At 37.4% G+C, this 487,587-nt stretch overlaps 2 protein-coding genes, 2 non-coding genes and 1 pseudogene across 10 annotated transcripts; 2 read left to right on the forward strand and 3 right to left on the reverse strand.

Moving 5' to 3' along the window:
* Positions 1–37,953: 37,953 nt before the first annotated feature.
* Positions 37,954–470,040, reverse strand: BBS9 (Bardet-Biedl syndrome 9). Of its 5 annotated transcripts, none has more exons than XM_049714453.1 (27): positions 469,769–470,040; positions 469,376–469,450; positions 467,723–468,447; positions 467,289–467,379; positions 462,193–462,315; positions 455,216–455,366; positions 452,229–452,293; positions 446,433–446,546; positions 369,102–369,276; positions 361,976–362,060; positions 350,598–350,781; positions 349,798–349,927; positions 294,444–294,625; positions 289,810–289,886; positions 286,845–286,898; positions 280,629–280,731; positions 279,053–279,157; positions 276,892–276,906; positions 271,872–272,012; positions 263,232–263,327; positions 252,538–252,710; positions 250,181–250,300; positions 248,675–248,827; positions 121,548–121,730; positions 99,486–99,708; positions 38,582–38,692; positions 37,954–38,370 (listed from the first exon to the last, which is right to left on the reverse strand). In XM_049714453.1, exons 5-27 carry the CDS (start codon positions 462,302–462,304, stop codon positions 38,339–38,341), a joined length of 2,784 nt encoding a protein of 927 aa, XP_049570410.1. In that variant the 5' UTR covers positions 462,305–462,315; positions 467,289–467,379; positions 467,723–468,447; positions 469,376–469,450; positions 469,769–470,040; the 3' UTR covers positions 37,954–38,338. The 5 variants fall into 5 exon arrangements, with proteins under 5 accessions (XP_049570410.1, XP_049570409.1, XP_049570411.1 ...); XM_049714452.1 differs by having other exon boundaries at positions 469,371–469,450; XM_049714454.1 differs by lacking the exon at positions 276,892–276,906 and having other exon boundaries at positions 469,371–469,450.
* LOC117201382 (U6atac minor spliceosomal RNA) lies at positions 331,488–331,618 on the reverse strand. Its single transcript, XR_004483400.1, has one exon. It is a non-coding gene; the product is annotated as a U6atac minor spliceosomal RNA (small nuclear RNA).
* Positions 354,512–355,323, forward strand: LOC101272751 (40S ribosomal protein S6-like; annotated as a pseudogene).
* On the reverse strand, positions 389,177–389,262 carry LOC117201381 (small nucleolar RNA SNORD86). Its single transcript, XR_004483399.1, has one exon. It is a non-coding gene; the product is annotated as a small nucleolar RNA SNORD86 (small nucleolar RNA).
* A 137-nt stretch (positions 470,041–470,177) lies between the features above and the next one.
* Positions 470,178–486,780, forward strand: RP9 (RP9 pre-mRNA splicing factor). 3 transcript variants are annotated; one of them, XM_049714467.1, is made up of 6 exons: positions 470,178–470,329; positions 478,079–478,109; positions 479,481–479,610; positions 483,192–483,283; positions 485,195–485,256; positions 486,126–486,780. In XM_049714467.1, exons 1-6 carry the CDS (start codon positions 470,178–470,180, stop codon positions 486,322–486,324), a joined length of 666 nt encoding a protein of 221 aa, XP_049570424.1. In that variant the 3' UTR covers positions 486,325–486,780. The 3 variants fall into 3 exon arrangements, with proteins under 3 accessions (XP_049570424.1, XP_049570426.1, XP_049570425.1); XM_049714469.1 differs by having other exon boundaries at positions 470,190–470,329; positions 478,006–478,109; XM_049714468.1 differs by having other exon boundaries at positions 470,296–470,431.
* Positions 486,781–487,587: the final 807 nt, after the last annotated feature.

A 487,587-nucleotide genomic window follows, 5' to 3' on the forward strand; every position in this document is an offset into this window, starting at 1 on the left:
GTCATGGATAAAAAAACCTATAAAATTATTGGAATGATTTGGAAAATTTGGATATATTTATATATTAGATCAAATTACTCTATCAACATTTAATTTTATGAGTGTGCTAATGGTATTGGGATTATACAGAAGAATATCTTTATTTTTAGGTGATATCTGATAAAGTATTCAGGGGTGAACATGGTGCTTACAACTTTAGAATAGTCCAGAGAAATAAGAAAACAGTGGCAAAATGTTAACAGTGAGTGAATCTGGGTAAAGGAAATAAGAGTGTTCAATGTACTACTCTTTCACCTTTCCTGTAGATGTGAAATTTTTCAAAATTATAAAAAGGTATGGATAAAAGAAAAAACAGGCAAAACTATTCAATGGGATTAGAAGACAAACCAGGCTAGCAATATCCTGAGTGGGAGGGATGGAAGAGTGACACTGAGAGGGCCCTTCCAGTGAAGATTTCTGGGGGAATGACAATGTTTTCTTTCTCTTTCTTGATCTGGACACTGACCACACAAGGATGTTCACTTTTTGAAACTCTTAGAGCTGTAAATGTATGATTTAATTTTTCTGTGAGTCACACTTTAATAAAACTGTTTTTTCCTTTATAGCAATTGTCATTAGGATAAGGAGATTTAATTATTTATTTTCTTTTCTATAATTTTTCAAAATTTTAGTTAAATAATTAACTTGTATCATTCAAATAAATGGTTATCGTTGGTGGAAATAATCAATAAACAATTTATAACAGCAATAGAAAAGAGTTTTGTTTGAACCAAACTGAGGGCAATAGCCCAGGAGACACAGATTCAAGAAGCACTTGAGGCCTGGTCTGGCTCCAGCCCTGTCCCGACCCCTGGCCTGGTCCTCTCCAACCCTGCCCTGCCGAGTGGTCCGCCTGGCAGGCGGTGGCCTCCGGAGCAGCCCAAGCCCATGGGGTTGCGCTCCCGGCCGCCGGCACTGACGAGATGGAGCCCCCGGCCCCTGAGGAGGAGCAGAGGATCGATGCAGTTCCAGAATCAATTCCAGCGGCGCCAGGAGGCAGCCAGGTATCATTTATTTAAGCCATCTGGTGCCGGAACAGGTTCATAAACCACATATGCATATGGCACCTCATATGCATTGGTTTATCTAGCTCATGGCAGCTCGAGGAACCATTTATGTATTTCTCTACCATGAAAAGTATAAGGTGGTTAAGCTCTTTTTCTATCTCACAATGGGTTTTTCTCCAGCCTTGGTGGTGACATCAATGAGTAACCCCGAAGAACTTCACGAACTTGCCTGTAGGGGCTTAATTTATTTCCTGGGAGTTGTGTTCTTCAAGAACAATGGCATCATTCCATTTGCCCATGCCACCTGGCACCTGTTCATGGCCACGGCAGCTGCAGTGCATTACTATGCCATTTGGAAATATCTTTACCCAAGTCCTACAGACTTTATGCGACACTTATGACCAATCTTTACTAGGTCTCCAAACCAGTATTATTTCAATTATGGCACTTAGGAGTCGGGTAAGAGCTGAAAATTGCACAGAGGGGGGAAAAAAAGAGAAGACAACAACTACACTGACTTTATATCTTTTGAATATAATTACTGTGAAAGTATAAAAGCTGTGTTCTGGAATTTTCCCCCTCACAGCAAATACATAAGGTAGTGAATTAATTATTAATTCCATTCCACTATCATGAAGTACTCTGGATAGACTTGGCCAACTGGTTTACAAACCAGGATTTTGTATTTTGATTTTACAGATTTTACTACATGATTTTTCTAAATTACTAAGTCAGGCTGTAAAAGTCAGTGCAATAACAAAACTGCCTTTTTAAGAGAAAATGGTTTCTATCACTTTCCCATTAGCTATGTAAAGAATCATGGACAGAACTTACACTACTTTTTATCATGCTTCATCTTGGCATAACATGGTTATTTTTTAAATAGAAACTTCAGTTTTTTGTAAATTTAAAAAGAATACTTCATTGAAGCGCATCTCTGCAGTTCCTCATTCATGTGAATTTTTGCAGCAAGCTGTCAACATTCCAGAAATGAACATTATACCTCTTCTGATAGTTTTATTAAGCATGGAGAAATTGTCAATTTTTAAAAACTACAAGTTTTCCAAAACTCTTCTGCCAGGCTCTGACTCTGAATTCCATGCTGCTTTGGGCCATATACTTGACCTAGTTTGGTTTCCCAGCGATGGAAAAGTATTTTGGTATCATTAACTTTTTCAAAAGATTCAACTTTTTCTCTATGTCTTTGCCATGTCTTCTTCAGGGTCTTTTTCAACAGTGGATGAGTATCTAGTCTGTACTAAGAGAGTATTGTTGGGTTGGCCATCCACTGAAAACTCCTGAAGAGCATTATGAATTACAGTGAATAGTGGTCATGCCTGTTTGGTGCCCAATGGTTAAGTCATTGTCACTTAGCTTTATATTATCAGTTTGATAGTCATTTTAAATTATGGAACTAGATGCATAAATTCACATTTCTACCTTTCCTTTGCATCTCCTGATACACTTTCCTCTTTTTCACAGAAAAGTGTTTAAAGCACTGTTTGACAGATAAACTCATGTGTCTGTCATCCATGGGTTATATCCTGGCTCAGTGGAGTGGTATTTAATATATTGTTTTTGGTTTTCATTCAGTGTCTTATATTAAGATTAACATATTAGTTGCTTTGTTGGTTAATATCCTGTTGGTATTTTAATAAATGAGATAACCTTACCTTTAGATCAGGTGCTGATATTGCCTGTTTTTTAGTGATGTGTTTGATCATTAGAATTGTTGGTTTGACAATACACTGAATTCAATTCATTGAAATTTTGTACTGATGTAGCTTTAAATGAGGGTTTATTTTGTGTGTGTATGTTTAGAGCTCTCTGACTTTGGTAAATTATATGGGAATGAAGAACAGAAGAACGGCCTTTTGCTGATGAATTCTTAAATAGGCAAGGTATCCAATGATAACGCCAACCAGACCACCCCCTCTGCATGACTCTGAACATCTGGATGCCTCTTGTTTTATTGTGTATATTTTATTTTAAATGTATTAACTTTTGTGGATTCATTTAAAGTCTGCTCAAAAGTACCACTGTCAAAACCACTAAAATGTATGTAAAAAATTGTGCTGTAGACTAAAATAAAATTGTTACTTGGATTTGGTAAAAAAAAAAAAAGCACTTGAATTGTATTCCACTGGACTACAAAATGGGGGAGGCTTATATAGGCGGAAACCACAAAGTTACATTAGTTGTTTGTCAAGAATTAGGATTGGAGCTGGCAAGAAGTAAGGATATGTTGGGGTTTGAAATGGTTGCACAGTTACCAGGGGAGACCTTGAGACCATAAGGCTGCAGCTGACAGCAGCTAGCAGATACTGTTTGGAGAACAGCTGATGGTATCCTTGAGTTTGATACAGTTCAGAAAATTCAAGTGCGTAGTGATGCAAGAGCATGTCAGAAACCACATCCACAATGGTCACTGGCTCTATTTTGGATGCCTGAACCACAGTTACTCCATTTTTATTTTTAAATGCATCCTTTTCGTTAATTGTTAAAGCAGATGTACAATGCATGTTTGACAGGTTGTTCTAGTTAGCATAAAGTTCAGTCCAAATAATGTATAAGCCAGAACGACTTCCTCATACCTCAATATGTGAACATTTCTTCCATCATTATAAATAATTTTTTTTTTAAGTTTAAATCTTCCTTTTCCTCTTTAGGGATGCAGGAGTATGAATAATCTAAGGTATAATATCCAGGTACCCTCATTCAGAAATGGGTTGACCTGCATACTTTTTTAAAAAATTTTTATTGGAGTATAGTTGCTTTACAATGTTGTGTTAGTTTCTACTGTACAGCAAAGTGAATCAGCTATATGTACACATATATCCCCTCTTTTTTGGATTTCCTTCCCATTGAGGTCACCACAGAGCACTGAGTAGAGTTCCCTGTGCTATTACAGGACCTACATACTTTTTAAATGGAAAGTCACTACATTTATATGTATACCTTGTGTCTTAGTCCATTAGGGCTGCTATAACAGAATACCACAGATTGGGTAGCTTATAAACAATAAACATTTTTTTTTCTTCTGGAGGCTGGAAGCCCAAGATCAAAGTGCTAGCAGATTCAGTGTCTGGTGAGAACCCAATTTCTGATTTACAGATGACATCGTCTACCTATAAGCTCACATCGTGGAAGGAGCAAGGGAGCTTTCTCAGGCCTCTTTTATAAGGGCATTAATCCCATTCATGAGGGCTCCAACCTCATGAATGGGTGGGGACACACATATAAATTTAGGGGGACACACATATTCAATCTAGGGCACCTTGTGACAACAGGAGAAGTTTGCATTTTAAATATTCCCTTTGGAGATAAGTGACCATTATTTCACGGTGGCTAAACAATGGCTTCGTGAAAAATTATTTAGAACATCTGGCTGAAATGATTATTACATGTGAACATTTGCTTTTTCACAAGTTCTCTGTTATGTTTTCAGATTAGTAATAAGCCATACCCTGGAATCTACAAACAAAGAAGAATTGGGTTAACACTGGCATCCAGACCTGCTATGCTCTGTTCTAAACTTGTGCAAAATTAATTACAATATTTATTTGTAACTAAATAAGAGTAGTAAAGATGTTCTTATCCTTATGCCCATCCATTTCAGAACAGACCTTGTAATCCAAAATGTAGATTTTATTTGTGATCTATATTTTCATGTATCTGTAGGATAAAGGTGGAAAAGTGAATAAAAGTAGTGTTTCTTTCTAAGCAGGTACTTGTCCAGAGAAGAGTGTCAATTTTTTAAAGGGAAGAAATGTCAGGTTTTTTTTTAAGATTGTGATCTACACTCTGACTTAACTGATTTGACAGGGGAAAGAAAATAGTCCAAATGCTTCTAAAACAGACTGGAGAGCCAAAAGTGGGCAGTGTCCTTGTATCTCCGAAATGAGATGAACGAGACCTAAATAGGTCATTCTCAGTATCCTCTAGGATTCCCTGTATGTTCCTACTTCTCTGAACACATTTTTGTAAAATTATAAACTTACCTATTTTTCAAAACTTTATTAAATTAAAAGCATTTTAATCTTTGGAGAATGAAGCAAAAAACGATTAAGAGGATAGTTCATTTCTTAATGGTTGCAATTTAAAACCTTGGCAGTCTCTATTCATGTAAACATTCCTCTGCTCTGAGCTCAGAGGGTCTGGGGGTGAAGTAGAGGGACTCACACAGACTCCAAAGAGAAAGCAGGTCTTTTCTAATGGAGGCCACATCAACACAGCCCTTGCTAAACAAAGTCTAGAAGGATTCCATTTCAAGGCAGCGCTAAACCTGGGAGCAGTCTTAGTCTATATTCTTCCATGCACATGAGCCCCAAACCATTTCAAACAAGTCACTATTACCCGTTGGCTTCTGATTCTCATAATGGTGGAGAAATATGAGAGAATAGTGGTGAGGACATGGGTGGGGAAGCTTCCAAAATTCATCTGCTGAAGGATATCAGCTGGAACAATTACTGTCAGTCTTTGGCTCTGCCATCTGAAGGAGATGCAGCACATACATAAGCAAAGACTTCGTCTCTGGGGACACGCTTACCTCCAAGAGAAGGAGGCAAATTAGGCACCACTTCCCTGTTCCAGTAAAACATCATTTCCCTTAAACGAACACAGTGCTGACCTTCCCGTAGGAATTGGTAGAAATGCTCAGCCAAACATCAGGAGGGAAAGGAAATCCTCTTGAAAAATGACTGTCCATTGCTTGCCACTGGTTAAGATTGAACCAAAGTCATCTCGGACTTAGCACTTACAGCCTAAAATTTAAAATATCCATAGAAGGAAATCGATTCTTTTTTGTCCATGAAGTTCTAAGAATGAAAGAAAGGTATTTTTCTCTTTCTACATAAACTGAGTTTTTGTCCGTTCTTGATCGAAATGGAGAAAGCTTCTTATAATATTCCAGGCATTCATCCTTCATACATTGGAGCTATTAAGTCCCAACTCATATGAACCTTCTTCAGGTTGGATCATCTCATTCCTCTATCATTTCCTCACATGCATGGCATTTCATCATGAAAAGATGTATTCTTAAATGTAACAAGCACACGTGCATAATACATCCATAAATTGCAAGGTCCTTGTTCACACGCCATACAAAACTAATTCAAATAAACTTGTAACCTATTTAGGAGTCAGAATGGCAGTTACCCTTGAGGGTGGGTGACTTGTCAGAGTACAGAAGTGTTGATATTGTTTTGTTTCTTGATCTGGGAACAGGTTACATGAGTGTATTCTCTTTGATAGTTCATTGAGCCATGCTGTTATGATTTTCTGCACTCCTCCGTAAATGTTACTACATTAACGAACTGTTAACAAAATGTTTGCAAAAACCCAGCAAACCAAATCATGTCCCCTACTGTCTAGTAGCTTACCAGCCCAGATGCCTCCTGTATCAGACAGAACTCTTACCCTTGGCTATCTCTCAGGGTTGTGAAAAAGAACTAAGATAATGTTAGGAGAGAGCTTTGTAAAATGTGAGATAAGATATAAATGTGAAGTTGGTGCTGTTCTCATCGATGATGAGCTTCTCAAACAAAGGGCTATGTTCAGAGTTTCACAGGAGCAGCCTATACCCATGTAACATATTTACTGTATATGTCGGCAAAAACAGAAGGAATACATGATCTACACATTGTTACACCACAGTTGGAACTCCTATTACCCAACCCTTCTCTAGCCCACAGTCCCAAGATAGATTATTTTGCAACTAATTACTTGCAGATGTGAAATCATTTCGAGTGTTATGAAAATAGCAGAATAGATCCTGGAATGGGCAGCACTGAGGATGGAGTGGACAACAGAACAAAATCATTGTTATTCTCAGCTTGAGGCCTTATTTTGTGGCTCTCAGTTCTGCCTCCTTCTGGTATTCTCCTAGGAAGGAAGTTGAAACTGTATCTATCCCATTAAAAACAAATCCAGATTGTGTTTTCTTTAATTGTTCACATTCTCGATACCAAAAACTGAGAATACAACTTTAGCCTTTCCATTGTTTTCAAATAGTTTTTAGTGTCAGCCAATTGAAAAGACAAATTCTTCAAGAAAAGACAGGAGGGGCATTAACTTACTTCAAGCTGGAAGGAAGTGGAAGAAAGAATAATGAAGCCATAAGTGGGAAGAGGGAAACTACGATCTGTAGGAGCTAGAGGCATGGGGTTTTGTCTCTCTTCATCTCTCTTTCGGCAAAATATTTAGCCAATGTTAGTTACCACTAGAACGGAACGGCTTTATTCTTGCTTTATGTGATCATTAAGAAAGAAAAGAAATTTCAAGGGTGAAGGACAGAAATTAAAAAACACATTTGTCCCAAGTGGGAGAAGAACAAAGGTAGAAGGAAAATGTTTGCTTGAGACACAGTGGGACCAAGCGCTCCCTGCAGGATCAAATTGATCTGACAACAAAAATCCAGGTACAGGCCTAATTGGAGGAGGGGAGGGGTTAAAGCTCAGTGAGGGGAGAAATCCATAGGTCATGAAACGCCTTAATTCATGTCTAAGTTGGCAGATGCACATCTTCAAGAAAATATTTAAAATCGCACTTCTGGCTGCTATAAATGTCTGAGCTCTTGGTACCTGAGAACATCTCTCTGTTGCTTTAATATATTCCAAACAACTTTGCTTCTAAATAAATTATTGGGTGCTCCAAAACAAAAGAATAACCATTTACCTACAATGGAAGAAGTAACCCCAGATGCAGGAAGATAAAAAAGCAATAACTACAAAGTTCAGGAGGAAAAATTATTTTGACCTGCAATTCTATTGAAATACTATTCACTGAGAATTTATCAATCAAAAGCTCTTTCTGTTAGGATCGTTAGAAGATATCTTCTAGAAAAATAAAACACAAATCCAAGACACAAACCAAGAAAAGAGGAAAATATGGAATATGAGGAAAAGCAATAATTAGAATAACTCATAAGGAAACCTAAAAATGTATTAAAAAGACTTCAGGCAGTTGTCAGGAAATTATGCCTAAATAGAGGCCTAATGTTAAAAACACTTTTAATATTAGCATCAAAAATTTTTCCTTTCTCCTGGGTCATTCCCATCTGCAATAAAACTCTCTATTGTCAGTTCTTCCAAATCTAAAAAAAAAAAAAAACTTGCTTCAGAATAATCCAAATTGGTGAAAATTGATTGTTTTAGAAGCAGAGTGACATTTATTGTTCTCCTCTTTTGTGTTTGCTTGAAGTTTTCCATAATAGAAAAATTATAAATTTCCTCCTGTTGAAAGAGACACAGACTGGGCAAAACAAATTTTTTTATTCTATGTTGATGTTTAAAAGAGACTTAAAACATCAAAACAAAACAAAATTATTCAGAAGCATTAAAAATAAAGAGATGGATATAATATATCAGATAAATGTTTTCAAAAAAGAACTAGATGTGATAATATTAGTATTCCAAAAATATAACTCAAAATGAAAATATTAAACACGACAAAGGGAAAACGCATTGACAGAGAGTAGATACCTTTTAATGAATCTTTATGCACCTAAATAGTAATATATAAAGTAAAAATTGTTAGAAGAATAAGGAGATATTGACAAATCCAATGTCATATTGGAAAACTTTAGCCTAACCAACAGATCATGTAAGGCAATCATAAATAAGAATGTATAGAATATTTACAAAAAATGATGCAATGGTCCTCAAGTGAAACAACTCCATAAATTATAAAAAGTAACAATCATAGAGTGTTTACCCTCTGATCACAATGTAATAAAACTAGAAAGTAACTGTCAAAAGAGCAAAAAGCCCACTTCACTTAGTAAATTTTTTATTACTTTCTTTAAAATAATTTGAATACCTAAATTCTCAGACTATTTTCAGCGTGGCATATCAAAAGTTAGGAGAGGCAGCCAAATTGGTACTCAGAGAAAATTTTATCATCTTAACTACCTGTACTAGAAAATAAGGAATATTGAAAACAAAAGAACTAAACATTCAGCTAAAAGAAGGAAGAAAAAGAACCAAAAAACCTATAGAAAATAAATATGTAGGGACTTCCCTGGTGGCACAGTGGTTAAGAATCTGCCTGCCAATGCAGGGGACACGGGTTCGAGCCCTGGTCCAGGAAGATCCCACATGCTATGGAGCAACTAAGCCCGTGCACCACAACTACTGAGCCCACGTGCCACAACTACTGAAGCCCGTGTGCCTAGAGCCCGTGCTGCACAAGAGAAGCCACCGCAATGAGAAACCCGCACACTGCAACGAAGAGTAGCCCCTGCTCACCGCAACTAGAGAAAGCCCGCCTGTAGCAACGAAGACCCAATGCAGCCAAACATAAATAAAATTTAAAATAATAATAAATATGTAAATTTCATCTTATTCCAATTGTCTTTTCATCTCAGCCTGATCTCTCCTTTCAGTGTTGTTTTATTTCAAAGATTTTTTGATGTGGACCATTTTTAAAGTCTTTATTGAATCTGTTACAATACTGCTTCTGTTTTTTTGTTTTGGATTTTTGGCTGTGAGGCACGTGGGATCCCAGCTCCCCGACCATGGACTGAACCCGCACCCTCTGCATTGGAAGGCAAAGTCTTAACCACTGGACCGCCAGGGAAGTCCCCAGTGTTGTTTTACTTTGGAGTCCATGTTTTGTTTTTGTTTTGTTTGTTTTTAAATGCATTGCTGGAGCCTTGTCATCTTTCTAAAAATTTCTTCCAGAATCTGTAGTAGATTTTTTATTTTTTTTTTAGTCTTCAAGATATTGGCCCCTTTCCCTCATTCTACAGTTTTTTTTCTCACCAGCCTACACTGGAGGCTTTTTCAAAATGTTCTATCCTCTACAGGGAGAGTTACGTAAACTCAATATTTGCCAACAGCCAGCAATGCACCGACCTCCAGGAGCTCTGCTGCCTGCCCCCTTAAGTTCTGGTCAGATCTGCATGTAGGCTGATAGGAATATCTTGCTGCCCAATTCTGAATAACTAGTAGGTACTCATCAGGTATGGCTCTGCTGCGATGAGGTGGAATTTTTTACTCACTCCACTGCTGAGAATCTGAATTGGAGATGGGAAGTACCTGATCCATGTGGTGTCACTAGAATCCACTCCTGTGCCCAAGGCAGACATCACTAATGAATAATCATGGCTGACCCACTGAACCTCCATTCCATCTCAGACTCTTTCTGAATACAACTCTCCAAGTAGTCTTCATTATCTGTCAAGAATCTTCATATAAGATGAAACCTATTTTTCTACCCTGCTATATGCAAACTCCTGTCCCTGGTATACACTCTACGTGAACGCTGCCCCTGACCAGGGCTCTGGTATTGCTGTTGCCCTTGGCCTGGATTCTCTGTAGCTGACTTTCTTCCCCAGAGCCCCTCCCTATTAAACAGTTTTCCCCTCCCCCAACCCAATAAATACAGAGCTCAGAAGTAAAATAAAGATGACATTTTGGGTTTCTTTAAAATAATCTTGCAGCCCTTTGGGATACCCACAGTGACCATAACTTGGGTCATAACCTAAAGTTGGGACCCAGTAATCAGTATTTAATTCCTGGCAGATTTCCAGTTTTCTGCATGTTGACTCAAACTCAATCTGGAATGATTTAAAATTAAATTGCATTGTCTTTGCTCTTTCAAAAATAAAGTGACTTTATCATAGCTGTCCACTACTTTGAGCATTTTAGATGAAAAGAAGTATATACAGACCAATAATCTTACAATGAATTTAATTTCCTACTTAATTACTCAGTGTCATTCGTTAGACCGGATACTTCAAAGAAAAACACCTTATAGACTCTCCTGTGTTTGGATACTTAATAGTGATTTTAAGAAATTCACCTCAGGGAGGAACACCTTGGAGTTGGTTAAAGCACACAGAATATTTCCAGAGAGAAGTGACAGAAACACAATGCAATCTGATTAAAGCACAAGGGAGGTTATTGGAAAGGCACTGGGGGTAGCTCACAGACAGGAAGAGCTGAAGCTACATGGACCAGGCTAGTTCTGGGGTCTTGGGGGACCAGAACCAGGGCCTGGTCCCAGCAGGCCTTGCTCCAGCACTCATTTTGGTTTGGCTCGGTCCTGGGCTCCCCTTTGGCATACAGGCTTTCTCCACAGAGCAGGACAAGGCCCTAGCGTTTCTAACTTCACAAATGGAAGACCTTCCCCAGTGTCAAGCATCTTGGGGAAGAGCTCTGATTGGCTTAGCTTGACTTTGGGGCCCATACATCAACCATCACCTGGAGATACTGGCCGAGGGGTAAGGTGCTCTGAGAGTCCAGATGGGTCCTCTGCCCACCCCTGGCGTCCAGACACCGGGTCTGCGACCAGAGGGGGATGGAGTGGGAGTAAAGGCAAGCAGGGAATTGCAAAGCCACAGCCACCACAAGCCAGTACAACATCCCTCACATGTATTGCAGCATCTAATTCTGAGCACAGGATTTAATGGAGGGAGAGAGAAGGACGCTGGCTATCTGATGCCTTAGAAGAGTCACTAAAAGTGGGGAGGCAGCAACAATAAGGCCAAGGACACCAAAGGAGAAGGTCACTCACTATACACTTTTCCCCAGAGTCAGCTCTGCCCCCTAAACCCGTCAGTGGAGAAGAGCAGCGATTGCACACGCCTGTGCCTCTGTTTCTGATGTGACCAGGGAGGGAGGGAGGAGTCCACTGTGCCATGTCCAACCCAACAATCAGGACTGAGCCTACAGCTGTAGAACTTTTTCTTGGTCATCATTTAGACAAACCATGGAGCCAGATCATCCTCCTTTCACCTGACAGGTTTCCAATTCTGACCACGACCTGCCTCAGCTTTTATTTACAACCTATCCTGTGAGATACCATGAGCTTATGCATTATCATCAGTGTCTCTTAAATCGTGCCTTGTAGGGTTTCTTTCAGCTGTTTCCTACAAACATGCACTGAATTTGTTCTATGTGACACAACCTGGGGCTGGACAGAAACGCACTCCTGGGGTAACGGCACCAACATATGCTACTGCCGACAGTGGGGGCATCTGACAGGGGTCAGTGGGAAAGTCTGGAAATGCTATTTTGTGATTCCTAATATGTCAGGAAGCACGCGAAGTATTTTATATGTATGATTCAATTTAATCCTCACAACAGCCATGTGAGCAGGTATTATCATCTCTGCTTCATACGTAAAGAAAATGAAGCTCAGAGAGGTAAACAGCATGACCGCTCACTGTAACCCAGATGCCAGGCTGCCCCATGACAGAGTCCATGCAAGGCCTCCCACTCTAAGCTCACCCAGTGCCTCCCCTACCTCATACATTACATGACAAAAGTCTATAGGCTCTGCTGGGTCTTATCCTCCTTCTCAGCAGAGCACTTTAGCCAAAACTGAGCCCTGCATGCACCCACCTCCCGACTGAAGCTCAAGCACTTCTGGGCAAGGCAGGGACTGGGAAAGCAGGGAGCCTGAAGGCTTTAGTCCATAAGCCTCCATGGGGCAAGGGGCTTGGTGAAGGAGGCGTTTGTGCAACTTCTGAGGTGGGGTGGCCGACACCTGGGGCCAGGAGAAGGCTGTGCGGTGCCTGTCTGCTGTCGATTCCCAAAACAGTCCTTTGGACTCAACTCTGAACCATGAAGAGAAGGGCCGTGGCACCAGGGGAAGCAGCTGTTTTCCCAAGTTCAGGAAGGACTCTGAGAGATGAGGTTGGCAGAAGGTGGAGAGGGTGGGTAGGAAAACAGCTCTGATGCCCAAGTGACAAACTCCCGTTCACATGGAGAAAAGGTTAGTCTACCAGCAAGACATCTCCCTTTTATTGACCTCAAAACCACATTTCCCAAGATAATTATATGAATACAGTTTTTACTGGAGGAAAAGAAATCATTTTTCCTCAGAACAACACTGCAGTTAAACTTGTAAAGTACATACAAGTCTTCCTTTATTACTTCATGAGGAAGCTGTTCCAAAGATCTTGGGAAAACCCATAAAAGTAACACGATAACTCTATTTTGGTATTTACCTGGTAAAGAGCTCCTCTCTTATCCTTATCACAATATTTTTCAAACCTGATTATAAAAAAGTTAACTTCACCAACTTCACAAGGCAAAACAATTGTTCAGATTGTTCATGAGTTCCCAGCTTTCAAAATCTGTCAGCTGAGTAATATAATTTTTCCTGAGAAACATTTCCAAAATGCATCCCCCCAAAATATATGTCACTTTTCCCAGAAAAAAAAGGAAATTGAGTGATTTTTTTAAAGTTTTTTTTCCCAAGTCTTTTCTTTAAGTCTTTTTAAAAACAAGATAAAACTACATTAAACTGTTTTCTAGTAAAATCAGTGACTACATTTGCACTTTGCATTATGGGAAAAAAAAGCAGTTCAATCAAGTCAGAAGTAACAGGTGAAGAGAAAGGAATTTCGTGTAAAGACAAAGCTTCCGTAAGCAGCATGCAAGTGGTTTTTCAGGGATTAAGTATTAGGGCAAGTGGCTTCCCCTATGCAAAATATCTTAATTCACAGGCCTTGTTTGGTTTGCTTAATCCAACTCTGAGCCATCTAATTGGGTCACATAAGTGCTTTAGAAGAGGTTAGGCTGTCCACTGACATTCTCCAATTGAAAGGTTTCAATGATCCCTTATAGCAAACCAAAGAAATTCTTCCTTAATGCTGAAATGAAAACATTGCCTCAACAGCCTCCAGGCATCTCCCTCATTCAAATTCACCCCAAAAGAAACCATAAATCAGTTCAATGCTTTTATTGACATCTGTCTTTCCACTGTGGGGTGGGGTGTTTTTTTTTTTCCAATCAAGAACACTGGAGTGTTGAAGAGTATATATGTTAAAGCCAATGCACAGAGGACTCTAAATAATTATTATTTTTTTTATTGTCCTGGTCCAGGAGGGATGGGAGAGACAGTGCTATGGCCTGGCATCAGGGATGGGCAGTGGTAGTTCTGAAGCCCAACGCCTAAGCCCAAGCAGGTCATTCTGAGCCAGGAAAACACAGGCACAGGCAGATCCAGACGGAGGATAAGGCAGAGAGGCACATCAAGCCAGAACAAATGAACAAGCCACGGGGGCACCCAAGGGTGGGGAGCTAACTCTCTGGGGAGGAAGGGTTGGCACGCAGGATGGAGAGGATGCAGGGTGCAAGGGAGGGAAAGCTTGCTGGGAGGAAGCTCTGAGTCGGTGCGTGAAGCACCAGAGGCTTTGGGTTTGGTATCTGTTGAACTTCGTCACTCATTTACAAAGAGAAAATAATGTCCAAAAATGGAAAGTAGCTTTCATTCTCTTCTCCAGGACTCAGCAGAACTGTGAATAGTGAACATTTCTCAGGGTTGTTTCTGCTTCTTGGAGCAGCTGCTGAGCAAAGGGGTTAAAAATCATCCAGATGAGGACCATTTGGTGAGTGCCAAGGAACACCAGCAACAAGATGGACTCAATTCTTCGAAAGGACAGTAAAGGAAATACTAAAAAAAAAAAAACCCCATTTTTTTATTTGAGCACCTACCCCCTTCTCCTTCTGTCATATTTCATTACAGTCCGGACATACCAATCTGGCCAGCAAACAATTTCTTCTCCACAGTTTCCAGCCTAATTTGTAGGCAAATCTCTCCTTTCCCTCAACGTGAAATATAATACCTTTCAGTGATGAGAGGGAATTTGTTCCATCTATGCCACAATTAACGGCTGTGATTCCCCATCCAGGTTTCCCTGTTGCTCACTGGAACACTCCCAAGAGGGAACAACCTCTCCCTCCAGGATTCCTTTAATAAGCCCCGTCTTTGGAACACCAAGCTGGGAAAGCTGATGAGAATCGGGGTGGCACCCGGAGTACGGAGTAAGTCACGGTTGAGCTCTTCTGTACAAACCACATGCTTCCACATCATATCCAGTGTTTCCTTACCATCTGAAATTACATCAAGCTGGGATTTGGTTTGAATTAAAAGGGAGGGGTCTTTTTGAGGGAAGGGGCCCCTGAACTGATGTTGGAAGAGTTGGGGCCACCCGCTGGGAAAGCCTCTGAAAATTGGACTCATACGGCCAAGCTGCCTCTCTCCACGCTCAGCGAGCAAAGCCTCCCCATCACGCTCAGCCCTGCCTTTCCACCTACACCCACTCCTCCACAGCAGATGCCTACGTTGTGTGGGAGCCTGTGAAAGGAGCTAAGGATGCAAAAATCAGCAGGCTACAGTTCCAGAGGGAAGGCACTTCACGCTTTGGAGAGGGCAGGGCCGCCAAAGGCTTCCCAGAGAAGGGGACGCTTGAGCTGAGCCCAAGAGATGAAGGTGAAGTGAGAGGAGTGTCTGTCTCCCTCTGATGAGTGCAGCCTCACTGTGTTTCCTCCTTCTCTGTGCTCCAGCCACATCCAACTTCTCTTTCTTCTAACCCTCAGCTCCTACTATACCTTGCTCCTCCTCCAGTGCTCTGCCTTCACCCAGGTAACTTCCGCTCTTCTTTCTGTGTCAGGGCCACAGTTACTTCCTCAGAGAAACATTCCTGACTTTCTGACCAGATCAAGTCCCGGCATTTCACAGGGGTTGCATCACCCATGTCGTTCACCTCTGCATCATCCATCAGAGCAGTCGTTTAATAGTTGCCTGTAGGATTCTTCAGTTAGTCTATTTCCTCCACTTGACTGTAACCCCATGAAGACAAGGACAGGGTTTCCGTCTGGCTTCCTACTGGACCCCCACCGTTAAGCACGGTGCCCATTAATATTTGTGGGATGAATGACTGAATGACCGAAAGGATGAATAGATGAGTGAGTACAGAAGACATGGAACCCAACACCTGGGAAGCGAGTCCTGTGTGGACAGAGGAAAGGGTGAGTGTGGTGGGTAGGGGATGCCAGAAGGAAGCCAGGGAATGCTGTGAAGGAACTGGGATCTACCAAAAATGTGAACTTCAATTCAATACTGAGAGCTGTGGCGATCCACTGAAAAAGAGGAGGGGAGTGGCTGCCTGAAAAACCCAACACACAGAAGACCCTAAGTGTGCTTAAGCTTTGGGGGCCTTAGAGAACTAGCGAGGAGACAGAGTTTGCTCTCTAACTGACACAGGGGTGGGAAATACTGTGGTTTAGTAATCCAATTGAGTTTGCTCAATAGGCAGTAAATGCAATTTGCTGTGAACCATAATTATGTATGAATTTTGGTTTTTACTCCAAAAATTTCCCAGAAGAATCAATTATGCTCTGATTTTAAAAAACAAAATTTTTCAATGTTTATGCTTCAAAGTTCTCTTATCTACCTTCCTCACCTTATTTATCTTTTGTTCTATTTCAATTTGAATGAAATCCTCCACATATGCACAAATTAAATGGATTTGCTGTTGCTACGCTGCTTGAAGCAGTTTTCACATAGATCTGTCTTGCTTTGCTTATGTCTCAACCATACCATTTCTGTGTGTTTTAATCATTATTTGGCAAGGGGTTTTCAGATGTAATTAAAAGCAGCTAATCACATCAAAAATTTAAATGGAAAGGTTTATAAACCTGTGGCACATTACAAAAAAAATGTAAATAATATCAATGTGAGAACTGCGCTAGGTTTCACATAAGAGAACACGAACTGGATGAAAGCTCTTGAAATATAAACTGTTGAACCGAGGAGGCCCAAATCTGAAATTAGCCTTTTAAAGTCTCCTAAATATTTACACAGCAATAAAATACAGAGGAGTTTTAGAGGGACTCAGAGGTAACCACAGTAGCAAGTATAATTGTTGAAGTTTAATTTGCTGCTAATGTAAGAAATTGTATTTATGTAAGGGAGATTCAGCTGAATACATGGTTTCACAGAAATGTAATTTTAACACTGAATAAGGATATGTCACCGCGATCACTTGTCCTGTAAGGTTTAAGTACTCTGTTTCTGATAAAGTTTTATGACTATGTTTTAAAATATGTGAAAGGGAAAGAAGCAAAGTAGTATCATTTGAGCTCCTACTGTGTGGCAAGCATCATACCAAAAGCTTGCTATATTTTCTCCCAGCCTACTCAGCAAGCACCACAATGGGCTGAGGTGGTGTTTTTCATTCTTTTTACATACGCTAAGAACCGAGGTTCAGAGCCTGAGGTCACACAGCAAGCAAGCGGCAGAACCAGGAAAAATTAACAAAGGAAACAAAGATTAATTCTGGAATCACTTCCTAAATGAGAGCTGACACATGAGTACTTTAGCAAAAACCAACAACAACTCATACACAGGATTTAAGAGTAATTATGTAAATGAGATTCTTTGGCTTTGGAAACTATCCCTAATTCACACAAAATGCACATTCTCCTTGTCTGTGTTTTTGCCCCTGTACAGCCTTTACTGCACTAAGTCCTCGAGGTCAGCACTGATTTTGCTCCCTGTGCACAGACGCTATTCAACAGGTTGCACGAATGAAAACAATAACTCAGTTCAACCGGAGTTCACCCCCTCCCCTTCCATGGACCCCAGACACACCTCCACCGCGGGCCGAGTTGGGAGGCCTCTCCTGTTTGCTCCTGGCACTCTGGGCCCACCACTGCCAACACCTGTCACACTGCATTTTACTTAGTTATCTGTTTACCTCCTGTTCTGAGAGGAGGGAAGAGTATTTTTTTTTTTTTCGTTTTTCTTTTATTAATTGGGATATAGTTGCTTTATAATGTTGTATTAGTTTCTGCTGTACAAGGAAGTGAGTCAGCTATATGTATACTTACATCCCCTCCCTCCTTGGACCTCCCTCCCACCCCCACCGCCACCCCACCCATCTAGGTCACCATAGAACACCGAGCTCAGCTCCTTATGCTATCTATTTTAAACGCGGTAGTATATATATGTCAGGCCCAATCTCCCAATTCATCCTCCCCCCTTCCCCCTGCTCCCATGTCCACACGTCCATTCTCTATGTCTGTGTCTCTATTCCTGCCCTGCAATAGGTTCATCTATACTATTTTTCTAGCTTCCACATATGCATTAATATACAATGTTTGTTTTTCTCTTTCTGACTTACTTCACTCTGTATGTCAGACTCTAGGTCCAACCAAGTCTCTACAAATGACCCAATTTCATTCCTTTTTATGGCTGAGTAATACTCCATTGTATATATGTACCACGTCTTCTTTATCCATTCATCTGTCGATGGACATTTAGGTTGCTTCCATGTGCTGCAATGAACACTGGGATGCACGTGTCTTTTTGAATTATGGTTTTCTCAGGGTATGTGCCCAGTAGTGGGATTGCTGGGTCATATGGTAGTCCTATTTTTAGTTTTTTTTTTTTTTTTTTTAAACATCTTTATTGGGGTATAATTGCTTTACAATGGTGTGTTAGTTTCTGCTTTATAACAAAGTGAATCAGTTATATATATACATATGTTCCCATATCTCTTCCCTCTTGCATCTCCCTCCCTCCCACCCTCCCTATCCCACCCCTCCAGGCAGTCACAAAGCACCGAGCTGATATCCCTGTGCCATGCGGCTGCTTCCCACTAGCTATCTACCTTAGGTTTGTTAGTGTATATATGTCCATGACTCTCTCTCACCCTGTCACAGCTCACCCTTCCCCCTCCACATATCCTCAAGTCCGTTCTCCAGTAGGTCTGTGTCTTTATTCCTGTCTTACCCCTAGGTTCTTCATGAAATTTTTTTTTCTTAAATTCCATATATATGTGTTAGCATACGGTATTTGTCTTTTTCTTTCTGACTTACTTCACTCTGTGTGACAGACTCTAGGTCTATCCACCTCATTACAAATAGCTCAATTTCGTTTCTTTTTATGGCTGAGTAATATTCCATTGTATATATGTGCCACATCTTCTTTATCTATTCATCCGATGATGGGCACTTAGGTTGTTTCCATCTTCAGGCTATTGTAAATAGAGCTGCAATGAACATTTTGGTACATGACTCTTCTTGAATTTTGGTTTTCTCAGGTTATATGCCCACTAGTGGGATTGCTGGGTCATATGGTAGTTCTATTTGTAGTTATTTAACGAACCTCCGTACTGTTCTCCATAGTGGCTGAACCAATTCACATTCCCACCAGCAGTGCAAGAGGGTTCCCTTTTCTCCACACCCTCTCCAGCATTTATTGTTTCTAGATTTTTTGATGATGGCCATTCTGACTGGTGTGAGATGATATCTCATTGTAGTTTTGATTTGCATTTCTCTAATGATTAATGATGTTGAGCATTCTTTCATGTGTTTGTTGGCAATCTGTATATCTTTTTGGAGAAATGTCTATTTAGGTCTTCTGCCCATTTTTGGATTGGGTTGCTGTTTTTTGATATTCAGCTGCATGTATGTTTTGGAGATTATTCCTTTGTCAGTTCCTTCATTTGCAAATATTTTCTCCCATTCTGAGGGTTGTCTTTTCATTTTCTTTATGGTTTCCTTTGCTGTGCAAAAGCTTTTAAGTTTCATTAGGTCCCATTTGTTTATTTTTGCTTTTATTTCCATTTCTCTAGGACATGGGTCAAAAAGGATCTTGCTGTGATTTATGTCATAGAGTGTTCTGCCTATGTTTTCCTCTAAGAGTTTGATGGTGTCTGGCCTTACATTGAGGTCTTTAATCTGTTTTGTGTCTATTTTTGTGTATGGCATTAGGGAGTGTTCTAATTTCATTCTTTTACATGCAGCTGTCCAGTTTTCCCAGCAACACTTATTGAAGAGGCTGTCTTTTCTCCACTGTATATTCTTGCCTCCCTTATCAAAGATAAGGTGAGCATATGTGCATGGGTTTATCTCTGGGCTTTCTATCCTGTTCTATTGATCTATATTTCTGTTTCTGTGCCAGTACCACACTGTCTTGATTACTGTAGCTTTGTAGTATCGTCTGAAGTCAGGGAGCCTGATTCCTCCAGCTCCGTTTTTCGTTCTCAAGATTGCTTTGGCTATTTAGGGTCTTTTGTGTTTCCGTACAAATTGTGAAATTTTTTGTTCTAGTTCTGTAAAAAATGCCAGTGGTAGTTTGATAGGGATTGCATTGAATCTGTACAGTACTTTGGGTAGTAGCGTCATTTTCACAATGTTAATTCTTCCAATCCAACAACATGTTATATATCTCCATCTATTTGTATCATCTTTAATTTCTTTCATCAGTGTCTGATACTCTTCTGCATACAGGTCATTCATCTCTGTAGGTAGGTTTATTCCTAGATATTTTATTGTTTTTATTGCAATGGTAAATGGGAGTGTTTTCTTAATTTCACTTTCAGATTTTTCATCCTTAGTGTATAGGAATGCCAGAGATTTCTGTGCATTAATTTTGTATCCTGCTACTTTACCAAATTCATTGATTAGCTCTAGTAGTTTTCTGGTAACATCTTTGGGATTCTCTATGTATTTTTGTCATGTCATCTGCAAACAGTGACAGGTTTACTTCTTCTTTTCCAATTTCGATTCCTTTTACTTCTTTTTCTTCTCTGATTGCTGTGGCTAAAACTTCCAAAACTATGTTGAACAATAGTGGTGAGAGTGGGCAACCTTGTCTTGTTCCTGATCTTAGCGGAAATGGTTTCAGTTTTTCACCATTGAGGATGATGTCGGCTGTGGGTTTGTCATATATGGCCTTCATTATGTTGAGGAACGTTCCCTCTATGCCTACTTTCTGCAGGGTTTTTATCATAAATGGGTGTTGAACTTTGTCGAAAGCTTTCTCTGCGTCTATTGAAATGATCATATGGTTTTTCTCCTTCAGTTTGTTAATATGGTTTATCACATTGATTGGCTTGCGTATATTGAAGAATCCTTGCATTCCTGGAATAAACCCCACTTGATCATAGTGTATGATCCTTTTAATGTGCTGTTGGATTCTGCTTGCTAGTATTTTGTTCAGGATTTTTGCATCTATGTTCATCAGTGATATTGGCCTGTAGTTTTCTTTCTTTGTGACATCTTTTTCTGGTTTTGGTATCAGAGCGATGGTGGCCTCGTAGAATGAGTTTGGGAGTGTTCCTCCCTCTGCTGTATTTTGGAAGAGTTGGAGAAGGACAGGTGGTAGCTCTTCTCTAAATGTTTGACAGAATTCGCCTGTGAAGCCATCTGGTCCTGGGCTTTTGATTGTTGGAAGATTTTTAATCACAGTTTCAATTTCAGTGCTTGTGATTGGTCTGTTCATATTTTCTATTTCTTCCTGGTACCGTCTCGGAAGGTTGTGCGTTTCTAAGAATTTGTCCATTTCTTCCAGGTTGTCCATTTTATTGGCAATTTAGTTGCTTGTAGTAATCTCTCATGATCCTTTGTATTTCTGCAATGTCAGCAGTTCCTTCTCCTTTTTCATTTCTAATTCTATTGATTTGAGGGTTCCCCCTTTTTTTCTTGATAAGTCTGGCTAATGGTTTGTCAATTTTGTTTATCTTCTCAAAGAAACAGCTTTTACTTTTATTGATCTTTGCTATTGTTTCCTTCATTTCTTTTTCAATTATTTCTGATCAGATCTTTATGATTTCTTTCCTTCTGCTAACTTTGTTTTTTTTTTGTTCTTCTTTATCTAATTGCTTTAGGTGTTAGGTTAGGTTGTTTATTTGAGCTATTTCTTGTTTCTTAAGGTAGGGTTGTATTTCTATAAACTTCCGTCTTAGAAGTGCTTTTGCTGTATCCTATAGGTTTTGGGTGGTTAAGTTTTCATTGTCATTTGTGTCTAGGTATTCTTTGATTTCCTGTTTGATTTCTTCAGTGATCTCTTGGTTATTAAGTAGTGTGTCATTTAGCCTCCATGTGTTTGTATTTCTTACAGATTTTTTCCTGTAATTGATATCTAGTCTCATAGCGTTGTGAGCAGAAAAGATACTTGATATGATTTCAATATTCGTAAATTTACCAAGGCTTGATTTGTGACCCAAGGTATTATCTATCCTGGAGAATGTTCCATGGGCCCTTGAGAAAAATGTGTATTCTGTTGTTTTTGGTTGGAATGTCCTATAAATATCAGTTAAGTCCATCTTGTTTAATGTATCATTTAAAGGTTGTATTTCCTTATTTATTTTCATTTTGGATGATCAGTCCATTGGTGAAAGTGGGGTGTTAAAGTCCCCTACTATTACTCTGTTACTGTCGATTTCCCCTTTTATGGCTGTTACCTTTTGCCTTATGTATTGAGGTGGTCCTATGTTGGGTGCATATATATTTACAATTGTTATATCTTCTTCTTGGATTTATCCCTTGATCATTATGTAGTGTCCTTCTCTGCCTCTTGTAATAGTCTTTATTTTAAAGTCTATTTTGTCTGATGTGAGAATTGCTACTCCAGCTTTCTTTTGATTTCCATTTGCATGGAATATCTTCTTCCATCCCCTCACTTTCAGTCTGTATGTGTCCCTAGGTCTGAAGTGGGTCTCTTGTAGACAGCATATATACAGGTCTTGCTTTTGTATCCATTCAGCCAGTCTATGCCTTTTGGTTGGAGCATTTAATCCATTTACATTTAAGGTAATTATCTACATGTATGTTCCTATGACCATTTTCTTAATTGTTTTGGATTTATTATTGTAGGTCTTTTCCTTCTCTTGTGTTTCCTGCCTAGAGAAGTTCCTTTAGCACTTGTTGTAAAGCTGGTTTGGTGGTGCTGAATTTTCTTAGTCCTTGCTTGTCTGTAAAGCTTTTAATTTCTCTGTCAAATCTGAATGAGATCCTTGCTGGGTAGAGTAATCTTGGTTGTAGGTTTTTCCCCTTCTTCACTTTAAATATGTCCTGCCACTCCTTTCTGGGTTGCAGAGTTCTGCTGAAAGATCAGCTGTTAACCTTATGGGGATTCCCTTATGTGTTACTTGTTGTTTTTCCCTTGCTGCTTGTAATAGTTGTTCTTTATCATTAATTTTTGATAGTTTGTTTAATATATGTCTTGGCATGTTTCTCCTTGGATTTACCCTGTATGGGACTCTCTGTGTTTCCTGGACTTGAGTAACTATTTCCTTTCCCATATTAGGGAAGTTTTCAACTATAATCTCTTCAAACATTTTCTGAGTCCCTTTCTTTTTCTCTTCTTCTTCTGGGACTCCTATAATTTGAATGTTGGTGCATTTAGTGTTGTCCCAGAGGTCTCTGAGACTGTCCTCCATTCTTTTCATTCTTTTTCTTTTATTCTGCTCTGCAGTAGTTATTTCCACTATTTTATTTTCCAGGTCACTTATCTGTTCTTCTGCCTCAGTTATTCTGCTATTGATCTCTTCTAGAGAATTTTAAATTTCATTTATTGTGTTTTTCATCACTGTCTGTTTGCTCTTTAGTTCTTCTAGGTTCCTGTTAAACGTTTGTTGTATTTTCTCCATTCTATTTCCAAGATTTTGGATCATCTTTACTATCATTATTCTGAATTCTTCTTCAGGTAAACTGCCTATTTCCTCTTCATTTGTTAGATCTGGTGGGTTTTTGACTTGCTCCTTCAACTGCTGTGTGTTTCTCTGTCTTCTCATTTTGCTTAACTTACCGTGTTTGGGGTTTCTTTTTCGCAGGCTGCAGGTTCATAGTTTCCGTTGTTTTTGGTGGCTGTCCCCAGTGGCTAAGTTTGGTTCAGTTGGTTGTGTAGACTTCCTGGTAGAGGGGACTAGTGCCTGTGTTCTGGTGGATGAGGCTGGATCTTGTCTTTCTGGTGGGCAGGTCCACGTCTGGTGGTGTGTTTTGGGGTGTCTTTGGCCTTATTATGATTTTATGCAGCCTCTGCGCTAATGGATGGGGTTGTGTTCCTGTCTTGCTAGTTGTTTGGCATAGGGTGTCCTGAACTGTAGCTTGCTGGTCATTGAGTGGAGCTGGGTCTTGGCGTTGAGATGGAGATACCTGGGAGATTTTCACCGTTTGAAATTACGTGGAGCTGGGAGGTTCTTGTGGGCCAGTGCCCTGAACTTGGCTCTCCCACCTCAGTGGCACAGCCCTGATGCCTGGCTGGAGCACCAAGAGCCTGTCCTCCACATGGCTCAGAATAAAAGGGAGAAAAAAAAGAAAGAGAAGAAGATAAAATAAAGTAAAATAAAATTTATTAAAATAAAATAATTATTAAGAAAAAGTTTTTTAAGTAAAAGAAACAAAAACGGACAGACAGAACCCTAGGACAAGTTTTTTAAGTAAAAGAAACAAAAACGGACAGACAGAACCCTAGGACAAATGATTTTATACAGATAAAATCACACACAGAAGCATACACATATACACTCACAAAAAGGGAAAAAATATATATATATCGTTGCTCCCAAATTCCACCTCCTCAATTTGGGATGATTCGTTGTCTATTCAGGTATTCCACAGATGCAGTGTACATCAAGTTGATTGTGGAGATTTAATCTGCTGCTCCTGAGGCTGCTGGGAGAAATTTCCCTTTCTCTTCTTTGTTCGCACAGCTCCCGGGGTTCAGATTTGGATTTGGACCTGCCTCTGCATGTAGGTCGCCTGAGGGTGTTTGTTTTTCACTCAGGACGGGGTTAAAGGCGCAGCTGATTCGGGGGCTCTGGCTCTCTCAGGCCAGGGGTAGGGAGGGGTATGGATGCGGGGTGAGCCTGCAGTGGCAGAGGCTGGCATGACGTTGCACTGGCCTGAGGCACACCGTGTGTTCTCCCGGGGAAGTTATCCCTGGATCACGGGACCGTGAAGTGGCTGGTTACAGCAGCAGCCTTAGCGTCTCATGCCCGTCTCTGGGGTCTGTGCTGATAGCCGCGGCTCGTGCCCGTCTCTGGAGCTCCTTTAGGTGGTGCTGTTAATCCCCTCTCTTCGTGCACCAGGAAACAAAGAGGCAAGAAAAAGTCTCTTGCATCTTCGGCAGGTCCAGACTTTTTCCCGGACTCCCTCCTGGCTCCCGTGGAGCACTAACCCCCTTCAGGCTGTGCTCACGCAGCCAACCCCCGTCCTCTTCCTGGGATCCGACTGAAGCCCGAGCCTCAGCTCCCAGGCCCCACCCGTGCCGGCGGGTGAGCAGACAAGCCTCTCAGGCTGGTGAGTGCTGGTTGGCACCGTTCCTCTGTGTGGGAATCTCTCTGCTTTGCCCTCCACATCCCTGTTGCTGTGCTCTCCTCCGTGGCTCCAAAGCTTCCCCCCTTGGCCACCTGCAGTCTCCGCCTGCGAAGGGGCTTCCTCGTGTATGGAAACCTTTCCTCCTTTATAGCTCCCTCCCACTGGTGCAGGTCCCGTTCCTATTCTTTTGTCTCTGTTTTTTCTTTTTTTTTTTTTTTGCCAGGTCCCGTTCCTATTCTTTTGTCTCTGTTTTTTCTTTTTTTTTTTTTTTTTTTGCCCTACCCAGGTACGTGGGGAGTTTCTTGCCTTTTCGGAGGTCTGAGGTCTTCTGCCAGTGTTCAGTAGGTGTTCTGTAGGAGTTGTTCCACGTGTAGATGTATTTCTGATGTATTTATGGGGAGGAAGGTGATCTCCATGTCTTACTCTTCTGCCATCTTGAAGATCCTCCCAGTTTTATATATTTACGTGCATGTTTACTATTTCTGGCAGTTTTTATTCCTGTGTAGATTTGAGTTTCCATCTGGAATCATGTTTCTTCAGCCTGAAGAACTTTTAAAAATAATTATTGTAATGCAGGTCTGCTGACAACTCTCTAGGTTTTTTGGTCTGAAAATCTTTTTAATCTTAATTTTTTTTTTGCGGTATGCGGGCCTCTCACTGTTGTGGCCTCTCCTGTTGTGGAGCACAGGCTCCAGACGTGCAGGCTCAGTGGCCATGGCTCACGGGCCTAGCCACTCCATGGAATGTGGGATCTTCCTGGACTGGGACACAAACCTGTGTCCCCTGCATTGGCAGGCGGATGCTCAACCACTGCGCCACCAGGGAAGCCCTCTTTCAGCATATTAAAGGTGGTGTTCCATTGTTCCGGTTCGCATTGTCTCTAGTGAGAAGTCATCTGTGCTCTTATCTTTGTTTCTACGTATGGCATGTCTTTTTCACTGGCTGCTTTTAAGATTTCCTCTTTATCATTGGTTTTCAGCAAATTGATTATGACGTGCCTTGGTATGATCTTCTATATATTTTGCTTGGCATTTTTTGAGCTTCTTGGATTTGTAGGTTTATAATTTTCATTGAAATTGGTAAATTTTCCCTTATTATTTCTTCAAATATTTTTTTCTCATTCCCCACTCTCCAACCACCACTTCTTTAAGGGGCTCAAATTATACATATTTTTAAACGCCTTGATATTTTCACACAGGTCATGGAGGCTCTGTTTATTTAATTTTCAGACTTCTTTTTCTCTGAGCTTTGGTTTGGATAGTATTTATTGCTAGTTTTCAAGTTCATTAATCTTTTCTTTTGCAGTGTCAATTTGCTGTTAAGCGTACCCAGTGTATTTTCTATCTCATATATTGTAATTTTCTCTAGAGTTCCATTTGATTTTTTAAAAAAATATCTCCCCTTTCTCTCATTTGATTTATTAGGAGCCATTGGTGACAGATATAAACACAGTCTCAAATCATGGGAAGATGCTTTCCAAAATCAACTTAATAATTCCAATAGTAGTTGTGTAGTGGACACTGAGGAGCCACCTTATGAATGTCCAAAAGGAGCCTGACCTCTGTATCAGTAGTGGTACAGTGGCAATGTAAATAATAAAATGAAAAAATCCATAAAGTCCCTTGGCATAATAGACAGAAGATAGGCTTTAGAGTCAGACAGATCTGAATTTATACCCTTAATTCTGCCACTTATGTAATCTTGTGTGAATTCCTTAACAGTTTCCTCATCCAGATAATAGAAATAATCACTTCTTAATATGGTTGTTAAGAAGATTAAGTGCTATAATATGAATAGAACTCAGGGCCTGGCACATAGTCAGAACACAATAAAGGCTCATTCTCATTATTTTATTATTATTTATAAACCTGTACAAATAATCTCCACCTCATCTCAAGAAAGAATTTTTATTCTTCTTGTCTTATATTTGAACCATTTGTCTACATTTTGAGCCCATATAGAATAGGACCGCTGTTACTATATATTTTGTGCTGTTTCAGGTGATAATCAAACTTTAAAAAATGACAAAAAATACAAAATCATCTTTCCCTCATAGAATAGTTGGACACTTGTTACTCTGTATGGATTGCTTGGAAAACCCCCTCTCAATAAGCAGGCACCCCAATTGTTGGTGTCAATGAAGCCTAGTAAACACATGTGTCAAGAGTGCTAGTTAGGGCTTCGCTGGTGGTGCAGTGGTGAAGAATCTGCCTGCCAATGCAAGGGACACGGGTTTGAGCCCTGGTCTGGGAAGATCCCACATGCCGTGGAGCAACTAAGCCCGTGCACCACAACTACTGAGCCTGAGCTCTAGAGCCCACAAGCCACGACTATCAAGTCCACATGCCACAACTACTGAAGCCTACGTGCCTAGAGCCCATGCTCCGCAACAAGAGAAGCCATGACAATGAGAAGCCCATGCACTGCAACAAAGAGCAACCCCCGCTCACTGCAACTAGAGAAAGCTCACGCACAGCAACGAAGACCCAACACAGCCAAAAATAAATAATTAAATAAATTAAGAAAAAAAAGAGTGCTAGTTAAAGATGACAATTATGATAGGGCACATTTCTTAAACCAAGATAGTTTCTGTTTACAATATTTTAATTGTTGAAATAGGACCTGTACCAGACCAGATGTGTTTTCAGCTGGGTACTCACTGAGCTAGATTCCTCTATAATCAGGATGACCACACATCTCAGTTTGCCTAGAACTGTTCCTGTTTATGTGTCCCAGAATAATTATTAATAGTGCTCCCTTTCATTCCCAAAAGTGTTTGGATAATTAATTCCATGGTCACTCAATCTATAATTATCCTTTAACAACTACATTCTGCAACTCATTTGGTAGATACCATAAGTAGTACTGTGCTGTTGTTACTCTTAAAGCTGACCATGGTTTAAGACCTATATTAACATCTGGAATGTGAGAAATACCACCTGGTGAAGCAAATTACTTTTATTACAAGCTCATTATGAATTCAGAGAAAACACATTGCAAGTTAATTAGAAAATGAAAGAGGAGAAATAGATCTTAGCAGTACTGCCAAACAGAATGTTTATAGGAGAAAGAGATACAGATGGGTTTGTTAGAGCAGAAAGTTAATATCTGCAAAACTTTCTGCCCACTATTATTCCCTGGCTTCTAATGTGGCTATTGTATGGTACTTCTCAAGGGTTGAGGGTAGAGGTGGGCGAGTGGTAGTTGATGGGTGGAGAAGTAATCAAAAATCTAAACAGAGAGGGATAGGTATATATATTAGAAAAGGTATATTCAATATAGTATTACATATAATTTTACATTTTAAGAACAAAAATACCCATTATTTTCTTCAATCAAGGCAAGTAAAGTTTAACCAAAACTTCTACTGGCAAGGCAAAGAGATTTGCAAATTGGGGCTCATCTCTCAAGGCTAAAATTTATCAGAATCTTGAGGGAGGTGATATACATGAGGTTTTTTTTTCAACTTTTTTATGGAAATAAAATTGCTATGCAGAGACACAGAATTCACTTATGCAAATTGGTTTGGTGCCAAGCAAACTTGCTAATTCTTAACAATTAAAATAATTTATTTGTAATTTACACATAATTTGGGTGGGGAGCTTTCTATACAATCATAATAGCTGCAAATAATGACAGTTTTTTATCTTCCTTTCCACAATCCATATACCTTTTAAATCATTTTCTTTTTCTACTGCTAACTGGTACCTCCTGTAAGAAACTGAATACGAGTGGTTTCTCTTGAAGGTGATGTCAGACTAGGAGGTCCTGACCTTCATCCCCTCATAGAAACAACATATTAACAACTACTCATGAATGAAAATAGCTCTGAGAGTTCCAGAGTATGATTAAGAACAACAACCCAGTGGAGCACAATAACTAAGGATGGTTGCAGAGAAAACTGCAGGAAGCATTCTACCTGCATTATGCCATCCCACAGAGGGATTCCTCAGACCGCGACTTGCCTTCATGGGAGAAAAAGAAAGCAGGAGGACCCCAGGGTCTTTTGCCACTGAGGAGCCAGCAGCCCTTGCCACAGGTACAGATACCCACAGCCTTTGCCATCCAGGATCCCTGCAGTCTTTTCATGGCTTGATAGCTCATTTCTTTTTAGCACTGAATACCATTCTGTTATCTAGATGTACCACAGTATATTTATCCATTAGCCTACTGAAGGACATACTGCTTCCATGTTTTGGAAATTATGAATAAAGCTGCTAAAAACATTCATACGTAGGTTTTTATGGGGACATAGTTTTCAACTCATTTTGGTAAATATTAAGGAGCATGATTGCTGAATTGTATGGTTAAGAGTATCTTTAAATTTATTAAAAACTTCTAAATTGTTTTCCAAAGTGCCGGTACCAGTTTTATTCCCACCAGCAATGAATGATTGTTCTTGTTGCTCCGACATCCTCACCAGCATTTGGTGTTGTCAGTTTTGTGGATTTTGGCCATTCTAAGATAAGTGCTGCGGTATCTTATCGTTGTTTTGATTTGCAATTCCCTAATGACATATGTTGTTGAGCATATTTTCACATGCTTACTTGCCATTCATTTATTTTCTTTGGTCAAGTATCTGTTAAGGTCTTTTGCCCATTTTCAAATCCAGTTTTTTCTTCTTGGTACATTTAGGGTAACAGTTCTTCACCTGTGAAGACAAGTCTGTGGCTTGTCTTCTCATTCTCTTGATAGTGTCTTTCACACAGCAGAAGCTTTTAATTTTAATAAAATTCTGCTTATTAATTTTTCCTTTCATGGATCATATCTTTGGTTTTATACCTAAAAAGCCATTGCCATACATAAAGTTATCTAGATTTTCTCCTATGTTATCTTCCAGGAATTTTATAGTTCTGTATTTCACATTTACATCTATGGTCCACTCTGAGTTAATTTTTGTGAGGTATAAGGTCGGTTTCTAGATTCTTTTTTTTTTTTTTTTTTTGCATGTGTATGTCCAGTGGATCCAGCACAACAGACTACACGACCAAAGATAAGGCAGAGGTGACACGAGCCAATACCACTGGAGGAATCAATTATATACACAAATGATGAGAGGGACTCAAATCAAGGACAAAGGCAGCCAAATCAGGGGAGGTGATGAAATTGTTGGCCAGCCTGAGGAAAAATATACCACTGCTACTCGGGTGGAGAGGGAGGACTAGGTCCAGATGGCACTGGTTTTAGAAGTAGAGAATGTAAAGTATGTCTGGTATGGTGTGTGTGTGTGTGTGTGTGTGTGTGTTTTAGGAAAAGTTGAAATACATCCCACCTCTCGTCCTTATCTATTTCATGTGTGATTAAAATCTGGGAAATGTTTAAAGTTTTCTTTCAGAATTACTTGTTAGTTGCTTTTTTTCATTTTTGTGAGCTGCTAAGTGTGAAAGATGAGGATTACACACCATCTTTTTCTCCAAGGAATGAGTAACTACTTAATTTTATCCCAAAAGAGTTAGTAAAATAAAAGATTCAGTTTCCTTACTTATGACTAGAGACCTAAAGAGATTTCCTAATTTTCATCCTCAAATAAATAAGACAACAGTTCACCTAAATGCAGGAAGATAACATTGAAGGATTCAAGGAATATTACAGAACTAAACTTCACTAAATGGCAAGTGAATGGAGTCTGGGCTTAATTAGTATTCTGTCCTAAGTTAGAAGACAAAGTTTCTAGATTTTTTGTTTACATAAAGGGGTTTGGTACCAACTGTTCCCCATATTCAGATGATATTAATGTTCTTGGGATGTCTGGCACAAAGAAATGAGAGTTTACAGGTGATGCCATGAACTTTTCTCTCTGGAACTGGTACCAGATGGAACAAGTATTGATTACCATGGCCAGTTAAACAGAATTTAAGTTAATAGTACTTTAAACCTCTTCACTCTAACTAATCGGATGATCCTGGAGCCAATGAAGGGGATGTGGCCTTCTTAAATTTGATAGCGAATTGGGGACGTAATATTTATGTGGCTTGCAGTCAACTCTGAATATGGCTAAAATCTCACTAGCTGTTCTGCTGAGGAATAGATTCCAGGAATTTCGCTACCACCCACTGCTCCTCCTCACCCAGTGTCATGAGAGGAAGGCGCAGAGCAAAAAGATGTAGCGCTAGACGAGCATGTTCTGTGGTGCCCGGTACTGAAAGTGTAAGTGTGATGGAGATAATACACAGTTTGAAACATACGAAATCTGATGTTCTGAATATCAGACATCTAAAAGTGTAAGGGAAAGATTCCAGTTTCACAGACACCAAGTCAAAGTGGAAGTTCTTGCCATTCAGGAATATTTGATACTTCAAAGTACACACTTACAAACCTATCATATACAATAACATTCTTTGCCATATAACTCCCATATAAAATCAAAAAGCTTATTCTGCTATCAACAAGAAAATCATAACAAAAACACTTTAAAGTCAACCAAGATTAGTTCATTATGACGAGATGATAAATTTCAAATAGAGGTAATTAAATAGGCTCCTGGAGCGCTTAATAATCTAGCTAATGAAGAAGAGTGAATCATATGAAGACACTAGAAAAATATTTAAATATCTTCCTGCTTTCACAAAAAATACTGATGGTGATGAAGATAACTTCAATGAGGACACTGATGACTAACTGGCTAATGACAGTTGTCAATTCCACGGCTATTTAAAATTTATCACTGGACTTCCCTGGTGGAACAGTGGTTAAGAATCTGCCTGCCAAAGCAGGAGACACGGGTTCGATCCCTGGTCGAGGAAAATCCCACATGGCACAGAGCAACTAAGCCTGTGCGTCATAACTACTGAGCCTGCATGCTGCAACTACTGAAGCCCCCATGCCTAGAGCCTGTGCTCCACAACAAGAGCAGTCATCACAATGAGAAGCCCGTGCACCATAATGAAGAGTAGCCCCCCTCGCCACAACTAGAGAAAGCCCATGCACAGTAATGAAGACCCAATGCAGCCAAAAATAAATAAATAAATAATTTTTTAAAAAATTGCTGTCTCTGAAACCACTAAAAAAAAAAAGTCAAAAGAAATAATAAAATTTATCACTGAACAATAAAATTTGAAATGCTCTGAAATCTTACACTGCAGATATGAAAGAAGATTGATAAAGGTTTCCCTAAATAAGATAACAATCCTAAAAACTAACACATTACTAATAATAAGTTGTAAAGCAGAAAGAAACTCTTGCAAACTATTAGTAACTTTCTAAAAATATTTGCTCAATAATGCCAGAGGAAAATTGAATTATCTTTCAATTCATTCTACAGAAAATGAAATTATAAAATTGTTGTTAAGGAAAGAGGCGAATAAAGAATGTGCAGTCAAAAATATGCAGAAGTATTAAAGCACTATCAAGCAGTCAACAGTATAAATATGTTATTTTTATGGATTTTGTGACATTTGTGGCAATTATTGACTTTTTGCAAACATGTAATATGTTGCTATGCTTTCTTGACTCTAACTAAATATACACTTTTATACCTAATGTTGTACTAAAATTTTTTATTCTTTTTCTTTAAAAGTGCTCCAAAATTGTATAAGCTTCAAACATTCACAAAACCTGAACCCTGTGTTCAAACCAATGCCACCTAAGCACTCATAGAAAAAAATGTCCTGAGCTATTAAATTTTTCAGAATCATACCTCTCTTTAAAGCCAACTTTAAGTAAATACTGTTGGAGAGTCATATCAGCCTCTTCTTAGCACAATCTGTAAAAATAAATTTGGAAAGTAAGATCACAGCCAGTATTCTAAATCATTGATTGCTCCATTTGTCTATGGCTTGCTGACTGCTTTTAGGTTAGTTGATTTATTGATACAACAAATATTTACTAAACAGTAGAAAGAATCCAAGAACTGCTGTGTCCAAGGAATGTGCACATCTATTCTAGCAGGAAAGGAAAATCTAACTTGTGAAATACAGTAAGTGAGAGAGGTCGTTAGAGAGGCATGGAGTTCACAATGTTCTCGTGAGGGAAATGTGACTGCCAGCAATGGCGGTTAGGAAAGTCCTGAGAGGTGCCAATATTGATTTATTCACCACCCCCCGCCCCATTACAGAAGTGATTTAAGGGGCTTACAAGGTCCTGTCAATACAACAAAAGAGAATACATTTAAAAGTGGAGCGAAATAAAAAGACAAAGAAGGAGAAGAATATAATAAGGAGCCAGCAAATGGGACTAAAAGCTGTGATGCACAATGACCTGCCCACTTGTCCCTAGAGGGCCTCAAATGTGGCTCTCGGCATCCAGGTGAGGAGATAATTTATTCAGACCAAGCCCTGAAGGAAGGGTTGGGATCTAGGTTGAATATAATTAAAATGAAACGATGGCGAGCCTGAGAATTAGTGGTTTTGCAAGATTTTTTCCACATCAGCCTGAACAGAGAACCTCTCTCCAACCCAGAGATTAGGCACTGGGGGACATGATCACTCTAACAGGCATCTTACCCTAATTAGGCTTTGGCAATATTGCTGTACTGTAAGTTATACCTTTTGAAGTCCAAAGCAACAAAACTCTTAACACATGCGATGTCCACATAGCTTCCATAATTTACCTACAAAAATAGAAAAATAACACCAGCTAATTCAATGCTACATACACAGAAAGACTATAGAAAAGGCAACATCTGTTATAATCTAAACAGCCTTGTGTTGCTCCTTCAGAATCCTCTTAATATTATTTTCATATTTAATTGACACATTTGCTTTTTTGCATCAGATGATGTTAAGGACATGAAGAGAAACTGTAATTTTCAATACAATTACATGTTCATATTACTGCTATAAATTATAATAATCATGCTATTTTGATGAAAATACATTACACTCTGGACTTTTCTGAACTATTAGAGCTCACTGTCCAAGTAGATTATTCTCTGAAACTCATGCTGTTAATATAGAAAACGCTAATCAGCAAGAGTACGTTTCTAATTATTATTTATATCACTAAAACTGATACATTCTAAGATGGGATCTGTTCTCTTATTACAAGAGCAATAAATATTCATTAACAAAACACTGAAAATATAGATCAGCGAAAAGAAGAAAATGAGAGATCCTAATGTGCAACCATGGCTGAAAACCACCAGCTTGAGTCTCTCTTCCATCAACCCTCCCCCTCACAGGCTCCCTGACTATTATGGACACACCCTTAATATCTGAACAGAAGGCCACGGACGACACTGTTGGCACACAAAGAGGACACTGCTGCTGTGGCAGGTGACCACTGACAATCCTGTGCTTATACAATGCTTTTTAGGGGGTTAAACACTCCTCACATATATTTTGTTTTGATTCTTTCGCTCGTCTTTACCTGCATTTTTATGTGATAGGGAATTGTGTACATTGTGACACAGACTACCAACTACTCAGAGACAGATATTTTAAGAAAACACAGAGGTCTCTTGGTTTAGCAACTTTTAGGCCAGAGAATATTTTTTCTAATTAATGGAATTTTAGAAAAGCCATTCATAACACAATCTGATGTTCCTCAACTTGAGGGAACCCTTGCGCTCCAGGTGTACCTGACCTGTGGAAATACCAAGCCAGTCCCTTGAGACGCTGGGGAACCAAACAGCTTAGAGAACTGGGGGATTGAGGTACAGAACTTTATCACTGACTCACCTCTCTTACATCTGTACACGTAGATATAAATGGGCCCCACATGCCCAACCTGAGCCCACCCTGTGTTCACATGGGATGGGGACACATCTGGCCATGTCTGGAGGGCATGGTGTGGGTATGGTGTGGGCAAGGCTATTTATAAGAGTGCTAAGGAAACTTTCAGAATGCCAGTCATCCTAAAGGAGAGCCCATGGTGGAGGAGGGGCAAAGATCAGAGGGGAGTGGTATTTTGAAAGCTGTGGAGTGTCTATCACTTGGGTCATTCTCCACAGGCGGAAGGAAGAAACTGGGTAAAACCTAGGAGACATTTCGTGTAAAGCTCTTTGAGATATGAAAGCAGAAGAGAACATAGCTCTGTGGCTCACAGAACCCAGTGCACCAGAGTAGAGGATATGACTGAAGCTGCCATAGCACAGAACACAACAGCCTGAGCACAACCACAGACTGGCACAGAGAAGAAACAGGAAAGGGCATTAGACAGACCACCCAGGTTGGACACCAAAACCAGAAACTACAAAGAAAGGGGTTAATAGATTTGGCTACTTAAAATTTAGAAATTTTCTATTAAAAAAAAAAAAAAACACACTCAGAAACAAAATTAAAAGACAAGTGAAAAATTGAGAACAATGTTTATATCATACTCAGTCAACCAAAGATTAAAATAATTTCCACATAAAAGGCTATTATAAGTCAATAAGGAGATAATTATCACCACCACCAAAAAAAAGGAAAAGAAGAATAGGAACAGGTACTTCAGCAAAGGAGAAATACAAATGGCAAAGAAAAGTAAATTTTTTAAATGTGCAAACACACTAGAAATCAAAGAAATGTAGCTATCTTGGACTATAAGCCCTCGGTTTTACAATGTAAATCTTACCAATAATCTATACATTTGGGTGTGTATTTGGGCTTTTGGAATTAGCCTGGATTAAAATCCCAGTTCTGCTACATATTAACTATGGGATACTGGACAAATTATTTAGACTTTGTAAATCTCAGTACTCTCATTTGTAAAATAGAGATAACAACATTCTCTACATCACAGTAACGTCATGAGGAGTGAACGAAATCATGCATACAAAGTACCAGCACATAGTAAGAATTTAATAAATGTTTGCTATTTTATTAGTACCTATTCTGATATATTGGGTAATAATGAAACCATTGGGCTAATCAGAAACCTGGATCATCTTCCTTCTTCCAGATTTGTGAGTTACTCCAAGATTATGTACACACACACACACACAAGACATAATGGACAATCGTTATTAAAGACTGAAATATTGGTCTCAAAATAATAGGAATAGTTAAGAATTATTTGGGTCTTGATTTTTAAACAGCCACTCTAAAAGATAACATAATTCTTGGCTCCATTATTTTTTTGCTAGTAGAAACACTTTAAACAGTTTTTGTGTTTTTAAATCATGAAGCTAAAATCAGGAGTAGAAGATATGTACAACTTAAATTCAGGAAATTCTTTAACAAAGTTAAATTTATGTCATTAATCAAATCATTTTTATCATTTTAGAACTTATATTTTAAATTTGATAATGTTTAAAAGGTTAATTAAGGATGGACCTAGAGAATATAATCCTTAGTGAAATAAGTCAGAGAAAAACAAATACTATATGACATCACTTATATATGGAATCTAAAAAATAATACCGATGAATCTATATATAAAACAGAAACAGACTCACAGACATAGAAAACAAACTTACCAAACGGGAGCAGGTAACAAACTAGGAATATGGGATTAACATATACAAACTACTATACATAAAATAGATAAGCAAAAAGGATTTACTGTATAGCACAGGGAATTATACCCAATACCTTGTAATAACCTATAATGGAATTAATTTGCAAAAAAACCCTGAATCACTATGCTGTGCACCTGAAACTAACAAAGTATTGTAAATTAACTATATTGCAATTTTAAAAAGTTTAATTAGTAACTTCTTTCCTTTTGGCAGCTAGTAAAATGCAAATGGTAATAAATTAGAAACATTCTAAAATATTTATATGTATGATGTATGCATACAGAGTTCTGTATTCAAATGATCCAAATAAAAAAATAAAATTATTTGGTCAAGTAATTTTGCTAATAGGCTTAAGATACTGATAATGATTTCTAGGAAAACTTCTTGCAAATATACTTCTTAACATTAAAAACTCTCAGTATAAGATGTAATTGTAGCAGCAAAAGTCACCTTAAACTCCCAAATCAGAGATAGGAAGCCTTTTGAGTTTACATTGGTAAACACTCCCTCATGGAAGAGAGAAATTGTGGAGGCCATTAAAAAAAGGAAACAATGGAGGAGAGATTTGAGAGAGATAGAAATCACTGTACTCATGCACATTTAAAGTAACCTTTACAAATCAAATGATATGCTTCAGTTTTATATCACAGGAAGTAAAGGGAGAGAATCAAAAAGTGAAGGGAAAGAATTGGGGGAATAGAGGAAGGGAAAGACTGATCAAGGCTGATGAACATAGAAACAAGAGAGAAAAAGAAACTGAGTTAAAGAAAGGCAGACAGGACACGACAAACAGGACATGACTCAAAAAAAAAGAGAAAGAAAGGAGAACAGAGATGAGCACATGGACACATGCACTCCATGGACAAAATATCCCTGGGAACCAAATATCAAAAAGAAAAAAAAGAAAAAAAGACACAACTCAGAAACACTCTTTAAAGAAGGAATATACTTCTCTTCTAACCTTTCTTCAATGAAGCTGTTAAAGATGATCAGAAGTGTTGTGGTTTTGCATCTTTAGGCATACACAGAGCCAAGACATCTTTTACTGGTCCCCACAGGCTGGGTAACATTAACCTAATGGTTGATTCTGGCCCAAAGGCTAGAAGGTGTCCACTCCCATACTTGACAATGAAAACTATTTAATCTTCTGCTGCATCTCCTAAAAAAGAATGCTATAAATAATAAATAATACATCCTCTGCAATTTTTTTGACATTTCACTTATAGAAAAACTGCGAGCCACTTTCTCCTTTGTACTGAGGCATTCCAAAACTGGCACAGACATATTTTTATTTAAATAAATCAGTCTTGCAACTGTAATTTTAACCCGAAATTGGCAAAATCTCCTCTATTTCTTACATATGAAAACCTTACCTTTTAATTATAATAAAGTGTGAATCCTTCTATAACCTGGATTTTTAAAAGGTATCTCCCATTGGGGTAATGAAAAAGGATGTTAATGTACTAGCTTCCTTGAAAATATTTTAACATTTTCATACAATACTAGAAATACTCACCTTTTCCCACTTTTAGCCTAATAGTAGTTTCTTGTATTTATAAAATAACCACACTCAAGTCTTACCGTGGAGAAGCAACATTTTTAGTTCCGTTCAATTTCTTCACTTTAAATAAATAAAGAAATCAACTATATAACCCTCTGATTATAAAGCAAATCCAAGATATTGTTTGACAATAAGATGCTTTTATTAAACTCGATACATTTAATATATAAGAATTCTGTGAAAAAACTGGGGTATCAAGTAGGATCTGGGTCTTTGCATTACAAAGTCTGCCCCCAAAAGATGTCATCTCACTATATACTGTGGCTGAAAGCATACAGATGACCAAAAAGCAGCAACATCCTTTCCTGGTAAGACAAGTTCAACTGACTTGCCCATAGTATTACAAGTCCTCCTAGAAAAATTAAAAGTCCCCATCCCCATCTCTACCTATTATCTCCTTGCAGGTGAGCTGTATGAAGCACCTTCATCTGTGCTTGGCATGAGGTCCACACATGATCAGCCTTGGGAAGGCCATCTTCCCCTCAACCAGACAACTCTACTTCAACTATTCTGAAGCTCCTTGGAGGGGTGAAACTTCTGGAAAAATGAAAGAGAGCAAGACAGAGAAAAGGTCTGAATATTGAAAGGAATATACAAATGATCAAATTCAGCTGCACCCAATGCCAAGGGGAAGGCTGAATAAGTTAGAAAACAAGCAATTTTGCAAAATGCTTTCTGGTATGACAAAACCTGACCAGTGTCTCGCTGTTCCTGACATACCAGTTGTGAAGGCCACCCATTCTCTTACCAGGTATGGGCGTCTCCACGATGAGGTGTTTGTGGTTGGTAAACAGTTCAGTGGAGTCTTGCTCTACTGATCTTTCTTCTAGGTCTGATTCTGGGATCGTAGCACAGCCACCTAGTTGAAAAATACAAACAATATTTTAAGCAATGTGTAGAAAAATCTACCTCTCCATACGGCAACCTCAGCTTAAGAACGTACCAGTCATGAAGATGATAAATAAAGAGACAACAATCTTCAGGAGTAGGCCAAAAAAGAATAATCTTAAATGTTTCTCTTTCGGTGAAAATGCTGGGAATGAGTCATTGCCTTTAAAGACATACTGATGAGCACTTAGCAACAGCAGCGATGGTGTTGTCTTAAAATTTAACCCTTTTAAAGTCAGAAAGGACAAAATCTATAGCATATGTGATATCCATACTATAATGGTACCTCAGCAGAAATTCCCTTTAATACCAGAGCATCAGAAAGTATAAAAGAAACAAAGCACATCGACTGTGAGGGAAAGAAAACTTCCCTGAACAAAGAGGAAGGCCACTGGTGTTCTGAGTTGGTGACTATGGTGGTATTTCTCAGGAATTTGATTCTATTCCTGAATCCCAACACCTTACAGCAGAGACACAAACACTTCATAATTCACAGCAAAGCCATGAATGCATTGTGGAAGCTTTCAATTCCAAGTCAATTCCAAGGTGACTTGAGGATAAGCTGGGACCACTGCACTTTGAAAATATTAGGTATAAGCCATTTGATTTTATCCACCAAAATATTGTACGGAGAACTCATGTTGAGAATTTCCTGACTACATCTGCAACTTGATTTGACTAATTTGACTAATTTTCTGGAAATGTACTAACATGCTGTATACTGTACACATTCTTCCCCAAAGCCATTCTTCTTGTAAATAAAGTGTGATTTTTCCTTTTCTGAGGCTTCTCATACACTGAGTCCAAAGCCTCCATATTCAAGTTTGGCTTTATGTGTGAGGGGGTTTATAAAGAGAGAGTACCAGCAGCACTGATGTGTAAACCATGTCACTCAAATGAGAGTGAAGTCAAGATCCCAGGTCTGAAGGAAAGTACACCTTACCATCTCCCTCTGGATCAGCTCTGAAAAAGAAACCGATGTTGAGGGAAACTTGAGAGACAAGGATTTCCACACTCATAAAATAAGAATCAGAGGTAGCCTCAGAGGTTTCCCAAACAGGAAATGTTAGAATTATCCATCAATGCAATGGAACTTGCCCTGCTTTACCTTAAAATAGCTAGGGCCCCATCCAGAAGGAGAACCAAGCTTATTTTTAATCTGTTTAAGTAAAAACAAACAAAAATTTCAGAGTAAGCAGTAAAAGGAGAGAAATAAAATATAAAATTTCCAAACTAACAGAGACCTTCTGAAGCCCACTGTAGCAATGCTTCTCAAAAGGACCAGCCTTAAAATTTCCAATCTATCTAAACCAATACTTTTGTCACGTATAATAAAAATGAATAAAAGGAATTATTAGAAAAATAAAATGAACAATATATAGGCCCTTATCTTTTAGATTCAATCATTGTAAAAAGTACACTGTCAATTGCTACAAGTTTCTCAATGCTTATTCTCAGTTTCAAGTAACAGACAGTTTGCAGACAGATGCTAGTCTTCTATTCACACTTTGAACAGCACTGATTTCAAGATATGGTCTACATTAATTAATATGATACATGGAATTATAGTTAAAAATAATAATTCAGCCAACTCCTAATTATCAGACGTTCAAATAGCCAGTAAACTCATTCTGGCAACAGCAGGGGCTTCTCACAACTTATGTACCTCCCTTCTACTCCAGTTATCTGTCTGGCAGCTCCCTCCTTGCATAATGTACAGAACAGCCCCCCTCTCCCCACCAATATGGGATGTCTAGGCTCTCCTTTGCCCACTGCTGGTACAATTATGGAGATCCACTTCTATCCCTGTGCTCTCGTGTAAAAAGGAGTTTCATTAAGGAACCTGGGATCCCAAGTCAGAACTCTGGGGGCATTTTCATAAGGAACAATGTCATAAGTGGTGGCTTCATTATAGAGTCCTATTACAATTAAATGCTTAAAACACTTTTCTGGAGTAATCTGGAACCCTAACCCCTGCAGGTGAAATTTGAAAGCATGAAGCATGTATCACAAATTGCAAACAGTATCTATAGCATTTGGAACAAGACAGTTTATAAATTGGAGGTTACACCCGTGATGTTTAAGAGGATGTTTTTGAGACATTTCACTATGCTCCCTCTTCCTCTGAATTGTTACCAATCAAATTATGTGCATGACCATTTGTGTTAACTAAACCTGGCTGTAAAAATTTGTTGCTTTGCAAATTAGTAGCACATCAAGATATATAGCAATACTCCTATATATAAAATAGATAAACAACAACAAGTATAGCACAGGGAACTATATTCAATATCTTGTAATAACCTATAATGGAAAAGAATCTGAAAAAGAATAGATAAATATATATGTATATGTATAACGGAATCATTTTGCTATATATCTGAAACACTGTAGATCCACTATACTTAAATTTAAACATTTTTTAAGAAAATTTTTCTGGCTACAATCCTCATGTAGCCAGAAAATTATTTAAGTAGAAAATCTTACCAAAAATTCTGAACTATAGGAGATCACCCTATATTTATAAAGATAATTCAACTCTAGGGTTTTTTTTTTTTTTTTTTTATGGATTACAAGCTATCCTTAAACCTGTTTCTGCATTCAAAAGCAAATTATAAAATTGTTGAAACTTCTTCCTCACCAGGTGGAACATATTTTATCAACAAGGGAATTACACTAAGGAAATGCTACCCACTGTCAGAAAAACAAACAAACAAAAACAATAAAAAAGAGCTCAGGGACTTCCCTGGTGGTCCAGTGGTAAAGAATCTGGCCTCCAATGCAGGGGATGCGGGTTCGATCCCTGGTCAGGGAACTAAGATCCCACATGCCGTGGGGCAACTAAGCCTGCAGCCAGAACTACTGAGCTCTCGAGGCTCAACTAGAGAGCCTGTGTGCTGGAAACTACAGAGCCCACGCACCCTGGAGCCTACTCGCCAGAACTAGAGAAGAGGAATCCCGCAAGCCACAACTAGAGAGAAGCCTGCACGCCGCAATGAAGGGCCCGCACTCCACAACGAAAAATCCCGCATGCCTCAACAAAGATCCTGCTTGCCGCAACTAAGACCCAACGCAGCCAAAAATAAATAAATAAATAATAAATAAGTCTTAAAAAACAAAAAGCTCAGGTCCTCTCTGTAGGTTGCTATAGCATGAACTATAAAAGTTATAGAGTTCAAAGGTCAAGATAGGAGGCCAAGCAGAAACAAATGTAACTGTCTAGAATACCAGAGATCAAAATCAGAATGCAGGGTAAGCACTGGTATTCTGGAAAATATGTAACCAGCTGGCTTTCAAGGAAAAAAGGTAAAGCCCTAATCTGTAGTGTTTGCCCATTTCTTTGGTATAAATACTCCTATCATGGCCAGTTTCAAGCAACCAACGTGACATCACCAAACGTGGAGCTTGGCAGAGATGTGTAAGAGGACACCATGAGATAGCACTTTCACCATTCAGATTCCGTAGACAAAAATAATCTCAAGAGCATAGAGAATAGTAAAATGTAGTAATAACTAGTGAAGAGTTCTGAGGTGTATTATCTTTGTTCTTAATACAACTTATTTGGTTGTAAAGTTTACATAATTTAATTTTTAATAACGGCTGAATTTGTTAACTGGCTCACAGAATTCCTAAAAATTCAATGATTGGTTCTCACCAGCCAGTGTGAGCCAGCTCCAGCACTGAATGCGGGCTTATTTGTAGGGAATTTAACAAAGCCTCGATTCAAACCATGGCTCAGCATTTATGAGCCAAGTGACCTTCCTGAGCAAATTATTGCACTTTAATGAGCCTCAGTTTCCTTATCTATAAACAGAGACTATGGCAGCCCTACTTCATAAGGAAGAAATTGATGAGCATGTGTAAGTGCTTGGCACATTGAAAAACACATTAAGTTCTGACTATTTACTCTCATGTCAAAGTTAGGAACACTAAAAGAAGAGTAGAGTGAAAAGGCCAAGACGGAAGTCCCTAAAGTTGGAAGTCTGAAGGGGTAGGGTTCACACAGCTGATACACCCATGGGGCCAAAAGACACAGCTCTGCAGCAAAAAAAAGAGTGTTCAGACACCTTAAACATGTGGCCACCTCTGAAGCTGACTACTCTATTTACTCACGCTACTTGATCTGCAGAGTTCTATTTGATAGATACTTGATTATAACCCAGATGAATTCTGGTGGCCCAGCTTACCTGCCTCAGCATCTACCTTGTAACTCAGGTAACCTAAACCAGGGGTTGGCCAGATAGTACATATTTTTTAAGCTCTGTGGGCCATCTGGTCTCTGGTGCAACTGCTCAGTTTTGCCATTGTAGTGCAAAAGCAGTCAAGGACAAAATGTAAACATGAATGAGCATTAGTTGTGTTCCAATAAAACTTTATTTACTAAAACAGTCAGATCTGGCCCATTGGCTGTAGCTTGCCAAAGCCTGGCCTAATACAAGGCTCACAGAAAGCTACTCTTCAACTGCATCCTAATTCTAAAGGTTCCTAGAGGCATTTAACACTGCCAGATCATCTCATAGTATTACTGTAACAATAGCAATAAGGAAGAGGAAGAGGAGGAGGAATAATAGTAGCAGTTCTTTAAAAGAATATTATTTGCCCTACTGCTACAAATGCTCTTTTTGTTTGGGCAGTGATAAGCTTTTTTTTAAAAAAAAAATAGACTAATTTTTAGAACATTTTTATATGTACAGAAAAATTTAGTAAATGGTACAGAGAATTCCCATATATTCTCCACACAGTTTCTCCTATTGTTAACATATTGCATTAGCATGGTACATTTGATCAATGAACAAATGCTGATACATTATTAGTAGTTAAAATCTATAGCCTATTCAGATTTCCTTAGTTTTTACCTAACATCCTTTTCTGTCTCGGGATCCCATCTAGAATACCCCATGACATTAGTTGCTGCATCTCCTTTGGCTCTTCTTGGTGGTGACAGTTTCTCAGACCTTCCTTACTTTTGATGGCCTTGAAGTTTTGAGAAGTATTGGTCAAGCATATTGCAGAATGCCCTTCTCCTGGAATTTGCTTAATATTTTTCTCATGACTAGATTGGGGGAAAATTTTTAAGACAGTTTCTTTTCATAAATTCTTAGAATTTCCCAAATTTTAGGATTGTCTCCAGTTGTTCTTCTTTTCCTCTATCAAAAGTGAAACCCAGGTGGGCAGTGAATGGGGAGGCCTCTTAAGGCAAAGGAGGCCAACAGCAAGGCTTGACTTAGACTGTGAAGTTCTCAGGAGTGGGTCAGTCTGGATCTAGCTGTTGGACGCAGGCAGGTTGTCAGTTGCCCCAACTGTAAGAGAGAGTCTTAATGAGGCCTATTGTGAGGATTATGTGAGACCGTGTACACTGAACACAGTGCTCAGCACAAAGTACATTTTACCATCTCTGTTTTCTACGAATTTTCTTGGCATAGATACACTTTCCATACCGTATTGGTGGAATCAAAGAACTTTAGCTTTTAGTGCAACCACCTTCATTTAGGAGACATCAAAACAGAGGCTCAGAGAGGGTAGCGGATGCCCCTCATACCCTAGAGCCGATTCCTGATTCTCCTGCTTCCTAAACCATTAGAGCTTTCTCAAGAATACCTTTTTTCCCATCAAGATCTCAGTGGATTTGCTTGTGAGTTGGCTTTCCTAACCAGTACTTCCTTTCAGTGATACAGAAAACCCAGAAGGTTGGCAAGCTGTTCTTTGGGTATATTTTAGGACTTTGCGGATTTATATTCTTGCAACAGAGACCTTTGCAATCAACTGAGTGTATGGGTGCAAATGTTCCATTCCTTCAGGGAGGAAAATTTTTTTTTCTTCTTTTTTCTTCATATATTTAAAAGCAATCAAACAAGGAGACACTTTGAGAATCACAAATGACCACAGACCATGCTCTGACTTGCCAGCCAAAGAATCTTCTGTTCACATGCTTGAATTGCCACTAAGAATTTAAAACAGCAGAAACCTCAAAAATATACACCAGTGACATTTTTCTTTTAATCAAGATTTACTTGATGGATAAAGTGTTTTTGAAGTTAACATTCAGATTTCATTTCAAAGGTTTATAATTCACGTGAAGTGTGGCGAATGGGTGCTTTGAAAAGAATATTTCACTATCTTAAATATGAAAAGTTTCCCTAAGAGACTATGAGTAGTTAAAAAATTCTCCAAAAATATATTCATTTGAAATAGTTTTACTCTTTATCCTTTCTCAGTCTCCCTCACCCTCTCCCTCTCTCTCTCTGTAAATGTGTACACACAACCACACATAGGCATTAAAGATATGTATAAGAGGTTTCCTGATAATTCTCCTCTACTCTGTTCATTCTTCTGTTTTCTTAAAATATATTTTTTAGCCCAAGGAGAATGTAAGCTATAGAAAGCCAAGAATCCTACTGTATGTTTGTGTAGCAATTTTAACCAAGTATTTATAAATTTTTTGACAAAATGCAAGAATGGAAGGAAGAGGGGTGGGTAAAAGAGAGAAGGAGATAGAGGATGAAAAGGATAAGTGGCGAGGGGAGAATAAATTATCAACATATTCCATTTTTCTGTGTACACTTCTACAGATGATATTTGGGGTGACTTACTGAAGGTATAGATAAAATATTAAAGAATAAAAAATACAATAGCAGTTAGAAAAATTTAATGCAGAGTAGGAGGTATAGCTAGGAAAAATTGTGTCAGATAAACACTTACGCAAGGGCTGCCATGGAGAGAAACAGCAAAAGGCTTGGAGGAAAAGTGGCGCTGCACTTCCCCTGTTAATTCTCCACTGACTTCTCTTCTTCCACACTGGACTTCAAAGGGCCCAATCCATCTTGTACTTGGACTTAACATTTGCTTAAGAATACACCATAATTGGTAAAGCTATGCTTGTTGGAAATTTTTTGACTAATGATGTGTGTGTGTGTGTGTGTGTGTGTGTGTGTGTGTGTGTGTGTATGTGTGTGTATGACTCTGTTCTGTGCTTATGGGCCATTTTAGAAAGCCAACACTTCTGTGAAATTGGGTTTACCAAGGTGCTTACTAAGTAGATGCTCCAGAAAACTATACATATATAGGAGATTGTTAAAAATACAACAGTCAGACCTTGTCAAAGCACATCTTGGAAATAAAGCCCTCAAGAATGTAATGTATCATTGAATGAGTTCTTATCACAGCATGGCAAATCAGGTTGATATCATATGGTGACACTGCTTCTCTGAAGGAGGAACTGGAGATCATACGTCAATATTGTTCTCATCTCCCCTTCCATTCTGCCCTTTACTTTGTTGTAATGTAGAGGCATCTCACACTTAACCTGGTACAGTTTTACAGTTTCAAACTCAGGAAACCAGAAAAAAAAAATGCCTTTCTATATAGTCTTATGTTTCCAGTTCCAACATATGATATTTGTTTTTCTATGTTTCTTTTAAATCCATTCGATAACTTTTCTTTCTCCCTATATTTGCAGATGACATGCTGACTGCTAGACAGTAGCTCATCTACTAGCAACAGAGATAATAATGGTGAACCAGTGAGAGGCAGGTGAAGTTCACTGTAATGTGTGTCCAACATGATGCCTGTGGAATGTTTGGGATTTCATTTTCACTACCTAATAATAAACTTTGATTCCCCCCCCACACCCGGTAAGAACTTAAAATGTGTTCAGGACTATGCACATATACCTATGTTTGAAAATATTTCCATTTCACACCTCACAGCAGAGACCAAGTTTGTGAATAAAAGGAAGTCTGATATATTTTAAGAGGTCTAGCATGTGTCTCAACAAGTTTTAAAAATCCCATAAAGACTGAATACTAAGTCCCTTGGGGTATAAGGGCTCCAGTCAGAGAATCTGGATTTAAGAGGGTAGGGTCCTCCTGGCATTAAGATGTTTCCACAACTTGAATAATGATAGGTGTCCAACTATTCTTTTAGCTGGACCACCACTTAGAATTTAGGTCCACTTAGTACAAAGGATTAAGAAATACAGGAACATAGCCATTTTCATCCATTGATAATTATGTAAACAGAATATACCAAGCAGAAAAAAGTCCTATTTACAAAAAAGCAAGCACAGTCCATAAATCCTAAAGATTGGAACAGATCCAGGTTAAGAAGTTCACCAGATGTCAGTCCGTAAACAGGGCTTCATAAAGTGAATTCCCCAATTAATTGTTTGTAAGAGTGATCTCTATACTATGTTAGTGCATTATGATCCCCTACCATATGTAGGTGAATTGTCTGGTCCTATAGATCATTAGTCAGTTATGATACAACAGAACTCAGGGGAAAGAAGTGGGGTAAGCACAATTTTTTCTGATACAGAGAGAAGGTCCCATAAAGTTACTGCTCAGTAACTCGGAGCTTTCTTCACTGAAGGAGATGAGAACTCTCCCATTTATTTGCCTTACATCTGTTTTTCTAACACATTTAGTTCTTAACCTGGAGTACTTGGAAAGACACACACCAGTAAAAATATAAACATGGAAGTTAAAAAAAAATAAAACTACTCACTATTTTGTTAAAGTCTCCAATCACAATGTTTTCCCACATGTTAACAAGGCCATTAAATCCTCCAAACAGGAATACAAAAGTATTACCCAGCCATGGTGAGAAGGTGAGGAAGAAGAGAAAGTTAATATTTGCTTTTTCTTGCCAGTTGATCAATGTCTAGAGCACTCTCCAAGGAAATGCAAGATCTGTTGTCTTTCAACTAGATCTTTTCTATACTGATAAGTATAGCACTTTCTTGTTCAGAAAGAAGGTGATTGTGGTATTTAATTTCCATTTTGTTTCTAAATCCTAAGGCAATCCAATGTACAACTGGAAAGACACATAATTTTAAGACATTTCCATTTCAAATACTTTCCTAACTCCCTCTTCAGAGACCAACTCTCTCTCAAAAGTATACATGCACAAATAAAACATTATAGCTACAGTTGAGAAGGAAAGGAAGCCAATAGTTCTGCAATTATAATTACTAAAAAAATGAAAGAGTAAGAACATAACTCTACTTTGCCTGGACACCACATAATAAGAGAGCCAGTGTTCTTCACAGCTTCCCTCTTGCATCAAGTGGTTATTAATTCCTCAGTGATCCTGGCAACATTTCTTCAACCTGAGTTTCTTTCCACAACCCAATTAAAAGCCATAATCTTGACCAAACTGTGTTGTTTTTAATAATGACAGAGTTTAGGTGGTGATTTTGAAACTGAGAGTTCAGCTGGGTCACTTCAGTTATATACAGGTTGAGGGAAAAGAGTGAAGAACACAACGTCTCTGGAGAGCACCTGTTTCATCATATTCGTTCACAAATGAGGAAACTGAACAAGCACTCAGGACTCATTCCTAAACAACTCTGTTATCTAATGATATATTTCTACAATAGTCCATTAAACAATGTCATATTTTGCAAAAAGGGAAATGTACACAAGATGATAACCAGCCCATTGATAGTGGAAAGGGACATCCAAAATGGGACATGGCAAGTATCATTGTGTCTAGAGCAAAGTCACATAAGTCTGGGACTTACTTTCCTTTTTTCTAAATTCAGAAAGTATAGCATTTACTTTATGAGAGATGAAGATTAAATTGGTCAGTGCTTGTAATACAGTTATCACAGAGCCTGGCACAGAGTACGCCCCCAATAAATGTTGGGCTATTATTTTCAGTACTAACCTCCAACATACGTTAGTCATTACGTTACAGCCAATTACACATGAAACTACAAGCCACGAGCACGGCATGAATTTATATTTGATGCTGTAAAAAATGCTCAGGTAAATCCAGAAGATGGGGTAGGCAGACCAGTGGTGGAATGTTTCTAGCTGGACCCAGTGGTCAAAGCCAAAATTGTCAACCAGGCATCAAAATAATTCACTTGAAAAACAGTGCACACATCCTTTATAGGATGAAATCACTGATAATCTACTATCCTAGATAATCACTATTCTGAGATCAAAACAGGAATTTTAAAAGGGCTCAAATGATGATGATGATGATCAGGGGTGCATAATCACATTCATTGTTTTCTATTTACCAGCAGTGCCATTACTACTGAGAAACACAAACCCACAAGATAATATGACATAAATGGATGAAACATTAAGATAAAAGGGTAAAACAGTGGTAGGTTTGCTTTCTCATGGGAAATTGAAATGGCCAGCAGATGAACCTTAAAAGAGGAAGTCTGCTGACCTAGTGTTACTAAACATCGGAGGCAGCCAAGGAGCGGAGGAATAAAGCAATGTATTTAAATGTATGCCTTGAAGGAAGCAAACACCAATTATTTTTATATGATTTTAATTCTCCTAGTGAATACTTTATGGGTGCTGGCAAGTCCTTCTGGAAAAGGAAGGGATTATTAATGAAGGATTCAGTGGCAATTGCCTGCCAGTGCTCTAAGAACTAACACTTAACAAAGGGTCATTTAGTTCATACTTCATCTCTAAAGCTAAAGAAATTTTAAGAATCCTTTAAAAAACAGTATAGTGTTATATTCACATATACAGTCCTTTTTATTTTAATTTCCAGATTGTTCTATAGCCTGCATGATAAACAAATAAGCTTCGCAAAGGAAAATAAACAGATAGAGGAAAATAGTTAATTTTTTTTCTTTTTCATGCAAAGAGTGGATGCTTAATATATACTTGTTGATTTGGAAAGGAATTCATGAAATTTGAGCAAATACATAGGAAATACAGTCTTTACAAAAGTTATCTTTGAAGAATGCTCTACCACATCATTCCAATATTATGCACTGGTGACAGTCCACTAATGTACAGGCTAGTAAATCTGGGGAAATGCCCCATCAGCTCCTGTATTCTATCTTGTTTCTCAAAATCTTAGCCCATTAACTCTAGAAAATTCTCATATTATGTAAAATGAAATCTCTCTAGCTAACATCTTGCTCTTAAAATTCTCCAGGTGCTTCAAGAGCATGGACTCTGGAGCCAGACTGTCAGAATTTTAATCCCAGCCTCACCATTACTTTTTTTTCTTTTAACTGTTTACTTGATCTTTCTCTGCCTCAGTTTCCTTATTTGTAAAATGCAGATGATAACTGTACCTAGCTCATAGGATAATTGTAAAGATTAAATGAGTTAATTTATATGAACACTTCAAATAATGCCCGGTTCATAGTAAGTGATACATTAAGTGTTACAATAATAAGTATTACTATTATTCTCATCATCTTTGCCTTATATTGCCAAAATTCCCACACCTAAGCCTGAGGTTCTCATGTAAGCTGAAGGAAAGGAGGGTGGTGAATTTTCAGAAGGCAGAGAGCAGCAGCTACAGCTGCCTGACCTCCAGGAATACAAACTGTCGTGTTAGCTAGTCAAGGAAAACCTTAACTGGTTGTCTGGCCTAGTTAAAACAAAACAAAACAAAACAAAACAAAACAGTAGCCAGTAGGAAATAACAGCTTGATAAAGAACAAGGACTGGGGTCTAGATAAATAATAAAGGACAACAATAAACATCAAATCAGGAATAATCTACTGTCTCTTGACCCCCACTTTCCTGCATCTTCTTCCATTTCTTTACTCCTCTTGGCAGCAAAACTTCTCCAAAGAATTGTCTGTATTTGCTATTTTTAATTCTCTTCCTTTCTCTTGTACAACCATCCCAGTCTAGACCTGGCCTCTACCACTCCACAAATAGTTGCTTTATTCAAGATCACTAGTGACCTCCACGTTGCTAAATCTATAGTTTTCAGCCCTCAACTTACTTGACCCATTAGCATTTGACACAGCTGATCATTCCACCACCTTTTAAAACTCTTTCTTCACCTGACTTCCAGGATGCCACATTCTACTGATTTTCCTCTTACCTCACTGTATGCTCCTTCTCAGCATCCTCTGCTGGTTCCCCCTATTCTCCCAAACTCCTAAAATTCTGACTCTCCCAGCACTCGGTCTTTGATTCTCATCTCTTTTCTAAAATCACTCCCTTGGTGACCTTATCCAGTCTCATGGCTTTAAATAACACTTTCGTGCTGACAACTCCTAATTTTATAACTTCATCCCAGATTTCTCTCCTGAACTTCAGACTTGTATATCCAACTACTTAGTCAATATCTCCACTTGGACATCTTATAGCATCTCAAACTCAACATATCCCAAACTGTACTCCTGATCTCCCCCACAAACCTGTTCCACCCCACAGCCTTTCTCCTCTCAACTTCATCCTTCCTGTGGTTCAAGCCAAAACTCTTGGGGTTGTCCTGGATTCTCTTCTTCCTTTCACACAACACGGCCACTCTGTTAGGAATTCTGTTGTCTTTACATTTAAAATGTATCCAGAATCAGATCACTTGTCATCACCTTCAGCACTACTACCACTTTGGTGCAATCCACCATCATCTCTTACCTGAACTATTGCCAAATTACTTACCTGAGTAACCTTCAAACTGACTGCCCACCTCTACCTTTGACCACCCCCACCCCCATAGTCTATGCACAATAGCAGGCAGGGATCCTTTTAAAATGTAAGATGATATTCCTTTCTTCAAAATGGTCCTCCCCACTTCACCCAGAAAAAAGCAAAAGTCAGCCAAAAGGCTGTACATGATCTCACCCCTCTGACCTCATCTCCTACCACTCACTACTGGCCTCACTATTGGCCTCTTCGATGTCCTTGGAACATGCCAGGCTCATTCTCCTTACCTGGGACACACCTCTCTGATCTCTGCATGGATAAATCCCTCACTTCTTTAAGTCTTTGTTCAAAAGTTGCCTTCTCAACAAAGCCTACCCTCAACCCAATTTAAAATTATAATCTTGTAACTGCCTCTTTTCTGACATTTTTTGCCATAGTACTTACCACCTATTAACACTAATACTTGTTATTTTCTAACATACTACATAGTTTACTTCTTTATCATGCTATTTTTATCGTCTCCCCCGCTAGAATGAGGGTTCCAAAATTTCGGGGATCTTGGGCTATTTTGTTTGTTGCTGTATCCCAAGCCCTGGAATAGTTCCTGGCACACAGTAGGCACACAATAATTACTGGTTGCCTTGAGTGAATGAATTTAGGCTAAGGGATTAGTAAGAAGAAATGGAAATCAAAATTCATTCTATTTTTTACATAATATTATCTACATTTTCCACTGGGAGGTTGGAAAATAATTACAGCAGAATGTAGTATAGTACCTCCTATTCCTATGCCCCAGCACACGTGGTTGCTCTGTGGATCAAAAAAGCTTCTCAAAAAGTTCTTTGTGTTAATTAATACACATCTTTAAGAAATGAATCTTCCTGGATGATAACACATGGAGAATCTGTGAGACTGAGTAGGTACAACAACAAAATGTTCAGCCCAGAAAAGAAATAAGATCCCAGTAGTAATTTCTGTAGGAGCTAAAGTTAAAAAGAAGTAACAGAACACTTGTAATTCTATTTCTTGATAACAGTCATTTGTGGATGAAGGAACTGCAAAGGAAGGTACAAAGACATCTGTCTGCTTGGGAAATTTCTCAAAACAAATGAAAAAGGATCTATCTTATTTCCACTGGGGCATCAAGTTATGGTCTGGAACAGTTTATTATTCCCAGGCTACTTCAAATCTAAACGTGTTTTTAAAAGCAAGCCCAATGAAAGATTAGATAAACAACTGGACAATGTTTTTTACACTCTGGTAACATAAACATTTCAAATTCCTCCCTAACTCTTGACTAGCATAAATCTCTAATTCCAGAGAAGGTAAAATATCCTCAAAGTTTAAACATTACTTTGAATTATTCACATTTACCTCCATTTCCATCTTATACTTTCTTGGCAATAAAAAGCCAGGTTTTGTCCAAACTATGGTAGGATGACTCTCTTCCAATTGTAAAACAACTTGGACTAACCCCAGCTCTGCTTCCTTTGAAGATAGAATAAGCAGCCCCTCCCAACAGTTTCTTTTCTCTTCTTTCTTACCTCCTATACATCCTGTACTGCCCTTTTTCAAACCAAACCTTTAAAAAACACAGAGGGAAAATGTGAAGCTGTCTGCCTATAACTGAGCTATGAAAACAATTTTTAAATGGTGTCAAACACAAAAGAGATAGGTTGAAAGAGTCAGTAAGGCAAGAAAACATCAGGGTGAGGAGAGCTCTCTCTGGCTGAGAAAGGGAGACATAGAGTAAGACCTATCTAAGAGAAGAAGCTCTGTGGAAATGCCGCAGGGGATAAAAGGAAGGGAGGGAGAGAATGGAGGAAAACAAAGGTGTGAAAATGCAGAGGGAATGAGGATAACCAGCCCACAGTACAACCCACATGTCAGAATACTTAGGAATAAAAGGGGGTGGCTAGGAGAGAAAAGAAAACACTAGGCTGATAGAGCTGTTCTGTTTGTATCATGTTCCACAGTCTGTGAAACCTTCTTGCTTGACCTTGGTCCTCACAACAACTTTGAGTGGAGAGTAGGTAAAAATTTGCACCCCCAGACTCCAGGAAAACTGCCCACTCAGCTCCTGGGCAAGTCACTTAATAATTCTGAATCTCTATTTCCTCATTTGCAAAGTGGGAATAATATCTTCCTAACAAATGATTATGAGGAGTAAATGAGCTATTACATAAAGCATCAAAGTCCTGCTCAATAACTGGTAGCACATTGTGGTAGAGAGCAAGACAGAAAGCAGAAATTGAGGGGGCTCCTAAGAAGTACAGACAGAAATGTGCAGTACAAACAATGCAGACAACTGAAAATCCAGACTTTGGGTTCCGAGGGGTAAAAACCGGATGCAATTTTTGTATGAGAATATGGAAAGGAGGACCATGCTGCACGAAGGGACAGGATTAGAGGCTTATTTATCATAGTTGAATAATTACATTAGTACCATTTTTAATTACTTTTTATGTGCTAGTCATAGTGCTCCTTACTTTATATGTTTGCTCATTTTACAGCTGCCTAAAATGGTAGTTAGTAGTGTCTCATTTCACAGGTGGTGAACTAGACTCCAAAAAGTTTAAGTGACTTGCTCAAAGACTTGTGCATAGTGAATGAGAGAATCTTTTATGTGCTGACTCCAAAATCCAGTCTTAAACCATTCCAGAATCTTGTTTCTCCCTGATAGAAAGAAAAGACACACAGTAATGGGATTGTGAATTACTGATTAAAGAATAAGAGTTTTAGACTGGCAAAAACAGGATCATGGTGTGTACCTCATACCCTCGACATCTGATCCCTCCCAATCTCATGCTCAAAAGAAAAGTGAAAGGATTTGGAAAAGTGACTGAGGTTTCATCTCAGCAAAAAAGAAATCAGCATAGAAGTAACTAAAAGAGCCACCAGTAAAGACAGATCCTTAGACGTCTAAAAAGATCCTTAGACTGTTTAAAAAGAATTCAGAATTGATTGATGCTTCTATAGAATATAATTACAAAGGAGAGGAAGTGGCTCAGTAGAGTAGATAGGATTTACAACTAGAAAGAAGTGAAACAGTAAAGTGGAAGATAATGTATTTTCAACAACACCGAGGAAAAGACAAAGCAGTCTTCTAAAAGTTGGGAAATTAAAATGAGTTCATAGAGGAAATTTTTTAACTACAACAAAAGTAAAGAAAATGATTAAAAGAATGATCATAGGGAAAGAAATTAAGTCTTTCTCAGGGTGCTGCACAGTGGCAGAACATTTGACATGAACACGAAGATCTGTTTTCCAAAGTTAGCAGAACTGTGCTCAAAAACTTCACAAAGTCCTGAGTGCAAACTCACGCAGAAGAAAACCTCAAGGGCAATCTCATGCATTATATATATGCAAAAATTCAAATTAAGACATTAGCAAATCAGTATGATATATTTAAAAACAACAATAAAGAAAAACTTATTCCAGGAATGCAAAAGGATTCAATTAATGTTAATTCTTCAAAACATTATATCAAAAAGAAATCTCAACAGAGGGTAATAATATTCATCACGCACTTCTGATTTAAAAAAAAATCACCTAGTGAACTAGGAATAACTATCTGAAATTAACAGGCAACATTATGAATAAAGCAGATAAAAACATTCACATTAGTCAGGGTAAAGATGAGGATCCTGGCCACTTATCACTACTATTATTTAACATTATTCTAGAAATTCAAGGCAATATAATAAGATAAGAAAACAGGAAGAAATATATATGTTAGAAAAATGATTACATTTCCAGATAATATGATTGTACACCTAAAAAATTTCCAAGAATATGAAAGAAAAATATATTTGAATAGGTTGAAGATTTGATCATGTCCCTCTGCATTAACAGCATTTAGTTAGAAAACATAATGGAGGAATTATTGTACTCAAAAGGATACTAACTACATTTTTTAAAAAAACAGTAAAGATAAAATAACTAGGAAAAAAAAGCGCCAAAGCCTATAGGTATAGAACTAAATATTTATAGACAGCCATAAAAGATTTGAATAGATGGACAAAAATATAGCAAGATTCAGCATAAAAATAGTGTCAACTGTCTACAAATTGACTTTGAATCTTAATGCAATTTCGCTCTAAATCTCAAAGGAGTGTTTTAACTTGAAAATATGATGCTAAAGTGCATAACAAAGAATAAATGGTTGAGAAGAACCAGGAAATAATAAATAATGAATTGAGGAATTTGTTCCACCAATTTTAAAGTCTATTATACAGTTACAATAATTACAACAGCATTACTATCAATGTCAGAATAGATGGAGAGGAAAATGGAATAGCACAGAAATACCAGGGATAGTCCCATGTATATAAAAATATTTAGTATATTTTACAAGTGTATTTCAAATTAGTGGAAAATGATGTATTATCCAATAAAATATGCTGGAATATGGGGTAAAAAATTTTTAAAACCTGAAGTTAGATAGGTTTTTAAAAGTCCAATAAATTTCAGATGGCTAAAAGAGCTCAATGTAAAATGCAAGAAGAAAAAAGTAAGAAAAAACATATTTGGAATCAATAAAGAAAAAATTAAATAGATTTGACTACCTAAAGGAAGTCATGTGAAAAAAGTCCAAACAAACAAATTACCTTAAGCAAAATTCAAAACAACCAAAACCCCAGAAAAAAATATTTGTAACATATATTAAAGAAAAGGAGTTAATTTCCTTTAGATACGAAGTGCTCTTCAAATCAAAAATAAAAGGTGATATTTTGATTTACAGAAACATGGGAAAGCATGAAGAATAATTCACAGAAGGAAAAATATAAAAGACTAATAAACAATAGGAATAGTGCATATTATCACAAAATTACGACAATAGAAAATCAAACGGCTAAAAATATTTTTTAAATTTAATCTTAATAAAACCACAGATGCACAATTAAAATTCCAGTTTCCACTTCTGATATCAACAAAGATGAAAAAGAATGATAATCATTGATGTCAAGGAGGTAGCAAAAAGTCACAGATGAACTTTTAAATCAAGAAGCACTTACTTGGGAGCAAGCTGGAAGCAGAAGCAGGTTTTTCAATTCTAGGCCCTTACTCTAAGGCAATAATCAAAGATGCATATAATATCCTCATGCAGATGTATAACACAGAAGTATTTATAATAATTTAAAAATAAAACTATCTAAATGTCCAACAATCAGGGTTACAGCATCTGTACACTCCTGTTACATATCTCTCACTCTAGAGATTTTGCAGGTAGTTTCCTGAACAAGCTCTGGTTTTCCACACTCATTTGCTCTTATTTAAATTATGTCCTCTGCCAGGAATGTCCTCCCCTAATTTCCTTTAAATTCATGTTCCTCATGAGTCAGTTTAAAGAATAATAATGACAGCTATGGTAATAATTATAGCAATAGTAATAGTGACAACAATGGCTAACATTTATCAAGTGCTTTTAAGAGGCAATTGCTATTCTAAGTGAGTTACATATGATAACATTTAATCCTGGTAACAACCCAACAAGGTAATGCTTTTATTATTTCGACTTTACAGAGGAGAAAATTGAGGCATACAGGGGTTAAGTCATTTACCCAAGGTCACACATCTAGTTAGTGCTAGGCACCCAACCAAAAGTGTGCCTCTAAGTCTATGTTAGCATTTGGCCTCTCCAGGCCACCTCTTCTGTAAAATTTCCCTCCGCCCCAAGCCCAGAGTCAGGCCCTAGCTCTCAACCCCACTATACGTCCCCTATATATTCTCTAGAGAGCACTTCACACATGGTTTGACATCTTTATTTGTGCATCTCATGCACCAGACTCAGGATTTTATCTTACTCTGGTTTGTGTCTCCCACGATTAAGCACAATTACTAGAACAACGATTGCTTTCTGTACATGTTTACCCAATAAATAAATAAATACAAAATACATGCATAAAAAAGTAGAGAAACTGAATATCAAGGATCAAAGGAGGGGCTTCCCTGGTGACGCGGTGGTTAAGAATCTGCCTGCCAATGCAGGGGACACCAGTTCAACCCCTGGTCCAGGAAGATCCCACATGCCATGGAGCAACTAAGCCCGTGTGCCACAACTACTGAGCCTGAGCTCTAGAGCCCATGAGCCACAACTACTGAGCCCACATGCCACAACTACTGAAGCCCGTGCACCTAGAGCCCGTGCTCTGCAGCAAGAGAAGCCACCACAAAGAGAAGCTCGCACACCACAATGAAGACTAGCCCCCCGCTCACCGCAACTAGAGAAAGCCCGTGCAGCAATGAAGACCCAACACAGCCAAAAATAAACAGATTAATTAACTTTTAAAAAAGGGATCAAAGGAAAGAAATCTATATAGAGAGGGAATCAAGGACCAAGGATAGAGATTACCTATCTATCGAGATTACCTATCTATCCATCTATCTATTGAACTATCTATCAAATGTGTGCTGATGCCACACTATCAACCAAATGACTAAACCAAAAACAAAAAGAGGGAGAGAGGGAGGAGGAAAAGAAGTCAACACAGCATTTTACTACTTGTCGGACACTGTGCTAAATGCTTTTGTGTAATATATGTCACTTGAATAGCCAAAAAGGATATTTCCTTACTGGAGAGTCTGAACAAATAATCACAATGTTCCACAAAGGCAGGGAGAAAAACTGTCTAGAGAGTAACAAAAAAAGAGAGAAATATGAAAAGGAAAAATAAGAGTATATTAACCTAGTAAGAAATTGACAGTGAATATTTCTGGAAATTGTATGTGTGTGTGTGTGTGTGTGTGTGTATGTGTGTGTGTGCTTAAATTCATGTGGGCAAAAAACAACTGAAACAGTATGTGCTATGTATATTACGGCTTTTATTTTCTAAAAACCCTGTAAGGATAAAACGGGATCATATAAATGATTTTGGAAAGGTTAGAATATCACTTAAACATTAGTGACTGTCATCATTCTGGAGCCAGTACAGGCTTTTGCCCCCAAACTCCAAGATAAACCCTCCTGGCAGGTGATACTTCTCCTAACTTTCATGAAAACAAAACCAGTCATTTATCGGCTGGGCCCTGTTTGTTACTACTGAGGGCTGTTCAGGTAAGTAGATCTAGCAAAAGTCTCTGAGTAAGTTACAACAATTGGTTCTTTATTTGATGTCTATTTGTCAGGGAAAGATACAGCTAGACGGGCCGTAAAACAAACCTCTGTTTTTACAGGAACAAGGCAAGGCTGAGGTAAAGTGGCATTTTATGTACAAGAAAATGGGCTTAATGTGTCCAGGTCATAATGTTTATAAAAATCAATTAAAAACTCAAGACATACAGTGAACTTCCATTTTGCCAATGAGAAGAACTTACTCTTAGTATCATTTAATTCTACCAGCAAAACCACTTTTTTTTTTTTGAAACTAATATGCTTTACAGTCTTTCCCCCAAATATGAGTACAAAAGATCTTGGCCCAAAATGGTCATTTTAGAATTAAAGAAATGATCCTTCTTATAGATACAAGTTTCAATAAATGGTAGATAAACATTTTCTCTGAAGGTCATGATCAATGGCTAGTTTTAGGTATAAAACCACTTGGTATGGCTACTTGTCAATACTAAAAAAACAAACAAACAAAAAAAAAACTTTTATTTTTCCCAAAGGTTCTATCCTGAATGATACGGGTTACAATGCAGAGGGAGTGAAACCTCTAACCCTCCAAGTTTCTGAATCATGGGTCTCAGTGATACTCATGGAAACCCTCAGCCTATAAAGCTGAAAAAGTCCAAAATTACCTTAGCATCCTGGTTGAATTCACCTCCCTATATGTTTGAATTGGAATGATTTCTGTTGTACCTCTTTCAGCTATTTCTAGAAGAGACAAATGAATAACCCCCATCTGCCAGTTTTATGTAAAAACTTTCCCTTAAATGAAATTATCCTTTAACAACTTCCCAGGATACTCTCTGGTTCAGTCTCTTGTGGCATTCTTCTGTGTTTTCTCTGGTCTCTTATGAGCAGCATATGGGTATCTATCACTTTAAAAAGAAAAACAATGTTTCATCTGGGAACATAATGAATAGCAATCATTTTGGATACAAAAAAGCAGTTGTACTTCTTATTACTATACAACTGCAGTTCCACCTACTTCCATGAACTTAACTTCAAAAGTGCCTACAATTATATTATGTGGGTGCTAAACACACAAGTTAAAAAACTGTCAATTTCTCAATTAATGTATGACATCACTTATATGTGGAATCTAAAAAATAAAACAAACTAGTGAATATAACAAAAAGCAGCAGACTCACAGATATAGAGAACAAACTAGTGGTTACCAGTGGGGAGAGGGAAGGGGGAGGGGCCATATAAGGGTCAGGGATTAAGAGGTACAAACTATTATGTATAAAATAAACTACAAGGATATATTGTACAACACAGGGAATATAGCCAATATTTTATAATAACTATAAATGGAGTATAACCCTTAAAAATTGTGAATCACTATATCGTACACCTGTAAGTTATATAATATTGTACATCAACTATACTTCAATTTAAAAAGTTGTCAGTTTTCGGCAATGCCACATGATTAGCTTTCTGTTCCCAAGTGATCATCCAGTAGACCTGTCATCAACCGACCACATTACCTGGATGAACTGAGCTCCATAAAGAAAACCATCTAGTGTGCTGATAAGAGCTCAGTGCTGCAGCTGGACTCATGGGGCTTCAGTTCCAGCTCCACAGTTGTATGATCTTAGACAAGGAACCTAATCAATGGAAGCCTCTGTTTAGTAATCTAAAGAGTGGGGGAATAACAGTATCTACCTTGGAATTTTTGAAAAGATTAAATGAGACAATCTACATAAAAATATGTCATGCATACAAATATGGCCAATAAATGTTAGCAACTCTTATTTTTATCATAAATTAGTTACAAACAGGTGATAATTAAATAAAAACTTTTAACTTAATTGCTGTATTTTTGGTGTCCCAATTTTGAGTACCGACACACAAAAGAATGTTCTTTATTAAGAATACACCAGCTATGAAACAAACACTACAGACTAACTTTTTTGGTGGTTGTTCTGTCCCAAATGAAAGAAATTCATCCAGTTGAACATAAACTGCTTAGTTTTCAAATTTTCAATGAACATTTGCCTTAGACTTAGAATGAAGAGTTTGAGGGAATTGGGTAATTCTCTATCTGTCTTGAAGAGCTTGGCTGACATTTTATTATATTTTTTTTAACCACCATCAAGGATACTGGGCAGCTCACTAACAGTCTGTTGAAAAGAATTCTGAAGTCTGGTTGTTATCCAGGTCATCTCATAATTTAACTTCTCTTCACCCAATCATTAAAATGTCAGGTAATATCCCAACCACTGTTGAAACTCTTTTATGTTTGAGGCTCAAACTGATGGAAAACAAATCTTAATGCCTCAGGACAGGCTGGGTCCAAACCTTCCAAAGAGTGTAATAAATATATTCAAACTCTTTAGAAAATAAATTTCTCTTGCATGACACAAATAAATAAGACCAATTTGAGATGGTGAATAGCTTGGTGACTTGGCCATGTTAGGAATGACAAACATACTGTCCTGTTCCATCTCAGAGAGAACAGCGTCTTTGTCCTGGCTCCTTTTCAGCTCATAATGAAGTGTTTCAGAGGATGAAGTAGTTAGTCTTTGGAGCCCCCTGAAGGACAGGATAAGTTCCAAGCTAAATACCGAAAAGGATGGTGGCCCCAAAATTTCCCATTTTTATTAGAGATTTCAAGTAGGAATACCCAACAATAAGATTTTCAAGCTGTTAGCACTTAGGGCCAAAGAGCGAGCTTGAGCCTTCTGAACATGGAGAAATAGCACTGCAGACCAGTGGGAAAGCAGAGTCTGCAAGACGAGACAGTCTAAAGCTGGGCTGAATTCTCTCCTTTGAACATTGAGGATTTTCATGTTCTGGTACTTTTAATGCATACTTCCTTCAGGCTTTACTCCAGTGCTTCATACTAGATCTTGCATATGCTTTTTCTTTGCTGAGTATATTCTGAAGCCAGATGGAAAACTACACCATTTCCCTTTGTCCCAGATGTAGGAAATATGAAAGCTCATACACTGATATGGAATAGATTTTAACAGCTCATGAATCTCAGAACATGGCTGTGATGAGTCCTTCCTAAAAGGCAATGCAACATAAAACAGAAATTCCTACCCCAAACCCCTATAACATTTTGTTGCAGGCTGTAGCACAAGAGATTGTGCAAGGTAAGTAGTAACACACTCTACTTCCTATGTGATTTCTGGTTTGTCTTCTATTACTTGCCAAAACTAGGCTACAATTCTTTAGCAGAGTTCTCCACAAAAAAAGAGAAACATGCAGAGAAGTGCAAAAACAGTTTTAAAGGGCCAGCACAAGCAGATGAGTGACTACCTGTGAAAGAAAGAAGCAATCACTGACACTGTCTTGCTTCACACCAGGCTATAGCTAAACAATTATTGTTACTGCTGGGATCTGGAAGACAATTTGTTTGAGAGCCTTCTGAAATTTATTTGATGTATCTATCTAACTTTAGGTTTTTAAAAAAAAATTTACCCCAAATTCCAGCACAACTTTCCATGAATTTGAAATACACTTGTAAAAATATACTAAATATTTTTATATAAATGGGACTATCCTTAGTATTTCTGTGATATTCTAGTGTTGAGGCATGGTAGGGGAGAACAGGCATCAGAGCCAGGAGGCCAGCTTACTCATCTCCTACCAGCTCTGCCCCACCACTGGCTCTGCAACCTTGGGAAAATTGCTTGAAACCTCTAAGCCTTAGTTTTCTCTATATAGTGGTGGTAATAGCTTCCCTTCTTATTTCAGGGTTGATGTGAAAATCAAATGTCATAACTTATGTGAAATCACCATAATAATACAAAACTATTACAAATAATGACAATTAAAACATGATAGGGGAAAGATATGTCAGAATCAAGCTTTTACCCTCCTTAGAAAGGGGACATTTCTCTAAGGCTTTCAACCTACTGAGGAACTGTTTCATGCAAGGTGATGGAATCCAGGCATGATTCCTTCCTTCTAAAAAGTTGAAAGGAAGACTGAGCCAACAGAGAGCATGTAGCATCAATTCTTCTCTGTCCTCCTCTACTTGGGAGAGGTTGGAATATCTATTTTTTTTAATCATTTCATTTTTTTAAAAAGACAAATATTTACCAGCCTAAAGTCCTGGAGTTCACAGTGGTTAATCATCCTATCGCCAGCCCTGTTCAAGACAGATAAGGTTACATAAAAGGAGAAGCCAGATAAGCCCCCCACTTTTTAATAGAGATCATTTCTTTTTAATTAAGAATAAGAAACTAACCCAAGCTGTAATTTCAAGAAATGGTGTTTAAAGCCTGCACATTTTAAATCTGAAAATAACAATCAGTTAACTATGATAAGAAAAGAAAAAAAAATAAAGGTTTAAAAATGTCCTTTCAATTTTTCTTTTTAAATAGTCTTTCCAACTCCTCCAAAATATAACCTCTTCTAAAACTATATATTCTCTGTGACTCAAAGTATGGCAGATATGCTTATTTTTCCTATATCAGAAATTACTAGGATTACCTGTGTGGTCCCAGAGGATCCCTGGCTCTATCACCAAAGATGGCAGGAAAAGAATAACAGATATCAGGCAAACATCTTCCTGCCTGTGCTGCCAGGATCTTATCATACAATAGTAGACTGGACTTCTGAACAAGGATGTGACCTTCAATGAGTTCTTTCAGTTCTCTGGTTCTTGTTTTCTTCTCTGAAATTGTGCCTAACTCATTGGGTGGTTAAAAGAATAAAGGCTTTAATATATGTAATGTGTTTAGAAAAGCATCTGGCACATAGTAAGCACTACATAGGTATGTGCTGCGTACCATTGACACAGGTTTGGTAAGAAGCAAGGGGAAAGGTTGCAGCAAAAACTGGAACTTAAAGATTAGATTCAAACTAAGCTCTTTAGCTTCTTCTTATAATTATTATTTGAGTTTTAAAATAATGAAACTATGTAACTGTAGAAGAAAATATAAAATATAATAACTTCCTCTATAACCTGGGGTTGGAGGAAATTTTCCTAATTATGACTCAAATTCCAAAAGCAATATGCCGAAAAATAAGAAAAATTAAATGATCATTTCAAAGGTACATAAGATACATTTAATATTAAACATCTATTCATGATTTTTAAAAAAAAAACTTTTAACAAACTAGAAATAGAAGGAACTTTCCTTAATCTGATAGGAAGAATATTTTATGCTTTCCAGCTGCCCTTCCATTTTCCTCTTTCTTTTTCTCTTGCCTCTTTTTAGGCTATTTGTCTCTTTCTCTTTCTGCTTTTTTCCCTATTCTTTTAGTGGTTTTCCTAAAAATTATAAAATACAAACCTAACTTGTAAAAGTCAAAAGTTAATCAGTATTCCAATAGTTTTACCCTAAGTGTACTTGTTTCTTTTTAAGTACAGATCCTAGATCATGCTTATAGCTCTTATTTACAAAAAATTTTATTTTTAATAATTTTAGATTTACAAAACACTTGAAAAATAGTATGAGTTCCCATATATCCTTTACCCATATAACATCTTACAGAACCAGGGTACAATTATCAAAACCAGGAAATTAACATTGGTATAATAATACTAGCTAGTTAACCTACAGACTTTATTCAAATTTCACCAGTTTTTCTGCTAGTACCCCATTTCTTTTCCAAGATCCAATCCGGAATTCCAGATTGTATTCAGTTGTTAATGCTCCTTAGTCTCCTCTAATCTATACGAGTTCCTCAGTCTTTCATGACCTTGATGCTTTTGAGACAAACTGATGAGTTATCTTCAGAAACGGTGTTCAGTTTGGGTTTGTCTGATGCTTTCTCATGATTGTATAGAGGATGTGAGTTTTTGTCAAGAACACCAGAGAAGAGAGAGCCTCATCCACCAGAGGGCAGACAGCAGAAGCAAGAAGAACTACAATCCTGAAGGCTGTGGAACAAACACCACAATCACAGAAAGACAGACAAGATGAAAAGGCAGAAGACTATGTCCCAGATGAAGGAACAAGATAACATCTCAGAAAAACAACTAAATGAAGTGGCAATAGGCAACATTCCAGAAAAAGAATTCAGAATAATGATAGTGAAGATGATCCAGGGCCTTGGAAAAAGAATGGAGGCAAAGATCAAGAAGATGCAAAAAATGTTTAACAAAGACCTAGAGGAATTAAAGAACAAACAAACAGAGATGAACAATATAGTAACTGAAATGAAAAATACATTAGAAGGAATCACTAGCAGAATAACTGAGGCAGAAGAACGAATAAGTGACCTGGAAGACACAATGGTGGAAATCACTGCCATGGAGCAGAATAAAGAAAAAAGAATGAAAAGAAATGAAGACAGCCTAAGACACCTCTGGGGCAACATTAAACGCACCAACATTCGCATTATAGGGGTCCCAGAAGGAGAAGAGACAGAGAAAGGACCAAAGAAAATATTTGAAGAGATTATAGTCGAAAATTATCTGACATGGGAAAGAAAATAGCCACTCAAGTCCAGGAAATGCAGAGAGTCCCAGGCAGAATAAACCCAAGGAGAAACATGCTGAGACACATAGCAATCAAATTGACAAAAATTAAAGACAAAGAAAAATTATTAAAAGCAACAAGGGAAAAATGACAAATAACATACAAGGGAACTCCCATAAGGTTAACAGCTGATTTCTCAGCAGAAACTCTGCAAGCCAGAAGGGAATGGCATGATGTATTTAAAGTGATGGAAGGGAAGAAACTTCAACCAAGAATACTCTACCCAGAAAGGATCTCATTCAGATTCGATGGAGAAATGAAAAGCTTTACAGACAAGCAAAAGTTAAGAGAATTCAGCCACCAAACCAGCTCTACAACAAATGCTAAAGGAATTTCTCTAAGTGGGAAACACAAGAGAAGAAAAGGACCTACAAAAACAAAACAATTAAGAAAATGGTAATAGGAACATACATATTGATAATTACCTTAAATGTGAATGTATTAAATACTCCAACCAAAAGACACAGACTGTATCAATGGACACAGAAACAAGACCCGTATATATGCTGCCTACAAGAGACCCACTTCAGACCTAGGGACACATACAGACTGAAAGTGAGGGGATGGAAAATGATATTCCATGCAAATGGAATCAAAAGAAAGCTGGAGTAGCAAAACTCATATCAGATAAAATAGACTTTAAAATAAAGAATGTCACAAGAGACAAGGAAGGACACTACATAATGATTAAGGGATCAATCCAAGAAGAAGATATAACAATTATAAATATATATGCACCCAACATAGGAGCACCTCAATACATAACGCAAATGCTAACAGCTATAAAAGAGGAAATCGACAGTAACACAATGAAAGTGGGGACTTTAATGCCTCACTTACACAAAAGGACAGATCATCCACACAGAAAATTAATAAGGAAACACAAGCTTTAAATGACACAATAGACCAGATAGATTTAATTGATATTTATAGGACATTCCATCCAAAACAGCAGATTACACTACCTTCCCAAGTGCTCATGGAATATTCTCCAGGATAGATCACATCTTGGGACACAAATCAAGCCTCCATAAATTTAAGAAAACTGAAATTGTATCAACCATCTTTCCCAACCACAACATTATGAGATTAGAAATAAGTTACAGGAAAAAAAAAGTAAAAAACACAAACAAATGGAAGCTGAACAATACGCTACTAAATAACTGAGAGATCACTGAAGAAATCAAACAGGAAATCAAAAAGTATCTAGAGACAAATGACAATGAAAACATGACAATCCAAAACCTATGGGATGCAGCAAAAGCAGTTCTAAGAGCGAAGTTTACAGCAGTACAATCCTACCTCAAGAAACAAGAACCATCTCAAATAAACAACCTAACCTTACAGCTAAAGGAACTAGAGAAAGAAGAACAAACAAAACCCAAAGTTAGTAGAAGGAAAGAAATAATAAACATCCGAGCAGAATTAAATGAAATAGAAAGAAAGAAAACAAGAGCAAAGATCAATAAAACTAAAAGCTGGTTCTTTGAGAAGATAAACAAAACTGATAAACCCTTAGCCAGACTTATCAAGAAAAAGAGGGAGAGGACTCAAATCAATAAAATTAGAAATGAAAAAGGAGAAGTTACAATGGATACTGCAGAAATACAAAGCATCGTAAGAGACTACTACAAGCAACTATTGCCAATAAAATGGACAATCTGGAAGAAATGGACAAATTCTTGGAAAGGTCTAACCTTCCAAGGCTGAACCAGGAAGAAATAGAAAATATGAACAGACCAATCACAAGCACTGAAATTGAAACTGTGATTAAAAAATCTTACAACAAACAGAAGTCCAGGACCAGATGGCTTCACAGGTGAATTCTATCAAATATTTAGAGAAGAGTTAACACCTGTCCTTCTCAAACTCTTCCAAAAAATTGCAGAGGAAGGAACACTCCCAAACTAATTCAACGAGGCCACCATCACCCTGATACCAAAACCAGACAAAGATACTACAAAAAAAGAAAATTACAGACCAATATCACTGATGAATATAGATGCAAAAATCCTCAACAAAATACTAGCAAACAGAATCCAACAACACATTAAAAGGATCATAAACCTGATCAAGTGGGAGTTATCCCAGGGATGCAAGGATTCTTCAATATATGCAAATCAATCACTGTGGTACACCATATTAACAGACTGAAGAATAAACACGATATGATCATCTCCATAGATGCAGAAAAAGTTTTTGACAAAATTCAACACCCATTTATGATGAAAACTCTCCAAAAAGTGGGCATAGAGGGAACCTACCTCAACATAATAAAGCCCATATACAACAAACCCACAGAAAACATCATGCTAAATGGTGAAAAACTGAAAGTATCTCCTCTAAGATCAGAAAGAAGACAAGGATATCCACTCTTGCCACTATTATTCAACGTAGTTTTAGAAGACCTAGCCACGGCAATCACAGAAGATAAAGAAATAAAAGGAATACAATTTGGAAAATAAGAAGTAAAACTGTCACTGTTTGCACATGACATGATACTATACATAGAGAATCCTAAAGATGCCACCAGAAAACTCCTAGAGATAATCAATGAATTTGGAAAAGTTGCAAGTACAAAATTAATGCACAGAAATCTCCTGTATTCCTATACACTAACAATGAAAGATCAGAAAGAGAAATTAAGGCAAAAATCCCATTCACCATTGCAACAAAAAGAATAAAATACCTAGGAATAAACCTACCTGAGGAGGTAAAAATCCTGTACTCAGAAAACTATAAGACACTGATGAAAGAAATCAAAGATGACACAAACAGATGGAGAGATATACCCTGTTCTTGGAAGAATCAATATTGTGAAAATGACTATACTACCCAAAGCAATCTACAGATTCAATGCAATCCCTATCAAATTACCAATGGCATTTTTTACACAACTAGAACAAAAAGTCTTAAAATTTGTATGGGGACACAAAAGACCCCAAATAGCCAAAGCAATCTTGAGAAAAAAAGACACAGAGCTGGAGGAATTATACCCCCTGACTTCAGACTATACTACAAAGCTATAGTAATCAAGATAATATAGTACTGGCACAAAAAAAGAAATATAGATCAATAGAATAGGATAGAAAGCACAGTGATAAACCCACGCACCTATGGTCAACATATCTGTGACAAAGGAGGCAAGGATATACAATGGAGAAAAGACAGTCTCTTCCATAAGTGGTGCTGGGAAAACTGGACAGCTACGTGTAAAAGAATGAAATGAGAACACTCCCTAACACCATACACAAAAATAAACTCAAAATGGATTAAAGACCTAAATGTAAGACCAGACACTATAAAACTCTTAGAGGAAAATACAGGAAGAACACTCTTTGACATAAATCACAGCAAGAGGGCTTCCCTGGTGGTGCAGTGGTTGAGAGTCCGCCTGCTGATGCAGGGGACGCGGGTTTGTGCCCCAGTCCGGGAAGATCCCACATGCCGCGGAGCGGCTGGGCCCGTGAGCCATGGCCGCTGAGCCTTGCACGTCCGGAGCCTGTGCTCTGCAATGGGAGAGGCCACAACAGTGAGAGGCCCGCGTACCGCAAAAAAAAAAAAAAATCACAGCAAGATCTTTCTTGACCCACCTCCTAGAGTAATGGAAATAAAAACAAAAATAAACAAATGGGACCTAATGAAACTTAAGCTTTTGCACAGCAAAGGAAACTATAAACAAGACGAAAAGACAACCCTCAGAATGGGAGAAAATATTTGCAAATGAATCAACGGACAAAGGAATAATCTCCAAAATATATAAACAGCTCGTGCAGCTCAATATTAAAAAACAAACAGCCCAATCAAAAAATGGGCAGAAGACCTAAATAGACACTTCTCCAAAGAATTCATACAGATGGCCAAGAGGCACATGAAAAGCTGTTCAACATCACTAATTATTAGAGAAATGCAAATCAAAACTACAATGTGGTATTACCTCATACTGGTTAGAATGGGCATCATCAGAGAATCTACAAACAATAAATGCTGGAGAGGGTGTGGAGAAAAGGGAAACCTTTTGCACTGTTGGTGGGAATGTAAATTGATACAGCACTATGGATAACAGTATGGAGGTTCCTTAAAAATCTAAAAATAGAACTACCATATGACCCAGCCATCCCACTACTGGGCATATATCCAGAGAAAACCATAATTCAAAAAGACACATGCACCCCAGTGTTCACTGCAGCACTATTTACAATAGCCAGGACATGGAAGCAACCTAAATCCCCATTGACAGATGAATGGATAAAGAAGATGTGGTACATATACACAATGGAATATTACTCAGCCATAGAATGGAACAAAATTGGGTCATTTATAGAGACATGCATGGACCTAGAGACTGTCATACAGAGTGAAGTAAGTCAAAAAGAGAAAAACAAATATTGTATATTAATGCATATATGTGGAATCTAGAAAAATGGTACAGATGAACCAGTTTGCAAGGCAGAAATAGAGACAAAGATGTAGAGAACAAACATATGGACACCAAGAGGGGAAAGCGGTGGAGGGATGAATTGGGAGATCGGGATTTACATATATACACTAATATGTATAAAATAGATAACTAATAAGAACCTGCTGTATAGCACAGGGAACTCCACTTTGTTGTACAGTAGAAAATAACACAACATTGTAAAACAACTGTATCCCCCCCAAAAAAAATAATACCAGAGAAGTGATACTTGTGTTCTTCTCAGTGCCTCATACTGGGTGTACATGACGTTGATAGATCTTACTGCAAGTGATGTTAACTGTGATCATTTGGTTAAGGTGGTATCTACCAGCTTTCCCTGCTATAAAGTAATATTTTCCCCTTTCGAGTTCATAAATAAATTGGGGGGGATACCTGGAGACTATGCAAATATCCTATTTCTCCTCAAACTTTCTTCCATTGATGTTAGCAACCACTGGTGGATCTCACCTGAAATAATTATTATTGTGATGTCTCTCTAATGGTGATTTTGTATTTCCTCACTCCTTCTACATTTATTAAATGGAATTATACTATAAGGAAGAGCTGTCCCTCCTTCTCCATTTATTTATTCAATTATTTATTTCTGCAATATGAGTTCATGGACATTTATTTTATTCAGTGGGTTATAATCCAACACTATCATTATTTATTTTGTTGCTCAGAATTGTTCCAGCTTTGGCTGTTGGGAGCTCCTTGATGCTGGCTTCTCTGTCTTTTGAACATGTTTTCAGGCTTTCTGGCATAATAAGATGCTCCAGGCTCATCGTGTGTTTCCTTGCCTCTGGTCTGGAATCAACTCCTTTCCCAAGGAGCACTGGCTCCTTTTTAGGTTGTTATTCAAGTTTTAAAATTTCTAATTCTTTTTTCTACTAGATGAAAGGGCTATTGCTGTTTATTTTTAAGGTAAAGATCCCTTGCATTTGGATGTCCTTTGAATCTTGAGAAATGCTTTTCCACACACAGTACAATACTTATGATAGAGAAAGTAAGAAAAGCAGAATATACTACTACTTTTAAAAATAAGCATGCATTACCCATATAATTAGCCTTGTTCCTTTTATTAAAGATGGTAACCAAAACTTGGGCACTAGGAGTGCTTACTCCTGTTAGTATGTTGTTGCTTCTAGGCCTTCTCAGCAAACAGAGCGAGGGAATATTATGCATACTCACCACACGCACGCACACACACACACACACACACACACACACACACACACACACCTATTTTACTTTTGTATCCATGTTTCTGTGTGTGTATATAAACAGATATATGTGTGTGTGTGTGTGTGTGTATATATATATATATATATATATATAAACAGCTATATAGTAAAAAAACATGAGTTCATACTACTACCTATGCTTTCAGTCCGATACTACTTCCCCCTTCCATAATTCTAACCTCTTTGTTTAACATAAAGCAGTTTCAAAACTGACAACCCACACCTGTACAAGAAACACTAACTTGATTACTGTATTTTCCCTTAGCTTCACAATATCCAGTCAAAATACTGTTTTCCAGAATTACCCACGTTAGTGTTTTTCTTTCCCACTCTCTTCACTGTGGATATGTTATTAATTCACAATAAAGTTAGACTCACCTGTTACATTTTGTATTACATTTTGTATTCCCCCACATCCTGGTTTTATTTACCTATTTATTTTTGGAGAGGGAGTATGCAAAAGATTACTGTGGTTCCAGGAGTCAAGGTAATATTCAAAGGAGTTCTTGGAAAAGAATTGTTCCCTCCTCATCTCTGCTATCATGTTCCCAGGTCCCCACTTCTTTCCACCCCTCTCCCATTTACTCCCTATAGGTAACCAATCTCTTTAGTTCTTGGTTTATCCTTCCTGTATTTGTTTTGCACGAATAAGCAGACACATGTATATTATCTTATATACCTTCCTTCTTACCTTAAGGGACGATTACTGTAATACTATTCTGTATTTCATCTTTTTAATTAACCATATACACTGTTCAAAATGTTTTGAAGTTAAGTTCTCATATAAAATTAGAAGAGAGATTCTGAAACTGAGGGAATATGTGACACATGATGACATTGGCAAAACCACCATGGAAACAGTAAGGAAAAGTCATAATAATTCATTTACACGCTCAATTCAAGAAATACTTTTCAAGCATACACTATATTCCAGGAACCAGAAGTTTCAACATCTTTAACCATAAGGAATTTATAGCCTGGAGGGGAAAGTTGAGAGTAAAAAGACAATTCTAATACATTGGGGTAAGTGCTATGATAAGGGTACTTTATAGGGGTATATAGGAGAAACACAAAGCCTTGATTTGGTGAATGGGAGGAAGGAAGTGGAGATATCAGAGCTTCTGGAGGAGATACCATGCAAGCCGAAATGTGAAGGTCAATTAGGAACTGGCTGGGCAAAAGTAGTAAGGTAGGAAGAGGCAGGGCCTGCAAAAATAAGGCCTTGTCCAAATGTTTAAAGAGAAAATCCAGTTTGTTCATATCATGGAGTGGGAGAAAAGACTAGAAAAAAAGGCAATGATGAGATTATGAGGTGATGAAGGGCCTCTTACCATGGTGAGGAATTTGGATTTAATCCTAGAAACAGTGGGAGCCACAGAGGTTAAGATTTAAGCCAAGGGGTTTCTTTATACATGGTGTGAAATGCAGAAAATGTATTGAAGAAGAAAGAGTAGCGGAGAAGAGAACAGGCTGCTGCAACAAAACAAATGTAGCTATAGTGGTGGCCTGGAGTAAGCTGGTGGCAGTGGAAGTAGAAATGGTTTGAGATTTTATGCACTAAACGGATTCTAGCTTGGGCAACTAAATGTCAGTATTAATCCTGAGATACGAAAATACAAAGAGAAGTAGGCTTGGGGTAGAGCAGGATGTAGAAGACGATGACTTTAGTTTCTAAAAATGTTGAGCTTAAGGTGCATATGTCACCCTTAAGTGAAGAAGGCCAATAAGTGGTTGGATGTATGAATCTAGAGCTTGGGAGAATGTAGTGAGGATACAAATCTGGAAGTCATCAGAGTACAGAAAGTAATGACAGAAATTAAAGTCAACCAGTAAGTGAGAAGAGAGCCAAGCACAGAACCTGAAGGATATCAACTTTTTAGGTTCAGCAGAGAAAGAGGGACCCACAAAGAAGGCTGAGAAGGAGCAGCCAATGAGATGAGACAACCAGCAAAGAGTAGTATCATGGAACTTGGGGGAAAGAATTACTTCAAGGAGGAAGGAACAGCCAGCAGCACCAGATGCTGCTCGAGGCTGAGGAAGATAACAAGGGAGATGATTTCAGAAAAGTTTGACTTTGAAACAAGGAGAAAGAAACAGCAACAGCTATTGAGAGTCCTGGGATCCAGGGAAATATTCGTAATATTAAATGTAGCAAGCAAGTGTTTAAATTTGAAAGACACTAATTCTTTTCTCTCTACCTTCCAAATCAGATATTATTTCAAAACAAACAAAACAACAGAGCACCTCCTCTTTAATTTTTAGGTGAGGAGGTCCTTATTAGAAATGTTTGGCTCTATTTATTAAATGGGAACTTTAAGGCTGATGTTGCTCTCAAAATTTACTCTCTTCCAGGAAATAACTTACAATCAGAATATATATATATATATATACACACATACACCTGTATAAATTATAGATATATAATACATATATAGAGACATACATATACATATATATTGCAATATAAGATCTCTCAAAGTTAGCAAAAGTGCAGACATCTTTTTCAAGATACATTACTGACATTACTGCTTTTCTGTAGCATTTCTTCATCACTAATCTAACATTATGCCAACATCTCAACAATAATGAGAACTAATATTTCTCATCAGAATGTATCAATACTGTGTATATACAGATATCCATGAATGGGTGAGGCATAAAGTGAAGTCTGTGACCCATAGGCAGAAATCAACAGAATCTATGTCTAAAGGAAACAAACCTAAATAGAAATTTGGAGATAAAACTGGTCCAGATGTTATCTGCAGACCACACTCTCTGTACTTTTTTCCAATAATAAATAAATGATCCAAATAAGATCCTGGGACACAGTCCCTTCCACTTCCCACCTTGTGCCTGTATAAACAAATGCTTTGTAACTGCTGTCTAAGAAGTGTTCTGATTTATTTATAGCTATATTTTAGAGTTACACTTACAACAGATGCTTCATCTGAGGAGCTGATAGCCTTAATGCTTTGTATTATTGATCTGGGCTCTGCTTTTGACCCTACTTGGATGCTGGTTGCTACGCAAGTCTCCAAGTCAGCCCTGAGGATGGGCTGCTAAACTTCAGGAATGACATGCATGTCTTTCTCCTTCACTGTCAAGAGAATACCCACAATATGGCACTTCTGGACTAAATACAGAATTTAAAACAGTCTCTGCTATCTTCATGTATCATGAAAAAAACAAAAAAGACAGGGGATCAAGAGAAAGAACAGAAGAAAGTAAACTGTTGCATAGCATCATTTTGTTGACTGTGATGGTCTTAGTAAGGAGGAAGTCATTAAGTGGTACTGATGCATTTTCTGACAGCTCACCAAGGTCTTAGTTGGTAAATAGGTACTAGCTTATTTCTCTTTAAGTCATATTTTCCTGAAACTCTACTACGCAACTTATGTAACAAGACCAGGCTTCCTCTTACCAAGTAGGCAAACACAGTGGGTCAGAAATGACTCAAAGTTAGAGACCCTAGATAGTAGGGCAAGTGGTAAAAACAGAGTTAGTTCTATATGGAACTATCTCAAATACTGTAGGAAGGGCAGAGGGCAAGAGCATTTACTGAGTATCTACTATGAGCCAGATACTAGGTCAAGGTACTTTATGTACGTTATCTTTTTGGTATTTCAATATCTTTGCAAATTAGGCATTATAGTCATCATTTCAGAAATGACACTGGAGTAAATGATATAAAATTACTAGTTAGAATCTGGATTGAAGCAGGTTCTCCCCATACCAACCTTTAAGCTATTTTCACTTCCCCATGTAGCCTCACCCATCACAAGATGCAAATATTTCCTTCTGATGTTACATCTACACTGCAGATCTGCAGCCAGACATTCCTAAGTGTTAGTTCCAAAAAATCAATACAAATCATTCTTTACCTCAAAAAGAGAGATTATCTCCCAGCAATGAGTTCAGTTTTTGGAGAAACAGGCTGGATCTGCTTTCAATCTCAAATGCCTGGTAAGGCAACATAGAAATATTTGTGAGATTGTTATTCTCATCATAGTATGAACACACACTACATTTTCACCTCTTTTCCAGAAGAAATTGATCAGGGCTTTAAAGTAACAGCCAAGAATTTCTTTATGTAATCTTCCATGGCAGTTTTTAGCACATCTGACGCAAAAAGGAATAAATCATTTTCCATCATAATAATAATAAAAGAAAAAATCGTCATGAGTTGAGCATTTCCCACACGCCAATCCTGCACTGTCTTCCATGCATTATTGCCATCGGTCCTCGCAATGCTACCATTGTATCACTTAAGGAGACAGACAGAGACTCAGAAGGGTTAAGTTACTTGCTCAAAATCACATGGCAAGTTAAGTGGTAGACTAGAATACAAATCCATGTCGGCCTGCCTCTATCTATCATGCTCCAAAAACACATCACCTCCAACTAAGTATATGTTGCTTGCCTTATATTAAAATGCCTTCCAGTATTAAAATGTAAGAGGTATTATAGGTGAGAGTTACAAATATGATGATACAGGGGCATAGGGTAAATAGTGTAAGAATAGAACCGTAGCAGGTAAGTTACATTATAGTAATGTTAACAAAATGCAAATAAAAGAAATCTCTCTCTCTCTCTGTCTGTCTCATTCCCTCCCTCTCTCCCCCGTCCCCCTCCCTTCCTCATTTGCCAGTAAAACAGAGAGGAGACAACTTAAAAGAACACAATCTTTATCTTTAAAGTAAAACACAGTATATAATGAAGTATATTTTTTAATTAATGAATTGCAGGCAAGATTTTTTTACTCTTTCAAAGCTAAAATGAATAAAGCATAAGTTCCAGTCAGTACTTGGTCTTATTGGCAACAACATACTGAGATCTGAAGTTTTAGGCTAGCTCCTTTCTCAGACACTCCAAACATGTAACAAGGCCCACCATAAACAGTGTTCAAAGAAGCCCTTACTTCACATCTCATGACTCTACTTTAGCACCAAATGCAGATTGGCACAGATATCATATTGCACTCCTACTCAAGACATACCTTCCCTTCGCCATCATTTACAGTATGCACTGCAGCTAAACTGACCCATACATGCAATTCAGTAGGCATAGAGGATTGAGTTATTCACATGAGAATCAATTTTACACTAAACTAAAATTAAAAGTTTCTTTTAAAGAGTTGGATAAGAGGCCAAAAGTACACACCATTTCTTTGAAGCATAAGCACCACATTGTCTTTCTAAGACAGAGAGTTGTTGTAAAACAGGCTATAAAAATGTTATCAAAATTCAATTTTCTAATCAATGTCTTGATTTCAAATCAGAATAATGTCAGAATTGGCTCAAATAGAATGATTTTTTTCCACGTAGACTTCACTTCCTGTGTTTGTGGGGACTGTAAATTCTTTTAAAAGCAGTCGCTTAGGATGACAGTCATAGGGTGACAATGAATCAAAAGGAAACAACTATTACTAATCCCAAAAATAAATCCATTTTTAGATTTCAGGTTCCAGTGGTCTTTACCTTGGCTTAAAATTGAAGTAAAATGTATAGATGCCTTAAAAACTGGGAGCTTAAATCTAGGTGAGTATCTATATATATCCTTGCAAATTATTTTATTACAGATCTGAACTTGCCATTTTGACACTATAGATGACACAGCACATCTGGAGTATTGTTTTGACAGTATTTCTGATTTACACATCTAAGACCCATTGCAATTGTCTAGGCCTTACCAATGTAAATCAAAAAATACACTCCATAATAATCATCACTTTTACTCATGCTCTCCATTGCATCAACAATATGGCATCAAAATGGGCATATTTTTGGTTGTGTAAAAAATATTAAGAATATCTCCTTTCTCATTTCTATGGCTCCTATCACTAAGTTTCTAAGACATAAGGCTTTTTAAGTTTTGTAGGTTAGATGTTTCAAGTTTAGTTTAGGATTCAAGACTGTGTCTTATAATAGGGCACACACTTGATTTAGTGGAAGCCAATTAATTTCATTTGAGGGGAAGATGGCATTCCATCCTGTCTGCAGACGGAAACTTTGGTCAAATGGTACCTTTTCAGAGAAGCAAGAGAAAGGAATATTTCATTTCCTTTTGAGTATTTGTAGTTAATTTTAAGTAGTCCTAAGTAACAAACAGACATGCACATTTAAAGAGAAATCTCGCCTTAAGGAATCCTCCAAAAGTGATTACTAATAATGTTTGAAATCCTCTATTGAATACTACAGAGAGTTAATATTCAGTCCACCAGCCATGCACACCAATTTATTCCTTTGATTTTCAAGGGTAAATTTAAGGGCCAATTAGATATTCATTGAAATGCCCTGTATGGCACTGCTACACAGAAGACAGAGTATCATTAATATAATCTTCAATTAATAGTAGAAAACATAATACTGTTTATATGCCTACTTTGAATTTGAAGTTACTTTGAAGTTACAGTAATTTCAGTGACATCTCTATTTACAGTCAAGGATTACTCCTGAAGGCTCAGACTATGTAGAATTGTTGAGCGGTCAAATTAATAACACCCATCTTTCTACAAAGCATAGGCAGTTGCTGTCAACATGTCTATGAGGAGTCACTGAATTAATAGTATAGCCATCAACAGAAACTCTTATCATATTTATATTATAAACTTGAGTCACTGTTCTTAGTCTAGAATTTTATACTTTTTTTTTTTTTTACTAAGAGATCTTACCATGATATTTTTCGGTTAGAGGATCAAAAATTAAAGCTCTTTTTTCTGCTTCACTTGACCACATCTGTGTTTTCTTCCTGCTCTGCTTCCTCTTCTCTCGTCTTGCTGTTTAATTTAACTTCATCCTCATTCACACCTATCATTATCTCCTTTCTAATTTTTAGAGAGACGTTCCTATTTTTAGGAGGAAGATAGTTGTATTTTTATGTTCCAGCTAATCTTCCTTTTCATATTATTCCCGAGTTCTTATCTCAGATTCCCAAAAAGATCAGTGTTCCATGAGCTGGAAATTTGTAGCTTCTGCCAATGAGAATGGCTGCTTAGCCGTTTCCTCTTCCCTCTATCCCCTGAGCTATCCTGGTAGAGGAGTGAGTAGACCTGGGACCCAGAAACACTGTAGTTGTGGCCACATGAAATGTATGCATGAAGAGGGAAGAAATAAGACAAGAAAAACATTTCACCCCTAGGTATGGAAATCAAGGAGGGAGGGTAGTGGACAATGGTAGCAGATCTCTTGAAGAAATGAAGAATTTCATAACTGTAAAGCACTTTACAATGGTGTCCATTGATTCTTTTTCAATGTGTTAAGTGGCTTACTAAGGTTATACAGATTGGTAGACTGAAAAAATAAGTTGTAGGATTAAAATGACAGAACTGAAATGTATGGTCCCTGATACTTGGTGCAATAAGAACAACAAAACTTTTAAAAGGAAGAGTCTCCAAGAAAGGCAAAAGGAGAAAAAGGGCAAAACTCACACCGTTTAGCACTAGAAAGAGCTGCCTGGAGGAAGTCAGACATCTTCAATTACAAATAGGGGAGGGTGGGTACTGGTGAGTTATTTTTTATTTCCACTGAAGCCAGGACAAAAGGAAATGAGTTTAAATTGCAACAGGAGGGGTTAAAGTTAGACATTAAGGAAAAAAACCTTCCTGATGAGAAGACTGGTGAGATAATGGAATACATAATTGAGAGGGCTGTGTAAGCCTATCCCTGGAGATGCTTAAGAATAAACATCTAAAAAAAAAAAAAAAGAGAAAGAATAAGCATCTATCTTTCTGGGGTAGTTTTAGATACACAATGGCCTGGAGTATTAGAATGGAAACTTTTAGATTTATCTTCCAGCCCTAAAATACTATTGCTTTATTTAATGAGACAGACTGTTCAGTGGTACATGCACTGAAACTACAATGAATAGGGGAGGGGAAGCAGGCAGTAGCACTCTTATTTTGACTTTGCTTGAATAAAAGCAATTCTCAAAGCACCTGAATCAAAGCCTATACCCACGTGTGGCTAATCTCATAATAGTTACTGAATGAGTCTCATGAGGATTTCCAAAGTTACAGCAAGTTTGGACCATGCTCCTTCATTAAGTAATGGGATTGTAAAAATGTCTTCATTAGAAAGGAAAGCAGTCAAATTGTAATGTGATGAGGAGACTGAAGTACGTCTGGTTATCTTGCTACTACCAAGAATAATCCAGTATGATACCTAGCCCAGTTTGCAGAAAAGCCAGTTGTTCTATAGCATTTCAGGGCCAAGAAAGAGATATACTCCATACAGCAATTCATCTAGCACCAAGAGTCTACCACGTGCAAATTCTGTGCTAACAGCTGGGGGTACCAAGGGCACAAAACACATCCTTTATCCTCAAGGAGCCCACAGCAGGGTTGGGTTAGGGCACACCGATATCTATAATACAATGCAATCCCATAGAGGGTGCAATGGGCAAATGGTGGTAGAGCCATGACTCAGGGAGAGAAGGATATTAGGAGTAGGGGGAGAGGCAGGAATGGTCTCAGACAATTTCTGAGTTGCAAAAGATCACATGAGTCAGTCCGCTGGAACAGGCAAAATGGGAATCCGAGGAAGAGAAGCTGTATGCCTGGGGACAATGGAGACCTGAAGACAAGGAAAAACGCTTCCTTCCGGGAGCTAGTGGGTAGGTCAGAATGGCAGCTGCATAAGTGGCAAGTATGAGTGAAGGGGCTGGAGACACAGAAGCCAGATCATATGGGACTCACGAGTCATGGCAGATAACTGGGAGTTTATTGTGAAGGTAATCAGGACTTCAACTCTGAAGGGACATCATCAGATCATGTGTGTCTACATGGGTTGCATAAGACATGTAAATTCAGCTAGCAGCGTATCGGGCTGAAATTTTTCAGTACCTGGATAGTGGATAGTGGTTGGGTCAGGTAAGCATTCAATTACCAGACTGGTAAGTCTCCCATGCCCAAGCCACAATATTGTTTTTTATTGGGTTAAGCTGCTGTCTAAAGCATCAGTCAGGCAAGCCTGCTGGCTTATTCTGCCTCTATGCCCGACAGCTAGATGATGAAGTCGTAATACTGTGGGCAATTCTTGGCATTTATTTCTTAAAGAAAAAAAAAAAACACACACATGGTTCGCTAACTCCATTCTTAAAGAGCAGCATATATCACTTGTACCCTCCTGACACCAAGAATTAAAAAAAGAAAATGTCAACAGTTACAGAGTTCTACTTTATCATCATCAAATATCCTGTGGTTTTAAAGCAATTATTATTGTGCTTTATCCATCAGCTATGCAATGTTTATTCCTGGTCTCCTATGGACACAAAAATGTTTAGGAAATCAACTACGAAGATAAGTGTGGCCACTGGGGACAATTCTCTTGCTGACGATCATTTTCACCAAAAGCAGGGAGCAGTGTTATGAATCATCTGTGACCACTTATGCTCAAGCTGAATACATTAAAATTTAACGGTTTCAACACAAGAAGCCAGTCGTAAGTCTGCACATCAAGGCACTAATGTGTTGGGCCTAACTGTACTTAGATGAAGTAAGTCAGGAATGCATGGCAGCCAACTACATTTTGCTGTAAAATGAAAATTATGAATCTCTAATCACAAGCGAGGATTCTTTTTTTACAATTCATTATTCATGATTTAATTCACTTTAAATTATTCATTTCCTCAAATGTTATTGCTACAGCCTTTTAAACTTTTCTACTCCTCCACTTTCAAGTGATAAATGCCTGACAACTGAGTGGTCTCAGGCCTTTGAATATAATAAAGTACTTTTTCAACATGCTGCTGGGTTCTGCTCAAAACCATTCCAGATTATGAATGCATGTTGGCTAGTCAAGGTTAGGACTGCCATCTTTCATTTGGTCTAAGAGAAAACAGGTTCATAAAAATGTCCTATTTCAAGGATTGTCATTCCTAATAAAACCTAAACTTTGAAGCAAGGCCTCCTCTAAGATCTGGACCCTACCCACTTTACCAATCTCATCTCCTGTCATTCTCCCCAGTCACCTTGGTCTTCTTTCCTACTTGCTTTGAATCCTTTGCATTTCCTATTCTCTCTCTCTGGGATGTCTACCGCTTCCCCTACTCTCAGTCCCTACCCCACCAACGGCATCTTCATACAGATGGCTCCTTCCCATCTTCCCAGTCTCACTGCAGATGACCCCTCTTCAGGAAGCCTTCCTCAATACCTCCTCCTCCCTCTGCTGGTTACTCTTTACCACACTACCCTGCTTATTGCCTTCATATTATTTATTACAGTTTATAATTATCTTTTTTTGTTTGTGTATTGCCTCCCTTCCCCAGTGGCATGGATGTTTTATTAGGGCAGAGCATTCATCTGTTTTGTTCACTGCTATATACCTAGACTCTAGTAATGGTAATAGGCACATAATGAGTACTCGATAAAGATTTATAAAATAAATGAATTTTTAATTCCAAGAGATAATGATTAAAGTATATTTTAACCTGAAATCACCTCTTCAATTAAAGAAGTACAATTTATCCCCAATTCTCCTCACACCTTTCTATGAACAGACTTTATGGGCCATCAAAGCGCTCTGCCCAAGCAATCAGCAGAGTCACAAGCCATAACCTAGAACTTGGGACTGTTGATTGTAGAGGGTTGTATCACAGACTCACAGAGACAGGGATACCGAGATCTTAACAGTTAGAGGTAAGGAAAAAGAAACTGAGCTTCAGAGACGCTGAGTGAAACACCATCTGCCTGTCTTTCAGCATCCTGCACTCCATGGAGGATCCCAACCACCCTAGCCAACAGGAGGATCTTTGGAAAGAAGAGAGCCTGGAAGCAGCCTGGAGCACTATCAACTTGGACCAACTCTTTAGAAATGCCACAAATCTGTGTGTAGCTTGGCTTCAGACTGAATCCTCCTCTTGGATAAAGAAAGAAGACAGACAAACTTTGCCCAGGATCACCCCTCATCAGCTGTCATGGTCCACCATCGCTGCCTTCCTGGTTAGATTCTCCTCTGAAAAAAATCATTAAACAGACCATTTTGTGCAAAGGACTTATGCTAAACGCAAAAGGAAAGGAACTAAATAGGTCAAGTTAACAAACAGTAAGTCTGTGAGTTACTGCAATATATTTTCACAATAAAAATCAAAGTCTGACTGGTACCTTTGAGCATTTTATGCTTTCTCAAATTAAGTGATGTTTCTGGCTAGCACACAATGTGTTACTACAATAAGGAAACCTTACATCCGGATACTAAATATGAATTCATGCTGATGGCCTTTTAAGTAATTCAGAAAGCTATTCAAATGGAAACTGAGTGTATAATTTCTAGACATTCTTGGCAAAGGCAAATGAAAAAAGGTAAAAGATCTTCAGATAAGCAGTCCAATTAAGCACCTTGGGATTATTGAGAGATGATTTTACAAGTATTCAAGACAGGGTTATCATGGTATTTTTTTTTTTGAGTAATAAGTTTTTTCATGACACTTCTTTGAAATATTATTATTGGCATTTTTAGGAGACCTGAATCCAGGAAGAAGAAAGGTAACTGGTCTTGTTAGAAAATCCATGCCTGAAATGATAAAGGCTCAGAAAAGGGGGATTAAGTAAATATTTGCTAAATAACTGATGAGCCAGATAAAGACTAGAGAAATATAAAAGATTAAGTTTCAACTCCCAGTCCCACACACAACCCTTTAGATTAGGCTGGTTTTCTTTCAGATAGTCTTGTACTTCTCATGGCGTGTACATCTCATTACTTATTAAAACAAGATTTTTGAATGCCTACTGAAGTCATTCAGATTGCCCTTTTGTACCTTATGTGGCTAATGTAGCAATATAATTTACAGAGGATACATTATGTAAGACCTTACAACGGTTCTGTGATATTCTCAGATGCCCACCAAGGATTCCAGCAAATTGACACCTCTAATGTCATTTTCCTGGCATCCTGAGATGTGTTTAGTGCCAGGTCTTCAAATGTGAATAGCTCATATGTCATCCCACTATGCCACCTGGCCCCAGACCAGCACACCTTTAAAATAGATTTATTTAGGCTATAAACTTACAGGACAGTGCCTCTGTCTTCAAATATATTACATTTAAAGAGCTGGGAAAATAAAATCCCAATTTTCCAATGCTGAAGTCTCTGAGGCCAATTTGAAGTAGGAAGGGGTTATCAAATTCTGTAACAGACATACATTTAGATGATGTTTTGTAATGTATTAAAGAAATAACTCACAAAAAGCAAAATATAAGACTGGCAAAACTCAAGGGTTCACCATCCTTGTGTTTTACTCAAAGTTCAGTTAATAATACTCAACACAGTAAGTAGTAGGGGTTTCACATCTTTAATTTGAATGTAGTTCCAGATAGGGAACAAATTCCACTAGAATGTCAGAGTATATAATTCACTTTATGTCAATAAACTCACTCATTCCTGTTGCCCTGGAAGACATTTGTTATCTAATGAATCTTTGTAGATTATTAATTAACCCATAAGAAATTAGTCTTATTTTAAGAAAATCCCATAGTAACGTTGGGGATTCAAATACGTACTACTACATAACATCATACTTTGCCAAGTGTTGTCAACTGTATAAACAAAAATAGTAATCATGTACTCTCTGCCCACATGAAGTTTGTGTTCTAAATTAGAATGATATACAGTATAGTAGAGGACCAGACAGTATAATAAGAAGTGCCAGTGGGAAGTATTGACAGTAAGTACTGGGCTGAAGCATATGAAACTGCTAACATTATTTAATCTATAGGAGTTAGAATAATTAGCAAAGGATAGAATATTCAGGGAAGGCTTCCTGCAGGAAAAGCAGACATGAGATAAGCACTCAAATTAATTTGGATATAACTGAACTCATGACCTGTCTCCTTTAACCTTCGTCATCTTCCAAAGATGCCTCTTGATGAGTGGAGCACCAGCCAACTAGAACAAGCAATCCAGGAGCCCTCCCCAGTACTTCTCTTTTCCACTCAACCCTTATCTCCAATCAATTAATAAAGTCTGCTGATTTTCTCTCCTGAAAAAGTTCTCATAGCTATCTGCTCCTCTTGATTTCCACTGCTACTTCCCAAGTCTGAGCCTCTATCATCTCTTGCCTCATAGTATGTACCTCATTTTGTAACTGGATATCTGTATGATTATTTCATTAATTGACAAAATAGACTCTGTAATGGAGAGACCATGTCTGTTTTGTTCACCATCAATTTTCCACCACCTGCAATAGTACCTGGAACATAAAGAAGGAATAAGTAAAGAAACTGGCCTAACTGGAGCTAAGGGTTCAGGATAAAGAGGAGTGAAAGAAGTAACGATTAAGCCAGATTATGAAGGGCCTGAACCTAAAACAAGAAACTTGGTACTATTCTGCTAGGAATGGGGTTGATACTGTGTACTTCTAAAGAAATAACAAGATGGGGACAAAGTACTGATTTGTTTGATACAGTGCTTAAACTCTCTATTTCTATAAACTGAAAAAAACATGCTAGCAAGACACATAAAATTTATTTCCATTAATGATAAGGAATAAATATACAAAAGAAGAAATGTTACAAAATATATTAGAACCTTAGGTAAAAGTCTGTCAGCTCCCACCTCTGCCCTCATCTTGCTCCATCTCAGCAGCATGTGACAATGCTGACCTTGGAAATTCTCCCCTCTCTTGGCTTCCATGTGGCTCTTTTCTCACAGTTTTCATCTTACTCATTCCTTGGCTACTTCTCCTCAATTTCCGATGTTGGTTCTTGCCCTTCCTGACCTCGAGATGCTGGAAGGCCTCAAGATTTAGATGAGGCCTCCCTTCTGTTTTCTCTTTCCACACAAGTGAGCCCATCCAGTTTCAAATACCATACAGAGGCTGCCGCCTCCCGACAGTCTCTCTGCAGCCCCGGCTTCTCTCCTGAGATCCAGACCACTCAACATTTACGACTGGGTGCCCACTAGGCCTCACAGGGGGAATAGGTCCAAAACTGAGTCTTTTATTCTGTCCTCCCCATCATCCACATTCACACACACACTGTTCTTCCCCCATATTCCCCATTTCACCAACAACATTACTGTCTACCTTGTTACTAAATCCAACATTCCAGGAGTCATCTCTGCTTCCTCCCTCATCTAACCCCTTACATGCAATCCCCATCACCACGTTCTACGTATTCTTGCCTCTAAAATATGCCATTGCCACAACTCCAGTCATCGTCACCTCGTGCCTACACTTCTACAATAGTCTCTCTAGCTCTCCCCGTTTCCGTTCCAGCTGTTTTCCAAATCCTTCCAGATGCAGTAGCCATAGTAATTCTTAAAAACATAGATCTGATCATATAATTTCCCTGCTTAAAACCATTTGATGGCTTCCCACTACTCATAGGATAACATCTAAATTCCTTACCATAAATGTAAGGAATACTAGCATGATGTGGCTCTCCCTGCCACACTTCCTCATTAAGATCAAGCCATCAAGTATCTTTTGAATACACCAAGCCCTTTATCACCTACAGCCCTTTAAATTCTTTTTTCTCCAGCTTTATTAAGGTACAATTAAATAAAGTTGTAAGAGATTTAAACTGTACATGTGATGATTTGATATATAATATGTTGTGAAATTATTCTCCTCAATGAGTTAATTAACACATTCATCAGCTCACATATTTACGTGTGTGTGTGTGTGTGTGTGTGTGTGTGTGTGTGTGAACATTTAAGTTCCACTCTCTTAGCAAATCCAGGCCTTTGAATCCTATTTGTTCAGCCTGGAATGCCCTTCCCCTAGTTCTTTCACATCACGGAAGCCTTCCCCAATCACCCTGTCTAAAGAAGCCCCCACTGGCAACTCTCAACTTCCTATCTGTTTCCCCGCCCATAATACAACCTGCAACTCTTCTGTTTATTATCTGGCTCCTCCACCAGAATGTAAGCTCTCATGAGGGTGGAAATGGTGTCTCTCTTCTTAATCAGTATATTCCAATGCCCAGTATAGTGCCTGGAACATGATGGTATTTTTTTTTTTAATTTTTGTTAAATGAACAAAAAATAGTCCTATTTCATGAAGAAAACTCCTTTCCCCCTTTCAGAAATTTTACATGTGCAAATTTTACTTCTAATATTGTTCCCTATACCAAAGATGAATTGTTTACAGATATTGCTATTAGCTTCATCTCAAATTTATATTTAAGAGACCACAATATAATTGGTAAAATTTATAAGTCTGGAGGAGAAGAAAAAGAAGATAGTCAATGTAATGTAACAGAGTGAAAACTGAGCAAAGTTTAGAAATGAGAAAGCAACACCAGAAAATAAAAGGCAAATGGTTCAAGTGAGATGAATATGGGGCTACAAGGTCCCTGAGGAAACAAGAATACAGGAGAGGAGGCAATTCAATCATTAACTGTCTTTGGGATACTTATTACATGGCAGGCGCTGAGCTGAGCAGTATACGGTAGTGAATAACACAGACATTGTTTCTCTCCTCATGAAACTTATAGTATAGTGGGAAAAATATTAAATAAACCCATAATGAACATATAATTTTGAACTATGCTTTATGCTCTGAAGAAACAGTCCAAGAGGCCATGTGTGAGAATAACAAGGGCCATAGAAAAACTCTTACAGGAAAGTGACCTATAAGTTGAGACCTGAGGATGGATATAAATTAGCTGGTGAGCATGAGTATCTGTGGCAGGTAAAAGTTTGCAGGTAAATAGAGGACAGTATTCAAGACAAAGGGACCAGCATATGCAAAGATCAGAGACAAGGAAAAGTTTGATGAGTGGAACTGAAAGGAGACTTGTGTGGCTAAAGCAGAGAGAGCAAGAGGAATTGTGGGGAATTGCTGGTAGAGGACTGGATGGAGAGAAAGGAAGCAGAGTCCTGTAGGCCAAAGTAAGATGTCTGAGTTTAATCCTAAAATCAAGTGTGTCTTCTTCTGAGAAAGAACAGAAAGACAAACAATGAATAAAATTACAAAAGAAATTCTGAAATAAACTGATGGGAAGCAGAGTTTGCTTTGACAGTCTTGATCTTCATGGTATAGCAGGAGGATGTCTTCTGCTCAGTTTGGAGAAGAGGTGGGATCTTGAGTAAAATGACAAGGATTAATTTCTGTTGAAAATAAGGTGGGAAATCAATCAAAAACATGTAAATAGCATTCTAATTAGCAGGGGGAGGGTCCAGGTGAAGTCACACAGCATGAAAGAAGATAGAAGCAGTTGGGTCAGTTTTATGATTAATATTAGCAACTATTTCCGGTCCCAGAGCAGATCCAAGGAAAGCCAAAGATTTACTCAGGCTGGAAACTGATAAGGAAACTAGGTTAGAAATCCATGGGGTTCCACAAGGCAGAGCAAAAAGGGAATGGAGGAGCAGACGGAGGTGGAGTGGGGGTGATGGAAGGCGGGGGTACAGAGGAAAAGAGAACTGAGTGATGTGAAATCAGAAAAGGGAGGAGATAATGTTCAGGTAAATGGTTCAATTCAAATCAGTCTCACAAGGATATGCTGAGCACCTTCTGTGTAGATTCTAGAGTATGGAAATGAATGACAGTCTCTGCCCTCAGAGATGTCATAGTTTAGAAAGCTGATGTCAACAGAGAGTAGACAATAATGACTGATGATCTAACACAAAAATAAGAATAAACTCAAAGATATGACGAAAATAATATGAAAATTGTTTTTATGGTACAAAGTGTTTTAATGATCACTACAGATATTTTATCAAATTTATTAGGAAAATTTCTCAAGAATTACTTTGATCTAAAAAAGAATATATATATATATAAATGAATCACTGTGCTGTACACCTGAAACTAACAGAACATTGTAAATCAACCATATTTCAATAAAATTTTATTTTAAAAAGAATTTGGCTTCTTTTTCTGGAAATTGAAACACATTCTTTCATCAGAAAACTCTGAAAATTATAGTGCCCGAATAATAGTAATAGTAATAAACTAAACTAAATTATATAACCAAACAGAATTATTTTAACTAGTCACATAAAGAATCTGTCTCAAATAATAAAATATACCATCCTTCCATTTCACTAAATGAAGGAAAAGAGAAAGAAGCTTTAGTCATAAGAAAGACACAGGCACAAATGGTTTATAGCTGGCACTCTTTCCCCTTACTCTGACTTATTTTGCTGCTTGGCATTTTCATTGTCTAAAATTTGGTTTTCTATATATTGACTGCCTGATGCCAGAATGTTAGCTCCACGAGGGCAGGAATTGTTTGTCCAGTTTATCACTGTGCCTCTAGTACCTAGAACAGTGCCTGAAGCATAGTAAGTACTCAACAACAATTTCACTTTGGGGTCTCAATCTTGGCTTGTTATATGATGTGTTTTCTAACAGAAATGATGGATGAAGTACATAATTTATAAAGTGTATAAATTATCAATGATTTTCCATGAGTTAACATGTTAAGTTTTAAAAATTATAGCACTCATGTTTTATCTAATTTTGAAAGGAGAGATTATTTTTTTAATCTCTTAAAAAAATAAAAACAGGGCTTCCCTGGTGAGTAGTTAAGATTCCACCTGCCAGTGCAGGGGACATGGGTTCAAGCCCCGGTCTGGGAAGATCCCACATGCTGCAGAGCAACTAAGCCCGTGCACCACAACTACTGAGCCTGCGCTCTAGAGCCCATGAGCTACAACCATTGAGCCCGGGAGCCACAACTCCTGAGCCCACGTGCCACAACTACTGAAGCCTGCGCACCTAGAGCCCATGCTCTGCAACAAGAGAAGCCACCGCAATGAGAAGCCCACGTACCGCAACAAAGAGTAGCCCCCGCTTGCCACAACTAGAGAAAGCCTGTGCACAGCAGCGAAGACCCAATGCAGCCAAAAATAAATAAATAAAATAATTAATTTATGAAAATAATAAATAAATAATAAAAACAGATAACAACATCAGGTAACTTATCTGCATAAGTATACTGACTAAATGTCCCAGTGACAAAGTGTGCTGCATCCAACTTTATTTTTTCATTGAAACCCACCAGACTTCACACCAGAACCCTTGGTATCTGCCTTGGCACTTGCTTATAACTAGAATACTAGTAAGCTGGAGCCCTGTACCCCTCGCCACACTATTCACTAGTACAATGTATTTGCTTCTCGTTTTATGCTTACAGTCACTTCCAAGCCTACTTTTTAACAAAAAAAATAAAAGCCAAAAATATCTTAGAACAACCAATATGCAAATACCTGTACCAAATAAAAATCATCCTATCGGTATTAGCATAAATCACAGCTCCTGAAGCTAGAGAGTGACATCACTTTATTTTTCAGTAACATTTTCCGTATGGCATGGAGTATGGCTCAGAAAGTAGACGTGAAAGAAATACAAAAATTCTAACTAACCAAAATGTTTACTTTTAAATAAAAAATTAAACATTTTAAAAACAAAAAGCTACATTTTAAAAAACATACAGAGTTGAGACATATTGTACAGAGGAGTACAACTAAAGGTGCTTTACTTTTCAGAATCAGATTATATGCTCCGAGAATCACCAGCTATAAAAGTTTTTCATTTTAATTTTAAATTGTTTAAGAAATAACCACATTACACATAAATCAGAAGGGGCTAATTATTCCAACAATTTATTTGAATAAACACACTAAAAAAATTTTTTTTTAAGTTTAGTAGGAAAAGTTTTTTTTAAAGGCCAGCAGCTCAGACCTGACTTCATTCAGCAGTTCAAACTGCAAGAACATCACCTTTCCCCTGTGGGTGTCTGTGCAGTGTCAGAAGCAGAATGCCATTCTGAGGTTAGGCCAGGTATTTTGACCAAAATTAAAAATGACTAAGCCACAGGAGTAGGCCAAATCACTGGGTCTGCCCCATCTATCTGTGGATTTTCTCATTATGCATATATTTTAAGTGAAAATAAAGTGATATAAAATAAGTTTTAGTGACCTTCTCAGATGAGTAACTGGTTGGTGAGTTGCTTTTAAGCACTTGAAATACTTTATCCAGGCACCCTAAAGTCTAAAGGAAAATGAAAAACAATAAATACAACTTTAATAATATTCCTGAACTTACACTGAAAGCAGAGAATTTATTGTTGAAGATTGAATTCCTCAGAGAGACAGCAGGTATTGGGAGTAAAAGTTGAAGGGAAGAAAACAGGGTGTGTATTTACTACAATTTTGAGGTGAACCAGTAAAACCTTACTATTGAAGGCAGACCCACTGAGATAGCAGAAGTTCGGGCAGGGGTAGAAGTTGAGGGGAAGAAAACTAGAAAAAAAATTTACAAATTGAATTTGTAGAAATCCCTTCAAACCAACAGCGGCTGGAATAAATACAAACTTTTTCATCCTCCCATTTGAAGATAAAACAGTCCCAAATGTCTATCGAATATGTGAGAAAAGTTATTTTTGATATCATACAAAGCCTCAGACATAAATATTTTCCTCATGGATGCTCCAGTGTTACAAAGATACTCTTTCTTTTTGTCAACCTATGTAATTTTTAAGGATATTGAAAATTACACAGAGTTAGGGTTTCTATTGTAATATTTCATATGAGAATAGTCCAAAGAAAAGACAGCTCACATTTACAGCTGGATGAGGGTTAAAATGTTCATTTTATATATTTGTTCATATGACACAACTAAAGAAATAGAAATAGTGATGCACTTTAAAAGTTATTTAATTCATCCCCCCTACTTTCAGGCAGGGTTTTTCCCAAATTATCTTTAGACTGTTGACTATCTGTATTAGTTTAAACATCTGTAGAGAAGGAAATTCCTCAAACTCCCCTGGTATTCTATTCCTGTATTAACAGCCCTACTTCCAAGAAACTGGGCTTTGGTCATCACATTCTAATTAGTTACCAGCCAGCTTGTCTAGCAACAAGTATTTGCTAAGTACACAAAGGGAGAATGTTATTCTATTAGGTCTTTGATGATAGGCCTTCCCGGATAGTTACTCCTAATTGCTTCTCCTCTCAAATACAACTCTAATCCTGGATTCAAATATTCTTCCACTAACCTTTATTCATCCCAGTATGGACTCCCTATTACAATGGATAATTATGACCATCCTATTAAAAACTGAATGCTTTCTTTACTTATAACAATATAGTTTGATTTTCAAAACAATTTTGAAACAGTGTGTTATTTCAAAACAAGGTGGTGCTACCTCAATATTTCAAGTGAGGAAACTATGGCTCCAGAAGAATAAGTAGCTGCACAATTGCTAAATGGTTGAGCTTGCCCCTCCCACAGCAGCTACGGCAAATCAACCTTAATTTACCACCTCACCATTCACCCCTTCTTGCTCACAGATTATTATAAAACTCTATTTCTCCAAAGCTCATGTGGCTGGACTTCATTAAACTTTCTTTTCTTTAAATCTCCCTACACTTCCAATTTATATCTGGGTTCTCATTTTTTTCTCTTCTCAAATACTAACTCTTTTCAGTTTACCTGTATTCTAGATTATTCCTCTGCCTCCTCAAACGTTCCCATTTAACATGAATGTTGGATTTTAGCACTCTCATCTTGCCACCATCCCCTGACCTTCAAACATCTTGAAATATCTTTTCTAAAGAGAAGAAAAAGAAAAGAAATAAAAACCTTGATCATAGCCTATTTACTTCTTTTTCTATCTGCCTTCCTATACTGTTCCGTCCAGTTACAGAAGGATCTTCCTTGACCTTCTTCTGTCCTTTATAGTACTGACACAACCTCTTCTGGGAATTCCTTGAAATTCACTTCCTCCCTGTAGAATCCACCTCTTGTCTGGCTCTGCAGATAAGTCCCAAATCCAGTGTTCCCCAGCTTCTGCCTTCACTACCAAAGGGTTCATCCAATTGCAAAGTTGCAATGATGACCTCTAAGCTGAGGACACTAAAATCTACTTTCAAGCTTTAATCTTTCCCTTCAACTCAAATCCCTCAGATCCAGCTATTGACATATCTCTTTTCTTGGATGCATCTTAATCATCTCAAGCTCACTGTATTTGAAATGAAGCACATTATTCATAACAAAATTACAAACTTAATCATTTCCATCAATGGCAACTAAAGAACTTGATGAACTATCTATATTCATCCCTATTCGTCATACTTCTCTCTATCCTGCATACCACCATCAGATTAGTATTTCTAAAACACTGGGGGTTATTTTTGTTTTGTTTTGTTTTTTAAACCATTTTTTAAATTGAACAAAACACTGTTTTTCCATAAATCACTTATAGCTTAAGAATCTTTAATAGCTTCCATCACCATTTGCATCATGCTCAATCTCTTTTATCCAGCTTTTCAAGTTCCTATATCAAAAGATGCTTACTGGGCTTCCCTGGTGGCACAGTGGTTGAGAGTCCGCCTGCTGATTCAGGGGACAAGGGTTCGTGCCCCAGTCCAGGAAGATCCCACATGCCACGGGGTGGCTAGGCCCCGTAAGCCATGGACGCTGAGCCTGCGCGTCCGGAGCGTGTGCCCCGCGACGGGAGAGGCTACAACAGTGAGGGGCCCGCGTACCACAAAAAAAAAAAAAAAAAAGGATGCTTACTGATCTACCAAACTGAATTTCTAATCTGAAACTTAACCAGTTTACTTACAGACCCATATCTCCTTGCTTAGATCACCAACTCTATCTATAATATCTGCCACTATCCTTTCTAAAAGTCTAAAATTCACACCTACTTCAAGACTTAGCCTCTTTCGAAACAGCTCCACTGATTCATTCTGAAATATAAGGTAGACCAATGGCAGTTTCCTATTTTTGATACTATACTACAGTCTATGAAATATCACCATTACGGAAAGCTGGATGAAGGGTACATGGGATTCTATGTAGTATTTTTGCATCTTCCTGTGAGTCTGTAATTATTTTAAAATAAGAAGTTTAAAAAAGATATGATGGGCATCAACTATATATATACCAGGCATAAGTAGGATGCTGTGTTCACAAAAAAGAATACAATATATCAATATATTGAGTCTTTCATGCACTTACTTTCTATCTGGAGGTATTATGGACTGACTTATGTCCTCCCCAAAATTCACAGGTTGAAGCCCTAACCCCCAGTATGACTGTATTTGGAAATAGGGCTTTTAAAGAGGTAATCAAGGTTAAATGAGGTCATGAGGGTGAGGCCCCAACCCAAAAGTACTAGTGTCCTTATAAGAGGAGGAAGACATACCAGGAGTGTGCATGCACAGAGAAAAAGGCCATGTGAGGACACAGAGAGAAGGTGGCCATCTGCAAGCCAAGGAGAAAGACCTCAGGAGAAACCAAAACTATGAGCACCCTGATTTTGGACTTCCAGCCTCCAAAACTGTGATTGAAAATAAATTTCTGTTGTTTAGGCCACCCAGCCTGTGGTATTTTGTTATTAGTTTGCCCTAGCAAACTAATACAGTGGTAAGGGATGAAATAAAAATATTAAACAATGGTACCCTACAATAAGTACAGTAAAAGCCATATACCAGAGACCAGGGAAGCACAGAAGAACAAGTAGTGCCAGGAAGGCCAATGAATGCTTTGTGGAATATCATTTCTTCTGGGTCTTCAGAAATTAGTGGTAATTTTACCACCAGCTAAAGACTGACTCTCTAAGTCAAAGAAACTATTTAAAAGTATAGAAGCTTACAAAGCATGGTGTATTTGGAAAATACTGAGAAATTCAGTATTAGTAAAGGATTTTAAGGAAGAAAGTACAGAATATAAGGGTAGAAGGATAATGTGGGTCTATTTAGTAAGGAGCATTGTATTTCAGGCTTAGAACTTTTGATTTAATGTGGTAGGTAACACCTGTGGAATATTTTCAAGCAGAGAAGTAACATACCCATATCCCTGTTTTTCCAAAGAAACTCATATTCATGGAAAAGTATAAATTCATTATGGATGTATACAGATTTAGCTACAAGAAAGGAAAATCCATACCATTAGCCATCACTATGCACTTCCCCATGCCAACCTCACCCCCAGGCCTAGGCAACCACTAATATACTTTCTATCTCTATGAATTTGCCTATTCTGAACATTTTATATGAATGAAATCATAATATATGGTCTTTTGGACTGGCTTCTGTTACTCGGCATAATGTTTTCAAGGTTCATCCATGTTGTAGTTCTTTTTATTGCTAAAGAATATTCCACTGTATGGATATACTATATTTATTTATCCATTCATCATTTGAGGAATATTTGGATTGTTTCCACTTTTTGATTATATAATGTTTCTATGAACATTCATAAGTTGTTTGTTTTTGATGGTAGTACTAAAAATAAAAGAGGATTTTTAATACAAGAAGACTATTGGTACGTCATTTTAGTAGTCTGAATAGGAGATAAGAGCATTAGTAATGTAATGGCAATGTGGACAGTGAAAAGAGATATATTTGGGAGGTGCTACCATCAGGTTTTGGTAACTGACTGAACATGGAGAGGAAAGGAAACAGACTCAAGATTGTTTCTGAGGACGCTGGCCTGGGCATTGGGTAATATCATCGACTGAGATCAGGCACACCGTAGGAGATGAGTTTCATTCAGGCATGTAGAATTGGAGAGGACTGTGGGGTATTAATGGAGACATGTGAAACCTGGAAGACGCCAGACAGAAAGGTACAAATTTAGAGGCACATGGAATTCAGGTGGTAGTTGGATCAGATCGTCCAGGAGAGCATAAAGATGGAACACCAATAGTCAAGAGACAAAAAGGAACAAGAAGGCATAAAGCAGACTGGAAAAGATAAGCCTGCGGGGGCCAGGAACAGTTTCCAACAGTAAAAGAGAAGCCAAGGAATGAAAACGTTTTAAGAAGGAAATGGTCTTACTGAAAAAGGCTGCAGAGCAGTCAAGGGGGTTGTAGGCAAAGTGTTCACCCAATTTAGCAATTATGTAGCCACTTGGGAAAAGGTTAAAAAAGTGCTCAGAGATCAATATCTTGCATGATTTGGCCTACTTTTGGAGAGGAGAGGCAGAGGTAGGAAGGAGGCAGAATCCATAAACTACCTGCACAAAGTCCTGCAAAGTACTTGGGTCTCTTTATCAGAACTGAAATACAAACAAGCCCCATAAATACAGGTCATTGCCCTTGAATAACATAAAAGTCATTAATTTCCTGATTTATGACACCAGTCCTTGTTTTTTCCTTACCACCATTTCTGATACAACTATAGTCATTTTATTGTTGGCATTTTCTATCACAGTCTCTTTTTACAAAAGTTATATTCGTTATTTGTACGAAAATGTACACATTATATGGAAGAGAACTAGCAGGAGGACACTCAGACACCACCTATAACTGTGGTACCCAGTATAATTATCATTAACATACACCTCGGTTTATATGCGTCTGGACCAGATTTTGAGACGTGTATCACTGAAGCTCTGTCTTTTGCTTTCTGCCTTTATTGACTTACTTAGAAAGACTTATCCTGCACCTCCATGTCTATGTATCTACCTCTATTTCATTGTGTGTTTTTGTGTTTCCTTTTTTTTTTTACATTTACATCTCTTATCCATCTGAAATGTATCGTGGCACACAGAATGGGCTAGGGAATCTATTTTTTCTCCAAATGGTTGGCCTGTTCCCAGAAACATTTTTCAATTAATTCACCTTGTCCACTCTCCATTGCTTTGAAATGTCACATTAGCACATGAGATCAGAATTCAGGCTAGCACCTTCTAAATTCTTACATACATAATTTTGGGGAGGGGGGATTCTCCTACTTATAGATGTTCTAATTATCCCAATTGTAATCATAAAAAAGCAAAAGCATAATACAAAGATATTCACTCAAAAACGAATTGGCCACTTATAAAATTAGTCTCTACTCCAGTATCTTTCCACATTTAACACTAGAGGAATCCCCATCTGCTATCAACTTTTTGTATTGGTTCATCTCTCACCAACTGTTGGAAACTGTTGCAAATACAGCATAAATGGGCTGCAGAGGGAAATTACAAACCTTGCAAATGATGCAAGATGCAATGCAGTTAAAGTGTTATTAGAGAACCGCTTGTATCACATGCAAGGACAGTACCCGGAGAAAATCTGGCAATTGAGGACAGGAATAGAGATGCAGATGTAGAGAATGGACTTGAGGACACGGGGAGGGGGAAGGGTAAGCTGGGATGAAGTGAGAGAGTGGCATGGACATATATACACTACCAAATGTAAAACAGATAGCTAGTGGGAAGCAGCCACATAGCACAGGGAGATCATCTCCTTGCTTTGTGACCACCTAGAGAGGTGGGATAGGGAGGGTGGGAGGGAGACGCAAGAGGGAGGAGATATGGGGATATATGTGTATGTATGGCTGATTCACTTTGTTATAAAGCAGAAACTAACAAACCATTGTAGAGCAATTATACTCCAATAAAGATATTAAAAAAAAAAAAAAAGAAAATCTGGCAATTGGTCCAGTTAACAATGAAGAGAAGAAAATTGGCTAGAATGATGACATGATAGATGTTTCTGAAGAAAATGGTTTGCAGATCAAAGAAAGATCCCTAGGAAAATGGATAATGCCTTGGAATATTTTTTCCTAAAAATTACCTTCTTTGTGAAGGTGCTAGTTAGGCCAAATTTGAGTGTCCATCATCATACCAGAAACAAAGCAAAAACAAAAACCTCACGCAATTTCTTCATTGCTGTCTCTAAGAATTGGCACAAAATTGCAGGCATAACATAAATTCTGGCAAATATATGATAAACTTACTGTTGATTTTAACTTTACTCTTTTTCAAACAAATCTTTTGTTTTCCTAATGAAAACAATGAAATGTTGGTTCCAGTTTCAGGTAGTCTTCTTCTGATACCAATTAGTCTCGAACCTTCCATACTTTAATCACTAGCAATCTAAGGTAAACCTCAGCCTCAAGCACCTGCAGGGTTGCAGCAAGTAACAAACAGGTATGAGAAAGCCAGCTAGGCAACTAAAGGCATTCACATTCAGATTTTTTTTAAAACACTACCCTGGTGGCCCTCTGTAACTCTTGTTCTAAGGGTAGAATACATACCACTGAGATTAGAAAAAAGACATTTAATGAAAATGCAATATTCCCCAGCTGAAAGATGTGAATACAGAGGTACAGATAAGAAAAATACAAGTTTGATGGTTCTGTAATAAAAAGAATACCCAATAAAGATTAGGCTAAATCCTGATAGAGAAGCTGAAGGTTGATAAAGGCAAGCAGGAGAAATGTGAGGCAAAGAAGTCCATAAGGTAATTCCCAGTGGGAAAGATTTTCAAATTCTGGACGCCAGGGAGGATGTTGTCATCATGGCCTTTACTGGAGCAAAGAAAGGGCACATCCAAGGTGCTGGGTTCATAAAGTCATGAGGCTAGAGAAGACCAAGAGTTTTTTATTCTGAGATTCATCTGTAATTTAATAGGGAACATGGTAAAATTACACACATCCCTGCCTTTTAATACCAACCACTAAGTCACTTCATCTTCCTAGCGCCTTCGTTACCTCAGCTGTTAAGAGAGGGAAGTAAACCAGATGATTTCTGAGTTCCTGCCCAGCTATTAAAAAAAGATCATGTCTGTGAAAAATGCTTGTATGCTTATGTGTTCAGTAATCTACTCCTTTCTAATATGCCACTTTACCTTCACATATTCTGAAACAACTACTATAGCTAAACATCAGAAATTTCACAACTACTGGTTTGAAGCAGAAATAACTCAGAAATAATCTCTGTAATAATGGTACCATGTCACCTACTGAGATAATAAAAATTAAGCACAAAGCAAATACAGGGTAAATCCTTATTATATTCCTCATAGCAAAGAAAAGAGACTGTGTGAAATTTCTGCCCTTTTCCTCCCACAATTCTAGGCCAATTTAAGTGAAAACAAGGCCAGATCAAGAATAGCTCACACAGGAGGAGGCTCTGGCTAGAAATATATTTGTACCGTGTGGTCTGTGTGGTCTAGAGGGAAGCACAGTGCACTACAAGATTTGGATTCTAGACCTAACCCTTCTGGTAACCATGTAACTCTGGGAAAGATATTTAGCTTTCCTTAACTCAATTTCTATTTGTAAAACAGCAATAATTCTACATGTTTCTTCTACCTCAGAAACGTGTTAAGTACAGAAATAAGTATGTGAAAAATCTGAGCTCTATGGAGGAAAGGTATTATAGGCAATAATGGAGCATGGTAATGACGAAGAGCACTGATTTAACAAATTTTAAGAACTTGCTATCATGATTGGATATGGCAGGTGGGAGGGAGAGTCACTCAACTAAAGTCAAAAAGTGGGTCATCATTAAGTAAAAGCAAGCAATTATGACCGCGACAAATACGCACAGCCTCAATCTCTCCAACGGGATGAACTCGGCTAGACTAGTGTGACAGGCACACACCTGGCTTCCAGATTCCTGGTTTGTGAACAAACACATTTTCCATCTTCCTTCATTTCTCCCTCCCTTCCTTCTCTTCCTCCTTTCCTCTGCCTCTTCCTTCCAAACATTCAGAAATTTTACATCAAGGGTTTCAAAGGACACAGCCCTGAAGTTGCTTCCAAATCTAGTTATTTAAACAAATGTCTAAAGTTCTATAATCAATAAATGTGACTAAAGAAGCATCGTTTCTCTCCAGGTGTCCAGGTGTTTGCTCACAGCAATGCCACCGGACTCCCAGTGGCTGTTTCCAAAGAGGCTCCAACAAGGACGTGGGGAAGACAAGGCAGGGCTACCAAGGCCTGCACTGACAAACACACCAGCCAATCAGGGGGTCAGTCCATCTCTTTTTAAGCTTTCCCTTTTATGTATTTGGCCTTCTCCCTCAAGCCTCCTTTGTTTCTCCAATTGGCAAGAAAGGAGGGAGAGCCATATACTGATTGCTGATTATAGTGAATATTTTTCATTTAGTATCTCATTAAGCCTACATATTTATTTCTTAGGAAAATCATCCTAACAGTGGACAGAGATGGATGAATCGAGGCCCAAGGACCAGTTAGGAGGATGTTAACAAGGGCAAGATGAAGAAGACCTAAATTAAGACAAACTATTAGAACTGTTTCTAAGTAGGAAGGCAATTCTATTCTGAGATGCCACATTAGAAATATTACTTTGGAATGAAAGTTAGGTTCTGCCTGTGTATGATTAAGGCAAAAAAATTTTCAAACCATAGAGTACAGAATCCCATGGTCCCAAGCCAGCCGTTCTCTCCACCCCAAATTTATAAGGTGAATTATGCATACATCTGTACAATGGTAATAATTATAGTTTGAATTTTTTGAGTATATCTCTGTTCCAAGAATTGTGCTAGATGCTTTACAAACATATAATGCCCTAGCAACAAGGAAGGCATTATTATACCCACTTTGAAAGGAGAAACTAGACTCTGGAAAGTTAAGAAACATATCCAGGTTATATGAGCAGTAACATCAGCATGGGGGGGCGGGCAGTAAGTGTACAAAACGCATGTAAGGAGGAAGATGAAAAACTCCACACCACTTCCCATACTATGGTCCTTGCTTTAGGAGGAAATAGATGCTACCGCTGCTGCGTTTAATAAATTCACTTACTTATGCTCCTTGCTGCTGCCATAAAGAGACACACTAAGTAGAGCTAAGCGGAACTTGGGAGTTGCGGCCTCTAAAGGACCGAATGCAGCGCTATTGACGGCTCAGCCCCTGACTGTGGGAAGGGCTGACTTGGATGCCCATGGTCATCACTGACTGCCCAGGTCTGGGCAACCTGGATCTCTCTCCCCCTGACACATAGAGGCCTCAGCCTTGAAGCCTGCTCATGTCTCCTGATCTCCAGTCTTTTTCTTTGTCTCTTCCCCCTTATTCTGGTGACCACAACCAGGAAAAGAGCAGAAGGGATGGGACTCATCTGGACTATATTAGCTGCTTGTATTATCCTATTTACATTTATGAAATATGGTATCGTGAGATCACATTTAGTAAAATTTTCCTTAAAAATAGTTTTATTCTCTAATCCACTTTTTATTGGTTAGAAGCAAAACAAAATGGATCATATATTTAAAAGCAGAGGGAAGAAAAAAGACATACCATTCTAGAAATGTCTAGCAAGCAAATACCCCAAGAATATTTATCCAAGTGGTTACCCTGGGATATCTGAGGGGAAACGTGAAAGTAATTTTCTTGGCTATCATCACTTTAATATGAAATGTAAACCCCAAGTACAACCACAGGCACATTCCTTTAATTTGGCCAAAGTACAGTTGTGTTTTGGGAGCATGAATGGAGCTCTTACCTGGCATGACCATGGTCTGGGGAGCCGCTGCGTCAGTACTTAGGCAGAGACGTCCACCTTTGGCTAATCGATCGCACAGCAAGGTGATATGTTTCTTCAATCGGCTTGTGTCTTTGGGTATGCTCAACTGGCTGCTGAGGTTCAAAGCCTGCTCCTTGGAACTCTTCGATAGGCAGGTCTTCAAAAGGTGGGAAATAGCAGCATCCACTGTTTCTTCCCAGCCCTGGATGCAAAAGCCAATTTGGAATTTATGCATAGATGACAAATGAGCAAAGTAAGCACTTTACTGTTAATCAAGTTATAAGATTATGAGTGTTTTTATGTCCCACTGTTGGGGACTTGTTAAGAGCTTGGTGCCTGGAATATTCCAGACCAGTCTGGTTTTAAATTCTAGCTCTGTCAATTGTTTGAGTATATTACTTAATTCCTCTTAGCCTCATCCTCACCTACAAATGAGGATACCAATAATATGTATCTCCAAGGGTTGGGGTGATTAAATGAGATGGTATATGAGAAGCTTTTAGCCCTGTGCCAGGCATGATAATCAACATCATCTCAGGTGTATGTATGTTTGATGATCCAGAGAGTGAAGCCCTGGGATTATAGTTCATTTTGCTGCTGAAGGAGAACGAGCCAGGACAAGGAGAGACTGGGGGAAACTGGAAGGGAGAGAAAACCCTGATGTCTCTCTCAGCTATTGGTTCCACAGCCTTGGGTTTGTAGGCCAAAACCAGAGGAGCTTTGTCAAGAGGGATTTTGGGAGACACAAGCCTACCCAGTCCCACTCCCGTGCCCAGGTGACCAAAAGTGACACGAAGTGAGGAAGTGAGCCGTTTACCCCCATTTGCTGGGAACAGTGTGGCTGGGCTGCAGTGAAGACCATGAGGAGTGCAGTGTCACCTTAGCACCCTGCAAGCTGTAATTCTAGGGATATCTATGGTGGGCAGGGACCGCGGTGTCATCACAGAGGATTGGCATGAGGAAGCACCACCCTCAGGTGGGTTCAGATAACAACAGAATGAGAAGCGGGAGGGGTCTGCTTATGCTCTCCAATCGGACATCCCCAGGGGGCCCCAGAGATAACTGGATATGAGTTTCGGGGGGTCTGGAGGTCTTAAGCAGCAAAATAGAGAAGTGTGAATGAAATCTGGGTATTATCGCCAATGTGACTGCATTTGTACCCAGAGGCTGGTGAGACTTAGAACACCACAGGCTTGACAATCAAAGTGAAATTATAAAGGATGATACTGAATGACTATCCTCATAGAATACTACAGAATAGTCCAAGCCCCTCACATAAGGGGTGAGTAACCTGAGACTCAGAGAGGAGCCCCTGGGTGACTTCACTGTTGGTACCACTCTATCCTCAACCTTATCAGTTGAGCCACCTTTCAAACATGCAAATCGGATTACATTATTCCTAAACTTCAACTCCTAAAGCCAAATGCTCAGTTTAGCATATAAAGCACTTTCTGCTCCAGCTCCTGCTCCGTTTTATTCTCTCCCTGTCCATCTGCATCCACACTCTCACCCTGGCCTCTACACATGCTCGGCCGTCCTGCTGCGATGCCCTATCTCCACTTGTTACCTGGCCAACTACTACTTACGACTCAGCTCAGGCACTGCCATCTAAGCATCGCATTCGTGGGCCCTCTCCAGGACTCTGAGACCTCACACAACCAGGTCCATCACTGTACTCCTCACCCTGCACAGTGGCTACCATCTGCATGCCTGGTTTCTCCAGTGCCTGGAGGTCTCCGCACCCCTAGCACTGTGCTTGGTCAAGAAATGTGTTTGCTAGACGGAGAGATGGTGAACTAGGATCTTAGAATTGGGAGGACTTTGGAGATCTTTAGTCCAGTCTCATGGGACGTTCCCTGGAATACAGTAGCAACCATCTGCCTAGGTATGCTTGTCCCCAAGATCCAAAATTACTACGTTTGGGGGCAGTTCATTCCTTTCAGGGACATGTGTAACCAGCAGAAAGCTATTCCTAAACTGAGCCAAAATCTGCCCCATTGGCCCTTATTCTATCCTCCAGAGCCATGCAGAATAAATCTAACCTCTCTTCTACATGACAGCCCTTTATATCTGTGAAGACAGCAATTCTGTACCCTCTCCTCCAGAATAAACATCCTCAGTTCCTCCAGCTCTTCCTTATATAAACATGGTTTCAAGTTTTCTCTCCATCCTGACCACTTGTCTTTGAATGAGCTCCAATTTTAAACACTTAAACATTTATACAGCTAACTAGAGAACCCCAAACTGACCCCAAGACACCAGGCTGGGGATGGGAGTGCAGGGTGGAAAGAGCCGCCCCCTGTTTACTGGGAGTTCTCACTGCCAGCCTGGCCTCTGGTTGCCTCTGCTCTCTTGGCAGCTGTACCACACTCCTGAGTCACAACGAGCAAACAGATGATTAAGCCTCAGGCCTTTTCCACACTCACCACACATCTTCCTTGTAGGCTTAAGCAGCTGGTTCTTTAGACCAAAGTGCAGGCTCTGTATATATCCACTAGAGAACTTCCCGCTGATTGCCAACATCAGGATTTTTTACTCTATTGACCCATTATAGATGGCAAATTAGGAAACAAATTAATTATCTTTAAATGAGATGTCAAAGGCTATAAAAACAGCTTCCTATCCCAAACCACTAAAGAATAATAAACCGCTGGTTACTACAAAGACATCTCTATACAAATATCAAAACCTAAACTAGACAAATATTTAAAATTGAATTGTATTTCAATAATAATGGGAAGAGGTAAATTAAGACAAAATAGTAACCCAAATGTCATTGGAGAGGACATATTTTCAAGTTGTTTTTGAAGCCACTGATGACGACCTCTGGAGTATAAGAAGGAAAAATCCTTTGTATATAATTTGGCATTTGTGTGCTCTGTGGTCATTTCAGCATTAAAACAGTTCCTACTATTTTATAGACTATTCATCTAAGCAAACTACTGTTCTCATAAGTAGGTTACAGTAACATATTAGATAATTTAAGTAGATATGGCATTTACTTAATATAGAGGTACTACAGAATTTCCTTTTCTACTGCCAACTTGCAGATCAAGTCAAAAACCATGTCATGTTTAGGTATTTGGCATGGATATTTCTTTAATATAATGAGGCATAATGCCAATACTTCAAAAATATTGTTACTGAAATACAGGGTTATTATCTGGAAGGCCTGAATTGCTACATAAACTCAAATATGATAATAAAAAGGAATGTTTATGAGACAAAAGAAGAGCCTTAAAAATGCAATGTGAGGGCTTCCCTGGTGGCGCAGTGGTTGGGAGTCCGCCTGCCGATGCAGAGGACATGGGTTCGTGCCCCGGTCCGGGAGGATCCCATGTGCCGCGGAGCGGCTGGGCCCGTGAGCCATGGCCGCTGAGCCTGCGCGTCTGGAGCCTGTGCTCCGCAGCGGGAGAGGCTGCAGCAGTGAGAGGCCCGCGTGCCGCTAAAAAAAAAAAAAAAAAAAAAAAGCAATGTGATAATCCACTGATCAACCATGTAGCATACTTAGCTGATAAAATGTGAAACAAAACTATGTGGAAATCTAGAATCTCAAGTATGAGAAGTACATTAAAGATAAGCTATTTTAACCACCTTTTTGGTGTTTGAATCCATTACCTTTATTTACAGCCCTTAAATTGATAAGTCCAATATTCAGTTTTAACGTCTAAACACACACACACACACACCCCCCATATGCACATACCTGACCTTTATCCTTTAAAGTTGAACACCAATTGTACTAATAATTGAACATCAATTGATGTTTATCACTTGAACATCGATTGCCTCTCCTAATTGCAAGTGAAAGAAAATCTTAATTTTGGTAAAATGGTGCTAAAAAACATCTGAAAGGGAAGAAACTACTAAGCAAGTGCTCTTTGGTGATAGTTGATATGATTTTAGTTCTCAAATCCATAGCCTAACTCTTAAAGTCCCAGTTAACCCATGTATGGCTTTTAGAAAACGACAGTAGGTGTGAAGTTACAGCTATAAATGTGTGACTAAATCCATAAATAAATTTAAATGTACATGTTACTGTTTTATCTTCTTCATGGGCCTTGTCAGTACTAGAAATTAATTTATTTACTGGGCTTTTTTGTGCTTACTATATCTAGTCTAGTATTGACAATTGGAGTTTTGCTTTGTTCCCAAGGTCTAGGCTCTACCCCATGTGGTAACTTAACTTTTGTCTTAGTCCTTCTACCTGAGCCCCTACGTTGGGAGCCTGCTTAAAGGGTCACTCCTTAAAGGACTGGGCTGCCTTGCTCCTGCCAAATCCCTTCCAAGGAACTAGACCTAAGGCTGTAGCCCTGCTGCCTGACTTCAGTGCCAAGTTGCCTGCTGTGTGCGTTCCCCAACATGGCTTTTCATGTTTCACCTGCCTGTGCGGAGGCTCCTATATGCCATGCTGGTCCCAGATGCCTCTCTGTACCAGTGTGATGCCCTATTTCTATGAGGAAGCTTTTTAAATTCAAGGCCTTAGCCTCTGCTAGCCTGTTCCTCCTACTGCCTGAAGTCAACTGAGCTATGTTTTTTGCTATCCAGAGACCGTACAGCCATGGCTGAGTTTCTGACTTCCCTGCTCTACTTGCCCTGCTAGTCTCCACTGGTCATTGTGCCTAAAAACCAGTATAAGCAAGTGGCTTTTCAGAAACGGTAAGATGCAGAAAGTTTGACCAAGTTTGTCAAGTTAATTTCCTAGGGTATCAATCAAAATAACCAAAGAAAAAAATAAACTAAAACAGTATTCTCATGCCACCTGCAAATTAAAACAGCCGAGTTGAAGATAACTGCCCCAAGGCTTCTGGATTTTGACTTAACCTCATTCACCTCAACAGCCTCTTCCCTGTATGACCTTAGATAAATCACTTAATCTCTGTAGGGTATATCTAAGGTCTCCATAAAACAGGAATAACACTATTTGCCACGCCAATTTTACATGAATGGTAAGGCACTCAAATCTTAAGCAGAAGATACTACGGCATAAGCATGTATATTCAATCCTACTTTTTTTAAATCAGAAAATACAAATACACAATTGGAAGCCAATGTGAAGAGTAATATCTTTTTTTTTTTTTTTTTTTTTTTGTGGTACGCAGGCCTCTCACTTCTGTGGCCTCTCCCGTTGCAGAGCACAGGCTCCGGATGTGCAGGCTCAGTGGCCATGGCTCACGGGCCCAGCTGCTCCGCGGCATGTAGGATCTTCCCAGACGGGGGCACGAACCCGTGTCCCCTGCATCGGCAGGCGGACTCTCAACCACTGTGCCACCAGGGAAGCCCAAGAGTAATATCTTTAAACTTTTATTCAAACAAATCATAAACTTCTGCAAACCTATGTTTATAATAGAAACACTACCACATCCACAACTATAGTAGTATAGGGAAAAACCACACAATGCCATGGTAGCATTTGTTACCAAATGTGCACACAGTTAACTCTAAGGCAGAGAGGAAAGGTTAAAAAAAAAGAAATCTGTGTAAAGGAACAAATGGAGATTGTGTACCCACATCCCAGGTTTCAGTTGAGGAGAGAAGAATCTCAGAAATGGCCCGTCTTACATTATACATTTGAAGGTAAAATGACCTGTACATCGTATTCATTTACTTGAAAAAAAGTTGTATTAAAGAGAAATAAATTTCCTCTTGAATAGATGCAAAGGATTCACAATTAAAAGTCTTTGGTATTAATGACTGATCTTATGATTACTATTACTTTGTATTGTATCATATTATAATTATCCAAGATAAGGAAAAATAATCAAATGAAGGGTCATTGTAAACTTAGGTACAAATAAACTTAGTTCTTTAGTTGTAAATTATATATTTTGGAAGATATAAGAATTTTTCAGGATTTATCTAGGTTCAGATTATTTCTAAAGAATAGATTTTATTCAGTGAATCTTCCTTCATGCAAAGGAGGGCTTGAAATGTTGAGCTATTTACCTTTGAAGAGTAAAATAACTCTCTGAACCTGAAACAAAATAAAATAAAATTTAAAAATGAAACTAAGCTGTATGGCCTACGTGGCACCTTAATGAGTTTAAAATTATGTTCAGTGGTTTTTATAAAATAAAACATTGAAAAAAATCAGTGTAGGGGCTTCCCAGGTGGCGCAGTGGTTCAGAGTCCGCCTGCCGATGCAGGGGAAGCGGGTTCGTGCCCCGGTCCGGGAGGATCCCACGTGCCGTGGAGCGGCTGGGCCCATGGGCCATGGCCACTGAGCCTGCACATCTGGAGCCTGTGCTCTGCAACGGGAGAGGCCACAGAAGTGAGAGGCCTACATACCGCAAAAAAAAAAAAAAAAAAAAAGAATCAGCTTAAACTTTTTCAACCCATCACTAATAAAATGAAGCACTCCCCAATATCATCATCTTTTAATCTTAAACTGAAGTGATTTACTGGACTTCAGTATTGCCATGATTCAAAAGCTGTAAAAATCTCATTCAGATTTTAACCAGAAGTAGAACAGGGTGCCAGCCTTATCAACACAGCATTGTGAAAAATGAAGCACGTTGCTTCCTACTGGATGAAAATCTAAAACCTTTTTGAGAAACAGAAGCTAAGCAATCTTCATGGAGTTTAGCAGCAGTACAAGCAGAAAACACAAGGCTGCTTCCAATCAACCTACTCTGATACTTTTTTTTAAGTTACGTTTTGCTAAGAAATTTGCATTTGACCTGTACTCCCATTCTGACCCCAAAGATTTAGACAGAGGAAGGAACACAAGTAGATTACCTGAATTATCATGAAACCTGATCCTGGAGAGCCGTATTCAATTTTAAAACAAAACAAAACGTTAATGATGTCCCACATAGCCAATCATTTTTTTAAAAATAAATTTATTTATTTTTGGCTGCGTTGGGTCTTCGTTGCTGCACGCGGGCCTTCTCTAGTTTCGGTGAGCGGGGGCTACTCTTCATTGCAGTGCACGGGCTTCTCATTGCAGTGGCTTCTCTTTGTTGCGGAGCATGGGCTCTAGGCGCATGGGCTTCAGTAGTTGTGGCTCGTGGGCTCTAGAGTACAGGCTCAGTAGTTGTGGCGCACGGGCTTAGTTGCTCCATGGCATGTGGGATCTTCCCGGATCAGGGCTCAAACGTGTGTCCCCTGCACTGGCAGGTGGATTCTTAACCACTGCGCCACCAGGCAAGTCCCTAGCCAATCATTTTGACTAAGCATTAAAGTCTGCTTCAGGCAAAAGCTTCCAGTCACATGCACTATTCAGAAACAACTTACAAAAATATTAAGACTGGAAAATAAAATTGATAATGAATATTCCAAGGGAAACCTGCTTCTGGTGATGGTAGATTAGATCATTTGGACCAACTATCCCACTGAGAATAACTAGAGAAAACATATACAAAAATCACTTCTTTGAAGGTATAGGAAAGCTAACAAGATAGTACTTACCAGGTCAAGATCCAGGGGACAAAGGAAGCCCAGAAAAATGAGTCCTGAATTTGTGGCTGCTTTTTCCCCTGAGGTCATTAGTTACCTGGACTAACATGCAGCTTTGGTCCTTCACTTATTCACCACCTCAGGCTATGACTTATGCTTGCTTATGTATTTCCATGTAAGAGGCAGCATGGCTCATGAGAAGAGCACTGGGTTAGAAGTTGGAAGACCTAGCCTAAAATGTGGCACCTTTCCTTATAAGCTGTATGTCTCTGGGAAAATTATTTTAGGTCTCTGGGTCTCAGTTTCCTCATCAGTTAAAAATCAGAAAAATAATTTTCTTTGCCAGGTGCTTTTAGATTTAATGAGACATATTTAGCAATTGTAGTTACTGAATTCCATGCTATTATTCTTACTTCTGGGAGTTGTCTCTAAAAGTTGATCTTTCGGGGGCTGGTTCTTGTGAATAATAATGACACTAGAAATAACAACAAGAGAAAAAACTATTTAGGACCTCTTATGTACTAGAAAGTACGCTAAGAAATTTACAAATATTATTTGTAAATAATTATCTTGTTAAATTGGTATTGTAACTTCCAACTAAGGTGCTGGATGCAAAGCATTTCACCACAAATGACACAATTATTAAAAGTAAGAGCTGTAATGGGATCCAGGACTGTATGGCTCTAAATTCCATGCTCTTGGTCACTATACTACAGACCACTTTTTTCCCATTTCATCATGTGTGCCTTTCAATCTATTTTCATCAGATCACCTTAGGCAGAAAATATCATATGAGGTCTTCCCCCAGAAAATTTATGGTCACAATTAACATATTCATGGAACCAAAATTCAAATCAGCTTCTTTATCCAAGTGAATAATCTATACTGTATACAATTAAATAAGATTTTACTGCATAATCAAAAAGCAGTATGATTTGTGCCAGTTTGGATGGGTCAAAGCTTTTAGCACCTGCATAGACTACTGTAACTAACATCTAGGAATGGCCTTGGGACACCACATCCCCTGAAAACATAACAATGGTCAGACTTGACTCTGATGAGTCTGAGTTACAGATGCTCATTTCAAGGACTCATTACTGAGAATACTTGGAGAGCCCATTTTTATTATGGAATCAAAAGATTCAGGGGGGCTTCCCTGGTGGCGCAGTGGTTGAGAATCTACCTGCAATGCAGGGGACACAGATTCAAGCCCTGGTCTGGGAGGATCCCACATGCCGCGGAGCAACTAGGCCCGTGAGTCACAACTACTGAGCCTGCGCGTCTGGAGCTTGTGCTCTGCAACAAGAGAGGCCGCGACAGTGAGAGGCCTGCGCACCGCGATGAAGAGTGGCCCCCGCTCGCCGCAACTAGAGAAGGCCCTTATACAGAAATGAAGACCCAACACAGCCAAAAATAAATAAATAAATTAATTAATTAATTAATTATTTTTTAAAAGATTCATGGGGTCACAGACTCCCCAAATACCCATATATCTGACAGAGCCTGGGGAAAATCTTACTGAAGCTAGGACAAGAGAAGAGCCATGTAAATAAACTGAAGGCATCAACTCCTCCCTAACAACGCTGTGTTCTTAAAAATCTCAAAGAATAGGAAATAACCAAATTCAAGAAAAAATGTCCCAAAACACATGAAACCACTGATTTAAGTGTAAAGCACTTTTCTTTAGGATCCCTTTCTTTCTGTGTTTCTCTCTTCCTTTTAATTAGTTTGTACTTTTCAGGACCACCCAGAAGCTTCACTATTTTAAGATTTGCCTACCTACTTCTTTCTTGGTCAAAGCCACTGGTGGATCTGAAACAGCAAAGGAAGGTCCAAATACTAGATTTCTATTTCTATTTTCTTTCAAATAGAATTCAAGTCCGAAGAAAAAAATATAGAAAATGGGATCTGAAGTGACTGACTGTACACCATTCAATGTTCATGTCATTTTTCACAGCCATCAAGCTAAGATAACAGCAACACGGCAGCACAAATCTCAAAGTTAAATAGTAATTGTCTACATAATAAGGTACCTTCCCGTCAACTTTGTGAAAAAATAAATTATATAGTTTGAGTTCTTTTTAGTGTTATGTGAAGCAAATAAGTAGATTAAATTTGTTAGCATTTTCTAATATAGAATCCAGCACGGGTACATATAATACACAATATAAATTTTACTTATCCTTGTTAAAGTAGTCATATTGGAGAAGAATAAAACTTCAGTATGATCACCTTGTCAAAAGTTCCCCCACTGAGTCAGGTTTCTCATTTTTGTGAAGCTCCTTAGCTTGGGTTCAAATCTCGCCTCTGCTATTTTTTAGCTACATGACCTTGGGCATATTTCCTCATTTATAAATTGGAAGTAATAGTTGTGAAGCAAGGATGTGGATGCAAGTAGTTTATCTGACAGCTGATCCAAGAGGTGCTGGTGGGAAGTGAGTGAGTGAGAGGGGGAAGGGGGAGAAGACAATAAACTGCTGGGCTGTGAGCAGTTACTGCTGTAGGTAACTGGTGCAAGCCTGCTGGACTACTCTGGGAGGTGCTGTGTAATGCACCTTGGACTTTGCCAACTGGAGGGATGAGGGAGCTGGCGTATTAATCCACCAACCCCTGTCAGTCACTGATCAAACATGTGGCTGCACAGCCTCTGCCAAACAGGGAGAATCCTCAAGCAGCAAAACTGCAGGTGTCCAGCATGTAGAACCTTTCAGGAATGGCAGGAGGTGGAGAGACACGGGTGAAGCACAAACAGCAGCCAGCACAGAGTGAGGGTAAGGTATGCAGAGTCCTTGGCCAATGCGTAGTACTTAATAACGCTCAATAAGTTAGTTTTCTTACATTTCTTTGAATTGGGGGAGGCAGGCCTATATCTTCTGTGTGTGTATGTATGTGTATGTGTGTGTGTGTATTTAATTTCTTTCCTTATTTCTCTACAAAACAGGGATGTCTTCTAATTAGTGAAGTTTATTGGATGTGGTTCTGAGATTGCTAAAAATTATATAGAGATGGTTATGACTTTGAATTTACAGCCAATGGGTTAGAAAACAACTAACCACTGCAACTGATCACTGCCATTAAACCACAGAAATTAGATTTCATAGGAAACTGGAAAGTTTCACCACTTTAAATGCAGAAAGTGAAGTATATTCCTGCTCACAATATCAGTGATTTCATCCACATAGTCTCATTCACTGTGGTGGGAGAGAAGACCTGTGTTCCTGAAGTCCTCATAAATGACATATCAGTGAAATCAAAGCTTAGATTTCATAATCATGTTATGCAATCTGCCAAATTAAGAGTGATAGCAACCTTCACTACTTCTCACAGTTTATTTGCAGCTTTCTCTTCAAAGCGCAACAACTGGTAAGATCTTTCCTATTTATATGAAATCTGCTTCTGGTTAAGGATGCCTGCTCCAAGATGGAACACCAAGGCATTGCCCTTTCCTATAACTTCCTGTCCCCAATTCAAACCACTCACAAATTTCCTGTTAATAAAAAATGACTGTAATTAAAATCTTTTACTCTATGCCTACAATTATGTTCCATCAATTCCAGAGCAATTTTTTCACATTTTAACATCTCTGAAATAGACTGTGTCAATTTCGGCGGCGTCTGACAACCGCTGGCTTCCAGGCACCAGTCATGCTATTGCTGTCAGTGCCTGTGTATGCGCAGTCTTTGTCTTAGCTGTTCATATTTTGTCACTTCAATTGATGGATGTGCAATGGCCATACTTTCCTGTCAAACTGATTATCATTTAAAATATCAAAATTATACTATGACTCATCATTGAACAAAAAAGTTGTGTGCACGGAAAGGCATGAGAATAGAACAGTTGGAAGTATAAATTTGACATTAGTGAAGCAAATATTCATGACAGAAGAATGACAACAATTCCATATGTTCTTTCAAAGCAAAAGCTAAGTGCCTTCCAGGATGTAAAACAAGAAGATACAGATAGGAGAAATGTATTATGTTTTGTTATTGAGATACATGCACACAGATTACTATCCTCTGTCAAACAATGCAACTGAAGTAAGAGAAATTGCCAAATCTCTGGGATAGATGTGGTTTGATTAATTAATGTATCACACAGAACTATTGTTAAAGCAGTAAACATCAATTTGCCTAAAATTTCTTGCTAACTATGGATAGAAGTTTCTTAACTTGCACCAATATATGATTCAACTGAAGGAAAAAAACGAAGCTTTGAGCTTAGTCAAAATGGAAAACTTTTAGAATGGATATTAGGGACTCAGAAAAAAATCATGAAGGCAACAATGGTACACTCTTAAGGTTACATCAAAATGCTCTTCGTGGCACACAGGACAATGCTGTGTGTAAAAACAAGGATAGGGATCACCTGTAGTTGCAAGGTGACTTAAGAGAATCAAACTTTGAATGTGAAGAAGTTTCAGGAATACCTTAACCAATTTATGCTGCTTTCCTCTTATTGAGGCTCAAGAGTAAGATGTGATAAAATGTATGTCTAAAATCTAAAGTCTAAAATCTTTCAATAATTAGCTCAAATTTTAAGTGATAAAACACACTATGTCATAGTTTAATCGGCAGTGTTTGTTTTTTTTCCTAAGTGGTCCATAAAATAATGCTGTCACTTACAATGGATGGCATTCTATTGTTGAAATAGTAGTAACAAGAGCTAGTAATTCTTGGAGACTGTATATGCCCAGCACCACGTTTAGCACTTTATGTACATTTCCTCAATTAGTCCTCCTATGAACCTTAAGAGGTTTATAAAAGGTGTCCTTAACATCTGCACATCTTTGACAAGTAGTTTCCAAATGAGTTCACATGAGTAATATTTTTTTTAAATACGGTTTAGCACTTCTGTGGTATTATTAATAATAGCAGCAGTAGTAGTAGTAGTAGTAGTAGTAGTAGTAGTAGTGGTAGTGGTAGTGGTGGTATTCTGGTCTTCCAGTTGACATAGATAACTAAACATCAAAACCCTGAATCTAAAAATGATGGTGAAGACACCCGAAGGAGGCTCAGTACATGGTCCAGTTCACTGAGACCAAATGAGCAATGTAACTTTCTTACTTTGTGTAGGAAATAGAATTTGGATAAGTATTATTGAAGAAGAAAAACCTTATTTTATACATATTTTTATTCAATGTTTATTGTGTTTCAGTAAATCATGAATAGTAGACCATAGCCAAACCTAAGGAAAGCCAGATTACGTGGAAAAAAAAAAAAAAAAACCATATAGTAGAGGAAAGGATATACCTGAAATGTAAAGAGAAATTCCATGTGTAACAGCTCCTCAGATGCTGACATGGCCCTTCTCCCAACCTAACTGTGCGAAGGGCAGTGAGTTTCTGGTTCTGAGCACCTCTGAACTGGCAGATTCCTCACTCGGCACCAACTGTGTTTTCCATCAAACTCTGGGCATGTCTTCATGAGAAAGGCATTGGGGAGCCAAGTTCACTCACTTTCTTTATGTCATGTTCTTCCTCTGTACCATTTATTTACTGGTTCAGTAGGAATATAAAGAGAAAGTAAGGTGAAATCAAAGCTGGATGGCCACTCTCAACTCTCTTCGAAGCAGAACCAGTCCTTGGGGTCTGGTCTCGTTCACCAATGTACAGATAAGGAAACCAATGCTTAAAGAGTTCTGTAATTTGCCTAAGGATGCCCAGCTAGTTAAGTATTTGCTCTAAAAGGGATGTGAACCCCAGTCTGACATAATATTCTATTCAACTGATATACCACAGTTTGTATTTTCCAACTATTAGCATTTAGGTTGCTTACGGTATTTCATAATCATAAATATAAACATTATGGTACCAAATGGATTTTAGTTTACTACTTTCAGTGCATTAACTTAGATTACTGGTGCCCAAGTGTTGGATTAGTTTTATGACCCACATTTTCCTAGAGGACTCTCTGGAAAGACTATATCAGAAATAGCTGGGTGTGTCTATTTCACTACATGTCTGTTAGTAGTATTTATTACCAAATTTGACTAAATCAATAAAGGTGAAGTGTACCTAATAGCTGTTTACACTTGCATATATTCATCACTGGTAAGATTGAAAATTTTTATGTTAACTGATTTGAATTACAGGATATGTGAATGAAAATATGTATAAATATTTATGTGTGGTGGTCTGGCTATCAGTTTACCTATATCTTTTACCATCTGTACAGGAAAGATCAAGTTTTCTCTTATAGAATGCCCCAAAAATTTGAGGTTGCTTGCAAAAAAAAAGGATTAATTCAAAATGGAAATAGATTGCTTCCTTTTTTAAAAATGACTTTTAAAAAGCTACACAGTTGTTGGAGGACAATCTGTAATTGTGTGAAACATTATGAAAGTAAATGGGGTATCAAGCAATCCACAGATCTTATATCCGACTATATGCTTAATTTAAGCTTTAATTCTGTGGGGATATAAAAGAATCTGTCCTTAAATTAGAATACAAGACAAGCACATATTCAATTTTAGAGTATAAAATGAGAGCTAAATTATGTCATACCCCCAAGTGAAATTCACAAGAGAATGAAAGCCAGAATAAATAGGGAGGAAATGAAAATTGATCTGCCTCTTAAAGAGGGTAGATAGAAGGGTAAAGAGAGGACACTATTTTAGGTGAGGAAAAAAAGCTCTATTAGCCCTGCTTGATGGAAAGAAGCTGCGTACCCATGCAAAGTCAGCTTTCCCAGAACAAAGTGGGGAAGCTGGGAAGTCGCAGAAAAGGAGTTTCGGAAAGAAGATACAGTGGAGCCAAGTGACTGAAAGTCCTGAATGCCTGGCACTGGAATCCAAACTCGACCAGGGGCAAAGAGAGCCATGGAAAGTATGTAAGCAGATGTGTGACAGGAGAGCAGTGGGCTGAGTCTTGCAGAGATGTGCAGGGCAAAACGTGGGTAGAAAGGCAAAAACATGGGTAGAAAGGCTACTTCAAATGCCACCACAGAAAGCCAGGTAGAATAACAAGGACACAAGCCAAGGGGGGTTCCCAGAAACATTTCCAAATGAACAACCACAGGCTAGGGTGACTGACTAAACCTGGAGGTGCAGCTCTGCATGTGGTTACAGCAAAGAGGGAGCGCCGGTTTTAGAGGAAAGAGTCACCAATTTCCAGGTGTACATTTGTAAAAGAATGCAAGGTCCCAGAAATGGCAAAATTATCTCTTTGTAATTAGTAGATTCAAGTTAGGCACAGTAAAGGTATTTTAAGGAAATTGAACTAAGTAAATACACTTCCAGCCAGGAATCAAATTGGTAAGCATTATAAGCATGGCGATGATCATTATTTTCCTCACTGTGGTAGCGTGAGTTTTACTTACTTTACTTATTTATAATTAAATCACACTTTATTTCACAAAGGATCTCACATACAGTGAGAGTGTACCTTCAAATAATCAATTCTTTGTTCGTTTACTTAGTCTCTATATTCTTAAATGCATGAATAATATTAAATGTGTCCATTAAAGCGCTGTTTCATATTTGATATACATAAGGAAAGATTAAAAAATTACACGTCACCACCTGTAAATGTATTCTACTTGGCTCCTATTCTGATGTATTTCAACTATTTCAGTTTTTAAAACTGCAAGCAGGTCATCAGAAAAGCTCTGAGATACATTATATTCAACTCTAGTCAAGTATTACATAACACCAGTTGCACCTAACTAGCAACAACACAGAGTATGTGGCCATTATGAACATAAAACTAATTCTTTCATGTTTATCTTGCTGGCTAAGATCATGGGAATTACCAAAATATTTACTTTCTGCACTATGTTCCCATAGACAGTTATAATTGTGATGATACTTTAGCAGTCATAAAGGCAGGCTTGATACTGACACCAGACTTCCTCCTTTTGTTTGCCTTTTAAGAAGAAGTCATTAATAATAGTAATGATTAGCCATCTCAGTCATCACTCAATCCAGACAGGCGGCACAATGGCCCTTGCATCAAATCTGACCTGTGACGTAGAAGTCTTTAAGCCTTGTAAGTGAGTCTTGATAAGTCCCTCCACACAATAGGATTTCCTATTATAAACATGTTTTCTCACATGAACCATGTTGAAAATGTTAAAAATAAGTTTCTCTTTCCATATCAGTTTGTAAAAGGAATAATCAATCAAAAAGTAAGGCTGAAGGTCCAAATCTCCTTCCCCCACTGATGTAAATTTCCATCTTAACTTTCCCAGGGGATTTTAAAGTTCAGTACTAGGGAAGGTAACTATTAAACCTCTAAAGGACACAATAAAGCTTTTCTTTTTTCAAATAGCAGATAACAGCTACTAAAGATATTAAATGCACTTTGAAAGAAAAGAAAAAGGCAAGATGCTATGCAACGTGCCAATATTCCTTCCAACTCTAGGATTGTACGTAATCAGGTCCCCAAACCAGTGCACTGTTGCTCTTTAGAGATTCCTCTGGAATCAGGTGGAACACGTGAACATTTAGAGCAGAAGAAGTTTGAGACAGCCATTTGGTTCTCCTTGTTTTCCTGCCATCTGCGGGACTTCACCGTACAGAATCTTAGTCATCTAAGCTGTTTACTAGGAAAATAAGAAGCAGATCTGTATAGAGATTAGGAAGGGCAAAAAGGATTCAGCCACATACCAACTCCAAGGGACAGTAACTACCTAGAGTGCTGTATTCAAAAGGATTCTGAGGCCATGGTGTCAGCTCAACAGGAAAGAGTCTATCTATGATGATTATAACGTCTACCAAGGCCATATGAAGGGGGAGTAGCAGCCCTTGTGCCAGATTCTTGCCTCTCCTTTATGCAGATGCACACATCTCCCTAGAGAAGTTTCTTGTTCCTGGGAAAATATATGGTTATTGTGAAAATGACCAGGCTGATCCCAGAATACCAGAAATAAGGGCTGCAGTATCCTACCCTGCTTTCACTAATTTGTTAAAATGTGCTTAAGTTATTAACTCAACTGAAAAAACCCTTTCCCTCTTAATGACTGATAGTGCTATGCAACAGAAACTTCTGCAATGATGGAAATATTCTGTATCTATACTGTCCAGTGTGGTAGCCACTCACCACATGTGGCTATTGAGCAGCTGAAATACAGCTAGTGTGGCCGAGAAACTGAAATTTTAATTTTACCTCATTTTAATTCACTTAAATATCCATTTAAATAGCTACATGTGACAAGTGGCTACCATATTAGATAGCCAATATGTTTACAACAGAATATGACTAGAATATGTTTGCTTGTAATGTTGAAGTAAATCCCCAAAGGATGGGTACCAAGTCTATTTGGTTTATTGAGGTATGCTAAGTGCCTAGAACACTGCCTGAAACATAGCATGTGCTCAATAAATATTCATTGAATGAAAAAATGGATAACAAATGAACTGGATAAAAGATTTTTCCTCTTAGGCCAATCCTGAGGTATGTGTAGTTTTGCAGCTTTTGGCTTCTGTACAGCATAATGAGGGGGAGATGTGTGTAATATTACAATTAAATACTCTCTCAGGCTCAAACCAGTAACACATTGACCTAAGTAGACTTACTTAGGTAAGTCTAAGGAGACTGTATTTTCCATAGAGCTTCAAGTGGATAGAGGGTCAGTAGAGGCGTATTTAAATTCTGCACTGAGGATCCAAATACTCTGAAATATCCTCAGAAAAGTAAGAAAATTCATTTTAGAGTTTCCCTAACAGGTACTCTGATAGAACACTATTTTAGGTAAAACTTTTCCAGCATCACAGGAAGACAATAGGGATAATACTATATTATCAAATCCACCGACAGAACTATGTTTATGACCTCTTTTTGGAGACGCCAAATAAAACATTTAACGTTTTTCTTAAAGTGATAGGGAGTATCCCTACAAAAACACATTTGGTATATATAACTTTCAGCAACTTAAAAAATCACATATAATAGTCAGCAACACCAGCATTTATTTGCCCTCCAAAAGTACTGAGAAGTGGCAAAAATGGAAAAGTGTTACTAAAGAGACAGATCAAAGAAAACACTGATGAATTCTGTTCCAAATGGGATGGTATTTTTTTAATACTGATAATATAGTGTGAAGAACACTACCTTTCATTAGCAATAATGAATTCTAAACATTTTTGCTTTGTGAAACCGAGGTTATTAAGAAGAAAATATTCCAGAGTTGACTATGGTATTTAGCCTGTCTTGTGACACATGCCATCTAAATAACAATACAACAAACCATTATGCAGTGCTGTTTGAACCGCAAATAAAACATCTTCTGAGCACTTTCTCTTACCTCTCAATACTGTGGGGACATCTGACCTTGAACTGAGAGTCTCTTCTGAAAATGTTGCCCACATGTCTAAAGTTCTCCCTCTCACAATGTATTCTGCCATCCACCCTCAACCAAACCGTCTAAATTACATTCAGATTTTTGTGGTATCATAATAACTTCAATATGGGATATATTTCAACATTCTGGTCAGAGACTCCTTTCTTCCCCGCCTCACCCTCCTTCCAAGTTATTTCAGGTTTGCATATTTCATTTTCACGTCTCAGCGGGATACCCATCACATAACATTTATTTGTGAGGTCTAAAGGCATAATGTGGAGGATTGTGAACCAGCATGTCAAAACCACATACTGCATGCGTACGTCCTAAAGAATGAAAAAGGATTCCTTTTTTTCTCAAGATATATAAGCTGTCTCAATAGTATAAGTCCAAAGTGAATACCACAACCTAATTAAAGATGAAGAGCATAACAAGCAGTATTAAAATGTCTTTTTTGATTCATTCTTCTCCAAGTTATGTTTTTATCAAATGTCCTGTCTCATTAATGACTTCGATAGACATAACAAGTATACACACCTTCTAATCTCATCAAATTCAGAAGAGAGTTGAAGTAATTTTTTCTTACATGATTTGGGAGGTATGACAGTAGAGAATACAGAGGCAGGTAGAAAGGAGCTTTGAGAAGATGCTCAGTCCATTCACCTGCCTACAGGGATGAGCATACTTACATACTCCTGGCAAATGAAGCTGTTTTTAAAGATCTCTGGAGTCAGAAATACCACAGTCTCTCTTGGGACTCAATTCCTACATTTGAGAATGTTTATTTCTAGGAAATTCTTCCTTTGGGTCTAAGCAGGCTTCAGGGCCAGCTTCAGAAGCATGCAAGCTGTGTAATTGCACAGGGTCCTGTGCTCAGTTTAATGCTTTGTTGTCATCATCTTGAAATTCTTAATAATTTAATCTTTGAATTTGTGTTTTGTAAGTGAAGTCTGATAAGACAATGAAGCGCGTGTGAGAAGGGAAAATATGTGCAATATGCATGCCTCCTCCCTCTTTTCTCCCCATTCCCATACAGCCCCATAGCTCAGAATTCCCGTGGCCCCAGGATGAGTGGGAGTTCACAGAGACTCAAAGTAAGCAGGAGGAAGGCCTATTCTGTCTAGACTGATTAAGCGAAGGAACTGACAGCCCTGAGAGGCTTTTCATTTGAACCAGAACTTGTTTTGAATTAAGAAAGAAGGCAATAGATTCAAAGAAACAGGAATGACTAAGGAAACCCACTACACTCCTGTTACTTCCCTGTATTAACCAACCACTTACACTGAAAATGATAACATAGAAAGAAAGGGAAATGGAGTGACACAGAGCTCCTTTCCCTTCAGTCCTTCCTTACTTAGCAGGAAGCTGAAGGTAGAGAGTGTTGGTAGATGTGCACTGGTTAAGAAGTAAAATAAAGACAGTTAAGTTTTGTGCAGCAATTCTGCAGTTCCATAAGAACAAAATGCATACGAGCTACAAAATACAAGTTGCATATATTGTATATGTATTGTATATATTGTATAATTGTGGCAATTCTTTAAATTTTTCTTTATGTAGAACTACATAAATAAATAGCAAACGAAAATACCATGATGAGAGAGTGACTACAGAAACTAAAAAGCTATGTGTTTAGTACCTGTTTTAACAGCACTTTAGCATATTTTCCTACTTTTTTGAACAAGGGATCTGCATTTTCATTTTGCACTCAACCTCATAAATTATACAGCTGGCCCTGCCCTGCTTCCTCATGCTCCAGACTCGATCCACTGCATCTGTTCTGCCAAATCACCTCTTGTTAGCTTCCACCCTTATCTCCATTCATTCACCCCAACAAATGTCAACTGCGCTATGGTCAGGCATTGTGCCAGGCACTGAGAATATAAAAATGAGTAAGATATAATTCCTGCCCTCAAGTGTAGTCGAGGAGACAAATCACCATGAAAAGGTAGTAATATCTACCTTGCATGGCTTTAGTGAGGACTATAAATAATACATATAAAGTAGACAAACCACTACTAATGATGATTAGCACTCTACCCAATTATCTCATTTAATTCTTATTACAATTTATTGGACAGTTAACATAATTGTTTCCATTTTAGAGCTACAGAAGCAGAGATTTAGATCAGCTAAGAAACTTGACCAGAAGGACTTTGCTGGAACCAGCACCTCAAGCCACCCAAGTCTTTTTGACTACTAAATCTGAGTTCATAGTGATAGTGATAGTTAATATTCTTATTAATATAATCTTATACAGATGGCCAAGAAGCACATGAAAAGCTGCTCAACATCACTAATTATTAGAGAAATGCAAACCAAAACTACAGTGAGGTATCACCTCACACCAGTTAGAATGGGCATCATCAGAAAATCTACAAACAACAAATGCTGGAGAGGGTGTGGAGAAAAGGGAACCCTCTTGCACTGTTGGTGGGAATGTAAATTGATACAGCCACTATGGAGAACAGTATGGAGGTTCCTTAAAAAACTAAAAATAGAACTACCATATGACCCAGCAATCCCACTACTGGGCATATACCCTGAGAAAACCATAATTCAAAAAGACACATGCACCCCAATGTTCATTGCAGCACTATTTACAATAGCCAGGTCATGGAAGCAACCTAAGTGTCCATCGACAGACGAATGGATAAAGAAGATGTGGTACATATATACAATGGAACATTACTCAGCCATAGAATGGAACAAAATTGGGTCATTTGTAGAGACGTGGATGGATCTAGAGACTGTCATACAGAGTGAAGTAAGTCAGAAAGAGAAAAACAAATATCATATATTAATGCATATACGTGGAAGCTAGAAAAATGGTACAGATGAACCGGTTTGCAGGGCAGAAGTTGAGACACAGATGTAGAGAACAAACGTGTGGACACCAAGGGGGGAAAGTGGTGGGGGGTGAAGGTGGTGGTGTGATGAATTGGGAGATTGGGATTGACATGTATACACTGATGTGTATAAAATTGATGACTAATAAGAACCTGCTGTATAAAAAAAAAATAAAATTCAAAATATATATATATAATCTTAACCATTCTATTCTTTAATTTCTATTATTACAGTGTACATTTCTAGCTTCTCAAAGGTCAATTTTAGCTGTAATTTTATCAATCTAAAAATAATGTGTACTCTAAATTTTTTCTAATTTATTTTTACTGTTTTGTTAAGGATATAAAATATAGCTTGATTTTTTTTTTATTCTGACAACCCTTTGACCCAACTGTAGAAAATTAGATTCAACTGACAAAGCTTGTGATTTTCAAAATCGTGTTCATGACTTCGTTGATAAAATACCGTATATAGGTTAAAAACATGTCTTTGGACGCAGACAGACTTTGGTCCAAATTCTGGCTCTACCACCCACTAATTTCAGAAAGGTACTTAATTCTCAAAGCCTAAAATTTCCCATATGTAAAACAGGGATGAAAACAATACCTTAACTATATTATAGGTCCTTGTTTAAGATTAAATGAGATAATCCTTGTGAAACACTTAAAAGAAAACATGGTACCTAGTTAACACCCCAAAATTTCAGTTTTAGTACTATTATCTTTAGTACCATGTTTTCACATCTGTGTTTAAAAATGGATCTGAAATGACTTTTTTGTTGAAACGGTTTCCTCCAATACAAAAAAATAAGTTCAAGCGTCTCTGATTTCCAAGAAGTATATATTTCTTTGTAAATAAAGGCATGCGTTAATGGCACCTGGTAGTCACATACCTCAATGATTCAAAGCATCTAAGATGTTTATTTATATCATCCTTCACCAAAAACTCCAAATGCATGCCCCCATTTTTTCCCTTTTTGTTCTAAACTGCCTATTCAAAGGATCAAGAGTAAAAGAGTTTATAAACTACATATAAAGAATTACATAAATGTAAAAAAATATCCCTGTCATTTAGCGAGGCCACCTCAGTTCTCTCTAACCCTTGAAGTGACACTTAAATTTAAGAACGTTGAGCAAATTAAAATGCCTGAATTGTTTTCTCTCATGGAAAAGGAAAGGATTAGATAATCTGAAGGTTTACTGCCATCACCCTGGCGGTCAAATGACTGTTTCCCTGGCTTCTAAGTGATTGAAGAGTATATAAAAAATAAGACTGGATACCACATAAAAATGGACTATATACCTATTTTTTAAATAGCTCTAGGAAAAAAAAAGGCCTTTACTTGACATTTTTATTATGGTTTGAAGAAAAGGAAAACAGGATATGGGTAAAAAGACAAAACAAAACCAAGCTTTCATTTGATACCTTAGAAAACATGATAGCCATGTGATATTTTCCTAAAACCACCACCTTTTTCAATAACGCTGGCTGTTACCACTGCAGGCTTGTGGGTCCTTACCAATTCTTGAGTGTCCTGCTGCAGTGGCAGAAATGCCGCTTCCAGGATAGCAATCTGGTCGGCGCTAAGCTTCTGCCACAGCCCGATCAGCAGAATCACCAAATGGGTGGCACTTTTCAGCCTGGTGAATGACTGGAACAGATTGTCTTGGTTTTCCTCTACTGCATCTGCTAGAGAGATTACCTGCAGAAATTACAAACTTCAGTTAGGGATAATTTCACAATTCTTGAGCCCTCAACAAATTACATTTGGCACACTCTTGTTTTTCTTTAAAACAACTTCATGAACTTTGTCTTCCACAAACACAAGCTATGTTGAGTAATAAAAGAGTTATCATTCATCTGTTCGCTTCCTTCTTTTAAAAAAATACCCTAAGTAATTCCAAATCCATATGGCCAAGAGATGAAAATATCCACGAAATCAGCTTAATGGGGACATTGTTCAGTGTCTGCTTCACCATCGATTCACCTTCTACAATATATGATAATATAAGTAACCTCTAATACAGTTATTACGGTCATTATTACTAGTCACAGAGATTGATCAATTTAAAAAATTCTTGATCAATTTAAAAAATTCTTATCAGAGTAACTGCATTTACCTTGGAATTTCAAATAATAACTTCATAATACCCTTTTCAGAAAATAACTGTCTTCCTCTATTACTTTTTACATGGTATTGGAATATCCAATATTTCTTTACTATATTTAAAAGGTAGATAATGTTCAAACATTTGACCAATCAAGCAATGTCATTTTTAACACAAATGTCAGGCACCAGCCCACAGGGACCTGAAAGAAAAAAATGTTCAGGGTGCGTTAGCTTTACAATGCCAAATCTACTTAGGATAAAACTGGCAGGAGTGAGTAGAACTGGCTTTTTTTTTTTTCATCCTCTTGAATAATCCTGTGGAAAAAAGAACTAAAGTAACAATCGGATAGAACACTGAAGACAGCCCATTGGTGTTTTATTTTATTTTAATCTCTTGGTGAATTTTGTGCTCATTAAAAGTAAGGAACTGATTAGCCCAGAGGCTCAAGGCACATGACAGCCCCCAGAACTGGAGTAGCAAAAGCCGGGGCAATGTAAGCTCCTTTCTACAAGTCCCCACCAGCTTGAGGGACTAGAGCTCAGATGAGTTTCAGAAGTCTAGTGCAGATGATCCATTTGGTGATATTTCACGGCTTACTGACACTGGCCCAAAGGGCCTATTAAAAAATCATCAGTCAAACAAGTATAGTCTGCAGCTGTGTGGTCTCCCAAATTCCATGTAGGAGAAGGGCTATAAGGGGACAGTCCTCAGAGTATCTGGGAGACACTGGAAAAGAGATGTAGGTTAGAGAAAGACAAAGCACCTGAAGGCCCTTGCCTGACAATCCCGGGCAAACCAGGATTCCTTGCCACTTGCAGGAGTTATGAAAGGCAATCACAATTCACATTCAGCTCTAGAGGGAGCCCTGGGCATTGGGACCAAGGTAAGCATTAACAAAGCACACTGCTTACTGAGTGCCTACTACTGTGCTACTTTTCATTTGCATTCAAAGGTACGTGATACCCTGTAGCCCATGAGGATCTTATAATTTGTTGGACAGGAAACATACATACACAACCAATTAGTGGAAAGAAGCATTACCGTAATAATGTCCTTATTGTGCAGCACAGAAAGTAAGTGTGAAAGAAGCTAGCTAAGGGGCAGATTACTATGGGCCAGAGTTAATATCCCTGGGGCCTCTTTTACTCAAATGAGGCTTGGAACTCATCCCTTCCCCATTACTTCAAGAAGTTCCCTCGAGGAGATGGAGAAGTCACTTTCCTTAAACCAAAACACCTGGAATTATCTGCTTCCCCAACCCTCACCATGATTACAACTGACTCCTGTTAAAAATCTAAGTTTAATTTCATCTTCTTCCTGTGAATGTTATCAATTAAGCCTCACTGTGGGGGCCATCATATTATGACACAGATGCTTACAATAAGTCCAAATCATACAAAGATCAAGGTGATAAACACCTCCTGAGTGCCAGGGATGTGCAAGAATTTGCAGGAAGCACTACAGGGAATTCAATGGCAACAGAGATAACCTCCATCTTCAAAGACTTTATAATGGAGAAAGGAAAATAGGTCAAGGAGGCAAACACTGACAATATAGGGAAGACCCTATAGACTATTAAGGAGAATACCACTAACATTATGATCATTATGTTAATAATAAGCCCTCCAATTAATTGAGCATGAACTGTATGCCAAGCAATCTGCTCTGTGCCATACAGGTATCAGTGCGTTCAATCCTCACACCTCCGCTGAGACTTAGTTGGCAAGATCTCTGTTTTATAGATGAGGCCTCTGAGGCTCAGCAGATGTAAGGAATGTGCCCAGTACTGTACATAGGGTGTGCCAACTGTGTCTGTGCTTAGAAGTGCTCCATGCTTGGTTTAAGGCCCTGTTGTCTCTGTCTTGAAAGTCTTAATAACTTTATTTTTGAATTTGTGCTTTGTAAGTGAAGTCTATAGGATAATGGACCATGCACATGATCAGAGGAGATATGCTCATTAACTCAGAGAGTTAAGTGCTCTTATATTTGCATTTAAAACTGGCATTGCACAATATAAAGATTAATCATAGAATTCATGCTAACAATTTAAAATTTTAATTTTTCCTTACTTGAGATAACATTAAATAGCACCACCAGAAGGTGTGAAAGAGAGACCACTGAAGAAAGGAAAGAACTTTATATTTTAGTAGCTGTTTCAATAGCACTTTCTTCTACCTTTTAACAAGGGCCCTGCATTTTCATTTTGCACTGGGAACTGCAAATTAAGTAGCCAGTTTGACCATCATCTAGTGAACGAGAAAGCAGGATTCGACTTGGAGTGTCTCACTCTGAAGTCTGCATGAGACCTGAAGCACCTTATAGGTTCGGAGAAGGGCCTAACTACTAGTGAGTGTAGAGGGCCTTGGGAAGGAAAAGGTGGAAGAAGCAGCAGTGGCCACTGGACCAGGCTCAGCCAGCTCCTACCAGCTCATGAGAAAGGACTGATTATTCAGTTTTCAGGAATTTTGTGAGCCAGTTGTTAAACATGGCCATTGTTAAAAATTAAATTATGTAAACTTAAAAATAAGTTACATGAAAACAAAAGTAATAAATACTCAAAATGCATTACTTCCTAATTATTTTACTGTTATCTAGGCCCTTGAGGTTATTTATGCCTGTTGCATCTGTATGTTGGCAACACTCTGCAATGGTGAGCTACTGCCCATTTCTTCCCAACTCCACATTCAGTGACCTCATGCTAGAAGCTTGAAATCAGCCATGGTGGAAGTATTTACAACATGCAAATCAACAACTGTTATAAAGTTAGGCTTCCCACCCACCCTGCTCCTCACGAATAGCCAGTTGGTAAATATCTACCAGCATGCCACTGAGAAGAGGTACCTGAAATTTGTCCTCAAGAATAGATATTGGGTAAGGGGGCTTTAAAAGTGAAGGAAACAACCTGAGCAAGTGCATTAAAGCACAAATGTAGAGGCTGCTTGTTCAGGAAGGAGCAAATATTCCAGTTTGGGAAGAGCATTTGATGAGACAAAAAAGGTCATCTGGGCAACTGCTGTAGAGGAACCAAAATGTCAAGGTGAAGAGTGTGCAGGTTACTGGAGAGCCACAGAGTATTCTGAGTATGGGTGTTATCTGATGGAGGCTGTGCTCTAAGTAGCCATCGGATCACAGCAAACATTTAGAGCATTTGCTGGGACTTAAGTGAGGCTTTTATGCACGTTCCTCACTATCAAGGGAAAATTCTTACTAAGTGTAACAGCATGTCAGTTCGTGGACCCACCCAACTTGCTAAACACAGCTGTGGTGGAAGAATGACTTCTCAGTGAGACAGCAGCCCAAGCCACAGGATCTTTCCTGAGCAAGACCCAAAATACATCAATCCTGGAGAAGCATCGTTTCTCTAAGTTTCAGTCTCGCTGGATATATTTCTGTGCCATTGTGGAAAGAGTCTGCTATCCCCAAATGGTCACAGAAATTGGAAAGAAATGGGATAAACAATTCCTTATGTAAATTACCCCCAAGGAAAATCTTCCTGACCTACTGGCCAGCGTGAAATACTAAACAGATCTCCATGTTCTCAATTTAGTTTTACACGTAATAGCCAAGTTTACTTTGTTCTCCACAAGAGCCAAATGAATTTAGCAGAATTAACACAGTAAAAAGGGATGGAAAAACTAGACCCACCAAGATTTAGATCTGTCTGACCAGGGCCTAGAGGATCTCGCAGCTCACCTGGAACTGAGAAATGAGGCCAACCAGCTGCTAGGGCTTACATTTGAGGGACAGTGATTTTTCAGTGCTCATCACTGGCTGTACAACATGTGTGTTCCCTGGCGTTCAACAGAACTACAGAAAGGGAGAGGTTTAGGAAAAAATAAATGCTAACGATTTCAAGCACAATGTGTTGATGGCCTTTGTTTTGCTTTTTCAAATTGAAGGATTCCAAATAAAATGGAGACCCCAAAGGACATCTCTATCCAACTGCCATATCAATTGATGCCAAAGTAATGAGGCAGAGGCCCAGGGAGCTGCTTGCAGGAAAACGCTCAACTCATAAAGTGAGTGTGAAATTAATCCCAAATACTTCCAGCTGCCAAGATAGGCTCTAAAATTGGTTACAGGAAAGCAGCAGCAACAACAGCAAAGTAGACATGAATCATACTATGTGAACACAGACATGTCCAATTTCTTCACCTAAACTGACCATCGAATCTGGCTCCCGATCTCATGTATGGCATACAGAACCCCACTACATTGCTGTTTAGCTGTCATTTACTGAGCCCTGACTGTGGGCCAGGCACTGGGCTAGTGCTGTTATACTCAGGTTATCACTTGGTCCTCATGATACCCTCTGAGATAAAAATTGTTGATCACCTCGGCTCCCACTTCCAGATGAGGAAACAGAAGCTTAGAGCTCTGATGAGCTTAATGCTCAAATGATGAGCACACTGCCTGTGGTAATGAACAAGGGCAGGGAAGGACAGGGATTTTAATGCTGTCTCCTGATTCCCCATTGGGTGCCCTTTCTTCTCACTGATCCACAAACGTATACAGTTGGCTCCACAAAGTAATCCGGTGGATTTTTATATTGATAATCAAACAATAACACTGAGGAAAAACACTAGTAATATATTGTAGCAATAATAGGTATATGTGCTTTAGTTACGTTTTCCCATTGTTGGGGCTGTTAACATAGGTTGAAATTTCCAGGTTGGTTTCTGCCCAAAGTTACAGTATAAAGGAAATTAGTTCATAATTTGTAAAGGATGGGAAGTTAACATAGTAAGTTTTTTTCTCTTAACAAAGGGAATTTAATTATGTTCTATATAACTCAAAATTATGAAGACTAGAAAACAGCTATTTCCTAGGCCTGCTCCTTTAGTGAAGCTACTTTTTTAAAAGGAATGATTGATTTATTGTCTATAAATCACAGAGTACAATGTTTTCCGTGGTCTAAGCAAGTTGATGGTATATAACAATAATTGTTAACATTGTCTTAGGGCTTTCTAGGAGCCAGGCACTGTGCTAACGTCCTTACAGGGATTCTCTCATTTCACTCTCAAAACAATTCTATGAGGTAGATACTAGTACTGCCCCCATTTAAAACATAAGGAAACAGAATTACAGAAAGGGTCACGCAGTTAGCAAGTGACAGCCAGAATTCACACCCAAGCCATCTGACCCAAGAAACGTCACCAAGTAACCTTGCCTGCATTAATTTTCTGCCTGCACATCAGTTTCATCATAGGCAATATGTGGAACAAATTCTATCAAAAGTTTCCCAATGGGAGGTTTCAGCTTTGCTGATGTTCCAGTACCTCATACGAATTAAGATAGGTTTATTTTAACAAAAGGTCAGCATGGATGAACGAGTTAGGAAAGTGGAGTTCCTATGATATGGATGAGTTTATATATCCCCCAGGACAGAATGCAATAGGCTGTGCTGGAACAGGCAATGGCCTGGGAGCCAAGAAGACAGAGATTCTAGTCCTGGCTTCCCTACTAAACAACTTTAGGTCAGTGTTCAATGTACTTCCCTTTTCAGGGCTCTATGGTTTCATCACCTTTAAAATGTAGGGGTGGGAAATATGATCTCTAACAACCATCATAGCTGTGTCAGATGCAAAAACTTTTAAATTACTTTTGTATGATTTATTTTGAACTATCCATGCTCCTTCCCCATCTATCCATCCATTTCTTCCCCTCTATTTGTACACATACTGAGTTTCTCATTTAATGTTTGTTGATTTGCAGCTTTTATCTATACAATACCAGTAAGAATGTTTTTCTTTGACTAATTCATAGGATTATGAAAATTAAATTAGAGAAGTAAAAAGATGAACAATACCAAGTGTTGGCAAGGATGTGGAGAAATGGGAACACTCATACCTTGCCAGTGGAAATATGGTATGTGACTCCGGAAAACAATCTGGCAGTTCCTCAAAAAGTTAAACATTAACATATGACCCAGAAATTCCACTTCTAGGTTTATGCCCGAGAGAAATGAAAATATATATCCACTAAAAAACTTGTTCAAAAATGTTTACGGAAGCATTATTTATAATAGCCCAAAAGTAGAAACAACTCAAATGTACATCAACTGATGAATGGATAAATTAAACGTGGAATATTCTTCAGCCATAAAAGAAATGGAGTACTTACACATGCTACTACATGGATAAACCTTAAAAATATTATGCTAAGTTAAAGAAGCTAGTCACAAAAAGTCTTTTTTGTGACTGTCTTGTATTATTCATGCTGTTATTATTCCATTTATATGAAATGTCCAGAATGGGCAAATCTATAAACATAGTAAGCATGTGGTGATTACTTAGGGCTGGGGTGGGTGGTAGACAGGAGGAAATGGAAAGTGACTGCTAATGGGTGTGGAGTTTCTTTTAAGGAGGATGAAAATGTTCTAAATAGATTGTGGTGATGGTTGCATAACCCGTGAATATGCTAAAAATCATTAAGTTGTCCACTTTAAACGGGCGAATTGTATGCATGTAAATTATATCTTAATAAAGCTGTTAAAAATAATAAGAGGGGCTTCCCTGGTGGCGGAGTGGTTGAGAGTCCGCCTGCCAATGCAGGGGACACGGGTTTGTGCCCCGGTCCGCGAAGATCCCACATGCTGCGGAGCGGCTAGGCCCCTGAGCCATGGCCACTGAGCCTGCGCGTCGGAGCCTGTGCTCCACAACGGGAGAGGCCACAATAGTGAGAGGCCTGCGTACTGCAAAAAAATATATATATATTAATAATAATAAGAGAAGTTAAAAGTACTATGAAAGCATAATTCATAAAAGGTAGATAAATTAACACAAATAAATGTACTTTAAGAAACAATTTTGATATATTAATGGCTATTATCAAATTGCAACTGGGGCTTAATGACATTCTAGATGATGGAATGATCACGTGACTTTGGAGTCTATTAGATCTAAATCTGAATGCTGGTAATGCTTACTTACTAGCTGTACAACCTCTGGCTAGTTACTTTACCTCTCTCAGGCTCAGTTTTCTCACCTGTAAAACAACACTCCTGGTTACTATTTCCTATAGTTGAAAGCTTATTTCAGTTTAGTAACAGCTGGTAAATTCTACTTTTTCTGTTAGACTAACAATGACATTGAAAAAGGAAGAGCTTTCTCCTGGTACTTGAGGCACACTACCAACTACTGCCTCCTAAGGCGATGCAGGAGAGCTGATAACTCTGCAGTGCTCCCTGGCCCTCTCTGTGTGTCACTCAATGGGACACTGCTCATTCTGTAGCCAAGTTTAATCCAGTTTCAAGTAAAATGTCATGAGAACCTGTTTCAATATATTACTACAAGCTATGTAAGTTACATGTATTGGATTCCCTTTTTGACTTCTTTAGCAATTCTATTAAAACACACACGCACAGACACACAACTTTGCCTGATATGACTTGTGCTCTAGAAATTCCGAGGCTTGTTAATCAGGGAGCGAGACATTGATTTTCCTTTGTACCTCACTGAAAATGCTAGAAAATTTGGTGATGTGAATAAAATGTTTATGAAGTTACACCCAATATGCCCTCAATTTTCCAGTACTCAGTACACAGTGGGTGTCCCATAATGCTGGTTGAATTGGTGAACCTCAAAGTCAGTCTGCCTAAAAATCCAGCACAACTAGGAGCCATACTAAACTACTTCTTAAATCCTGGACACAATCAGGTACTGTCAGGCTCCCAATTTGAATGGGACTCAAGTGATGTCACATGGAAACAACAGACCTACCTCAATATATCTGTCATGTACTTTAAAAAAAAATCTCTCCAATTCACCTTTAGCCACAGCTGTCTAACGCCAAGCTACAGACAGCTCTAATGACTGCTGAAATTAATTTATTCTTCACATGGCTTCCCTTTGGTTAGAAAGACACTTTAAATCTGGGGGAGACTTGGAAGCAGGCAAGAAATAGGACATGCTTCCTACTCAACCATGTTATTTGTCATGGCATTTGCTGCGTACTCCAACATGGCAAAGGCCTTGCAATAAGGAAGAAGAAAAAGTTTACCAGGTCTCAACTTTTACTTTGGTTGAAAAGATCCAATTTGTATCCAAGAGAATTATTCTTTTACCAAAAAACAGTGAAATAAGGTTCAAAATGAAAAAAGAAAGGGCATAGAGATGATTTAAATGCCAGATGAGCATATAAGAAGTGTTTCATTATCTATGTGATGAACCTTTAGCTAGATAAAAGAGAACTTTGGGTTTTTACTTCAGAGGCATAGCAAGAATCTAATTCTTAGCTACTTTGCTACTATGTTATTTTGTATAAATAGGATAGGGGACTGGATTACATTCTATTGTACCTCACATGAAGTAAAAAACCTAAGATACCCCTATAACATGCATTTAGCTGAAACTTCTAAACCAAACCCAGGATTAGCATACATTTTTAACCATGCTACCATTTGGGGTAGCTATTAAAACAACAGAGAAAGTGTACCCATTCAGTAAAAAACTTCAGTTGCACAAGTTATTTATCTTCATAAAAAGAGACCTGCTAATTGCCTAAATCACCTGATGCTTTGCAACAGCAAGGTATGATCTTTGTGACTCTTTGAAGCCCTGATGGTTTTTCTGGTCTAGGATTATAATTTTCCTTGACACCAATCTACACTTGCCAAATGCCTTGAGAATTCATATAAAACTGGTTTTAGAAAAACAACTTACTCCTGAGAAATTTCTTTATACTATATACTGTAGAACCCTTTTTTTTCTTTTTTAATGTTCTGCCCAGAAGAATATAAAAGGTAGGCAGTGCTGGAATAGAGACTTTGGCTGGGACTTTTAAAATATATACCATTGATACATAAAAATGTTAAATGAAAAAGACAATAAATCATTTATAAGTGACACAGAGACAAATTTTGCTATTTCTGCAAAGTTTATTCACCAAATAGACATGTAACTTAACCAGCTGAAGGGAAACTAACTCCAGTGCTTGGTTAATATAGTGCCAAAAATACAACTGGTCTCAAACCTGATTACTGCTCTGACCACTGCCCCCCAACACCAGGTGACCAAATTTTTACCTCTTTCCATAAAATTATCTACTTATAGCCAAGTGAAACCCCGATTTGAAAAATAATAATTAATGGACTCAAGTTGTAAACAGAAGAATGAATGCTCTCCGGACCACCATTGCTCATTGAACAGATCACTATTAAAGCTGGAACCTACGGCTGGCAATGTCAAAGCTCATTTTACAAACCCTGGAGAATGCCACAGTTATCACTGTCCAAAAACCACCACCACGAGGTCTGATCTGAATAGTTTCTAAGTTTAGAATGTTTCAGGCCACATTCTTACATGCAGACATGTCAGCAATTATGTAGCCACCCACACAGCCTTGAGTGCCATCTCCAATGAGGGGAAATGATGAATAGATGGGCTGTTGGCAGGTGTTCTAAGAGCATTCCTTAGCAAATGCTGACACATTATTCAGTGTGTTCAATTAAGGCATGCTGATGATCCACCCAAAGGCAAAAAGAGAGACTGGAGACCCCAACAGTGCCAGTGATGCTACTGATCATTTCCTTGGTTCCAGAATTTGAGAGGTGAGCATGACATGTTCACAAAAAAGTGAAACTGTTGAGTTTTTTCTTTCTTTAAATCTTCCTTTAAAACATCTACTTTTTCAGAGTCTGTTTCTCTTGAACACCTGTGAATTTTAATCATTTTTGCTTTTTTTTTAGATAAAATACATAGTTATACCACTACTATCTGGTAGTACTTTGGCAAGACATATAGAGGACTATATGGCTCAGACAACACGGAAATAATATAAAAGGCAATAAATGGAGCTTCCTGGTTTCATATGAAGTGAAACTAAGATAAACTATGGGCATCTCTACAATCACAGGCTGTAGGGACATCATAATTGCAAGTGGCTTTCTTGAAGACATGTTGTGCCAGATTTCTACAGTTCTGTAAGCTCCTCCAGGTCAGAGACTATTTTATTGTTTGCTGTACCCTTCCCGTAGTCTCTGGCTCACAGCATGTTTGCTGTACTGAAGTAAATTAAAAAGCCTAATAACTCAGTAGCAGAGTGTCCATTAAGATGCCAATTTACAGGAGCACTACTTGGGCAATGGAAGTCCATCCCTACATTCCAGGTGAACAAGACCAGAACCTACCATTTTTTAAAAGTTTTTATAGGCTATGTTGTTTATTGGGTCTACCATAGATAGTAAATAACTAGGTTCTAAATTCATGCCTTCCACACGTAGTATTGCAATGAATTACTAAATTCATTCAAGTCTTTGCTGCTAAGTTTATGTGGTGAGTGTTATAAAGTCTGTAATTTAACTTTAAAATACATCATCATAGACAAGGTCATATGATGAAAGAATGTGAATCAGCTTAAGCTACACTCTAGAGCAGAGTTTCTCAACCTCCTCATTAATGACATTTGGGGCCAGATGATTCTTTGATATGGGGAGCTGTCCTGGGCACTGTTGGAAGTTTAGTGGCATCCCTGGACTCTACACACTAGAGGGTGTCAATAGCACCCTCCCCCTAGTTGTAACAACCAAAATGTCTCCAGACATTGCCAAATGTCTCCTTGGGGGCAAAATCATACTAGTTGGGAATCGCTCCTCTAGAGTCTGCATTTGTGCTCAAAACAGCCATTCCAATCAGAAGCAAAGCTCACAAGCCAGAGGGGTCTACCACAAACACTTAAGCTATTGGTGTCTCTAGTAACACTGGAGACTTTCTAATTACCATAAATGAATGTCAGAAATGAGTTTTGATTGGTGCAGAGGTTTGATAATTAGCATTATGGGTTCTAGAAATAGATTCATTGACAAAATTAATGGTATTTAAGATAAGTAAATTAGCTGAATATTTTTACACTCATACTCTTCTTTGCCTGAACAGAATATAAGAATCCAGGAAGACCCTGAAGGGATATGGTCCAAGTCTTGAGCCTAAGTGATCTTTTGTCTTGTCTTTGGAGCAGAAAATTTCTAGCTATCTGATGCTCATTATGAGGATAAATGGATCTTGCTTTGGATTACTGTCCTATCTGCCTCAAGTGAACCTTTCCAGGAAGGTGATGTTCTAGTATCTGAAAGACACAGAGATGAGACTTCCCCAAGCCTAGAGTATGAATGGTTGCATGCTTATGTGTTTATTTAATAAATGTCTTCACATGTAGCAAAATTTTACGTGAGACTTACTTTCACTATAATGAGGAAGAAAGGCTGTGGGGAAATAGCTCATTCTTATTCATCTCAAGTATTTTGATGGCTATTATTACTTACTGAAAAGAATTTAAGAGTTATGCATGACCAAATTGGCAAAGGTAATGTACAATGTCAAGTCTGTGCTAAGTGATGAGGATATATGTGACTTAACAGCTGCCTGCAAAGAACAGTCTAGCAATAAAAACAAATATATTAATAAAAACAACAGCTGCTGCTTACTGTGTGTTCACTATGTGCCAGGCACAATCCTGAGAACTCCATGTATGTTACTCCTAAACCTTTCAACAACCCCTCTGGGTAATTATTATCTTTGACTGATTAAGGAAACACGGTTCAGAGAAGTTAAACAACTTGTTCAAAATCACACAGCAGTTCCTATATTCAAACCAGGACTAAAACCTCTAAAGCCCAACTACTTCCCTGCATACCACACTGTGCCCATAGACATACACACATACACACATACATACACACACACACACACACACACATATATACCTATGTTATGTAAGTGGTATACAAATGATTATTGGGTTAATATGAGACAAATCTATAAACGACCCCTCCCCACCAAGGAGGGTGACTTTCTGGGGATGAAGGACCCACAGATTCCTTTGCCCTTCTTTTAAACAAATCCACATTTGAACGTTTGAATGACTTTGGCTCAGAAAAGCATTCATGAGCCCTGAACATCACTCCTTGCTGTACTGCATCTACATCTCTGTTACCTGCCTGGCCCTGTAGTCATTTGAGTTTGTAATCCCTGCAATAATCACAAACTTTTCAAACATAAAACAACTACAACAGGTATGACAAAGTAGAAATCAGCTGCATCACAAATGAATAAACCTGAATCTGGGCTCTCGTCCTGTCCCACCCCTCACTGTGGTTTGACCCTAAGAGAGGCCCGTAATCTCTTTAAGCTTCAGTTTTATCCTCTGTGAAAGAGAGGCATTTGCCGTAAAGATCAAATGAGATACAACATAAATGTGTTTGTCACGACACCTAGCACACAGTAAGTACTCAATAGAGCTTAGAAGTATTAATATTATTATTATTCGTTGTTCCCTGGCTAAACATCTGATCAACATATTTTTTATTAAAACAAACAAAAAAGGTCCCTCTAAGTCCAACACATATTTTTTCTTCCTTCTAAGTAGCTGAAATAGACTGTACATGGAAGACAGTATCTGATGAGACAGGTATGGGTTACAAGCTAGTTTTAAAAATAACTCACTTTCTAGTTTACTTAGCTAAACCAAACAGGTGTCAGAGGTTAAATCAGAATCCTCCAATAGAGTCCATTTACCAGAAATCGGAATCCATTTTCAGAGAATAACAAGAGAAAAAGATTATCATCACACCAGTAACTGATTCACACAGACACTTTTTGTTTAAATTCTTGGAATTAATATCCAAAAATGTGATAACAAGCTGAATTTGGGTAAAATAACAGATATCACACCAAATCACCCAGAGAAGAAACTTTTAATCTGGGGATAGAATGCCATCTTGGCACTTTTGGGGCATGCATGAGTGACGGGAAAGATTACAGTTTGGCTTGGGAACCCTCAGGAAATAGTTCTTTGTTTCAGTTCTCTAGTGTTTTATACTGCAGCCATCATTTTAAGTCTCCTAAGAACACCTTAGAAAAGTAGAGTTTAGCAATCTTTAAAAATATATGATTTGATGATTAAAAAACAATTTTATGAAAGATTATACACATTGCTGGGGAACTGCTCACCACAAAACTTCCAGGATGTCAGAAATCCATTCTGGCAGGAATCTGAGAATGAGAGGCTGACCGGTCACATCTTAGTTTACCGATATGTAGGATAGTTAGATTGTTTCTCTGGTTTTATAACAACTTTTGCTTGAACAGAGATAGGAGCAATAGAAAGGTTTTGGTTATCAACACTACTTTGATAAGGTATTAAATATCCAAGTTTTCCTTCCACTTACTGAAGAAAAACTCAGCAGCAACTTCAGCAACAAAGAGTTAGAATCAGATTCATTTTAAGAAAGAGGGGGGTGGGTTAGGACCAAATCTCTAGACCAATCTTCTACTAGTTGACTCTTCTCCCAATCAAATTTAATGTCTTTCAAGAAGAGAAATCTTTTGGGTTTTTAAAAAATATTTATTTATTTATTTGGCTGCGCTGGGTCTTTAGTTGCAGCACACGGGATCTTTGTTGCGGATCTTTTTTTTTTTTTTTAGTTGCGGCATGTGGGATCTTTGGTTGTGGCATGTGGGATGCAGGATCTAGTTGCCTGACTAGGGATCAAACCTGGGCCCCCTGAATTGGGAGTGCAGGGGCTTAACTGCTGGACCACCAGGGAAGTCCCAAGAACAGAAATCTTAACTAGGAATATCCACAAGGTTTTCTGTAATGTTCTAGACCAAAGGTTTTTCAATAGTTTGTCATTATGGCAATTTCAATTGGTTATTTTGATTTAAAGAAGTCTATCCTGAGTGTTATAAGGTATCTCAGATATGCTAACCACTCACATATATTATCAATTAGTAGTAATGTTCTGCTAAAAACCAAGCAAACTCCATTCCTTAATATGAAACTACTTATCTAGAGGTCTGATAAATTCCTTTCCTCTGACGAGAAATAAACTCTAATATTAATGAGACCAAGAGGAGAAAAATTTAGCAATAACAGAATCAAAATTGGAGGGCTACATCATAAGACACTTACTATATCACCCAACAGTATTTGTTTACAGGTCTCCATTCCCTAGATTATATGTTCTTCAAGACCAAGGACTACATCCTTATTTAAAGCTCATGACACTGTAAATATTCAATACATTCATCTGAATTCAACTGAATTGAATTTAAAAAGACTTTCAAAATCATCTAGTTTAAGCCCCTTATTTTTTAAATATATAAAAAATGCTAAAGCCCAGAGAGGTTCAGTGACTTGCCTAAAATCACATAGAAGGTTAGTATTAGAACCAGGGCACATTCACATCCTGCTTTAAGGATTTTAGTTACACTGTCTCATTAACTATTCACAACAAGCTTTCAGATCAAGTGGAGTAAGCACCTATATCCTCATTTTATTAGGAAAAAATGCAAAATGCCAAGGTCACATGGCAGGTTTAAAAGTGTATTAACCTCAGAACTCCATGCCTTAGCTTTTACTCTTAAGGCACAGAGGATTTAAAACATGCCACTCTTTACCTACAAGGAACAAGCTAGGAAGGGGAAGTGAATTTAGTCCAAGTGCTCAAGAAAATGGGATGGCACAAAAGGGGGAAACACAGATGCTGCATAAGAAGAAATTGATATAAGGGGCACAGGTGCAGTTGGCTGGAGGAAGGAGGAAATCTTGAAGCTGGTCTCTCCATAAAACAGGATCATAGTCTGGCTTTGTTTCGACTTTCTATTTTCCCAGAAATTTAGTAATTTTCTTCACTGTCACAGTTTTATAATTTTTATAGCTGATCTCATATACAGTTTACAGTCTATCACATCCCTGACATTGATGATTATTTTCCCTGTGATCACTAGGCTGTGATATTGGGTCATTAAGTTGAGATGTTTTCTTTATAGGAGAACCTGAGCCTCTACCTTAACCCTTTCTCAGGTTGGGCATAAGGTGTTTCCTAACAGTTGAGAACAACACAATTCATAAAGGGCAGAGACCAAGACATATAACCTGGCCATTCTCGCCAGAGTTACTGGGATGAAGGAGATCAAAATGTGGGCATGGAATAAAAGAGGAAAAGAAACAGCCCAGACCACTTCTTCCAGAAGCAAAAACCTGTCTCAAGTTTGCTTGATGTGACAGAAAGAACACAGGCCTTCGACTTAACAGTCTGGGTCCCAGTTTTGCTGTTTAGCTCAGGCAAGTCATTCTATTTTTCTCGACGATTCTCATTTTCCTAATGTAAAAAGTAGCAAAGTAATACTAACTTGCCTCACGGAGTTATTATAAGGGCCAATTAAAACAATGTATGTAATAGCTTTTAGTAAACTGTGAGATACAATATAAATGTTAGCTGTCACTATACTAGAAGAATAAGGAACTTAACAGTTCCAAATATTCTTAATTAATATTCTCCAAACTGAGGTCTCTATTAAGCTAATTTACAAGAAAAGAATATAAAATCAGTATCTGGAAATACATAGCATCTATAAATAATATCTGGAAATAACAGCATCTGGAACAGATTACTGTTTAAGAAATGGGGATACCAATGAATTACAATGAATCCTTGGCATCTGTCCTTAAACTATTTAAGAGTAAAGATTTGCCAGATAATACAGAAGTAGAGGGGACATTCAATAGCCACAGGTGAGGATCAAAGGATTTTCAATATCAAAAAACTTTATAGAAAGATCTTTTGCTTTCTGTAACACTGGTATTGAATTTCAATATCTAAAATAAAATATAGTCATTGGCTTGGCACATTCACATGATGAAGACATCAGGTAAGAAACAGCCCAACAAATCACAAACTCAATCTATACTCAATAAAAGACATTACTAGCTAAGACAATGAGTCATGTTTACTTGGTTGGTGAGTTAGGCAAGGATCCCTGAATATGTAAAAATATGAAATCACACAATATTGGAGGAGTTTATCCACTTTAAAGAAATGATTCTTAACAGAATCCCTTTTATGTTCAGCAACTCTCTAAGTACACTAAAAATAGAATTTGATTCAAACAATTTCATTTCTTTACAGGTTTTTCTCAGGAGCACACTGTCATGCAGCTGAAGAGGAGATTCTCTGACCGTGGCTCCCTCACTCCAGTATTTCCTTTCCCAGGGGCTCTCTCTGGGGCTGCCCCAGCACATACATCCATGAGGAGACCATTTACAGCCCACTTGAATATTATGAATTTGAGGTGCTGTGACAGTTACCTTTATTCCAAGATTGCTCCTAAGTTTAAGCTAAAAAATGATTTAGCCTAGATGATTTAGACTGAGAAAAAAAGAAACTGCCCCAGACTCAACTTTGGCAGAGAGTCCTGAACAGCAAGGTTAAATTATGTCCCTAAATTTTGGAGGAGACAGAGACTACTTTGGTTGTTCCCCTGCCATACCCCCCCACACAAAGAGCTTAAAAAAGATTAATTTCTAAAGTTAGGAAATCAGGCTTCAACCCACCATTGTGTGGTCATAAGAATTACACCCAACTATTCATGAATCATCAGGCACTGGATTCAATCAGTGAATGAATTCATCTTTTTTCCAGTGGCTATCTCCACTGCAGCAAAGAACTGGCAAAAATGAACAATTTGGGTAAAGTGAATCAATGGTCTTTTTAAGGTTCACACCTAATCAACTGTTTAATTTTGGATTTGAATGTATTCAACTAATTTGACCATATCTTCCCACTCATGTCAAGGTTGTTATTCTCTATATCACACCATGTCCACCTTATAAAGACTGAGGAGAAAAACTCCTCTCAGACCCTGGTATTAGGAAGGTAAATCTGCTATTGAAAAACCAAACAATAACAAAAATAAACAAGCAGTCAAAAAACTAAAACAAGAAAAAAGTGTCCTCTGTTTTTTTAAACATTAAGAATCTTTTAAATGGTTGTGATCTCAACTTTGTGTTGTTTAGAGATAAGTCAAATCTGTGGTCCATGTCTAGCAATGAAGGAATATGTTTTATACATTTCCATGCAGATTATTTGAGACTTGTTGAGAAATCTACCTTGATTTAATGTACTTTTCTCTAGATTTTCCTGGGTACTACTGGGCTGACTCTACTAATTAACAACAACTTCTTTCTGAATTTAATTTAAGTGGCTTATGCCAGGCTAAGCACAATTAAAATAGTCTCAATAGCTCAATTAACATTAGCAAATATTTAAGTCTCAGCCCTATAAGTGTCATTTCAGAACTTTTCCTCTATTATTAAGGCCAGTAATGTTGATCATTTACTATGTGCCTGACACTTTGCCTCAAAAAGAAGGTTCCTGTCTTTAAGTTTAAATGTGATACTCAGTAAAAGTTTAAGTTGAGATCAAATTAGCATCTATTAAACCAAAGGAAATATCACAGGGTACTGAATTCAGTGGTAAACTTCAAAGTGCTTCCTAGGAATGATCTTGATGAGCTTAATAAATGAAGCCTGGAGTTCTTAGTAAAGACTCACTGAAGGCTGGAGAACCTAACCTTCTTCTGTCAAAGAAGACTGGAGGTGATTCCAGGTAAGGTAAATATGCCAGTGAAGGCACAGAGGTGACTCTGTTTTCATAGGCCAGTGACACCATGTTCTCATACACTAATGAAGACAGCCATGGGAAGAAAGCAAAAGTTGTAAGATAGAAAGTCCTGGAAAATTCAATTATAGGAGGACATAATGAATCAAATCAAATATTTGAGCTTGGTAACTCCAAAGGCCAAGTGCCCAGTTTTTCCATCTTGGGCCAGGTCAATACAGAGTGTAACTACTTCTCTTTACAAAATGTAAGGATTTTCTTCTCAAGGCCAAGGACCAAATTATTTTTAAGACAGGCTATCAAACATTTCAGTCTATGTTTAAGCTATTTCACAGAAGAAAATAAAGGTGTTTATTCTTCATTTAGAATTCATGACTTATTCAAGCTATGAGATTAAAATGTAAAACTACCTCTTCCCTTGATTTCAATCCAGAATCTGGCTTACTAATCCACCCTTAAATAGGGATAAATAACATACTTTTATCCAAAGGAAATGAATAAATCCCATTTCCATTCCAGAACAGCCCAGAAACAAAAATGGTAAAGTGTGTATGGCCCAAACAAGAGGGTCTTAACCTTTGAAAGCCACTGAAGCACTAATGCTTTAAATCCCAACATTTCTGCCAAAGTCTATAGAACCTGGAAAGATACAGGTTTAATACCATGTAATTTCAACTGAACTGGAAATAATGTGGTTTCCACCATAGTTTCAGTAGACAAATTTAAGGCTGACTAACTCTTAAATTGAAAGAAACATTTTCTAAAATTAGTAATTAGAGGAGGGAAAAGACCAGTATAATTAGAAGCTCTAAATCTTACTACTAAACATAATATTATTTCCAGGATATCGCTTTTGTCTCAATTATACAATTGTATTTTCTATTTTGAGCCATTCTTCATGGCATCTCATCTATGTTATTGGTTAAACTTTAAAAATAGGCCACCATGGCTTTTGAAAACAAAGCCCTCTTTTATCTGGATTAAAAAAGAAGGAAGAGTTACAACCAAAGGAGGGCCAATCACAATGGGATACAGGAGCATCAGTGATAGACTTTTTCTCCTATACAAGGCAACACAGTAGGCAACCAACAGGAAGGACCTTCCGCTGCCATTCAGTAAGCATTGGAACATAACTGGAAGTTTCTCCATTTCCCTAATTCTTAATTCCTCAGTCTCTAAAATGAGGATATATCATACCTGTCCATTCTATTCAAGAAAATATGAGAATTGAGAAGACATTTGTTTTTTCAAGAATGCTGAATTCTGTGGTAGAAAAATCACAATTTACTACCAGCCTCCGCTTACTCCAGTCTCTTCTTTACCTGATCTAGTTCACTACTAGCTACTACTCCAGCTGCTGCTTCATGTATTTACATAATAGTTCAAGATATTAACATTAATAAGCCAATTTTCCAATGAAAAGTGTCCCAACCTACAGGGTGCATACTCCTCCCAATTTTGGTATCAACCACGCCAACTGGCTCAAAACCTCAACACCATATTTAACTCACAATTCCTCCTTGATCCGCTTTATTAAGTAAGACCCCCCCCACAAGTCCTTTCAATTCTGCCTTCAAAACACCTCCCCATATTTATTTCCTCCTCCCCACCCCAACCATCATTATCCTCCTCAAATCACCTCTAAGTTACTGAAAGAGACTTCAGCTAAATTGAAAAAGCGGGAAAAAGTTCACTCAGATTACACTACCTAGAGAGAGCCATTATTAATATTTTGGGAAACATCTTTTCAGACAATTCTTTCTAAGACTAGCTACACATGTATAGATATATACACAAGTTCACATGAATGGGATCATATTTTAGATGTTTGCTTAATTAAATCAACATTATACAATAAATATCATACTATATAATTTAATTCTAAAATATCATTTTCTATATTTGTAATTCCTAACTGATCTGTTTGTATCCTCATTTTATAAAGAAAGAAATACATGTTGAAGTTGGAGATCTTGCCCATGCTATGGAGTAATTTAATAACAATATTTAGTCTTCCCAACCTTGCCAGTGTTTATCTTACCTAATCTCAACTTTGTTACTCTCCTATATCAGCCTCTTCATCACAAGTAATTTGGTCCAGTCATCATCTCCCAGACTCCTCAAGGATTTCCACGACCATACATTAACTTCTACCCTCTGTCTGACTATAAGTCCTTCTTATGTCCTCTCAAATGTGTGCCCTTCCCTCAAAATTAAACACAAGTATCACCTTCATTTATACATTCATTCAACATATATTTACTATGCGTCTACTATGCCCCAGTGGTAAAGATACAGAGGTGAACAATGCACCCATCAGCCCTGCCCCTAAGCAATCTACCCACTAATGGCCAAGAAAGACAACTAACAAATTGATAACACAAAATGTGATAAACATTAGGTCAAGATACATGACAGAGAACTTTGCGGCACCCATCAGAAAAATCTCCTCTGAGAAGCTTGGACAAGACGTCCTAGCCCATGATGTCTCCTCCCAGATCAGATTTCCTCTGCCACTTATTACCTATGCTATTCATTTTGAAACTCAGTCTATGCTCTCTTATACTGTAATTTACCTTTGGGGGTACAAAGGTCTTTCTCCATTTAAACAGTCAATTTCTTACAACTAAGGAACTTGCTTTATCCTTCTTTTGTGTTCCTAGAAATTAGTACAGAGCCCTGTACAAAATTAGTAAGTAATAGTATATTGTTATTGCTGCTGCTAATACTGCGAGATAAGAATTTGGCTGTGACTAGTAATTGCATGCTCCTAATAAGAATTTAGAAGAATTTTTATAATTTACAGCTATTCCTCCTATTTCTAAGTTGTTTCTAGAGTTCAGAGTTTAGGTAACTCTCTACTGAGACTTTCCTCTCTCAGCATTACCACAGGAAAACAATGCTGTGACTCCTCCTGAGCTGAGCCATGTAGGACTAAAAGTCAACAAGCTTGGCACCCAATGGTCTGAAATCCTTCAAAAAAGACATAACTGCTTGCTACATTGTATAGCCATACTCTGAACCCAGCCTGATTGCTTTGCTTAATAACGTTGATTTCAGGAATGTCAGTTATTAGTAAATGGACAGTAAAGTAATATTATCAGTCAAGAATAAATTATGTTTGGGAAAACAAGAATACCATATTTAAACAGGTCCAAAAACCACTAATATCAACTTTGCTTCTCTTGCCTATTTGGAAGAACAATCTACTTTCACTGTTTTACAGACTTGTTAAGATTGTCTAAATGAAGGTTTACAAACAGTTATAAAAGCAAAATATGTGGCTCTAATGAATCATGTTCTGATTTATGTAGAATGAAAAGAAAAATAAAACAAACAACAAACCTGGAATCATCTCTCAAATTAAAAAAAAAATTACAAATAAATTGCTAACAAGTCTTCCTGATTGTTTTGACTAAAATCAACGCTTCCCATAAGAACACCTTTTATTCTGAAGCAAAATTACATTTAATGTACTTTTTTGTGTTTCCCTTGATAAACATTTGAAATTCTTACTCTTTTTCAGTTAAATACGTAGTTCTAACTCTATTGCACCTTGCATCAGCTTTTATATTCTATATAATAGAATTCTATAGATATTCTATAAGAAGTGTAAGAATTACCATGACCATGCCAATCCCACAATCAGAAAACTACAGTGGCTCCCAGCTGCTTTCCAAATGAATAAAATTATAAAAACTGACATTTTCCTAAAAATCCTAACTTTTCATTTAGACTAAAGGTTTGTAACTTGGGCCCAAGAATGGGTTTCAGGGGTCTGTAAATATCCTGAAATTGTAAGTAACATTTTAGATGTTTTTATGTATTTTTCTGGAGGAAAGAGCCCAAAGCTTTCAGAGTCCCATTGGAGTCTCTGACCTCAAAAAAGGTTCACAGGTATCATAATTTTAATATTCTACTTTCATCACCTCCATCATATTTAATGGCCCACATCCATTATTATTTCACAGATCTGGAATTTCTAGCTGAGTCAAGTAAACCTACCTGCTGCTTGAAGCAGGGGACATATGATTTCCTTCACTTAAAATGAACTGACACTCACAAAGCTCTCTTTGAGATTCTCTCTTCTACCACTCCCCTACCAGGTCTCACCGACCCAATTCACCCTGATGTATCAGTGTTACCAATCTTCAACTGTTGACAGATGGCACAGCTAACTAACTAGTCAAGGACAACTAGCCAGTCTGCTTGAACTAATGTGGGCAAATGTGTTCACAGGGATTTTTCTATGCCACATTCCCTGGGTAAACATGTTATAAGGATCTTCCATACTAGTGTTGAAATAAAACAAATTAGTGATAAAAACTGTAAGCATCTGAAGCTGGAATAATAGGATATTTTAAGGCAAGTTGAGTCTTACATCACACTTTATGTCACATCACATCAGCATGCAGCTCCAGCTCTTATGGGATGATCTTTACTTACAAAATGAATCCCAATAATAATTTCTTTAAATTTATACAATAGCAATTAATGCTAAAATTCATAAATAATATGTGCAATCTTGAATAAAAGAAGGAAGTGATGCTTTTCTCTCTTTGTTATCACTTCAGTTTTACTTTGGGGCAAGATACTTGACAAATCTAACAAGCAGCCCAAATATTTTTAGGAACTTAGCAGAAAATAAGAGACAAATAAAACAAATTTTCACATCTCACACCATATGTTTCCAACTTCTTAGATCTCTTATGAGAAATTTAGGGCTAGTGAATAAATGAATAGTAGTGCAATCCATAGAAAAGTCAAACCATTGAGTTAGAAGAACTTTCTTTTTAAATGAGCATTTTAATAATTAACAAGTCATGATTAATATTTCCTGGCTTTTTTTTCACATCACTCAGAAGACTTCTCTCTTCTTCCAGAAAACAAACAAAAACAAAACACAACACATTCTGTAAGTTACAATGGATATTCTTTCTATTTCTGACCTATTAGCTCTTGTGTTTGCACAACTTGTGGTGACCACACAAACTTTAATGAATTAGCTAAGGCTCTTCTAGAAGCCCACTGCTTACATTCAATGATTAAAATGCCCATGGTCAATAATATATCTATGGTGAACAACCTAATGTATACTTGCTTATTCACAGAGCTTCAGGACATTGCGTGAATAACAGAACTGCCATGGGTCAATTAAACCAATGTAATCAGGAGAATCTTATCTTACTCTTCTTAAAATTGAAGTCCTGACATTCACAAAAGCTTTTTTAAAGTAATAATCTCTATTTTGGACCTAGAGATTATCATACTGAGCAAAGTAAGTCAGACAAAGACAAATATATGATATTGCTTATATGTGGAATCTAAAAAAAAACGGTATAAATGAACTTATTTACAAAACAGAAATAGAGGCACAGATATAAAAAACAAACTTATGGTTACCGAGGGATAAGGGGGGGCAGGGATAAACTGGGAGATTGGGATTGATATATACACACTACTATATATAAAATAAATAACTAATAAGGACCTACTATATAGCACAGGCTACTCTACTCAATACTCTGTAATGACCTATATGGGAAAAGAATCTAAAAAAGAGTAGATATATGTATATGTATAACTGATTCACTTTGCTGTACACCTGAAACTAACACAACATTGTAAATCAACTATACTCCAATAAAAATTATAAAAAAAAATTGAAGTCTTGACATTCACAAAAGCTTTTTTTAAGTAATAATCTCTATTATGAGATATTAAGGTGTGGGCATGTATATTAATTTATATATGCTTTAAAGCAGTCAGACTTACAGTAAGCAAATTAGGAGGAAAAAGGAGGTATTTCAGGGAGCATACTTTCGAATGCACTTTTCTCTCTGATACGTACTTTCATCCTTATTCCATGTAGAAACTTATTTTTAGGGCCTAAAATTTTTCTCCATAGAGACAGGCTGACTCAATCAGTTATGGCTAGGGTAAGTTAACAACAATAGTGATGATGATGGCTAATATTTATTGGGTGCTTATTATATGCCAAGCACTTCTCAAAGTGTTTTTGGTGTATTACTCAATCCTCCCAACAATCTCTTTGAGACGTAATATGTACCATTATTATCACCAATTCATGGTCAAGAAAACTGAGGTAGTGAGAAGTTAGATCATTTGCTTAAAGCCACAATGCTAGGAAGGGGTATGGTCCACTTGAACCTGGGCAGTTCAACTTCAGAACTAGTTTTGTCTCTAAGCTATAAAGGGTCCCCACTATAGTGAACTTGTTAACTTCCTTTTTCTGTTTTCATAAGAATCTGAAACTAACAGCTATCAAGGTTACACATTAGCATATGGGTTATTATTGACAATTCTAATACATATTTTATTTGTACAAAATCTCACGCAGAGATGTAAATTTTTTAGGTCTGTATGACAAGACAGCTGTGGTTGGGCTTTGCATCAGTATGAGTTTAATCGAGAAAACAGAAACCACTTCGAGTATTTACAGTTCAAGGACTTTGATATAGGGTTTAATAGGTATGGAGGAGCTAGAAGCCAGGCAGGGATTGGGTGGTGAGGTAACCTGGAGACTAGCAGCAGTAGGAAGCTACTATCATCTACCTCACAGGCTGGAAGGATAATGAAAAGAAACAGAGATATCAGAGACCAGGGATCCAGGATCACCAAAGTCAGGTTTGTTCAGAGAGAGCTGGAGCTCTGGAGGAAATGCAGCCACTAATGAGATGCTGCTCGAAGCAGATAAGGAAGGAAACATTGACATCAAAATTCATGCTGCCTTCAGGTCTCCTACCAGTACCCCCCAGCTTACATGGATCCTGAGAGATGTGGCCCACAACCCTCTATGACACAGATCTGAACTGGAAAAGGGTAAGGCATGGCTCAGTAACCACACAGGTTTCCACCACACCTTATTACCTACATAAACAGTCAAAGTTCTAGCCCAAATACTATCCAAGAATAAATACTTCCTAAGCAAAAGTCCCATAAATTTACCAAAAACAGGTGTTTCACATTTTAACTATAAAAAATAGAAAATAAATTGTCTGTTAATGATCTTTTGAAAAAGCCAACAAAATTTTATAAATATGACATTAACTCTTTTACAGACTTTGAATGAAAAAAATCCTATAAGAACAAAATATAGATGTCACCTTTAACTAAGGCTTTACTTAACAGAATGTTTTACATATTATTTGTCCACCCCTCTGTATTTATTGCCAAACTCTCTGTAAAATTCCTTCAATTTTGCAGTCAATATTATGCTCAAGAAAAATCTTAGAAAATTGGTATTCTTGTTCCATTTTCTGGACTCTTTTGGTCAGTGAGGTCTTTTTTCTCAGGAGCTCTGATGTGATCAGCAGTAGACACTGTTGGTTGCCTATCCAACAGAATCATTCCTCTCCCTTTTTTCCTCGCAGAATAGTGACACTGCTCCCCAAAATGCTACAAGGAAAGATGAACCTATTCCCAGGTCCAGGGGATAGATCTGAATCGTGTAAGTCAAAGGGGGAGGGAGAAGCAGAGATTCTGTCCCCTAGGCAACATTTGGCAATGTTTCAGGCACTTCTGGCCATTGTACTAAAGGAGGAGCAAGGAGGCTACTGGCCTCTAGTGAATAGAGGCCAGAGATGCTGCTAAACATCCTACAACGTACAGGACAGTTCCCACCCACATGACAAAGAAGTATCTAGAAACCCTGGTCTATTATTGAACCAGCATCAACTCGATCTTGAACACTGTATCAACTGGGAGCTTGTTAGAAATGCAAATTCTCTGACTCTAACCCGAATCTGCTAAATCAGAAACTCTGAGTGTGGGACCTTATATTTTAACAAGCTCCCAGTTGATTCTGATACATGCTAATGTTTTGGAGTCACCGGTCTAAGGCTCCAGGAGCTGTCCATCTATGGCCCATAGGCCTGCCACCTATTTCTATAAATTAAGTTTTATTGAAAGGCACCCACACCCATTTATTTACGTTTTGTCTATTACTGTTACAATAGCAGAGTAGAAGAGTTGTGACAGAGACCAGATGAGCGGCAAAGCCCTTTACAAAAATGTTTGCCAAGCCCTGAAAGCCAGTCATGGTAATTTTACTGTTCTTGCCAGTTACTGGTTTAGGAATGGACTGCTCAGGAAGGCATAAGATCATTAGGATGGGAGAAGAATATTGCTAGACATAATGGTGGATCATTAGGGAAAACATCCTTTATTTCTAAGGAGGAGACAGAAAGGGATGTCCTCTTTTTTCCTCTGGATACTATATTGTCTGGATGTGATAGCTAGAACTACAGTAGCCACCTTGCAACCAAGGCTAGGGAAAGAATAATACTCCAAAGATAGGGGAAGTAAGAGAGGGAAAACAACCTGATTTCTCTATGTTAAAATTTTTTTCCACAGTGAGGATGTATTACATGAGTAATAAGAAAAAAATTAAAATTGAGAGGCAAAAAGACTTGATAAGAAGCGAAAAAAAAAAAAAAGGCTGAACCCAAATAACCACAGGAGTTTTTAATTACCTTAAGTCTATATTTTAGTGTACGTATGTTTGGGTCCCTAATGCATATAAATTCTAACGTAAAACAATTCTGGTTTGAAGCAAATTAAATTTCCCCCAACAACGACAGTGAAGAGTAACTATTTCCTTTTCCCATCGCAACTGGAGCAATTTAAACCAGCAGAGGCCACGTTTGCAGAGATATAATCAAAGGCTTACCACAGGCAGCACACGGCACCAGCGCCTGCTGCTTGCAATCTTTTCTCCAAAAGTCAGCAGCAACTAAAGAGACCACAACTTGGATTTTAATCAGTTCGAATTTGTGATGCACCAAACCCAAATGGATATTTAAAATCTTCAAAGTGTAAGGAACCTCATTTTCCACAGGATGTATTGTAGCCCAGCACATATTTACATAATATATAATGCACCTGGCATTGTGTTAGGTTCTAGAGACACAAAAGCAAGTAAGACATGATCCCCTGCCTTCGAGGAGCTTCCATCTGGTGGGGAAAATGATAAATATACATAGAGAATTATAAGACAAGGAATCACAGAACAGAAGTTTACAGTGTCATGGAAACACATAGGAGGAGCAGACACTCTAGTCAGAATCAAAGTCATGAGTGAGAAAATATTATGGAAACTGCAATTAACCACACAAACACAAAGATTTTAGAAGCTGCTTTTGGAAAACTATTATTTTTAAATGTTGCGTACAGAAGACTGTGAAGCTTGTATCATAAATTAATTTGAATGTAGTTACTTAAAACACATTAGCGTGCAGGCAGTATTTTTTTATTTCAAAGCACTGTTCTTCCTAAAAGGTCCCTATACTTGGTGATTTGTCTTCATTAATTCCTCAATATAAACCTGGTGGGGGAAGACATCCTCTTTCAAGACTGACAAGATGGTCTCAATTTCATGAAGGAGAAAGTCTCCCCAAGTACAAAAAAGGGTCCATCCCAGAGCTGGAGCTCAGCAGGACCATCCAGGTCCACACGGCCAAACTAGAGCCTGGGGTTAGATAGAGTCCAAAACCCTGTGGAACCGGGAATTAGATCAATACCCAATCAAGTCACCATGAAGAAGAGATCTGGAATGAATCATTTCATTACAAGTTGGCCCAAGTGGAAAGGCAATTTGTTATGTGGTTATGATCACTGACACTGTTGACAATGTTTATCATGCAGTGAGTTCCACAAAAAATAAAGTTTATACGTTCACCAGAAGAGAAAAACAAGGGTGATTAAAAGGATGGAGCTAATGCTACTGTATGTTAGGACGCAAAGAGCCACAGGATAAAAAGAGGCCATTTGGCCCAAATACCTCACACAACTAACTATGCCCTTAACTTCAACTATAAACTCTGATGGTCAGTGTATCCTGCAATTCTCTCTTTGCTAAAGTACTTCTTAAGCAGCTAACTAATGCCACACCTGCTAGGGAGAGTCTGTTCATAAGTACTCGCCAGCCCACATGTTGTTTAACATCATGCCCTCATCTTATTAGACCTGAGAGGTCACCTAGCTTCAAGCTTACTTATTACATTTGGCCCACTTGCTAGAATTAGATCCAGAATCTTCTCTGAGAGATATTGTCTCAAGTATTACATAAGAAATCAGTGCTACATTTTTCCTGGAAAATGATCCTCTTTATGAATTTTGCTTTGCTATTATCCACTCTAAATATCAAAAAATAAATAAAATCCTCCATGATCAAGGTCTAGGGCTTCATCCAAGATTCTCATCTACTCCTCATCTATTTCTTTTCTTTCAAAATTTAATAAGCTCACCTGAACATCTTCACAGTGTTTGAGATATGCCTATTGCCTCTGAAGGAATAAAAGTATCATTTCTCTGTACAAGTTATTATTTATCATTGAGCAATCACTCCTACACCCTCTTGCTTACTTCACTAATTCTCAGTTGGTACCTACAGAAAGATGAGATGAATAAATGTCTCTCTGGAAGTTACTCTGTGAGCCAAAAGGCATTAGAGAGAAAATGGGTTTTTGTCCTAAGAAATGACGAGGAGAACATCTCTGGGAGTAGATGATTTTAGGCACTTGTGGTCAGAGGCAATTCAGCCAGACGGAAGTCCTCAACCCAAGCCACCATTACCAGTCCGCTCTACCAGCTGTGCAGAACCCTGGGTTCCCAGAAAACCAACTTTGCTGACCTAGTAGCAGCTACTGGTTTTGAAAATTCCACTTTAACTGGAAATTTTCTAAAACAGCTCTGTAATCCTGGTTTGCTGACAACCAACACTTGCAAATTTGGCAAGAAATCCCTCTCGCCCCAGCTGCCTCCGACTTCCTGTCCCTGGGCACAGCCTCCAGCTTGGCTGTTGGGCTCTACATAGCTAGTACTGCCATGGCCTCTGGCAATGAGGTGTAGTAGAAAGCACAGTGGATGGAAGGTAAGGAGACCTAGGACCAGTCCTGATTCTGTTACTAATGAGAATGCCCTTAAATTTCCTGGACATTGATTTCTGCATCTCTAAGCTCCCTTCTAGCTCTAGTCAGACAGTTATTCCACAGCAGTTAATAGGCACCTATTATGGGCTAGATGTGTAACAAGGGGTATAAGTCACAATTCCCACCCTCCAGGAGTTCACAGTGGAACAATCTTTAATTCTATACACAGCCAACTTGTCATCTTTTATGCTAAAAAAGAAATACTGCTGATAAATCCAAAATCAATTCCAACATCTCACTTTAGCCAACTCTTTTAAAACTTCTTCTCCATCAACTTCTGTACAAGCAAATAGGTGACGATTTTAGAATAAATGAAAGATCATCACTTCATCATTCTTCTTTTGTCCCACTACGATTGTCCACTTAAAAGTCAAGTGGAAGAATGATACAGGAGAAACAAGAAGCTTGGATAAGTCAGCAATTAGATAATAAGCCACTGGAACAACAAAAAGTCACCTGAATTGATGCTAAAGAAAAACATACCTCTTTACTGATATCAGCTAAAAATCTCACATTATTCCATATGTGAGGATGTCAAATTGAAAACTGATTAATAAATAATGCTCAGGATGACAACCTATACCAGTATGTGGCATGATGACATTACAGAATCTTCTAAGACCATCACCATCTATTTCTCACCTGAGTCCTATTTGTCCCCTCTTTTGAAAAGCGTACTCAAAATTCAACATCTCCTGACCCCAGGGTATCCTCCCCCTTCAGTTTCATTCTGTATGTCCATTTAGCTGCTCAGATTTTCAGAGCAACAGAGGTGGTCCAAGGATTTTCTTGCATCCTTCATACGTTGCTTGTTGGAACAGCCTTCCACAACTGTTAATTTGAATGTGATTTTTCTTCTACAATAGAATTTTTAATTCTTCAGCGGTAGTATCTTATCATAGCTCAGGGTGAGTAGGCACTCACTGCTATTTTCTGCCTCCCTTGGCTTTCCATCTTCCAAGTCCTGTTACACTGAGATAGAAGTCCAGTACCACTTTGAAAAGAGGGAATTCATCACCTAGCTTTGGCATCATACATATCCACAGAGGGAAAAAGCTTGCTATTTCCGTGGAAAACTAGAAATGATCTACAGGAGAATAATAAATAAATTAATAACAAAGGGGAAGAAATGGAATTTACATTGGTCAGGGAGAGAGCCTGAATATCACTAGAAAAGGAATATTTTTTTAGAAGGTTTGGCCATTATAAAAATACCTAGGTTCTAATTTTCCACTATAGAAATAATTAGTTGTTTGACCTGTAGCAAATCATTTATCTGAGAAAAAGTATGCTGGTATTCACTGTTTACAAACATTTAGGAAGCTAATACTAAAATAAATGTGAAATTCTGGGGGGAAAATCATGTAATTCTATACTGTTATGAAAAAGCAAAGTAACACCACAGTTTGGTTTAGCAAAATAAGCATTTCTTGAGAGCGCCATGGCCCCTGGCATTGTGCTAGGTAGGCCCTCAGTTCCAAGGATGAGTAATATGTAGCCTCTGATCCTCAAGGAGCTTATGTTCTTTTTTTTGGCTGCGTTGGGTCTTTGTTGCTGCGCACGGGCTTTTCTCTAGTTGTGGTGAGCGGCGGCTACTCTTCCTTATGCAGGCTTCTCATTACTGTGGCTTCTCTTGTTGCGAAGCACAGGCTCTAGGCGCGCGGGCTCAGTAGTTGTGGCTCGAGGGCTCTAGAACGCAGGCTCAGTAGTTGTGGCGCACGGGCTTAGTTGCTCTGCAGCATGTGGGATCTTCCCGGACCAAGAATCAAACCCATGTTCCCTGCATTGGCGGGTGGATTCTTAACCACTGTTCCACCAGGGAAGCCCCAAGGAGCTTACATTCTAATTCCAAGTTCACAAAGGCTCTCTCAGAACTAATCCAATCTAACACACGGACATCTGCTAGTTATAGTAATTAAAACAAAGGCTCCTTAAATGTGCTCACAAGTATATACTCTTGAGAAAAAGAAGATATTATTGTAAGAAAATCAAGACAACATAGCCAGCTGGTTTGTTCAAGGGCACACAATAAGGAAAAACGGAAGCAAAGTCAAACCCTAAGGCACTTTGAGTTACAAACCAGGGTTACATACTTTCTGGAACCACTGAGGTCTAAGCAGCTTTTCTTTTCTTTATTCTTTTTTAACAGCTGGGAAAGTTGTGGGGTAAGGTGCCTGGTCCAAAGAAGTTACTCTTTTGGCTTTGCTTAGTTTTGCAAAAATTAAAAGGGTTTCAAATAGACTTCACATTTTTCGTAGTTCATTTAACCGTCCAGATAATTTCCCATTTTGTTAACTGTTTCATTTTGCATCTTAGCTGAGAAAACATCTTCCCCCTCTTAGTAATTTCTCTATTATTCCCCATCTAATTTAGTAATGATATTCCTCCTGTCTGTTAAGAGATAGGAGCTTTGTGATATGTGATACACTACATATCAAAGTTATTTAGCCAAATAAAATTGATGTTGATTGGAAAGCAGGCTTTAAAATATAGTCCAAGATCTTGTTATCCAAAAATGTGCAGGGATGTCTGCACACACTGACTCCACTGACCACTCCACAGGTCTGTACCAAATGGAATGCAACGTAAGATAGACTGCCCTTGTCTGAGATTCTGTAAATTGTAACTCATATTGTTTTTCTTCTGTAGCTAAGAAGAGAAACGTGTACTAAGATAGAATGCATTCACCAGTCCCTCTATTTTGACTCAGATTCCACCAATGAATCACTAGAAGGGGTGTTGACCAGTCTGACCCTACTTACCAATGCACAGTTAATCTACTCCTCTGTGGTAAGTGGTTATTAGTACAATCTCCAGAAGAGTGGTTTCTAAATTTAGATCAGAAATGAAGAATTTATCACTGTTTGATGGGGTCCGCCTTCATAGTGAAATGAATCTATTAAACAGTTTTCAAAAAGTACTGAAAGATATCTGGGCTTGAAAGAACTTGAGTCAACTCACTATGTGTGCACTGCCTCCATTAATGCTAAGAGTGTTTTTTTTTTCTTTCCTGCAACACCTAGCTATTTTATCCACTCTCTGACTGCCCTCTTTTCAACTTCCTCTTCCCACTATTTTCTATAACATCAGAGTGAAAAAACACATGCATCTTCCTGTAGCTACATTTTTCCCTAAAAATGAATAATCCCCTGAACACTTAGATCACAGACTATTTTGTCTAAGGTTTGATCAATTATCAGCAAAGTAATGGACGCAATCTTTTTCAAGGTGACCATGTATTCTTTAGCCAGGGATTTGGACAACTCAATGAGGTAATTACATATTTAGATTTCAGCCTCAGGACTGGTTTGCTTCCTCCTTCCTATTAACAGAAGCTGTCACATTTTCTCTTTTCAACCACTGTTTCACCTAGGTACACTGACTACTCAGAATCTATTAGAGTTTCTGAACATTAAAAGATCCACATCATTTACTATTTTTTAGCACAAGAAATATCTATTTATTCATTGCTGATTCTGGTTTTTCAATGTAATTTCTATCACCTAAGGATGAGACAATGTTATGTGCAATGAGTGTTCTGTTGTTTGCTTGCATGTATGCAAAAGAACCCCCAAAATCGAAGTCCAGCTTAATATCTTGAACAGATTAAATTCATTCTGTTGACTGAACTACCTTTCATTGCTAAAATAATGGAGAATAGAGCAAATTTCCTGGCAGCTGGGCCTAAATTTAGGATCTATAAGAGATGAATAGATTTGGGAAGAGGATAGCTTTGGGGATTAAACATGGTGAGTCTAGTCTAGGACAGAATTTTCAATGTGATCCAAAAATTTAAAGAATCATAATAGTTGTTCAGGATGGGAGAAAGAGCTGTAGTATCATAAAGTCCACAGCTATTGTTCTGTGTCAACAGAAGTCAGAAATATCAAAATCGCTGAAGGTTATATTAAATTCCTACAGACTTAACACTGGTATAATTTGATGCAAATTAGATGGCAAAAGGCTGCTAATGGATTCTGTTACCCATGTGGCCTGTAATAAGTTCAAAGACACCAGTAAAATGTCTTCAGCCAGTATAATAAACGATCAATATTTTAGCAAAAATGAAGACAGGGCTTCCCTGGTGGCGCAGTGGTTGAGAGTCCGCCTGCCGATGCAGGGGACACGGGTTCGTGACCCGGTCTGGGAAGATCCCACGTGCGGCGGAGCGGCTGGGCCCGTCAGCCATGGCCGCTGAGCCTGCGCGTCCGGAGCCTGTGCTCCGCAACGGGAGAGGCCACAACAGTGAGAGGCCCGTGTACCCCCCTCAAAAAAAAAAAAAAAATGAAGACAGACAAGAGTCATGATTAAAAGTGAAAGAAACAAGAAAGGAGAGAAGATAAATTCTGAATGAAGAATTTGGCTTTTAAACACTACTCCAGCAAGATCCTTTCATTTATGTAGGAAAATTCCATTATAAACCCTAAGTTAAGACAGAAAATTAACACATTATATCAAGAGTACTAATAGTTATAAGACAATTATAAAAGTGGGGTTGGGCTAGGGGTTTGTTCCACAGCACAACTGGATCAGTGATAAAGAAGGACATCTGAAAAAGAAAGGGTCACACAACGGTGCCAAAATGCAAAAAAATATACAGATGAATGGGTAGACTTACTTGTGTAAACTAGGAATAGGAAAACAAGAATGAATTAAAGTTAATGATCTCGTCCAGCCCCAAAGAAGATACAAGGGAAATTTAACACAGAATCTGGGCTCTCTAATGATTTTTAAATAGAGCTGGAAGGTGATAAAAACACAGAAGACCGTATATAATTCTGGATCTAGTAAACAAACTGGAATGTAAGGCAGTGTTTTGCTGTTCAAGTCACTAAGCCAGCAGACAACCTAGAGATATGCATAGAATGCTCCCTGGAAAACCATCTTGTCAGAATCAAGCCCCTCCCATCCCTCCACCCCCATCTCTAAGGATGCAGGCAGCAAATGTCTTTAGGCCATCTTCAGTCACAGCTTCCACCTCCACTAAAAAGGTAACCATAATCTCTTAATTGAATAGTTGCTATTCATTAGTTTCATAATGAGGAGTTCAGTTGTCATAATAAGGGAGAGAGAGTAAGGGGCTGGAAGGAGGTGTCCTGATATCTGGGAAGCTGCACCAGAGGAGCTCAGCTGATACCCTCCACCCCAAGCTTTCCACACTAAAGCAGAGAATCTGATAGGCCCATGTCCAACACATATCCCCTGGGCCAAGTTTGTGCCCACTGGGCTTGGATGCCTGCTTGTATGACTTTTCCGACTTATACTTGATTAACACGTGACATTGTCCCGTTTCTTCCTGGTTACAAAATTACTCTTGCTCTTCTTTAACTGCTATTTATCCTTCTTTTTTAGTTTTTTTAATTTTTAAGGATGTCAAATGTGATGTCATGATTCTTATTCTTCTATCTAGTAATCAATTAGTGTCTTTCATGACAATGATTATTCCTAATAAAACAATCTTTCTTGATTTATTTTTGTAGTTCATCAAATATAGTAAGAAATGAAATTGCTATTTTCATTGTTAGAAGGGGTATTTAGTGAAAGCATTATTTTCACTGCTAGAAAGGGTATTCTTTAAAGTTACTACTCCAGTTAACTGTAAGCAACAAAGCAGGGAAAAGTAATAATGATAATATTGATAGCAGCTAACGTTTATTGAGCATTTAGTATGTACCATGTACTAAATGTGAGGTTCTTTTTTTAAAGGAAGGACGTTTAAAATGTATTTATTTGGCTGCATCAGGTCTTAGTCGCAGCATGCGGGATCTTCGTTGCGCTGCGCTGGCCTCTCTACAATTGTAGCGTGCAGGCTCTAGAGCACACGGGCTTAGTTGCCCCACAGCATGTGGGATCTTAGTTCCCCGACCAGGGATGGAACCTGCGTCCCCTGCATTGGAAAGCGGATTCTTAACCACTGGACCACCATCGAAGTCCCGAGGTGAGGTTCTTATTACCCCATTTTACATACAAAGAAACTAAGATACAGCAGTAACGTGCTCAGGAATACAAAGCTGGTGAGGGCCAGAATTCAAACCCAGATAGGTCCCAGAAAGAGATTTATAATTCAAAACGTCATTTTGGATGGAGTAAGAGTATCCTGAAATTAACTAATGTTTATAGAGTGTTCATTTTATCTTTTCAATATGAGACAGCCAAAAAAGGAACTATCCTTCACTTTGTTAATGGAGTACTTTTAGGACAATAGCATTCTTGTTTCCCCCTGCTGGCCTTCCTCTGCAAGTGCACTGTTCACTTGTTCAGGGTCTATTCCACGTCACCCACACCCCACCGTGAGAATTGCGCTGGGAATGGTCCTCATAAGGATCATAAAATGAATATGCTTCATGGAAGCATTAATGGTAAAAAGCTGAAGAAACCAGAACCATTCATACTTTTTTTTTTATAGATGAATACAGATTTAGCCCTTCTGGTACCAAAAGTATTACCTCTGAAGCAAAATTACAGGCAATAACCACAGATCTCCATCTCTACATGGAGCTGCCACCAAGTAACGAAGAAACAAAAGCTCTGGCTTTTATGGAAGAACTGGCTTTTGCCAGCTCTAAAAGAACAACATAATTAAAAATTATAAAGTCTGACCAACTGACACATACCATCCGTCTCAGCGACAGCTGGGATTGGCAGAGAAAGTGATAGTCAGAGTAAGTTTCTAAGCCTCAGGTTCCTCACCTGTAAAATACGTTCATAACAGCTATGAAATGGGCTCATTATGAGAATTAAATAAAATTAAACAAGAACTGGTGAATATGCTTTATAATATTAAATATTATCATACATATAATATAAAAACTGAGAATGAAAACACTAGCACTCCACATTCATGATCTATCAGAACAACCTGAAAGATATTAATATATCCTCCTATATTCCAATGTGGAAAAAAATTATCAAACAGACGTGATTATATTTTCAAACAGATCGTCTAAATGGAGACCTTTAAAAAGTTCTGGGGAAAAAATGAAGTTCAAGAAAAATATTCCTCACTCCCCCCACAAAAACTCTACAGAATTATAAAGAAATTTTTTGGTTTTATATCTATTACATTTTATTATTTCCATTCTATCTACTATGAAAGAAACATATTCTTATTTTACAGAAGAGGAAACTGAGTCAGGGAGTAAGTGGAAAAGCAGGAAATAATTCTCAATCTTCCAATCTACACCTCTTATCTTTTTACATAATCCCAGGCTGTCTGAAGAATAGTCCCCTCATTGTCATGAGGTTCATTTTTGTTTTATCTTGACCTAGTTTTTCTGATAATGATGTCTGTGTCTAGTTAAACAAAGCTAAAGTCATGTTTTCAATTATTTTAGGTTTATATGCAATTCTATTAGCCAAAGCAGATAGCCACATTTATAGACTGAGTCCCATGAGACATTATACAAATTTGGATATATTATACATGGAATATAATTTTAATTTAACAAAACAACAGAATTGTCATTTAAAAACATGAAGTATATTTAAGCATCAGCAGATCTAAAAATACTTGAGAATATTATGCCATAAGATTTGTCAACTTATTGAACAACAAACAATTGAAAAGTTTTCACATACCCATATAAAATATAAATGTCAACTCTGGGTTTATAGGGAGATGAAAATTTTAAGTTTAATCTCTCCAAAAGTGAATCAAACACCTTTATATTTGTATAATATTTGATGGGTCTCATTCTATATAAATTACGCTCTTCTGCTTTGGCTAACAAAATAGCTTAAAAGCCTAAAATACTTGAAAACCATTATTTTAACTTTGTTTATATCTGGCTGCAATAGCCCCATTTTACTAGCTGAAGCTTGTTCCAGGGTAGAGGAATTTGATTAACTTTACTTCAAATAAAAATAAAAGATTAAGAGCAATGGTAAGAGCACATCACAGCTCCCAGAAATACTATGTAAACTCACAGTCTAGAGTCTCAGAATTTTTAGAACTGGAAGGGATCATTGTAACAAGGAAAACTTTGGAACCCATTTCACCCACTGCTCCAAACAACACAACTATTTTTTTCTCTCACAAGGTCCCTAACTGAAACTGGATCTACAGAGGAAGATAGAGGCAGCTCCATGTCAGAAAGTTAATCTAAAAACTCCCTTTGCTATTTCACTTCTGAATATACAATGCCAGCACAATTGGTTGAAAAGGGAAAATCTAAGCCTTTGCAAATCTGTGTTTTGGTCTATATGACTCCAAGCAACCAGTTTGGTTTGGTTCTGTTGATTAATTGACTGACTGTTCAGCTGAACAACATAGCCTCTGGCCAGCGACAACTAAACACAAAGGAAGCCTGGGCACACTACTCCCTTTAAGAAATATTGGTAAGTCCAGACAAACTACAAATCCATTATTCCTTATGCAGACCCTCAATCTCCCCAGGCCTGGGGATGGCCCAGGCCTCCTATTGTGCACATCACACATAAGCATGCCGGCTTCTATCTCTCATTTTCTCCTGGCTTTCCCTTACATTTCTAAATCCCAAGAAGGTTTAAACGCAAAATGACTTTGTAGTTGATCTACTCACTCAGACTTTCTTTAAATGTTTCCTAATTAAAAAAACATTTTTTAGAAAGTGGACAGAGCATGGGCTTCATGGGTGTTTCTTGAATCAAATCCACAGAGCAATTCCACTGTGAAAGGAGCTGCCATTTCAGACATGTCCTTTCACTTTTCCTGGGTAACTTCATTCTGACTTGTTCCAGGTAGTATCTTCATTTGTATGGAATAGGTTTTAAAGAACTCACTTGGAATCCTTAAATGTTTTTCCATAAGTATTTGCCTAAGCACAGATTTTCTTCTAAAGTTTAAAGACAAGAAGAACTCACCATCACTTTTCTGTCACTGCCAGAAATAATGTGAACAGTACTTTAAGCTTTCATAGTTTCAAACTGAACTACTCCAATTTTCCAAGTCAATATACTGTAATAACTTGTACTGTCAGCCCACAGTGTTTTCAGATAAGTGTAGCCATCCATAGGAGATATTTCTGTTACCTAATAATTGTGGCAACTTGGAGTTGAATTTACTTTGTGCCATCTTCCAGTGCCCTGAGGGAAACGACATATATTACTTCATTTCCTACAATGACATTCTATTTCTCGTCACAAAATTTTACATATTTCCTTAATTAAGGAAATGATTGCAAGAAAAGATTTGATTGACTGTAAATGCAAAACACATCTGGGATATAAAAGCCACAGTTATGGATATAAATTTGGATTATTTTATTTATTTAATATAATAAAAGCATTTCTCAATAAGAGAAGCAAACAAATAACCAAGTATTAACCTCAATAAAATGTTCTTGTGTAATCAAACTAGTTAACATTTCAAATTTAGATTGACTTTTATTACTTAACAATTAACCTAGTGTATGTATCTCAAGGAAAAACTACATATCTTCATGTTTGAATATCATAAAAATACCAAATAGAGAAATAAAATTAAAATGACCTTTGATATAGGAAGAATTAGCTTCAGAAAACTGCCGTTCATCACCATGTAGAAAATATTTATGTTATACGTTGGAGTTGGTGTGCTCATTCATTCAATAAATATTTATTATGTGGAAGAGACAGTGTTAGGTGCTGGCAGTATTCCTATGAACCAGACAGATGCGCTTCCTACATTCATGGAGTCTCCTGTCTGGAGAATTTACCATCAATTCAGTTCAGCAAGTATTTATCAAACATCTGTAATAAACCAGTACTGTTCTGACTCATTTAAGGGTATGAGAGAGCTAACATAGGATCCCTGGCTCCCTTTCTGTGTCTTTGGAAATAAAAAGCTCATATAAATGAAGTGCTTAGAAAACAATATAAACTATTAGTTGCCAGTAATAAAGACCATGGAATGTACACACTATTTCTGAATCCACTTGGTAAAAAACATATGCTGTATGAAGTTACAAGAGTCCAATGCAAAATAATATCTTTTTAGGCAAATCTTTAAAATTCTAGCCAATATGGCAAAGAAGAAAAAATTAGCATTCTATTTCATGGATACATCTTAAAATGCAGATCTAAACAAAATATTTATTGTCTCCTTAAATATATAAAAGGTCATTGAACACCCAGTATAATTCTTGTTTGTTTTTGTTTTACTTTTTATCAAGTCACATGGAAAGCAGATTCTGTGTTTGGACATTTAAATTGGCTTACCCTAAGCTCAGGGGAGAGCTAGCTAATTGTCTTAGAGCAGAAGACTAGAAATTAAAAGCCTTGAATCTTTTTCTGAGAGTCTTACAAACTCACCTGAGAGGAACATGGGAATTTTCCAAAGATTTTCTTAAGTAGCTTTGGAAAAAGCAGTGGATATGTTAATTTACTTTTTAATAACAAAATCAAAGCACTGAAGAGAGTATACTTCCAAATAGAGTATTTTGATTTAGATGACATAAAGAATATTTTTAAAAATCATTCCACTACTGTGGAAAACAGTCTGATGGTTCCTCAAAAGTTAAACACAGAATTACTATATGATCCCATAATCCCACTCCTAGATACATGCCCCAAAGAACTGAAAACAGGTAATGAAACAAGTACATATATATACATGTTCACAGCAGCACTCTTCAGAATAGCCAAAAGGTTAAAAACAACCCGTGTCCATAAACAAATGAATGGATAAACAAATTGATACACCCACACAATGGTGAATGAACCTCCAAAATACTATGCTAAGTGAAAGAAGCCACACACAAAATGTCACCTATTGTATGATCACATTTATATGAGATATCCAGAATAGATAAATCCACAGAGACTGAACTCAGATTAGCGGTCACCAGAAGCTAGGGGGAAGGTAAAATGAAAGAAATGCCTTAATGGGTAAGGGGTTCTACTTTGGAGTGATAGAAATGTGGGGGCATTAGATAGCAATGACAGTTACACAACATTCTGAATGTACTAAATCCCAATGAATTGTTCACTTTAAAATGGTTAATTTTATATTATGTGAATTTCATCTCAAATCATTCTTTAACAATGCTATATCACCAAAATTTCTGTTAACACTGAGGACAATAATGTTTGGAAAAATACAGATATTGACAACTCTAAGTTTAAAAGTGATCCCAAACAGACCCTGAATGTGAAAAAGTTTTAAAAATATCTTAATTTATTTTGTTTGTATTTTTCTTTATATGTACACTGAAGTGTGAAAAAAATCACTGCATTGTTTTGTTTTACTTGTATGTGAAATGTTTTAAAAGTCAGTGGTGACACGCAAAGAGAAAACCCTGACAAGTAATGTAGATCAATCATGCGTATAGAGACAGTTTTTTAAAATAAGCAAAGCAATTAAAAGTAAAGCCAGGAAATTTTGGAAATCATCTTAGGAGAAATTAAACCTTAAATTTCCACAGAGATATGAACACTGACTAACGAAAGACTAAAGACTATCAAATAAATTTAACTTAATCATAATAGAACTCTTATAGCAAGGTTCACCATTATGCAGATTCTTACACACTTCAGAATAAATTATCCGTATGTAGACAGGGCAGGACTAAGCACCTTCCAACCTCCTATTTCATAGGAGGCTATGAAATAAAACTAAATAAAACTATATGTGGTAAGTGTTCAATAACAAAAGTTGACTTAAAGCAACAGATGCCATCATTGTGTTATAAAAGAAGAAATATACTTTACAAATCATATTATTAGAGCTTTTATTGTTTATAAAACTGTCATTTCAAATTTCAGTATTACCTGGGTAATTTGAATGTTCTACATAAGCTCAAACATCAGAAAAGAAAAATTTTTTAAGAAAAGTATTTTTAAAGTACACCCATGTATATGGTAAAGAACAAGGTTTAAAAAATGACCCAATGAATAAACAAAGTTTAGATTATGGAGTTTAAAACCCCGCTGCCAACGAACACAGCACACAGACTGTGGTTTCTAATACTACTACTGTCCCATAAAAGAACACGGCCTCCTTGGAGAAATAACTGATTCCAGGGCTAGGGTAGGAAATATACAAGATGAGCCTGAAACATCTTCCAGTGTCAGGAAGTAAGGCAGTGCTGAAAACAAAAACAAAAACAGCTCAATGCCTTTACTATCTGGACCAGGATATTTTGAATATTTGCTTGCACAAACTGGCTATGAATTTGTAGAGACAGGCCAGTTCTTTCAAAAGCCCTTTAATTTCTTCATCTAGAGCAGAGTTTCTCATTGTCAGCACTATTGACATCTTGGGCCCGTGCTTCTATAGGGGACTGTCCTCCACACTGAAGGAAGTTTAGCAGCATCCCTGGCCTCTACTCACTAGACGCCAATAGCATTATCCCCTCCTCTCCAACTGTGACAATCAAAAATGTGCCACCAGTCAGAATGGCCATCATCAAAAAATCTACAAACAATAAATCTGGAGAGGGTGTGGAGAAAAGGGAACCCTCTTGCACTGTTGGTGGGAATGTAAATTGATACAGCCACTATGGAGAACAGTATGGAGGTTCCTTAGAAAACTAAAAATAGAACTACCATATGACCCAGCAATCCCACTACTGGGCATATACCCTGAGAAAACCATAATTCAAAAAGTCATGTAACACAATGTTCATTGCAGCACTATTTACAATAGCCAGGACATGGAAGCAACCTAAGTGTCCATCATTGGATGAATGAATAAAGATGTGGCACGTATATACAATGGAATATTATTCAGCCACAAAAAGAAACGAAATTGAGTTATCTGTAGTGAGGTGGATAGACCTAGAGTCTGTCATACAGAGTGAAGTAAGTCAGAAAGAGAAAAACAAATACCGTATGCTAACACAGATATATGGAATCTTAAAAAAAAAAAAAAAAGGTTCTGAAGAACCTAGGGGCAGAACAGGAATAAAGACACAGAGGTAGAGAATGGACTTGAGGACACGGGGAGGGGGAAGGGTAAGCTGGGACAAAGTGAGAGAGTGGCATGGACTTATATACACTACCAAATGTAAAATAGATGTTAGTGTGCCACATAGCACAGGGAGATCAGCTCGGTGCTTTGTGTCGACCTAGAGGGGTGGGATAGGGAGGGTGGGAGGGAGACGCAAGAGGGAAGAGATATGGGGATATATGTATAGCTGATTCACTTTGTTATACAGCAGAAATTAACACACCATTGTAAAGCAATTATATTCCAATAAAGCTGTTTAAAAACAATGTGCCAAATGTCTTGGGGGTGGGGGTGTGGGAAGGGACAAAATCTCCTCCCCACATTGAGAACCATGCTCTAGAGAAACTTTCAAAATGATGAACTAAATAAAACTTGATAGTTAAACACACTGATTAAATAATGCTGTGAGATTCTGGCTGGTGTAAAGAGCCAATATAGCAACAAGAAGAGGGATCTTGGGGGAAAGGGGTTTGTTTTTTCTTCTTTAACATTTCTCCTCTTCTTTCCCCCTCAGCAATCAGCAGCAAGGCCTTTTTAATGACTATTTTAGTGCTATACTCCTGATCCCCTAACTTCATTCCCACTGCTGCTAAAAAGCTTCATGGCAGAAAAGAGAAAAACCCTAGTGCTTGACACACTTCACAAAAGCTGTCTTTCAAAGACACTGGGTTGAAGAGCAATTTAATTAAGAACAGGGACAACAGCCTTTCGGTTAAACTCAGAAACACCAAATAAGGAGGGTGTTACAGTTAGTGGAATCCCATCTCTTCCACTGCTAGCGAAAGCTCACTGAACTCAGAGCACTAAAAGAATTGCCATAACATCTTCAGGGTGTGAAATTGAGAAATGTTCAACTATTCCAGTGAATCACTCTTCCATAACATTTGCAAAGAAGTGCAAGTATACTCCCCTTGGGCAAACACCTGTTTATGAACAAGAACATGTCATTAACAGAGACCAGTTTCTTTTACACCCTGTGCCAAATTCAGTGTAACTCATTTGGCTTCTGTCAGAACTGGATTTCTAATCCTGTATTCTAGACAATTAGCTGCAAGCCTTAGCTTCTTGTTACTTATTCTAGCCTAAAAGAAGGATTTTTCACAAAGAGAAATAGGTGCAGAATAGTTAATATGAACATTTTCTCCAAAATGATAAGCTAATTCCACAAATTCTTAAACTGGACTCGAACCTTAAGGGCAAATCTAATTGTATATCGACGTTAGGTGCTCTCAAGAAGAAACTTATGAGTCAAATGAATAAACAGGTACACTGGCATAATGTTCTGAGAGCTATCTTTTCAAAATGTAGAAGAAGTTTCTTTCATTTTTTCTCTCATTCAGAAAATCAACTTTACAGATGTGTTTCATTCACCCCATTCCTCAGCTGAGTTTTAAATTCCTTCTTAAAGAGTGACATAAACAGTTTAGCCAAAACCAGACATTTTCTATAACAAGTACGATCCAAAAAAAAAAAAGAAAAAAAGCACAGATTCATCCAGGCCAGACAACTGTCCCTTTTACAAAGCGCACCTGGAAGCCTGTTTAAATTGTCTTGTGCTGAACTCGAGGGAGAACTAGCTAATTGTCTTAGAGCAAAAGACTAGAAATTAAAGCCTTGAATCTTCTGATTCTGCCGCTTGCTGTGTTATTTTGACAAGTTACCTAACCTCTCTGGACTTTTATTGATCTATAAATGGCAACTATTTGGCAAATGATAGGGTAATTTATGGAAGGGACACTTTAAAAGCATTGGCTAAAAGTTGTCAAATCAAACTTAAATTGTATTTTTAAACTCTAAATCGAGATACTGTAGTCTTTAAATAACACTCTTTTCAGACACAATTTCACTCGAGTTTTTCCACAGATAAATCTTTTACATTTCCAGAAAAATTAATCTTGAGTTCAAAATTGTCAGCTCACTAAGAAGAATGTAAAAGATTTTCCTAAGATACATGTTTTCTGTATATTCTGTGAAATATTTTAAGTACAAAAATTACATCTTATTCTATCAACAAACAAGTTTCAGAAGGCATCTGATCTTGGGACTCCCCTGGTGGTACAGTGGTTAAGAATCCGCCTGCCAATGCAGGCGACATGGGTTCGAGCCCTGGTCCAGGAAGATCCCACATGCCACGGAGCAACTAAGCCCATGTGCCACAACAACTGAGTCTGTGCTCTAGAGTCCGCGAGCCGCAACTACTGAGCCCGCGTGCCACAACTACTGAAGCCCACGTGCCTAGAGCCCGTGCTCCGCAACAAGAGAAGGCACTGCAATGAGAAGCCCATGCACCGCCACGAAGAACAGCCCCTGCTCGCCGCAACTAGAGAAAGCGCGTGCCCAGCAACGAAGCAAAAATAAATAATAAATTTAAAAAGTAAAAAAAGAAGGCATCTGATCTCATAATGTATGGAAATGAGTATCATGACATCTCTCATTGATTAACTATAGTGGACAGGCTTATTAAAACAATAACATTAGCCAAGATTCATGAATCCTTATTCTTTGGTCCAGAGAAAGTCTTAAAATGTTATCCTCAGGGCAAGCCAAAGAAAGGCCCTGAAATCTGCCCTACCCTATTTCTCAAAGTGTATCAGTAATAAGAGACTAGTTTTGTGGAGATAAAAACTCCTCTGAGCAAGCATAGGCTAATTTATTTCATTCTTGACCTTCCTCTTGTACCTTAGGAAAATACGTGGCCTCTTGCCAATAACTCTCAGAATTACAAAGCTAACTGCTTCTGTGACTCATTAATCAGTGTGTTCCATGGATTTTCCAGAAAGATGATCCTCTGTGTAAACAACGTCTGAGGAGGCCCACAGAAGCCAGAGAAGAGGGCAAAAGGATAAATCCTAATCTATCTCCCAAAAGACTAGCTTTAAAATAGTTCTGGAGTGCACCTATGCCTCCCTCTTAGGGGCTACATACACACATTCTCCACCATGCACCATGGAGACCAAGTCTCAGCCCTACTTATGAGTCACCCTACTAATTAACAGTGTGACTTGTTTGTTCTACAAACATATTTTATTAAGAAAAGCCATCTCATAATCAAAATCAGTTCTAAAGATAATTGGTATTCCTTCTATTTATGGCCTATTTGTTCTATTTAAAAACTTGAACTTTTTGAATGATGTTACATCTTGCCACTTCTTTAAAGCTCCATCTGACACTGCAGGAAATGCAGGGACATTATTTAGTGGGACCCGATATTCACGGTTTTGTTCTCTATGATAGCAATCCTAAACTTTCCATCTTACCTGGAAGAGGCATTTATTTACCCAAACCTAAGATACAGAAAACAACTTGTTCAGGGGGAGAGAAAAAACACAAGGGAAATCCTGGTTCTCACTTGAGCTTTGCTTTTTTAACTCTAAAAAAATAGTCATAAAACCCACCTAGAACAAAGTAAAAGAGTCTTCCAATTACAACTTAAAAATGACTCTTCATATTAGACTAATATGAATTAGTACAGCACATGTTTAAGAAGAAAGCTTCTGAAGTGAAGACACCATCTTATTTATGTTATCTACCTTTTCTTTCATTCAAAATTACAGCAATACAGCTACCACTGTGAAAATGATGTTTTCTTAATTAAATGCATATTTTTCCTTTAACATGGAATTAATTCCAGTACCTACATTCAAATTCAAAGTATGTGAAAAAATTGAAGTTAGCTAATAGTTTAAAGGATTTAACTTAGAACTTAAATTTTTAAAAATACCACCCCTAAATCAGTTCCAAGATACTTACTCGCTTTCTCTCTGTGTACTATAACTAAAATATTTGTTATTTCTATGATTAAACAAAACTTGTTTACCAAAAAACACTAACATTACATAAACACATCTTGGATTAATGGGTGTGTGTGTGTGTGTGTGTGTGTGTGTGTGTGTGTGTGCGTGCGCGCGCATGTGTGTTTGATCCCATGCTTCTGCTTTGATGGTGAATTATTCCCCAGCACAATAATTTCATTATCTCCACATATTCCAAATATTTCTGAAATCGCTTATTAAATATATAAAAGGCAGATATATTGACTTAATAGTACTAATTAAACAAATGATTTCTTCTTTTTTAATATTGTAACAAAATATGTTGAGCCAAATATGCAACTGCTTATCACTAACAGCTCTGGGAATGGGAATAAAAGGCTTTTCTTACAATCCCCTGTGATTCTCATCTTGCGTTAGTTGGAGTCCCATTCAGATACTCTGCCTTTTTTGAAAAAGTCCACATCCCGGTTACCATACCACACGGGGGGGGGTTTTTCACCACCGAAAGTTTTCTACAGTCTCAAATGCCATGGGAACCTGTTAATTATCATTATGGGGATAATTGTGCTGAAATAAAGTCAAGGAAAAACAAGAGTAACTTTGTCAGACTGCCTTGAGTAGAGGTGGGACATGAAGGCAATACTCTGAAGTACAATAAAAGAACAGGGCTAATTTGTCAAAAATTTCTTTCTGGTTTAATAACTTGAATTCTTTGAAGTCTGAACAAATTATCTGGTCAGCAGTAAATTTTACTTGGAAAATTTTACCTTTAAAATTATGGAGGGCAGTAGTGGTCTAGAACCTCTACCTTATTTCATCAGAAACGCAGAGGTTAAGGGGAGCTTCAAGATGGCGGAAGAGTAAGATGTGGAGATAACCTTCCTCCCCACAAACACATCAGAAATACATCTACATGTGGAACAGCTGCGACAGAACACCCACTAAACGCTGGCAGAAGACCTCAGACCTCCCAAAATGCAAGAAACTCCCCACGTACCTGGGTAGGGTAAAAGAAAAAAGAAAAAACAGAGACAAAGAATAGGGACGGGACCTGCACCAGTGGGAGGGAGCTGTGAAGGAGGGAAGATTTCCACACACTAGAAGCCCCTTCGCGGGCGGAGACTGCGGGTGGCGGAGGGGGAAAGCTTCGGAGCCACGGAGGAGAGCACAGCAATAGGGGTGCGGAGGGCAAAGCAGACAGATTCCCGCACAGAGGATTGGGGCCGACCGGCACTCACCAGCTTGAGAGGCTTGCCTGCTCGCCCGCCTGGGCGGGCGGGGCTGGGAGCTGAGGCTCGGGCTCCGGTTGGCAGGGAGAGGACTGGGGTTGGCGGCGTGAACACAGCCTGAAGAGGGCTAGTGCGCCACAGCTAGCCGGGAGGGAGTCCGGGAAAAAGTCTGGAGCTGCCGAAGAGGCAAGAGACTTTTTCTTGCCTCTTTGTTTCCTGGTGCGCGAGGAAAGGGGATTAAGAACGCCACTTAAAGGAGCTCCAGAGACGGGCGTGAGCCGGGGCTATCAGCGCAGACCCCAGAGACGGGCAACAGACGCTAAGGCTGCTTCTGCCGCCACCAAGAAGCCTGTGTGCGAGCACAGGTCACTAGCCACACCTCCCTTCCCGGGAGCCTGTGCGGCCCGCCACGGCCAGGGTCCCGTGATCCAGGGAGAGCTTCCCCGGGAGAACGCACAACGCGCCTCAAGCTGATGCAACGTCACGCCGGCCTCTGCCGCGCAGGCTCGCCCCGCACCCATACCCCTCCCTTCCCCCGGCCTGAGTGAGCCAGAGCCTCCGAATCAGCTGCTCCTTTAACCCCAGCCTGAGTGAAGAATAGACGCCCTCAGGCGACCCACACGCAGAGGCGGGGCCAAATCCAAAGCTGAACCTTGGAAGCTGTGTGAACGAAGAAGAGAAACGGAAATTTCTCCCAGCAGCCTCAGGAGCAGCAGATTAAAGCTCCACAATCAACTTGATGTACTGCATCTGTGGAATACCTGAATAGACAACGAATCATCCCAAATTGAGGAGGTGGACTTTGGGAGCAAAGATATTTTTTTTTTTTTCCCCTTTTCCTCTTTTTGTGAGTGTGTATGTGTATGCTTCTGTGTGTGATTTTGTCTTTATAGCTTTGCTTTTACCATTTGTCCTAGGGTTCTGTCTGTTTTTTTTTCTAATTATTAAAAAAAAATTTCTTAATAATTATTTTTATTTTAATGACTTTATTTTACTTTATTTTATTTTATCTTCTTCCTTTGTTTCATTTTTTTCTCCCTTTTATTCTGAGACGTGTGGAGGACAGGCTCTTGGTGCTCCAGCCAGGCGTCAGGGCTGTGCCACTGAGGTGGGAGAGCCAATATGAGGACACTAGTCCACAAGAGACCTCCCAGCTGCACGTGATATCAAACACCAAAAATCTCCCAGAGAGCTCCATCTCAACAGCAAGACGCAGCTCCACACAATGACCAGCAAGCTACAGTTCAGGACACCCTATGCCAAACAACTACCAAGAAAGGAACACAACCCCATCCATGAGCACAGAGGCTGTGTAAAATCATAATAAGGCCACAGACACCCAAAAAAACATAAACAGATGTAGACCTGCCCAGCAGAAAGACAAGATCCGGCCTCATCCACAAGAACACAGGCACTAGTCTCCTCCACCAGGAAGCCTACACAACCCACTGAACCAACCTTAGCCACTGGGGACAGACTCCAAAAACAATGGGAACTATGAACCTGCAGCCTGCGAAAGGAGACCCCCAAACACAGTAAGTTAAGCAAAATGAGAAGACAGAGAAACACACAGCAGATGAAGGAGCAAGGCAAAAACACACCAGACCTAACAAATGAAGAGGAAATAGGCAGTTTACCTGAAAAAGAATTCAGAATAATGATAGTAAAGATGATCAAAAATCTTGGAAACAGAGTAGAGAAAATACAAGAAACGTTTAACATGGACCTAGAAGAACTAAAGAGCAAACAAACAGAGATGAACAACACAATAAATGAAATTAAAAATTCTCTAGAAGGAATCAATAGCAGAATAACTGAGGCAGAAGAACGGATAATTGACCTGAAAGATAAAATAGTGGAAATAACTACTGCAGAGCAGAATAAAGAAAAAAGAATGAAAAGAACTGAGGACAGTCTCAGAGACCTCTGGGACAACATTAAACACAACAACATTTAAGTTATAGGGGTCCCAGAAGAAGAAGAGAAAAAGAAAGGGTCTGAGAAAATATTTGAAGAGATTATAGTTGAAAACTTCCCTAATATGGGAAAGGAAATAGTTAATCAAGTCCAGGAAGCACAGAGAGTCCCATACAGGATAAATTCAAGGAGAAACACGCCAAGACACATATTAATCAAACTATCAAAAATTAAATACGAAGAACAAATATTAAAAGCAGCAAGGGCAAAACAACAAGTAACACATAAGGGAATTCCCATAAGGTTAACAGCTGCTCTTTCAGCAGAAATTCTGCAACCCAGAGGGAGTGGCAGGACATATTTATAGTGATGAAAGAGAAAAACCTACAACCAAGATTACTCTACCCAGCAAGGATCTCATTCAGATTTCACAGAGAATTAAAAGCTTTAGAGACAAGCAAAAGCTAAGAGAATTGAGCACCACCAAACCAGCTTTACAACAAAGGCTAAACGAACTTCTCTAGGCAGGAAACACAAGAGAAGGAAAAGACCTACAATAATAAACCCAAAACAATTAAGAAAATGGTGATAGGAACATACATATCGATAATTACCTTAAATGTAAATGGATTAAAAGCTCCAACCGAAAGACGTAGACCGGCTGAATGGATACAAAAACAAGACCTATATATATGCTGTCTACAAGAGAACCACTTCAGACCTAGGGACACATACAGACTGAAAGTGAGGGGGTGGAAAAAGTATTCCACGCAAATGGAAATCAAAATAAAGCTGGAGTAACAATTCTCATATCAGACGAAATAGACTTTAAAACAAAGACTATTACAAGAGGCAAAGAAGGACACTACATAATGATCAAGGGATCAATCCAAGAAGAAGATATAACAATTGTAAATATTTATGCACCCAACATAGGACCACCTCAATACATAAGGCAAATACTAACAGCCATAAAGGGGAAATTGACAGTAACACAATCATAGTAGGGGACTTTAACACTCCACTTTCACCAATGGACAGATCATCCAAAATGAAAATAAATAAGGAAACACAAGCTTTAAATGATACATTAAACAAGATAGACTTAATGGATATTTATAGGACATTCCATCCAAAAACAACAGAATACACATTCTTCTCAAGTGCTCATGGAACATGCTCCAGGATAGATCATATCTTGGGTCACTAATCAAGCCTTGGTAAATTTAAGAAAATTGAAAACGTAAGAAGTATCTTTTCCGACCACAACACTATGAGACTAGATATCAATGACAGGAAAAAATCTGTAAGAAATACAAACACATGGAGGCTAAACAACACACTACTTAATAACCAAGAGATCACTGAAGAAATCAAAGAGGAAATCAAAAAATACCTAGAGACAAATGACAATGAAAACACAATGACCACAAACCTATGGGATGCAGGAAGAGCAGTTTAAACAGGGAAGTTTATAGCTATGCAAGCCTACCTTAAGAAACAAGAAACATCTCAAATAAACAACCTAACCTTACATCTAAAGCAATTAGAGAAAGAAGAAAAAAAAAACCCCAAAGTTAGCAGAAGGAAAGAAATCATAAAGATCAGATCAGAAATAAATGAAAAAGAAATGAAGGAAATGATAGCAAAGATCAATAAAACTAAAAGCTGGTTCTCTGAGAAGATAAAATTGATAAATCATTAGCCAGACTTATCAAGAAAAAAAGGGAGAATACTCAAATCAATAGAATTAGAAATGAAAAACGGGAAGTAACAACTGACACTGCAGAAATACAAAGGATCATGAGAGATAACTAAAAGCAACTATATGCCAATAAAATTGACAATCTGGAAGAAACGGACAAATTCTTAGAAATACATAACCTTCTGAGAAGGAACCAGGAAGAAATGGAAAATATAAACAGACCAATCACAAGCACTGAAATTGAAACTGTGATTAAAAATCTTCCAACAAACAAAAGCCCAGGACCAGATGTCTTCACAGGGGAATTCTATCAAACATTTAGAAAAGAGCTAACACCTATCCTTTTCAAACTCTTCCAAAATACAGCAGACGGAGGAACACTCCCAAACTCATTCTACGAGGCCACCATTACTCTGATACCAAAACTAGACAAAGATGTCACAAAGAAAACTACAGGCCAATATCACTGATGAACATAGCTGCAAAAATCCTCAAAAAAATACTAGCAAACAGAATCCAACAGCACATTAAAAGGATCATACACTATCATCAAGTGGGGTTTATCCTAGGAATGCAAGGATGCTCAATATACGTAAATCAATGTGATACACCATATTAACAAACTGAAGGAGAACAACCATATGATCATCTCAATGGATGCAGAGAAAGCTTTTGACAAAATTCAACACCCATTTATGATAAAAACCCTCCAGAAAGTAGGCAGAGAAGGAACTTTCCTCAACATAATAAAGGCCATATATGACAAACCCACAGCCAACATCATCCTCAATGGTGAAAAACTGAAACCTTTTCCACTAAGATCAGGAGCAAGACAAGGCTGCCCACTCTCACCACTATTATTCAACATAGTTTTGGAATTTTTAGCCACAGCAATCAGAGAAGAAAAAGAAATAAAAGGAATCCAAATCGGAAAAGAAGAAATAAAGCTGTCACTGTTTGCAGATAACATGGTACTATACACAGAAAATCCTAAAGATGCTACCAGAAAACTACTAGAGCTAATCAATGAATTTGGTAAAGTAGCAGGATACAAAATTAATGCACAGAAATCTCTTGCATTCTTATACACTAATGATGAAAAATCTGAATGTGAAATTAAGAAAACACTCCCATTTCCCACTGCAACAAAAAGAATAAAATATCTAGGAATAAACCTACCTAAGGAGACAAAAGACCTCTATGCAGAAAATTATAAGACACTGATGAAAGAAATTAAAGATGATACAAATAGATGGAGAGATATAACATGTTGTTGGATTGGAAGAATCAACATTGTGAAAATGACTACACTCCCCAAAGGAATCTACAGATTCAATGCAATCCCTATCAATCTACCACAGGCATTTTTCACAGAACTAGAACAAAAACTTTCACAATTTGTACAGAAACACAAAAGTCCCCGAATAGCCAAAGCAATCTTGAGAAAGAAAAACGGAGCTGGAGGAATCAGGCTCCCTGACTTCAGACTATACACCAAGCTACAGTAATCAAGACAGTATAGTACTGGCATAAAAACAGAAATATAGATCAATAGAACAGGGTAGGAAGCCCCAAGGTAAGCCCACGCACATATGGTTGCCTTATCTTTGATAAAGGAGGCAAGAATATACAGTGGAGAAAAGACAGCCTCTTCAATAAGTGTTGCTGGGAAAACTGGACAGCTACATGTAAAAGAATGAAATTAGAACAATCCCTAACACCATACACAAAAGTAAACTCAAAATGGATTAAAGACCTAAATGTAAGGCCAGACACCATCAAACTCTTAGACGAAAACATAGGCAGAACACTCTATGACATAAATCACAGCAAGATCCTTTTTGACCCACCTCCTAGAGAAATGGAAATAAAAACAAAAATAGGGCTTCCCTGGTGGCACAGTGGTTGAGAGTCCGCCTGCCGATGCAGGGTACACGGGTTTGTGCCCTGGTCCGGGAAGATCCCACATGCCGCAGTGCGGCTGGGCCCGTGAGCCATGGCCACTGAGCCTGCGCGTCCGGAGCCTGTGCTCCGCAGCGGGAGAGGCCACTACAGTGAGAGGCCCGTGGATCGCCAAAAAAAAAAAAAAACAACAAAAATAAACAAATGGGACCTAATGAAACTTAAAAGCTTTTGAACTGCAAAGAAAACCATAAACAAGACGAAAAGACAACCCTCAAATGGGAAAAAATATTTGCAAATGAAACAACTGACAAAAGATTAATCTCCAAAACATACAAGCAACTCATTCAGCTCAATATCAAAAAAGTAAATAACCCAATCCAAAAATGGGCTGAAGCCCTAAATAGACATTTCTCCAAAGAAGATATACAGACTGCCAACAAACACATGAAGGAATGCTCAACATCAGTAATCATTAGAGAAATGCAAATCAAAACTATGAGATATCATCTCACACCAGTCAGAATGGCCATCATCAAAAAATCTAGAAACAATAAATGCTGGAGAGGGTGTGGAGAAAAGAGAACCCTCTTGCACTGTTGGTGGGAATGTGAATTGATACAGCCACTATGGAGAACAGTATGGAGGTTCCTTAAAAAACTAAAAATAGAACTACCATACAACCCAGCAATCCCACTACTGGACATATACCCTGAGAAAATGATAATTCAAAAAGAGTCATGTACCAGAATGTTCATTGCAGCTCTATTTACAGTAGCCAGGACATGGAAGCAACCTAAGTGTCCATGAACAGTTGAATGGATAAAGAAGATGTGGCACATATATACAGTGGAATATTACTCAGCCATAAAAAGGAATGAAACTGAGTTATTTGTAGTGAGGTGGATGGACCCAGAGACTGTCATACAGAGTGCAGGAGGGTACTTCCCTGGTGGTCCAGTGGTTAAGACTTCACCTTCCTAGGGGCAAGATGGGAATAAAGATGCAGACCTACTAGAGAATGGACTTGAGGATACGGGGAGGGGGAAGGGTAAGCTGGGACAAAGTGAGAGAGTGGCATGGACATATATACACTACCAAACGTAAAATAGATAGCTACTGGGAAGCAGCCACATAGCACAGGGAGATCAGCTCGGTGCTTTGTGACCAACTAGAGGGGTGGGATAGGGAGGGTGGGAGGGAGGGAGATGCAAGAGGGAAGAGATATGGGGACATATGTATATGTATAACTGATTCACTTTGTTATAAAGCAGAAACTGACACACCATTGTAAAGCAGTTATACTCTAATAAAGATGTTAAAAAATAAAAATAAATTAAAAAAAAAAAAAAGAAACACAGCAGTTGCCTGAGAGTCGAGGCTATGCTGCTGTGTATTTTATGTTCCCCCCATTATATCCATCAACAGCTCCAAAAGCACCACCAACCGTATTTTAAAGAGAAAGTGATGTTTGAAGAGATGAAGCAAACTACTTGTCCAAGGTCTTCCCATTAGTGAGAATCAGAGCCAGGAAACACTTGTGTACTGGGATACTTAATGACACTAAATGAACCTGGCATTTGGTGAGTATTTGGCATACCTCATCTCACTTAACCTTCACAACTCAGTAAACTGGATATTACATGCATTTTCCCACTTTACAAAAGAAAACTGAGTCTCAAGGGAATTGTTACTTGCCTGTGGTCTCATAGCTCATCAGAGTTGCCCTTATACCAGGAAGATGAGCCTTTACCCTGGGTACTGGGCTTTGAAAGGCCAGAGTGGGGCCCTCCTTTCTATACTTCTCTCCAAGGATACAATAGGGTATAAGGCCAAGGGTATATATCAACCAAGAGTCACATATTTGGGTTTTTTTTTTTAATAAACATATTTGTTTACTTTTATTTTTGGCTGCGTTGGGTCTTTGTTGCTGCACACGGGCTTTCTCTAGTTGCAGCGAGCAAGGGCTACTCTTCGTTGCAGTGTGCAGGCTTCTCACTGTGGTGGCTTCTCTTGTTGCAGAGCACAGGCTCTAGGCACACTGGCTTCAGTAGTTGTGGCATGCGGGCTCAGTAGTTGTGGCTCGCGGGCTCTAGAGTGCAGGCTCAGTCGTTGTGGTGGTACGGGCTTAGTTGCTCCGTGCCATGTGGGATCTTCCCACACCAGGGCTCAAACCCATGTCTCCTGCATTGGCAGGCAGATTCTTAACCACTGCGCTACCAGGTAAGCCCTCTAGAGATGTTTTGATTAGCTCAGAATTCCCTGCCCAAACTGCCCCAAGCTCACCTCCAGGGCCTCTTTCCCAAATCCTTCCCCAGGGTTGACTGTACTGCAGGTATCACATGCCCACAAGCCTAGGCCCAAGGTAGACAAGGGGTGGCCTTCTGAGTGTGAAAGACACAGCCTGGGGCTTCCCTGGTGGTGCAGTGGTTGATAGTCTGCCTGCCGATGCAGGGGGCGGGGGTTTGTGCCCCGGTCCGGGAGGGTCCCAAATGCCGCAGAGCGGCTGGGCCCGTGAGCCATGGCCGCTAAGCCTGCGCGTCAGGAGCCTGTGCTCCGCAAGTGGAGAGGCCACAACAGTGAGAGGCCCATGTACCGCAAAAAAAAAAAAAAAAAAAGACACAGCCTGGACTATGGGCTGGCATGTCAACACTTTACAGTGTAGGATAAGAGGCAGGGAGGCTACGGACACAGACAGCAGACCTAGGTCCTACTCTCCTTGTGTAATCATGTTCTAGGGCAGAACTCTGAAATATCCAGGAATTCAAATTCAAACATGACTTTCCAGGTCACTATAAAGGTAAATTTGTCAGGGTAGGAGAAATTGGCTTGATTTATAAGTTTTTTAAATGTTTTGACATACGGTATGTGAGCCATCATTTGTATTCTTCCCTCAGGGCCCACAAATGTTAGGCGGGGGTCTGCAGCTAGTAAATGATGGAGCTGAAACTTGGGAACAAGTCCTGTTTGACTCTAGAAAGAATACTGTGTTATCCTCAACACCTATCCACCCACAGCGTAGCAGCCATTGTGATTTAGGTGGTTTGACCAGCTCTAGAGGTAAATCATGATTTGTCTAAACCAATCATGATAATCCCATTCCTCAAAATGACTGATTCAGGCACCTGGACTAAGCTACTCAATATTTAACATTCCTCCAGAATCAGAGATTGCTTCCAAAATGAGTAGAAGACCCAATATAGACCAGAGAGACAGAAGGAAAAGTCTGCTGGATGCTCTGTAAGTCTCCAGAAATACCGTGTCCAGCACTACTGTGGACATCTCACCACTACCAGACTGAGGATGAAACCAAAACACAGAGGAAGGCAAAACCAAATGACTCACAGGAAAACAGAATGGAAGCCACTGGATAGACAACCCTGAATCCTCTGGACTTTCAGTTATATGGACCCATACATTGCCTTATTGGTTAAGCCAGTCTGAGTTGGGTTTCAATTACAGCCAAAAGCATCCCTTAAGTGGCTGATCTCAAAGCTCATGCTCTTGACCACTATACAATACTGCCTCCCAGGCAGAGCAAGGAAGAAGGGCTCAGGGGCAACCCTTACCCTCAGTGAAGAGCCAAAAGGCTCCTAAGTCCTGCTTAAATCCAGAGTAACATGTATTTAGATCTAGGCTGGCAATGTCAGCCCAGCAAGGGTCACTTAGCCCCTGCTTCCCTGTAGCTCAGCTGCTTTTGTGAGTGGAGTCAGAGGATGTAAATCCTCTGGAACACTACATAATCTGAAAAGCATGTCTTGCTAATGGCACTGTCATTCTTACTCCAGAACTACTGAGATCTAGCCTGCTTTCCAGCACTTTAAATGTTCATATGGAACATCAGGGATTTTTATATAGGCTGAGGGTCTGCAGAGCCATCAGTAAAAAAGGCACTATTTTGATGAAAAACCTTTCTAAATTGTGCTCCAACCCCACTGCCTTCTTAAATGGAGTTCACTTCACATAATTTAATCTTTTCCTGATGACTCAAAGAACTCCCTATTATGAATATCAACTGCTGTATTCAGCTGTACATTTATTCAGCTGGAAGAAATTATCAAGAGGTGGAAAGCTCTTTTGATCCTATACTACATGACTATAACTATTGAACAATTGTTGCTCTTATATCTAATTTTATAGCGTCTGTCTTCTTTCTTCCAATTACACAATCAGTTGTTACTTCCCACTGTTGCTAGAGTGTCTTCCTACAATGACTCTTGTACCTTCATAACTTATTACATTTACTCTACTGTCTTTTTGAAATACATGAAACATTAAAAAGTATTGTTTTAAATAATATTTAATAATAAATATAGTTTACTGAGCACTTCGTGTGTTCCATGAATCATATTCAGAGTTTTGTGTCCATTATCTCATTTAACACACAAACGATATTATAAGGAAAATACTACCCCACTAGAGAAATGAGAACACTGAGGTACCAGTGAGCTGGGTAAATTTTCTGAGGTTAGACATTGATTCAAATACAGGTTAGTCTGACTATAAAGTCACTCTCCATAGTGACTGCTCTATACCCTGACCCTTTGCTGCCCTCATAACCGCAAATGAGAGACTATCTACCAGAGCCCTTAAAGTGGAAAACTGCCATGACAAAGGGAAGGCACTCAGACGACATCTCAATCTGAAAAACCAACCCCAGTCTAAGAGAATGTGTGTCAGACACCAGTAAAGCTAGGAAACAAAGAAGAGAGAGAGGCCTGAGCTGGGGAAATATCCGAAGTTCTGAGCAGACCGGAAATCAGGACATTTGGGGGCCAAAGAAACAGTCCGGCACTGGTACACACACCGATCAGAGCGAGTCCTTGTTTTCCCACATGGTGAGCAAAGTTGCAGCTATCACGGCTAACAGAGGCAGAAATCTGGCAGCCAGGAATCGGTGTGATGGAACATCAAAGAAGGCAGGAGGCCTTCCACTTCCATCTCACTGGCCAGATCTGTGGAACATGTCCACTCTGAGCTGAAAGAGAGCCTAGAAAATGGAGGGGCTTTTAACTAGGTACCAATAAAACTTTGCCCACCCACTCCTTTCCCCAACCCCCAAATAAAACTGGAGTTCTACTAGTAAGAAAAGGGGTGCTAGACACCATGTAGGCAACCTGAGGTCCCTAAACAACATATACCCACCTTCCTTTCTTCATTAAAATCAACTATGATTCTCTAATTTTTTTTGAAACTTCCAAAAATAATGTATCTATTGTATCTAGGGCAAAAGTGATCCAAAGTCAGTATTAGTTTAAAACTCACAGAAATTCTCTAATAGACACATGACCCACAGTGGCCATATCAGACTGGCTGCTAATCATTCAGTTGACATCAAAAAAATATTTAACAGATCAACGGTACATTTATGTAAAACAACACTAAATATACCTAGTGGCAAATTAAGGAAAACATTATAGGAAAGCCTTTTGGTGAACAATTAGATGACTAACCTTCTAACAAGCACCTAAATCGGATCTAAATTTTCTAGACGCAAATTTTAGAAAATGTCAGGACAATACTCAAAGTCAACTCAAGCTATGACTACTGAAAATGTATTTTATTTGTTATTACTATTTACTTCATTAAGTACTGAAAATGCTAATTGTAACGAGGTTTCTCCTCTGAAATACCAGGTCTGACTGGACTATCTTCCTCTGAAGTCTGTTCCTTCGTGAAGGCCCACCATGACTGCTTCCCTGCAGCTTCAGTAATTAATTGTGGATCTCAGGCTTCTCATCGTAATATCAGTCTGTGGTCATCTGACCTAGTAGTGAAGGGAGAGAACTGCCAAATAGGAATAAAGTGAAATATTCTGGTTTGTCTCTTGCACATCTTTAGCAATCTTTGTTTTTCTTTTCCTTCCTCCATGATAATGTGTAAGAAACACAATCCTAAAGATACTTGCATGGTTTGGGGATGGATGCTCCTAAGGTTTGATCCTGGCTTTCGATAATATGACATGCTTCTTTGCTTACCTTATAAATTCATTGGATCCTTTACTGCCCATATTTGGATTTTTTTTCCCCCTAAACTAGTAAGAAGTCTTCCCTTGAGAGCAGGGATTGCCACCTTTGGCCTAATATAGGATGAAATGAGTCCCACAGTCAACTCAGACTAAATCTGTTCTCCACATGTTCGGGCCTTGTCTGGATGCCAGCTGGAAGACCTCTGTTGTGCTCAACACCAGATCCTATCTGGGGATTGGTGTGCTTCACACGAAGGGAATGGAAAGGCAAGCAATCCAAGTCTTCTCTCTAGTATTGCTCACCACTCACCTCAATAGCATGAGAGGAAGTGGCTGATCCTGGAAAATGTGGTATCATCTTTTTGATGGGGTAGGAGAAATACAAGGCAATGAAGAAGGCAGGAATTAAGCCACCTTCTCATTGGATCATTTTCTGCCTTTTCTTGGCCAGATGCCACATTTCCACCTCTAATAAAGCTTAAATGAAGACCTTAATATTCCTTTAGATAGGCTGTTTATCAAATATGATTGTGCTACTGAGCGGGTACTCGATACTTGACATTTGCCCAGTTTTAGATTTGATATAATGATAGTTATGACACCTAACGTTGTAAGGGAATTTTGAGCTCTTTCAAGAAAATAGCTTTAATACTTAATTTCATTATTAATTATTAATACTAGTTAATTAAATATTAACATAATATTTAATATCCAGGTATTAACCAACTGGCAACACTGTGGACTCAGAATTGTACCCTAATAGCAGACATAGGAAGACAGGAACTTACGGCTCATGTGAATTATTCTCTTGCTCACAGGACTGCATTTTTAGGGCTTGCTTTATTCCCTTATAAAGCACTGTGACTTTGTCTCTATCATAAAGTGATTTGTTGTTGTTGTTGCTGCTGCTGTTTTCATCTCAAGCAACTATATCCTAGGATACCCACTCCCACATCGAATAAATTTAAATTTGAGGTGGTAGGTCTTAATGTATTATTTGAAAGAATAATGATACAATTCTATATTATCTGCTTAAAAATATATTAATACCATTTAGAGAGGTTAAAATAGTTTCACAAAGAGAGGAGCAATTTGATAAACAGAGAACCTTCCAATTATATGATAACAACTCAAACTTTTTATGCCTCAGCTTCTCAATCTGGTCACAGAGGTCTTATAACAAAATTTAACTATACATCACACATGTAAGTAGTTTACTAAGTAAATACTTACCATGGTATATAAGCATTTCTGACATAAATGCAATATTTGTGTTTCTGCAAAACATCACACTCTGAAAAACTGCCTAATGAAAATAACAAGGCTATGGCAGGCAGTGGGTAGTAGTGGGTGGAGGATTATGGGCAGACCACTCGAAAAGTATACAGTTCTGTAATCAGAGTACTAACTAAAATAATAATAGTGTTAATAGTAATATCTTCACAGTTCAATCTTTACTAGCCTTTGGATACAGCAATTGATCAGTCAGTGCTTTACAGCCTTAAAACCCAGACTCATGCTTCCTCCTACAAAATGTAGGTCCTTATATGGATTCATTTCCAATAATGATCAGATTCACCAAAATTCAAAATCTGACCTAGTGGATCTGCCCTAGCATATAGCCTTGCTCCTCTTCTCGCCCTCCCTCCTTCCACTCACTTCCCCCCAACACACACACACAATTTATTTAAACACAGGGAAAGATGCAGTCTACACTCTCAGCTTCCCCACATAACTAAAAACTGTGGAAAATGCAGCAGTTCTTAAATCAACTAAACCAGACACTATTTGCCCTAAAGCAAGAGCCTTCTGCAAGATTTTCAACTTATATCTTAAGGTCTTCATGTACTGAAAAGGCTTTGTCTTTAGTTGTGAGAGATTTTAAAGTATGTTGTAGAATAGACTACACTGGGCCTCTACTCTCTACCATTTACAGACTCCAAAGCATAGACTAGAATTCTTTTAATAAAAAGGCAGTTAGCTTGACCTCCCATCATGCGATGTTCTGGGCTCTTACTTAAGATCACTAAGCCTCAATCCTGGCATAAATCCAAGCCAGCACTCATTTAATACACGTGTTCTTGGAGCCAAGACATCTGTGTGTTATAATGACATGCAAGTTATGAAGGAGTGTTTATATCTCACTTTAGTATAATGCGAACATTCAGCTGTTGCAAATCAGCTTTCTATAATGACTAGTCCTTACTTAAAGGATTTATTATATTTCCTATTAAAGTCCTTAGCAGTGTACGACAAATTTATAAGACCTGATTAAGCTGTTTATTACTACAACTCCAGAAGTGCTATGAAGATAAGATAGCAGCTAAACACGTTGAAAAATAGGAGAAACTTTTAAAAATCTTCATAATATAAAATAACTATCATATTAGACCACTTTCAAATAACTTACTTCATTTTTATCCCCTTGAATAATAGAGTCATTGTTCTCTAAAACTGACAATGAAAGAAAAAACCATTTGGGCAGAATAGAATGATCCTCCTGCTATTAGAAGCTATCAAGATGCAGACTGGTTTGGATTTGGGGAGGCACCACCCTAAGCCCCCATCCAAAGGCAGCAACAGTGGTAGCCATGTCTATTCAGTGGTCCTAGTGAAATACAGATGTGCAGGGTCATATCCTGACCCAATGCATTGCACCATGATATCACCCTTCAAAAGGACAAACTGAAATTCCGGCCAGGGTTGCCTTAGGGGGAAAGAAGAGGAGAGGAATTATCTTTCAAACCTGAGGAGGCAATGGGAAAGGTCATTTCAGAGGTCAGAGGACCAACTCAAACAGCTCATCAATTCAAACACCTTCTCTAATTTTTTAACTACTTCTACTTTTGGTGAGCATGGTTTGAACCCTTTGTTTTGGTAACTCATTAACCTCTGCTGATGACTTCTTTTCTCAGGCATTCACTTTGTTGCCCTAAACTAGTCTCAAGTAAAACCCCTTTTAAAAAGTTATAATCCATGTTCATAGAGAAGAGCTCTGGTGTCATATGTACCCCATTTTGTCTTGATCAATAGATCAATGCTTGCTAACAGGTCTGTAAGAAAATGCCTCCAATGTGGACTCCTTAAAGGTCAAAATGGAGAGTCAACAAGTTATTTTCAATATTTTTTAAATGATGAAATGTACATTTTATGTATAATATGGCTTCCAAAGTGGAGTAAAATATTAAGTTTCTTTGTAGCAATACAAATTATTTCACACTGGTCAAAAAACTTTTATATGTCATTCTATGTGGTATTCATAAAAATATGTAAAAATGACTTAATATCCTTGGGAGACAAACAATATTTAAGGCATGGAGTCCAAAGGTAAGGATAATATATGGGTTCCCAGAATGGAAGTGAGGGTCCTAGGAGACAGGATGTCTGGATTTAAGAGAAATCAGTGACAAAACTACTCTTCTACTAGCCAAAACTCAAATTATGCAGGGATGAAAATTTCCATTTTTCTTTTTATGAACCAGCAGATATAATGACAAGCAACTCTCATTTCCCACCTCCATCTTTTTATCAAACCAAAATCAAGTAATTCTGGTGAACAGTTACAGACTGAAAGGTTTGGTTATTAAGGCATTTGGCTTAAGACAAAGTCCAGTTTTACCAAAATCATGCTCCAATTCATAAGCTCTTGATAATACTGCCAGTTCTTCCACGGAGTGGTCATAATTTTTCACAGAAATGAGTATACGATCTACCCATTTACCCGTATACAAGGTGTGACAATATAATAAGGAGACCAATTCCATTAGCTAGTCGTGAAAACCAATTCCATTAGCTTTTCACACATGACATATAAGATGCCAAAAATACTTTATATTTATTTCCAACAGACTTCCTTAGTTTTCAAATCTATTTCTTAGGAAAATTTTTTTTATTTCTGCCTATATTTACATAGTGTAAAAATTGGACAAGGACCAATCCAGGTGAAAGCGGCTTATAACTCTAACCAGACCTAGGTTAACTATAGAAATCTGATAAATATCAAGATAACCAGACAAATATAAGTGATCATGTCATCTTTAATGCATACCTTCTTTGAAGGACAATAATTCTCAAATTTGGTGTATAGACATTGGAGCTTCCCATCATTGCTGTTGATTTGTGAGGTGCTAATCACCTTTTCCTTCCCACCCAAAAGAAAGTAATAGTTTTTCAGTAAAAATGGACTCACTTCCCTTTTAATCAATTGTAATACTTTAGCTTGTGATTTTAAAAAAACTTTCTAAAATTATTAACTTTCACCCCTTCTAATCCCACCACAAATAATATTATTAATTTGGTAAAATGTTTCCAAAGTACTTCAAATACATGCCACCGATACTTTCTTGAAAATGCATTTCAGTTTTTAAAAGTTCATACTTGTATTCTACATATAGCTTACACACCACAAACCACATTGCTCTTTTTCTGTGTTTTATATTACAGCCTGAATTATGCAAACTGTTGTTATCTTAATCTCCTTCCTGTTCTTTGATGAACTTAATACAATAATTAGTATCAAGGGCTTTTAGACCAAGAGTTTATGGATTCAACTGTCAAACTGACTGAATGTGAAATTTTCTTAGAAGTATATGCCAGGGATGGTTGAAAACATTCCTATAATTGATGGGCAATTTTTATGTGTTGAGTTGAGATAACCATTAAAGGAATGCCTTCAACACATCTTAAACTTTCTGAGCTCTGCAAAAGATGAGTCGAAGTCCTCATAATGGATTTTTAGGAAACAAAACAAATCAAAAAGGTAATGAAATAAAACAAAAGTCATCAAAGTGCACGTTAGTTCCAATTAAAAGGGATAATAACCATGTGAACACTAACTTCCTGGTATAATAGAGATCTTAGATATATAAATGCAAAAAAAATGTGGGTGTTCAAGCTTCAGTCTTTACTAACAAGAATACTCAAGATGTCAAAAAGAACATTCTAAAGAAATATATATTTTTTATGCAGTAATAATCCAAAATATCATTAAATGACTAATTATTAAGTTTCCACAAGCTGTTACTGGGGTTCTCATTTTATGAATAGACACATTAAAGCATTGTTAATCCATCATGAATTCTTTGAAAAAAATCAATCTGCTATCCTGCCTCAGTTTGTACCCTGCTCCCTCTGAGCCCTTGTACATATGAGTTTCCAGGATTTGAAAGGCCCTTCCCTTCTTTTTGGCAATTTACATCTCATCCTTTCCTCAAAACCAAGCTCAAGAACCCACCAAATAGGGGGCATTCCTGGATTAACTCCACTCCAAATACTTTGATGATTTTTTTACTTTGTTTTCCATTAAAATTAAATGTTTTACCTATACTATGATAATCTGTATCCATTTGATTATTTCTTTCATACCTAGTAATTTTTCCATTTAAACATTTTTTCTGCTTTTATTATTTTGTTGAAGCATAATTACATGCAAAAATATACAAATTTTAAGTGTTGAGTTCAATAAGTTTTGACAAATGTATATACCTGTATAACCAACACCCTACTCAAGATATGGAAATACGCAAGAGGGAAAAGATATGGGGATATATGTATATGTATAGCTGATTCACTTTGTTATAAAGCAGAAACTAACACACCATTGTAAAGCAATTATACTCCAATAAAGATGTAAAAAAAAAAAAAGATATGGAGATAGAACTAGAAAGTTGCCTCATTCCCTTTTCCAGTTAATTCCTTTCCCTCCATGAAAACAGAATTCTTCTGATTTCTGTTCCTGTAGATCATGTCCATTTACTGAATTATAAGTTATGTCACTGTCGTATGGGTATATACCATTCCATAGTTCCTTTGATGCTGCTAATATATTTTTATTGTTCAAATTTTATTTATGTCTCTGGCTCCCAAATTTTTATCCTTTAGAGTCAAGTCTGTTTATTGATCTCCTGGTCTAACACGTTGCGTATTTGAACAAAAGAGGTACTAACACAAAAGGTCACACTTCTTGCTTAGGTAGCACAGGTAGCCTGGTCTTTGAGAACACTACTGAACTATTTTAAACTAGATAAAAATTAAGTCTTAAAACCTTAACCCTTATATTTCCAAGGCAAGTAACATACATTGTCTCAGTCAATCTTCAACAGCCTTTCAAAATAGGCAGGGGTCAGTGGTATTCTCAATTTATAGATAAGGAGAATAAAATAGTAAATGACTTGCTCAAAATCACCCTACAAATTATCTGGTGTCACCAGCATTAGACATTTTTTTTTCATTCCACTAACTCAGGCTGCATATATATTGATAGAAAGCAAGGGCTAACTTATGTTCAAAATTCAATTACCTTGTTTATTCTGTGAAAATTCATATGTTGCTCACTTTTTCCAATCTCCAGCATAGTACTGAGTACTATTAAAGCCCAAAGGTATTGCTGTATCCAAAGTCATCTTCTTTCTTTCTCATATAGGCAGACAAAAAAACACTAGACCGCCAGATTTGGATGGTTTTACTTCATTGTACTTCTCTTTGACATAGCTTGGGTTCACATGAGCTTTGCCTACCTTATCTAAATGTGCACTGATGGATCCTGGAATTTTTCCATATTCAAGAATTTCCAGTGACTCTTTAACATCAATTAACATAATATTTTGTAATTCAGTAGGCTTTTAGGCTCTTGGGAAGGAAATGCTGAAATTCTGGCAGTTTCTCTTTATTGATATCAAATTCTTGACCATGGCATCCAAAGACTGGAGGACAGCCCCCCAAAACTAAGCACTGTGGCCCACAACCCTGCATGCACCATGTAGTAGCATCTCCACCAGTACCATGCTATATTTAGTGACTTTTACTGTGTTAAAAGGGATGCCCCCAGCTGCAATTCATCTATGGATAAATAATCTACCCTTTCTTTATGAAACAAAGGCCACTAAAAATAGGGATGAAAGTCTATGTTGACCTATGAGCACACTGACATCATGTATTGACAAAGCCAAAAAAGGTCAAGAGAACGTTAAGCATCATTAAGAAGAATACTGATGACACTAATATCTTATATTTGTAAGGTACTATATAATTTGCAATGCACTTTAAAATAAACTACAAAACTATATAAGTCTTATTATTTCTATCCTTCGATGGATGAAACTGTGGCTTAGAGATACTAAGAGTCTTTTCCAAAATTACATAGCTAGAAAACTGCCATTCCTAAATTCTAAACCTTTTTACATTATACTACCAGAAAACATTTTCTGATTTCATATCAAATTTCCCCTGATATACCACGTACTGTTCTAGACAAACACCTCATGCAAAACCTAACTGCTAAGGTTGACCTTACTTGCTCTGCCCACCTTGCAGACAGTTCCTTGTGCCCTACTCTAGATATCAGAAAAGACTAGAGGGGAAGGTACTCCCTTAAGAATCAATAAGAAAGAGGAAAAGTGGGTGTGGGTACAGCCTTATGAAGACAGAAATGTTTCAGTCTGGAATAATGAAGGCTGGGAAGGAAAATTAGAAATCTATGAAATCATGGATGGCACAGGAAAGATAATAGTATTTTTCCCCAAAATAATACTGTAAAGGGCATTCTTTGAAACTCAGATAAGTTTATTTGATATAAGCAAAACATAGTAAGAGCTCACACAGGCAGTCACCCAAAAATCAAAACAGTCCAGGGCATTCCAAGAGAAAGTTCTTGTAAGAAATGAATGTATTAAAAAAGAATGAAACAAAAACATGTATGGCAGAACCATGAGTGGTAGTAAGAAAGGGTGAAACTGATCTTTCCAGCTGGCCCAGGAAAGACAACTAGGGCCATGCCTAACATGCCCCTCAAACCTGAGCTGGCCCCAGGCTTTAGAACTGGATGGGCCATAAAGCTTGTTCAACAATGTAGGCATTTTGACTGTTTGTAAAGCAGCTTGAGGCTTGAAAGTTCTGTATTCATTATTAGTAGCCTATCTACCAAAGTACCAGTAGAGCGCTCCAAACCCTACAAGTACCTAGCAAAGGTTATGAACTAAGGTCAAAAGGGTCTTCTTCTGGAGCTCTAGACATCATAACTCAATGAGTTGAATGTCCCAACTAAAGTAGAGAATAGCAGTGTATGAGAAAATTTACCAGCTTTGGGAAGTGAATATCCTGTATAAGATATGATTCCTGGCTCATTCTCTAAGCTCATCTATAATAACCTTCCTGTTTTCTCATCCCATCCACACCCCTGTCTTGGAACTGCAGAAATAACAAACTGCATATAGGTCCCTGAATACGAAATGCTATTTCAGAACCCCATGCCTTTCCACATACTATACCACTTTTCCAAAACCAGCTTAAAGGGCACCTACTCCAAACAGCCCTCCCTGATCTTCCCTCAGAAAATTAATTCTCCACTGTGCACTTTCTTCCTTTCCTTTTAGTATGAAATAGCTAAAACATACAAGGTGGTATAGGAAATAATATAACAAATACGCAGCATTTAAAGTCTTACATGATCCCCCCCAAATAAATAAATAAACAAACAAATAAACAAATGTCTTACATGATCCCATATTTGCCATAGATTTTAAGAAATTAAACATTTTAGATACAGCCAAAGCCCCTCTGGGCCTTGCTCCCATCATATTACCCTCTCTTCCCCTGGAGGTAACCAGTATCTTGAATACAGTGTTTGCATATTTTACTATGTATGTATACCTAAACAATACATTCTGCATGTTGTTTAACTTTGACATCACACCATAGGTGGTTCTTTTTTCTCAACATTGTATTTGTGAGATTGTTTTAAATGCCGACAGATGTAGCCCTAGTTAATTCATTTTAAGTGCTCTCCAAATATTGTACCAATTTGTACTCCTACTAGTAGCATATGGTAGGTTCTCATGGTTCCATGTACTTGCCAATACTTTATCCTAACACACATTTTAATATTTTTTTCAGTTTGATATGTGTGAAATGGAATTTCACTGTGGTTTTAGTTTACATTCCTTTGATTATTACCAAGGCTAAGCATTTTTTATATGTTTTTTGGCTATTTACATTTCTTCTTTGGGAATTTTCTTCACATACCCAATTTTCTTCACATTGCCCATTTTTCCACTGGGTTTGTTTTTCTTATTTATATGTAGTCCTTTACATACTCCTTTGTTGGTAGAATGAACTAAAAACATTTTGTCTTAATTTCGTTTATAGCTTCTTTTTTTGTACAAAAGTTTTATATTTTAACATAGTCAAACTTATCAATCTTTCCTTTTAAGGACTGTGCTTTTTGTAGCTTCTTTAGGAAATTCTTCCCTACCCTGAAGTTACAAAAATATGCTTTCCTATTCTCGTAAAAGCCATACCTTTCACATTTAGGTATTTAATTCACTTAGAATTTATTTTTGTTTTTGGTGTGAGGTGAAGATCCAATTGTATTTTTTATACAGTAAGTCCCCTACATATGAACCTTCAAGCTGCTCACTTTCAAAGATGCGAACATGCTCACTCTATGCCAGCCCCTGTATGCCAGCTGTTATACGGTACTACTACACTTTTCAAGGTACTGTAAGATTAAAAACGTGTTCTTTGCTTTTTGTTTGTTTTTTATGTATTATTTGTGTGAAAAGTATTATAAACCTATTACAGTATAGTACTATATAGCTGATTGTGTTAGTTGGGTACCTAGGCTAACTTTGTTGGACTTATGAACAAATTGGACTTACAAACATCCTCTCGGAATGGAACTCATTCATATGTAGGGGACTTACTGTATATAGATAGCCAATCAGTTTAGTTCTATGGTGTTTTAAAAAAGCAAAACAACACAAAACTTTTATTGTGGCCCTTATCACAAGGTATTTCAAAGTACTTTTTGTTTTGTTTTGTTTTGTTTTGCCAGTGGATTAGAATTGCTAAAGAAGACAGCCTGTGTCTTTTTCATTTCTGTATTTTAGGACCTAACACCATGCCTAGCAAAAATACTGAATATATTATTTGTTAAAGCACAAAAGCTGTTCCCAAAGATACACTGAAAACACATGAACACCATTATCTAAGAAGCTCTTACTTCTTGTGCAGAGTAATCCTCAATATAAATCCGTGTTTCTAGCTAAACAATTAATGTAAAATTCAAAAGAATTTTCCCAAAGAAATTGGAAGTAAGTCTTATGGATATCACTCTGATGTTTCTCTGAAATTCAGAAATTAAAACTATAGTTTAACAAACATTCATGTATCCACTAAAAATTCCCTGGAGTTAACCTGATATAGTACTAGGCTTTGTTCGATGAATACTCTCAAACCACTGTTTGGAAGAAGAGTGGTATGGGAGCTGAGAGGTCAGCGGCGTGGCCTTTCCCAACAGGGCGAGCCTTGCTCTGACATTAAAGAGGGTAATTCCAAGACAAGTTTCAATTTATCCTAACTCAATTTACAACAGAGATGACGTTGAATTGGGGGGTTTCTAGTTATCCTTCTTGAAGGATTAAATGTTTGAGATGGGCCTGAAGATTGCGATAAACAGAGATGGATTCTAGAAGTCTGGTCCAACTGACACTTAAAAGCTGAAGGCTGTTTCTTTATTTAATTCCTGATACTTTGCTGTTGTTGTTGCTTACAAATACAGTATGTTTTCACTTACATGTGGAATCTAAAAAAACAAAACAAATGAACGAATGTAGCAAAACAGAAACAGATTCACAGACACAGAGAACAAAATGGTGGCTGCCAGAAGTGAGGGGCATAGGGGAAGGGGCAAAATGGGTGAAGGGGAACTATCAGTCTTAAATTAAATAAGTCACAGGGCTATATACAGCACAGGGAATATAATCAATAGTTTTATAATAACTTTGTATGATGTGTAATCTATAAAAATATGGAATAATTATGTTATATACCTGAAACTAATATAATATTATGTCAATTATACTTCCATTTTTAAAATAACAGTTAAAAATAATAATTCCTGGTATTTTGAATCATCTATTAAAATTTCCTCACTCTTGTACAAATGTAACCACCAAAATTCATGTTAAATAAATCATGTCACAGTTCCAAGTCAAGTTACACAAAAATGATCTTGGACTGCTGATGCTTTATAACTTGAGTGTTTTATATAATGTTTCATGGCTAAGTCATTTCAAGATCATTTGGAAAAGAATTATCTGGAGCTTATTTACAATGGGGACAATTACTAACACTTAGGGCTATCACTGAAGAAGACAGGCCCCCTCCCCTCAAACAGCTCACAACATTGTTAAAACAGATGTGTTATCAAGTGATTGCAATGCAATGTCATTGCAATACAGTCAAGGTGGATCTAAAAAGCTGTAATGGCAAATGGGAGTCAACAGTGGATTGGAGTGTTAAATAATATCAGGAGATCTAATGCCTTTGGTTTGGACTTAAAAAACCAAATATTTTTATTCATTATTTCCAGTATGAGAGTGTGAGATTATAAATTACGTGATTACAAGTGTCAATTATACAACACTTAAGAAAATAACTTTCTGAGTAATGATCATCTGAAGTTAGATGTTAGATGATTCAAAGTGGGTACACTGACCAAAGGAATATTACAACAATCAGTAATGATAACAAAGAAAAAATTTTAACTAATGGGCATCTTTCTTCAAGTACACTATAACATACTTATTCCATGCATGCAAAAATATGATCTAAGTTCACATCCAGTGATAGCAGTGGTCATATATTTTTGGTACAGGGTTCCCACATCTCTAAGATTCAGGAAAGAGTTAAGCAGCAGAAAGGTAGTAAGTGATGGCAAACCAACAATTCTTGCTCAAATCAAGCAGTCCCAAATTGTAGTGGCTCTAGCCTCAGTGTAGCAACCTGCTTGGAAGTTAGGGGGCTGACTGGTTTTGAAGCTGCATTTGCATGGCACTTTCCATAAAAAAAACCCTGCAAGTATGTTATCTCTCCATATCAAAGAACTGGGGAAGGCTACACTGAAGGTCATGGGGGGACTAAAGCCACCTGCCCAAGTGAACATGTTGTGCCACCTCTTGCCCCCAAAAATGACCTGATAACTCAGCACAGAACGCTTGCTTCAATGTGATGAGTGGCCAAATCATACTGACAATTCTGAGCACTTAAGCTTCTACATATCAGAAACACAAGGGACCAAACACTCAGTGTCACAAGAGAACACACTAAATCCTCTTGGAACCAATTTAATGATTTTCATGGAAAATATGTCTCCATAGTGAACATGTACTGCTATTTAGTGAATAACATATTCATAATTATGATTCCTGCAAATTGGGCAAAATAGTACCAAGAGAGTTGCAAATACAGAATGTTGTCAACCCACACACTAGGTTAGGCATTTAATTCAGTATCTATTGATGCATCTGTAGTGCAGGAAAGGAAAAAAAGATTTTTGATGGTATTACTTTTCTGAGTGCTGCAGGCTGCGAGCTTAATGGTTTGGCGCCTTTCAACACAGTTCTTGGTCTAGCCCTAACCTTCCACATATTTTACATATAAGGACTAGAAAGGGACAAACTTTTATTAAGGATCTCCTACAAATGGGGCATTTCACTCATTATTCCCTTAAATATTTGAGGCAATGTCATTCCTCATTAACAGAGGAGAAAACTGGGGCTTAGAAAGTATCTAGAACTTGAAAAGTGTCATATAGCTAGTAAATGTTACAGATAAAATATTTGAATGACTCCAAGTATCTTGATATTCCAGTGTTTCCTTCCCTTCACCATCAATAAGAAGTCTACTAATGCAGGACCCAAAGAGAGATATTCAAGTAGAAAGAGCAGTAAAATGCACTATTTATATTATACCCAAAATGCAGTATTTATATTATGCCCATGTTTTAGGGTTACTTTTTAATCAAACCAGTGTTCCCACCAGCTTGGACAGAGGAATAGAAATCATTATTCATTTTACATAGTCTTTACAGAGGATGTGAGATTTCCTAATATTCTTTAAAATGTCTTGTGATAGAAAGCTAAAATTAGTAACAGAGACACAACACTCTAATTAAAATATTTCCTTTGAACTTAGTGTTTTCTGCATATTTTATAAGGTCAAAGCCACTTATTATTTTAAACTCATAAAAAATTATGTCATGACCATCACTGTACATTCTAGATCCCCATTACTTAAGATTCAATAAATTAATGAGCAGATATATTACATCAAATGTAACCTGTTTTGATAAAGTACCTAGACTTTCTACTAATTTAGACATATTTATAAATAAAAAACTAGGTCACTGAATGGTTCTAGGAACTAGGTAAAAACACAGGTGAAACACAATAAAAGCTCAGTTATTATGCATGAAGCAGTAGATAGTAGCTCTCACTTTTCCACAGCAGACAGTAGAACTGTTATTATCTGTCTGAATGCTCAGACCCATGCCATATTTCTGTTCATACATTTAGCTACAGAATCTAACAATTTAAGTCATCAAAAATTACATGCTAAGAAAAGATGGTCCACCAAAACATCAGGCAGATTTTAGCATTAGGAAGCTATCCAAGGAGTTGCCTTAGTTATTTTAGCAATCTAATAATGCCCTAATGTGTCTACTAAAATGAATATATTACTAAAAAAAACCAGAGATATATAACATTACACCAAAAATGACTATAACAACATAAGTTAAAACCGGAAGATTACATTTTTTGACCAGAAGATAATGGTTCAGTGTTTGGGGAAAGTTGTTGGGCAATATGTATCAAGAGCTTTTTAATAAGGTAGATAGCTAATGGGAAGCAGCCGCATAGCACAGGGATATCAGCTCGGTGCTTTGTGACCGCCTGGAGGGGTGGGATAGGGAGGGTGGGAGGGAGGGAGACGCAAGAGGGAAGAGATATGGGAACATATGTATATGTATAACTGATTCACTTTGTTATAAAGCAGAAACTAACACACCATTGTAAAGCAATTATACCCCAATAAAGATGTTAAAAAAAAAAAGAGCTTTTTAAATGTTTTTATTCTTTGGCCCAATAATTTCACTTCTAGAAATCTATTCTAAGGAAATAATCAGAGATATGACCAAAGATTTATGAAGAAGGATGTGCATTACTACTGATAGAAATAAAACTATGGAAAAATATAAATGCTTGAAAATTAATAATGTTTGAAAATGATACAACAATATGAACCATTACAAATACATAAAAAAATCAAATTTTCCAGAATGTTTATTACATATAACAGTAAAGGAAAAATCAATATTCAAAACTGTATATATAACATGAACTTAACTTTTATTTGTGGTTTTTTTGTTTGGGTTTGGTTTGCTTTGGGTGTTTTTGGCCACATGTTGCAGCACGCAGGATCTTAGTTTCCTGACCAGGGATAGAAACTGTGCCCCTTGCAATGGAAGTGTGGAGTCTTAACCACTGGACAACCAGGGAAGTCCAACATGAACTTAACTTAAAAAAAAAGAGAGAGTAGAAGGCAAGGTATTGGATCAAGACGTGAATAGGGTGATGAAATTATGGATGACTTTATTTTCCTCAATATGTTTCCAAATTTTCCACATTTGGCACAATGATTACTTGTAAACTAAAAAATTATTTAAGAGGGCACATTTACATCAGCCGCATCTTAGCTTCTTATATCATTTCAATTGGAACCAACAAAATAAAACGGTCTACTATACAAAAGAAGTCTCTTCTATGAATGTGAAACATGCAAAGTGGAACAGGTTGATGCAAAGAGCTCTTGACATAAGTGTATCTCTTTAGACTGAATACTAATGCTGATAGCACTAATGGAATGAAACCAGAATGGCATGAATAATACATTACTTGCACCAATCAATGCTACAATGCTACAAGATGATGGAAAATAAATACTCAGAGTAAAAACAGAGGAAGAAATTTCAAATGCAAGTACAGTATAGCAATCTATCTAATAACTCTGCTGGATTAGGTTATGGGAGAATTGATGCAACTCTGCTGAAGGAATGCAAAATCGATTAACAACTGTTGCTATCTCACTGCCAAACTGTGTTGTACCAATGATGTATCAGAGGAAAGACATCACACAGATGACTGTCACTGAATGTAAATTATTGATTAATATACAATGTGTTTTCATGTAACTATCAGTACCCATCAATAAAAGACTTGTCTTAATGCTAGGAAATGCAAATTTTTAATTGCTTATCTCTGTATTAGTATAAAACTATATGCTATCTGTTAAAACAAAGAACAGAAATAAAACAGATATAAAGGAGTTAATTGTAGCACACATTATCCATATTCCTAAATCAAGGGTCTTCTAATCTGTAGCACTGGAGGAAATGATTCACAGCTTTCAGTCTCCTTGGTAAAGTGGCTAGGTGATTAATGAAACATGCCTCAAGGAATACATAAGCCCTCTCTTTTTCACGTGTATGTCAGTTCCTTTTCAACTGAGGGTCTGAATTATAGAATGGATCAGTGCCTTAAGAGAGAGTGAAGGACACAGGATCCTAGCAGGTAAATAGCTCCTCAACTCTGAAATCCTACAGGGGAAACTCATAGAGCATAATATTCCACATGTGATACAAATGGGGGGAAATCTCTTGGAAAAAAAGGAAAAGCATGTTTACCATAAAAATTTGTTTAGACATTATAATAACTCGCCTATAGACCTAATTTTTAAAAATTACATAGTTTTTACTTCAAGTCATCCTTTATTTTGATTAATAAAATATACAAATTTGATTTTCCGAGAGCATTTTTCTGCTAAAACAAGAAAGAAAAGAAACAAAGCTACCTTAGTTTAATACTTTAGCATAATGGCCAAAAAGAACACCTTGAATCCGATGATATCAGCTAGTTTTTCATGGAACCCTCTAGGTTTATCATGAAAGAAACATAACATTTATAAAATCACATCATAATGGAATTATACTGCAAAATAAAGATTTTTGAGAATAATTTAAGAAAAAATTCCTGGTACAAGTGTTGGACAAACTGGAATGAGTTTCTTGGGAATATTATAACATATTTTTTCTTTGGTTATCTTTACAATAACAAATATAATATAGGGGGCTTTCTGGTTGACATGGTAGCTAGCACACAGTACTTGATTTGCTCTTTTCTCCTATTTCAACATTAGTCCTCTTGAAAGCACACCAAAAAAGGCCCAGCTACAAAGCGTTGCCAAGTAAAAATATTTGTCAACTATCCACCAGCATCAGGAGTAATTTCTACTAACCATGTGACTCTGGCTCTGAACAGGAAAGTCAGGTTAAGCAGAGAGAGTTGTCCCTTCAAAAAATATTTCCACCAAAATCCAGATCTATCCCTTGCCTGTGTAGGTTTACCTATGCAAAACTCTAAAGAACACATGGTCTGATCAGCTTATAAAACAACTAAATATTAGGAAAACTGTATGTTTTTAAATCTTGCTATTTGGGAAGTAAAATCACTCTCCTAAAAAGTTACTGGACAACTACTGTGTCAAAGGGAAATAAAAATTTAAATTATAGATTATTTGTAAAAATATAAAAATAATAATGGTAAGTACCCATTGGTCAACAATCTACCATCCAGGTACTATATGCTATGAACTCTACAGACAAAATTTAATTACTTTTTTAGTAAATCTGAAAGCTAAGTATTAACAGTCCCATTTCATAGCAGCATAAAGTGAGACTCAAGGTCATGAAATAAGTGACAAGATCCTAATAAAGGTCCGGCTGCCTCCTAGGTCTATGGTATTTTCACCAAGCCATACTGCTTCATCACTACACTTAAATGTGTATGTTGGCAAAACTGTGTTCAAAGACAAATTCATAGCCTTACATGCTTTCAGTGTTCTAAAAGAATTAAAATAAATGATGCAAGCATTCAAGTAAGAAGTTTGAAAAAGGAACAAAGCAAACCACAGTAGGCAGGAAAAGGGGGATTAGGAGATTCAAACATAATGAATTAGAGTAAGTTTGATAAATAAATAATAGAAATAGTTCTGGTTGAATTTTTTTAAATCTCAAGGCAAAACTCAAAAAAGTGGGGAAGTGACGGCAACACAAAATTAAGAAAGAAAAGGAGATATAATAACAAATAAGGGTAGAAATACACACATACTGATGGATTCCAAAATGTGCTTCTAAAGTTCTACAGAAAGTTAATAGACGCTCCACAAAAAACAAAAAACAAAAAACAAACAAAACACAGACATTTGGTGTCTAAATGTGGGAAATGCTAGGCTAAAGAAAGTGAACAAGTTATTTGTTCACACGCATTTCTCTTAGTCTAACATGCTAAAGTGTATGGTTAATCTCCAAAAGATAGATTATTTGATAGTGGGATCATTTCACAGAATATACCCTTTCAAAAATACTTCAGTATAGAAAAAAAAATGCACAAAATGTATATACAAAGCTATCCTAACCCTGACATCAAAAAAATCTAACAAGTAGTGCCATAGAGAAAAATCAATTGAAAACCACTGTAATATCCTGTAGAGGCTAAAAGAAAACTACCATAGTTAGTATAGATCTGTATATTAAATACTATTCTCTCTTTATTTTAACTCCCACTGAAAATGATGTCAAGGAAAGCAAAGTTTAAGTATTTTATCCTTTGTCAGTTGACACTGGGAGGACAAGATAGAGTTGCAATTTTCCATCCTCAGCTGTGTTTCATTTAGATTAGGAACGTGGACCCTATAAAGCCAAGTCAATCATGTTCCTCAGTTTGAGGGGGTGGAAAGGAGAGAGAAAAGTAATTCTCTCCTGTTTTGCTTTAAAAATGTCGTAAATATTCACTCTACTTTGGGCCATACTAAATTCTGGTACCCATAAAACTCTGAGGTGTGAGAAAAGGATGTGCAGTAATCCATTTTATTTATATTGGAACTGTCAGTAAGGGTGGATCTACCTTCGCAATAAAACACTTTTAAAGGAACACTAAAATACTTAAAGCTATCTGAATTCAACATATTGACTCAATGGGAGATAATACCCTAGAACCACAACTCAAAAATCAGTAGTGCAAATATGCTCAGCCTATCCTAGAACTTGTTTTATTTGCACATCACTGAGTGACCACACATCTACTTTTCCATGACAGTCTGGGCTTATTCCTTTTGTCCTGGTGCAATTATTAATATTGCCCCTCTTCCTTTCCAAAATGTCTAGTTTGGATTTTAACTACATAGTCACCTTAAGCTCAAGCCACATAGTACTGTTATGTTCATAAAACCTTAAATCAAGGCTTGAGGGAATGACCTGACATTGAAGTCATAGATGCATACCTGCATTCAGATCATAGCTCTGCTAATTACATGACCTGGGATCACTTCCTCTCTGGTTCTTTGTTTCCTTATGCATAAAATAGGATAATAATAGTAACTATTTCAGGGTCATTATGAGAATGAGATAAGAAAATATCTTGTACTATATACTATTATATAGTATCATATACTATTAGCATAGTAGCTGGTGTAGGAAGTGTTCTATAAATGTTAGCTATGACTATTACAACCACATCCTCAGAGCCCCAAGTTGCTTCTTGAATATAATAATACCAAAATCCTGAGTAGCATGGAAGATTACACTTAAAAACCCATGTAATGTGCCTAGGAGAGTGCCAGGTATACAATACATGGTCAATAAATGTGTATTTCTTTCATTTTCCTAAATCTAAAAGAGCTGTTACCAATGATCCACCACCACTTTATGTTTCATTATATAAACAGAAATTCTACACCTGGAAAAATAAAGCATAGAAAAGAACAGTAGCAAAACATAACTGATGTCTAGAAAATACAACCTAAAAGGAAAGCAATAGGAACTGAGATTAATTGTCTCAGAGGAGCAAAATTGCAAGGAGATTCAATATTCCAGAATGTTTGGAAGGTTCTTGCACCTTGGCGACATACATTGTTGAATCTTTTTTTTTTTTCCTTTCCATTCTTCATAGCTTTTCCCCCAGCTACTCCACCCCATCCCACCCTAGTTTACACAGCCAGGATTAGACTCTTTTACCTCCAAGGACATATTTCAGCATTTCCTAACTGTCAAGAATTGTGTAGGGTCTAAGATTTTACCCTACTTGCAAGTTAACAAGTTAATCTGTCATAGTTTCATGGATGCTTGCAGAAGATTCAAAAGACAAATAATTTTATTACTTATAGCAAACTTAATACCCAGAATTCAGGGAATTCTCTGGTGGCACAGTGGTTAAGAATCCGCCCGCAGGGGACATGGGTTCGAGCCCTGGTCCAGGAAGATCCCACATGCAGCGGAGCAACTAAGCCCATGTGCCACAACTACTGAGTCTGCACTCTAGAGCCTGTAAGCCACAACTACTGAGCCCACGTGCCACAACTACTGCACCCAGAGCTCGTGTTCCGCAGCAAGAGAAGCCACCACAATGAGAACCCCGTGCACCACAACAAAGAGTAGCCCCTGCTCGCTGCAACTAGAGAAAGCCCACGTGCAGCCAAAAAAAACAAAAAAACAAAAAACTCAGAATTCAGCATTTGTGCCAGTTTCCTGAGCCCAAATTCCCACAAGTGATATAAAAAGAACCAAGGTGACATCTACACAGGCAGTGGGTTGGGTTACAGAAGAAGAATCCAGAGCTTAGGGAACCCAAATATTTTATAATGGTCAGTAAGTATACCTGGAAGGAGTGACTATCATTGTTATACTAGACAAGAAACAACCTATGCTTCACTCTGGAGGGAGATACTACCTCTATCATCCAAGGCTATTCCCTGTAAAAATAGTCTTAAAGAGATAGTTCAGAGCAAAGGCAGCCAGTGCCTTAGCTCGCAAGATGTGCAGAAACACGATACACCACACAGAACTGTCTCCCAACACCAGCCAGCCACTCGTGGAACATATACTCCCTTCTCCCACACACAGTGTTCTGTGCTTACATAAATTAGGAAAATATTAAACATAGTTTTTTTTAAGTTTCTTTAGAGCAGAACTTCTCAGAGCCCTTAATAACCCAACGTGGCTTAGTGAACCCCTAACAGGAGGATATAGAATGCAGTGTTTTAAAACCCACTTTTCACAAAACACCTATTAATATCTCCCGAAGGAATATTCCTTGGAGCACAGTTTGGGAAATCTGGGGAGAGTTTATACCATGTGCCCAATATCATCATTCTCTCTTATACAAGTTTAGCTAATATTTTCCCCTTTATTTCCTAAAATCCCAAATCCGCAGGGAAGTGTTTACATAAAGAAATGCCTTTTAAAAGAATTAGATTATTGGAAGCAAAAAATTTCAGAGTCCTTCTGTGCAAAAGAACCCTTAAAAATAATTGAGATAATGTAGGTAAAGTACTTAACACTCGCTGGCACACAGTAAGTGCTCAAAAAATAGCTATTATAAGTATTAGTCATTTTTATCATGGTGCATTTACAGAACCCTCTTTGTTATAACACACTGAATTCCTATTATAAATAAGCTGGTGTAGCTGTAGTAACATCGGGTCATGACTAGTGATTTTTCCCTTCTAATTCTACTACCGAACATTTTCCTACATGCAAAGTTTCCATTCTCCTCATGCCAATATTTTACTCCACAGACTGGACCTTATAAACCTCTAGGTTTATTTTAGTCTAAATTTGATAAATGTTACCCAAAACCAGGCTTCCTTTTTGTTTTCTTTTAAGGTAAGAACATAGATCCTCGTTTGTTTAGAAGAACTAATTCAAAGTTTCTGTGTTTGTGCTTTCTTCAGTTTTTTCTCTCTTAACAGGGCTGCCACCGAAAGGTCAAGCAGGATCTTATGAGCAAGTGGCAAAAGACACTCGTTTCGTTTATGAAGCTCAGCACCAAAATAAAATACCGCGAGGCCTGCTTGGTTTTTTAAAGCACAGGCAATGTCAAAGTTAGCTTGAGTAGGTCCCAAAAGATGTTTCTTGATTCCCTGCTACTTCTAGTTCCTCTCATGACAGTACTTTTTTTTTTCCTGAGCCTTCTGAGGAGGGGAGACCTGACATCCATTTCTCCAAGACATCTATCACCTGACCAAACTGCCTCTCAAACGTGTGCCTGTGTGAATTATCATCATGCTGTGAATTAATTAACGATAAACCACTAGATAAAGTGAGGTCTAGGAAGAATGGCTTAACAGCTGGATCTATAACCAGTCTCTAAGTTTAGACAGGGGGTAGGAAAAGGAGGAGAACTTCTCCAATTATTCCAAAATAGTGGATAACAAAATGACATGGAAATCAAAATAATCCAGGGCTCTTCTGTGTGTTTACAGTATGTTAGAATGTCCTTACGTAAGTGCTTTTCCCCCTCATTGCTCAAGTTCTTGTCTGTAAACTAGACATAGTTTTCATAGTTTAGAGGAGAGATTAATGAACACATAATATATTAATTTTATACCAAATAAATGTGTACCAAATAAATCATAAACAATTTAAAATTTTTTTTACCATAACATGATGGTGAATATCCACTTGTACATCTGTTACTCTCAGAGTGATCAAATCTCCAAATCAAGTCATAAAAAGGAACTCCAATTACTCTGGCATTCATGATCTTTCTTGAAAAGCTGCTAAGCAGGAAAGTACATTTCCATTTCCAAAATTCAAAAAACAAATGTTATACTGAGGTAACCATAAGGGTAAAGAAGAGACCCCCAAATAAGAAATTTCATTAAAATATAGTCTACATACTAAAATTTTTTACAAAATTGTATTAAAACCTCTGCTTAAAACCTTATTACAGGTACCATTTGTAGATATTTTTAAATACCTGTTTCCAATAATTCAAACTTTTTAAAAAGTTAGTTCTGAAGAATTCTCGTACTAGTGTAGTGCTCACAAGTTACAAGAGTGAAAGTTGCCAGGCATTTTCCTGGACTTTGCATCAGAATCATCAAGAAAACTTTTTTTTAAAAAAAAGCCTTCTTCCTTGAAATTCAGTGACTCTACGGTGGGGAATCTGTATTTTTAAATGCTCACCTTTAGATTCAACCTAAGGCAAATTTTAGAACTACTAAAGGATAGAGGTTGTACATTTCAAGCAGCATCTGGCTGGCAGCAGAAAACTGTGCTTTGGAAAAGGGGTGGTTCTCTCTTTTATAAGAATAGAGAGCAGTCTTCTCTCTATTCTTTTGAAATGATAAGCCAAGAAGTTTTCTTCTGCTTCTCCATAAATCACCTTGCTATAACCACTTGTTCTTCAAGCACAGAATCAAAAAGATAGAATTTTAAAATAAAAATAATACATATACATGGTGTATGTGTGTATTTCTCTAGCTACAAGGTGATGAGAAAAACATCGGGAAAGTCAAGTCAGAGAAAGATGTTGCAGTCGGAGGCTGAAGCAAAAAATGCCACTCAGTAGCTAAGAAGTCAAAGAATGAATTAATTCTCTTTTGTAAATTTTACTTAACTTTCTTTTTATTTTATTTGCTTTAGTTCAAAAAGGAATAAAAGCAGTCCTTTTAACTTTCCCACCAGAGAAAATACTTTATTGTTCAGACATGCAATAGTTTTAACCAAGCTGTGGCTGCCCCCTGGTGGCTGCTTACCTCCATCACAAGATTTTTTAGGGAGGCTTATGTTTTTTGTTTTTTTTTTTTACTGGAGTATAGTTGATTTACAATGTTGTGTTAGTTTCGGGTGTACAGCAAAGTGAATCTGTTATACATATACATATATCCACTCTTTTTTAGATTCTTTTCCCATAGAGGCCATTACAGAGTATTGGGTAGAGTTCCCTGTGCTATACAGTAGGTCCTTCTTAGTTATCTATTTTATATACAGTAGTATGTACATGTCAATACCAATCTACCAATTTATCCCTCCCCTTCCCTTACTCTCTGGTAACCACAAGTTTGTTTTCTACATCTGTAACTCTAGTTCTGTTTTGTAGATAAGTTCATTTGTACCCTTTTTTTAGATTCCACATATAAACGATATTATATGATATTTGTCTTTCTCTCTCTGAATTACTTCACTCAGTATGAGAATCTCTAGGTCCATCCATGTTGCTGCAAATGGCATTATTTCATTCTTCTTATGGCTAAGTAATATTCCATTGTATATATGTACCACATCTTCTTTATCCATTCCTCTGTTGATGGACATTTAGGTTGCTTCCATGTCCTGGCTATTGTAAATAGTGCTGCAATGAACATTGGGCTGCATGTATCTTTTCGAATTATGGTTTTCTCCAGATATATGCCCAGGAGTTGGATTGCTGGATCCTATAGTAGCTCTATTTTTAGTTTTTTAAGGAACCTCCATACTGTTCTCCATAGTGGCTTTACATTTATGGAGGCTTACGTCTTGAAAGACAACTTCAAGTTTCATCATTAAAGTAAGGACAGAAACTACAGTTGGTTTTTAAATGTCCTAATACACTCATTCTTGTAAAGTGAATATCTCCAGCCCTTAAATTTATTTCCTGGGGCATCTACAATTTTTTGAAGTTTACTGACTTTGAACTCTGTTGCTAAAACAATGCAAGATATTTTTTGTTTGTTTGTTTGTTTTCTATGATTGTATATTCTTTACATACCATAAAGAAGACTCCCTTAATCTTTTTTTTTTTTTTTTTGACTCCCTTAATCTTAACTCCTGCTAACTACCAGAGGCAGGGTGTGCCCACCCATGGGCCCTGACTCTGCATGCCTCCCCCACTGTGTCCCCGCAAGCCCAGGGCTGCCCCCAGTAGCAGAGGCAGCTATTCTCTGCTACGGAATATCTGGTCCACACCTGTGCTTTGGCAGCCAGTCTTATCCCACAGCCAGGCCTGCTAAGTCCTCAGCCTCTCAGCAAGTCGCTTCCATAATCTCTCTAACCTGGCTATAGTTTCCTACATAGCTAATCTCCTTGCTTCTGAATCAACAAGTGTCCAGATCCCAGGCGCTCATCATGACCACTGCCCCAGGCTGTTGGGGAAGTGGCACTCATTTCTGATGGGAGGGTCCTTGACCTGGGTCACTTCAAGTTCTTCCCCAGTGAGGATTCCTTCAGGAATATTCATATGCCAGACATAGTTCAAATGGATGTGCTCATATGCCAACTAAATAGTATTTATTAATTACATTTTTTTAAAACTTGATAGCTCTTTCTCTTTGTGGAAAGCCAAGTATAATCTTTTTTTTTTTTTTTTTTTTTTTTTTTTTTTGCGTTACGTGGGCCTCTCACTGTTGTGGCCTCTCCCGTTGCGGAGCACAGGCTCTGGACGCGCAGGCTCAGTGGCCATGGCTCACGGGCCCAGCCGCTCCGTGGCATATGGGATCTTCCCAGACCGGGGCACGGACCTGCGTCCCCTGCAACGGCAGGCGGACTCTCAACCACTGCGCCACCAGGGAAGCCCCCAAGTATAATCTTTTATGCTTCTTTTTTTAATTATCATATTGTGAACATAATTGTGAACACAATTATCATATTGAAAATATAATAACATATCATTATTATTGTTGTTAAGTAGGACAATCAAAATTAATAGAATTTTGGCAGACAGAAAGCAAGAAAAGTAGGCATCTATTTTCCTACTTAACTAACACTTTAAAAATTACCAAATTTAAGGTATTATCACTATGTAATCACATTCTTGTAAAAAATATCACTCTGTCTAAGAATGGGATAGAAGTTAGAAAGAGAAGTTTCTTAAAGTAAATTACCAACAGGAAGAAAAATCGGCTAGTCTGCAATAGTAAATATTTATTCCTTGTGGTACACATCAAATATACAGTGGTCTGCATCAGAATAATATTTATTCACAAAGTGAAATGAATTACTTACATGTTGCTGTGAAGCAGTATGCCACATTTTTTCAAAAGGCAGAAACATACCATACAAATGTTATTGAAAATGTTACTGCAAGAGTTAACTATTTTTTAAAAGGTCTAGTAGCTAAACTACATATATTATTAACATGGAACATATTAATGATTTATTTTTACATGGAAAAAAGAACTTTCCAAACAGTATGTACCTTATGACCCCATTTTAAAATATTTCTATTTTCTATTTATGTTTATACACAATACAACAAATTCACAAATCTGGAAAGAAATATACTTAATTTAAAATATGATTTCTTTCTGGGCAGTGGGATTAGGGTAATTTTTATTTTTATTTCCTTCTCTTTATTTATCTATATTTTCTGACAAAGAATTCTGTTACATAGTACTTGTGGCTTTTTAAAAAGTTATATTTAAAAGACAAGGAAGTAAAAATAGACCACACTAACTTTTAAGTGTTATCCTGGGCTACAACCACTTCCCTTCCTCAAGAAAGATCAGCATTGCTGAGTAGTTAGAGAAAACTTTACTTGTTTGAGGCCTGCTCATAAGGATGGGGGACAGGAACACTGTTTCAGGATCTCTATTGTTTGTTTTCATCATTTTTTGAATCTGAAATTCCTCTATGCCTCCACATTCCAGACTGACTAAAGAAAGACAAGAGTATATTTTGCAATAATTGGCTTTTGCTGCACTCTGCTGGAACATTCTCTGATGTTCTGCACAAAATGATCAATAAAGAATGCTTCCGTCTTTGCTATATCTGGTCAAAATGTTCTCATGGAGGTTTACTCATTTTTATGGATAAATGAGTATATTCTTTATCTAATAAAAGGGATATGGTTTATAAACATACACACCAAGGATCACCATGCTCACATATTAATCAATAACTATACATGCAATAGTTAATTATGGTATGTTAGAGGTAATATTTTTAAATGTTTATTTTGTACCCCCCTCAGAGACAGATCTTTTCTCATCTCTTCTAAACAAATTCAAAGATCTACCTTTAATCTTGTAAATTCCCTGGATTTACCTAACTGGACTCACATTTTGTAGAATCATTTGTTACATTTAAAAAAAAAAAAAAAACTCTCTTACCAAATTAAGCAGTTTTGCAGTTTGTTGGGAAATAGTCAAATGACTTACACCTGCTTTGTCTAACTACCAAATCCCTCAGTCTTTACTCTTCTACCCCTTCCTTCAAAACACACCTGCAGTCAACATTCAGCATGAAGCTCTTTCGGTGAAAAGTAAATTAATTTGTGTTGGCCCAAGACTCCACAAAACAGTGTCTAGAGAGGCCTCGGTAACACAGATGCAATGGAAAAGAACTGTGGCCGGCTTGTTTCAACAGTCTTCCAAGGGCAGGGAGGAAAAACTTTCACCTTAGCCCTATCTTGAGAGTTGCAAACACAGATGTTGGCAAGAATCCCAGCATACATAAAATATTCTCAATTTTTACTAATACCTGCTAAAATTATGTTTTGGCCTCTTTGCCTGGAAAGAAAAGTCTGGAATGACCCCATCTTTTGACTTCATAATCTGTATAAATCTCCTGAAGAGGGTTCACAGGGAAAGTTTCTGTGAAACATGTCTTTTGCAAAAAAAAAAAGAAAAAGGCAGCGGCCTCCACAATGTCATCTCCCTCTCTGTGGATTCCTCAGCTGCACTATCATATTTAGAGTGGGGAAATTCAAGCGTCCATAGGCCACAGAACAAAGGTGTGGAATGGCCTCAGCATGGATTCCCTGCTCTAACCTTCCAACACTATCGTCAAAAGCCGAGTGTATACTATATACTACTGCCCCCACATGTCTGGTGCTGGACCAGCAGCAAACTCAGACCTCAAGGCCAAAATAGTCAGGGTCTCAATCTGCATAAATGACCTGCTGTCAAATAATTGTGTATTGTACAGAAAACACCACCAGCCTGGCAAAGGAAAAGGAGCCCATGCTGACTAAGCACTTAGAAGAGCCAGGCCCTGAACCAGCCCTTCGAATCCATTACCTCATGAAGTTCACTCAACGCCCTTGAAATGGAAAATTATCCCCATTTTACAGAAGAGGAAACTGAGGCTCAGAGAGCGTCAACAATCCGCCCATGGTCACAGGTGTGGTTAACCATGAAGTCAGGGTTGAAACCCAGATCTGTCTCTGACCCCAAAAATCTATGTCAAGCCCACCAAACTGCCCAGAGACCCCAGGTCTTTTCCCATCTCAACCATTTATATTAGCTGGAGGACTTTGGACAAGTCATTGAATCTTTGGGGCTTCTTTTTATTCTTTTGTGACATGAGGTGACTGAACCTAATTTCTAAGACTCTATTACACTCCAAAAATCCATATTCTCCAGACTTGCTCATATCTTTCTTTGCTACTCCCACCACCGCCACCACCACCTTTTTTTTCTTGATGTGACATAAGGATGTAAATTCTCTAGGCTAAAAAAATCCAAGGTAATCCTAAGGGCTTCATATGTCAGACACTCTCTACTACTGAGTAGAGTTTGCAATTGTCAGTAATGTTCTCTCTGAACCTGGTCGTGTTTAATGGTGTATACTGGTTATCAAATAAAAGTAAGCCAAATAAAGCACCAAGAACTATTAAAATATGGTCTCAGGAAATTTCAATCCCTAAAATTATTTATTTATTCACTACAAGATTGAAATAAAATTATCTGACATATTTGAATCAAATAACGAAAAGTTTATTTTTGCCACACCACCATTAGGATCTGGTTTCACTTGTTTTTTTACTGTATCGTAACCTCTAAGTATATTTATAAAGGTGACAATGAATTAAAATGGAAAACTATTACATTTAAAAAGCAAATGTTTTAATATTTTAAATGGAAATAAGCTCCGCATTTCCATCAATTGTTTAATCAAGTGTTTGGCCTTAACCAAAGGATGGTTATTTCAAAAAGCAAGCAAGCAATGCTTTTTAAAGTCTATTTTCCTCAATAAAAAGTACATGTTATGTCCTTATTGATGTGCAATTTTAATTAAAACTCCAAGTCCACATTTTGCTTTTTAAATGATAGATATTTTCATTAACTAACAAATAGCTAACCCATTGCCACAATCCTCCTGAAATAATGTGTGTGATGAAGAATAATTAAGGTAGCAGGGGCAAAAGGTTACTTAAGACTTTACCATGGTGTGAGCTTAAATTATAGGTTTTAAACGAGATGTAAGGACAAGTGCACCTGAAAAAAAAGTGCAATTTTAATGGAATGCAGAACAAATTAACTTTTTAACATTTAATAATACCCAATTGCATAATGGGATTTTGCTCAGTGCTACAGGGAGCAGAAAATAAAAGTAACACTGCAAGGTATGCTTATTAACTACTTTAAGCTAAAGACATTATTGGCCTACTAAATGCTGTGGTAAACGGACACATTGTGACATGAAAGACTCTGGAGACTGCCATCTGATTGGCACGTTTTATTTGTTGCTTCTTTTTAAAAGTGGGAGAAAGATCAAAACCCTTTAAGGAGTTTTGTTAGCAAGTTCTCAGGATTTCTTATCCACACTTCCCTAAGCTGGGAAATGCTTCTTTGCAAGGTTACCTTCTCCCCGATTAAGTCAACCAGAAAGGTGGCTACAAGATGCTTTAAACTCAGCTCTCTCCACAGGGCCAGAGCCACCACAGCATTCCGGTCCTGGACCTATAGAGAGCCTGCAGTTCAATCTGCGCCTCTTGCTTATAAAGCAATAACCACAGGGCATGAGGCCAGCTTTTGTTTTCATCCAATTAATTGAGCAAAAATGGTTTACACTGTGAAAAGACCCCCATGACCTAGCTCCAGAGCTTGAGAAAAGAGAACTGGAACACACATCCAAGCTTAAGAATTACGTCGCAAGAAATCACTGTGCCACACTTGGCCACACACTCTGTCTCCCAAGAGACAGGGTCAGTGGCATGGTCAAATACTTATTCCTCATCATCAGGGGTGAAAGTATATCCATCATCCTTCTGCTGGTCACATTTGTAATCAAAAACCTGCTTAAGCATCCAGTACCAGGTACCATGTAACTCTCAAGAAGACCAAGGGCTAATCGTTAATTTCCTCCAAAGATGTGACGGGTTGTATTCATTCATTCACTCTATAAACTCTGAGGTACCTATCATATGCCAGGCAATGTGCTTGATAGAGTGAACAAGACAGATGTGGTCCCTGTCCCCACGGACCCGGAACCTAGTAGCTACACACACTGCGACAGATAGTCTCAGTCAATCAGGCTTCACCTTTGGTAAAGAGGAAAAGGCCCAAACTCAAAAAGTGAACAAAGCAGGTCAGTAGAAACACTTTTTCCATCTCTCCCCATTATATGCTCTCTTTTTTTGTGCTTAAATCCTTTGGTGAAGTTCCTAAAGAATCTGGCTGAATGAAAGATTGGCCATTAGAAAGAGAAAATAGTACTGAGACTTCTATTTCTAAAGGCTGATGGTCAAAACTTACTCCAGTTAGCCAGAAAATCTCCTTCATATATTCAGGCATATATTAAAACATTCTTAATTCCATATCCTTAACAAACTCTGCTAAATGGTTATGGAAACCTTTGCCTTAGAGCCCAAATAAAACCTCAGAATCCTTCTCAACTCAGTATTTTAGGCAGCTACCACCAACTCTTCAGAATTGGCATAGGAGATGAAAATTATTTGCTAGTGCAGTCTTAGATTGCAATAAAAGAAAAATTGTCAACACCCAACAGAAAGTTGGACTAGATGACTAAGTCAGTTGCAGTGCCATGAATCTAAGAATATGAAATTCCAAAATTGGGACGTATCCAACTTAAATTAATTACAACATTCCAAAAATGTGTTTATTAGTAGGGTATTTAAACCCATAGAAGGAATTTCCCCAGTGAGACAATACTATAAATTGTGTTTATTTCACAAACCAGTCCTCAAAAGACTCTTTTAGACCATTATGTGACAAAATGGAACTTAACCAGTATACATTTGAAATTAAAAAGTAGTAGAAAATAACAGACTTATGGGGAGTTAGTATGCTATTCTCAATAAAAGTTTAAAACACTTTTGTGGACTAGACCCACGATCTAACAACTACCAAAACTGCTAAAATGTGGTGTCTGTTGCAGCTGTGGGAGTGCGTATCTCATCTCCCTGACTATACTGGAAACAATTCGAGCAGAGCAACCGTTTCTAACATATTTTGTGTCCCTCCCCAGCTCCTCTGCCAGTGTGCCTAATAAATATTAAGCAAGTGTAGATAAATGACAGATTTTCTTAGGAGGAAACGTAGAAGCAGCAGGGAAGCAAATGCCCCTACTCTTTTCTATCCACATAAAAGGAAAAAGGGACAATGGGGCTTCAGTGTGTTTTTCTTGTTTTGGGTGGGCGGGTTTGCTCACTAAAAGGAGATAATTGGCCACCTCCTCTACTGCCTTTGAGTGACTCGGAATGGCCATTTACACCTGTCAGATGCTTATAAGCTATGGGTTTGGAATAACACGGAAAACCCCACCAGACTGTAAACTTCATAATGGGGGGGGACCATGACTATCTTGTGAACTACTGAGGTCTTGATGACTAGCTCGGTGACTTGGCACATAGCAGGCACTCAAATGACATTTGTTGAATAAATGAATGACTATCACGTCCAGGCAATATATTTTAACAGGCCTCCTGGGCTCTGTACTAATCAGTATAGTGTTTTGAACCCTAAAGTATACATAATTTCTCAGTCTACCATTCATTTTTCTAATTTTTACAAATGTAGGTAAAAAAACAATTTCCTTTTCAAGTTTATAATATGAAAAATAAAAAGGCAGCACAAACTTGATGATAAATGGTAACTGACCCTCTGTCTCAGTGTCAGCAGACAATACCACTGATGAGGGTTACCAAGCATGAAGAGGACAGCCAGAAAGACGCCACAGGCAAATGTAAGCCCAGCGTGCCTAGGACTTATGATTTTTCAAGAGAAACCAAAAGTCAATTTTTTAAATGTAAAATTTTCTGGCTTTTAATTTTGGCAATTAATAAATGTTTCAGTAAAAACACTGTGTGAGCCCATTCTAATGTCTGATCAAGAAAATGAGGATGATTTATTCCTATGCTGTTCCTTCCAAAAGGCAAAAGAGACAGGAAAGTGGGAGAGAGCACTTTGCTTCCTTGGGAGTATTCAAACAAAACTACAAAGGCTATAAATCAGGGATACAACAAGCAGGAGGCTGAACAGGCAGCCTTGAAGGCCCCTTCTACCTTGGAAAAACTTGAATAACTAGGGCAATGTTTTCAAGCTTTTAAAAGATTGAAATCCTAAGTGAAGCCCAAAACCTAAAAAAAAAAAATAAAACTGAGGTACTCCAGAATGAAGGCTGACCTCTCACCCTTTATCTTAATTGCCCAATAGGCTCCACTGAGATCTTAGGGCCTCATTGAAACCATTTTGGAAAACAAGTGACTATGGTTATGGGCATCTTGGGGTAAGAGGAGGGGAGACAAAGTCCAAGGCTAAATCTGAGAAAGGGATAGACTTAGAGTCACATACTTAAGTAAAAATATGTTTTGTAAAATGTTCCATTAAAAAGTGCTGTGGAGGGGCTTCCCTGGTGGCGCAGTGGTTGAGAGTCCACCTGCCGATGCAGGGGACACGGGTTCGTGCCCCGGTCCGGGAAGATCCCACATGCCGCGGAGCGGCTGGGCCCGTGAGCCATGGCCGCTAAGCCTGCGCGTCCGGAGCCTGTGCTCTGCAACGGGAGAGGCCGCAACAGTGAGAGGCCCGCATACCGCAAAAAAAAAAAAAAAAGTGCTGTGGGTAAGAGCCAAAAGCAGAAGGAAACCTCAGTAGTAATACAAACTGAGAACCATAGTAATTCCCATATTCCTAGAGTTCAGAAAGCATGTGTAAAAGAAGACACCACTATGGAGCCCAGAGACAAACTAGATAAAACCGCTTAGAATTGGATGGGAGTTCAATTAATCTTTACTTTAATCTCCACATCCAACAATTAGACATGAAAGAACAGCTCATCCCAAATGTCGACAGAGATTAGGACCAAGACCTCATAACACTACAGACACAAACTAAAATTAAAAGACACCATTTTCATCTATAAAACTGGCAAAGATTTTTTTGTTTTTTTTTTTCCATGATAATTCTCAATGTTGACAGAGATGCCGAGAAGTGGATTTTCTCATGTGCTGCTGGAGGGAGAGTAAACTGATACAGCATTTCTGAAGGAAAACATGTATTAGAAGCCTTTACAAATATACATGGACCTTAGCCCAGCAATTCCACAAGTAGAAATTTATCCTGAGGAAATGGCCATGAATATACCAAGTTTTACCCCCAAAGATGTTTACTGCAGCATTATTTATAGAAACAAGGTCATCAAAGCAAACAAATTATCCAACACTAGAAAACTGATTAAATTTTGACATAGCCACACTATGTAGCTTAAAAAAGATGTTATAATAATATTTATAATGACATGAAAAATAATCCTGAAATTAAACTGAGGGAAAAAATAGGACTACAAACATATCTTTTATATAATGACCCCAATTTTTAAAATAATACACACATGTATACACATAGAGAAAGAGAAAGAGGAATACTCACAGGGAATTATGGGTGTTTTTCATTTTCGTGTTTTGCATTTGTTTGAATTTTACAAATTTTCTACCATGATAGTATTTAATGTAATTCTTAAAAATTTTTAAAGTACATAAACCAAAAGTATTTTTGATTGTTTTGAAAAATAATTTTGTAAAAATTTTCTTTGTGGGTATAATTTAAACTCATTTCACTATATAATCCACTCAGAAGTCAATCACTGCTTACCACCCTTTTGGGTCATTTCCCCATTTTTCTCCTGTGTATTTGTAGGCCTGAAGCAGTCAGAGAAATTGTTACTAATTGATCTAAATCCCCAAATAAAACAAGACTGCAGAGGTACTCCAGGGCTGCCTCCTTCTCAGTCCACTCTGGGAAGCTGGGTTTTTTGTTTGGCTTGGTTTTTGAATTCACCATTAGCAAGGGGTCAATGGCCAGCCCCTATCTTTAGCTATTCATGCTAGTATTCCATGTTTGTTTCCATATACAACTCTTTGCTTTCTCCACTGGGCTGGGTGATGTTCTAAGATAGGACCATGTAGACACATCCTTTGGCAATTCCCTGTAAGGCAGTCTGCAAACAGTGATGCCGATGTACAGTGAAGACATCGTCAGGGAATAATTAAAGAATCACCCTTGCACTTTCTCTGCCTCTGGTGGCACTATCAACTCATAAAATTAGCAATAATCTGGTCATTTAAATTAAAGCCTTAAAAAGCTCCTATTCTTTGACCTGGTAATTACTATTGGGGAAGGCTATCTTAAGAAAAGAAACTTTTATATAGAAAAAAATGATGTTCCATACAAAAAATTAAACTCAACCTAAGTCTTAATAGGGAATGGTTAAGTAAATCATCACTCATGGTTCCAATAAAGTCTCCACCTTGACAAAGCTGAAAGTTATAATGGCTGAGAGTAGAAACGAGCCTATAAGTTTTCTCAGGCACCAAGAGTTGTAGGAACACCTGGTTTTTCACTCTTACTATTGAAACATATTTTATCTGGACCACTACTTGATGGGAGGCTAGAGGAACTATCATTTAACTTATCACCTAGTGTTGACTATAAGGAGTTCAGAAAAACTAATTCATAACAAAAAATGAACTGACTCTTTTTCTAGGTCCCAGGTTTCCAATTATTACTTAACATTCCCCATTAAATGATATCAAAATTGCGGTCACCAGCTTTGAAATTTGTATGGAAAAATTTTTTTATTTCAAGAATAAAAGCCAAACTCGAGAGCGCTATCAAACGAGAAACCAAAATTTGGAAAGATGAAGTACCTCATCTTAACCTATGATACAAGCTCATGAAAAATATGTTTAAAAAAGAACCGTAAACCTAACTGGGATGTAAAAAATAATTTACCTCAAATAACATACAGCATAAACCTTTCCAACACTTGCAACTTAACACCAGAAAGATGATGGAGCATGTTCTTGTTTCCAGATGATAACTGCTTTTTAAGCACAAAGGGAACATAAAAATTCCACAGTGACAAAACAGAGTCCTGAAACAGTCAGTGGTTAAAACACAATCACAGGGCTCTTTGGTGGGGCTAATGGTGGACTCTGGGAGGGCTCGCACCAAGGAGTACTACCCAGAACTTCTGCTGCCAGTGTCCTTGTCCCTGTGGTGAGCCACAGCCATCCCTTATCACTGCAGGAGACCCTCCAACACTAGCAGTCTTTCTTCCTCTTTGTGGTGGCCTCCAACCCCAGAACTGTACTGCAGAGCTGGCCACTGTGGGTGCATGCCGCTGAAACCGATGATGCTCTAAACTATGTTTTGTGGGATGCATACCAGACGTAATGGAGCACATCAAGAAAGAACATGGGTATTGGTGCCAGCTTCCTCAGTAAAGAGATGGAGGCAAAGAAAGCTTCTTGTAGGAAGCAGAAGAAAATCTTGCAGAGTTGTAAGGGACAAAGTAGTCATAATTTGCTGAAGAGAAACAAGGAGGGCATTCTAAGAAGAAGATCCAAAAGACCCAGCATTTTAATCAGATATTGACACAAATTTCTTTAAAGAAGAAAAGCAACACCATTTCCATAGTTGGTATTCCGTTGTTTGCCGTGTGGCTGACATGGTCTTGGTGCTCTGGTCGGGTGTCAGGCCTGAGCCTCTGAGGTGGGAGAGCCAAGTTCAGAACACTGGTCCACCAGAGGCCTCCCGACTCGACGTAATATCAAATGGTGAAAGCTCTCCCAGAGATCTCCAGCTCAATGCTAAGACCCAGCTCCACTCAACACCCAGCAAGCTACAGTGTTGGACATCCTATGCCAAACAACTAGCAAGAAAGGAACACACCACCATCCATTAGCAGAGAGGCTGCCTAAAATCATAATAAGGTCACAGACACCCCAAAACACACCACCGGATGCAGTGCTGACCACCAGAAAGACAAGATCCAGACTCATCCACCAGAACACAGGCACCAGTCCCCTCCACCAAGAAGCCTACAAAACACACTAAACCAACCATACACACTGGGGGCAGACACCAAAAACAACGGGAACTACAAATCTACAGCCTGTGAAAAGGAGACCCCAAACACAGTAAGTTAGACAAAATGAGAAGACAGAGAAATACACAGCAGATGAAGGAGCAAGATAAAAACCCACCAGACCAAACAAATGAAGGGGAAATAGGCAGGTTACCTGAAAAAGAATTCAGAGAAATGATAGTACAGATGATCCAAAATCTTGGAAATACAATGGAGAAAATACAAGAAACGTTTAATAAGGACCTAAAAGAACTAAAGAGCAAACAAACAAGAATGAACAACACAATAAATGAAATTTAAAATTCTCTAGAAGGAATCAGTAGCACAATAACTGAGGCAGAAGAACACATAAGTGACCTGGAAGATAAAATAGTGGAAATAACTACCACAGAGCAAAGAAAGGAGAATGAAAAGAATTAAGGACAGTCTTAGAGATTTCTGTGACAACATTAAATGCACCAACAATTGAACTATAGGGGTCCCAGAAGAAGAAGCGAAAAAGAAAGTGACTGAGAAAATATTTGAAAAGATTACAGTTGAAAACTTCCCTAATATGGGAAAGGAAATAGTCAATCAAGTCCAGGAAGCACAGAGAGTCCCATACAGGATAAATCCAAGGAGAAACAAGCCAAGACACATATTAATCAAACTATAAAAAATTAAATACAAAGAAAAAAATTTAAAAGTAGCAAGGGAAAAGCAACAAATAACATATAAGGGAATCCCCATAATGGTAACAGCTTATATTTCAGCAGAAACTCTGCAAGCCAGAAGGGAGTGGCAAGACATATTTAAAGTGATGAAAGGGAAAAACCTACAATCGAGACTACTCTACCCAGCAAGGATCTCATTCAGATTCGATGAAGAAATTAAAACCTTTACAGACAAGCAAAAGCTAAGAGAATTCAGCACCACCAAACCAGCTTTACAACAAAGGCTAAAGGAACTTCTCTAGGCAGGAAACACAAGAGGAGGAAAAGACCTACAATAACAAACTGAAAATAACTAAGAAGACGATATAGGAACATACATATCGATAATTACCTTAAATGTAAATGGATTAAATGCTCCAACCAAAAGACATAGACTGGCTGAATGGATATAAAGCAAGGCCCATACGTATGCTGTCTAAAACAGACCCACTACAGACTTAGGAACACATACAGACTGAAAGTGAGGAGATGGAAAAAGATATTTCATGCAGATGGAAATCAAAAGAAAGCTGGAGTAGCAATTCTCATATCAGACAAAATAGACTTTAAAACAAAGACTATTACAAGAGACAAAGAAGGACACAACATAATGATCAAGGGATCAATCCAAGAAGAAGATATAACAATTGTAAATATTTCTGCACCCAACATAGGAGCACCTCAATATATAAAGGAAATGTTAACAGCCATGAAAGGGGAAATCGACAGTAACACAATCATAGTAGGGGATTTAAAACCGCACTTTCACCAATGGACAGATCATCCAAAATGAAAATAAATAAGGAAACACAAGCTTTAAATGATACATTAAACATGATGGACTTAATTGATATTTATAGGACATTCCATCCAAAAACAACAGAATACACATTCTTCTCAAGTGCTCATGGAACATTCTCCAGGATAGATCATATCTTGGGTCACAAATAAGCCTTGGTAAATTTAAGAAAGCTGAAATCATATCAGGTATCTTTACCGACCACAACGCTACGAGACTAGATATCAATTACTGGAAAAATTCTGTAAAAAATAGAAACACATGGGGGCTAAACAATACACTACTTAATAACCAAGAGATCACTGAAGAAATCAAAGAGGAAATCAGAAAATACCTAGAAACAAATGACAATGTAAACACGATGACCCAAAACCTATGGGATGCAGCACAAGCAGTTCTAAGAGGGAAGTTTATAGCAATACAATCCAAAATTAAGAAACAAGAAACACCTCAAATAAACAACCTAACCTTATACCTAAAGCATTTAGAGAAGGAAGAACAAAAAAACCCCAAAGTTAGCAGAAAGATACAAATCATAAAGATAAGATCAGAAATAAATGAAAAGAAATGAAGGAAACGATAGCAAAGATCAATAAAACTAAAAGCTGGTTCTTTGAGAAGATAAACAAAATTGATAAACCATTAACCAGACCCATCAAGAAAAAAAGGGAGAAGACTCATATCAACAGAATTAGAAAAGAAAAAGGAGAAGTAACAACTGACACTGCTGAAATACAAAGGAGCATGAGAGATAACTAAAAGCAACTCTTTGCCAATAAAATGGACAACCTGGAAGAAATGGACAAATTCTTAGAAATGCACAACCTCCCGAAACTGAACCAGGAAGCAATAGAAAATGTAAACAGACCAATCACAAGCACTGAAATTGAGACTGTGATTAAAAAACTTCCAACAAAGAAAAGCCCAAGACCAGATGGCTTCACAGGCAAATTCTATCAAATATTTGGAGAAGAGCTAACAGCTATCCTTCTCAAACTTTCAAAATATAGCAGAGGGAGGAACACTCCCAAACTCATTCTACAAGGCCACCATCATCCTGATACCAAAACCAGACAAAGATGTCACAAAGAAAGAGAACTATAGGTCAATATCACTGATGAACATAGATGCAAAAATCCTCAATAAAATACTAGCAAACTGAATCCAACAGCACATTAAAAGCATAATATACCATGATCAAGTGGGGTTTAGCCCAGAATGCAAGAATTCTTCAATATATGCAAATCAATCAATGTGATAAACCATATTAAGAAACTGAAGGAGAAAAACCATATGATCATCTCAATAGATGCAGAAAAACCTTTCAACAAAATTCAACACCCATTTACAATAAAAAACCTTCCAGAAAGTAGGCAGAGAGGGAACTTACCTCAACATAATAAAGGCCATATATGACAAACCCACAGCCAACATTGTTCTCAATGATGAAAAATTGAAACCATTTCCTCTAAGATCAGGAACAAGACAAGTTTTTCCACTCTCACCACTATTATTCAACATAGTTTTGGAAGTTTTAGCCACAGGAATCACAGAAGAAAAAGAAATAGAAGGAATCCAAATCAGAAAAGAAGAAGTAAAGCTGTAACTCTTTGCTGATGACATGATATCATACATAGAGAATCCTAAAGATGCCACCAGAATACCACTAGAGCTAATCAGTGAACTTGGTAAAAAATCAGGATACAAAATTATGCACAGAAATCTCTTGCATTCCTATACACTAATGATGAAAAATCTGAAAGAGAAATTAAGGAAACACTCCCATTTGCCACTGCAAGAAAAAGAATAAAATACCTAGGAATAAACCTACCTAAGGAAACAAAAGACCCGTATGCAGAAAATTATCAGACACTGATGAAAGAAATTAAAGATGATACAAATAGATGGAGAGATATACTATGTTTCTGGATTGGAAGAATCAACATTGTGAAAATTACTCTACTACCCAAAGCAATCTACAGATTCAATGTAATCCCTATCAAACTACCACTGACATTTTTCACAGACCTAGAGTAAAAAATGTCACAATTTGTATGGAAACACAGAAGACCCCATATAGCCAAAGCAATCTTGAGAACGAAAAACGGAGCTGGAGGAATCAGGCTCCCTGACTTCAGACTATATTACAACGCTACAGTAATCAAGACAGTATGGTACTGGCACAAAAACAGAAATATAGGTCAATGGAAAAGGATAGAAAGCTCAGAGATAAACGCACGCACATATGGTCACCTTATCTTTGATAAAGGAGGCAGGAATGTACAGTGGAGAAAGGACAGCCCCTTCAATAAGTGGTGCTGGGAAAACTGGACAGGTACATGTAAGAGATTAGAACACTCCCTAACACCATACACAAAAATAAGCACAAAATGGATTAAAGACTTAAATGTAAGGCCAGAAACTATCAAACTCTTAGAGGAAAACATAGGCAGAATACTCTATGACATAAATCACAGCAAGATCCTTTTTGACCCACCTCCTAAAGAAATGGACATAAAAACAAATATAAACAAATGGGACCTAATGAAACTTAAAAGCTTTTGCACAGCAAAGGAAACCATAAACGAGACCAAAAGACAACACTCAGAATGGGAGAAAATATTTGCAAATGAAGCAACTGACAAAGGATTAATCTCCAAAATTTACAAGCAGCTCATGCAGCTCAATAACAAAAAAACAAACAACCCAATCCAAAAATGGGCAGAAGACCTAAATAGACATTTCTCCAAATAGATATACAGATTGCCAACAAACACATGAAAGAATGCTCAACATCATTAATCATTAGAGAAATGCAAATCAAAACTACAATGAGATATCATCTCACACTCGTCAGAATGGCCATCATCAAAAAGTCTAGAAACAATAAATGCTGGAGAGGGTGTGGAGAAAAGGAAACACTCATGCAATGCTGGTGGGAATGTGAATTGGTACAGCCACTATGGGGAACAGTATGGAGGTTCCTTAAAAAACTAAAAATAGAACTACCATACAACCCAGCAATCCCACTACTGGGCATATACCCTGAGAAAACCATAATTCAAAAACAGTCATGTACCAAAATGTTCATTGCAGCTCCATTTACAATAGCCAGGAGATGGAAGCAACCTAGCAACCTAAGTGTCCATCATCGGATGAATGGATCAAGAAGATGTGGCACATATATACAATGGAATATTACTCAGCCATAAAAAGAAACGAAATTGATTTATTTGTAGTGAGGTGGATGGACCTAGAGTCTGTCATACAGAGTGAAGTAAGTCAGAAAGAGAAAGACAAATACCGTATGCTAACACATATACATGGAATCTAAGAAAAAAAAAAAAAGTCATGAAGGACCTAGGGGTAAGACAGGAATAAAGACACAGACCTACTAGAGAATGGACTTGAGGATATGGGGAGGGGGAAGGGTAAGCTGTGACAAAGTGAGTGAGTGGCATGGACATATATACATTACCAAACGTCAAATAGATAGCTACTGGGAAGCAGCCGCATAGCACTGGGAGATCACCTCGGTGCTTTGTGACCACCTAGAGGGGTGGGATAGGGAGGGTGGGAGGGAGGGAGATGCAAGAGGGAAGAGATATGGGAACATATGTATATGTATAACTGATTCACTTTGTTATAAAGAAGAAACTAACACACCATTGTGAAGCAATTATACTCCAATAAAGATGTTAAAAAATAAAAAAAAATTTAAATTAAGAAAACCCACAATCACAGCAAAGGAGGATGAATAGCATTGCGCATAGTATCAGCAACGGCTGCTCAACTCCAGTATTGGGAACAATAAATGTAGGTCTAAAATATACAAGTTATAAAGTACATATCTCATTATCTAAATTATATCCTGGTCCCAGAAAAATTATTGGCAGAGACAGAAGGCATGCCTTCAGAAGCTCCCTGAAGAAAGGCCAACTGCCCTGGGGGCAGGACCATCAAGTTCAACAAATATTGAGCACCTACTATGTGCCACACTAGGCTCTGTGTTAGGCAATGGGGCACAGTAGTGAACAATGTTAGGTCTGGCTATTAATTCTTCCCTGAAGACAAACTAAAAATAGACTGAAAATCTACTTCAGCTGAAATGTACAGTATTCATCTGCTGGAAGAAAAATTACCTGGAAGCCCGGCTATAAATTTATTCTAACAAGATGGTTCATAGAACAAAAAATACATCAGAATAATCTATTGTTGAGCTATATAGCTATTAATCACTGTTAATATAAATTAAGACAATTTTCATCATTTTTATAATATATTTTAATTTAAAAAGTATGTGCAATACATCTGCTAATATTTCACTTAAGAGGCACCATTTAATCTTTTCAAATATTAAAGTGATTGTGTTCAGTGGCAAAAGACTAGATGAAGAGGTAATATTAGTCTATCTTTATAATTATCATCAATATAAGTAAGTCATGCTCCTCATGGTTATATGATTATAAACCATATCATAAACACCTTTATACCTCTCTTCCAATCACAAAGAAACCTATACATAGTAGTTGCTCAATAGATATCTGATAGAGAAGTCCCTTAAACCGAATCTCTTAATCCCTGAATTTTAATGATCAAATAGGGTATTCTTTCTAAGAAGTTTTTAAACTACTTACAAATACTTCGACACATCACAGTAAACATCTGTATACTGAAAATGCTTTTGAGAACCAAGAATCACCACAAAATACATTTCCTAGGCTGAATCTGAAGAAGTTAAATTAAGCACACATAAACGTTTATATGAAAAGGAATAAGAAATACACCATTTTTGTGTTATTTCTTGAAATCTGAGCAAAATCTAAGTTTACATTTAAATGTATAGGAAAGAAGAATAAATTGGTTTATTTCAAGAGGATAGTTTCACTAAGTTTTAAAACTAGTTTCCACAGAAACTACGATTTCATCTGTCCTTAGTGAACATAACAATAAGGTTTGTGGACAAGCAACAGTGTTGAAACCTTGTCAAGAAATATTTTAAATATTAAAAAACTATGTCAACCCTGTTCTGTTCATGACTAAACTTGATACAATCAAGAAAAATTAGTTTCGGATGTGGGATACTTCAGGGATTTGAAGTAGTTTGCTAAATAGGAAGCTAAATCCAATTACTTTTCTGAAGATTTGGCATCTTCAACTGAAAACCAATATTCCAATTAACATTAGACAAATATCCAAGCTTATCCACATGTTCCAGGCATCCTTTCTGGCTAACAAGTAGGCTGCATTTCTGTATTTAATTATTCCCTTATGTATACATAGGGCCTACATTATACTAGAGGTATATAAGGCAGTTTTTTTTTTTTTAAAAAAAAGGAAAACTTTAAATTCTTCTGTGGTCTGCTTGTACATGTGCACAATCTAAATTTAACTTCTTATATAATTTTATCCCCTTTCCTAAGTTAAAAACATGCCAACATAAGTCTTTTTTAAAATATGTGATGTTTCAAACTACCTAAATGGTACTAACGTCAAAGGCAATCTCTAAATCATTTCACTCTACCCAGAAGTTACAAACAAACAAACAAAAAATAGCTTCATCAGCAAATATTGCCTTTACCTTGCCTGAAGTTTAAAAGCAATTCAGATATTGAGCCAGATTATTTATCTACATGGATCCCTTAACTTCAAGGGAAACTTTCTAAGCAAGAGTGGCTTCAAGAAGAAAAGATTCAATTCATTTTAAATCAGTAGAAGCTCTTCACAAGTGGAAGAAGAAATCCCCAAGGGTGGTAAAATTGGTTAGCACAGCATATATACCAGTGGCTCTATGCTGTTATAACTTATTTCATCTTGTGTCAACTAAATAAATGTCAGATTTTATATTAACGCTATGTTATTTAACACAGTATATATTTTTTTCTGGCTAGGACTTTTAAAGCAACTGATATGTATTTATTCAGAAACATCAAAGAATATCATTATGGGCTTCCCTGGTGGCGCAGTGTTTGAGAGTCTGCCTGCCGATGCAGGGGACGCGGGTTCGTGCTCCAGTCCGGGGGGATTCCACATGCCGCGGAGCGGCTGGGCCCGTGAGCCATGGCCGCTGAGCCTGAGCGTCCGGAGCCTGTGCTCCGCAACGGGAAAGGCCACAACAGTGAGAGGCCCGCATACCGCAAAAAAAAAAAAAAAAAAAAAAAGAATATCATTATGTAAATAGTGGCATATCACACGGTGTCTAACTTTAGAAATTGCTTTCAGTTTATTTTCTAAGGGTGAAAACCTTTGTAACAAACTAAAAGAATGTATGCCTGCATATAGAAGTGTGGGAAGGTGTGTACATTCAGTAAAATATCAGCTATCTGGATGTCAATTTTCCAGTAATGTCATCCATCCAAAGCAATAATAAGAATTATGAGGGGGTGGAGAGAGTAAGGGGAGAACACACCTGAACTCCTAAAATGGGTTCATAAGTAAAGCCCATGCCCTAAAACAAATTCACATAAAGCACTAACAAGAACTTTAGGTCCCTGCTTAGCACTCACTAGCCTTAATTATGTATGAAACAAACAAACTTGGTAACCTGTTTGCTAAACTTCTAGAACTAGTAAATTAGGAGTCAACAGGGCTATTATAAATCAGATAAAGAAAGAAACAGAAAATGGTACCCCAAAATCCAACAGAAAGCAAGAAGTCAAATTATATATTTTTTAAAAGCAGACAAAAGAATATTAAATAGCATTTTTGTCTAGACTATTCACTGGAGAAACAAACAATACTTAATAGGCCTTAAAAGTTGGAGGACCACCAGGCTCAGTCCTCAGACCTGTTTTCTGCTCTATCCTCCGTGCTTCTCAAACAATAAACTAGCGGTGTGTGCAATCAATTAAATAGGTCATGAACATGTTTTGTGCGTCTAATGGTATGGGATATTCCAGTTGAAAAATATATTCATTGAATATGGAAACAGGTAGAGATTACCTCTGTTTAACTTTTATCACTCCTCTCCTCACAGTTCTAACATAGAGTTTTATACATAAGCAAACATCAGAATGTCCCATAAGGGAATACAGAAATTACACAGAAATCATATAGGCAGTGAGAGTACGTCTAAAGAGAAGAGCAGCAGATCAGGTGGAACATCAACATTTAAAGGTAAGAGAAGGAAGAGTAGCCCATGAGGAGAACAAAGAAGGAACGGTCATAAGAATGGCTATACAATTAAAGCAGCCAGGAAAGATTTCAAAAAAACACGAGTACACAACAGAGTTAAAACATGTAATAAATACCATGTAATATTATAACCAAAAAGTATTTAATGGATTTGACAATCAGAAGGTCAGGGGTAACAGTGGCAGGAGCATAAACGACATTAAAAGTGGATGAATAACTAAAGAAGACACAAATAATTGGAAAGACATCCCATGTTCATGGATTGGAAGACTTAATATTGTTAAAACGTCCATACTACCCAAAGCAATCTACAGGTTCAATTCATTCCCTATCATAACACTGGTCTTGGCAATGGTTTCCTGGATATGACACTAATAGCATAGGTAGCATTAGCATAGGCAACAAAAGCAAAAATAGCATAGCAAAAGAAATAATCAACAGAGTGAAAAGGCAACCTATGGAATGGGAGAAAATATTTGCAAACCATATATATATAATAAGGGGTTAATAACGCAAATATATAAGAAACTCCTACAATTCGATAATAAACACCATTATTAAAAAAGACAAAGAAAATAACAATGTTGGCAAGGATGTGGAGAAATTGGAACCACTGTACACTGTCGGTAGAAATGTAAAATGGTACAGCCACTATGGAAAACAGTGTAGAGGTGCCTCAAAAACTTAAAAATAGAACTACCACATGATCCAGCAGTCCTACTTCCAAATATTTACCCAAAAGAATTGAAAACAGTAACTTGAAGATATATCTGCACTCTCATGTTCACTGCAGTACTATTTACAGTAGCCAAGATATGGAAACAATCTAAATGGATAAAGAAAACATGCCATATATATATATACACACACACACACACACACATATATATATACATGCCATACACACACACACACACACACACACACACACACAATGTAATATTATTCAGCCATAAAAACGGCTTCCATCTGCTATTTGTGACAAGATGGGAACTTTGAGGACTTAACGCTAAGTGATTATGCCAATCACAGAAGAACAAATACTGCATGATTCCACTTAAATGAGATATCTAAAGTAATCAAACTTCTCGAAAGTCAAATGGTGATTGCCAAGGGTTGCGGGGATTAGGTGATGAGGAGCTGCTGTATATTTGGTATAGACTTTCAGTCACGCAAAATGTAAAATTTCTAGAGATCCACTGTATAACAATGTACATGCACTTAACAAAACTATACTGTATACTTAAAATTTTGTTAATAGAATAGAGTTCATATTATATGGTTTTTTTCAATACAATAAAAAAAGGTTGATGCATACATGAAATGGGAGGTGACAGAGGAGAGAAAATAAAAGTAGAAATTTCTTATGAGGGAAGTGTGTGAAAGGAGAAAAGAAAGGATGGCTTACATCTAGGAGAGAAACACCAACAAAAGCTGCAGGAGGCAGGTCTATGTTGGAATAAACTTCAGCATGTTTATAAGCTGTAGGGAAAAAATATATATAGAGAGAGATCAAAAATATAAGACCCAGAATAAATGACTATAAGTTTGTATTCCAGAAGCTAGTGGAAGGTCAAAAGGATCAAGTGGAGAAAAGGAAGGAACCTCATCCTTTGAGACAGGAAGGAAGACAGAAAAATAGATGTAGATAAGTTTCTAGAGGCTTGATGAGACAATGAGAGAGACCTACTTGATGGTGTCAATCTTCCTGGCAAAATAGGATTTAAGGTTGTCTCCTAAGAGTGAGAGAGAGGGGGTGAGTATTGGGCTTGATGAGATTGCTGACTGACTAAGAGAAATGGGAGAGGTGACTGACCAAGGTGAAGGTAGGATTTTAGGCAAGTGAGCTTGGAGGCATGAATTTCAAGTGGCAGCAGGAACAGAGACAGTGTTCTGATACTGGTTTCCCAAAGGAAAGACTATAATGAGGGACTCATGGGCATAGGGAATAAATGACTTGAGATGATCATAGTGGAATCTATGCCCTAAAGAGAGCAAGGAACATGAAAACAGATTGAAGAATAATCCTCACAGAGTGAGAGAGGAAGCACTGTGGCTGTAGCCAATGCAGACTGAAACCGAGCCCACTTAGCCTATCTGCCTTTATTACTAACTAAAGAAGCCTCTCTTTTTTAACATACACCTTCCTCCACAAGTCTATTTGGCAAACAGTCATGCAGTGCTCCTCCCAGTATGTCATTGTTTTCTGCACTGATAGGTAAGTAAAGAAACTGTCCCAGTTTTCCAAGAGCTTATAGATCACCAGGAGAAAAGAGGCAAATACTCAAGTAACTATAATATCAGGCAGAAAAATATAAATAAATGTCACAACAGAGATTTAATCATAGTGCTCCTGAGGTTTAAAGGAAGGAGAGATCACAGATAACTGCAAGTGGCAGGATGAAAAAAGGAAAGGCTTCATAAAAGAAGATGGACTTTGTAGAAAGCTTCCAAAAAAGAAAATGGGGAAAAAAAGGTAAGGTTCAGGTAGTGAGAACAGCATAAGCACAAGCATAATGGAAGAAATGTATAGGGTAAGTTTGATCAAAAGAGAATAGTCTAATAAGCAAATGAAAAGATGCCCAACATAATTAGTCATTAGGAAGAATGCAAATTAAAATCATAATGAGATACCCACTGGAATGCTTATAGATAAAATTTTAAAAAAGAATAACAAGTGTTGGTGACCATGTGGAGAAACTGGAACCCTCATACGTTGCTGGCGGGAATATAAAATGATACAACACAACCCTGAGGAAAACAGTTCGTGAATTTCATAGAAAGTTAAACATAAATTTACCATATGACCCTGCAATTCCACTCCTAATAATCCACCAAGCGACACTAGTAGCCAAATAGTGAAGTAGCAGAATGGTGAACAGAGTTTGCTCTAATTCTTAGTATTTTCTTCTTAGCTGTCATTTTTAAATAATTTCTCTTTTTGATCTTTTTTTCTTTAGAAACAGCAATATTTTTATGTTTTAGCACATTACATCCTCACTGCACCCTGTGAACTAGCAGGTAGGAAAACTGAGGGACAGAAATAATAAGTAATTTGCTCATGGACACCTAGTAAACTGCAAAGTCAAGAAATGAGCCCAGGTAATCAGACTCCAAAGCTCTTCCTGTTGAACACTGCAGGGTACACTCTGAGCCTTTCTCAGCCTCAATTTTCTCATGTATAAAATATGGCCTATAATTCTTATCTCTCACGGTGGTTGCAACAATTAAATAAGATGTAGAGCTTGGGTGGGGGAGATGCTGGTGCTGTCTTTATCTGTTTCTGTATTGTTTGATTTGTTATAATGAGCATGAATTATTCATGTATTTTTTAATCAAGAAAAAAAATGTTAAGGCCTATGAGAGTGTCTGGCACAGAAGGGCACCCAATAAAGTCATCATTATGCCTGAGAGCAAAAAAATTAATTAATTAATTAATTAAAATAATAACAATCTACCAAGAGAAAACAAAACGTGTTCATATAAAGACATATACATGAATGTTCACAGTAGCATTATTCATTTATTGGTCAAACTGAAAACAATCCAAATGTCTATGAACTGATAAAAAACAAAATGTGGTATATCCATACAATGGAATACTATTCAGCAATGAAAAAGAGCAAGCTCCTGGCACATACTACAATACGGATGAACCTCAAAAGCAGAATGTTAGGTTAAAAGAAAAAGATCCAAAAGACTACTTACTGTGTGACTCTATTTATATGAAATATCCAGAAAAGGTCAACTTAAAGAAACAGATAGTAGATCAGCAGTTTCTTGGTGTTAAGACTGGTAAAAGGGCACAAGGGAGCTTTTGGGGATAGTAGTGATGTTCTAAAATTGGGTTGTGGTGATGGCTGCACAACTCTATAAATTTACTAAAAATCATTAAATGGTACCTTTACAAAAGCTGAATTTTACAGTAAGCAAATTATATATCAATAGAGTTTTTGTTTAAGAGGATAGGCTAGCTTGATTGGTTTTGCAGAAGTAGGAGTTTAGAAGGAGTTGGGTTCCACTCTTCAGAGACCTTTGAATGTCAGAGTAAGAAGTCTCAACTTAACTGGATAGACAGCAGGGATGCCCTAAACGTCTTGGAATGAGATAGGACAAAAACAGACAAAGAAAAACTACAGATAATTACATTCAGAAGATTAATCTTGTCTAATGTGTCAGACAGGTAATTGACATATTAGACTACAAGGACCAGGAACTTGTGGTTTCCTTGAGTGTCCTCGAGTCCATGGCCTCAACTTAGCAAGAGCCAATCCTCTTACACATCTTTACCTTGAATCACAAAGGTGGGATAAAAGATGGAAGGTGATGGCCCTGTGAAAATCTGTCACTTCCATGGAAAATACATCTCCAAGAATATGGCCTCTGAGCCCATCTTTCTAACTGGGGAACCAACTGAATAAGAATATTAACTGCTGGCCAGAAGCCAGTCTTAGATTGGGGTAGAGGGAGGCAGAGAATCAATATTTGGGTGGAAAAGGTGGTTGGATTTCCCTGAAATCTAATATCCTGCTATAAGAGATTTGGAAATCATATAAAAGGAAACTTAAAAACAACAATATCGGGCTTCCCTGGTGGCGCAGCGGTTGAGAGTCCGCCTGCCGATGCAAAGGACATGGGTTCGTGCCCCGGTCCGGGAGGATCCCACGTGCCACGAAGCGGCTGGGCCCGTGAGCCATGGCCGCTGGGCCTGCGCGTCCGGAGCCTGTGCTCCGCAACGGGAGAGGCCACAACAGTGAGAGGCCCACATACCGCAAAAACAAACAAACAACAACAACAAAAAAAAACAACAACAATATAGGGTGATCTATCAGGTAAAATAGTGAAGATAAATGCCTGCTGATTTTACTGTACAACATTTTATTAATGATTCCCAAGTAGAGTGATAATAAATTTAAATCCATTTAAAGTCCAGTGTTCAAAGTTCATTTCTTTTAATTAGAGGAAACTGATTTTACTATTACTACCTTCCTAGACTTACAGGTAGGTCTCACAAAAATATCTTTTTAAAAATATACCACCTCAATTTATCCTTGGTTACATTTCATACTTTCAGAGCACTATTAGTCCTCTACTTATTAATATACAGTGAAACACAAATCAGACTGATATAATTATTCAGCTATTCATAGATACTCTTATAAAGACCATACATCTTTTTCTTTTGCTAAGAAAGATCATAAAATAATCTCTCCAGGAAAATGTATTTGTTTTCCTTTATTTAAAGAGAACGAGAAAGGCAGGGAAGGGAAGGAAGGTAGAGAGGAGGGTTGTGAAGATTGTGATCATCACAATTGTTGATTCACAATTCAAACCATTCAGAACTCCATTTACAGAAAACTAATACAAAAGGAATAATTGTGCTAGATGGGATTAAACAGGAAGATAGATAACATAAATGAAAGACAACCTCATACAATTACAGATAATTGGAGGCCACTTATATATTTTTCTCTCATCACTCACACAAAAAGATTTTCATTTCCTTATAATGGACCCATTAATTGTTTTATTGAAATATTAGAAACATCTTGCTTCTGAGTGTATGTCAAAGGACTAATTTTTTTTTTTAAAGATCAAACAATAAATAGAATGAAATTTTAGCACAAGAGAGCATCCCTGATTACCCTGGGCTTAGAATGCTTTATACCAGACAAATACCACATTTCTGCACCTGCTAAGTTTGCCAAAATGAAACCTTAATACTGAAGTTATAATCTAGGGAGACGTTCAAACTAACACTAGCAAGCAGAAAACTCCAATACTGATTGAACAACATGAAGATAAAGAACTATGCATTCAATTTATAAAAACACATATGCCCCAGGGAAGTAAAGCATACCAGACGGATATTAGAAGTAGAATGTTTTTTATACACTAATAGGTCTGTTCTCCCCTTGATTTATGTACAATCCCCATTAATATCAATTAGCATTACATACATAAATCCAGGGAAGCGTAGCTCCAATTTATAATAATACTTTGCACTTATATATTTTGTTTGAAAATTAATTCAGTCTCACAAAGCCCTGTACCTTAGATCACTAGCATTAGCGTCCACCAAACAATGACTGGCCCACAACCACATTCCAGTCTAGGGGCTGGTGCTAGATGACCCCAAAGGCCCCACTTGTTTCTGAAATCCTATACTAATGGAAGCTTAAGATTCTAAATCCTTTGCCCTAATCATTATACAACACAATAAATATTTACTGAGAGTTTTACTAGAAGATAAGCCCCATGCTAGATGCTGTGCAAAAAGGTCCTAAGATGTCCAAAGATGGAAGTTAAGAAGCCAAGGCTTAGAGCGGTTAAGTGACACATCCAAAGCCAAAAAGCTAGAGAGAGCTGGAACTGGGACCCAAATCTGTTGACACAAAATTTGATGCTTGTTTTTTTTTTTTTTTGCGGTACGCGGGCCTCTCACTGTTGTGGCCTCTCCCACCGTGGAGCACAGGCTCTGGACGCGCAGGCCCAGTGGCCATGGCTCACGGGCCCAGCCGCTCCGCGGCATGTGGGATCCTCCCGGACCGGGGCACGAACCCGTGTCCCCTGCATTGGCGGGCGGACTCTCAACCACTGCGCCACCAGGGAAGCCCGATGCTTTTTTTTTAAACAATACCTGAAGGCATGGCTTATGTAAGCAAAGGTTCCCAGTAGTCCCATAACAATCTAAGTGCTTCCCACCGCCTGCTATTCCTATCTAAGTGAAAATCAATGGTCAGTGATAGTCTTATCATGAACAAGAATTTAAAGGGACTAAGGGAAAGAAAAAAATCAAGAAAAGAGACATTATAAGAAATAATTTAAACTATGAGTTGACAATTACCTGTTGCTAGAACTGTAATGTTCACTAAGGTACCCACTAGCCACATGTGGCGATTCAGCACTTGATATGTGCTGCAAGTCTCAAATAAACCATGTCTTAAAGACTTACTGTGGAAAAGATATTAAATATCTCATTAATAATATTTATTTGATTACATGTTGAAATGATAATATTTTAGATATATAAGGTTAAATAAAACACATTATCAAAATTAAGTTCACTAGTGTCATTTTACTTTATTAACGTAGCTGCTAGAAAATTACAAATTACATATATGGCTTATATTTGTGGCTTGAGGTATGTTTCTGTTGGGCTATACTTCTATATAGCCACACACATATATTGAATACACCAGTGGTGTACTTAAAACAAACACACTTTGGAGATTACATTCCAGATTGCACTCTGACCTAGATGAAGAAAAATTGACATCATTTTCAAAGAGCTTTGTATGCTTCTCCAGTTTGGCTGAGGTACTGGCGAGTTTACAGTCAGATAGAGCAAGACAACATCCATCCTATTCATATCTTCATTCAAGCATACCATCCAGTTATCTAATTGCTCTCTTTTGAGTGAATAGGAATAAACTACCTCATATATGCAATGATTACCCGAAGTTCTAAACATTATGAGACTAGAGAAATAAGTTTACAAGGTATATACAGGTGAGAGAAAATACTTCCCTCAGAAAACCAAAGACAGGAGACCTTCAAGATGCCAGAAGAGTAAGACGTGGAGATCACCCTCCTCCCCACAAATACATCAGAAATACATCTACATGTGGAACAACTCCTACAGAACACCTACGGAACGCTGGCAAGACCTCAGACCTCGCAAAAGGCAAGAAACTCCCCCAGGTACCTGGGTAGGGAAAAAGAAAAAGAGAAAAAACAGAGACAAAAGAATAGGAACGGGACCTGCACCAGTGGGAGGCAGCTGTGAAGGAGGAGAGTTTCCACCCACTAGGAAGCCCCCTCACTGGCAGAGACCGGGGGTGACGGGGGGTAAGCTTCGGAGTCACGGAGGAGAGCACAGCAACAGGAGTGCAGAGGGTAAAGCGGTGAGATTCCAGCACAGAGGATCAGTGCCGACCAGCACTCACCAGCCGGAGGGGCTTGTCTGATCACCCGCTGGGGTGGCTGGGGGCTGGGAGCCTGAGGCTCGGGCTTCAGAGGTCGGATCCCAGGGAGAGGACTGGGGTTGGCTGCGTGAACACAGCCTGAAGGGGGCTAGTGCGCCACAGCTAGCCGGGACAGAGTGTGGGAAAAAGTCTGGACCTGCCTAAGAGGCAAGAGACCACTGATTCAGGGTGTGCGAGGAGAGGGGATTCAGAGCACCGCCTAAACGAGCTCCAGAGACGGGTGCGAGCCGCGGCTATCAGCACGGACACCAGAGACGGGCATGAGACGCTAAGGCTGCTGCTGCCGCCACCAAGAAGCCTGTGTGCGAGCACTGGTCACTATCCATACCTCCCTTCCCGGGAGCCTGTGCAGCCCGCCACTGCCAGGATCCCGGGTTCCAGGGACAACTTCCCCGGGAGAATACACGGCACGCCTCAGGCTGTTGCAAAGACATGTTGGCTTCTGCCGCTGCAGGCTCGCCCCGCATTCTGTACCCCTCCCTCCCCCCGGCCTGAGTGAGCCAGAGCCCCATAATCAGCTGCTCCTTTGACCCCATCCTATCTGGGCGGGAACAAACGCCCTCAGGTGACCTAAACGCAGAGGCGGGGCGAAATCCAAAGCTGAACTACAGGAGCTGTGCGAACAAAGAAGAGACAGGAAATCTCGCCCAACAGCCTCAGGAGCAGCTGATTAAATCTCCACAATCAACTTGATGTACGCTGCATCTGTGGAATACATAAATAGACAACGGATCATCCCAAAATAGAGGCAGTGGACTTTGGGAGCAACGATATATTTTTTTTTTCCTTTTTCTCTTTTTGTCAGTATGTATGTGTATGCTTCTCTGTGTGATTTTGTCTGTATACCTTTGCTTTTACCATTTGTCCTAGGGTTCTGTCTCTTTTTTTTCTTTTTTTTTTTTAACTATAGTTTTTAGCACTTGTTATTATTGGTGGATTTGTTTTTTGATCTGGTTGCTCTCTTCCTTCTTTTTTTTCTTTTTATTACTTTTTAAATTTTTTTTATTTTTAATAATAATTTTATATTTTAATAACTTTCTTATTTTATTCTATTTATTTTTCTTTCCTTCTTTTTCTTTCCCTTTCCTTCTGAGCCGGGTGGATGACAGGGTCTTCATGCTCTGGCCAGGTGTCAGGCCTGTACTTCTGAGGTGCGGGAGCCGAATTCAGGACATTGGTCGACCAGAAAGCTCCAGCTCCATGGAATATCAAATGGCAAAAGCTCTCCCAGAGATCTCCATCTCAACACGAAGACCCGGCTCCACTCAATGACCAGCAAGCTACAGTGCTGGACACCCTATGCCAAACAACTAGCAAGACAGTAACACAACCCCACCCATTAGCAGTGAGCTGCCTAAAATCATAATAAGGTCCCAGACACCCCAAAAAACACCACCGGATGTGGACCTGCCCAACAGAAAGACAAGATCCACCCTCATTCACCAGAACACAAGCACCAGTACCCTCCACCAGGAAGCCTACAAAACCCACTGAACCAACCTAACCACTGAGGGCAGACACCAAAAATAACAGGAACTACGAATGCGCAGCCTGTGAAAAGGAGACCCCAAACACAGTAGGCTAAGCAAAATGAGAAGACAGAGAAACACACAACAGACGAAGGAGCAAGGTAAAAGCCCACCAGACCAAACAAATGAAGAGGAAATAGGCAGTCTACCTGAAAAAGAATTCAGAGTAATGATAGTAAAGATGATCCAAAATCTTGGAAATAGAATGGAGAAAATACAAGAAACATTTAACAAGAACCTAGAAGAACTAAAGAGCAAACAAACAACACAATAAATGAAATTTAAAATTCTCTAGAAGGACTCAATAGCAGAATAACTGAGGCAGAAGAATGGATAAGTGACTTGGAAGATAAAATAGGAAATAGGAAACAACTACCACAGAGGAGAAAAAAGAATGAAAAGAATTGAGGACAGTCTTAGAGACCTCTGGGACAACATGAAACGCACCAACATTCGAATTATAGGGGTCCCAGAAGAAGAAGAGAAAAAGAAAGGAACTGAGAAAATATTTGAAGAGATCATAGTTGAAAACTTCCCTAATATGGGAAAAAGGAGAGAGTTAATCAATTCCAGGAAGCGCAGAGGCCCATATAGAATAAATCCAAGGAGGAACAAACAAAGACATATATTAATCAAAGTATCAAAAATTGAACACAAAGAAAAAATATTAAAAGCAGCAGGGAAAAGCAACACATGACATACAAGGGAATCCCCATAAGGTTAACAACTGATCTTTCAGCATAAACTCTGTAAACCAGAAGGGAGTGTCAGGACATATTTAAAGAAATGGAAGGGAAAAACCTACAACCAAGATTACTCTAGCCAGCAAGGATCTCATTCAGATTCGATGGAGAAATTAAAAGATTAAGAGACAAGCAAAAGCTAAGAGAATTCAGCACCACCAAACCAGCTTTACAACAAATGCTAAAGGAACTTCTCTAGGCAGGAAACACAAGAGAAGGAAAAGACCTACAATAACAAACACAAAACAATTAAGAAAATGGTAATAGGAACATACATATCGATAAATTACCTTAAATGTAAATGGATTAAATGCTCCAACCAAAAGACATAGACTGGCTGAATGGATACCAAAACAAGACCTGTATATACGCTGTGTACAAGAGACCCACTTCAGACCTAGGCCTACCTACAGACTGAAAGTGAGGGGATGGAAAAAGATATTCCACGCAAAAGGAAATTCAAAGAAAGCTGGAGTAGCAATTCTCATATCAGACAAAACAGACTTTAAAACAAAGACTATTACAAGAGACAAAGAACATTACCTAATGATCAAGAGATCAATCCAAGAAGAAGATACAACAATTGTAAATATTTATGCACCCTACATAGAGCACCTCAATACATAAGGCAAATACTAACAGCCATAAAAGGGGAAATCGACAGTAACACAATCATAATAGGGGACTTTAACACCCCACTTTCACCCATGGACAGATCATCCAAAATGAAAATAAATAAGGAAACACAACCTTTAAATGATACATTAAACAAGATGGACTTAATTGATATTTAAAGGACATTCCATCCCAAAACCACAGAACACACTTTCTTCTCAAGTGCTCATGGAACATTCTCCAGGATAGATCATATCTTGGGTCACAAATCAAGCCTTGGCAAATTTAAGAAAATTCAAATCATATCAAGTATCTTTTCCAACCACAACGCTATGAGACTAGATATCAATTACAGGAAAAAAACTGTAAAGAATACAAACACAGGGAGGCTAAACAATACACTACTTAATAACCAAGAGATCACTGAAGAAATCAAAGAAGAAATCAGAAACTACCTAGAAACAAATGACAGTGAAAACATGATGACCCAAAACCTATAGGAAGCAGCAAAAGCAGTTCTAAGAGGGAAGTTTATAGCAATACAATGCTACCTTAAGAAACAAGAAACATCTCAATAAACAACCTAACCTTACATCTGAGGCAATTAGAGAAAGAAAAACAACAACAAAAAACACAACCCAAAGTTAGCAGAAGGAAAGTAATCGTAAAGAACAGATCAGAAATAAATGAAAAAGAAATGAAGGAAACAACAGCAAAGATCAATAAACCTAAAAGCTGGTTCTTTGAGAAGATAAAATTGATAAACCATTAGCCAGACTCATAAAGAGAAAAAGGAGGAAGACTCATAATACCAGAATTAGAAATGAAAAAGCAGAAGTAACAACTGACACTGCAGAAATACAAAGGATCATGAGAGATTACTACAAGCAACTCTATGCCAATAAAATGGACAACCTGGAAAAAATGGACAAATTCTTAGAAAAGCACAACCTTCCGAGACTGAACAAGGAAGAAATAGAATATATAAACAGACCAATCACAAGCCCTGAAATTGAAACTGTGATTAAAAATCTTCCAACAAACAAAAGCCCAGGACCATATGGCTTCACGGGCGAATCCTATCAAACATTTAGAGAGAGCTAACACCTATCCTTCTCAAACTCTTCCAAAATACAGCAGAGGGAGGAACACTCCCAAACTCATTCTACCAGTCCACCATCACCCTGATACTAAAACCAGATAAAGATGTCACAAAGAAAGAAAACTACAGGCCAATATCACTGATGAACATAGATGCAAAAATCCTAAACAAAATACTAGCCAACAGAATCCAACAGCACATTAAAAGGATAATACACCATGATCAAGTGGGGTTTATCGAAGGAATACAAGGATTCTTCAATATACACAAATCAATCTATGTGATACACCATATTAAGAAACTGAAGAAAAAAACATATGATTATCTCAATAGATGCAGAAAAACCTTTCAACAAAATTCAACACCCATTTACGATAAAAACCCTCCAGAAAGTAGGCAAAGAGAGAACTTATCTCAACATAATATAGGCCATATATGACAAATCCACAGCCAATATGGTTCTCAATGGTGAAAAACTGAAACCAATTCCACTAAAATCAGGAACAAGACAAGGTTGCCCATTCTCACCACTATTATTCAACATAGTTTTGGAAGTTTTAGCCACAGGAATCACAGAAGAAAAAGAAATAAAAGGAATCCAAATAGGAAAAGAAGAAGTAAAGCTGTCACAGTTTTCAGATGAGATGATACTATACATAGAGAATCCTAAAGATGCTACCAGAAAACTACTAGAGCTAATCAGTGAATTTGGTAAAGAATCAGGATACAAAATTAATGCACAGAAATCTCTTGCATTCCTATACACTAATGATGAAAAATCTGAAAGAGAAATTAAGGAAACACTCCTATTTACCACTGAAAGAAAAAGAATAAAATACCTAGGAATAAAGCTACCTAAGAAGACAAAAGTCCTGTGTGCAGAAAACTATAAGACACTGATGAATGAAATGAAAGATGATACAACAGATGGAGAGATATACCATGTTCTTGGGTTGGAAGAATCAACATTGTGAAAATGACTATACTACCCAAAGCAATCTACAGATTCAGTGCAATCCCTATCAAACTACCAATGGCATTTTTCATAGAACTAGAACAAAATCTTTCACAATTTGTACGGAAACACAAGAGACCCCAAATAGCCAAAGCAATCTTGAGAACGAAAAACGGAGCTGGAGGAATCAGGCTCCCTGACTTCAGACTATATTACAAAGCTACAGTAATCAAGACAGTATGGTACTGCCACAAAAACAGAAATATAGGTCAATGGAACAGTAGAGAAAGCCCAAAGATCAATCCACACACATATGGTTACCTTATTTTTGGTAAAGGAGGCAAGAATATACAATGGAGAAAAGACAGCCTCTTCAGTAAGTGGTGCTGGGAAAACTGGACAGCTACATGTAAAAGAATGATGTTGGAACACTCCCTAACACCATACACAAAAAGAAACTCAAAATGGAGTAAAGACCTAAATGTAAGGCCATACACTATGAAACTCTTAGAGGAAAACACAGAACACTCTATGACATAAATCACAGCAAGATCCTTTTTGAACCACCTCCTAGAAACATGGAAATAAAAAACAAATAAACAAATGGGACCTAATGAAACTTAAAAGCTTTTGCACAGCAAAGGGAACCATAAACAAAATGAAAAGACAACCCTCAGAATGGAGAAATTATTTGCAAATGAAGCAACTGACAAAGGGTTAATCTCCAATATATACAAGCAGCTCATGCAGCTCGATAAAAAACACAAACAACCCAATCCAAAAATGGGTAGAAGACAAACACATGAAAGAATGCTCAACATCATTAATCATTACAAGGAGGTATCACCTCACACCGGTCAGAATGGCCATCATCAAAACATCTACAAACAGTAAATACTGGAGAGGGTGTGGAGAAAAGGGAACCCTCTTGCACTGTTGATGGGAATGTGAATTGATACAGCCACTATGGAGAACATTATGGAGGTTCCTTAAAAAACTAAAAATAGAACTACCATACGACGCAACAACTCCACTACTGGGCACATACCCTGAGAAAATAATTCAAAATGAGTCATGCACCATAATGTTCATTGCCGCTCTATTTACAATAGCCAGGACATAGAAGCAACCTAAGTGTCCATCAACAGATGAATGGATAAAGAAGATGTGGCGCATATATACAATGAAATATTAGCCATAAAAAGAAATGAAACTGAGTGATTTGTAGTGAGGTGGATGGACCTAGAGTTTGTCATACATAGTGAAGTCAGAAAGAGAAAAACAAATACCGTATGCTAACACATATATATAGAATCTAAAACAAAACAAAAAAATGGTTATGAAGAACCTAGAGGCAGGACAGGAATAAAGATGCAGACCTACTAGAGAATGGACTTGAGGACACGGGGATGGGGAAGGGTAAGTTGGGACGAAGTGAGAGAGTGGCATGGACTTATATATACTACCAAATGTAAAATAGATAGCTAGTGGGAAGCAGCCGCATAGCACAGGGAGATCAGCTCGGTGCTCTGTGACCACCTAGAGGGGTGGGATAGGGAGGGTGGGAGGGAGGGAGACGCAAGAGGGAGGAAATATGGGGATATATGTATAGCTGATTCACTTTGTTATAAAGCAGAAACTAACGCCATTGTAAAGCAATTATACTCTAATAAAGTTGTTTAAAAAAAAAGTGAATAGGATTGTTAAAAAAAAAAAGTTATGTTTAGTCTACACTGCAAAAAAAAAAAATTAAAACCAATGACAACCAGGAGTTTCTGACCACATCCCAGTTTTCAAAAAGTTATTATTCTTTTTAATTGTGGTAAAACAGAACATAAAATTTACCACCTTAGGTATTTTTAAGTGTACAGTTCAGTAGTGTTAAGTACATTCACATATTGTGAAAAAAAATTCACACTTAAAAAATTACGATTATAACAATTTTTTTAATTATTTAAGAATTTAAAGTCATCTAAAACAAATGTATGTCATTTTTTTTGTATTCCTTCCAAATCTTTGCACACTTATGTATTATAGATACATCTATTGGAAACTTACTATATACTAATCTGCGCTTTCCAATTATTTAAAATGTTTTAGGGGCTTCCCTGGTGGCGCAGTGGTTAGGAGTCTGCCTGCCAATGCAGGGGACATGGGTTCGAGCCCTGGTCCAGGAGGATCCCACATGCCGCGGAGCAACTAAGCCCATGTGCCACAGCTGCTGAGCCTGTGCTCTAGATCCTGCACACTGCAACCAAGAGTGGCCCCTGCTCGCGGCAACTAGAGAAAGCCCATGCGCATCGGCAAGGACCCAGTGCAGCCAAAAATAAATAAATAAAATTAATTAATTAAAAAATAATAATAAAAAATAAAATATTTTATATTATTCCAGTTTTTAAAATAATAAGAAATGATATATCTTTTTTTCATTTTTACTTTTCATTTCTAAGAAATGAAAGCTGATTTATAATTTCTTGCAAAGGTGATTAATACTGTAAATGAACAACTTTATGAATGTATTTTTTTTCCTTTGTGAACTATTTTCTTAGATAAACATCCAAGAATAGAATTATAGGGTGAAAACACACAAACTCCATTTTTTTACTGCCATCCCATCCTTTTATTTTTTTTAACTTACCTCTCCCATTCATCCCCAAACATATGGTTACATTTTTTTGTGCTCCCTTTATCATCTGTTTATTCCATCTCCTTTGGAAGAGAAATAACTTTTTCTTAGCTCTTAAGTGGTTATAAGGAAAACAAATGCAGCAACATCATCAAATCCCTGATACTTCCTTCTCAGTCTATCAGCATATTGTTTTTTACTTGCCAATGCAAAGAGGAAAGTAGGCCTCTGAATGGTTTAATCACATATTCCTTTGTGTTATCAGCCAACATCATGCGCATTTAAAAAGTCACAGACCAAAAAGCTCTTAGATTTTTGCGTGACTTAAAATGATTTTTACATATCAATAACACACAAATAAACAGAGTAGAAGGAAGTTTTAAGTACAGAAAAAGTAACAAATAGCAAACTCCAAACCACAGGATCTCTGTTTAAAATTATGCCTAATACAGCCTCTGTTTTGCAGAAAAGAAAAACCAGCCAAGTGTCTTTCTAAAACATTAATGGCTATCAGTCATTACATCACACATATGTCATCTGACACAATTAAACTTTTAGATTAGTAAACACTTTTCCCCTGTTACAACAGAGGGTTAGTGTTCAAGCAGAGGAAAAAAAAATCTTAGTACACATAAAAGCATCAAAACGCAGCCAAACCATAGGGTAAGTCTAAATTTCCCCTATTTCAATTCAACCAATGAGTCCTGCTTTGACAAACAAATACACGTGAAAATTTTATAACATCAGAGAACTTATTTTCCAAAGCTTTTCTGCCAAATGCAATAAGCACTAGCATTTGATGGCAAAGAAACTGAACTTCAGTATCAGTTAAATTAACAAACTCACCTCTTCCTCTGATACCCAAGTTTCAGATGTAATACACATTTGGGGAACTCTCCAGAAGATTCTGTTACCTTCTAATAGGTGTATATACAATGAATATTGGATGATCATGAATATATACACATCATAAATATGTACAAATATTTTTCACAAATCTGCTTTTTCTTCAACCTGACTGTAGTTTTGCTAAAGAAAACTATGATGTCTATTTCCCACCTGGAAATAATTTAAGTACAAATGCCACATGACATACTAAAACATGGACTTTGGAATAGATGGCTTAATAACTGTGTAACACTGAGCAGGTTGTTTAACCCTGCTGTACGTCTCAAGTTCTTCATCCATAAAATGGAAACAAGAATGCCACCCTCACAAGATGGCTGTATAAAATGATAAATAAATGAAATGTACCTCAGACTCAACAGATGCTCAATAAACATGAATTTCCCTTCTCTCCCCATACTTTTTTTCTTAGGTCCTCCAAAAATATATTCAGTTGGTTGACAAAGCAGGATTCCAATTATCCAAATGAGGAAATTTAGGTTTCTAACTGCTGAAAAAAAGAAATTCTTGACACGGTTACTTTCTTTCAACATTATGCCTCTAGAACTAGAAGTAAAGGTGAAAGTTCTTTCAAACAGTAAGACTTTTTTCCCAAAATTCTAGAATAAATTATAGAAATTGTGGTGAGCAACTGGAAAATCCTCATTCACGGGAAACCACATCCTTTCCATGTAAGAATCACGGGGTGCTTTTCCCAGAGTGATAGTCCTAGTCCTCTCTTCTAGCCTCAGCTATAGGATGACCTCAGTAAAGGGTGCTTGGTAGATGCCCCCAGTGAAGTCTGATGTGATGGTAAGTAGATACTATACAGGAAAGGCATGGTACTAAAAGTATAATGTGGTGCTGTGGTTTTGGGGTTCCTGTCCAATCAAAGATAAGGATATAAGAAATAACCTGCAGTTAAAAACAGGAGAAAAGTGGTTGGCTGAAGCCTTTGTGCACCAAAACTCATAACTATTCACGGTGCATCTTAAAGCCAGTGACCCACAGGATGGAAATCTAAAAAAAGGCTGCCACCCACAACGCGCCTAGAGACAGCTAATTGCAGGATGATACTCTTAAATGAGATAACCCTTGTCACTTCATTGTCAGTTAACCAAGATGCCTTTCCCAGAAAGAAGTCTTTGAGCTCTTCAGAGGAGCTCATTGATGCCCACTGCATCCCTTTTTGTTCATCTTGGGGAAACTTACAGGTGGTTTTGGGGTAGTGGTAATAAAACCAGTATGTCTTTGAATTCTACTCTGTATTTGAGCTCCCAATTGTCTTGTTCTACTCATTAACAGTTAGTTAGTATCCCAACAGGGCAAGAACCACCTACATTATTTGAGGGGCCCAGGGCAAAATGAAAATATGGGGCCTCTTGTTCAAAAAGTATTAAGAATTTCACGACGGCTACCACAGAGCATTCAACCAAACACAGGGCTCTGTGACTGCATAGATCACACACCCGTAACGCCCACCCTGGACAGGACTATGGTGAGGACCTACAAGGAGACTAGATAACAGATTCCATCCCCGAAACAACTGACCATAACTAAGCACATAGGTAAGTATTCAGGCAGTTTCACTAGCCTGAAAACAGCACAGATGCTCTGTTTGCTTTAAATAACTCTTGATAAATCTAATTATAAGAGAAATTATCTTTAAAATCCATAGACCATAACTGATTATGAATTAATAAAATTTTAATAACAACAAAAATTTAGGTTTCAAAGTTAAAAGTATAGAAAACCTAAGTTCAAGGATTAGGAAAGGTTGAAAAAAATTATCTTTCAAAACATTTTGCTAATTTAGTATATGTTCATTTAGAATTAGGGTAAATTGTAAAACTGCCCACAGTTCTCGACTCAAATAAAGAAGCAGAGTCTATTTCCCCAACCCTTTGATCTGGGTTGGTCAAAACCAATGGGGAGTTAGAGACATGGCACAGGCAGAGCCTTGAAGAATACTTGTGCACCGGGACCTGTAGCCACCACGTAAACAAGCCCAGGCCAGCCTGCCACACAGGAGAGACATGTGGTACAATCACCCCATCTAACTGTGAGCCAAATGCCAATACGTAAGTAAGCACATCCTAGGCCATCCAGTCCCCAGCTGAGCAACCAGCTAACCAGAGACACAGGACTGAATTCAAACAAGAACAGCCAACCATGGCCCAGGTCAACAGAACTGCCCAGCTGATTCAGAGACTCATGAACAATAATGAACTGTTGTTTTAAACCACTAAGGTTTGGGGTAGTTTGCTATACAGTAAAATTGTTAAATGATACAAGTAGTATTTCAGCTCAGTAAGAGAAAAATGGATTATGCAGTTAACAGGGGCTGAGACAACTAGCTCACCATTTTTGGCGAGGAGATTAGCTTCTCACTAAATTGCAGAATACATTCCAGATGGATTAAAAAAGTATATATAAAGAATAATAGCAGGCTTCCCTGGTGGCGCAGTGGTTGAGAGTCCGCCTGCCAATGCAGGGGACATGATTTCGTGCCCCGGTCCGGGAAGATCCCACATGCCGCGGAGCGGCTGGGCCCGTGAGCCATGGCAGCTGAGCCTGCGCGTCCGGAGCCTGTGCTCCGCAACGGGAGAAGCCACAACAGTGAGAGGCCCGCACACCGCAAAAAAAAAAAAAAAAAAAAAGAATAATAGCATAAAAATGTTAAAATAAATTATATGTCGATAATATTCTTGGCATGGGAAGACTTTCCTAGACAGAGAAACCTAAAGGAAAAAGATGAATAGACTTTATTATGAAAATACTTTATAAATTTTACTTGTCTAAAAAACATCATAAATAAAAATAAAAGGCAAATGCCAAATTGGTAAAACTTCTTTTACATATGAAGAGAGATTACATTCCTTACATATACAAGGTATTTTTTATGCATGACAGAAGTATGCTAAAAGATTGCCACTCTTAATATACACAAAATAAGAAAAAGCTGAACTACCTGATATACTATTGAACAAAAGGTTTTACATATGTAAATCACAAGAGAAGAAAGATAAATGGCCAATTAACATTTTTTAAATGTTCAATCTCACTGGTAAGCAAAGAAAGAAAGATTGAAATAACAGTCAAATTATTTTTTCAGTTAAGAATTGTAAAGATCAAAACAATAATACCTACAAAATAGACATTTTTATATACTGCTGGAGTAACTATAATTTAGTACATTTTTGCTAAGCAATATGTATGTGTACGTGTGTGTGTGTGGTGTGTGTGTGTGAGTGAGAAATATTTTTTGATTGAGCAATTTTCCTTCTAAGAATACATCCAGATGAAACAATCAGGGGTTTTGGGAAGATGGCCACTTGACCTCATGATCCTGAAGCGCCTTTCCTTTTGGTATCCTCTCTGGAACCAAACGCCCAAGGCAGTTACGCTAGAGGAGTTTGGGGATGCCCCTGAGGATACATGATCTTCATGTTTCTTAGCTGAGATCTAGATTTGTGATGCTGACAGATAGCGAAGTTTCAGAAAGATGATGTATTATAACGTCTTTTTTCTGATCAATGAATAGCACCATTTTTGATATGGCATAACTTATTAGTCAAATAAAGATGAAAAACCATCCTCAGAATTGTAGTTAACATTTGTTGAGAGATTACTGTGTTCCAAGCACTATTCTAAGCAATTAATGTCTTTACACATTTCAGTCCTCACAACAAGCCAATGAAAGAGGCACCATTCTACAGATGGGAAAACTGAGGTTTAGGAGGGTTTTGGCTTTTTGTTTAAGTAATTTGCCCAAGGTCACAGAGCCAGGACTGGAATACAAGTAAGCTGTCTCTAGACACAGAGTTCTTAATCATTATACTAGAATAAGTCAGATACGCCACTTCAAACCCTAGAACATTTATTAGCATGCATTTAAAGGAAACAATGTTGGATGTCTTACCGCAACCTTAGAAGCAGTGGCTTTCTCTAACAGGCTCTTGCTGGACCAGATTCAAAGGCACCTACATCCCAAGTCACTCGAAGATTGGAGACCCACTTCACTGGCCTCACCATGTAAACTAGTGGTACCCAGAGCTTCTGCTAAACACCAAGGGCACAGAAGCCATTCTGCCCTCCCACCCTGACCTTACCTATCCCTGTACCTGGTAAATTGACTTTTTGGTTCCTAAATAACAATAGCTATCATTACTGAGTGCAGAGCTAGTAAGCCAAACTTTGACCTCAGAACCTACGAACGTACCATCACTAACTATTACACGAGTAAATGTACCATACCAACTATTTCACATTACAGCCAACTCAGCAATGCTTAATCATTCGTATATGAAGGGACTTGGGCTTCACTTTCAGTTTGTCCTAAGGACTTTATTGGAATTCATAGCAGTTCCTGGATATCCAGCACCCATAAGACCCCCAAACTTCCTCAGTTCTACATTTCTACATCCTATCCTCACTGTTCAGAGGATACATTTTATGAAAGAAATTTTGTTTCCAAGAGAAAGAACCCAACAATTACGTAAATGGAAAATGAAGACAATCAAACTTTTCATGCTTCTGGACAGGTATTAATACTGAAAGATCTCAAATAATTCTCACTACACTTAGAATATGATGAAATTTTCATTATACATACAATATGATGAAATTTAACCTCTGTATCTGCATTGAGATATTTCAACAGATGATTATTTCATACTTAACTCTGGCACACACATACTCACAAAAAAGGAATAGAAAAGATTTCTTTAGTCAAGAATTTTCAGCGATAAAACCTTCCTAGCTACGGCAGTTTACCTGAGTCCTCCAACAGTATTATTTAGGAAGCGAGAAGAGTTTCATTTTTTTAGTGGCTTTTGAGGATTTTAGAATAAATCATCCTAATGATTCATGAGCCTGAACTGAAAGAATTCTCTGCTGCTCTGTTCTTTGTAGGATTGCCCTTACCCAAGACATCCAGTTTCAAGAAATTATCTTAGTGGCAAGAAAGCATTCACTCCTAGAACAAATGTTTATTAAGCACCTATAACATGACAAGAAATGTATTGTGCTAAGAATATAGTAGTGAATAAGACAAAAGAAAAAAAAGGTCCCTGCCTTCAGAGAGTTTACACACTAGTTTTAGGAGGATACTGACTTCTGCTTCTATTTTCACATAAACCAATTATCACCACTTCATTAAATGATGACAATATAGCATCTTCCAGATGCCTGGTGATAAATGGACAGGAAGTAAATTTATCAATGTACAGCTCAGAATGCTTATCCAACTAAAACTAAAGTGGCACTAAGATGCACAGAAAAGAGAAAATTAAAAGCCCCTTGCACATGAGAAAACAAGGACTCCACACAGGTAGCAGAACTAATTTTAAACTGACACATTAGGAAAACACTTTACAAATCTAGTGACACTCATGCAATGGTGTTATGCCATGGAGAGTAAGGACAGGCTCCAGCACAAATCATCATTTCATGGGCTTGGCTAATCTGCCACGTAAGTCATCCAAGTAATCTGCCCCCTAGCCAGGGAAAGTATAAAGATAAGTTTACACTAAACCAAAGGTATGTGATAGTGAGGTATGTCACACACCTGTCTAGTCACAATAGAATTGTCTAAAAGGGATTTTTCTCAGTGTTAGACTCAGCATAAAAACTATTTTTAAGATTTATCTTTCAATAAACTGTGTTTTTCCATACTACAGAATGTCTAGATTACAGAATACTATGCAGCCATTACAAATAGAGAAGTAGATCTACATAGTGTGAAAGAGCTCCAGTACATACTGTTGGAAGAAAAACAAAAAAGAGAGGCAGGCTAATACATAGAGTATGGTACTATTTATGAATTTTTTAGCCTCACAAAACAACATTTTGTTTTTGAATGCAAAGAAAAGAGGTCTAGAAAGACACAAAAACATACAAAAGTGATATTTCTGAGAAGATGATAAAGAACTAAGTTTGAGAATTTAGCATTTTGTATAATCTTAATATATATAATAAAACTAAGTAGTAAATTGCATTAAAACTAAGTCAAATTTCTTATAGTATTCATATGTTTCTTTCAAAAGCTTGTTCATCCTCTTTTTTGATCTAAAAAGAATGGAGACTTAATACATAGATTCAAGCAAAACTCTATGGTTTTGATCATCTTGTCCATACTAAAAATCATGGAAAAACCCAACCTGGAGTTAAGCAGAAAAAAATAAACCCCAGAACTGAGAATGTATAAAAGACAAAGGAAGCCTTGCTATATAGAAAATATGGAAAGCATTAAATCAAGCACCCTCATCAAACCCCTTTAAAGACCCCTCTGCCATTGTGTCCACAAAAAGATACAGCACCATTAAAGATAAGATTCAGCGTTTCTTCAGCCCCAAGTGCAGGTGTGGCAGGAAACCTAAGAATGAGATAAGTCATCAAAGAGATATGAAGAAGAAGGAGGAGGAAAAAAAGAAAGAAAATGAAAAACAAACCAAACAAAAAGTGTACCAAAGAGAGAAAAAAGAAGTCTGAAACAGAAAGAGCGTTAGTGTCTACTAACCTAAGAGTCACATAATTGCTCCAGCACAAAAGAAATTGGCAGTCTATATTTGTAGAACAATTTACCAAGCATTTCTACATCCATTATGGAATAGAATCTTTGTAACAACACAGTGAGTAGTTATTCCATTTTATAGAAAGAAACTGAAGTTCTGGGAAGGTAAGGGAATTGCCAAAAGCCGCATAGCTAATAAGTGACAGAACTGGGGTCTTTGAACTTCAAGCCCAGTGTTCTTTCCAATACCCTACTATTGTTATAGACTGTCCCTCAAATTGCTACTAATTTTCAAATAACAATGAAAATTTCAAGAAGCAAATGTATTATCAATACATTTATTGATGTTTACATGGTAAGCTATTTTTCTTTCCTCTAGAAAAGCCAACTATAAAAAAAAAATACCTGATTCGTTCTTTCAAAAACAACAGAATGTGGTAGAGAGCAGTGGACGGGAGGGGAGTTCTGTTAATAAAAGGCAACATGAGGGAGTCTTGTGTGATGGAGCTGTTTGGTGTCTTGAATGTGGTGGTGGATACACAAACCTGCATGTGTGATAAAACTGTATAGAACTTAATACACCCACAAATGAGTATAAGTAAAATTGTGGAAATCTGAAGAAAATCTATAGATTTTATCAATGTCAATACCCTGGTTTGTGATATTATGCTATAGTTTTACAAAATGCTACTACTGGAAGAAAGGGGGTAAAGGATACATGAGATTTAGCTGTATTTTTTGTTATAACTGCATGGGAATACACAACTATCTCAACAAAAAAATTCAATCAAAAAATCAACAGAATATTCATATCACCAACACCGATTCTGAAACAGATCAGTGATATTGTATAGAAATATGAGAAGACATAATGCAGTTATTCAAAGCTGACTTCTTTATAGTGGAACTGACAGAGGCATGACCCATGAAATTTGAATTTTAAAAATTATTATTTCAAGCCTGAGATGATAATTTTGAATAGTTTTTGAAGACATAATACCTTAAGAGTGAGACCCAGATCACCCTAGTCATGCAAATGATAAACCACTGGTAGAAGGACGAATCAGGAAGATGAAGAAAATAGACTTTTTGATTTAGAACAAAGGGCTATTTAAGAATTCCATCTCATGACCAACAGACACATGAAAAGATGCTCAACATCGCTAATTATTAGAGAAATGCAAATCAAAACTGCAATGAGGCACCACCTCACAATGGTCAGAATGGCCATCATTAAAAAGTCTACAAATAACGGATGCTGGAGAGGGTATGGAGAAAAGGGAACCCTCCTTCACTGTTGGTGGGAATGTAAGTTGGTGTGGCCACTATGGAAAGCAGTATGGAGGTTCCTTAAAAACTAAAAATAGAGGTGCCATATGATCCAGCAAGCCCACTCCTGGGTATATATCCAGACAAAACTATAATTCAAAAAGGTACATGCACCCCTACTATTCATAGCACTATTCACAATAGCCAAGACATGGAAACAACCTAAATGTCCAATGACAGATGAACAGATAAAGAAGATGTGGTACATATATACAATGGAATACTACTCAGCCATTAAAAAGAATGAAATAATGTGATTACAGCAACATGGATGGACCTAGAAATTCTCGTACTAAGTGTAGTAAGTCAGAAAGAGAAAGACAAATACCATATGATATCACTTATATGTGGAATATAAAATATGACATAAACGAACTTACCTATGTAAGAGACTCACAGACATAGAGAACAGACTTGTGGTTGCCAGGGGGATGGTGCAGGATGGATTGGGAGTTTGGGATTAGCAGATGCAAACTATTATATACAGAATGGATGAACAACAAGGTCTTACTCTATAGCACAGGGAACTATATTCAATATCCTGTGATAAACCATAATGGAAAAGAATATGAAAAAGAATGTATATATGTATAACTGAATCACTTTGCTGTACAGCAGAAATTTACACATTGTAAACCAACTACACTTTAATAAAATAAATTTTAAAAAGAGAATTCCATCTCAAAGCATCAACTGACATAAAACTAGAAGTGTAATCTAATTGCTCTATAAGACAATTTGAGAATTATGATGATAATTATGGGATGTACTAAGAATTGTCCAATAATAACACTAATCATAATAGTACTATTTATCGAGCATATCCTATGTGCCTGGCATTAAGCTGCGTGCTTCACATAAGAGATGGAAAATCCTCACAACAACCCTGGGAAGTAAAATACGGATGGATCTAATCTAATTTACGCAAGGTCACATAATTAGAAAGTGGCAGAGCTTGACTTTAAATTCTGACTCTAAAGCCTGTGTGCTATTTCCTGCTCCATAATACATAGGAAAGAAATACCTTATCTTGATAGTCTGGTACATGACTCTAGGGTGAGGGAAAAAATTATATCCAGTAGTATAAAACTATCACTGTTATTATACTAACCTGCTTGTAAGTTCCATCTAGCAAGGTGTCCAGGTGTTGGAGAGGAGCAGGTGTTTTATCTTTGAACCTTGTTAATAGCCGGCGTTGAATGGCCCGAAATTGTACAGCTCTTTCAGATAAGAGTTCTTCTAATTTTTCACCATTTATCCGCAACTACAATGAAGAATTTCTTTAATTCAGGTTAAATGTGCACAACAAAACGTGTCTAAAGTAAGGATACTGGCAATGCCAATAAAAGTTTGAAAAGAGTAAAGAAGAAATTTAAGTGTGTTACAGAGTTTAGAGAATTAAAACTGTGATATTTGATACATGAATACATAGGTGATACAGTGAAATAGGTCAAATAGAAATTTAGTAAAAATGGCCCAGTTGTCATTGGGGTAAAGATAGATCATTCAATAAATGTTTGTGATAACTGATTAAATACATAAGGGAAAAAAGGAACAAGGATTTTTCCCCCAGTCTTTACAATAAAATCAATTGCAGAGGAATCAAAAGTTTAAACACAACAAAGCATGAGAAAATTATATTTTTAAAAATAATCTTAGCATGAGACAGATCTTTATAAGTCAAAAGCCCACATACACACACACCCCCCTGATAAATTACTAACTAAAAAACATTTTTTTAATTCTACGTGGTTAAGGAAAAAGGTAGAGAAAAACATTATAAGTAAAGTGATAAGACAAACAGCAAACTGTAAAAAATAATAGCAATAACCACAGAGACAAAAAACCATGCGTATAATATCTAGAAAGCATCTACAAATTGATGAAAAAGGACCACAACCCTAACAAATGAGTAAGAAGAAGAGCAACAATCCAATAGAAAAGTGGGCAAAATTCACAGAAAAGTTAATACAAATAGCTCTCAAACATACAGCGTTTGACCTGGCAATCCCACTTCCAGGAATTTATCCTAGGGGTGAGCTTGCAAAAAGTAATGTACACACAAGGATATTCATTATAGGATTTTTTCTGTTGCTATTATAGTAAGATAATGTTAATAATCAAAATACTCATCAATAGAGGAACAGGTTGAATAAATAAAGAGGACTTTGCAGGACCACCAGGTACTGATAAGCAATGCTAGCCAAAGATGCATTGAATGAAACAAAGCAAAACTGAAATACAGAATATCATTCATGTATTTTTTTTAATCTATATAGTAACATAGTTGTGACTGCATAGAATAGTTCTAGAAGGGTAACAAGAAACTGTACACCAAAAATTGCCTCCAAAGAGGAGACTGAATAGTGGGAGGATGAGAATCAGAAACGACTCTTTTCAGTATAACTCCTCTCATAACTTTTGAATTTAATACAATTAAAATAAAGAAAGCTAGTCAAAGTCATAGGGAATACTCCATGAACCCAGATCATGTGAACTGCTAATTCAACTTAACAAAACAGTCATAACTAGTTCTGAAGTAAATATCATATTCAAAATGTTCAGAAATCAAACATATTATAGTTTACATTTCTGATATCAAACCAAACTTCCTTACCTTTTCAGTGCATGTATGGAGAACAGACACATGATTGGAAAAAAAACTTGGAATTTTATTAACTTCTTTTAACCCCAGTTTCAGAAGCATTAAGTAGCTAACTAAATCAAAGTATATTCTCTTGAAGGAAAAAAAAAAACTTTCATTATCAAAAGTTAAGTGACATAACAACTAAATTTTTAAAAAAGAATATTAGAGTTATCAATAATTCACCCTTTTAATTATATGATTTCCTGCTATAATACTTTATTTCCTCAATTCATGAAACAAAAAATTTTTTAAATATTCTCAAAACTGAGACATCAGCCAGGTTATCATTTCTTTGAACGTGTAACAAAACAGCAGTGATTGAAATGTTTTCACATGTCAGAATTTCAACATTTAACAAATATTTATTGATCTTAGTGCCACGCAGTGTTCTAGACTCTAGAAATTACAACAATGAATAAAACAGACAAAAATTCCTGTCTTCAGGGAGCTTACACTAAGGGACACATAGATTCCAAAAGCCACCTTGATTCAAAGTTTAAAGTCATATTAAAAAAAAAAAAAAAAAAGTAGGGCTTCCCTGGTGGCGCAGTGGTTGAGAGTCCGCCTGCCAATGCAGGGGATGTGGGTTCGTGCCCGGGTCCGGGAAGATCCCACATGCCGCGGAGTGGCTGGGCCCATGAGCCATGGCCGCTGGAGCCTGTGCTCCCGGAGGCCCGCGTACCGCAAAAAAAAAAAAAAAAAAAGTAGAGCGGGGCCAGAGAGCAAAGGAAGTATAGCATGCCCTTTTTAACTGTGTAACAAAAGTGCCTATAGTTCACCACATTCCCTAAGTCCCTCCCCAGAAAGGAAATGTCCCTGATGTAGAAACTCCAGGGATTTACTAGCCAGCAAATAAGGCGGGGAGGAGGGAGGCGGACTGTATGTCAAACATAGTCAATTAGAATCTAATATTTTTTTATTTTAAATATTACAAATAGGTAATTAGTATAGTCTTTCTGTGGACTCTCTTCCATAAGTCACTGGACCCCAGTTTTGCACAGTGAAGCAGGAATTTCTTAAGATATATCCTAGAGAATTATAAAGGTTCTCAATACTTAGAGTACCTAAACATATTTCCCAAACTATTGATTTTGGTGCCACAATTTGGTCAAAGTATACTGTCCTATACAATATTATCAGCTTAGATGAGGGAAGACCCAAATAAATTCAATTTATTTGATAATGCCGTGTTATCTGCAAGGGGATGGTATGCACTGAAATTTTCCCTTTATGTTCACACTGTATTCAAAGAAGTCTTTATTTGTAGGTTAAAGTCAATGTTCTTAGAATGTTCAAGGGACTGAACATTAAGTAGAATGTTCATGTGACTGACAATTTACATGACGTATTCTCTCTCACTCCCTCTTTCTCTCTCTCATCCTCTCTCTCTCTCACTAACACACACACACACACACACGCACGCACGTGCACACACACACACACAACACACACCATAGTTTACAAATTGAAATGCAAAACCTATTGATTCCTTAAAAAGTAGCCACTCTAGGGAACCAATGTTTCCTTAAACAAAGTGCAAAATTTTTTTGAAATTCCTCTTTGTAATTCCCTACAGAGTCTACTTATAGGCAAATAAAAGCCTGGTGAATTCTTTTTTTAACACATGGGACTTAAAACAATGACTTTCATTGTCCAATTTTTTTCACAAAACATGACTCCTGACTATTTCCAAATATCAAGTCAATCTTCAAAGGATGAAGATTTGACACCCTCAAGATACTCAAGAGAATCTAACACAGGCTCTGAAGGTACTTCCAAAGAAGAAATGCAAATATATCCAGGCAACAAAGTCACTGTCAGATCTCATTAATTTAGACATTTAATCATTCAGCATTTACTAAGCACCCATTGTGCCAGATACTGGAGAATATTTTACGTGATTAACCCTCATTCAGATGCAGAAGTTCTGGTGTGCTTGTTAAAAATGAAAAGGAAAAATCACTTTACTTTATAATCACACCTCATTTATGGCCTGCTAGAATTAGTTAGCCAATTGGCTGCCAATAAGCTCAAATAGTTTTAACACTGGGTTATTGGGGTCAAAGGTTAAATCCCCATGTGGGAGAATTAAACCAGCTCTGTTCTGAGGCCAGACCACAGCTCCAGGCAGCCACTCTGTAAAAGTGTGCAATTGATCACAAACTGGGCAAGAGGGCAGGAACAGATTCACAACCCCACCATCCACATAAGAATAACAACTTGATGTACACTGCCTAATAGCATGTATACTAGAATCCTTACCTCTGTAGCATCTTTCTTTCATACATTGAAAAATTACAGATGATACGGGTTATGATCATACACACCTCAAAATGATGATCGATCAACTCGAAATATTCTTGAAGGGGCATAGATCCAGAAAAAGAACATGAGAAATCTTTGATTCCCTGTTTTTCAAAATATTCCTGAAGGCGGATAATAAGCTCATTTGTTATGAGCCAAAGATCCTCAAATTGTTCACTCTGGATGCGATATCGTTCTAAAGAGAAAAAATAATTAAGGAAAAGGCTTATTAACACATAACTAGTAGCTGAAACTATATGAATTATCACTAACTCTGACATGAATACCAAAAGGACAAAGATTTCTTTTTTGGAATATAGATATAATTTCTACTGGCTTAATAAAAATAATTCTACTGCCTTATCGTGATTTTCTGCATCAACAACTTAACATCTTCAAAGCTCATTCCAAAGGTATGTGGTCACAACAGCAAGCTGCATAGTCATTTTAACTATGTATCTTATAATAGGTTTCAGTATGGTAAAAACACAAAATTTGGATCCTTCTAAAAAGAGCTTTACTCAAAAGGTAAAAAACAAACAAACATAACAAAAAAAGGTAAGAAAACAGCCATTGCAAAAGTACAACCTGGTATCACTAGTTTGTTTCAAAAAATTGATGTGAAATAAAATTTATTCTATAGAAAGCCCACATCCTGGACACAGTAGGCAGCTTAAATCCCTGTAATCATAATCAAAGTTTTCTATTTTTCTAATAGTTCTTTCATTTGAAGAGAGATTTTGCAATAAGACCCTTCCCCAATTATAAATCTTGGTTCCCTCCATTCCCTCCATTCCCTGACACATCAGCTCCAAGACAGCCAAAGTCTTGTCTATCTCCTACCCTGATGATTATGATGACAACAATGATGACAATGATGATGACATCAGTGACAATAACCACATCTATGATAAGAGCAACTATTATAAGAGCACCAGCTATGTATACATCAAGCACTATAACTACAAAAACCCATTTTTTATAAGAAGGAAAACCAGGCACAGAGAATTTCAGAGACTTGCCAAAGGTCACAAAGCAATTTAAATGTCAGACCTATAATTCATGGTATATATCCTTCTTCCCCAATTGTCTAAACTCTACCTGTTCCTCAGGATCTGGCTTCAGTCTCACCTACCCCAAGAAACCTTTATTTCTCTACCATCTATAGAAGCCTTATATGTGCCAATCACTATCTAAAGCACTGCACATTCACTCTCAGCCCAATAGGCTACTGGCTATATAACAATAGCCCCATTTTACAGAAGAATAAATATAGCAACAGAAGAGTTTAAATAATCTGCAAGGTCATCTAGCCAATTAATAACAGAGCAGGGATTGGAACTTTAGCTAAACTTTAAATAATCCAAAGATTATCTATCAATTTTAACCACCTCATAACAATGCATTTCTCTGAATTTATATAGAGAATTCTACAGTTTACTGTGCACTTAATACATACAACCATGTACTCTTTTTTTTTTTTTTTTTTTGCGGTATGTGGGCCTCTCCCGTTGCGGAGCCCAGGCTCCGGACCCGCAGGCTCAGTGGCCATGGCTCACGGGCACAGCCGCTCCGTGGCATGTGGGATCTTCCAGGACCGGGGCACGAACCCACGTCCCCTGCATCAGCAGGCGGACTCTCAACCACTGTGCCACCAGGGAAGCCCCAACCATGTACTCTTATTTAACCTTCCAGATGATTATATTCAGTCTCTACAAAGAGACTGTACACTTTCTGAGATCAAAGTTACCTATTTTATTTAGTTCACCATTTATTGAACAATTATTATGTGCAATTTCATAAAGAAAGAAATGTTGGGAGTACAAAAATTACCTTAGTCTTTTTGCTTAAGGAACTTAAGGTAATACAATATGTGCATGTGAAATATTTATTTATATTCCCAAAGGTATGTTGACAAATTCTATAAATATATTACCTCTTTAAATTGGTTTTTAACTTCAATTTGTCACCCTCAGCCAGAATTCAAGAATATATCTGCTCTCATTCCCCTAGTCATACTCTTTTCAATTATATAAGGAATAAAATACACTAAGTATGCCTGCCATGGTACATGGCAAACACCCTGGTATTCTCTGCTGTCATATCATTCCCCTTGGAGCTTCCCCAGTCTTCCCCTCACTCCAGTCTTTTTTTTTTTTTTTTTAAACATCTTTTTTGGAGTATAATTGCTTCACAAATGTGTGTTAGTTTCTGCTTTATAACAAAGTGAATCAGCTATACATATATATAAATCCCCATATCTCCTCCCTCTTCCGTCTCCTTCCCACCCTCCATATCCCACCCCTCTAGGTGGTTACAAAGCACCTACCTGATCTCCCTGTGCTATGCGGCTGCTTCCGACTAGCTATCTATTTTACATTTGGCAGTACATATAGGTCCATGGCACTCTCTCACTTCTTCCCAGCTTGCCCTTCCCCCTCCCTGTGTCCTCAAGTCAATTCTCTACATCTGTGTCTTCCTGTCCTGCGCCTACTTTCTTCAGAACCGTTTTTTTTTTTTTTTACATTCCATATATATGTGTTAGCATACAGTATTTGTTTGTCTCTTTCTGACTTATTTCAGTCTGTATGACAGACTCTAGGTCCACCCACCTCACTACAAATAACTCAATTTCGTTTCTTTTTATGGCTGAGTAATATTCCATCACATATATGTGCCACATCTTCTAAGTATCAATGGACACTTAGGTTGCTTCCATGTCCTGGCTATTGTAAACAGAGCTGAAATGAACAGTCAAGTGGTACATGACTCTTTTTGAATTATGGTTTTCTCAGGGTATATGCCGAGTAGTGGGGTTGCTGGGTCGTATAGTAGCTCTGTTTTTAGTTTTTTAAGGAACCTCCATACTGTTCTCCATAGTGGCTGTATCAATTTACATTCCCACCAACACTGCAAGAGGGCTCCCTTTTCTCCACACCCTCTCCAGCATTTATTGTTTCTAGATTTATTGATGATGGCCATTCTGACCAGTGTGAGGTGATACCTCATTGTAGTTTTGATCTGCATTTCTCTAATGATTACTGATGTTTAGCATCCTTTCATGTGTCTGTTGGCAATCTGTACACCTTCTTTGGAGAAATGTCTATTTAGGTCTTCTGCCCACTTTTGGATTGGGTTGTCTGCTTTATTGATATTGAGCTGCTTGTAAATTGTGGAGATTAATCCTTTGTCAATTGCTTCATTTGCAAATATTTTCTCCCATCCTGAGGGTTGTCTTTTAGTCTTGTTTATGGTTTCCTTTGCTGTGCAAAAGCTTTTAAGTTTCATTAGGTCCCATTTGTTTACTTTTGTTTTTATTTCCATGTCTCTAGGAGGTGGATCAAAAAGGGTCTTGCTGTGTTTTATGTCATAGAGTGTTCTGCCTATGATTTCTACTAAGAGTTTAATAGTGTCTGACCTTACATTTACGTCTTTACTCCATTTTGAGTTTCTTTTTGTGTATGGTGTTAAGGAGTGTTCCAACTTCATTCTTTTTTTTCCTTTTTTTTTTTTTTTGCGTTACACGGCCCTCTCACTGTTGTGGCCTCTCCCATTATGGAGCACAGGCTCCGGACGCACAGGCTCAGCGGCCATGGCTCACGGGCACAGCCGCTCCGTGGCATGTGGGATCTTCCCGGACCGGGGCATGAACCTGTGTCCCCTGAATCGACAGGCGGACTCTCAACCACTGCGCCACCAGGGACGCCCCAACTTCATTCTTTTACATGTACCTGTCCAGTTTTCCCAGCACCACTTATTGAAAAGGCTGTCTTTTCTCCATTGTATATTCTTGCCTCCTTTATCAAAAATAAGGTGACCATATGTGTGTGGGTTTATCTCTGGGCTTTCTATCCTGTTCCATTGATCTATATTTCTGTTTTTGTGCTAGTACCATACTGTCTTGATTACTGTGGCTTGGTGTATAGTCTGAAGTCAGGGAGCCTGATTCCTCCAGCTTCGTTTTTCTTTCTCAAGATTGCTTTGGCTATTTGGGGTCTTTTGTGTTTCCATACAAATTGTGACATTTTTTGTTCTAGTTCTGTGAAAAATGCCATTGGTAGTTTGATAGGGATTGCACTGAATCTGTAGATTGCTTTGGGTAGTATAGTCATTTTCACAATGTTGATTCTTCCAATCCAAGAACATGGTATATCTCTCCATCTGTTTCTATCATCTTTAATTTCATTCATCAATGTGTTATACTTTCTGCATACAGGACTTTTGTCTCCTGAGGTAGGTTTATTCCTAGGGGTTTTTGTTTTTTTTTTTTTTTGCGGGATGCGGGCCTCTCACTGTTGTGGCCTCTCCCATTGCAGAGCACAGGCTCCGGATGCGCAGGCTCAGCGGCCATGGCTCACGGGCCCAGCTGCTCTGCGGCATGTGGGATCTTCCCGGACCAGGGCACAAACCTGCATCCCCTGCATTGGCAGGCGGACTCTCAACCACTGCGCCACCAGGGAAGCCCTATTCCTAGGTATTTTATTCTTTTTCTTGCAATGGTAAATAGGAGTGTTTCCTTAATTTGTCTTTCAGATTTTTCATCATTAGTGTATAGGAATGCAAGAGGTTTCTGAGCATTAATTTTGTATCCGGCTACTTTACCAAATTCATTGATTAGCTCTAGTAGCTTTCTGGTAGCATCCTTAGGATTCTGTATGTATGGTATCATGTCATCTTCAAACAGACAGTTTACGTCGTCTTTCCCGATTTGGATTCCTTTTATTTCATTTTCTTCTCAGATTGCTGTGGCTAAAACTTTCAAAACTACGTTGAATAACAGTGGTGAGAGTAGGCAACCTTGTCTTGTTCCAGATCTTAGACTAAATGGTTACACAGTTTTTCACCACTGAAAACGATCTTGGCTGTGGGTTTGTCATATATGGCCTTTATTATGTTGAGGTAAGTTCCCAATAAGCCTACTTTCTGGAGGGTTTTTATCATAAATGGGTGTTGAATTTTGTTGAAAGCTTTTTCTGCATCTATTGAGATGATCATATGGTATTTTTCGTTCAATTTGTAAATATCGTGTATCACATTGATTGATTCGCGTATATTGAAGAATCCTTGCATTCCTGGGAAAAACCCCACTTCATCATGGTGTATGATCCTTTTAATGTGTTGTTGGATTCTGTTTGCTAGTATTTTGTTGAGGATTTTTGCATCTACGTTCATCAGTGATATTGGCCTGTAGTTTACTTTCTTTGTAACATCTGTGTCTGGTTTTGGTATCAGGGTGATGGTGGTGTCCTTGTAGAATGAGTTTGGGAGTGTTCCTCCCTCTGGTATATTTTGAAAGAGTTTGAGAAGGGTATAGGTGTTAGCTCTTCTCTAAATGTTTGACAGAATTCGCCTGTGAAGCCATCTGGTCCTGTGCTTTTGTTGGAAGATTTTTAATCACAGTCTCAATTTCAGTGCTTGTGATTGGTCTGTTTATATTTTCTATTTCTTCCTGGTTCAGTCTCAGAAGGTTGTGCTTTTCTAAGAATTCGTCCATTTATTTCAGGTTGTCCATTTTATTTGCATATAGTTGCTTTTAATAATCTCTCATGATCCTTTGTATTTCTGCAGGGTCAGTTGATACTTCTCCTTTTTCATTTCTAATTCTATTGATTTGAGTCTTCACCCTTATTTTCTTGATGAGTCTGGCTAATGGCTTATCATTTTGTTTATCTTCTCAAAGAACCAACTTTTAGTTTTATTGATCTTTGCTATCATTTCCTTCATTTCTCTTTCATTTATTTCTGATCTGATTTTTATGATTTCTTTCCTTCTGCTAACTTTGGGGTATTTTTGTTCTTCTTTCTCTAATTGCTTTAGGTGTAAGGTTAGGTTGATTATTTGAGATGTTTCTTGTTTCTTGAGGTAGGATTGTTTTGCTATAAACTTCCCTCTTAGAACTGCTGTTGCTGCAACCCATAGATTTTGGGTTGTCGTGTTTTCATTGTTATTTGTTTCTAGGTATTTTTTGATTTCCTCTTTGATTTCCTCAGTGATCTCTGGTTATTTAGTAGCATATTGTTTAGCCTCCATTTGCTTGTATTTTTTACAGACTTTTTCCTGTAATTGATATCTAGTCTCATAGTATTGTGGTTGGAAAAGATACCTGATACGATTTCAATTTTCTTGAATTTACCAAGGCTTGATTTGTGACCCAAGATATGATCTATCCTGGAGAATGTTCCGTGTGCACTAGAGAAGAAAGTGTATTCTGTCGTTTTCAGGTGGAATGTCCTATAAATATCATTTAAATCTATCTGGTCTATTGTGTCATTTAAAGCTTGTGTTTCCTTATTTATTTTCTGTCTGGATGATCTGTCTGTTGGGGTAAGTGGGGTGTTAAAGGCCCCCACTATTATTGTGTTACTGTCGATTTTCCCTTTAAAGGCTACTAGCATTTGCCTTTTGTATTGAGGTGCTCCTATGTTGGGTGTATAAATATTTATAATTGTTATGTTTTCTCCTTGGATTGATCCCTTGATCATTATATAGTGTCCTTCCTTATCTCTTATAATAGTCTTTATTTTAAAGTCTATTTTATCTGATATAAGTATTGTTACTCCAGCTTTCCTGTGTTTTCCATCTGCATAGAATATCTTTTTCCATCCCCTCACTTTCAGTCTGTATGTGTCCCTAGGTCTGAAGTGAATCTCTTATAGACAGCATATATACGGGTCTTGTTTTTGTATCCATTCAGCCAGTCTGTCTTGGTTGGAGCATTTAATCCATTTACATTCAAGGTAATTATTGATATGTCTGTTCCAATTACCATTTTCTTAATCGTTTTGGGTTTGTTTTTGTGGGTCTTTTTCTTCTCTGTGTTTCCCACCTAGAGAAGGTCCTTTAGCATTTGTTGTAAAGCTGGTTTGGTGGTGTTGGCGGTGCTGAATTCTCTTAGCTTTTGCTTGTCTGTAAAGCTTTTGATTTCTCCATCGAATCTGAGTGAGATCTTTGCTGGGTAGAGTAATCTTGGTTGTAGGTTTTCCCCTTTCATCACTTTAAATACATCATGCCACTCCCTTCTGGGCTGCAGAGTTTCTACTGAAAAATCAGCTGATAACCTTAAGGGGATTCCCTTGTTTGTTATTTGTTGCTTTTCCCTTGCTGCTTTTAATATTCTTCTTTGAATTTAATTTTTGTTAGTTTGATTAATATGTGTCTGGGTGTGTTTCTCCTAGGGTTTATCCTGTATGGGACTCTCTGCACTTCCTGGACTTGCGTGGCTATTTCCTTTCCCATGTTAGGAAAGTTTTCGATTATAACCTCTTCAAATATTTTCTAAGACTCTTTCTCTTCTTCTTCTGCAACCCCTATAATTTGAATGTTGGTGTGTTTAATGTTGTCCCAGAGGTCTCTGAGACTGTCCTCAATTTTTTTCATTCTTTTTTCTTTATTCTGCTCCTCAGCAGTTATTTCCACCATCCTATCTTCCAGCTCACTTATTTGTTCTTCTGCCTCAGTAATTCTGCTATTGATTCCTTCTAATGCATTTTTCATTTCAGATATTGTGTTGTTCATCATTGTTTGTTCTTTAGTTCTTCTAGGTCTTTGTTAAACATTTCTTGTATTTTCTCAATCTGTGCCTCCAACCTATTTCCTAGATTTTGGATCACCTTTACTATCATTACTCTGAATTCTTTTTCAGGTAGTTTACCTATTTCCTCTTCATTTATTTGGTCTTATAGGTTTTTACCTTGCTCCTTTGTCTGTAACATATTTGTTTGTCATGTCATTTTTTTTGATGGGTGGTGCTATGTTCATCTCTTACTGGTCGTTTGGCCTGAGGCATCCAGAACTGGAGTTTGCAGGCAGTTGGGTAGAGCCGGGTCTTGGTGCCGAGATGAGGACTTCTGAGAGACCTCACTCCAATTAATATTCCCTGGTATCTGAGGTTCTTTTAGTCCAGCAGTTTGGACAGAGCTCTCTCACCACAGGAGCTCAGGCCTGCCCCACCCAGCCTGGGAATCAAGATCCTGCAAGCCACATGGTGCAGAAAAAAAAAAAAAAGGAGCAGTACAATAACAAAGAATAAAAAAGTAAAATTAGAAAAATAAAAAATTTTTAGAAAAAATAAAGATATACATGCAACAACAACAACAAGGTAAAACAGAAACATAGGGACTTCGCTGGTGGCCCAGTGGTTAAGACTTCACGCTCCCAATGCACGGGGCCGGGGTTCGATTCCTGGTCGGAGAACTACATCCCACATGCATGCCACAACTTAACATGTTGCAACGAAGATCCAGTGTGCCACAACTAAGGCCCAGTGTAGCCAAAATAAATAAACATGAAAAAGAAAAAAAACATAACCACACCTAAAAAAAAAAAGCTGGAAAAGGTCTTGGCTGTGGGGGCGGGGCTTAGGTGGGGGCGGGGCCTAGGCTTAGGACCTGCAGGGCTGGAAAAGGCAGCAGGGCCGGAGGGGGGCCTCAGAGTGAGGAGTTCGGAGGTTAGGCCCTGGGTGGGGGTGTGGGGGCGGGGCTTAGGCTCAGGGTGCCTCAGAGTGTAGAGGATCAGGCTCTGGACCTCAGCAGGCTCCCCGCTGATCCCCTCACTATAGTGGGACCCTCCCGAGCGTGGGAACCCCTCCCCTCCCCCAGCTACCTCCCCCCCCCCAGGGCCACTAATCCCGTCTGGCCTCCACTTTTCCTCTCCCTTCTCCCTCTCCCTCCCTCCCATGCCCTCAGGACTCACACAGCTGGAGAGGGCCTCAGAGGGCAGAGGATCAGGCCTGGGACCTCAGCAGACTCCCCAGAGCCCAAGTGGGCAGGGGAAATGCTGGCTGTGTTCACTCCAATCCCCCAAGGGTCTCTCCCCCATCCCCGTTGCTCCCCTCACCATGAGTGGACCGCTCCAGGCATACGAGCACCTCCTCTCCCTCAGCTACCCCTCAGGGGCACTGGTCCCAAACTGCCCCCACCTCTCCCTATGCTCCCTCCCCACACCCACATCCTACCCAGTTGCTCAGGGGTTCCTCCCATCTCCTTAGGTGTCCGTGGTCCCCCACCAGTGCCTGGTAGGTGCCCTAGTTGTGAGGAGACACAAACTCCGCGTCCTCCTACTCCACCATCTTGACTCCATCCCATTGTATTTTCTTCATATCTATCTCCCTTCATCTCCAAGGACATTCCCTAGGCAGAATTCTAGACATCACTGAGGCCAAAATAACCATCAGGGAATTGTAATGGCTACACTTCATGTTTCAGTTTACACAGTTCATTTGATTCTTTATGTAATAGTTTCTGTCCAATTCCATTATTTAGTCTGTCTGCCCACACTGTAGCTGTGTCAAGGCATTCATTACCATATATTAAGATGAATGTGAATAAATCAGTTATATACATGGATATTTGGTGAAATTTAGAGAATGATAAAGTAACTATGGGCAACAGCAATGTTCTAAGAGTTACTTTATCTAAAAAAGAATAAATATAATGCATTAGGACATAAATACCCTCATTTGCACAAATAAATATTTGCCTTTTTTAAATGGTCTCAATTGCAGATTCATCATACAGCATCATCAACTGAAATCAAACAGATGTGTATAATTTCCCAAAGAAATGTTAGCAACAATTTTTTAGTATAACTAAAGAGAACATTTTAACAAAGAGAAATGTACAAAAATGATTCCATCAACCCACTGAAGATTAAAATTAATCAAAGCAAAATGGTGCCAATGTAAAGAAGACTACAATCATGACCAATTACAAAGACCACGAAAAGTACAAAATTCTCTCATTCTTCTCAGAAATGTCTTTAATTTGTGTATCTTATTCTTTAATTTTTAGTTGTTTCCAAATCTATTTCACTAGCCACCAACCTACACATTCCAGAAGCTGTTATGATTTTAACCACAGAAATTTCATTATAGTTTCTAAAATAAGGATGTATATATGTTCCCCCTGTTAACATCTTCATTTTTCAAAAAGAACGTATCCTTATTTTACTATATTTTCTAATTATAAAAGAAATAACCAACTAAAACTGCAAATCCATAAAGTATTGATAGAAAATGAAACCCGTTTTACAAATGGCAGAGATTTTAAAAACTGGAGTGTACTCAGACTTATATATATATATACATACACACACATTCATTTCCCCTAATACCCTTAGTGTACCTAAAATTTGTTGAACACTTCCTTTCTTAATATTTTAATTTATTTCCAAGAAGGTATATAAAACTCAGTGAGTTTAGTAGCTTCATTATCTACATACATCAGAAGTCAGTTTTACATTGAGTAGTTTCAACCATTATTCTCATATGAAGCAAACAAATCAATAAAGCATATTCAAGTATGAAATTCAAACTTGACTATACAATTACTACTTTTCATTCTACTGAGATTAATCTCAGCAAAAGTTATTCACTTTCACTTTCATCTTTGCAAGTGTCCAAAAGGAGGATATAAGAATATACACATACCCCCAAAAAATTAACTCCAGTTTCTAGTAACTCCTAAAACCTAGTTCACCATATACCTATCTCAAAAACATTTTTCAGTTCTTTAAATTCCTCTATCAAACTCTCCTCATCCCCAAAACCAAAGTTAAGTATCACTAATAAAACAGGAGTCTATCTTCATAACTAATATAATGGCTCTTAGTTTTCAATATCTAACATCACCCTTGCAGAAATCTTTGATGTGGCGATGATCTGTGATGCACTGTTCTTAATAGAACTTTTCAAAAGCAATAATACCATGGCTTTACTTACGAGAGGTTTTGGAAGCAAGAAGAGTAACTCGGGAACCTCCTAAGAAGCGAAAACCCATTACATTCACCTGATCATCTTCTGACTGATTGGCAAAGCCTACAAAGAAAATAAAAAATCACCTTACATAATCACAAGGCAAAACACTTAATGTTTAAAATAGGAAGCTTCGTTGACAATGAGTATTTTTTATGTCACTAGTCATGTTTAAGGTCCGTGTGTGGACTATAATATATTAACTGATCTCCACAGTTGCTTCCAAATGCTAAAATTACTGCCTCAGAAGAACATGCTGAAATCACTTAATTTTCTTTCTTCTACTAGTTCATTCTAGGTCTGAGGCAGGGAATGTACAAGATGAACTTAGAATGCCTGTCACACCAGAAAGCAAGGAAACTATCAGTGACCAGCGGACTTGTATGAAAAGGACGTAAGAGCCAACTTAAAGAGACTACCACTGGCCAGAGATGAAAATACTTGAGTATCAAAATAATAATAACTTCGATGAAGTAAAATACATCAAATATATTTAAAGGCATGGGTTCATATTGACACTAAAAATAAAACAAAAAACCCAAATGCTCACTATTGAAGGATTCTAAAGAATCAACTCATTATTTTAAAAATCAATAATAAAGACAAAGAACCAAGCATTTATCCTGATGATCCTACCAAATTGTACCACATAAACAGTGGTAAATAAGGGAAACATTCTCTGTGTGGAAATATTCCAGCTAAAAATTGTAGAAAGCTTGAAAGAATAGAATACCACCATTTTTCAACTTCCAATGAATTAATGGATCTTAGCATTGACTATCAATAGCTGTTACAATCACAAAAAAGGAGACAAACAGATATAATGTACCCACTGCTGAAAGTATATACCACTATTCTTGCAGTAGTATGGCCAAAATAATCAATCCTAACTCTATTAGCACTAGATGCAACTATCAATTTATAGGGAACAAGACAGAGAAAATATTAAACAAAATCACAGGGATGTAATCAGCAAAATTCAGAGTATGGGAAACTCACAGGAAAAATAATTTGTACTCTTTAACAAATAAACTGCAAATTAAAAAGAGACATGGGGGCTTCCCTGGTGGCGCAGTGGTTGAGAGTCCGTCTGCCAATGCAGGGGACGTGGGTTTGTGCTCTGGTCCGGGAGGATCCCACATGCCGTGGAGCGGCTGGGCCCGTGAGCCGTGGGTGCTGGGCCTGCGCGTCTGGAGCCTGTGCTCCACAGCAGGAGAGGCCACAACAGTGAGAGGCCCGCGTACCACAAAAATAAATAAATAAATAAATAAAAGAGACATGAAGGAGAAAGCCTACAGAAGAGGAGATATCAAAAAAATTCATATCAAAAAATTACAAGTGAAATATATTTGACTGCTGACTCAAAAAAAAAAAAAAAACAAATAAAAATTATAACACTGGAGACTTTCACTCTGTACCCAGATGGAAAAACTGGGGCCAAATTTACCCTCCCATCTCAAAAAACTAAAACATGGAATAAAATACATGAACCATTTTTTAAGACATTGGAAATTAGCAAATGAACAACAGGGATCTCTGACAAAAAAGAAACAAAGTGAGCCCTATGTTTGCACCAGCTAACCACCTAGAGAAATTTCCAAGCCACAAAACAGGGGAGGGGAGCCCAGGTGCAACCCAGCATTCTCGTTGAGTTCAAGAGATAGAGTTGGGAATCTGGGAAGGCCAAAGTGGCAAACGTTCTCAAGGCAGAGAGCATATAGAGCAACAGAGAAAGAACTCCAGAGATCTGCAGAGTCCCATTTGAGTACTCAGTAGAATACTAATGGATGCATGCCTATGAGGAAACTACCTGAGGTTGGGGAGGAAAAAAAAAAAAACAGTCAAAAAGATTACAGGAAATAATCCACAAGCCCAGACAGGGCCAGAGATAATCCTTGTTCTCACTGGCCATAATATAGACCATCAAAATTCACTAGGGGGCTTCCCTGGTGGCGCAGTGGTTGAGAGTCCACCTGCAGATGCGGGGGACACGGGTTCGTGCCCCGGTCCGGGAAGATCCCACATGCCGCGGAGCGGCTGGGCGCGTGAGCCATGGCCGCTGAGCCTGTGCGTCCGGAGCCTGTGCTCCTCAACGGGAGAGGCCACAACAGTGAGAGGCCCGCGTACAGCAAAAAAAAAAAAAAAAAAAAAAATTCACTAGGTATCAGGTAGAACACATGGAAGAGTTTGGTTTCAGTAGCAGGTAAAGTTCACACTAGAATAAATGTTGCTCCCATTCCACCTAACAAAGCTTCAAAACAACACTAAAAAGGATCAAACTTTTTCAAGTAACTAAAATGTGTCCCAGAAAAAAAAAAAAACCTCAAGAATATTTAGAGGAAAATTAAAATACTCAACACACAATTCGATAAAATTCAGGAATTCTGTCCTTCAGTCAAAAATTACAGGACACAGAAAGAGAAGAGAAATTACAACCCATTAACAAGGAGAAAAATCAATCAAAACTAACTCAGAAATGACACAGACAATAGAATTAGTAGACAAAGGCATTAAAACAATTATTATATTATTATAAATATTCAAAGGAGCTATATTAAATAAAGACATGGAAAAACTTTTTTAAAAAGAGAGAGACCCAAATCAAACCTTGAGAGATGACAACTACAATGTCTGAGATTAAAAAAAAATACACTGGGTGGGATTATGAACACATTACACACTGAAAAAAGAAATAACTTGAATGTATAGCAGTAGAAACTACCCCCCAAAAAAGCACAAAGAGAAAAAAGATTGAAAAAACAAAAACAGCATCATTGAGCTCTGGGACAACCCCAAGAGAGAAATATACATATAATTGGAGTCCTTAAAATAAAGATGAATAAAGGAGTGGAGACAGAAAAAAATATTTGAAAAAATAATAGCCAAAATATTTCCAAATTGGATAAAAATTATAACCCATAGATCAAAATATCTTAACAGAGGGAGACCTTCAAGATGGCAGAGGATTAAGACGTGGAGATCACCTTCCTCCCCACAAATACATCAGAAATACACCTACATGTGGAACAACTCCTACAGAACACCTACTGAATGCTGGCAGAAGACCTCAGACCTCCCAAAAGGCAAGGAACTCCCCACATACCTGGGTAGGGAAAAAGAAAAAACAGAGACAAAAGAATAGGGATGGGACCTGCACCTCTGGGAGGGAGCTGTGAAGGAGGAAACGTTTCCACACACTAGGTAGCCCCTTCACTGATGGAGACCGGGGGTGGCAGGGGGAAGCTTCGGAGCCAGGGAGGAGAATGCAACAGGAGTACAGAGGGCAAAGCAGAGAGATTCCCAACAGAGGATCAGTGCCCACCAGCACTCACCAGCCCAAGAGGCTTGTGTGCTAACCTGCTGGCCGGGACGGGTGGGGGCTGGGAGCTGAGGCTCCGGCTTCTTCGGACGTCAGATCCCAGGGAGAGGACTGGGGTTGGCTGTGTGAACACAGCCTGAAGGGGGATAGTGCACCACACCTAGCCAGGAGGGAGTCCAGGAAAAAGTATGAACCTGCCTAAAATGCAAGAGACCACTGTTTCAGGGTACGCGAGGAGAGGGGATTCATAGCACCACCTAAATGAGCTCCGGTGATGGGGCAGAAGCCGCAGCTATCAGTGTGGACCCCAGAGACCGGCATGAAACACTAAGAGTGCTAATGCAGCCACCAAGAAGCCTGTGTACAAGCACAGGTCATTATCTACACCTCCCCTCCCGGGAGCCTGTGCAGCCCACCACTGCCAGGCTCCCATGATTCAGGGACAACTTCCCCGGGAGAACACATGGTGTGCCTCAGGCTGGTGCAACGTCATGCCAGCCTCTGCCACCACAGGCTCACCGAGCATTCCGTATCCTTCCCTACCCCCGGCCTGAGTGAGCCAGAGCCCCCTAATCAGCTGCTACTTCAACCCCGTCCTGTCTGAGGGAAGAACAGACCCCCTCAGGTGACCAACACACAGAGGCAGGGCCAAATCCAAAGCAGAACCCCAGGAGCTGTACGAACAAAGAAGAGAAAGGGAAATCTCTCCCAGCAGCCTCAGAAGCAAAAGCTAAGAGAATTCAGCACCACCAAACCAGCTTTACAACAAAACGCTAAAGGAACTTCTCTAGGCAAGAAGCACAAGAGAAGGAAAAGACCTATAATAACTAATCCAAAACAATTAAGAAAATGGTAATAGGAAAATACTTATCGATAATTACCTTAAATGTAAATGGATTAAATACTCCAATCAAAAGACACAGATTGGCTGAATGGATACAAAAACAAGACCCATATATATGCTGTCTACAAGAGACCCTCTTCAGACCTAGGGACACATACAGACTGAAAGTGAGGGGATGGAAAAAGATATTCCATGCAAATGGAAATCAAAAGAGCGCTGGAGAAGCAATACTCATATCAGACAAAAGAGACTTTAAAATAAAGACTATTACAAGAGACAAAGAAGGGCACTACCTAATGATCAAGGGATAATCCAAGAAGAAGACATAACAATTGTAAATATTTATGCATCCAACATAGGAGCACCTCAACACATAAGGCAAAAGCTAACAGCCATAAAAGGGGAAATTGACAGTAACACAATCATAGTAGGGGACTTTAACACCCCACTTTCACAAATGGACAGATCACCCAAAATGAAAATAAATAAGGAAACACAACCTTTAAATAATACATTAAATATGATGGGCTTCATTGATATTTACAGCACATTCCATCCAAAAACAACAGAATACACTTTCTTCTCAAGTGCAAATGGAATATTCTTCAGATAGATCATATCTTGGGTCACAAATCACGCCTTGGTAAATTTAAGAAAATTGAAATCATATCAAATATCTTTTCTGACCACAACACTATGAGACTAGATATCAATTACAGGAAAAAAAATCTATAAAAAATACAAACACGTGGTGGCTAAACAATACACTACTTAATAATGAAGTGATCACTGAAGAAATTAAACAGGAAATCAAAAAATACCTAGAAGCAAATGACAATGAAAACACGATGACCCAAAATCTATGGGATGCAACAAAAGCAGTTCTCAGAGGGAAGTTTATAGCAATACAATCCTACCCCAAGAAACAAGAATCATCTCAAATCAACAACCTAACCTTACACCTAAAGCAATTATAGAAAGCAGAACAAAAAAAAGCTTTTTCTGCATCTATTGAGAGGGCACGAACCCGCGTCCCCTCCATCGGCAGGCGGACTCTCAACCACTGCGTCACAAGGGAAGCCCTGTTATTACATTTATGTAAACTTTTTGTGTAAAATTACTGGTATCATGGCATACACTGAATGTCAGCTAATTTAACATCTATTCCCAGCCTCTTTTTCCCCAGCCCATCTACATTAGTTCTCAGCCCCCTTTACTGCTAGAAGAGGCCATGTGACAGTATTTTGGCTATTGAGGCCTAAGTAGAAATCTCCTAAGAAGTTTATGGAAAAATGCCTTTCTGATAAAAGTTACAGTCATTGCTATAGCTATTTCTTTCCCCTACCTCCTGCCCTGTAGTCAGTTATGATGACTTAAGCCAAAGCAGCTATCTTATTACCATGGAACAAGCCAATACACTAGAAAATGCACATTGCAAAGAAAGAAAAAAGCTGGGTCTTTGATAACATTCACAAACCACTATACCAGCTTCCATTGCCCACTTGTGGACCTCTCTTTATTTGAGATAAAAAATACATATTACCTTGCTTAAGTCACATTTAGCCAAAATCACTCCAGATAATTATTTATATATATATGTAAATAAATATTTTCTATATAGCCATTAAGCATATTAAAGCTTTTTATAATTATAATATTCTCTACTGGCCAGTATTTGGGGCACTAGACACCTCCATTCAAACATTGTTGATCGAGTTAACTAGTATGGCCCTTCAGGAAGTCAATTTTACATTATATTTCAAAAGCTTTAAAAATACTATTATCCTTTGCTTGACTCAGTAATTCCACTTTTACATATTCATCAAAGAAGTAATAATAGGGCTTCCCTGGTGGCGCAGTGGTTGAGAGTCCGCCTGCCGATGCAGGGGACACGGGTTCGTGCCCCGGTCTGGGAAGATCCCACATGCCGCGGAGCGGCTGGTCCCGTGAGCCATGGCCGCTGAGCCTGCACGTCCGGAGCCTGTGCTCCGCAACGGGAGAGGCCACAACAGTGAGAGGCCCGCATACCGCAAAAAAAAAAAAAAGAAATAATAAATTTAGAGAAATATTGCTATAATATATTTACAATATTAATACACTGAAAACAATATAAATATAGAAAAATATAATGCTGGCCAAATTATTTATGATAGAATAGTATGTAATCATTAAAATCATAAAATAAAAAATCTAATTATATAGAAAGGTGTCTCAGCAATATGCAAAGTAATATTCTTTGGGGGGATGAAATGCTTAGAAAAAATATTTTTTAAAAGAGTAGGGAAATGTAATGAAATATAAGTAGATATTGCTGGGTGTAAGAATTACCAGTAACTTTCATTTTCTTCTTTTTGGTTATTCATTCCTAAATTTCACATTTCTTTTGTAATAACAAAAATTAATTTTAAATATACAAATAAAAGAACTGAAATAGACAAATAGGAAGAGATGTAGATTAAAAGTAGTTTTATTTCTTCTCTATGAAGATCATTAATTTTATTTCCGTTAAAAAATAACTTGTAATAGCAACTTTAACATCATATATAGCAAGAGTGAAACGTATCATGAAAAGTGAAAAAGTAGCAAGAGTACTTCTTTTAAACAATTACAGGATTCCAGCTCAAAAAAAGAACAAACTATATTACATAAATTGACTCAGGGGAAATTTTTAAAATTTGTCATTGAGTCCCATTTCTAAAGTGAATAAGAAGCAAATATATGCTGATGAGCCTAAGATACCTGTGACATCAAAACAACTGAGTCCAAAATCAGGACAGATGAGTTATAAGCTTTCCTTAGTACTTCTTAACCAATCCATAGCTTACAGAGTTTCCCTCTCTGGTCAAAAGCATACATTCTTATTCAATCTCTATCGGTTTCAGTCATCTACAGTAAAGATTGACCACTCAGAAGCCAGAGTCTTAAACATTTTTCAAAGTCAGCAATAAATTTGGTGCGCAACATACAATTTCCAACTATGTTGTCAGGATAGAATAGGAGACCAAGGAACTAGTATGTTTGCATAAGATGTTATAAAGGTAGTGACTCTCTGCCTTTTTTTTTTTTTTTTTTCTTTTTTTGGTACGCGGGCCTCTCACTGCTGTGGCCTCTCCCGTTGCGGAACACAGGCTCTGGACATGCAGGCTCAGTGGCCATGGCTCACGGGCCCAGCTGCTCCGCAGCATGTGGGATCTTCCCGGATCGGGGCACGAACCCGTGTCCCCTGCATCGGCAGGCGGACTCTCAACCACTGCGCCACCAGGGAAGCCCCTCTCTGCCTTTTTTATAATCCAAATTTGTTATAAGAAAATTGACAAAGAAGAAAGGGAATGAAAGGGAATTAGAAACCAAAAGGTACAAAACTATTTGCTAACTACACACACACACACACACACACACACACACACACACTCATTCATTCAAACTCATTCAAACTAAATAGATTAACTGTAATAAAGAGCATCTTGGAGATTTTTCATAGAGTTATATATAAATAAAGCTTTTAAAAACACTTCAAATTAATGAAAAATAAATTTTAATCACTTTAAGTACGTAATAACACAAAAGTTGACTTACCATAAATTTCTAAACCTTGTGGGAAATACTTGTATTCTAAATCCATCCACTAATGCAAGGATGAAGATGCATCTTACAGTCAACAGTGCTGATTTTTAATGATGGATTTAAAAGGGTCGATTTAATTCCCAGATTATTTTTTTTAATTCCACCTCATCACCAAGAAAGGTAATAGATGCGACACATTAGAAACCCTGGCAACTAAAGATGTTTTATCCAATCAATGCCTCTCTCTTTTCTAAGCTACTCGAAAAGAAAAACCAACACCTGGAGAAAGTCACACCTTCACAAATTACCAATAATGTTCACTGTGATATTCTAGCTTTATACATGTAGCCCATTCTAAAGCACCGGAGGCAAAGAATGAACATTGCCCCCTCCAGCTGCTGAAGACAGCACAACCACATAGAGCACCTACTTATGAGGTTACTTTTCAGGGGCATAAGAATATGCTTTTAAAAGGTACCTTTCCAAAAACCTACAATGAAGACGAATAATAAATATTTACATGCTTAGAAAAGGGATATATTTGAAAACCTACAATAAAGATGAATAATAAATATTTACATTCCAAGCCAAAAAATTCCACAGTCTAAAAAGAAACATCTGATGTTTTCATTTCTGAATACTGAAGCAAAATAATGATTATAATAATTTTAATCAAACTTAAAAGGTACGCTTTATTACCTTGTTGATATAAGCTATTTCCTTTGAACCCGCAAACAGAACGAAAAAATCCTTGAGGCACTTTTATATTCTGACTTAACAATTATCTGATAATTACCCCATCATTACCTGCTGATGAAGGATTCCATTCTAAATTCTTAACATTTCTGATGTTACAGCCATGTTACTTCAAGAGTCCTACCTGGAAAGAGACTGAGAAGACTGACTGGAGATTTGTTGGTATCAATAGTTAGTTTGTGGCTTGCAGTTTTTGAAGGCTGGCCTGGTAAGCAGATTAATTTCAGGGGAAGTCTAAACTTACATTGGCTAACTCGAGGAATGCCTGAAATAAAGAGAAACATATATTCATAAATTTGACAAATAAGAAAAATATTGTACTACTAATAGTAGTACATAGTAGCAACATATCTTAGTTTAAATGTTTGTTACCTGCCCATTTCATTTAGCATAACTGAAATAACTGGAAAGCATTATCATAATTTATGTTTTTACTTTATTGTCAAAAAGCGCAAGGCAAAAATAAAATCTTAAAAAGGAGCATAGGGGTAAACTCTACCTTTAATAGTAATATCATATTTTAAAAATCATCACAGTTGAATGCTATATAAAACATTATATGTAGTTATATTCAATTACTGAACTGTCTTTAAGACCTTCAAAGCTCTAGCCCTAACCCAAGACTATCCGCTAAAACGAGCAAAGAATATGAAATTTATATCAGGAAGACTCTATATGACCATATCTAATCATTTCTTTACCCCCCGAATTTTTTAATTTTTGTTTTTTTACTTATTGAAGATTCAAAATACAATTAACAATTTGCAATAAATTATGAGCATGAAAGCAGAATTTGCCCTACTGAAGTTCTAATGAAGTTCATTCTAATGTCATTTTACACATCAATATGAAGAATATTACTTTCATACAAATTGAATTTTTCTCAATCCATTTAACTTTACATATCACTCTTAAGCAACATTTTGAAAGGCTTACATAGTCATTCAATTCTCAAATTTTTTCAGAAAGTATACAGGTATATTGAAATAAGTAACTGCATAAATAAATAACAATGAAGAGTTTTATATCAGAATTTAAAGTTTTTAAAAATCATTCCTTTTAATATTTTTACAAAGAATGAAACTGAAACCAAAGCAAATTAAGCTCTCTACTTATAAATCAAGTAAAGCAATTCTACAACTTTAGTTCTCTCTCCTTTTATACTAGGATTCTATTTTTGACTGGGTAAGACAAAAGATAATATACAGAAAACTATATCTTAGTAAACTACTGTAGAAAAAAGGAAAATTTAAAATGTTCTACTCTACGGATAGATCCACACATCAATTCCTTTATTTCTTTACGGTGGAGTCAGAGAGCAGCTTAAAAATAGCAAAAGCGGAAGCAGTAAAGTTTGGAGACATGATCCCAAATAGGATTCCTAGAATTAGCAATATATTTTGTTAATGCCAATTGGAGTTGTGTGGTTTACTCTATAACCAAGCTGGGAGTACACTTTTCAGAACTACTTATTCACTAGGATAGTAAGAGATCAACAATGGCAAGCATATTGATATATGAAGCCAATTAAATACTTTTTCAGAGCATGTGGAGCATATTTGTCATTCTCTTCAACATAATCTATTATCCATCAAATTTTACATAGCTCATTTTTTGCTCATAACCAACAGATGTTAAATTCACTTCTCCTGGAATCCTAGATGCAAACTATAACTGGTGTCTCTTCAGAGAAGTCCCAGGGTATTATTTCCTGACATTTTGTGAGGTTTTAGAGGCATGTGTATTTGTACTTTAAAATGATGAAATGTTTTGACTCAAAATATTATGGTAACGTGATCTAAGCTACTGCTCAGACCACAACTATCAATAACACTACAAAAAATATTACAAAGCATTATTTTTTCCAACTTCATATATTCCATATATCCCCAAATTATGGAAATATACCTACTAATGTTTTTCCTCTACAATATATAAATTACAGCCTCAATTAATAGATGCAGTCTGGAAAGAACAAGGAAACTGAAACCTAGTTCCAGTTCCTTCATTTTCAATGAATAGAATAACAGGGAAAAAATGCTTCATCTTCTGACAATTCTGTACATGCACAAAGAGAAGCTATCTTCTATGTACTTTCAACCAAAGTCTGAGCTAATTGTTCAAATAAAATTTGGCTGTAAATGCTCTTCTAAAACTACACTGCTGAAACTGTGGCTCTACTTCACTTGGACCAGGTACTGACTGAATCTGTGGTGAAACAAAATTAATCATGATCAACAACACTAGCCTTATGTTACTTAGATTATTACCCTAAAACTCCAAGAACCCAGAGCTAAAGAAACTGGTGGTGTATAAATGTTTCAGAAATTGAAACAAATGGATTGCAAGCACTAATAAACCCAAGAAGGGAAATACATTGTAACTCAATTCACAGCTCAGTTAAGTCAGTTAATGACAATATCACACACTAGGGCAATGGTCTGCAGTTGCTAAGATTTGAAGAACCCCTCCAGAATTTCTTTTCTCTCCAGGAATTGTAAACCTGTTTCACAGGACATTTGGAAAACATTACTTTGAAAAATGATGACACTCATACTTAATAAAATGATTATGGCTATTTTTTAAATGATGGCAGCTTGAAAAGTTTTACCATTGGGGGGGAAAAAAGAGTATGAAATCCTTTAGAAACCAGTTTAAGGAAACCATACCTTTAAAAAGAAAAATTATACTGCCAATATTTTATATTACTTCCCATCAAATTAAAACCCGAACATTTCAAAATATAATGTCTAGTATTTAGACATGGAGTTTATCAGTGGCACATTTCTATTGAGATTTACATTTTCTTAAGAAACTTGGAATGCAGATTTGGCTACCAGTTACTCTTCAGGCTATAACTGTAGCTAAGAACCTGAAGCCAGAAACATGTAGAGGTATGTGTGAGTATATGCATATGTGTATCTGTAATAAGGAAGGAAAGAATTATATTGCACTTAAAGACTTTCCAAAGTTGCTAGTAGGATAGCTTTCAACTCAGTTGAAAGAGCCTAACTGATCCTAACTGCCTACCATCAGTGATATTTAGTTGGCAAAACAGTCTCTATTTGGCTTATTCAACTCTCTGAATATAATGCTGAGAGAAAAGAAGAATTTGGTCATTTGTAATACTCAAATATTGGCCTACTCACTCATCACACTGACTTTTCCTACAGTTTTTAAACAAATATAATCACCTCTCCTTCAAACACTTCCCCTTCTAGCCTACTAGAGGAAATGGATAGTCGCAACTACCATGGTGCAATTAATCACAAAATTATTTAACACTTAGAGAGAAAATTCAGATCAAAATCACTCCTGACAGAACAATTTTTCCAGGAAGAGAATTCTAATTACCCCTGGCACACCCAAGAGACCAGTATCACTGTCAAGAGGGATGCCAAAATGTGCTTTAAAAAAAAGAAAAAAGAACTTATATACCAGAGTAGAATAACTATATCTATATATTACACATCTACATAATGCCTTTAGAACTCTTTCCAGGGGCCTGCTAGAGTCATTTCTTATTGAAAACAAGGAACCCCAAAGCAGTAGCAATGTCTGGTAGCCAGAACTTCCTTGATCCCTTCCTGTTATGTCTGGCTACGTACTGTGCTCCATCTGCAGTCATGTTTTACACTGCCCATGTCATGTAACTTTAATGCAGAAATAATGGAGACAAACTCTTATGGGACAACATAAAACCTCGTTTGCTTCTCTTTTTCCATATGTAAAAGCAGGACTGCTTATCTGCAATACAGCCTGAACAGATCAGGCCAATAAAATGGAAAAGTCTTTGAAATTTGAAGCCTTATGTAAGTAAGATCTAAGTGGCAACATATTATTTTCTTGCCTACTAGGTAAAGCTGAATACTTCAACTCTACTCCCTGAAGCTTAATTATAATTTTAAAATATATAATAAGAGATTATTAAAACCAGCTTCAGGTTTGCATTGAAATACTAAAATTTCCATATATTGTGATTTTTTTTCTCATGGTTTGATCTGAATTTTTAGTAAGAGGAAATAAATTCCTTTCACTAATAACCTTTACTGATTTTTTTAAAACTCAAAACAAATAATTTAAATAATAATATTGTATTTTATAAAAGTTATTGCAAAATCTTATCAGTTACATGAAATCTTGCAAAGTAAAATGTAAATATTCATTATTAAAATTATTTTTAATAACCCAAATTCTAATTTGACAATTTACTTCTATTAAAATATTTCTCATATAAATATATATTCACCTCCCAGACACTATGCAACTCAGGTTGTTGGCACCACCAAAACTATATGAGTAAATAATGCCATTATTTTTAAGTATTTTATTTATCTAATTATTACTAATTAATGTTATCTAATACTAATCTAAAATGGCTATTAAACTAAGACAAACCATCACATTAAGTCTGTGTCTAGGAGGAAAAATAATCAAAGTAGAAGATCCTTATAGAGTACCTGTCATATAACCAGATACTGCACAATCCTAAGTACTTGAACCCTGCTCTTAAAGAGCTCAAAAATCTACTAGGGGAACCTAAGGAACAAACTTAATGAAATTCATAGTATGATAAGTATTATAGCAGAGTAATAAACAAAGGATTTGGGGAAAACAAAATGGTGACAACACTGACCCAGGCAAGTTCAAGGGGTCAGTCCCTTGATGATATTCCCCCACAAATTCTAACAAGACAAGAAACAGGCCCATAGAATGAGTACACATGGCATTCTGATCAAAGAGGTGAATATTTTGGGGTATACAGAATCATACAATTTAGAATTCAGAATTTTTTTCCTTACTCTTTTTAAGTAAACCAAGATAACTGAGCATACAGGTAAATCACCAATGACTTACAAAAATAAGTTGTCAGTGGTGCCTTTGGTTTTGTTCAGAAAAGTCATGGAGCTTCATTGTTTCTCATGACTCTGAAACAACTAATAATGAATAACAAGTATCTATAAGTGGAAACATATACTAGCTTCTCCATAGCCAGATCAAGGCACTGAATCACCCTAAAGAGGTTGCTATAGTTAAAACAGTAGTCCATAAAAAGAATTCATTCATGGTATAATACCAATTGAATTAACTGACCAAATTTCAGTTCTGAAATTCATTTTGTTCTAAATTATCTTTTCACTTACCCTCAGGATTTCGATCTATCCATCAGAGGCAATTCAAAAAGGGATAGGGTAGAAAATGTAACAAATTATCTGTTATAAAATTACAACACAAACTTAACACATATCTGCTTAAAATATAATTTAAAATTTTGAAGATTCTTACAGATGATTTAAATGGCCCTCCAATAAAGATAAGCCAATTCACAATTGAAGAATGTAACATGAATAAATGAAATCTAACAATATATTTCATCCATTCTCAGAAATCCATGAGAGGGTGTTATTCCAGTATAAATGTGGCAAAAAGAGGTAAAGATACATGATCTAGCCAAAAGCAAACCAGACTCAATATGTAAATGACATCAAGAGCATTAAATGAATTTTTTGGAAAAAATTTGAGTGAAAGACAAATATATAATATTAATATTTCCAGTTAGTCTTGCTTATATTATAACTTTAGTTAATAGATACTACTATGGAACAATGTCTATTTTTTTTCAGCTTGTCTTGGTATTCTTTTACTTTTATAGACTTGTTTTTACTTTAACGTCTAATTAACTTTCAACTAATTAATGCCTATGCTCTTTGGTTTAGTAACAATTTATAGTCTTTCAAATTCTGTCTTTAGAAAAGCATAATAGCTAAAAATGGTATGTGCAACCATAAGCTCACTGAATGATTTTATAACTTTGTAATGAATTTTTAAGCCTTTTGTCCACTTGCTAGGTAATCCATTTCTTTATTTTCAACCACTTTCACTACTTTTCCTTGAAAGCAAATGAAATAACTAGTTGAATTAAGGCATCAACAATCTCTATAACTACATACACAAGGTGTAACAAAGATAAAAAGTATAATCATGCCTATGATTATTGAGATGTTCAATTAATGATAAATGATCTAGAGATTTTAGCCAACATTTCCTGTTTTTTATTTCACAACTCAAAATTAAAATAACACTGAACATTTCAATGCTCTTTTCAGAAACATCCAACTAAGAAGTCCATCATTCTTTGATCCCTTACAGAAGATTTGTATTTCTCTCCAAAGCCAGCTTTCGCAAAGCCATTTAACCATAAAATATTTATGTTACCCCAAATTTTGAAAATACAGGTAAATGGTTAAAGTGGTCACTTCTGGCCAGAAATGATTTTTTTTATAATTTAAAGCAAAATAACTTATAAAGGAGAAACAGATTTTGAAAACATGTACTAAAGTTACAAAATCACCTCCAAGCATAGAGTTGTCAATGCATAAAACAGAAAATTCACTTAGACAAAATAAGAACTACTATTATTAAAAACATTGCCAAGGTGCCTTGTTAGCACAGTAGGTAGTTGCATCAGTCTCATAAAAACATTGCTAAGTAAGCAAACTAGGTATCAACAGAGAGAAAAAAATATGAATAAGGCATCTCTAAGCTTTTTAAATTAAGAAAACTGTACAGAAATGCTTAAAAAACACAAATGCAACATTGTTGAAATACCCTATCAGTTACACTACATTTAAACGTTTTTTAAAAAAAGCAATAACTAATTATTCTTATTCTATCAATCAACTAATTGTCAAACTGTTACTATGAAAAATTCACTACACACACACACATACACACACACACACAAAACTATAAAATTGAACCCAAGTTGAAATTTATAATAATTAGATCTCAACTGGACTAAAGATAACATTTTTGATCTATTAAGAGTTTCTTGAAATAATACAGATCCTGTTCTTAAATATTTTAACATGTAAGATAATAGTTTTATTTAATCACTAAAGCAGTGTTTGAAACTCTGAAGACTGACTTAATATTACAGCAACCCATAATAGTCTTTTTTACTAATTCAGACTAGGTTTTTCTCTTTAGTTCAAACACATGAAGTCTGACTAAATAACATTCTTCTAGTGGGAATAAAAATACATCATATTTGCTATTAATTGAAAAGATAGAATCAAACATTACATATGGAAATCAGCTAAATAGACTATCACTAATTATTCATAACACATCAAAGTAATTTGAACATACATTTTTATTTAACACTAGAAAAGAATATTTTTTCATTTAATAATATTTTACAATGTGTTTTCCCATTTTAAACACTTAAACATTTAACTCATAACTCCAATAACTTAAAAGAAGTGATTAGGCTTGTAAATTCATGAACAACTGTATGCTTACCTGTAGGTCTGGAATAAGAAACAACAGCATTTCCTTCCAATTCAGGTGGTAAATAACTTCCTTTCAGATAAACAGAAAAGCCTACTGTTCTAGTCATCTCTGGTGCTAAAAGCAATGTAAAAATAATATATTACATAATTTTGGACAATTATTATTAACAAACAGTTAAAATTAGATATATACTGCATGCCAGCTACTGTCTTAAGCACTTTACATAACAATTACATAGATTAACTCATTTAATCCTCACAACAACCCTACATGGTGGGTATTATTATTATCCCCATTTTTTGGTGCATGAGGAAAATGGCTACAAAGAGATTAAAAAGCTTGCCCAAGGTCATATAGCTAATACAGAGCTGGGAATTGACTCCAGAACAAGAGTACCTAACATTCTACACCACTGCTTCTCTTTACTCAGATGAACAGGCAGCATGAACAAAGCAAAAGGTACGCAAAGGGCAAGAGAACTTGGGAGTGGGAAATAGTACCTTATCATGGCTAGAACACAGACTGCAGGAGAAAATGGAAGGGGGAATTGGATATGGATGTAACTAAAACTGTGGCAACTTGGCAGATTGTGCATAGCCTTCCATATTCATGTATTTGACCTCCAACCTGCATTAGAGAGCTATAAGAGGTTTTTAACTTGAAAAATTAATGGTCCAGAATGTGTTTTAGAAAGACAAGTTGGAAGTATTGTGAAAAATTAAAAAATAAAGTGAGATATCACCTACAAGTTTACCTCAACCATTCAATCACTCATTCACTGATTCAATGAATACTTACTGAGTTTCTACTATCTGTCGGGCACCTAAGGTAGGGGTTGGTTATAAAAAGGAAAAAAGAGAGATATGTTCTTGTTTTTTGTGAATAAGACATAGGGTTCCCAGCTGAACAGTAGCAGTGAAGAAAGACAGAAAAAGACTTGAAAGATAATTCAGAAATCATTTTAACAGGACTAATGACAACTGGATGTAAGTGGTAAGAGAGACCCTATGCAAAGAAATCTTAGGCATTACTACAGTTACCTTACATAGATTCATTTTCTAATTAAGTCCAATTAATTTTCTGATTAAATTCTAATTAAAACAGTTCTGTAACACAGATATCATTATCCCCTTTCTGCAGATTAAAACAAAACAAAACTGAGGCTCCAAGTAATTACTAAAGTAGCTTGCCCATGGTTACACATTGAGTGTCAGAGCCAGGATTCAAATTCAGGCCAGACTCCAAAGCCAATATTCTTTCTTCAAACATTACAGATTCAATAAATAGCTCACTAGAGAAACACCAATAAAAAAGCCTTCCAAAATATAGTATTTAAGTACAATTATTAAGAAAAGCGCTTGAAAATTTGTAATTACTTCAACTTAACAGCCATTCACTGAATGTCCATGCTTGATGTTTGGAGGGAAAATATAAGCAAAACAACACAATCATTTATTTCAGGAAGATACCAGTCTCACTATTCAGACAAGAAATATAGCCATGAAATAAACCCACTGATAAAAAAAATTTTAATTAAAAAAAACCTCATACCATGATAGACTTTAAGCCAAAACAAAACACTTACCCATAAATTCAAAGGTGAACTGATCACAAGTCAATACTAAAGGTGGTTGTACATAGACCGATAATCTGATCTTTTGTAATGTCACTCGATTCTGCAGTGTGACCTGAGAAAATAGAAATCGTTATTAATAAAAAAATTACATTTTTTCCAAATTGATAGAATATCACAACTACTTAAAAAATCATTAGCAAATAATTAGGAAATACCATCTGAGAAAAAAAAATGAGCTGTCACAAAACATAACCTGTAACATAGGTAGTAGATTAAAAAGTTCTACTCAGTTAGAAACTGGGCAAGGGAGTTGAACAGACTTTTCTCCAAGAAGATGTACAAATAGCCAATAAGCACGTGAAAAAATGCTCAAAATCTTTGTATGAAATACAAAGTAAAACCACAATGAGATACTACTACACATCTACTTAAATGCTATAACCAAAAGGACAGACAAAAACAGGTGTTAGCAAGAATGTAGAGAAACTAGAACCTGCATAAATTGCTGATGGAAATGTAAAATGGTATAGCCATTCAAGAAAAAAGTTTGACAGTTTCTTTAAAACTTAAACATAAAATTACCATCTGACCTCACAATTCCATGCCAAGAGAAATGAAACATATGTCCATCCAAAAACTTGTACACATGTTCATAGCAGTACTATTCATAATAGCTAAAACTAGAAACAACCCAAGTGTCCATCAACTGATGAATGGACAAACAAAATATGGTATGTCTCTACAATGAAATGTTATTCAGAATAATATTTAATAATATTAATAATAACAAAAAGAAATGAAGTACTAACACATGCTACAACATGGGTACATTATACTATGCTAAGCGAAAGAAGCCAGTCACAAAGACCACATATTATATGATTCAATTTATATGAGATATCTAGAGTGGGAAAATCTATAAATCTACAGAGACAGAAAATAGACTAGTAGTTGCTTTGGGATAGTAGTGGGATTGGGGGTGGGGGAATGGAGAGAACAGCAAGTGACAGCTAATGAATATGGGGTTTCCCTTGGAGGGACAAAAATGTTCAAAAATTAAATTGTGGTCATCATTCTACAACTCTGCAAATATACTAAAAATCATTGAATTGTACACTTTAAAAGAGCAAATTGTATGGTATGTGAATTATATCTCAATAAAGCTACTAAAAAATGTTCTCTCAAAAGCAGACCAAAAACATCTGCCCTCATGTCTGGTGAATAATTACATCATGAGATATGTGTTCATTCTTCTTTACATGTATAGATGTGGCATCATGAATTATTTATTTTATCTAGTATCAGTATATTACCTTTTACACAAGTTACGCTCTAAAGATTTCCTTTCTAGGTAGGTATTTACTATCAATAGTTTAAATACATATCAAAGCACTACATTTTCTTCCACGGCTTAATACAAAAATACCTGACATAACTAATTCTAGAAAATATCAAAGAATGGCAATAATGACTGCTGCATTTCTAAGCTGGCTGCATTTCCAAACTGGTGCTCTTAGTTGATGATGCTTGGAATGATAATTCCCATTCCAGTCAGAGTTAATAGCTATGAATTCTGGGTTAACAGTTTGACTGAGAAATAGGGTGGGTATGGGTAGAGAAGGCCAGGACTTCTCTCACTCACCCTGAGGAGGAACGTCAATAGAATCCATCAGGCCCAAGGATCTTTACTGGGCCACAATGCTAGGGGCATCAAAGAAAAAGCTTAAAGATCTGGCTTCCACTGGGAACATTCTCTCTTTGGATTTTGTCTCCTAAAAGCCCCAGCCTCTTTGAACAGTCTCTTTGGATGAGTTTATCCACATGGTAAGCCAGATTTATCACAGTCACTGGCCAGGTAGAGTTGCTAGACCAACTAAATCACAATCTCTGGGAGTAGACCTGGGTATTGGTATTGCTTTAATAGTTCCCCAGGTGATAGCTATTTACAACCAGAGTTGAGAAGCACTCTTCTATTATACATGGCACCTTTGCTATGGAATAATTTAGTCTAGTTACTAGACTCTAGTATATGAGACAGATACATTCCATTATTAATTGACATAATGCAAGGGCATACTTAATTTTTAAGAAAAGTCATTTTGAATTTTCTCTTAGGTAAAAGGCATGTATCAACTATTCCTTAATTATATATATACATACATACGATAGATAAACAATATACAAGAATATACATCTGGCCCACAAACATTATACACATATAATTAGATTCAGTAAATGTCTTGTATTAATTTTAAATGATGTGGATATTCTGTACAACTTAAAATAAGCACAAAATTTTTGACTTGCAAAGTAAAAATTTTAAAGGACAACTATTGATGCAAATAAGTACAATAAACACAGCAAATGAACAATGAACCCTCAATTTTTACTTTATAAGCCCTGGGAATACATGGCGGGAAATCTGCATACCACAAAGATTCTGTAATGATATCTGACCATTATAAAAAGCATAATACCTTTTTAATAAAACACTGATGGTAATTATGGGAAGAAGAAAGTACGCATGTGCTGTAGACATGATAGCTATTCCACTAAATAAACAGAACACAATTTCAATATTTTACTGTTAACAATAATATGCTGGTCTGTACATATATTTTTAAATAAAATTAATGATAATAACCATTAGCAGCTTTCTATATTCATGAAACCATGCTAATAAATTATTTATGTGTATTATCTCATTTAATCATTACAACATTGTGAAACAGGTACTATCACAATATACCATTTTACATAAGAGAAAAATGTGGCTCAGAGAAGCTAGATAATTTGACTAACGCTACTCTGATTATAAGTGGAAGAAGCACAATTTAACTTCTGTCTGTCAGAATCCAGAGCCCACACTCTTAATCAATTGTGGTTAAGTCCCAAAATAACTCTGCAAATGAAGAAGTACCGTCATTTTACAGTTTAAAAATAGAGGTTCACAGAAGCTCAATAATACGTCTAAGACCATCCAGCCAACATGTGCAAGAGAGCTGAAAACTATGACCAGGAACATCTTGTGAGAGGTTAGTTTTAAAAATGAAAATGAAAAATCCTTGAGGTAGAATAAGCCATTTTTAAGACAGCAGACGTTCTGACTCTGCCTGGCATAACAACATGTACTTAGACAACAATCGTACAATTTTACTTTGTTACAAGTGCTTGCATTTAGTTTAGATGCAAGATCAATGGTGATAACTCTCATACACAGATCTATTGAATCCCAACAATGGACTAGGCACTTTCAAAAGTGAATCAAGAAGATGTGTGACAAAAATAACTACAGTAACAAAGAAGAGTTGTGTTTGAGCCAAAAAAAAAGTTAAAGACTTGGCTAGACCATAAACCTCATATTTTAAGAGAAAAATAATTATATTAAGGGGGAAATATGAAAATTAATATCTGAATTTTCCATGCTATTTTCCATTTCTAACAAAATAAAATATGATCCTCAGGAAACATAATACTAAATTTTTATCCTAGATATATAAACATGACTCCAAAGGCCAGGTATTAACAACCACTCTGCCTTAGTTGCCTGCAATAGATAGATGGTCACGCATCACGCACACACACTCAAGGTAGCCACATCTTCATTCACTTGGAACAGATGGAAAAATTTTCTCAATTAACAGGATTTATTATGATGGAAACTTCCATGGTTATATATCTTGGCTGCTGTTGTTATAAAAGGCTATAAGGAGAGATTTATAACAGAAATTTGTATAGGAACTGTCAGGCAGAATCAGGAAGTCATGGTGTCTGCTGCTTAAGTCCAGCTGATTTTGTGCAACTCTTGTGTGTCGCATTCTTTCCCATTCTTTTATAATGGCAATAAGGAAGAGAGCTGTGACTTAGCCATTCTCAAACATAGTTAAATGTTATTCTCCTAATGAAGGAGAATTTTCCAATAGTGTCATGCCACCATTTTAAGGTGGCTATTACACATGAAAGCTTAAGAACGGCATGGGAGGGAAATGTGTATTTATTTATAGCAGTAACTAGTAGTGAGGGAAAAAATTAGCATGAGCAAAGTTATCTGGTTTAGGTACAAGATTTCTTTTTGCAATTTGCAGTGTGCTCCTGAATTATTATGTTATGTGTCAGAACAGTATCAGTAGATAGATATAAAAGAGATTTCCCTACACAGAAGTCTATAGATCATTCCTGGAACGCTACAGGGTTGTTGGTTTTTTTTTCTTAAATGATTGATTTCTTGCCACTAATGCTTTTCCAGACTCAGAAGTATTAATGGGATAGAGCCTTTGATTGGACAGGGGGAATGGAGACTGGGAAAAGACCACCCTTGCTACCAGTGGCAAGAATCCAAAAAAATTAGCTTAGGAAACTGTTATAAGATTGGGCTCCCTTCAAATTCTACCAAAGATCCCCACACTTGGGCCACCCGCTGGGTCTAGTATAAGCGAACACAATTGGTAAAGCCTGGTGCCCTGTCAAACTCCTCCAAGGACAGCAACCCATAATCTAAGAAAATATAAAGCCCCGTCCAAGTTTTGACTTAGCAAATCGCCAAGATCCACAACTTTCCCTGGCTCCAAAGTCTGGGCAGTGATAAATATTTTCAGCTTAATAATGTGCTGACTTATTACCACACTTTAATCTAAATGCCTTAAGAGGGTTCTACATTTGAGTTCTAGTTCTAAAATTCTACAACGGCAGGACTAAAAATCTTAACCAAAACCACATCCTTCATATTCTATTTTTTGGGGACTATCAATTTGTCACTACTCTATTTTGTGGCTTCTTCATTTAATATTTTCTTGCCATAAATACATCCATTTAAAGTTAATACTATGGCAGATAGATGGCTGGAAATTCTTTTCAAACACACACATAATCATACATAGAAGAAAGATATTATTAACATTCATATGATTCCCCAATATATATATGATAATACAATCAACTGCTTGGTCTACTATGAATGTGATGACACAATTCCTTTAGTATATTTAAATACTAATTTTGTTTCTAGAAAAAAGACCCTTAATCACACTACACATTTAATTAATGGTAGGAATAAGTCATAACAATTTTTGTTATATACATATTGCTATAAATGCAATTACTAGTTTTATATTTGTAGTAAACAATAAAGGCTATCTATTTACTACTCAAGGCTGAGGAAAACTCACAAATGTCAAGTGTTTGGGTTTTTCTTTTTCGTAACTTTTTAACCAAGAAATCTTTTGTTTAATTGAATAAATTTAATGTGTAACATTGTGTACATTTAACGTGTACAGCATGTTACTTTGATACATTTATATATTGCAATATGATTGCCAAGGCAGTGATATTTATCACATTACATAATTATAGTACAATATTATCTATATTCATTATACGGTGTATTAGATCTCTATGGCTTATTTACTACTCATTACAAGTTTGTGCCCTTAAACATCATCACTCTTAACCGCCCCCAATCCCCTGGTAAGCACCATTTTACCCTCTGTTTTTTACAGGCTTAACTTTTTTAGATTCCCACATATAAGTGATATCATACAGGACTTGTTTTTCTCTGTCTGACTTATCTTACTTAGCATAACGTGCTCAAGATCCATCCATGTTGTTGCAAATGGAAGGATATCCTTCCTTCTCATAGTTGAATAATATTCCATTGTGTATATGTACCATATCTTTTTTTATCCATTCATCCATCGATAGGCATTTGGGTTGTTTCCACATCTTGGCTATTTTGTGAATAATACTGCGATAAACATGAGAGTGTATATCTCTCGTGGGAAATACTATTTTCATTTCCTTTGGTTTATAGCCAGAAGTGGAGTTGCTGGGTCATACAGATTTTTTTTTTTAATTTTTTGAGGAACCTCCAATTGATCTCCAAAGTGGTTGGATCAACTTACATTCCCACCAACAATATTTAAGGGCTCCCTTTTCACCACATCCTCACCAGCACCTGTTGTCTCTTGTCTTCTTTATGACAGCCATTCTAAGGTGTGAAGTGATATCTCATGTGGTTTTGATGCACATGTCCCTGATGATCAGTGATGTTGAGCATCTTTTCATGTGTCTGTTGGCCATTTTGATGTTCTCTCTGGTAAATGTTTATTAGTTCTGCCCACCAAGTGTTTGTTTTACATTTCCATAAGCTACTTATAGGGTGACAAGTGGCAGATGTGATGAAATGTGTGATATTGTTTGCACATTACAGTCTAGAACTATGTACAATACCTTCACTGTGACTGAAGGGACAAGGTCAGCTCCCACTTCAACATCAGTAGATTGCTGTAAACACAGAATTGAGAAGAGAAGGAAAGAATAGTTTCAATACTGCACATCAATGAGTAAACACAGTAGGTGTGATACATACTTCTCACCACCAAAAAAAACTATAAAGGATTTATCACTCTGATGGCAGACTAAAAGAGTCAGTGTGGCTTTTTGGATGGCTTCATTAAGAAAGTCACAAGCTAATATTTAAAAACCCACGACTCCAAAAAGGGAAGAAAAGTTCACATATTTTACTATCAAACTACTCTATTGCCAAATGTCCTTAAAAACTGAAACTAATTCTATTTACTCATTCTTTATATTATAGAAAAGAAGACTTCTGTATATTTTCTATATAAACAGTACACCATTCTTTTAGGTCCTTGTATTTTTAGCTTGCCAAAGGTATGTTTTATTCTGATTAATGATATGTATTGATATCTAAGACATGTAACTAATGATATAAAGATTGAGTGGCCTTACATCTAGAAAATAAAACAAAAGTAGGAGTGCATTTTTTTTTTCCTAGCGCATATCATAAACTCTTTTACTCTTTGAGCATCAGCCTTGGTTACCTGGTCCTATCTCTTAAAGAATTCAGAATATAATATAATAGAGCAAACATTTCCTTAGAATTTATAACTTTTTTTTAGAGTGGTAGGTTGAGAGGAAAATATGGTCACTCTATAATAGAATAAGATCAAAGCGTACCATATTTTCTAATAATACCCACATGAATTCCTGAGGGAACAATTAAGATCATGAAGTCTCTGTCCAACAATGAATAAATCCATTGTACTTTGTTAACCTATTTGGAATTATTTTACTAAGAAAAATTAAATCACTTCTAAGCAGTGGGGATCACTATGATGTAATGGCCATCAGCATAATTAAGAGTTGGGAGATTCATATTCTATTTATGATTCCATAGGAAACTATATATGAACTTTGATCCAACTTCTCAGTCAAGAAGAGAGGATAGCGATGCTTATCTCTTCTATGAAATCCACCATTCTAACACTAATTATATTATTTTTTGGATGTGTGCTTTCATAACAATGATTGAAAATAAAATATTAAGCCAGGCTTTTTGCTCTAGTATTACCTAAAATCCAGGAAATGTTTTACATTTAGCTGTCGGCAGTTCTGGAAGAGAAACCAACATCTCCTGTTTCCTGCTCTTTTCAATCCATATCTAAACACCTAGATATTTCAGGGACAAAAGTCCTTTGGAAACATGAAATTTCAGCCAGAGAGAAGTAGCTCTACAAAGACAGCATAGCATCACAGCCACCTAAATCGTTGGACTGATGTTTTCCAATGGGATGAATATGATACTCTCAAGAATCTCTTAAGAAGGAAAGAAATAGTAAGAAGGGGAAATGAAGCTGAAAAGAGACATCTAGTTAAGAGGAAAAACCCCTCCAGGTTACTGATAGGGAAATATATATTACAATACAGTGCTATTACATAAGGCCTTTCCTCAGAAAGATCAAAAGTTGCTAAAGAACAGAAAGGGAATTTCAATCCAAATAGCCTATGTTTAAGAGAACCTAGAAAAAATTATATAAGTTGCCCAAAGGAAAAAAAGAATCATTTCCAAGGCAAGAAAATGTGTGTACATTTGTCAGCTAACTAAGCAAAAATGTTCCACTCAGACTACACCCTTCAGGTAGAGTGAGAAATGGTGTGTGCTGAATATCCAATGTTTAAACAGTACCTCTACTATGTGACTCAGCTGGGTGAATGTTTCTTTCATATATAGTCCTACTTTTTTTACGTATACCCAACTTACTATACTATGGCAATGTTAATGTTTATCACAACTTGGGTTGGCTGTTTATACTAAGATTAATCTTTGAAAAGCTTATGGAACTACTCACTATATTATGCTGTGATACGTAAATATCAAAGTCATTTCCTAAGCAAAAATTATATGACATAAATTCCATACAGAGTAAAAAACAGTGAATTCAATCACTTTCCTAAATTGATCAACTTTGGTACAGATATAGATAAACTTAATATATTTTGCCCAAACTGCAGGCAGTGAGAGAAAACCAACCATAATCTAACAAGTGCGTACAGAAGACTAAACAAACAGATGGGGTAACGTAACCAAGGACAGTCCTCCTTTCTTGTTTCTCAGCTTTATTAATTCATTTATAGAGCGAATATATACTGAACACCCATTATGTGACTGGCACTAAGGATATGGCACTGAAGGAGACAAGTAGAATGCAGGTGGTGGTGGTGGTGGTTGTGGTGGTGATGATCGTGATGATCATTTTAAAAGAATTAAAATGTAATTTTATTATTATAATGATTTGTTAGTTAATTACCATAATTCAACAAAGTGGATTCTATTACTATTCCCATTTTACAGATGAGAACACTGAGACTAAGAAAATTGAATACCTTGCCCTGGGTCACACAGATAGAAATGAGAGAAAAAATAATTCCTGGCCCAACTCTATTCTTAAACTACTTCCCCACCACAACCACCATAATGTATTAAAGACTATAAATTACCAAACCCTGAGCTATGCCTTTCATAAACATTATCTCATTGAACCTTCAACAAAAATCTAGTGGGGTCAGTATTATTTATCTGGATTAGGATTATCTCAATACTCAGTACTGAAAAAGTTTTTTTAAAAAAAGTAGGTAGATTCAGAGTAATGGTGAGAACCTCTTTGACCATTTCCCTTCCCTCCCCCTTTTTTAAGACAGAAATCCTGCCTAAGGAACTTCTTATTACACAAAGAACTCAGAAATGTTTTTTTCTATAAGTAACAAAGCCTAAAACTTATCTTCCCTAAAGTTTCTATTTGGAGGCCCAGAATTTAAACCAATACATTTTGATCCCAATTTATCAGAGTCCGCCACTATCACAAACCCTTTGAAAGTCTGCAAATACACCTACAGATACTGAATCAAAGTTAGGAGAAACCACGGCAGAGACTTTCAGGTCATCTTCTCTCTCGGTCATAGGCCATACACCTGTAATTTTAAGAGAAAAAAATGTATTTACTCATAAAGTAAAACTTGCTGTATATAGTTGTTTTAAGGTTTATCTATACCATATATCAAAAATATACTCACGAGTTGAAAAAAAAACTGAGGCATTACAGAATGAGAAGCTTTATGCTAATTCTTTCCCTTCTACATTACTAGAAAGAAAAACTGTCTCTTTTTCCAAAGATATTAGCTAAGATGTGACCCATTGACTGACCAGTGTCAGGAATTTCAATTCCCTATCCTTAGCTACTGGTAGAAACCAAAAAGAGTACAACTCTTTTGAAGGTAAACTGGCTATAATTATCAAAATGTAAAATTCACCAAAAAAATGTAAAATTCATATACCCTGTGACTTAACAATTCTACTCCCAAACATTTACCCAATACTCATAGACATGCCCAAGGAGTTTCTCTGTTGCTAGTAATTATTAAAAACAAAGCAGCCTAAATCTAAATTATATTTCTATTAATAGAGAAATAGTTAACCAAATTATGGTATATCAATACTGTGCAATGGTCCAAAACCCAAAACTCTAAATAAGAGTGCTGGTCCATCTTTATATACTGACATGAAAAGAAATCCTAGATATGTTATTGATTTAAAAAAAGCAAGATGTAGTACAATGTCTCTAATACACACGTATTTGTGTAAAAACAATTATATAAACAGGAAAATTTTCTCAAAGAATACACAAAAACTTTTAATAAAGGTTACCTTTAAATAATCTAGTGGAACTAAGACCTGGGGTTTATGCTTTCAGTACTGTCTGAATTATTTTGACCATATTCATTTTCTCTTTATAATTGAAAATTTCACAATTTAAAAAATGTTTATAGTGTATAATGAGGTATTAAGAACAAGTTATAGCGATCCTAAATAAATAAGAAACATAAATAATGCACATACATATGTGTATATATATACATATATATATGGCAGATTATTGGCTGTCCCCCTAACATCCATTCTTCTCTCCTCCTTCTTTGTGGCAGAACACTAATTCTGTTGAGGCATTCACCTCATCTCAAAGTTATTGAATTGGTCAAATCCCATCATGATGATTTCTCCCCTGACCTTTTGTTGTTTTAGTCGTGATCATGGAGCCTAATCCTAGCAGATGTGAGGTGAGGAAAGGTGGGAGTCGGCATGCCGGTACATGCTTCTGGGAAAGCTAGTCCTCCCTAATAAATGGGGACACTTGGGAGAAATATCTCTCTTCTTCCCTGGAAATCATACTTGCACATAATGCCTGGAACTGCTAAAATCACCCTGTGACCCTGAGGTCACATCTGAGAGGAAACATCCTGAGAGGAAACATCCCCCCACACTGAGGATGGCTGACTGAAAATATAGAAAGCACATGGATGATGTCACATGAATCAGCTGTCTCACAAAGAGAAGAACCACCTACAATTGCCACCAGGCATTCCCACCAATATTACACTGTTTGGAATAAGAATTTCCACAACTTAGTGAGAGTACAAAAGGCTGCTTGTTGCCCACCCAGTAAAGATTCTTCAGTTCTTCTTTACTAAAAAAGAGTCCAATTTTATCCTAAGTAACAAAGTGCTCAACCAAAATGCTAAATTTCCCAGGCTCTTTTGCAGCTTGGAGTGGCCAGTCAGATGTAAGTGGAAGCTGTTCAGGATGTGGCTTCCAGGAAAGATCGTTAAGTGGGCTGACTCAGCTGCAGATGTGAGGGCAGGAGTTCCAGAAGCCATCCTAGACCAACAGAAGACCCTGGGTGAGAAGGAATCAGAGTCCCTGATGACTTTGGAACTGCCAAATCAACCCTGGACTGCCCATTACTGGACTTCTTTTCCATGAGAAAGAAATAAACCTGTACCTTATTTAAGCCACCCTATTTAGGCATTCTGTTATATGCAGCCAGACATAAACCCGAATAGCACATCTTCCAACAAGGTTACCAAGTACAAATGTTTCTACTACTCAATGGTAGAAGCAACCTAGTTATCCTAGACATATTTCAAATGGGTGAAGACTTTCATTTATACGCCCATGTCTTACTGCTCTCTTTCCCTTCCTGAAGACACAAGTATGCTGTGTGGGAGTCTATCTCAGTATTGTACCCTTTCCTTCATATCCATCCCAAGTAAAGAACATATCAACTGTCTAAATCAATCATAAGGAAACTCTGTTTTTGAAAGTGCCTACTGATAGATGTTGTTGACTACTAGTAACAGAAATGCAAGGCAGGATTCTCACTAATGAGTTGAGTATGAAAAGCTTCAAAATCCATAAGCCATACAGAAATTATTACTATAATTTCATGCTTACAACATACATCCCTCATATAACTTACACACATAAAATCAGCTTCAAAAATACTTTTATTACAGTAGATAATATATACCATGTGTAAAACAAAATATAGTCTTTAAATTGGCTTTACATTTTGCTGCAATTCTTGCTTTGAAGAAATAAAACAAGCTTTAAAGTGCTGAACATAACCCACAAGACTGTGAACTTCTTTTTTGCAAGTTAAAGTCACTGTATTAAAATAGGTGGCATTTAAATGAATAATGAGGTCATCAAAAAGTTCAGAGTTTTAACTTCTCATAATCTTCTGTAATGAAATGATTTGGTGCTTTTATATAATTACAGGTTTTGGGGTTTTTTTTTTGCGGTACGTGGGCCTCTCACTGCTGCGGCCTCTCCCGTTGCGGAGAACAGGCTCCGGACGCGCAGGCTCAGCGGCCATGGCTCACGGGCCTAGCTGCTCCGCGGCATGTGGGATCTTCCCGGCCCGGGGCACAAACCTGTGTCCCCTGCATCAGCAGGCAGACTGTCAACCACTGCGCCACCAGGGAAGCCCGATTACAGGCATTTTAATGAACAAATATACCACAATTTTATAAGTGTAGAGAATACTAAATTTTTTCCATATCTAGAAATAAAATATGTTAAAAGTCTCTCTTTTTTAAGAGTCTTGGTTTCTTTTGTTCGAATAAAACCAAATGATGGTGGCAAAGAAGGGGCAGAGAACTTCAAATATTAACTTTGAGGTTATGTAAATAATAAACTTTGCACTCGTCTGTGGGTACATCCCTAGCTTAATTAGCACTTATTTTAAGATACACAGAAGAATCAGGGTAATGACAAGTAAAACAGCCTAACCCTTCTCACCCAAGGGCATCACTATGGCCACCAAAAAATAACTTTTAGCTGTAAGGGATTTACCTGAGAACTGCTTTACATAATCAAGTGTTAATCAAAATATCGTTAGCACATTGTTTATGGAAAGGCCAAAACCTCAAGACACAAAATTTGTAGCGAAAAGCCACATTAAACTTATTTAACCAACTCTGGAAATTTCATGTTTCATATGTATGCCACTCTTCTCCAATTACATTTTTAAGTGACAAAATGAGACTTATATTCCATTAATCCCAAAACACTAGTATCAAAAATGGAAAAAAATATGCAATATGACACATCCTGTTTTAACTATTCTCTATTTGACATGAGGGTCCTGACAACAAATGGGTTTTTAAATAATTGGAGGTACTTAAAAGACCTAAGTTTCACTTGTTTATTTTCAAAACTTTCTAAGAGAATGTGTAAAACCAAAGCATAATAATTTTATTTTAATATTAATATTTTTAATATATTATCTAAATTCCTCTGAATGTCTCTTGGTAATATGGGCTCAAAAATACATAAATCTAGGAAAGTGACTGGACCAGGATTAAGATTGGCTCTGTTGTTTTGGTTGGCTTTTGATGCTCTGCTTCTTTTATTATTCCTGCTTGTTTTAACATTTCTTTTAAGTGAAAATAGTCCATATTTTTTCTCATTAAAAAAATACTTTTACCTGACCCTGAGAAGGGAACTTAAAGTAATGCTTTTCACATGTCCAACTCAAACTGCAGGATTGCTGTTTTGTTTCTCCTTTTAATTTACAGTAAAATTATACCCCTGTGAATCCCGAAGTAAGGTAATATTGAGTTATACAAAACTCAAGAACTGAAAATATCATCAGCCTCTGAGTCATTAGAAATCAGCATACCACAGGCTACACTCCATTTGGATCGCTAATTAACTACAAACATAAATTATATCACTAGGCTGCAAATGACTACATTTTTAGTAACAAAGTAGTAATTCACATACTGCTTTGGTTTCTTTTAAAATAAGCAACTAAAATTTTTTCAGGGATATTAGAAGTTAATAAATGATCACTCTAAACCTTAATGTAATTCTAAAGGTCTAAAACCACTATCCAAAGAAATACATGTTCCTTTCTTAGAGTTTAAAGAAAAAAACTCAGCACTGTCCCTGAAACACACTAACAAAAGTATTACCTTAAACAGGACATATTTTTCAGAAGCTATAAAATACAAATTAAGCACAAAGACTAGTGTGTTAAAGAGCAATGCTGTTTTTACAAAAATGAGTTTAATTAAGTCTGGGGGAGAAAATCAACTAATATGTACAAAACATTATCCATATACAAAATAATATAAATTTTACAATGAATACTAAAATCAAATAATAAAAAGCTGCAAATGAAATACCTTGTGATTTGTTAACATCTTTGATGATTTTCTGAAGTTCTTTCAATTCTATATCAAGTTCATCATAGTTTAGTTCTCTAGATTCAACTTTTGGAGCTTGGAACAAAGAAGGGTCTGTCCCCAGGTATGAACACTGCAAGTGACCATCATCACTCAGAGTGACTATCACTCCCTTTAAATCACTACAAAAAGGAAGAGAAAATGAGACATAATTAAAATTTTTGGTGGATTTAGATTTAATCTAGACCAACTAGATTTTCATTCGATTCAGCTTCAACATACCATTAAGAAAATGACTATATAACATATCTACTTCTAAAGTTTTACATCAAGGACTCAATTTAAATGTTTCAAACATGATTTATATTTACAGAAATATAACAATTATTATTAAAGCTTCCACTTTTGGGGACATAACTATGTGGCAACTCATGCTCTAAGAGCTTTTCAAGGTCTTACTTGTATCATTCAATCCTCACTGCACCTCCCACTTGGCAGATTCATAATAAGCAGTGAACAACACATAGGAGCTACAATGGATCAAGAGCTAGGCTCCTGGCTGGCTGAAGACTAGGGCTGAGGCACAGGAGGGAAGATGGGACAATCCAGGGGAATGGGAAGGTTAGTGGAGGAAGCCCTATGAGGCCTTGAAGAGAAATGTGCCCACTGCTCTTTTCCTTTTCCTTCTCTCTACCCTTGGGACATGCTTCCCCTCCCTCCCCAGGTCCACTCACCATGGCTTCCTTCACACGCACTCCTATTCAAGTAGCTCTCTGGTCTGTTCTCTCTTTCCCTTCACTCTTAGATAGAAGTATCCCATTTTCTCATTTAGTAGCTCTTTCTCCATCACTCTTCTCATCCTGATTATCTCTTTTCCTCCCCATCCTTTCACTCTTCCTTCCCTCTTAGGCTCCCTCATCTCTGTTATTCTCTAGAAATAGCCATAATATATAAATTATAGATAACCTTAGCATAAATGCTTAAAAATAAAAGTTGTACATTTCCCTGAACTTGCTATAAAAAGTAGTTGAGATGAACACTATTGGCTTCCTCCCTACCTTGCCCAGAGGGAAAAAAATTCAATATTGCCATAAGTCATTTTGAACTGATATAAAATGAATTTGTTTTAGATTTGTTTGTTGTGTTTTCTATTGGTCTGTGATTTAAAAAAAAAAACAAAAAACAAGTTTTCCAACACTTTTCTAAAGGTTAAATATTAGTCAAAAACAACAGAAAACTTGAGAGAGAAAAGAACTTGAAAAGAAGTGTTGCTATTTATCTGAAGAAAAGGAGTTAAGGTATATGAGTCTAGGACTCATTCACAACAAGTAAGAATTTTTAAAACTCCCCAACTTTGGGTCATGGCAAGTGGTCAGCTCATTAATCTAAAAGCTCAACTTGATTGACAGTAAATACTACCATTGCTCGATCCTTCCCATAAGGTGGCCACCAGCAACCACTTCACCACCTGCCTTCAACACAATATTCCTATACATACTTTCTCCAGGATATATACATAATTCTGTAATGTGACTTCAGAAAAATAAAAAATAGATTGTTATCACTGATTTGATAGCTAAAAAACTAGCTAAAAACTAAAAAGGGGACTTGGGTTCTAGCTCTGACTCTGCTCTATGTAGCTGAGTCAACTTGGAGAAGTCTTCCTAAATGCTTTATGTCTAAAATGAGAGGGTGAAACGAGATGATCCTCAAAGGTCTTTAAGTTTAACAAACTGGTTCCGTCAAAATAGCTCAGAAAATAAATACTCCCAAATAAAATTATTTTCCTAAAATAAAACGTTTTCACCCCTGTAGTATCTCTGGGCCTGACCCTTTCCTTGCAGGCAACTGAAGCCACTTAGTGGCCATGGAAATCCCAACTTCCAGCTCTGACAAGCCCATTTCAAGAGGGCAAACCTCTGTCCCTATTGAGTTAGTTGTGACTGTAGTCTGTTCCCCATTCCACCCAGACCTACTAAAGTCTGAGAACACAGTAAGTCCTAAGGAAACGCTAGGAAACTAAAAGGCAGAGCTTCTCAGACAATGTGGTGATCATCAGTCCTTTGAATCTAAAAGTGTATTTCCATTTTATCTTCCCCCTTTGAGTGATCCATTATAAAGGAAACCTAGCATGAGACATTACAAATATACCTCACTATCCAAATTTATTTGGTCTTTGAACTGGATAGCTTATTACGGAATCAGTTTCATCCCACTGTTTTAGATGGCAAATAGCAACAATTTAGATACAGGGATTTATCTAAAAATTTATCTGAACCTATTAAGTTGTTGAGTTCAGATAGAGAGAGTTTGAATAGTAGTGTATACACATATTTCTTCAGCGTCTCAAAAAGAAAAAAATCTTTACTGGTGTTTTGAGATGTCCAAACAGAAAAGGGAGAAGCCAGAGTCTTTACCTACTCAAAGAGCTTAACAAGCATCACCAGAATGTCTTAACACTAAATTCCAAATCTTAAGCAATTTACTTTTTTCTTATCAATGGTATTAGAGCCATTACCTACAATTTAGATCAAATAACAGAAATTTAGAATAGCTGAATTCATTTAACATTGCATGTTTTATTCCACAGGAACACTAACACAAGCTCTAAAAATTTTAGAATAAATCAGTGAAATTTCTGTCTAAAATATCTATGATGGAAAAAGTACTTTGACACAGGTCTATACCACTACTTAATATATAAGTAATGTCATCACTCGGTATCTTAAATGCAAAGGAAAATTTTTAAATATATATATAAATATATATATCGTTCCTAAAGTTAAGCCCAACTTAAGTATAAAGTCCAATTTAAGTATAAAAGAAGAACACAATCAAGATTTTTTTAATCTTTCTACTTAAAGAACATTTTTAAAACAATATTGTCCATGTGAGTTAATGTGTAAAATTTTCTGAGTGATAGAATTTTATGTTAGGAGAAGCCATCAAGTAAATCAAGTATTGTGTGCCTTATTACTTACTTACATCCTTAGAGTAAACACTTTCAAAATGAAGGTCTCTAGATTACTCTGGTCCTTGAAATACATCAGCTAAACCAAGGAACCAGAATAATGTATTTTATGAGGACTCAAGGTCAAAGATGTTATATTGCTAGGACACACAATAATTTTGTGATTTTAGCAATGGGGCATGAAATTAAACAATAGAGTTAGCTCAAGAATCTGAGGGTAATTGTTTCTTCACTCAGTAAACAGATCCTGGCCTTAACAACACATTCAAACAAAATTCCAGATGGATTTTAAAAGTTAAATTAAAAAATATGAAACTACAAAAATATTTATCTGCCCTTGGGATGGAAAGAACTTTTGCTGCAATAAAGCAATAGAGGACAAAGCAAAGGACCTCTAAGTTAAACCACAAAAAAATTTTAAACTTGTTCTATGCTTTAAAAATACATTACAGTAAAAAGAACAAACTGGGAAAACCTTGGCAACCAACATAAATATATGATTTAAGTTGAATCATATGAAGTTGTGGATATTCAACTGTTTTTGACCTATAAAAACAATTTTGTAGTTTCCTCTACTATGTAAAGAACTCTTACAAGTCAATGAAAATGAGTATATCGCAAAAGAAAAAGGTCAAAGAAAATGTACAATTCACTTGAATCAGCAACTTAAAGGTTAAATAATCTATGGAATTAAAACTTTTATGTAGTTCTCTTTTTCTGACAAGGCCAATCTATAAAATGAGTAACTTGAAAGTATTTGAAATACAGCTCAAAAGATAAAAAATGAACAGTTTCTTTTGCTAATACAATAAAACAAATAAATAATAGCTTTAAAAACAAATGAAAAGAACATGCACTGAATCTAACGGTTCTTGTCCAGCTGCACTTTATGCAAAATAAAAATATTTTAAATTATCAAATCATCAAAGTCTGGTTTTTATTATGATATACAGATATCAAAGAAATCTTAAAAACTTAAATTTTGGATTCTTTCATGCCTTTACCAAAACAGAAAACAAAAAGTAGGAAGGTGCAATATTTTCATCTAGTCTCTTTTTTATTTACTATCTGCCTCTCATTTCTCTACTATATTTAATTTGCTCATCATTCATTCACTCATTCATTCATTCATCAAATATTTTCAAACACCTGTTATATGCAGGATGCCATTTGAAGTGCTATAGAGCATACACAGATAAAATCAGAAATTAGCTGAAAAAGACTGCAACCCTGTAAAAGAATAAGACATGCACCTCGATAAGTATGCATGGGGTGGAAAACATAAGAGCTATAAGACAAGTATAAAGTACTTTAGTGTTCAGAAGTAGGAATGTCATTTCTAGCCAAGGGGATCAGGGAAATTTTGATGGAGGAAATAAAAGCTTAAACTGGACACTGAAATTCAGTCTATTCTTCAGATTATTTCTGAAATCTGAATTAACTCACATGTGATTTGTAAGCCAGGAAATGATGTCAATAGAACTTTGAAGTTGGTTCATACTCTTTTACCCATCACCTGAACGTTTTGAACCTCCAAGTAGTAGCAGAAAAATATAGTACATGGCTATATACAAAGCACCATTATTCCACTGTTCTTTTTGGCTCAGTTTGCAAATATGTCCTGGATTGAAAGTGCTTCTTACATGGTTCTCATGTTCAGTTTGTCTTTTTTCCTCAACGCTTCCTTCATGCTACCATCATCTTTCTATTTAAAAGTAAAGTCCTATTTTAATATGACTGTTACTTGGGTTTGGCTTGTTTGTTTGGTTGATTAGTTTCTTGGTTGGTTGGTTCGCTTTGCTTTGCTTTTTTGGTGCTCCAATCACAGTTGTATAAATTTTAAGTGATCTGCCCCACGACAATTTATTTTGCTTGTTTGTTTGTTTTTTACTTGACGTATAGTTGATTTACAATGCTGTGCCAATCTCTGCTGTATAGCAAAGTGACTCAGTTTTACACGTATAGACATTCTTTTTTTTAATATTCTTTTCCATATGGTTTATCCCAGAAGATTGGATATAGTTCCCTGTGCTATACCATAGCTATATACCATAGGACCTTGTTGTTTATACATTCTAAATGTGGCAATTTATTTTTAAAGACTTCTTACTGTTAACTTGTAATTTATTACATTATAACATAAATATCTGTAGTATTTGAGCCTTTGGGATTTGGAGAACAGGTGTGAAGAACATTCAGCATGGAGAACATGAGAGAAGAAGAGGGAGAAAAGTTTAGACTATGTATGAGAAAGAACAAGCAACCTGGATACAACATTCATTGAATAAAAAAAAAAGAGGAAAGAGACTTGGGAATAAAGCCATCTAAAGATCTTAAGCTTTAATCTAAGTAATTGTGGAACCAGTAAAGACTTTTGAGCTAGTGAGTGACATGAACAAAATATGCTTTAAAAAGATGTACCCTAAAAGACTCAATATAGTTTAAAATGTTGATTCTCACCAAAATGATTCATAATGTAACATAATCCAAATGAAAATCCCAGAAAGCATTTTTTTGTAGAAACTAACAAGCTGGTTTCCACATTTCTATGGAAGTGCCAAAAAAACACCTAGAATGGCAAAACAATCTTGAAAAAAAGAATAGAGATGGAGGGCTTTCATAAACTGACTTCAAGACACACTATAAATCTATAGTAATTGAGGAAAAGGACTTGTGTCCTCTGCATATAAAGATCTACTATAACAAATGACCAAGACACACACACATACACACACACACACACGCATACAAAATTCAACTGGGCAAGACTTGCATAGATATTTCACAGAGTAAAGTATAAAAACTGTCAACAAGCTAAGAAAAAATGCTCAATATTATTAGTCATTAGCGAAATGCAAATTAAAATCACAATTCGCTACCACCACACATACATCAGAATGTCTAAATTTAAAAGACTGACTGCATTAAATGCTGGAGAGGACGTGGAGCAACCAAAACTCTTATATATCACTGGTGGGAGTGTAAAATGGTTTAACCAATGTGCAAAAAAGTTTGGCAGTTTCTCATTAGACTAAACATATACCAACCCTCTAACCCAGCAATTTTACTCCTAGTTAGTTATCTAAAATAAATGAAAACATATGTCCACAAAAAGGCTCATATATAAAATGAGATAAACAAGTTATGATACATTCATTGAATGGAACATTACTCAGCAGCAAAAAATAAACCAACACTGGTACATGCAACAACAAAAAATGAATGTTGAAAAATATTATACTGAAAAAAATGACAGACATAAAAAGTACATACTGTGTGATATCATTTATATGAAGTTCTAGAACAGGCAACACAAATCTATTATGAAAAAAATATGAACAGTTGTTACTTGGAAGCAGGGGAGAAGGGGATTATTAACTGGAAAGGGACACAGGGAAAATTTCTGTGATGGAAATGTTCTATAACTTGAGAGAACTATGGGTTACACAGGTGTATATCCCTTTGTCAAAACTGTACAGTTAAGGTTTGTGATTCCCAATGTATATAAATTTTACCTTTAAAAAAGGAATTAAAAAATCGGGTAGGCAGAGGGGTAGAAAAAGCCAGCATGCCAGAACACTGATAAGTGCTGAAGCTGAGCACTGGCTACAAGGGAGTTCATGATGCCATCCACTTACTTTGTATATATTTAAACTTTTCCATGATACAAAAATTGGGGGTTCAAAAAGAAGCAAATAAAGTGTACACATACTACACAAATACATATAAAGTGATACCATCAACACAAAATACTTTTAGTGATAACGTATAAAATCTACCTTGACATGAGCTGGGACCTGCCTCACATTTTAGCACCCATTCCCACCCTTATTCACACATGTATAAACAGACACACAGAACTTTTAAGTGTGTGTGTGTGTATGTGTGTGTGTGTGTGTGTGTGTGTGTGTGTGAAATAGAGAGAGATGATTTATGTGAATACTTGGTATTTTTAAGTACTTTGTTGACATATAGCTACTTAAATGAAGCAACAATTCCACAGCAACTGATTCACTGGTAAAAAAACAACTAACAAGCCAATGTGTGGGCCCATCAATGTTACCCTTTCCCCCCCAAATAATTAAAGGCATCATTATTTTTTGATGCTAACACTGACTCCTCTTTTAAAAAGTATCTCTTCCACAGAGATACTACTTACTTACTACCTTCAAATAAAATAGACCACTTTACTATACCCACTAAATAATACTTATATAATAGCACCTACAAAATGTTATAGCATTTCTTTAAATTTTTGCATGTTAGTCACCTTTAACCAGGCTGTTAATTCCCTCAGGGCAGGAATTATGTGACACTGAATTTGTGTCCCTCAACGCCAGACACAATGACTTCATCTATATGAAATTTTCCAAAAGAATTCAAAATTCACCTCTAATACTAAGTCATAAGCAAATACAAAAATGCCACAACATTCCATATACCAATCAATAATTATAGACTAACAAGTAAATCTAGAAGACCTCTGTAATTGTCCATAATACTTTAAATGGAACCCTTTAGATCAACATAGGATAAACCCAACTTTATTTACAGTTATCTAATGTCCCTTCCTTATTCCTTCTAATCATCAAATAATAAGACAATGCCAAAAGGAGTGGGAAGATAAGAATATGCAGGTGGTAGCTCTAACATGGCACTGAGCCTTGAACGTATGAATGCCAAGAAAGCTAGTATGCAAATATAGTCTCTCCCAAGGAAAATAAGAACATTTTCTAAAGTAAAAGTTCAAAGCAATGACTCTTTCCATAAATAAAACTAGATGTTGGAGTCCTTCCCTGATGCATGAAAGAAGACATGATTTGGTGCCATAATTTTCTAGTGTATTAATTTTCTAGTGTATTAAGCCCTTGCCGGAATTAAGTCAGGCATTAAGGAAACCACCTGTGTATTTTTAGCTCTTATGTGTTGAGGAGCTACTTTTGCAATTTTTAAAAATAATTAGGCCTTGTTTGCCCTTCTCTGTATGACCATCTCTCAGGTAAAGCTTCACATCAATACCTTTTGACATACATAGTTCGTACTGAATACAAAATCTGGGAGCCAGGAAGAATCAAGCGTAGAATCTAAGTTTCCTGATGCACAGTGAAGTATATTTTTGCCCACCATTCCATGTTGACTTCCCAAGAATGGAAAATTTAAAACAATTTTTAAGGTGTAATTTGAGGTTTGTGTAAATGGTTCTTAGTTATTATTGCTATCCACAATTAGCCTCAATAATCAAGAGCTGGATTATTTAATACGAGAGACATGGTAATTAGAATGCCCAAGAAAAGGACAAGTAAAATGGGGGAGCCAAGGCCAGAGTACAAACATATCATAGTAAAAATAGCTCTGCCAAAAGAAGTTGTCACAGCAAATTGCAGAAATTACAGAGGCTGTAGTTGGGTAGACTGAACAAAATACTGTTTGTAGTAAAGAAACTTCTAAGCATCAAAAACTCAGACATGAGCTTGCTCTTTCAAACCTCTCTTATTAGACTTACTAGAAAGTCACACAAGACTGCTAAATCTGGCTAATTATGTTCACAAGACTGAACAGGTAAATTGCTAACCAGAAAAAAAAAGAAAAGATATAACTTCTAGAAGTGCCTATTTTGTACTGGGGAAGCAAAATACATTTATAAGGACTTAACTCTAACCTCTTTCATTATTGAAAATTATGTGTTTATTTAGAACTTACTGTATCCAGGCATCATTCTAGATGTTATAGATAGATAGGCAGGTTACACTGGTCATTTTCCTCAAAGAACTTAAAGGACAGTGGCCATTACAGATATGTAAATCAAACAAGAATGTATGAGATGTATGAAGCATGCTCTGATGAATGATGGATGTAAACAAGGGAACCAATAAAAACAAAGTGAAAGAATATCAAAATCAGACAGTGAGCAGAGAGAATGCTTTCTAGAGGAGATAACACAAGCAGGATTCCAGCAAAGCATTTTCCTTAAAGGGGACACACACACACACACACACACACACACACACACACACACACACACACACACACACACACACACACCCTGCATAGCGTACACAGCGTTCAGGAGGTGTTTTACCAAAGCCAGAACCAAATAGATATTCAACAAATATCTATGTGAGTATCAAAGATGTGTCAGAGATCGTTCTCAAATTGAGTACCAGTGAAGAAACAACACAAAAATCTCTGTCCTCCAGGAGCTCACATTCTGGTAAGGAGAGGAAAAACAATGAACAAAAGAAATAAATATATAGTAAGTTCAAAGGTAACAGGCGCTATGAAGAAAAAGTAAGCAGGTAAAGTAAGCCTCAAATTGGACCTATATAGACAGACATGAGTTGCATAGGCTGGGGAGGGCATTCCAGAACAGTGGAACAGCATTAAGTATCAAGATACACCTGTTTCCATCAGCCAGAAAGTCTATTTCTCCCCAAGGGGATTCATATGGAAAAGTGGGGGTGATAAAAATTAAAGATGATAAAAATACAAAGGCTTTGAATGCCCTGCAAAGAATTGTAGACCTTACACCACAAGCAATAGGAAACCACTGAAAGATCCCAATGGAGGAGAAACAATAAATTTTCTCAGTACTCCTCAATTTCATGTAGTATTTGACAGAACTGATCATGTCCCTCCCATTCACTCATTCCATAGGCACTCACTGTGCGGCTACATGATACTGTGTTAAAAACAATACTTTTAAATTAATACTATATTACATGTCATAAAAGGTTACAGAGGTGTGATTCATCTCTGGTCACTAAGGAAGATAGGTGCTTATATTCCATTCTAGATAACACAAGACCCTATGTGCTAAGTAATATAATGAATGAACAAAGTTCAATAGTAACATAGAAAAGGACACTATAAAATGTTAATAGTATGAAACCAAGAAAGGCTTCATGGAGAATTTGAAAAACAAATAGGATGTAAACAAAAGGAGATGGACAGAAAAAAGGTATTTCAGGTGGAGAATTTTAGAGAAACACAATCATATGTCATCTCAAGTGCAGTATGGCAAGAAATCATAAGAGCTTTTCTGCATCAGAGTTAATTCACAAAAAATTCAAATCTTTCTGGGCCACATTACTTTTCTCCCAAAATTAAAATAGCTTTTATCATAATATACCCTGTGGGGAAAAGTGTATTTCTTACTATTTAGATTAACATTTTTTTTGTTTTGTTTTGTTTTTCTGGGTTTTGGGGGGGGTTTTTTTAGATTAACATTCTATTGAAGAATGTCAGTGGGAAAAAATAATGACCACTATTTTAAGCAATTAAAATGTTAACATCAATACACAGATATTTTTAGGAGAAAAATCAAGGCAGCTTTCAAACACATCATGCAGTAAACAAGGCAGGTAAGTGAAAAGTGTCTGTAACTACAAATGGGCCAGACTATGACAGATCTTGAAGGCTGTGAGCACTCTCTTTTAAGTAAGGCAATAACAGAATTAGACAACGTTTTAGAAATGGGACCTTTTTTAAATGCAAGTCTAATCACACCATTCCCTGGATCAGAAACCTCCAGTGATTTCCCATTTAAAAATCAAAATCCTGGGACTTCCCTGGTGGTCCAACGGTTAAAACTCTGTGCTCCCAATGCAGGGGGCCCGGGTTTGTTCTCTGGTCAGGGAACTAGATCCCACATGCTGCAACAAAGATCTCGCATGTGGCAAGGAAGATCCGCGTGCCACAACTAAGATTGGGCGCAGCCAAATAAATATTAAAAGTAAAATAAAATAAAAATAAAAATCCTTTAAATTAAGCTATGACCCCTGCTTATTTGACCTGTAGTCACTTCCCTCCCCCCCCATGCTTCCCAGCCCTCCATTCCCTATCCTTCTACTGACTTCCCTCTTCCACTTCGTTGGAATTGTCATTCTCCATTCCCCTTTAGTACCTGGTATGCTCTTCCTCCCCTCCCTTTAAAAAGGATCTTTGTTTAGCTCAAGTCTACTCATCCTTCAGATTTCAACTCAGAAAATTTTCCTAGGACCTCACATTCTAGGTGAGGTCCCTTGTTTACATGCTCCCAAAGAACAAGGTACTACTATTCCTTCAGGATTTTTCACTAGTGAAATAATATCTTTATCTGTGTAATTATGTATTTAATATCAGTCTTCCTCACTACAAATTCCCTAAATTCAGTGACTATGATTGCTTTGCTCATAAACATATCTCCAGAACCTAGCACAGTACCTGGCACAGAGAGGGAGGCTAAATAAACACTCACTGAATTAATTAAATGAAGAAAGCAAAATAATTCTTTGTTGTGGGGGAATGCATTCTAGGATGCATCCATGCATTCTACGATGTTTACCACCATCCCTGCCCTGAACCCACTAAATACCAATAAAAACTCTCTCTCCTCTTTGTGTTATGACAACCAAAAATGTCTCCAGGCATTGCCAAATGTCCCCTGCGTAGCAAAATCTCTCCCAGATGAGAACCACTGAGCTAGGAGATAATATATCCTGGTTTGCAAAGGTCAGTCCCAGTTTATGCCTGTTGTTCTGGTACATTTATTAACACCACCCCCTTTCACTCTCAGAAGTATCCCAGTTAATAAATTATATTGTCATCCTACCTGGATGTATCTATATGGGTTCTCTTGCCCAGACCAAGTGAACTATTATGTACATAATGACCATGGTATTTCTTCTAACCTAGCAGAAATTATAGCATTATTTCCAAGAACTATGGTTTAAAACAAACAAACAAACAAAAACTACCTTTGTATTAGGCTTTGAAATTAATGGAAATAGTACAATGATAGTGGACAGAAGAAACACAGCAAAGATACAAAGAATAATAAATAGTACATGATGATCAATTAAATGTGGGAAAAAGAAGTCAAAGAAAATCCCTAAGGTTGAACCTGAGAGAGCTGGATATAAAGACATCTATCAAGATTAGATATACAATAGAAGGTGGGTTGTATTTTGTGGAGTGAATGGGGAGAAGATGAAGATAGTAAGCTTGAATTTTGAAGCACCCCCCCAATACTCAGGTGATACCCACCAGACATGTGGAAGCACAGGACTTGCAGGGACACAGAGCTTTGTTGGGATGTGCTCCACTCCTTTGGCTCCAGTGCCATTGGATTTCTCCCACTTATCTACTCCTTGTTTTCTTCAAGGGCTCTTCTTCCTGCTTCCTAATTTTGAGAATCCCTAAATACTACTCAAACTTCTCCACTTCCCACTCTCTGTTAACTCTGAGAATTCATTCTATTAGCTATTACCTCTGTGATAACAATTGCCAGTCTCACTCACAGCCTGTAATCTCAAATATCATGTGACCAGATCACCTGAGTACTTCCACTTGGATTATATTAACTTTCATGTGTATGAGTCTTTTCAGTTTAAAAACAACTTTCACAGTGGGTGGGGGGGACCTTCAAGATGGCGGACAAGTAAGACATGGAGATCATCTTCCTCCCCACAAATACATCAAAAATACATCTACATGTGGAACAGCTCCTACAGAACACCTACTGAACGCTGGCAGAAGACCTCAGACTTCCCAAAAGGCAAGAACTCCTCACACATACCTGGGTAGGTCAAAAGAAAAAAGGAAAAACAGAGACAAAAGAATAGGGACTGGACCTGTACCTCTGGGAGGGAGCTGTGAAGGAGGAAAACTTTCCACACACTAGGAAGCCCCTTCACTGCAGGAGGTGGGGGGTGGGCAAGGGGGAAGCTTTGGAGCCAGGGAGGAGACCGCAGCAACAGGGGTGCAGAGGGTAAAGTGGAGAGATTCCCGCACAGAGGATCAGTGCCGACCAGCACTCACCAGCCGGAGAGCATTGTCTGCTTACCAACCGGGGCAGGCAGAGGCTGAGAGCTGAAGCTCAGGCTTCAGAAGTCAGATCCCAGGGAGAGGACTGGGGTTGGCTGCTTGAACACAGCCTAAAGGGGGCTAGTGCGCCACAGCTAGCTAGGAGGGAGTCCGGGAAAAAGTCTAGAACTGCCTAAGAGGCAAGAGACCATTGTTTCGTGGTGCACGAGGAGAGGGGATTCAGAGGACAGCCTAAACAAGCTCCACAGACGGGCACAAGCTGTGGCTACCAGCGCGGACACCAGAGACGGGCATGAGATGTGAAGGCTGCGGCTGCAGCCACCAAGAATCCTGTGTGCAAGCACAGGTCACTATCCACACCTCCCCTCATGGGAGCCTGTGCAGCACACCACTGCCAGGGTCCCGTGATCCAGGGACAACTTCCCCAGGAGAACACACAGCGCGCCTCAGGCTGTTGAAGTGTCACGCCAGCCTCTGCCACCACAGGCTCGCCCCATATTCCAAATATAACTACCATACCCCTCCCTGCCCCAGGCCTGAGTGAGCCAGAGCCCCCGAATCAGTGGCTCCTTTAACCCTGTCTTGTCTGAGCAGGGAACAGACGCCCTCAGGTGACCTACACACAGAGGCGGGGCCAAATCCAAAGCTGAACCCCAGGAGCTGTGCAAATAAAGAAGACAAAGGGAAATCTCTCCCAGCAGCCTCAGAAGCAGTGGATTAAATCTCCACAGTCAACTTGATGTACCCTGCATCTGTGGAATACCTGAATAGACAATGAATCATCCCAAATTGAGGAGGTGGATTTTGGGAGCAACTGTAGACTTGGGGTTTGCTTTCTGCAAGTAATTTGTTTCGAGTTTTATGTTTATTTTAGTTTAGTATTTAGAGCTTAATCATTGGTAGATTTCTTTATTGATCTGGTTCCTATCTTCCTTTTTTATATATTTATATGTTTTTTCCTTTTTCTCTTTTTGTGAGCGTGTATGTGTATGCTTCTTTGTGTGATTTTTCTATATTAACTTTGCTTTTACCATTTGTCCTACGGTTCTGCCTGTCCGTTTTTTGGGGGTTTTCTTTTGTATAGTTTTTAGTGCTTGCTGTCATTGGTGGATTTCTTTTTTGGATTGGTTGCTCTCTTCTTTTTTTCTTTTTTTTAATTACTTTTATTATTTTTAATAACTGTTTTTACTTTAATAACTTTTCTCTTTCTTTGTTTCTTTCTTTCTTTCTTTTCTCCCTTTTCTTCTGAGCTGAGTGGCTGACAAGGTCTTAGTGCTCTGGCCAGGGGTCAGGCCTGAGCCTCTGAGGTGGGAGAGGCGAGTTCAGGACATTGGTCCACCAGAGACCTCCCAGCCTCACATGATATCAAATGGTGAAAAGTCTCCCAGAGATCTCCATCTCAATGCTAAGACCCAGCTCCACACAACAACCAGCAAGCTCTAGTGCAGGACACCCTATGCCAAACAACTAACAAGACAGGAACACACCACCACCCATTAGCAGAGAGGCTGCCTAAAATCATAACAAGTTCACAGACAGCCCAAAACACAACCGGATATGGTCCTGCCCACCAGAAAGACAAGATCCAGCCTCATCCCCCAGAACACAGGCACCAGTACCCTCCACCAGGAAGCCTACACAACCCACTGAACCAACCCTATGCACTGGAGGCAGACACCAAAAACAATGGGAACTACAAACCTGCAGCCTGCAAAAAGGAGACCCCCAACACAGTAAGTTAAGCAAAATGACAAGACAGAGAAATACACAGCAGATGAAGGACCAAGGTAAACACCCACCAAGCCAAACAAATGAAGAGGAAATAGGCAGTATACCTGAAAAAGAATTCAAAGTAATGATAGTAAAGATGATCCAAAATCTTGGAAATAGAACAGAGAAGATAAAAAAAGTTTAACAAGGACCTAGAAGAACTAAAGAGCAAACAAACAATGATGAATAACACAATAAATGAAGTTAAAAATTCTCTAGAAGGAATCAATTGCAGAATAACTGAGGCAGAAGAATGGATAAGTGACCTGGAAGATAAAACAGTGGAAATAACTACCTCAGACAGAATAAAGAAAAAGGAATGAAAAGAATTGAGGACAGGCTCAGAGACGTCTAGGACAACACTAAATGCACCAACATTCGAATTATAGGGGTCCCAGAAGAAGAAGAGAAAAAGAAAGGGACTGAGAAAATATTTGAAGAGATTATAGTTGAAAACTTCCCTAATATAGGAAAGAAAATAGTGAATCAAGTCCAGGAAGCACACAGATTCCCATGTAGGATAAATCCAAGGAGAAACACGCCAAAACACATATTAATCAAACTATCATAAATTAGATACAAAGAAAAAATATTAATAGCAGCAAGGGAAAAGCAATAAATAACATACAAGGGAATCCCCATAAGGTTAACAGCTGATCTTTAGGCAGAAACTCTGCAAGCCAGAAGGGAGTGGCAGGACATATTTAAAGCAATGAAAGGGAAAAACTTCAAACGACGATTACTCCACCGAGCAAGGATCTCATTCAGATTCAACGGAGAAATTAAAACCTTTACAGACAAGCAAAAGCTAGGAAAATTCAGCACCACCAAACCAGCTTTACAACAAATGCTAAAGGAACTACTCTAAGCAGGAAACACAAGAGAAGGGAAAGACCTACAATAACAAACCCAAAACAATTAAGAAAAAGGTAATACGAACATACATATCAATAACTACCTTAAATGTGAATGGATTAAAGCTCCAACCAAAAGACACAGACTGGCTAAATGGATACAAAAACAAAACCCGTATGTATGCTTATGCTGTATACAAGAGACCCACTTCAGACACAGGGACTCATACAGACTGAAAGTGAGGGGATGGAAAAAGATATTCCATGCAAATGGAAATCAAAAGAAAGCTGGAGGAGCAATTCTCATATCAGACAAAATAGACTTTAAAATAAAGACTATTACAAGAGACAAAGAAGGATATAAAATTAATGCTCAGAAACCTCTTGCATTCCTATACACTAATGATGAAAAGTCTGAAAGAGAAATGAAGGAAACAGTCCCATTTACCATTGCAACAAAAAGAATAAAATACCTAGGAATAAACCTATCTAGGGAGACCAACGACCTTTATGCAGAAAACTATAAGACACTGATGAAAGAAATTAAAGATGATACCAACAGATGGAGAGATATACCATGTTCTTGGATTAGAAGAATCAACATTGTGAAAATGACTATACTACCCAAAGCAATCTACAGATTCAATGCAATCCCTATCAAATTACCAATAGCATTTTTTACAGAACTAGAACAAAAAAATCTTAAAATTTGTATGGAGACACAAAAGATCCCGAATAGCCAAGGCAGTCTTGAGGGGAAAAAACGGAGCTGGAAAAATCAGACTCCCTGACTTCAGACTATACTACAAAGCTACAGTAATCAAGACAATATGGTACTGGCACAAAAACAGAAACACAGATCAATGGAACAAGATAGAAAGCCCAGAGATAAACCCACACACCTATGGTCCACTAATCTGTGACAAAGGAGGCAAGGATATACAATGGAGAAAAGACAGTCTCTTCAATAAGTGGTGCTGGGAAAACTGGACAGCTACATGTAAAAGAATGATATTAGAACACTCCCTACACCATACACAAAAATAAACTCAAAATGGATTCGAGACCTAAATGTAAGACCGGACACTATAAAACTCTTAGAGGAAAACATAGGAAGAACACTCTATGACATAAATCACAGCAAGATCTTTTTTGATCCACCTCCTAGAGTAATGGAAATAAAAACAAAAATAAACAAATGAGACCTAATGAAGCTTCAAAGCTTTTGCACAGCAAAAGAAACCATAAACAAGATGAAAAGACAACCCTCACAATGGGAGAAATTATTTAGAAACGAAGCAACTGACAAAGGATTATTCTCTAAAATATACAAGCAGCTCATGCAGCTCAATATCAAAAAAACAAACAACCCAATCCAAGAATGAGCAGAAGACCTAAATAGACATTCTCCAAAGAAGATATACAGATTGCCAACAAACACATGAAAGGATGCTTAACATCACTAATCATTAGAGAAATGCAAATCAAAACTACAATGAGGGGGCTTCCCTGGTGGCGCAGTGGTTGAGAGTCCGCCTGCTGATGCAGGGGACACGGGTTCATGCCCCGGTCCGGGAAGATCCCACATGCCGCGGAGCGGCTGGGCCCGTGAGCCATAGCCGCTGAGCCTGCACGTCCGGAGCCTGTGCTCTGCAACGGGAGAGGCCACAGCAGTGAGAGGCCCACGTACACCAAAAAAACAAAACAAACAAACAAACAAAAAACTACAATGAGGTATCACCTCACACCAGTCAGAATGGCCATCATCAAAAAATCTACAAACAATAAATGCTTGAGAGGGTGTGGAGAAAGGGAACGCTTTTGCACTGTTGGGTAGAATGTAAATTGATACAGCCACTATGGAGAATAGTATGGAGGTGCCTTAAAAACTAAAAACAGAACTACCATACCATACAGCAATCCCACTACTGGGCATATACCCTGAGAAAACCATAATTCAAAAAGAGTCATGTACCACAATGTTCATTGCAGCCCTATTTACAATAGCCAGGACATGAAGCAACCTAAGTGTCCATCAACAGATGAATGGATTAAGCAAATGTGGCACATATATACAATGGAGTATTACTCAGCCTTAAAAAGAAACAAAATTGAGTTATTTGCAGTGAGGTGGATGGACTTACTGTCTGTCATACAGAGTGAAAACTAAGTCAGAAAGAGAAAAACAAATACTGTATGCTAACACATATATATGGAATCTAAAAAAAAGGTTCTGAAGAACCTAGGGGCAGGACAGGAATAAAGACGCAGACCTAGAGAACAGACTTGAGGACACGGGGAGGGGGAAGGGTAAGCTGGGACGAAGTGAGAGAGTGGCATGGACGTATATACACCACCAAATGTAAAATAGATAGCTAGTGGGAGGCAGCCACATAGCACAGGGAGACAGCTCAGTGCTTTGAGTCCACCTAGAGGGGTGGGATAGGGAGGGTGGGAGGGAGGGAGACACAAGAGGGAGGAGAAATGGGAATATCTGTATATGTATAGCTGATTTACTTTATTGTATGGCAGAAACTAACACACCATTGCAGAGCAATTATACTCCAATGAAGATGTTAAAAAAAAAAACTTTCACACACATTTATTTCCATATATGTACATCAGTTGCCTTAAATTCAATATACTGAAAACTAAACTTTTCTTTCTCATAAACCTGGTCCCTTTTCCAACCTTTCCTTCTCTTTCAATATCAGTACAATTAACCATATCACCATGTTACAGAAATGACCATAATTCTTTCTCTACTTCACGCCTCTACATAAAAGGTCACCGAATCACATGACTTACTTGCTTCTTAGTGTCCTCATTTGCAAAGTGAAGCAGTTAAACCAGTTGATCTAATGCCCCTTCGAGCTCAACTGTTACGATTTTAAGTCCTCCAAATTCTTGAATTCATTCGTCACTACCTTACTCTAGGCCAATGATTCTCAATCTTAGCAGTACATTAGAATCATCTGGGCGAATCTGCTAAAAAATCACCTATACCTAGTCCTTCTGGAGTCCAAAAATGAGTGTTATTTAAAGACCCCATGCTCCAGTGATTCTAAAGCCGCCAAAACTAAAAGCCACAAGTCTAAACCCTCAATTTTGTCACTTCCAGATAAGGAAATATTTTTTTTTTTTTTTGCAGATAAGGAAATTCAGTCTCAGAGAAGTGACAAGATTAGCTCAAGGTTTCTTAACTAGTAAATGGACCAAGCTCTCTCTGATTCCAAAACTCACATTCTTTTCATTGTGCCAAAGAACAACTACTATTTATATACAATCTACACCAACTGATATAATGCTTGCTTTTATGTTGCTTTAAAAATGCTTTCTTTTTTCCCCCATATGTGTATGGTTGGTGTCTCTTAAAAGGTCACAGGTCAGAGATGTAGTCTTCTGATTTCCCCTATAGAAACTATGTCAGGATTGAGGACGTAGTAAGTATTAAGTCTACATTTTTAAAATCCCTCATAAAGTAGTGATTGGGGCTTGCATTTTCAAAATACCAAGAAGAGATCTATTTATCTCTTGAAAACTGCTACCATAATTTAGGAATACTGTCAACTGATTGAGATGGAGAATCAGTGTGACACAAAGTTCAGGAGATAAGGACAATTCCTAACTTCAGAATTGTGGTGAATGGTGTTTTCCTATAGCTCTATAAACTCAAGCTACCAAACATCAGACCTTTAGTGAACAACCAAATCTTATGATTAGACACCTTAGCAATGATAATTCTGCAGAACAATCCAGTTAAAACAAAGAATTTCAGAAACTCACTGATGTCTATTTTCTGACCTACTTACTCCTACCTGAAAGTTTAGGCTAATCTTGACAAATCAACCTCTAAATTTCCTTTAGGCAGCTTAACCTTATTTCTGGCCTTAACTTTCTTCTCCAGGGAGAACAGAGGGTTCTGTGATGAGCTGCATCCTCCAACTCCAGTCCTTCCTAACTTGATTTCATGTTTCCCCACAGATGCTGCATGTGGTCCTTGTGGTCTTTGTGGTCAACGTGGTCTTTGTGAAGCATACAGTCAGCTAGCTGCCTGAATTGCTGAGAGCACCCAACCAACAATATCCTGCCAACTTACCTTTTACCACTCAGAAGATGACATTTATTCACTTGTACATCTTCAATTCACACCCCTCTACACACATCATTTACTCCAATGAACACATGTACTTCATGACCACCTAGCTTTTGACTTTTTCTTCCTTCAATGATTGAGGCCATTTTGCAGACCTGCTAACAATATCTAGCAATTGGTTTGTTTTACAACTTCATTTTGGTAGAGTATAAAGTGATGCTATTGCAACAAAATACAGCATAATTTGAATAGTATCAAATGGTTTCATTACAGCACAAATCTGTCTCCTTTTTGTAGGCCTAGAGAACTAACTTATTTGCAATGATACTTAATGATAAACAAATAATCTAAATCTATTAGAACTTACTCCAAGTTAGTAACACCTTTAACTTATAAAAGCAAAATACTCCTCAGTGTCTATCAGCCCCTACAACCGAGTAATCACTAGTAACAAATATACCAAAAATGCAGTATGTAAGGCAAAGACTGTACTTCTAAACTGACAGCCAACTTTTAAACACATTTCAGTACTAATAAGGAATTTTTTTAATTTATTGATTTTATTTTATTTATTTTTGGCTGCGTTGGGTCTTCATTGCTGCGTGCGGGATTTCTCTAGTTGTAGTGAGCAGGGGCTACTACTCTTCGTTGCAATGTGTGGGCTTCTCATTGTGGTGGCTTCTCTTGTTGCGAAGCACAGGCTTTAGGCGCGCAGGCTTCAGTAGTTGTGGCATGCAGGCTCAGTAGTTGTGGCTCACGGGCTCTAGAGCACACGCTCAGTAGCTGTAGCACACGGGCTTAGTTGATCTGCAACATGTAGGATCTTCCTGGACCAGGGATCGAACCCGTGTCCAGGAGGATTCTTAACCACTGTGCTACCAGGGAAGTCCCAAGCAATTTTTTGAAAATTCTAGATGGCCTATGATAAGCCATCAATTGTAATAGATCACACAAGGTATATGACCTCTAAGTGGGAAATGAGAATGGCCTTCTTTATGGTTACTAATACTTCTGCTACTACTATGATTGCAGACTGTAAATTCCCTTAGGGTTCAAATGACTTCAGAATTTTGCCATAACTCTAAAATTCAGTAAATACAGACCACAAGAAGAAAAAAATCCTAATTTTGTGGCTGCATGTGCACAGCTAAGTGATATTTTAAAAGCAAATATAGGTTGCAAGTTAAAAGTTGAAAATTATAGTATATTGCAGTCACCAATGAATTGCCGGTCATTCTTTGCTTTATCAATTGCTTTATATTCTTCTTCTTTTTAATTATATGGTTTAAGGACATAAGTCTTGAATTTAGTAGCTTTGGGAGAAGACTTCTCACAGATACTGCACTCATACAATGCCCCCGCAAATATCATTATTGCATTCAATAGACTACGCATAGAATTTGCTATTTCAATTACTTGGCAAAATATTTTACTCTGTGCTATTTCTATTATATATCATGCTGGAGTCACAGGAATACAGAACTTAAAGGGGCATTTCAATGCTTAAAATGTAAAACAAATTATTCTGCTATCTAAAATAACATAACTGGACTTCCCTGGTGGTGCAGTGGTTAAGAATCTGCCTGCCAATGCAGGGGACACAGGTTCGAGCCCTGGTCCGGGAAGGTCCCACATGCAGTGGAGCAACTAAGCCCGTGTGCCACAACTATTGAGCCTGCACTCTAGAGCCCACGAGCCACAACTACTGAGCCCACGTGCCAGAACTACTGAAGCCCACGTGCCTAGAACCCATGCTCCACAACACAAGAAGCCACTGCAATGAGAAGTGTAGCCCTTCCTTCCACGTACCGCAAGGAAACGCAGACCCCGCTCACCACAACTAGAGAAAGCCCACACACGGCAACAAAGACCCAACGCAGCCAAAAATAAAATTATTTGATTTAAAAAAAAAAAACTGAAGTGTGAAAGCAACTCCTACACTCATGTGGTAATAATTTGCAAAAGCTATCTTTTATTGGATTCTAGGTAATAACGACGACATGTTTTTGTACAACTACTCTTACAAAACAAATTTTTCACAGCATAACCTTTCAAGAAATCAGAATGCTTCAGATACTTTCCATTGTACAATATCAATCCAATAATTCAAATATCTGGTTTACAGGACTTAGTATACAAACTTTTTAAGATTACTATCAAAAGAAAAGCATTTCATCAGTTTTACTCCAATACAATTTAATGATTGTAAAAAGCCTCTTACATTTTACATCATAAAATTTCTTGTTTTCCTTTTTCTACATTTTCTTGTCCTGAGTAACAGAATTGATATGGGAGATTTTGTTGATGCTAATATGATATGAATTTGGTGTATGTAAGGAAAGATGTTTCAGTAGCATGACAGCCTTCACTATAGACTGACAATTCATTGGGCAAAATAATTTGTCTTTTGCAATAAACAATCTTCTACTATTTTCAAGATCCTTCACTTTGTATAATACTTCTGAATTGACGTAAGTCTATCCTTTCCTTCTCTTCTTCTACATTCCTGGCATTAGATAAGGGAAAGAGACAACCTTGTCAGATTCTCTTTGACCTTACCTGACTTCCTGCACTACCATCATTCTTCTGTTAAGAAGCAATGTTGGGCTTCCCTGGTGGCACAGTGGTTAAGAATCTGCCTGCCAGTGCAGGGGACACAGGTTTGAGCCTTGGTCCGGGAAGATCCCACATGCCGCGGAGCAACTAAGCCCATGCACCACAACTACTGAGCCTGTGCTCTAGAGCCCGCATGCCACAACTACTGAAGCCCGTGTGCCTAGAGCCCATGCTCCACAACAAGAGAAGCCATTGCAATGAGAAGCCCACACACCGCAACGAAGAGTAGCCCCCACTCACCGCAACTAAAGAAAGCCCACGCACAGCAGCAAGGACCCGATGAAGCCAAAAAATAATTAATTAATTTTTTTTTAAAAAAAGGAAGCAATGTTAACACACAGTCACAAATGGTACCTATGTGAGATAATGAATGTGTTAATTAGCTTATGGTAATCATTTCAAAATGTAAACATATATCAAACCATCACATGGTACACCTTAAATATATAGAGTTTTATTAGTCAATTATACCTCAGTAAACCTGGAAAAAAGAAGCAATGTTAAGAAGAAGTACGTAAAAGTACTTAAAAGAGGAACCTGTTAACTTATCTACATCAGCCCTCATTAGCTACCAGTTTATTAATTTTATTTTTAAAAAATAACAATTACTTAACACTCCAACCTTTTGGGTCCTCTTGAAATAAGTGTTTTGGAAAGAAGCAAGTTGTGAATAAATTAATAACCTTAAGCCTATTATAGTAAAATTTCTGAAAATCAAAGTGAGAAAAATCTTAAAAGCAACTAGAAAAGGACAGACTACCTTCAAAAAAGTAATAGTTAGAACAACACAGCTAGCTTCTCAATAATAACTACAGAAACCAGAGGACTAATGAACTGATAGTTTCAAAGTGTTGAAAGAAAATAACTGCTAATCTAAAATTCTATACCCAGCAAAAATACCCTTCAAAAATGAACATAGGTAAAAAAGTCATTTCATTCCAGACAAAAAAAATCGAAAAACTTACCAGCAGACCCATACTCAAAGAAACAGTAAAGAGTGTTTTTTAGGGAGAAGAAAAACAATCTCAGATAAACACTTAAGGATTTAGAAAGGAAGAAGACTAGTAAAAAAAAGTAAAAATGTAGACATATGTATATGTTATTAAATGTCCAAATTTTATAACTATTTCATGAATGTTTATTGTATCTACTTAGAACAGTACTGATATTGTTATTCATATTTTAAAGAAGAAGAAAAAACTTGAGACATATCCAAAGTTAATTTGTTCAAAATCCTAAACGTAGCCTTGGCAATTTCAAGGAAAGAATCTTGGTCTATAGTCTCCCTACCAATGCATGTTGTTTCTGAAATCTATAATTAAGAAGTCAAAATAAAAAATTAAAATTAAGAATAAGCAGGTCAAATGAAGTAGAATATCCTGGGCTCACTAATGCTTTGGCATTGAGAAACTATTTTCTTGGTAGTGCATCTGTGAACTGGGTATTTTCTGTTTGCCCTGCAAACTTTTTATCTGCTTCCAACCTGCTGTGTGCCAGAAGAAGCTAATCACTGCATCAAAGGATCTCTTTTCCTCTGGCTTCCAGTTGAGTTCGGCCAATGAGAATCACTGGCAAGAGACTGGAGACAGGGAGGAAAATGCGGTCAGGGTATTTATTTCCTCAGCTCCTTCCCTGCTAGGTCACCAAGCTTGGTTATGTCCCTCAACCTAAGACAACAGGGGCTGCCAGATGGCCCTCTCTTCAAGATCCAGTAACCAATCCCATCTTTTGTCCCTTCATATATAGGGATGATAATATTTCCCACTGTTGCTAGCCTCACCATCTCTTCATCATCCCTTGTTATTATCTCTTACTCTTCTTCATAACTCCTCTATCAATTACCCCATTTGAGTGTGCAATCTATTTGCCACCAAGACCCTGATCTATATAACTGCGTGCCAATATATAACATGGAAGGTAGTAAAAATAGAACAGACACTAAGAGTTCAGACTCTAAAGTCAGAAACAATTGGAACTGGATCCCTGCTTCAAAACTGTGTGGCTTTGGAGAGTATGCTAACATCTCTAAGCCTCTGTTATCTCATCTGTAAAATTAAAAAGTAATACTAGTACTTGCTTCAAAAATTGTTGTTTGGTGTGAATTATTTAATGTAAAAAGGTTAACCCAAGTGCCTGGTTAACCAAGTAAGGGCTTAATAAGTATTAAATAATTATTATTTTTATCATTATTATTATTGATTACCACTATCTGCTTCACAGGTATGGTATAAAATTGACAACATGACTATAATTCTGGAATAAATATATCCATCTCACTCCAGCTTCTTATTTTGATTAATATTTAATACATCAAGTTTCATACCAGAAAACCATGTCAAAGAGGCAAACTATACCTTTTACAATATGCTACTTTGCCTACCACTAGATTAAAATGCAACTAGTATGGATACTTTTTTCAGGCTATGTAAATGAGCCTGTACATTTTAGAAGTGAGCATTAGCACAATAAGTGGTTCTGCTCCAGTCAACATTACTGGAAAAAAAATAGTGTCATAAATCAGCTGAATCTTATTTCAGCTGGCTCAAGACTTAAAGTAAACTCTAATTGGGTCAAGTCAAAGCAAATCATTTCAGTACATCATATACTTACATAACTGCCCTGAACCAAAAAAAAAGGATATATTAGATAGAAATTGAATGTATGCTTGTGATCAAAAATGCCCAAGAATAATAGCAGTAATTAAGAACTAAAACCAAGAACAGATGAAAGAGAAGATAAGGACCAAAATATAGTACCCATCCTTCAAGTTTAACATTGTGACTAAAAGTGTTAGTATGCATGCATCTGTGAGTAAAAAGACCAAATACAGCCAGCAATACTAAAGCTGGGCGCACGATAGCTAGATTGGTTGCATGTCCTTTGGAAAACAACTGCAGCTGCTGCCTGCAGGGTCTGCATAATAACAATATATTTGGCAGCACTATACAGATAACCATCTTCCAAATTTTCTCTATGTATCAACAACAATAAAAGACTGCTGACTGTTATTTAAACCACAAAGCAAAATATTTTTTTCTAGTTTGATTATGGTACTGGTTCAATAGGTAGAAAAAGAAAAGTACAACTTGTTCCTTTGTACTGCGTCAAGGTACCAGTTCAACATGGATTCCATGTGGACTCCAGTTCAAGTCCTTGATCTTAGAAACCATAACGAGCTGCCTTCCTGAATCAAATTCCTCTAAGAAACACAATTTCCAAATCCCTGTGATTTGAACTCTTTGAACTTGATGCAATCCAGCAAACAGAAGAGGCTAAAACAAAACTCTGCACACATGTGGGCACTAAATGATGTTGCTGACTCAGTGACCCATTACATAATATTTACTAGGAAATATCTGTTTTGCCTAGCTTTCCTATCTTGGGCCCAATCTTCTAAGAGAGATATAATTCACAGACAACTGTATCCCTGCAAGGAATTTAACTCAATAACTAGAGAGTTATAGGCTCTCTAAGGAAAACAATCGTCAAAGTGAGAAAATTGGCAAATGCACCAAATCTAATAATAGTGTTGGCTGAAACATATATAGTAGTGTTATTAGTACTTGTATTAACTTATTCAATCCTCATAACAACCCCACGTGGTACGTATTTAAATTCTCTGCACCCCATTTTACAGAAAGAGGGTCTGAGGCACAGAGAATTTAAATACCTTGCCCAAGGTCTCATAGTTAGTAAGCTAGTGAGCACGTGGTCCAGGGTCCTCTGCTTTAACCATTACGATATCTTAACAGTACAAATATGGCTTTTAAAAATATTCCTGAACCGTGACATTACTGAACTGATTAAGGTTCTTCTAAAGCTCTGGTCTCTCCTATCTCTTCTATTTATTTTCATATTAACAATTCAAAGCCTAGATTTTCAAACAAATAAGAGAACTGAGCATATCTCTCCTAAAATAAGAAGGCTATCTCAAGATTTCTAAACAATGAAATTTCAGAAGGTTCTCTATGGTAAAAATGTAGAGGATTGAAAAACTGACTTTGATAACTATTTATAAGGTACCCAATTATTCAATAAGTTTTCAATAACATGATGGTGTTTGGATATAACAAAATTGATTCTGCTTGATGTTTAAAGAGAAGCATCCTAGATGTAGAGAACAGACATATGGATACCAAGGAGGGAAGGGAGGGTGGGATGAACTGAAAGATTGGAATTGACATATATACACTACTATGTATAAAATAGATAACTAATGAGAACCTACTGTATAGCACAGGGAACTCTACTCAATGCTCTGCAGTGACCTAAATGGGAAGGAAATCCAAAAAACGAGGGGATATATGTATATGTATAGCTGATTCACTTTGTTGTACAGCAGAAATTAACAAAACATTGTAAAGCAACCATACTCCAATAAAAATTAATTTTAAAAATATTTTTTAAAAAATAAATAAAAAATAAAGAGAAGCATCCTTTCATGATTTTGAATGTACTATTTTGCCAACCCAACTAGAACTTACTAAATATATTATCAAATGCCTGTTTTTAACTGCTTCTGTTCCTAAATAGAACATAACCAACTGAATTCCAGGAGTCAGGTGCATCGGTAGTATTGTGAAACATATATTTTGTTGCACACTTTATTTTACAAAAAGGTAGAAAGCATATGCCTAAGAAAGGATCTATTCCTTCTTGCTTCTCTGCTTCTTAATTCCTGTCACTTCCAGATTACTATACCTGTTGCCAGAATCACCTAAGTGTAATTGGTAAAATGCATCTACTAGTTTTAGATTCTGAAATCTGTAAGCCAAGTCACCTATGCCTAAAGACCAATCAATAGTTACAATTTCTTAGAGAAATACTTCTTTACATTCTTTAGTCATATAGACACATTCTGCCCTTCACAAGTACATACTTTACAGTATGTTCTAACACAACTGGTTTATGTATTCAGAACAGTGATATTCGTTGCAATGATTGTTTCACACTAAAACAAAGCTGATGCCTACTCAGTACGTTCATAGGAGCAAGGATTCATAGGAGAAAAATCAACCAACTGAGATATCCACTGAATTCTGAAATAATTCACAACAGGTCATCTCCTAGCGTCATAAGTTTTTCATTTCTACATGTTCTTTTACTCTGGCTTGTTTTCTAAGGCTTACATCCCAGAAAAATAGTATGTTTTCCCTTTCATGTCAACAATGACTCTTTTTAAAGGTCTTTTCTATATCCGAGGCTGAAGTATACTTCCACTGAAATTTTCTTTTTTATTCTGCAACGCTTGAAGATAACCAGGCACAGAAAGACAAAAACTTTCCTTTGAAGAGTAAATGTTACTGGCACTTGGTCTTTTTCTCTTTTTTTTTTTTTCCTGTTGTTTGTAACAAAAGTACTAAGTTCTAAGATTCAAGATACACTGTTGAATTCTATCTGGTTTCCTATTCTAAAAAAACCACAATTGGAGGTAAAAAATTAATTCTGAACAAATTTGCTTCAGGGTACCTGCAGGGTCCATAGACCTTTCATCTTCACATACCAAGAGTGTTTATTCACCCCTGATGGAAAGAAATGCAGGTTTGGGAAGTCAAAGGTTAGTCAATGGAGGAGAAAAATGGGGTAGAATCTCTCAAGATGACGGAAGAAAGTAGTGAAACCATCAAGTGTTTTCCCTGGCAAGCTGAGAGAACTGCTAAGTTTGGTTCAGATGTCTAATTTAAGTAGGAGTCCCATCTTGCTCTTTTTAGATTACCAAAATCTCAACAAAGTAAGTGATCATTCCAACTTAAAGATTTACCAAATTACAAACCCAAAATGAAAGCATGCCAAATAATGCAATTTCTGAATAATAATTGCTTTAAATTAATTGGGTGTCACATTTGTTTATAATATCAATAAAATTTTATCAAATGTCATCTAGTCACAAATTAAGTTCTGATGATATAGTATTTTTAATATATGGTATATAATATTTTCCACAGTTCCATAATTTATAAGTACCAGTCAATTCCAAGGTATGTTCAGACAGCTACTATCAAGAGTCACTAATAATATTATTTTCTGGGTTATTTTGTCAACAGTATGGTTAAACATTTATTGGTGTGGTGATTAAATCACATTGCAATGTATTTCCAGAAATTTTTTTCTTCATTTCTCTGCCTACTACAGGTTTTAAATACTCACATATTTTCTTCAAAGTCAGTGTCTTCTGAAATAGAAAGTTTAGACTTTCCTTTATAACTTGTAAGTGGCTGGAGGAAAACGTAGACATTCAAAAAGACAAGGAAATATTAGAAATGTAATTAAGAAGTAAAGGCAGAAAACTTGCTCAAGCCTCTTAGATAGCCTCATCCACCAGAGGGCAGACAGCAGAAGCAAGAAGAACTACAATCCTGCAGCCTGTGGAACAAAAACCACATTCACAGAAAGACAGACAAGATGAAAAGGCAGAGGGCTATGTACCAGATGAAGGAACAAGATAAAACCCCAGAAAAACAACTAAATGAAGTGGAGATAGGCAACCTTCCAGAAAAAAAATTCAGAATAATGATAGTGAAGATGATCCAGGACCTCAGAAAAAGAATGGAGGCAAAGATCAAGAAGATGCAAGAAATGTTTAACAAAGACCTAGAAGAATTAAAGAACAAACAAACAGAGATGAACAATACAAGAACTGAAATGAAAAATACACTAGAAGGAATCAATAGCAGAATAACTGAGGCAGAAGAATGAATAACTGACCTGGAAGACAGAATGGTGGAATTCACGATTGCAAAACAGAATAAAGAAAAAGAAATGAAAAGAAATGAAGACAGCCTAAGAGACTGCTGGGACAACATTAAATGCAACAACATTTGCATTATAGGGGACCCAGAAGGAAAAGAGAGAAAGGACCCAAGAAAATATTTGAAGAGATTATAGTCGAAAACTTCCCTAACATGGGAAAGGAATTAGCCACCCAAGTCCAGGAAGCACAGAGAGTCCCATACAGGATAAACCCAAGGAGAAACATGCCGAGACACACAGTAATCAAACTGGAAAAAAATAAAGACAAAGAAAAATTATTGAAAGCAGCAAGGGAAAAATGACAACACACAAGGGAATTCCCATAAGGTTAACAGCTGATTTCTCAGCACAAACTCTACAAGCCAGAGGGAGTGGCATGATATACTTAAAGTGATGAAAGGCAAGAACCTACAACCAAGATTACTCTACCCGACAAGGATCTCATTCAGATTCGATGGAGAAATCGAAAGCTTTACAGACAAGCAAAAGCTAAGAGGATTCAGCACCACCAAACCAGCTCTATAACAAATGGTAAAGGAACTTCTCTAGGTGGGAAACACAAGAGAAGAAAAGGACCTACAAAAACAAACCCAAAACAATTAAGAAAATGGTGATAGGAACATACATATCGATAATGATGTTAAATGTGAATGGATTAAATGCTCCAAACAAATGACACAGACTCACTGAATGGATACAAAAACAAGACCCATATATATGCTGTCTACAAGAGACCCACTTCAGACCTAGAAACACATACAGACTGAAAGTGAGGGGATGGAAAAAGATATTCCATGCAAATGGAAATCAAAAGAAAGCTGGAGTAGCAATATTCATATCAGATAAAATAGACTTTAAAATAAAGAATGTCACAAGAAACAAGGAAGGACACTACATAATGATCAAGGGATCAATCCAAGAAGAAGATATAACAATTATAAATATATATGCACCCAACATAGTAGCACCTCAATACATAAAGCAAATGCTAACAGCTATAAAATAGGAAATCAACAGTAACACAATAATAATGGGGGACTTTAACACCTCACTTACACCAATGGACAGATCACCCAAAATGAAAATAAATAAGGAAACAGAAGCTTTAAATGACACAATAGACCAGATAGATTTAATTGATATTTATAGGACATTCCATCCAAAAACAGCAGATTACACTTTCTTCTCAAGTGCACATGGAACATTCTCCAAGATAGATCACATCTTGGGTCACAAATCAAGCTTCAGTAAATTTAAGAAAATTGAAATCATATCAAGCATCTTTTCTGACCACAACACTATGAGATTAGAAATGAATTACAGGGAAAAAAACGTACAAAACACAAACATATGGAGGCTAAACAATACGTGACTAAATAACCAAGAGAGCACATTACAAATCAAAGAGGAAATCAAAAAATACCTAGAGACAAATGACAATGAAAACACGACGATCCAAAACGTATGGGATGCAGCAAAAGCAGTTATAAAAGGGAAGTTTATAGCTACACAAGCCTACCTCAAGAAACAAGAAAAATCTCAAATAAGCAATCTAACCTTACACTTAAAGGAACTAGAGAAAGAAGAACAAACAAAACCCAAAGTTAGCAGAAGGAAAGAAATCCTAAAGATCAGAGCAGAAATAAATGAAATAGAAACAAAGAAAACAATAGCAAAGAGCAATAAAACTAAAAGCTGGTTCTTTGAGAAGATAAACAAAATTGATAAACCATTAGCCAGACTCATCAAGAAAAAGAGGGAGAGGATTCAAATCAATAAAATTAGAAATGAAAAAGGAGAAGTTACAACAGACACCGCAGAAATACAAAGCATCCTAAGAGACTACTACAAGCAACTCTATGTCAATAAAATGGACAACCTGGAAGAAATGGACAAATTCTTAGAAAGGTATAACCTGCCAAGACTGAACCAGGAAGAAATAGAAAATATGACCAGTCAATCACAGGTAATGAAATTGAAACTGTGATTAAAAATCTTCCAACAAACAAAGGTCCAGGACCAGATGGCTTCACAGGTGAATTCTATCAAACATTTAGAGAAGAGCTAACACCCATCCTTCTCAAACTCTTCCAAGATCTAGCAGAGGGAGGAACACACCCAAACTCATTCTATGAGGCTACCATTACCCTGATACCAAAACCAGACAAAGATACTACAAAAAAGAAAATTACAGACCAATATCACTGATGAATATAGATGCAAAAATCCTCAACAAAATACTAGCAAACAAAATCCAACAACACATTAAAAGGATCATACACCATGACCAAGTGGGATTTATCCCAGGGATGCAAGGATTCTTCAATATACGCAAATCAATCCACGTGATATACCATATTAACAAATGGAAGAATAAAAACCATATGATCATCTCAACAGATGCAGAAAAAGCTTTTCACAAAATTCAACACCCATTTATGATAAAAATTCTCCAGAAAGTGGGCATAGAGGGAACATACCTCAACATAATAAAGGCCATATATGACAAACCCACAGCAAACATCATTCTCAATGGTGAAAAACTGAAAGCATTTCCTCTAAGATCAGGAACAAAACAAGGATGTCCACTCTCACCACTATTATTCAACATAGTTTTGGAAGTCCTAGCCATGGCAATCAGAGAAGGAAAAGAAATAAAAGGAAGCCAAACTGGAAAAGAAGTAGTAAAACTGTCACTGTTTGCAGATGACATGAGAATTCTACATAGAGTTCTACATGAGAATTCTACATGAGAATTCTACATAGAGAATCCTAAAGATGCTACCAGAAAACTACTAGAGCTAATCAATGAATTTGGTAAAGTTGCTGGATACAAAATGAATGCACAGAAACCTCTAGCATTCCTATACACTAATGATGAAAAATCTGAAAGATTAATGAAGCAAACACTCCCATTTACCATTGCAACAAAAAGAATAAAATACCTGGGAATTAACCTACTTAGGGAGACAAAAGACCTGTATGCAGAAAACTATAAGAAACTGACGAAAGAAATTAAAGATGATACCAACAGATGGAGAGATATACCATGTTCTTGGAAGAATCAATATTGTAAAAATGACTATACTACCCAAAGGAATCTACAGATTCAATGCAATCCCTATCGAATTACCAATGGCATTTTTTACACAACTAGAACAAAAAAATCTTAAAATTTGTATGGAGACACAAAAGAGCCCGAATAGCCAAAGCAGTCTTGATGGAAAAAAATGGAGCTAGAGGAATCAGACTCCCTGACTTCAGACTATACTACAAAGCTACAGTAATCAAGACAATATGGCACTGGCACAAAAACAGAAACACAGATCAATGGAACAAGATAGAAAGCCCAGAGATAAACCCACGCACCTATGGTCCACTAATCTATGACAAAGGAGGCAGGGATATACAATGGAGAAGACAGTCTCTTCAATAAGTGGTGCTGGGAAAATTGGACAGCTACATGTAAAAGAATGAAATTAGAACACTCCCTAACACCATACACAAAAATAAACTCAAAATGGATTCGAGACCTAAATGTAAGACTGGACACTATAAAACTCTTAGAGGAAAACACAGGAAGAACACTCTTGGACATAAATCACAGCAAGATCTTTTTTGACCCACCTCCTACAGAAATGGAAATAAAAACAAAAATAAACAAATGGGACCTAATGAGACTTAAAAGCTTTTGTACAGCAAAGGAAACCATAAACAAGACGAAAAGACAACCCTCAGAATGGGAGAAAATATTTGCAAACCAATCAACAGACAAAGGATTAATCTCCAAAATATATAAACAGCTCATGCAGCTCAATATTAAAAAAATAAACAACCCAATCCAAAAATGGGCCAAAGACCTAAATAGACATTTCTCCAAAGAAGACATACAGATGGCCAAGACGCACATGAAAAGCTGCTCAACATCACTAATTAGTAGAGAAATGCAAATCAAAACTACAATGAGGTATCACCTCACACCAGTTAGAATGGGCATCATCAGAAAATCTACAAACAACAAATGCTGGAGAGGAAGTGGAGAAAAGGGAACCCTCTTGCACTGTTGGCAGGAATGTAAAAAGATACAGCTACTATGGAGAACAGTATGGAGGTTCCTTAAAAAACTAAAAATAGAATTACCAGATTATCCAGCAATCCCACTACTGGGCATATACCCACAGAAAACCATAATTCAAAAAGACACATGCACCCCAATGTTCACTGCAGCACTATTTACAATAGCCAGGTCATGGAAGCAACCTACATGCCCACTGACAGACGAATGGATAAAGAAGATGTGGTACATATATACAATGGAATATTACTCCGCCATAAAAAGGAACGAAATTGGTTCACTTTTTGAGACGTGGATGGATCCAGAGACTGTCATACAGAGTGAAATAAGTCAGAAAGAGAAAAACAAATATCGTATATTAACGCATATATGTGGAACCTAGGAAAATGGTACAGATGAACCAGTTTGCAGGGCAGAAATAGAGACACAGATGTAGAGAACAGTCCTATGGTCACCAAGCGGGGAAAGCGGCAGCGGGTGGGGATGTTGGTGTGATAAATTGGGCGATTGGGATTGACATATATACACTGATGTGTATAAAATTGATGACTAAGGGCTTCCCTGGTGGCGCAGTGGTTGAGAGTCTGCCTGCCAGTGCAGGGGACACGGGTTCATGCCCTGGTCTGGGAAGATCCCACATGCCGCAGAGCGGCTGGGCCCGTGAGCCATGGCCGCTGAGCCTGCGCGTCCGGAGCCTGTGCTCCGCAACGGGAGAGGCCACAACAGTGAGAGGCCCGCGTATCACCAAAAAAAAAAAAAAAAAAATGATGACTAATAAGAACCTGCTATATAAAAATATAAATAAAATAAAATTCAAAAAAAAGACAAATACTGTATGTTACCACTTATGTGGAATCTAAAAAATAAAACGAATTAATATAACAAAACAGAAACAAACTCACAGATACAGAGAACTAATTAGTGGTTGGTTACCAGTGAGGAGAAGAATGGGGGAAGGGCAAGATGGGGTAGGTGATTAAAAGGAGCCAACTATTATGTATAAAATAAGTAAGCTACAAGGATATAATGGGCCTTCCCTGGCAGTCCAGTGGTTAAGCCACCTCACTCTGAATGCATGGGGCATGGGTTTGATCCCTGGTCAGGGAACTAAGAGCCCACATTCTGCCCAGTGTGGCCAAAAAAAAAAAAGGAGTAAAAGCAAAACTAATGTTTAAAATTTAGGTATCACATAAAATTTTGGTCCTTTTAAAATATATATTTCTTAATTTTGCCCACTTTATTGCATTTTTAAACAATTAAAAATTTAACTATATAGTCTGTAATCTTTAAGCTTCCATTATAAAAATGCTTTTTGATCATTTCCCATTTCAAACCTAAAATTAAATAACAAAAGCTGTGTACGAATAACATTAAGAGAATGATATGAGTAGAAAAATATGGGGAAATCCTCCATCATGGTTAAAAATTTTACTCTTAAAAATCAATGGCAATTCATCTCTCTCTCTTATTAATTAGGGAGAAACAAACCTCTCTGAACTTCTGCCTCTTTGATTCGATTTTAGATCCAACATCACTTAAGTACAAATCCCAACACTACTTGCTTTAAAGGTAGACTACATAACATCTTTGTATATCCTTTGATCTACAACCATATTTCAAATATTCAATATGCCCACTCAGGTGGTACCTAAGTAAAAGACTAACTAAAAGATTATACTGGTCTCATTCTAACAATAGACATATTAAGTTATTTCCATCTACAGCAAACTCTACTTAGGAAAGAAGAGACTATTTGAAAAAGTCTTAGACAAAATAAATGTATCATCAAGAAAATCATTTGAAATAAAGCACAGAGTATCACAGAATAGCTTTATTTTTTATTGTGTCATTTACATAGATGAACACTAAAAGCAACCATCTGAGTTTTTAGATGAATAGGTAATTACCTAGAAAATCAAATTTTGCTTCATGAATATAAATTCATTTTTAATGTTCATCATGTTTAGGCTTTTTTAAAACAAGCATGACTATGATAACATAAAAGCTTCTAAATGTGATTTACTTAGTAAGGACATAACTCTAAGGTATCACATTAAAGTTGCCACTTACAGCTCGGGTATCCAGCAGCTAAAAGGGTCAGCTGCATTACTGAAAGTGAGAGGGCAGATGCTGCCTATTAATGCCCACTGCCTTAAATCAATAGCAGCCTCCAGCCAAGGCCTGCTTCTCCCTCCCCTCTCCAGAAAGCCACACACATCCCACCAAATGTGAAGGGGAGGAAAGATAAAAATGTGAATACGTACATACATATATACATACATACATACATGAAAGTGTTTTGTGTGTGGGAGGGGAGGGGATTGCTGTTGATGACAATAGTAAACATCTCCAAATGGAAAGATATTTAGAAGTAGTCTTATTGCTACTAGCTGGCCAGATCAAAGTTAAACAGCCTCGTATAATACAGAATAAATACTTCACCTGCAGTGGCTTCTAAAAATGTATATATTAAACTAAGATTCACAGTCTGCTGCTTCTGTGCTTTTAGTTCATAGGTTTCAGGCCACTCAGAAAGAAAGGGAGAAAATGTCTTTAATACCCCCCCAACATTAGGGCAATGTAACTCATGCTCCACTGAGAAATGAAGTAGCATAAAAATATTTCTAGCAGTTACATTGAAGCCACACATAAAAGTTTGTTCAATCTCTTCATATAGGAAAAAACTTAAGTCTCCCAGAAACAGAAGGTGATGTACTTAACAGAGAATAAAAGTAGCTATTGGGGGGGATTAAGTATATTACTCATTAATAATTACAGAAATTAAAAGTATATGAATCACAATGGCCCAGTGGTCTACAGACATAGGTTTTTATCTATTGGTTAAACAAGACACAATATTATTTAAACACACAGAAAAGAGAAAATGGAAAAAAACATAGATAATACACGGCACTCAGTCTTTGCTATCCTACAAGACAGTGAATTTTATCGTAAATTTTCTTTACTTAACACTGTTTCGTAGATGATATTATGTGACCTCAAGAAACAATATTTCATGGGTTTCCCTGGCAGTCCAGTGGTTAACATTCTGTGCTTCCACTGCAGGGGGCGAGGGTTCAATCCCTGGTTGGGGAACTAAGATCCCACATGCCGTGCAGCATGGCCAAAAAAATAAAAAATAATAAACAATATTTCAATAGAAACAACAGAAGTTTGCATTATAAGGTATGAAGTTGTTCAGTGCCTAGGTAGAAATATACTCTGACCTACGTTGACTCATCTCCTCTCTTATGACAAATTACAGATCCCTTTTTTCTTTTGCCCATGAGTCCTCTGCTTGCCCATTTCATCATTGGGTGAAAAAAGTCAAAAAGGGGGTGGGATAGGGAGGGTGGGAGGGAGGGAGACGCAAGAGGGAAGACATATGGGAACATATGTATATGTATAACTGATTCACTTTGTTATAAAGCAGAAACTAACACACCATTGTAAAGCAATTATACCCCAATAAAGATGTTTAAAAAAAAAAAGAAAAAAAAAAGAATAAAACAAATTCTGATAAGTTAAAAAAAAAAAAGTCAAAAGGTACAAACTTCCAGTTATAGGATGAATAAGTACTGCAGATGTAATGTACAACAAGACAAATATAATGAACACTGCTCTATATTTTATATGAAAGTTAAGAGAGTAAATCCTAAGAATTGTCATCACAAGAAAAAAAATTTCTATTTCTTTAATTTTGTATGCATATAAGATGATAGATGTTCACTAAACTTATTGTGATAATCATTTCATGATAGATGTGAGTCAAATCATTATGCTATACACCTTAAACTTATACAATGCTCTATGTCAATTATATCTCAAGAAAACTGGAAGAAAAAATTAAAACACTCAATGAACACTTACAGTGGGTGAATTTAATTATATGTAAATTACACCTCAATAAAGTTGAATTTTTTTAAAGAAAAAAAACCCAAAGAGCATCAGAGTGTTGTGTAATTTCTGATTATCAAAAAATTTTTGCTGGTATAACCCATTCTATTTTCACTCTCTTATAATTATATATTTCAAGTGGCCAGTACTGATACATACGTATATGAGTTTGATAAGAATATAAAATATTTCCATTTAAATATGTAAGAGAAAGAAATTTTGATATAATCCATTAGAAGATAATTAAATATGCTTTCTTAACCATATGCGTGTTGCTAGGCCTGAAGGCCTCTTCCATCCTTGTCAAGGGGAGTGCTAACCTTCTCTCCTTTCATACAACACTAAATATGCTTTCTATGAAGTGGTATGAGACACTTTGTACATAAAAATACATGAACTGATGACTGCTGACATAAAATAAAGTCAATGCCAATAAAACCATAATTCTTTTAAAATTCTTTTCTACAACCTAAAGTTAACAGTACAGGCATACTCATTAGCATAATAAATAACTATGCATATAAGGAATTCAAATCACAATTATGTCCTTCATGAAATATGAATCTAAGACTCTTCATGAGTTATTCATCTATGTCTGACAGAATAAAAAAGGTTAATAAAATGTTTGACCTGAACAAACAAATAAATGTTCCACAAACAAATTCCCACCATCCACAGAAGAGAAGACAGGATTACTGAGACTAAATTAAATTCCCACAAAAGTGAAAACACTTTTTTCAGGCCATAGTTTTAATCCACTCCTATAACAAATGCATTATGGTCAAAAAAAATTTTTTAAGCAGCCAAACTTAACATTTTTTAAATTTCCCATAGGCAAAGTGTTCAGGCTGTGAAGCAGTATGCCTTTGTCCCTTCTAACTGAGTCACTTGTTTTCAATTGCTTCATTAATCCCTTCAGTCAGTCAGTCATTCAACCAACGTTCATTGAATACCAACTGCCATGCTTGAAGAAACTGAACAGTGTGGTCCCTATGTGAAAAGAAGAAATGCCCATTCTTTTTTTTTCAGTTTTATTGAAGTATAATTGACAAAATTGTATGTATTTAAAGTATACAATGGGATGATTTGATATACATACACTTCATGAAATGATTATCACAACCAGATTTAACACATACATCACCTTACATGGTTGCCATTGTGTGTGTGTCTGTGTGATAAGAATGCTTAAGGTCTACTCTCTTGGCAAATTTCAAGTATACAACACAGTATTATTAACTATAGTCACCATGCTGTACATTAGATCCCCAGAGCTGATTAATCTTATAACTGAAGCCTTGTGCCATTTGACCAGAATCTCTCCATCTCCCTCACTCCTAATAACCACTATTCTAGTCTCTGAGATGCCCATTCTGTAAGCCAACTCCCCAGAGAAAAATCTCAGCTGGAGAAGGTATTCTCCCCAGACTTGAAACTAAAGTGTCCCTAAAGACTACACATCATAGGACCCCAGTCCTAGCCACAGAAAGAGCCTAGATTGGGGAACTAAGGCCTATTAGAATTCACACTGGAAGACAAATGACTTGTTTCTGTGCTACATGGCATTCTGAATGAAACTCACCTAATACTGCTATTCAGTTTAGCTTGTTTTTAAGAAACCAAACATTGTAGACTCACTGGGCTTCTAGGAACTAGTGAATTTCACTACATATCTGAGTATCACTTGGGAGGTTCAAATGGCTTAAAGATGAGTTTGCCAAAACTCAAGGTACTGTATTAATTCATTTTCATATTGCTAAAGGTAAAGCAATACTTCTAGTCAAAACTGGATTTCCTGAACTCAAATGTGACATAATCTTGAAAGACTTTTTCAAAATAAATATGAATTCCCATGAAATATATACAAGCTGGAAGAAAGATATGTATTGGGGGGGAATAACACAAGAAAGGTGACAAGAATCTCCTTAAAAGCAACACATAACTACTGCTTGATTTTTCTAAAGTATTTTTAAATTATAGCACTTAAAAATGGGCAAAAGTAACCTAGACAAGAATTATTCTAATTTTAACAAAACTTCATTTAATTTTTCATAAAGACTAGTTTTTAGACATAAGTAATTAAGGAGTAAAAAAGGAAAGAATTAAGATGAATAATCAATCCAAAGTTACTCTAAGGATATGAATTTGTTGATTAAGAGTAAAGAATTCACTATCTAAATTCTATTCTAGCAAACACAAATTCTGTTTGATAAAAGTGGCAAAAAAGCAACAAATAAAATTTATGAGATCTGCCTTTAGGCAGACACCAATAAATAAAAATTATTTTATAATATTTTGTTATTTAAATAGAAATTTATTTTGCTTAACTATTTTTAATTTTTTAAACTACAAAAGTTAAATATTTGCTGGACCGAAACTGGCACAAATAATTATTATTATAACTATTTTCTTTAAAGTAATTTTTGTGTAGAAAACAGTAACACATATCCATTTCTGGCAGAGACTAATAGTCTGGGGAAAAAAGAAATAAAACAAATGCATAGGTTTAGTGGATCACATACACTATATCCTTTACTTAAAAAGTAATTCATTTCAATGATACATAAAGAAATCCCTATGTTTAATTCTAAATCATGAAAATTTTTCTACACTACCTCAAATAAGGGAAATTTGTTCTAATCTTAGAGTACATCATTCCTGGGCATTACTTCTATCATACCACTACGCCACACACACCAAAAAATAAAAAATAAAATAGCAAATCTTTCAACAAACTATAACTTTGATTCTTGTAATCTTCTTTCCATAAAATTATGCAATACGTTCTAAATTTTGCCATTTTTATATGGTGATGCTTTAATGGTTGCAGTAGTTGTGGTGATGTCAGTTACACTGAAGAACAACAGATGGGCAGGAGGGAAGAACAAAGCATTTCCTACCATCTGGAAGCCTGTAGAAATTTTAAAAAGCGGCAAGATAACTTTTTTATCTCCATCTGCCCATTACTTCCAATGTGATTGTGTTTTAATTTTTCATATTTTTCTGCTGAACTTTAAGTACTCTGAAAATTGTTTCCATAGAAACTGTTCCTGCTGCTTGATCACTCACACACTAGCTCCATGCTGCATTCACACAGTATGGGCATAGCTGAGGCTTTGCAAAGTAGAGAATTTTTTTTCCAACTACAGATCTTGAAAGACGTCATATATGCTTTCTCCATCATTAACAAAGTTTTTTTAAAAGAAGAGAAAAGTAGAATTTTTATAATCCTAAATGTTCAGAGTTATTGCAAAATTCATTGCTAAAGGTAAATTGTTATATGGTCCAAATCAAAATAATTTTCCTTCCAAGAAAAATTTTTAAATGTTCAATTAATATGAACTGTTCCTACTCATTTGAAATATGAAGGTAACAAGATGGGATAAGAAGAGAGAAATTTGCTGTTGGAAATAAGTATAAGTGAGAGATAAAAGGTATTATTTTTTTCATTGTATTTTGATAACTGAATACTAGTAATTTCTAATTTACAAACCATAACTTTTCTTTTAAATAAAAAGAAAAAAGGAATAATTTTCTATGCTGTTCTTCTTAATTAAAATACTTAATAATTTATCTTTCACTTTTTATTCATTCCAAAATATTTATATCTATATTAATACATCTAAACTATTTTAGATTTAAATGAAAGAGCCTTGGCAGCATCACTGTTTTTCCAAAGACTGAAGTTGATTTCCAGAATACCTTAGGCTTCCTAAATGTTATTTAAAGAACATATCCAGATTCTTCCACCCCTCAGTTCCACACTCCAAAAGTAATCACTTTTGTTTTAGGCTTCTACCTTCTGGTTTTTCAAATGTTTATCATTTTAATTTCAAACAATATACTGTCACTAGATTGAATATTGGATAGCACTAATATGAAAGGGAAGCAATTGTTCTAGAGAAAAGAATGGTATGAGAGTTTTTTAGTAGAAACAAAAAGAGTTGGGACTTTGACTTCTAGTAGCATGGTAGACTAAATATTCTGAAGGGCCCTATCACTTTCTGCTTTTCTATGTTGGAACATTAAACCATTTATGCTATAATTAGTTGTTTACATGTTTGATTATGAGCTCCGGCATATTACTGATCTTTCTATGCCTCAGTTTTATCACCTATAAAATGGGAATGGTAATAATATTAATAATAGGAGCAATTCTTAGAAGAATTAAATAAATTACTATGTATAAAGCACTTAGAATACTGCCTGGTACAGAGTAAGTGAAATAAATATTAGTTATTATTATCATATGGACTCTTGGAACAGTGTTATGGTGAAAAAACACATTACTAATTAGACAATCAATGTATGCTCTAAAACATCTTCATAATATGTAATACATGCTATCTACAAATATTAAAATACTCTCACTCTAAAAACATTGGAAAATTAAAGATGACTTTTTGATGAACTACAAGGGGAAAAAAGTATAATAAATCTTTCTTTCTGCACTAAGCAAAGTTTTCACATAGCCAAGGCTTATCAAGATTTGAACATAAGTTCTAATTAGAACATATGTTCTACATTAATGAATTAATGTTCAATAATGGCATTCTGTCACCTACTTAATTAAAACAAAAACACTTTAACTTTGAATTAGTACAGTTTTCTCTACAGTTTTAAATATTACACACTCAAAACAAATTATATGGGCATCTGAATCTTTCTTTTTTTAGCATATCAATAAAGCAGGTAGTAACTCTGTTTCTATTTTACACTTATTTTAAATAGTAAACTGCATTTCAGTGAACAAAAGTTAGTAGACTTTATCTACAGGCAGGAAAACCACTGAATACAGATCCCCATTTTAGAATACGTGGGAACCCTCCTATCTATTCAGTGATAGATTCCGTGTGTCACAGAGGTCAGATAATTGAGAGATAAAGCCCTATTTTAGCAGGCAAAATTTCATTTACTTACCAGTTTCAAGTTAAAGTTATAAAGAGGACTTAAATGATAACATGATTGCTTGACTATATTATATTTTTCAAGCCCTTTTTTTTGGTAATTTTATTTAGTATTCCAGTCTCTTGAAATAATGCACCATCACTCTCCCCAGTCTGTTTTTTAAAGATGTAGGGAGTTAGTGAAGATTTCTAAACTATTAAACACTTCAGAAGTTTTGAATGAGTTACTAATGTAGTTCTTTTTAGAATTTAAGAGCCTAATGATACAAAGATGCCAGTACACACCAGGCAATAAATATGTACTGCTATATTCTTGTATTTCCTTTCAGATAACAGTTGATTCTAATTTTAAGGCATCCAACTTTAGCTTATAGAGTAAGATTTATATATTTACATACACCCTTTTTTATTCTGGCAATATCCCAGATATGCACTCCAATGCTAGTTCAAAAGTATAGACCATATACCGGTTAACGAGTTAAAAGAACTAAGTTCATTAAAAGTTCCAAAGTTATTAGTAGCAGAATATAACCTAATATTACCTCAAAAAATAACTTTGTTTCTCTTTTATATTCTCTAGTAAGCAACTTAGAAAATGTAACTTTTTTTATCTTGGAAATATAAATATTTTTTAATAATTTAGAAATAAATTTAAAGCCTCATTCTATCTTTGAAACCAGAGTATTTCAAGTGAGGAGGGAAAATGTAAAATTCTATATTTCCAAGAAAGATGCACATATTTCCAAGAAAGATGAAAGCAAAGTCACCAACCTGATACAAATAATCTCCAAGACCAAAGGGCCAAGGAGCTATGCATTTATTAAAAGACAAAACTCACCCTAACTAGTGAAAAGCAAAACACTTTTCTGCTGCTACCACTCTATTGAACAACTAACTCCTCTGCCAGCCCCCTCATCCACTATGAAATTAACTCTCATGTCAGTATGGGACAGAGAATCAGAAACCAAAACACAAGGCTTTTCCATATAGATTATTTTTTTTTTTAAGACTGAGCACTTCCTTTTAAGAGAAGTTCACAGCCTCAATGACAGTATGTCTAAAGAAATTTTGCAGTGGAAATACATGGTAATAAGATGAATTCTACCATTAAAACATTTAATTTATAAAACACAAAAGAATAAACCCAACTAGCATTCTAAGTGCAACTCCTTATCTTTGGCTGTAGAGTGTTTCTAAAACCTCTGGCAGACAAATTAAACAGATTTGCTATGGAATGTACCAAAGTCAAACAATCTGCAACTGTAATTACTATTAAACTTTTCATGAGAATGGAGGATGCTGTGTTTTACATTACTACATAAAAAATAAAATAATGAAAACATGAGACCACAGCAAAAGATTTCTAACTTTCATAAGGAAAGTTTTTCTAAGGATTATAACCTCAACTGATAAATAACAATAAAGACATGGCTTTTTAATTTATTTATAAGATTACTGCAAGTCTTTTCCATGTGAATAAAATACTTATCTAAGGAGCAATACTACAGTTCATAAAGCAGCATATTGATAGGCCATAGGTCAACCATGGTTTAGCTACATGGTTATAAGGACTTTACAAGCACAATTCTTGTTCAAATGATATAAAATCCAATCAACATAAAATCTAGAAATCACCTCTTTAAAGACCTTGACCATACACAATAGAAATACTGTATATGCATACAATTAATGATGACCCTCAAAAGTAAAGCAATTCATTTTACTCCCAAAATTTTTCAATAGAATTGACATAAACAATTTGTCTAAATCATGGTTACTGAGGTATCAACAATAAGAGAAAGAAAAAAAAAAACAAATATGATAAATTCTGTTCTTCCTTCTCCCGTATCTCCTTACATTAAGTTATAATCTATTGTGTTACACTAGCAGGCCCACCATGTCCCAAACTGAAACTCCCTTTTTCTGATGGGGGTTCTCTCGCCCTATTTATATTTATATTTATATTTATTTATCACATAATATATTATATAATATTAATATTTCTGGTAAACAACCCAATTATCATCTTATGCCACTTAAGTCGCAATGGGTTTCTTTAAAACTGATTTATCACTATTAATACAGAAAAGATATTTTTTACTTCCCAAATAAAAGGAAAAAGCAAAACAAAACAAACAGTAAACAAGAAAATAAAAAATAGGGGAAGGAATTAGACTTCTCAGGAAAAACTAATAGTGAAAACACTGAAAATCAGTAAGCTTCATCACAGTAAAATGAGCTAAATTAAGCTTAATTTAATTACAATGCCAAAAGCACCAATTACAATCAACTACAAAATTTCTAAAACTCACCAAAAGAATACAAATGCTACATTATGGTGAGAAAAATGGAAGGTTAGGAAAACAATCAAATTAATGTCAAAACCCACTATGTTATACTTTATGAGGGTATGCAAATTCTTTCAATTGATCTAGAATTCATCTATAATGAACACTGCACGAAACAAGACCAGATATGAACCAGTCAGAAAGTACAGTGGGATACCCAATTACTAAAGACAGTGATATATTCTGTGTAAAATTTAGAGCTCAGCCACATTTCAAGGACCATATCTTTCTAAAAAGGTTGCCATTTTGTTTTTTAATTTTTTTCCCAAAAAACTCACTATTCTGCTCAATCTCTAGCCTGAACCAAAATTATTTTTGGAAATTAAATGGTAGTCAGAACTGGAAAAAAGCCAATTTCTCCAAAAGAATCCCTAAATTCAGTAGTATTCAAATCTAATTTCCAACTAGATTTTTCTCTGCAATTTAATGATATGATCCTAAGGCTCTTCTGAAATGTTCAATTCAATATGGCAACAGTCCTCATGCAGTCTCTCCAATAGCTAACTAAAATGGCCATGCAGGAGTTGAAAAGAGACAAAGACACAGACATGAAATCATTGGAAAAAGGGAGGAAACTGTAGAAAACAATCCCATAAACTGTAAATTCAGAACCTAAAAGAAATTTAGACTAATTATCAGGTAGATAAAGCCAAAAACGCAGCTTTAGCTTATGCCACACCCCAGCTTCACTTCATAGAGACCAACTGAACAAAGGTAGGAAGATGTTTTATTCTTCTTCCCTAATCTCAACACCTACCCTAATCTGGTTCACAAACCCAGGTTCCATAGGAACCATAAAACTATGCTGACATCTTTTACTACTCAAACCTGACCTATTATGGAAGCAAGGTATTTTATCCCTACCCATTGGAACCTTTCCCACTTCTGCCACTGCCCTTGGCCTCTATACACCATCTATATCCATACAGAGGTAACAAATTCTATAAAACAACTGGCTAAGTAAAGGACAGGAATTAATAGTAGCATATTATATGCTCAGAGATAGAATCCCAAAATAAACACTAAGAACAGGTTTCAAAGTAAGACATACCTGGCACAAGTACATCATGGGAATTATAGCCTGCCATGTACTACACTGGTTAATAATAGCAAAGATGCAGGAGGAGGGAGGCATGCGGAAGGGAGAAAGATATCACTTCAGTAGGCTAAAAGAATCTCCAATGGTAGACAGAGAAAATGCTGTGGAAGCACTGATACAGAACACACAATTCAGACACTCTCCCAGAAAACAGGAAGAAAAATGACAAAGAAATAAAAATTATGAAGAACATAGTGGACATGGGGAACAGAAAATAAATAGCCAACCAAACAATATTCATTTCCCTGAAGGATGGACTATATCAAACAGAACTGAAAGAATAATCAAACATGTAATATAAGGAAGCTTTCTTCAGCAGCCAAACAAATAGTCTAAACAGATTAAATCCACCACGTTCCCAACTAAATCAAGGAAAATAATGTCATACAAATATATAGTGACAAATGTGGCATTTACAGAAAAAAAATGAAAAACATTCTTCAAGCAACCACACACAAAGAACTAGTTACTTACAACACAACAAAAATCAAGTTTTCCATAATTCTCTCCCCAGCAACAATAAACATCAACTGATAAAAAAAAAAAAAAAATGACTTCCAGCCAAAGACGGCACAGCAAAACCCCTCAAAACTCACCAAAAAACAGCAGAAAGTATGACAACAAACAGTGCCCCCATCAGAAAAAGGGGAAACTGAACAAGGACATCACTACAGTCACAATCAGCAAATTTGGAGGCCGAACATCTTATTTTTTTTATTGAAGTACAGCTGATTTACAATGTTCTAGGTATACAGCAAAGTGATTCAGTTATACACATATCTATATTTATGTCTATTCTTTTTCAGATTCTTTTCCATTATAGACTATTACAAGCTATTAAATAGAGTTCCGTGTGCTATACAGTAGGTCCTTGTTGTTTATCTGTTTTATTGAGGCTGAACATTTTAAATTCTGTACTGTAATAAGATAGGATGCCAAGAGCTGACACATGCTTCCCAGACCTCAAGCACAGAGGTATACAGAGTTAGGCCCTAGACTAACATAATGAGATCTAAGGGTACAGGTGGATGCAGGAAATGGAATATAGAAAACCACAGTAATGATAACCAACAAGGACCTACTGGATAGCATAAGGAACTTTACTCAATATCTTGTAATGGGTGGGGCTGGTGGTGGTGGGATGAATTGGGAGATTGGGATTGACATATATACACTAATATGTATAAAATAGATAACTAATAAGAACCTGTTATATAAAAAAATAAAATAAAATTCAAAAAAATCTTTTAATAACCTATAAAGGAAAAAAATCTTAAAAAAGAATATATATAAAATATATATAATATACATATGTATAACCGATTCACTTTTCCTTACACCTGAAACTAACACAACATTGTAAATCAACTATATTTCAATAAAAATTTTTTAAAAATAGAAAGATACATTAGAAGTATAAGATACATTTATCAATCAGCTAGCTTCCTAACCAATGAAGATTAGAGGACAAGGAGCAGCCACTGATTTTTAACACCAACAGCCTGTGACTGGAGATACAGGGGGACTTCTGTTAGACTCATCCACCTCTCAGACCCTGAAAACTGAGGGAGATGGACCACCAGGGCAACGGAGAAATTAAACACACTGAGAAGGTAAAAGACTCAGGTGGTCCGAGTTCATTACTCTCTCCCATCACTTCCCACATGATTCTTAAGTAAATTGCTGCCATCATTTGAAAAATGAGCAATAATTGCAAAGTAATGAACAAAGGACCTTTGTGTAGAAATTGCAAATAAAGTAAAAGAGATGAGGGAGACTGGAACATAAGCAAAAAGCATTAAATATCCATAGCAAGAACTTTCTATGGAAATAAATGAAGAAATCAGACAAACAGCTACTACTGTATCAATGAAATGAAAGAAACATAATTTTTTCTTTGTTTGAAAAGCACAAACACAAACTGGAGGGATGAAAGCCACATTAGGAGCAATAACGGGGAGAGGGGGAAGATGGCGGAAGAGTAAGACGCGGAGATCACCTTCCTCCCCACAGATACATCAGAAATACATCTACACGTGGAACAACTCCTACAGAACACCTACTGAACGCTGGCAGAAGACCTCAGACCTCCCAAAAGGCAAGAAACTCCCCAGGTACCTGGGTAGGGCAAAAGAAAAAAGAATAAACAGAGACAAAAGAATAGGAACGGGACCTGCACCAGCGGGACGGAGCTGTGAAGGAGGAAACGTTTACACACACTAGAAGCCCCTTCGCAGGCAGAGACTGCGGGGGCCGGAGGGGGAAAGCTTCGAAGCCACGGAGGAGAGCACAGCAATAGGGGTGGGGAGGGAAAAGCGGAGAGATTCCCGCATAGAGGATCAGGGCCGACCAGCACTCACCAGCCTGAGAGGCTTGTCTGCTCACCCGCCGGGGCGGGCGGGGCTGGGAGCTGAGGCTTGGGCTTCGGTCGGAGCGCCGGGAGAGGCCTGACGTTGGCGGCGTGAACACAGCCTGCAGGGCGTTAGTGCACCGCGGCTAGCCGGAAGGGAGTCCGGGGAAAAGTCTGGACCTGCCGAAGAGGCAGGAGGCTTTTTCTTCCCTCTTTGTTTCCTGGTGCGCGAGGAAAGGGGATTAAGAGCGCTGCTTAAAGGAGATGCAGAGACAGACACTAAGCCACGGCTAACAGTGCGGACCCCAAAGACGGGCATGAGACGCGAAGGCTGCTGCTGCTGCCATCAAGAAGCCTGTGTGTGAGCACAGGTCACTCTCCACACCTCCCTTCCCGGGAGCCTGTGCGGCCCGCTACTGCCAGGGTCCCGTGATATAGGGACAACTTCCCCGGGAGAACGCACGGCGTGCCTCAGGCTGCTGCAACGTCACGCCGGCCTCTGCCGCCGCAGGCTCGCCCCACATCCATACCCCTCCCTCCCCCCGGCCTGAGTGAGCCAGAGCCCCCGCATCAGCGGCTCCTTTAACCCCGTCCTGTCTGAACGAAGAACAGACGCCCTCCGGTGACCTACACGCAGAGGCAGGGCCAAATCCAAAGCTGAGCACCTGGGAGCTGTGAGAACAAAGAGAAAGGGAAATCTCTCCCAGCAGCCTCAGAAGCAGCGGATTAAAGCTCCACAATCAACTTGATATACCCTGCATCTGTGGAATACATGAATAGACAACGAATCATCCCAAATCGAGGAGGTGGACTTTGAGAGCAAGATTTATGACTTTTTCCCCTTTTCCTCTTTTTGTGAGTGTGTATGTGTATGCTTCTGTGTGAGATTTTGTCTGTATAGCTTTGCTTTCACCATTTGTCCTAGGGTTCTATCCATCTGGTTTTTTTACTTTTAAAAAAATTTTTTTTCTTAATAATTATTTTTTATTTTAATAACTATCTTATTTTATCTTATTTTCTTTTATCCTCTTTCTTTCTTTCTACTTTTTCTCCCTCTTATTCTGAGCCATGTGGATGAAAGGCTCTTGGTGCTGCAGCCAGGAGTCAGTGCTGTGCCTCTGTGGGGGGCGAGCCAACTTCAGGACACTGGTCCACAAGAGACCTCCCAGCTCCACGTAATATCAAACGGCGAAAATCTCCCAGAGATCTCCATCTCAACACCAACACCCAGCTTCACTCAACAACCAGCAAGCTACAGTGCTGGACCCCCTATGCCAAACAACTAGCAAGACAGGAACACAACCCCACCCATTAGCAGAGAGGCTGCCTAAAATCATAATAAGTCCACAGACACCCCAAAACACACTACCAGACGTGGACCTGCCCACCAGAAAGACAAGATCCAGCCTCATCCACCAGAACACAGGCACTAGTCCCCTCCACCAGGAAGCCTACACAACCCACTGAACCAGCTTTAGCCACTGGGGACAGACGCCAAAAACAATGGGAACTACGAACCTGCAGCCTGCAAAAAGGAGACCCCAAACACAGTTAGATAAGCAAAATGAGAAGACAGAAAAACACACAGCAGATGAAAGAGCAAGATAAAAACCCACCAGACCTAACAAATGAAGAGGAAATAGGCAGTCTACCTGAAAAAGAATTCAGAATAATGACAGTAAAGATGATCCAAAATCTTGGAAATAGAATAGAGAAAATGCAAGAAACATTTAACAAGGACCTAAAAGAACTAAAGATGAAACCAACAGTGAACAACACAATAAATGAAATTAAAAATACTCTAGAAAGGATCAATAGCAGAATAACTGAGGCAGAAGAACGGATAAGTGACCTGGAAGATAAAATAGTGGAAATAACTAATGCAGAGCAGAATAAAGAAAAAAGAATGAAAAGAACCGAGGACAGTCTCAGAGACCTCTGGGACAACATCAAACACACCAACATTCGAATTATAGGGGTTCCAGAAGAAGAAGAGAAAAAGAAAGGGACTGAGAAAATATTTGAAGAGATTATAGTTAACTTCCCTAATATGGGAAAGGAAATAGTTAATCAAGTCCAGGAAGCACAGAGAGTCCCATACAGGATAAATCCAAGGAGCAATAACAAGAAAAAATAAATAAAAACAAACATAAGAGCATGGTAGAAAGACATGGATAAAAATCACACAAATCAAAATAGAAAAAAATTGACGATTAATGAGGTGATGCTAGATTTGAAAGACAATGTAAGCTTAATATATTTATAATAATGATATTGATTAAGAAAACTGAACTGGTAGTCCAGAACCAATATTCAAAGTCTTATGGGAGAAAATTTTTCTGAAATGAACAAAAACTTGAATCTATCAAATCTCACCTTGTTCTAGAACAAACTGATACATACAAAATTAATCAACTGATGATAATGCTAGTGTATTTACAGTCTTTTAAGGATTTAAAAAAAATAAGTCAGATATGAGCATCCAGGAAGAAAAAGCAATTCATTCAATAAGAAGTTTTAAGAAAAGTTCAGCCAGCCTCAGACTTTACCACAGTAACTATCAACACCAAATGGAGGTTCCAAAATTCTGGGGGAAGCTAAGATAACCTTCAAGTATAAAAGCAATAAACTCTCAAGATTGTAAGAAGACTTATAAGGCTTTCCTCAAATCTACCGGATGATTGAATTCAACTAACCAAGAAGTAAATCAAGATAATTCAGAAACGGTAAAAGAATTGGCAGTGAGCTTTGAACGGATAGAATAAAGGACTAAAAATAGTGATTACTAAAATGTATGTAAATGTTTTAAACTTTGACAAAATAAATAATAGTAAGATACCAACAATGTCAGAACTTGGTAAGAAGAGAAGAAGAAAGCAGAAGTTGCTGTTTTCCTTATCTTTTATAACAGGAGTCAATGGACACTGCCAAAAGTTGAAATACCACTTTAAAAAATAGAAAATATCAACCTTTTACTTTTTTTCTATACTTAGAGGGATCTTTTAGAAACTGAAATACATTGTTGTGAATAAATATCTATGTAAAATTCATTTATTCCTTCCATTTTATCTATTTCTTTTTTCTCTTAGAACATAAAATAAACATATATAAAAAACATGATTCTGCTTTGTAAATTTTATTCTGTGCCTAATTGGCATATCTGTAGACAAAAATATCAGGCTTGATGTTTAACAGGTGCTAACAAATGTCAATTCTGGATGGTATGATTGAGGTAACTTTAAATAATGCTTGAGTTTTATCTTTTTTTTTTTTTTTTCCAGCCATGCCATGTGGTTTACAGGATCTTAGTTCCCCCAACCAGGGATTGAACCCAGGCCCACAGCAGTACGATAAAAATTTATCATTGGGGCTTCCCTGGTGGCGCAGTGGTTGAGAGTCCACCTGCCGATGCAGGGGACACGGGTTCGTGCCCCGGTCCGGGAGGATCCCACATGCCGCGGAGCGGCTGGGCCCGTAAGCCATGGCCGCTGAGCCTGCGCATCCGGAGCCTGTGCTCCGCAACGGGAGAGGCCACAGCAGTGAGAGGCCCGCATACCGAAAAAAAAAAAAAAAAAAAATTTATCATTGTACAATATTTTTCTGTCATGTATTTTTATCAGCTATAAATTATTATTGTAAACTATTCTAATGCTTTTTTCAAGAATGTTTCTAAAATTTGCATTCACTTTTTATCTAGGCAATATGATCATACAGTGATTTTAATGTATTTTTCTATATCTGTTAAAGATTGTGAATCTTTTTATATCATGAATTATAATTTTTTAACTTATTAATTGTGCTTCATCCCTCAGTAGGCTGATTTAATGTTCCCCAGAATGGTATAGGGTGTTATATTGTATGGTAAAATAAAGAAAAGAGATACGTATGTGTATGTAACATCTAATACATAGAAGAATTCCAAGTGCAAAGAAACCACAGCTCACATACAAGAAACGGAAACCAAAGAAAATAGTATAAAATGTAGAGAATATCAAAGAAGCTGAAAATTGACAAAATACATCGAATGTAACAATTTTAAATGGGTCTCCAAAATGGGTTGAAAAATCCAATCAGATTTTTTATAAGAAATACACCCAAAATAAAGTTACAGGTTAAAAAAGCATAGACAATAGCATGCCAATAATTAATAACAAAGTGAACTCAAAGCAAACAAAACAAAACAAAGAAGCAAGAAAACATTAAATGAAAGCACAAGAAAAGGTCACTTTATACTGGCAACATTTTTTAAACTTACCAAAAAAATAAATAACTATCATAAACATAAGTTGAATAATTAGAACTAGAATATATAAATCAAAAATACTTAGATATTCAACAAAAAATTGACAGAAAAATATAGTAATGAAAGACAAACATTCCACTGCTGATTAATAGATTAACAGAGGAAAATATCAATAACAATGCACAAGCTCTGAAAGTCATAATTTATGCTCTACCCTACTTCCAAGAATATTTACAAATATTATGGGGAGTATTAAGCCACAAAGGAAACCCTTAAAAATATAACATAGCAGAAAGTGTATATATAGGCCGACATTCTCTTTCTACAAAGCACAAAGGAAAAAAAAAGACAAATTAACAGCAAACGTTAAACTAAAAAGAAAGAAAAAGTCACTTTGAAATTTAAGAACTCTCCTAATAAATATGTCTTCAAAGAAACAATATCCTTCCATCTATGAGTCTCAATTTTTTCATATTTAAAAAAAACTTTAAAGGCTCTTACGAGGTCTTTCTAGCCACCCCTCACCCTGACACACACAAACCACAATGATTTTCATGTATCTACCGAGCATATACCACATTTTCAGCTTTCTGACTGATTATTCAATGTGATATGCAAAAGTAGAACAGGTACTTACATTAAAACAGTGTATGATCAAATTGGGGAGTTAGAAAAAGCAAAGAACAGTCACCAACATACTATAAATATTATAGAAATTCAAAGAAGGAGATCAGGGTAGAGAGGGAAGGCTTATTTATGTGACTTGTTAGGACTCGAAGATGGAAGAAATCTGAAAATCCAGAGAAGAAATGGGGAGAACATTCTGGTCAAGAATACTATATCAATGAAGACTAAAGAATAAAATATTAAATACTGACAGTTATAAAAAGTTACTATAGTGAATATAGCCTAGGAAGAAAAACACCGTAGTCCTAGACCAAATTATTTATACTAAAAAATGAGCTGTAACAAGATTTTAAAGTACAATGGCTGTGGCTGCCAGCTAAAGTTTGGAAAGGCTCCCATCACTTTGAATGTCCATTCAAATAGACTTCTACTTTTAGGTATATTTCATATCTCTAGAGAGAATAACGTTACCGATAAACAATGATCTTTATTTGCCGTTTGGGAAACTAACTATAGCAGAGGTAAGATACTCCGCCAGGCTTCCATAGCTACTTTGTGCAATGAGAGGAAAACAGTAATAGCTAAGAATTTAAAGAACATTATCACATTTGGGATCTTCTGATTCTGTAAACTGTATATTTATTTCACATTCCTATAGTCTAACACACAAAAATTAAAATAATTAGACTAAAAAAATTCTAATCAAGAATGCCATTTACCCTGAAAAGAAAGAAGGAAACCCAGACAGATTTAAAACTGGTTTATAATAAACAAGGTAGAGAGGACTAGGACTGCCAACTAGGAGGGAGTGGGAGGAAATAAAGCATCGTAGTTTCTGAAGAAAAGGCTGCTATTAAGTATAATTGCACCAACTTGATCCAAATCCAATATTCCTTATTCATTGAAAAGAAACATATTAAAATAGCAGCAATTTCCTTTACAAATAAACACATGCAGCCAAGGAAGCTTCTACCAAAAAAGTTTAACCCTAAAGGTAATAAAAAGCAGGAGTGACATTATTTCAGTGCTCTAACTTCAAATATTAACTTCTAAATACAAATATGCTATAGTTAAGTCAGTAATAAATTTTTTTGATTCTACTAAAAGTTACAATGAAATTCCTTCAAACACTCTAATCCTATATTTTTATGTTAAAGTGCATAAAAATAAGAAAAATCTTCCAATGAATAATTAGAAATTATTGCTATATGTTAACCGTGGAAATCATTAATGGTAATATTTGCACTTATTTATAATTATGATCTTTATGAGAAATAGGAAGTTTCACTTACAAGTACCTAAATTTAGGTGTGTCAGGCTAATTTTGAATATAAGCATCTTGCTGCACACTATATAGAAATTTGACTTTTTATTCAAGGTACTTTCAGTTACTATTTGTCCCTTGACTTGTAAGTTGCATCTGGACCAGAAACTATAAATTAACCATAAGTATCTTCTGGCAAGCCATATCTCTGAGCTTCTCTATGAGTATGGTGACTCTTAAAATAGACATATCCCTTGTAAATAATATATCTGTAATATAAGTATTTCAACTAAATGATCTCAATAAGTTCCATCTGTCTATCACTCTCCCATGCCCCACATACATACAAAAACCACAATGACTTTTTAGTATTTAAAGATACTGGCTCCTGAGGGGCATGAAGACTCTAAGCCATGATGGGCTGCATACCCACCAGTGTGAATCTGTCTTCTTGCACCTAAGCTGTCACTTGGGGGGCCAAAGAGAACAGCTCTTGGATGGATATATGGACTGCTGCAAGAATTACTCTCCCAAAAGAGAATTACTTGACGTTGCCCTGCTGGCAAGATATTTTTCCTGGTCTAAATCCTTATAAGTAAATCTGATATAAAATGTCTGGTGAGTCTGAGTGTTTGGTTGAACTTAAAAGACCATCTGGTGGACTTTGCAAAAGCTAACTCAAAATTTAAAATTTTTCTTCAGATACAAAGTAACTGTAATTTGTGTTAAGTGCCCAGCAACTATAATTATAGTATTGTAATTATAGTATTTTCTCATAAATATGAAAAGCAATTTCTTTTTAAAATATTCATTGTTTTCATTTTTCCAACATCTAAGCTTCAGATTAACCATTAATGCAAATATGAATGCCTTTCATTGAGCCTCAACAATAATATTCCACATTCAACCTCTTAAATTGGGGGGATTAGCCACATTGATCAGATGCTATAGGCATCACTGAAGAATTCTACATACGGTTTTTAAATGTTCAATAAAATGATCTAAATAAGCAGAATTGAATAGATCTGGGGATACATGAAGCTTTATAGAAAGTTGTTTTTCTATACATTTATTGAGATTTTCAATTCCTAAACATAATCTGAGATGCTAAAGAGTTTGTCAAGATCTTGCCTCATATACTGACAAACTAGAAAAATACAGTTAGATATCTATTTCTCTCATTTTTGATAAATTTTGTAAAGTTAAAGTTAACACACGAATTTTGTCTTTCATTTAAATGCAAAAAGGCTCTATTTAAAATCTAAACTGTCCTGAACACATAATCATTAGCAATTCTGCACCGTTTGACATAATAAGTTCTGAAACAAATTTTGAAGTGTAACATTCTCACAGTCAACAATAAGTGATATCTAAATGGGATCCATTAAGTGCTTGAAGAAATCCTTTTCTATTTTAAAGAAAATAATCTATCAGGTAAACTATTTTCTTGAAATCTTGAATTTATAAAGAATATCTTGTTAGAGATTCTAGATAAAAATGATTAAAGGTGCTAATTAAGGGTTTTTTATATCCTTCTTTACCAATAAAATTTATATTTTAAATTATCTCCATTGCAGACACTCAATGTCACTTGTCATTTTTTAATAAAATCATTTGCCATAAAACTTCTAGTGAATTCCTTAAGATACTCTTTTAAAAAAACTGTTAAATTAAACCACTTACTGTAAACAGCCCACTCTTACTGCTACAGGAATGTGGGGAAGTTGAGTGGCCCACTTCAATGTCACGTCCTGATAAACATGCAACATGTTATTATGGTTTCCAATCAAAGTATTTATTGTTCCTTCAGAAACTATGGGTTGAAGACAGAAAAAGAGGATAATAAGAAAACAATCATTTCCAACAGTATATTATATCCCTTTTAGAGGACTTATGATAGAAATTAATCCTAATGTCTTGACTTAATACATAAAGATTTTAGTAATAAAACATTATTTTTCAACTACAAGCTACCGATATCAAAAAGAAAAAAATCATTTTATAAGTATATAAAAACTACATATATAACTATAAAAACTGTAACCAGATAGTGGCCAACATTTTTGTATTTTATCTAGAAAGCATGAACTTGATTAATATTTAACACATTTAAGCTAATATTTACTAGACATTCACTACAGACAAATAATTCTATTAGGCATTACCATGCTCCATTCTGCTTGTAAAAGAGTCTGATGTTCTCTTAGAAGCATCTTGAACAGCCACATCTTGGAAAGCATTAATGCATACCTGAGGCCAATTCTACAAGTCATTTTGTATGAAGTAAAATAACTGACAAAACCAAATGTGTGCTTTATATCACACTTCTCTTCAAACTTTAAAAGTTAAAATTTCCATTACATGTGCTGTATAAAACTATTTTCCTAAATGTTTAAAATATATGTGAGTGATTTGAGCTTTCTTTGGTGTATAAAATATAGTCATGACATATGGAAGAGATACAAGAAAATCTTTCTACACACCTGAGCAATATGGGAGAAAACAACTTGGGCTACAATCAAGTTTCTTCATAAATCGAATTTGTCCATTATCCTTAAGGCAAAAAAAGTTTCTCTCACCAAGAACAAAAACAGAAGATGCTGACTGATTGAAAGAAACAATACATATATCAAGGGCTTGCTCTCCAATATTTAGAGTCCAATCCACCTGCAAAGGAAAACTTATGATCAATTTAGTTGCTAAAAACAGAACATTTTAGTCACTGTCATATCAATACAATTAAGAAATGCTTTACAACAACGCAGGCATAAAGATTGGCTAACCTTGGGCTTCCTTGATGGTGCAGTGGTTAAGAATCTGCCTGCCAATGCAGAGGACACAGGTTCAAGTCCTGGTCCAGGAAGATCCCACACGCCATGAAGCAACTAAGCCCGTGCACCACAACTACTGAGCCTGCGCTCTAGAGCCCATGAGCCACGACTACTGAACCCGTGTACCACAAATGCTGAAGCCCACGTGCCTAGAGCCTGTGCTCCTCAACAAAACAAGCCACCACAATGAGAAGCCTGCGCACGTCAACGAAGAGTAGCCCCCACTCACCACAACTACAAAAAGCCCGCATGCAGCAACAAAGACACAACAAAGCCAAAAATAAATAAACAAAATAAATAATTTTTTTAAAAAATTAAAAAAAAAAAGATTGGCTAACCTTCATTCACTTTTTTTTTCCTATGACCTTATTTCTGATATTTTGTAGACTCTAATAGTTTTTGCCCCATCTTTTACCAAATGATATTAGCTATTCAGTGGTTCAAAAACACTCAGATAAGTTTAATCAAGGAGGTGAAGATCTGTGCATCAAAAACTATAAAACATTGGTGAAAGAAATTGAAGAGCACAGATAAATGGAAAGATATTCCATGTTCATGGATTAGAAGAATTAATATTATTAAAATGTCCCTACTACCCAAGGTGATCTACAGATTCAAATCCCTATCAAAATTCCAATGACATTTTTCACAGAAATAGAAAAAAATGTAAATTCATATGAACCCACAAGACTCCAAATAGCCAAAGCAATCTTGAGCAAAAAGAACAAAGCTGGAAGCATCATACTATCTGATTTCAAAATATACTACAAAACTACAGCATGGAACTGGCATAAAAAACAAACATCTAGACCAGTGGAACAGAATAGGGAGCCAAGAAATAAAACTCTGCATTTACAGTCAACTCATCTTTGACAAAGGTACCAAGAACACACAATGCAAGATAGTACAGTCTCTTCAAAAAATGGTGTTGGGAAAACTTGATATCCACATGCAGAGAAATGAAAATGAACCCCTATCTCATACCATACACAAAAATCAATTCAAAATGGCTTAAAGACTCAAACGTAAGAACTGAAACTGCAAAATTATTGGAAGAAAACATAGGGAAAAGCTCAATGATTTTTTTGGATATGACCTCAAAAGCACAGGCAACAGTATGAAAATAGACAAAAGGGATTTCATCAAACTAAAAAGCTTCTGCAGGGAAAAAAAAAAAAAAAGGTCATTATGGGATGATATGAAATCATGTGTGTGAAACTTTTGAAAATTGTAAAGCATTATAGAATTTAAAGTCTTTTATTCAATAAAAAAAATATTTTTAAAGCTCTGCACAGCAAAGGAAACAATCAATTGTGTGAAGAGTCAATCTATGAAATGGAAAAAAATATATCCATATAGCCAGTAAGGAGTTAATATACAAAAATATATAAGAAACTCAGACAGCTCAATAGCAAGAAAACAAATATCTGATTTTAAAATGGGCAAAAGACCTAAATAGACATTTCTCAAAATAAGACATACAAATGGCCAACAGGTATATTAAAAAATGCTCACCACCACTAATCATCAGGGAAATGCAATGTGAGATGGAATGCACAAAATTATGTGGATAAAGAGGAAGTAAGATTGCCCTCAAAGTTAGGCTTTGAGGCAAGAATCAACAAATAAAAGTTCAAAGAAGAGATATGAAAAGTCACATTAAGGATAGGTAGATATATAGATAGATAGATAGATAGATAGATAGATAGACAGACAGATAGATAGATGGACTTCCCTGGTGGTGCAGTGGTTAAGAATCCGCCTGCCAATGCATGGGACACGGTTTTGATCCATGGTCCGGGAAGATCCCACATGCTGCAGAGCAACTAAGCCCACACACCACAACTACTGAGCCTGTGTGCTGCAACTACTGAAGCCCGCGTGCTCTAGGGCCCACGTGCCGCAACTACTGAGCCCTCATGCTGCAACTACTGAAGCCTGCGCACCTAGAGCCCATGCTGCACAGCAAGAGAAGCCACTGAAATGAGAAGCCCGCGCACCACAACAAAGAGTAGCCCCCCACTTGCCACAACTAGAGAAAGCCCACATGCAGCAACGAAGACCCAAAGCAGCCAAAAAATAAAATTTTTTTATATATATAAATTTCATGCCATCCAGAAATGATTTAGGTATTAATCTGTCTACTTTAGGATTAAAATATCTGAAGAAGGTATGAAATCCAAATGGGGCTAGCCAGAGAGGCAAATATAATCAGTGTGTATATAAGAACAATCTGGAATAGGGAGACAGCATAGTGAATATAGGTAGATGCATCAGATTATCTTCATCTAAATTCAGATTCAACACCAAGAAATCATTCAATTGCCACTTAGTTCAAGTGTAGTTTACCTATATGAAAAGATTCTACTGGACACAAGACATGAACATCAGTCCTAAGGCAGTTAATATTTCTCATTACAATATAATAGGCTAGCATTCTAGCATTACTTTTCAGTGCTTGTAACTCAGGCCGATGTGTCCCTGACTCTGAGAGATGACGATTCATTCAGAGTGGATAGGCAAAGTTTCTGAGGCCACAGGCCAAGATCCTGCCACTAAATACTTTCAGTTCACTAGGTACTGAGTGCCACTCTTTGTAACCTGTCCTTAGGGAAATATACCACATTCTAAATTAATGAGTCTCAAAATGCACAGAAGTTTACTAAGAACAATCATTTAAAATTTCTTCCATTTCCAGCCGTCATAGAGTAATAGGAAAAAAATCTACCATCCATCTGAAACAACCACAACACAGACAAAATGTATGAAACAACCATTTGCAAGGCACTGGATATCAGAAAACAAAGGACAGCAATCCGCTTAAAAACAGAAAATAAATGAGGTGAATGATAAAATTGCTCCTGCCATGAGAGAGTTTTCAGGCCATGGCACAGGGAGAAACAACCCAGGCAAAGCCCAACAGACTCCCTGAGTTGAGGAGATGTATGATAAGAGTTCAGAAAAACCAAGGCAGCTAGAGTGCATAAGACAGCATGACAAAGAAAGAGGGCAGCACAGGGACAGAACTCTGAGATCTGTAAAGAATCCTCTCCAGTATTCAGCTGAGTACTTATCAGCACATTCATGTAGAAAACTACTCAAAGCCAGGGAAAGAACCACTCAAAAGGATTAGCGGTAACAGTGCCCAGCATTCACAAAGGGCCTGGAATACTGCCAGTGCCTGCCAGCCAGACTGGAACACCTCATAATTCAAAGGGAGGTGGATAGAGCACTCAAAGGGTATTACCTCAGGAGTAGGGAATAAGTAGCCCCAGAATGAGCACTGCTCTGGTCCCACCTAACAAGACTTAAAAGCAAGAGCCAAAAAGATCAAACTGTTTCCAACTAACTTAACTGTCTCCCAGGCCTAAGCTCAAGAAGATTTATAGAAACACAAAAATATCTAGCACCCAACAAAGTAAAATTGACTATATCCTGGCATCTAATAAAAAATTACCAAGCATGCAAAGAAAAAGGAAAATGTGATCCATGATGTGGAGATAAATAAATAAACTGAAATTCACTCAAAATTGATACAGACTCTTTTTTGTGGCGCCTCAGAGGCGGTCGGCCACTTCAGAATGAAGCTGAACATCTCTTTCCCAGCCACTGGCTGCCAGAAACTCATTGAAGTGGACGATGAATGAAAACTTCATACCTTTTATGAGAAGCGTATGGCCACAGAAGTTGCTGCTGACGCTCCGGGAGAAGAATGGAAGGGTTACATGGTCCGAATCAGTGGTGGAAACGACAAACAGGGTTTCCCCGTGAAACAGGGTGTTTTGACCCATGGCCAAGTCCACCTGCTACTGAGTAAGGGGCATTCTTGTTACAGACCAAGGAGGACTGGAGAAAGAAAGGGCAAATCTGCATGGGGTTGCATTGTAGATGCCAATCTGAGAGTTCTCAATTTGGTCATCGATAAAAAAGGGGAGAAGGATATTCCTGGACTCACTGATACTACTGTGCCTCATCGCCTGGGGCTCCAAAGAGCTAGCAGAATCCGCAAACTTTTCAATCTCTCTAAAGAAGATGATGTCCACCAATATGTTGTGAGAAAGCACCTAAACAAAGAAGGTAAGAAACCTAGGACCAAAGCACCCAAGATTCAGCATCTTGTTACTCCACGTGTTCTGCAAGACAAACATCGGTGTATTGCTCTGAAGAAACAGTGTACTATGAAAAATAAGGAAGAGGCTGCAGAATATGCTAAACTTTGGGCCAGGAGGATGAAGGAGGCCAAAGAAAAACGCCAGGAACAGATTGCCAAGAGTTGGAGGCTGTCCTCTCTGAAAGCTTCTACTTCTAAGTCTGAGTCCAGTCAAAAATGAGATGTTCTAAGAGTAACAAATAAATAAGATCAGACATAAAAAAAAAAGATATAGATGTTAGAATTAGAAAACAAGGACATTAAAACAATTATTATAACTATATTCTTTATCTTTAAAAAGTTAAGTAGATACATGGAAGATATTTTTTAAATCACCCGAAGTGAACTTGTAGAGATAGAAGCTCTACCAGATGGGAATTAATACCAGATTAGACACTGTAGAAAGAATATTAGTGACCTTGAAAACATAGCAGTAGAAATTATCCAAAATGAAATAGAAAAAAGAATTTTTGAAAAGAAAAAGAAAATCTGTGACCTGTAGGGTAACTTCAAGTACCCTAAATGTATGTGTAATTGAGAGGACAGGAGAAAAGATGGAGAACAGAAAAATATATATGAAGAATTAATAGCTAAAAATTTTCTAAATTTCATATAAATTCACTGATATACGAAGTTCAACAAATCTTAAGCATCGAAAAAGTAATGAAAGAAAGGAAAACTACACAAAACACATCATAATCTAATTGCTCAAAACAAGTGATAAGAGAAAATCTGAAAAACATCCAGAGAAAAAAGACATTATATACAAAGGGACAAAGATAAGATGAAAGATTTCTCATGGGAACAATGCAAGCTAGAAGACAGAGGAGACCTCTGCTCTTGGAGAAGGAAATCAAGATGGCAGAGTCACAGGATGTAGAACTCACCTCTGGCATCAAACACAGCAAAAATACATCCATATGTGGAACAATTCTCACCAAAAATTAACTGGAAACTGGCAGAAAGACTCCTGTACAACCAAGGCTGGAAAAGAGATCCACACATAATCAGGTAGAAAGAGAAGAGAAGCGATCAGGTCAGGACCTGTGTGAGGGACGGGGCTCAGAGGAAAAGTGAGACTTCACAGGCAGAGATCCTCCCTGGGAAGTGAGCAATTTGAACTACATGTTGGGCACCCTAGCTCTGGGGTCCTGCACAGAGAAGACAAACCCCCTTGGCTGGTTGGAGGGCAGGTGGGACTAATAGGAAGGCTGGGGGAATCCCAGATCCAGCTCGGAAGGAGTGCACACATGCTTGTTCACTCCCAAAACAGGGCAGAACGTGCAGATCGAAACTTCATGGGTGGCTGACTGGTTTCCTGCAACCGCCTCGTGAGTGCCCCAGCCTGAGCAGACTGAATGCTCCAGCCCTGCTTACTTCACATTGCAGCTCCACACTGTAGTGAAGGCTGCCATGACTGAGGAAAGAGCTCAGCAGTGAAACACAGAGGCAGCTAAGACCAAAAGCACTGTCTAACCAGGGAGGGGGCAGCACAGGCAGCACATCAGAAGAAGCCTAACCTCTGTCTATGGCTGGACCACCACAGCCTACACCCATTCAAATACCAAGAGCCTGCACAGGCACTCCTACTCCAGCACTGCTCCCCTCTGCGACAACGGTGCCAGTGCTGAAAATGGGGAGGGCTCACACTTAAAGGGAACAGAGCCAGAAAGACTCCACCCTCAGGGCTTCTGCTCCAGCAACTTGGGATCTTACCCCACCTTTGATAGGGTAGTGATGGCCACTGAAGAGAGGGGAATCCTTGGCTCATACCTGGCTCTGTCCTTAGCCCTTCCTTCTCCAGCCGACTTCCTACCAAGGTGATAGCTGCCAGCACACCCTGAGGAAAGATGTGATTTATGTTCACATCAAATCCAGCTCTCCCATCAAAACCACTGGGCACATACAAACTATACAAGGATGCTCCCACATAAGGACACTGAATTAGATAACTGTTTCACCTAATTTCATAGAAAGAGAGAAAGTTAAGCAAAATGAGAAGACAGAGGAATTGGTCTCAATAGAAAGAGCAAGAGAAAACACCTAAAAAAACAGAAAAATGGGGCTTCCCTGGTGGTGCAGTGGTTGAGAGTCTGCCTGCCGATGCAGGGGACACGGGTTCGCGCCCCGGTCTGGGAAGATCCCACGTGCCGCGGAGCGGCTAGGCCCGTGAGCCATGACCGCTGAGCCTGCGCGTCCGGAGCCTGTGCTCCACAACGGGAGAGGCCACAACAGTGAGAGGCCCGTGTACCACAAAAAAAATTAAAAATAAACAATTCACCAGATAAAGAATTCAAAGCATTAGTAATAAGACTACTAATTGAATTAGAGAAAAGAATAGATGAACAAAGTGAGAATTTTAACAAGAAACTGCAAAAATAAAAACAAATTTAAAAAATGAGAACAGTTTAAGAGATAACATCAAATGTACCAACATTCGCAGGAGCCCCAGAAGGAGAAGAGAGAGAGAGAAAGGGGTTGAAAATGTATTGGATGAAATTACGGCTGAAAACTTCCCAAACCTAAAGAAGGAAATGGATATACAGATACAGGAAACACAGAGGGTCCCAAAGAAGATGAATCCAAACAGATCCACAGCAAGACATATCATAATTAAACTGGCAAAAATTAAAGATAAAGGCAGAGTTCTAGGGGCAGCAAGAGAAAACCAAAGAGTTATACACAAGGGAACCTCCATAAGACTACTAGCTGATTTTTCTGCAGAAACTTTGCAGGACAGAAGGAAGTGGCATGATATACTCCAAGTGCTGAAAGGGGGAAAACCTGCAACCTAGGATACTCCACCAAGCAAGATTATCAGTTATAATTGAAAGAGAGATAAAGAGCTTCTCAGACAAGCAAAAATTAAAAGCATTCATCAATCAATACTAAATCTACCCTAAAAGAAATGCTAGAACATCTTCTCTAAGTGGGAAAGAAGTAAAAATCTACAGGAAAGGGAAAATCCCACTAAGAAAGACAAATATTTAGTAAGGACTGAGGATCAACCACTTAAATAAGCTACTATGAAGATTAAAAGACAAAAAAATTATAAAAGCAACTATAACTATAATAAACAGTTAAGGGATAAACATGAAGGCGTAAAATATAACATCAAAAACACAAAATATGGGGGGAGGGGAATAAAAAATGTATATCTTTAGAATGTGTTTGAACTTAAATGACCACCAGTTTAAAACAAGTAGATACAGTTGTAGGTCAACATATATGAAACCCATGGTAACCACAAATCAAAAACCTACAACAGATACACAAAAATTAGAGAGAAAGGAACACAAGCATACCACTAAAGAAAATCATCAAACCATGGAGAAGAAACAAAAAGAAGAAGAAATTAACAGAGAAGAGCTACAAAAACAACTGGAAAACAAGTAATAAAATGGCAATAAGTACATACCTATCAATATTTTTTTTAAATATCAGTGGACTAAATGCTCCAATCAAAAGACATAGGGTGTAAATCAACTATACCTCAATAAAAAATATTTTTTAAGACATAGGGTGTCTGATTGGATTAAAAAAACAAGACCCATCTGTATGCTGCTTACAAGAGACTCACTTCAGAGCCAAAGACACACACAGACTAAAAGTGAGGAGATGGAGAAAGATATTTCATTCATGCAAACAGAAACGACAAGACAGCAAGGATAGCAACATTCATATCAGACAAAATGGACTTTAAAACAAAGCCTATAACAAAAGACAAAGAAGTGCATTATATCATTATAATATCATAATAATATAATACATGATATCATATAATAATATCACTATATCATTATAAAAGGATCAATACAAGAAGAGGATATTACAATCATTAACATATATGCACCCAGTACAGGAGCACCTAAATATATAAAGCAAATAGTAACAGACATAAAGGGGAAAATTGACAAGAATACAATAATAGTAGAAGACTTTAAAACCCCACTTACATCAATGGACAGATCATCAAGACAGAAAATCAGTAACACAACAGTGGTCTTAAATGACACAATAAACCAGTTGGACTTAATAAATACCTACAGGGCATTCCATCCAAAACCAGCAGAATACACATTCTTTTCAAGTGTACATGGAACAGTCTCCAGAACACATCACATGCTGGGCCACAAAACAAGTATCAGCAAATTTAAGAGGATAGAAATTATACCAAGCATTTTTTCCAAACACAATAGTATGAAACTAGAAATCAATTACAGAAAGAAAAATGGGAAAAGCACAAACGTGGAAGTTAAACAACATACTACTAAAAAACCAATTGGTCAATGAGGAAATCAAAGAGGAAATCAGAAAATACCTCAAAACAAATGAAAATGGAAACACAACTTTCCAAAATCTATGCAATGCAGCAAAAGCCATTCTGAGAGGGAAGTTTATAGACAAAGGCCCACCTCAAGAAACAAGATAAATCTCAAATACACAACCTAACCTACCATCTAAAGTAATTAGAAATAGAAGAACAAACAAAGCCCAGAGTCAGCATAAGGAAGGAAACAATAAAGATCAGAGAGGAAATAAATAAAATAGAGACAAAAAATATAAGAGAGAAGATCAATGAAAGCAAGAGCTACTTTTTTGAAAAGATAAACAAAATTGATAAACCTTTAGCCAGGCTCACCAAGAAGAAAAGAGAGGACCCAAATAAACAAAATAAGAAATGAAAGAGGAGAAATAACAACCAATACCACAAGATACAAAAAATCGTAAGAGAATACTACAGCTATATGTCAACAAATTGGACAACCTAGAAGAAATGGACAAATTTCTAGAAACATACAACCTGACAAGATTGAATCAGGAAGAAATAGACAATCTGCATAAATGGATCGCTAGCAGTGAAATTGAATTTGCAATTTAAAAAAAATTTCCAGCAAACAAAAGTCCAAGACCAGACAGGTTCACAGGGGAATTCTACCAAAAATATAAAGAAGAATTTTACCTATCTTTCTCAAACTTTTCCAAGAAATTAAAGAGGACAGTAAACTCCCAAATCCATACTATGAGGCCACCTTTACCTTGATACCAAAACCAGACAAAAACACTACACAAAAGGAAAATTACAGGTTAATACTTTTAATGAATATAGATGCAAAAATCCTCAATGAAGTATTAGCAAACTGAATCCTACAACATATAAATAGAATCATACACCATGATCAAGTTGGATTTATTCCAGGGATGCAAGGATGGTTCAATATTTGCAAATCAATCAATGTGATACACCACATTAACAAAAGGAAAGATAAAAATCACATGATCCTCTCAATAGACACAGAAAAGGCATTTGACAAAATTCCACATCTACTCATGATAAAAACTCTCATCAAAGATAGAGCATAAAAGCATCAAAGAGAGAGCATATCTCAACATAATAAAGGCCATTTATGACAAACCCATAGCTAACATCATACTCAATGATGAAAACCCAAAAGCATTTCTGCTAAAATCAGGAACGAAACAAGGATGCCCACTCTCACACTTGTTTAACATAGTATTGGAAGCCCTAGCCACAGCAATCCAACAAGAAAAGAGATAAAATGTATCCAAATTGAAAGGGAAGAAGTAAAACTATCACTCTTTGCAGATGACATGGTATTTTATATATAGAAAACCCTAAAGTCTCCACCAAAAAACTATTGGAACTAATAAATGAATTCAGAAAGTTGCAGAATACAAGATCAATACAGACAGTCTGTTGTTTTCCTATAAATAATGAACTATCAGAAAGAGAAAGCAAGAAAACAATCTTGTTTAAAATCGCATAAAGAAGAATAAAATACCTAGGAATAAACCTAACCAAGGAGGTTAAAGACCTGTGCTCTAAAAACTATAAAACATCGATGAAGGAATTTGAAAATGATACAAAGAAATAGAAAGATATCCTATGTTCTTGGATTAGAAGAATTAATATTGTTAAAATGTCCATACTACTCAAAGCAATCTACAGATTTAATGTAATCCCTATTAAAATGCCCATGATATATTTCACAGAACTAGAACAAATAATCCTAAAATTTATATGGAACTACAAAAGACTCTGAATTGCCAAAGAAATCCTGAGAAAAAGAACAAAGCTGGAAGTAAGTCCCTGAGTTCAGACTACACTACAAAGCTGTTGTAATCAAAACAGCGTGGTACTGGCACAAAAACAGACACATAGATCAATGGAACAGAATAGAGAGCCCAGATATAAACCCACACACCTATGGTCAATTAATCTATGACAAAAGAGACAAGAATATACCATGGAGAAAAGACAGTCTCTTCAGTAAGTGGTGCTGGGAAAACTGAGCAGCTACATGTGAAAGAATGAGATTAGAACATTTTGCCACACCTTATAGAAAAATATACTCAGAGTGGATTAAAGACCAGAAACAATAAAATTCAAACAATTTTCTTCAAACTACTTTTTCAAGTTATCAAATGTCCACGTTTGTCTTTGAGCTAACTTTATCTTTGTAGACTGTGAACATTTTTTCATCTTTTACTTATATATTTCATCACATGCCTATTAGTAGCAACTTTTTTGCCTATTAAAGGAATTTTTAATTTTTCTATTTTTATTTTGTTAGTTTATAATCACTTCAGTTAAAAGTGACCACATCTGGATATCTGTCATTCTAGTGGTACAACTCTATAATCTGCTATATTATGACCATGACCAGGCATGTATCTCTATTGCTCAATAATAGGCAACTAAATTCTTTGATCATTGACATAACTTTAACACAGAAAAGAGAAATGGCTAAAATATATGTTTTTTAAATTTTTATTCCCAGGAATTCTTATTCTAAATGAACATCTATAATTAGATATAACATTACTAAAATTTTCATATATTTTTAAAAGGCCTTACAACTAGTCTTTTTCCAGAACCAAGTTTTTGCTGTTCAGTCTCTTGTCTTTTATCTGCATCCGTTGCAAAAGCAAGTACTTGGTATCTGTTTAAAAGATATGGAATAATTGTAAGTGACTTTATAGTTAAAAAGTGTAAATTATTTTAAACTTTAAAAACACATAATCTCGGTATAGCTAAAATTTTTAAATGCACATTATCTACAAACCTTACAAATAACCTTCCCCTTGATTTTAAAAATTGTAAAATTTAGTAATGAATTCATACTGAATGATACTGTGGCTTAAGACTATGTAAACCTGCAATGGTAAAGAAATTATAACCATATGTCCCAAAATTCAATGTTGGAAAAATAGCTCTGCCACATATCAAAGCATTTCCATTAGAAGTTTATGTGACAAAAACAATACGCAAGAAAGATCCAGCACCAAAACACAAAATAGAAAAAAATACAAATAATGCAAAGCAACCAGACGACTTGTTGCAAACCCCCAAAAAAAGTAGTAGTAGAAATAGTAGAAATTATTAATAGATAATTTATGGACCCCAGAACACCTGAGTTTAATTCCCAGCTAAAGCATTAACTAGTTGAGAAAAATTTTTTTAATTAATCACTCTGTCTTATCTATAAAATGGAATAATAATCTCAAACTGAAGCATTGTTAAAAGAATTAAAAAATAATTTAGTGCCTAGTACAGTATCTGGTATACACTAGGTGCCCAATTATTGATTAACAGACTGACAAACACATAGACAGATACAGATTTATATATACATAGAGATAAATCACATAGTAATTTATCTGGTATGTAATAAGTTCTCAATAATGGACATTATAACTTTCTATAAGTATTTTAAAGCTTTTATTTCAATAGTAACATTTAACACAACATTGTAAATCAATTATACTTCAATAAAATAAATTTTTTAAGTTAAAAATTAAAAAATAGTAACATTTAGCTCAAATCATTCTTAAAAACAATTTATAAATATCATTCAATTTAGAAATGATTCAGACAATAAAGTTTAAATTCCCTTACTCACATTAATTTATGGTGTATTGTTAGAGTAATAATCCTACTCAAAATGAAGAAATTTTAGGCTCATAGATTCCTTTCCCTCTTTTTTTTTTTTTTTTGAAGTTTCTTACTTTTATTGTTGGTGCATATCTAGTTACATAGAGGAGATAGGGAAGGCTCTCCAAAAGGTAACACTTAGCAGAGAAAAGGTATTAGAAGGTTAACAAAAACATCTCAACAAATAATTAAGCCTTTCCCTCTTATTGAATCAAAACTTCTTACATTGCTCTTTGATAGCTAAGAGGAAAATTAGTAGGTAGATATATTCAGACATCTCATATTGTCTAAAGAAAGATGTCTGATAGTGTAAACATCAGGGACCTGAATAAATAAAGGCAATGCAGAATATCTAAACAAGTACCGAAATTTACACTGGTATTCAAATGTCATATACCAACTCTTTTTTTTTTTTGCAGTACGCAGGCCTCTCACTGTTGTGGCCTCTCCCATTGTGGAGCACAGGCTCCGGATGAGCAGGCTCAGCGGCCATGGCTCATGGGCCTAGCCGCTCGGCGGCATGTGGGATCCTCCCGGACCGGGGCACGAACCCGTGTCCCCTGCATCGGCAGGCGGACTCTCAACCACTGCGCCACCAGGGAAGCCCATATACCAACTCTTAAAGCCTTCTATCTCAATCAGCAATACTTAATTTGTAAAAAGTCTCCAATTTTCAGTGAATGCAGAATGACTATGAATTAAGATCGATTTTGCAATGCATTCATGAAAATTACAGTTAATAAGAAAGCTTAATGTATATAAAGTTCATTCATTCAATAAACATATAGTAGGGATCTCATATAAGCATTAACAAGGGGGAAAACTACTACATGACCTATATCCACCAGGACCTTCCAAAGTAGTTGTGAAGATTCATATACAAACAAATAAGTGTAACTCAGAGTACCCTGTGCTAATAGAAGGTATGCATATAAGTACCAAGGGAATATGATCGCAGGAACAGGTAATTGGGGTGGAGGAAATATGTATGTTCTTGGTATCAGTTCAGGAGGAGAAAGCTAGGTTTTGAAAAATGAAAAACTCATCATGCTGTTAAAGAGGTAAAAGGCATTATGGCAAAGCAAACAGCACATGCAAAGGCATGCAGCAGTAAAAGAGACATGAAAGGCCATGGCAGGAGTTTAGGAGAGATGCATGGCGGAAAGGAATGAGTCATGGGAAATGAGACAAAAAAGGGTAGGAGGCTGAAGATCTCGGCCTTGTAAAATCATGCTAAAAAATCCCATAGGTAGCTGCAGCAAATATCTCAACACCATCTGAGACTGACCTTCAAAATCCCGAACTCTCCAAAAAATTAGACCTCATAGTTCAACCTCCAAATAAGATTGCTTTACTCTCTCTGGTTCATGGTAACAGAAATTAGTATGCACTAGTGACTGGAACATCAGTCCAGAGCTGGTCCTGCAAATGGATCTAACCTTGGGCAATTAATTACATAGACCATTCATTTCCTGCAGACACCAACCTACCAGAGGATGATATGGATATTAATGCGATTGTTGCTATATCCAAAGATTTTGAGCTGTTTGAAGCTTCTTATATAACTAAAAAGAGTTATTATTTCATGTGAGGCATAAGTGAACCCCTAAAGTGGCCTCATTAACATCAAAACAGCAGGCACAGACACAGCCAAAATTGACTCCTGATTTCTAAATCCAGACCAATTCTCTTCCCAGAAGACAACTCAGAAGAGTATTTTATTACTAAACGTAACTGACAGTAAATTTAGATGATGACAAACTTACAACAGCATTTATTTTATGATTCTTCCTGAAATTCTCTTAACTGTGACCAATAATGTACATGGAAATCTGTTTCCAAAACCAAACAATTCCAAGCAGACTTGGAATTTCTGAAATAAAGAAAACACTTGGATTTTTTTTTCTTATCGCTCAAGTGTTCCGTGATATAAGCTAAAGAATAAAATTCCCTTGTTGGAACTGCTGAAAGAATAATCAGGTCCAATGTAAAAAGATTTAATGAAAGAGTGTCACATGTGTTTTTCAGAACAGAAAGGGCACTAATCACAGATACAGCAAGTCCAGGTGAACAGTGGTACTTTTTGAACCAATAGCCACAAACGCTTAACAGGTCCTGTGGAGCACCAATGACAAACTCAACCGTATAATTTAGTGCTCCTCTGTATCACATCGTAAAAACAGCAGCAAGTAACTAAAATATGGATTGAGGTGTCACCGAACACAAAAGTAAACCCTCCAAAATCATTTATTTTCAAATGAAAAATAGTTGTCACCTCAAAGTGTACCAGGAGATTTGGGAACTTTGATACTTAACCTGCAGAACTCTACTAGAATTGGAGGCTCTGGATACAGAGCATTACTACATTCATTCCAGCTATAGTTAAAGCATTCTTGATTATGCCTGGGAGAATCATTTTCATTGGAAGATGCCAGTAACAAAATAGCAGGTTTCCTCATAAACTTTTCATTCCTTCATTAAGATCTTGTTAAACATCTACTTTCAGCAAGGTACAATGCTAGGCACTTCAGGGGATACAAAATCCCTGCTATCAAGGAACATTTAGCCTAGTCAAGGAGAAAAACAAGTAAATGTCATATCAGTGAAAGCATGAATAGTGCTTATGGAAAGCAGTGAAAAATTACTCTGTGAATTGAGAAGAAGGAGTTGTTACTGACAGCTACGTCAGGCAAGATCTGAATGGGGAGCAGGGAGGCTTCCAGACCTAATTTTCATTCACAGAAAAGGAAGGAAGAGCATTTCAGACAGAGTACAGCATGAGCAAAAGAGGAGAGAGAAAGAGAGAAGCTCTGAATATATATGAATAACACCAAATATTTCAGTTTGGCAAGAGCCTAAGGCTGGTGAAGAACACAATCCTCTTTTTAAAAATACTATCCATTAAATTCAACAAACAGATTTTAAAATACTGATTTAAAGACTATTGTCTACTTAGCAATGTATTAATATTAGGAGCCACTGTAGGGGTACAGGGGAAAGTGTATAGCAAACAGGGGAGAAAGATAAAACTCCTGGCAAGTATACTTCTTCCGGGAGCCTCCTTACATTCAACTCTTATTTAAAGGTATCACCTCTAGGCTTCTCAGTTTCCTGTGCACAGTGCTGCCATAGCCAGTATCACAATGAACTGAAGCAGCTGATTGACTTGCTACCTCCCCACTTGCTGGCATACTGCTGGAGGACAAGAGACAGGTCTTATCTGGCTTTGCATCTCTAGTGCTTTGCACAGTGTGTGGCACAGAGAAGCCTCTTGAAAAATGTTTGCTGAATGAATGACTGAACCAATGAACTGAATTACTCCTTTAGTGAACAGGTATTTAAAACAGATTCCGCTCTCAGGAACCTGATAATGTAAGACATACTCTGGAACATTTTAGCACAATACAAAAAGCAAATATGATATTGGGCAAAAATCAGTGTGTTGGGCAATAATATATCTAGGAGGTTAAAAAAAAGGAGGATATTTAAACCAGTTAATTTTAAAAGTCCCTTCCAAATCTGAAAGTTCACTTAACAGAGGTAAAATGGGACTGGAGCATAAAGAGCACTGAATGTCATATGAGAAGATTTAGATTTTTTAATGGACAACAAAAATTATTCTGGCTTAAAGAGGTGTTTTAAAAGAATAGCTATGAGAAAGGCCCTTCAAAGTCTACATTAGAGGTTAAAAACAAACAAACAAACAAACAGAAATCCAAGTGAAAAGATAAAGGTCTGAATGCCAGTGGGAATGGGAAGCAAGGGCTGAATAAGAGAAAAAAAAAAAAAAGGTAGGTCACGATTTACTGACTATATAATTCTGACAAGCAAAGGAAAGAAAAAGAGAATAAAAGATGATCCAAAGTTTGTACAAATGTGGCCAAGGGAATGGCCCAAAGCCCCTCCTCTACCAAAAAAAAAAAAAAAAACAAAACTCTCACTTCAAAAGAAAAACAACACTCAAAGTATGTCCTGAATTAGAATCACCTGGGGTGTGTATTTGTGATGATTTCTCGGTCTTTTCCCCAAACCTACTAAATCAAAATCTAAGGGGTCGGGGATTAAGAACGTGCAAATGTGCATTTCATAAAAGGATGCTCAGATGATTCTTATGCACACTAAAGTTTGAGACTCATAGCCTTCTCTAGTTCCTATTTGAACATAATCTGTTTTTAAAGTAATTAAACATCAATATCAAAAATGAAAATGAATTATGTCTTAAAAGCCTTTTCTATTAACTGATTATATTTTTAACTGATTATAAATAGATTTCATGAAGGCTCCAAAAACCAAACTTACAGTTTTCCTGCTTTCTCCCATCCTAAATTACACCTGTGATTACCATTTAATCTATTAAAGTTGGAAGTATATATAAATACAACATACTACTCAATGTTATAAACCCTCTTGATTGTCATCATTTCACAATAATCACATATCCCATGCATTTTTACCATTTTAAAAGATCCACATAATAAAAGTGTGCACTTTTTTAGTCTTAGATGGAGATGAATTTAATAGATCAGTATGTTGGAGAATTACCACAGTTAAAACAGTATGAGTTTCTGTGAGATTAAACCTTCACATTAAGGAAACCTACACATTGTTTTCTCATCCAATCACTCCTGGAGTTATTACCAAATTAATTCCTATTCCCATATTTCAAAGAGTAAGTCATGGAACATTCACATCTTTGTATCATGACCCCAGTGTAACACTGCTAGTATCACCCTACTTGGCAAGAACTGGGTGGAAAGGTGAAAAGCAGATATTCTCAATATTGCTTAAGTTTTGGCAGGATTGAATGAATTATACAGGTATTTTTCCCAGCTTCTCATAATAATTATGATATTTTATTTATTATCAGTAGCAATGCCACAACTCACTCATCTCCTTTGGACAAGCGCCATAGGAGTTGTAGGATGAATATGACATAATGATACACTACCTCCATCAGCTAACTTCTGCTTAGTCACAAACATTTGCTTATTTTCAGAGTTTTAAATCCTCAATGCCTCAACAATAATTCTCAGAATGTAGATTGTCACTTACTAAGAGAAAACTACATTAACTTGCAATATACACAATAATAAAACTTGAAGGCAAAAATTTACATCTGTTGCCTGATGAATTTATATTTTCTTCCTGCCTTGGGAAAAATCATGTGGCCAAAAATAATACTGAAAGGCTATAATGAAGTGTTGCTTAGATGTTTAAAGTTCTAAATGCTGCCATCAGTAAGATAACAACAATAAAGTTACTTAAAATATTATAATTCTCCAAGTCTATTTCTTTTCCCAGAATGGATTTCTACTTTTTTTCCCATTCTCCCTTCCAATAAAAAACACAGCCTCCAAAAACTCAAAACCATAATTTTTATTGAAATTTAGCTGGTAGAGAAGAAAACGGTCTCTCTAAAACACAATTCACCAAAATCAATATGAATTTCTAGCAAAAAGTATAAGCTGTTTTCATAGGGTCATTTTCATACTTCACTTCTGTAAGCTGTTCTTTTAAAAACATTCATAAACACACTTGTATTTCTTGCCAGTATTCTTCCTATGTCATATACATTCTTTTTTTGTTATAAAATCATTCTATATATGTATTTGTACCTGGCTTTTTTTCACTCAGACTGTGTTTTATTATTTATAATTCAAGGAACAATCGCAATAATTATTGAGCATTTTCTATGGGGTGGTAACTTGACATACACTTAATTCTTTTAACAAATTTGTCGAAATAGATGTTATTACCTCCTTTACATTCAGGATAAGGACACTGACCATCAAACAGCTGTGAGTAGCAAAATCAGGACTCCAATCCAGGTGTGCCTCTCTCCAAATCCTTCCTCTCAATCTGTGCACTATACTGCCTTTCAAATGTTTTATGATATGTAAATGATATCCTCTAAGTCACCACAATTACATTTTATCAGAGAAACCACTCTCTTTTTCATTTGCAATATTCAAGCTCTTTGTGGATAAGAAATTATCAGCAGCATACACATAAAAAACCACGATTCCAAAGATTCAAGATCCAAACTTACTTGTAACTTTCCACTTGTCGGCAGGATGAAACAGTAATGAAGGAATCTGTACGGGAACTGTAAGCAAGAGGGCCAGGTAAAAGAGAACCAGGGAGAAATCTCCCAAAAGCATAGCTCTCCTGCTCAAACACCATCAGCATTCCATCCATAGACTGGATACAAATTAAATCGCGACCTAAAGAAGAATTAGAGGAAATTAGGTAACTTATTCTTTTTATGAATGTAATGATTTTATCACTATTCACCACAAATATGTCAGTTAACTTTTTCCCCAAGGGACAAAATGGGCAGTTTAAATTTTAAATCTCAAACTGATGAAGCTATAAGATTATTGTATATCACTATCTACACATTTCCCAATTTTTTCATTATTCATAATATGTCTATAGTTTTAAATACATTTATTTTTCATTTATTTGAGCTAAAATCCGTAGCTCAAGAGAATACCTGAGAACAATCATGACTCTGCAAGATATCATTTTTTCCAAAATCAGAAATATAAACGGTTCTACACGATGCCTTCTCTTCTTCATAGTATGTCAGCCCCATACTTTCAAATGACTTAGACATCAGTCAAATACAGCAGACCAAATCCATAGACATGTATTAAGCACCAGTTTTATACAAATCACAGTGTTGAGCACTGTTGGGAGAGAAAATGACTAATACCGAATAACACTAGTCACTGATTGCCCTAAACTATTGATTGATTTTGAAGTGTCTTCTACTATTAGTCTGTAAACATTAACTACAAAATTCACAGTTCTTAAAATATACTGAGATGATGATAATGACGATGATTTCTATGGTACAGTATAGTATCCCTAATCTGAGAAAGATCTAGTGGCTATAACTTTTCATGTTCTGCTAGTGTGATTAGTGTATCCTATAATCTATTATATAGGGAAGAACTATGTCAAAGAAAAATTAAGCTACTCATTAAGAGAATAAACAAAAGGTCAATCTTCTAATTAATTTGTCATCTCTAACCCATACTTACCATATACAGTAAGTCATGTAGTAACTATTTTATTTTACCTTGGATATCAGTGCCAATACAGTTAACCCTAAATTTTGAAATTTAAAGAATACTTTGCTCAAAAAGAAATTAACTTGCATAGAAATGGATGGTAGTCTTATTATTCTATCTGAGTATGGATATAAGGGCAATTTTTAAAAATGAAAATATGTTGCCAAGGAGTTTTTTTAAAAAGAAAACAAACTGAGATCTTTGGGGTTCTTATTACTGCAACATACTCTATCCCATCTTAATTGATTCAATACATTTAACAACTTTAAATAGTCTCAGAGATGTTTCAGGTTGAATATTGTCTTAGCATATATTCACAAAATACACATCTGAACCACTCTGGGATCGCTAGAGAGAAAGGGATTGTTCATGTTAATGCTGTTTTGAAGAGTATCCCCTCAAAGCTCAAATTCTTTTATAAGGCATAGTAGGTTTTTCAGTCATTGTTTTAAGCTTTTTAAATCTATTCTTTATCTACTATGCTTATTAAAGTTTTCATAAAACAAGATATGAGTTTGTATGGATGTTGTATGTATATACATGCTGTACAAGTGTATTCACAGAGATATATTCAGACAAAGAGTACCTCATCTATCCAGAATTTAACTATATAGCAATCCTCCTGTCTGTACCAAGCAAAAATGAAAAAGTATAAACATGCCTCTAAATAGTCAAAATAGATGCTGCAAAGTCTTTGTAATGAAAATCATGCAAACTTTTTACAAGTAGGATTCCCAGGTCTCACTCAGGGCATCGATTCTTATTTTAATTATGGTTCGAACAGTTGCAGTTCTCATAAACAAGTTACTGATATTCCAGGAGCTTCAGCCTCCTCGTTTATAAAATGAGTATATTTGCCTAAGAGCTCCAAAGTTAGAGATAAGATTTAATAGTCTCTAACACTGTGTAGCACACATAAAACACAATAAATCATAGCATCATTATAATGGTTATCATTACCTGCTTCCCCAGCCCAGAGAAAAGAAAATAGCAAATTAGAAAAGGTATGAAAACACTGATAGCTGTGAGCAGTGACAGCTATGCCCCAACAAAAAAGAAGACAACAGGAAATCTATAAAATATATATCAAATAATTCAAAAAAGAATAACAGGGCTCAGCTTAGAAGCAATTACTAGCCCTATATATGTCAAAAAGAGAAATGTCATATTATAATGTACTAGTAGCTATTAAATGGATTTAATACAGTTTAGCATAGTTCAGTCATTTGCAAAAACAAACTTGTGGCCGAGATGCTAACGGCTCCCCCTAAGAGCCATTCTTTCTTCTGGTACTTGAATTATACTAGACTCATGGCCATCCAGTTAGAATAAAGCCTATATCTCCAGGCCTCTGTGACAGATACATCATATGAGTACTTTCTCGCCAATGAGATGGGAGCAGGCTGATATGTGCAACACCCAGACTCACCCTTAAAAGAACTGAATATGCACTCCCTTCCCCTCTTCCCAGCATGATGGTAGGGCTGGAACAGCTATCTTGGCGTCAAAGATAGAAGCCACATATTGAGAACAACAGAGCTGCCTACCAGTCCTGGACCACTTTATCTCCAGGTGGTTAAATCTGACAGAAATAAACATCTTCCTTAATTAAGTTTGGTCTTTATTAAAGCAATGAAACTTATATCTTAAATAACACAGAACTTATCTGAGCATAAAGATCCATCCAGCTTTACTGACTCTTAAAATTTAATTTCACTTGATTGGATCCTGATACCAAAAAACAATCAGATATAGAAGACATTGGGACAACTGGGGAAATTGGAACGTGACTGCATGCTAGATAACATTAGGAAATTATTTTCAATTTTCTTAAGTGTAATTATGGTATTGTGATTACATATGAGAATGTTCTTATCAGGCAATGTGTTCTGCAATAGTTATGAGTGAAGTGGCATAAGATCTGTAACTTACTTTCAAATGGTTCACCAAAAAAAAAACTGTGTGTGTATACATGTATATACATTTACAACTGTTGACTCTAAATGGTGGAAAAATGGACATTCATGTTACTTGTTCTGATATTTAAATTTTTTCACAATAAAAATGTAAACAAATAAAATAAAGTGTTCAAATATATTCCTTTACTATACAAATGCACTTTTTTAACCACCAAGGAGGGAACTGAGCACTAGTAAATTGAGCAGGACTTAGGAGGAGAGCAATAAATCTAATCTTAATAAGTTAAGAATCAGAGACAGAAGAAATCCAATCAATGAAACACATGCAATGACCTTGACCTATGGGGGAGGATATTACTGTAACCAAAATATACTCTCTGTATTATTAAAGAATGTGAGGTCAAGGCATGTATACTTCCAAGCAGAAGTACAATAAAATTTGAGTTCATTTCAATATGTTGAATGTCTCTGAACCACAAATCTTCCAGTCTCCCAAAGACCTTAAAGAAGTTGTCCTCAAAGTGTGGTTCCCAGACCACCAGCATCAGCATTGTCTAGGAAATTCTTAGAAATGAAAATCCTAGGGTCCCACTCTATACCTATGGAATCAGAAACTATGATGATAGGGCCCAAGTCTAGGTTTTAACAAGCCCTAGAGGCTATTGGATGCATGCTAAAGTTTGAGAACTACTGCTTTCGCATGGTATGACAAAGAGCTAGAGCTTGAAGAAAACTTGAGCCCCAGAGAACACTTGGCTCCTTAGCATGATATATGAAGTCTTATTTCCTGAAACTCTAGCAATATAGGGGAGATATAACCCCACATGGGCTGCCTCTAGAGTCAGATAATCTGAGTTTGAGTCTAGTTCAACCAATTATTAGCTGTGAATCTGGGCTCAAGTTTCCTTATCTGCAAGATGGTGTACCTAACTTAGCTATTGTGAGAATTAAATTAAGTAATGTACGGAAACTAGATCCAGCAGGTGTTAAATACTGCATCACATTATTATTTTATAATTATTTTCTAAGTCTCATACTAAATGTTGTATTAATATTTAACTACTTGCTGTTTCCCACATACATTGTAATGGTGCATACTTCCTTGCTTTTGTTTATGTTATTTCCTTTCCAAAAAACTTCTTACACTTTTCTTCCCCTGGGATAGTGAACATTTGCTGGATGCCTCCTGGTCATCCATTGCCCTCTCCTCCCATCTTTAGCCATGAGGCTTGAATGAGACTGACTTCATTCTAAGCTTGAGAGTAGGTAGGCCCTGACTTATATAAACTAATTAGTATCCCACTAGTCACAGTGATTTGTTAAGGGATGGTTATAATTTACAGCCAATGAAAGAAAGTAAATCCCTAAATTGAGCTGAAACTAAAGAAAAACTTACTCTTCCCCCTGGGGAGTAATATGTGAGGAGGATAAGGTCTGGAATCACAGAAGCCATTAGGCTTTTACAAGGGTGTAGTTAAGAGAGGGCCATGGAAGACACTGTTTAAGCCAGTGCATCAAGCCGCACTTGGAGCCAAATCTATCCATGGACTTTATAGGCAATAAATTCTCATAAATATTGAAGCTGAGTTGGCTCTCTGTCCCCGAATCAAGTGCATCAACCCATTTGTCCTCTGAGAGACATCACAGACTGAAGCTCATGTCTTCCCAGAAATCTTCTCTTTCCCTGAAATTACCCTCCATCTGTGATCCCACAGAGCCCCATCCTTACCTTCATCTTACAACTAATCACTCATTGAAATTATCTGTTTTTGTGTCTCTCATTATCCCTAGCTTAAACTCAACGGCAAGAAGGTATATCTTATTCATCTTTGTAAATCCAACAATTAGAAAATGCCTGGCGCATAGGAGACACATTAATAAATGTCTGTTGAGCTGAAGTAAGCTAGGCAAAATACTTTATTCATCTGCAGCTCAGACTGGCTGAGACTTTATTATATGCAATTCACATACTGCATTTTAAGTACATGAAAAATGCTTTATTTATTACAATCCTAGCCACTGACGATTAGAAAAATGTAGGGATCAATCCAAAATATTACTCAAAAATAAATAAATAAATCCTTCAAATCACTGTATTGGAAGCCACTTCAGAATACATACCAAAGGCTCCCCTTACTGATAATGAGAACAAAAAGAACAGTCCAGAGAAGCCATGAAAGTTTTGTAGTTCTAATAGAACAGAGCCAACAGGAAGACTTCATAAAAGTGATGGGATTTCAGGAGCTATTTAAATGACCTAGCCATGAACCATACTCAAAGAGTCTTTACCACATGCTCAGTATTGTATTAGGAGCTGTAAGAAATATAGAACAACAGCAAATAACTACTACTGCCACTGACTGAGCACCTGTTATATTCCCGCCTTTGTGCTAAACACTTATGTAGCATATAGCTATAATCTTTAATAACAATAGTCCCATTTTACACGAGAAGACTGAAACCCACAGAGCTTAAATAATTTGTCTAATGTCAAAGAATTAAAAAATGACAGCTAGTACTCAAGTCAGAATCTGACTCCATTTTACTGCACTGGATCCATTTTTTTAAAATAACGTAAGTTAACATATAAAATCTAAATGATGTGAAACTGACTAAGCACTATAGAAAATCAAAGAGCCTCATTACAGTGAACTTCCTGGGAAAGGTTTCATGGTAGAGGTAGGATGTATCCTACCTCTCAGTTGAGAAGGATACCTAGACTGAGAAGGATAAGTAGAATGAAAAGAGATCAAAGGTAAAAGCAGAGGAAATTTCTGCGAGAGAAAAAGAACATATTAGAAAAAGATACAGAGGCAATTAGATTTGATCCAATGCAATGGATCAAGTTCTACCAACAGGGTATGAAATGTAAAAGCAACAGATTGAAAAGATGACAATAGCTAAGTGATGTTCCCTCAAAAATTATGTCTAAGTAATACAGGGAAAAATATATCTTTTAAAGTTGAAATAACTAGGAAGGGTGGAGATTTCATCAGAATTTAAAATCTGGATGTTTATCTCATTAATCATAACCATGATGACAGAAAAATAAGCATTGTGATTTGAAATACTATTTGAAAGATCTAGGAACAAACTGACAAAGGACCTACCAAAATCATTTTGAAAGAACTTTGGAAATCAGTATTTTTCATTTTCAAAGGCAATGAAAAAATTTTGTGCCTGTGGGGATGGGTGGGTGGAGGCAGGAAAGTTCCATTATGGCAGCCTCATGAGATGAATATTTATTAAGAAGTGTGTCTCAGAAGACCTCAGACCTCCCAAAAGGCAAGGAACCCCCCACGTACCTGGTTAGGGCAAAAGAAAAAACTAAACAGAGACAAAAGGATAGGGACGGGTCCTGCACCAGCGGGAGAGAGCTGTGAAGGAGGAAAAGTGTCCACACACTAGGAAGCCCCTTCGCGGGTGGAGACTTCGGGAGGCGGAGTGGGGGAGCTTGGGAGCCGCGGAGGAGAGCACAGCAACAGGGGTGCGGAGGGCAAAGCGGACAGATTCCAGCGCAGAGGATCGGGCCGACCGGCACTCACCAGCCGAGAGGCTTGTCTGCTCGCCCGCCGGGGCGGGCGGGACTGGGAGCTGAGGCTCCGGCTTTTGTCGGAGCGCCGGGAGAGGACTGAGGTTGGCGGCGTGAAGACAGCCTGCAGGGCGTTAGTGCACCGCGGCTAGCCGGGAGAGAGTCCGGGGAAAAGTCTGGACCTGCCGAAGAGGCAAGAGACTTTTACGTCCCTCTTTGTTTCCTGGTACACGAGGAGAGGGGATTAAGAACGCTGCTTGAGAGAGCTCCAGGGACGGGCGCGAGCCGCGGCTAAGAGTGCGGAGCCCAGAGACAGACATGAGACGCTAAGGCCGCTGCTGTCGCCACCAGGAGGCCTGTGTGCGAACACAGGTCACTAGCCACACGCCCTTCCGGGGAGCCTGTGCAGCCCGCCACTGCCAGGGTCCCGGGATCCAGGGACAACTCGCCCGGGAGATCGCACGGCGCGCCTCAGGCTGCAACGTCACGCCGGCCTCTGCCGCTGCAGGCCCGCCCCACACTCCGTGACCCTCCCTACCCCCCGGCCTGAGTGAGCCAGAGCCTCCGAATCAGCGGCTCCTTTAACCCCGTCCTGTCTGAGCAAAGAACAGACGCCCTCCGGCGACCTACACGCACAGGCGGGGCCAAATCCAAAGCTGAGCCCCTGGGAGCTGTGAGAACAAAGAAGAGAAAGGGAAATCTCTCCCAGCAGCCTCAGAAGCAGCGGATTAAAGCTCCACAATCAACTTGATATACCCTGCATCTGTGGAATACCTGAATAGTCAACGAATCATCCCAAATTAAGGAGCCCTGTGGATGAAAGGCTCTTGGTGCTGCAGCCAGGAGTCAGTGCTGTGCCTCTGAGGTGGGAGAGCCAACTTCAGGACACTGGTCCACAAGAGGCCTCCCAGCTGCACATAATATCAAACAGCAAAAATCTCCGAGAGATCTCCATCTCAACGCCAGCACCCAGCTTCACTCAACGACCAGCAAGCTACAGTGCTGGACATCCTATGCCAAACAACTAGCAAGACAGGAACACAACCCCACCCATTAGCAGAGAGGCTGCCCAAAATCATAATAAGTCTACAGACACCCCAAAACACACCACCAGACGTGGACCTGCCCACCACAAAGACAAGATCCAGCCTCATCCACCAGAACACAGGCACTAGTACCCTCCACCAGGAAGCCGACACAACCCACTGAACCAACCTTAGCCACTGGGGACAGACACAAAAAACAACAGGAACTACGAACCTTCAGCCTGCAAAAAAGGAGACCACAAACACAGTAAGATAAGCAAAATGAAAAGACAGAAAAACACACAGCAGATGAAGGAGCAAGATAAAAACCCACCAGACCTAACAAATGAAGAGGAAATAGGCAGTCTACCGGAAAAAGAATTCAGAATAATGATAGTAAGGTTGATCCGAAATCTTGGAGATAGAATGGACAATAGAATGGACAAAATGCAAGAATCAGTTAACAAGGACCTAGAAGAACTAAAGATGAAACAGGCAATGATGAACAACACAATAAATGAAATTAAAAGTACTCTAGATGGGATCAATAGCAGAATAACTGAGGCAGAAGAACGGATAAGTGACCTGGAAGATAAAATAGTGGAAATAACTACTGCAGAGCAGAATAAAGAAAAAAGAATGAAAAGAACTGAGGACAGTCTCAGAGACCTCTGGGACAACATTAAACGCACCAACATTCGAATTATAGGGGTTCCAGAAGAAGAAGAGAAAAAGAAAGGGACTGAGAAAATATTTGAAGAGATTATAGTTGAAAACTTCCCTAATATGGGAAAGGAAATAGTTAATCAAGTCCAGGAAGCACAGAGAGTCCCATACAGGATAAATCCAAGGAGAAATACGCCAAGACACATATTAATCAAACTGTCAAAAATTAAATACAAAGAAAACATATTAAAAGCAGCAAGGGAAAAACAACAAATAACACACAAGGGAATCCCCATAAGGTTAACAGCTGATCTTTCAGCAGAAACTCTGCAAGCCAGAAGGGAGTGGCAGGACATATTGAAAGTGTGGAAGGAGAAAAACCTGCAACCAAGAATACTCTACCCAGCAAGGATCTCATTCAGATTTGATGGAGAAATTAAAACCTTTACAGACAAGCAAAAGCTGAGAGAGTTCAGCACCACCAAACCAGCTCTACAACAACTGCTAAAGGAACTTCTCTAGGCAAGAAACACAAAAGAAGGAAAAGACCTACAATAACAAACCCCAAACAATTAAGAAAATGGGAATGGGAACACACATATCGATAATTACCTTATATGTAAATGGACTAAATGCTCCCACCAAAAGACACAGATTGGCTGAATGGATACAAAAACAAGATGCATATATTTGCTGTCTACAAGAGACCCACTTCAGACCTAGAGACACATACAGACTGAAAGTAAGGGGATGGAAAAAGGTATTTCATGCAAATGGAAACCAAAAGAAAGCTGGAGTAGCAATTCTCATATAAGTTATATATATATATATATATATATATGTAAAAAAAAAAGAAAAAAAAGAAATACTATTCCTATTGAAGCACCATTAAAAACAAAAAAAACAAACAAAAAAAAAAGAAGTGTGTCTCATTTCCTGGTGTTAACATATCATATAGACAAAGCTTTAACATGATGCATAAATTGGTAATCAATTACATGTTGAACTGACTGCTAGATTAACACTTTTTTTTACTAAATTATAGTCTGTTCACTAAAATGGTCTGTAGCAGTGTGTGTGTGTGTGTGTGTGTGTGTCCCTGTGCTCAGTTCTTTCCACCATGCATAACCCAGAGCATTTTCCATCATTCATTATTATAGCAACAAGGGCCCCATGGAGGGTAGTTCTGAATACCATTTCCTCCATTTCTCTGCTGTCTTTTTCTTCCTCTGGAATCTATGTCGCAGAGTAAGTGGAGAAGAAGACTACCATTACTCAGCATGCTACATGTTTTCTGAATCTCTATATGCTCGTATTTCTTTTACACATTGAGTAAAAATACAAGTGAAGAAATGCAAACGTGACCTGTGGCCAAGCATACACTGCAGTTCAGCATACAGCTGTCAAAAATACTTGGTCTTTCTCCAAGTCTGAAAAACACATGAAAAACAGCTGTACAGGTAGTCAAAAAGGCAGACAGGAAACATCAAGAGACTTATACGTAGGAACAGAAGAGTCCAAAAGTCTGTGGAACTTCCGCTCGTTTTATGCATGCACTTCATGCACAGAAAAAGGTTTTGTTGTTGTTGTTACAGAAAAACTGAAACACTAACTTATTAATCTTTATTGCAAACTTAACTCAAAAATGATACAACATGTTTGCTATGAGCAGAGACACAAAAACGTTCAGAGTAGGATTTCAACAGATATTGCCTTAAAAACAATGGTAGATGGATTTCTAGAGCTTGCAGGATAGTAAACTTGCCACTAAATATCATTTTGTGCCTTTTCACTCATATCATTATAGAAATAAAACTATCACCATTGTTTTGAGATACATGCTACTATTTGGCTATGCTTAAAAATTAATAATTGGTACTTAATTGAATAAAAGAATAGCTAGCTTCTTTCTTATTACTCTCTCCCTCATATTCTTTTTTATTTGAGCATTTGAAAAGTAATTAGTGTCTAATAATAATGCAATATTCAAGTAGATTCGAAGTTTAAAACCTTAGTTATAAATAAATAAATAAATAAATAACATTTATTTAAAGCCCTAAGAAAACAGAGGAAATCAACAAATAGGATACATGTGTTGAGCTAAATGGCTAATATTTTTAAATATGTAACACAGAAAAATTACACAAATTCTCAACTATTATTCAAGTGTTATGCCAATAAATAATTCATGAGACTAATTAAGACTGAAGAAAATAAAAATTGGGTCTACATACTAACTCTTCCTATGAACTTGACTTTTGACATTTTAATGTTCTCATTTTAATAGGAATTTTAATAGCCTCACAAAGACCACTAGTGTGTGTTCCACTAAGCTATTTATCACTATTTTCCCCCCTAAACTGTTAACAAGGTTAATAACATATTATAAAGAAATTACAACCATTCATTAAATTAGCATTACATGTGATAGATTCAATATTAATGCAATGCTAGAGTTTAAAAGAAGGCCCTAAACATTATATTATCACTTGCATCCACAAAATACTGGGTGAATTACTTTGTCAGATGTAATGATCATGAAAGATTTGATAACATTCTCCAGAATTCACATTCATTCAACAAATTCCACCAACATTTGCTGTACCTAGTATATGCTAGGAGAGACGGTCGCTACCCTCAGAAAGTTCAGTGAATACGGGAGTTATAACAATGTAAGAACAGAGGCGTACAAAGGCTATGGAAGCATGATTAATCGTATCTCGAAGGATGAAGAAAAGCTTCAGAACAGAAATAACACTTGGGTTTTGCAGGCTGAGAAAGAGTTTGCCAAACGTTCAGAGTAGCAAAAGCAGAAAGCCCACCATTCAGAGACCTGGATTATAGGATTATAAGAAAGCTCTGTTTGAAGAGGAATAAGAGCAGTAAACTCTGAGGGAGGGCGTTGAGTGGAGGAAGATACTGCTGATGAAGATGGCAGGCATGCTCATCAGAACTGATGGCAAAGCCACAACTTAAGTCCACATTTGCTGCAACCTTATTTTAGCCCTGAAAGCTCTATTAAAGTTCCTCAACTGTACAGCAGTCGTATGAGGAGAAGATTGTAATGATGCTACTGTAAGGATAAAATACAATAAAAATGCATATTGGCTGGTACCTAATAAGCATTCAATAAATGGTAAGTGTTTGAGATTACTGGATTACCTCTTTCCTTACAGACCAAATTATGTGAAAAACTTAAAATTGAGAGGAAAAAAAATCCTTCAGACCAAAAAGGATAAAATTTAATGTGGGAAGGAGCACACACCAAATCAGAAATTCACACTTTTTGCCAAATCAAAGGATTTTTAAGACTTCAAGAACTATGGAAAATCTCTCAAAACCTAGGTCTGTGTGAACTGCTGTCTATGCAAGACGATTTTCTGTCCATTTTAAGTATACTTTCCTCAAAACAGCAATTTCTCTAACATGATAACTATTGAAGAAATCTCTAAAGAAGTACATTATGGGTGTGTCAGAAAGCTCTATTTGGGAATGAGCTGTCTCTGCCTCTGTACCCTCCCCCAACACACACATACCCATTTTCTTCCCCTACCCCCCACCCTGACTCTCTTTTATTGATGTTTTTTGCAGGATGACCCTGAGTGACATACGAAAGACAAGATAGATGATATCATACAGCAGAGCCCATTATTTATTAGTATTCCTTTCTTCTCTCTCATCTAAAAGGAAAATTCTTAAAGGGTGAGTATAATGTCGGAGATATATTTTTTTAAATAACTGGTTTCAAAGTGAGGTAAACTTCTCAAGGTAATAACCAGCCATGATAAGAAATCCAGAAAACTCTCCCCAAAAAATAATTTAAAAAAGAAAGAAAATTTAAATACCTCTTCATTTTGTACATTCTTCATTTGCAATATTAACAGTCCAATAAAGCAATAACACCAAAAGCTAAATATTTGCTTTTTATATATTGTTAACTCTCAATCCTAAAATCGTCATTGTATCAAAAGAAGCAGGTTTTCCCTGGTGGCGCAGTGGTTGAGAGTCCGCCTGCCAATGCAGGGGACATGGGTTCGTGCCCCGGTCCGGGAGGATCCCAAATGCCGCAGAGCGGCTGGGCCCGTGAGCCAGGGCCGCTGGGCCTACGAGTCCGGAGCCTGCACGTCCGGAGCCTGTGCTCCACAACGGGAGAGGCCCGCGTACCGGGGGAAAAAAAAAATGGAATAAGAAAAAACTATAGTCTACACTGAATTCACTACAACCAATTAAATTAGGTTGTGAAAAAAATAACTAAAGCCAGGAAATTCTCAGCTGAGGTTCAACTTCATCTAAACTCATACAATTTTAAAAGGCAAATCAAAATGAACTTGGGATAATGACAACAATGACTTTAAGTTTCCTGAACTGTCAATTCTTATCACAAAGTTTGATGTGCCGCTTAACCATTGTTTGGTCTGTTAAATGTCCTTGGATTCTTCTAAAAGAAGCAGTTAAAATACCATATCTTGAATAAAAGTCATGAAAACAAATATACCAACGTAATCATCTTAATATACAGATGGAATCACATTATCAACCCACTCAAAAACTTCAAAGGTACGCCAGTGTCTCCAGAAATAAGTAGAAATTAATAAGCAGGATATCCAAAGAACTCTTCAGTGTATCCGCTAAATGAACTTTGACTACTCCTTCTCATCCAGTCCCAACCACCAAATACTTCAGGTAACATAAGCTTGCCCTAAATGCCCTTATGCATTTGTTACTCTAGTTCAATTCACCTCAGATATCATTCCCTCACCTTAACCTCATAAAATCCCTCTACATATCTTCCATCCCCAGCACCCAACCATTTTGAAGCTTTCTCCAGTCCCCTTTAGGCATAAAAAACACACTCTTCCTCTATTCTTTCTTAGTACATTCTGCATCACTGCCTATTAGTACTGACAATATTTTTCCTGGTGATACAGCTAAATTTGGCATATTTCTCTCCCCTCCTCAACTCCCATAAATGAAGCATAAAATCCTTGAAGGTAAGTCGATTTTGTTTTCATGGTCTGGCTCACAGCATTGAGTATAGTCCCTTACATGTCAGTGCTCCAGAAATATCTGTTCAAGTCAACTGAACTCACATGGAAGTAGAAAACCATGTCAAACTGTAGTACTAGGTATCAGGATGCCAATGATCATCAAGTGGGCCAAGATATTTGATAACATTACCATAGTCACATGAAAACCCCTTGAGATTTGGCATTATGCTTTATTCACCACACCTTCCCACCCCAAATAGTCCCTAGTATATAGTAGAGATCAATAAATAATCATTCAATGAATAAATGAATAGCAGCAAAGTAAAAGTGGTATGGAAAAGGCCCTAAAACAATTAGTTTTAATATGTGACACTTAAGAAGCTGAAATTCTAAATTATTTCAGGGCTTAGTACTATGTCAAAAGACAAAGTATTCATTGTATGTGCAACATTAGATACACTAGGAAATACTCTGCTCTTAAGAAAGATAAAGCCTAATAGAAAGACACAAGAAATAAAGGTGGGGTGGGAAAGGATGGCAAAAGGAAAATATATAAATGAGAAGGGAAATCACTTAACCATAAAGAATAAATTGTGGCAGCCCAAAGAGGATACCAAAGAAACAGAATGATCTTTAAATCCATCAGTATTTCATAAAACTCTAACTGCAAAAACATACACAGATTAAGCCTTAAAGCTTTAGTAATTATTAGAGCCCTGGGTACAAAGTCTTTCTCTGGGTAATATGAAACAAGGGATTACTACCAGCAGGAAAAGCACCCCTCAAAAGGGTACTGAATAGGATACTTTCTGGCTATTCCTTGTTCTTAGAGCAGGATGGTATATTATAAAAGAATAAATTGAGCAAAGATGGGAGAAGTATCAAATGTAGCATAAAGTATTAATATGTAGTGGAAAGAGCAATGATTTTGAATCAAAAAGACAACCTGGTAATGTTTTAATCCTGCTCTGACACATTCTAGATACATGACTTGGCTATTTTGTTTAATTTTGTTCACCCTGTTTCTTCACATGCAAAATAAACCCTATCACAATCTCTATACCCCACTGGATTGCTGTAAAGATACGGAACATATGCAAACTATCCAGTTTAGGACCTGGAACATGGTAGGAATGCATGCCAATCTTAATTCCAAATACAGCACACTTAAATAATCAAACCAACTTTCCCTAGTACCTACACTTATATCTTGAACATCAGATACAGTAGTTTAGTCATTAAGTCTCACTCCTTAGGCATAAAAGGGAAGTAAACATCTCAGGGAAAAGTTAGGAAAAAAGGTGACCAGGAAGTTGGAAATGGTTCAGTTCAGAAGTTCCAATCTTTATTTGCTAAAGTACTTGGCTCTTGAATTTCACTGATCTATAAAATTTCAGAAACTACTGGGGAACATCATAGGTTATCAACCTTGTAAACTTCCCAATAAGGATATTTAAAAAAAAAACATAAAGACTATCATCACCAACATTTTCTACAAAGACAATGTAAAACAAATAAGTAGGAAGTAGAAAATGTTAGTCCTCAATATAGCTCTTTAACTGAACAAATTTTAGCTTTATGAAAAATTTACTTCATTAGCTAATTTTTTTTCATTACCTTAAGACCATTTAAAACTTTAACGGGGCATAGCATTTGCAAACCACTAGTTTATCCTAGCATGAACCACTTTTAAAGAACCCCTGCACCAGCATTTAAATACCACTAGTATTGGGGCTTCCCTGGTGGCGCAGTGGTTGAGGGTCTGCCTGCCGATGCAGGGGACGCAAGTTCGTGCCCCGGTCTGGGAGGATCCCGCATGCCGCGGGGCGGCTGGGCCCGTGAGCCGTGGCCGCTGAGCCTGCGCGTCCGGAGCCTGTGCTCGGCGGCAGGAGAGGCCACAACGGTGAGAGGCCCGCGTACCGCAAAAAAAAAAAACAAAACATAAATACCACTAGTATTAAAAAAACTCAGAAAACAAGCACAAAAAGTTTTCCCGTTAGAAGAAGAAAGGAAAAACTGGTTCCAAAACCTATTCAGGCCTAGGTTAGGTGAGGAAACAAGCATTTTCCATAATATGCTGGCTCTTTACAAACTCACCACTGTCAGACTTCTGGAATCAAAAAGTGAGGCAAAGGCTCCCCCTGCTGACAAGTAGACAAAGAATCTAATCCTATCAAAAGGCAACTGACTTCAAAAATCTTTCCAATACTGACTGGATATCGCATGGGCTTTTACTATTCTCTATCAAAGACTAGTTTTACTTTATATCCTAAAACACTGGAATATAGCTCCATCTGATACAAATGTGAAAGACATTTATAACTAGGTAATACTCCGTGTACATTTCAATAAATCTTTCTAAACCAGCTTTCAAATTTCTTGGTGTCTGCTCTATGCTCTAAAGCTTAACTGAGCTAGAATGTCATACAGAGAGGAAATTAAAGAAGGCTAAAGAAATGAGGTGGGTTTCAAGAGGTTACGTAGAACAAAGGTAGCAATCTATAAATGCATTAACGGCCTTCTCTCACAGAAATCTCATGAGATTAAAAGAAGCAAATTAAAGTCTTCAAAATTAACAATAATAGCAGGTTACAAGCACTGGCCCATATATTATTAACACATCCAACTCTATCAACTATTCTATAACTTGGGAAGATCAAGAACTATTGCTCTCATTTGACTATAGAGAGACCTAAGGCTCAGGAAAGTTCGATGTTTGTTAAGGACACACAGCTGGTGAGTAGCAGAGGCAGAATTCAACCCCATACATCTTCTAATCTTCATTCTGCTTCTCCAACTGAAAACTATGCATAAAGTAGATACTCTAATGACATAATCTCTAAATTCCTTTCTGATTTCAAATTTAACATGGCCTAACATCACAAATGCACTTGGTATGCTTATAAATAACATCAGATTTAAATAGAAAATGTTAAATATTTCACTTTGGCAGACAAAACTTGATACAGCTGCTTGGTAAATTCTTTCCTATAATTTATTTATTCTTGTCTTATTTCCAAAAGGATTGCTTGCAAAGGTAAATAAAACTAAACAAATTATAAACTAAGTAGATGAGGAGAACAGCAGATAAAACCCTGATTCTCCCACTAAAATTACTGAATAAAATGTTTGTTAAAAGCAGCATTTTTGAGTACATCAATATGCTGCCGCCCCCCTTAAAAAAAGGTAAATAAAATTCAGAAGCCAAACACTAAGTGAACGTGAGAACCCACAAAGGTAAACAGAACCCCTGGGGCAATCTCTTAAATCATATACCCTCAGCATCAGTTTTCATAGTCTCAAAATGACATGTAGTAAAGGAGAAAAACCTTGGAGCCCACTCTAGGTGGGAAATCCAATTGATCCTGTACATTATCTTTCTCCCCCCCGGTACAAAGCTAAGACCACAAAGGGCTCTACCTTAAGTGTAAGGAGAACTTCAAACTAGCATTCCCCCCACCCCCACCCAAGCCCAAGAGAAAGCAAAATAAAGTGCATATCTCAAAACTTGGAAGGAGATAAAGGAAAAACATCTCTCCTAAGAATTCACAACCCCCAAGCTGATCTTAATGTGGGTTTTCAGACCAAATTCACTCTATTGACTTGCCCAAGAAGCCTCAATCTGTGAAGTTAGTAAAAGTGATCATGGGTTAGAAGTACCACCAAATCCCTGACAAAAGACAACTCAAATATTTGAAGGGACACACCAATCATTCCCATGGATAAAGTTCCAAGAATATGACCTCACAGGCAAAAATCACAATATACAAGGAATTGGAGACAATATGAGCAAGAGACAGCAAAAATAATAGCACAATCGGAAATGCAAAGACTTCATTTACTGAAATTATCAACAGAGAATAAAAGTACTACATTTTATGTTTAAGGAAATAAAAACAGGTATTAAAAATATGAATAAAAGATTTTATCAATCACCAAGCAGATTTTTAGAAGGACCAAATAAACTTTGAGAAATAATAAATATAATAACTCGACTTAACAAAGTTAATAAAACTCCAAGAGTAGTTTCAATAGAAATTAGTCTCCGAATAGCAGTGATTTAGGAAACAGGAAAATACATCTAAGAAATAATCTAGAATGCATTAGTAAGAAACACAGAGACAGAAAATACAAGTGCAGTTAAGAGACTTGAACAATAGCATAAGATGGTCTAACATGTATCTAATTGGATTTTCATTAAGAGATAATGGAGAGAATATGAAAGAGGCAATATTCAAAGAAATAATAGCTGAAGATTTTCCAGAATTGTTGAAAGGCACTAATCCTAAGACCAGGTTTACGCCAAATAAATTACAAATAGGATAAGTAAAAATAAATCCTCCCTTAGATACACAACAGAGAAACTGCAGAACACCAAAGGCAAAGAGAATTTCTTAAAAGCAATAGAGAAAAGACAGATTAACTAGCAAAAGAATAACAGCTAGACTAAAAGTTGACTTCTTAACACCAGTGGAAGCTAGAATAGAGCAGAATATTATCTTTTGTGTAGCAAGAAAAATAACTATCAACATAACATTATATTCCCAGACTTCCTCCAAAAAAAAAATTTAATGTTGTTACAAAGATGCCATTCACAATAGCAACCAAAACAATTAAGTTCCTAACACACTGACTCTAACTCAACTTTCAGATCTTAACTTCCTTAGGAAGGCCAAATTAGGCAATATACACCTAAAATATACCCTTGTTATCATGGCATCTTTTCCTTCATAGTACTTGTGATTTTATACCTATTTCTATGATTATCTACTGACTGTGTATTTCCCTTTCCAAACTTAATGAAGCCATAGACTTCTATACTTAGCACCATATTGTTTACCACCATACTTTGGAAAGGAAAGAAGGAAGGAAAGACGCAGGGAAGAAATAACAAATAAATAAACAACTAATATAGATAAAAAGTAATATTTTTACTAAAAGACATAAAAGGACAGCTAAATAAATAGTAAGACATATTATATTCCTGGATGGGAAGAATTAATATATAAACATGTCAGTTATGCACTAAAATAATCTATAGATTTGATGCAATGCCAGACAAAATTCCAGCGTGAGTTTTTCATGGAACTCAATAAACTATTTTTCAAACCTGAAAGGAAAGTGTAAAAAAAGCAACAATAACCTATAAATATTTAAAAACAAGATCAATAAAGAATGATTACTCCTCTCACATATCAAAACATACTATACATTAAATTTGTTAAATACAGTATTGGCATTCTTTATAGATACACTATTTATGGACAAATAAATCAAGGGAAAGGAATAGAGTCTAAGAGCAAATTACAGATTATATGGGAATTCAGCATATAAGAAAATTAGCATTTCAAATTATAAAAAGAATATTCACAAATGGTGCTTGGACAACAGGGTATACACTTGGGAAAAAAATTAAATTAGAGCCCTACTATATACGATACTTAAAACTAAATGCCAGAAAAGTTAAGAAAACATATGAAAATATTTTAGAATCGTAGTATAGGAAAGGTCTTCATTAGAATGATACAAAGATCAGAAGCCAAAACAAAAAAGATCAAAACGTTTAACATCATAAAAAATTAAAGTATTTGTCCCATTAAGTAAATGAACAAGGTTAAAATAATCATTCACAGGACACAACCTGGGGCAAATTGCTTAATCTTGCCAAGCCTAAATTTTCTTGTGCCTGAAATGAAAATAATGACCTGATTTACAGGGTTGCTTTGAGAATTAAATGAGAAAGTTAAGGTTAAATCCTTAGCACAGTCTTAGGTGGTAGCACCTGGCAAGTGCCCAATAAATATTTTTTGCTACTATTTTAAATTATGAAAATTTAACAGATCACTTTTGCCCATTAAGTGGAGATTTTGAAATTTTTAAAAAATGATAATACATGATGTAGGCACAGATATTACACATAGCTGAGAAAAGGATATATTTGGCCCATCTCCCTGACATAAAACAGTTTATAATGTGTATCGAAAGTTTTTGTCTCAGTATCTAGTCTTAGGATTTTTTTTTGAAAATGTTTTTAATTTTATTGGACTATAGTGGATGTATTGAGAAATATCTCTGCAAGTTATGCCCCACTAGGGACATGTCCATTCTCATTTTCCTGGGACAGCTTTCGGAGCTTTTTCTTTTCCTTGGAGCTGCTGCTCTTGCTGGCAGCGGCCTCTTCAGGTCCACTGCTGCGTGGCTCCTCCTTGGAAGAGAATTTCCTCTTTTTCTTGGGGAAACTCTTGTTTCCTGACTCTTCAGGGTCATTAACTGGCTCCTCTTTGGGCAAAGATTTCTTCCTCTTGGGAAGACTTCCACTGCCAGCTATCTCTTCAAGATCACTACTAACCAGCTCCTCCTTGGAAAAAGATTTTTCTTGGGTTTGGAGAAGGAGACGGATGGGTCTTCTATTCCATTCTCCTAAGGAGTCTCCCAGGGCTTTTGCTTTTGCTTCTTTTTGGGACTTTCACTTATCTCCTCAACACCCCTCTAGAGTACTACTACTGTTTTCTGAAGATGCCAGGGAAATTGCAGCCAGCCATTTCTTTTCTTTCTTCAAGCATTACTTCTCCTGTTTCTCCAGCTTCCTAGTAAACTCAGCAGCCACTTCCTCTGAACCATTACCTCCTTCATGACATCCAGATTATTTTGTGGAATCTATCCAGTCTCACAGAAGGACGGCTGCTCCTCAACTTGTTCTAGAAGCTTCTCCCCAAACACACTGGTGGGTACCTCAGAGAAGCAATCAATTCATGAGGCAAAACTGCATTTGTTTGCCAGGTATCAGGAGATGCAGCCTTTGTTCTTAGCAGCTGCTCAACCAATGAAGGTAGAGTGGAAAATGAGTCCATATTTTGGGATGTTAGCCCTTGTCTTCAGGGCTCGGGAAATGCGGTCCTTTTGCTGGGCCCAGGGAATCACTCAGACACCAGGACTGGCCATCACCCCCATAGCAAAGGCCTGTATAGGTCAGGGAGCCCTGGTCAAACATCACCATGATCCCCATAGTTTAGAATTTTAGGAAAAAATAAAAAAGTCCTAGGATTTTAGTAGAAAAGTAACTGCTAGGGGCTGGGGATAGAGGAAATAGGGAGAGGTTGGTAAAAGGGTACAAATTTTCAACTATGAAATGCATAAGGCCTGAAGATCTAATGTAAAACATGTAGTTGATAGCACTGTACTGTATGATTAAAATTTGTTAAGAGAGTAGAACTTAGATGTCCTCACCAAAAAAAAGAGATAAATATGTGAGTTGATGGATGTGTTTGAAATGGGGGGGAAACCCTTTTTTTTTTTGAATTTTATTTTATTTTTTTATACAGCAGGTTATTATTAGTTATCCATTTCATACATATTAGTGTATATATGTCAATCCCAACCTCCCAATTCATCATACCACCACCACCCCCCTGTCACTTTCCCCCCTTGGTGTCCATACGTTTGTTCTCTACATCTGTGTCTCTATTTCTGCCCTGCAAACCAGTTCATCTGTACCATTTTTCTAGGTTCCACATACATGCGTTAATGTACGATATTTGCTTTTCTCTTTCAGACTTACTTCACTCTGTATGACAGTCTCTAGATCCATCCATGTCTCTACAAATGACCCAATTTCGTTCCTTTTTATGGCTGAGTAATATTCCATTGTATTTATGTGCCACATCTTCTTCATCCATTCATCTGTCGCTGGGCATTTAGGTTGCTTCCATGACCTGGTTATTGTAATCAGTGCTGCAATGAACATTGGGGTGCACGTCTTTTTGAATTATGGTTTTCTCTTGGTATATGCCCAGTAGTGGGATTGCTGGGTCATATAGTAATTTTATTTTTAGTTTTTTAAGGAACCTCCATACTGTTATCCATAGTGGCTGTATCAATTTACATTCCCAGCAACAGTACAAGAGGGTTCCCCTTTCTCCACACCCTCGCCAGCATTTGTTGTTTGTAGATTTTCTGATGATGCCAATTCTAACTGGTATGAAGTGATACCTCATTTGCATTTTGCATTTGCATTTCTCTAATAATTACTGATGTTGAGCAGCTTTTCAGGTGCTTCTTGGCCATCTGTATGTCTTCTTTGGTGAAATGTCTATTTAGGCCTTCGGCCCATTTTTGGATTGGGTTGTTTGTTTTTTTAATATTGAGCTGCATGAGCTGTTTATATATTTTGGAGATTAATCCTTTGTCTGTTGATTTGTTTGCAAATATTTTCTCCCATTCTGAGGGTTGTCTTTTTGTCTTGTTTGTAGTTTCCTTTGCTGTGCAAAAGCTTTTAAGTTTCATTAGGTCCCATTTGTTTATTTTTGTTTTTATTTCCATTACTCTAGGAGGTGGATCAAAAAATATCTTGCTGGGATTTATGTCAAAGAGTGTTCTTCCTATGTTTTCCTCTAAGAGTTTTATAGTGTCCTGTCTTACATTTAGGTCTCGAATCCATTTTGAGTTTAGTTTTGTGTATGGTGTTAGGGAGTGTTCTAATTTCATTCTTTTACATGTAACTGTCCAGTTTTCCCAGCACCACTTATTGAAGGGACTGTCTTTTCTCCATTGTATATCCTTGCCTCCTTTGTCATAGATTATGGACCATAGGTGCATGGGTTTATCTCTGGGCTTTCTATCCTGTTCCATTGATCTATATTTCTGTTTATGTGCCAGTACCATATTGTCTTGAGTACTGTAGCTTTGTAGTACAGTCTGAAGTCAGGGAGTCTGATTCCTCCAGCTCCATTTTTTTCCCTCAAGACTACTTTGGCTATTCGGTGTCTTTTGTGTCTCCATACAAATTTTAAGATTTTTTGTTCTAGTTCTGTAAAAAATGCCATTGGTAATTTGATAGGGATTGCATTGAATCTGTAGATTGCTTTGGGTAGTATAGTCATTTTCACAACACTGATTCTTCCAATCCAAGAATATGGTATATCTTTCCATCTGTTTGTATCATCTTTAATTTCTTTCATCAGTGTCTTATAGTTTTCTGCATACAGGTCTTTTGTCTCCCTAAGTAGGTTAATTCCCAGGTATTTTATTCTTTTTGTTGCAATGGTAAATGGGAGTGTTTCCTTCATTTCTCTTTCAGATTTTTCCTCATTAATGTATAGTAATGGAAGAGATTTCTGTGCATTAATTTTGTATCCTGCAACTTTACCAAATTCATTTATTAGCTCTAGTAGTTTTCCAGTATCATCTTTAGGATTCTCTATGTATAGTATCATGTCATCTGCAAACAGTGACAGTTTTACTACTTCTTTTCCAATTAGTATTCCTTTTATTTCTTTTCCTTCTCTGACTGCCATGGCTAGGACTTCCAAAACTATGTTGAATAATAGTGGTGAGAGTGGACATCCTTGTTTTGTTCCTGATCTTAGAGGAAATGCTTTCAGTTTTTCACCATTGAGAATGATGTTTGCTGTAGGTTTGTCAGATATGGCCTTTATTATGTTGAGGTAGGATCCCTCTATGCCCACGTTCTGGAGAGATTTTATCATAAATGGGTGTTGAATTTTGTCAAAAGCTTTTTCTGCATCTATCGAGATGATCGTATGGTTTTTATTCTTCAGTTTGTTAATATAGTGTACCACAGTGATTGATTTGCATATATTGAAGAATCGTTGCATCCCTGGGATAAATCCCACTTGATCATGGTGTATGATCCTTTTAATGTGTTGTTGGATTTTGTTTGCTAGTATTTTGTTGAGGATTTTTGCATCTATATTCATCAGTGATATTGGTCTATAATTTTCTTTTTTGTAGTATCTTTGTCTGGTTTTGGTATCAGGGTGATGGTGGCCTCATAGAATGAGTTTGGGAGTGTTCCTTCCTCTGCAATTTTTTGGAAGAGTTTGAGAAGGATGGGTGTTAGCTCTTCTCTAAATGTTTGATAGAATTCACCTGTGAAGCCGTCTGGTCCTGGACCTTTGTTTGTTGGAAGATTTTTAATCACAGTTTCAATTTCATTACTTGTGATTGGTCTGTTCATATTTTCTATTTCTTCCTAGTTCAGTCTTAGAAGGTTATACCTTTTGAAGAATTTGTCCATTTCTTCCAGGTTGTCATTTTATTGGCATAGAGTTGCTTGTAGTAGTCTCTTAGGATGCTTTGTATTTCTGCAGTGTCTGTTGTAACTTCTCCTTTTTCATTTCTAATTTTATTGATTTGAGTCCTCTCCCTCTTTTTCTTGATGAGTCTGGCTAATGGTTTATCAATTTTGTTTATCTTCTCAAAGAACCAGCTTTTAGTTTTATTGCTCTTTGCTATTGTTTTCTTTGTTTCTATTTCATTTATTTCTGCTCTGATCTTTATGATTTCTTTCCTTCTGCTAACTTTGGGTTTTGTTTGTTCTTCTTTCTCTAGTTCCTTTAAGTGTAAGGTTAGATCGTTTATTTGAGATTTTTCTTGTTTCTTGAGGTAGGCTTGTGTAGCTATAAACTTCCCTTTTATAACTGCTTTTGCTGCATCCCGTAGATTTTGGATCATCATGTTTTCATTGTCATTTGTCTGTAGGTATTTTTTGATTTCCTCTTTGATTTCTAATGTGATCTCTTGGTTATTTAGTCACGTATTGTTTAGCCTCCATATGTTTGTGTTTTGTACTTTTTTTCCCTGTAATTCATTTCTAATCTCATAGTGTTGTGGTCAGAAAAGATGCTTGATATGGTTTAAATTTTCTTAAATTTACTGAGGCTTGATTTGTGACCCAAGATGTGATCTCTCCTGGAGAATGTTCTATGCGCACTTGAGAAGAAAGTGTAATCTGCTGTTTTTGGATGGAATGTCCTATAAATATCAATTAAATCTATCTGGTCTATTGTGTCATTTAAAGCTTCTGTTTCCTTATTTATTTTCATTTTGAGTGATCTGTCCATTGGTGTAAGTGAGGTGTTAATGTCCTCCATTATTATTGTGTTACTGTCAATTTCCTCTTTTATAGCTGTTAGCAGTTGCCTTATGTATTGAGGGGCTACTATGTTGGGTGCACATATATTTATAATTGTTATATCTTCTTCTTGGATTGATCCCTTGATCATTATGTAGTGTCCTTCCTTGTTTCTTGTGACATTCTTTATTTTAAAGTCCATTTTACCTGATATGAGTATTGCTACTCCAGCTTTCTTTTGATTTCCATTTGCATGGAATATCTTTTTCCATCCCCTCACTTTCAGTCTGTATGTGTCCCTAGGTCTGAAGTGGGTCTCTTGTAGACAGCATATATATGGGTCTTGTTTTTGTATCCATTCAGTGAGCCTGTGTCTTTCGGTTAGAGCATTTAATCCATTCGCATTTAAGGTAATTATCAATATGTATGTTCCTATGACCATTTTCTTAATTTTTATGGGTTTGTTTTTGTAGGTCCTTTTCTTCTCTTGTGTTTCCCACTTAGAGAAGTTCCTTTAGCATTTGTTGTAGAGCTGGTTTGGTGGTGCTGAATTCTCTTAGCTTTTGTTTGTCTGTAAAGCTTTTGATTACTCTGTGGAATCTGAATGAGATCCTTGCAGGGTAGAGTAATCTTGGTTGTAGGTTCTTCCCTTTCATCACTTTAAATATATCATGCCACTTGAAATGGGGAGAATCCTTAAAGAATGTGTACCTATATCAAATCACCATGATATACACTTTAAATATCTTACAATTTTATATGTTAATTATACCTCAACAAAGCTAAATTAAAATAAGAAAATTTTAAAAATACAGTGGTCGTAATTACCAGTGTTTGAACCTCTCTCTGAGTGTCTGTTAGAATTTCTACTGTCTGTTTCTATGAGTTTAAATTTTTTTTTAGATTCCCCATAGGTGAATGCAGCATTTTGTCTTTCTCTGTCTAGCTTATTTCACTTAGCATAATGCCCTCAACACCCATCCATGATGTCACAAATAGCAGGATTTCCTTCCTTCTCATAGCTGAATAATATTCCATTATATGTATCTACCACTTCTTCTTTATCCATTCATCTATTGATGGTTCTTAGGTTGTTCCATAACTTGGCTGTTGTGAATAATGCTGCAGTGAACATGGGAGTATAGATATCTCTTCAAACTCCTGTTTTCATTTCCTTTGGATATATAACCACAAGTGGGATTGCTGGATCATATGGTAGTTCTATTTTTAATTTTTTGAGGAGCCTTCATACTGTTTTCCATAGTAGCTGCACCAGTTTACATTCCTATCAACAATGAATAAGGGTTCTGCTTTCTCCACATCCTCACTAACATTTGTTATCTCTTGTCTTTTTTCATGATAGCCATTCTAACAGGTGTGAGACAGTATCTCATTGTGGTTTTGATTTGCCTTTTCCTGATAATTAGTATTACTGAGCACATTTCATGTACCTGTTGGCCATCTGGATATCTTCTTTGAGAAAATGTCTATTCAGTTCTTCTGTCCATTTTTAAATTGGATTGTTTGGGGGTTTTTCTATTGAGCTGTATGAGTCCTTTATATATTTTGGATATTAATTCTTTATCAGATATATGATTTGCAAATATTTTCTCCCATTCCACAGGTCACCTTTTCATTTTGTTGATGGTTTCCCTTGCTGTACAGAAACTTTTTAGTTTGATGTAATCCCACCTGGTTTTGGCGGGTTTTGGGGGTTTTTTTAGGCAGTGATTATTTATTTTAAAATTTGCAACTAATCTCATGGATACATTTTTGTTATAATAATTACAATGATACAGTCAAAGGAAAGGTCCCCCTTTGGCCCCACCTACTTTTCTTTCCAAAGAATTTATCCAAAAATGTGATAGAAGTAACAAATCTGAATGGGCATCATTTTCTCAGTAATAAAAATGTATGCTAGCTACTCCTTGCTACTCAATTTTGATCATCAGGTAACTTTTCTGTGGGTACAAAATTTCTAGCATTTCTATTTCTCTTTTGATTTTTTGTGGTGCTAAAAAGTGTTCTTTTTATTCTTCCCAGTTTTATTGATATAATATTTGAAAATTGTTAGGAGAGTAGATCCTAAGAGTTCTCATCACAAGGAAAAATATATTTTTTTCTTTTTTCTTTTTTTTTGTATCATATGATGGATGTTAACTTACTGTGGTAATCATTTTACAGTACATGTCAGTCAGATCATTCATGCTGTATACCTTAAACTTATACAGTGTTATATGCCACTTGTTTATTTTTTCTTTGTTGCCTTTGCTTTTGGTGCCAAATCCAAAACATCATTGCCATGATCAACGTCAAGAAGATTACCCTCCATGTTTTCTTCTAGGGGTTTTATGGTTTCAGGTCTTACATTTAAGTCTTTCATCCATTTGGAGTTGATTTTTGTGTATGGTATAAGATAGGGGTCCGGTTTCATTCTTTTGTATGTGGCAATCCAGTTTTTCCGGCACCATTATTGAAGAGACTATCCTTTCCTCATTCTGTATTCTTGGTTCTTTTGTCATAAATTAATTTCTGAGCTCTCTATTCTGTTCAATTGATTTACATACCGATTTTTATGTCAATACCATATTGTTTTGATTACTATATATTTCTAATACAGTTTGAATTCAGGAAGTATGATTTCTCCAGCTTTGATCTTTTTTTCTCAAGATTGCTTTGACTACTTGGGGTCTTCTCTGGTTCCATACAAGTTTCAGGATGACCACAGTATTTTTAAAAGCAAAATATTTTAAAGGCAAAATTTAACAGTGGTAAATCATAGAATTCTCTATAATCATTTAGAATTATATTACAGTAGAATATTTGTTGATTTGGTAAATATTTGTGATATTGTTAAGTGAGAAAAAGACCTTAAAAGAGTAAATACAGGGACATCCCTGGTGGCACAGTGGTTAAGAATCCGCCTGCCAACACAGGGGACACGGGTTCGATCCCTGGTCCAGGAAGATCCCACATGCTGTGGAGCAACTAAGCCCATGTGCCACAACTACTGAGCCTGAGCTCTAGAGCCTGTGAGCCACAACTACTGAGCCCACGTGCCACAACTACTGAAGCCCGTGTGCCTAGAGCCCGTGCTCCGCAACAAGAAGCCACCGCAATGAGAAGCCCACACACCACAACTAAGAGTAGCCCCCGCTCACCGCAACTAGAGCAAGCCTGCATGCAGCAGCGAAGACCCAACACAGCCAAAAAATGAATAAGTAAATAAATAAATAAATGTTCCTTAAAAAAGAAAGAGTAAATACAATATGAATGTGGTTTTATGGCATAAAAACTCAAAATAAAAAGGCGAAATAAATACAGTAGAATAGTTATAATGATTAGTTAGCTCTTAGTGTCAAGTAGAGATTATTTTATTTCCCTTCTCATATAAACCTCATCCAAAGTTTCCAAAATGAACATGTCACTTAAAAAAATTTTTTTTAATGGAGGAGGCAGGTATCCATCAAACTTCCCACCATTCCTGAAGCTCAGGCCCCACCAATGATTGGCTCTTCCACAGGTATAAAGATCAAAGTTCAAGCAAACATTTTTAAAAATCCATTACCAAACATATAAATTGAACCTTGGCAAGAAGGCAAATACGTTAAAACGCTTTTGGAAAAATGATGACCTAAGTTTTAAAATTGCTGATTTATAGTCTTCCTTCCAGAAGTAGACAAAAAGCATCTATCCTTAAGCAGGCTATTCTTATTTCATGAAATAAAGCAATGCCCTCTGTACATGAAATATCTCTTTATTCTTAAGGATGAGGGAGAAGGGAAGAAAAGCAAGGAGAAAACAGAGAGAAAATTCATTCACCTCATCATATACTAACTGATGCCACTTCTAGAGAAGCCCTGTTTCTACTGACTATAAAATATCATTTGAGCCATGAAAATGCCAGACTCCTACTGATCTTGATCTTCACCAGGATAAGAGTTTGAAAAAACACTAATGCTGAGTAGCCTACCTAGAAAGCCCTGATACATTTGGAATCTTTATCAATTTATTTTCACATGGTAAAAAGCCAACAAAAGTCAGAAACAAGTGATAACAACATTATTTCTCTAGATGATGATAAAGACCTTAAAGGCTATCAAGAGTAGAATACCTGTGGTTCAAGTCCACCAGCTCCCAGACTGGGTTCAAAATTAATCAGAAGAAAATATTACATGATGACTTTTGTTGTTTAGTATCATTATCAGATTGATGTATGTTACTCTCATCTCTCCAGCCATGTGGAAAGATCCTTATGGAAGGAATAATAAGCATTCAAAACATATTTGTCTGACTGAATCTTGGTTTTTCATTCCTGCTAGTAGCTATGGTTTTTCTTCAGTAGCTTTCTGGAACTCTTCCATTACTCAAATGGGCTTTCAGTGAGAAGGTTAATTAAAATGACTGTTAAAGAATGTACCAGATAACTGTAGTACCAGAAGTGAGGAAACTCCTGTGCTCAACTTATTTGATCAAACTCTGCAAATTTTCTACAATGTTTAGCCAACTGCCTCTATTCTCCATCATAAGATCAACAAATACAACTGTACTCCTGAGTGTAATAAAATGTAAATAATAAATACATGTCACAGTCAGTCCAATGGACTAGTCACCTGTGAGCTTTACTCTGAGCCTATATATCAAAGCAGAGTGAGCCAATGCAAAATGAGGTTGTCCACAATAGTAAATTTTGGAAGCAATCTCCATGGCTAAGTAAATTATGAAATACCCATATATAGAATTCTATGGGGACTTCCCTGGTGGCGCAGTGGTTAAGAATCCGCCTCCCAATACAGGAGACATGGGTTTGAGCCCTGGTCGGGGAAGATCCCACATGCCATGGAGCAACTAAGCCTGTACACCACAACTACTGAGCCTGTGTTCTAGAGCCCACGAGCCACAACTACTGAGCCCACGTGCCACAACTACTGAAGCCCACACGCCTAGAGCCCGTGCTCCACAACAAGAGAAGCCACCGCAATGAGAAGCCCATGCACTGCAACAAAGAATAGTCCCCGCTCACCACAACTAGAGAAAGCCCAAGAGCAGCAACAAACACCCAGTACAGCCAAAAATAAAGAAATAAAGAAATAAATTTATAAATAAAAAGAATTCTATGAAGCCCATACAAGAATGAGGTAAGCCTATGCATTTGGACATGGAAAGATATCCATGTAAATGAAATGAGCAAATTATAGATGAACATATAGAGAGTGATCCCATTGACATAAAACAAAATAAAACAAAACCAAATATGTTTATAAATGCATTGAATAATGTATGCAATTGCAATGTTGTTCACCAAACTGTTTACCTTGAGAGAGGAGTAAAATTTCATAGGCAGCAAGGAAATAAAAAAGGGGCTTTCAGTTTTTATTCTTTTTTTAAAATATAACAATATATTTATGTTTTTAATAAATATATAAAGAATTACAAATACATTCAATGATTTATAAAAAGAAAAATATTAAAAGCATTAGATAGTGTATATACCAACAGAAATTAATTATGATGTACAGTTGACCTTTGGACACAACAGGGGTTGGGGTACCGACCCTCCACACAGTCTAAACTCTGAGCCTAACTTTACAATCAATCTTCCATATCCGTGGTTCCACATGAGTAGATTCAACCAACCAAGAATTGTGTAGTACTATAGTATGTATTCATTGAAAAAAAATCCAAGTATAAGTGGACCCCTGTAGTTCAAACCCATGTTGTTCAACAGTCAACTTATATGTATGCATAAAACACAAATTCTATGCCATTAAAAATGATGTAGATTTATATTCATTGACATGGAAAGACAGTCACAATTTATAAGGCAAAATGGCCAGGAATGAACAGTATTACCCATTTTGTTTAAAGCAGCAGTCCCCAACCTTTCTGGCACCAGTTTCATGGAAGACAATTTTTCCACGGCCGGGGGTGGGAAGTTGGGGGGGATCATTCAGGTTGGTAATGCAAGCGATGCGGGGGATGGTTCAGGCAGTAATGAGAGTGATGGGGAGCGATGGGGAGCAGCAGATGAAACTTTGCTCGCTAGCCCATGGCTCACCTCCTGCAGTGCAGCCCGGTTCCTAACAGGTTCTGAACAGGGGCTGGGGACCCCTGGTTTAAAGTATATGTGTGTATATAGGAACTTCCCTGGTGGTCCAGTGGCTAAGGCTCCATGCTCCCAGTGCAGGGGGGGCCTGCATTCCATCCCTGGTTGGGGAACTAGATCACGCATGTTGCAACAAAGAGTTCCCACATGCCCCAACTAAAAAGATCCTGTGTGCCACAACTAAGACCCAGCGCAGCCAAATAAATAAGTAAATATTTAAAATAAATAAATAAAACATATATATATAAATGAATATATAAAAGTCAATAATCACAATTAGTCATAAAATTTAACAGTAACCCACTGTATAATTGTTTTTTTATTCATTTAACTATTCTCTAATCTGTAAGCAATTAACATAGTAGTAGAGTAATAAGGAAAAATATTCCTTAAAGCAGTTTCATTACACACACAAGAAAAGCTATATATCTAAAGTTCATGAATAAATAATTGTTAATACCGTTTCTAGTCACACAAAGTAAAGTGAAAAATAAAAGAAACTGTTTGTATAACAAGAGAAAATAGCCAATTATTTCAGGTAAATTTGGTAAAGAATCTGAATTGCCCAGGTAAGCACCTCCACTTTTCTACTTCACTTTCTGTATATGTACACACAACCTCAGTTACTTTATATAATATATGCCAGTGCATAAATATTTCCATCTTCAGTCATGTGTATAACTTTAAAAGTCTAATCAATTTTATAAAGGACAAAAAAGTTGCCAGTGAAGCCAAGAACTTAATTTAACATCATTCCAACAGAAGTTGCTGCATTTTAATACACCTTTATAAAACCCATAAAACAAGCATTATAATGAAAGAAAATGCCACAAAACTAACTATTAAAATGATGACTTTTAACCTTTTTAATGCACAATGGGCAGTCAACAGTTTTTTTTTTAAATCCTGAGGCCCAAATGAACTTTAAGGTTTATAAGAGAAAACTCCACTCCCAAGTTCAAAATACTCATTGCTTAAAAGTAATAATAAATTCCCTAGTGAAACACTGGGTTCTGGTTTTAATTAGAAGTAAATGTGCTAAGATTGCCACCTCCTGCTGAAGAAAAAGTCAAGTCCTTCATGACCTACCTCAAGTGGATTTTCAAATTTTTACCTCAGATCTGAATCCTGTCTTAAAGAAAGAGGAAAGAATAGAAAAATAAATTCTCATGCAGAAAAATAAGTGATGCCACTTAAACTATCCAATGCTGCCAAATACAAAATTCTCATTTCCCAAAAAAGTAAAACATACTCTTCTTTGGATCCATGATCTGAGAGAACAGATAAAATCCCTTACTTGATGGTATTCCTCTAACAAAATATTAAAATATACTTGTCACATGTCAAATTCAAAACCAAAATATATCAGCAATGACAAAGTCAAGGAGGAAAAAAATGAGATTGCATAATAAAACCATGACTTCTATTATCGTCCGTTCAAAAAAATTCATCCAATGATACAATGAATGTTGAAAAACATCAGTATTTCCTGAAAATTTAATTTTTCTCTCTTCCCTTGAGATTGCCATTATGATATTTAAACCTTGAAATTTTCAAATCTTTTAATATATATGTGTGTATATATGTATATATAAGTATATGTACATACACGCACATAATATACCTATAAATATGTACAAATATATATAACTGTATAGAATTCTGACTCTTGTCAATTTCCTCATCTGTAGAATGGGAATAATATCTACTTTGCAGGTTGTTTCAAGAACTAAATGGAAACATGTGAAGGAACCTGGGACAGTACCAGACACATAAGCAAATCTTGCAATCAAAAAAATGTTTTTCTTAGTCTTTGGAAAGACAATAGAGATTTCAAAGTTAGTAGCCTTTATTAGGAGATATCTTTAACACAAGCAAAAGAAACAACATCTGCAGCTGTCTTGTTTTTTCTCTCTTAAATCAAACACACTCTCCATCTAAGATATTTTAATAGTTTTTTACTGACTTCATATTTTGGGATGTCAGTTATACAATACCAGTAGCTTTCATTTTAAAAAATAATGGTTGGTCTAACAAAATGTAAATTAATGTATGAAACACAATAGAAACTTTCCTTATAGAAAGTTCATATGCTTTAATATCAACATAAGCCGTTAGTCAATAAATCTCTAATGACTCCAAAATGAGAAAGCAAAAAGTTAAGAATGAAAACTCCTCCTCTCCTAGATAAAGTAACATTCTGAACAGATTATTTGTAATTTATAAAAATATATTTGCGGGCTTCCCTGGTGGCACAGTGGTTGAGAGTCCGCCTGCCGATGCAGGGGACACGGGTTCGTGCCCCGGTCCGGGAAGATCCCACATGACGCGGAGCGGCTAGGTCCGTGAGCCACGGCCGCTGAGCCTGCGCGTCCGGAGCCTGTGCTCCGCAACGGGAGAGGCCACAACAGTGAGAGGCCCACGTACCACACACACACAAAAAAATTGCTATGGTACATTCTAAAAGAAAATAATACAAACAAAAAATTAACATTTCAGCATCATCAGTAGCCACCTAAACTATCAATGCCATAATATGATTTCTATTATAATCTGATAATAAAAGAAGATTATTTCAGTTTTCCAGACAATGTCTCATTTCTCAGTCTCCTCTATTTCTCCAATATACACAGCATGCATCATTCTGGAAAATTTCTAATTGTTAAATTCTGTTAAAAGTTTAAGTCAATGAACAAATGTTTCTCATTACAAAATTCAATAACTGTAATAGAATTATGGATTTAACATGTAAAGTCCTGAAAGCATTTTCTAAACAGATGAATTGTTTGAGAGTTACTACTTTCCTTAGGTTTGCCTACATGGAAACACATGTTTTTTCAATTATATAGCAAAGACTATGGCTTCTGTTCAAACCTAGATTTTACTGTTTATAAAATTAGAAACAGATACAAATATATATAGATATATACACACACATTTATAAACATATACACCCAGGCTATATTTTATATATGAACAGTTGAAAGGTTTAGAGTGTTATATAAGAAGGTACTTTACACACGTATGAGGAAATTAATGTTAATCTCTCAAATGGATAATTCATTCATAAACAAAACTTTTATAATCTCAAAGATATCCTCATAAATGCTACCACAATTATTTATACAATTCAGTCAAAATTAAGCTTGGTGAAAATACTGGTGAGCTCTAGCACCTTTATTTTTTAAAAAAATCAAGAATTGTTTATAGTCATTGTTTGCCATTTTTACCCCAAAAAGGGAGGATTCTATTTTAATCCAGTGTCTCTAAATGTTCACTAAAATCACACTGCATTTTCATCAATACTTGATTTAGAAGTTCATGTATTTCTGTTTATATTTAAATTTTAAGACTAAAGGTAATTTAAATTTTCTTCTTAATAATTTTCTGTATTTTTCCAAATTTTGTGCAAATTATATGTGGCCTTTATAATTTAAAACAGAAGTAATTTTAAAGCAATAATTAAAACATTTGAGTATGAAATGTAAATTAGAAAGCTTGGTATTGGTAACTCCCTCCAAAAAAAAATGTATAGTACTAAAGGGCTAATCTATGAATTTATGACTTTTCATGGTTTGTTCAAAAGGGACATACATATATTAAATTCTGATTCAGATCTAACTGTTGTGATAAGAGAAGAAAAGAGATGTGTAAGTTATACTTAAAATATAGTCCTTAATTTTTGTTAATATTAATCCTATAATGAGAGCAGCGGGGGTGATTTTGTCCCCCAAGTGGTTGTCACACTGGTTGGTGGAGGGTGCTACTGGTATCTAATGGGTAGAGCGCAGGATTGCTGCTAAACATCCTACAATAGCACAGGGCAGCCTCCAGAACAAAGGATTATCCAGACCAAACTGTCAGCAGTGCCAAGGGTAAGAAACTCTGATGTAGAGAAAATAAATCTTTTATGTTTAAATTACAAGTCAAAATCCTAAAGACAAATAATTTTAATTCAAAAAGTTATTCCTGTTTCTTTTGAAGGACACACTAATTGCAACTTTCCAAGCATCTAAACTACTTACTTCTTTAAAACAGTTTAAAAAATAAAGCCTAAATTTTCTTTCATTCTCAATTTTAATTCTCTGTCCTCACTGCCCTCAGCATACTCCTGACCCAAAATCAAGTATAACCTTGAAATAAGAGACTTGAAGATACACAAAAGTTCTTCCTTTTCGTTTTGTGAGTGTATCTTCTAGAATAAAGGAAATGAAAAGTTTCTGAATTTGGATAAAGATAATCAAATCCAGCTAATAAGATTTTTATTTCAAATTAATATTTGTTTATTTTTAACTGTCTCAACTAAATAAAGATTGAAGGCTTTAAGGACTCGAAGCAAACTACATACTGTATTAACACTCTTATCACAGCTTTTTGATATTTATTTCATCCTGCTTTTTTTTTTTGATGCTGTATGTGTTTTTTTTAATTGTGGTAAAATATACATAATATAAAACTTACCATTTTAACTATTTTTAAATGTACAGTTCTGGGGCATTAAATACATCCACATTGTTACACAGTCATCACCACCATCTATCTGTAGAACTTTTTCATCTTTCCCAACTGAAACTCTGTATCCATTAAACACTAACTCCCCACCACCTCCTCTCCCAGCTCCTGGAAATCACCATTCTGTTTTCTGTCCCTAAGAATCTCACTACTCTAGGAACCTCATATAAAAGGAATCACAGAGCATTTGTCTTTTTGTGATTACCTTATTTCACTCAGCATAATGTCCCTCAAATTCATCCATGTTGTAGCATATATCAGTACCTCATTCTTTTTTATGACTGAATAATACTCCATTATATGTATATAACACATTTTGTTTATCCACTCAACTGTCATTGGACACTTGGATTGCTTCCACCTTCTGGAGGCTATTGTAAATAATGCTACTATGAACATGGGTATACAAATATTTGCTTGAGTCCCTGCTTTCACTTCTTTTGGGTGTACACCCAGAAGTGGAATTGCTGGATCATACAGTAAGTCTATGTTTAATTGTTTAAGTTTTTGAGTATTCATTCACTTTTGATAATATAAAGACATATTTTGTATGGCTCTTACACCCTTTTCTTTGTTCTGCATAACATTAGAAGTGAGAAGAGATTTCTCTAATCTTGCAGTACTTATCAATAAAAGAACTACAAGGGGTCTTCCCTGGTGGTCCCTGGTGGAAGGTGAAGGGGACTTCACCTTCCAATGCCAGGGTGCAGGTTCAATCCCTGGTTGGGAAGCTAAGATCCCACACACCTCGCAGCCAAAAAACCAAAACATAAAACAGAAGCAATATAAAGACTTAAAAGAAAAAGAAAAAAATTTTTTTAAAAATGACCTACAAGATATACCTGTAATGCACAAGAATGTCTAACAAAGCAGATCTGTGTATTTGTTTAAACCCTAAAGCTGACACCATCTAACAGTTAAAAATTCATTAAAAATGATCTCCCATGGATTGACATATACACACTACTATATATAAGATAGATAACTAATAAGGACCTACTGTATAGCACAGGAAACTCTACTCAATACTCTGTAATGACCTATATGGGAAAAGAATCTAAAAAAGAGTGGGTATATGTATATGTATAACTGACTTACTTTGCTGTACACCTGAAACTAAAACAACATTGTAAATAAACTATACTCTAATAAAAAATTTTAAAAAACAAAGAAAAAAAATGATCTCCCAGGCTAATATCCAAAATTCTCCTGAAAAAAATCTCCTTTTTCTTGTTTTGTAAGATTATTAATTATTGGTTAAATTTCTTTTTTTACCTTTTATTTTATATTGGAGTATAGCTGATGAACAAAGTTGTATTAGTTTCAGGTGTACACCAAAGTGATTCAGTTATACATATACATGTATCTGTTCTTTTTCAAGTTCTTTTTCCATTTAGTTATTACAGAATATTGAGGAGAATTCCCAGGACAAATTTTCCTCTTCTGGGGTATGAATTCTCAAAGGAATGAGTGTAAGGATAGTTTTTCAAACTGCACTGACACTCACCAATGAGAACCTATAGGTTCTCCATCTCTTTTTTCCCTTGAGAATGAAAATCATTGCCACAAAGCCAAAAGAAAGTGTGTTGCAGCTTTGGTTATCCTGCGAAAGGAAAAAAGTCTGAGAACCAGTGACTATGGCAGTGTTCCCAAAATTGTTCCAGAACACATGCACGTGTATGTATATAAGATGAATTAGGATAAGTAAATCCTGTGATTCTGAATATGAATTGGAAGTACCAATATGAATCTATAATATATTATAAAAATTTTTATATATTTCCTAGCTCTATCCACCAAAACAAACCAGAAGCAATAACTAACCAGGAGCAATCAGCACCATTAGCACCCAGATTGTGATCTTCAAATGCCATTTCCCACCAAGAAAAAGAAATATGCTCCTTTAAAAAAATGACTTATTCCAGTTCTGGAAGGGGAAACATACAAGATGTGGCTGGAATATCTCATAACAGAAAGCAAAAATGCTGACAGGGACTACTGGAGCTCTGTCAAAAGGGCTCGGGAGAACCAACTTGAAAAGGTTCCCTTGGCCAAAAATGGTATGGTATTATTTTTAGCATTAATAAAAATAACAACTTCAATAAATTAAAATGCATCAAATATATAAATCCATGAGTTCATAACAATATGCAAATAACAAAAAATAACAATTAATTTGTCATCTTTGGAGGGTTCTAAGGAACAAACTCTGTATTTAGAAAACAAAAGAGAACCAAGCATTCATCCTGCCTTTCCTATATGAAATGTATCTCTGGGTAACCAAATAGTTTATAATTTATTAAAGATCTATTCTTTTAGATGTATTTACATAATAAAGAAATGACAAAATCAGAATATAACAATTTTGAATCTCTAATAAAATAATGATCTAAGCAATGATCATCAATGGCTATTGACAACACAAAGACAGACAACACAAAGACAGACAACCTGGCATCATGTACCTACTTATAGAAGAAGTACACAACACCAGCTGTGAAGTTTTCTTGCCAAAAAATCAAACCTGAATCTGATAAAGCTTCTAGATCTAACTACAAATTTACAAATTTGAAGGACAGAGGAACACATCTATAAGACACCGTGGGGGGCTTCCCGGGTGGTGCAGTGGTTAAGAATCCGCCTGCCAGTGCAGGAGATACAGGTTCTATCCCTGGCACAGGAAGATCCCACATGCCACGGAGCAACTAAGCCCGTGCACCACAACTACTGAGCCTGCGCTCTAGAGTTCATGTGCCACAACTACTGAAGCCCGCGTGACTAGAACCCGTGCTCCACAACAATGAAAAGCCTGCACACCACAACGAAGAGTAGCCCCCGCTCGCCTCAAGTAGAGAATGAGAAGGCCGGCGCACAGCAACGAAGACCCAACACAGCCAAAAAAAATAAAAACAAATAAATTTATTAAAAAAAAAAAAAAGACACCATGGGGATGCAATGAGCAAAAACTAGACTATGGGAATTAACAGGGCAAACAATTCAATCTATTCAACAAATAAGTTACAGAGGAGAGAGAGAGAAAGAGAGAGGGATGGAGTAGGGAGGGAGGAAGGAACGAGAGAAGAGGGAGGAGAGAGGAAAGAGAAGAGAAGGAGAATCTAATTTTAACCTATTAATATATTTTAATGGAATAAAAAGCCAGTAAAACTTGGCATTTTAACACATTATTTTGCCACTGTACTATAAAGTTAATCCTAACTGAAAATGTGCACTGTAAGAAGGTTTTTAAAAACTTGAAATGAACTTATGGCTTTCAAATTATTATTTGCAATCACAGTCATAAATGCAACAGGTGACAGAATAGTTAAGAACTCGGTCTACAAGTCAGATCTACCCATGTCCAAACCTCAGCTCTTAGTAGTTTATCACTTAATAGCTGTGTAAACTCAGGCAAGAAATTTTATTTTATAAGCATTAGTTTCCTCATCTGTATGATGAAGTTTAATCACACTGACTTGACAAGATTTTTCGACAATTAAATAAGATACTGTATACAAAGAAGTTAGCAGAATCACTCATAAAATATGCCCACTAAATGTAGTTTTTATCATAAATAATAAATGTCTCACATTAGAATTTTTAAAATATAAATGTGAACAATCACAAACTCCTATTCAAAAGTAAATACCATACTCACCACATTTACACACATGAAGACCCATTTAAGGAAACATCAAGAAAGGAGGAAAAATTAATTTTAAATATGCCTCAGTCAACCTTAAACCTATGTTAACAGATAAGAGCAAATATTTACCAAATATAAAGAGGTTAGAAAATCAAATTGACAATTGTTACTACTTGTTTTACTACAAAGTGGCACTAGCCTTTGGACCAGTAGCTATTTGCAAAATAGACTCAAATATAATAAATACTAAACATATCTTTGAGTTTTTAGGATTCTAAATAAATAGATGTCCTGTCAGGCATCACAGATGAAAAGATAAAAGAAGTTCTTGATCTCAAGGAACTCATAGTCTAGTGAAAGAAACAGACAAATAAAAAATTATAAGACATTGTGGTAAGTGTCATGATAGAAGCACACAAAGGGTCTTATAGTTTCACATAAAAGGCATACCTAGGACTGGGGGATGAGATAAGAGGTAGGTGTAATTGGTTTCAAAGTCCTCCCACCAAAAAAGTGAGCCTGAATTGAATTTTGAAAGAGTAGGAGTTGGCTAAATGAAAAACTGAGGTAAAGTATATTTTATTGTACATGCAGAAGCATGAGAAAGTATTGTTTCAAGTTGGGGTCTGAAGTAAGATCAGATCAGAGAGTTAAGCAGGCCAGAGACTTATATAAGCCTTGTTATTCTCACAGGTGATGAGAACCATGAGGAATTTTAAGCAGGTCAAAGACATGATAAGATTTGTGCTTTGAGAGATTACTCTAAAGCAGCAGAATGAAGAATGGAAGGAAGAACGAAACAGGGAGCCTAGGGAGCAAGATAAAGAGGCATACAGAGCAGCAGAGAGGCTCTTTCAGCAATGCAGATGCGAAACAGAGAAAGCCCAAATTAAGGCAGTGATGGTAGAGATGATGATGAAGCACCTTATTCTTCCATTTTCAATGTCATTAGAACTCCTTGTTAGCAGGACCTACAGAACAGCATAGAAATCAAGACCAATGATCCTGATCCTCCAGTTCATGGGATAATAAAGATGTCACCCAATTGCACCATTATGGTAGCCTAGACTTTTTCAAAACTCAACCACAAACCAATCTGATGCCTTGGTTATAAGAGAGAGAAAAAAAAAATTTAAGGAGAACTCCATATAATCTCTATTATTCCTGTAAACAAATAGACACGTGCATAAGTCTTTGACTCCTTAGACAGAAACGCGCACACACACACACACACACACACATACAATAAGAAATAAGAAAAAGTTTCAATTTTCAATAGAGTTCATGCTACATAGAATAAGAGGCTAAAATTACATTCAAATTCATATAGTGTCTGCTATCACTAATTACACACTGGCTTCCTTTCATTTACAAAGACTGCCCAATTTCATTCTATATATATATTGCAATATTTTCCTCTTAAGGTTAAAATTCCTACAGTGTATTTAATCTTTAACCAAGAATACTTCTTTTAAATATATATATATATATATAAAATGAATACATAGATAATAGATATATAGTTGTTTTTATTTTCATCACCTCCAAGTTCCTCAAATGCAAACATGATTCCCTTTTCAAAATAATTTCCTTATTTAAAATTCAAACACAAATTCATTTCCAAATTCAAATTTGCCACATACCTCTATGAAGAACAGCAACTCTGGCAAGGTTTGTAAGATCGTTTAAAAAATGTTAAGAGGTTATAAGCAATTAAAAATTACTCTAGTATCTGAACAGTACAAAACCTTTATCTTCAGCTACATGAATTGCCTGAAGCACTCTAGATTTATTCCAAAATTCCAGTGCTCTACAATTTTTCTGTAACAACAAAAGTGGGTAATTTAAAAGCAAGGGAATTATTTAATCAAGTACATAACATCCACAGTAGAAAGCAGTTTCCCCTAATTTTTTTTTCTTCTTGTTAAAATGAAATAACCAAAGAACACATTTTAATTTCAAACTGAAATATTATAAAATAAATACTTTTTGCAGGGAGTTCACTGTACTTGGTGATTTCAATCTTATACATATTTTTTAAATCAAAATATAATTATCATATTCATTCAATCCAGATGTTAATTACTTGCTGTATGTCTGAGACTGGGCTATGTACTAGAGATTAAAAATATGAATAAAATATAGTCCTAATCTCAAGAAACAAATACTGGGGTCAAGAAATACTAAAACAAATCTTTATACCATAACTTAGTACATGCAATAATTAAAGGTAAGGTATAAACAAATTCTGTAGAAATAGAAATGGAGAAATAACCAAACCAGCAGGCCAGACAAGAAAGGCTTAACAGAGAAAGTGACACCAGCAGGGGTGGGGTCCAAGTAGGCTCTGTCTGATGCTGAAAAGCCATCATTTGGTAACTGCCACCAGGACAGGAGAAATTGCATGTGCAAAAAGTACTGTTAAACTTATAAAAGAGACTTTAGGTTTTTCTCTTACACTTTAGAAAAAGGTACATGACTTTAATTTTGTAGTTGTAAAACAAATTTCTTAGTCTAAATCAAAACTATAAAACATGATTTCTCTCCCTTATCCTTAGACAAGTGAAATTTTATAACTTGCATTTCAAAGGTGAGCTTAGAGTATTTCAATTTATTGTTATTACTCCATGCTAATTTCAGAATTAAGAAGGGCGTTGGCATTTGTTTAGTACGAGTTGCTGTAAGATTAAACGTAAATCGGTAAACAGATGATTTGGATAACCTACAATATTGCAAATAATATATGTATAAAAGAAGGTATCACATAGAACTCATTTCTTTACTATTAAATCACAGTGTGCCTGCCTGAGAACCAATTTTCTTCACATTTCATAAATATGATGGTGCTCAAAACTCCTTAAATCTAGTCTTTATGTTTATGGACACAATTGTATAAAAAGTAGTTTTATATTTAATAGGAATCACTGTGATGGTGAAGATTCAGTCTAACAACAGGACCCAGGCGAACATCAAAGCAAATTCCAAGTGTAGATCAATCGGGAATATCCCAAACATCCCAACACCAGAGAATTTCTCCCATTTGGCAAAAGAGGGGTGGGTCAGTCAGAAAGTATCAGTGGCATCCACTCTGATCATCCCTCAACGTGGAAATATGCCCTTTTTTTAACTATGTCATGATACCTAACTCTCAAACTCTTTTCATTTGAAAATATGTTGCCCCCAACTGTGAAGCAATGCACGCATGAAATGTGCACCCTGCCCCTTAGCACTATATGCTCTTAAGGAAATTCTTTAAAGCTTAGTTTCCTCATCTGTAAAATAGACTACAGTTATGCAACGCCAGCAAAATGCCTGGCACATAGCAAGCACTGAATAAAAGCTGTTGTGAAGTCTTCCACTGATATAGATTATTACATGAGGTCTGTCAATAACCAGCAAGGTACCCGGCACAATTCAGTATGTAACTCATGTTTGTTTCTTACATTGGTTTCCTTTATTTCTTAGGGCTAAGACACTAGCATTTATTTATCTTATACCCCTAACAGTATCTAGGAAAGAGCTTCACAAAAGAAGCCTATCATAAAACCCAGCTAACTTAAAATGGCTTGGGTAACTACTGAATACTCAACAATCTCTCAATGCCACATGTGGTTCATAAGCTCTGGCTGTACCAGTTCAGTTAGTGTGCACTGTAAAAACAATACCTGAATTTACAAAAATGGCTTTCTTACCAGGAGCTTAAGCCACTTCTAAATAACAGTTCATTACTGACAATGACAGGATGAGGGAAACACATAACCATATTTTGAGGGAAACCCAAGGCTAAAAGAGTATGTTTTATATGGACAAAGTGAATCAATGGCAAAACAAGGACTCAAACTTAGAAATTTTTGCTTCAAGTTTAGAGTTTTTTCCATCCCAGACTGCATTTCCTCAAAGGACAAAAGTACATTGATTCACATCGATTTTCCAAGTCTTCACTCAATAAGTATGAAATCTATAAACAGTTTCAAATAAACATTTATAAAAGGAACAATGCCAAAATCTTTTCTTTATTAAGCTATTCAATGTATCCTTCTCTGTAATACGAGGTTGATTGTAAATCATTTTGCTTTTTTAGGGACATTGGCTTATTATATTAAGGATAATTATTTTTAAACCTACTACAAATAGAATAAATTAAAACTGTACACAAAATTTAATGTTTTTATCCTATGAGCTTTTTATAGTTCATCTTGTTTCCTCTGGCCATTTGCTTTTAATGTGCAACCAGTGAATAGTGGGTTTTTTATGTTTCACATTTAAAAATGCAGCCTTCCAAGCTCAGCCAGAAATGTCCATTTCAAAAATCTTACTCCAGTCAGTTGGCTTTGTCAGTGACATATGTGCTAAGTGAAAATGTAACCCACAGTGATTTTCTGCAGGTCAGATGGAATCACTTAGCATACTCAACATGGTTTCCAGTTCGTGCCTCAAGAGGAATTTCCTTCAGCTAGCAAGTGTTTCTTTTAAACGTCAGACCAGCTACTGTTGTTTGAACACAAGTGTTATCTTGGCATGGTTGGAATATATGTGCATTCTGAGAATTATAAATGTTATTCTTATCAAAATATGAAAATTTTGAATATATTTGCAATATAAACATTGTATGGATTCAATATAAAATTTAAGTAACCAGTGGGTGGTGTTTGGGGAACTAAAACTTTTGAATTTTAATCAATGCCTCTGTTTTCAAAGTTTCTTTAAGTCCAAAACACTTCACAGATATAGTGGCTCATGTAAGCAGAGACGCTAAATGTCAAAAAAAGCACCTTTAGTGTTAAAAAAAATTAGGAACTGCAAATAATATTAAGTATGCTCTTTTCTGTCACATAACAAATGACCATTAACACAGAGCCTTTTTAGCAAAACATACCATAAATACATCAATGTATGAGAAATTTTCAGTTATTAAAAATGAAGGGTCGGCACCTAGAGGGGTGAGATAGAGCGGGTGGGAGGGAGATGCAAAAGGGAGGGGATATGGGGATATATGTATACATATAGCTGATTCACTTTGTTATACAGCAGAAACTAACACAACATTGTAAAGCAATTATACTCCAATAAAGATGTTAAAAAAAAAAAATGAAGAGTTGGGACTTCCCCGGTGGTCCAGAGGTTAAGACTTCGCCTTCCAATGCAGGGGATGCAGGTTCGATCCCTGGTTGGGGAGCTAAGATCTCGGCCTCGCAGCCGAAAAACCAAAACATAAACCAGAAGCAATATTGTAACAAATTCAATAAAGACTTTAAAAATGGTCCACATTAAAAAAATCTTTAAAAAAAAAAAAAAATGAAGGGTCAAATTTCATCAAACATAATTCTTGTTTTTCCAAGGGTTGCAATTTTAAGTTGGTTAACTATTTTAAAAAGAAAGGCAATCCCAATTTCATAAAATAATCAATAAAACAAAAAGCAATTTGGCCCATCCAAGAGACCCTTTCCTTCATACTCTATCAATAAGCTAGACAAACACATGCATCTACTGCATCAAATAAGGTTAAAGTTCTCCCACAAACTACGACCATGTGAAGAAGCCAAGCATAGCAAACCTCTTGATGATCCTAAAACTGATTTTCAATAGGTTTATTATCTGATTGCTTTTATACTCCCCATGGATACCTTTTTTGTGAAAGATCAGGGATTGTTTTCATTATTAAAAGGCAATTCTTTTTCACTCCAGTGGCTTATCAACCTTGAATGGAATATAGTACCTACACTTTTCTTGTATAGCTAATAATTACTTTTCTTTGTATAGAGAGACACTAATCTCTTTCTCTGGTAAACAGAAGACATAAAGTTCAACTTGGTTTTTTGTAAGGATAGGACTGAGACCTAGGTTTGGAAACCAAAAAATTATGTCAACCATCAGTAAAGAGCATCTGCTACTAGTGGAAGAACTATTCTGTGTTTAATGGCAGTATTTATAAAGGGGTCTTATTCTTATTAAAAGCAGAAGTGTAGATGTCATTACTCTAGTCAAAAGAACAGCATGTACATTATGACATTATATATTTAACAAGAACACAGAAGGCCTGGTGGCCTAGTGTCAGAAGTTTGTGCTGCCTTGTAAGGGGTCAGAGTTCAATGACTTAAACGAAGCCTTTGATCCTCAAACGGGTAAGAATGAGGAAATTAATAACAATGAATTACCCATGGTAATAACAACCCTTTCCCTGTCTAATGCAGAATCAGCATTCAGAGCTTCCCTTTAATGTTAGTTTCCTAAAACATGAACTTTTCCTAAGAAGAAAATTCAAGAAAAAAGGGACAGGATGTAAATCAAGAAGGAGATATATATATATATATTCTAATGATAAAATGATTCTAGAGCTTCTCTTCTCATCCAGCTTCTATTGGTGCTATTGGTTCATCATGTTGTTCCAACAAATGTTAGAAAAACATGCAAAGTTAATTCCTCTTACCAAATAGAGGAGTGGGAGGGTGAAGCAAATTGGTGCACTTTATATTCATATGTGAATATAAGATTATGGATTCAGTCAGTAACAAATGCATTCTGAATTGTTTCTTAGTCGTGAGAACAAGTTTCTAGGGAACTAACCATTGCCTTTTACTTAATCCCCAAAAGGCTAAAATGGATGCAGAAGTTAAACAGGTGCAGTTAATTAGCCAGAGATGGGATCAAACCTACAGGTGTAGCTTTGTTACTACTACCTGAATTGGGTACAGCAAACTCTTAAAGTAATTTTATTCCCCAACTACAAGCATCCCAATCATTCTGTCATCCCTTAAAATTTGCACACATACAAGTAGATGAAATGTTAGAGGAAGACAATACATCAGAGAGAAAAGAAAAGGCTAGGAGAAGCCAAGGAATAGGAAAATAAGGGGGAAAACTGAATTAGCTAATACATAATTTTAACATCTCTGTGTTAAATTGTCTACCATTAATACAACTTCCAAAATAAACTGTCCTTCTAAATGCATACAGAATTACTTGGAGAGGAACGTGATTTATCAAACTGATGAAAGAACAGAAATTTTATTTTATAATTCTGAATTTTCTCATATGAAAAATTGGGGTAAAGTATCACCCATTTCTTATAGGTACTTATTTCTTAAGGGAATTCCCTGGCGGTCCGGTGGTTAGGACTCGTGCTTCCACTGCAGGGGGCCCAGGTTCTATCCCTGGTCACGGAACTAAGATCTCGCAAGCCCCGTAGCGTGGCCAAAAAAAAAAAAAGATATATAATATAAGCAGTATTGCAAAGCACCTAGCACAGTATCTGAAACAGTATTCAATAAATGAAAGCAATTTTTAATCATATTAAAGTAAAAATTGAATGATGAAAGATGTTTATGAAGCCCATGATGTCTAACATTCTTACTGTATATTCTTGATATCAGTATATCATATATTTCCATTTTAATTAAACAAGTACATTACTTCTTAGAAGGAAATTATCTGAAAAAGATAATCCAATACTCAGAATACCAAAAGATTTCAAATTATTTTCTTTCATCATTGCCAAAGCTATGTAAAACTTATAAACATGTTATTTGTGCTTATCAAAGGACTGGCTGAAAACCACCTTTGAAGTCATAGACGCTTATCACATGACATTTGAAGATATAGGGAGCTACACTTATGCACTTACTCTTCTTAAACTTGATCTATTTTTCTTAACATCTTTATTGGAGTATAATTGCTTTACAAATGTTGTGTTAGTTTCTGCTGTATAACAAAGTGAATCAGCTATACGTATACATAAATCCCCACATCCCCTCCCTCTTGCGTCTCCCTCCCACCCTCCCTATCCCACCCCTCTAGGTGGTCACAGAGCACCAAGCTGATCTCCCTGTGCTATGCGGCTGCTTCCCACTAGCTATCTATTTTACATTTGGTAGTGTATATATGTCCATGCCACTCTCTCACTTTGTCCCAATTACCCTTCCCGCTCCACGTATGCTCAAGTCCATTCTCTAGCTCTGCCTCTTTATTCCTGTCCTGCCCCTAGGTCCTTCAGAATCTTTTTTTTTTTTTTGGATTCCATATATATGTGTTAGCATACGGTATTTGTTTTTCGCTTCCTGACTTACCTGACTCTGTATGACAGACTCTAGGTCCATCCACCTCACTACAAATAACTCAATTTTGTTTCTTTATGGCTGAGTAATATTCCATTGTATATATGTGTCACACCTTCTTTATCCATTCATCTGTCGATGGACATTTAGGTTGCTTCCATGTCCTGGCTATTATAAATACAGCTGCAATGAACATTGTGATACATGACTTTTTTGAATTATGGTTTTCTCTGCGTATACGCCCAGTAGTGGGATTGCTGGGTCATAGGGTAATTCTATTTTTAGTTTTTTAAGGAACCTCCATACTGTTCTCCATAGTGGCTGTATCAATTTACATTCCCACCAACAGTACAAGAGGGTTCCCTTTTCTCCACTTCCTCTCCAGCATTTGTTGTTTGTAGATTTTCTGATGATGCCCATTCTAACTGCTGTGAGGTGATACCTCACTGTAGTTTTGATTTGCATTTCTCTAATAATTAGTGATGTTGAGCATCCTTTCATGTGCTTCTTGGCCATCTGTATGTCTTCTTTGGAGAAATGTCTATTTAGGTCTTTGGTCCATTTTTGGATTGGGTTGTTTGTTTTTTTAATATTGAGCTGCATGAGCTGTTTATATATTTTGGAGATTAATCCTTTGTTGATTCGTTTGCAAATATTTTCTCCCATTCTGAGGGTTGTCCTTTCACCTTGTTTGTAGTTTCCTTTGCTGTGCAAAAGCTTTTAAGTTTCATTAGGTCCCATTTGTTTATTTTTGTGGTTTTTTTGAATTTTATTTTATTTATTTTTTTATACAGCAGGTTCTTATTAGTCATCAATTTTATACACATCAGTGTACACATGTCAATCCCAATCGCCCAATTCATCATACCACCATCCCCAACCCCCGTGGCTTTCCCCCCTTGGTGTCCATACGTTTGTTCTCTATATCAGTGTCTCAACTTCTGCCCTAAAACTGGTTCATCTGTACCATTTTTCTAGGTTCCACATACATGCGTTAGTATACAATATTTGTTTTTCTCTTTCTGACTTACTTCACTCTGTATGACAGTCTCTAGATCCATCCATGTCTCTACAAATGAGCCAATTTTGTTCCTTTTAATGGCTGAGTAATAGTCCATTGTATATATGTACCACATCTTCTTTATCCATTCGTCTGTCGATGGGCATTTAGGTTGCTTCCATGACCTGGCTATTGTAAATAGTGCTGCAATGAACATTGGGGTTCACGTGTCTTTTTGAATTATGGTTTTCTCGGGGTGTATGCCCAGGAGTGGGATTGCTGGGTCATATGGTAATTCTATTTTTAGTTTTTTAAGGAACCGCCACACTGTTCTCCATAGTGGCTGTATCAATTTACATTCCCACCAACAGTGCAAGAGGGTTCCCTTTTCTCTATTTAGGTCTTCAGCCCATTATTGTATTGGGTTGTTTGTTTCTTTAATATTGAGCTGCATGAGCTGTTTATATATTTTGGAGATTAATCCTTTGTCCATTGATTCATTTGCAAATATTTTCTCCCATTCTGAAGGTTGTCTTTTCGTCTTGTTTATGGTTTCCTTTGCTGTGCAAAAGCTTTGAAGCTTCATTAGGTCCCATTTGTTTATTTTTGTTTTTATTTCCATTACTCTAGGAGGTGGATCAAAAAAGATCTTGCTGTGATTTATGTCAAAGAGTGTTCTTCCTATGTTTTCCTCTAAGAGTTTTATAGTGTCCGGTCTTACATTTAGGTCTTGAAGCCATTTTGAGTTTATTTTTGTGTATGGTGTTAGGGAGTGTTCTAATTTCATTCTTTTACATGTAGCTGTCCAATTTTCCCAGCACCACTTACTGAAGAGACTGTCTTTTCTCCATTGTATATCCTTGCCTCCGCTGTCATAGATTAGTTGACCATAGGTGTGTGGGTTTATCTCTGGGCTTTCTATCTTGTTTCATTGATCTATGTTTCTGGTTTTGTGCCAGTACCATATTGTCTTGATTACTGTAGCTTTGTAATATAGTCTGAAATCAGGGAGCCTGATTCCTCCAGCTCCATTTTTCTTTCTCAAGATTGCTTTGGTTATTCAGGGTCTTTTGTGCCTCCATACAAATGGTGAAATTTTGTCCTAGTTCTGTGAAAAATGCCATTGGTAGTTTGATAAGGATTGCACTGAATCTGTAGTTTGCTTTGGGTAGTAGAGTCATTTTCACAATGCTGATTCTTCCAATCCAAGAACATGGTATATCTCTCCATCTGTTTGTATCATCTTTAATTTCTTTCATCAGTTTCTTATAGTTTCCTGCATACAGGTCTTTTGTCTCCCTAGATAGGTTTATTCCTAGGTATTTTATTCTTTTTCTTGCAGTGGTAAATGGGAGTGTTTCCTTCATTTCTCTTTCAGATTTTTCATCATTAGTGTATAGGAATGCAAGAGATTTCTGAGCATTAATTTTGTATCCTGCTACTTTACCAAATTCATTGATTAGTTCTAGTAGTTTTCTGGTGGCATCTTTAGGATTCTCTATGTATAGTATGTCATCTGCAAACAGTGACAGTTTTACTTCTTCTTTTCCGATTTGGATTCCTTTTATTTATACTTCTTCTCTGATTGCTGGGCTAAAACTTCTAAAACTACGTTGAATAATAGTGGTGAGAGTTGGCAACCTTGCCTTGTTCCTGATCTTAGTGGAAATAGTTTCAGTTTCTCACCATTGAGAATGATGTTGGCTGTGGGTTTGTCATATATGGCCTTTATTATGTTGAGGTAAGTTCCCTCTATGCCTACTTTCTGGAGGGTTTTTATCATAAATGGGTGTTGAATATTGTTGAAAGCTTTTTCTGCATCTATTGAGATTATCACACAGTTTTTATCCTTCAATTTGTTAATATGGTGTATCACATTGATTTGCGGATACTGAAGAATCCTTGCATTCCTGGGATAAACCCCACTTGATCATGGTATATGATCCTTTTAATGTGCTGCTGGATTCTGTTTGCTAGTATTTTGTTGAGGATTTTCGCATCTTTGTTCATCAGTGATATTGGCCCATAGTTTTCTTTTTTGTGACATCTTTGTCTGGTTTTGTATCAGGGTGATGGTGGCCTAGTAGAATGAGTTTGGGAGTGTTCCTCCCTCTGCTATATTTTGGAAGAGGTTGAGAAGGATAGGTGTTAGCTCTTCTCTAAATGTTTGATAAAATTCTCCTGTGAAGCCATCTGGTCCTGGGCTTTTGTTCGTCGGAAGTTTTTTTTTTTTTTTTGCAGTACGCAGGCCTCTCACTGTTGTGGCCTCTCCCGTTGCGGAGCACAGGCTCCAGACGCGCAGGCTCAGCAGCCATGGCTCACGGGCTCAGCTGCTCCACTGCATATGGGATCTTTCCGGACCAGGGCACGAACCCGTGTCCCCTGCATCAGCAGGCGGACTCTCAACCACTGCGCCACGAGGGAAGCCCCATTGGAAGATTTTTAATCATAGTTTCAATTTCAGTGCTTGTGATTGGTCTGTTTATATTTTCTATTTCTTCCTGGTTCAGTCTCAGAAGGTTGTGCTTTTCTAAGAATTGGTCCATTTCTTCCAGGTTGTCCATTTCATTGGCATAGAGTTGCTTGTAGTAATCTCTCATGATCCTTTGTATTTCTGCAGTGTCAGTTGTTACTTCTCCCTTTTCATTTCTAATCCTGTTGATTTGAGTCTTCTCCCTTTTTTTCTTGGCGACTCAGGCCAATGGTTTATCAATTTTGTTTATCTTCTCAAAGAACCAGCTTTTAGTTTTATTGATCTTTGCTATTGTTTCCTTCATTTCTTTTTCATTTATTTCTGATTTGATCTTTATGATTTTTTTCCTTCTGCTAACTTTGGGGGTTTTTTGTTCTTCTTTCTCTAATTGCTTTAGGTGTAAGGTTAGGTTGTTTATTTGAGATGTTTCTTGTTTCTTGAGGTAGTATTGTTTTGCTATAAACTTTCCTCTTAGAACTGCTTTTGCTGCATCCCATAGGTTTTGGGTCATCGTATTTTCATTGTCATTTGTTTCTAGGTATTTTTCTTATTTCCTCTTTGATTTCTTCAGTGATCTTCTGGTTATTTAGTAGTGAAGCACATTGATCAGTAGACCAGAATAGAGAACATAGAAATATACCCACACGAATATGACCAACAGATTTTTGACAAAGGTGCTAACCAATACAATGAAGGAAGGATAGCTTTTTTAACGCATAATGCTGGAACAATTGAACCCTCATAGAAAGAAAAATGAACTTTGATGCAAACCTGATGACTAATGCAAAACTTAACTCAAAATGGAACATAAGTCTACGTAAAAAGTAAAACTATAATATTTTTAGAGGGAAACTTTCAGAAAAAAATCTTTGTGACCTAAGACAAGCAAAGAATTCTTAGACATAACATCAAAAGCACAATCCATAAAAGAAAAATTGATAAAGTGGACTTCACCAAAATTAAAAACTTTTGCTCTGTGAAAAACCCTGTTAAGAGGTTAGAAAGATAAGCCACAGATTGGGAAAGATATTTGCAAATCACATATCTGACAAAGGCCTTGTATCCAAAAGATACAAAGAACGCTCTAAGTTTACCAGTAAAAACACAAACAACGCAGTTAGAAAAACAAAACAAAAAACACCAAATCCAGTTTGAAACAGACACTTAACCAAATAGGGAATATGGGTGCACACAATTATATGAAGAGATGTTCAATATCATTAACCATGCTGAGTGAAGAAACGCCAATATCTAAGGGTTACATACCATACGATTCCATTTATACAAGTTTGAAATGACAAAATTAGAGACATGGAGAACAGGTCAGTGACTGTCAGAGGTTAGGGAAGGGGTATGATTATAAAAGTAGCACAATGGAGGGCCTTTGTGTGATGGAACAGTTCCATATCTTGATTGGGATGGCAACTACATGATTCCATACAAGTGATAAAATTTCATAGAACTATACCCACACAGAAAAAAATCAGTTCAGGTAAAGAGTGATGCAATCCAAGTAAGGTCTGTATCTAGTCAGTAGTATTGTGCCAATATCAGTTTCCTAGTTTTCACATTGTACAGTGTTACTATTGGGGGAAGTTGGGTGATGGGTTTACAGGACCTTTTTGTACTATTTTTGCAATTTCTTGTGAGTTTATAATTTTTTCAAAAAGTTATCAAAAAGGAACCACTGAGGGACTTCCCTGGTGGTCCTGTGGTTAAGGCTTTGCCTTCCAATGCAGGGGGTGTGGGTGCAATCCCTGGTCAGGGAGCTAGGATCCCACATGCCTTGGGGCCAAAAAACCAAAACATAAAAAAACAGAAGCAATATTGTAAGATATTCAATAAAGACTTTAAAAATGGTCCACATCAAAAAAAAAATCTTAAAAAAAAAGGAACCACTGAGATGCCATGACTACTGCCACCTCAACAACAATTTTATGCCAATGAATTTGAAAACCTCAATGAAATGGGCAAATTTCTAGAAAAATTTCCCACAATAAAAGCACTGAATAAATTCTACAAAACTTACAAGAATAAACTTTATTCAAGGGAATAAAAATGTGACATTTCACAACTGAATGTGAATAATGTCACTGGAGCAAATTTTGCCTCTCCAATAGAACTATATATACTGCTAAATTGATTTTGTTTTCTCCAATATCTTGTAATTTCTTAATTATGTCTGTTTCAATGACTCATTCAGAGTTTGGTATTAAGGGATACTTCATAAATTCCAGTAAGGCAACTAGCTGGTGTTAGATCTCATTTTACCAAAACTCCTATTGATGTGGTTCTTCCAAACATTTTAAATCTTATCTTTCTTTTTCCTTTATGTATACTTGGCCATTTTTCCTGAAACTATTGATACCTGTGATCATGTATCTAGTAATCCTAACATTTTTAGTTCAATTACATTTTAATAGATTAAACAGAAAAAAAATTTTCTAATCTGGGAAGATAAAACAATGCCAAGTCTCTAGTTTGGAGCTCTAGGTTTGCTCTTTATCCTTGTTCTAAGCTTTTCCCTGGTCTCTTTGATTGTGATAGTTCATTCCTTCTCTCTCGTTGTTGGAATGGTAGAAACTCTTTGGTTTGGGGTTGCATGACAGCCATTTGTCCTTATTTGGTCTATTATTCTGTCTCAGGGGTTGCCTGTCCATAAGATTAAATTTGATCTATTTTTAACCATTTTAAATTATAAAACTAATAGAATTGAACAGTCAGAAGAGTAGCAAATGGAAAGGTGAAGTCTCCTTCCTTCCTGAAGTCAGCAGAATACAACCAGGAAACAATTTTTTCCCATAATTGTTCCTGTAAAGCTGTTCTGTGGACTCATTCTTCACTGCTCCTGAATGCAGTTTAAGGCAAATCTTACAGCTTTCCTATTCTCTCTTAGGAAATCATGAATAATCTCGTTTTCCAAGTATTAACACATCTAGACTCTCTTGGAGGATTTCAACTTCCAGTTAAAACAAAATAACTAGCCCTCCTACTGTAAACTACTATAAACTGGACAAAACATATCAGGCTACTGTCAGCAGGCATTTAACAACAGGCAGCACAGCCTATGACACCAAGAGAAGGGAAACTCATGAGGTGAGCCCCCGCATCTGCCCAAGCTCTGACAGGAGATAATTTCCAACTGCAGCACAGCAAGCTGGAGTTCAAGCAGAGCACAGTAGCCTCACTAAGCTAAGAAGGCAGCTATCAGACTTGGGGGCAGCTGCAGAACCTGAAATCCGGGGCAAGGCACCAGAGAGAAGAAACAGAAAGCTGTGAGACATTCCCTGACTGTCCCTAATTGAGTGCTGAGCTGAGCATGCACATGGAGAGACTGTGCAGGATTTATCAGAGGATGACTGCTACAGGGGTGAGAATGGAACAGGTACCAGAGGTCAAGCAGTGCTGGGAGATGTTAAAGGCCTGACCCAACTGATATGGAAAGACCTCATTAATACCTTGTAAATACCCTGAGAAAGGCTGCTCCGTTAAGAGTAAGGGCCAGGCCCCAGAGGAAGGCCTGCTCTACACCCACCTAACACAGTCTAAAACCAAGCCCTTACAAGCGCCACAGGGAAGAGAGAGTTTGGGAGTTGAGACATCCCAGGTCAAAGGAGTTTAGGAAATGTCTTGGACTTTCCCCAAATCTGCCCTACAAGAACATAAAATCAAGCTGTCACAACGTCAAGGTGATCAGCCAGTAATTCTACTGTAGCTTTTCTGCTGGATATGTAGAGGTATCTCATTGTGGTTTTAATTTGAATCTCCCTGAGGCCTAATGATGCTGAGCAACTTTTCACACACTTATTGGGCCATTTGCATACCTTCTTCTGTGCTATGTCTCTTCAAATACTTGTCCATTTTTAAAAATTGGGTTGGGGCTTCCCTGGTGGCATAGTGGTTAAGAATCCACCTGCCAATGCAGGGGACACACGTTCAAGCCCTGGTCCAGGAAGATCCCACATGCTGCAGAACAACTAAGCCCGTGCACCACAACTACTGAGCCCACACACCACAGCTACTGAAGCCTGCGCACCTAGAGCCTGTGCTCCACAACAAGAGAAGCCACAGCAATGAGAAGCCCTCACACCACAACGAAGAGTAGCCCCCGCTTGCCGCAACTAGAGAAAGCCTGCATGCAGCAACAGAGACCCAATGCAGCCAAAAATAAATATTAATAAAATAAATAAATTTATTTTTTTAATTGAGTTGTTTATCTTCTTACTGAGTTATAAGATTTCATTATGTATTCTGAATACAACTAATTTGTCAGCTACATACATTGTGAATATTTTCTCTCAGCCCGAGGATTGTCTTTTTATTTTCTTGACAGTTCTCTTTTTTTTTTTTTTTCCCCCGATACGCGGGCCTCCCACTGCTGTGGCCTCTCCCGTTGCAGAGCACAGGCTCCGGACGCGCAGGCTCAGCGGACGTGGTTCACGGGCCTAGACGCTCCGTGGCATATGGGATCTTCCCAGACCGGGGCACGAACTCATGTCCCTTGCATTGGCAGGTGGACTCTCAACCACTGCGCCACCAGGGAAGCCCGACTGTTCTCCTGTGAAGTTGTCTTTTGCTTTTAATTTGGGTGCAATGTAATTTATCATTTTCTTTCTTTTATAATTAGTGCTTTACACGTCCTAAGAAATCTTTGCCTACTCCAAGGTCATAAAGATTTTCTCTTAATTTTTTCTTCTACAAGCTTTACAGTTTTAGCTTTTACATTTCAGTCTATGACCTTTCATCTGTGAAACTATACACATTGGAAGTTTTCTTTGTGAAAAGGTTTTTATTATGAATTCAAAAAATATAGTAGATATAGGGCTATTTATGAATTCAAAAAATGTAGTAGATATAGGGCTTTCAGACTTTCTATTTCTTCTTGTGTCAGTTTGTGGTAAGTTGTGGTCTTCGAGTCATTTGTGTATTTCATCTAAGTTATTAAATTATTGGCATAAAGTTGTTCATAATATTCCTTTATATTCCTTTTAATATCTCTGGGACCTCAAAGTATATTTTAAAAAACAGAGTTTCTGGATTTAGGGAATAATGATGGTCACCTAATTCCAAAACCCTCCCTCCTTTACTCTCCTGGAGAAAAACATAACAACACTGCACCCATACCTTCTGCATTACTATCAGATGGAGAATACTGCAACCTCCACCATACATAAGGGGGGCGGGGGAGAAAATTCCAACAGTACTTCCACCATTAGCCCACTGCTACTACTAAAAACCTGAGGGTATGGGGAATGGGGAAGGGAAGACTTTCATAAGATTCTATGAAAAGGAATAGAGGGAAGTAGAGATTTTAGAGAAAGCACAGACAAAATCAGAATATGTGAAACAATAAATGTAAATACTTAACATGGGGTGGGACCTAGGAATTCATGGCTCTGGCTACAGGAAAGGAGCTTGAAAGTGTGCAGGACTGGAAGTGGCAGCCTTAGAGAAGCAGTTGGTTTGGGGAGTGAGTTAGCTAGAAAGAGAAGATAGAAAAAGAGGTTTGTTTACATGATAGGTGATATGGTCAGAAGCAATTATGAAACTACTTCAGATGTATTATAGGAATGAGCAAATAAATACATGTGTTGATGTTGTCGGGAGTCAGGGATCCATTTTGGAAGAAGGGACATATAAATATGGAACGGGGAAGGCAATAAAGAATCACGTAAGGATGGATTGAAATTGGAGATATTGGTGTGAACTTGCGATATCTAAATAATGTTAATGTATGAGTTTATGTGTATTTATGTGCATATATTCATGGTTATGTGCATGTTTATATGTATGCATGTATGTATTTATGTATATCTGTATATATGTATATGTATTTGCACATGTACATATCTCCTAGCTTTGCCCTCTGAAAGGGCCTAAAAGCAAAGACACTATGTAACATGAGCACACCTAGCACTTAGATCTTGGTCTCTAATACCATTTCCCACTGAAAAGAACAAGGGTTCTTCAGAGAAAAAGCTTATTCCATGGCTGGAGCAGGATAGGTATAAGATTATCCTGGAACATCTTGCTATGCTAGAAAGTAAAAAAAACAAAAAATGCTAGGGACAACTTAAGCACCAAAATTATTAAGTTCAGTATTGAATTATAGAAATTCAAGCGTGCACACTAATAATAAATAGACAAATACAAGAATGATGGAGAAGGAATATCTACTGCATATAGTAGAATACTAAGGGCCACTGGCAAATGTGAAGAAAATGCTGAGTTAGAAAAATCATTTTGCAACCATCACAGTAAAGGTTTTATCAGGCAAGAATCACCAATGAATGATAAATTTACAGGGAAATTTTGACAAAAAGCAGGATGTTTGTACTGTTTACTAGTAGCAAGAGGGGAAAACAGTAATTATGCAGTGGAAAAATCAAGCAAAACCTTGACCAGCAGATCAAAATTAATTATCAATAAAGGTGACTCTATGTGATACTGTGAAACAAATGCTATATTACCTATTCTTGGCAGTATCCTGACCAAGAATGCATATTCTCAACGTAATCACAAGGAAACAGGTGACCAAAAAAATGAGGAAATGAGCAATATTTTGTTTTTTTTAATGGTGGGGAGACTACATTCTTCAAAAATGTCAATGTCATAAAAGACAAAGAAAGGGGGTGAAAATTTTCCAGATTAAAAGAGGCTAAAAATGGGACTTCCCTGGCGGTCCAGTGGTTAAGACTCTGCGCTTCCACTGCAGGAGGTGCAGGTTTGATCCCTGGTCTGGGAACTAAGATCCCGCATGCCTTGCATGGCATGGCAAAAAAAATAATTAATGAATTTAAATTTTTAATAAAAGAGTCTAAATATACATTCAACTGAATGCACTGCCTGCCTCTAGACTAGATCCTATAACAGTGGGATGAGGGTGGCAGGGGGCGGGGGATCCTATAAAGCACTTTATTATATTATTAGATCAACTGAAAAAATTAGAATTTGGAGATTAGAATAGATGAAAGTATTATATCAAAGTAATTTTATGAAATTAGCAACTGTACTGTGGTTATGTAATAATATTCCTATTCTTAGGAAATACACACTAAAGTGCTTAGGAATAAAGGGCCACGAGTCATATAATGTACTCTCAAATGGTTCAGAAAAAATAATTGTGCGCACAGGAGAGAGAAAGAGAGAGTGAGTGCAAAAGAGAGAAAGAAATGATAAAGCAAATAAGAGAAAAGTATTAACAATAGGAAAACATGGGTAAAGGGTATAAAGGTTATTTCTTATATTATTTTTAACTTCAGAGAAAACAAAGAAAGGAAATGTAATCAAATCTCAGTTGTCAATAGTGTCTACACATAGCCGTAATAATGTAAATTCTTGTACCAGTTAGGGAAAAGGCCAAGCTACAATAACAAAGATACACCAAAATACAATGACTTAAATTAGATAATTTATTTTTATTTTTGCTAACTATAGAGACAATCTCTTCTCCCAACCCTTTCCACACCTCTCTCTGTAATCCCACTTCTTCATTCCACTTCATTTGAACATCTGCCATGAATTCTGTTTCCTGCTGGGATCTTAACTGATACAGTACTTAAGAGATTTGGGGACTAGTTTGCTCACATATCTGATGAACGCACAGATGACTTCCCTTTGAGGAAAAAAACAAAAGAAATACATGACATGCAATGGAATCACAATTATTCAAATTAACATTGGTGCAGTGTGCAACAGAGTACCAGTGGAAGACTTTGAGAGATAAATGGCTATTGCACTTGATTGTTTGATGAGAGTGGTAATTACAAAGATTGCTGAATGGGCTACCTGCTTGGCTTAAGCACTTACAAAATATAAAAGCTTGGGATCTTAAACTCCCAAATCAAGGTACAACTGGAAAACTCAAAAGCTTCTATGAAGACCATTTAACAGGATGACACTGCACAAAGAAAAAGGAAATATACAGACTTTCCAGGGTTCATTAATCCATGAGAATGCCAAATACCACAGTATCCACTAGTCAAAATGGGGCTCATAGAATTCCAGTTATAAATGAAGTCTTGAAATAGGAAATTGGACCCTGGCATTGTTAGCATCTCTAACAAACACTGGGTTAAAATATTCTTATAGTAGATTGTGGATTAACACAATGTTCATTCCTCTCCCCTCCAGAAACTATATTAGAATAATGGTAATCCCAAACATCTACGAAAATTAAAAATACCCTTAATCTCTGAGCAGAACCAATCCTATTAGTAGCCATGAAAATGAAATTGTAGGAAACTAAGAGACAGTCCTGTCAAACGTTTATACTCCCTCTATATTCCCCATTAATTATTATGCCAAGTACTCAGATATTACTTGCCCTGCTGCCAACCATGTGCGTGAAGGTAGGATTACTCAACTGTCTGAACATTCATGGGTCCCAGAGGTGAAATAACTCACTCAACCATGGGGGCAGACAATAAAGCTTTTTGCCCATGACTTACAGCCAAGCTTCTGTAATCATGACCTGGCAACCATTCTCACCCCCTTTATTATTATTTTACTCAGGGTAGAATTAAAAGCCTGTGGAGACAGGCACTCAGATTTTCTTTTAACTGACTAGTGACTCTGAGGACGAGTTTCTCCTCAATATTTTATAGAAGCATTATATCAAAAGAGCAAGTATGACTTCCCATTTCAAGATAATCAGCTAAAGACCCTTATGTCTCCTCTAAAAAAAACAGCAACAGCAACAAACCACACCAAACAACAAGGAGTAAAATAAACAGACATCAACTCTTTCAAAGAAATCAGAACTATGGTAAGCCTAACCACAATCTGTGAAGATAGAAAGTGAACAAAGAAAAGGTAAACAATAGAGAAGAGAAGAGAAAGGTCAAATCTAAATGCCTAGAAAGGAATACATTTATCCACCCCCCAAAATTCTGAAAAGCACCAGGCACCACAGAAAGTGGGGTGAGGTGGGATCTGAAGATAAGGTAATATTTTAATGTCTGTGTAATTAACATTTAGGTACCCAGACCTCCACAGGATACAGAAAGTGTCATCTCTGCAGAAGTTGAACTAAGCAAGTGATCCCAGATTAGAGGGACACCAAGTGTGAAATAGCATGGGAACAGGGAAAACAACTGAAAATACAAGGATAAAAAAACTGTCTACATCCTGGAAAGTCAATCCTCTAACTCCCTTCCCCACCAAGCTCCAGAAAACATGGTACTAGCTATTCTCCCCAGACAGGACTTAAAGAAACCTCTAAAGAAAGAAACCACCTCAGGAGAAAAGACATACAGCTACTGATAACAAAGTTCCCAATGAAACAGTGAGCTAGTCCCTAACTGCCCTAAGATGTAGCCCACCAGTTGATAAGCCCTGGCCCCTGGCCCCAAGGACACATGGTTCGCAGTTAGCCTTTATTGCCTGACTGTTAAATATAAGTAAGTAGCCAATAATCACATCAAAAGGTGTTCAAAATCACTAGCCATCAGAGAAACACAAATCAAAACCAAAATGAGATACCACCATATACCCACTAGAGTTGCTATAATCAAAAAGATAAGTAATAACGTGTTGGCAAGGATATGGAGAACCTCATCTCATTATTTAGAGATAAGGAGTTAGCCATCAGAAAAACTAAAGGTAGAAATGAATCATATTGGAGAGTAGGGGGGAGTGGGGGGCTGATGCCTTCATAAGTTTGTCAGTACTATTTGACATTTTATTTTTATCAAATAAATTGCACATGGCTAAAAGTTATTTTGAATGTTTCTGTCATTTTGCAAGGTTTAAAGTAAATGGTCTACAAGGAGGTGAAAGACTTATATGCTGAGAACTATAAAACGCTGATAAAGGAAATTGAAGACGATTCAAGGAAATGGAAAGATATCCCATAGTCTTGGATTGGAAGAATTAATACTGTTAAAATGGCCATACTACCCAAAGCAATCTACAGATTTAATGTGATCCCTATCAAACTACCCATGTCATTTTTCACAGAACTAGAACAAATAATCATAAAATTTATATGGAACCATAAAAGACCTAGAATTGCCAAAGCAAAGCCAGAGGCATAACCCTCCCAGACTTCAGACAATACTACAAAGTGTGGTATTGGCACAAAAACAGATATGTGGATCAATGGAACAGAACAGACCGCCCAGAAATAAACCCACACATCTACAGTCATTAATCTTCAACAAAGGAGGCAAGAACATACAATGGAGAAAAGACAGTCCGTCTATTCAGCAAGTGGTATGGGGAAAGCTGAAAAGCCACACGGAAATCAAAGAAGTTAGAACACACCCTCACAATATGCACAAAAATAAACTCAAAATGGCTTAAAGAGTTAAATACAAGACACAACACCATAAAACTCCTAGAAGAGAACATAGGCAAAACATTCCCTGACATAAATCGCATCAAGGTTTTCTTAGGTCGGTGTCCCAAGGCAATAGAAATAAAGCAAAAATAAACAAATGGGACCTAATCAAACTTAAAAGCTTTTGCACAGCAAAGGAAACCATAAACAAAATGAAAAGACAACCTATGGAATGGGAGAAAATATTTGCAAATGATGCAACCAACAAGGACAAAATAAACAAACAACTCATACTACTCAATAACAAAAACAACAACAAAAAATCCAATCAAAAAATGGGCAGAAGACCTAAATAGACTTTTCTCCAGAGAAAATATACAGATGGCCAATAGGTACACGAAAACATGTTCAACATCATTAATTATTAGAGAAATGCAAATCAAAACTACAATGAGGTACCACCTCATACAGGTCAGAATGACCATCATTAAAAAGTCTACAAATAACAGATGCTGGAGAGGGTGTGGAAAAAAGGGAATCCTCCTACACTGTTGGTGGGAATGTAAATTGGTGCAACCACTATGGAAAACAGTATGGAGGTTCCTTAAAAAACTAAAAATAGCGTTGCCATATGATCCAGCAATCCCACTCCTGGCCACATATCTGGAGAAAACTCTAATTCAGAAAGATGCATCCACCCCAATGTTCAGAGCAGCACTATTTACAATAGCCAAGACATGGAACCAACCTAAATGTCCATCGACAGATAAATAAAGAAGATGTAGTATATATATACAGTGGAACACTACTCAGCCATAAAAAAGAATGAAATAATGCCATTTGCAGCAACATGGATGGACCTAGAGAGTATCATAATAAGTGAAGTAAGCCCGACAGAGAAAGACAAATATCATATGATATTGCTTACATGTGCAATCTAAAATAAAAAAAAAATGATACAAATGAACTTGTATACAAAACAGAAGTAGACCCACAGACATAGAAAATAAACTTATGGTTACCAAAGGGGAAGGTAGGGAGAGATAAATTAAGAGTTTGGGATTAACACATATACACTACTATATATAAAATAGATAACCAACAAGGACCTACTGTATAGCACAGAGAACTATACTCAATATTTTGTAATAACCTATAAGGGAAAAGAATCTGAGAAAGAATATACAGATATAGGTATAGATATAGATGTATAAGTAAACCACTTTGCTGTACACCTGAAAATAAGACAACATTGTAAATCAACTATATTTCAATAAAAAAATAAAATTAAAAAATATATTCCTGGTTGAAAACTAAAAAAAGAAAAGAAAAGAAAATATGACACAAATGAACTTATTTACAAAACAGAAACAGGCTCACAGACATAGAAAACAAACTTATGGTTATCAAAGGGGAAAGGGAGTGGGAGAGGGATAAAGTAGGAGTTTGGGATTAGCAGATACACACTATATACAAAACAGATAAACAACAAGGTCCAACTGTACAGCACAGGAAACTATATTCCATATCCTATAATAACTCATAATGGAAAAGAATATGAAAAAAAATATGTATATATACGTATAACTGAATTACTCTGCTGATTTAAAAAAGGCAAAAGTTGGGGCTTCCCTGGTGGTGCAGTGGTTGAGAATCTGCCTGCTAATGCAGCGGACACAGGTTCGAGCCCTGGTCTGGGAAGATCCCACATGCCACGGAGCAACTAGGCCCGTGAGCCACAACTAGTGAGCCTGCGCGTCTGGAGCCTGTGCTCCGCAACAAGAGAGGCCACGACAGTGAGCGGCCCGCGCACCGCGATGAAGAGTGGCCCCCGCTTGCCACAACTAGAGAAAGCCCTTGCACAGAAACGAAGACCCAACACAGCCAAAAATAAAATTAATTAATTAAAGTACCCTTAATTTTTAAAAAAAGGCAAAAGTTAATCACTCTGCTGATTGAAAATAACATAACACTGTAAACCAACTATACTTCAATTTAAAAAATTGTTAAAAAAATTAAATAAAAAAATAAATTGTTAAAGTAAGTGGTCTATTTTTAAAGATGTAACAAAATATTTTGCTAATACACTTCTAACATCTCTCTCCTAAGCCTAGGAGCTTCATCTCTGATTTTCCAACAGCCCTGCAGTGGATTGTACCATATTAAAAGGTATCATTAAATTCCCCCACCTTGATTTAAGACAGTACGTAAATGTATATAGTGTGTAATTTTTAAGTGGGAGAGGGAGGAGAGGAGAATAAGTAGGTATAATATTTTTTTTAAAAATAGATTATTGAAAAGCCAAAAAAGTAGAAGACTGACTTCTACACTTCTTCTAGCTCACGTCAGTAACTGTGTAATAAATACAAACAGCTCAACTATTCTATAATAAGCACTATATAAATCCTAAAACTCTACCATAATATATTAGCCTTTAAAAGCCAGAAAAACATAGCTATTGCCAGTTAATCTCAAAACTGAGGAAAATTTACAAGAAATATGGTTCAGGCATATTAGAGGTCCCTAATTTTAATGTCCTCATTAACTGAATAACCTATTAGGCCCAATGCCTACTAATCTATATCATTTGTCACGCTTACATTTATTCCAATATAATTAATACACACTGATTCCCCAACAGATAATCTATTCTACATACTGACATCAAAACAATATGGTTTTCAGGAAGTTGGGCAAGAGAAGCAAAGAAAGAGTAAGGGATGAATGATGGAGCCAATTTCCCAAGTTTCAGTAAAATTTGTTACCATCTTTCAAAAAGAAAAGAACTATTGATTGTGTTCCCAAATTATATTATATGTTGATCAATTCAAGAACAGCCTAATACTGCTGAGAAAACCACAGAATAACAGGATTTGGAATAATTTTTCATTGAAAGGCAAAAGTTAAACATCATATTCCTTAAGAGAACTACCAACAGTAGACATATTAATAGTGCTAGGCACTGTTCCTAATATATCAGGACCTACATTAAAACCCCTGCTAAAGTCTAGAAATGGTCATAACAAATCTTTCAGCCTTACAGCATAAAAGTCAGTTGATAATTTCTTTGTCTAACGCCTAATAAAACTTATTCTTCCAAAATTGTGGAAAAGCTAAGCACAGTCCTCCTATATTATAAAGTTTCCTGTTACAAAGTTGCATGGTTTACACATATGTTATACTTTATTATTGAAAAAAGAGTCCTCCTTATAACACCCTCTTTGTTGTAATACTCAACATACTTTGCCTCCAGGCTAGATATATAATGAAAGCAAAATGAATTCAGACAGATTGTTGAGGAAAAAAGCTAGTTTCTTTTTAGTAGCCTTTCTAAAGTCTTTTTTCTTTCCTTGTAGCTTTTCATCATCTCAACGTTTTGCTCCTGCTGAACATTTTCCTTTTCTTTTTACATATTTCCTTTGGTAAATGAAAGATGATAGACTGTTAAAAACCAGTTTGTACTACCTTGGAAGCAAGCCCTTTTAATATACAACTCCTGCCTTCCAAAACCTTGTACAAATTTCATGTTTAGGACAATGAACTGTATAGGACTTAATCAACCAGCTGCAAAAAGCTATATGAAATTTTCCACTCACACATTTTTATGTTCACAGTCCCCTAAAATCATGAATATAACTTTCCAAATTAGATTTAGGAATACTTTTCAGTTATTGTTTCCATATTAAATAGTACTGTCTTATTTTAGCAAAGATCTACAAATGCTGCTTTAAAAGGTTTTTATTCACAAATTTCAATGTAAGGAAATTTGGTTTAAAAACACTTTATTTTTAACTTAGGCAGAAATACAGTTCAAATATTAATATAAGATGGGGCGGGGCTTATTCTGATATGCCAAGCTTAATAATTTCTGATATCCTAAATTAGCCAGAAGTGACTTAAATTATGTACTATATGAAATACTGAAGGTACACATTTTATATCTTTAACGTTTAAGAAGTAAACACACACAATACTACTATTGCACATAAAGCAAGAGTAGTACTTTATTACTAATAATATTAGAACTCTACTCTCGATAATCTTGAACGTCTTTAAAAATTTTAATAGTAAAAAGATTGGGAGGGCTTCCCTGGTGGCGCAGTGGTTGAGAGTCCACCTGCCGATGCAGGGGACACGGGTTCGTGCCCCGGTCCGGGAGGATCCCACATGCCACAGAGCGGCTGGGCCCGTGAGCCATGGCCACTGGGCCTGTGCGTCCGGAGCCTGTGCTCCGCAATGGGAGAGGCCACAACAGTGAGAGGCCCGCGTACCGAAAAAAAAAAAAAAAGATTGGGAAAAAATTGTAGCAGTATAATTTTTAAAATCATCCTACATTTGTTTAACACTTTTATTTTTGTACTGTCCACATAAAGAATTATATAAGGATGTTTGTAGCCTTTATTCATTTTAGTCAAAAACTGGAAACCACCCAAATATCCATCAAAAAGCTAATCTACTTAAAATTTATTTTATATGTAAAACCTCTACACAGAGGACTACTAATGCACTTTGAAAATACCTTTAACATGGTAGTAGTCAACACAACATTTGTTTTTCATATTAAGCATTAACATGTATTTCTACCTTGTGCTTTAGAATTTAAATCTGCAAGTAAGAGTTTCCATGTAGAATGGAAAAGGTTAATAAATTAACTTAATTCAAGAGAGACTGGGGGTGGGGGCGGGGAGATTGTTCATTTCTCATGACAATGTGTTTTGTAAGCGATTTTTTTTAAATGTTGGAACCCTTTATATCACAGTGTCATCTGAATAAAGTAGTTTTATGGTAATCATTTTCTTTCTCAGTTGAGTAAAGTATTTAATAGCTTAGTTATTCCACTCTTAAGAAGGGGACCATGATTAAACATATATAGAGATCAAAAATGGCTGTCAAATCCTATCAAGACTACCATATTTAACCATCTTCTTGTCAAAGGCAGTTCTGACCACAGACATTCCCATAACACTTTTCCAGCCTTGGCATTCGGCCACCATGAAAGAAAATATTTTTTTTCAAACAACACCAAGAAACTTCAAATATTCTTTTTAACCTTTCCCCCTCTTAACCAGAGTAGGCAAGGAGGCATTTAACCACTAAATTTCTATAGCGTATGTATAGAGGGAATCAGAATTCACCTTTCAGGAAAAGTAACAACTTTAAATGATCGTGTAAAAAATGAATTTGCAGAATACAGGGAACTCTCTTTATAACATTCCCGCAGGAACTAAAGGTTTTATAAAACATAATATACAGGAAGATGCTATTTGAAAGTAACATTGTTTTATGGGTCTTGGACCAGAGATTTTATAAATGAATACCATATATATGAGAAAAACCAGCACAGGATGAGAATCAATACTATCATCCTCCTGATCTTCTGACTTTTCACTGTGGATACATAAAGGATCTTAAAAACAAATGAGGGAAGTTCTCCAATATTATAAAACACCTATACTTTAATGCTTAAGCAAGGAATGGGAGCAAGGACAGCATAGGGATTCTTCCACAACATTATTTTCCAACATTTCAACCGTATCTATTAGAAAATAGAGGCCGTATGGTTCACTAGTGAGACAAGGGTTATCCAAACATTATTTTTTGATTCCCTATAAGGAAAATAGCATTAATCTTTTATTAGCACTAACATCCCTACACAGAAAAGCAAGGCTGTGTTCTGACTGTTCATTCACCCCACTTGAGCATATCAGCTCACTCTCTGGATGGCAATCAAAGAATCCAGACAGCTTTGAGAAGTAGAGCCTCTCAGCAACCACATGTGGCCACTAATACATTTCCTTGGCAGACAAGAAAAAGGCTCCAGTTCAGACAATTAGAAGTTATTTGAAGGCTGAGGATCTGATTATCTAGGGTTGCCTCAAGATGAGGCAAAGGTGACTTACTTATTCTTCAATTCACTATTTTCTTTGGCGGGCTTTTTATTCCCAAGAATTCATGATTTTTTATTTATGTGACAATATAATCCCATACAAGCTTATAGAAGTCATTTTATGATTTAAAAAATATTCCACCATGCTCATATATATTATTGGTAAAATCTGTTCACCTCCTTTACTGACAATTATATTCCCAAACATACTGAACCTTTTATATATAGTATTTTCTTTCCACCTCAGTCACAAACGTGGGACTACTGTGCTGTCAGACTTTTATAATCTATACCATGCCCATATTTTGTCTACACTCTGACATTAACCTTTCCTTGATAAAGATTCTATTTTTTGAAGTTCCATTTGACTGAAAAAATCAAAGTAAAATAAAAGAACTGAAAGAATTAAAGGAAAATGAGCTTTCACAAGGCACAAAAAGAAGAGAGATAAAAAGGTTAAAGAGAAGAAATGTCTTTTATACTAAATATTAAAGAATTTAAACAATTTTTGAAAAATAAAAACTTTTTGATTTGTGAACATTATCACAAACACTCAAATAATTTTGAATATCACATTTTATGCTGAAAAACATATTAATAACAAAAGGATCAATAATGTATAGAAACACAACCCCAAGTAGATGAAAAAACTGATTATTTCTATTGGTAAGTTTATCTTGTATAAGTGCTGCCTCACTGGCATATTGAGAAATAATTTGAGCAAAGGTGAATCCAGGAAGCCCAAGTAATCACTTCCACTTTTACCACTATGGTGGTTAACAGTAACTACAATGACCCATGCACTGTAATAGGTGTTCCACACGTGCTTGTTAAAGAAGAAAACAAAACTCAGAAGTTGGCTAGAATGACGGCACCAGGCTAACATTTTTTTCTGAAAAATAACCTTGAAAGCCTGATGTGTATGACGTCGGCCCTGCTCAGTTACATGGGTATTTTGGTTCATTCACTCAACAAAATACTTAGTTAGCCCACTAAGTGCCGAGGACTGTGCAAGACATTATAGACACACGATAGTGAACAAAAAATATGGTCTCTGCCCTCATTAAGCTTACAGAAAAGCCTCCTTCTCCTGCCTCTCTCACGGTTCACAAAAATCCTTTCTCTAACTAGGAAGGCAATTAAATAAGAGGTAATGTATTAGAAATAACATAGGCTTTAGAATCTGAGAAATGGAAGAGTTCCTGCCATATCAATAAACAAAGGATGTCACAGTCATCAGCAATTGCAGCCCTCCAACGTGAGCCAGTGAGCCCTGAGGAAACTCAGGAAGGAAAGAATACCTGCGGTCTAGCAGCCATCAGACTGCAGCCACTCCCTACAGTGAGCCCTGAGGAAACCCAGGATGTAAAAATACAGGATACTGGCCCCAGACAGCTGAGGTGCATATCAAAGGAATGATTTCAGTGAGTCCAGACTCTTGCATCTTCCCATACACAGAAAAGCATTAAATTCCTTAACCTGGGATATCTGGTTTTCTTTAATTAACAATGATCTTTTGATGTTCCCAACTACTTGTCCTTTGTTTCAAAATGTCCGTATAACCTGGCTCCCCCCATTGCCTCCTCGGAGCAGTTTTCTCAGGGTTACTTGAGATGTTGTCTGCCAGGCCTGAAGTCCTTAAAACTCCCACCAAATAAAACATAACTCTCAACTGTTAGATTGTGAATAATTTTTTAAGTCCACAAATCAGATAGCTCTGGATTCAAGGCCTCCCTCTGTCCAGGTATGATTTGCAGCAAGACACTTATGGTCTGTGAGCTTCTGTTTCCCAATCTGGGAAATGGTAATTAAGTCACCTATCTTACAGGGTTAAATGCAATAGCACAACATAGAGAAGATAATAAATATTAGCTCTCTCCATATAGTCTTCTCTATAAATAAATATAAAAATGCCTGTTGGAAAATCAAACTACAGAAGACAGAAACATCAAAACTCTGCAAAGGAGAAATCTTTCTAAGCTTAGAACAAATAGAATAAATTCAACAGGAAAGGAACGATTTGACCACATTAAAACACACACACACACACAATTTAAAAGCCAAGAACCCACAGTTTAAAAGCCAAGAACAATCTGGCAAAAAGACGTTCACACCAAGTACAAAGAAATTAATCTGTACTAAATAAATAGCTCAAATAATAGAAATAAAATAAAAGATCATCTATCCAGGAGTCTACCAGAATCATCCAAACAACTGAACTGTTGAATCCAGAAGAATTTTTATAATAAACATCCGTTCATCAAATCTGGCAGTCCAGGGACTACTTTCAAAAAACCCTTTCAAAAATGTAACATTGTGGACTAAACAAACAAATAAATAATTAAATTATATAAAGAATAGTAAACATACACCAGCAGCAGTGGAACAAAAGAAGGAACACAACTTCATGCCACAACCTTTGAAAAATGGTGACAATCAAGAAACGTAGATGTTGCCAAGAATCTTCAGGGCTAGACTTAGTGCATTTTTTGAAGGTGCTAAATCCAAACTCCACATAAGGAGGGGGGTGGTGAGGTTATGAATAAACAAAATTCTGAAACCTTACTAAAACTCCCAAATTTAGGGAAAGACAGATCCAGAAGGGATATAGACAGCCTGGAGAAATGGAAATGCCCAGAATAACAAAACCTCTACCTTTACCACATTCCCTTTCTATCAGATAAGAAAAACAAATTTTACCATGTTGGTGTTTTTCTGCCAAAAGAAAAACAACAGTAAAGGCCACAGACTGTAAGAATAGCAGCCACACTAAATATCTCCAACAATGATGATGAGGATGGGGAGGGCAAGATGGGCTAGAGAAGCCTCACACATACCCGCTAGGGGCCAGAAGGAGAGGACGGGGGTGGGAGGAGGAGCGGGCGTGGGGGAGGAAGTCAGCACAGAGAAAATCCAAAGCCCGAGAATACCCCCCCACCTTCCAAGATAACAAATTAGAGACCATCCAGGTGGAGTAAACAGTGATCCAAGACGAACAAAACCACAAAAGACAGGGCTGAGGCCGATGGTCCAGTATGGCTGCCACAGCCACAGAGACTCCCTGAGCAACATCTAGCCCTCAAAACAGTGTGTCAGAAAGGAAAACAGGGCTTCCCTGGTGGCGCAGTGGTTGAGAGTCCACCTGCCGATGCAGGGGACACGGGTTCGTGCCCCAGTCCGGGAGGATCCCACATGCCGCGGAGCGGCTGGGCCCGTGAGCCATGGCCGCTGAGCCTGCGCGTCCGGAGCCTGTGCTCTGCAGCGGGAGAGGCCACAGCAGTGAGAGGCCCGTGTACCGCAAAAAAAAAAAAAAGAAAGAAAGAAAGGAAAACAAACTCATCTCTGGTTGGGTAGGAGTAAAGGCAAGTAAAATTCACCAGCACTGTAAAAAAGCAAACTGACCCAGAAAGAGTTGACGGGGCTACACTTCAGCAAGATAGAGAGATTGCCCTGGCAATTCCACAAACGCACTACAAAAAAAGGCAGGGAGAGAGAGAAAGGGGAAGATAACATATGAAAGACAGATGATGAAAAAACAGAACCGAGAATCAGCAGAAGGCATCGATGACTGTCGGAAGTGCTGTCACACTTGCTCCCCATCAGTCCCAGAGTACTGATACAGGATACTCCCCATCCACCAGCAGACAATGTTACCAAAGATCCTGAGGTGTGATTGGACACACTCTATGTGCACCTCAAGACAGCTTTCCCAGAATATAAAATGTGCATAGGTTTAAAATCAATGTGTGAAACTTTTTGCCATTTTAAAGGAAAGGCACGTTACCCTACATTGTTTACTTCCTCACAGCAGGCTGACAGTGAACTCAAAACCCACAGATAGATACCGAACTCAAATGTCCACACCTCCAACTGCTTTAAATATAGCCCAAATTAGCATATCTTTACCCATTTAGAGTGTACGTTCTTTGCATACCCTGCGAAACTGCACCTAACACCTGCTAGCCACATATAAGACAAATCCTGGGGCTATAAAAGGCTCCAAGTCATGGCTGCCCTTCACAGCTCCCTGACAGAGACTCACAATCCTGCATCTGAGCAACTTCACCTAGGCACAGAAGCCCCACTCGAACTTCCGCCTCCCCTGGGAGTTTCCTTGCCCTCTTCCCCTTCTGGGTGGTGGTCCTGTGTCACTGTCTCTGGAAGATCTCCTGCTGCAAGGGACTTCCCCTCACAAGAAATCCTGTCAAAGCACCACCCAAAAGATGCTCATTGTGTGCTACTGCCATCTCATAGTCTTTCCTTGACCAGCTCTGAAATCCTCAAACTCACCACAGTTAATTATTCACTGATAGTCCCCCGAAAATCCACCCCTCCCCACTCTCAATCTTATTTGTAAAAGGAGAATTCACTATACCTTCAGCAAAAGTAACTCTAGCCCAAGTGTAATCACATTACTTTGGTGAGATTAACAGTTCAGGGATGCCCAACCAGAGCCACTGACTTGGAAAGAGAGCTTTGCTGAGCCTTCTGGGAGGAAAGCAGGCACTTTTTCACATGGACTAGAATCTGAGAAGTAAAATTTAGAGCTGCTATAGCCATCTTGTAACCAGGGGGAAATAGCCTGTCCAAGGAAATGGAAGCAAGAGACGAAAAGAGAGAAACCAGATCTGATCACGTTGAAGGCCCAGATGATGAGAGCCAGTAAATTTCATACTCTTGCTTGAGCCAACTGTCAACTGCAATCAAAAGAATTCTCAGTTGTACCAAATGCAAGATTCGAAAGAGAAAAGAATCACATCCAGTGGAAAAGCACAATTGTGACCTATACAGAAATTGGGAAGTTTTCGGGGTTTTTTTTGTTTTGTTTTGTTTTGTTTTGTTTTTTGCGGTTTGCGGGCCTCTCACTGTTGTGGCCTCTCCCGTTGCGGAGCACAGGCTCCGGACGCGCAGGCTCAGCGGCCATGGCTCACGGGCCCAGCCGCTCCGCGGCACGTGGGATCTTCCCGGACCGGGGCACGAACCTGTGTCCCCTGCATCGGCAGGCGGACTCTCAACCACTGCGCCACCAGGGAAGCCCAAGTTTTGGGTTTTGATGGCAACATTTTTTTAAGTCTTGAGTTGTCTATTACCAGGTAAGCTCAAAATGTACTCTAATGAAAAACAAAAATTTATGATCAAGAAAATTAATTTTAAAAATTAGAGCAGATTATACATAACAATACTGTGTTATATGATTTTAAATCTGTTAAGAGATACAAATATCAGATCATTCTATTGTACACGTGAAGCTAATATACTGTATGTCAATTATACCTCAATTTTTAAAAATCTATTTAAAAAGTAGATTTCATGTTAATTTTTCTTACCACAGTAAAATTATAGATAGCTAGCTAGATAGATAGAATGAATAAATAAATGGAAGATAAATATAAAAAATAAGAGCAAAGAAGCAAAATGTTGGACAAGGTTAAAAATTGAATAAAGAACCAGATGGTGGTCATAATCACTATTGAAGTATTATAAAGCCTTTTTTTTTAATAAACCACAATTCATTATGAAGAGATGGCAATAATTCAGCATGGACTAAAAAGCACAAATTATGTAATGGGAAAAAGTTTTAAGGAACAAAACTGGCCCATCATAATCCAGTGTAATTTTTCAAATAAAAATGTATTCAAGTTAAATTTTTCAACAAAATATCATGGTAGGCATTTTGTTCATCAGATCAAGATTTCATCTTGTGTCCTCGAAGACTCCTCAAAGACTTTATAATCTTTCTACTCTGAGAAACTAGTACAGTGCCTGGGCATTCAGAAGACTCTCAGTAAATGGGCATTGGATGGATGGATGGATGGATGGATGGATGGATGGAGGGATGAATGGATGGATGGATGGATGGATGAATGGATGGACGGACAAACAGACACAGAGAGAGAGATGATGCAATTACCACACTTGCTCTAGTCCCTGAAAATTCCCATATATCTCCAACAAATCAACTATTCCTTCCCACTGTCATTGTCACACATTTGAAAGACTCCTATACATTATAAGGTTCATCAACCTGTCTCAGCCCTACAGGATAAATTTTGGGTAATTGAGGATGCAACTAACTATAGGGTCTATAAGTCACATTATGAGTAAAGGAAATTCTAGCTCAAATTTATCTTGATAGTAGCAAGATACATTACATAGACTACATAAAGTATCATATTTTACCAAACTAGGTATACACAGTTGTTGACCTTAAAACAATAATGTTCCTTCTTCATTCCACCACTGGGTTTTTATCAGTAAACATTAATGATGTCCTTTTCCAAATACTATTCTGAAATGGCAAGCTTATCTTAATTAGGTAAAGTATCATGTCAAAAACCATTGGAAGTTGTAGTGACACAATGAAACAAAAGCAGAGGAAAATCTGGCAGACATATCACTTGTTCTTTTTTTCAAAAACAAGTAGAATTCAAATTACCAAACAAAATAAATAACACCAAATTTAGTAACATATTTTTAAATCAATTCAAATCCACCTTTTCAAAATTGATTTCATATATTTCCAAACTATAATTTGATTGTCCATACTTATGTCACTCACTAAATTTTGTAAGCATTAATTTGTCAATAGTATAAAAACCATAGATAAACTACCATATTTACAAAAACCCAGAGTCACATGTTCCTTCAAAAAAGCGGCTTAGAATAAAATCAAAGAAACTATAAACATTTTAAACTTCAAACACATCTTCCACTCCCCTCTGTAAAAAAATAAGCCCAATATAGCCACTAATATCACACATTTCAATCATTTCCCTCTAAAAAGTATAATATGGAAAGAATTTTTACTTAAATTCTGGAATGGCAGGTAGTAGTTTGAATAATGGAAGCTACTAGGCAATATTCTTCAAGTAGTTCATAAAACTAGATTTCCTATTTCTTTAGCACTTCTTTCTCATTAATAGACATTGCAACATAGCTTGAGGTAAAACCAAAACTTATGGCATCAAATGAATGCACCTTTGAGTTTTTGCAAATGTATAAAGGGTATTTTTGAAAGGTTTTCTTAACAAGCAAGCAAACAAAAAATGGTTAGAAAAAAACAGTAATTACTCTTTTGCTAATTTCAAATAATATATTACCTCCACACACATATAAACTCTCTGATTATTTTAGGGGGTACTTTTCTTATAAACCAAAGTACCAACCAAAGAAATGAAATTGAGAAAGCAAATATCTGACCCAGAAATTACCCAACATGTTTTCCATAACCTGTGCAGAACCAAAGTTATGCACCATCTTTAGCCAAACCAAGTACACATCTTTCTGATTGGAAAGTTTTTTTCCTGAATCAGGGAGAAAGCAAATTTACTCATAGCCTAGATAGCCCAGTATAGTATGGTTAACGCCATAAGATTCTAGAAGCAGAGAGCCTGGGTTGGAATCCCTCCTCTACCATTTACTAAGTATATCTTAAGTTACTCAACCTATAAAGCCCTTAGGACAGTGCCTGGTACAGAACAAGCACTCAGTAGATGCAGGGTGGCAGCAAAGCTCTAGATCTCTGCAACTTGGCATCGGTTGAGAGACTGTCAGAAATTCAAACTCTCAGGTCCAATTCCAGACTTACAGAGCCAGAACCTACAATTTTATCATGATCCCTTTACGATTTGGATGCAAATTAAAATTTGAAAAGAACAGCTAGAAAGCATTTTTACATTATATTCTGAGATATTACCTATAATAATTAATTTTTTAAGAACCACTCCATTGCTCTTCTGAAGTTACATTTATTTTTAGTAAAAGGCAAAGTATTATTTGGGATAAAAATTCCTCCGTTAGTGATTTTTTACCATACCTCTGTATTCAAAGGGAGACCCAACTAAAGCCCAAAGTTGTAGAGGACTGCCATCTAGTGGTAGTTCATTCTGATACACATACCAAATAAACTCCCTCTGCCTATCAGTACTTTAAACACATTTGTTTAAAATGCTGCTAGGTTTTCTTTTTGCTTAATTCCTTTCTTGAGGACTACTGACACGATTACCCAACTTAATAATTCCACAAGAAGACATCTTAAATACAGAGGAAGGTAGAAGACAAAAATTTTTCAATTTCCTTTTTTAAACTCAGATTAAAAAAAAAAAACTCAGATCAAGTGATCAAGCCTAGGGAAGTTTTCAGATTAAAAGACTGACCCGCTCTCTCTCCTGTAAAGGTGCACATCAGACACACAGTAGCAGCATCAGGTTTAGAAAATAGGCTTTCTTTTGAAATGTGCATTTCTTGGGGTAGCTTCTACTTTCTTTTCCCTAAGTTCTGTACTTTTTACAATATATTTATATAGTTTGCAGGAGTGCTTTTTTGAGAAAAAAGTATTTTGTACCCTTCTGACTCAATAACTCCACTTCTACATTCTATCCTAGGAAAATAATAAGAAACATGGGCAAAGATTTATATTCAAAGACGTTCATTTCAGTAAACCAAACAATCTCAACAGCTTCATAATAACCCACTGAATCTATGCATCAAAACTTACTTAATCATTCTCCTCTGTTACTCATTTAGATCACTTCTAATTTTTCTATATTGCAAATAAATACATGTATATACAAAAGGAAGGAAGGGAGGACAAAGAGAAAGGAAATAATTAAATATATGGCAATTTGATATGACTTTTTCACATTTTGGATCACTTCCTTATATACATTCCCGTAAACCACATATCAGCATTCAGGAACATTTTCACAGTTCTTAACAGCCAACCTGCTTTATAAGAGTACTGTAAAATTTTACATGGCCACAAGCCATCTAGGATGTACAGACTGCACTATCACCTCTCTAGCAGCAAGTTTTATCCCATGGATAATTTTTAACAGTATTACAATTAAGATATAATTTACTTACCACCCCTTAAAAGTATACAACTCAGTAGTTTTCAGTGTATTTATAGAGCTGTGCAACTATCACCATAATCTAATTTGAGTTCATTTTCATCATCCCAAAAAGAAACCTTGTAACCATTAGCAGTAACTCCCCATTCCCCGTGCCAATCCCCCAAAAAGGCTAATTTTTACTACCTTACCACCCCATTACTTTTTCATGTTTCCTTTTAGATACCTCAGTGATATTATGCAAGTGTCTCAAACCCATGAAACAGAATAATTGCTTCTGCTATCTCTCTGTTTCAAATTGGGAAATATCGTGCTTAACCATAGGAAAGTAAGATACGTTATAATAGCCTCTTGCTTTTTCAAAAGGTACTTTTTAAATGTAAGGCATAATGTAGGAACTAAGAGAAGATATACAAGTACAAAGTTACCTATTCTTTTCAAAACTAGTAGCAACTCTAGTTACTTTGAAAGTCCATTACTGAATATAGCAAAAATATCACACAAAAGCAAGGAATTTCTTTTTTATTTAATTTATTTAAAACTTTATTTTAATTGGGTTAACTTGATCTGGTAATAAAACTAAAAGTACAGTGCAATCAATGTAAGATAACATTTGACATGTGATCTAACGAATTGTCTTGTTAAAAATAGGGCTTCCCTGGTGGCACAGTGGTTGGGAATCTGCCTGCTAATGCAGGGGACAGAGGATCGAGCCCTGGTCCAGGAAGATCCCACATGCCTCGGAGCAACAAAGCCCGTGCGCCACAGCTACTGAGCCCGCGAGCCACAACTGCTGAAGCCCGCATGCCTAGAGCCCGTGCTCCACAGCAGGAGAGGCCACTGCAATGAAAAGCCTGCATACCGCCGCAAAGAGTGGCCCCCGCTCGCCGCAACAAGAGAAAGCCTGCGCACAGCAACAAAGACCCAACACAGCCAAAAATAAATAAAATAAAAAATAAATAAATTTTAAAATAAATAAATGTCTTGATGGTACCAAAAAATAAAAACTTACTTTCATTTAGCCAAAGCACTTTTTCCTCATATAATAACATTTTTTACTCCAGATGTATAGAATTTAGCCATTTTTCTTTTGGGGATTTAGTAGGGGAAAGAACATTGAAAACAGTTAATTAAACAGGGGAAACCTAGGTCCCCCGATCATATCAGACATTTTTTTAAAGAACAGTGGAAATCAGTTCTAACAGCTGAAGTTGGGAGGGGACACCTCACAGAAGTTAGCCTCTCATCAAATTTTAGCTTTTTCTCTCCTCTCTTCATCTAACTCTAGACATCTCCCATATTCTTCAAATAATCCAAACATTCCTGTTACTCAAGGTAAGCAATACTGCAATCCAGCCAAGTGTTTTGTCTCATATCACTTTAATTACACAAAACATTTATTTGTACATTACCACCCAAAATATTCTTGCCTTTACCTCTATATACGAAAAGAGTGAGTTCACATGAATGAAGGATGCTTCCAAAATACATTTTTTGTGTCACTAAAGCAAAATCTAACATAGGTAGCCTACTTTTTATTAACACAACAGTTAAACAATAAACTCATAAAAACTTGAGCCCAAAGAGAGCTATATTATAAAATCCCTAGTTACTTGTTCATCAGGTGCCACACACACACACACAATCACACAGGTGTCGACACCTGGCTTCCTATCCTCATTTCAACACCAGCAGCTCCTCTATCGTCCTGTCACAGTGAAGCGAGAGGAGTTGGATTGTAAATTATTCTCTCACACCACAAGCAACAGTAAACACAAGCAAGCACCAAGCCCTGGTAACTCAGAAGCTCTGGAACTAGGGTGGTAGACCTTGTGCTAATTAGAAAGAGATACCACCAGGGTGGGAGAAACCCAGCCTCACCGGGCCAGTACTTCGTAAAGGTAATGCCTTTGTGAAATTTAGGAAAGGCACCCTTCCTCTGGGGATGTTTATTCCAGGCCAGAGCACATGGCTTGATGAGCAGGATCAGGTCTGCACTTCAGTCTCCACATGCCCCTGGTCCAGGTGCCCTGGTTTAGAAACAATTCGCACAACCCTGTACAGTGGCCCTGGAGGTGGATTAGGTGGAGACGGGTCTACAGCTTCACCCTGCCTATACCTTGCCTAAGTAGAGCCGGGACCCCCATCAATGAAGAGATCAACCCCTTCTTCCACTGAGAGAGGCAGGCATACAGTTCCACCAAAGAAAAGCTCAATTTCAGCCAGCTCATGTATAAAAGACAAAATGGAAAGAAAAAACAGTTTTAGAAATGTCTCTGTAGACCACATAAAAGTGCTGGTTATATGAAAATCAAACTCATTCAATGTTTAAAGTTTTCTTTTTTTATTACTTTGCCCAAGTATTTGAATATAAAGGTTTCAATAAAATATGTTTAACTCTCTCTAAGATTCATACCATATAATTCTCCATTTTTATATGGCCAAATATTCTGGTCCTTACAATAGCACACTCATGATTAAATGCAAATTACCTTTTACACCACCAAATGATCCATAAGTCATATTGCAGGCTGTTCTCTGAAGATTATGTTCATACATCAATTTGATCTGATATTGGGTCCCATGTTCCACATTACCCAAGCTTCCTAAAAAGAAATAAATAAAAAGACTGCTTTGTATTTGTTTACATTAAAAAATATTAATATCTTCTCATCCTCTTACCAATTCCAAGTAATTCAATTTCAGTGAAATTTAAAATGGCAAAGCACTAAAACATATGTATTATGAACAATTAGCATACTGATGACACAGAATGCCAGCACAGTTAAAACAATTTAAGTCTCAGCTAGATTATACCAATAGATGAAATACTACCCTGGGTGACATTGTTATCTATGTCCATTATGTCTAAGTAAAGTGTAATTATTTAAATAACAACAAAATCCTCCAATTTCAGTTCTGAAATAAATGAGGTTAAGTTCCCTGCATTTATAACAATGATAGACCAAAGACATGAATCAAAGTGTCTAAGAAAAAAATTCCCCACACTTTCAAGCAATTCAATTTTCTGTCCCAACTCTCAAAATATTCAAGCCCCTAATACATTATGTTCTAATTTAGTAGAGAGATCTAAAGCTTCTCTCAGCAAGTAAATAGGACAATATGTTTTCTTTGAAGTCTGCCAAGAAGAATCTCCTTCAAAACAAAGAAAAATACTTTCCCTGCATTTAATAGATCATATGTGCTACAATCACTTTGTAGTTCATTCCAAATGAGAAAAGATTCTTTATCCGCATTTTACTCTCTAGTTGTTAGGCTTTCTAGAGTATATACAGTTAGAGCTATATCCTAGTGATCAGGCAAGAACATTATGATTAAAAGAGGTGTTAGAAAGAAAAATGATTCCAAATGTAACATTTTCCATTAAGAAGCATCTTTGTCATTTATTCAAAAATGCAAAAGTTAAAAGAAAAACTTAAAATATCACAAAGCAAATGAAATAGTCCCAAACTGCATAATATTAGATGATTAAAACAATCTAAATATAGGGGCTTCCCTGGTGGCACAGTGGTTAAGAATCTGCCTGCCAAGGCAAGGGACACAGGTTCGAGCCCTGGCCTGGGAAGATCCCACATGCCGTGGAACAACGAAGCCCGTGTGCCACAACTACTGAGCCTGTGCTCTAGAGCCCACAAGCCACAACCACTGAGCCCATGTGCCACAACTACTGAAGAAAGCCTGCAAGCAGTAACAAAGTCCCAAAACAGCCAAAAATAAAAATAATAATAATAAATAAATAAATTTATTTTTAAAAAATCTAAATATATGTTTGTATGTATGTATGTATATACATATTTATACATGTGCATTTATTTGTTTGTTTTTTGTCCAGAAGGATTCACCAATGTACACAGAGGTTGTAAGAACAGAAGTATTTCTACTTCCACTTTACAACTGAGGCACCTTAAATTTTAAAAAAATTCAATAAATTTCCCCCAAAATCACATAGCTGATAAAGGACACAGTACTCAAACTAGGTCTTCAGAGCCATCACTATATATACTGGTACCTGGTTGTCCATCATTTAACAACTTTCAGGGAACCTAGTAAGCCAATGACAATTTCCAAAATTAAAAAAAAAAAAAAAGCAGCATCAAAAATATGTTATTTCCTGGGGAGGGATGAATTGGGAGTTTGGGGTTAGCAGATGCAATCTATTATATATAGAATGGATAAACAACAAGGTCCTACTGCATAGCACAGGGAACTATATTCAATATCCTGTGATAAACCATAATGGAAAAGAATATAAAAAAGAATGTGTGTGTATATATATAAATATGGATAACTGAATCACTTTGCTGTACAGCAGAAATTAACACAACATTGTAAATAAACTATACTTCAGTATAATATATATATGTTATTTTCACCTCCACCTTTCTCTCCCTGGCTTTCTCTTCCTCATTTGGAAGGTGGAGGGTTGAAAGAGAAAAACTAAGAGGCAAGGATTTCTTGGAGGACAACCACTTCTACTCAGATCTATGCCCCTGAAAATGCTAACAACCAAAATACTAACATACCAATAGAGTAAAAAAACAGAGAAAGACTCAAATTTGCCAGCTAACCCTGATAGGAGATGAAAGCTTTCTGGAACCTAAATGGTAGTAAAATCAGTAAGGTCCAGAGAAACTGGTGGTAATCACAACCATACCAGCCACACGGGCAAAAGCAAAAAACAAAAACTCTAAAAACATAACTCACAACATTGACCTAAGGACAGTTCTAGCCTCTAAGAAACCAGAAAAAAAAAAAGATCCAAGAAACTTTTGGTTTGTCCCTACTGAAATTCCAAATTTCATTCTGCACCTAAAACCAGATGAACCCCTCCGAGTAAGGAATGCACTTACGCATGCCTGCTAGCCAAAAGGTCAGTGAACACAGGGTCAGCAGTCAATATTTAAACATACTTCCATGAAATGACATTAGAATTTATGTCTTGAAAAAGCTGCAAATGCATTGGTAAGTTTTTAAATTTCAGGTGATAGCACTTTAAAATGTAATAGTGCACCCATGGAGAACAAAAGACAATTTATCTTCCTTCAATACTAACTTGGAATAAAGGTAGTACCTGAAAATCTAAAAATTCTGATCACTTGTTTTCTACAGAAGCATTGATGACATAAGATTAAAATTACTTACAAAGGTTTTGTCCTTGAATATACAGACTGAATACAGTAAATGTATATCTATAATAATAGTCTACATATAGCTAAAATTAATATAAAGTTTCATCAATTAGAAAGTAAATGATATTAGAACATTTATGCTGATGGTCTTATTTAAACAAGATGTAATTTAAACAAAATAATTCTCTGGACAATCAAAGGTCACCTTGAAAACAGGTTTTGGTGTAATTTTACATAACTGCTGAGAAATCTAATGATGTTAAATGAAATAAATCCATTACAGAGTAAGTTAAAAGGTTCATTGTATTAAATAACCAAATTAGATTATATAACCCTGTCAAAAGTAAAGAGACATCTTTTTGCCCTCTCACGGCAAATATTAAAATTCTATAAATATGTCAAATGCTTAGTAAGTACAAAATTTTTGGAAAAGAATATTTAAAAGAACATAATCAGTATGGCTTAAGCTCACACATCTGTAACCATTTACTCAGAAACTGAGGCCCATCAGGAAGGAATCTGAGATGCCATGTGATGCTTTTCCTTTACCAGAGTATGATAAGATGGGCTAAGTTCAGGTCAGCAAGACCCTGCTGTTTCTCTATATTAAGCCTGCATTTAATGACATATCACCCCCCACCCAAAAAAAAAACGTCAGCACACTAGCCTCTGATTATTAAGAGTTGTTTGCTATATCCCGGAGGTCTCCTCTAATTTGCCTCAAATATTTTTTAGGAGCACATTAGCGCATAAAAGAAAACAAAAAACATTTGGGGAGGGGGCAGTCGGGGTTAAGGATGTCAAGTTCAGCTAACACTTTTCATCTGCTGACACCAGTGGTTTCACTTAAACTAGAAAGTGTTTATGCTTCCCCTGTTATAGTAAAAGCTAGGTAAAAGTTCAGTCTGGTACCTCAAGAAACATATTCAAGAGAACAAAAACATTAACTTCTCTGCTTCTCAATTTAAGCCAAGCCAGGAAAAATATACAAATTGTCAGGCTACGAATATCATAGGAAGCTGAAGAAATGAGAGACAGAGAAGGAAAATGAGGTGGAGTGTAAGGGAATGTAGTTTGGACAACTCCTCATCCCCAGAGAATACAAAGCTTGTAAATGAATAGAAAGAATAAAAGAGCAATAAAATCGCCATTCCTGTGACAAATAACTTTCATTTTCAACACTAAGTTGAAGGACGATACCAATGTCCCATAAACAAGTTGTGACCAAACATGCCAGTTTCTTTCACTAGCCTTTTTTGATAAACACACATTTCATCCCTAGCCTATGCCCTACACCCAGTGGAACTCTAGAGACTTCTGGCTTTCTGAGCCATCATTCAAACGGGACCAGGGAAGGCCAAGAGTCTAACCTAATTTCTAGATTTTAGGATGTGTCCCTCTCCTGCCCTCTTAGAGCCCCCATGGAGCCTCTAGAAGGGACCAGTACCCCAAGCAGTATTCAAGAGTTACTGTGGGCAAGTTCTCCTCCTCCATACCTGTTAATAAAGTATCACTCGAAGTCAACAGGCTTATGATGGAAAACAGAGGAACAACTAGATGCCTGCAATAAAGTAGCCTATATCATACCTTCTCCATTTACTCTGGAACACTAAATATCTGCCCTACCACTAGGAGGAACAACATCTTTTACCACGAAACCAATAAGAGTATTTAGCAATGACAGTAAGAGGTACTTTACCAGGCCTCTGATATAAATAGAATGGAAATGGAAAAGAAAATGATAGTGGTAACAGAGAAGGGAAAGAAGAAAGAAGAAAATAACATACAGAGAGTAATAAATAGCCACTACCAATTGCCTCAGCATTACCTAGAAATAAGTTCTTTCATTCATTCAACAAGTATGCCTACCACACACCATATATCAAGGCTGCCTTCAAAATCTAATAGATCTTTGCCCCAAAAAGAGATGGCCTAAGAATATCCAGCTCTGGAACTTCCCTGGTGGTGCAGTGGATGGGAATCCGCCTCCCAATGCAGGGGACACGGGTTCGAGCCCTGGTCGGGGAGGATCCCACATGCTGCAGAGCAACTAAGCTCGTGCACCACAACTACTGAGCCTGTGTGCTAGAGCCCGCAAGCCACAACTACTGAGCCCACGCACCACAACTACTGAAGCCCCTGCATAGAGCCTGTGCTCCGCAACAAGAGAAGCCACCACAATGGGAATCCACGCACCGCAACAAAGAGCAGACCCCGTTCACCACAACTGGAGAAAGCCCACACACAGCAACGAAGACCAAAGCAGCCACAAATAAAATAAATAAATTTATTTAAAAAAAAAAATCCAGCTCAGTGACAGTAAATATGAATCATGACTCAAATTGAAAGCAAAATACAAAGAAAGCCCAAATCAAGAAAATGAGTGTGAGAAATCCAAATCCTAGAAGCTAATATTTACAGCAAATTCCGAGAGTATCTTTTGTATAAGCAGTAGGTCCACAGACACTCAGCTTTATTGTATCCGTTAAAAGATTCCCCCATATTGCACTTCATAAAAATAACTGTCAACTTGGACTAAAATTTATCTAATAACTGAAACAAAATTTGTAAGTTACCTTTTCATATTTAATAAGGGCCAAAATGCTGAAACCAAAACGCAATTAACTTTCATACTTGTACCCACAGTACCATGTCAGGGAATGAAACCTAATTAAGTCTCAAATAAATGCCTTAAGGTCTGGTTGAATAAAGACAGCCAAAAGCCAAGAAATTGGAACTGTAAAGGGAAATACTTGAGGTTCACCAAAGAAAATGTACTTTAAACCACCATGACTCAGCATGTAATGAATTTTGCTGTTGCTGTTGAACATTTCTTAAGACTCAAGTGTCCTAAGTACCCAGAATTGGCCTCTATTAGTCATAGGCAATCCTGCACACAATTCCTCAGAGGAAGGAGATTCCAAGGGACCCTCTACAGTGATAGAAATTTAAGTATGCATGGAAATAGCAGACCAAGAAAATGTAATAGCCTTTGCACCTGAAAGAATAAATGAACAATGGGAAAATGCTAACCAAGATAAGAAAACCTTCAACTGAGTCAATATTAACTATTCTTACATAATATTAAGAAGTCCAGATTTTAGTACAAATTCTACATTAGAAAAAAATGTTTCTTACCTGAGACAGAGTAGACACACAGTTTTCTAGAATGCAACACAGCCAAATGAAGCATTTCAGTACCTCTGAAAAACAGGGAAAGTTTTAAAAGTTTAAATACTAGCTTCAGATGTAACCCAAAAAATGACAAAATGATTTTAAAACGAGATTTTAACCATAACCTATCATGAGTGAACTAAATAATTCACTAGATAACATTCAAAGCTAAAAAATAAATTGAACAACAAGCAACCAGTTTGGCAATATCAGAGGCCCAAGGACTCTGCCTCAAGGAGCTGCCTTCACACTGAAGCCAAGGGAGTCTCCCAGCAAAAGTCATGTCGGAGGCGTCTTCAGGAGTGCTCTCCCACAATAAGGAGATCCACGTGGGACTTCCCTGGCAGTTCAGTGGTTAAGACTTCGTGTTTCCATTGCAGTGGGTGTGGGTACGATCCCTGGTTAGGGAACTAAGATCCCGCAAGCCACAGGGTGTGTGTGGAGGGGGAGACCCATGCTCTGGTCCTGGCTTGAGCAAGTCACTTACACTCTCTAAGCCTATTTCCCCTTTTGGAAAATAAGAGGTTTAAATTAAATGAAATAAAAATCATGTGAAAGCACCTTGTAAAGTATAAAGCACTACAGAATGGCAAAAGGCATATATCACATGGAGGTCTTAAATTATACTAAAGGTATTGAAAATATTTCAGTTTGGTCTAAATCTCCAATAGAAATAAACAGCCACTGTCACCACTATACTCCCAGCCCCTATCAAGTGGTTTCCAGAGACAAGGCACAATCTAGAAATCCCAAATTCAAAGTCTTCAAGGGTCAAGTCAGAAGATGTAAGTGAATAAAGGGTGTAAATGGCTGTGATCAATTGGAGACTAGGGCCAGACTAAAGGAGGCAACGACTACTCAGCTCTGGGCTTGTGGCCAGATCTCCACATTCTTTTTCAAGAAAAGCCAGAATGCAGGGATTTTATGTGAAAATTTCTCGTTCCTAAATGTTGGCAATTCTTTTAAATTTAAAACTAATCTGAAAGCAGGCCTCAGATGTTCGACCTCTGATGCAGACTCTGTTCTAAACTGAAAGAACTATAATTGAAGTCTGAAGACCTGGATTGAGATCTTGTCTCGGCACTTTGATATTTCTGTGATCATTTAATCTTTCAGAGTGTGAGTTTCTCATTTATAAAACAAGAATTATATTAGATAATACCTGCAAAACATTGTTACAGTGAATATATACTCACCAACTCACTCTACTACCAGAAAATGAAAATATACACAACTATCACATAATCAAGACCGCCTTCAAAGATTTTTATATGTACCCTGTAATACTCAAAACAATTTTTCCATCATGTACAGGAAATGGACATGACGTCATGGAAAGACAGTAAAGAATGGAGTCAGACAGACCTGGGCCTGAATGCTGACTGTGTAACCTAAAGCTCTGAGCTCTAGCCAGTTTCCTTATCTCTAAACGCAGATCACATCTTACAGATAAGATTAATGAGATAGTACTAGTCAATTAATACTAGTACAGTATCATTAATGTTCACCTCCTCCCTTCCAACAAGTGATCGCATGGGTGAAAGCTACACTACTGTGTAGAATGATTGTGACAGCATTCCACTTTTTTAAAAAATGAAAAGGTAAAAATGCGTTTTAGAGGCAAGAATTCTTTTGTCTCCTTACTTTATAAATCCGTCATGTTTAATATGTGCTAGGTACACAGTGGGCACCTAATCATCATCAGCTTTTAGATGGAGTAGATATTTACCAGCCATGTCAATCATAAAATCCTGATCCAGCCTGTCACAGGGCATAAAAGTCCCATCTCATGTCCTGGCCTATCGCATCCACGAAGCAGCTTCCCATCAGAATGAATCGTGTTACCAGAAGAGAGTTAATGCTCAGGAGCAGTCTTTCAGGTTTTTCTAGTAGGAGTCAGGGCCCTGAACAAGTGGAACCTGGGGCCAATAAATCACGATGTGCAACTGGAGTGAGCCAAAATCCAGAGCTCAGGGCACTCCCAGACTTAAGACAGCAAAAGGGCGCTCAAAAAGAGAAGGTACGGGAAAACAAGGCCACCTCTGTCTACATAACACTTCACAATAGATACTTTTATAAATGATTAAGAAATACAGGCTTAATTTTAAGAAAATTCATGTATGAAAATAAGATAAAATCAGCAATATCATCAGTAAATAAAAAGCAGATGTATTACACAAAATGCAAAATAATAAACAGTGTTCTAAAATAAATTAGGTTTAAAAATAACGTAATTTGAACCAAAGACTTACTTTGTGGGGTGAGCTGTCTTCCTTTAAGAAACTAAGGACCTCTCTACCCCAAATAAGTAATTTGTTTCAAAGCTTCAAAGTTATGCACCAAATCACATAACTGCTATGATGTCTAATTTTTTTAAACAAACAGTTTGTTTAAAACTGGACAATTGGGGGCTTCCCTGGTGGCGCAGTGGTTGAGAGTCCGTCTGCCAATGCAGGGGACACGGGTTCGTGCCCCGGTCCGGGAAGATCCCACATGCCGCGGAGCGGCTAGGCCCGTGAGCCATGGCTGCTGAGCCTGTGCATCCAGAGCCTGTGCTCCGCAACGGGAGAGGCCACAACAGTGAGAGGCCCACATACCGCAAAAAAAAAAAAAAAAAAGGACAATTAGTGCTTTAAGTGGTGAATACTTTCTATTTCTTTGTCTGGTTATTTTTCAAAAGCTTATCTCTTTTCCTTTAAGCTTCTGACACATCAGGCATCTTAGGTCTGTTGCTATAAAAAAGTCCTAAATTATTCTATCTTAAATGTACAGGTTTCCAAATTTTAAAATGTTCAGTACATGAGGACCACCTAGGTGACAATATACAGGAAATATATTTAATTCATAGATAGTCTTTTTTTTTTTTGAAGCATCCACAAAAGTGACATAGTAAGGGATTGACATACTCCAAGTATTAAGATAAAACACCAGAATTGGTGGGCTATACTTACGAAACAAACTTTCCTACTTCCACTTGCAGTATTGGATCTCGTAGATGCACTTCTAGAAGCAAATCTTCAGCTTGAGCTCCATCTCCTGTTTTTACAGGATGAGGATTAAAGATCCTTAGGTATCCCATAAAGCTACCCACAATTACTTTATCTGTAAAGAGATTTTTTTTAAAGATATAGAAAGAAAAAAACATTAGCAACAAAAATTTTTTAGAAATAAAATTTCCACTGTCTAAAAGAAAAATCTAAAAATTAAAAGAATCCAGTTTTGCTTCATATACAAAAACCAATCTGCCAATAGAATATGTAATTAAAGTGAACTTATCTTAATAACACATAGCTTTTCAAAAATAGCTTTACATCACCAATATTCAAATGTACTAACATATTACATTTTTCTTAAGCCTTGATTTGGGGTCGTAGCCATAATTTAACACAGTCAAAGCATGCCCTTTTAACAAAGGACCATTATCAGGTTGTAAGCTGATTTCGCCATAGAGTGTCAACTCTACACCTGGTTTTGGCTGTTGAAAACACCGTATTAACTCAGTGTAAAAACACTGAGTCCTCATTAGACAGAGTGCTCTGATTTACAATTTCTAGCCTTGGGTACAAAAGGAGGAAATGGTAGGATAGGTATTATGGGTTGAACTGTGTCCCCCAAAAAGATATATGTTGAAGTCCTAACCCCCAGTACCTGTGACTTTATTTGGAAACAGGGTCTTTGCAGATGTAATCAAGTTATGATGAGGTCACACTCAATTAGGTAAGTGATAGGACTCAATTAGTATCCGTATAAGAAGAGAAAACAGAGACAGGAGTGGGGAGAGGAGAATGCCATGTGAAGACATAGAGACAAGCAAGGAGAAGATGATCATGTGACCACGGAGGCGGAGATTGGAGTGATACATCTACAAGCCAAAGAATGCCTGGCACTATCAGAAACTGAAAGAGGCCAAAAAGGATCCTAGAGGCTTCAGAGGTAGCATAGTCCTGCCAACACCTTGATTTGGACTTCCAGTCTCCAGAACTGTGACAGAATAAATGTGTTGTTTTATGCCAGCCAATTTGTGGTACTTTGTTATGGCATTCCTAGGAAACTAATACTTTGGGTTGTTTGAAATCCCTGGATTAGTAGAATACGTTGACTTCTTTTCTATCAGCTTAAAAGAAGGCGTTCTACACATTTATTGAGAGTTTATTAGGTGCCAGGCAATGGTCTAAGTAGCTTATATATACTAACTCATTAAATCCTCATAATAACCCTATGAGAGAGGTACTATCCTAGGAATTTCAATCCTGAATAGAGACACACATGTCATTAAGAATCTGGTGCTACTATTCAAAATACCCAAGACATGGAAACAACCTAAATGTTCATCAACAGATGAATGGATAAAGAAGATGTGGTACATATATACAATGGACTACTACTTAGCCGTAAAAAAGAATGAATTAATGCCATCTGCAGCAACATGGATGGACCTAGAGATTATCATACTAAGTGAAGACAAATACCATATGATATCACTGATATGTGGAATATAAAATATGACACAAATGAACTTATTTACAAAACAAACAGACTTGTGGTTGCCAAGGGGGAGGAGGAATGGGGGAGGGGTGAATTGGGAGTTTAGGACTAGCAGATGCAAACTATTATATATAGAATGGATAAACAACAAGGTCCTACTCTATAGCACAGGGAACAGTATTCAATACCCTGTGATAAACCATAATGGAAAAGAATATGAAAAAGAATGTATATATATATATATATATACACACATACATACACATATATACACACATATATATACATATATATATAGCTGAATCACTTTGCTGTACAGCAGAAATTAACACAACATTGTAAATCAACTATACTTCAATTAAAAAAAAGAAATGAATCTGGTGCTAGGTGATCCAATGGCAGCCTCAGAGGTCTACAAGGTCTCTGGAAACATATTGGTTCCTATCTCTGACTAAGGCTTGGCCAAATGAACTCTTCCTGCATTCAGGAAAGCTATGTCACTCTCATTCCAATCTCTCTTTTATTTGCATTTACCATAATTGTTTCCTGTCACTTTGTGGCAAAAAAATAAAATAAGATGTTAATTGATATACAGATTAGCACCAGTGAATAAACTACAGACACCAATTCCTGCAGGGATATTTGGAAATTGGTTGTTGAGCTAAGTTGGGGCACAAAGCATTAAAACTCCTGTTCATATTCTAGGTGGGTTTACGTAGCATTGTACACAGTGACAGAACAGTTAAACAAGTTAACACCTCCAAGCATCTGGAACACTGTGCCCATTGCAGGGGACACTCTAGTGAACTGAACAGCTGCTGCCAAATGAACAGGAAGGAGGAATGCCAAACCATACACAAGATGGCTTTTTCTAAGGGCACTGGATAATTTAAAGTAAGAGAATGATAGGTTTAAATCTCAAAATTCTCATCTCAGGGTAAAGAATAAAACTCAGGGTCTTTGGGAGCCTGCAGAATTTCTTACCTCTTTTAGCAGGGGGCTTAACCCCTAAGAATCTAGTTCAGGGATTAACTCTATAGGTTTTCAATTGCAGTGACAAACGAGTTCACAGTCTCTCCAGGTTTCTTGCATAAAAGTAAAGACATTGATCAGAAGGAATGGGACTCAACTTCAACAAAGCCCTATCCTCAGGGGTAAGAGGAAACCAGGATGGCCAAGTCCACGTGGTGACAATTTAACCCCTAGAATTAAAATGTGTATGTATGATTATTAAAATAGACAGCAGGACTATTATAGTAACCAGATCTCAGGTAACAGTCTAACTATCACAGATTACAAGCTATAATTAATTAATATGGGATCCCCAGGGATGGAACAAACAGGCAACGCATTAAGGCCCTTTATCCCAGTGATTCATTTCTTTTTATTATTGAGTAGTATTTAATTGTAACAATGTACTCTAGTGTGTTTATCAAATTAAGGCCTTTTCTGAAGTCTAAAATCAAAAGTAATCCAGGTCTATGGAAAAGAGGACTAACTCAAGCCACCATATTAGACAGTCATGGCATAGCACTGATCCCCATACTTAAGTCAATTTATAGACTGAGTCACTTGAACAAAGACAAGGTTATGTATAGACTGCTGTAACACCACCCATGCCTAATATGAAGTTTCCTCAGATTCTTCCCTATTGGACCAGTAGTCATTTATCCAAGTGTACTGAGGAAAAGTGTATACCCAACCTTTATGAGAACACTTGAATATTGGCTCTAAATTACTGCTAATTCTGGAAGCCCAGGAAGATACTGTTGTTGCCAATTATGGAGACCCCATGATAAATGAACTTCCTAACCTATGATTTCTCACCCAGCATCTGAGAGCTTAAAGGAAATGTATTTCCATAGAAAACGGTAGAGTATCCACTTGGTTCTCTAACATGCAGAGTGAGGGATATTATATTGAAAGGACTATATGGAAGCCAATGGAACTCCATCTCTCCAACAGGGAGAAAATCAAAATCAATACCACTCCTAAGCCTGATTTGGGGTGGTTTCCAAAATTTAATTCCAAAACACTTAACTTTGTAATATGTGATCATTCCTATCAAAGTCCTGTTTAATAACCAGATTTGCTGATATCAAAGTCTAATTAATGGGTCTTATAGAGTTGATCAGTATAACTTAAATGGTAACTCTGAATTCTTCTGTTATTCCACAAATTATTTTTTCTTGGAGCCAACTAATACATCCCATCTGCTTGAGTACAGTTCTAAAGCTTAGTAATGCATTTTCTCCTTTCCAACGCACAGAGACCAACAGAAATGATTGGCTTTCACCTGACAGGAGCAGGAGTATACCTTTACATGTACGCCCACAATCCAATCTGCAGGAACCAGGACTACCTCACCATCTCATAAAGGCTGAATGGGGCTGAAAGAAATATGAGTGAAACCCAGGGATCCCCATGGGCCCTTCCTGTACTGTCTGGATCAGTAGTAAATGGAATTACTATAATCCTCTTTAGGCAAGCATCAGTGTTCTAGATCCCCCAGGAATGAAGAGGCCTAGACCATAGCCAGGTGACCAGTTGCAAAACAAAAGGATGTAGCTCCCAACATGACTTCTTCAAGTTGCCATACAATTTTTCCTGCTCCTTCATCTTAACTTTTGAGTTTTTCATTCTCTTCTTTTTTTCCTCAACTATTATATATTAGGTTGTGAACACGGATTGCATGTACCAATTATTCTAGAGGAAGCAGAATATTGGAACATGATCATGACCGAATGACAAACGAAAGGTGTAACACCCAGAGATCCTAGATTTGAAGAGCCAGAGCTCCCTGAAGGAGCCTCTGAAGCAGCAGGTGCATGCACTTATCTCCCGTGGCAGATGGGTAAGAATATGTGTATGTTCAGTTGTACAAGGGAGAGTTGCCCCATGTAAGGTATAAATGCTGAGAAGCTAAAAGATAAATATAAGAACTATTTTCTAGTCTGCCTTATATAATGTGTTTTTAACTCCGATTCTTGTAATAAACACTCCCTCCAGGTTATATGTTAGCATGTAATCTAAGCTGAACCATTCAGATTCTTTCAAGATTAATGAGGAATCCTTCTTCTATGAATCAAGTAAGCTTCACCTAAAGCAATTTCAAGATGCCTAATACTATCCTTTCGCTCTCGGATCACTTCAGAGAAAGGAGGGATCAACTGGCATTATTGTCTCAACTTCCCAAACTGACCTGCAAACTTCTCTTCATCTATGTCCATTCTTACCTTCTTACCTTCTATCACAGTGAAAAAAATTCTCAAACCTGTTTAAAGTTAACCCTTCCATCTGCGTACTTGATCCCACCTCCAACTGTCTTCTCTGGATCCCTGCTTTATCAATTATATCCTCTATGCTACACACTGAATTTTTCCCATTTCTTTTTACCCTACACTGTCCCCAGTCATCATTCTCCCTTCTTCCCTTCACAGCTCTTCCTTTAAAGGGCCATAAACACTCAGTTTTCCCCACCTCTAACTCCTTCACTCTCTGCAAATCTAGATTTTGTTACCATTGTGTCCATTCATCCACCCTCACCAAGGATACTAACAAACCACTTGCTGCAAAACAATATGGAAATTTAAAAATCAGTCTTCACGTCACTAAATCTTGCCTCCCAGGTATCAGCCCAACTGGTTCTCCTGCCTCTCTGCCTGCCCTTCTCAGAATCTATTACTGACTACCTGTCCCAAAGCTCCTCCCTTAATGCTCATATTCTCCAGGTTATGGTCCTAAGGTTCCTTCCCTCTTGTTCCATCTTCTCTCTCAGTGTATTTGCACCCATTCCCAGGGCTTCAAATACAACCAGCGTACTGCTCACTCCCAAATCTCTACCTCGATTCTGCCTACCAGACACTTCTGTTTCAAACAGAGTATGTCCGAAGCTGCTCTCACTAAACTTGCACTCCATAAGATCAACAGTAATAATTCTTAAACTTTAGTGTGCCACCATTCAACTTTGCAGCTTGTCAAAATGCAGATACCTAAGCCCCCGTCCAATCCATCTACCCCCCAGAGAATATGATCTTAGAAGATCTTGTACATCTGGGATAGAAAATCTTCATATATAATAATCACCCCATGATGTAGGTGGTCTAGGCTTTGAGAAATAATGATCAGTGGTTTTTTTCTATGTGGAACACACACACACACAGAATGATTTTTGTATAGCATGCTTGGGAAAACAGAGGAAGCTGCTCACAGCTGGATGTAAATAGGGGGGATGAAACATCTCAGCATATTGGTAACCCACTGGTGGCACCCCAGTGAGGAGCTCTAATAGAAATGATGAGGGAACACTATGTTATTCAGATAATCAGTAAGTATAGTTTCCAACCAAGTTGAGCTTTAAATAGTTTGGGCAGAGGTGGGTTTGAAATTGTTTCTCTCTGGCAGGTATTTTTGTGGTATGACTCTTCTGTGCTACCAAATTATAGGGGAATCATAAATTTTAACAAACAGTTGGGCAGGAGGCAGGGTTGATAATCTTTGAAGAACAGCTCAGGACACCTTATGAATAGAAGACCTTCGCCTCTCCTATCAGTAGAAGGGCAGGGCCCAGAGTTTCCTTAGAAACAGTTTAGTAGGTGCTCAGAACAGTCTAGTGCCTCCCACTCTTCTTTGCCAATATAATTTTCTCCTTTCACTTTATCCCCCAAATTCTACTGTTTTCATTATAGGCAAGATAAATAGAATAAAGAAAAATATAAGGGGACAATGTTTATATACAAAGAACAAAAGAAAAATTATTATAATAAGTTTTCTTTTTAAGAGGGCAGTGACTATCTGAATTACAAAAAAAAAGCTCATGACTATAAATCACTCAAACCAAATATAAATTTCAAGTAGCAATAATACAGAACTAAAATGTTTTAAAGACCACTTATATGATGATGCAAAGAGGAGCAAATAATATAAGAATAAAATAGAATATTGTTTCTAGTTTCAAAATATAAAAATGAAAGCAATGATTTAACAATTGTTTTCTACAAACAAATAGAGCTAACATAATTTCTCCATTCTGGTAAATGGCTTTCAGATTCTCTTTTAAAAGAATATAATTTTTCTTGCAGCTTCTACAAAAGAAAAATTTTCAAAATTCAAAATATTTTACCAGCTCTACCCTACGAAACCTGATTTTGCAACAAATAAAAACAAATTAAATGATGCCTTATAATATTTTTCTGAGTTCCAGCAAATAATATGACAGAATCAACACAAACCAGAAAAACACAAACAACAAAACATAAGTAATAACTACATTTATCAGCCTGCTACTTAAATATTACTTATAAGGAAAACTACCTTAAAAACTAGGGCATAGTCATGACAGTTCACCTAAGTTCTATAAAGTACACATTAAAAAAAAGAAGTCGTTTTTATTCCACCCCTATAAAATGCTTTGCTCCAAGATGCTTGGTCATAAGTTGTTTACCTTGTCCATTTCCAGTATTGTCAACATCAGCCAAACACAAACAGCCTTGATCAAATTCTTCTTTTTCTCCCAGAACAGTAGACCACCAATCACGGGCTTTAAATAAAGACATTTTCGTTCACTCTGAAAAGAAAGCATTTATTTATAATAAAAATCCACTTCACAAAAAAAAATCCACTTCACACCATGATTTATGAATTAACTCTTTTTTGTTGTTGTTGTTCTGAATTAATTAACTCTTAAGGCATACATAGCAAACTAAAGTTAGACAACTTTGAGAAAAAACATTGTATTAAACTCTAATTTTTTGTATTTTGTGGACATATGTGAAACCACAAATCCAAGTGAGTGGAAACATTAATCAGATATTTTGCAATGCCATCAGAAAGTCAAGCTGAGAAATTATACATTTATGTTGGGTCAATTCTCTCTTCTGGGACATTTAGTAGACAACTGTACAAAGTAACAAACATATTCTTTGGAGGATCAAGATTCAAATTCTACCAGAATTAGTTAGCACATAATTCCTAGGCATAACACCTAATTTCCCTTCAGTTTGGTCGTTAAAAAGACTGCAGCAGGGGCTTCCCTGGTGGTGCAGTGGTTGAGAGTCCACCTGCCGATGCAGGAGACACAGATTCGTGCCCCGGTCCAGAAAGATCCCACATGCCGCGGAGCGACTGGGCCCGTGAGCCATGGCCGTGGAGCCTGCGCGTCCGGAGCCTGTGCTCCGCAACGGGAGAGGCCACAACAGTGAGAGGCCCGTATACAGCAAAAAAAAAAAAAAAAAAAAAATGACAAGTTTAAAGAAACAAACAATGGGGGAAAAAAGAAACAAAACTCCATCTTTAAACAAACAACGGGGGGAAAAAAGAAAGAAAACTCCATCTAAGGCCCTCTCTTTATGCTGAAAAGGAAAGTAGTCAGGTAAAGGCAAGGTGTTGATGAAAGTGAAGGAAAAATACATAGCAGGTAAATGAACTTATCATGAGTTTTAACATGTGGGAGAGTTTCTGAAAAACATCTGCATCAGCTGTTATTAATAATGGCACTATGTAACCATACAAATTGCCAGATGACTAAACTTCCAATCTCACAGCAAGTATTCAAAAATGTAATAAACACTCCTATTATACTTTTATTGGACTTTTTTAATTTGAGAGGGAAGTAACAGTACTTAATAAGTACCATATATTCTCATTATGTACTCGAGATACATCGGAAAATTAAAATACGCCATACCATTGGACTGCCGCAATAAAGATATGTCATTCTCTTGCAGCACAGGGCAGAATACTACCCAAATTCAATACCATTCAATGATTCACTAGGAGGACTCACAGCACTATAGTCATCATATAGTCATCATCATAGCTATGATTACTCAAAAGGATAAAAAGCATAATCAGGAAAGGGAAAAAGTGCATGTATCTGTAGTTTGAATATAAACACACATGACTGCATCAGATGAAAATAGCTATTATGTGAAAATGGCCTTAAAAACCTTTGTTACTGAACAAATTTTTTCAGCTTGCTAGAATAATGGGGGGAAAAACACTCCAATATGAAAAACTAACTCTCCAACATGGTGTGTAAATGGAACTGTTCTACATCAGGCACTAATTTCTCATGGACTTCTATCATAAAATTTAATATCTATTCCTAGTAACAAAATACCACTGGCAACATTTATTTCCTTCCTGTTTCTCCTGCTCTATCAATTTCTCCTTAGTCACCTACCACTTCATTAGCTTCTGAAAGCCCTCCTTTCCTAGATTGTTCAGCTCCTTGCTACCCAAAGTGTAGTACCTGGACCAGCAGGTCAGCATCACCCAAGAGCTTGTGAGAAATGCAGAGTCTCAACCCCACCCCAAACAAGATCCCCAAGTGATTCACATGCACCTCAAAATTTGAAAAGCACTAGTTGCACAGATACCTGATAGTCTAAGTGGATGTTTTCTTATAGCAATGCTCTACTTCTCTTCCTTTTTCCTGTGACCTCTGTCACCAGTTAGTTACCTTTCCAAAGTTTGAAAAAAAGACTCACTTTTAAAATCAAGAGCTTCAACAGCTAGAAGGTACCCATCAATCAGCTGGTCTTCTCATTCTGTAGATTATAATGACTCCCCTAAATCACACAGCTAACGGCAGAAACTTGCTTCTGCATGCCCTGTCCCTACTCTAGACCCTTGTATTATTAGGCTGTCACTGCCTGCAATTTAATATCCAAAACACTGAAAAAGCATGGGTCAGTAGAGGGATTTTTTTTTTGGTTTCGCTTTGTTTTAATTTTTAAAAGGTTGGGGGAGGGGTTGCTAATTTCAAACCTAGGTCCAACAAATCGCTCTTCCTCACAAGACCACAGCTGCTTCATTTCAGACCAACTTACTTTCATACCAGGGCAAAACATAAGCTAATACATAGCAGAACTGCATAAATTCCATTATGCCAAAATTCTGCATACTGGTTCCCCCATGACCCAGGTGTTAACATTTACCATGGTGGACAATAAATTATTGAATAACGTCTTACATCTTTGAAAAATTAGTGAACGATAGGAAAACCAACAATTTGGGCTGATGGTCAGTAGTATGTTTCCCGGTGCCTCTCTCTCCAATTTCAAAGGCAGAAGCAGAGGAAGGCGCACTGCCCACTCCCAAGAAATTAAGAAACCACAAACCCTCATTTGTGCAATTTGTACATCATTAATTTCCTTTTCTAATAATTGATGTATTTTTAAATGACAGCGTAAGCTACAAGGCAAAAGGTTTCAAAGGGGAGTTCTTTTCCACTTTGGCTTCAAAGATGGATTTGATAGCAAGTCTGAACAATTTAAGGTTGCTGGATATCCCTGTTTATCTGAGAAAAAAAAAAAAGCTGAATCCTTTGGCTTGAATAAATAAAACACACCTACAAAAAATTTCTCTTTGCACACAGCAGTTGTGTTCCTAATAAGCTTATATATAATCACTTTTATACTTGCTCTTAAATATAAGTCTTACAGACACTGGAGCACCTTGATATCTAATGGAACTCTGATGAAATCTTTTGATAATATAGATATTTCTCCCATAACCATATGCTAAGCAATTTAAGGTTTCAGAGAATTCCACTTTTCAGCGTGACATGTGAGAAGCTCCACTGGCCCACTTCCCAGTGAAACTGAAAATTATTTTTTAAAACAACCATTTCAAGTCTCCGGAAATTGTCCTAAGAGCATACAACAAATAAAGAAACATTAAAAATCTAAAACTCAGTAAGAACAGTAAGAGTCTGTAGTATTTAAACTACAACTCACTCCTCTCCATACTCCTAGCTCAGCAAGATGGAAACTGCACTCCAGAGTAGTACAGCCAAGAACCCTCTCCCCACAGCTCCCAATCAGAGAACCACCTTCCCAGGAAGGGCAGGACATCAGCATTATTTGTCCTGCTCCCAACTATCTGTTGCTGACTACAGAAGAAACTGAAAATCTAAATAAACCTATAACAAGTAAAGAGATTGAATTAGTAATCAAAAAACTATCCACACACACAGAAAAAGACTAGGCTCAAATAAAAAGAAAAAAAGAAAAGACTAGGCTCAGATGGTAAATTCTACCAAATATTTTTCTTAATTAACATCAATTGTTCACTAACCTCTCCAAAAAATAAAAGAGGAGGGATCACTTCCCAACTCATTCTATGAAGCTAGTGTACATTGATACCAAAATTAGACAAATACAAGAAAAGGAAACTACAGACCAATATCTCTTACAAATATGTATGTAAAAATCCTCAACACAACACTAGCAAAGTGAATCAAGCAATATATTAAAGGAATTATACACCATGGCCAAGTGCAATTTACCCCAGGAATACAATGTTAGTTTAACACCCAAAATTAATTAAGGAAATATACCAAAGCAATAAAATAAAAATCAAAAACCACCTAATCATGTCAACAGAGTCAGAAAAAGCATTTGACAAACTCCAAAACTCTTCCATTGTAAATACACTTGATGGAAGAAATGTTCACATATTGAGGTATGGGGAAGTCATTCTGGCTTATATATGATTTAATGTAAACTTTATGCTAACTAGAACAGCCTGTCTCACAGCCTGTCAAACATGCATCGTACATCTGCTCAAACATGCATTGTACACCTGCTTTAACCATTAAAGAAAAGAGTGCATTTAAAAATCAAAATGGAGGGACTTCCCTGGTGGCGCAGTGGTTGAGAATCCACCTGCCAATGCAGAGGACACGGGTTCGATCCCTGGGCCGGGAAGATCCCACATGCCGCGGAACAACTAAGCCCCTGCGCCACAACTACCGAGCCTGCGCTCTAAAGCCCACGTGCCACAACTGCTGAAGCCCGTGTGCCTAGAGCCTGTCCCCCACAACAAGAGAAGCCACCACAATGAGAAACCCGCGCACCGCAACGAAGAGTAGCCCCCACTCACCACAACCTAGAGAAAGCCTGTGTGCAGCAACGAAGACCCAACGCAGCCAAAAATAAATAAATAAATAAATTTATTTTTTTTATTGGCATGTTTAGTAAAAAAAAAAGTGAGATGCCAAAAAAAACAAAACAAAAAACACAATCAAACAAAAAAACTCCAGGAAACTGGAGTCGATTGCAGGAACTGATTGGGAAAGGAAGATGCTAATAATATCACCTCAGCTCATCGAAACTGCTGTGGTCTGCAAGGTAAAGGGAGAAGGATAAGCAATAATCCTATTGCAAGAAGGAATTAGGGGGTATTAGTACATGCATCCTACTTCAGTCATAGGATGGGAACTGTTTTGACCATTTGCTCACAAGACCTGTTGAAGTGTCACAGGAGGAAAATGCTTGTGCACCACGTGACATTCCTGAAAGGAATCTCTAAAAATTCTTATCACCCTTTCTCAAAAATGTTCACAGGATCACACACACACATTGTTCTGGCAGTTTCGTTTTGCTTTGTTTTGAATGCAAGCATCCTTCATAAGAAACCTATCGCCCTATATCCCCCAAATTATATGACATCAGAGAATCAATCTGACTAAAAAATAAAACACTGAAAGGACATTCATGCACCCGATGTTTAATTCTAGACATACTTTCTTACCTGATGCCGAGTCAGGTGGGTCCTGCCCCACCTTTCTTCGAACTCTCCTTCCACCGATTTCCCTTTAAGAACGTCTGCCAGGATTCCAGGGCTGGAACGACGAGCAAGAACGGACGGTGCAGGAAAAAGCAACCCTTAATTCTCCCTCTCGTTCTCCTGATCCAACTTGTTTCACGTCCCAGGCAAAGACAGCGCCTCACCACCTGGCACCACCAGCGCCACAGAGCTGGAGCGATCCCACCAAGTAGCTCCCCTGCATCCCCTCTCTGTCACCCTCAGAGACAAGCAGGAAAAACGGCATCAATCCCGTGGCAGATATCAGGCAGGAAAGAACAGCGGTAAGACCTGCTGCTCACAAAGAGGAGGAAATGATGAAGGAGGCAGTGAGTGGGATGTAGCAGAAAAAGGACAGCAGCGGCGGAAGGGACACCTACCCACTCAAGCCTAACTCCAAGCCATCTCCGCCCTGTTGTCATAGCACTTTACAACGAACGCTACTGCGCAACTCCTCTGAGCCCCGATGCCTTCTGGGGGTTGTAGTCCTGGGTGTCAGGAGAGAGGAAGGCGGAGGATTTTTTTCTGAGTGATGTTTGGAATCAGATTTCTACTGGGCGGAGCTAGAATGAACTACTGCCCGGTCTTCATTAGCAGAGAGAGAGAGAGAATTAATTCGACTCCCCTTTTCTGTTCTTGTACAGTTCCTTGGACGCGGGTTCTGAGGAAGACCCACCTCCCGCCCCCCGGCGGGGACGCAAGCCACGCCCCTCCCACTCCTTCCTCCGTTCCCGCCGCTCGTGGGTGGGGCTTTCCTAGGAGGCGGGGCTAGGGCGGCGCGGGGCGGGGCGTCTGGGTTGGTCTCTGGGGCGGAGCATCCGAGGCCCGAGCCACCCAGCGACCTCTTCTCTTGACCCAAAGGTGCAGGAGGCCCCGTCCATGGACCAAGCGGCCATGGCGAGGGTGAGCGCGGTAGCAAGCGCCAGCGTGTGCGCCCTGGTGGCTGGGGTGCTGCTGATCCAGTACATTGTTACCTTGAAGAGGAAGGAATATGAACTGTGCGTGGGACACCCGGAACGTGCTGTTCTATAACAACAGCGCTGGAAAAACACTACCTGATTGCTTTCCCTTGGTTTTCTTCTTGATTTTGTAGACCAACTTCTTTCTGCAACACAATTACATTTTCTTTGTTTGTAAATCACAGCTTCCAAAGACTATATCCTCCTTCTTGACTGGATTTGGATGTCTTATAAGATATCATACAGGTCATTTATTGGCCCAGGTAACTTCCATCGTTATCGAGCGCAAGTTTGTGTGCCCGACACACAGTGAGGCCAAACAAACGCAAATGTTGGAGCTTGGAGCAGAGAAAGATTTATCGCAGGGCCATGCCAGGAGAACTGTTTGCTCATGCTCAAAAAAAAAAAAAAAAAAAACCCTGAACTCTCTGAAGGGTTTCACCAAAGCATTTTTAAAGGCAAGGTGAGGGAGGGGCGTCCCAGGGTATGTGATCAGCTACTGCACAACTCTCTGATTGGTTGATGTTGAGGTAACTGGGTGGTTAATTTAACATTATCAATCCTTAGGTGCCAGAAGATCTGGGGGCTGGGGCTCATGATCATCAAGTAGTTAATTTCTTCCACTTGTGGTTTTTACCAAATGAAAAACTCAGGAAATATGCATGAGATACTATTATCTGGGTACTTCCAACAGGAGCTATAGCAGAGTATATGGGGGAGGGGTCTATCCTGGAAGGCCCCCACAGGGTCCTGATCTGTTACACATGAATGGCTGAATCATACATTCATGCAACAATTTTAATTGGCTTCATTCTTAGAGGAAGAGGTCATTTCCAAGTTCCAGAACATATATCAGCATAATTTCACATGTCTGTGCATAGCTTCTGTGTTTGTGTTTTCTTGAATAAATTTGAAAGAGCTCTTCACTTTGGGTTATTAACAACTGAATATTTTGGCAAGCATTTCCCTTATGCAGTTATTTTTAATTCCTCTGCAGCTTCTTCCATTATTTCAAGGCTGAAAAAATTATATATCAGATACAGTTTCAAAGCACAACCTAGTTAAGCACCTTACACTTTTGCATCCTGGCTCCATGACCTACTAGTTCTGTTTCCTTGGGCATGTCAGTTAACTCTCGGGCCTCATTATCTGTAAAATAAGGATAGTACACATGGGTATTACGTACAGCACTTATTACGATTTTAAAAATTAAATCAACTCCTATTAAGGGCTTAGCTCAATGACCGCATAAAAAGTACACAGTGTATAATTAGCTTTTCTTTTCCATAACCCAAACCTTATCTGAATACAGTATACTACACTGACTATACATAGCATGGATCACATGTTCTGGAAAATTGGAGAATTTCTGTGGAAGCCTTGCTTTCTTCCAAAACTAGATGAATCCTACTAACATGTAACGAGCAGCTCCTGTACGCCTAGACACTGGGGGAATACGAAAATTACTTGCACAGGTTTCCCGGCCTTCAGGGACGAAGATCTCGAGGGGAGGCGTCCGACCCGGAGAGGGGCCCAGCCACGCGCAGAACTGGCTCAGGGTCCCGACAGAGCGTCCTCAGCACCGAGACTCCTGGCCGCCGCCAGGGAGCGCGCTCCGGCCTCCGGCACCAGCCGACCTGACTTGCAGGACCCGGCGCTCCGATCAACAACTTGAGGCCGCGCTGGCCTTTGGGCGGCACGGTGCAGGCGGCCGCGGAGGGGACACCCGGCTCGGCCCGGCGGGACGCGGATCGGCAGCGGGAGGGGGCGCTGCGGGGCTAGGCGTGCGCAGCGCAGAGGAAGTACCGTCTTCGCCGCGCCGGCCGCCTCAGCCGCGCCGCACGGGGCCGCTTCAGCCGCGCCGCGCGGGGCCGCGATGTCGTCCCGACCCGGGTGCGACGACGCGGGGGCAGGGGGCGCACGGCGGCCGCGGGAGCCTCCGGAGCAAGAGCTGCAGCGCCGCCGGGAACAGAGGCGGCGGCGACACGACGCGCAGCAGCTGCAGCAGCTCAAGCACCTGGAGTCCTTGTGAGTCCGTCACGCCCGCCCCCGACTAATGCGAGGAATGGGGTCGGGGCCCGCGGTCGCGCGGCGGAGCCCGCCCGGCGTTGGAGACCTGCGAGTGGGCAGGTGGGCCCGTCCCCAGCGAGCCGGGTGCGGGTTTTGATCCCGGGCTGCGGGACGCTGGACTCTCAGCCTTTGGAGGAAGAGGGGTGAGGCTCCATCCCCAGGCTCGTCCCGGGCGCGCGAGGCGGCGGCGGGCGGGCGCTTCTCCGCCGGAAACGACGGTTTTATTCCTCGTGCGGCGACGTCGGTGTCGGTCAGGATTTGAGTACAGGAGAAGTGCGGCTGCGCCCTTGGGTCCTTTCCCATTTCTCAGTTCAAGGGGCTCGCTCTGAACTGGGTAAAATCCCCATTCTTTTCATCTAGTGCTGTTAGCTAGGGAGGAAAAAGCCCAGTCCCGTAACGTGAGTGCGCGGTGAGGAAGGGAAGAAAAAACGTGGGGTGAGGGCCTGGTACCTGACTCTTCGGGAGGAGCTGTCAGGTAGAAGAGAGCGTGGACTTCTCTCTCGTCCCCAGGATTTTTTTTTACCAGGGTTAAGGGTGGAAGCTACAAAGAGGCCAGTTCCAGCTCAACAAGAAGAATTAGACCAGAGTCATAGATTCTTGCTGGTCAGCGTGGCCTGACCTAGGAGGCACTGTACTCCCCCAGCTACCCGGGAGAGAGTCCAGATAACCCCTGGGAGAAGGGTTGGTTGTAAAGGAGATTTAAACATCAGGTGGAAGGTTGGATTAATGACCCTTGCGGTTCTTTTCTGTGTTTCTGTCGTTCTGTAATCAGCTTTAGAAGTCTGACTTTACTAAGTTTGGTGTTCACTGAGTTATCTGAATTATTTGTTTTAGGCGCTTCCCATTACCTACCTTCTCATGATTGCTGAGACAGCATGAAAAGTCCTTAAAGGGTTAATCCTTCATTATTAACCGCTGGGAGCTTTGGCACAAAATGCATACTTCCTCGTAGCCTGGCCTGCTCTTTTCAGCGTGGCTCTTGAGCTGAATTTCATTTCAGTGGGCAGTGGTTGTGGATTGCTGGCATCCACGGTCCTGGCCCCTTCAGGGCACTCTGGGAGGCTCTTTGTTGCCTGTGCAAGGCCGATGTTGAACAGTGTTCCCTAGGATAAGTTCCGGCAGGGCTCAGCCGCCCTACCCCACCCCCTAGCCCTCAGTATCCTAACTGTAGGATGCCACATAGTTGTTAATACTCTACATTTATTTTGTAGCTCAGAGCGCACTCACAGACATCCTTTTATAACCTCCTTTTGCACATGAGAAAATGCAGGTTCAGCAGTTAAGTAACCTAATAAAGCACACACGGAACTGTAAACTAACAAAACTAAAGAGAAACCGGGGTGTCTGATTCTCAGACCAGTGGGATTTTTCAGTTCAGAGATTTTAAAAGTTCTGGGCTGTTGACATATTTATAGTTTGGCTAGTTCAGAGGCTTCTTTCCTTTTAAATGGAAGTCTGTATTTCCAGAATAATACTTTAACGTAGTTTAAACATTAAATAGTATGAAAAGTCTAATTTCAAAAAATAGTGGTTTGTATCTCTACTCACACTCCCTGTACCTTTCCCTCCAACCAAGGCTTCAATGGGGAAACTTAATTTTTTCTCTGGGATTTAACTATTTCTGAATTATATGCTTTTACTGCTTTTTTTCGATTGAATAGTAAATGTTACCTATTAAGCTCATGTTATAGTAGATGAGGGTTTAGTTCTCTTTCCCTTCCTTTCTTGTCTCCAGCCTTGTATCCCCTCTCAGGATTTCTGTGTGGCTTCTAACCTTTTTTTATTTCTTTAATTGTCATTTTAAGAGAGTCTGGGAAAGGAAGACAGGTAAGTAAGTTGGTCAACCAGGCATGTTAAGTTCCACTGTGGTTTTTTACAAGTGGAATTCAAATCCTTTTGCCACCTGGTATGCCCTCTTTAGTTACCCTCACACTCCTCTGGTCATTTTCTTACACCTGACCTTAATTTTTCTTACTCTTACCATACCTGCCAGGCCCCCAAAGGCATCTGAGTCTTCCACACATGCTCCTGTCCATTTTCCAGCTCTGTCACTCAAGTGCTCCTGGGCTACTGGGCATAACAGAACGGACATTTTGAGTATATGTGGAGTTTCATCTCTGCCTTCCAGCCCCCATAGGGCCAGGCTACAGGAACAACTGGGATGGAGTATGCTTACGTGAAGGACTCTTCCAAAAGAAATCCTACCCCAACACTCAAATACACAAAGAGTATTATTAAGTACTTGGCAAAATAAAGATTTTTTTGTCCCATGCCTATTTAGGAGATAATCTCTTATCAAAATTTATCTTAATTTAGTCTTCATACTGCCCAGGGCAACCTGTCACAATCTGAATGATATAATGGCAAGGATTTACAGATGGCACAAAATAATGGGCCTCCACTAACTTTCTTTAATTTTGAGGATTTATTACAAAGATAATGCACACTTCTCAGCTGTCACAGCACAGAAGCCAAGCTACTCAGTAAACACACTCCGATTCTCATTTCCAAATCTGTTATTTTCAATAGTTAAATATTACCTTAATCTTTGAGAAATATCTTTTTAACATGCTACCTAAACTAATGAATTGTTTAGCCCTAGGAAAAAAATCAACCACATTCCTTTACACTTGTGGAAACAGTTCTAAAATGGACTTTTTTAGGGAAGTCCATTGCTAATAATAAGAGATTTCAAAATGTGCAGTTCCAGGGGCTTCCCTGGTGGCGCAGTGGTTGAGAACCCGCCTGCCAATACAGGGGACACGGGTTCGAGCCCTGGTCTGGGAAGATCCCACATGCTGCGGAGCAACTGGGCCCGTGAGCCACAACTACTGAGCCTACGCGTCTGGAGCCTGTGCTCCACAACAAGATAGGCCGCAACAGTGAGAGGCCCGTGCACCGCGATGAAGAGTGGCCCCCACTTGCCGCAACTAGAGAAAGCCCTTGCACAGAAACAAAGACCCAACACAGCCAAAATATAAAAATAAATTTAAAAATAAAAAAGAAATGTTCAGTTCCGTCACATTTTTTTTCTATCTAGGCAAAAACATTTACATATTTTTGAGGAATATAGATAGTTTGACCATGTTATTTATACAACTCCTATGGCAAAAATAAATTATTGTCGGATTACTGGATATTTACATAGACTTTACCACCTCCCTTCCAAACTCCCTTAAGTCCCAATGCCTAAGACATAGCATTAATGTTTCTAATGAAGGGCTGCTGATGGACCGTATCACCTGCCCAATTTATGCAAATTTCCATTATTCCTCCTAAAAGAGGCCTAGGCCTATGACATGCGACAGCTTTCCATTGGAAAATATTTTAAGAATTTGCTTTGGAAATACCATACCTAAAAAGCTTTGTACTGTATCTAAAAAGCTAATTCTACTTATACCCAGTTGTTTATTGTGTAATCTTCAGGGAGTAAATCTTAGAAAGGCCCTGGATTAGTGACAGTGAGGGTGAGGATGGACACTAGACGCCTCCATCATAATCCTTATTTGGAAGAGTGCAGAGATGTTTGCAAGTCCAGGTTGGTACCTGCTATAAATTGGAGGTTTCCACAACCCCCTCCTCTAGTTTGGTTAATTTGCTAGAGCAGCTCATAGAACTCAGGAAAATGTTTTACTAACTGGATTACTGGTTTATTATAAAAGGTTATAACTCAGGAACAGCCAGATGGAAGAGATACATAGGGTAAGGTATGTGAGAAGCTCTGTAGAGTTTCCATGCCCTCTCCAGGTATGCCGCGCCTTCACGTGTTCACCAACCCTGAAGCTGTCTTAATGCCATCCTTTTGGGTGTTTATAGAGGTTTCATTATAGGGGCTTGATTGATTCATCATTGGCCATTAGTGATTAATTCAACCTTCCTGGAGGTGGGGCTGAAAGTTCCAGTCCTCTAATCACATGGTGATTTGCTGAGCCTCAGAGGAGGTAGGGATAGATTTGCTGAACCCTGATCTACCACCTCTGCACCTCTGATATACCTCACTGCACCCCACAGGCCTGCAAGTCTTATAACTGCCCAGCCACAAGACCAAAGAAAGAGCCTGGAGATAGCAACAGAGACACTGAAGGTTTCTTGGATAGGGGATCTTATAAGACTGAAGCAAAGTCCTGGAGCAGCACCCCACTGTGTACAGCAGACAGCAGTCAGGACACAGACAGCAGTCTTTGCTTGGGGGGTGGGGAGGTTTACCAGTTACAGTGGGGATTGACATCAGGTTGGCTCATCAGTTACCAGGGAAACCAGCAGAGAGGTGTGTCCCTCACAGCCCCTCAGGTTATCAGCTGTCACAGGGCAGAGGTTTTCACTTTGATAAACTATCCTAATGGAGCTGTTAGCTGGGGCGGGGCAAGCACAGAGGCAGTTATTGAATAAGTTCTGTGATTAAGAGGGAAGGTCAGTCATGCAGGAAGGTGTAGGTGAAGCGCAGGGACTGATCAAATAGGGGATATAAAGAGAGCCAAAGAACAGCCATCTTAGGTGACATGATCCTATACCAGCTCACCTGCATGGGGAAAAGGCAGTGATCCCTGGAGCTAGATGTTGAAGAGTCGCATGGCCTAGAAAGGTAGTAAACCCGGCTGGGGATGATGTCTGTAGAAAGTCCACTGCCAGGTCTATGCCCACCTCCTCTTAGGAGCAGCTGGTAAATCCCCGTAAAGCTGCAGATCTGTAAAAAGATGTGAGGGTTGGCGAGGCCTCTCTCTTGGGTCCCGATCTTGGCCTTTATGATGCTAGTGCCTAATCTTGAGCTGCCTCATGAGGCTACTAAGAGCACTAACTTTTCTTCAACAGAAGAGGCAGAAGCCAGCATTGTGGAGTGCCTTTCACATGTTTGCTGTGAACTATTTACCCATGAGGAAATTGAGGCTCTGGGGGTTTAAGTAACTTGCACAAGGTAGACAGCAGTGAGAGTGGATCACAATTCAAAGTAAAATTTTTTTACCTGCAAAGCCCATTCACACTGATTTAGAACTGGAAAACATTCTGGCTGGGATATGGGGTTCTCTGCTCCAAAAAAACAAAACATCTCCTTTATCAAGACAGTTCTAAAGCATGTCTAAAGAGAAAAATGATACAATTTGTTAACGAGTTTGATGTCCTTAATTCAAGGGAAAACAATCCATGGACTGAGAAGTACAGCACTTCACATGCAGTGGAACACTCTTCCCAGGGATTTTGGACAAGAGCGGGTTTTATGGGGCCTCAGGTGAGGCAATTTGGAAATAGGGCACGATTGGCTAGAGGGTCAGGGATTTCCTTATCAGACTAGCACGTCGTCTTATCTAGGGTCAGATAAGCTAAATTAAACTGAGGTGGAGGATCGTGACTGGGGTATTCCAGATTTCCTTGACAGTGAGGCATTTCCCATTAGTTCAGGCTGACTTCGGTTTAGATTTGTGACATGAGCTGGGTCACTGGGGAGGCTTCCACTCTGGGGGTCCCAAGCTACAAAGTACCTTTGTCAAGAATTACATGGGTGTTTCTGAGAGGAGTTTCAACTTTATGGCTTTTCTAGATTTCATTTAGGAGTACCCTTATCCCCTTAGTTCTCCCTTCTGGTACTTAGCACTAAGCCTGGCATGATTATTGTTGACTGGTTACTTCTGCAAGGAGTAAGTTTTTAAGTTGAACCTTCAATATCGCCTGAAAATTAAGTTTAGTTTCTCCTAATATACCTGTTCTTTTTTGGTAGGTGGAAATAGCAAGTTGGTTAGAGCAAGAGTGAGGATTTAATTACTGAAACAATTAGAGAAATAACATTGAAATTTTAAAACAAAAATGCAGCCTGTATAACTCTATAGCAGAAATGAGCTCCTATTAGCATATTTTGGGCCTTTTTTCTTTTTTTCCTACGTCCCAAGTAACCTTTGGTTTATCTCTCAGACCTTTATTAGCCTGGGCTTATACCAACATAGGTGTAAGGAAGATGACATTAATTTCATTTTTCTTTTGTAACTAAAAAACATTGAGGCAGTGTATTTGCATGTAAATAAATATAAGTGAAAAATAAAGCTCCCTCCCTCAGGTATCCTATATATATATAATCTCCCTTTTCCCATACCCACAAATAGAACCATACCAAGCACACTGTCCTATACACTACTGCTTTCTTTCTTTTAACTTAAACAATTTTTGACTAGTTTGGGGATAATTAGTATCTATTTGACTATTAGATAAATGATTAACCATTTTAGAATTTATTATTTTCACTGTACAAAATTCAAAAAATTAATCATCTCTGAACTCACCTTCTGTGTGTAGCAACTTTGGGAATCCCCCATTTCCAAGTTATTGGAGCCAAGATACAGTTTTAAACCAGCCACAGCATCCTGATGCCCTCTCTCAGTAAAATTTCGTTATAGAGGCATTGAAAAGACCTCAGATGTTCAGTTGTTCTGCCTCTTTTTCCAACTACTTTCTTTTGGCTGCATCATGTGACATGAGGGATCTTAGTTCCCAAACCAGCGATTGAACCCGTGCCCCTGCATTGGGAGGACAGAGTCTTAACCACTGGACCACCAGGGAAGTCCCTCCAACTACTTTTCTTTAAGAAGGGGGTTGTGTCAATTAGGCACTCATTTAAAAGCCAGACACCCATGCTATGTGCTGCATAGCCTGGAATGTGTCAGTACTTGAAACTGAACGTAATTACACCTGAAAGTAATACAGTGTTATATGTCAATTATATCTCAATTTTTAAATTTTAAAACTGATTTGTTTAAAATGAACCCTAGCATTGGATGCTGCTTTTCTAGATTTGGCATCCATCAGCCTTTTCCAGAAGTTCCAGCGGAGTGATGAGAAGTGGAAATGAGTTGGGAGCACAGGCATGATTTGTGTCCTCAGGACCCTGGGGGTCTGAGAGCTCTCTCTGTTGGTGGAAGGGGAAGTACATTTGCACACTATCAGTCACCTGCCTCTCTAGCGGTAGTTCTTCATTGAGTGCCAGCCTGTCGTCCAGGCACCAAGCAGGAGTCCTGCATCCCTGAGTCCCAGGAGGTCAGTAGGGACATAAAGGGCAGTCAGAGAGCTGCGCAGCAGATGGCAGCCCAGCAGCCCACTCTGCAAACAGGATAGGCCAGTGGGGAGGATCTTGAATCCGGAGCTTTTGGGGCTGGGGGAGGGGGAGGGGGAAGGCGAGGTGGGAGGGGGAGCCTCTGGGACAGATCACCCTCCCCTCCTTCCCCTACAACAGGCCCTTCCCTCAGGCTTTGCTCCCTCCCCTCTGCACAGCCCCCACCCTTGTCAGAACAGATCACTCACACACCCCCACCCCCATGAGCCTCTCAGTGTTATGGAAGCTGGAAGTTATGGTAGGTAAATCAACCAACAACTGTAATGACAGGCTGGAACCATAATTCGTTCAAGGCTCTTGTTACCTCACATTTTCCCTGCAATCTCTTGCTTTCCCTTCTTCCAAAAATAAAATCATTGTCCTAAGACACCAAGTTAGTTATTATTTTGGTGAATTTAAGTGCTATATCCCAGCAGGATATGGTATAGCATCAGTTTATTTATATAAGACCTCTGACTGCTAGGCATATTTTATTAACTATGTTAATTATAATATGGTTTTAAGTTCTTACTAAAAATATCCTTTTTATTTTGGTCTGCAGTTGCCTTTTGCTGATTGAGATGTGTTACATTCCTATGAACATGGCTCATGACTGGTGTTTTCTTCCTTTCTAGTTATGAAAAACCTCCTCCTGGACTTATCAAGGTCAGTGTGAAGTTTGTACTTTTGGTTTTTCTCTGAGACAGATTTGACTCAGTGCTCAGACTCAGTCACTTACGAAAAACAGCTGCATAAGGTTTGAACCTCCTTTTATGATAGTTCTGTGTCTTCCCTGCAGATGGCAGTCGGTTCATGCACTTTGGGCTTTGTCACAGCCTGTGCCTTTGCAGAAATTTAATCAGCCTTGTGTCTGTCCCCTAAGAAACCACTGCAGGCCCCCCGAGTGTTCCTCAGCGCTCACTCCCATTCTTTCTGTCTCACTTGTGACTGCATCTCCTCAAAGCTCTCCTGCCCCATGTTCCTTCTCTGACCCCCCCGCCCCCGGTGCTGATTTCTTGAATGTCATCAGCTCAGAGAACACTGGACTCTGAGGAGACGTGAAGCTCATCCAGTCCAGCCCTACCTGTTGCAGGAGTCCCTCCTCCAGCACCCTGGCCACAGTGTCAGTGTCTTTCTGCAGGAGCGAGACTTAGAGGACTTAAGGCCAAAGTAACCTTTTCTTTTTGGTAACTTTCAACTTAAAAAAAAGATTTTTAGAAAACATTCTTCCATTATAAATTTAATATTCGTGGAAACTTGAAAAAATTATAAGGTAAGGGCTTCCCTGGTGGCGCAATGGTTGAGAGTCCACCTGCCGATGCAGGGGACACGGGTTCGTGCCCCAGTCCGGGAAGACCTCACATGCTGCGGAGAGGCTGGGCCCGTGAGCCATGGCCGCTGAGCCTGCGCATCCGGAGCCTGTGCTCCACAACGGGAGGGGCCACAACAGTGAGGCCCACGTACCGCAAAAAAAAAAAAAAAAAAAAAAAAATCGTAAGGTAAAAAAACAGCACCTTAATTATATAGTGCAGTTATTTGGTAATGAAAATGCATCTCACTAATACGGCATGTGTGAGATTATAAAACATGACAGTGGCCTTCAAGGTCTAATAATCTATTTTACTCTTGACACATTGTTCTTATTATTCCAGGAAACCTTACTTGTTTAACTCTATATTCTGCCTCATTCCACAAAGCTTTTAAGTTAGCAGAAAACCTTTTGTGATCTTAGAATCTAATTTTTGTGATCTAGAATCAATTTGGAGCTCACAGATCAATCCTATGTAAACACTAGTAACTCTTCTCTAAGAACAGCTACTTTGTTTTCATGGTATAGCTAGCTCTTCTAGTATAGTTACTTCCGTTTTTTCTGTCAGTTATGATTTGTCTTTCTTTCTAGCTCTTCAGAGGGTAACTTATGATGACATTGGGATCTCCAGCCCATGAGAAAGCCAGGCAGGGCTGTGTTCTCAGACAGGTGGGAGAGAGTTCCAGTGCTTTTTTTGCCGCACAGCTTACACACTGTTTCTTTTTCAGGAAGATGAGACTAAGCCAGAAGACTGTATACCAGATGTCCCAGGCAATGAACATGCCAGGGAATTTCTGGCCCACGCACCAACCAAAGGACTTTGGATGCCACTGGGGAAAGAAGTCAAAGTCATGCAGTGTGAGTGTGGAAGGGTTTCAAGTAACACCCTCAATACATGCAAGTTATAGACCACTGTTTACAAACAAGTTCACTTCTTTTAATTCATTCTCACCACAGCCCTGCTAAAGTCAGGGCATGATCTCTGTGCTATAGATGAGGAAGCCGCCTTGCATATGTTATTAAGTGTTCTGTGGTAAGAGGCAGTGCAGTGCCTAGACTCCAGGGCTTCTGGCTGTAAGGAAAATGGTCTTCCACAGGGCCGTAGCTACCTGCGGAGTATACGCTTCAGTAATATTCCTGTAACAGGATATTCCATGTAGAAATGCCATGGGGGACAAGGGATGCATTGGAGGGTGGTCCCTTGGGTCTTACCTCAGTCAGTCATCCTCATCAGAGGTGTTGAGGTTTTATCCAGGTAACCTGAGAGGAGCTCTGGGCCACAGAGGATGGGTCTGGAACAGGTAGAGCTCTGTGTGCACACCCTTCACCGCACCAGAGCAGCAGCATCTTCATCCAGCGTAAGACGGCATTTGAAGAAAGGATACGGCTGCCTTTAAAGACATTTTTTTGTACAAAGATTCTTCACGCACATAATTAATATATCGGTTCTCAGCCCCTTTCCTTCATTCCCCTCACCTAAAAGGCGACCACCTCAACCTCTTTTAGGAAGGTTGTTTTGAAGTTTATCCCTATGTATCTATAAAGGTTTTGGGGGGGTTTTTAATTAATTAATTAATTTGGCTGTGTTGGGTCTTCGTTGCTGCACACGGGCTTTCTTTAGTTGCGGCGAGCGGGGGCTACTCTTGATTGCAGTGCGCGGGCCTCTCACTGCAGTGGCCTCTTTTGTTGCAGAGCATGGGCTGTAGGCACGCGGGCTCAGTAGTTGTGGCTCACGGGCTCCAGAGCGCAGGCTCAGTAGTTGTGGCACACAGGCTTAGTTGCTCCGTGGCACGTGGGATCTTCCCAGACCTGGGCCCGAACCCATGTCCCGTGCATTGGCAGGCGGATTCTTAACCACTGCGCCACCAGGGAAGTCCCTATCCCTGTGTATCTAGATAACAGGATTACATTCCTGCCCCTTGATTTTTCAGGTTTCTTCATTATCTGTTGACTTCTTCCTATAGAAGACAAGAATTCAGCTCTTTTTTTCTTCCTCCATCCCATCTCATACACATACCCTTCATATATCTCATTGTCCCAGTAATAGTTATATCATAAATTTAGTTAAGTAAACCCTTTGTGTTTATTATTTTCAGAGTTGAATCCCATATTAAACTGATTACATTTCTTTCTTTTTTCTTTTTTTCTTTTTTTTTTAAATTATGGTTAAAAACCGCTCCTCTCTGTGATAGGGTAGTTAGTTGTGCTTCACTTACCATTTTACAGTTCTTTTCTTTTTTTTTTTTGCGGTATGCGGGCCCCTCACTGTTGTGGCCTCTCCCGTTGCGGAGCACAGGCTCCGGACGCGCAGGCTCAGTGGCCATGGCTCACGGGCCCAGCCGCTCCGTGGCATGTGGGATCTTCCCGGACCGGGGTCCGAACCCGTGTACCCTGCATCAGCAGGCAGACTCTCAACCACTGCGCCACCAGGGAAGCCCCAGTTCTTTTCATTGACTTGCAAATTAAAAGTGTTTAGTCTGGACCAGAACCAGTTTTACATGAAGTTAATGAAGCTTAACCTTTAGGTTCCCTTGTACCTTCCAAAGGTCTTTGGAGTCCCACCAGTGTAGTCATATGGTTCTTTCTTTCTATAAAAATTTGCCTAAAGAGCCCTTCCTCTCCTTAATTTATATAAGCGTCAGACTCCACAAAACTTGGATCCATCCCAGATGGAAAAACACATGCACACATAACCCCGTATTCATTGATTTCCATGATCCTAGTGTTATCTACAGCAGAGCTTCTCAAACTTAGGGTGGGCTTGAGATTCTGTATTTCTGACAAGCTCCCAGGTGATGCTAATCTTGCTGGTCTGTACCGTTGACCACACTTTGAGTAACAAGGATCACCTTTCCTTTAACAAAGAGTTTTGATCACAGATGGTATGGATCCTTCTTGATACCCACACATCAATCCGTGGCATTTAAAATCCCCCCCTTTTTATCATAAAGACAGACATGTGTTTGAAGCGGTCTGCATTTGCATTAAGAGTGCATTCCCTGAGAAAACCGAAATTCAAAAAGAGTCATGTACCAAAATGTTCATCGCAGCTCTATTTACAATAGCCCGGAGATGGAAACAACCTAAGTGCCCATCATCGGATGAATGGATAAAGAAGATGTGGCACATATATACAATGGAATATTACTCAGCCATAAAAAGAAATGAAATTGAGCTATTTGTAATGAGGTGGATAGACCTAGAGTCTGTCATACACAGTGAAGTAAGTCAGAAAGAAAAAGACAAATACCGTATGGTAACACATATATATGGAATTTAAGAAAAAAAAATGTCATGAAGAACCTAGGGGTAAGGCAGGAATAAAGACGCAGACCTCCTAGAGAACGGACTTGAGGTTATGGGGAGGGGGAAGGGTGAGCTGTGACGGGGCGAGAGAGAGTCATGGACATATACACACTAACAAACGTAGTAAGGTAGATAGCTAGTGGGAAGCAGCCGCATGGCACAGGGATATTGGCTCGGTGCTTTGTGACAGCCTGGAGGGGTGGGATAGGGAGGGTGGGAGGGAGGGAGATGCAAGAGGGAGGAGATATGGGAACATATGTATATGTATAACTGATTCACTTTGTTATAAAGCAGAAACTAACACACCATTGTAAAGTAATTATACCCCAATAAAGATGTTAAAAAAAAAGAGTGCATTCCTTCTTCCCCAGGTGGAAATAGTGGGGAGATAAGGACAGGGGCAGGTCAGAGAATCCCTAAACTTCATTTTTTCCCAATGGTTTCCTACTACCAACTCTCAAATAAAAATATAAAGGGGAAAACATTATTTCCCTGTCACTACATATTTTCAGTAGCTACCAGCGTGGAGCAAATTGGGCTGATCTTACCTATAATCCCTCTTCCTGCTTCCTGACCTCCTTGGTTGGAGTTGCTTGATGCCTGTATAGTTTACTAGGTCTGCTGTAACAAAGTACCACAAACTGTATGACTTAAACGAGAAATTTATTGTCTCACAGTTCCGGAGGCTAAAAGTCCAAAGTCAGGGTGTCCTCCTGAGGGCTGTGAGGGAAGGATGTATTCCAGGCCTCTCTAAAAACCCTGTCTCCCAGTAAGGTCACATTCTGAGGTACTAGGGGTTAGGACAATTCAATACAGTGGGGAAGCAGACGGGATGACACAATTCAACCTGTAACACAGTTAAAAAACAAAAAAATCACACTTTGCTTTTTGCATGGGATTGTTTAGTAAGTACTTGGTTCATTTCTAAACCTCTACGATTAAAGGATACTTGAGGAAGTAATTAGTTTCCCTCTCTTTTCTGGGATCTTACATGGCTCATCCATTAATTATATTTGCTTTTAAAATTGGAATCTAATGCAGAATATCTTTAATATGATCTACTGATACCTTTATCTTGATTGAGTAAAAATGCATTATCTTACAGAAATATATCCCTTTTTCTTTGTTTTCAGGTTGGCGTTGTAAACGGTATGGTCACCGAACGGGCGACAAAGAATGCCCTTTCTTTATCAAAGGCAACCAAAAGTTAGAACAGTTCAGAGTAGTAAGTAAAACCCCAGAGTGTCAATTTACGTTTACTGGAGATGATGAATGTTGGTGAATCAGGCAGTCACCAGTGAACTGGAGGTTCACATAAAATACATTCCGAAAGCCTTTAACCCAAAGTATCTGGTGTTAACTACATCTCTGTTAAATCGAATTTGTGTGAAAGATTAGTTCATTAACAAAAAAATGTGTATTAAAATGTTATTTGCTTTTGTCTTGGGAACAGTGCTTCTTTTTCTGAAGCAGGCATTTTTATCAATTCAGTTAGTTTTTTTTTTTTTTTTTTTTGGCATGCAGCTTGTGGGATCTTAGTTCCCTGACCAGGGATCAAACCTGGGCCCTCAGGAGTGAGAGCGCAGAGTCCTAACCACTGGACTGCCAGGGAATTCCCCAGTCAGTCTTTTTTTACTTATGTAAAAAACTCATATTTCATAAATAAAATCAGGGTTCTAGTTTCCCAGTCTTTGTCTAAAGTCTGTATATTTTTCTACCATAAACTGGAAGTATGTGTATAAACGATGTACCCTCTTTAGATGACAGTAAAATCAATCTATCATTTCATCACTTTAACAAAGTCACCTCCCAGGGTTAACTCACCATTCAGTAACTGTTTTGGTCAATTTAACTATGCTATTACTGGATATATTGGGATTATCAGCATATCAAACAGGGGTATATAAACATTCTCCAAGGATTTTAAGATATTTAAAATGCTGGGTTTTCATTTTACTAATTTACAGAAAATATTCTGGATAAATCACTGCTACCTGGAATGTCAACTTTTACAGTGCCTGTAATAGATAATTTAATGATAAATCTCAAAAACTGAAACATATTCATATTTTTAAAATTTAGGAACCTAAATTCTAAGAATTGATCTAAGGATATAACAACATCAGTATGCACAAATTATTATGAATGTATAAGGATAACTTTCAGAATTATTTATATGATTAGAAAATAGAAACTGAAGAAAAATAGGAAACAACTGCAGTGTCCAATATACAACATAAGTTACCACAACATATAAATCATGTAGCTTTTAAGAATTATGTTTTAAAAGAATATGTAATGTCATAGGAAGATAATCATGAAAGCATAAGTGAAAAAGAGAATAGGGTTGTATATATAACATGATTATAATCTTCTGTAAATTATGAATAATGACTGGAAGAACCACACTAAAATATTAACAGTGGATATCCCGGCTGGTAAAATAATAGATATTATTAACTTTATGTTTTCTTTGATATGTAAAAATTTTATAATAAACATACTTTTAAAGATAATTCACATGCCATAAAATTCATTCTGTGTATTCATATTTTTAAGTAATTTAAGTAGCTTTTAATTATACAAATATCATAAGAATAAATTTGCCTTATTTTAACAAAATGGAAACATTACAGTAAGGTTTTTCACAATTGATTTTTCAAGTCCAATCTTGCCTCTCTCCCCAGAGGGAATTTGTAGTAAGTAGCTTGAATATACTTCCAGACTTCTCTTTGGTCATATCCAGTATGTTTTTGTGTACCTATAAATGAATCATTCTTACGCATCATTTCCAAATCACCTGTTTTGCTTAATAATATCTCTTGATCATCTTTCCACATAGAACAAATAGAATTACCTCAAGATTTTTAACCTTGAGTGGTATTTAATAATGATTTTGCCATGGTTTATTTCCTTATAAAGGCTATGTAAATTATACCCTGTATTTGTATAACTGGAAAATCTTTTTTATAGCCTCCAGGAGTTTGAAATGATGGTAACCCTTAGGAAGGATTAGAACGTATTAAATATAAAATCATACCACACAGGAGGGGAAAAAATTAGTTTCAGTGAAAAAGGGATTTAATTTAACAGTCTATGAAGCCTAACCTAACCATAACCTTCTCTAACCCTCAAGGCACATGAAGATCCCATGTACGACATCATTCGAGAGAATAAAAGACATGAAAAGGATGTAAGGTGAGATTGTCCAGATGATAACAATATCCTCTTAAAGTTTGAAATTATATAGTTAGAACCTTTATAAATTAAAAATTTTTTGATTCCAGTATTAGAGGAGTGGTTTTAGTAAATATGGTACTTTAATTGCAAAATACTTGGAAGACAGGAATAGTCCCTGAAAAAGCCAGTGTGTGGGGAATGAGCAGGCCAGCCTGTTCTACTTGGGTTAACTTAAAGCAATGGGCTTGGCCCAGCCCACTCATGTCACTGATAGTTGACGTTGGCAACTGTAATTTATCTTCTCTAGATCTTCTTTAAAGATCTGAGCTTTTGTTAAAAATTCCTAGACAGGGTTAAAGACAGGGTGAAAAAACAAGAGGACTTTTTTTGGGGTTTGGGGGGTATTTTTTCAAATTGGTGATACTGAACTATAATTATATATAATTATTATATATAATATATATACATAACATATATTCTTCTTCAGATTCTCTTCCCTTACAGGTTATTACAAAATATTGAGTATAGTTCCCTGTGCTGAATTATAATTGTTGAGGAGGTAGATTACTTAGTATGAACTTGAACAGTGGGGGAATGATTTAGGAAAGTATCCATCTGTTAGAAGTTATAATAGTAAGGACTATGGAAACATACAGAAACATTTAGGACAGTGAAAAGAATACAAAATAGCTTGTACACTGGTTACAGTCATGTAAAATAGGCAGGGGTGTAGACAAGAATGGGGAAAACATGCAAAAATAAGTACTGTCTTTAATGAGGTGATGCTTTGTGACATTTTTCACCTCACTACTGTTCTTATATTTTTATCTAAAAGAATTTTTTAAGTTACATTGAATGTATTTCTTTGGTCAATCTTATGTGTTTAGGATACAACAGTTAAAACAGTTACTGGAGGATTCAACATCAGATGAAGATGGGAGCAGCTCCAGTTCCTCAGAATGTAAAGAGAAACACAAGAAAAAGAAGAAGAAAGAGAAGCATAAGAAAAAGAAGAAAGAAAAGAAAAAGAAGAAAAAACGAAAGCATAAGTCTTCCAAGTCAAATGAGAGTTCAGACTCAGAGTGACAAGAGCTTGACTTGTTCAACATTCTCTTCTCAGAAATCAAACACCGTGGCCAAAGAGCAGAGGAATGTGGAATCAGAGAGGAATAGGAGAGAGAGACACCAAGAGAGGAGGAGATTTGGTGTCACAGGTGTGAATTCTCACCTACCTTCCAGTAAAGATGTGACCCCCAGAAGAGTGAGTTGTATCTTGCCAGGTGCTAGCTCTGGACAGCGGCTGATTTCAGGCTGGAAAGCTTTTCTCATTGTTCTCCTCCCTGCTGATCACTGTGGGTCCTGATTCCTTAGAAATGCCTCTGGCAGGGTGGCCAGACTAAGGGAATCTCTGAGGAAGCTCTTCCAGGTGCTGCCACAGCTTCCACCCTCCATGGTGGGGCTACTTAATACCCCTAGATTTCAGGCTTGACTTTCCTCTGTTGTTGAGGATAATAAAAGCTCGTTATTTATTTTTTTAATGTATTTATTTTTTATTTCTTAATGCATGCATGTATGTGCTCCAGATTTAAAAGGTACCTAAGGTTTACTTATGAAAACTCATACTACTTCCTTTCTCCCCCAGCTTACCAGTTCCTTCTCCCAATGGCTACCAATTTTACCAGTTTCTTGTGAAGTCTTCCAGGAATATTGTATACATCACAGACAAGCAGAGGGCTTTTTTTTTTTAACACAAGTGCTATACACATTCATCTGCACGTTATTTTTTTTAACTTAACAGTATAAAACTTATTTTTTTATTTATTTTATTTATTTATTTTTGGCTGCATTGGGTCTTCGCTGCTGTGCGCAGGCTTTCTCTAGTTGCGGTGAGCAGGGGCTTTTCTTCGCGGGCTTCTCAGTGCAGTAGCTTCTCTTGTTGCGGAGCACGGACTCTAGGCACGCGGGCCTCAGCAGTTGTGGCACGCACCCGCGGGCTCAGTAGTTATGGCTTGCAGGCTCTAGAGCGCAGGCTCAGCAGTTGTGGCACACAGGCTTAGTTGCTCTGCGGCATGTGGGATCTCCCCAGACCAGGGCTGGAACCCGTGTCCCCTGCATTGGCAGGCAGATTCTTAACCACTGCGCCACCAGGGAAACCCTAAAACTGATTTTAATATTAAGTACATCCTGCGCTGCTGCATCAAAGGTACAGTGCGTTCATAATCACCTGAGACGATTTGTTGACTGTGGGAAGGGGTTCCTATAACAATAATGAAAAATCTTGTGTGGTTACATTGTATTTAACTTGCTTGGATCTTACTGCCTCAGTCCTAAGATTTTTCCAGAGTAATT

This window comes from Orcinus orca, chromosome 9 (genome assembly GCF_937001465.1).
Source record: "Orcinus orca chromosome 9, mOrcOrc1.1, whole genome shotgun sequence".
NCBI lineage: Eukaryota > Metazoa > Chordata > Mammalia > Artiodactyla > Delphinidae > Orcinus > Orcinus orca.

Excerpts from the sequence above, each read along its gene's own strand:
- RP9 (XM_049714467.1), top strand. The coding sequence starts at position 470,178 with ATGTCGTCCCGACCCGGGTGCGACGACGCGGGGGCAGGGGGCGCACGG. Across the intron at positions 470,330-478,078 it reads CTCAAGCACCTGGAGTCCTT|TTATGAAAAACCTCCTCCTG; the intron begins GTGAGTCCGTCA and ends CTTCCTTTCTAG. Across the intron at positions 479,611-483,191 it reads AGAAGTCAAAGTCATGCAGT|GTTGGCGTTGTAAACGGTAT; the intron begins GTGAGTGTGGAA and ends CTTTGTTTTCAG.
- BBS9 (XM_049714453.1), bottom strand. The coding sequence starts at position 462,304 with ATGTCTTTATTTAAAGCCCGTGATTGGTGGTCTACTGTTCTGGGAGAA. Across the intron at positions 350,782-361,975 it reads GTTCTGGAAAAAGACTAGTT|GTGGATTGGACTCTAAATAT; the intron begins GTAAGGCCTTTT and ends TTTCCTTTGCAG. Across the intron at positions 279,158-280,628 it reads GTTCACCTTTGAATTTATGG|CACCAGAGATGACTAGAACA; the intron begins GTAAGTGTTTTG and ends CATTGCTTTTAG.